The sequence below is a fragment of the Haliotis rufescens genome, unplaced genomic scaffold (genome assembly GCF_023055435.1).
Source record: "Haliotis rufescens isolate VD_foot unplaced genomic scaffold, xgHalRufe1.0.p SCAF_24, whole genome shotgun sequence".
In the NCBI taxonomy this organism is placed as follows: Eukaryota; Metazoa; Mollusca; class Gastropoda; order Lepetellida; family Haliotidae; genus Haliotis; species Haliotis rufescens.
The window spans coordinates 2105711-2590609 of NW_025963935.1; the positions used below are offsets into that span (position 1 = coordinate 2105711).

General features: G+C 41.2%; 5 protein-coding genes and 1 long non-coding RNA gene across 27 annotated transcripts; 2 read left to right on the plus strand and 4 right to left on the minus strand.

Moving 5' to 3' along the window:
• Positions 1-15903: 15903 nt before the first annotated feature.
• Positions 15904-452233, plus strand: LOC124127574 (ankyrin repeat domain-containing protein 50-like). 21 transcript variants are annotated; one of them, XM_048401971.1, is made up of 7 exons: positions 15904-16294; positions 27343-27401; positions 74199-74271; positions 410392-410451; positions 450251-450310; positions 450751-450816; positions 451227-452233. In XM_048401971.1, exons 2-7 carry the CDS (start codon positions 27369-27371, stop codon positions 452090-452092), a joined length of 1158 nt encoding a protein of 385 aa, XP_048257928.1. In that variant the 5' UTR covers positions 15904-16294; positions 27343-27368; the 3' UTR covers positions 452093-452233. The 21 variants fall into 21 exon arrangements, with proteins under 21 accessions (XP_048257928.1, XP_048257925.1, XP_048257923.1 ...); XM_048401969.1 differs by lacking the exon at positions 15904-16294 and adding an exon at positions 17264-18028; XM_048401970.1 differs by lacking the exon at positions 15904-16294 and adding an exon at positions 24457-24641.
• LOC124121364 lies at positions 128675-129996 on the minus strand. Its single transcript, XR_006858998.2, has 3 exons — positions 129883-129996; positions 129342-129407; positions 128675-128782 (listed from the first exon to the last, which is right to left on the minus strand). It is a non-coding gene; the product is annotated as an uncharacterized LOC124121364 (long non-coding RNA).
• On the minus strand, positions 159906-161148 carry LOC125383563. The gene is made up of 2 exons (XM_048401977.1): positions 160880-161148; positions 159906-160256 (listed from the first exon to the last, which is right to left on the minus strand). The coding sequence occupies exons 1-2, from the start codon at positions 160985-160987 to the stop codon at positions 159960-159962; spliced, it is 405 nt and encodes a 134-aa protein (XP_048257934.1). The 5' UTR covers positions 160988-161148; the 3' UTR covers positions 159906-159959.
• Positions 174246-186715, minus strand: LOC124121361 (ankyrin repeat domain-containing protein 1-like). Of its 2 annotated transcripts, XM_046484350.2 has the most exons (5): positions 186173-186715; positions 182117-182189; positions 176061-176138; positions 175512-175577; positions 174246-174977 (listed from the first exon to the last, which is right to left on the minus strand). In XM_046484350.2, the coding sequence occupies exons 1-5, from the start codon at positions 186662-186664 to the stop codon at positions 174379-174381; spliced, it is 1308 nt and encodes a 435-aa protein (XP_046340306.2). In that variant the 5' UTR covers positions 186665-186715; the 3' UTR covers positions 174246-174378. The 2 variants fall into 2 exon arrangements, with proteins under 2 accessions (XP_046340306.2, XP_046340307.2); XM_046484351.2 differs by lacking the exons at positions 182117-182189; positions 186173-186715 and adding an exon at positions 179061-179912.
• LOC124121367 (von Willebrand factor A domain-containing protein 2-like) lies at positions 208753-228917 on the plus strand. Its single transcript, XM_046484363.2, has 5 exons — positions 208753-208821; positions 217481-217598; positions 219665-219722; positions 221987-222109; positions 228307-228917. Exons 2-5 carry the CDS (start codon positions 217590-217592, stop codon positions 228867-228869), a joined length of 753 nt encoding a protein of 250 aa, XP_046340319.1. The 5' UTR covers positions 208753-208821; positions 217481-217589; the 3' UTR covers positions 228870-228917.
• Positions 452234-463785: 11552 nt separating the features above from the next.
• Positions 463786-468175, minus strand: LOC125383519. Its single transcript, XM_048401843.1, has 3 exons — positions 468117-468175; positions 464645-466399; positions 463786-463864 (listed from the first exon to the last, which is right to left on the minus strand). The coding sequence occupies exons 1-3, from the start codon at positions 468173-468175 to the stop codon at positions 463786-463788; spliced, it is 1893 nt and encodes a 630-aa protein (XP_048257800.1).
• Between the last annotated feature and the right edge of the window lie 16724 nt (positions 468176-484899).

A 484899-nucleotide genomic window follows, 5' to 3' on the forward strand; every position in this document is an offset into this window, starting at 1 on the left:
CGCATTGAGAATGACAGTCACGGCGAGACGAATGCAAATAAAGTTATGGGCCGAGTAATCCAAAGCCATTAACAAATATCAATTCACATTAATATTTCTCAAAACGTTACTCTCATCAACTTTTAATAGTTGACAAAGAACATAATATTAATGCTAACAATGCTGATGTTGAAGACACAACATCACAGACGTTGATGATACACCACCACAGACGTAGATGATACTCCACTAACGTTGATGATACACCACTGACGTTGAAGACACAACATCAATGACGTTGATGATACACCACTGACGTTGATGATGCACCACTGACGTTGTTGATACACCACCACAGACGTTGATGATACACCACCACAGACGTTGAAGACACAACAGCAATGACGTTGATGATACACCACCACTGACGTTGAAGACACAACATCACGGACGTTGATGATACACCACTGACGTTGATGATACACCACCACTGACGTTGATGATACACAAACCACTGACGTTGATGATACACCACTGACGTTGATGATACACCACCGCTGACGTTGATGATACACCACTGACGTTGAAGACACAACATCACTGACGTTGATGATACACCCCTGACGTTGATGATACACCACCGCTGACGTTGAAGACACAACATCACGGACGTTGATGATACTCCGCTGACGTTGATGATACACCACCACTGACGTTGATGATACACCACAAACGTTGAAGACACAACATCACAGACGTTGATGATTACACCACCACAGACGTTGATGATACACCACTAACGTTGATGATACACCACCACTGACGTTGAAGACACAACATCACGGACGTTGATGATACACCACTGACGTTGATGATACACCACTGACGTTGAAAACACAACATCACGGACTTTGATTATACACCACTGACGTTGATGATACACCACCACTGACGTTGATGATACACCACCACTGACGTTGATGATACACCACTGACGTTGAAGACACAACATCATTGACGTTGATGATACACCACCACAAACGTTGAAGACACAACATCACGGACGTTGATCGGACAAATAAAAGAATAACGTATTTACGTACACCCCCAACGGTGACCTATTTAGTGTTGCGCATTGAGAATGACAGTTACGGCGAGACGAATGCAAATAAAGTTATGGGCCGAGTAATCCAAAGCCATTAACAAATATCAATTCACATTAATATTTCTCAAAACGTTACTCTCATCAACTTTTAATAGTTGACAAAGAACATAATATTAATGCTAACAATGCTGATGTTGAAGACACAACATCACAGACGTTGATGATACACCACCACAGACGTAGATGATACTCCACTAACGTTGATGATACACCACTGACGTTGAAGACACAACATCAATGACGTTGCTGATACACCACTGACGTTGATGATGCACCACTGACGTTGTTGATACACCGCCACAGACGTTGATGATACACCACCACAGACGTTGAAGACACAACAGCAATGACGTTGATGATACACCACCACTGACGTTGAAGACACAACATCACGGACGTTGATGATACACCACTGACGTTGATGATACACCACCTCTGACGTTGATGATACACAAACCACTGACGTTGATGATACACCACTAACGTTGAAGACACATCATCACTGACGTTGATGATACACCACTGACGTTGATGATACACCACCGCTGACGTTGATGATACACCACTGACGTTGAAGACACAACATCACTGACGTTGATGATACACCCCTGACGTTGATGATACACCACCGCTGACGTTGAAGACACAACATCACGGACGTTGATGATACTCCGCTGACGTTGATGATACACCACCACTGACGTTGATGATACACCACAAACGTTGAAGACACAACATCACAGACGTTGATGATTACACCACCACAGACGTTGATGATACACCACTAACGTTGATGATACACCACCACTGACGTTGAAGACACAACATCACGGACGTTGATGATACACCACTGACGTTGATGATACACCACTGACGTTGAAAACACAACATCACGGACTTTGATTATACACCACTGACGTTGATGATACCCCTTCACTGACGTTGATGATACATCACCACTGACGTTGATGATACACCACTGACGTTGAAGACACAACATCATGGACGTTCATGATACACCCCTGACGTTGATGATACACCACAACTGACGTTGAAGACACAACATCACGGACGTTGATGATACTCCGCTGACGTTGATGATACACCACCACTGACGTTGATGATACCCCACAAACGTTGAAGACACAACATCACGGAGGTTGATGATTACACCACCACAGACGTTGAAGATACACCACTAACGTTGATGATACACCACCACTCACGTTGAAGACACAACATCACGGACGTTGATGATACACCACTGACGTTGATGATAAACCAACACTGACGTTGAAGACATAACACCACGGACGTTGATTATACACCACCACTGACGTTGATGATACACCACGTACGTTAAAAACACAACATCACGGACGTTGATGAAACACCACTGACGTTGATGATACACCACTGACGTTGATGATACATCACTGACGTTGATGATACTCCGCTGACGTTGATGATACACCACCACTGACGTTGATGATACACCACTAACGTTGATGATACACCACCACTGACGTTGATGATACACCACTAACGTTGAAGACATAACATCACTGACGTTGATGATACACCACCACAGACGATGATGATACCCCACGGATGTTGAAGACACTGAGTCACGGACGTTGATGATACACCACCACTGACGTTGATGATACACCACGGATGTTGAAGACACAACATCACTGACGTTGATGATACAACACCACTGACGTTGATGATACACCACCACTGACGTTGATGATACACCACTAACGTTGAAGACACAACATCACTGACGTTGATGATACACCACCACAGACGTTGAAGACACAACATCACGGACGTTGATGATACTCCACCAATGACGTAGAAGACACACCATCAATGACGTTGATGATACACCACTAACGTCACGGACGTTGATGATACACCACCGACGTTGATGATACACCGCTAACGTTTAAGACACAATATCATGGACTTTCATGATACTCCACTGACGTTGATGATATACCACTGACGTTGAAGACACAACATCACGGACGTTGGTGATACACCACCACAGACGATGATGATACACCAAGGATGTTGAAGACACAAAGTCACTGACGTTGACGATACACCTCTGATATAGAAGACACAACAGCACGGACGTTGAAGATACACTACTGATGTTGAAGACACAACATCGCCGACGTTGATGATACACCACTGATGTTCAAGACACAACACCACTAACGTTAAAGACACAACATCACCGACGTTGATGATACACCACTAACGTTGAAGACACAACATCACGGACGTTGATGATACACCACTAACGTTGAAGACACAACATCACCGACGTTGATAATACACCACTGATGTTGAAGACACAACATCACCGACGTTGATGATACACCACGGACGTTGACGATACACCACCACTGACGTTGATGATACACCACTGACGTTGATGATACACCACCAGGGGCGTTGATGATACACCATAGACGTTGAAGACACAAAATCACGGACGTTGATGATACTCCACTAACGTTCATGATACACCACTGACATTGAGGACACACCACCACTGACGTTGATGTTACCACACCACTGACGTTGATGATACATAATTGACGTTGATGATACACCACCGATGTTGAAGACACAACACCACGGACGTTGATGATACACCACTGACGTTGATTATACCACACCACTGACGTTGATGATACACCACTGACGTTGATGATACCACACCACTGACGTTGATGATACCACACCACTGACGCCTTCCCACCTCCCCGACTTCCCGCCTTTCCGCCTTCTTCCTTCTCGCCTTCCTCCTCCTCGCCTCCCTCCGTCACGCCTTCCCGCCTTCCCGCCTTCCCGCCTTCCTCATTCTTGCCTCCACGCCTCCACGCCTTCCCGCCTTCCCGCCTTCCCGCCTCCCCCGCCTTTCCGCCTTCCACCTTCTCGCCTTCCCGCCTTTCCGCCTGTCTCCTTCTCGCCTTCCCGCCTTTTCGCCTCCCCGCCTTCCCGCCTTGTTCCTTCACGCCTTCACGCCTTCCCGTCTTTCTCCTTCTCGCCTTCCCGCCTTCTCGCCCCCCCCCCCCCCCCCCCCCCCCCCCTTCCTCCTTTCCGCGCCTTCCTCCTTCACGCCTTCCCGCCCTCCCGCCTTCCTCCTTGTCGCCTTCCCACCTCCCTGCCTTCCCGCCTCCTCTTTCTCGCCTTCCCGCCCTCCCGCCTTCCCTGCCTTTCCACCTTCCCGGCCTTCCAGCCTTCCAGCTCCCGGCCTTCCAGGCCGCCGCTATCTTGGATTTATAGGATGCCCCCTTGGAACCGGACGTGCCGCAATCTTGGAGGTGCACACACCCCTCCCCCGGAACCGGAAGTGACGCCATATTGGATGCGCACGCCTCACGGAACCGGAAGTGCCGCCATCTTTTGACCAGAACCGGAAGTAGTTCGTACCAGACTACTGCCCCTACTACTAATAGATATTTATGCTTGAAAAAATAAAACCAGGAGATGGTAGATTTGCATGTGCTTTCCTAAACATCGTTTACAAAAACGTGTTGCAATGTCCAAAGCAAAACGTTATCACAACGTAACTTGCAACGTTGTTGTTACGTTGTGGAACAATAGCATTGTCGAATAAAGTTACAATGTAACGTAATACTAGCGTTGTCATAGAGAGACACAACAACGTTCTGAAAATTTTAGTATTAAGAGATGAAAATTCAAACAGCGAATATATAGAAAGATAATGCATTACTTTTTTGGCATTCTGACAAATTCAGGTTGATTTTGATAATGCAGGTGTTTGACGCAAACAAATAAAATAGTTACATAATTTACGTCTAGTGTAGGGATAATATACCATAATATTTGGTAGGAATAACTGTTACTAACTTTCTTCACGTAGAGTAAAACAGTATTCTCAATCATACGCTGTATCATAACTGTATTATTTTTCCGTGAATACATGTAGCATAATGAAAACCATTGTCAAAGAAAGGAGACAATTCAATTTTAGCTTCTGCAGTGGTTTCAGCCTATTGTATTTGATAGTGATGGCAAAGTTAATAGAGGCAATACAGCTTATATATGATATTTGATATGACTTATAAATATAAAACACATTCAGCAAAACTATTGACAGTGAAATCGTTTGGATTTGGAAGTGGGACAATCTGGCTTAATAACCTGGGCCGCACTGGTACTGAATCGTCCCTGAGTCGTTGTTCACATGTTGTTATCATATGTGATGAAAGTGAGTTGGCATGAATACATTAAAGTTTCTATAAAGTTAATTGTTCAATGTGAAGTCATTCAAAACTGAGATGCCTAAAATCTGCAATCTTTGTTTAAAAAGTTGCGATCGAGCTCCTCTCTATAAAAAATTCAAAGAGCGTCATGTGACTCTTGCTCAAATGCTGCTTGATCAAAGTTACAACATCCAAGGCCTCATTAAAGCTTTCGAAACGGTTTATGGTGGACAGGTGGAGGGCGCCTCAATGACAATAATACTGGAATGAGATATTTTGACTTGTACCATCTATTCCCGTATCTTTTCAAGTGAAAAATTGACTTGCCTTTGCGTGTATTTGTGGCAGTTGTCACCAGTGGGGAAGCATATGCTGTGTGTTTATAAATCACTATCAGATTGTGTTAATAAAAGGTGTTCGACCTGTTATCATCAAAATCTGATAGTGATTTATAAAAAAAACTTGCTCATTTTATCGTACATCAACTGGGCTTTCAGCAGAGATTTCTTATGGCTAGGTGAAGGGTTTTGTTGCTCTTATTCAATCATACAATTCTTATCTGGTGATGCCATTCGTTATACTTCTTAGGCAATGCTATATGAGTGTACATGGTTCAGATGTAGTGAGAAGGTAAACCGAATAATGGTGACACTGTTTAATACGAGGTATTTGACCTGCTTGATTTCTCTCACAAGGTAGTATAACTCAACTGCGGGGGCACTGAACCCAACTCACACACTCATTAACTGCTACACGAGGATAAAAAAACATGTTTAAAGAAAATTGCCAAGAGCTTATGACATTTTTCTGCGAAATATGGTTCGTCTGTAGCCGTGGAGGGCAGGTTGCTTTCAACAATGGCTGATATAGATGTAGGCCGTACTTGACTCATCTAACTACGTCAGAGACTAAAGTCATCCGCGGTAATTTTGGGCACAGCGCCTGCAGGAATATATCAGATTACATAACGTCTTGCACCGGAACATTGGATACATGCTCAACTCTTTGCTTCCCAATGTGCTGATATTCACGGACAGTGATTTCCATTACACTATGGAAACTCTGTGGACTGATCCAATGTTGGAAACAGTCCTGTTTACCATAATTGTTTATGTATAACACTCATATGTATCATAATATATTTTCCTGAACTATAACATCTATTACAAACTCTTCTTTCTCCAGTGACGAAAAGTTTGCACCAACCCAGCGACTAACGTACATCTGCCGTAACTGGTGTTTCAGTTCGCGAGATTTCAGCGTTCTCACTTGTAGCACTTGTTATTAACACAAACACCAGGCATCATCACTGTTTCATACTGATTCATAGGAATATCACTGGTGCAGACTGAGACGAATGTTTTATTATTATGTATAATAGGACGTGATACTGTGACCCTTCTATTGCACCATCTGCTAGACAATGGCAGTGTACAAATCACACGTACAAATTATAATGCACTTTGTCATTACAAACTACAGTTGTGTGGGTTAATGAAGTATAGTTATACATTACCTGTCAGTAATTATCGTAAAACTTTGCTGGCAAATATTACAATATACTTTGCCCATGTTTGTATGAAATGGGACATAGATAAATTAATAAATTCATCCGGTCCACTCAGTTCCTCACAAATTTACCGTCGACTCTCTTATTCGGCCTGTTTACACTCTTGGCTAAAGTGACGGATCAAACAACTAATTTATTTTTTACAAGACAGTGTCTAAATCGGCCTGGGCCAGACGGGACTGGATTTCTTTATCTAAGAAATAAACGACGAGTGGGAGTTGTTAATTGTACAATAAAACACTGCAGGGAAAAGTTTTATGTCACAAGACAGATGCGTTGTCAGTTTGGACGCATGGCCCTGTAACGTGTGACTGCAGGAGTTGTCTCCCTTGTATAATGCTTGTCTTGATTGCGAGCCCACTCTGTCTCACTGCTGCGATGATGTTGATTGTCTAACTGTGTGACTGTGAAGCTCGCAAGCGGCTACACGCGGCTTGTCTTGCGTGCCTGAAACTGACAGAGTAGTCTCCCTTGTGCCGTTCAGCATTTAGACACTTTGTTGATGTGTTTGACAATCACTGGTGTACCCAGGGGGACGCAGAACACCTGACACTGCAGACCAGAGAGGTCAAGCGTGTATACCGTATATATGACAATATGTGACCTTTGTAATATCATCACACTGTACAAACATATTATTTAGATAAAGCGGACTGAGATAGCATACTAACTGATGTATACCGTCTACATGACAGTGTGTAACCTGTGTAATATCATCACACTGTACAAACATATTATTTAGATAAAGCGGACTGAGATAGCATAACAACTGATGTATACCGTATACATGACAGTATGTGACCTTTGTAATATCATCACACTGTACAAACATATTATTTAGATAAAGCGGACTGAGATAGCATAATAACTGATGTATACCGTATACATGACAGTGTGTAACCTGTGTAATATCATCATACTGTACAAACACATTATTTAGATAAAGCGGACTAAGATAGCATAACAACTGATGTATACCGTATACATGACAGTATGTGACCTTTGTAATATCATCACACTGTAGAAACATATTATTTTGATAAAGCGGACAGAGATACCATATAACTGATGTATACTGTATACATGACAGTGTGTGACTTCACATATCATCACACTGTACAAACATGTAATTCTTCCTTTCCAAGCAGTGACAAGTTTTCAGATGTATGCCCAAATTGCAGAGAAAACAAGACTGCAAATTGGCACGTAGGGTTCGTCAACAAAAACACTCCACACAATAGTGTCCAGTATTGTCTTCAATATATTTTGTGTTTGTGTAGGTACAAAGTATGTCGCTTTTCCTGAAGACTGTCACATCAAAGTGTCACATCGGTTTGATCTACCCGGTTCAAGGAACATGTACAGATCGGTTTTATATTATGGATTTATACAAATTGTTCACACAAATGTAACTGGAAGATCACAGTATGTTGTCCAAAGTCCCGCCGACCTTTTATCAGTCAACCAGGAGACAGTAGACGGCAAAAGACGTGGCCTATTTTTTCGTTTGGTTAGGCCAGGTTCACACAGTGCCGATTATGGCTCCGTTTTGAGATCAGACAGCGCTACGACAGGAAAAGTGAAAAAAGTCGGGTAACTGTCATCAATGATCTGGGAGGTCCTATCATTGTCTCAACGCAGTCATATACATTCGTAACAGAGTCCTACGGATCAGGAAAGGTCCAGAGAGGTTGGCTAAGCACTCCCGACAGTATGGTGCGTCCCGTAACATTCGGGAAACTTAACCCATTTTGTCTCGTCGGATTACAATCGTGACTATGTCGTGACAGATTCTGCTGTATCGGATCAAAATCGTAACAATGTTACGATGTTTTGTTATGTAATAAGGAAAATATGGCTCTATTCGCTGCAGTTCAGAGGTAACGTGTACCTGGTGCTTGCATTCTATCAGTAAATGAGGATATTTTAAGACCTACAGGTATGAATACAAGCTCAATGAAGGCTACCATGGGTTATTATGCTCATATGTGTTTTGTTAATATGGTTACGGTGAATTTTTTTATGTGTTTTGGTTATCTGAAGCTCTGTTAACGACAAAAACATTTTGAACCAGTGTAAAGCACTTTTCCCATTTTATATAACATTGTGTAAGGACTGACTGTACCTGTGCGGATAGCCATTGCCTCGACACATCCGTGTATTATTGAAGAATGGCATGTTCATACAGTGAGTCAGTGAGAGTGATATTTCAAGAGCAAGCAAGCAATATCTATTGTACACTCTTATGATCTCTTAATCTATATCGTTTAGAAAAAAATAAAATCACTGTTTGTGACATGTTTACAAACTTGGATCCACTCGGCATATTTATACATCGGGTGTGGACCATGGTGATTCAAAGTGCCTGAAAGTATTCAGTATCCTATAAACCTGTTTAACACTGCATACATTTGAGTGAGAGTGAGTGAGTGAGTAGGGTTTTACGCCGCTTTTAACAGTATTAAAGTTATATCACGGCGTGTCAGTTTAATGTGGGAGGAAAGCCCGAAGTGATGCAGGTCTCAGACGCTTTCTACTTCAGTGAAAGCCACGAACACGGGTATGGTGCTGACAAACCTAGAAACATAATCTGGGCGAACCGGGATTCGAAACCAACTGTCATAGGTTCTGGCACGCCCAAAGGACGCAACTCTGCATAACCTATAGTCTCGTTTTCTTACACCATTCTGTCGTTGTAGGAATGTCTTGGTGGCGTTCGTGTTTAATTTGTGGGACAGTCAGAGCAAACAGTTGTGTAGCAGTACGAAGGGGAGCTGTCTAAGAGTGCACTTCCCACTTGTACAGTTAGGTTACTTACACTAGGCCGGGGCTAACAGTACAACTGTCGTGGTCAGGTTTGTCCATATTGTTTATTGATGATGATATTGATGACGAGACCTCCATGTGGACTGCGGGCGAGAACTGGTTATCAGAAACCTATAAGTGCTTGTCCTGCGAGACAGTGGCTCGGGGATGCCAGGCTCGGCGACTTGGCTAACTGCCAGTTACCTTACCCAGATGTCGTGGACCGATGTTTATTAAATAAATCACTCGATTGTCTAGACCAGATTCGTTAAGTTACAGACCGCTGTGATATAGCTGGAATATTGTGGAGTGCAGCGTAAAACACAATTCACTCTACCATTTTCCATGAAAAAGATTGGCGATGCGTTCCACGCCATTGTCGTGTGAGTTTAAGGTGTCTACATGTGTTTTGTCAGTTCTGCCTCTTGGGATTTTTTTTTCATTTTACATTATTATTACAATTGAACAGTTTTTGCACTTTAACCGTCGATGCATCTTTTGAGCTGAAGTAGTAGTTGACATTTCGTTTTTTGTTTCAACACAATCAGTAAACGGGCTGTCACTGGATTGTGTGGTCCAGACTCGATTGAGTGTTTACAATCCGTCGCCGTCGTATGTCAGTACTGTTGTGCGGTGTCAGGCAACAAATATATTTCATTTTCCTGCAAATTGTGTGAGTGATGGGTTCTACCTGTAGAGCAGGTCTAGCCTACCCTTTTTGCGAACACCTGGTGTCATCACTGATTTTCAAGATCCATTCATATGATTTTCCCTACAATTTTGCCTTTTGTGTCCACTGGAATCTGCCTCGGCGGATAATCGAGATGGATTATACTCTGGCGTTGACGTTTTAAGTTCAATAATTTAACAGTCTCAAATATTTCATCTTGAGTGAGAGAGGTCCTTACGATTATTAATAGTCACATCAAAGTTTATATCCTTTCACGTGTGTTTGTTGTGTTTGTTTAACGCCGCACTCAGCAATATTCCAGCTATATAACAGATAATCACTAGAATGTCTAGTCCAGACCTCCGTCACATAGCTGGACTATTGCTGAGTGCGGCGTTAAACAAACAAACAATCAAATTCGTGAATATCTTGTCAAACGACCGAACTGTCATACTCAGGCCGACGCGCCTGTCAGTGCTTTTTTCAATCGGTCAAAGTCTTATAACGGGGTGCTGTTGTCAGAAATACAATACAGGCTGTCTTGTCTTTTCTTTCTCCGTGAGCCGGCGTGACTGTAGTGCACGCGCTGCCCGAAATACATGTGGTTGAAACCTGACACGACACACTAACAGAAGCTTGGCAATATACGCTCATAGTCGATCAAAACACAGCCAACCACACTTGTGCATGCCTGCGGGGTCCCAAAGTGTATAATCTGGTGCTTTGTGCGCTCTGGCAGTCATGTTCGTGAATCGCTTGTCTGAATTTGGTCCTTATGTCGTTCGGCAGTGACGCGACCGACTCCTACCCAATCTGTTCCTGGTCTGTCAACAGAATGACGGCCCTCGGTTTTCATCAGGTTGAACACCGTCTGAATATGGCCGGCCTGTCTTAGTGATTTCTCTCACAGCCTGGTATATCTGAACACACACACCCATTATATCCGAGTGCGATGATGAGGTGAAGTGGGGTTTGACATCGCTTTCTTGATTATTGCACTTGTATATTGACTCTGAGTGGACCAGTCCTTGTTTTAGCCCCTTAATACCGAGCACCAGGCAGGAAAACAACAAGTACCACCTGTAAATGATGTTTGGTTTGACGCCACTTTTACCAGTATGTCACATGTTTTCTGATGAATATTTGCTAAAATTGAGAAAACAAAGCAATATGGAATGGCATGAGTTTACCCCCCCCCCCCCCCCCCCTCCCCTCCCCCTCCTATAGCTAAAGATCTTTATCCTTTATTTCCAGATCCTTTTTGAGGAATCTAAGACGGTAACTCTAATATTGAATGTTCACAGTATGCAAAGCCATCCCCAAGTCCATATCGATTATCTAGTGTATAATGTTCTCCAATCTAGAAGGGTATTGTTTGTTTGTTTAATGCTGCACTTAGTAATATTCCAGCTATATGACGGAGGTCTGTAAATAATCGAGCCTGGACCAGACAATCCAGTGACTGACATCATAAACATCGATCTGCGCAATTGGGATACAATTCATCAACAAAATCAGCGAGCCTGACCAGCCGATCCCGTAAGGCGCCTCGTAGCACAAGCATGGGTTGCTGAAGACCAATTCTAACCCGGATCGTCACGTGTTTCATTCATCCCCCCCCCCCCCCAAACCTCTTGGTAGTTTTTTGACTGGCTGGCTATTTGTGGCGTGCTGCTATCCAATCCAGATGAAATCGAAACTATGGGTTCATGCTACTTCTTTACCATAACAAAATGGAGATATTATGCACTGGATAATGACTTTACAACAATCTATTATAGCTTAAACTTGACGTGTTCTGTTTTAGGGGTGATATTCAAGGGAAATTGGTGCGTAATTCATTATTCAAACTAGTTTCCCTCTTCATTGGGGAGCTAAACCAGGCATTCCCCAGAAATTAAGTCATGTTGAACATATAATCTAGCATGTTATGTGTTAGCTGGGAAATAGAAAGTAAACTCTATATTGAGCCCAGAGCAAATGCTTATTTGAGCTGAGGCAATCTAGACTTGCCAAATCGTTCTAGACTTGAGTTGGATTAGAATCTGATTTCAATTGCTAAACATTCGGCCCTAACACTACCCCGCCAATCAATGCTATAAATACGCCCCATTGACCTTTTTCACACTTTGCTATTTCCGGTGTGACAGTGAGGCTTGGAGTGCATAAGGTGAAGGCTGGATAGTACATGACGATGTCAACAAGGCACTCTATCGAGACAAACTGACAATTTAACCAATCCGATACTGTCACAGAAACATTTATCGAAAGTATTTAACATGATTCTTATTCATATCATTGACAAACTAGTCTACTGTTATCTGATCTCCTTGCTGGTTTTTAGCAAGTGAGTCTGGTCATTCTGTTGTGATTTCAATTTCCGATATGCCCTATCCATGACCACCTGGTCACAACCAGCGCAGTTTATAGTAGATGAACAGACTTAATTCAAATCCTACAGGAATCGTGTAAAGAATCATTCATTTTTTTACACACCATTAACCCCAACTACCTTTTATTTGTTTTAGTCAAAGCGTGAGTTTGAATACCTTTGTGAGTAGTATTTGAAAACGAGTAGAAAATGTTGACCTTTTGACCATATCTAGATGGATGTCTGAAATTGATGTGTTGATTATATTTATGTTATTTTAACCTATTAAGAATTTACAATCATAAACGAATCAGAAGTTAGCGTCAGTTGTGAATTGATGTAAATTGTAATGGTGTATAGTACTCTCCTAATATATATTCGACCTCGAGATCTACTGGTGCTGCTGTGATTGTGAACAGTAGTTAATTAGATTGTCAATGTTGACAGATTAGATAGCATGAGGTTTAATATTTCTACTTATCATTACATGGAGGGTGTGTACACAATATTACTACCAAAATGATATTTACTTTTCTGTACAAAAATAACCATGTGATGAAATAAACAAAAACCCAACTAATTAGTAGCCAGTATATGTTCAATCTACATGTTCCATTCGAAATAGGGGGCACGGGTGGCCCAGTCGTCTGAGGCGCCGCGATTCGCTGTGCAGAGTTGCGTCCCCTGGACACGCCAGAAACCTATGATTGTGGGTTCGAATCCTGGTTCACCCAGATTATGTTTCTAGGTTTGTCAGCACCATACCCGTGCTCGTGGGTTTCACCGAAGTGGTAAACGTCTGAGACCTGCATCACTTCGGGCTTTCCTTCCACATTAAGCTGACACGCCGCGATATAACTGGAACTATGTTAAAAGCGGCGTTAAACCCAACTCACTCACTCACTCACCCATTCGGAATATCCCCCGTTTACGTTTTCGAGGCAAGATTAGAAAACATTCTGACTTTCACTTTCCTGTTCTGGTAAGCGACACCTTGATTGGTCGGATGAAATGTTATTCCGACGTGACCCGTAATGGGATGTCTTCAGATCCTTGTTTGGCCATAGCGAGGACTATACTACTGTCGTAAATGCTAGAAAATGCTTTTCTGGCTTCATTTAATAAATACGAGTCATAGGTCTATAAAATGAGCATATATCAAAATAACGCGAATTGACCTAATCTAGCGTGTCCTAACCGACATTGTGATTACCCTTAAAATGTACATTTACAGGTTAAAGGATAATTAACTTGGGAAGTTTTCGTGTGGTGTCATACATGTATGAAACGGCAAATATCACCCGAGTTGAGGGTAGTTTTAAAATATTGCTGTTATTGTACTTAATTGACATGTGCGTTGGCGGGGTAGCAATGTAGGATATGTACTGCATTATATTTGCTTGAATACACGAAGGAATGGTTAAAAGCTATGAAAGGGTATGAGAATTGGAAGGTTGAGGTATTGGAATCAAGAAGTATTTGTTGTTCTACAGATGGTATCTTGAGGTAATGTATATCTCCACTGACGTATATGAATGTGTACTTTGGAATGTTGTGTTAGGTCTTGCCACGAGCCATTGCCAACATAGGTACAACAGGGTTGAGCTCACAATGTCTGACTGGCGTACGTAAGACAACGTGACAATGTAATGCCGCCAGCACATATGTCTTGTCGTTTATCAGTTTCTTATTCAACCGAATTGTCATGGGTTGCGGTTTGCAAAACAATGGCACGATTACCTTTACTTGATGGTACCATGGGAGCTTTTTGTCCATCTGCCGATAGCCACATGTAGTCAGTGGAATGATTCATCAAGGTTAATTATCTGGACGCCCTGACTGTGATAGTTATGAATGGTCCGGAGATAATGTGACCTCATAGACAGGTTGGAATATTTTCCCTTGAAAATTGCTCGGTCATCGCTGTGCACAGTGTATCGAAATCAAATCTCCTAAAGAGCTATTGATTGTGCAGTCTGGGAAACATTAATTGTATCTTTAATTTTGTCTCAAGTTCTACCACAAGTAAGGGTTACCATATGCTGATAAAGCGTGTACACTTTACGCCTAATCAATCTGTAACAAAGCTGCCTAATGTATTTTTAACTTTTTGTTTTTGAGACCATACCTCGTTTTGTTTTATTACCATACCGTAGACTTGATTGTAAGCTTGGGCAGTTGCTTATTAACCCTATTTTATGAAGACTACATTATTATCATAACAACAGTGTTACGAGCGCATATTTCTATAGTCTGTTTTAGACTGTCATAATTAGACTTTGAATAAATGTGCACTTCCTGTTTACGTTCGAAATTTTCTCCTATGCACCTCTTGATGGGACTGCTTGTGACTGAACTATTTAAAACCACTGGTAGTTCAATCGGTATTTACTCGAGATTTTAATACGTCTGTTAAATTTTTTATCCTTATTTAACAGGCAAAAAGCACTGTGAATGATGCCCTGCCTCACCATAACAGAAGATCCTCCAGTTGCTTTATCACCCGAAGGGGAAGAGCAATGTGAAAAATCATACTGTCTTAAATCAAAGTTATCAGTAGTTTTGAGAAAGGTTTCTGGTAAACAAAATGCAGAAGCTAAACCTAAAAAACCTAAACGCTGTTAGTCATTAAAATTATGCCAAAGCCCTCTACAATTCCACTAGCTGTGAAGAAATTTGAGAAATTAGGGAGGTTTAACAGGTGATCTGGGGGAATATCCACTCCGCCCGACAAGCTGCTGAGTGACATCCATCTGCAGATGTTCAAACGGATTATGAACCTCTATGGAGGTTGTAAAAGGCACTGGTACCGCAACATGTTTAAATCCCCTTATTCTTTTTTTCTAAACAATTTTCCCTTTTTGTCAAAATGAACTGATGTAGATTCGTGTACTTCCTGGTGTGGCTCTGGTTGTGTTTCAGACAGAGGGTCTTTTTGTGTCTCAGGCAGAGATTTATTTTGCAACTGAGGCAAAGGGTTCAATTGAATCTCGGTCTGTGTTTCAGAAGAAGCAGATTCTTCACAAATGGAAAACAAGGGAGTTTGTTTGTCTGAGACCCAGGATATGGCTGTCATTATCTACTTTGCTGATAGAAGAGGATGCTCTGGCAGAAGAGGATTTCGAGGAAGGATTTGGTGCTGACAGTTCTGCAACCAGTTTCTTAGCGTCAGAAAATGACATGTTATTCGTGTACTTTATTGCATTGATTTTCCTTTCTCTTTCAAACTTCGGTCATAATTAGGAAGGTGAAATGTGCTCACCATTGCAGTTTGCATCCTTAGTAACATTTATGCAATCGGTGCTGTCATGTTTTTCACTAAAACGGGAGCAAACTGGAGAGTTTATACAGAATCCGGCACCATGTCCAAATCTCTGACATTTGAAGCAATGGAATGGACTTATTACAAAAATATCCACTCCCAGGTTGAAATAACCGTCTTTGGTAGATTTTGGAAGTTTGAAAGAGCAAATGTGAAAAGGTAAGTATTGATTTTAATGATCTTGTGATGTTCTTTGCTGGTGAATCGTTTTACTGCGATAACACCTTTAGGTTTTAGCTCTGCCACAATTTCCTCCTCACACATGTCTGACAGACATTTGGAACGATCCCATACAATACCCTTGCACAAATTCTGTGATCTGTGCTCAGAGACAACAATCTCTGTATTTGCAAAGTAATGTGCGTTGAGCAGGTTTATATATTGTTGTGGGGTGCTGAGGATTAGCTCTACCCAGTAACCACCACGTGGACCCCACACATTGCAGCAGTTGGCTTTTGGGTTGCAGGCCGGGTGGGCTACCATTCCCCAGGATGTGATTCTCATACTCGTCCCTTACATTTGCAGGAGATTTCAGGCTGCTATCGATTCCAGTTGGGGACTTGCGTGTTTTTGATGGTAGCTGACCTTCACCTTGGACTTTTCCTATGTACCGATAACTGAGCTGACTACAATCACTAAGTGTTCTCTCCACAACATTTTGGCTCAAGACCTTGAACGGTTCCTCGGATAAATGTATTTTCCAACCCCACACAAATCTGGCTTTGCGTTTCTTTTTTTGAAGAGTATATATTAAAGTTACTAAATGGTGATAATACCTTTGACTATTACTGCGTTCTTTGTATCAAAGACAATATTCTGAAAAAAGTGATCCATCCTGTTTTCTATTGTGGCGCAACATGCATACCCGTTTGCCCGAGCTGGCCTTTTGCCAAACACTTGAGTCGGGCCGACCTCCACAGTAACTGTGAGCAATGGAAACGAAAAGAGTTATATTTCTCAGTCTTGTGTTGTGTGGTGTCAGTGACGTTCATGCTGACACCAGTTTGGCCACATCCTGGCTACATATATCAAAGCAGGGAAAGGATAGTTGTTAATATCAAGACTTTAACATGTGTCAGTTATCACTGAAAAAAGAACTAGCTTACACGTTCATTCCTGCCTTGATAAAGCAAGTGAAACAAGCATTTTCTGACATTCCATTAGAAGACTATTTTGGGAATAGTATCAGCGGACATGTTCTAGATGTAGTTAACAGCATGCAAGCTGGTATTCATAACACAAAGACGCAACTTCGCTCAGTGGCATGACAGTTCAGACATGTTGAAAGGGAAGGAGACACTTACAAAGCGAGTCTTGAAAATAACGTTGCCAGCAGACCAAAGACATCCATAGTTTACAACTGCAGCTGAATGAGACGGCTGCTGTTCTTCATGATGCAAAGATAATGCTGCTCTAAAGGAAGGGGGCGGTCGGGTAGCCTAGTGGTTAAAGCTTTTTGCTCGTCACGCCGAAGACCCCAGTTTGATTCCCGACATGGATACAATGTGTGAAGGCCATTTCTGGTGTCCCCCGGTGTGATATTGCTGGAATATTGCTAAAAGCGGCATAAAACCATACTCACTCACTCTTAGGGAGGATTTGATGACACCGAATACAAGCTGTGTGATGAGGGTAGAGACAGAAGTAGGAAATGCAGCTAAGTTAGGTACTGACATTCAGAGTTTGAACATTTAACTAAATAAGACGATTGAGGATTTACATGCTTCAAAGTAAAAGAATCACTGGTCTTACAGAGGACATGATGACACTGAATACCAGCTGTGTAGTGAGAGAAGATATAAAAGAGAGCGACGTTATTGAAACGTCGCTGGCTACATCTTCATTCTCGCAGGTTTCATTGACAATCGCCTTCTCCGTTTCCTGGTGCTGCAGGTGAGACTTTTAGCAGATATTTCTTTTGATTATGGAAACGGTTAATTTACAATCGCCTCTGTTAACATTCCATGCTAAAGCTGTTTGAAATCTATTATTCCCTTGAAATAGAACATAAATGTATGCCTGGAATTTCAAACAATGTATTGAATACATAAAAAGGCAATGCCTTCCTCTGCCTTTAGAAATGTGTCTAAACCTTCTGTGTTTTAATGTGAAGACAGTAAATTAAGCTTATTTCAAAGTTATATTTAGCATTTAAAATGACAACATACAGCATGCAGAGCATTTCGACATGGGTTTAGTGTGTCAACATAGGGCTTACACAGCATGGCAACATAGGGCTTACACAGCATGGCAACATAGGGCTTACACAGCATGGCAACATAGGACTTACACAGCATGGCAACAAAGGGCTTACAAAGCATGGCAACATAGGGCTTACACAGCATGGCAACGTATGGCTTACACAGCATGGCAACATAGGGCGTACACAGCATGGCAACATAGGGCTTACACAGCATGGCAACATAGGGCTTAAACAGCATGGCAACATAAGGCTTACACAGCATGGCAACATAAATCTTACACAGCATGGCAACATAGGGCTTACACAGCATGGCAGCATAAGGCTTACACAGCATAGCAACATAAGGCTTACACAGCATGGCAACATAGGGCTTACACAGCATGGCAACATAGGGCTTACACAGCATGGCAATATAAGGCTTACACAGCATGGCAACAAAGGGCTTACACAGCATGGCAACATAGGGCTTACACAGCATGGCAACATAGGGCTTACACAGCATGGCAACATGGGGCTTACACAGCATGGCAGCATAGGGCGTACACAGCATGGCAACATAGGGCTTACACAGCATGGCACCATAGGGCTTACACAGCATGGCAACACAGGGCTTACACAGCATGGCAACATAAGGCTTACACGGCATGGCAACATAGGGCTTACACAGCATGGCAACATAGGGCTTACACAGCATGGCAACATAGGGCTTACACAGCATGGCAACATAGGGCTTACACAGCATGGCAACAAAGGGCTTACACAGCATGGCAACATAGGGCTTACACAGCATGGCAACATAGGGCTTACACAGCATGGCAACATAGGGCTTACACAGCATGGCAGCATAGGGCGTACACAGCATGGCAACATAGGGCTTACACAGCATGGCACCATAGGGCTTACACAGCATGGCAACACAGGGCTTACACAGCATGGCAACATAAGGCTTACACAGCATGGCAACATAGAGCTTACACAGCATGGCAACAAAGGGCTTACACAGCATGGCAACATAGGGCTTACACAGCATGGCAACATAGGGCTTACAAAGCATGGCAACATAAGGCGTACACAGCATGGCAACATAATGCTTACACAGCATGGCAACATAGGGCTTACACAGCATGGCAACATAAGGCTTACACAGCATGGCAAGATAGGGCTTACACAGCATGGCAACATCGGGCTTACACAGCATGGCAACATAGGGCTTACACAGCATGGCAACATAGGGCCAACAGGGCATGGCAACATAGGGCTTACACAGCATGGCAACATAGGGCTTACACAGCATGGCAACATAGGGCTTACACAGCATGGCAACATAAGGCTTACACAGCATGGCAACATAGGGCTTACAGGGCATGGCAACATAGGGCTTACACAGCATGACAACATAGGGCTTACACAGCATGGCAACATAGGGCTAAGAGGGCATGGCAACATAGGGCTTACACAGCATGGCAACACAGGGCTTACACAGCATGGCAACATAAGACTTACACAGCATGGCAACATAGGGCTTACACAGCATGGCAACATAAGACTTACACAGCATGGCAACATAGGGCTTACACAGCATGGCAACATAGGGCTTGTACAGGATGGCAACATAGGGCTTACACAGCATGGCAACATAAGGCTTACACAGTATGGCAACATAGGGCTTACACAGCATGGCAACATAAGGCTTACACAGCATGGCAACATAGGGCTTACACATCATGACAACACAGGGCTTACACAGCATGGCATAATAGGGCTTACACAGCATGGCAACATAAGGCTAACAGGGCATGGCAACATAGGGCTTACAGGGCGTGGGAACATAGGGCTTACACAGCATGACAACATAGGGCTTACACAGCATGGCAACATAGGGCTTACACAGCATGGCAACATAGGGCTTACACAGCATGGCAACATAAGGCTAACAGGGCATGTTAACATTGGGTTTAAAGAGCAGGTCAACAAAGGGTTTACTGGGCATGTCCACATTGGCTATACTTGGTATGTCAACATAGGCTTTATTTGGCATGTCAACATTGGGTTTACTTGGCATGTCAACAAAGGGCTTAGAGGGCATGTCAACATAGGGTTTACTTGGCATGTCAACAGATGGTTTACTTGGCATGTCAACATAGGGTTTACTGGGCGTGTGGGCATAGGGCTCAGAGGGCATGTCAACATAGAGTTTACTGGGCGTGTGGACATAGGGCTTAGAGGGCATGGCAACATAGGGTTTACTGGGAATGTGGACATAGGGTTTACAGGGCATGTCTACGTAGGAAGTTTTCAACGACAGATAACGTATTTGTCAATCATTGGTCAAAAGAAAAAAATCTTCTGTGCCTTTTGCAGACTGCACAAAAGCACTTGAGACTGTCTGGAGAACTGGCCCCGAGATCACGAAAGTGATCTTAGCACAATTTTTGCTAAGCACGAATTTTGTCTTAAGTTTTTAAGATTTTGCTTAGCTAAGATTCAGTTAAAGACTGGATCTTGAAACGGTCTCAGCAAATTCGTAGCTAAGTCTAAGTCTAAACCGGCGTCATAGGGACACGCGTACGTTAAACCGCACGACGGTAATCAATCGGAACCCTTAAGAGAAGGGAGATGGGAAATTCGGGTTGTTTTTAAACCCAGCTGTCGCCACTCTCCTACCCAGAGATCCATGCGGCCGGGAGCCAGCCAGCATGGTCCCTGGCCTCAGACCACAGCTCCCTGGAGCATTGTTGACAGTTGTTACTGCAAGAGCAAGCTGGTGGATGCTGGCCGAAACATGCAACAGCATGCAACAGGAGAACAGCCTACGACTGATAATACTTATGGTGGGCTGTCATGTCACTGCAGATAGCAAAGAAGGAAATTAATTGTGGTCTGAGGCCACCTCTTCCACAGGCCAGTGCCATGAGACGATTTGTCACATCTTTCACAGCCCATTCAAGATGTTGCATATGCTTTTCATCCGTTTCATGTTTGACAAGTCTACACCTTTTTTAGATCCAAATGTCAAAGAATGGTTATGGTTCATTGAGAAAGTATGCTAATATGTGAAAATCTACTTGTTTTGGCGTAGTTTTTTCTTTGTTTACATCGGTTGTACGGCTCCACGTGCTGTCAAACGGAGAGCTGCGATACAGTCACTTTGATGGATAAATATATATTGTCATGCAACTCACTGTCGCAGTTGTAGTAGCATATATATATACTTATGCAAAACAATATGTAAAGCGCCCCCAAATACTTGCATAAGTCCGTTTTATAACGCTTTATGAAAAAGCGCGTTTGTTTACAAACAAGAGAAAAGTCCGATCATGTGATATGCAAATGTGGCAATGTGACTGTGGCAGTGGCGTTTTGCTGATTCACCACTGCGCCTGAGTGTGAACTGGCGCGTGTAGCGTGTCGCGTGTGGCATGTTGTCTGCGGTAGCTTGCAAACATGGATGACAAAAAACGTAAGGTAAATTGGACGAAGGAAGAAGAGATGCTTTTGTTGGAGGAGGTTTTAAAAAGGGAGGGTATTCTGCTTGGACAGCTGGACGGATGTCAGCGGACCCGACAGCAGAAGCACATTTCAAGCATCCTAAAGATACTGCAAGTTGATAGATCGAAAGTTTGAGTTATCTTGGCTTGCAAAATTTGTATCCACGTCCTACCCATGCAAAGATATATACTGTTCTTATGGTCGACGAAACGATATTTTGCAGTCATCTATTATGCAAAGCTCCGTCGTCTGTTCCGTCACAGGAGTCAGAAGCTTCCAGACTCACAGATTGATTTATGGTGATGGCCCTGCTGCTTTATGCCCCGATTTGTTCAGCAAACCATCTTTATCAAAGTAATTTACAATCTGGATTACGAACAATGTTTGATGACATGAATGATTGGTGGGATAATGGAAAAGCATCTTATTTGTCAGTTTTAAAACATCTTTCAACATTTATTATGTGTTTCAACAGCCTGAAGCAAAAACAAGTTCTTTTAATGAAATCACAGGCAGTATATGTATATACACCCATTAACAGGTGCGGATTTTGTATCAAATTAACTAAAACATACTATTTGGGTATTGTCTAATTAATATTGCAGATGCTAAGAATTACAGACCCATACATTTGACAGCTTTGTATTTATTTGTGAATCAATATATTATTTTTCACAGTGAACATGCACCTTGTTTTTTATTCAGTTAATCATAAATGCCATAATCTGACTTGTATTCTAGTATCATTCATACATATGTTTACAGGAGATGTTTGACTTCAATGTTTATGGAAAATATTCAATTTACAAAAATACATTTTTTATCTCAATTGCCTGAACATTCAGAGAATGAAATCCCTTTCTGTTGACAAAGTCAGCCTCGTTGACCTTTGGCATTTGGATTTTAATCTGTGTTCCGTAACACAACCAATCACATTTGGAAATCCCAGATAAAGGAATTCGTATACTATTAGCGGTAAACTGAGCATGCTTGTGGAACTGAAGCAGAGCAAAGTATTTTCATCACTTTTAGCACGAATACGGTACAGTATTTTTTTAGGTGGCACCAGTGTCGTGTTCTAAATTAAGATCAAAATGGCCGCCTCCGGAGACTCGGGGAAAACACTGTACGTATCCATTTCGTGTATGTGTTTATTCAGACTGTTATACTAATGCTCAAATGTCAATTGTGGGTGTATTACTTACCAGCAATAATGCATGCCAATAATTTTACACCTTGTAGCCTCTGACAGTTTACGACGTGCCAAGACAATTAGGGTGCTGAACACGCAATACAAACTGAAAGGAGAGAGTGTGACATGTCATGATTCCAAACTTGATTTAAAAAATGTTTTGGTTGCACGTGCAGTACATATCTCCAAAAAAGTCCTGCTATACAGCAAGATGCTTTATGTCACAAGGATTAATCAGTAACATTCTGTTCTCTTAATTCACAGAATTATAGGTCTATGAAATAGGTGTTGCCTGATTAATTTCCATTTACATACACTCTTCAAAAAAAGAAAAGTACAGGTAGATTTTGTGGAAATTCAATGTACCTAATAAAGTCGATATATTTAATTTAATATCATAGATACAGATATTAAATTTTGGAGTTTGATAGTCACATGTTGTCGCTGTACAAAGGCATTGAAAACTGTTCATTGTCATATCAAATAAAGCCACAAGGTTACGCTGAACTCAGTATCTCGTGTGACCGCTCCGGGCAGTAATCACAGCTCTGCATCTCCTCGGCACTCCTGGATAAGTGTACGAATTCTGTCATGTGGAATACTGCGCCATTCTGCTTGTTACTAAACTGAACTGAACTGAGCTTTGTTTACGCTCAGGCCGCTATCAGCGGCATCAGAAGTACAACATAATGTCAACAACATAATACGTATACATATAGATATAGAATACATACAAAAACATCTTGGCCGAGCATGCATTCATATTAATACAGATTTACTATGGCAGCAATATATGTGCAATTCAAAAAGAGGGAGAGTTACTTGATAGGTTTAAACAATGACATGATGATTTTACAGAATTTTGACAGTTTCCTCAATGTTTCTAGTCGTGAATTATTGAAAAGTAAATTCATTTTATTCATATTGGGTTAAATGTAGTAGAATCTGTGTAAAAAGTGTTTTCTTTCGTTTTCTGAAGATGGACAAATATACTAATAATGAAATTCATCATCTATGTCAGATAATGTGCAAAGCTGTCATTTCCTCTCGGTTAAAGGTATTTTTCTCTATCTCCCAGTTTCAATAGGTAGATTATGACCACAAGTTCTAAACTTAAGTAAGACTCGCCAAGCGTTTTCCTGCAGTATGTTTAAATAATATTCAAAATTTAGGCAATCATTTTTGTTGATACTTTCCATTGTGCCTTTTGAAGACTTATCCCGTGCACTGGTCCAACACTGCAGGTTAATGTCATTTATTGTTTTATGGAGTAGATGTTTAAAGTATGAGGGATTTTTGAAAGTTTGGGAAAACCAAATGTAGCTAAGTCCAAGTTCATCAAAAGTTCGTTATATATATATGTAATCCATTTATGTTTACATTTTCCAAATAGTTCATCATTAAAAAACAATGTGTTGGCTAGTTGTGAGAGAGTCTGAGGCGTGTTCTGACGTTGACGTACACGTCAATCGAGTTCATCCCAGAGGTGTTTGATTGGGTTCAGATCTGGAGCCAGGGCAAAATGTTGATGTTGGCGTTATGTAAGAAGTGACACAAGATGTGTGCGGTGGAGCGTTGTTCTGTTAAAACAGCTCCCTCTGGTGGCCAATGATTAGAAGAAGGTGAAGTTGAAGAATTTGATTCATGTAGCGATTTGCTGTCAAAATTCCCTGAACCACAACCAAGTCAGATCTTGTGGTGTTGGATATCGGTCGGATGGTCTGCAAAGGAATTGAACTGTGTGAATCGGTCACAAAGGTGACAAATGGTGCTGTGGTGGACGTTGAATTGGTGTGCAACAGACGACTGCGACCCCCCCCCCCCCCCCTTTGGATACGTCCTGTGGCGATGTTCACATTGGCGGCGCTGAGTCTCTGCATTTTCAAACTGGGAAAATGTTGACAATTGAATGACAAATTATTTTGCTTGCCTTTTGATAGCCACTACCACGAGTTACGAATGCCATCACATTCAAATGCATTTTGCTTTACTGTTTTCCTCCATGACATTGTTGAAAAAGTGTGAAAACAATGCTGTTTAAAATATTGCAAATCGACAATGGCTTTGTTTTGACACACCGTTTATCGAATATCAGGCCACCAATATTTTCCAATGAACATATATCAAATGTATATGCCATATTTTTTGTGTAGTCAGATTCAATGAACTAAATACTACCTGTGCCTTTCTTTTTTTCGGAGTGTGTGTATCTAAAACCAAGGTTTAAATTCTTTTAGGTGAACAAGCTAAATCATCAAAAGTAATAGTTTTTATAAGTAAAGGACCCCTAGAAAAAAAGAAGATACCCATACCAACCGAGGAATAATATTCCATTGAAAAATAAATTGTTGTGAGAATTGAAGCTCTGATTGAAAACGCAGCGAAAGTGATGACCTGTTTTTTAAAAAGTGACAGAAATATAAACCTACCACACGATTGTCTTCTAATTGCTTTTGATATAATGGCTGCTCCGAAACTTTTATATTGTTCAGATGAATGGGGTTTTGAAAATTAGAAGTAATAGAAAAAATACCCTTAAAATTTTTGAAACTTGCAGCCTGATTAAGAAATTAAACGCGAAATTCTATGGTATGTGGAGAACTTGACCAATTTATATTAAACTGTTTAAAAGTATGTTAACCTACTGACACAAACTGAGTTGCCGAAATTGCATGCATACAATATCACATTATTTGTATCGCTACATTACATACTAAACTTTGTTGGACTCACTGAAGTGTTACATAAACCGTACATACGCAATACCATTTTGCTAGTTTCAACTGTGGAAAAGACACTTAAGGATCCGTTTATACAAAAGTCGAGGGAAAGTATGGAGTCGAGTCCAAAGGGTATATACTATAAACACTAAAAGTAAGTAAATTATCTGTTACTCCCTAATACTTTAAATCATAACTTGCCCGTTGAGACTGGCCGATGGCAGAATATACCAAGAGAAGAACGAATTTGTCAACTCAGTGATTCACTTTCTTTTCAGATTCGATTCTCTTCTCTAACATAAGAATTCCGTATATTCCAAACAATACTACAAGTGGTCAAATATTTTTAAACACTGCAGAACTGTATCACCTAATAGGTTAAAAGATATAAGAAATTTGTCCAAATATATTTTATGTCTATGTAGGTTAATAAGAAAGAACTGATGAACTTGTCACTCATCATGTTGATATGTTTGGTATTTTGAGTCACCATTCCAAGATTGTTAGTTCTCCCTTTCCTCGTGAATCGTGAATGTTCAAACGTGAGGTGCGCCGACTGTTGATAGTTAGCATAGCAAGCTCCATAAGTGATATCTGTACAGACTCTGAGATGCGCCGACTGTTGATAGTTAGCACAGCAAGCTCCATAAGTGATATCTGTACAGATTCTGAGATGCGCCGATTGTTGATAGTTAGCATAGCAACCTCCATAAGCGATATCTGTACAGACTTTGAGGTGCGCCGATTATTGATAATTAGCATAGCAAGCTCCATAAGCGATATCTGTTCAGACTTTGAGGGGCGCCGACTGTTGATAGTTAGCACAGCAAGCTCCATAAGCGATATCTGTACAGACTCTGAGATGCGCCGATTGTTGATAGTTAGCATAGCAACCTCCATAAGCGATATCTGTACAGACTTTGAGGTGCGCCGATTATTGATAGTTGGCATAGCAAGCTCCATAAGCGATATCTGTTCAGACTTTGAGGGGCGCCGACTGTTGATAGTTAGCACAGCAAGCTCCATAAGCGATATCTGTACAGACTCTGAGATGCGCCGACTGTTGATGGTTAGCATAGCAAGCTCCATAAGCGACATCTGTACAGACTCTGAGATGCGCCGATTGTTGATAGTTAGCATAGCAAGCTCCATAAGCGATATCTGTACAGACTCTGAGATGCGCCGATTGTTGATAGTTAGCATAGCAAGCTCCATAAGCGATATCTGTACAGACTTTGAGGTGCGCCGATTATTGATAGTTAGCATAGCAAGCTCCATAAGTGATATCTGTACAGACTTTGAGGGGCGCCGACTGTTGATAGTTAGCACAGCAAGCTCCATAAGCGATATCTGTACAGACTTTGAGGTGTGCCGACTGTTGATGGTTAGCATAGCAAGCCCCATAAGCAATAAGCGATAGTTGCTTTATTGATTTGCCAATCACTCAATCACATGATATTTATACTACAAAAAACATATTTACAATTTTTTTAATTTTTGAAAAAAAATTAGATGCATAACATTTTGTCGAACGGCCATAACTTTTATGTGTAATGATTGTGTGGTTTATATAGTTTTCTGAACAGCATATTCTGTGTTTCAGCCTCGTGTGCTGCGAAACGACGCGAGATGGCTCAACGTCTCCCAGTGACTACACAGAAGGTAGGTGGGGAAACCCAGCAGGCAGAAAGCCCACTCCTAAATCCTTCATACAATTAACAAGCTGGTGTAAAGACCCGTCGTGGATGCCTCTTGCATGCTATCGTATATCAGTTGTGTAGATGGGTGCTCATGTTGTCAACAACAGGACTGCCTCTTGCATGCTATCGTATCTCAGTTGTGCAGATGGGTGCTCATGTTGTCAACAACAGGGCTGCCTGTAAAGATAATCGGGTGAGCTGGGATTCGAACCCACAATCATCGGTTTCTGGCGTGCCCAAGGGACGGAAATCTGCACAGCGAATCGCGGCGCCCCAGACGACCATCATGAGCATGTGTTTATGAATCACTATCAAATAGTAATGAAACAAGGTGTTCGCGAAAAGGTGAACGTGTCCTGCCCAACCGGTGGCACTCGTCACAAACGCATGGCAAGTCAGTTGTTTACCTGTAGCAACACGGGAACACATGGTACAAGTCAAAATGAGGAATTGCATCGGACATCATTTTTGTAACTAATGCATCATATTTGGAAAGGTGTAGTATAAAACTTTTTGAAAGCTTTACTGGGGCCTTGAATGTAGTTACATTGATAAAACAACGACTGATCAAGAAAAGGACCGAAACTGCGCGTTTTCTTAGCCCTGGGCGTATTACGGAATTACCAGATTTAAGCTGAGAAGCACAATATCTAAATTTAAGGGCAGGGCTTAGGAACCACAGATGATCAAAGCATGAAAGGAAGAATGACTTTCACATGTGAAATGAAACAATAATCAAAAGTGAAATGAGAGAGCAACACTTTAAGAAAATTGTTTTCCTTTTCAACAAGTGAGTAAGCCATCTGTCAAAAAAAGTAACAAGAACCCAATAGCGCAATTATGAGTTTTTTGCACATGCATTAAAAATGGTCTACTGTGTATCTAGAATATCATCTGTATTAAGGGCCCAATGTATCTTGTATACGTGGAAACCAACCAACAGATGTGGTGCAACATTTGGTCAAAGTGGCTAGCTACAACAATTCTTGAACATCTCCCGGTTTGGAAGATCAATCCATTTTACCATTTCATTTAAGCCCATGGGCATAAACACGCTTTAATATTGTTATTTATATGCGAATAAATAACAAGAAGGCTTAAAACGTGCACTCCCGGTATGGATTCTAAGGGGTGTTTTTTTCCAACAGGACATTTCGAGTCTGATTCGCGCGGTTGTCATTACAGCGAGGGGCTAGCCAAGTGGTCAAAACGTTTGCTCGTCTCGCCCAAGGCATGCATGTAACTTCGATTCCCCACATGAGAAGAAAGCGTGGAACGTATTTCTGATGTCCTCCGACGTGCTGCAGCTGGAATACTGCACATAATTAACGGCATAAAACCATACTCACTCACTCTTTCCCCGTAAGTTGGCATGTACTGTAACTCGTACATAAACGCGTTTAACTCACTTGGTGCCACGGGACCTTAGATGGAAATGACCCTTTTCATCTGTGCATTGAGATGTCAAACACTGTGTGCGTAAAATCAAAATCATAACCGTCATCATGGCGTTAACATTGTGTGACTGACATTTAATACAGTGCCACGGATGTCGAGATATTGTGAGATTATTAAAGTAGTTTCCGACCTTTTTCTGTCTAGTTTAAACTTCAAACTTCATGACGGCGAATTTTGATATGCACCCTTGTCACATACATGTAACTGTTTAAGTGTCAGGGAACCAAACTGAAAAATAAATCTGATTAGACTACTCATAAGGATTTACTTTTCCCTACCGTAGAGTTATTGGCGTAAGACTACTGACGTTTACTCCGCAAGAGAAGTTGTTTTCAAGTATAGCATAGTTTATCGAATGTGTGTCTTGGCGATTTGGCGGCGCTAGAATCAAAAACTCTGTGCAGATTATTGTGCAGACAACTGTCGTATACATGCACGCCCGTTTTGACAAGAAACTGTTGATATTTTTTTGTGTGAAATACAAACAGATTGAACTGAACACAAGGGCAGTGGATTTCTACTTGTGTCTTTTTTCATGCTACACTGTAGGACTTATACAAGACACGTGCACCCTCGCGCGCTCCACGCTATCACAACTTACAGTGTCACGTGGTTTCTATAACAAGTCTGTCAAATGATATACATGCAAGAACGGTGAAACAGTTTGACAGAAGACAACACATAACACAGCACAGAGCACGCATAACATGACACTGAACACAGAACAGCAGAAAGCTCAGAACACATCGCGCAGCACAGAACACAGAGCACAGCACAGAACACTGAACACAGAACACAGAACATCACACAGCTCAGAACACAGCACACAACACAGAACACATAACACAGTACAGATAACTGAACACAGCACACAACACTGAACACAGAACACAGAACAGCACACAGCTCAGAATACAGCACACAACATTTAACACAGCAGAGAACACATCACAGAACACATCACACAGCCAAGACGCAGCACACACAACAGAACACATAACACAGTACAGATAACTGAACACATCACACAACACAGAACACAGAACACATAACACAACACAGAACACTTAACACAGCGTGCAGCACAGAACACATAACACAACACAGAACACTTAACACAGCGTGCAGCTCTGAACACTGAACACAGAACACAGAACAGCACACAGCTCAGAATACAGCACACAGCCAAGACGCAGCACACACCACAGAACACATAACACATAACACAGCACAGAACAATGACACAGAACACAGAACAGCACACAGCTCAGAACACAGCACACATCACAGAACACAGAACGCAGCACACATCACACATAACACAGCACAGAACACTTCACACAGCAGGGAACACATCACAGAACACATCACACAGCCAAGACGCAGCACACACCACAGAACACATAACACAGCACAGAACAATGACACAGAACACAGAACAGCACACAGCTCAGAACACAGCACACATCACAGAACACAGAACGCAGCACACATCACACATAACACAGCACAGAACACTTCACACAGCAGGGAACACATCACAGAACACATCTCACAGCCAAGAACACAGCACACAGAACAGAACACAGCACACAGAACACAACACATCACATCACACAGCACATCACACAGCACACAACACAGCACACAACACAGAACACATCAGACAGCACAGCACACAGCACAGAGAACACCCATCACAGATGGCAAACCCCTAGATGTCTGCGCTAGGTACATGTGGTCACACACACACACACAGATGACACAACACAAGACACAACGGAATACACACAACACCAAAAGACAGACTTCCAAAACATCAAGAAGAAAACGCAAATTCACAACATAACTTTGCATTGAATTTTATCAGTATATAATTATAAGAAGAAGAATAGTGACACATGTGTTGAAAATCAGAGAATTATGTTCGACTGTGTTGTTTTTTGTTTCTCTTACATTCTGGTGTCGAATATGAAAATTACATGAAGATAACAGTTTAGGAATCGCCATTTCCTATTCATAAATACAAATTTTCTTTGGGGGGCCTTTTTAGCACCTGATAACTGCATATCGTATACAATGCTCCCCGAAGACGATGTCTAAAGGCGCGCAAAAGTCGCAACATGTATGCCAGATAACTCTTAGCCAGAGGATCAACACGGAGCAAAGATATTTTGTAGATACATACCTACTGATGGAAAGATATTTTTGTAGATACATACCTACTGATGCAAAGATATTTTTGTAGAAACATACCTACTGATGCAAAGATATTTTGTAGATACATACCTACTGATGCAATGTAAGCACCTGTACTGTCAGAAAGCGCACATACGTATCCCAGAAGGTAAACCGAATTGCAACTTCAGAATCAGGATATGAGAACATGGCATGAGTTTAAATATGTAGGTAATAATAAGTAAAACAGAAAAAAAGAGAAATTCAAAGCAAAACTAGTGATTCGTTTTCACAACAATGACTACCTGAAACATGTGCTATTGTTTTCACCGCCTCCGAGATTCGATCCCCGACCGCGTCATAACAAAAGACGTTAAAAGATTGTACTTGTTGTTACCCTGTCTGGCGCTCGGCATTAAGGGGCTTGAACAAGGACTGGTCGGCTCGGAGTCAGTATACTGTGTCTGAGTGGGGTATTCATGTTAAACTGCAGCATGATATCTCAGTGAGCTAGCACTATAAATCGGCATCATTCCGGACTAGTACAAGCTGCCGCATAGCCACACAGACACACACGTGCATACACGTCGCTATATAAGTGCAATAATCTTGGACGCGACGTTAAACCCAATTTCACCTCAGTAGACACAATAGGTATTAGGTTAACATAACCATAGTGGTATACATGATGTATGTTTAAAGTGTGTTCAGAATGGAATGGTATAAAAACTGTTTTCTTGGCACATGATAATGTTTGCAACATATCTGCGCGTATTTTTGTGAGTGTGCATGTTTTATGTAACCTTGACTCATTCTTCTCTATAAGAGTTACCTCCCTGACGTTTTAACACACTGTCAGTGTACTGCTGTAGTCTGACACGTAAGTTGATCAGGCTGTCGAAAAAGTTGTTTTCCTTCAAACACGAAACTGGGTCCACGTTTCCCGCATAGCGATCTGTAAGTAAGGGAAGGCTGCTATGTGTTGTGTGCGGGGAGCCACTGAGAAGTGTCGGTAAGCGTGAAGCAAGTGTAATCGCGAGATTTTGGTTACATAGACTCGCGCTAGTCCCCGTCACCAGATTCCAAGGCTGTGGTCAGAGTTAACGCAACCCGCCCTTATCTCACTAGGTGTGATGCCCACTTCTTGGAAGAATTAAACCAAATTTGAAAAGTTTTTCAACGATTAATATCATGAAAAAAAATCTAGACTTTGTCAGATGTGTTAGCTGTACCCAATTGTCAAGTAATGATATCTATACAAAGTCTAGCCTATGGCTTGTGTACGAAGATGAACCTCTATTGCCAGTGTCGTAACTTTAAGTATAATTCTAATTAATCAAACTGCACAGTTTCAGTGAGTGAGTGAGTGAGTTGGGTTAAACGCCGCTTTTAACAGTATTCCAGTTATATCACGGCGTGTCAGCTTAATGTGGGAGGAAAGCCCGAAATGATGCAGGTCTCAGCCATTTACCACTTCGGTAAAACCCACGATGAAGGGTATGGTGCTGACAAACCTAGAAACATAATTGGGGCGAACCGGGATTCGAACCCACAATCACAGGTTTCTGGCGTGTCCAAGGGACGCAACTCTGCACAGCGAATCGCGGCGCCTTAGACGACTGCTGCACTATTAATGTGTTTGAACTTTGCAAGTTCTACCCTGTACGATATGCTAATTGCATATGCTACTTTCAGAATCAGGAAAGGAGAACATGACATGAGTTTAGATATTAGGGTAATAGAAAAATAGAAAACAAACATGAATTGAATCAAAGCTAGTAATATGCCTTCACAGCAATGACTTCCTGAAACATTTGTTATTGTTTTCAAGGAACAAGAGGTATTAGGTGGACACAATCATAGTGGTATACGTGGTTCATGTTAAAGTGCTTTCAGAATGGAATGGCATAAAACCTGTTGTGTTGTGAGGTGATGAGCAACACGTTCAAGCAGTGCAGCACCGTGGCAGCCTGGGCTGTAAATAGAAACACTGATTTCGTATTCCAATGGATGACATGACCAGTGTTGACACAAAAGTTCATAAGAACTAACCATCAAAGCATGAAACAAATAATTCACTGAGGAAACAAGAGGTCGTGTATGAATTTATGTGAAACACGTTAATCTAAACCATGGTAGTATTAAACCTATATCAGAATTGACAGTCAATAGTATGCCCACTTACGTCTGGTGACCTCACCAGCGTGGAGTCCAGAGAGCTGCTCCTCCATTGTTCAGTGTATATGACGACAGCTACTCCAATTATTTGCAATTGTTCTGTGCATATATGACGATAGCTACTCCAGTGTTTTGTTATGTTCTGTGTATATGACGACAGCTACTCCAATGATTTGCCAATGTTCTGTGTATATGACGACAGCTACTCCAATGATTTGCCATTGTTCAGTGTATATGACGACAGCTACTCCAATGATTTGCAATTGTTCTGTGCATATGACGACAGCTACTCCAGTGTTTTGCAATTGTTCTGTGCATATGACGACAGCTACTCCAGTGTTTTGTCATTGTTCTGTGTATACGACGACAATTACTCCAATGTCTTGTTTTGATCTCGCTCTCGTTTTCTTTGACATTGGAGGAGCACAATATCCCCATCACTAGTTTTTTCCTGTGCTAATGTATCATACTACAGAAGTCATCGGCTTCACCAGTAATGACGTCAAAGGGCTTTTGAAAGGAATATTGCTGTTGTTGCTGATTAACTCATGTGTCTCAAACAACAGTAGTTGGAGTGAGTGAGTGTTGTTTTGCTATCCTTTAGCAGTATTCCAGCAATATCACGGCAGGAGACACCAGTACTGGGCTTCACACATTGTACCCATGTTGGCCCCGGGTCTTCGGTGTGACGAGCTAACATGTTAACCACTAGGCTACCTGACCGCCCCTAGTTGGAGGTCTAATCAGGAATGTGTGAGTGTTGTTGTTGTTGATGTCATATGTGTTTTATACAAGAGCAGTTAGGGGTTTAGCCAGGAGTGAGTGAGTGTTGTTGTTGATGTCATATGTGTCTCATACTAGATTAGTTAGGGGTGTAGCCAGGAGTAAGTGAGTGAGTGTTGTTGTTGATGTCATATGTGTCTCGAACTGCAGTAGTTAGGGGTTTAGCCAGGAGTAAGTGAGTGTTGTTGTTGATGTCAAATGTGTCTCGAACTGCAGTAGTTAGGGGTTTAGCCAGGAGTAAGTGAGTGAGTGTTGTTGTTGATGTCAAATGTGTCTCGAACTACAGTAGTTGGGGGTTTAGCCAGGAATAAGTGAGTGAGTGTTGTTGTTGATGTCAAATGTGTCTCGAACTACAGTAGTTGGGGGTTTAGCCAGGAGTAAGTGAGTTAGTGTTGTAGTTGATGTCATATGTGTCTCATACTAGATTAGTTAGGGGTGTAGCCAGGAGTAAGTGTGTTTGAGTTGTTGTTGATGTCAAATGTGTCTCGAACTGCAGTAGGTGGGGGTTGAGCCAGGAGTTAGTGAGTGAGTGTTGTTGTTGATGTCATATGTGTCTCGAACTGCAGTAATTAGGGGTTTAGCCAGGAGAAAGCGAGTTGTTGTTGATGTGAAATGTGTCTCGAACTGCAGTAATTAGGGGTTTAGCCAGGAGAAAGTGAGTGTTGTTGTTGATGTGAAATGTGTCTCGAACTGCAGTAGATGGGGGTTGAGCCAGAAGTAAGTGAGTGAGTGTTGTTGTTGATGTCATATGTGTCTCGAACTGCAGTAGTTAGGGGTTTAGCCAGGAGTAAGTGAGTTTGAGTTGTTGTTGATGTCAAATGTGTCTCGAACTGCAGTAGTTAGGGGTTTAGCTAGGAGTAAGTGAGTTTGAGTTGTTGATGATGTCAAATGTGTCTCGAACTGCAGTAGTTGGGGGTTTAGCCAGGAGTAAGTGAGTTTGTGTTGTTGTTGGTGTGCAGTTATGGGGGTTTAGCCAGGAGTAAGTGAGTGTGTTGTTCTTAATGTCAAATGTGTCTCGAACTGCAGTAGTTAGGGGTAGAGCCAGGAGTAAGTGAGTGTTGTTGTTGATGTGAAATGTGTCTCGAACTGCAGTAGATGGGGTTTAGCCAGGAGTAAGTGAGTGAGTGTTGTTGTTGATGTCAAATGTGTCTCGAACTGCAGTATTTAGGGGTTGAGCCAGGAGTAAGTGAGTGAGTTTTGTTGTTGTTGATGTCAAATGTGTCTCGAACTGCAGTAGTTAGGGGTTTAGCAAGGAGTAAGTGAGTGAGTTTTGTTGTTGTTGATGTCAAATGTGTCTCGAACTACAGTAGTTAGGGGTTGCGCAAGTCAAATGAAAATTGCCAACATCCTCTACCGAGTTTCGTACAGGTCACTCTGACATTGGCTAAATTTAATGTGAAGTCATTTGGCCGAAATCCATACTTTCCTGAAACCTCTGATGCCCATTAATGTTTCCACAAATAACTAATATGCAATTACCTAAATCTTAGTGTCCCAAAGTTCAAGCGGGTCAAGCTGACATGCAGATTACTGACGTCGATTATGCATGTATGTCTCGTCTAACAGATGTGTTAGTGTGGCGCTACAATGCCATGCTCCTTACAGCACAGATATAGTTTCTTATTCTCTATACCTCCAACATGGGGCGACTAAATGTGACAGCAGCAGAGTATTGATGAGTAGAGTAAGAGATTACCTTTTTATTACAGCATTCTGTATATAGAGGATTAAAAACACAACCAGAATCCACATACAGGCTTTGTCTCAGAGAAGCTCTAAAGGCTCAAAGGCAAAACCTCAGTCTCTGATGATGAATAGAATCTAGTTTTTTTAAACTCACTCATTTGCTGGTTCGATATGAATTGTCTCAGTATCAGCCTGAAAGGGAGAATATGTCGATTCGGATTGATTGTCAGCGTGACAGACGAAGCTACGACAGGTTGATCATGTCAACTCAGTCCGACACAGAACAGATAAAGAGGTTGTGGCAGATTTGCCTACAGCAGCAGAAGAATGTACAGTAAAAGTAAGCTGCCTGGCGACGACAAAGCTGATGTTTCGTTCTTGTTTAGTTTAAGAATTTTGATTTCTGTTTGATAAACAGGGCAGAACTTGGAAGTGGTCATGTGTTGCCTATCACAGTTTGAACATTTCAAATCTTGAGGACAATCTGCACTTTTATTGTTGTCACCATAACGATGACAAACCAGGGGATGTGTGCAGGTTTTCGAACCATGTCCACGTTTTTTTACATTTAAATCATCGGAGTGTATTGGGGACATACATCTTCACTCCGATATTGACATAACCAGCTTTAATTGAATTGGGAACAGGTCAACGGGCAAGTGAATAAATATGTGTTCGTTTGAACAGTAGTTGATTTATTATCCTTTCTGGTAAAACGTTTGACAGACTAAACTTGATTTTTGTCTCTTCACATTTCACCTGAAGAGCTCCACTGCGCAAACGTGTCACATTTTAACCTCCCCACAATGGCCATGAACAGATCTGGATATACCAATTTGATTGGTTCATGATCTGTAACTTCGATCACAAGGAATCAACATATGTATTAGCCTTATCAAACGAACTTGTATCCAAATGTCTTCGTTTAGAAACAGAATGATTGTTAGCCATGGTGAAAGAGGGAGGGGGATTTTGGGGGGTGGGGGATTGGAGGAGTAAGGTATATGTGAGACTGCATGTGGCATAGAGACCCGGGTGTCTGCTACGGGTGGATCAAAGGTATATGTTGTACATTGGACATACAGACCGTGGTGTCGGGGATGGGTAATAAGTAAGTTCCGCGACGTGAGACAAAGAGAAGTAATTTACGCACATTATTAATGTTAAGGGGTTGGATCGAGATTAGTTAAAGTAAACAAGAAATCTAATATTTTTCAAGTTACTTCAATGGTAATAATACTCTCAACACGAGGCTATTGTGGCAACATACTTGGTATGCAACACAATACCCTGATGAAGTTCCCTGCCTTATTTGTGTCTGTGGTGCCACATGTACGCACAAGAATTTTCTGTCAGAGCATTCCTGAGTTGGCTTTTTGTCAAACACTTCGGACTAAGCTCCATGTTGATCCAGCACTAAGTCAGTCTTCTCGTAACTGCGACGAACTGCACATATCTCTGCATGATGGAACAAACAAGCGTTGTATTCATCATTCTTGTGTTCTTATGTGGTGTCAGAGACGCACTTGCTGATACCAATTTGACCGACTTGACTGGACAAGTGAGAGTCCCGACCGCAACTATCCAAGCATGGAAAGGAAGAGTTGTTAATATTAAGACTGATATGAAACAGCACTTTAAGAGGTGGGAGTCATCACTGAAAAATCAACTGACTGACACGTTCATTCCTGCCCTGATAAAGCCTCTAGTGGAGCAAGCGATTACTGGCATCCTGAAAGAGTATAACATTAGGAATATTATGAGTGGACGTGTTCATGATTTAGTTAACAGACTGAAAGTCAGTGTTCATTACACAAAGACACAACTTCGGGCAGTAACACAACAGCTCAGACGTGTAGAAAGGGAAAGAGACAGTTACAAAGAAAGTATTTTTAAGCTTCGTAGCGAGGTGAACACAGACATCCACAGTTTACAGCTGCAGCTGAATGAGACGAAAGCTGGTCTTCGCGATGCAAAGATTGTGAACACCGTTCTTAAGGAAGATTTAATTACACTAAATACAAGCTGTGTGAAGAGAGAAGAGATAGAAGCGCGCTCCAATGATGAACAGTCATACAGGGCGGGCTTGCAGGAAATGCAGCAAAAGTTAAAAACTGACATTCAGAGTTTAAACATTCAACTAAATCAGACCATTGATGACCTACATGATTCAAATCAAGTAATCACTGGTCTTACAGAGGACATGGTGACACTGAATACAAGCTGTGTGGTGAGAGAAGATATTAAAGAGGTCAATGTTACTGACAGGTCGCTGACTACATCGTCGTTGTCGCAGGTGTCATTCACAGCATCGCCCCCTTCGTTTCCGGGTGCTGCAGGAGGTGAGACTTTTAGCAGAGATTTCTCTCTAAATATTCCACGCGAAAGATGCATGAAATATATTATTTCCTTTGAAAAAAGCATTAGTGTATGTCTTGAATTTCAAACAATATATATATATATATATATATATATATGTGTGTATGTATGTATGTGTGTATATATATATATATATACATACATACATACATACATACATACATACATACATACATACATACATACATACATACATACATACATACATACATACAAAGGATATGCCTTCTTCTGCCTTTAACTTGTGTCTAAACATTCTGTGTTATAAATGTGTAATACAATAAAATACACTGACACATAACAGTGTTATCCTACATAAAACTGTCTCAGAAAATTGAGATCTGAATAAAGTCCAATATTCATATTCACCCTGTAGCAGAACGAACAACAAATAAGTAAAACATACATGGAGTTCTAAACACTGCACGTATCACACAATACTAGGCATAATCTACTGTAACTGCTTGTCACTGCAGATCCTGCTGTAAGTGATCAAATACACGTCACTTACATAGTTTAGTATACATATCATACAATTATATACACAGTAATACTGCCATATCATTTCATTCTAAACATAATCTCAAATGGAATGGCATAGATAAACCTACATAAATATGTCCTTATCTGAGCCATACATGTACTAGCATTACCTGTGTTGTGATATACTTTTAATTACAAACAACACACATGAAAATGAATGATATTGATTAATTTCTCATGGCACAAACATAACATGTACCATGGTATTGAAAATTAAACATGGCCAACAAAATGGCGGACAAGATTGGGACACAAATCCTTATATATGTCGCCTTTATCATAAAAGTATTATAGCATTTTCACATCAAATCAGAAAACATGAATGATGTTCTTATAATCATTACTGTATTTATACCAATGACTTTAACTACATTCATACACTCAAATCACACAATTATAACCTACACTGAACTAATGTTTACACTATACATGCTGTACTAAAAAAATATTATATCCTACATATTGTTTATAACTTCGTATTAAAACTAGAGAGACATGCTGCTGTGAAAAGTCGTGTCTGTCACAGTGTCTGTCTCATGCAGTGACTGCATGGTGCAGCTACACATGGTGGACTGATTTACAAAGTCCTTTTGTTAGCATAGAAGATAAAACTGACCAAGCGGACAGCAAGAATAGCTTGACCTCTAAAGGCAAGACAAAAGATTACCCCGGACCCTCACCATAACACAATAGAACTGGCCAGAACAAGGGCAGCTTGGGCCAATCAGGCTGGGAATTGGTACCGTACATAATCAAATAAAACACTACAACAACACTTTCTAAAACCAATGCGATATATATACAATAATACTAAGAAAGAAATACACTGACACACACACACACGCACACACGCGCGCGCCTACACACACACACACAGACACACACGCGCGCGCGTACACACACATATATTTTGTCATACTGTTTCATGCGAAAGAAAGTCATGATTCATTCGTTGGAAAGATGTCATCGCGTCAATGTTGCAAACAAAGGTAGCACGTTCAGATAGCATCATCTTCCCGAGGCATGATCGTCCACAAGTCAATTTTTTAAAGTCTAGTTTCCAGCCCGATGAACTTTTGATCTTGACCTAGGGCGACCTGTGCGGGGTCGATCCTTAACTTTTCTGCAGAACATATCGAACATATCGTCTATCCACCACTGACTTCCGCCAGTTTCCGGAATGACAATAACTCTTAGGCGTTCATTACATTGTAGACCGCCTCCGTGGTCTAGTGGTAGACGTCCGCCCGGAGAGCGGAAGGTCCGGGGCTCGATCCCCGGCCGTGTCATACTAAAAGACGTTAAAAGATGGTACTTGTTGTTTCCCTGTCTGGTGCTCGGCATTAAGGGGTTAAAACAAGGACTGGTCAGTATACTGTGTCTGAGTAGGGTGTTCATGTTAAACTGCGGCATGGTATCTCAGTGGGCCAGCACTATAAATCGACATCAGTCCGGTCTAGTACAAGCAGCCACACACACACACACACACACACACACACACACACACACACACACACGCGCGCGCGCGCATGCACGTCGCTATGTAAGTGCAATAATCTTGGACGCGGCGTTAAACCCAATTTCACCTCACCTCATAACATTGTAGACGACGCATTCCTACTCTGATCATAAATATTGCAGTGCAGCAAGCGTAGAGAGTTTAGCAGCTCACGTGCACGGAGGAATATTTGTGTGCAAGGTTTCGTGTGTGTTGTGGCGTTAGGGTTTGGTTCCGAAACCGTTTAGCGTCTGTCTCTGGCAGTCTTTTTTTCAAAGCTGATCGTCCTTCTGATCATAATATCAAAAGACGGGACACCCAATACCCAGGTACATAGGTCAACGTCGGTATGAATACTCCCAGCAATATTCATTACAATATAGAAAAGAGCGCATGACTCAGATAAAAACTAGAAAAGGTGCTCGTCTCTTAAATAAGTTAGTAAGTTTTAGTAACACGACATTTATACGGGGTGAAAATATACAGGAGCGTTCTAATCCTGCTTCATTTATACGCAACCTCTATACTAGGCTAACTATACTACTCAAAAGCAGTTAGGGAACACAGATATGTTTGCACTTAAAATAAAAAAAGAACAGAAGATGAAGACATGTATAGTAAATTCAATAATGACCGAGTATACAGTAAGAAAGAATCATGAACAATCCACTACATTTCATAACGTGAGTGTAAGTGAGTTTGATTGAACGCCGCTTTTAACAGTATTCCAGTTACATCACGGCGTGTCAGCTTCATGTGGGAGGAAAGCCCGAAGTGATGCAGGTCTCAGACGTTTACCACTTTGGTGAAACCCACGTATGGTGCTGACAAACCTAGAAACTTAATCGGGGCGAACCGGGATTCGAACCCACAATCATAGGTTTCTGGCGTGGCCAAGGGACGCAACTTTGCACAGCGAATCGCGACGCCTTAGACGACTGGGCCACCCGTGCCCTGAAAGAATCATGAAATAACCCACTACATTTCATTACGTGGAAATCCAGGCCATGAGAGAAAAGTCAGTAACGAGTGTGTCCGCCCCTAGCAGCCACACATGCAACACAACGACGCCTCATGGATGTCACTAATGTCTGTAGTGTGTTCTGTGGGATAGGTTGCCACTCCAAACTCAGCCATTGAGCAAGCTGGCGCAGATCTTGAGGTGGAGGGTGGCTCTCTCTAACACGTCTCGTTAACAGATCCCATACGTGCTCAATGGGTGCCATATCAGGATAATATGCTGGCCATTCCATGCGAGTAACATTGTTTTGTCCCAGAAAGTCAGTGACTATGCGTGCACGATGAGGTCTAGCATTGTCATCCTGGAAAACCGCCTGTTGGCCTATTCGGTGAAGACAAAAATTCATCATTGGTCTCAGAATCTCACCCCTGTAGCGAACAGCATTCAAATTCCCGTTGATGACGTACAGATTGGTTCTGTGATGAAATGAGAAGGCGGCCCACAACATGACACTACCACCACCAAAACGATTGTGTTCACGGACGTTGACGTCAGCAAAACGTTTCCCACGCCGTCTGTAGACAAGAACATGACCGTCATTATGCTGCAGTGAGAACCGAGATTTTTTCAGAAAAAAGAACTGCTGACCACTGGTGTCTTGTCCACTGTCGGTGTTGCCGTGCTCTGGCTGCTCCGTGACGCGGAAGAAGAAGTGGTCTAACGGCTTGACGTCGGGGCCTGATGTGTCTTTCCCTCATACGGTTTCTTGTGGTTTGGTCACTGACATTTGTTCCTGGAGCAGCCCTCAGTTGCCTTCGAAGATGGTTTGCTGTGACTGCTCTCCTCCTCAATGTTTCAACAACGACGTAACGTTCTTCTCTTCCTGTTGTCACACGAGGGCGTCCTGACCTTGATCTGTCACGCACTGTCTGTGTTTGTTGGAATCGCTGACGTAATCTGCAAATGACGGATGGACTAACATTTAACCTTCGAGAAATATTTTCATTTAGCCACCCAATAGCTCTAGCTCGTTCTTCAATCGTGAGGTGTCGACGTTGTGGCATGTTGAACACAGTGTGGCTCGAGCTTCATGAGGATAAGTGAGCAAATGCACGATCTCCATTCTTACGGCAGCTGTGAGGAGGAGATTACAACAAAAATGTCCATGAAAATGAGTGCTGGTGAAAATTAACGTTGTCCAGTATGATTAAAATTCTTTGTTCTGGCCATGAAGTCACTTGAGTAAGGGTAGTCTTCAATATCAGTATGCTAGCCGCCGATCAGGAGGCCGTTTACCAAATTTAAAAGGAATCGAATGAACAGTGCTACAAAATATCAGCGTTCCCTAAATTGTTTTGACGAGCATACTTCATAATCAAACACAAAAGCAATTATAAATAATTTACACTCAATTAAAACTTGTTCTAACACTGCATTGAAGACACAATACACCAGCTTAGTGTTTCTAGTGGTGTCAGGAAGCGTCATTAACACTTCTAACACTGTAGAGTAGACATGAAACACCAGCCCTGTGTTTCTAGTGGTGTCAGGAAGCGTCATTAACACTCACAACACTGTACAGTAGACATGATACACCAGCCCTGTGTTTCTAGTAGCGACGGGAAGAGACATTAACACTTTTAACACTGTACAGTAGACATGATACACCGGCCCTGTGTTTCTAGTGCAGTCAGGAAGCGTCATTAACACTTCCAACACTGGACAGTAGACATAATACACCAGCCCTGTGTTTCTAGTGGTGTCAGGAAGCGTCATTAACACTTCCAACACTGTACAGTAAAGGATACACCAGCCCTGTGTTTCTAGTGCAGTCAGGAAGCGTCATTAACACTTCTAACACTGTACAGTAGACATGATACACCGGCCCTGTGTTTTTGGTGCAGTCAGGAAGCGTCATTCACACTCCCAACACAGTACAGTAGTCATGATACACCAGCCCTGTGTTTTTAGTGCAGTCAGGAAGCGTAATTCACACTCCCAAAACCGTACGGTAGACATGATACACCAGCCCTGTGTTTCTAGTGCAGTCAGGATGTGTCATTAACACTTCCAACACTGTACAGTAGACATGATACACCAGCCCTGTGTTTCTAGTGCAGTCAGGAAGTGTCATTAACACTTCCAACACTGTACAGTAGACATGATACACCAGCCCTGTGTTTCTAGTGGTGTCAGGTAGTGTCATTAACACTTCTAACACTGTACAGTGGACATGATACACCAGGCCTGTGTTTCTAATGTCGGCGGGGAGCGTTATTAACACTTCTATCACTGTACAGTAGACATGATACACCAGGTCTGTGCTTCTGATGGCGGCGGGTAGCATCATTAACACTTGTAACACTGTACAGTGGACATGATACTCCAGCACTGTGTTTCTAATGCCGGCAGGTAGTGTCATTAACACTTCTAACACTGTACAGTGGACATGATACACCAGTCCTGTGTTTCTAATGTCGGCGGGAATCGTCATTAACACTCCTAACACTGTACAGTAGACATGATACACCAGCCCTGTGTTTCTAATGTCGGCGGGAAGCGTCATTAACACTCCTAACACTGTTTAATAGACATGATACACCAGCCCTGTGTTTCTAATGTCGGCGGGAAGCGTCATTAACACTCCTAACACTGTTTAATAGACATGATACACCAGCCCTGTGTTTCTAATGTCGGCGGGAAGCGTCATTAACACTTCTAACACTGTTTAATAGACATGATACTCCAGCCCTGTGTTTCTAATGGCGGCGGTTAGCGTCATTAACACTTCTAACACTGTACAGTAGACATGATACAACAGCACTGTGTTTATAATGGCGGCGGGTAGTGTCATTAACACTTCTAACACTGTTTAATAGACATGATACTCCAGCACTGTGTTTCTAATGGCGGCGGTTAGCGTCATTAACACTTCTAACACTGTACAGTAGACATGATACAACAGCACTGTGTTTATAATGGCGGCGGGTAGCGTCATTCACACTTCTAACACTGTTTAATAGACATGATACTCCTGCACTGTGTTTCTAATGCCGGCAGGTAGTGTCATTAACACTTCTAACACTGTTTAATAGACATGATACTCCAGCCCTGTGTTTCTAATGGCGGCGGTTAGCGTCATTAACACTTCTAACACTGTACAGTAGACATGATACAACGGCACTGTGTTTATAATGGCGGCGGGTGGCGTCATTAACACTTCTAACACTGTACAGTGGACATGATACATCAGCCCTGTGTTTATAATTGCAGCGACAAGCGTCATTTCCACTTCTAACATGCACTGTACAGTACACATGATAAACAAGCACTGTGTTTCTAATTGCGGCGGGTAGCGTCATTAACACTTCTAACACTGTACAATAGACCTGATACACCAGCCCCATGTTGCTAATGGCTGCGAGAAGCGTCATTAACACCTCTAACACTATACAGTAGACATGATATCACGGTGAGGCACGTGAAGTAACAAGAATCTGTGACAAGTCATAGACGGAAATTTATCAGCAAATATCCTTCCGCCGCACAAGTGGTGTGTGAGTTGGTTTTAACGCCGCTTTAAACAGTATTCCAGTTATATCGCGGCGTGTCAGCTGAATGTGGGAGGAAAGCCCGAAGTGATGCAGGTCTCAGACGTTTACCACTTCGCTGAAACCTACGAGCACGGGTATGGTGCTGACAAACGTAGAAACATTTTCGGGACGAACAGGGATTCGAAGCCACAATCGCTGCGCCTGGTCCACCCATGTAGCCCAAATAACTCGTCTTCCTGATTGAATTGTCAGAACCCCATTGTCAAGGGTTTTCTAACGCCCTGTACATATAGATAAATATTCTGATAATTGGTATATAGCAGGTATAGCGACCGTTCCCTCACGCATATAGTTACACCTGTATAGCTGGCTTACCGACGAAGAGACAAAGCAGAGTCCAGTTGAGTAACATTTAGTCCCGTAAATATAGTTATCTTATTTATACAAAAGGACAGACAGACAGACAGACACGGTTGACCCAGTCGTTTTAGTCGGCACAAATCGCCGTGCAGAGTTGCGTCCCCTAGGCGTGCAAGAAATCTGTAACCGTAAGTTCGAATCCCAGCACTTCAATATTTCGTATTTTCCTCCCACATCATGAGTGAGTGAGTGAGTTGGGTTTAACGCCGCTTTTAACAGTATTCCAGTTATATCGCGGCGTGTCAGCTTAATGTGGGAGGAAAGCCCGAAGTGATGCAGGTCTAAGACGTTTACCACTTTGGTGAAACCCACGAGCACGGGTATGGTGCTGACAAACCTAGAAACATAATCGGGGTGAACTGACATTCGAACCCACAATCATAGGTTTCTGGCGTGCCCAAGGGACGCAACTCTGCACAGCGAATCGCGGCGCCTTAGACGACTGGGCCACCCGTGCCCCCTCCTCCCACATCAAGCTGACACACCGTGGTATAACCGAAATACTGTTAAAAGCGGCGCGAAACAATAGTCATTCAGGATATCCTTATTGACGATCCTTTATCGATAAATTACTAGTATGTCAGATAACAAACGACTCTTTAACCGACAGATTTAGTTCCTACTTAACGGACTTAAGTATGCACATGTGTTATTGCTGTGTCTGAGTTAAATACCTGGGCGCATTCATCTACAATCAAATTTCATGTTCAGTAAAATTTTTGTAAATAAGCAATACGAAATGAAATAGCCACAAGGCAACACTTCATCACTATCATCAGCGGCCGACATGTTTTACAAATACAACATTCAAAATGGTGGCTACCGTCGCGATAGCTTCGATGCTATGTTTGCTTATGATAAGGAACTGGTCAGTAGTTCTGGTAATTTTCCGATCAAAACACAAACATGAGTTCATGGTCTGATGGTTCTTAACAAACCAGAATGATGTCTCATGCAGGTCAAGGGCCAGGCAAGTCGGGCTCGACCAGTTTAAAAATATGTTCCCATGGTAAAGTGAGAAGAGTAGGCTTGCAGTCAATAGATCGAATCGTTACAGTCAATAGATCGAGTCGTTACAGTCAATAGATCGAGTCGTTACAGTCAATAGATCGAGTCGTTACAGTCAATAGATCGAGTCGTTACAGTCAACAGATCGAGTCGTTACAGTCAATAGATCGAGTCGTTACAGTCAATAGATCGAGTCGTTACAGTCAATAGATCGAGTCGTTACAGTGATTGATGTCATGAGCATCAATCCATGCTGAAGACATACTTAATTCGTAGGGCACCAACGCCCGAATAATCGAACAATTTTGTAACTGTTGTCGCATGGTTGGTTTGGTGTTTAACGCCGCAATGTTCCAGCTAACTGACGGCAGTCTGTAAATAATCGAGTCTGGACCAGACAATCCAGTGATTAATATCATGAACATCGATCCAAGCAATTGGGATCGATGACATGCATCAACCAAGTAAACGAGCCTGACCACGCGACCTCGCTTGTTACGACAAGCATAGTCGCCTTTTACGCCAAGCAAGGGTTGCTCAAGACCTATTCTGACCCGGATCTTCACGCGGACACAACGCTTTGTCGCAGGATAAAGTATAGTCGGTGCCTTTGATCTTTTAGCGAAGCATCTTAGAATAAAAAAAGACATATTTTAAGCACGATGATGAGGTAAATTTCTTTAAGCAATGAAGTAGGCTTAATTTGTTACCTCAACATGCAATCTGAAACGAAATATGGTAAGACTGTAGTAAGACTTGTAGATCTAGTATCACTTCACACTGTATTATCCTAAAATGATCGGCACAAGCAGTCGAGCGCCAAACTATGCCATGCTCCTAACCAGACACGTCACACTGATGTCATAGCTCGCCCCTTCGCCAGTCAAGGCGTTTCTTGACTGGCAGTGAGATGTGTCGCTCGTGTTAGGACGTAAACGGTGGTAAGTTTTCAGTTCGTAGTTCAGAATTTTGTTAGGATATTAAATGAAACAGACATTGTAAATATAGTAAGATTTATGTACAACAGAATACATTTTGAAGGAATCAGGTGCTTGCTTCACACAATGTTTACACACAGACGTTCGTTTAGCCTGCCACCGGGGATGAGCAAACGTCTGGATGTAAACATTCATACCTCGTTTCAACTGAAAAGCTTGTTCTATTTTAATCAGTATATTGCAAAAATATGCTTGTAAGTTTTATCTTCTGAACTAATAACAACTATTTACAACTGAGACTGAAGACTAGATGATATGAGATTTTTTCTAAATCTGTTCAGTCATAGTGTCGGCTATGTTTTTTCGCTCATATGTTTTAAAACGTTGTTCTACATCATATAATGGCAGAAATCTACTGAAATACATCCACACTACAGACCAGGACCAAATGTATCAGCCTCATTATTTTAACACTCAGCTTTGTTCTTCTAATCCGGAATATCTTATGTGGAATAAATGTATTTTTGCAGGGCACCCACATAGTTTTTTGAAGGATGGCAAGGAAATGTAGAATATATAAGGGCAAATGTGCATGATTCTCATTATTTTATGACTAAGTTAGAACGGACGTTAAATGCGAAAACAATTTGGCGCTTGTCACACTGGCAATCGGCATTTCAATCTTAATCACTTAATAGGGCACGTACGTGTTTATTTCCTTCTTTACACAACCAAACACCGTATCAAACATCTTGTAGTGCCGGCGACAGTTTCTGCCTCAGATAGAATCTAGTAAGCTGATCTGTGATGGATGTACTGCCGCCATCGCTCGGAATGCTGAATTATGACAGTGTTGCAAAGAATTTTCCTGACACTGAATTATCACTGTGTTGCACACGCGCTGAGTCATGTAGACCTGTTGATCTTTACATTTATTGCATCATCATAAAAAGCTCATCACTGAAATATTATTCTGTAGCATGTTGTATATATCGACGTTTGTAATACTGTATAGCCCGAGACATCAAACGACACAAAATGCACCAGTTTCAGAGTCTAGTTAAGAGAGTGTTTGTATCGGGGAGGATGGGGACTAAAACATCAAGCAAAGTCACTCTGAACAACAAATAATTTACGATAGGTCGCAGCACTCTACATTTAGTAGCCTGTTATCATCAATTGGCAAAAAGCAATATGGACACAGAGAAACCATCAAGACAGTTGTCTATTTGACGATGTATCCACAGACGTTGAAATGCACGAACAATATATTTTCCTCCAGAATTACACTGGTGGGCGTCATATCCTGGTCAAAATATATATAACGATGTGCATTGGTTCTCACTGACAACAAATACCTGAGTATAATTTAAATATACCGTAATAACATAGCAGGCAATGAAAATTAGAAAACAATGTTCAGTATTTGACCTGTATGTACTATGTAGATTTGCTATTCACAGTATTGATACTCAAACAACAACTTGTTATTGTTATTGATATTGTGCAACGACGCACAAACTTGCGGGGACCGTTTCATTGTCATAACAATTCCACCCTCAACTAACGAAGTCAGACTTATATACTAATAGGTAGGTAGCTGATGTAATACCATGTTGTAATGTTCCAATATGATAAATGCACATATTCTGTGTTTCAGTTTATTTGAGATCTGGTCTTTCTTGTGTACAGCAATATAAACTAACATGTTTAGTCCTTAGTCCTCATAATGGTAACATATAAAAGCCTTAAAATGACATATGTTTACTAGCCTAGTCGTTATGATATCTGAAATATTGGGATGTTTGGCAAGGACTATAGGACGATTTCTATCGCTGGTGTAGTAATGTACGTTCATTTATGATGTACGGTGTATGATTATATTATTATGACAACAAAATAACAATCTATTCAGTTCCTGCAACGTCAACCAAGAGAAGAGATATATCTCAGCAGGTAGCACAGAGGCAGTGTGCAGTTTAGGTTTATATATATTCAGGGAGTGTTTTTCCAGCAATCTAAATCCAATAAATACAATTTGTCAGTCACCATGCTACGGTATATCAATAATACCTCTACTACAACAAATGTATTATATATCATGTTTATCAGTGAATAAATTTGAAAGTCATACATTTGTTGAAAGGCAAAAGCTTCTCTTAGGCCAGTAGTTGTAATGTTTACCTGCAATATATAGTTTTCTGAACAGCATATATGGGGGTGGTGGGTAGTCTAGTGGATAAAGCATTCGCTATTCACGAGATTGATTCCCCCACATGGCTACAATGTGAATCCCATGTCTAGTGTTCCCCGCCCAGATATTGCCGGAATATTGCTAAGAACCTGTAAAACCCAACCCAACTGAACAGCATATTTTGTGTTTCAGCCTCGAACGACCCGTGTCACGGAGAAAGGGCTGCACAGATGACGACAGTGACGACCCATGGTAGGTGGGAGAACCCAGCAGGTGGTAGATACTGTCACTGTCCAACTTTGTAAGAGACGAGGTCACATCAACATGTAACAAATATAAGCCTGAAAGTTCACTCCAAAACCCTTCATATGAACAGTCTCTACAATAACAAGCTGATAAATGTAGTCTCTTATTATTCTAATAATTTGAAACAAGTCAGTTGTATTGCCAGTGCCACCATAAGACTCAATCCAACAAGCCTGTACAGACGCGCGGCTCAGATGAACAGCAATCTCAATTTTTGTGTTGTATATTTATGATAGTCGTTTGAGTGATTTGTTAGTCGCTAGACTACCTTATAATTATACCTCTACTAAGATGAATGGTTTTGAAATTGTATTAATCAGTCAAAATTTTTAAATACATAAACTTTGTCGAATATCTTGTATGTATAATGCTTATTTAGTTTGTATTGTTTTCTAAACAGCATGTTCTGTGTTTCAGCCTCGAGCGACCCGAGTCGGACCACGAGGACACCAGTGACGACCACAAAAAAGCCTGCTACACAGGGTAGGTGGGAGAACCCAGCAGGTAGAAATCCCACACTTTAATCCCTCCAACAATTAACAAGCTGGGGTATAGACCCGTGGGGGTTCTGACTTGCGTCTTGCATGTCATCGTATTCCAGTTGTGTAGATCGGTGCTCATGTTGTCAACCACTGGACTGTCTGTCTGTATCCGACTCCGCCATCTTATTGCTGGACTACTGCTGAGTGCGGCGTAAAACAACAAACAAACAGACTGACATACTCCAATGTCATGTCTTATAAGATCTATCTAATATTTCCAAACAGCAACTGTACTGACAGTATCATCTCATAAAGTTCAGTCCATCAAACGTTGACACTCTCCAGCCACACACAGAATAATGTTACAACAACTGGATGTAACAGAATGATTCTAAACATTGACTACATAATCCTTGATTACATGAACCAGCTGTCGTCCTTCCCCTTGATCCTTGTGTTGTCAGCCATGTTGGAAGTGGTTGATGACGTACCGTGTCACGTGTCACCACGTTGAGGTGTGAACCATGTAGATGTATGACGAAGATGTCTGGAAGTGTACAGAGTTTACTTTGTGTTACAGCGACTCCATCACCAGCAGACTGCAAGGACCTCTATGAGGCCAGCTGGGACGGGAACCTGGAGGAGGTGAAGCGGCTCCTGTCTCTGGGCGTCGACATCAATTGTAGGGGAGTGGGGAGCGAGACACCGGTGATGAGGGCAGCATGGAATGGACACAGAGACATGGTGGAGCTCCTGGTGAGTGAAGGGGCCGATATGTCACTGGTGGACGGGGGCGGTAACAACATCCTTCACTTCGCCTGTGCTGGAGGAGGACACATGGAGACGGTGAAGTTTGTGCTGTCTCTGCACGTGGTGGACATCGACGCCAGGAACAACGACGGGCGGACGGCGGCCTACCTGGCGAGACTCTGGGGACATACGCGAGTGTTGGATCTCCTCGTGTCCCGCGGCGCTCAGTGACGTCAGTGTCGTGTTTGTGTGGACGGTGGGGGAGACCTGACAGTGACGTGGTGTGCCGTTCACGTCGTCGTGTGTACATATGTCTTTATTTACGTGAAACTGTTTGTTGTTTTTGGAGATGAATAAAACTTGTAAAAACTTTGTCAGACATTTTGTCATTTGTTGTGTTTTGAACTTCGCATCATCAGGTAAGAAAATTGTTAACTGAGTGTAAATAGAGATGATGTGTGATTGGTATGTAAGCACCGCACCTCGTGATATGTTCATGCATGTCGTCATATATTTCTGTGTTAGTTTTACGCCATAAGTTTGTTATTATTCGTGAAAAACACACAAAAAACCTGTTTGTTTACATCTCGCTGCACTCGGTGACCTCAGACCGAGCCGAGGTTCGCCCAGCTGACGTGGCGCCAAATGTACAATGACAGTGACGTCACACTGTCGATGACGTCACGGCATTCCGGCTTAGGTCTGAACACTAAAGCTGCCGGCTGTTTTCTCTGCTAAATACGATATCGGTAATATTCACAGGGCGGCACAATGCTGGCTTCACGGCATATGCAAGTACAGCACAGGCCTCATGTGGGCGATATAGATTAACAAATGGAGATGTGTTGCATATTATTGCTGCTGAAATTTAAAAAGAAATATTTCTGATTGGCGAGATATTTATTTTCTCTCTCCCATTTCACCATTTCAATCAAGCTTCTTCCCAGCGGGTGACACCTTCTTTACACTCTCGTCTACCGACTGACCAGATTCCCAGATGAATTCAGAGCTGTAGATAGGGTTTTGGTTATTTGTTGTTTTTTAACCAGGGGCAGGATTCCAGAGAGACATATAGGTCTCTCCTCTTCAAACCTCACATTGAAGTCGAATAAAATTCAAAATACATCAGACACGCAGATACATTTCACAGTTTTGTATACTGTGAACTTTCCGCCATATTAGATAGTGTTTACAAAATCACGTTTCACATGTACCGGTAATGAGACGTTTGTAACATTACGCGTATTTCAAACTCAGCTGCGATACATACATCCTTGAATTCCTCATACATTTTAGAAACAAATGACACATGGTCTCTGTCACCAATACAAAGTGCCGAGATCAAATCAAGCAAAATAAGTAAGAAAACACCGCTGTGCACGAAAAACTGCACTGGTTTGAAATGTAAACAAAGCAAAATACATATTTTACAGTGTAGCATTTTCCCCTATTTTGAGCTATCCATTCGTCTATTCGTTCAGAATATGCATTGGAAGAGAATTATAGGAAGAATTAGGGAATTAAAAATAGATACATCGCTATGATTTGATACTTTTCAACAGGATTGTCAACGCTACCGTTTTGTGTGACGCCATGACTGACGCAAAATCACGCACAACGACAACAGTATTTATCGGAATTTCTGACAATTTCCGTTGGTTTCAATAAAAATATAACAACAATAACAGTAAACAGATTGTCAGAATGTTTCTGATTACTTACATGTCACATGTACGACCAGTGAATCAACGAAAGTCACCTCGTACAATCCCACGTACTGTTGACAGGGAACAGTCATTTTGTAAAAGTCAATCACCGATAGTGATGTCATAAGTTAACATTGTTGAACATATTTGGTAATTTCTTTAAGGTGAAGGCCCTTGAACGATCATCGTATCTTGTTGTTTACAGTTTCAAGTGTGATGTAGATTTTGCATATCTCTAATACATATTTTCACACAATTAATTTCACTTTGGATATCTGCCAGTGTTCAATATAATATCATACGTAAATATAGGCCACAACATGTATGAATGTACCTTTGATAATCTCGTGTTTGTTTGAACATTGTTTACATAAGGAATTGATAAGTTTATAGTGCCGTATACGATATTTCTGTCCTTTGGACAAGTGTTACAAGGTGAAATATAAATGTAACTGCAACATGTACGTATTTCTTGGGAGTGTAAAAATCCATATTATAAGTTCATACAAACAACTTCAATGAATAGCCGTTTCATTTTCTTTTAAAACTAAAACTGAATATTACTATAACCAAATGAATATTTTGCGTTAAAATATACGCACACATTTCCAGGAGAATTGTCTTGGTCTTGAAATAGTTTTTTTTAAGTCGTTTGATAAACATAACAGTGATATCTGATGATTCGCAGATGCGCGTTGTCACAAACGATTTACGAATTATTCCTCTCGTTTTGCATTATATAATCAAATTGTTCATCTTTTTCTAAATATTGTGATCACAGGATAGTAAACTGTTCACTTTATTTATCCAAGAATTGTAAAAAGTATTTAAGGGAGGTATATATATATATATATCAATGAAAATACCAGTGTCGTCTTTCTCCGACGTTGTCAAAGACATAAAACCAGCCAAACATCAAATAGAAGGGTGTGATGTTTTTAGTATTTCATTACATTTGATCACAAGGCCAGTGCTTCATTAACAATGGGGGCGGTCGATAAGCCTAGTGGTTAAAGCGTTCGCTCGTCACGCTGAAGACCCGGGTTCGATTTCCGACATGGTTACAATGTGTGAAGCCCATTTCTGGTGTCCCCCATCGTGATATTGCTGGAATATTGCTTAAAGCGGCGTAAAACCAAACTCACTCACTCCATTAATAATGGTGCAACATAAGCCAAATTACACGTGCACAGTCAGAAGAATGTGGTTATCTAAGGACCAATTTACAGCTTAGATAGGGCCATTCATTTCGCTATTACTTATGAAGTACGATTTCATCATTTCCTACGGTAAAATAAGGGAGTATACAGTTTCAATATCGATATTTGTGTTGGAATAGTTTGGTTACTCGTGAACAAAATACCACGAAAATATACTGTCCTTGCCCACAGCTAATTCTCACCAAGTGACCTAGCTGCGTTTAAATAAACTGGAGCTAAGCATAGCTGAGTTATGCCCCCTTTTCTTTTTACGTGTGTAACCTCTCTGCCGCCTTTTGACGTCATAGAGAATAAGAGTGTTCTTAGAGCACAACATCCCCGCCTGAATTGTTTTAACGAGTTCATATTTTCTTTGTATTTTATGAAATAACAACAGTAGATGGCACTGCACATTTCAAACAAATTGTGCAGAACATTTTGTTGGGTGTAATCTAGTCTGAATGCTAATGCCAGAAGGATGTAGCTCACCCACAAAAGCCTCATACAAGGAAACTAACTATAGTTATAGTTATAGTTACATATTGTGATGTTCTCTGGAAACTGGAGGAGTAGATTTCATGAAGCTCCGTAAAACAGGGGCAGTAACTCTGTCGAAATTAGTCGAAATGAAACGGGAGTGCATGTGCGTATCATCAACATGTCGACATCTTGTGTGTAGAGTGTCAGGGATATTCTCTGGAAACTGTAGGAGGAGTTGATTTCACAAGCTTAGTACCCTCTGTGGGACGGACGGACGGACTGCGCCACGACATAATCCCCATTCGCCATTCTGGCCCGGCGGGGGATAAAAATCAGTTTTCGTCATTTACGGCAGGCTATTTTTTGCATTGAATGTATGTCGTTATACACACGCATATAACTCCATTTGATATATATTTATGTCGTTCAGATATTAGGCAGAATTTTGTTTACTCACAGTTTCCGTAAAGTTGCTAAATAAAATAAAATCGTTGCACAGTACTTTTACCTTGCAGTGTACGATAAAAAAGCGGCGAAATTTCCTGAATACATTTTCGGACAACACTTAGCAGTATCTTTTGTTCAAACCGGATTAATATCTGCAGTTAAATTTACACCATCAGATAGGAAATGTAATACTCTGCGTAATCTTATAGCCGGAGGTAGCTCCAGTCCCGCATGAGCGCAGTTGTCGCACAGCCTTCACTTTTCCGATCTTAGGAAAATGTGCGTCAGAAAAAAAACTCAGCATCCAGCAGGTTAATTTTGTTTGCGTTTCCCATTTTTTAAGATACAATATGTATAATGAATACTGACGAGGCATGATGTGCTTTTCATTTGGCATCTATCGGTTTGTTCATCGCAAACGCTTTTCCGAATGTAACTGACGTTAAGTGAATTTGGCGATCGGCTGATACACAATCATGTTATCTAACATTTGTAATATATGCAATCGTTTTTTCTAATAGTTATAATATAAGCATAAATTTTATTTAAAGAACAAAAAGTTTAATTTTTGTTGCGTATTTGATACGCAAGGATATGATTTGTCTGCGTAGTTCTGTTTATTTAATGTGTATTTTACGCAAATACACAGCTCATCTCGAGCTCTGGAATTTACCTTTTTCTTTGTTTAATCAGATTAGACCGAGATTGCAGACTAACATGAAAACATTAGACTTGGTTCCTGTCTACCTAAACTAAATTGCGCTAACCATGCGTGGCGCACCAACAATGGAACCAGTTTAATAAAATAACCCAACTTCCCCCTTACATTCCTACTGTACCAATTATATGATAGTTGATACGAAATAGAATTCAAATTGACAAAACAATAATTATTAGCTTGGGTAAGTGTATATTCGGCGTCATGGAAGTCACATGAATATAAACAAAATGGTCAGTCGGTTGCCAATTGAACTCCAAGCATGGTTGTGGTCACCTATCACAGTGGGCAGCTTTGACTGGTGCCAGCGATAGCAAAGAGAAAATTGCATTCCAATACCAAAATAAGCGTATAGTCGACGAAGTCATCTATTCCATCCTTAACCCGTTATGGTCCCAAACCAGGAAACTGACCCAACATTTCTTTTAGGCCATGTCAAAATAGCTACAAAGGAAATTCTAAAATAAACATTTATAAAACTCCTTAATATCAAATGGCACCAGTTCAGTATGTGTCTGGTAAACATGCAAAGTTTTGTAAGAAATTATTTAACGGATTTTGAGCTACGCTCCGGAAACGAACAGCACCCTTATAGAACCTAAGTCCGACTTGTTGCCATGGAAACGTAAAAAATTTAAATCTATAAAATTCCTAAATAGCAAAAGGCACAAGTTCAGCATGAGTCTGATAGACATGCAAAGTTTCGTAGAGAAATATTCAACGGTTTCTGAGTTATGCTCCGGAAACGATTTCGGGACGCACACACGCACACACGCACACACGCACGCACACACGCCCGCACACACGCCCGCACGCACGCACGCACACACGAACGCACACATGCACACACGGACGGAACCCATTTCTATATCCGCCGCCAACTTCGTGGGGCGGGGGATAACAAGAGGTCCATAGGGCCTGTGTCACTCACCTTGATATTCATGCCATCAGTCCATTTCTACAATTGTGAATTCCTATCACCTGTGAATACTTCCAAGCAAATGTCAGTGATGGGGAGTGGTGGATCAGTGATGGGGAGTGGTGGATCAGTGATGGGAAGTGGTGGGTCAGTGATTGGGAGTTGTGGGTCAGTGATGGAGAGTGATGGGTCAGTGATCGGGAGTAGTGGGTCAGTGATGGGGAGTGACGGGTCAGTGATGGGGAGTGACGGGTCAGTAATGGGAGGTTGTGGGTCAGTGCTGAGAAGTGGTTGGTCAGTGATGGGGAGTGGTAGGACAGTGATTGGGCATGGTGGGTCAGTGATCAGGAGTGGTTGGTCAGTGATGGGGACTGGTGGGCCAGTTATGGGGACTGGTGGGTCAGTGATGGGGAGTGGTGGTTCAGTGATGGAGAGTGGTGGGTCAGTGATGGGGAGGGGTGGGTCAGTTATGGGGACTGGTGGGTCAGTGATGGGGAGTGCAGGGTCAGTGATGGGGAGTAGTGGCTCAGTGATGGGGAGTGGTGGGCCAGTGATTAGGAGTGACGGGTCAGTGATGGGGAGTGACGGGTCAGTGATGGGGAGCGTCGGGTCAGTGATGTGGAGCGGTGGGCCAGTTATGGGGATAGGTGGGTCAGTGATGGGGAGTGGTGGGTCAGTGAAAGGGAGTGTCGGGCCAGTGATGGGGAGTGGTGGGTCAGTGATGGGGAGTGGTGGGTCCGTGAAAGGGAGTGTCGGGCCAGTGATGGGGAGTGGTGGGTCAGTGATGGGGAGTGGTGGGTCAGTGATGGAGAGTGGTGGGTCAGTGATGGGGAGGGGTGGGTCAGTTATGGGGACTGGTGGGTCAGTGATGGGGAGTGCAGGGTCAGTGATGGGGAGTAGTGGCTCAGTGATGGGGAGCGGTGGGCCAGTGATTAGGAGTGACGGGTCAGTGATGGGGAGTGACGGGTCAGTGATGGGGAGCGTCGGGTCAGTGATGTGGAGTGGTGGGCCAGTTATGGGGACTGGTGGGTCAGTGATGGGGAGTGGTAGGACAGTGATTGGGCATGGTGGGTCAGTGATCAGGGGTGGTTGGTCAGTGATGGGGTCTGGTGGGCCAGTTATGGGGACTGGTGGGTCAGTGATGGGGAGTGGTGGGTCAGTGATGGAGAGAGGTGGGTCAGTGATGGGGAGGGGTGGGTCAGTTATGGGGACTGGTGGGTCAGTGATGGGGAGTGCAGGGTCAGTGATGGGGAGTAGTGGGTCAGTGAAAGAGAAAGTCGGGCCAGTGATGGGGAGTGGTGGGTCAGTGATGGGGAGTGGTGGGTCCGTGAAAGGGAGTGTCGGGCCAGTGATGGGGAGTGGTGGGTCAGTGATGGGGAGTGGTGGGTCAGTGATGGGGAGTGGTGGGTCAGTTATGGGAGTGGTGGGTCAGTGATTTGGAGTGGTGGGTCAGTGATGGAGAGTGGTGGGTCAGTGATGGGGAGGTGTGGGTCAGTTATGGGGACTGGTGGGTCAGTGATGGGGAGTGCAGGGTCAGTGATGGGGAGTAGTGGCTCAGTGATGGGGAGCGGTGGGCCAGTGATTAGGAGTGACGGGTCAGTGATGGGGAGTGACGGGTCAGTCATGGGGAGCGTCGGGTCAGTGATGTGGAGTGGTGGGCCAGTTATGGGGACTGGTGGGTCAGTGATGGGGAGTGGTGGGTCAGTGAAAGGGAGTGTCGCGCCAGTGATGGGGAGTGGTGGGTCAGTGATGGGGAGTGGTGGGCCAGTGATGGGGAGTGGTGGATCAGTGATGGGGAGTGGTGGGCCAGTTATGGGAAGTGGTGGGTCAGTGATGGGGAGTGATGGGCCAGTGATGGGGAGTGGTAGATCAGTGATGGGGGAATGGTGGGTCAGTGATGAAGTATGGTAAGTCAGTGTGTGGGTTTGGTGGGTCAGTGATGGGGAGTGGTGGGTCAGTGAGGGGGAGTGGTGGGTCAGTTATGGGGAGTGATGGGTCCGTGAAAGGGAGTGTCGGGCCAGTGATGGGGAGTGGTGGGTCAGTGATGGGGAGTGGTGGGTCCGTGAAAGGGAGTGTCGGGCCAGTGATGGGGAGTGGTGGGTCAGTGATGGGGAGTGGTGGGTCAGTGATGGAGAGTGGTGGGTCAGTGATGGGGAGTGGTGGGTCAGTTATGGGGAGTGGTGGGTCACACACACACACCCCAGCTGTCTGAGTGTGCACTTCCCACTTGTACAGTAGGTTACTTACACTAGGCCGGGGCTAACAGTAGAGCTGTCTGGGAGTGCACTTCCCACTTGTACAGTTAGGTTACTTACACTAGGCCTGGGCTAACAGTACAATTGTCTGAGAGTGCACTTCCCACATGTACAGTAGGTTACTTACAATAGGTCGGGGCTAACAGTACAACTGTCTGAGAGTGCACTTCCCACTTGTACAGTTAGGTCACTTACAATAGGCCGGGGCTAACGGTACAACTGTCTGAGAGTGTACTTCCCACTTGTACAGTTAGGTTACTTACAATATGCCGGGTCTAACAGTACAGCTGTCTGAGAGTGTACTTCCCACTTGTACAGTTAGGTTACTTACACTAGGCCGGGGCTAACAGTACAACTGTCTGAGAGTACATTTCCAACTTGTACAGTTAGGATACTTACAATAGGCCGGGGCTAACAGTACAACTGTCTGAGTGTGCACTTCCCACTTGTACAGTTACGTCACTTACAATAGGCCGGGGCTAACATTACAATTGTCTCAGTGTGCACTTCCCACTTGTACAGTAGGTTACTTACAATAGGCCTGGGCTAACAGGACAGCTGTCAGGGAGTGCACTTCCCACTTGTACAGTTAGATCACTTACAACAGGCCGGGGCTAACAGTACAACTGTCTCAGTGTGCACTTCCCACTTGTACAGTAGGTTACTTACAATAGGCCTGGGCTAACAGTACAGCTGTCAGGGAGTGCACTTCCCACTTGTACAGTTAGGTTACTTACACTAGGCCGGGGCTAACAGTAGAGCTGTCTGGGAGTGCACTTCCCACTTGTACAGTTAGGTTACTTACACTAGGCCTGGGCTAACAGTACAATTGTCTGAGAGTGCACTTCCCACTTGTACAGTTAGCACCTACACTAGGCCTGGGCTAACAGTACAGCTCTCTAAGAGTGCACTTCCCACTTGTACAGTTAGGTTACTTACAATATGCCGGGTCTAACAGTACAGCTCTCTGAGAGTGCACTTCCCACTTGTACAGTTAGGTTACTTACAATATGTCGGGTCTAACAGTACAGCTCTCTGAGAGTGCACTTCCCACTTGTACAGTTAGGTTACTTACAATATGCCGGGGCTAACAGTACAACTGTCTGAGAGTGCACTTCCCACTTGTACAGTAGGTTACTTACAATAGGCCGGGGCTAACAGTACAACTGTCTCAGTGTGCACTTCCCACTTGTACAGTAGGTTACTTACAATAGGCCGGGGCTAACAGTACAGCTGTCAGGGAGTGCACTTCCCACTTGTACAGTTAGGTTACTTAAACTAGGCCTGGGCTAACAGTAGAGCTGTCTGGGAGTGCACTTCCCACTTGTACAGTTAGGTTACTTACACTAGGCCTGGGCTAACAGTACAATTGTCTGAGAGTGCACTTCCCACATGTACAGTTAGGTTACTAACAAGAGGCCGGGGCTAACAGTACAACTGTCTGAGAGTGCACTTCCCACTTGTACAGTAAGGTCACTTACAATAGGCCGGGGCTAACGGTACAACTGTCTGAGAGTGTACTTCCCACTTGTACAGTTAGGTTACTTACAATAGGCCGGGTCTAACAGTACAGCTGTCTGAGAGTGTACTTCCCACTTGTACAGTTAGGTTACTTACACTAGGCCTGGGCTAACAGTACAGCTCTCTGAGAGTGCACTTCCCACTTGTACAGTTAGGTTACTTACAATATGCCGGGTCTAACAGTACAGCTCTCTGAGAGTGCACTTCCCACTTGTACAGTTAGGTTACTTACAATATGTCGGGTCTAACAGTACAGCTCTCTGAGAGTGCACTTCCCACTTGTACAGTTAGGTTACTTACAATATGCCGGGGCTAACAGTACAACTGTCTGAGAGTGCACTTCCCACTTGTACAGTAGGTTACTTACGATAGGCCGGGGCTAACAGTACAACTGTCTGAGAGTGCACTTCCCACTTGTACAGTTAGGTTACTTACACTAGGTCGGGGCTAACAGTATAGCTGTCGTGGTCAGGTTTTTCCACTTTGTTTATTGATGATGCTATTGATGACGAGACCTCCATGTGGATTGCGGGTGAGAACTGGTTATCAGAAACCTATAAGTGCTTGTCCTGTGAGACAGTGGCTCGGGGATGCAAGGCTCGGTGACTTGGCTAATTGCCAGTTACCTTACCCAGATGTCGTGGATCGATGTTTATTAAATAAATCACTCGATTGTCTGGACCAGATTCGATAAGTTACAGACCGCTGTGATATAGCTGGAATACTGTGGAGTGCGGCGTAAAACACAATTCACTCTACTACCATGTTATGACTTAATTATTTGCTCCATATATTCGTGCGAAGACCGCCTGATATAGACGACATACTACTGAGTGTGGCGGCAAACAAACAAACAAACAGGGAAAACAAGCATTAATGGCTCACTATCAAAGTGCTGATAAGTTTGACTTGGCCATGTAGACGGAGCTGAATGTAAATAGATAAAGCACATTGCAAAGATATAAAATGGCGATTGGGCTATATACCGAAAAGAAACCCTTCATGAAACATGAAGCGAAAATAAATTGTTTCCATGCAAAAGATTGGCGATGCGTTCCACGCCATTGTCGTGTGATTTTAAGGTGTCTGCATGTGTTTTGTCAGTTCTGGAGTCTTGGGAGGGAACCGCGCGCCCGGCATACCTCGGGACTTGAGAACAGAATACAACTCAAAGCTATACATGATAGCGTAATGATGATTTGAAGACAATGCTAGTATTTACATTTGCTAGTGTGACAAATGCAAAGTTCACTGAAATGCAGACATGATATATTTACAAAAATTTGACCGATATCTTTTCATTTTACATTATTATTACAATAAATATTTCATCTTGAGCGAGAGAGGTCCTTACGATTATTAATAGTCACATCAAAGTTTATATCCTTGCACGTGTGTTTGTTGTGTTTGTTTAACGCCGCACTCAGCAATATTCCAGCTATATAACAGATACTCACTGGAATGTCTAGTCCAGACCTCCGTCACATAGCTTGACTATTGCTGAGTGCGGCGTTAAACCAACAAACAATCAAATTCCTGAATTTCTTGTCAAACGACCGAACTTTTATATTCAGGCCGACGCGCCTGCCAGTGCTTCTTTCAATCGGCCAAAGTCTTATAACGGGGTGCTGTTGTCAGAAATACAATACAGGCTGTCTTGTCTTTTCTTTCTCCGTGAGCCGGGGTGACTGTAGTGCACGCGCTGCCCGAAATACACGTGGTTGAAACCTGACACGACACACTAACAGAAGCTTGGCAATATACACTCATAGTCGATCAAACCACAGCCAACCACACTTTTGCATGCCTGTGGGGTCCCAAAGTGTATAATCTGGTGCTTTGTGCGCTCTGGCAGTCATCTTCGTGAATCGCTTGTCTGAAATTGGTCCTTATGTCATACGGCAGTGACGCGACTGACTCATACCCAATCTGTTTTTGTCAGTTTGAGGATATTGGCATAACTCACTGGACTAAGACGATATCAAATAATACATCACAGAATTTAAAAATAATACAATCAATTGCATCACTTAGTCTTATCAGGATCCGCTTATGAGGATATATGTTCAAATCTTGTGTATGCATATATTTTTGGTCTGTCAACAGAATGTCGACCCTCGGTTTTACTCAGGTTGAAAACCGTCTGAATATGGCCGGCCTGTCTTAGTGATTTCTCTCACAGCCTTGTATATCTGAACTGCGGGGGCACTCACACACCCATTATATCCGAGTGCGGTGATGAGGTGAAGTGGGGTTTGACATCGCTTTCTTGATTATTGCACTTGTATAACGACTAGCTTACACGTGTGTGTGTGTGTGTGTGTGTGTGTATGCGTGAGTGAGTGAGTGAGTGAGTGAAAGAGTGAGCAAGTGAGCGAGTGCGTGCGTGTGTGCGCGCGTGCATGTGTGCGTGTACTAGTTAAGCCCGATGCTGATTTTATAGGGCCAGCTGAGATACCATGCCCCAGTTTTAACATGAAGACACAGTGTATTGACTCTGAGCGGACCAGTCTTTGTTTGAGCCCCTTAATGCCGAGCACCAGACAGGAAAACAAGTACAATCTGTAAATGATGTTTGGTTTGACGCGACTTTTACCAGTATGTCACATGTTTTCTGATGAAGATTTGCTCAAATTAAGACTTTGTTACGAACGTATACGAGTGCGTTCAGACAATCATGTGACATAACAGATCACTGAGATTAGTAATCCGACTTTTTCACTTTTGGCGCCCACAGCACGGAACACAGCACTCAACACATAGCACAGAACACAGTACGGAACACAGAACACAGCACAGAACATGACACACAGCACAAAACACACAGAACACATAACACAGCACAGAACACGTCACACAGCACAGAACACAACACATGACACTGAACACAGAACAGCATATAGTTTAGAACACATCGCGCACCACAGAACACAGAACACAGCACAGAACACTGAACACAGAACACAGAACATCACACAGCTCAAAACACAGCACAGAACACAGAACACATTACAGATAACTGAACACAGCACACAACACAGAACACAGCACACAGCACCGAACACTGAACACAGAACACAGCGCGCAGCACAGAACACATAACACAACACGGTACACTTAACACAGCACGCAGCACAGAACACAGAACACAGCGCGCAGCACAGAACACATAACACAATACAGAACACAGCGCGCAGCACAGAACACAGCACAGAACACTTAACACAGAACATCAAACAGCTCTGAACACAGCACACAGCACAGAACACAGCGCGCAGCACCGAACACTGAACACAGAACACAGCACGCAGCACAGAACACATAACACAACACGGTACACTTAACACAGCACGCAGCACAGAACACAGAACACAGCGCGCAGAGCAGAACACATAACACAACACAGAACACAGCGCGCAGCACAGAACACAGCACAGAACACAGAACATCAAACAGCTCTGAACACAGCACACAGCACAGAACACAGCGCGCAGCACCAAACACTGAACACAGAACACAGCACGCAGCACAGAACACATAACACAACACGGAACACTTAACACAGCACGCAGCACAGAACACCGAACACAGAACACGGAACACTTATCACAGCACGCAGCACAGAACACAGAACACAGCGCGCAGCACAGAACACATAACACAACACAGAACACAGCACGCTGCACAGAACACAGAACACAGCACAGAACACTGAACACAGAACACAGAACATCAAACAGCTCAGAACACAGCACACAGCACAGAACACAGCGCGCAGCACAGAACACATAACACAACACAGAACACAGCAAGCTGCACAGAACACAGAACACAGGACAGAACACTGAACACAGAGCACAGAACAGCACACAGCTCAGAATACAGCACACAGCACAGAACGCAGCACACATAACACAGCACAGAACATTTAATACAGCAGAGAACACAATACAGAACACATTACAGACGCAGCACTCATCACAGAACACATCACACAGCACAGAACACATAACACAGCACAGAACAATGACACAGAACACAGAGCAGCACACAGCACAGAACGCAGCACACATCACACATAACACAGCACACAGAACACTGAACACAGAGCACAGAACAGCACACAGCTCAGAATACAGCACACAGCGCAGAACGCAGCACACATAACACAGCACAGAACATTTAACACAGCAGAGAACACAATACAGAACACATTACACAGCTAAGACGCAGCACTCATCACAGAACACATCACACAGCACAGAACACATGACACAGCACAGAACAATGACACAGAACACAGAACAGCACACAGCACAGAACGCAGCACACATCACACAGAACACAGAACACAGCACACAGAACACAACACATATACCATCACACAGCACATCACACAGCACATCACACAGCACACAACACAGAACACATCATACAGCACACGGCACAGAGAACGCCCATCACAGATGACAAACTCCTAGATTTTTGCGTCAGGAACATGTGGTCACACACACGCTGATGACACAACACAAGACTCAACGGAATACACACAACACCAAAAAGACAGACTTCCAAAACATCAAGAGGAAAACGCAAATTCACAACACAACTTTGCAGTGAATCTTATCAGTATATAATAAGAAGAAGAAGAATAGTGACACGTATTGAAAATCAGAGAATTATGTTCGACTGTGTTTGTTTTTTGTTTCTCTAACATTCCGGTGTCGAATATGAAAATTACATGAAGGTAACAGTTTAGGAATCGCCATTTCCTATTAATAAATACAAATTTACTTTTGGGGCCTTTAAGCACCTGATAACTGCATATCGTATACAATGCTCCCCGAAGACGATGTCTGAAGGCGCGCAAAAGTCGCAACATGTATGCCAGATAACTCTTAGCCAGAGGATCGACACGGCGCAAAGATATTTTGTAGATACTTACCTACTGATGCAATCTAAGTACCTATACTGTCAGAAAGTGCAAATACGTATCCCAGAAGGTAAACCGAATTGTAAATTCAGAATCAGGATATGAGAACATGGCATGAGTTTAAATATGTAGGTAATAATAAGTAAAACAGAAAAAAAGAGAAATTCAAAGCAAAACTAGTGATTCGTTTTCACAACAATGACTACCTGAAACATGTGCTAATGTTTTCACCGCCTCCAGAGAGCAGACGGTCCGAGGTTCGATACCCGACAGCGTCATACCAAAAGACGTTAAAAGACGGTACTTGTTGTTACCCTGTCTGGCGCTCGGCATTAAGGAGCTTAAACAAGGACTGGTCGGCTCGGAGTCAGTATGTTGTGTCTGAGTGGGGTATTCATGTTAAACTGCAGCATGATATCTCAGTGAGCTAGCACTATAAATCGGCATCATTCCGGACTAGCACAAGCAGCCATATAGCCACACAGACACAAACGTGCATACACGTCGCTATATAAGTGCAATATTCTTGGACGCGACGTTAAACCCAATGTCACCTCAGTGGACACAATAGGAATTAGGTTAACATACCCATAGTGGTATACATAATATATGTTTAAAGTGTGTTCAGAATGGAATGGTATAAAAACTGTTTTCTTGGCACATGATAATGTTTGCAACATATCTGCGCGTATTTTTGTGAGTGTGCATGTTTTATGTAACCTTGAATCATTCTTCTCTATAAGAGTTACCTCCCTGACGTTTAACGCACTGTCAGTGTACTGCTGTAGTCTGACACGTAAGTTGATCAGGCTGTCAAAAAAGTTGTTTTCCTTCCAACGAGAAACTGGGTCCACGTTTCCTGCATAGCGATCTGTAAGTAAGTGAAGGCTGCCATGTGATGTATGCGGGGAGCCACAGAGAAGTATCGGTAAGCGTGAAGCAAGTATGATAGCGAGGTTTTGTTACATAGACTTGTCTCCATCACCAGATTCCATGGCTGTGGTTGGAGATAACGCAACTCACCACGTGTGAGGCCCACTTCTTGAGAGAATTCAACTAGTTTTGAAAAGTTTTTCAACGATTAATATCATGAAAAAAATCAAGACTTTGTCGGATGTGTTAGCTGGGCCCAAATGTCATGTAATTATATCTCTACAAAGTCTACCCTATGGTTTGTTTTCGAAGATGAACCTCTATTGCCAGTGTCGTAACTTTAAGTATAATTCTAATTAATCAAACTGCACAGTTTAAAGGCAAATACACCCTGCTATCAAATCTCTTTATTGTTTTCGTTGTTAAACATATAAAGACACTCCCAACAATAATGGCCGTAGGAGCGAGAGGCCTATATAAACACTGAATGTAAATATTACATATTGCATTAATGCACACTTGTCATGGTGTGGCCACTGCTTCTTATTATGTTGCACTAATGGTCTGCAACCTACCTGTAATATATATATCTTTCATTATCACGTGTATGACCGCACCGCCTCCAATACTGTCTGATCCTCTGCGTTTCCTTTCAAAGTACAACAGCTATAGCTTCATCACTGCTGTTTGTTTCCCTGGTATCAATCTTGTACGTTAATAATGAACACTATTAATGTGTTTGAACTTTGCAAGTTCTACCCTGTACTATATGCTAATTGCATGTGCTACCTTCAGAATCAGGATAGGAAAACATGACATGAGTTTAGATATTAGGGTAATAGAAAAATAGAAAACAAACATAAATTGAATCAAAGCTAGTAATATGTTTTCACAGCAATGACATCCGAAAACATTTGTTATTGTTTTCAAGGAACAAGAGGTATTAGGTGGACACAATCATAGTGGTATACGTGGTTCATGTTCAAGTGCTTTCAGAATGGAATGTCATAAAACCTGTTGTGTTGTGAGGTGATGAGCAACACGTTCAAGCAGTGCAGCACCGTGGCAGCCTGGGTTATAAATAGAAACACTGATTTCGTATTCCAATGAATGGCATTACCAGTGTTAACACAAAACTTCAAAAGACCTCATCATCAAAGCATGAAAAAAATAAATCACTAAGGAAACAAGAGGTTGTGTATGAATTTATGTCAAACATCTTAATCTAAACCACGATAATATTTTGAAAACGGAAATCTATATCAGAATTGTCATTCAATAGAATGCCCACAAACGTTTTGCTACTCGAATATTTTGCCATTGTTCTCTGTATATGACGACAGCGTCTCCGATGATTTGCCATTGTTCTGTGTATATGACGACAGCTACTCAAGTGTTTTGACATTGTTCTGTGTACATGACGACAGCTACTCGTGTGTTTTGCCATTGTTCTGTGTATATGACGACAGCGACTCCAATGATTTGCCATTGTTCTGTGTATATGACGACAGCTACTCCTGTGTTTTGGCATTGTTCTGTGTATATGACAACAACTCCAGTGTTTTGCGATTGTTCTGTGTATATGACGACAGCGACTCCTGTGATTTGCCATTCTTATGTGTATATGACGACAGCTACTCCAGTGTTTTGCCATTTTTCTGTGTATATGACAACAGCTACTCCAGTGATTTGCCAATGTTCTGTGTACATGACGACAGCTACTCCAGTGTTTTGCCATTGTTCTGTGTATATGACGACAGCGTATCCAGTGTTTTGCCATTGTTCTGTGTATATGACGACATCTACTCGACTAATTTGCCATTGTTTTGTGTATATGACGACAGCTACTCCCTTGATTTGCCATTGTTCTGTGTATATGACGACAGCTATTCCAATGATTTGCCATTGTTCTGTGTATTTGACGACAGCTACTTCAGTCTTTTGCCATTGTTCTCTGTATATGACGACAGTTACCCTTTGTTTTGCCATTGTTCTGTGTATATGACGACAGCTACTCCCTTGATTTTCCATTAGTCTGTGTATATGACGACAGCTACTCCAATGATTTGCCATTGTTCTGTGTATATGACGACAGCTATTCCAAGGATTTGCCATTGGTCTGTGTATATGACGACAGCTACTCCAATGATTTGCCATTGTTCTGTGTTTATGACGACATAAACTCTAATGCTTTGCCATTGTTCTGTGTATATGACAACAGCTACTCAAATGATTTGCCATTGTTCTGTGTAAATGACGACAGTTAATACAATGATTTGCCATTGTTCTGTGTAAATGACGACAGTTAATACAATGATTTGCCATTGTTCTGTGTAAATGACGACAGTTACTACACTGATTTGCCATTTTTCTGTGTATACGACGACAGCTACTCCAATGATTTGCCATTCTTTTGTTTGATGACGACAGCTACTCAAATGATTTGCCATTGTTCTGTGTATATGACGACAGCTACTCCAATGATTTGCCATTTTTCTGTGCATATGACGACAGCTACTCGGGAATCGAATCCGGGTCTCCGGTCTGACGAACGAACGCTTTAGGCACTCGGCTACCACTAGGCTACCCCTAGTTAGAGGTCAAATCAGGAATGTGTGAGTGTTGTTTTTGATGGCACATGTGTCTAATACTAGAGTAGTTAGGGATTTAGCCAAGAGTAAGTGAGTTTAAGTTGTTGTTGATGTCAAATGTGTCTCGAACTGCAGTAGTTAGGGGTAGCTCATTAGCAGATGTCCTGGATTATTTTCAGTAAAACATATCTTAATGTTGAGCAAGTCAAAGGAAAAGTGCCCACACCCTGTACCGAGTTTCGTACAGGTCACTCTGACATCGACAAAACTTAATGTGAAGTCATCTGGCCAAAATCCATACTTTCTTGAAACATCTGATGCCCATTAATGTTTCCACAAATAACTAATATGCATTAACTAAATCTTAATGTCCCAAAGTTCAAACGGGTCAAGCTGACATACAGAGTACTGACTTCGAGTTTGCATGTATGTCTCATCTAACAGGTGTGTTAGTGTGGCGCTACAATGCCATGCTCCTTACAGCACAGATATAGTTTCTTATTCTCTGTACCTCCAGCATGGGGCGACTAAATGTGACAGCAGCAGAGTATTGATGAGTAGAGTAAAAGGTGACCTTTTTATTACAGCATTCTCTATATAGAGGATTAAAAACACAACCAGCCTCCACATACAGATTGTGTCTCAGAGAAGCTCTAAAGGCTCAAAGGCAAAGCCTCAGTCTCTGATGATGAATAGAATCTAGTTTTTTAACTCACGTTTATAACGAAAAGGGATTCTAAACATGGGTCTGGTAAATGCTTCAGGAGTTGGTAATTAGTTGATAATATCAGTGTCTTAACAGTACGTTTCTTGTAAACATATTGCATCTGGTTTGAAAACTGGAATTAAGAGTTGTAAGTCATCATAGTTATTCCTAAGATCTCTACAGTTCCATTGTATTATATTTGATGCTTGAGCCTTTTGTGGCTCAATTGGTAATCTTTCATGTGAACATGAGCACCAAAGCGGTTGTGGAGACATAATCTCCGAGGATGAGAGGGTAATGGGTGTTTGATGGACATTTTATTTTTATTTCACCTTTTTCTTTCTTTTCTTGATAACTTTTGTTCTGCATTTGCTGGTTCGACATGAATTATCTCAGTATCAGCCTGAAAGGGAGAAAATGTTTAAGAGATTAAGAGGTTTCAGCAGATTTGGCTTCAGCAGAAAAAGAATTTAGAGTAAAAGTAAGCTGCCTGGCGACGGTAAAGCTGATGTTTCGTTCTTGTTTTGTTGACGAATTTTTATTTCTGTTTGATAAACAGGGCAGAATTTGGAAGTGGCCATGTGTTGCCCATCCCAGTTTGGACATTTTAAATCTTGAGGACAATCTGCACATTTTGATGGTTGTCACCATAACGATGACAGAACATGGGATGTGTGCAGGTTTTCGAACCATGTCCACTTTTTTTACATTTAAAGCATCAGAGTGTATAGGGGACATACACCTCAACTCCGATGTTGGCATAACCAGCTTTAATTGAATTGGGAACAGGTCAACGGGCAAAAGTGAATAAATATGTGCTCGTTTGAACAGTAGTAGATTTATCATCCTTTCTGGTAAAACGTTTGACAGAATAAACTTGATTTTTGCCTCGGCAATATTGAGACTGCATGTGGAATAGAGACCCGGTTGTCTGCTACGGGTGGATCAAAGGCATATGTTGTACATTGGACATATAGATCTTGGTGTCGGGGATGGGTAATAAGTAAGTTCCGCAGCGTGTGACAAATAGAAGTAATTTAACAATTAACATTATTAATGTTAAGGGGTAAGATTGAGATTAATTAAAGTAAACAAGAAATCTAATCTTTTTTCAAGTTACTTCAATAATAATAATACTCTCAACACGAGACTATTGTGGCAACATATTCGGTATGAAACACGATACTCTGATGTGGTGCCAAATGTACGCACAGGAATTTTCTGTCAGAGCATTCCAGAGTTGGCTTTTTGTCAAACACGGGAGTCAGGCTAGGTTCGATGTATATTCAGCACCAACGCAGTCTTCTCATAAGTGCGGAGAGCTGTACAACGTCCCTACATGATGGAACTAACAAGCGTTGTATTCATCATTCTTGTGTCGTTGTGTGGTGTCAGAGACGTACATGCTGATACCAATTTGCCAGCCTTCTCTAGAAAACTAGACATGCCAGACAGAGAGATCAAAGCGTGGAAAGGCACAGTTGCTTATTTGGGGATCGAAATGAGAAACAACTTTGACTTACTGGAGTTATCACTGAAAGAAGAACTGACTAACACGTTCATCCCTGCCTTGATAACGCCTCTAGTGAAGCAAGCGATTACTGGCATCCTGAAGGAAGAAAACATTGGGAACATTGTCCGCGGACGTGTTCTTAATGTAGTTAAAAGTCTAAAAGTCAGCATTCATAAGCTAAAAACACAACTTCGATCAGTTAAACGACAGTTCAGAAAAGTTAAACGGGAAGGAGACTCTTACAAAGAGAGTCTTGGCAAATTACGAGGCGAGCTGACCAAAGACTTTCAGGGAATACAGCAAAGGGTGAGTACAAGCACTCACACATTTCACACGTTCACCTATATCAGAGCCTGGTATTATTATTCAGAACCAGTCTATTTAATAAGCAAGGAGCCTATCACAAGGTGCTCTATTAATATTCATAAGCCTGTGTGTATTTGTTATCTATCACCTGTTGTTGTCTATGTAAATCTGCAGCTATCACACCATGTCATGCATATATGTCTCTCATCGCTCGGCTGTTGTCGCTTCAGCTTGATAACTGTGTTAGAATATACATCGAAACGTCGCTATATGCAATAAGCCAGAAGTTGTTATCCATAAATTTGTTCGTTTTACGGATGGTAATGAATTCCATATAAGGTAGTGCGAATTACGATGGAGCTATGACTCACACTGACAGGAATGTTTGTAGTATCAATGCATATGGTGTTGATGTAATGAAGCAAAGAAGTTGTCGACTGTTTTGAAAACATGTTTGGAAAGCAGCAGCTAGCCTGGCTTAATTGTATTTACTCAACAGGCTATTCAACAGACATTCAACAGGCTATTTAGCCGAGCAGTTACATGCCTTAAGATCATGCCGTTCTATTTTTCATTTGAAACCATGGAAAAAAAGAGTTAGCCGTATATACGTCATTAACACAGCAAATATACTCTCCCAAAAAAAGAAACGCTCAGGTGAACTATAAAAGTTAAACGTAGTTCATGTAAATTGAAACTATGAAATAATTGTTTCCACCGCAAATCAACCAACCACCAAAACACACCACCTAATGAAACGTGAACCCTAAACAGGCCATTTTTCAAATGCATGAAGTGGAAGGATTACAAAGCGTGATGCACGTTAACATTTGGGAAGTTCTCCTCCAAGATGACGGGTGTAAAGGGACGACACCATAGAACATAGCATTCAACTTTTTGTGTTTTTCCGAGTCAATCGATATGCCAAGATTGTGTGCCCCTTACGATGTCTGTAGACTCGGATTCATGACGCCCTGTCAACATAGGGTGTACTGGGCATTTCAACATAGAGTTTACAGGGTATGTCAACATAGGGTTTACAGGGTTTGTCAACATAGGGTTTAGTTGCCATGTCAACAAAGGGTTAACTGGACATGTAAACATCGGGTTTACAGGGCATGTCAACGAAGGGTTTACTGGGTATGTCAACATAGGGTTTACAGGACATGTCAACATTGGGTTTACTGGGCATGTCAACGTAGCTTTACTGGTTATATCAACATAGGGTTTACTGGGGATGTCAACATAGAGTTTACTGGGCATGTCAACATAGGTTTTATTGGGCATGTCAACATAGGATTTACTGGGCATGTAGACATAGGGTTTACTAGGCATGTCAACATAGGGTTTACTGGGCATGTCAACATAGGTTTTACAGGGCATGTCAACATAGGGTTTACTGGGCATGTCAACGTAGGTTTACTGGGTATGTCAACATAGGTTTTACTGGGATGTAGACATAGGGTTTACTGGGCATGTAGACATAGGGTTTACTGGGCATGTAGACATGGGGCTTACTAGTTTACATACAATTAGTTCCCTGTTTACGCTGCAATATAGATAAAAGAAACTACTCGAGAGTGTTCCAACATAACCACTCTTTAGTGTCGATTCCAGATTAGAACAAAAAGCTAAACCAGAAATGTGTACACGAAAGTGAGTGAGTGAGTATGAAGCCAGCAACTAACAAAGAAATGTGCCATTCACAATTTCTATCAGGTTTAAAATCTGTAAAACATACTGCCAATTAGTTAGTGAGATACAAAATTCAATGGCAGTATACACTATCAAAGTAATAGCAATGGTAACAGCAACAAAGTCTAATAATAATATCCACCAAGCTGCAACAATGGCAGTACAAAATATCAAATTGATGGCAATGGTAATAGCAATAAAGTCAGAGATAATGATATTCACCAAACTGCAACAATGGTCAAGCTTCCGAAATAGGTCCAAGCTGAAAATAGTGTCTTCACACAACCGCTGTACTTTATGTAATGTGAGGTGAGAGAGGCGTGTTGTTTCCCACTCACTGAGTCTAAATACCTTCTAGAAAGTTCCTAACCATTTGGTGGTCGTCTAAAGCTGTTCTAGAAGGTTCCAGATTGTATCAGAAAGCATCAATATACAGTAATTTCCACACCGCTGCTAACATTATCTACTAATTCCTGACAACGGATTATTATTAAAACACAATGCTATGAATTTCTACTGAATCCTTACATAAATAATGTAACCAATTAACAACATTGCCATATAACAAAACCAATTAGAGGGCTTGCATCACCATCAACAACATTGCCACATATCACAACCATTTAGAGACCTTGCATCACCATTCACAACATTGCCATATAACACAACCAAATAGAGACCTTGCATCACCATTAACAACATTGCCATGGAAAACAACCTAATTACAGACCTTGCATCACCATTAACAACATTGCCATATAACACAACCAATAAGAGACATTGCATCACCATTAACAACATTGCCATATAACACAACCAATTAGAGACCTTGCATCACCATCAACAACATTGCCATATAACACAACCAAATAGAGTCATTACATCACAATTAACAACATTGCCATATAACACAACCAATTAAAGACCTTGCATCACCATTAACAACATTGCCATATACCACAACCGATTAGAGACCTTGCATCACCATTAACAACATTGCCATATAACACTACCAATTAGAGACCTTGCGTCACCATTAACAACATTGCCACATAACACAACCGATTAGAGACCTTGCATCACCATTAACAACATTGCCATATAACACAACCGATTAAAGACCTTGCATCACCATTAACAACATTGCCATATAACACTACCAATTAGAGACCTTGCATCACCATAAACAACATTGCCATATAACACAACCATTTATAGACCTTGCATCACCATTAACAATGACTATTTTACTACTATTTGTATTATAAGCATTGTTCCGGATATCATATCTGTACCTGTAAGAACACAACACATTAGCAAACAGGTTAAGTGGTACTTGATGTAAATATGTGCGACATTTAAAAAAACCATGTAACAACACTACATCCTCAACTTGTCGGGAATCGTGACATGGGTGACGCCGTGATATTGCTGGAATATTGCTAAAATCGGCGTTAAACCTCACTCACTCACTCCCAGTTCTGCTGATTTCGTCATAAAATTTTCTTTGTGTTTGTGTTATTGGTTTGAGTTTGTCGATAAATTGATCTACAAGACTAAAGTGAGCTTTCATCATTACAGATACAGGAACTTGAGAAACGTGATGCGCTGCGTGAGAAACACATCCAAGACTTGACGGAACAAAAACAGAAAGGTTGGATTTCTATAATCTGTTGGCAACATTGTAAGCTGTCTTTATCATGAGCATGTGATGATACAAGGTGTTTGCCAAAAGAGTCAAATAAGGGAATTGTGTCGAACATCATTTTTGTGTCAAATTTGGAAATGTCCTCCACATGTTTACCATAAGGCTTTTTGAAAGCTAAAACCCTAATCAAACAACAACAAGAATCAGACTACGGTCTTTGAAATCTTGGCAGAAAGAGCGTGCTTGATTGCACCTCGAAAGTTATATATAGTCAAATATAAACACCAAAGGCTGGAGCTGATCAAATTTAGACATGATGTAAGAGTCCCGTGTTTAAAAGGCAGCCAGAAGCGTCATTAACACTTCTAACACTGTACAGTAGACATGATACACCAGCCGTGTGTTTCTAATGGCGTCGGGAAGCGTTATTAAAACTTCTAACACTGTACCCTAGACATGATACACCAGCCCTGTGTTTCTGATGGCGTCGGGAAGCGTCATTAACACTTCTGACACTGCACAGTTGACATGATACACGAGCCTTGCGTTTCTAATGGCGTTAGGGAGCGTCATTAACACTTTTAACACTGCACAGTTGACATGATACACCAGTCCTGTGTTTCTAATGGCGTCGGGAAGCGTCATTAACACTTCTGACACTGCACAGTTGACATGATACACCAGCCCTGTGTTTCTGATGGCGTCGGGAAGCGTCATTAACACTTCTGACACTGCACAGTTGACATGATACACGAGCCTTGCGTTTCTAATGGCGTTAGGGAGCGTCATTAACACTTTTAACACTGCACAGTTGACATGATACACAAGCCCTGTGTTTCTAAGGGCGGCGGCAAGCGTCATTAACACGTCTCACACTATACAGTAGACACTAAACGGTGACATTTATCACCAAATACATTCAGCTTAAAAGCGCCCGAATAGTACGAATAATTAATTTAACACTGGAATACAGTCATAGGCGTAGATGTCAGTAATTGGGTCCCCAAACCAGAACGAACGTTTTTATGTGTGTAGGGAAGTTGTCGAATGAAAAACGTTCCACTCATGCGCAGTTCTTTATTACGGTCGAAGCCGACCGCTGTCTGCAGACAACACAGTGGCGGTGGAACCCCCCTTGTCAAAACATTAAAGTGTAAAAATATTTTGAAGCATAAATGAAAATATTATCAATTGATTATTAATCCAACCTTAGAGTGATAAAGGTGCCTGACATATCCGTGAAAGGTATCTTTGTACGAAACGCGAAGTTAGTGAGTGAGTGCGTATGCTTTTAGCTTTATTCAAGCAATATCACGGCGAAGCAAGCGAAGTAACAAGAATCTGTGACAAGTGATGCAGGTCTCAGACGTCTACCTCTTCGGTGAAACCCACGAGCACGGGTATGGTGCTGACAAACCTAGAAACATGATCGGGACGAACAGGGATTCGAACCCACAATTGCGGCGCCCTATAGACGACTGGGCCACCCGTGTACTGCCGCCCGGGACAGACAGACAGACAGACAGACAGACAGACACGGTTGACCAAGTCGTTTTAGGCGGCACAATTCGCCGTGCAGAGTTGTGTGCCCTAGGCGTGCAAGAAATCTTTAATCGAATCCCAGCACTATGCAATATTTCGGATTTTCCTCCTACATAAAGCTGACACACCGTGGTGTAACCAAAATACTGTTAAAAGCGGCGCGAAATAATAGTCATTCAGGATATCCTTTTAAACGATCCTTTATCGATACATTACTAGTATATCAGATAACCATCGACCTTTTAACCCACAGATTTAGTTCCTACTTAACGGACTTAAGTATGCACATGTGTTATTGCTGTGACTGAGTTAAATACCTTGGCGCATTCATCTACAATCAAATTTCATGTCCAGTAATTTTTTTGAAAAGAAGCAATACGAAATGTAACAGCGACAAGGCAACACGTACTTCATCACTTTGTCAGCGGCCGACATGTTTTACAAATACAACATTCAAAATGGTGGCTACCGTCGCGACAGCTTCGATGCTATGTTTGCTTGTGATAAGGTTGAGGAACTGGTCAGTAGTACTGGGTATTTTTCCGATCAAAACACAAACATGAGTTCATGGTCTGATGGTTCTTAACAAACCAAAATGATGCCTCATGCAGGGCAAGGGCCAGGCAAGTCGGGCTCGACCAGTTTAGAAATATGTTCCCATGGTAAAGTGAGAAGAGTAGGCTTGCAGTCAACAGATCGAGTCGTTACAGTCAATAGATCGAGTCGTTACAGTCAATAGATCGAGTCGTTACAGTGATTGATGTTATGTTTAACGCCGCACTCAGCAATATTCCAGCTAAATGACGGCAGTCTGTAAAAAATCGAATCTGGACCAGACAATCCAGTGACAATCCAGTGACAATCCAGTGACTGGCAGTGAGATGTGTCGATCGTGTTAGGACGTAAACGGTGGTAAGTTTTCAGTTCGTAGTTCAGAATTTTGTTAGGATATTAAATGAAACAGACATTGTAAAAATAGTAAGATTTATGTACAACAGAATACATTTTGAAGGAATCAGGTGCTTGCTTCACACAATGTTTACACACAGACGTTTGTTTAGCCTGCCACCGGGGATAACCAAACGTCCGGATGTAAACATTCATAGCTCGTTTCAACTGAAAAGCTTGTTTGTTCTATTTTAATCAGTATATTGCAAAAATATGCTTGTAAGTTTCATCCTCTGAACTAATAACAACTAAATATATTTACAACTGAGACTGAAGACTAGATGATATGAGATTTTTTCTAAATCTTTTCAGTCATAGTGTCGGCTATGTTTTTTCGCTCATATGTTTTAAAACGTTGTTCTGCATCATATAATGGCAGAAAGCTACTGAAATACATCCCCACTACAGACCAGGGCCCAATGTATCAGCCTCATTATTTTAACACTCAGCTTTGTTCTTCTAATCCGGAATATCTTATGTGGAATAAATGTATTTTTGCAGGGCACCCACATAGTTTTTTGAAGGATGGCAAGGAAATGTAGAATATATAAGGGCAAATGTGCATGATTCTCATTATTTTATGACTAAGTTAGAACGGACGTTAATGCGAAAACAATTTGGCGCTTGTCACACTGGCAATCGCCATTTCAATCTTAATCACGTAATAGGGCCACGTACGTGTTTATTTCCTTCTTTACACAACCAAACACCGTATCAAACATCTTGTAGTGCCGGCGACAGTTTCTGCCTCAGATAGAATATAGTAAGCTGATCTGTGATGGATGTACTGCCGCCATCGCTCGGAATGCTGAATTATGACAGTGTTGCAAAGAATTTTCCTGACACTGAATTACCACTGTGTTGCACACGCGCTGAGTCATGTAGACCTGTTGATCTTTTACATTTATTGCATCATCATGAAAAGTTTATCACTGAAATATTATTCTGTAGCATGTCGTATATCGACGTTTGTAATACTGTATAGCCCGAGACATCAAACGACGTAAAATGCACCAGTTTCAGAGTCTAGTTAAGAGAGTGTTTGTATTGGGGAGGTTGGGGACTAAAACATCAAGCAAAGTCACTCGGGACAACAAGTAATTTACGATAGGTCGCAGCACTCTACATTTAGTAGCCTGTTATCATCAATTGGCAAAAAGCAATATGGACACAGAGAAACCATCAAGAAAGTCTATTTGACGATTTATCCACAGACGTTGAAATGCACGAAAAATATATTTTCCTCCAGAATTACACTGGTGGGCGTCATATCCTGGTAAAAATATATATAACGATGTGTATTGATTCTCACTCACAACAAATACCTGAGTATAATTTAAATATACAGTAATAACATAGCAGGCAATGAAAATTAGAAAACAATGTTCAGTATTTGACCTGTATGTATTATGTAGATTTGCTATTCACAGTATTGATACTCAAACAACAACTTGTTATTGTTATTGATATTGTGCAACAACGCACAAACTTGCAGGGACCGTTTCATTGTCTTAACAATTCCACCCACAACTAACAAAGTCAGACTAAAATACTAGGAATAGGTAGGTAGCTGATGTAATACCATGTTGTAATGTTCCAATATGATATATGCACATATTCTGTGTTTCAGTTTATTTGAGATCTGGTCTTCCTTGTATACAGTAATATAAACTAACATGTTTAGTCCTTAGTCCTCATAATGGTAACATATAAAACCCTTAAAATGTAATGTTTACTAGCCTAGTCGTTATGATATCTGAACTATTGGGATGTTGTAGTAGTGTTCATTTATGTTGTATGGTGTATGATTATATTGTTATGACAACAAAATAACAATCTATTCAGTTTCTGCAACTTCAACCAAGAGAAGAGATATATCTCAGCACAGAGGCAGTGTGCAGCTTAGGTTTATTCAGGGAGTGTTTTTCCAGCAATCTAAATCTAATAAATATAAGCGATTTTCAAAATGTGTCAGTCACCATGCTACGGTATAGCCTATTAATCCGGGTTAGAAACTAACAGTTTTTGTCCACTATTCCTTATAATGATAACATATAGCCAAACCCTTAAAATGGGCCAATTTCTACTACTCCTTAGGATACTTTTACTATTGGGCAGTCTAGTAAGGACTACAGGACTAGTGCCAATTTCTAACGCTGTTAATAATACCTCTACTACAGCAACAGTATTATAAATCAAGTTTATCAGTGAATAAATTTGAAAGTCACACATTTGTTGAAAGGCAAAAGCTTCTCGTAGGCCAGGAGTTGTACTGTTTACCTGCAATTTATAGTTTTCTGAACAGCATATATGGGGGAGGGTAGCCCAGTGGATAAAGCATTCGCTCTTCACGGGATTGATTCCCCCACATGGTTACAATGTGTGAAGCCCATGTCTTGTGTTCCTGCCCAGGTATTGCTGGAAAATTGCTAAGAACCTGTAAAACCCAACCCAAATGAACAGCATATTTTGTGTTTCAGCCTGTAACGACTCGAGTCACGGAGAAAGGGCTGCACAGATGACGACAGTGACAACCCATGGTAGGTGGGAGAACCCAGCAGGTGGTAGATACTGTCACTGTCCAACTTTGTACGAGATGAGGTCACATCAACATGTAACAAATATAAGCCTGAAAGTTCACTCCACAAACCTTCATATGAACAGTCTCTACAATAACAAGCTGATAAATGTAATCTCTTATCCTAATAATTTGAAACAAGTCAATTGTATTGCCAGTACCACCATAAGGCTCAACCCAACCAGCCTGCACAGACGCGCGGCTCAGATGAACAGCAATCTCAATGTTTGTGTTGTATTTATGAAAGAATCTAGTCGTTTGACTGATTTGTTAGTCGCTAGACCTAATATTTATACCTCTACTAAGATGAATGGTTTTGAAATTGTATTCATCAGTCAAAATTTTAAATACACAAACTTTGTCGAAAATCTTGTATGTATAATGCTTATTTAGTTTGTATTGTTTTCTGAACAGCATGTTCTGTGTTTCAGCCTCGAGCGACCCGAGTCGGACCACGAGGACACCATTGACGACAACAAAAAAGCCTGCTACACAGGGTAGGTGGGAGAACCCAGCAGGCAGAAAGCCCACACTTTAATCCCTCCAACAATTAACAAGCTGGGGTATAGACCCGTGGGGGTTCTGACTTGTGTCTTGCATGCCATCGTAGCCCAGTTGTGTCGATCGGTGCTCATGTTGTCAACCACTGGACTGTCTGTCTGTATCAGACTCCGCCATCTTATTGCTGGACTACTGCAAACAGACTGACAAACTCCAAAGTCATGTCTTATAAGATCTATCTAATATTTCCAAACAACAACTGTACTGACAGTATAATCTCATAAAGCTCAGTCCATCAAACGTTGACACACACACAGAATAATGTTACAACAACTGGATGCAACAGAAAGATTCTAAACATTGACCACATAATCCTTGATTACATGAACCAGCTGTCGTCCTTCCCCTTGATCCTTGTGTTGTCAGCCATGTTGGAAGTGGTTGATGACGTGCCGTGTCACGTGTCACCACGTTGAGGTGTGAACCATGTAGATGTATGGCGAAGATGTCTGGAAGTGTACAGAGTTTACTTTGTGTTACAGCGACTCCATCACCAGCAGGCTGCGAGGACCTTTATGTCGCCATCAAGGCCGGGAACCTGGAGGAGGTGAAGCGGATCCTGTCTCGGGGCGTGGACGTCAACTGTAGGAGAGAGTGGGAGAGCAGGACACCGGTGATGGAGGCAGCAGTGAGGGGACACAGAGACGTGGTGGAGCTCCTGGTGAGTGAAGGGGCCGATGTGTCACTGATGGACGAGGACGGTAACAACACCCTTCACCTCGCCTGTGGTGGAGGAGACTTGGAGACAGTGAAGTTTGTGCTGTCTCTGCACGTGGTGGACATCGACGCCAGGGACAAGTGGGGGCGGACGGCGGCCTACCTGGCGAGAATCTATGGACATACGCGAGTGTTGGATCTCCTCGAGTCCCGCGGCGCTCAGTGACGTCAGTGTCGTGTTTGTGTGGACGATGGGGGGGGGGGGGTTGGAGACCTGTCAGTGACGTGGTGTGCCGTTCACGTCGTCGTGTGTACATATGTCTTTATTTACGTGAAACTGTTTGTTGTTTTCGGATGTGATTAAAACTTGTACAAACTTTGTCAGACATTTTGTCATTTGTTGTGTTTGGAAGTTCTCATGATCAGGTAAGAAAATTGTTAACTGAGTGTAAATAGAGATGATGTGTGATTGGTATGTAAGCACCGCACCTCGGGATATGTTCATGCATGTCGTTATATATTTCTGTGTTAGTTTTACGCCATAAGTTTGTAATTAATAGTGAAAAACACACAAAAAAGCTGTTTGTTTACATCTCACTGCACTCGGTGACCTCAGACCGAGCCGAGGTTCGCCCAGCTGACGTGGCGCCAAATGTACAATGACAGTGACGTAACACTGTCGATGACGTCACTGCATTCCAGCTTAGGTCTAAACACTAAAGCTGCCTTTTGTTTTCTCTGCTAAATACGATATCAGTAATAAGGGCGGCACAATACTGGCTTCACTGCATATGCAAGTACAGCACAGGCCTCATGTGGGCGATATAGATTAACAAATGGAGATGTGTTGCATATTATTGCTGCTGAAATTTAAAAAGAAATATTTCTGATTGGCGAGATATTTATTTTCTCTCTCCCATTTCACCATTTCAATCAAGCTTCTTCCCAGCGGGTGACACCTTCTTTACACTCTCGTCTCACGACTGACCAGATTCCCAGATGAATTTAGAGCTGTAGATAGGGTTTTGGTTATTTGTTGTTTTTTAACCAGGGGCAGGATTCCAGAGAGACTTTGAAGTCGAATAAAATTCAAAATACATCAGACACGCAGATACACTTCACAGTTTTGTATACTGTGAACTTTCCGCCATTTTAGATAGTGTTTACAAAATCACGTTTCACATGTACCGGTAATGAGACGTCTGTAACATTACGCGCATTTCAAACTCAGCTGTGATACATACATCCTTGAATTCCTCATTCATTTTAGAAACAAATGACACATGGTCTCTGTCATCAATACAAAGTGCCGAGATCAAATCAAGCAAAATAAGTAAGAAAACACCGCTGTGCACGAAAAACTGCACTTGCTTGAAATGTAAACAAAGCAAAATACATATTTTACAGTGTAGCATTTTCCCCTATTTTGAGCTATCCATTCGTCTATTTGTTCAGAATATGCATTGGAAGAGAATTATAGGAAGAATTAGGGAATTAAAAATAGATACATCGCTATGATTTGATATTTTTCAACAGAAATTGTCAAAGCTACCGTTCTGTGTGACGCCATGACTGACGCAAAATCACGCACAACGACAACAGTATTTATCGGAATTTCTGACTATTTCCGTTGGTTTCAATGAAAATATAACAACAAATAACAGTAAACAGATTGTCACACTGCAAACACGAACACGCCGTATATGGTCATTGGACGGAAAAACGACTAAAAATTCATTAAAATTGATTAATTGATCAGCGTCTAGAAAGTGTCCAGAAAAGGGTCGAGTTTTTCAAGCGTAACATGGACGGAAAAACGATGCTTTTTGCTCCGCCTTGTACAACTGTTAACGGCCAATCAGATAGCGCTGGTCCCCCGACGCACGTGATGCCCAAGGCTTCCTTTCGGAAGCTTTAGGTTTCGTATTTCTGGCATGCCTTGCTCTAGTATCTGTCGCGCGCAGTGCAGCGAGATTTGCTGATAAGCTAGTTTTAGGATATGTTACATGTTAATGGAATTCAGACACGCGCCAAGAAGTCAAACCAAACAATGTTACTAAGTTTATTGTGGTAACGGCTATGCACAGTTACCCCTATCGGATAATGGGTTGTGTTTCATTTGGTTATAACAATAACTAATTTGTTAATGTGAAGTTTACAAGATATACGACTTGGACGCGAGGTCGGTCACATGACGTTCTTCACGTGACTGTATTCTTGAAAAGGCGTAAACACTGACTACTTCCACATTCCTGGGGAAAACCCTTGGAATTCCCTGGTACGAATTCATACAGAAGCGTGGTTGCAAGCCCATTTAAGGATACCCTCGCTACAATCCATCCCAGAGAGAAAAAACACGAAAAAAATTCCAAACTGTCGCAGTGACAATTTACAGAAATCTATGAATTTACCTTAGTATCTATTTGACACATCTTCACAATCACCTTTCAATGATCGGCCAATTGATAAGTGATGCCAAAGGCTTGAAATAGCCACAGGTTAATTAACAACTTCGAAAATATCTCCCGTCACATTTATCGTGTCGGCCATTTTGACGTATAATACTTGATGTAAATGTATTACGACTCTCTGTCATTGTAATTGACTTACTGAGGTTATTCTGTAAAAGATCTTCTCATCTAATGAGGATATTGTTTGGAATATATTTCTTGTAAACATATTAAAACATATGTTCCTCGCTTTGGGGGAACTATTTTATTCCGGGGTGGCCCATTAAATCTAGTAGTAAGTCAAGGCACAATGCGTGATCTGTTATTTTATGTGTTTAAATTACGATTTGGGGCGTTATTAAAATACACTGACGCAAGTATATTCTTTCTTTTACATATTACATAACATCACTGCACAAAATATGAACAGTTGCAGTAACGCACTACGGTAATCGCATGAAACATAATTTTCAACTGTACAGTATTTCAGTATTTCAGTATTTCAGTTATATCATGGTGTATCAGACTGATGTGGGATAAAAATCCGAAGTGGTTCAGGTCATCCAATGGGTGTTCGGGAAAAGGTGAGCGTATCCTGCCACACAAGTCGCACCCGTCACAAACACATGCAAGGACAAGTCAATTGCTCACCTGAACAAAGCACGGAAACACACAATGATGCCCGTCCTCAGTTTTACCGAGCATGTAAATTATTTTGTCCGTCAAAAACATGGACGAGTATAAACAAAATGTTCATTCACGTAATACATGTCATACATTTGACAAAATGTATTGACTCGGAGCATTATTGTTAATCACAGCGTATGCAGTTGAACTCATCACCCATCCCATTATTGATAACCCTTCTTGAAGATCTATGAAATCAGAAGCTGCAACACTCTATCTTTTAACTGGCATGTCAGACTTCTATTTGATTACTCAGTTTTATTTGCATGGATTACTATGGGAGGGACATTGTCTCGTTGTCGCATTGTCGCATTGACGCCTTTACAAAAACAAGCAAAACGTGTCAAAATTAACAAAAGCGCGACAATTGGCCATTGGTCGCATTGTCGCGTGTTCGCATTGTCGCTCTTTGATAATCCTTTTCTTTATTTTACAAAAGGGCGACGATGCCGTAACGCGACATTTTCAAGGTCAAAATATGTCTCGTTGTCGCATTGTCGCCCAATCAGCAATGTGTTTAAAAGGCGTAAAGTTCAGTTATTGTTACAGTTACGAAGTTCAACCTGATAAATGTACGTCTTGAAATGAAAACACAAGTCCGTCCGCGAGTCCATAACGTTTTATTGTGAACTCTTCCCTAAAAGTGCTTAGTGTTCAACTCCCAGTTCCAAACACGTAGTACTTCCTCAATAATCCACATACCTCCAGTGCAGTGGCCTTCCGGAAGATCTTACTCTTGACCGTATTAGACAACTGACGAGTGCACGCCTGACCTGTGACCTCGTTGCAACCCTCGTGATGTGTTTGCCGAAGGGAGAGGTGTAGGAAATGTGTGCTCCAGCCCAGCGCAGAGCTCGCGACACACTGTATACTGATGTATACAGTACATTGCAGTTAATATACTGTATACTGCATGTGATACTTATTTGCGGAAATGTTGCAACTTTCAAGATTCAAGATTCAATTTGCATATATTTCATATACAACAGACCGCCGTCATATATCACTGGAATACTGCTGCGTTAAAACAAATTGTTTTCATAATGGAGCGCTGCAGTCATTTAAAATAGAACCGTATACATATGTACATGTAGTACCAACTCACTCTATTTGTTTCGAATATTCAGCAGAAAATATATTATTAACCAGGTCTTTGGGAAAAGATATCAGATTTTTTTTTAAAAGCAGCCACATAGGGATGATAAAGGATCCCTCGCTGATTAGGTTCTTGTTTACTTAAGAGCAGAGCTGGACATGTTAGATGATATAACCAAAATCCGGGAACTCCGGTGGGTGGCAAGCTGGTCTTGTTAGTGTATGGTATGAGCTGTGACGTTGACCCAAGAGAATAATGTAAAACATGAGACCAACTCAAGTCTATAATGTTTGGGAAAGTCTAGATTTCCACAGCTCTAGACTGAAATTAAGAATTGTTCTATGCTCCATTTTAATTGTATTATTTTCTTTTTGTAGACATGGATGGACGAACCAGGAAATAAATTGATGGAATATTAATATCACATGTTACCACTGATCCAGTTAAATTCATCACACAATAATAAATTAGTATTTGACATTACGGCATTTGATTATTAGGGCATGATCATGTACATGTTCACTGTAGTAATGTACACACCAGTAAACTTGATTATAATTTTTATCAAAGTGTAGCGCGGCATCAACGATTACTTTATGATATCCTCACTTGTCATCGATGTATTGACAATGGACGGCAATTCGAAATTCTTATGGATAGCTTCAATAGGGACAGCGCCGGTGTCAGTACAATTTTCCTAGTTAAAATAAGTATCTACAAAATATAATCTGAAGCAGACAAGAACAATATTTTTTTATTAATGCTTACTTTCATGGATAGAATTAAGGCAATCTAGGCTTGCCAAATAGTCCTCGACTTGAGCTGGATTCCTTTTAAATTTATTCTGTATGGTCTGGGAGACGAACGGGCGTCAGTATCGCATGAACTGGGACAGCCTTAATCAGTGTAATCGGATATGTTGTGGAGTTTCGGTTTTGGGCTGTTTGCTGAATATATAGAATTGCGAGTTATGTATACTCTGTATTCTCTCGTAATGGTAGCATATATATTTTCTATGTTGCTTTTTGAATTATCCACAAATAATGAGAACTACAATGTAAACCTCTCTCTAGAGATATGCAATACTACTACTGAAGGGCATATCTGAAAAATGGGACTTCTCGACAAATATTTCTTTCTTAAATACTACCCGTTACAGGCATTCTGATCATTATATCATACTTTGTACAGTTTAAAAGTCAAATAACGGCAAATTGTTTCTCTTTCTACATTTTGAATTAATTATATTTTCTGAAATAAAACCTTAGCATCAGATAGTGATATACACGAATATGATCTATCCTATTATAAATGAATTATCAATTTCGTATTATGAATTAGATAAACAGAAATATGATAGTAAAACAAATTATTTTAATCTATTCTTGTGAGTAGGTAACGAGAGATCTAGGCAACGCACTAACGTAGCCATTTATGAAAAATGAAATATTAAAAGTTTAGGGGTTTGAACATGCACATTGAATGACAGGGAAGAAAGAAACGCAATAATTAAATTATGAATCAAATTATGTTATAAATATAACAGAATATTTAGAAAATATAAGTTTAATTTCTCATTGTTGGAAGGTGTTTAATAATTATATAGATTTTGTTTGATTGTTTGTTGTTTAACGCCGCACTCAGCAATATACCAGCTATATGACGGTGGTTCGTAAATAATCCAGTCTGGACCAAACAATTTAGTCATTATCATCAAGAGCACCGATCTACGCATTTGGGATACGATGACATGCATCAACCAAGTCAGCGAGCCAAGTCGCCTTCATACAAGCATGGGTTGTTGAATGCCTATTCTAACCCGGATCTTCACGGGTATGTTTTTAAATAATAAGGTACAATGAAATTCTGTATATGTCCATAATAAGTGTGTATAAGTAGATGGATAATATGTCCATACACGCCAAGTAAATGGTATATGCATTAATTTAAATGCAAATGATTCAATGATGAATTCTTTCACAAGTCCATATTTCAAGGCATGTATTTGATATAAATAACAACTCCACAAAAGCTACACAATGGCAACAAAACGGTACCAGCATCACAGATACCAATAATACATGAGATACATATAATTACTTTAAAGTTAAAACATGTATCTAAATAGAAAATTAGAAGGATACACTTCCGACATTTTTCGTATTTTGTTTTCGTTTGGAGAGAGAAGTTGTGATTGGTATCTGATGGGTGCAAACAGGTGTTCCCTTCCGCCCAGGCCTTACGGCAATGCTATAGCCAAAAATGAAACAAGCCTTGTTCAACAGGTTCAGACTCAAATTTCTATCCCACTTGGGCTCCTTTTAAATTTAAATATAATTTCTCGTGAAGAAATGAAATATTACAGCACTGGTGAATAGGTTATATGCGCATGTCAGCGTCGATCCTATAATATCCTTTTATGCAAAATACATATATACTGATGAATTAAGGTAGTAATACTACGCAAATATATGTCCAGATGCATACATCAGTATCATCTCGTGATCATAATTCGTGCTTTGAGCCCTTTTTCTACCGGAGATTCTGGGGTGTTACATCACACCAGAAAGCCAGGTCCAAATTCAAGTCATAATTTCATGGTCCGTCTTGTATGTTGGAAACCATATCGCAATATGGCTAAATATTGCTGAACGTGGTATTAACCCGATTACTCACATAATTATTCCATTTTCTACAGTCATCTACGAACACTATCTTTAAGGAGGTATATCTGTATCATCCAAATGTCCATACATATATGTCCACATTTATATGTATAAAGCAAGTCGTCCTGCACTCTTACTTAAAAGGTAAATGTTAAGCATTTCCTCTGTATGGATTTATATAATGTAATATCGTTTTAATGTAATGCTGATGCAGTAAACGTACCACATTTCACCATTTCAATCAAGCTTCTTCCCAGCGGGTGACACCTTCTTTACACTCTCGTCTCACGACTGACCAGATTCCCAGATGAATTTAGAGCTGTAGATAGGGTTTTGGTTATTTGTTGTTTTTTAACCAGGGGCAGGATTCCAGAGAGACTTTGAAGTCGAATAAAATTCAAAATACATCAGACACGCAGATACACTTCACAGTTTTGTATACTGTGAACTTTCCGCCATTTTAGATAGTGTTTACAAAATCACGTTTCACATGTACCGGTAATGAGACGTCTGTAACATTACGCGCATTTCAAACTCAGCTGTGATACATACATCCTTGAATTCCTCATTCATTTTAGAAACAAATGACACATGGTCTCTGTCATCAATACAAAGTGCCGAGATCAAATCAAGCAAAATAAGTAAGAAAACACCGCTGTGCACGAAAAACTGCACTTGCTTGAAATGTAAACAAAGCAAAATACATATTTTACAGTGTAGCATTTTCCCCTATTTTGAGCTATCCATTCGTCTATTTGTTCAGAATATGCATTGGAAGAGAATTATAGGAAGAATTAGGGAATTAAAAATAGATACATCGCTATGATTTGATATTTTTCAACAGAAATTGTCAAAGCTACCGTTCTGTGTGACGCCATGACTGACGCAAAATCACGCACAACGACAACAGTATTTATCGGAATTTCTGACTATTTCCGTTGGTTTCAATGAAAATATAACAACAAATAACAGTAAACAGATTGTCACACTGCAAACACGAACACGCCGTATATGGTCATTGGACGGAAAAACGACTAAAAATTCATTAAAATTGATTAATTGATCAGCGTCTAGAAAGTGTCCAGAAAAGGGTCGAGTTTTTCAAGCGTAACATGGACGGAAAAACGATGCTTTTTGCTCCGCCTTGTACAACTGTTAACGGCCAATCAGATAGCGCTGGTCCCCCGACGCACGTGATGCCCAAGGCTTCCTTTCGGAAGCTTTAGGTTTCGTATTTCTGGCATGCCTTGCTCTAGTATCTGTCGCGCGCAGTGCAGCGAGATTTGCTGATAAGCTAGTTTTAGGATATGTTACATGTTAATGGAATTCAGACACGCGCCAAGAAGTCAAACCAAACAATGTTACTAAGTTTATTGTGGTAACGGCTATGCACAGTTACCCCTATCGGATAATGGGTTGTGTTTCATTTGGTTATAACAATAACTAATTTGTTAATGTGAAGTTTACAAGATATACGACTTGGACGCGAGGTCGGTCACATGACGTTCTTCACGTGACTGTATTCTTGAAAAGGCGTAAACACTGACTACTTCCACATTCCTGGGGAAAACCCTTGGAATTCCCTGGTACGAATTCATACAGAAGCGTGGTTGCAAGCCCATTTAAGGATACCCTCGCTACAACCCATCCCAGAGAGAAAAAACACGAAAAAAATTCCAAACTGTCGCAGTGACAAGTTACAGAAATCTATGAATTTACCTTAGTATCTATTTGACACATCTTCACAATCACCTTTCAATGATCGGCCAATTGATAAGTGATGCCAAAGGCTTGAAATAGCCACAGGTTAATTAACAACTTCGAAAATATCTCCCGTCACATTTATCGTGTCGGCCATTTTGACGTATAATACTTGATGTAAATGTATTACGACTCTCTGTCATTGTAATTGACTTACTGAGGTTATTCTGTAAAAGATCTTCTCATCTAATGAGGATATTGTTTGGAATATATTTCTTGTAAACATATTAAAACATATGTTCCTCGCTTTGGGGGGAACTATTTTATTCCGGGGTGGCCAATTAAATCTAGTAGTAAGTCAAGGCACAATGCGTGATCTGTTATTTTATGTGTTTAAATTACGATTTGGGGCGTTATTAAAATACACTGACGCAAGTATATTCTTTCTTTTACATATTACATAACATCACTGCACAAAATATGAACAGTTGCAGTAACGCACTACGGTAATCGCATGAAACATAATTTTCAACTGTACAGTATTTCAGTATTTCAGTATTTCAGTTATATCATGGTGTATCAGACTGATGTGGGATAAAAATCCGAAGTGGTTCAGGTCATCCAATGGGTGTTCGGGAAAAGGTGAGCGTATCCTGCCACACAAGTCGCACCCGTCACAAACACATGCAAGGACAAGTCAATTGTTCACCTGAACAAAGCACGGAAACACACAATGATGCCCGTCCTCAGTTTTACCGAGCATGTAAATTATTTTGTCCGTCAAAAACATGGACGAGTATAAACAAAATGTTCATTCACGTAATACATGTCATACATTTGACAAAATGTATTGACTCGGAGCATTATTGTTAATCACAGCGTATGCAGTTGAACTCATCACCCATCCCATTATTGATAACCCTTCTTGAAGATCTATGAAATCAGAAGCTGCAACACTCTATCTTTTAACTGGCATGTCAGACTTCTATTTGATTACTCAGTTTTATTTGCATGGATTACTATGGGAGGGACATTGTCTCGTTGTCGCATTGTCGCATTGACGCCTTTACAAAAACAAGCAAAACGTGTCAAAATTAACAAAAGCGCGACAATTGGCCATTGGTCGCATTGTCGCGTGTTCGCATTGTCGCTCTTTGATAATCCTTTTCTTTATTTTACAAAAGGGCGACGATGCCGTAACGCGACATTTTCAAGGTCAAAATATGTCTCGTTGTCGCATTGTCGCCCAATCAGCAATGTGTTTAAAAGGCGTAAAGTTCAGTTATTGTTACAGTTACGAAGTTCAACCTGATAAATGTACGTCTTGAAATGAAAACACAAGTCCGTCCGCGAGTCCATAACGTTTTATTGTGAACTCTTCCCTAAAAGTGCTTAGTGTTCAACTCCCAGTTCCAAACACGTAGTACTTCCTCAATAATCCACATACCTCCAGTGCAGTGGCCTTCCGGAAGATCTTACTCTTGACCGTATTAGACAACTGACGAGTGCACGCCTGACCTGTGACCTCGTTGCAACCCTCGTGATGTGTTTGCCGAAGGGAGAGGTGTAGGAAATGTGTGCTCCAGCCCAGCGCAGAGCTCGCGACACACTGTATACTGATGTATACAGTACATTGCAGTTAATATACTGTATACTGCATGTGATACTTATTTGCGGAAATGTTGCAACTTTCAAGATTCAAGATTCAATTTGCATATATTTCATATACAACAGACCGCCGTCATATATCACTGGAATACTGCTGCGTTAAAACAAATTGTTTTCATAATGGAGCGCTGCAGTCATTTAAAATAGAACCGTATACATATGTACATGTAGTACCAACTCACTCTATTTGTTTCGAATATTCAGCAGAAAATATATTATTAACCAGGTCTTTGGGAAAAGATATCAGATTTTTTTTTAAAAGCAGCCACATAGGGATGATAAAGGATCCCTCGCTGATTAGGTTCTTGTTTACTTAAGAGCAGAGCTGGACATGTTAGATGATATAACCAAAATCCGGGAACTCCGGTGGGTGGCAAGCTGGTCTTGTTAGTGTATGGTATGAGCTGTGACGTTGACCCAAGAGAATAATGTAAAACATGAGACCAACTCAAGTCTATAATGTTTGGGAAAGTCTAGATTTCCACAGCTCTAGACTGAAATTAAGAATTGTTCTATGCTCCATTTTAATTGTATTATTTTCTTTTTGTAGACATGGATGGACGAACCAGGAAATAAATTGATGGAATATTAATATCACATGTTACCACTGATCCAGTTAAATTCATCACACAATAATAAATTAGTATTTGACATTACGGCATTTGATTATTAGGGCATGATCATGTACATGTTCACTGTAGTAATGTACACACCAGTAAACTTGATTATAATTTTTATCAAAGTGTAGCGCGGCATCAACGACTACTTTATGATATCCTCACTTGTCATCGATGTATTGACAATGGACGGCAATTCGAAATTCTTATGGATAGCTTCAATAGGGACAGCGCCGGTGTCAGTACAATTTTCCTAGTTAAAATAAGTATCTACAAAATATAATCTGAAGCAGACAAGAACAATATTTTTTTATTAATGCTTACTTTCATGGATAGAATTAAGGCAATCTAGGCTTGCCAAATAGTCCTCGACTTGAGCTGGATTCCTTTTAAATTTATTCTGTATGGTCTGGGAGACGAACGGGCGTCAGTATCGCATGAACTGGGACAGCCTTAATCAGTGTAATCGGATATGTTGTGGAGTTTCGGTTTGGGGCTGTTTGCTGAATATATAGAATTGCGAGTTATGTATACTCTGTATTCTCTCGTAATGGTAGCATATATATTTTCTATGTTGCTTTTTGAATTATCCACAAATAATGAGAACTACAATGTAAACCTCTCTCTGGAGATATGCAATACTACTACTGAAGGGCATATCTGAAAAATGGGACTTCTCGACAAATATTTCTTTCTTAAATACTACCCGTTACAGGCATTCTGATCATTATATCATACTTTGTACAGTTTAAAAGTCAAATAACGGCAAATTGTTTCTCTTTCTACATTTTGAATTAATTATATTTTCTGAAATAAAACCTTAGCATCAGATAGTGATATACACGAATATGATCTATCCTATTATAAATGAATTATCAATTTCGTATTATGAATTAGATAAACAGAAATATGATAGTAAAACAAATTATGTTAATCTATTCTTGTGAGTAGGTAACGAGAGATCTAGGCAACGCACTAACGTAGCCATTTATGAAAAATGAAATATTAAAAGTTTAGGGGTTTGAACATGCACATTGAATGACAGGGAAGAAAGAAACGCAATAATTAAATTATGAATCAAATTATGTTATAAATATAACAGAATATTTAGAAAATATAAGTTTAATTTCTCATTGTTGGAAGGTGTTTAATAATTATATAGATTTTGTTTGATTGTTTGTTGTTTAACGCCGCACTCAGCAATATACCAGCTATATGACGGTGGTTCGTAAATAATCCAGTCTGGACCAAACAATTTAGGCATTATCATCAAGAGCACCGATCTACGCATTTGGGATACGATGACATGCATCAACCAAGTCAGCGAGCCAAGTCGCCTTCATACAAGCATGGGTTGTTGAATGCCTATTCTAACCCGGATCTTCACGGGTATGTTTTTAAATAATAAGGTACAATGAAATTCTGTATATGTCCATAATAAGTGTGTATAAGTAGATGGATAATATGTCCATACACGCCAAGTAAATGGTATATGCATTAATTTAAATGCAAATGATTCAATGATGAATTCTTTCACAAGTCCATATTTCAAGGCATGTATTTGATATAAATAACAACTCCACAAAAGCTACACAATGGCAACAAAACGGTACCAGCATCACAGATACCAATAATACATGAGATACATATAATTACTTTAAAGTTAAAACATGTATCTAAATAGAAAATTAGAAGGATACACTTCCGACATTTTTCGTATTTTGTTTTCGTTTGGAGAGAGAAGTTGTGATTGGTATCTGATGGGTGCAAACAGGTGTTCCCTTCCGCCCAGGCCTTACGGCAATGCTATAGCCAAAAATGAAACAAGGTTCAACAGGTTCAGACTCAAATTTCTATCCCACTTGGGCTCCTTTTAAATTTAAATATAATTTCTCGTGAAGAAATGAAATATTACAGCACTGGTGAATAGGTTATATGCGCATGTCAGCGTCGATCCTATAATATCCTTTTATGCAAAATACATATATACTGATGAATTAAGGTAGTAATACTACGCAAATATATGTCCAGATGCATACATCAGTATCATCTCGTGATCATAATTCGTGCTTTGAGCCCTTTTTCTACCGGAGATTCTGGGGTGTTACATCACACCAGAAAGCCAGGTCCAAATTCAAGTCATAATTTCATGGTCCGTCTTGTATGTTGGAAACCATATCGCAATATGGCTAAATATTGCTGAACGTGGTATTAACCCGATTACTCACATAATTATTCCATTTTCTACAGTCATCTACGAACACTATCTTTAAGGAGGTATATCTGTATCATCCAAATGTCCATACATATATGTCCACATTTATATGTATAAAGCAAGTCGTCCTGCACTCTTACTTAAAAGGTAAATGTTAAGCATTTCCTCTGTATGGATTTATATAATGTAATATCGTTTTAATGTAATGCTGATGCAGTAAACGTACCACATTTCACCATTTCAATCAAGCTTCTTCCCAGCGGGTGACACCTTCTTTACACTCTCGTCTCACGACTGACCAGATTCCCAGATGAATTTAGAGCTGTAGATAGGGTTTTGGTTATTTGTTGTTTTTTAACCAGGGGCAGGATTCCAGAGAGACTTTGAAGTCGAATAAAATTCAAAATACATCAGACACGCAGATACACTTCACAGTTTTGTATACTGTGAACTTTCCGCCATTTTAGATAGTGTTTACAAAATCACGTTTCACATGTACCGGTAATGAGACGTCTGTAACATTACGCGCATTTCAAACTCAGCTGTGATACATACATCCTTGAATTCCTCATTCATTTTAGAAACAAATGACACATGGTCTCTGTCATCAATACAAAGTGCCGAGATCAAATCAAGCAAAATAAGTAAGAAAACACCGCTGTGCACGAAAAACTGCACTTGCTTGAAATGTAAACAAAGCAAAATACATATTTTACAGTGTAGCATTTTCCCCTATTTTGAGCTATCCATTCGTCTATTTGTTCAGAATATGCATTGGAAGAGAATTATAGGAAGAATTAGGGAATTAAAAATAGATACATCGCTATGATTTGATATTTTTCAACAGAAATTGTCAAAGCTACCGTTCTGTGTGACGCCATGACTGACGCAAAATCACGCACAACGACAACAGTATTTATCGGAATTTCTGACTATTTCCGTTGGTTTCAATGAAAATATAACAACAAATAACAGTAAACAGATTGTCACACTGCAAACACGAACACGCCGTATATGGTCATTGGACGGAAAAACGACTAAAAATTCATTAAAATTGATTAATTGATCAGCGTCTAGAAAGTGTCCAGAAAAGGGTCGAGTTTTTCAAGCGTAACATAGACGGAAAAACGATGCTTTTTGCTCCGCCTTGTACAACTGTTAACGGCCAATCAGATAGCGCTGGTCCCCCGACGCACGTGATGCCCAAGGCTTCCTTTCGGAAGCTTTAGGTTTCGTATTTCTGGCATGCCTTGCTCTAGTATCTGTCGCGCGCAGTGCAGCGAGATTTGCTGATAAGCTAGTTTTAGGATATGTTACATGTTAATGGAATTCAGACACGCGCCAAGAAGTCAAACCAAACAATGTTACTAAGTTTATTGTGGTAACGGCTATGCACAGTTACCCCTATCGGATAATGGGTTGTGTTTCATTTGGTTATAACAATAACTAATTTGTTAATGTGAAGTTTACAAGATATACGACTTGGACGCGAGGTCGGTCACATGACGTTCTTCACGTGACTGTATTCTTGAAAAGGCGTAAACACTGACTACTTCCACATTCCTGGGGAAAACCCTTGGAATTCCCTGGTACGAATTCATACAGAAGCGTGGTTGCAAGCCCATTTAAGGATACCCTCGCTACAACCCATCCCAGAGAGAAAAAACACGAAAAAAATTCCAAACTGTCGCAGTGACAAGTTACAGAAATCTATGAATTTACCTTAGTATCTATTTGACACATCTTCACAATCACCTTTCAATGATCGGCCAATTGATAAGTGATGCCAAAGGCTTGAAATAGCCACAGGTTAATTAACAACTTCGAAAATATCTCCCGTCACATTTATCGTGTCGGCCATTTTGACGTATAATACTTGATGTAAATGTATTACGACTCTCTGTCATTGTAATTGACTTACTGAGGTTATTCTGTAAAAGATCTTCTCATCTAATGAGGATATTGTTTGGAATATATTTCTTGTAAACATATTAAAACATATGTTCCTCGCTTTGGGGGGAACTATTTTATTCCGGGGTGGCCAATTAAATCTAGTAGTAAGTCAAGGCACAATGCGTGATCTGTTATTTTATGTGTTTAAATTACGATTTGGGGCGTTATTAAAATACACTGACGCAAGTATATTCTTTCTTTTACATATTACATAACATCACTGCACAAAATATGAACAGTTGCAGTAACGCACTACGGTAATCGCATGAAACATAATTTTCAACTGTACAGTATTTCAGTATTTCAGTATTTCAGTTATATCATGGTGTATCAGACTGATGTGGGATAAAAATCCGAAGTGGTTCAGGTCATCCAATGGGTGTTCGGGAAAAGGTGAGCGTATCCTGCCACACAAGTCGCACCCGTCACAAACACATGCAAGGACAAGTCAATTGTTCACCTGAACAAAGCACGGAAACACACAATGATGCCCGTCCTCAGTTTTACCGAGCATGTAAATTATTTTGTCCGTCAAAAACATGGACGAGTATAAACAAAATGTTCATTCACGTAATACATGTCATACATTTGACAAAATGTATTGACTCGGAGCATTATTGTTAATCACAGCGTATGCAGTTGAACTCATCACCCATCCCATTATTGATAACCCTTCTTGAAGATCTATGAAATCAGAAGCTGCAACACTCTATCTTTTAACTGGCATGTCAGACTTCTATTTGATTACTCAGTTTTATTTGCATGGATTACTATGGGAGGGACATTGTCTCGTTGTCGCATTGTCGCATTGACGCCTTTACAAAAACAAGCAAAACGTGTCAAAATTAACAAAAGCGCGACAATTGGCCATTGGTCGCATTGTCGCGTGTTCGCATTGTCGCTCTTTGATAATCCTTTTCTTTATTTTACAAAAGGGCGACGATGCCGTAACGCGACATTTTCAAGGTCAAAATATGTCTCGTTGTCGCATTGTCGCCCAATCAGCAATGTGTTTAAAAGGCGTAAAGTTCAGTTATTGTTACAGTTACGAAGTTCAACCTGATAAATGTACGTCTTGAAATGAAAACACAAGTCCGTCCGCGAGTCCATAACGTTTTATTGTGAACTCTTCCCTAAAAGTGCTTAGTGTTCAACTCCCAGTTCCAAACACGTAGTACTTCCTCAATAATCCACATACCTCCAGTGCAGTGGCCTTCCGGAAGATCTTACTCTTGACCGTATTAGACAACTGACGAGTGCACGCCTGACCTGTGACCTCGTTGCAACCCTCGTGATGTGTTTGCCGAAGGGAGAGGTGTAGGAAATGTGTGCTCCAGCCCAGCGCAGAGCTCGCGACACACTGTATACTGATGTATACAGTACATTGCAGTTAATATACTGTATACTGCATGTGATACTTATTTGCGGAAATGTTGCAACTTTCAAGATTCAAGATTCAATTTGCATATATTTCATATACAACAGACCGCCGTCATATATCACTGGAATACTGCTGCGTTAAAACAAATTGTTTTCATAATGGAGCGCTGCAGTCATTTAAAATAGAACCGTATACATATGTACATGTAGTACCAACTCACTCTATTTGTTTCGAATATTCAGCAGAAAATATATTATTAACCAGGTCTTTGGGAAAAGATATCAGATTTTTTTTTAAAAGCAGCCACATAGGGATGATAAAGGATCCCTCGCTGATTAGGTTCTTGTTTACTTAAGAGCAGAGCTGGACATGTTAGATGATATAACCAAAATCCGGGAACTCCGGTGGGTGGCAAGCTGGTCTTGTTAGTGTATGGTATGAGCTGTGACGTTGACCCAAGAGAATAATGTAAAACATGAGACCAACTCAAGTCTATAATGTTTGGGAAAGTCTAGATTTCCACAGCTCTAGACTGAAATTAAGAATTGTTCTATGCTCCATTTTAATTGTATTATTTTCTTTTTGTAGACATGGATGGACGAACCAGGAAATAAATTGATGGAATATTAATATCACATGTTACCACTGATCCAGTTAAATTCATCACACAATAATAAATTAGTATTTGACATTACGGCATTTGATTATTAGGGCATGATCATGTACATGTTCACTGTAGTAATGTACACACCAGTAAACTTGATTATAATTTTTATCAAAGTGTAGCGCGGCATCAACGACTACTTTATGATATCCTCACTTGTCATCGATGTATTGACAATGGACGGCAATTCGAAATTCTTATGGATAGCTTCAATAGGGACAGCGCCGGTGTCAGTACAATTTTCCTAGTTAAAATAAGTATCTACAAAATATAATCTGAAGCAGACAAGAACAATATTTTTTTATTAATGCTTACTTTCATGGATAGAATTAAGGCAATCTAGGCTTGCCAAATAGTCCTCGACTTGAGCTGGATTCCTTTTAAATTTATTCTGTATGGTCTGGGAGACGAACGGGCGTCAGTATCGCATGAACTGGGACAGCCTTAATCAGTGTAATCGGATATGTTGTGGAGTTTCGGTTTTGGGCTGTTTGCTGAATATATAGAATTGCGAGTTATGTATACTCTGTATTCTCTCGTAATGGTAGCATATATATTTTCTATGTTGCTTTTTGAATTATCCACAAATAATGAGAACTACAATGTAAACCTCTCTCTGGAGATATGCAATACTACTACTGAAGGGCATATCTGAAAAATGGGACTTCTCGACAAATATTTCTTTCTTAAATACTACCCGTTACAGGCATTCTGATCATTATATCATACTTTGTACAGTTTAAAAGTCAAATAACGGCAAATTGTTTCTCTTTCTACATTTTGAATTAATTATATTTTCTGAAATAAAACCTTAGCATCAGATAGTGATATACACGAATATGATCTATCCTATTATAAATGAATTATCAATTTCGTATTATGAATTAGATAAACAGAAATATGATAGTAAAACAAATTATGTTAATCTATTCTTGTGAGTAGGTAACGAGAGATCTAGGCAACGCACTAACGTAGCCATTTATGAAAAATGAAATATTAAAAGTTTAGGGGTTTGAACATGCACATTGAATGACAGGGAAGAAAGAAACGCAATAATTAAATTATGAATCAAATTATGTTATAAATATAACAGAATATTTAGAAAATATAAGTTTAATTTCTCATTGTTGGAAGGTGTTTAATAATTATATAGATTTTGTTTGATTGTTTGTTGTTTAACGCCGCACTCAGCAATATACCAGCTATATGACGGTGGTTCGTAAATAATCCAGTCTGGACCAAACAATTTAGGCATTATCATCAAGAGCACCGATCTACGCATTTGGGATACGATGACATGCATCAACCAAGTCAGCGAGCCAAGTCGCCTTCATACAAGCATGGGTTGTTGAATGCCTATTCTAACCCGGATCTTCACGGGTATGTTTTTAAATAATAAGGTACAATGAAATTCTGTATATGTCCATAATAAGTGTGTATAAGTAGATGGATAATATGTCCATACACGCCAAGTAAATGGTATATGCATTAATTTAAATGCAAATGATTCAATGATGAATTCTTTCACAAGTCCATATTTCAAGGCATGTATTTGATATAAATAACAACTCCACAAAAGCTACACAATGGCAACAAAACGGTACCAGCATCACAGATACCAATAATACATGAGATACATATAATTACTTTAAAGTTAAAACATGTATCTAAATAGAAAATTAGAAGGATACACTTCCGACATTTTTCGTATTTTGTTTTCGTTTGGAGAGAGAAGTTGTGATTGGTATCTGATGGGTGCAAACAGGTGTTCCCTTCCGCCCAGGCCTTACGGCAATGCTATAGCCAAAAATGAAACAAGCCTTGTTCAACAGGTTCAGACTCAAATTTCTATCCCACTTGGGCTCCTTTTAAATTTAAATATAATTTCTCGTGAAGAAATGAAATATTACAGCACTGGTGAATAGGTTATATGCGCATGTCAGCGTCGATCCTATAATATCCTTTTATGCAAAATACATATATACTGATGAATTAAGGTAGTAATACTACGCAAATATATGTCCAGATGCATACATCAGTATCATCTCGTGATCATAATTCGTGCTTTGAGCCCTTTTTCTACCGGAGATTCTGGGGTGTTACATCACACCAGAAAGCCAGGTCCAAATTCAAGTCATAATTTCATGGTCCGTCTTGTATGTTGGAAACCATATCGCAATATGGCTAAATATTGCTGAACGTGGTATTAACCCGATTACTCACATAATTATTCCATTTTCTACAGTCATCTACGAACACTATCTTTAAGGAGGTATATCTGTATCATCCAAATGTCCATACATATATGTCCACATTTATATGTATAAAGCAAGTCGTCCTGCACTCTTACTTAAAAGGTAAATGTTAAGCATTTCCTCTGTATGGATTTATATAATGTAATATCGTTTTAATGTAATGCTGATGCAGTAAACGTACCACAGACCTAATGCTAGAATAACATCTAATTTCTGAATGAACATATTTTACAGACAAAAACAACAGTTGTTTAAACAATACTTATAAAATATAAGAACAAGGAGCCAAGAGCCAAATATTGGGCTGTGTTGGACATACTTGTTTCGGGGTCTTATGACAGACAAACCTGAAGTATAAAGATAAGTAAGTATAGATGTTGTAGATATTCAAATATGTTCGTGATTAACCCAAACTTGAAAAATATTGAAAGATGAGTGGTAACTATTTATGCCAATATTTCAATTAGAATGAGAGCACATCAGGAAAGCATGGTGCTTTAATATACGTATCTTGTTAACCCAATATTCTTTTTTAAGTAAGAGCAGCATGTATTTCGAGAGTATAGGTTTGGTGCGTGACTTATCACACAGTTCTTTCAGAAAGTGTGCATATTCTGTTTATCGGCAATAAATAACATAAGACGATTCATACGGGTAGATACGATTTACTTCAGAACTAGTATAGATTATTTAAGGTTAGGGGGAAATGTATGTAATTAACAGAACTTTGGCCGGGTTTGAAGGATTTGGGTCCTGGCTTTGGCTTTGTGTTGGACGTGTAGACGGCATTTCCAGGTTTGACGTATCAATGACTAAAATGATGTCAGATGCAATTCTCTGCCATTTCGGGTGAACAATTGGCTTGCCTTTGGATGTGTTTTGTGGCGGGTGCCACTAGTGGATCGGAATGAGCTCGCGTTTTTGCGAGCATCCAATGTCATCATTTATTATGATGAATCATGAAACATGCTCCTGATGTTGTCGCAATGTTGCAGTTGGCGCTACTTTTGTCAAGGGTTTCTCATGATAATGGAAATGCTTATGTCGCTTTTGTTGACGGATAAACATGACAAGATATAATGTTAGTGTACATGGTTGTGTAATTAAGAAACAACCGACGAGTGGGAGTTGTTTATTGTACGATAAACAACAACCGAGACTCGTTTATTTCTATATGAGATATCAACATTACGTAAGCCTCTTTTGGGGTGTTAAATTAGGAAAAAATACATGCTTTACAATATTTACCCGTACTAATGATGATTCCTTGAATAGAATCCGACAGCGGCCATGCTAGATAGATCCATTTTAGGATTTGAGTTTGGTCCCGCATATTCTCACAATTTTCTTGTCAATCATCTGTACCTTTTCTCCCAATACCGATTGTCATATCACTCTCACTTTCGGATTCACAAGCAACATTTATTGGGAACAACTCACTAGACACATATCTCTCAAAAATAAGGTCAAATTTACAAATTTTACTTTTCAAGTTGCGAGTGCATGTTCGAATCTCAATAAATGACGGCATGATAGAACAATGTTTTATCGTGAAATAAATATCGCTTTCTTCTTTGTTCTTTGTGATTTATTGCGTAGCTATCTAATATTATCAAATGCCAATTTCTAATTGCTTTATCATGACGTATCCGTGTCATGTAGCAATAACATACACAAATATCGTTGACTTCGACGTTGAATAGTGTCATGAAATATGATTATCCTCTTGTGTGCAATATTTCTGGTTGATAAATCTAACATATTCTTACTTTAAGAATAACGACTATACATTATTATATATCCCTTATCAGGTCTCTGTAACATTTGCAAAATGATGCAAATATAAAAATACAACTGAACCTAAATGTAATGTTTTAATATCCTTACATTGCTGAGTGCAGCATTTAACAACAAACAAACAAAACATAATATATTTAAGAATAATGTTAACAATTCCGATGCTAAAAATAATTTCACAATCTCCATACCTCTTTCTCTCTATGAAAACATAATACCTTTTTTTTAATAATCTGAAGGAATAATAATGGCAATACTATCATAATTATCATCATTATTTATGTTACTTATCCTCAAGTGAAGTAGTCATCCACACTATACATTCAGTGAAGAAGCCCATGAACATATGAACTATGTAACATACATTCATGGAAATTAGATGAACGGTTGAAGTTATCAAATTATATTATTCGGTCGAACGTCTATCAGCCATCTATTCGATTCATGAAGAACATTTCATGTGGGACCAACAGAGGGAATTATGACTATCGACTTGCTAATTATTTTTTTATATTTATGCCAGCTCAAACGATCTATTGGCTTGATTTATTGTTATGGTATCCACAAAATAAATAAGATCCGATTTGTTCCGTTTTTGTTGAAATAAAACTGAATAATATTTGCTGTTTACATATCAAAGTTACATGCCAAATTGTTACAAAATGTTTGCCCACAGCAAGGCTACGTATCCCCAACATATTGTGTTAGGCACAGTATCACTGGACTGAGGGAGGGCGGTATTCCTCCTTGTGGGTCACCTGCTTGGCAATATGGGACGGGAAAACTGCAGGGGGTGAGGGCAGTTAAGTTGATTGTACAGACAGATAAGAGAGATCATTTTACAAATGTGAAACCTCAGTCCACAAAGGAAGAGGCGAAAGCTGAAACTTGGTGAGGTTTACAGAACAAAGGCAGTTATTTCTAGTTTCTAACTGACTCTCGAAGATACATTTAATAAAACAATTAATGCGTGTGTGTGTGTGTGTTTGTGTGTGGGTGCGTGCGTGCGTGCGTGCGTACGCGCGTGCGTGTGTGTGTGTGTGTATGTGTGTGAGGTAGAAGAATAATTGTACACCATAAAAATGGCTACGCATGTAGTTGGGGTAGATATGTTGAATGCCCGGCCAGTATGACCTTTGAGTCACTACAGTTTCAGTCATTAAAATGCGTAAAACAGGATTTGAGTGAAAGAAAATACTATATGTGAGTGAAACAAAATACCTCAGTACAGGCACACCCAGTCCCTCAACCCCAAGTCTGCATGTATCAATACTCATACCTGCCACATCCGCAACCACTTAACTTACTCACACAATCATCTGACAACATGTTCGCCAACCCTCGTATCACAACGCATGCACGCATGCATGCACGCACACACACATGACATTCTTCTTTCCCCACCATTATGTCTACGTCAGCCATCATGGATCCATGCGCATGCTTTCATACATAATCCATCCTCCCACCATTCCCCAACATCCATCGAACTATAACTATATCCGCCCTCATGTATCTGTATTCGTGCTTTCATACATACATACATACACCCCCCTTCCATTCCCCTACATCCATCGCAGTATAACTATGACTGTAACCGCCTTCGTGCATCCGCACTTATGTTCACATTGCATTGCATATGCATCGAATTACACGTTTAAAATATCGTAAATATTTTACAACATGTACATATTATATATCAGCAAACAGAGATTATTATAACGCAATAAATTTCATCCGTCAAAACATCACAGAAAGAGGGGCAGCCTGGAATTTTACAATGGCTTCTGAATGCACTAAGACGTTCAACTGGTCAGGAGGTGAGAGTTGCAGAAGATTACGGTAAACTTCAGTTACAGATCTCCATTACGAATATCTAAAGTATGAATAAAGATCACAGCTTGCTATGACGTGTACTTCATGCCTGCAGAATTAGCAATGTCCTTATATTTAGCTCTAAATTGTATGTCTAAATGCTTATGTAGACAAAGACCCAAATGTATATAGGCATGAACATATTATATTCTACGCATATATCACTACATTTAAAAACAAAGCTAGATTGAGTCTTTGAAGGGCATTAAGAACTGATACACACAAGGAAAAATATGTATGGATGTCAACGGAGGAACACTGCGTTTCGGAATATATACTTTCTCCTTCATCAGGTGCATATTATTAAATGCTATGAGGCAGAGAATATATATTTGTACCTGTAAGAACAACTAAAGTAAAAAGATAGCAAAGAAGGGAACGCAACAAGGGAAGCCAACAGATAACTGGCAAGGCGCTGATTACCTCGCCTCCCGTTTGCCCATTGTCCATTTCCCATTACCAATCATTCATAAGTTAAGTTTTGGCTTTAATTTGTCCATTGATAATCAACCATCAACGTCTATTATCTCCACCCTAAAAATATGTAGTTTACTGAGAAAGTGGTATCCAAATATAATGTGTGTTACTGTTGACCACTTTCTTAAAGGCATTGTTGGTTCAAAGCTTTCGGCCATAGAAGCCGTGCCATTTTTTTCTTGTCAGAGGAGTACACAAAGTATACGTCATCGGGACTAACATTTTTGGTTTGGTGGCTGGGTTAGATCGCCAACTTTGTGTTCTGGCGATTGGGTGCCTCACTCACAGTGTGGGTTCAAATCCCGGACGGGACTCAACCCAAGAAAGTACGAGAATCTGTACTTTACATAGAAAGTGTTATCCCAATTATAACATTTGTTGTCAAGAAAACACAATAAATGTATATTCGGCTTTGGATGGGTAATGATATCACAGACATATACGGATGTTGATGATGACTTGGAGGAGCTTCGTAACGCACGTCTTCTCAATTCAGGGATTGGTAAATCCAAATATATGTGTGGGCGTGCGTGCGTGCGTGCGTGCGTGCGTAAATGTGGGCCTGTTGGATGTTACATAAAACATTCATCTTGAGCGGGATGGTAGTTCGAGTTGGATTAGCATGTTAACTATATGATCTTCTTTAGGCAGAGGATGCCGCGCATGAATGTATTGATGAAATTCCTAGCCACATTGGGCCTTTTCGTCCCCAGGAATACCCACAGTGGAGATTTCAATGGGGATAGGGTGTACACAATGTGCTGCCTGGTAGATTGTGTGTCATCAGACTGGACAACGTTGGTCTTTGACTGATTGTGGCGTAAAACACACTTATTCATTTACTTATATCGGAAATTGAATGTTCATCTTAATTGTTATTGTTGAACATGTAATATATTTTTAAAGAAATAAAACAGTGACATAATAACTACAATGCGGCGCGAGTAGCTATTTTGGAATGAGATAAATAAGTCTTATAAAGTTGTAAGCTTCGTTACAACCGTGTAACTATGAATTGACTTTATTGGGTAATCAAAAAAGAGATAGGACCTAAAATAGCCAAATTTCATACGATTTCACTTGTCCACCATCTTGGATGCAAGGCGAAAACATTTCAGCGCGTTTGAAGCCACTGAGAATGCCCCCTGCAGAGTTGGGGGTGAGATTAGGGGGATAGATGATAGATTTAGCAACAAGTAAGGTCATCTTGAGTTGGAGGGTATTCGCAGATGGATTAGCATATGAACTATGATTCTCTTTAGGCAGAAAATGAGGATCCACGATGTTCGACCAGGTAGAAGTGTGTTATCAAACCTCACAGCATTGGCTTTTGGATTGACTGTAGCGTCAAAACAAACTCATTCATTTACTTGAACAGAATGTTCATCTTAATTGTTATGGATAGTCACGGAGCCATGATCCAGAGAACAGGGTGTCATTAGATAGAAATAAACTAAGTAATAATAGGATTACCAGAAAAACGGGGTTTTACACACGAGCCAATAAACTTCGCTCATTAACACCAGAGTAAGTCAGTCCAAGATTGAAAACTGCCCCATTATTATGAATGACATGCTTGTCGGGTATTGCTACTTATATATGTGAAAACAAAGTTATTAAAATGAAGAGCAAACAATAAGTTAACAATAAACGTGTATACGTGTTATATCGTCACTGCAAAAATAATAAGTGTTTGTCTTTAGTATTAACATTCAAATACGTTATTTCTGTATTAGCGATATTGTCTGTGTTCCACTGGTGTGTCAGCGTTAGCCGTACTATCTCGTAGTATAATTGTATTTCTGAAGACATCACGATACAGTTTTTACGATGCATCACGTCTGCACTAGCGCTTGATAACAGCCTTGTGTTTGGGTGTTTCAGTGGTTTAAATCGCTGCTCTTAATATTGTTGATTAAACTTTGATACTATGAAGAATATAATGTTATGTGAGAGGTTGACTTTAGACCGGTAACATACTAATAGTATATGGAATGACATAAACAGAAAAATGAGAAGTTCGTCCAGATTAGTGTATAGGCAGCATTTAATAATTAAAATAATTGCATTCAATAACTCCCCTTTTAAGTCCATTTTCCTGACTTATAAGTAAATGCGAGAACAATCGGCCGGAATACAATGTATAGTTCTTGTCCACTTCCATATGACTATATAGCATACAATAAGCTATCGGGTCCCGTTTAGATCGGTTTGGGTGGCAGCCTAGATAGCCATAGAATAGTTTCATCTTGGAATCTCCCATATCACTGGGGATCCTCTTCAATTTAAATGGAGTTGCTCGTTACGATTCCGAACCTTCACGTGACTGTGTTTATGAACCATTGTCAAATAGTGGTGACATTAAATCTAGGAAACAATACGCGAAATCGCGCATGCACAGACCGGAAAATTTGGTCAAGGCAGTAAGTAATCCGCATGCGCAGAACGATTGATTTCAGTACTTCGAGTGCAGCGTCAAACGCGGGCCTGTATTCTAACACGCGGGGACTGACTAATGAAATCTGAGAAGTAGAAATACCGGTAGACGCTGTTGCTTGATTGACAATGCCAATCAAGAAAGGGAGGAGCTTAACGCTATCGTTCTCTCCCAGTAAATTCCGATGTCAAATAACGACGTTATTTGGACGAAAAAACGATGGTTTGAAAACGTCCAAATAACGTCGTTTTTCCGTCCAATGACCATATACGGAAAAAAAAGACGTGTTCGTGTTTGCAGTGTCAGAATGTTTCTGATTACTTACATGTCACATGTACGATCAGTGAATCAACGAAAGTCACCTCGTACAATCCCACGTACTGTTGACAGGGAACAGTCTTTTTGTAAAAGTCAATCACCGGTAGTGATGTCATAAGTCAACATTGTTGAACATATTTGGTAATTTCTTTAAGGTGAAGGCCCTTGAACGATCATCGTATCCTGTTGTTTACAGTTTCAAGTGTGATGTAGATTTTGCATATCTCTAATACATATTTTCACACAATTAATTTCACTTTGGATATCTGCCAGTGTTCAATATAATATCATACGTAAATATAGGCCACAACATGTATGAATGTACCTTTGATAATCTCGTGTATGTTTGAACATTGTTTACATAGGAAATTGATAAGTTTATAGTGCCGTATACGATATTTCTGTCCTTTGGACAAGTGTTACAAGGTGAACTGTAAATGTAACTGCATCATGTACGTATTTCTTGGGAGTGTAAAAATCAATATTATAAGTTCATACAAACAACTTCAATGAATAGCCGTTTCATTTTTTTTTAAAACTAAAACTGAATATTACTTTAACCAAATGGATATTTTGCGTTAAAATATACGCACACATTTCCAGGAGAATTGTCTTGGTCTTGAAATAGGTTTTTTTGGGTCGTTTGATAAACATAACAGTGATATCTGATGATTCACAGATGTGCGTTGTCACAAACGATTTACGAATTATTCCTCTCGTTTTGCATTATATAATCAAATTGTTCATCTTTTTCTAAATATTGTGATCACAGGATAGTAAACTGTTCACTTTATTTATCCAAGAATTGTAAAAAGTATTTAAGGGAGGTATATATATATATATATCAATCAAAATACCAGTGTCGTCTTTCTCCGACGTTGTCAAAGACATAAAACCAGCCAAACATCAGATAGAAGGGTGTGATGTTTTTAGTATTTCATTACATTTGATCACAAGGCCAGTGCTTCATTAACAATGGGGGCGGTCGATAAGCCTAGTGGTTAAAGCGTTCGCTCGTCACGCTGAAGACCCGGGTTCGATTTCCGACATGGTTACAATGTGTGAGGCCCATTTCTGGTGTCCCCCATCGTGATATTGCTGGAATATTGCTTAAAGCGACGTAAAACCAAACTCACTCACTCCATTAATAATGGTGCAACATAAGCCAAATTACACATGCACAGTCAGAAGAATGTGGTAATCTAAGGACCAATTTACAGCTTAGATAGGGCCATTCATTTCGCTATTACTTATGAAGTACGATTTCATCATTTCTTACGGTAAAATAAGGGAGTATACAGTTTCAATATCGATATTTGTGTTGGAATAGTTTGGTTACTCGTGAACAAAATACCACGGAAATATACTGTCCTTGCCCACAGCTAATTCTCACCAAGTGACCTAGCTGCGTTTAAATAAACTGGAGCTAAGCATAGCTGAGTTATGCCCCCTTTTCTTTTTACGTGTGTAACCTCTCTGCCGCCTTTTGACGTCATAGAGAATAAGAGTGTTCTTAGAGCACAACATCCCCGCATGAATTTTTTTAACGAGTTCATATTTTCTTTGTATTTTATGAAATAACAACAGTAGATGGCACTGCACATTTGAAACAAATTGTGCAGAACATTTTGTTGGGTGTAATCTAGTCTGAATGCTAATGCCATAAGGATGTAGCTCACCCACAAAAGCCTTATACAAGGAAACTAACTATAGTTATAGTTATAGTTACATATTGTGATGTTCTCTGGAAACTGGAGGAGTAGATTTCATGAAGCTCCGTAAAACAGGGGCAGTAACTCTGTCGAAATTAGTCGAAATGAAACGGGAGTGCATGTGCGTATCATCAACATGTCGACATCTTGTGTGTAGAGTGTCAGGGATATTCTCTGGAAACTTTTTGCATTGAATGTATGTCGTTTTACACACACATATAACTCCATTCGATATATATTTATGAAGTTCAGATATAAGGCAGAATTTTGTTTCACAGTTTCCGTAAAGCTGCTAAATAAAATAAAATCGTCGCACAGTACTTTTACCAGTGTACGATAAAAAGCGGCGAAATTTCCTGAATACATTTTCGGACAACACTTGGCAGTATCTTTTGTTCAAACCGGATTAATATCTGCAGTTAGATTTACACCATCAGATAGGAAATTTAATACTCTGTGTAATCTTATAGCCGGAGGTAGATCCAGTCCCGCATGAGCACAATTGTCGCACAGCCTTCACTTTTCCGATCTTAGGAAAATGTGCGTCAGAAAAAAAACTCAGCATCCAGCGGGTTAATTTTGATTGCGTTTCCCATGTTTTAAGACACAATATGTATAATGTATACTGACGAGGCACAATGTGCTTTTCATTTGGCATTTATCAGTTTGTTTGTGGCAAACGCTTTTCCAAATGTAACTGACGTTAAGTGAATTTGGCGATCGGCTGATACACAATCATGTTATCTAACAGTTGTAATATGTGCAATCGTTTTATCTAATAGTTATAATATAAGCATAAATCTTATTTAAAGAGCAAAATTTTAGTTTTTGTTGCTTATTTGATACGCAAGGATTGGATTTGTCTGCGTAGTTCAGTTTATTTAATGTGTATTTTACGCAAATACACAGCTCATCTAGAGCTCTGGAATTTACCTTTTTCTTTGATTAATCAGATTCGACCGAGATTGCAGACTAACATGAAATCATTAGACTGGGTTCCTGTCTACCTAAACTAAATTGCGCTAACCTTGCATGGCGAACCAACAATGGAACCAGTTTAATAAAATCACCCAACTTCCCCCTTACATTCCTACTGTACCAATTGTATGATAGTTGATACGAAATAGAATTCAAATTGACAAAGCAATAATTATTAGCTGGGGTAAGTGTATATCCTGCGTCACGGAAGTCATCACTTGATTATAAACAAAATGGTCAGTCGGTTGCACAGTGGGGAGCTTTGAATTGTGCCAGCGATAGCAAAGAGAAAATTGCATTCCAATCACAAAACAAGCGTATAGTCGACGAAGTCATCTATATCTCCCGCCATTTTAACACGTTATGGTCCCAAACCAGGTAACTGACCTAACATTTATCTTAGGCCATGTCAAAATAGCTGCAATGGAAATTCTAAAATAAACATTTATAAAACTCCTTAATGTCAAATGACACCAGTTCAGTATGTGTCTGGTAAACATGCAAAGTTTTGTAAGAAATTATTTAACGGGTTTTCAGTTACGCTCCGGAAACGAACAGCACCCTTATAGAACCTAAGTCCAACTTGTTGCCATGGAAACGTAAAAAATAAACATTTATAAAATTCCTAAATTGCAAAAGGCACCAGTTTAGTATGTGCCTAGTAGACATGCAAAGTTTTGTAAGAAAGTATTTAATGTTTTTTGAGTTACGCTCCGGAAACGAACAGCACCCTTATAGAACCTGAGTCCAACTTTCTGCCATGGAAACGTAAAACATAAAGATTTATAAAACTCCTTAAGCTAAGTCCGACTTGTTGCCACGGAAACGTAAAAAAAATAATAAAATAATAAAATTCCTAAATACCAAAAGGCACAAGTTCAGCATGAGTCTGATAGACATGCAAAGTTTCGTAGAGAAAAAATTAACGGTTTCTGAGTTATGCTCCGGAAACGATTTCGGGACGCACACACGCACACACGGACGGAGCCCATTTCTATATCCCCCCTCAGTGATAGAGAGTTGGGGGCGGGTCAGTGATGAGGAGTGCTGCGTCAGTGATGGGGAGAGATCAGTCGGTGCTGGGGAGTCGTCGGTCAGTGATAAGGAGTTGTGGTTCAGTAGTGGGGAGTGGTGGGTCAGTGATAGGGAGTGGTGGGTCAGAGATGAGGAGTGGTGGGTCAGTGATGGGGACTTATGGGTCAGTGATGGGGAGAGGTGAGTCAGTCATGGGGTGTAATTGGTTAGTGATGGGAAGTGGTTGGTCAGTGATGGGGAGTGGTTGGTCAGTGATGGGGAGTGGTGGATCAGTGATGGGGACTGGTGGATCAGTGATGGGAAGTGGTGTGTCAGTGATGAGGAGTGATGAGTCAGTCATTGGCAGCGGTTGGTCAGTTATGGGGAGTGTTGGGCCAGTGATGGGGAGTGGTGGGTCAGTGATGAGGAGTTTTGGGTCAGTGATGTGGAGTCGTGGGTCAGTGATGGGGAGAGGTGGGTCGGTGATGGGGAGTGGTGGGTCAGTAATGGGGACTGATGGGTCAGTGATGGAGAGTGGTGGGTCAGTGATGAGGAGTGGTGGGTCAGTGATTGGAAGTGGTGAGTCAGTGATGGAGAGTGGTGGGTCAGTAATGGAGAGTGGTGGGTCAGTGATGGGGAGTGGTGGGTAAGTGAAGGGGAGTGGTGGGCCAGTGATGGGGAGTGGTGGGTCATTGATGGAGAGTGGTGGGTCAGTGATTGGGGAGTTGTTTGCCACTGATAGAGAGTGGTTGGCCAGTTATGGGGAGTGGTGGGCCAGTGATGGGGAGCGGGCGTCAGTGATTGGAAGTGGTGAGTCAGTGATGGAGAGTGGTGGGTCAGTGATGGGGAGTGGTGGGTAAGTGAAGGGGAGTGGTGGGCCAGTGATGGGGAGTGGTGGGTCATTGATGGAGAGTGGTGGGTCAGCGATTGGGGAGTTGTTTGCCACTGATAGAGAGTGGTTGGCCAGTGATGGGAAGTGGTGTGTCAGTGATGAGGAGTGGTGAGTCAGTTATGGGGAGTGGTGGGCCAGTGATGGGGAGCGGGGCGTCAGTGATGGTGTGTGATGGATCAGTGATGGGAAGTGGTGGATCAATGATTGGGAGGGGTGGCTCAGTGATGGGGAGTGGTGGGTCAGTCATGGTGAGTGGTCGGCCAGTGACAGGGAGTGGTGGGTCAATGATGAGGAGTGGTGGGTAAGTGATTAGAAGTGGTTGGTCAGTGATGGGGGAGTTGTTGGCCAGTGATAGAGAGTTGGGGGGGGGGGGGGGGGGGGCCAGTGATGGGAAGTGTCGGGTAAAGGATGAGGAGTGGTGCGTCAGTGATGGGGAGTGGTGAGTCAGTGATGGGGTGTAATTGGTTAGTGATGGGAAGTGGTGGGCCAGTTATTGGGAGGGGTGGTTCAGTGATCAGAAGTGGTGGGCCAGTGATGAGAAGTGGTGGGTCACAGATTGGGAGTGGTGGGCCAGTCATGTGAAGCGGTGGGTCAATGATTCGGAGTTGTGGGCCAGTGATGGGAAGTGGTGGGTCAGTCATGGGGAGTTGCGCTCAGTAATGGGGATTGGTGGCCAAGTGATGGTGAGCGGCAGGTCAGTCATGGGAAGTGGTGGGTTAGTGATAGGGAGTGGTGGGTCAGTGATGGGAAAGGTGGGTCAGTGCTTTGGAGTCGTTGGTCAGTGATGAGGAGTGGTGGGTCAGTGATGGGGAGTGGTGGGCTAGTTATTGGGAGTGGTGGGTCAGTAATGGGGAGCGGTTGGTCAGTGATGAGGAGTGGTGGGTCAGTGATGGGGAGAGATGGGTCAGTCATGGGAAGTGGTCGGTCAGTGATGGGAAGTGGTGAGTCAGTGATGGAGAGAGGTGGGTCAGTGGTGGAGAGTGGTGGGTCAATGATGGGGAGTGGTGCGTCAGTGATGGGAAGTGGTGGGTCAGTGATGGGGAGAGATTGGTCAGTCATTGGAAGTGGTCGGTCAGTCATGGGGTGTAGTGGGTCAATGATAGGGAGTGGTGGGTCAGTGATGGGAAAGGTGGGTCACAGCTGGGGAGTCATGGGTCAGTGATGAGGAGGGGTGGGTCAGTGATGGGGAGTGGTGGGCTGGTTATTGGGAGTGGTGGGTCAGTAATGGGGAGCGGTTGGTCAGTGATGAGGAGTGGTGGGTCAGTCGTGGGGACTTATGGGTCAGTCATGGGGAGTGGTGAGTCAGTCATGGGGAGTGATGGGTTAGTTATGGGGAGTGATGGGTCAGTGATGAGGAGTGGTAGAAAAGTGATCGGGGGTGGATGGCCAGTGATAGGGAGTGGTGGGTCAGTGATGAGGAATTGGGGGTCAGTGATTGGGGAGTTATTTGCCACTGATAGAGTGTGGTTGGCCAGTGATGGGATGCGGTGTGTCAGTGATGAGGAGTGGTGAGTCAGTTATGGGGAGTGGTGGGCCAGTGATGGGGAGCGGGGCGTCAGTGATGGTGTGTGATGGATCAGTGATGGGAAGTAGTGGATCAATGATTGGGAGGGGTGGCTCAGTGATTGGGAGTGGTGTGTTAGTCATGGGGAGTGGTAGGCCAGTGACAGGGAGCGGTGGGTCAATGATTCGGAGTTGTGGGTCAGTGATTGGGAATGGTGGGCCAATGATGAGGAGTGGCGGGTCAGTGATGGGAAGTGGTGGGCCAGTGATGGGAAGTGGTGGGTCAGTCATGGGGAGTTGCGCTCAGTAATGGGGATTGGTGCCCCATTGATGGGGATCGGCGGGTCAGTGATGGGAAGTGGTGGGCCAGTGATGGGAAGTGGTGGGTCAGTCATGGGGAGTTGCGCTCAGTAATGGGGATTGGTGGCCAAGTGATGGGGAAGGCAGGTCAGTCGTGGGAAGTGGTGGGTCAATGATAGGGAGTGGTGGGTCAGTGGTGGGAAAGGTGGGTCAGTGCTGGGGAGTCGTTGGTCAGTGATGGGGAGTGGTGGGTCAGTCGTGGGGACTTATGGGTCAGTCATGGGGAGTGGTGAGTCAGTCATGGGGAGTGGTGGGTTAGTTATGGGGAGCGGTGAGTCAGTCATGGGGTATGATTGGTTAGTGATGGGAAGTGGTTGGTCAATTGTTGAGAGTGGTGGGTCAGTGATGGAGAGTGGTGGGTCAGTGATGGAGAGTGATGGGTCAGTGATAAGGAGTGTTGGGCCATTGATGGGTCATTTAGGGGGAGCGGTTGGCCAGCGATGGGGTGTTGTGCGTAAGTGATGGGGTGTGATGGATCAGTGAGGGGATGTGGTCGGTCAGTGATGGGAAGTGATGGGTCAGTGATGGGGAGTGGTCGGTCAGTGATGGGAAGTGGTGGGTCAGTGATGGGGAGAGATTGATCAGTCATTGGAAGTGGTCGGTCAGTCATGGGGTGTAGTGGGTCAATGATAGGGAGTGGCGGGTCAGTGATGGGAAAGGTCGGTCACTGCTGGGGAGTCATGGGTCAGTGATGAGGAGTGGTGGGTCAGTGATGGGGAGTGGTGGGCTAGTTATTGGGAGAGGTGGCTCAGTAATGGGGAGCGGTTAGTCAGTGATGAGGAGTGGTGGGTCGGTCATGGGGAGTGGTGGGTTAGTTATGGGGAGCGGTGAGTCAGTCATGGGGTATGTTGGGTTAGTGATGGGAAGTGGTTGGTCAATTATTGAGAGTGGTGGGTCAGTGATGAAGAGTGGTGGGTCAGTAATCGAGAGTGAAGGGTCAGTGATTAGGAGTGATGGGTCAGTGATAAGGAGTGGTGGGTCAGTGATGGGGAGTGGTGGGCTAGTTATTGGGAGAGGTGGCTCAGTAATGGGGAGCGGTTAGTCAGTGATGAGGAGTGGTGGGTCGGTCATGGGGAGTGGTGGGTTAGTTATGGGGAGCGGTGAGTCAGTCATGGGGTATGTTGGGTTAGTGATGGGAAGTGGTTGGTCAATTATTGAGAGTGGTGGGTCAGTGATGGAGAGTGGTGGGTCAGTAATCGAGAGTGAAGGGTCAGTGATTAGGAGTGATGGGTCAGTGATAAGGAGTGGTGGGCCAGTGATGGGGAGCGGTGGGCCAGTGATGGGGAGTGGTGCGTCAGTGATGGGGTGTGATGGATTAGTGATGGGATGTGGTTGGTCAGTTATGAGAAGAGGTGGGTCGGTGCTAGGGAGTGGTGGGTTAATGATGGGGAGTGGTCGATAAATGATGGGGAGTGGTGTGTCAGTGATGCGGAGTGGTGGGTCAATGATGGGGAGTTGTCGGTCAATGAAAGGGAGTGGTGGGTCAGTGATGGGGAGTGGTCGGTCAGTGATGGGAAGTGGTGGATCAATGATGGGAAGTGGTCGGTCAGTGAATGGAAGTGGTCGGTCAATGAAAGGGAGAGGTCGGTCAATGAAAGGGAGTGGTGGGTCAGTGATGGGGAGTGGTGGGTCAATGAAAGGGAGTGGTCAGTCAGTGAAAGGGAGTGGTGGATCAGTGATGGGGAGTGGTCGGTCAATGAAGCGAGGGGTGGGTCAGTGATGGGGATTGGTGGGTGAGTGATGGGTGAGTGTTGGGTCAGTGATGGGGAGTGGTGGGTCAGTGATGGGGAGTGGTGTGTCAGTGATGTAGAGAGATGGGTCAGTGATTGAGAGTGGTGGGTCAGTGAAGGGGAGTGGTGGGTCAGTGATGGGAAATGGTCGGCCAATGAAATTGAGTGGTCGGTCAGTGATGGGAAGTGGCTGGTCAGTGATAGGGAGTGGTGGGTCAGTAATGGGGAGTGATGGATCAGTGAGGGGGAGTGATGGGTCAGTGATGGGGAGTGATGGGTCAGTGATGGGGAGTGATGGGTCAGTGATGGGAAGTGATGGATCAGTGAGGGGGAGTGGTGGGCCAGTGCTGGGGAGTGATGGGTCAGTGATGGGAAGTGATGGATCAGTGATGGGGGGTGATGGGTCAGTGATGGGGAGTGATGGGTCAGTGATGGGGAGTGGCGGGTTAGTGATGGGGAGTGATGGATCAGTGATGGGGAGTGATGGATCAGTGATGGGTCAGTGATGAGGAGTTGTGGTCAGTGATGGGGAGTGATGGGTCAGTGATGGGATGTGGTGGGTCAGTGATGAGAAGAGGTGGGTCATGGGGAGTGATGGGTTAGTTATGGGGAGTGATGGGTCAGTGATGAGGAGTGGTAGAAATGTGATCGGGGGTGGATGGCCAGTGATAGGGACTGGTGGGTCAGTGATGAGGAATTGGGGGTCAGTGATTGGGGAGTTATTTGCCACTGATAGAGAGTGGTTGGCCAGTGATGGGATGTGGTGTGTCAGTGATGAGGAGTGGTGAGTCAGTTATGGGGAGTGGTGGGCCAGTGATGGGGAGCGGGGCGTCAGTGATGGTGTGTGATGGATCAGTGATGGGAAGTGGTGGATCAATGATTGGGAGGGGTGGCTCAGTGATTGGGAGTGGTGTGTTAGTCATGGGGAGTGGTAGGCCAGTGACAGGGAGCGGTGGGTCAATGATTCGGAGTTGTGGGTCAGTGATTGGGAATGGTGGGCCAATGATGAGGAGTGGCGGGTCAGTGATGGGAAGTGGTGGGCCAGTGATGGGAAGTGGTGGGTCACTCATGGGGAGTTGCGCTCAGTAATGGGGATTGGTGCCCCATTGATGGGGATCGGCGGGTCAGTGATGGGAAGTGGTGGGCCAGTGATGGGAAGTGGTGGGTCAGTCATGGGGAGTTGCGCTCAGTAATGGGGATTGGTGGCCAAGTGATGGGGAAGGCAGGTCAGTCGTGGGAAGTGGTGGGTCAATGATAGGAAGTGGTGGGTCAGTGGTGGGAAAGGTGGGTCAGTGCTGGGGAGTCGTTGGTCAGTGATGGGGAGTGGTGGGTCAGTCGTGGGGACTTATGGGTCAGTCATGGGGAGTGGTGAGTCAGTCATGGGGAGTGGTGGGTTAGTTATGGGGAGCGGTGAGTCAGTCATGGGGCATGATTGGTTAGTGATGGGAAGTGGTTGGTCAATTGTTGAGAGTGGTGGGTCAGTGATGGAGAGTGGTGGGTCAGTGATGGAGAGTGATGGGTCAGTGATAAGGAGTGGTGGGCCATTGATGGGTCATTTAGGGGGAGCGGTTGGCCAGCGATGGGGAGTTGTGCGTCAGTGATGGGGTGTGATGGATCAGTGAGGGGAAGTGGTCGGTCAGTGATGGGAAGTGATGGGTCAGTGATGGGGAGTGGTCGGTCAGTGATGGGAAGTGGTGGGTCAGTGATGGGGAGAGATTGGTCAGTCATTGGAAGTGGTCGGTCAGTCATGGGGTGTAGTGGGTCAATGATAGGGAGTGGCGGGTCAGTGATGGGAAAGGTCGGTCACTGCTGGGGAGTCATGGGTCAGTGATGAGGAGTGGTGGGTCAGTGATGGGGAGTGGTGGGCTAGTTATTGGGAGAGGTGGCTCAGTAATGGGGAGCGGTTAGTCAGTGATGAGGAGTGGTGGGTCGGTCATGGGGAGTGGTGGGTTAGTTATGGGGAGCGGTGAGTCAGTCATGGGGTATGTTGGGTTAGTGATGGGAAGTGGTTGGTCAATTATTGAGAGTGGTGGGTCAGTGATGGAGAGTGGTGGGTCAGTGATGGAGAGTGATGGGTCAGTGATAAGGAGTGATGGGTCAGTGATAAGGAGTGGTGGGTCAGTGATAAGGAGTGGTGGGCCAGTGATGGGGAGCGGTGGGCCAGTGATGGGGGGTGGTGCGTCAGTGATGGGGTGTGATGGATTAGTGATGGGATGTGGTTGGTCAGTTATGAGAAGAGGTGGGTCGGTGCTAGGGAGTGGTGGGTTAATGATGGGGAGTGGTCGGTAAATGATGGGGAGTGGTGTGTCAGTGATGCGGAGTGGTGGGTCAATGATGGGGAGTTGTCGGTCAATGAAAGGGAGTGGTGGGTCAGTGATGGGGAGTGGTCGGTCAGTGATGGGAAGTGGTGGATCAATGATGGGAAGTGGTCGGTCAGTGAATGGAAGTGGTCGGTCAATGAAAGGGAGTGGTCAGTCAGTGAAAGGGAGTGGTGGATCAGTGATGGGGAGTGGTCGGTCAATGAAGCGAGGGGTAGGTCAGTGATGGGGATTGGTGGGTGAGTGATGGGTGAGTGATGGGTCAGTGATGGGGAGTGGTGGGTCAGTGATGGGGAGTGGTGGGTCAGTGATGTAGAGAGATGGGTCAGTGATTGAGAGTGGTGGGTCAGTGAAGGGGAGTGGTGGGTCAATGATGGGAAGTGGTCGGCCAATGAAAGGGAGTGGTCGGTCAGTGATGGGAAGTGGCTGGTCAGTGATGGGGAGTGATGGGTCAGTGATGGGGAGTGATGGATCAGTGAGGGGGAGTGGTGTGCCAGTGATGGGGAGTGATGGGTCAGTGATGGGGTGTGATGGGTCAGTGATGGGAAGTGATGGATCAGTGAGGGGGAGGGGTGGGCCAGTGATGGGGAGTGATGGGTCAGTGATGGGAAGTGATGGATCAGTGATGGGGGTGATGGGTCAGTGATGGGGAGTGATGGGTTAGTGATGGGGAGTGATGGATCAGTGATGGGGAGTGATGGATCAGTGATGGGGAGTGATGGATCAGTGATGGGTCAGTGATGAGGAGTTGTGGTCAGTGATGGGGAGTGATGGGTCAGTGATGGGATGTGGTGGGTAAGTGAAGAGAAGAGGTGGGTCAGTGATGGGGAGTGGTGGGTCAGTGATGGGATGTGGTGGGTCAGTGATGGGAAGTGATGGATCAGTGATGGGGAGTGATGGGTCAGTAATGGAGAGTGGTGGGTCAGTGATGGGGAATGATGGGTCAGTGATGGGATGTGGTGGGTCAGTGATGAGGAGTTGTGGGTCAGTGATGGGGAGTCGTGGGTCAGTGATGGGGAATGATGGATCAGTGATGGGGAGTGATGGATCAGTGATGGGGAGTGATGGGTCAGCGTTGGGGAGTGATGGATCAGTGATGGGGAGTGATGGATCAGTGATGGGGAGTGATGGGTCAGTGATGGGGAGTGGTGGGTCAGTGATGGGGAGTGGTGGGTCAGTGATGGGGAGTCATGGTTCAATGATGGGATGTGGTGGGTCAGTGATGGGGAGTGATGGGTCAGTGATGGGGAGTGGTGGGTCAGTGATGGGGAGTGATGGATCAGTGATGGGGAGTGGTGGGTCAGTGATGGGAAGTGATGGATCAGTGAGGGGGAGTGGTGGGCCAGTGATGGGGAGTGATGGGTCAGTGATGGGAAGTGATGGATCAGTGATGGGGAGTGATGGGTCAGTGATGGGGAGTGATTGGTCAGTGATGGGGAGTGGTGGGTCAGTGATGGGAAGTGATGGATCAGTGAGGGGGAGTGGTGGGCCAGTGATGGGGAGTGATGGGTCAGTGATGGGAAGTGATGGATCAGTGACGGGGAGTGATGGGAAGTGATGGAGAGTGATGGGGGGAGGTGGGTCAGTGAATGGAAGTGGTGGGTCAGTGATGGGGACTGGTGGGTCATGATGGGAAGTGGTCGGCCAATGAAAGGGAGTGGTCGGTCAGTGATGGGAAGTGGCTGGTCAGTGATGGGGAGTGATGGGTCAGTGATGGGGAGTGATGGATCAGTGAGGGGGAGTGGTGTGCCAGTGATGGGGAGTGATGGGTCAGTGATGGGAAGTGATGGATCAGTGATGGGGAGTGGTGGGTCAGTAATGGGGAGTGATGGATCAGTGATGGGGAGTGATGGGTCAGTGATGGGGAGTGATGGGTCAGTGATGGGGAGTGATGGGTCAGTGATGTGAAGTGATGGATCAGTGAGGGGGAGCGGTGGGCCAGTGATGGGGAGTGATGGGTCAGTGATGGGAAGTGATGGATCAGTGATGGGGGTTGATGGGTCAGTGATGGGGAGTGATGGGTCAGTGATGGGGAGTGGCGGGTTAGTGATGGGGAGTGATGGATCAGTGATGGGGAGTGATGGATCAGTGATGGGTCAGTGATGAGGAGTTGTGGTCAGTGATGGGGAGTGGTGGGTCAGTGATGGGATGTGGTGGGTCAGTGATGAGAAGAGGTGGGTCAGTGATGGGAAGTGGTGGGTCAGTGGTGGGATGTGGTGGGTCAGTGATGGGAAGTGATGGATCAGTGATGGGGAGTGATGGGTCAGTAATGGAGAGTGGTGGGTCAGTGATGGGGAGTCATGGGTCAGTGATGGGATGTGGTGGGTCAGTGATGAGGAGTGGTGGGTCAGTGATGGGGAGTCGTGGGTCAGTGATGTGGAATGATGGATCAGTGATGGGGAGTGATGGATCAGTGATGGGGAGTAATGGGTCAGTGATGGGGAGTGGTAGGTCAGTGATTGGGAGTGGTGGGTCAGTGATGGGGAGTCGTGGGTCAATGATGGGATGTGGTGGGTCAGGGATGGGGAGTGATAGGTCAGTGATGGGGAGTGATGGATCAGTGATGGGGAGTGATGGATCAGTGATGGGGAGTGATGGGTCAGTGTTGGGGAGTGATGGATCAGTGATGGGCAGTGATGGGTCAGTGATGGGGAGTGGTGGGTCAGTGATTGGGAGTGGTGGGTCAGTGATGGGGAGCCGTGGGTCAATGATGGGATGTGGTGGGTCAGTGATGGGGAGTGATGGGTCAGTGATGGGGAGTGATGGATCAGTGATGGGGAGTGATGGATCAGTGAAGGGAGAAATGGGTCAGTGTTGGGGAGTGATGGATCAGTGATGGTGAGTGATGGGTCAGTGATGGGGAGTGGTGGGTCAGTGATTGGGAGTGGTGGGTCAGTGATGGGGAGCCGTGGGTCAATGATGGGATGTGGTGGGTCAGTGATGGGGAGTGATGGGTCAGTGATGGTGAGTGATGGATCAGTGATGGGGAGTGATGGGTCAGTGATGGGGAGTGGTGGGTCAGTGATGGGGAGTGGTGGGTCAGTGATGGGGAGTGATGGATCAGTGAGGGGGAGTGGTGGGCCAGTGATGGGGAGTGATGGGTCAGTGATGGGAAGTGATGGATCGGTGATGGGGGGTGATGGGTCAGTGATGGGGAGTGATGGGTCAGTGATGGGGAGTGGCGGGTTAGTGATGGGGAGTGATGGATCAGTGATGGGGAGTGATGGATCAGTGATGGGTCAGTGATGAGGTGTTGTGGTCAGTGATGGGGAGTGGTGGGTCAGTGATTGGATGTGGTGGGTCAGTGATGAGAAGAGGTGGGTCAGTGATGGGGAGTGGTGGGTCAGTGATGGGATCTGATGGGTCAGTGATGGGAAGTGATGGATCAGTGATGGGGAGTGATGGGTCAGTAATGGAGAGTGGTGGGTCAGTGATGGGGAGTCATGGGTCAGTGATGGGATGTGGTGGGTCAGTGATGAGGAGTGGTGGGTCAGTGATGGGGAGTCGTGGGTCAGTGATGGGGAATGATGGATCAGTGATGGGGAGTGATGGATCAGTGATGGGGAGTGATGGGTCAGTGATGGGGAGTGGTAGGTCAGTGATTGGGAGTGGTGGGTCAGTGATGGGGAGTCGTGGGTCAATGATGGGATGTGGTGGGTCAGGGATGGGGAGTGATAGGTCAGTGATGGGGAGTGATGGGTCAGTGATGGGGAGTGATGGATCAGTGATGGGGAGTGATGGATCAGTGACGGGGAGTGATGGGTCAGTGATGGAGAGTGATGGGTCAGTGATGGGGGGAGGTTGGTCAGTGAATGGAAGTGGTGGGTCAGTGATGGGGAGTGGTCGGTCAGTGATGGGAAGTGGTGGTCAGTGAATGGAAGTGGTTGATCAATGATGGGAAGTGGTCGGTCAGTGAATGGAAGTGGTCGGTCAATGAAAGGGAGTGGTGGGTGAGTGAATGGAAGTGGACGGTCAATCAAAAAGGTAGTGGTGGGTCAGTGATGGGGAGTGGTGGGTCAGTGAATGGAAGTGGTCGGTCAATCAAAAAGGGAGTGGTGGGCCAGTGATGGGTATTGGTGGGTCAGTGAATGGAAGTGGTGGATCAATGATGGGGAGTGGTCGGTGAGTGAATGGAAGTGGTCGGTCAGTGAATGGAAGTGGTCGGTCAGTGAATGGAAGTGGTTGATTAATGATGGGAAGTGGTCGGTCAGTGAATGGAAGTGGTCGGTCAATGAAAGGGAGTGGTGGGTGAGTAATGGGGAGTGGTCGGTCAGTGAATGGAAGTGGCCGGTCATTGATGGGAAGTGGTGGGTCAGTGGTGGGGAGTGGTGGATCAATGAAAGGGAGTTGTGGGTCAGGGATGGGGAGTGGTGAGTCAGTGATGGGAAGTGTTGGGTCAGTGATGGGAAGTGGTTGGTCAGTGATGGGGAGTGGTCGGTCAGTGATGTGGGGTGGTGGATCAATGAAAGGGAGTGGTGGGTCAGTGATGGGAAGTGGTGGATCAATGATGGGGAGTGGTCGGTCAGTGAATGGAAGTGGTGGGTCAGTGAATGGAAGTGGTCGGTCAGTGAATGGAAGTGGTTGATCAATGATGGGAAGTGGTCGGTCAGTGAATGGAAGTGGTGGATCAATGATGGGGAGTGGTCGGTCAGTGAATGGAAGTGGTCGGTCAGTGATGGGAAGTGATGGATCAGTGAGGGGGAGTGGTGGGCCAGTGATGGGGAGTGATGGGTCAGTGATGGGAAGTGATCGATCAGTGATGGGGAGTGATGGGTCAGTGATGGGGAGTGATGGGTCAGTGATGGGGAGTGGTGGGTCAGTGATGGGAAGTGATGGATCAGTGATGGGGAGTGGTGGGCCAGTGATGGGGAGTGATGGGTCAGTGATGGGAAGTGATGGATCAGTGACGGGGAGTGATGGGTCAGTGATGGAGAGTGATGGGTCAGTGATGGGGGGAGGTGGGTCAGTGAATGGAAGTGGTGGGTCAGTGATGGGGAGTGGTCGGTCAGTGATGGGAAGTGGTGGTCAGTGAATGGAAGTGGTTAATCAATGATGGGAAGTGGTCGGTCAGTGAATGGAAGTGGTCGGTCAATGAAAGGGAGTGGTGGGTGAGTGAATGGAAGTGGACGGTCAATCAAAAAGGTAGTGGTGGGTCAGTGATAGGGAGTGGTGGGTCAGTGAATGGAAGTGGTCGGTCAATCAAAAAGGGAGTGGTGGGCCAGTGATGGGTATTCGTGGGTCAGTGAATGGAAGTGGTGGATCAATGATGGGGAGTGGTCGGTCAGTGAATGGAAGTGGTCGGTCAGTGAATGGAAGTGGTCGGTCAGTGAATGGAAGTGGTTGATTAATGATGGGAAGTGGTCGGTCAGTGAATGGAAGTGGTCGGTCAATGAAAGGGAGTGGTGGGTGAGTAATGGGGAGTGGTCGGTCAGTGAATGGAAGTGGCCGGTCATTGATGGGAAGTGGTGGGTCAGTGGTGGGGAGTGGTGGATCAATGAAAGGGAGTTGTGGGTCAGGGATGGGGAGTGGTGAGTCAGTGATGGGAAGTGTTGGGTCAGTGATGGGAAGTGGTTGGTCAGTGATGGGGAGTGGTCGGTCAGTGATGTGGGGTGGTGGATCAATGAAAGGGAGTGGTGGGTCAGTGATGGGAAGTGGTGGATCAATGATGGGGAGTGGTCGGTCAGTGAACGGAAGTGGTGGGTCAGTGAATGGAAGTGGTCGGTCAGTGAATGGAAGTGGTTGATCAATGATGGGAAGTGGTCGGTCAGTGAATGGAAGTGGTGGATCAATGATGGGGAGTGGTCGGTCAGTGAATGGAAGTGGTCGGTCAGTGAATGGAAGTGGTCGGTCAGTGAATGGAAGTCGTTGATTAATGATGGGAAGTGGTCGGTCAGTGAATGGAAGTGGTCGGTCAATGAAAGGGAGTGGTGGGTGAGTAATGGGGAGTGGTCGGTCAGTGAATGGAAGTGGCCGGTCATTGATGGGAAGTGGTGGGTCATTGGTGGGGAGTGGTGGATCAATGAAAGGGAGTTGTGGGTCAGGGATGGGTAGTGGTGAGTCAGTGATGGGAAGTGGTGGATCAATGATGGGGAGTGGTCGGTCAGTGAATGGAAGTGGTCGGTCAGTGAATGGAAGTGGTCGGTAAGTAAATGGAAGTGGTTGATCAATGATGGGAAGTGGTTGGTCAGTAAATGGAAGTGGTCGGTCAGTGAATGGAAGTAGTTCAGTGAATGGAAGTGGTTGATCAATGATGGGGAGTGGTCGGTCAGTGAATGGAAGTGGTGGGTCAGTGAATGGAAGTGTTCGGTCAGTGAATGGAAGTGTTCGGTCAGTGAATGGAAGTGGTTGATCAATGATGGGAAGTGGTCGGTCAGTGAATGGAAGTGGTTGATCAATGATGGGAAGTGGTTGGTCAGTAAATGGAAGTGGTCGGTGAGTGAATGGAAGTGGTCGGTCAGTGAATGGAAGTGGTTGATCAATGATGGGGAATGGTCAGTCAGTGAGTGGAAGTGGTGGGTCAGTGAATGGAAGTAGTCGGTCAGTGAATGGAAGTGGTTGATCAATGATGGGAAGTGGTCGGTCAGTGAATGAAAGTGGTCGGTCAAGGAATGGGAGTGGTGGGTCAGTGATGGGGAGTGGTCGGTCAGTGAATGGAAGTGGTGGATCAATGATGGGGAGTGGTCGGTCAGTGAGTGGAAGTGGTCGGTCAGTGAATGGAAGTGGTTGATCAATGATGGGAAGTGGTCGGTCAGTGAATGGAAGTGGTCAGTCAGTGAATGGAAGTGGTCAGTCAGTGAATGGAAGTGGTGGATCAATGATGGGGAGTGGTCGGTGAGTGAATGGAAGTGGTCGGTCAGTGAATGGAAGTGGTTGATCAATGATGAGAAGTGGTCGGTCAGTGAATGGAAGTGGTCGGTCAGTGAATGGAAGTGGTCGGTCAGTGAATGGAAGTGGTGGATCAATGATGGGAAGTGGTCGGTGAGTGAATGGAAGTGGCCGGTCATTGAATGGAAGTGGTCGGTGAGTGAATGGAAGTGGTGGATCAATGATGAGAAGTGGTCGGTCAGTGAATGGAAGTGGTCGGTCAGTGAATGGAAGTGGTCGGTGAGTGAATGGAAGTGGTCGCTGAGTGAATGGAAGTGGTCGGTCAGTGAATGGAAGTGGTTGATCAATGATGGGAAGTGGTCGGTCAGTGAATGGAAGTGGCCGGTCAATGAATGCGAGTGGTGGGTCAGTGATAGGGAGTGGTCGGTCAGTGAATGGAAGTGGTGGATCAATGATAGGGAGTGTTGGGTCAGTGAATGGAAGTGGTCGGTCAGTGAATGGAAGTGGTGGGTCAGTGAAAGGAAGTGGTCGGTCAGTGAATGGAAGTGGTGGATCAGTGATGGGGAGTGGTCGGTCAATGAATGGAAGTGGTCGGTCAGTGAATGGAAGTGGTGGATCAATGAAAGGGAGTGGTGGATCAGGGAAAGGGAGTGGTCGGTCAGTGATGGGAAGTGATGGGGAGTGGTGGGTCAGTGATAGGGAGTGGTTGGTCAGTGATGGGGAGTGGTGGGTCAGTGATGGGGAGTGGTAGATCAGTGATGGGAAGTGGTGGGTCAGTGATGGGGAGTGATGGGTCAGTGATGGGGAGTGGTGGGTCAGTGATGGGGAGTGGTGGGTGAGTGTTGGGGAGTGATGGGGAGTGGTGGGTCAGTGATGGGGAGTGGTTGATCAGTGATGGGAAGTGGTGGATCAGTGATGAGGAGTGATGGGTCAGTGATGGGGAGCGGCCGGTAAGTGATGGGGAGTGGTGGGTCAGTGATGAGGAGTGATGGATCAGTGAAAGGAAGTGGTCCGTCAGTGACAGGGAGTGGTCGGTCACTGAAAGGGAGTTGTTGGTTTGTGATTGGGAGTGGTGGATCAGTGATGGGGAGTGGTGGGTCAGTGATGGGGATTGGAATTAGAACTGATGAATAGATGAAGCACTTTTCTTCCCTCCTCGACTCAGAAAATAAACCCATCTTACCTCCACCAATGGACACAGATAATTATGTAACAGATGATACCCCGGCACATGAAGAATTAAATCAATCTAAAACAAATCAAGAAGTTGAACAACATATCCAAAAGCTTGCAAATAATAAATCACCAGGGCCCCGTTCCGCAAAGTGATCGTAGCGCTAAGATGATCGTAACTCCCATACTTTAACATAGACTTACGACAGACTTAGCACTAAGATGATCGTAACTCCCATACTTTAACATAGACTTACGACAGACTTAGCGCTAAGATGATCGTAACTCCCATACTTTAACATAGACTTACGACAGACTTAGCGCTAAGATGATCGTAACTCCCATACTTTAACATAGACTTACGACAGAATTAGCACTAAGATCGCTTTGTGGAACAGGGACCAGGACCTGTTGGTATTGTCTCTGAATATTTCAAGAATACAAAAAATATAACTTTACCTACATTGACTGCTCTCTTTAATGAAATACTTGACAATGGTGTGTTTCCAAATGCTTGGAATAGAAGTATCATTTGCCCTCTTTTTAAGTCTTGAGACAAGCATGATGTAAACAACTGCAGGGGAATATCCTTGATTGATAACTTGTGTAAAATATTTAACTCTATCATAAACTGGAGACTTAAGAATTTTTGTGAGAAAAATAACATAATTGATGAACTACAAGCAGGATTTAGGTCCAATTATTCAACTATTGACAACAAATATGCAGGGAGAAGAAACGGGAGATTTTACTGCCTCTTTGTTGACTTTTCAAAGGCATTTGACACCATAAGACATGATAATCTACTGAAAAGCCTACATGATGTTTGAATCAAGGGTAAACTGTTCAACATAATTTCATCAATGTATTCAAGTCTGTGTGCTTGTGTAGGGGCTTCAACTGGACTAACTGATTATTTTAAATGTAATACTGACACTCGGCAGAGCTGTATTTTGAGTCCACAACTATTTATGATATGCATAAACAAGCTTTTAACTCAACTTGAAGACTGTGGAGGAGAAGGTGTTTTTATATCACAAGATTTTAAAAATGTTTCTGCCATAATGTTTGCAGATGATGTTTCATCTGTATCATATTCAGCAGTTCAACTACAAAAGAAAATTGATGCTCTACACTTATTCTGTTTACAAACTGGTATGAAAGTCAATCTAGAGCAGACAAAGGTAATGGTATTTAGAAAAGGTGGTCCCCTAAGAAGTTGTGAAAAGTGGTCATATAATGGTGAAAGCATTGATGTTGTTCCATTTTACAGGTATTTAGGAATTATGTTCACCCCCAAACTTGTGTGGACCCAGCCTGAAACATGTTTAGCTGCTCAGAATCCCAAAGCTGTGTTTGCCATAAATAGATATCAGAAGAAACTTTGTGATATTCAATGCAAAGATTTATTCAAAATTATTGATAGTAGTGTAACTCCTATCCTGTGCTGTGGCTCTGAAATCTGGGATGTTAATAACAGCAAAATCAATGAGGATATTCAAGTTACGGTGTGCAAATCAGTTCTTAAAGTGTCAAGAAATACATGTAATGTGATGGTGCTTAGTGAGTGTGGTAGAGCTCCTTTACAGCTTACATATATGACAAGAGCTGTGAAGTACTCCTGCAGGCTAATACAACTGAGCCCGGAGAGACTACCATATATCAGTGTTACAGGATCCTAGCTGTTCTGGATGATTCAGGTCGCACCACCTGGTCGCACACACATTAAAAATATTTTCTTCAGATTTGGATTTGGATATGCATGGGCAGCACAAGGAGTTGGTGATAAAATTGTTTTTATTTCCATGTTTAAACAGAGACTATTTGACAACCTGCAGCAAACCTGGAGTGTAAATATGAACAGTTTATCTGACTCTCATTCCTATAAACATTTTAAATCGCTACTAAATGTTGAATATTACTTAAATTCACCACTTCCATCTCACTTAAAAAGGATTTTAAGTAACTTAGTAATAGCAGTAAATACTGGAAGATACCATGCCTAGCCATATGAAGAAAGACTTATTATTAATTTGTGAATCATACAGCTCCCTTCGTAATGCACTTTTAGATAAAAATATTACCTCTAATCTTCAGCATAACTTTATCTCTATTATTTCCTCAGATGCATATGACACCTTATATAAAATATGTATTTTTTTCCCAATCTCATCAACTTAGGGTAAATAGTAAATAATCCACTGCGAATTTATAAGTATAATAAAAAATTAAATAATGTAAATTTTCCCAGTTTGTAAATATGTCATTTTGCGCAGGCTTAATGTATTCCTGCATATGTGTGTTTTTTGGGCCAGTGGCCTTTTATTGAATAAATTGTCTGTGTGTCTGTCTGTCTGTCTGCCATACATTCGATGCAAACAATAGCCTGCCGTAAATGACGAAAACTGATTTTTCTCTATAATATCTCGAAAATAAATATCTCGCCAATCAGAAATATTTATTTTTAAATTATATCAATAATATGCAACATATCTCCATTTGTTAATCACATGAGGCCTGTGCTGTACTTGCATACATCGCGAAGCCAGCATTGTGCCGCCCTGGGAATTACCGATATCGAAATTAGCAGAGAAAAAAGCAGGCAGCTGGAATTCCGTGACGTCATCGACAGTGTGACGTCACTGTCATTGTACATTCGGCGCCACGTCAGCTGGGCGAACCTTGGCTCGGTCTGAGGTCACCGAGTGCAGCGAGATGTAAACAAACAGGTTTGTTTATGTTTTTCACGATTAATTACAAACTTATTGCATAAAATTAACACAGACATATATGACGACATGCATGAACATATCACGAGGTGCGGTGCTTACATACCAATCACACATCGTCTCTATTTACACTCAGTTAACAATTTTCTTACCTGATCATGAGAACTTCCAAACACAACAAATGACAAAATGTCTGACAAAGTTTGTACAAGTTTTAATCACATCCAAAAACAACAAACAGTTTCACGTAAATAAAGACATATGTACACACGACGACGTGAACGGCACACCACGTCACTGTCAGGTATCCCCCACCGTCCACACAAACACGACACTGACGTCACTGAGCGCCGCGGGACACCAGGAGATCCGCCACTCGCGGATGTCCCATGGATCTCGCCAGGTCGGCCGCCGTATTCCCCGATTTGTTCCTGGCGTCGATGTCCACCCTGTGCAGAGACAGCACAAACTTCACCGTCTCCAAGTGTCCTCTATAACAGGCGATGTGAAGGATGTTGTTACCGTCCCGGCTCACCAGTGACACATCGGCCCCTTCACTCACCAGGAGCTCCACCACGTCTCTCTGTCCATACAGTGCTGCCTCCATCACCGGTGTCTGGCCCCACCTTCCCCACCTAAGTTGACGTCCACGCCCCGAGACAGGATCCGCTTCACCTCCTCCAGGTTCCCCCTCCTGCTGGCGTCATGGAGGTCCCCGCAGTCTGCTGGTGATGGAGTCGCTGTAACACAAAGTAAACTCTGTACACTTCCAGACATCTTCGTCATACATCTACATGGTTCACACCTCAACGTGGTGACACGTGACACGGTTCGTCATCAACCACTTCCAACATGGCTGACAACACAAGGATCAAGGGGAAGGACGACAGCTGGTTCATGTAATCAAGGATTATGTGGTCAATGTTTGGAATCTTCCTGTTACATACAGTTGTTGTAACATTATTCTGTGTGTGGCTGGAGAGTGTCAACGTTTGATGAACTGAGCTTTATGAGATGATACTGTCAGTACAGTTGCTGTTTGGAAATATTAGATAGATCTTATAAGACATGACATTGGAGTTTGTCAGTCTGTTTGTTTGCAGTAGGCCAGCAATAAGATCGCGGAGTCTGGTACAGCCAGACAGTCCAGTGGTTGACAACATGAGCACCGATCTACACAACAGGGATATGATGACATGCAAGACACAAGTCAGAACCCCCACGGGTCTATACCCCAGCTTGTTAATTGTTGGAGGGATTAAAGTGTGGGCTTTCTGCCTGCTGGGTTCTCCCACCTACCCTGTGTAGCAGGCTTTTTTGTGGTCGTCACTGGTGTCCTCGTGGTCCGACTCGGGTCGCTCGAGGCTGAAACACAGAACATGCTGTTCAGAAAACAATACAAACTAAATAAGCATTATACATACAAGATTTTCGACAAAGTGTGTGTCTTTAAAATTTTGACTGATGAATACAATTTCAAAACCATTCATCTTAGTAGAGGTATAAATATAAGGTCGTCTAGCGACTAACAAATCACTCAAACGACTAGATTCTATCATAAATACAACACAAACATTGAGATTGCTGTTCATCTGAGCCGCGCGTCTGTACAGGCTTGTTGGATTGAGCCTTATTGTCGTCCTGGCAATACAATTGACTTGTTAGAAATTTTTAGGATAATAAGAGACTACATTTATCAGCTTGTTATTGTAGAGACTGTTCATATGAAGGTTTTTGGAGTGAACTTTCAGGCTTATATTTGTTACATGTTGATTTGACCTCATCTCGTACAAAGTTGGACAGTGACAGTATCTACCACCTGCTTGGTTCTCCCACCTACCATGGGTCGTCACTGTCGTCATCTGTGCAGCCCTTTCTCCCTGACTCGAGCCGTTCGAGGCTGAAACACAAAATATGCTGTTCAGTTGGGTTGGATGAGTTGGGTTTTACAGGTTCTTAGCAGTATTCCAACAATATCTGGGCGGGGAACACTAGACATGGGCTTCGCACATTGTACCCATGTGGGGGAATCGATCCCGTTTTTTCCGCGCGAAGAGTGAATACTTTAACCACAAGGCTACCCACCACCCAAAACCCCCATATATGTTGTTCAGAAAACTATATATTGCAGGTAAACATTATAACTACTGGCCTCAGAGAAGCTTTTGCCTTCAACAAATCTGTGACTTTCAAATTTATTCACTCATGAACATAACTTATAATAACTTGTTGCAGTAGAGGTATTATTAATATACCATAGCATGGTGACTGACACATTTTGGAAATCACTTATATCTATTAGATTTAGATTGCTTTTATTTATTTAATCACTTCCTGAATAAACCTAAGCTGCACACTGCCTCTGTGCTAACTGCTGAGATATATCTCTTCTCTTGGTTGAAGTTGCAGGAACTGAATAGATTATTTTGTTGTCATAAATAATATAATCATACAACATACAACATAAATGAACATTACTACATCAGCGATAGAAATTGGCACTCGTCCTATATTCCTTGCCAAACATCCCAATAGTACAGATATCATAACGACTAGGCTAGTAGACATATGTCATTTTAAAGGTTTTATATGTTACCTTTATGAGGACTAAGGCCCAAACAAGTAAGTTTATATTGATGTACACAGAATACACAGAATATGTGCATTTATTATGTTGGAACTTTACAACATGGTATTACAACAGCTACCTACCCTTAATTCCCAATTATGGAATGATTAGTATTTTAGTCTGACTCCGTTAGTTGTGGGTGGAATCGTTATGACAATGAAATGGTCCCCGAAAGTTGGTGCGTTGCATAATATCTGCATTTGAGTATCAATACTGTGAATAGCAAACCTACTTCGCTCATACAGGACAAATACTGAATATTGTTTTCTAGTTTGCATTGCCTGCAATGTTATTACTGTATATTTAAATTATACTTAGGTATTTGTTGTGAGTGAGGATCAATGCACATCGTTATATATATTTTGACCAGGATATGACGCCCACCAATTCTGGAGGAAAATATATTTCTCGTGCATTTCAACGTCTGTGGACAATGGACATTTTACACAATTGTTACATCGTCAAATCGACAACTGTCTTGATGGTTTCTCTGTGTACATATTGCCTTTGCCAATTGATGATAACAGGCTACTAAATGTAGAGTGCTGCGACCTATCGTAAATTATTTGTTGTTCCAAGTGACTTCGCTGGATGTTTTAGTCCCCACCCTCCCCAAACACACTCTTAACTAGACTCTGAAACTGGTGCATTTTACGTAGTTTGGTGTCTCGGGCTACACAGTATTACAAATGTCGATACACGACATGCTACAGAATAATATTTCAGTGATGACATTTTCATGATGATATACAATGGGGCATACAATGAATGTAAAAGAGCAACTAAACAGGTCTAGTTGACTAAGCGCGTGTGCAACACAGTGGTAATTCAGTGTCAGGAAAACTCTTTGCAACACTGTCATAATTCAGCATTCCGAGCGATGGCGGCAGTACACCCGTCACAGATCAGCTTACTATCTGAGCCAGAAACTGTCGCCGGCACTACAAGATGTTTGATACGGTGTTTGGTTGTGAAAAGAAGGGAATAAACATGTGGCTCTATAAAGTGATAAGACTGAAATGCCGATTGCCCGTGTGATATGCGCCAAATTGTTTTCGCATTTAACGTCCGTTCTAACTTACTCATACAATAACGAGAATCATGCACATTTGCCCTTATATATTCTACATTTCCTTGCCGTTCTTTAAAAACAATGTAGTGTCCTGCAGATATACAATTGTTCCACATAATATTTTCCGGATTAGAAGAACAAAGCTGCATGCCTTGAGTGTGAAAATGCTATGGCTGACACAGTTGGCCATTCTATGATGCAGAACAACGTTTTAATATGAGCGAAAAAAACAACCCACACATGACTGAACAGATATAGAATAATCTCAAATTGTCTTCAGTCTCAGTTGTAAATAATTCTCATTAGTTCAGAGATGAAACGTACAAGCATATATTTTGCAATATAGATCTGCTGATTAAAATAGAACAAGCTTTTCAGTTGAAACGAGGTATGAATGTTTACATCCAGACGTTTGTTATCCCTGGTGACAGGGTAAACAAACGTCTGTGTGTAAACATTGTGTGAAGCACAGGACCATGTAACAATAAAATATAATAAAACTCGCAAACAAATCATAGACGAGGCTAATTATATTTTTATTGTTACATGGTCCTGTGTGTGAAGCAAGCTCCCGATTCCTTCAATATGTATTCTGTTGTACATCAATCTTGATATATTTACAATGTTAGTTTCATTTAATTTCCTAACAAAATTCTGAAGTACAAACTGAAACTTACCCACCGTTTACGTCCTAACACGAGTGACACATCTCACTGCCAGTCAAGAAACGCCTTGACCAGCGAAGGGGCATAGTTTGGCATATATTTTGACCAGGATATGACGCCCACCAATTCTGGAGGAAAATATATTTCTCGTGCATTTCAACGTCTGTGGACAATGGACATTTTACACAATTGTTACATCGTCAAATCGACAACTGTCTTGATGGTTTCTCTGTGTACATATTGCCTTTGCCAATTGATGATAACAGGCTACTAAATGTAGAGTGCTGCGACCTATCGTAAATTATTTGTTGTTCCAAGTGACTTCGCTGGATGTTTTAGTCCCCACCCTCCCCAAACACACTCTTAACTAGACTCTGAAACTGGTGCATTTTACGTAGTTTGGTGTCTCGGGCTACACAGTATTACAAATGTCGATACACGACATGCTACAGAATAATATTTCAGTGATGACATTTTCATGATGATATACAATGGGGCATACAATGAATGTAAAAGAGCAACTAAACAGGTCTAGTTGACTAAGCGCGTGTGCAACACAGTGGTAATTCAGTGTCAGGAAAACTCTTTGCAACACTGTCATAATTCAGCATTCCGAGCGATGGCGGCAGTACACCCGTCACAGATCAGCTTACTATCTGAGCCAGAAACTGTCGCCGGCACTACAAGATGTTTGATACGGTGTTTGGTTGTGAAAAGAAGGGAATAAACATGTGGCTCTATAAAGTGATAAGACTGAAATGCCGATTGCCCGTGTGATATGCGCCAAATTGTTTTCGCATTTAACGTCCGTTCTAACTTACTCATACAATAACGAGAATCATGCACATTTGCCCTTATATATTCTACATTTCCTTGCCGTTCTTTAAAAACAATGTAGTGTCCTGCAGATATACAATTGTTCCACATAATATTTTCCGGATTAGAAGAACAAAGCTGCATGCCTTGAGTGTGAAAATGCTATGGCTGACACAGTTGGCCATTCTATGATGCAGAACAACGTTTTAATATGAGCGAAAAAAACAACCCACACATGACTGAACAGATATAGAATAATCTCAAATTGTCTTCAGTCTCAGTTGTAAATAATTCTCATTAGTTCAGAGATGAAACGTACAAGCATATATTTTGCAATATAGATCTGCTGATTAAAATAGAACAAGCTTTTCAGTTGAAACGAGGTATGAATGTTTACATCCAGACGTTTGTTATCCCTGGTGACAGGGTAAACAAACGTCTGTGTGTAAACATTGTGTGAAGCACAGGACCATGTAACAATAAAATATAATAAAACTCGCAAACAAATCATAGACGAGGCTAATTATATTTTTATTGTTACATGGTCCTGTGTGTGAAGCAAGCTCCCGATTCCTTCAATATGTATTCTGTTGTACATCAATCTTGATATATTTACAATGTTAGTTTCATTTAATTTCCTAACAAAATTCTGAAGTACAAACTGAAACTTACCCACCGTTTACGTCCTAACACGAGTGACACATCTCACTGCCAGTCAAGAAACGCCTTGACCAGCGAAGGGGCATAGTTTGGCGCTCGGCTGCTTCTGCCGATCACGTTAAGGTAATACAGTGTGGAGTGATACTAGATCTACAAGTCTTACTACCGTCTTACCTTATTTCGTTTCAGATTGTATGTTGAGGTAACAAATTAAGCCTACTTCATTGATTAAAGAAATCTACCTCATCATCGTGGGTAAAATATGTCTTTATTTTTATTCTAAGATGCTTTGCTAAAAGATCAAAGGCACCGACTATACTTTATCCTGCGACAAAGCATTGTGTCCGTGTGAAGATCCGGGATAGAATAGGTCTTGAGCAACCCATGCTTGCCGTAAATGGTGAGATATGCCTGTCGTAAGAGGCGACTAACGGGATGGGGTGGTCAGGCCCGTTTACATGGTTGATGCAAGTCATCGATCCCAATTGCGTGGATCGATGTTCATGATATTAAACACTTGATTGTCTGGTCCAGATTCGATTATTTACAGACCGCCGTCATTTAGCTGGAATATTGCTGAGTGCGGCGTAACCAAACTAACCGTGCGACAGCAGTCACAACATTGTTCCATGCGGGCGTCGGCCCCGGTGCCCTACGAATTAATTATATATATGTCTTCAGCATGGATCGATGCTCATGATATCAATCAATGGATTTCAAGATGTTGACTCGATTATTTACAGACCACCGTCATATAGCCGGTGTTATAAAAAAATAAATTTCAAAATCCTTCGTTTTTCTGCATGTTATTTTTTTTAATATCAACACACTGGACGGATAAGTGAGTGAGTATGGTTTTACGCCTATTTTAGCAATATTCCATTAATATCACGGCGGGAGACACCAGAAATGGGCTTCACACATTGTACCCATGACTGGAATGGAACCCGGGTCTTCGGCGTGACGAGCGAACGCTTTAACCACTAGGCTGCCCGACCGCCCCTGGACGGATAAGAAAATAGGACCTATTATAATAAACTAATCATTTTAGTCGTGTTGTATTATATTTTTAACATAAATATGTCTCTGAGCGTAAGGGTATGCAGACAATCAAGTGGACCAGCCCGTCAGTTAGCCTGTTGGAGGATTTTCAATTTACCGCATGTTTATACAGATTTTATTTTATTTGATTTTAAATCCATCTCCAAGACAAAAAAGTTGATCATTTTTAAATTCTGCATCAAATAATAAAGTTTGCTCTAGCCGCACGTATAGTGTAATAAAATATAGTTTTGCCATGAACTATTATAAGGTCAAAGCAACGCAAGCGTCCTCATGGTTTAACTATAATAGTTAAGGGCAACACTACACTTTTCATGGGGTAGAGCAAACTTTCTTTCTTAACTAAAAACTAAACAGTATGATTAAATGACGTTTTAAGATAAATTAACAGCAGGCAAGGTAACAACAAGTACCTACTTTTAACGTCTTTGAGAATCCTTAGATGCAAGCTTCTTGTTATAAAGTTAAAAATGCATCTCAGAAACGAATGATAATAAATAGAACCCATTAGATATAGTTCGTGACAGAACTTGTAATTGGAAAGGAATCAATAGAGAAAAGACATTTCACATTTATCATTGGATTGGTCTCTGGCTATTATCCATGAGTTAATGAAACAAATTGGGAATTACAAGGTATAATCCATTTGGAGCTTTGGAGCGAGTCACAAAATCAATAGAGAGATGAGCAATCTGGCACGTAGGTTTTTGGTATTTTTCCGATGGCGACACGCATGAGGTCATGGTCAGATATAAACTTGTAACGAATCAAATGGAGATATTGAGACATGTGACAAGGACAGGTCAGGCTCGAACACTATAAAATGATACCCTCAACATTAGGAGAGTGGTGCGCAGTTTACAGTCGATCGAGTCGAATCCCGATCGTTCTAAGTTACCAGAGCTAGTGACGAGCCTGGCCAGTCTGATCCTGTTCTGTAGTGATAGATGGACTGAGAGTAAGTAAAACTATGTGAGTATAAACTGGTGTTGCGTTTCTTTATTATGCGGGAGTGAATGCTGATAGAGACAACTTGGAGCAAGGGTCATTAGGCCAATCACTCCTTGACGGAACAGAGCGGTGGTGGACAAGGCGAGGGCAATGTCCTGGCTTAATTGACCACAAGGACCAGGAACGGCAATACATTTAGTAACTGTAGCAGGGTCGCGCTGGACCCCCGAAACCAGTTACGACATGGTGGAGTATGCGGGTTTTCTCTTGAACAAAATGTTTAAGACGATCCCATTCTTTGTTTTTCATATTGTCGTTCCCATCCTTCAATTCCGTCTTCCCACCCTGACTTATTTTTTAAGGTACGGTTTCACCTTTGACGCATGGATAGGGTATTCTGGCTGGTAATGTCTGGTAATGTCTCATACACCAAATTCTGCATCTACGTCAAGTGACCATCTTGCCCCCACTCGCCTCCTTACTGGTACGATTTTCTCGAATTCCCCCCGAGTTGTCATAACTCAACCGCCCTCCCAATCACCCCCACTTCAATATGGGAGATTCGACCTTGATGCCAGAACATTCCACTGGTAGAGACACGCCCCATGCTGCTGAATGGCTTGACCATTTCCTTCATTTTGGAAACTTTAAAAAGTGGACTGACGCACAGAAAGTAGAAGTTTTCCCACTATTTTTGAAGGACTCGGCGTATCTCTGGTATAAAGATATTATACCATCGCTAGGGGAAGATATCATCATTTTCGATGAGGTAGAGAATTTATTCAGGGACAAGTACGTCCACCCTACTGACCGGTGGGCCCTTCTAGAATCTTTCGTGAGTCGTAGGTTATCCCCAACTGAGCCTACAGAGACGTATTTAGCGGATTTGACCCAAACAGCTAGTCTATTAGGTAAGACTGACATGGACTTGATGGATGCATTTGTTCGGGGACTGGATGACGGTACGAGGCAACACGTGCTAATGAAACAGCCGACGGCTCTGAACGAAGCTGTTTCGTTTGCACGTTTGGCTCGATCCATAATCCCTCAAATTGCAGAAAATACAGGTGTCAAGTTGGCAATCGATACTCTGAGAGACCAGATTGCTACACTCGCGGCAAAGCTCGCACCATCGTCGTCCCAGGTTAGTACCTTCCAGTCACGACAGAATCGATATTCCCAACCCCCCAGACAGTCCTCTAGGTATACAACTCGGCCGTGGCAGCCTCCCCGACAGCAGTTCCAGCCACTCTCGTATCCGGACGGACCACACCAGTAGAGAAGCCAGCCCCCTCCTCAACGCACACAGTACAACACGGGACGGACCATGGCTCGGGCACGCCCCTGTTACAGATGCGGTGGTGAGTATGATTTCTCTCACCCTGATAGATGTCCCGCACGTAATGCAAGGTGTCATTATTGTCAGAGAGTAGAACATTGGCAACGTGTTTGTAATGCCCGTTTGCAGTCAGGAGCTCCTCAAAGCAGATAGCAATTAAATTCACGACCACGCAGGCCACCTTGCCACTGTGCTGAGCATGTTTTTGACCCCACTAACTTGCACTCGCGTGAGTCGCCAGTTACTATTTTACCAAGTTACAGTCGTCCTCAATCGCCTGTTTTACAAGTCACTTCAAAAAATGACAACAAGCATAGGATTCATGTTATTTTGGGTGAACAATTAGTTTCTACAATTGTGGATTCAGGCGCTTCTATTAGTATTTTAAGTCGGGAAGTTTTTTATGACTCGGGTCCGTGGAAAGAAATCCCCATTCAAAAGTCTGATGTGACCTCTCTTCAGGGAATAGGTCAAAATAGTTTTTCCTTCCCATCACTATTGGTGATTCCCACATGGAACAACGCTTTCAAATAGTTGCAGAGTAAACGTCACCAATGTTTTTAGGATTAGATTTTCTGATTCAGAAATATGCTGTCTTAAATTTCCAATCTTGTACTTTGTCGCTTCATAATGGCTCCACAGTTGTTCCAATTTGGGCAAACAATGATATCCCACCCCTCGTATCGGATCCCCATCCACAGATGGTAGAGCAGGAACCCATCCCAGTTTGAGCACTGCAGGCGTTCACTATTCCCCCTCAGTCTGAAATCATTTTCCCAGTTTACATTGGTTGCTCCCCGTCTGATCAGGTAGGCATATGTGAACCTAATCCAGTCCTATCGGAAACACATCAGTTTTTTGGTGCTCGTTGTCTTGATTCGGCAAGTTCAGGGAAAAGCGTGTACCAAATCATTAACACTAACGATTTTGCTGTAGACATTCCAAAAGGTCATGAAGTTGCTCATTTCACTTTGGTACACTGCGATGAAATTACGCCTCTACAGTCACATTCCCCCTCCGAATCGGAACCCTCCCTCTCTCAGTCAGAAAAAGACGCGAGATTACGTGAGTTGAATATTGATTTTTCTTCATCCCACTTGTCACAGGAGCAACAAGCACAAATAGGTCAGTTGATAGCCAGGTATCGCGACTGTTTTGCCATTAATCTCTCAGAAATTGGGTTAAATGATTCAGTGCAACATGATATTGCTACAGGAGATGCCCCACCCGTTAGGCAACGATTTTATCGTACAAATCCTGCTATGCGTGCAGAGATAGATCGTCAAGTTCAGGAGTTGGTAGACTTAGGCATATGTGAACCAGATCATGATAGCCCCTGGGCTTCTCCAGTTGTTACGGTGCCTTAGAAACAGGCTAAGGGTTCTCCTCCATCATGGCGTCTAGCCATCGACTACAGAGTTGTGAATTCGTGCTCATTGCCGATAGTATTCCCAATGCCGCGATGCAAAATATTACACAACCATAGATCTGGCAGCGGGATATTGGCAATTAGCGCTGAATGAAGAAAGTAAACCCAAAAGTGCATTAGTGACAGCTAGTGGTACCTATCACTTTAATCGTATGGCCTTTGGTCAGGCTTTTAACGACAGGCCACTTGTCACCCTCAGCATCATAGTCGGTAGGGTATATTAGTATTTAAGGCCCTACGACTTCACTTCTTGTCCACTATCATTTCTCTTCTTCTGTCCGCCTCACCTTCGTCTATTTTCAACTCCCTGTAATAAGTGTCCGACGAGAATGTTTATCAGATCCTATAGCGACATTGATTTATTGTTTCCGAGTAAGATTGTTAGTCATTAATGAAACTTAGTTAAGGTTGGTAACGGATAAGCATCCTAGCGACATATAGTCTCAGATTATCTTGCTAGTGCAAGCATATCTTTAAACGCATACGTTTTCCTAGTTATCTAATCATTGCTTCAGGTAAACGTAATTCTAGGTCTTTGAGTGTCCATTCTCTGTGTATCAATGTGTGCTCTCAGTTCCACCCTTGATAATTTTATATGTTGTTCCTTTTGATATTGATAACTACAAAGCATTGGTTGAATGTTGTTAATTAGAAAATTATGATAGTTTATCCAACTGTAATGTTCAAGCAGTCCATGGGTTGTGCAATTTGATCGTGCTTATCAATGTCTTTTTCTGATAATGTGTGACTACGCAATTGGACCTGTGCCAATTAATCCAAACATTCGTTTCCTGTCGTTAGCATCCTTATATGCAGATATGTATTTGCCAGAAGACTATTCTTGTGTCTATAGTCTTATTGTTACAGGCAGCTGTGTGAGCTGCAGGTGGCACATCGTTCTATGTATTGATACTTCTATAATTGGTATGGTATTACTCACTTGTTGTTCGTGAATTACCAGTCTTTTTAAGTGTTGTAGATGATGGCCGTACCCCATTCTAAAGGGTGGAGAGTCAAGCACTTCCCCCGCTGTCGTCTGGTCCACGCCAAATCCTTGTTCTGGCTCCTTGCTACACGCTTGCTGTCGAGGATGCCAGCTGTCCTATCACCTCTGCCACTAAACACAGACCGCTAGCCACAGAGAGTTATCTATATCTGACAGCACCCCGACGTATACATCTACAGGTGCTCACGACGACCGCATATACACTGTAACTCTATCGGCATACACCATCTTTAGAGAGCGACCAGTCAACACTCAAGCAGTGTCAAGAAAAGTCGACCTCTCGCTTTGTCACCCCAGCCGATGACCTGACTGTGTGCATAGACCGCGTGTTTTCAAGGATTCCAGGACATTGGACAGCATTCCGCCAGTTGACTTTTCGAAACAAGAAAGGAGCCAGTGAATTTGATTGGGACCAGCGACAAATGAACTTTCGTGAAGGGTGGTGCCTTATTGTGGCCATGTGCAGTGACATTTGACTTTTATGCATCGCTATTAATTACTTCTACATGGTATTTGAATAATATTTCTTGGTGTTTATGCTTTGTGGTTATACGAAATAACACAGGATCATTAACTTATTCTTTACCAGGTAAATACATTTTTAACTGTAAATGTATTCGTTGTTTTCGAAATCGTTATAACATTTGAAAATTGATTACAATTTCATATATATAATGATCGATCCTGTTTTACTTCCATTCTGTTTATTGTGATTGTATTTTATATCTCAGACCCCAGCTTGTTAATTGTTGGAGGGATTAAAGTGTGGGCTTTCTACCTGCTGGGTTCTCCCACCTACCCTGGGTAGCAGGCTTTTTTGTGGTCGTCACTGGTCTCCTCTCGGTCCGACTCGGGTCACTCGAGGCTGAAACACAAAATATGCTGTTCAGTTGGGTTGAGTAAGTAAGAAATCATAATCACCACTACTAAAAGAAAGGTCACTGCCAAATAGAATTGTTCTCACTCACCTGACTGTCAATATGATAAATATGCCATCTTTACAGACAAGAAAATGCTCAAAGATTCGAGGAACTACCAAAACGTGTTCATGACGTCGACACCGGACAAGAGTCACCAACAACGCAGAATGGAGTCCAACTTCAAGATGTTGGTGGACTCTAAGGGGAACGACGACATCAGGTTCATGGGTGGACGCATACAACGACAACGCTACAACGACGACAGCGACACAGGCGTTGAGACACGGCGAGGAGAGACATCTACACGACACGACAGACAGGGACAACGCGACACACGTTTTCGGGATGCTGTTTATCAACAAACATCACGTGACAACACAGGATCAACCAATCGGGCGCCACGACGAGGACACACCAGACACAGCCGAGGGCTCATGGGCGGAGCTAACAGATCGACGTACTATCATTATACCTCATGCGGGTTCTGGAATGTTAACGGATGGGTAAATGACGATATTTCTGATGATTTTAAATTGAGATCAACTTGTGTATCACATCTTGACTTAGACATTATTGGCGTTGCTGAAACGTACCTAACTGTGAATACAACTTTAAATGTGCTCGATTACACGTGGTTTGGACACAACAGAAAAAATCAGCATCGACGCGCAAAACGCGAGTCCGGCGGAGTGGGTTTTTTAATTAAAAATATTTTTTTACTAAATTTTGATGTGACTGTTTTAGATACTGAATATGAGGAATAATGTGGTTAAAGCTGAACCACAAGACTGATACGACTTGCAGTTTCTGTATATTTGTGTGTTACTTACCCCCAGAGTGTTCGACCAGAGACATCGACGCAGCCGACTTTTACGACACTCTGTTATCACAGACATCCACTTACCTTGTGCACAATATTAGCTATATATGTGGTGATATGAACAGCAGATGTGGAAATCTACTGGACTATATTGAAGGACTGGATGTTCTACCACCAAGAGAAACTATTGATTTAGTTAGAAATAGTTATGGACAGCTTTTCATAGGTTTCCTTATCAGTGCAAATTTTTGTATTTCAAATGGTAGAAATAACGTAAAGAATTGGGCATACAATGTAAAATGTCTACTGTGTAAATGTGGGTATGGTTACATCTGGGAAAACCAATGTTTCTTAGAGATCCATGCCATGTTCATATTGAAAATAAGGCAGACGCTTTTTGACATGTACTTTCAAACATGGAGATCATCTGTAGATGTTTCTAGCAAATGCGAATATTATAGATATTTTAAAATGCAAATATGCACAGAAAAATATTTAACTGGTGTAAATATAAGAAAATGCAGAATATCATTAACACAATTTAGATGCAGCTCACACAGGTAAATGGTTGAAGTTGGCAGGCACAACAAAATACCCAAATATTTAAGATTATGTAAACAATGTTCTTTAAATGTTGTCGAAGAGGAATTTCATTTTCTGCTTGTATGTTGTATGATAATGATAATATGATAATTTAAGGAAAAAATATATTGAACAGAAATACTATGTACATCCAAATAAATACAAGTTTATCTCTTTCATATCACATGTGAGCAAAACGGCTATACAAAATATCTCTCTCTCTTTATATATCATGCCATATTATTAAGAAATGAATCCTTGTAACATTTCTAACCACTTCCACATTGTCATGTATTCTGTACTATGGGTCTGTGGCCTTACAGTTATATATGAATAAACTGATTGAGATTGAGTAAAACATTATTTTACTTGTGTTTCATGCAAGGGGGCATCTGTTGTCAATTATTGTATATATCCATATGAGAATGTGAATAGTATATCAGATTTGCAGGTGACACGTGTATCGGACCTGGTGGAAGCAGCGGGGTGTGTAGGGTGTGTCAGTGGTCAAGCCATAACCAAACTGGACCATTCGTTTCCATCAAGGAATGTGAAACTACCTTCTGTATGTATAAGTGATCATGTTCAAGAATGCGTGACCAATTCTCTGTGTATGACTAAATATGATGTATCAACTGTGCCTGACACTTTTATGAGTTCAACCAACTGTGAATATATACTTCATGAAACCATCAATAAACTGGAAGCTTCAATCTGATATTGATGCGGCCTACAATAGTTTTACTTGTACAGTGAGAGTGGAGATAGACCGAATTCTCCCTAACAGAAAACTCACCTTTACATGGGGACCTAACAAGAGGAGGCGTTTGAGGAAGAAACCATGGTCAAATAACACATTTAACGAACTGTGGACTGACATGTGTAAGGCAGAACGTAAATGGTGTAAGTGTAAAACAGTTAGAAAACGCCGTCTTCGTGAGATATTCTCTCATAAAAGGAACATATTCGACAAGGAGACAAGAAAATGTAAACGTAACTATAACACAGAATGCCTGTTTGAGCTGGAAAACCTATGTGAAGAAAACAAGAACGAGTTTTGGTAGAAGATTGGAAAGATAGGGGTGGGATACAACAGAATTCAATCTGTACCAATAGAGGTGAGACTAGAGGACGGCAGTCTATCTGCTGATAAAGAGACTGTGCTGAACACCTGGAGAGACAAGTACAGTGTTCTACTGAATGGTGAGACTTCAAATACCCCCGAGGAGGAAGTCAGCCCAGGTGAAGAAGAGGGACCTTCTCATGATGCAGACTGCCTCGAGATCAATAAAACATTTACATACGAGGAAGTGTTTGAGGCGGTAAGATCAGCAAGAAGAAATAAGTCTCCTGGTTGTGATAACATCTCCACTGATGTAATGAAAACTACCAACTGTATCCAGTTTCTTCATAAACTTTTTAACCTGTGTTTTGTATATGGAATAATGCCTGGGACGAATGATGGGACGAAATAATTAATCCCATCCCAAAATTATCAATTGCTGACAAGTACGACCCGATATCATACAGAGGGATATCACTCACGAATTCAAGCTATAAACTGTATTGTTTTGTTTTAAATGCCCGATTGTATAAGTGCACTTCAAATTGTTATCAACGTTAACTGTGTGACCACACTAATCAGGACGTCCCTCCATGCATGTACATGGTGTGTTTTTACCCAAGTACATATAACATACATCAACTCCTAAGTAAATTAAAAGCTAATTAGTGCCATATAACAATATAATAGTTTTCGCAGAAATCCGCGTGTGTCCGAATTCGCGACTTATTTACAACTTATACACAATTATTCGCCCACTGATCTGAGTCCTACATATAAGAAAGGCTCCCACAAATAATCTTCATTCCCGACTAGAAAAAGAAACCCCAATATCCATTTATCAAAGTGTCTTTAACAACAGTTGACGGATAATGTGATATCATCGACCAAGTACATAGCGTGATTGGGTTATGTTCAAGATGTTGATCCTTCACTCCAGTACTGAGGTGATGGAATTGAGAGAAACAAGATGCAGCTAAACACAGTACACTTCTCTGCATGAGACACATACCTTGTTCACAGACAGCTTTTCCAGATCCAGTCTCCGAACATCGGGTAGGTGGATTGCAGACCTGAGATGAACAGGGTTGAACCGGGACCTTCAGGCAGCAATAGAAAGAACCTTGTGAGACTCTATGTATATGTCTTAGTTCTTAGTGTAGGGGTCCATATATATGAGAGGGTTTTTTATCACTGTATCTTGTGCTTTCTGTCATTACACAATAAATCGGTCAATTCTCCAGAATAATATTGGGAAAGCATTGACAGTATTAGGGCTGTGACCATGAAATCAATAGAAAGGAAATATTTGTAAAATACTAATTCATGTTTCAATCAAGCTTGCATATTTATCTATCTCTGCGGTAAATAATAGGAAGAAATATATCCTTTTTAGAGGTCATAGGCACATATAAAGGACATAAACAATAATAAGAGGAAGAAAAGCACATTTGTGCTAATTATTGAAGTATTTGATAAGCATTTATTGGTTCAACAACAATGACGATTTTGATAAGCGTAAATGTGGCTACATTTATAAGTACAAAATACTTATAACAGTGTAACAGCTTTTTTTTGAAGAACTGACATTCCAACTGTGTGCTATATATCGGGGATGCACATTGTCTCGAATTCAAATATGCAGGAAACACAAGTAGGAAAGGTTTTTGTATTCAATGCATCAAGATTGACATTTTTTACGAGGATCATATTCTTAATAAACTTGGAAAGCATCTAAATTATCTGTTCCTAATGCATGTCACATGTCTTTCACAACAATCCCTTGATTCATACATTGTTACATGAAGCATTGCTGATTTCAAGCCTGCAAACGTTGGTAAAACATATTCAAAAGGCACCTTCCACACATCTCCAAATCCACTAATATCGACAAATGTTTAATGTGTGATGCCCATGTGTTCTGCGACTGTCATCAATTCTTTTCATAAACATATAAAATAACCTGTCATATGCAAACCTTGCACCAGTATTTTATACATACCAGATGCTATTCAACATGTAATCCATATCTGCCACATTCAACCAAATGATGCTGCAAACGAACATCTGAAGCGAATTTAGAAAAATGGCATCGACTGATTCCACCGAGAAACGAACAGTGTATCTCCATATTTCGGACCGATAAAGTAAAAGTGGTTATACTTTAGTATCAAACAATAAAAACACTATATCAACTGTCATGTTAACAAATTTAAATTGCATTTATGTAACAGTAGAAGTATTTTGGTAAATATACACTCCTCGAAAAAAGAAAGGTAGATTTTTAGTAAATGTATTGTACCTAATTAAGTCGATATATTTAATTTTTTATCACAGATACAAGTGTGAAATTTTGGAGTTCCATAGTCACATGTTGTCATTGCACAAAGGCATTGTAACTGTTGATTGTCATGTCACATAAGGCCACAAGGTAGCGCTGAACTCAGTGTCTTGTGTGACCGCCCCGAGCAGCAATCACGGATCTGCATCTCCTTGGCAACTGTTCTTGGCTGAGACTTTGGTAGGACTTCCAACCCAAAATTATTTTTCAAAGCCTTGCACAGGTCCCCCTGTTCTATAAATGTCTATCTTAGCCATATTAACCTGAAGATTCCATACTTTACAAATGTTATGCATTCATTCCCCTTTGTCTAATCACAGCATCATCAATTAAACACAGTCAAAGTCATCAGCAAATAACAATAATAATAATTAAAACAATCTACTGACCTACAGAAATTCCTCTGAGGCCACTATTTTCTAACACTGAGAAGAATAACAGACAGGGCATACACCCTTGTCATACACCACGTAAAGAATAAGTTCACTGAGATGGAGTATTTAGGTGTTCTAACAGCGCTAGGTATGAAATCGACTGTATATGCCCGTCTTTTCAATCGAAAACCATAGCAACTTCCTATTAACATTGTCAAATGTCTTTCGCAAATACAATCTGCATCTGCAGAAAGGGAATTATTGGAAGTTGGCACGTGAAGTTCTGTTTTTGATGTCCCTGTGTCCCCTGTCCTCATGAAGACACACAAATTCCAAAGCTGTGTCACGCGATTTTCTGTCCTCCTGAAGACGATTACATTTGAAAGCGGTGTCACGTGATTTTCTGTAATACTTGTCCCTGTCTCCCGTGTCCTCATGACGACGGTCATTTCCCTATGTTTGTTACGTGATGTTCTGATGTTTTTGTCACTGTCTCATGTGTCCTAAGGGGGCACGGGTGGCCAAGTAGTCTAAGGCGCCGCGATTCGCTGTGCAGAGTTGCGTCCCTTGGGCACGCCAGAAACCTATGATTGTGGGGGCGAACCGGGATTCGAACCCACAATCATAGGTTTCTAGGTTTGTCTCTAGGTTTATCAGCACCATACCCATGCTCGTGAGTTTCACCGAAGTGGTAAACGTCTGAGACCTGCATCAATTCGGGCTTTTGTACCACATTTAGCTGACATGCCGCAATATAACTGGAATACTGTTAAAAGCACGGAATTATACGACACATATTCCCTTTGCTGCACACGTGTTCTTTATTTCTTCTCTTCATATCTCTCACATACTGATGTGGTGGAGCGTCATGAACACATCACACCACACATCCGCCGTATTGCCTTATACACAGAACCCATGCTTGCCGTGAAGGTCCGGGGTAGAATAGGTCTCCAGCAACAAATGCTTGCCGTAAATGGCGACTTTGCTTGTCGTAGGTGGTGACTAACGGGATCGGGTGGTCAGGTTCGCTGATTTGATTGAAGCATGTCATCGATCCAAATTGCGTGGATCGATGCTCATAATATCAGTCACTGGATTGTCTGGTGCAGACTCGATTATTTACAGACCGCCGTCATATAGCTGGAATATTGCGGCGTAAAACAACAAACCAACCAACCAAATCAACTACACAGTTTACGAATAGTTTATTATGGTACTGACTTTCACTGAAGCAAAAGGTACTTTATTTGAAGGATTGAGCAACATTCAATGTGGTACCTGTAATTCAAGGTAAGATCAGCACACACCACAATAAATATAACTTACATTTGGGTGATTCTTTGAATGAACTGTCAATCCGCTCGTCTTCTCAATCTTCTTTGAGTCATAACTTGGACAGCTTAACGTTTCATTAACGTATTCAAAATTCGAACTGAAGCAATTTTCAGCACATCTTACTTGGCACAACTTGATGCCAATGTTCCTGATGGTGAAAGACCTGTACGTCATTTGCTCTGTCATCTGAAAACCACATTTCTCTGAGCAGCATGCAGAAATTCCAAACAAGATGAAAACAGTTGCTGTTAATGCCAGCTGCAAACCGCAACAGTTACTTGAACACAGCGGCAGCATCTTGTTCACAGAGGAGGAAACAGACAGAGATGTGCTAGACGACTACCGGCACCAAATTCCCAAGGCTGCCACCTAGCAAACGATGACTACAAGACACGACTGTTGGAAGAGTATCACCTAACAATTTCACGTCCCCCGTCTTGAAGGGTAGGATGAGATCAATATTACGTACATGTTTAAAACATGACTCACAATAGACATGTGGATAACGTTCATTGGTTCACATTGCTGACGTAGAATAATTGTTGGTTTGCCATAAATGTCTACCGCTGCCAGTGAGTGGGATGTACTGCATTATTAAGTTTTACCTACTTATGTGTGATCAATGTCTACTACTACGAGTTAGTGAGTGAGTGGGATGTATGCTGCGTGTGAGTGAGTAGGCTTGTTCACTGCGTGTAGCATGGCTCGCACCCCTATATAAAACTTTACATACTTATGTGGAATAATGTTATGGGTCAGTGTAATTTATTTGTGAAACAATGATTGTAACTGTGTTGCAAGTTGTCTCTGTTGAGATTCAGTAGAAATATATTGCATTATGTTTGAACAATGATTAGTTCTCAGAAATGTAGTACTATTAAATGTAAGCAGTGGTGAGGAAGGAATTATATTTAGATGCTCGAATTATCCGGAAAAGCACGGATTGATGTCAACCATTCTAGAAACATGTGGAATAATCTGTGATGTTCTGGTGACACTGGACTTGTCTAGCACTGTGATGGAAACAAGTTAGTGGAGCGAGCGCGTACTCGTATCATCTCTCTCATTTCATCTGACATTTCCATCAAGACCAGCTTTTCACCATTGAGTTCAGCCTAGGACGATCTCGGAAGCTTGACTACTGTTACAGCGAGGTGATTTCTACATTGTCATTGTCATTTCACATTTTATACTGCCATTGAATATTGTACCACCACTCTTTTGTGTTCTGACCGCCTCCGTGGTCTAGTGGTAGAGCGTCCGCCCGGAGAGCGGAATGTCCGGGGTTTGATCCCCGGCCGCGTCATACGGAAAGACGTTAAAAGAAGGACTGGTCGGCTCGGAGTCAGTATACTGTGTCTGAGTGGGGTATTCATGTTAAACTGCAGCATGGTATCTCAGTGGGCTAGCACTATAAATTGGATCAGTCCGGACAAGTACAAACAACCACACAAACACACACACTTACATGAACGTCGGTATATAAGTGCAATAATCTTGGACGCGACGTTAAACCCCGATTCACCTCACCTCACCTATTGTGTACTGCTATTAAATATTGTACCACCACCCTATTGTGTACTGCGATTGAATATTGTACCACCACTCTATTGTGTACTGCCATTGAATGTTGTACAACCATCCTATTGTGTAATGCCATTGAATGTTGTACCACCACTCTATTGTGTACTGCCATTGAATGTTGTACAACCACTCTATTGTGTACTACCATTGAATATTGTACATCCATTCTATTGTGTACTGCCATTGAATGTTGTACAACCACTCTAAATTGTACTGCCATTGAATATTGTACAACCCCTCTATTGTGTACTGCCATTGAATATTGTACAACCCCTCTATTGTGTACTGCCATTGAATATTGTACAACCCCTCTATTGTGTACTGCCACTGAATATTGTATAACAACTCTATTGTGTACTGCCATTGAATATTGTACAACCCCTCTATTGTGTACTGCCACTGAATATTGTATAACAACTCTATTGTGTACTGCCATTGAACATTGTACAACCCCTCTATTGTGTACTGCCTCTGAATATTGTACCACCACTCTATAGTGTACTGCCATTGAACATTGTACCACCACTATATTGTGTACTGCCATGAAATATTGCACCACCACTCTATTGTGTACTGCCATTGAATATCGTACAACCACTCCATTGTGTACTGACATTGGATATTGTACCATTACTCTATTGTGTACTGCCATTGAATATTGTGCCACCACTCTCTTTAGTACTTCCATTGAATATTGTACCACCACTCTTTGTTGTACTGTCATTGAATATTGTACCACCTCTCTATTGTGTACTGCCATGAAATATTGCACCACCACTCTATTGTGTAATGCCATTGAATATTGTACCACCACTCTATTGTGTACTGCCATTGGATATTGTATAACAACTCTAATGTTTACTGCCATTGAATATTGTACCATCACTCTATTGTGTACTGCCATTGGATATTGTACCACCACTCTATTGTGTACTGCCATTGGACATTGTACCACCACTCTATTGTGTACTGCCATTAAATATTGTACCACCACTCTATTGTGTACTGCCATTGAACATTGTACAACCACTCTATTGTGTACTGCCATTGAATATTGTACCACCACTCTATTTTGTACTGCCATTGAATATTGTACAACAACTCTATTGTGTACAGCCATTGAACATTGTACCACCACACTATTGTGTACTGCCATTGAACATTGTGCCATCACTCTATTGTGTACTGCCATTGAATATTGTACAACCACTCTAATGTATACTGCCGTTGTAAGTGCTATGCAGTAAATTGTATTGATTTGTATACCTAGTTAATTTTGTATTACACTTGTTTATTGTATATCATTGGTTGTTTGATTGTACTTCATACTAACTTCTTTTACGTACAGATTTATGGGTTAACATATTGTTTCAATTTGGGAATCGGCACCTAACCACTGCGTGTGAGTGAGTAGGATTGTACACTACGTGTAGCATGGCAAGGGACACCCCTATATTAAGCTCTTCATACTTGCGTGTGGTACATATAACAGAAGCTGGTAGATAACTGGACAACAGAAAACTTGCATGTGAATTAACAGTTACATGTGATCAAACAGGAATATGTCTCTGATGGCCACTGGAAGTTGGAACAGTGAAACATTTATGTGTATCGACTAGTAAAAACAAAACATGGTAAAGATATTAAGATAAGAAAACCCATTGAAAAATACATTGAGTAGAAGTGGCAAGGGATTAGCTGTGTACTGGACCATGTTATTGTTTAAAGCTGTAATTGTGGCAGACAAACAGAGTTAAAGTTTATACAAGTTCAACGTTAGGTACAGCAGCTATATTATATATAGGTTAAAATATATACAATGTACACAGCCAGAGACTAGAATATACAGTCTGAAACAATACCTTTCTTCACGTGAAAGATAAACATATCTGTTTAAAATATGCTCATATATAATTCACCAAATCTATAACGCCCTAGAATTATGGTTCAATCAATATTACATTATTATTTTATATGGGCCACGTCGACTGACGTTTCACTTGACATTATTTCTGTACATTAGTGAAACAGGAATATTTCGAAAACAAGCTAAATATTCAAGATAAGAAAATTAAATGTAGAATGTAGGCTGATGAACGATGATAATGCTTGAATTAACGTCCCTATCTGTGCTATTCAAACTATGCTATTCGAACCTTGTTATCGGCTACTGGCGCGTGTATGAATAGACCTTATAGACATAGGGTACATCAAAATATATTTTCTTTTGGTACAATATCACTTGTGTGCATGCAAAGGAAACAGGGGACAAACTAACTTAGGTATTAATAATACCCCGTAATTGTATTACCTGCAAATAAATAGACATCATGTCAATATGATATAAAATCTTTATAAATAATTATGTATCTGACAGTGGCCTTGCAAACATGATTTGGTAAACAACATTTCTAATTACCGTGTATTCATATCTATACCAGGGATTGTTGACAGTAAGTTTACTTGCAGGTAGCCAAGTAGCGAGCAGTGGATACCTTTAGGTCGCCAATCATTGATTTGAATTGGTCGCTGATAAGAGGGCTGCAATAGTTTTTCAATCGATAACTACGATTTTTTTTTTTCAAAATGAAAAATGTTTTATCATTAAGGGACTAGTGAGTGAGTGAGCAATTAACATCATATCGGCAATGCTTCAGCCATATCGTGACGGGATATATAATATATATATATGTATAGAAAAAGCACAGTAAAGTTCTAACTCTCAGGCACAATACAGTTATAATAATGTAAGTGGAGTAAGATTAAACACAGTTTATATATATACTCAATATTGTAGTAAATGTTTGGAATCAAGTCACAAAAACGCAACTGCTACAGGAAAGCATGCATTCCAGGCAAAAGTTGACTTTTAAGCAAGGCCAAGAATGGGTTTTAAAAACATGTGCGTCCACGGGATTCGATATGCATTGTTTAGCATCGTGCTGACAACAACCTGTCAGAAAAACAACAAAATTACGTAGCTGGAACAATGAAACGAGTACATATCTTCTCCCTGATGAACATGGCTTGCCACAATGAAACATTAAATGACATACCACTTAATGTTGCTCAAGTGATTTATTTAATCCTGATGTGGACACGTCCCTCCGAGTATATTGTTGGTGTGAAGAATCTCAGTTCTACTACAGGGACATGTTAGGTTACAGTTTGTTGAAGCATCTCACTTCCTGGTCGACGCTTGTAGTTTATGCGATAGTGTAACAAGGAATTCAAGTGGAAGACGCTTAAGCCAGGAGGTATATAACGCCACACATTCGTGTCAATGATAATGTCCTGAAAAATAGCGCTACCGTTATTATAATTTAGCTTAGATGGAATTTGTTATCAAATAAACTAGGCGGCAAAAGAAAGTATAGGTTGGCAATTTGTAATTTTTCTAAAAACAGCGATAACTTGTCGAAAATGGGTATTTGGGATATGACTGCCCAGGAACAGGTACCAAAACACACCTCACCCGAACGCGCCATCTTTGACGGCGCTCGTGCGGTGACCAAAATATGGTGAAACAGGTTTCCCGCCTATGACATAAACTGCACGTGCATGTTAGCTGTGTAAATGCGTTCGTCTGCAGGGTATAACCACACGTGTTGAAAGCACACAAAAGAAATGCCACGACTGTCACAGGAGCAGAGAGAGATAGCCATCGGTATGGCCGAAATGGGGGCAACACAGGTCCAAATTGCCAGAAGGTTTGGTTGTAAACCATTGACAGTAGCCAGGCTGATTCAACGGTACAGGCAGACAGGGAGGACACAGGACAGGCCTAGAACCGGACGACCCAGAGTGACAACACCACTGGAAGACGGTCAGATACGTCTCATTCACCTGCGAAACAGATTCGTAACGGCGACGGCGACGGCAGCAACAGCGTTGGGACATCCTGTAAGCCAACGTACAGTACTACGACGACTTCGTGCTGCTTGAATCCGATCCGAGGAATGGTACTGACTGCTCAACATCGATGCCTGAGACTGAAATGGCCGAGGCAGGTTCGACGCTGGCAAGTGAGAAATTGGCGTCGAGTGCTGTTTACTGATGAAAGTCGGTTTAACTTGTTTCGTATTGACGACAGAGAACGAATTTATCGACGCAGAGGGGAACGTTTGGCTCCGGCGTGTATTCCAGAGGTCAATCCATTTGGTGGGGAGTTGTCATTGTGTGGGGCGGTTTTTGTGGAGATCAGAAAACTGATTTGGTGATTACACAGGGAAACCTGAACGCTGTGCAGTACAGAGACCAAGTGTATCAGCCAGTTGTGCTTCCGTTCTTACAAAACCAACACCAGAGGACATTGTTTCAACAAGTCAATGCCAGGCCCAAAACTGCAGAACTTACTCGGAACTTTCTAAACCAGCAGAACGTTGACGTTTTGCCCTGGCCTGCCCACTCACCCGATATGAATCCTACTGAACATTTGTGGGACCATCTTCACAGACAGATGGGAGCACACCATCAGCCTCCCGTCAACAGACAAGAATTGCAGCAGGCCCTGAGAGACGAGTGGCAACGGATTCCAGTCCACGTCATTAGAAGACTGACGTCATCGATGAGGCGGCGTGACACAGCATGCATTGAGGCAGCTGTTGTCATACACGCTATTGAATGCAACTGCGTCGACAGGGAACTTGCAGTGTGTCCCAGCTAACAATTTCACGTTGTTGGGGATGTTACGTCCATATGACGTTATTCTGTGGACTCATTTACGTCATGGCCTAACGTTGTGTTACGTCATATTCACGTCGTCACAACGTTGTGATGACGTTGTATTTTAAGTTCTTGGAACGTTGTATTTTTACGTTGAGGGAACGTTGTATTTGACGTTGTGGTAATGTTGTATTTAACGTAGTGGCAATGTTATAATAATGCGTCCCTTGAACGTTATTCTTTGTACTACCATGGACGTTGTCACAACGACGTGAAATAACGTTGTGTTATAAGGATGAAATACGTTGTGACCATTCCCCACTAAAATGTTGTAAAAACAACCCAAAACATGTTCCAGAAATGTTTTAGAATATGCTTTAGTCACGCGAATGTGTATGATTCGAGATACCCTTTACCAATGTTTTAAAACCAGGGCGTCAAATAGCCCAGTTAGATCGTGTTTTGCTGACAATGTTCAAAATGTAAAAACACCACAAATGACTATAACAAAGTCAGACACCATTTCCCTTTAGGCTTGTACTGCAGGAAACAAAATAAGAATGACAGACATGGTAAGGGGTTGACCATTTGATATTCTTCGGAGGGTCGGGGCCTGGAATTTTATCCAAAAAAATATATTGTCACCGAAATTTCTTGACAAAAATAATCCCCACCCCCTTGAATAATAAATGGTCGGTCTCTAATCAAGTCTATATAGTATACGTCAACTTACAGTCATGCGACGTCACCATTCAACAAAGAACTCCAAGACACATTTGTGTTGTTATTTTAATATTTTTAGACTATTGAAAATTTATACACGTTTTGAAATTATTGAATGCCAGAATCTTCTTTCTTGGGTATTCACTTCCACCTCCTTGAAATACAAACAGCTTAATAAATCTCGAGCAGGTATCTGAAAGATACTACATGTATGTGACGAGAAACATTCATTTGGAGATAAGGCTTTATGCAAGTGTCTGATAGAAACAAATTTTAACATTCATTCAGAGACATCAAGAATCAGTTTGAATACAAAACGTTGTACGAGCATAGATTTATATAGATAGACCTACATTCTTAGCATTCATTTAAAGCAACAGACAAAACATCAATTACCATGGATATAGACAATGGAATGTAACTGTGAACAATTGTACTTAGTTAACATAATTCACAGCCCAGGGTTTATTTATGTGTTCCTCAATGATTCAACATTCTTGATTTTATCTCCTGGAATGGTCGTGTTACGTTTTCCCTCTTGCTGCAACGAAAACATATACAAAAAGTTAAAACTAGAAGTATATCCAATAAGCATACATTTAGATCTAAAGTCTATCCCAAAAGATAACATATATTGTATAATTGTCTAAAACTTAGGAAAAACTGTAAATCTAAAGTACCAATGTATTACGTCCGATCGGAAATATTTCAGGCTACAGATATAAGTAACAAAATCATGAGTACCATCATAATAAAAACACCTAATGTAATATGGTTTCGAGAAACACCGGTCTGACAAACCGGTCAGGCAAACCAGTGATTGTTATATTGAGCCACATCTCAAAACCTCTTTAAAAGTACAATGACACACAATCATGTAAGTACAAACATGGTTTGTTCGGGACTTTTTCTAAACTGGAATCCAAACGGAAGCAGATAGATTAAACAGGCATTGTAGCTAATTACGACTCCCTTCTTCATCGCAGCGCTGTTTATATAGATCAAGCTAGAGTACAATTTCGTAGCGAGCACTGGACCTTACCCGTTCAGTTTTCGATCACCATTTTATTCTCTCTCATTGTCAAAAAGTTTCAGAGAACCAAGTATCATATGAAATGTATTTGTTACTACGTTTATTGAACATAATACAGTTCAATATCGTTAAATATAATTCTGTAGTAAGGTAGCCTACATGGCAACATATGGAGATCGAAAACCGAACGAATATGGTTGCTATCAATTTCATTGTATTTTTCATTGGTGCACACAGGCTACACTTATCTCACCTTAATAATCAACAAACGATGACCACCTCACTGACAATATATGGTGATACTTAACTTTTGACTATCGACTAGCTTATCATCACCAGCGAGGACAATACCACAAACACCCCGTTATAGCGGCCGACGAGAGACTCGTTTTACTTTTGCTCGTTTTGATTAGAAGGGAGTCGGGCATGGATCTGGTTATCGGAATATGATGAATTGATTCTTTTTTGGAAATATTAAAACTAAACATGATAAGCGTCTTGCTACAATAAAACTTTATAGACAACACCAACAACCAGATAGTCCACATTTAGGCTACTTCAGCCAGTGCTAATTAGGCCTTTTCGGAAACACTAAGTATGTTTCTATCTCTTCCCGAAAATAATTATTTTCATAAATCATTGAGCGCTTTAGACTAAGAACTCACGGAAATGAAAAAAAAAACTGTTTTTGTCATCTCAGATTTTAAATAAATGCAGTTAATATCCAAAATATATCAATATTCAAACAACTCAATCAGTACTAATTGGGCCTTGGCACAAACACAGCATATCAAAGGTTTTTATGTCTTAAAAAGTGTGTAAAAATATGAACAAAACAGACTATTGTGAAACTGAGTATAACCAGGTGTTAGTAGATCAAGGTGAATGTCCATGACCTATGACACCTTGACGACAGGTGAAACGGGGGGGGGGGGGGGGGGGTTGAAACCCACGTGCATGTGATTTGTCAGTGGTAAGTGATTTGTGAGTGGCATTGTAGGATAGTAAATCATCGTCAAAATATCAAAAGTAACATATTCCCTTCTTAAACAGCAACTTACATGTCATGATTATTATGTACATAAACATAGCTGTTATTTTTATTGTTGTTTTGATAACTTGTTTCCAGGCTAATTTGCATAATGCCTAAAGCCTGTTTCTGCCATGTCAATTTGGACTTTTTTATTTTTGAATGTTTAAAGTGCCTACAAATTACCTCCTGTAAAGTACATTTTGTATTGAGCACTGAGATAAAACTAGCAAATCCAGACTAGTACTTTTCCAGTTGTTTTGTTTTTTCGTATTTACATCTACGTAATGCTTTGTGTCGATTATTAAATCCAGCAAAACATTTTTTTTTCATTATCATGATTACTTTAGGGCTATAACTAGCAGCCTACAGAGAGTGGATCTGAAAATACTTCCAGTGTTTTGATTCCCTCTCTTCGCTGTATAAGAGCAATCTACTCAACCTTTCCCATGGCCTGAATGAGCCACATTGTTTCACAAAAATCAAAGTCAGAAGATTAGTACATGTAAACATTAAACAGTAATGATTTCAGAAATAACACGGAAGAAATGGCGATAACTGTCAGTGGTCAGTAGGCGATGCAAACGTTAGGCCTATGTACAGACCTATACGCTTACGATCGAAACCCGAACATAATATGACGGCCACAAAACGCCACCAGACAGAATTCTGGTCAAACATATACTGCTTGTCCGTGGTAATTACCCTTGGTATCCATAAAATAATAATATGGAAAAAAGTCTTGGGCCTCCTTCACCTCTTTATACATCATGTTCTGTGTATCAAATATTAATATCAACACTGACGCTCAGTGAAAGTGACCGGCAAGCTGCATTCTAAACCCCTCCACTTCTGAATAATACGATACATTTAAATAATTTGACTATCTTCGGGTACAGAAACATATCAACAAGCGGAGACTACTTTTGAAAAATTAACTTACCTCATCCGAAATCACAGATCATTTGTCCAGTTCCAGTTGCTGCACAATCAATTAAATTAGTTGTAATATGTCCAGAGTGAGCTTGAACTAAGATGGCTGATGACAACAAATCTTCCGCGACAATGTGACGTCATTCTGACGTCACTTCACGAGGCAAGAAGGGGTGCGATGCAAAGCGCCAATCGCTTGTAAGCGATGTACAGCGATTCGCCTTACAACAGTGCGCTAACTTTCAGCCGCTTGCAAGCGAATCAATCGCTGACTGAGGTCGCTTCGTTCTCACACCAAAATGGCGGCTTACTTTGACAGCGGAACAAGGAATTCTTGACTGGATCAACGAGAAATTGAACAAAGGTAGCTAACACACCATCATCCTCAGTCTGCTCCACATCTTCAAAGTAGTCATAAATTTCATTAGCTCGTCATCGAGCCTCTTCTATTACGTTCTTCATTACGCGGATGGTCAGGCTCGCTGACTTGGTTGATGCATGTCATCGTATCCCAATTACGTGGATAGATGTCCATGATGTCAATCACTGGATTCTCTGATTTTGATAAAGCAGTTCTGTTTCTTTATGACTATCGAGAAGCAAACTGTATAACGTTTCACCGACGTTTCCGAAACGTAGTTACAAAACGTTGTGTGATGTCAAATGCACAACGTTTTCACAACGTTAATGTGCAACTTTGTCATTACGTTGTGAAATGACGTTGCACGTTGACGTTATAATAACGTTGAGACGACGTAATATCACGACGTTACCGATCCACAACCTTTCCACAACGTTGTGACAAGGTCGTGTGTTAGCTGGGGTCTGACAAATATTTGGTGACATTTCAGACAACTTTGGAAAATGAAATTTCTTACCCCACCATTGTTTACCTTGAGCTTACATTACCTGTGATTGCACAATTTCATTCTAACTGTGGTTGATCAATCAGTTGTTACCCCTCCCTAGATTATGTTATAATTCACAACAAAACCTCTTCTTGTTACTTTTTTATCGATCATGCAACTCGACCTCTACTTTCTGTTGCCGCCCAGTTTATGAAGAAACAACAAAGTATCGGTTTTGAAACATTTACTGATATCAATACGAATGTCATTGACCCACTTTTACAAATATTGTAACGTCATAGAACAAACCAGATGACGTCAATATTAAACGTGAAGTCACAATCCCTACCCAAAGACGCGACCTAACAATGGGCGAATTGCGGCACCTTAGACGACCGGGCCATCCGTGCCCCCAAAAAACGAAAGAAAAGAGAGATCAATGTCTATTGAAGGAAATGCATCTCTTGTTAGATAATCACCACGTAAATGGAGTGAGTGAGTGAGTGAGTGGGGGACGGAGGGGGGGAGGCCGTGAGTGCGTGAGGGAGGGAAAGAGGGAGGGAGGGGGGAGGGAAGGAAGGAGGGAGGGAGGGCGCAGGTATTCGCGGCTAATATCTGCATGGACTTGAACGTGTAGAAAAAAAACACCAGTAGTACACCTGTCTCAATGGAAAGATATGTGTTGAACATTTGGGGCAGTACTAGTTTCCTAAAATGTACGTCGTCCTTCTCTTGTGATGATGGCATATAGAGAACTACACAGATCAACACAAAACGACTTAACACGGTGTTATTCATGACGACCTCGAATTAATTTGTTCAAAGATGTTATCTTTGTAGTATGTTAATATACACTTCAGTCTGTGTGTTTACATGTTTGTTTAGATGATGTTCACCACATACCAGCTGTGCAAATCCTCCCATTGTTTGGGAAGGAACATGTTCCTTGTCTGGTGTTGGTGATGAGCATTCTAGCTGCAACTGATGACCTGGGCTTCAGTCGTGGCATATTTGCGAGAAGGGGGCAGGTCAACTCGGCCCGTGTCACGACCACCTCGTTGTAAGGCCGTATTGGTGTATGAGTTGATTTGGAGTTGTCCCTTCGTGTCTTTTGACAGAGACACGAGAACGTATTTTCTAGGCCTTTTAAGTTTGTAATAATCCTTTCACAAGTGACATAACCGCCTCCGTTGTCTAGTGGTAGAGCGTCCGCCCGGAGAGCGGAAGGTCCGGGGTTCGATCCCCGGCCGCGTCATACGAAAAGACGTTAAAAGATGGTACTTGTTGTTACCCTGTCTGGCGCTCGGCATTAAGTGGCTAAAACAAGGACTGGTCGGCACGGAGTCAGTATACTGTGTCTGAGTGGGGTATTCATGTTGAACTGCGGCATGGTATCTCAGTGAGCTAGCACTATAAATCGGCATCAGTCCGGACTAGTACAAGCAGCCACACAAACACATACACGTACATGCACGTCGCTATATAAGTGCAATAATCGTGGACGCGACGTTAAACCCAATTTCACCTCACCTCACCTCACAAGTGACATAACATCTCATGACCTCAAAATTGGTTCTTCATCATCGTTTATTCATCTGATTATTTTAAGGTGTCACAACGATGTCAAACATGTATAAAGGATCTTTGAGGTAATAGATCAAACTTCCTTTTTCAATCTCAAGTAAACATCACCAACATGCATCATGCGGCACGGCTATAGCCTTTATTATGGACGCAACCCTCATTTGACCTTTTAACATTCTGAGATTAAGTCAATGGGCATGTTTCAGTCTCGTCCTTTTTATTTCGACCTTTGCATTATATGTTAAATTTATCGTATATTTATTCACAACCGAATACAAGTGGTTATAGTCCCAGAACACGTTCATCTTCAATAGTGAGTGAGTAGCAATATTAGAAATATTCCTGCAATATCATGGGGGGGGGGGGGGCACAAGAAATGGGCTTTACACATTGGGCCCATGTCGGGAATCGAACCTGGCCCTTCGGCTTGACGAGCGAACGCTTTAACCTCTAAGCTACCTGACCGCTTCCATCTTCAATAGACGATGGCGGATGAATGGTATTTAAAGGTTCCATCTCTTGCTCTGATATACCTCCACGACGTTCATGTCTTGTCATGCAGGGAATACTGACATCGCATTTATATAATGTCCACATGAACAGCGCCATTGCAGCAAACAACGCAAGTGGCAGGAAAAAGGACACGCCAAGTGTAAAGAAAATCCCTCCTTCAATTGGAAATGGAGACGGTAGCGTACAGATCGACGATATGTTTCTTGCCACCTCTGTTGTATTGTCGGACAAGCTCTGAAAGAGACAAAAAGAAGATGAGGCGATATGAATGAATGCGGCCATAATAGTGAGTGAGTGAGTTGGGTTTAACGCCGCTTTTAACAATATTCTAGTTATATCACGGCGTATCAGCTTAAAGTGGGAGGAAAGCCAAAAGTGATGCAGGTCTCAGACGTTTACCACTTCGGTGAAACCCACGAGCACGGTATGATGCTGACAAACCTAGAAACATAATCGGGGCGAACCGGGATTCGAACCCACAATCATAGGTTTCTGGCGTGCCCAAGGGATGCAACTCTGCACAGCTAATCGCGGCGCCTTAGACGACTGGGCCACCCGTGCTCCCGGAAAGAGACAAAGAGACGATGAGGCGATATGATTGAACGCGGCCATAATAGTAAGTGAGTGAGTTGGGTTTAACACCGCTTTAAACAGTATTCCAGTTATATCATGGCGTATCAGCTTAAAGTGGGAGGAAAGCCCAAAGTGATGCAGGTCTCAGACGTTTACCACTTCGATGAAACCAACGAGCACGGTATGATGCTGACAAAACTAGAAACATAATCGGGGTGAACCGGGATTCGAACCCATCCTGTGCATGAACAGAGGGGATGATTATAGAAGGAAGGTAGACTCACCTCAGTTGTACCAGTGACGTTGGTAACGTTTAACTCCTGTGTTAACGCGTAACCAGAGAAACACAAAACGCTCATCACAGAACACTGTACAACCTCTGTGATAGTCATGGTCCAGAAATAATTGTCTAAATGAGTTTATACAAAATGAGAAATGAATACAGTTGGTGCGAGTTGGGAATGAGGCTACACAGGTTGTTTTGCTAGGAAGGTTTACACGTAGACTGAATACGGTTGTAAAGCGCAACGTGTGAATGAGGAAAGCGAAACACGCGTAGTGTTATCCGCACAAACCATTCAAAGGCTGTTATGACAATCACGTGTTAACGTCTCCAAACTAAATGTGATATGCTTCAGTTTATTTCCCACTCAATAGGCGTCACATTCACTATTCGATACGGTATTGTAAGCAAATTCCTGCTCTTGATAATACCAGGTGTTCCCCGTGTCAACAATGCCAGCATTCCAATATGCCGTAACCATTGTTACTGATTTCGATAGGCGAGTTACTTCCTTGTGAGAATCAGTATCATGGCTATACCCTTAAACTAGTGTCACATGTATTGCAGAAGGAAAAGTTTGTTATCTGCAACATACCGTTTGAATATTCCTAAATTAATCGTATTTCAAAATTCATTTCCCGGGAAGCACATCTTCCTTTGTTTAACATCCTGCATGCACCAGAAGTACGGATGTTAACGATACCTCTCTTCAGGCTCAAAACAGTATCCCACCCTACGTTCAACATGCCGTGTACGATATCGCCAAGCACACGCACCACCGAGTAACACCTCGCCAACACCTCTCCAACAATTTGCTATGTTGCAGTTTGCGTAGATTTGGGTCCCTTCGGTAGCCCAGAAAGCCATGATCGGTGGTTCGAACACTCTGCTCATGGGTTTTATCGACCCACTAACTAGTATCTGATGTGTATCACCCGACTACCTAGTACCTGATGTGTATTACCCCAATACTAAGTACCTGATGTGTATCACCCGACTACCCAGTACCTGATGTGTATCACCCGACTACCCAGTACCTGATCTGTATCAACCGACTACCCAGTACCTGATGTGTATCACCCGACTACCCAGTACCTGATGTGTATCACCCGACTACCCAGTACCTGATGTGTATCACCCGACCAGCCTCTACCTATGTGTATCATCCGACTACCCAGTACCTGATCTGTATCAACCGACTACCCAGTACCTGATGTGTATCACCCTACTGCATACTACCTGGTGTGTATCACCCGACTACCAAGTACCTGATGTCTATCACCCGACTACCCAGTACCTGATGTGTATCAGACGACTATCCACTACCTGCATTGTATCTCCCAACTACCCAGTGCCTGATGTCTATCACCCGACTACCCAGTACCTGATGTGTATCACCCGACTACCCAGTACCTGATGTGTATCAACCGACTACCCAGTACCTAATGTGTATCACCCGACTACCCAGTACCTGATGTGTATAAACCGACTACCAAGTACCTTATGTGTATCACCCGACTATATGGAACCTGGTCTATAACAACCGAGTACCTCGTACCTGATGTGTATCAACCGACTACCAAGTACCTAATGTGTATCAACCCACTAGCTGGAACCTGGTCTATATGAACCTCTTACCTCGTACCTGATGCGTATCAACCGACTACCCAGTACCTGATGTATATCAACCCACTCTCCACTACCTGATGTGTATCAAAAAACTACCCAGTACCTGATGTGTATCACCCGACTACCCAGTTCCTGATGTGTATCAACCGACCAACCTGTACCTGATGTGTATCAACCGTCTACCCAGTACCTGATGTGTATCAACCGACTACCCAGTACCTGATCTGTATCACCGACTACCCAGTACATGATTTATATCACCCGACTACCCAGTACCTTATATGTATCACCCGACTACCTAGTACCTGATGTGTATCACCCGACTACCCAGTACCTGATGTATATCAACCCACTACCCACTACCTGATGTGTATCAAAAAACTACCCAGTACCTGATGTGTATCACCCGACTACTCAGTTCCTGATGTGTATCAACCGACCATCCTGTACCTGATGTGTATCAACCGACTACCCTGTACCTGATGTGTATCAACCGACTACCCAGTACCTGATCTGTATCACCAGACTACCAAGTACCTGATTTGTATCACACGACTACCCAGTACCTGATATGTATCAGCCGACTACCTAATACCTGATGTGTATCACCCGACTACCCAGTACCTGATCTGTATCACCCGACTACCCAGTATCTGATCTGTATCACTCGACTTCCCAAAACCTGATGTGTATCACCAGACTACCAAGTACCTGATTTGTATCACACGACTACCCAGTACCTGATATGTATCAGCCGACTACCTAATACCAGATGTGTATCACCCGACTACCCAGTACCTGATCTGTATCACCCGACTACCCAGTATCTGATCTGTATCACTCGACTTCCCAAAACCTGATGTGAATCACCCGATTCCCAAGTACCTGATGTGTATCACCCGACTACCCATTACCGGATGTGTATCACCCGACCAGTCCGAACCTGATGTGTATCACCCGACTACCCAGTACCTGATGTGCATCACCCGACTACCCAGTACCTGATGTGTATCACCCGACTACCTAATACCTGATGTGTATCAACCCACTACCTGGAACCTGGTCTATATGAACCTCTTACCTCGTACCTGATGTGTATCAACCGACTACCCAGTACCTGATGTATATCAACCCACTCCCCACTACCTGATGTGTATCAAAAAACTACCCAGTACCTGATGTGTATCACCCGACTACCCAGTTCCTGATGTGTATCAACCGACCAACCTGTACCTGATGTGTATCAACCGACTACCCAGTACCTGATGTGTATCAACCGACTACCCAGTACCTGATCTGTATCACCCGACTACCCAGTACATGATTTGTATCACCCGACTACCCAGTACATGATCTGTATCACCCGACTACCCAGTACCTGATGTATATCAACCCACAAGCCAGTACCTGATGTGTATAAAAAAACTACCCCAGTACCTGATCTGTATCACCCGACTACCCAGTACATGATGTGTATCACCCGACTACCCAGTACATGATCTGTATCACCCGACTACCCAGTTCCTGATCTGTATCATCCGACTACCCAGTACCTGATGTGTATCAACCGACCACCCTGTACCTGGTTTGTATCATCCGTAAAACCATATACTCACTCACTATTGCCTACAGAGTTATATAATGCCATTTTGTGTACATTTTGAAAATGAGAACGATTATTTTCTGCGTTTCATGTGACGCTAGAGTAGGCAGCTTTGCATCAGAAATAGGTCGTACATTGCCATTTTGCGAAATGCGAAGGCAATAACAGAATTTCAATTCCATTTATGCTTCTCCCTGACTTTTTTGGTCGTAAAATAACTGTATTATCAGGTCAATAATAATAATAATAATACGAAGTAACACGCGTGCGCATGCGTACACGAGACGCAACCGAGGCCAACCTTTCAAAAGAGAGCCATCATCTCGGGTGATACACATCAGGTACTAGGTAGTCGGTTGATACACATCAGGTACTGGGTAGTCGGTTGATACACATCAGGTACTGGGTAATCGGTTAATACACATCAGGTACTGGGCAGTCGGTTGATACACATCAGGTACTGAGTAATCTGTTGATACACATCAGGTACTGGGTAGTCGGGTGATACACATCAGGTACTGGATAGTCGGGTGATACACATGAGGTACTTGGTAGTCGGGTGATACACATCAGGTACTTGGTAATCGGTTGATACACATCAGGCACTGGGTAGTCGGGTGATACACATCAGGTACGAGGTACTCTGTTGATATAGACCAGGTTCCAGGTAATGGGTTGATACAGATCAGGTTCTAGGTAGTCGGGTGATACACATCAGGTACTGGGTAGTCGGGTGATACACATCAGGTACTGGGTAGTCGGATGATACACATCAGGTACTGGATAGTCGGGTGATACAGATCAGGTACTGGGTAGTCGGGTGATACATATTAGGTACTGGGTAGTTTTTTTATACACATCAGGTACTGGATAGTGGGTTGATATACAACAGGTACTGGGGAGTCGGGTAATACAGATCAGGTACTGGGTAGTTTTTTTATACACATCAGGTACTGGATAGTGGGTTGATATACATCAGGTACTGGGTAGTCGGGTGATACAGATCAGGTACTGGGTAGTCGGGTGATACAGATCAGGTACTGGATAGTCGGATGATACACACCAGGTACTGGGTAGTCGTGTGATACACATCATGTACTGGTGAGTCGGGTGATACAGATCAGGTACTGGGTAGTTTTTTTATCGACCCACTAACTAGTATCTGGACCAGACAATCCAGTGATTGATATGATGAGTATCGATACACGCAATTGGGATACGATGACATGCCTCAACCAAGTCAACGAGCCTGATCACCCGATCTCGTTAGTCGCCTCTTACGAGAAGCATAGTCGCCTTTCATTGCTGAAGACCAATTGCTGAAGAACATGTACTAGTATTGATATTGGTCATGATCATTGTTGGTGTGAGGATGCCTAGCTGTACGTCGCTAAGTTCGAACGGGATTTCCCGTTCAATAGGAGAAAGTAGCTTCAATGTTTTTGCTTCAGTTAGTATGTATTTGAAGCCGTGAAACACTGTTGATGATGAATTGTTTGTTTACAAAAGTAATAAATAATGAAAAATCAAGTGTTATGTTGACTGCAGTGTCATATTTATAGAAGAACCCACAAGGTACGAGTGATTACGGAAAATATGTCACGAGTGAGTTTTAGCGAGGTATCGAAAGAGTTAAACAGATTTCCAATGATCAGCCATCTCATCGGGATCTGAAGCATTTAAAGACCAACTCCTTATAGAAGTGGCGTGTCTCAACTGGATCTGAAACATTTAAGATCAACTCCTTATGAAAGTTCCGCGTCAAACCTCGAACTTAAACGTTAAACACTAACTGGTTTTACCAGAAAGTGGCTCGTCTCAAGGGGATCTGAAACATTAAAAGACAAACTCCTTATAGAAGTGGCGCGTCTCAACGGGATCTGAAACATTCAAAGACCAACTCCTTATAGAAGTGGCGCGTCTCAACGGGATCTGAAACATTTTAAAGACTAACTTCTTATAGAAGTGGCGTGTCTCAACTGAATCTGAAACATTCAGACCAACCCCTTATAGTGAGTTAAATTTGACATCGCATCGGCAAAATTTCAGCCATATAGCGATGGGAACTAGGTATTAAATCTAAAAGATCTGTCGACAAAGGACAGTCAAATAGTAAGGTATATCACAGTTTTTATTAACACAAACTAGATCATAATTTCTTTTAAAAAAACAAATATCAATAATAGATTAAGTCCTATCAATTAAAACAAGGATATAGAACACTAATAACCAAAGTTAGACCACCTTACTGGAGATCATGGGGACTTGGTTAGAAATTATCTCGCATACTGTGCTTTGTTTTTGACCTGCACATTTAAAAAAAATACACAGCTGTCTAGAGAGGGGTGCGCAACATAAAATACACGCCATCATGATTTGTGATGTTTTTTTTTCCCCAGTGCAAAGACATTATAGTGAGCAGTAACACTGGAAATACCATGTCAAGACATCCGTACTGAAGTTTGCAAATTAATTATGTAATTACACTGTCTGGTTATAAAATTGTTCATTTTATATCTGGACCTATGTTTGTAACCTATTTCATAAATTGTATTCAAAATTTAATTAACTTTTGTTTACATTAATTTCGACGAAATCGTTTGTGAAGTGATCGGTAGTTCGTACAACTGACCGTTATTTACAGCAACCATGGTCAGATTACCGCTATTGACCTCTTGAAACGAACTTTGTTTGACAGAGAATGGATATCTATATGTCATAAATGTCATACTTTGACTCGTTCAAAGTCATATCTATTGTAGTTTAATATTTTATGTTAATATAAAGTTTTCTCGATCAGAAGGGCGGGAGACTCGACGGTGACTGGTCAAATTATACGTAATAATATCCGGCAATAGCGATCAACCTATGAAAGTGTATTTTAAATGTATATACTAAAGCTGCAACTGAAATGAAACGGTATTAGAATATATTATTCCTGATGAAATATAAGTTCCAGATACAATTCTGCCGATCATTGCATCAAGATTCTTTGAAGTTTTATTATTGGGTAATATTGAACCGAAGCAATGTTAGAAAAAGTGTGTACAGTTGATTGCTGTGTCCGTTTTAGATTACGAGAAAATACATGTAGTAATCTTCATCTTTGCATATAAAACAATGACTAGCTGAACAGGAAATACAATTTAAATGGTAAATAATATTGTGTCGTGATGTTTTATTTCAAATTTGAAATTTGTATTGACCATGTTTGTTATCACGTGATCATTAACCTGCATGAATTCGCTGAAGGGAAATGATGTTATGTTTCTCTGTGCCTAAAACTTTAATATTCTTTTTCCAAAATACAGAATCACATAGAGGGGGTGCTTGCGTGCGCACTACACTAAAGAAAATACAATCTTTTATTGAATTTGATTAGAGACGAATTGATATGACTGAAATATTTACTCCCCGGTAGGACGAACGTTTGTTCACTTCTTTCTCGCCCTGCACATGCTACCACTGGTCAATACAGGTGGACGAGTGGTATTTCCGTGCCCTGCAAACTCATTTCAAAAGCCATAAAATTGAAAACGATAATGTCTGTATCTGCATCGTCTGAGAGATCTAGATTAGTCCAAACTTGAGCTAAAACATTAAAAGTACAACTCATTTTAACAGGGGGTGGCGCGTCTTATGGAACTAATACATTAAAAAACACTAAGTCGTTATTGTAAGAAGTGGAATCATATGAAGCTAAACTCTGCAACTAAACACCATAATGATCAATGTACAAACTGCAAAACAACCGAGGACCTTGACAACTGATCTTTATATCATGATCACTAACAAACTTCTGTCCGAGCTCTACATCAAAATCTAAATAATCTAGCTATCACTCTTCAGACCATTTAATGCATCGGCAGTATTCACGGCAATTTCAAATTTCATCAAAATATACAGCAAACATTTTAGAATAATATTTGACAAAACAAAACGTCAAACAAACCCATTGCAACATTTCTCCATTTCGGATCGGGATCGAAATTATCTCAGCATATTGTAATATGCGTTCATTTGGAAGAAATAGAGAATATCTTCTATCTTTGAATCGACAGGTTATTTGCGCAAACACATCAGACGAAATAAACATACAATGAATTCCCGTTTAGTAGAAACCCTAAGTAGAAAGAGACCCTGATGTAGCGACCTTTCTTGGCCCTGGCACGCTCGAGGACACGAAATGTGTTATTTCTACATCTAAATAGCATTTCTTCATTCATTGTTACAGGTTATGGAGTGTGTAATGACAATGTATTGCCAGATTGTTATAACAGATAACAAAGCATCTTCACTAATATAACTAACTCTACACAATGTTCAAAGTCCTCAATAGATTATAGGAACCCAACATTTCTGTTAACATTACCCTTTGTCATATGAAATTACCCGTTTTTACCCTACTGAATATTCCAAAGCTTCATTTAGGTTTGGCATATCTTCAGTTAGGGTTGGCATCTTTGCGGACTGATTAGGGGCTGGCGAGACAATCATCTCAACACTAATATATACACGTAGCTTCCAACATGTTTTAAAGTCCATCATGCAGAAAATCGTTAACCCAATTATAATACTTGACGGTGTATGTCCAAGGTACAAAATTATTTCGAGCAAGACATGTAAATCTGTAAGCCACATGTTGACGTGCCCTATACACAGCATCATGACATGTCCCGTAAACCCTATGTTCACATGCCCAGTTAACTCTTTGCCTACATGCTCAGTAAGACCTATGTTGACATGCCCTGTAAACCCTATCTCGACATGTCCTGTAAACCCTATCTCGACATGCTCTGTAAGCCATATGCTGACATGCCCCGTAAACCCTATCTCGACATGCCATGCAAACCCTATGTCGACAAGTTGACATGCCCTATAAGCCCTATGTTGCCATGCTCGGTAAGCCTTATGTCAATATTCTCTGTATGTCATATGTTAACAAACACTGTTAACCCTGTGTCGACATGCCCAGTAAACCCTATGTCAAAATGCTCTGTAAGCCTGTTGTCATTGTAAATGCTACATACACTTTTTGAAATTAGCTTAATTTACGGTCTCCACATTTAAACATGGAAAGTTTAGACACATTTGTAAAGGCAGAGGAAGGCATATCCTTTGCATGCATTCGATATATTGTTTGAAATTCAAGACATACATTTATGGATGTTTTTGTCCAGCTCGCCACTAAGTTTTACAAGACTCTCTTTGCGGGACACTGTTCCCACCTCTGTGAGATATTTGTTTGTACCCTTTGTCAGATATATATGCGTATATAGCCTGTATGTATGCGGGACACTGTTCCCACCTCCGTGAGATATTTGTTTGTACCCTTTGTCAGATATATATGTGTGTGTAGCCTGTATGTATGCGGGACACTGTTCCCACCTCCGTGATATATTTGTTTGTACCCTTTGTCAGATATATATGTGTGTGTAGCCTGTATGTATGCGGGACACTGTTCCCAAATCTGTGAGATGTATGTGTGTAGCCTGTATGTATGCGAGACAATGTTGCCTCCATTTGTGAGACATATGTGTGTAGTCTGTATGTATGCGGTACACTGTTCTCACATTTGTGAGATATATATGTGTAGTCTTTGTGAGATATATGTGTGTAGCCTGTATGTATGCGGGATAATGTTCCCACCTTTGTGAGATATGTGTGTGAAGCCTGTGTGTATGCGGGACACTGTTCCCACCTCTGTGAGATATTTGTTTGTACCCTTTGTCAGATATATATGTGTGTGTAGCCTGTATGTATGCGGGACACTGTTCCAACATCTGTGAGATATTTGTTTGTACCCTTTGTCAGATATATATATATGTGTGTACCCTGCATGTATGCGGGACACTGTTCCAACGTCTGTGAGATATTTGTTTGTACCCTTTGTCAGATATACATATGTGTAGCCTGTATGTATGCGGGACAATGTTGACACCTTTGTGAGATTTATGCGTGTAGCCTTTGTGAGATATATGTGTGTAGCCTGAATGTATGCGGGACACTGTTCCCACCTATGTGAGATGTATGTGTGTAGCCTTTTTCAGATATATATGTGTATAGCCTGTATGTATGCGGGACACTGTTCCCACCATTGTGAGATATGTGTGTGTAGCCTGTATGCATGCGAGACAATGTTGCCACCTTTGTGAGATGTATGTGAGTAGCCTGTATGTATGCGGGGCAATGCTTCCACCCTTGTGAGATTTATGTGTGTAGCCTTTGTGAGATATATGTGTGTAGCCTGCATGTATGCGGGACACTGTTCCCACCTTTGTGAGATGTATGTGGGTAGCCTGTATGTATGCGGGACAATGTTGCCACCCTTGTGAGATTTATGTGTGTAGCCTTTGTGAGATATATGTGTGTAGCCTGAATGTATGCGGGACAATGTTGCCACCTTTGTAAGATATATGTGTGTAGCCTGTGTGTATGAAGAACAATGTTCCCACCTTTGTGAGAACTATGTGTGTAGCCTATATGTATGCGGGATAATGTTCCCACCTTTGTGAGACATGTGTGTGTAGCCTGTATGTATGCGGTACACTGTTCTCACCTTTATGAGATATATATGTGTTGCCTTTGTGAGATATATGTGTGTAGCCTTTATGTATGCGGGACAATGTTCCCACCTTTGTGAGATATGTGTGTGTAGCCTTTATGTATGCGGGACATTGTTCCCACCTTTGTGAGCCATGTGTGTAGCCTATATGTATGCGGGGCGCTGTTCCCACCTTTGTGAGATATATGTGTGTATCCTGTATGTATGTGGGGAATTGTTCCCACCTTTGTGAGATTGTATGCGTGTTGCCTTTGTGAGATCTATGTGTGTAGCCTGTATGTATGCGGGTCGGTGTTCTCACCTTTGTGAGATATATCTGTGTAGCCTGTATGTATGCGGGACGGTGTTCTCACCTTTGTGAGATATATTTTTTGTAGCCTCTGTGTATGCGGAACAATGTTCCCACCTTTGTGAGACATATGTGTGTAGCCTATATGTATGCGGGGCGCTGTTCCCTCCTTTGTGAGATATATGTGTGTATCCTGTATGTATGTGGGGAACTGTTCCCACCTTTGTGAAATATATGCGTGTTGCCTTTGTGAGATCTATGTGTGTAGCCTGTATGTATGCGGGACACTGTTCCCACCTTTGTGAGATATATGTGTGTAGCCTGTATGTATGCGGGACACTGTTCTCACCTTTGTGAGATCTATGTGTGTAGCCTGTATGTATGCGGGACACTGTTCCAACCTTTGTGAGATATATCTGTGTAGCCTGCATGTATGCGGGACACTGTTCTCACCCTTGTGAGATATATGTTTGTAGCCAGAATGTGTGCGGGACACTGTTCTCACCTTTGTGCGATCTATGTGTGTAGCCTGTATGTATGCGTGACACTGTTCCCACCTTTGTGAGATATATGTTTGTAGCCAGTATGTGTGCGGAACAATGTTCCCACCTTGGTGAGATATATGTGTGTAGCCTATATTTATGCGGAACAATGTTCCCACCTTGGTGAGATATATGTGTGTAGCCTATATGTATGTGGAACAATGTTCCCACCTTTGTGAGAACTATGTGTGTAGACTGAATGTATGCGGGACATTGTTCTCACCATCGAGAGATTTATGTGTGTAGACTATATCTATGCGGGACGCTGTTCCATTAGGGGTGAGATATAAGATTTTACAAGGAGTCGAATAAGGTGGATAAGGGACCCCTCGCTTATTCGGCTCTTGTTCACTTAAATAATTGGCCATGTCAAATGATATTATAGACGGGCAGCTGTGTCCGGTGCTGTTCGTTGTGAATGTTTCACCGCTAACACTGCCAACAGCGGAACAAGCCCACATGTAAACGATGGCTAAATTAGATGTTGTCTTGGAATGTTTGTCAAAATGTATACAGTTGGTATGTACATGTAGACATTCCGCCATCATGGTTCAGTGAATTATGTAAAATGTGCTCTTGAATGTAAAATATTGATAGACCAACCAAGAAAGATATAGATGGCAAATTATTATCACATGTCACCGCTGATCCAGTTAATTACCCCATAGAATAGAACGATTGTATTGGATATCAGTACACGTCATTGAAATAATGTAGATACCGCTGTCATATCACTGGGATATTGCTGACATCGAAACATTTGAAACTTGGCACTTCCCTATCCTGTCTGGGAGTAATGTAAATTCCAGTCAAATTGACTGTAATAAATAGGCGATAGAATGTGATATTCTTATTTGAGCTATAAATAGCTACATCGGGGGCAGTACCGGTGTCAGAAGACACACATTAAGTCCCCGAAATAAACTTGTGGTAGATACAAATATTTTTCTTCAAAATAAAATCCAACGAACAATATATATATATATATATATACAGATTTGAATACACTTTCGTTATATGAGTTTGCAACTCTGAGTTTCACGCAACCCATGGTATTGCGTACGATCATCAGGCATAATGAAACATGGTTTTTAGTTTGACCTTTTCTTTTTTGCTCGGCTTGGGGGTTTACCATGGCGACAGGTGGAAACTCAGAGTTGCAAAATGATATAAGGAAAGTGTATTCAAATCTGTATTTATGCTCTACTTTGTATTGAGCACTCTCTTCTGCAATTGGATCATATATATATATATATATATATATATATATATATATATATATTTATATATATATATATATATATATATTCAATAAAGGCCTAGGCAAGTCTATATCAACTAAACCTTGTCTAGTCCAGTTTCCTTGATTCCACATATGAAAACAAGAGAAGAGGAAAGGTTCTTTTGAAAACCAAAATATTTTAGAGAAATGTATTCATCGACTAAGTATTAGTCACGGAGAATCCCGCTAAAGCTAGGCTGTGTCAGTGTTATCTGATATGTTGAACTGTTTGCTGAATAGAACAAGAGCACATGGACAAGGGTTAAATGTAGAGATTAAAGCATTACCACCACACAAGAATCGGTAATATAAGATATATGTTATTTTCATTTGAAAGCTCTGAACAATTACGAGTTATTGTATACTTTGCGTCATGGACAGCCACCGTGGTCCAATGGTAGAACGTCGGCCAAGAAGTGTTGTCCAAGAATTTATTCTGCGTTGAAAAACAACAAATTTCGCCGCTTGTTATTGTACACCGACAGAAGTACTGTGCGACGATTTCTTTTTTATATAGTAGCTGTGAGAGAACGAATTCTGCCAAATATCTGAACAACATAAATATATATGAAATGCATGTATATGCTTATGTATAAGGTTATACATTCACTACTTAAAATAGCCTGCAGTAAATGTCGAAAACTGACGTTAAAATTTCGCTGTCGATGTGCGTGACAGAGGGCGGAAACGAAGACAATTTGTGTTCAGTTCACCAAACCATTGCTATGTGTTTTTTTTAATTCCCTAATTCTTCCTACGATTGTCTACTCATGTGTATTCTGAAAATGTTGAGCCAATGTAAGCAACAAATAGACGAAAGGATAGCTCAAAATAGGAGAAAATGCTACACTGTGTAAAATCTGTATTTTGCTTTGTTTACATTTCACACATTCCACATTGAGCGACATGACGTCATAATGCTGACGCGAGATGTAGAGCGAACGCCTTGCAAAGCTTTCTTTGTTTTCTTTAGGGACGCCCACCTCATGTTAGCTTACCAAGTTGCCGTGCTTATATGCATTCAATGCCTGTCATATGTTCGAGTGAAGTATTACGGTGTTAACAAACTGCTTGAGTATATACAGCGCCATATTTTGTTCGGTGATTCCGTAATTCAGATCGATAACCCACCCAAAACACTGGTTTTGTTTATTTAGTCATGGTAGAATGGGAATAAACAAACTGTGTTTTTAATGTAGAGCTAGGTTATCTGTAGATTAGACCACGCTCAATTGAATTTTGAACCGTACGCGCAGCAAGATGTAAACAAACAGTCTGTTGTCTGATTGACGATTAAGTACAAACTTATGACGTTAAATTAACACAGAAATATATAACGACATGCATGGACATATCGCGAGGTGCGGTGCTGACATACCAATCACACATCATCTTAACAATCAAGTTAACAATTTTCTTACCTGATCCGAACACAACAAATGAGAAAATGTCTGAAAAAGCTTTTACAAGTTTTATTCATCCCCCAAATCAACAAACAGTTTCACGTAAATAAAGACACACGATGACGTGAACGGCAAGCCACGTCACTGCCAGGTCTTCTTCACCGTCTACACAAACACGGCACTGACGTCATTGAGCGCCGCGGGACTCCAGCAGATCCGCCACTCGCCGACGTCTCCCGGATCTCGCCACGTCCGCCGCTGTCCGCCCGTCGTTGTTCCTGGCGTCGATGTCCACAACGTTCAGTGACAGCACAAACTTCGCCGTCTCCATGTCTCCTCCCCAACCGACGAGGTGAAGGATGTTGTCACCGTCATCGTCCACCAGTGACACATCGGCTCCTATACTCACCAGGAGCTCCACCACGTCCCTGTGTCCCCACCTTGCTGCATACATCACCGGTGTCCTGCTCAACTCTCCTCTACTTTCGATGTCCAAGACGTTCAGTGACAGCACAAACTTAACAATCTCCATGTCTCCTGCATAACAGGCGAAGTGAAGAATACTGCTACCGCCCTCGTCCACCAGTGACACATCGGTTCCTTTCCTCACCAGGAGCTCCACCACTTCTGCGTGTTCCCGCCCTGCTGCCCACATCACCGGTGTCCTGCTATAACTGTCCCTACAGTTGACGTCGACATTTAGAGACAGGAGCCGCTTCACCTCCTCCAGGTTCCCCCTTCTGCTGGCGTAAATTAGGTCGTCGCAGTCTGCTGGTGATGGAGTCGCTGTAACACAAAGTAAACTCTGTACACATCCAGACATCATCGTCATACATCTACTGTGACACGAAACGACATCAAAAACTTCCAACATGGTTGACAATACAACGATCAAGGGGAAGGACGGCAGCTGGTTCATGAAATCAAGCATTATGTATTCAATGTTTAAAATCTTTCTGATACATCCAGTAGTTGTAACATTATTCTGTGAATGGCTGGAGAGTTGATGAAGTGAGCTTTATAAGATGATACTGTCAGTACAGTTGCTGTTTGGAAATGTGAGGATATTAAGACATGACATTGGTTTATGTCAGCCTGTTTGTTTTTGTTTTATGCCTCACTCAGCAGTAGTCCAGCAATAAGATGGCGGGGTCTGATACAGACAGTCCAGTGGTTGATAACATGAGCACCGATCTACACAACTGACAGCTACGATGACGCCAAGATGCAAGTCAGAACCCACACGGGTCTATGCCCGGGCTTGTTAAATGTTGAATTATTAAAATGTGAGCTTTCTGCCTGCTGGGTTCTCCAACCTACCTTGCGTAGCAGGTTTTTTTGTGGTCGTCACTGGTGTCCTCTCAGTCCGACTCGAATCACTCGAGGCTGAAAACAGAATATGCTGTTCAGAAAACTATGCAAACCACATAAGCATTATACATACAAGATATGGCCATTCTACAAATTTCATGTATTTGAAATGTTTACTGATGAAAAGAATTGGAATTCATCTTTCAGTTTATCTTAGTAGAGGTAAAAATATAAGGTAGTTTAGCAACTAACCAATCACTCAAACGACTATCTTAATATACAACACAAACACTGACATTGCTGTTCATCTGAGCCGCGCGTCTGTTCACGCTTGTTGGATTGAGCCTTATAGCGGCACTGTCAATAAATTGTTGACTTGTTTCAAATAAATAGGATAATAAAAGATTACATTTATCAGCTTGTTATTGTAGAGACTGTTCACATGAAGGTTTGTGGTGTGAACTTTCTGGCTTATATTTGATACATGTTGATGTGCCCTCATCTCGTACAAAGTTGGACAGTGACACTATCTACCACCTGCTGGGTTCTCCTACCTACCATGTAGACCAGACTTTGTCACTGTTATCTGTTCAGCCCTTTCTCTGTGGCTCCTGTTCCGACTGGGGGCACTGGTGGCTGAAACACAAAATATGCTATATGAATGCACAATACCATTTAAAAAGTGGTCAAATAGTAGTTGTGTTGGGTCGGGTGAGTTGGGTTTTACACGCTCTTGGCAATATTCCAGCAATATCTGGGCGGGGAACACAAGACATGGTCTTCACACATTGTACCCATGTGGGGGAATCGATCCCGGGTTTTCCTTTGGTTGAAATGTTGCAGGAACTGAATGGAATACAACATACAACATAAATGAACATTACTCCACCAGCGATAGAAAATTGCACTCGTCCTATAGTCCTTGCCAAACATCCCAATAGTTCAGATATCATAACGACTAGGCTCGTAAACATATGCTATTTTAAGGGTTTTATATGTTCCCATTATAAGGACTTAGGACTAAACATGTTAGTTTATATTGCTGTACACAGAAGAGACCGGATCTCAAATAAACTGAAACACAGAATATGTGCATTTATTATATTGGAACATTCGATGAGGGTATTACATCAGCTACCTACTCTTTATTCCCAATTACGGAATGATTAGTATTTTAGTCTGACTTCCTTGATTGTAGGAAGATTAGTAATGACAATGCATTGACGCCCGCAAGTTGGTCCGTTATTTCGTTGTTGCATAATATCTAGAACTGCATTTGATGATCAATACTGTGAATAACAAAACTGGATAGATCTAGTACATACAGGTGAAATACTGAACACTGTTTTCTAATTGTCATTGCCTTCTATGTTATTCCTGTGTATTTGAATAATTCTCAGGTGTTTGTTGTCACTGAGAATCAATGTACATCGGTATATATATTTTGACCAGGATATGACGTCCACCAGTGTAATTCTGGAGGAAAATATATTTCTCGTCCATTTCAACGTCTGAGGACAATGGACATTTCACACAATTTTTATATCGTCAAATCGACAACTGTCTTGATGGCTTCTCTGTCTGCATACTGCCTTTGTCAATTGATGATAACAGGCTACTAAATGTAGAGTGCTGCGACCTATCGTAAATTATTTGTTGTTCCAAGTGACTTTGCTTGATGTTTTAGTCCCCATCCTCCCCGATACAAACACTCTTTACTAGATACAGAAACGGGTGCATTTTACCTCGTCTCTTGCTATAGAGTATTACAAACGTCGATATACGACATGCTACAGATAAATATTTCAGTGATGACATTTTCATGATGATATACAATGAATGTAAAAGAGCAACAGGTATACTTGACTAAGCGCGTGTGCAACACAGTGGTAATTCAGTGTCAGGAAAACTCTTTGCAGCACTGTCATAATTCAGCATTCCGAGCGATGGCGGCAGTACACCCATCACAAATCAGCTTACTATCTGAGGCAGAAACTGTAGCCGGTACGACAAGATGTTTGGTACGGTGTTTGGTTGTGTGAAGAAGGGAATAAACAACTGGTCCTATTAAGTGATAAGATTGAAATGCCGATTGCCCGTGTGACATGCGCCAAATTGTTTTCGCATTGAACGTCTGTTGTAACTTAATCATAAAATAATGAGATTTTGCCCTTATGTATTCTAACATTTTCTTGCCATCCTTCAAAAAACAATGTTAGTGCCCTGCAAAAATACATTTGTTCCACATAAGATATTCCGGATTAGAAGAACAAAGCTGAGTGTAAAAATAATGAGGCTGACACATTTGGCCCTGGTCTGTAGTGGGGATGTATTTCATTAGATTTCTGCCATTTTATGATGTAGAACAACGTTTTAAAAAATATGAGCGAATAAAAATAGCCGACACTTGACTGAACAGATTTAGATCTAGTCTTCAGTCTCAGTTGTAAATAAGTGTTATTAGTTCAGGGGATGAAACTTACAACCATATATTTTGCAATATACGTATTAAAATAGCTTTTCAGTAGAAACGAGGTATGAATGTGTACATCCAGACGTTTGTTTATCCCTGGTGACAGGCTAAACAAACGTCTGGGTGTAAACATTGTGTGAAGCACCTGTTTCCTTCAAAATATATTCTATTGTACATCAATCTTACAATATTTACAATGTCTGTTTCATTTAATTTCCTAAAAACATTCTGAAATACAAACTGAAAACTTACCCACCGTTTACGTCCTAACACGAGTGACACATCTCACTGCCAGTCAAGAAACGCCTTGGGGCGAGCTATGACGTCACTGTGACGTGTCTGATTAGGAGCATGGTTTGGTTTGGCGCTCGGCTGCTTGTGCCGGTCATTTTTAGATAATACAGTGTGAAGTGATACAAGTCTTACTACGGTCTTACCTTCTTTCGTTTCAGATTACATGCAAAGGTAAAAACTTAAGCCTACTTCATTGGTTAAAGAAATGTACCTCATCATCGTGCGTAAAATATGTCTATATTTTATTCTAAGATGCTTCGCTAAAAGATCAATGGCACCGATTATACTTAACCTGCGACAAAGCATTGTGTCCGCGTGAAGATTTGGAGTAGAATAAGGGACAGGCACATCGGGCTCGACCAGTTTAAAAATATGTTCCTGTGGTAAGAAGTGCAGGCTTGCAGTCAATAAATCAATAAACCCGTGATGATCCGGGGTAGAATGGGTCTTCAGCAACCCCTGCTTGCTGTAAAAGGCGACTATGGTTGTCGTAAGAAGCGACCAACGGGATCGGGTGGTCAGGCTCATTTACTTGGTTGATGCATGTCATCTATCCCAATTGTGTAGATCGATGTACATGATATTAATTACTGGATTGTCTGGTCAAGTTTCAATTATTTACAGACCGCCGTCATATAGCTTGAATATTGCTGAGTGTGGCGTTAAACAACATACAATCACAATCAGGACAAAGGACTGAGTAATCCTAGAAAAGTTTCAAAATCACATGTGCACCTAGCTGTTGCTCAGCGTACGGCATTCAACAATATATATATAATATATAAACAAACCGGCCATTGTTGCTTTTCCTCGGCCATGGTCGTCTCACGGCGACGCCATATCTCACCCCAGGCCGTCGATCCTCGTCCGATACCGTAACATGTAGCACAACCCCCTCGTTAAACACACTATTTCATGGCTTAAGTTGCTGCAATTTGTACAACAGAAAACACCTCAACTCACAATAACCAGCGACATGGAATTTCGGCTATGTTTACATGTAAGCTCGGCCCCACAATACATATGTGGAATGTTCAGAGTCACGTGATTAAATTTAAGCAATTTAATATCAAAAAAATATTTTCAAAATCCTTCGTTGTGCTGCATGTTTTTTTTTAAATATACACACACTGAACGGATAAGAAAATGGGACCTTATTATAATAAACTAAACATTTTAGTCATGTTGTATTATATTTTAAACGTAAATATGTCTCTCAGCTTAAGGGGTATACAGGCAATCAAGTGGACCAGCCCGTCAGTTAGCCTGTTCGAGGTTTTTCCATTTACCGCATGTTGATACAGATTCGATTTTAAACCCATCTCAAAGAAAAAGATTGAGTATTTTAAAATTCCCAATCTAAGACAAGTTATAAAGTTTTCTCTGACCGCATGTGTAGTGTAATAAAGTATAGTTTTACTCTGAACTGTAATAATGTCAAAGCAACGCAAGCGTCCTCGTGCTTTAGCTATAATAGTTCAGGGCAACATTATACTTTATTACACAAGCGCAAACTTTATTTCTTAACTAAAACTCAAAAGTGTGATTAAATGACGTTTTAAGATAATTTAACAACAGGCAAGGTAACAACAAGGGCAACAATGCAGTTTACCAGGCGCAGCCCGAGCTCTACCATCCGCTCAATTACCGCGCTATAGTGCCACCGCTGTCTCGTTATACCGTTACCGTGCCTCACGCTCTGGTGACTCTCGCTTCACGATCCAACACCCGTTTTCGGTCTTAGGGAAACTTACACATATTTACAATGAAACACCCGTTCTCGGTCTTAGGGAAACTTACACATCTTTACGATCAAACACCCGTTCTAGGGCTTAGGGAAACTTACACAACTTTACGATCCAACACCCGTTTTCGGTCTTAGGGAAACTTACACGTCTTTACGATCCTAAACCCCTTTTCGGTCATTAGGGTCAGCTCGCTTTGGGCATGGGTTAGCCATAAATTCTTACCATTTCAAGCGTTAATCCAGTTAATCCCATTGGTCGGTCATGTTGTCATAAACAATTGCGGGTGTGGTTTCAAGAAAAGATGAATGGGAGAGCGGGCAGTGACGTCACACGCATGCGCAATTCATTGTTTACTGAATTACGCATGCATGTCAATGGGGATTCTAATGACCTGTTAAACGAGCACTGATTACATGTGATAGTGCCTGTGGTCCAGTGGTAGAGCGTCGGCTAATTAACGCATTAACGCGTTAATTAGCAGAGCGCGTTCGAGCCCCCACAGCGCTAATTGGATCTGAAAAAGTGCGCCCGGTAAAGTGCACTACTCCCACAACAAGTACCATCTTTTAACGTTTTGGGGTGTGCGTAGATGCAAGTTCCATTACCTATTTTTTTCACAGATATTAAAAAGAAACATTCTCAACAGCGCCATCGGCTTTTACCATACCAGTAAACACGCACATTGTATTCCGCTATCCCCGTCGCTCACATACAACTGGTGGCCATATTGCCACGTATACGTCCACGCATTTGGCAATTACGTATAGCTTCAGTGCCGTGTATGAAATGTTGCGTCGTCGTTCACTATCAAGCATGCCGCTCCTTGCCAAATCCAGTGCGGGAAAATCTCGTGGCTGTCTCGTGACTCGTTTCATCGTCAGCTACTGTTCAGAAATCTTTTTTTCGGCAATAGAGAAATCTGATGACCTTAGTGATTCGGTAAAAAATGTTAATTCTAAAACAGAATCAGAATGGCGAAAATACGGCCACTGCAGTGAAAACCTTTATTGTACAAAAAAAGACAATTGGAAAGGTGTGACGTGCACAGTCACCACGTCTATGTTTCCCTGTTTCTCAGTTAAAGAGAGAGCCTCGCTAAGTCCTGGAGGAAAGGGGGGCCCGGCGACCGTTGATCCTAAGTACCTTCCTAGACATTCATGTGCCAGCACACACTCATACTAGCATTTTATGAGTGTAAACGCAAGGTTTTATACTCACATCAACTTTACTTAGCTTTAGTCCATCAATGAATACACACTTAACAGGACAGGACTTTGTGTTTTTCAACATTTACACGAACGAACGATCGAGCTGAACGAGGAAAGACCAAGTGATGAAACTAGACTCGTGGCTTCAAATATATACATTTTCAATGCAAATGAATAACCAATCTAGATTATCCGCCGAAACAGATTCCAGTTTGTATAGAGGGCAAAAAAAAGTAAAAATTATTTGAATGACCACTGAAAATCAGTGATGACACCAAGTGTTCGCTAAATGGAACGTGAAGGTGTCGTCAAACATATGACAAGGGACTGATAGAAAAGTTCTCTCGTTAAAAGTTGTTCATACAATTGCTTCAATCACGAGTTGTTAATGAAGCACAGGGCTGGTGTATCATGTCTACAGTACAGTGTTAGAAGCATTAATGACGCTTCTCGCTGCCATTAGAAACACAGGGCTGGTGTATCATGTCTACTGTACAGTGATAGACGCATTAATGACGCTTCCCGCTGCCATTAGAAACACAGGACTGGTGTATCAAGTCTGTATTCCATCAACTCCAGCCTTTGGTGTTTATATTTCACAACTTTTGAGGTACAATCAAGCACGCTCTTTCTGCCAAGATTTCAAAGACCATCATCTGACTCTTGCTCAGTCGTTGTTTAATCAAGGTTACAACACTCAAGGCCTCAGTGAAGCTTTCAAAAGCTTTATGGTAAATATGGGGAGGACATATCAAAATTTGACGCATCAGTGACAAAAATGATGTCCGACGAAATTCCCGCATTTGACTCCCCTTTTCGCAAATACCTGGTATCATCACATGCTCATGATAAAGATGTTTCAATGTTCCCAACAGGTTATAGAAATCCAACCTTTTTGTTTTTGTTCCATTAAGTCTTGGATGTGTTTCTCACGTAGCGCATCACGTTCCTCGAGTTCCTGTATCTGTAATGATGAAATTTAATTTAGTCTGGTGGATCATTTGATCAACACACTCATAAACTAATCATGCTAAAAACACAAATATTAGAACGAAATGAGCAAACCTGGGTGTGAGTGAGGGTTTACGCTGCTTTTTGCAATATTCCAGCAATATCACGGCGGGGGACATCACAAATGGGCTTCACACATTGTACCCATGTCAGGAATAGAACCCGGTTCTTCGGCGTGACAAGCGATCGCTTAAACCACTAGGCTACCAGACCACCCCCGCAAAACTGGCAAGCGAAAGTTAGTCACAACGTTTGCAAAATTCGAAGTTTTAAAAGAAAAAAAAAAGCAACCTGAGTTTTAGGTTGAGTACTAGAATATACAGGAGTATTTTCCTGACAGTTTGAGTATATACAGGAGTATTTTCCTGACATTATTTTAATATACAGGAGTATTTACCTGACAGATTGAGTATATACAGGAGTCTTTACCTGACAGTTTGTGTATATACAGGAGTATTTACCTGACAGTTTGTGTATATACAGGATTATTTACCTAACAGTTTGTGAATATACAGGAGTATTTACCTGATTTTGAGTATATACAGGACTATTTACGTGACAGGTTGAGTATATACATGACTATTTACGTGACAGGTTATATACAGGACTATTTACGTGACAGGTTGAATATATACAGGAGTATTTACCTGACAGATTGAGTATATACAGGAGTATTTACCTGAAAGTTTGAGTATATACAGGACTATTTACGTGACAGGTTACATACAGGAGTATTTAACTGACAGCTTGAGTATATACAGGAGTAAAAACTGATAGTTTGAGTATATACATCACTGTTTATCTGACAGTTTGTGTATATACAGGATTATTCACCTTATAGATCCATGCTTTCAATTCATATAGTGTTAAAATAGCTATTGCTAACGGTGATGCCAGGTCTCTAATTGGTTTTGTAACATGGCAATGTTGTAATGGATTACATTGTTTATGTAAGGATTCAGTGGAAATTCATGACATTGTGTTTTAGTGATAAACCGTTGTCAGGAATGTATTACTAGATAATGTAAGCAGTGGTGTGGAAGTTACTGTACGTTGATTCTTTGGGGTACAAGTACAATCTGGAATCTTCTAGAACAGCTATATACTAACAAGATATTTAGAGTCTATAAGCGGGAAATAACATGCATCTCTCATCTCACATTACATCAAGTCCAGAGGCTGGGTGAAGATACTATTTTCACTCTGGATATTCAGCCTGGGCCAATTTTGGAAGCTTGACCATTGTTGCTGCTTGGTGAATATTATTATCTCTGACTTTATTGCTACTACCATTGCTATTAATTTTAAATTTTTGTACTGCCATTGAATTGTGTACTACCACCATATAGTGTATTGTCATTCTAATTATTTGGCAGTATTTTATAGATTTGTAAGCCAAGTAATGTTTCCTGTAGAAATTGTGAATGGCACATTTCTTTGTTATGTGCTGGCTTGACACCGAGTACTTTTGCGTATACATTTCTGGTTTAACTAATTGTTCTAATCTGGCATCGACACTAAACAGTGGTTATGTTGAAACACTCTCGATTATTTTTTTTAATGATTTGGCCGGCGCAGACAGGGAACAAATTGTTTGTAAGCCAATCCACCCTATGTTGAGATGTCCAGTAAACCCAATGTCGACATGCCCAGTAAACCCTATGTTGACATGCCCAGTAAATACTATGTTGAGATGTCCAGTAAACCCTGTGTTGACATGCCCAGTAAACCCTATGTTGATATGCCAATCAACCCTATGTTGAGATGTCCAGTAAACCCTTTGTTGACATGCCCAGTAAACCCTATGTTGACATGCCCAGTAAACCCTGTGTTGAGATGCCCAGTAAACCCTGTGTTGAGATGTCCAGTAAACCCTATGTTGAGACGTCCAGTAAACCCTATGTTGAGATGTCCAGTAAACCCTATGTTGACATGCCCAGTAAACCCTATGTTGACATGCCAATCAACCCTATGTTGAGATGTCCAGTGAACCCTATGCTTACATGCCCTGTAAATCCTATGTTTACGTGCCCAGTAAACCCTATGTCGACATGCCCAGTAAATCCAATATCGATATGAACAAAAAAACAAACACATGTTGACATGCCAAGTAAACCCTATGTTGACATGCCCAGTAAATACCATGTTGAGATGCCCAGTAAACCCTATGTTGGCATGCCCAGCAAATACTATGTCGACATGCCCAGCAAATACTACGTCGACATGCCCAGTAAACCCTATGTCGACATGCCCAGAAAATACCATGTTGAAATGCCCAGTAAACCCTATGTTGACATGCCAATCAACCCTATGTTGAGATGACCAGTAAACCCTGTGTCGAAATGCCCAGAAAACCCCATGTTGACATGCCCAGTAAATACTATGTTGACATGCCGAGTAAACCCTATGTTGACATGCCAAGTAAACCCTATGTTGACATGCCCTGTAAACCCTATGCTTACATGCCCTGTAAATCCTTTGTTTACGTGCCCAGTAAACCCTATGTCGACATGCCCAGAAAATACCATGTTGAAATGCCCAGTAAACCCTATGTTGACATGCCAATCAACCCTATGTTGAGATGACCAGTAAACCCTGTGTCGACATGCCCAGAAAACCCCATGTTGACATGCCCAGTAAATACTATGTTGACATGCCGAGTAAACCCTATGTTGACATGCCAAGTAAACCCTATGTTGACATGCCCTGTAAACCCTATGCTTACATGCCCTGTAAATCCTTTGTTTACGTGCCCAGTAAACCCTATGTCGACATGCCCAGTAAATCCAATATCGATATGAACAAAAAAACAAACACATGTTAACATGCCCAGAAAATCCCTATGTTGACATGCCAAGTAAATCCTTTGTTGATATGCCCAGTAAACCCTAGTTTGATATGCCCAGTAAACCCTATGTCGACATGCCCAGTAAACCCTATATTGATATGCCCTGTAAACCCTATGTTGACATGCCCAGTAAACCATATATTGATATGCCCTGTAAACCCTATGTTGACGTTGTGTCATCCCTCATCTTGGAGCAGAACTTCCCCAATTTTCACGTGCATCACGCTTTGTGATCCTTTTCCACTTCATGCATTTAGAACAATGACCTGTTTAGGGTTAATGTTTCATCAGGTGAGGTGTTTTGGTGATTGGTTACGATTGGGGACTTACAACCTGAGTGATTTGCGGTGGAAAACAATTATTTCATTGTTTCAATTTACATTAACTAAATTTAACATTTATAGTTCACCTGTGCGTTTTTTTTTTGGTGGGGGAGTATATTGACAGTGTTAATGCCATATAGACGGCTAACTCTTTTTTTCCATGGTTTCAAATGAAAGGTAAAACGGCATGATCTTAAGGCATGTAATTGCTCGGCTAAATAGCCTGTTGAATGTCTGGGGGCTTGTGAACTGACACCCAACCCTGAGAGTACTTGGAATTTAGCCAGGCAAGCTGCTTCTTTCCAAACATGTTTCCCAAACAGTCGACAATTTCTTTGCTTCATTACATCAACACCATATGCATTGCTACTAAAAACATTCCTGTCGGTGTGAGTCATGGCTCCATCGTAATACGCACTACCATATATTGAATTATTTATCATTCGAGATGGTAAACGTACACATTTATGGATAACAACTTCTGGATTATTGTATATAGCGACGTTTCAATGTAGATTCTAACACCGTTATCAAGCTGGAGTGACAACAACCAAGCGATGAGATATATATATATATATGCATTCCATGGTGTGATAAGCAGCAGAATAACATTGACAACAACAGGTGATAGATAACAAATACACACAGGCTCATGAATATGCATAGAGCACCTTGCTTATTAAATAGACTGGTTCTGATAAATAATACCAGGCTTTATGGTCTGATATAGGTCAATGTGTGAAGTGTGTGAGTGTCTGCACTTACCCTTTGCTGTGTTCCCTGAAAGTCCCTATGGACTTCTTTGGTCAGCTCGCCTCGTAATTTGCCAAGACTCTCTTTGTAAGAGTCTCTTTCGCGTTTAACTAGTCTGAACTTTCGTTTAACTGAGCGAAGTTGTGTCTTTGTTGTATGTACTCTGGTTTTCAGGCTGTTAACAACATCAAGAACACGTCCGCTGATAATATTGCAAACGTATTCTTCTTTCAGGATGCCAGTAATCGCTTGCTTCACGAGAGGCTTTATCAAGGCAGGGATGAACGTGTTAGTCACTTCTTCTTTCAGTGATAACTCCAGCAAGTCAAAGTTGTTACTCATTTCAATCCCCAACTCAACAACTGTGCCTTTCCACGCCTGGATCGTTCTGTCCAGCAGGTTTAATTTTCTAGAGAAGGCTGCCAAATTGATATCAGCATGTACGTCTCTGACACCACACAACGAAACAAGAATGATGAATACAACACTTGTCAGTTCCATCATGTTGGGATGTTGTACAGCTCACCGCAGTTATGTGAAGACTGTCTTGGTGCTGGATAAACATCGAACTTAGCCTGACTCACGTGTTTGACAAAAAGCCAACTCAGGATTGCTCTGACAGAAAATTCCTTTGCATACATGTGGTACCACAGCAGCAAATAAGGCGGGCAACTTCAGCAGAGTATCGTGTTTCATACAAAGTATGTTGCCACAAGAGTCTCGTGTTGAGAGTATTATTACTTTTGAAGTAACTTGAAAAATATAAGATTTCTTGTTTTTACATTAACTAATCTCAATCCAAACCCTTAACATTAATAATGTGCGTAAATTACTTCTGTTTGTCTCACGCTGCGGAACCTACTTATTACCTATCCCCAAAACCAGGGTCTATATGTCCAATGTACAACATATACTTTTGATCCACCCGTAGCAGACACCCAGGTCTCTATGACACATGAAGTCTCACATATACCTTCCCCCTCCAATCCCCCACCCCTCCAAAACCCCCTCCCTCTCTCACCATGGCTAACAATCATTCTGTTTCTAGACGAAGACATTGGGAAACCACTTCGTCTGATAAGGCTAATACTCATGTTGATTCCTTGTGATCGAAGCTACATATCATGAACCAATCAAATTGAACCCTTTCGGTATATCCAGATCTGCTCATGGCCATTGTGGGGAGGTTAAAATGTGACACGTCTGCGCAGTGGAGCTCTTCTGATGGAATGTTTGAGGACTATTGCCGGGACAAAGATCAAGTTTAGTCATTTTACCAGAACTACTGTTCCAACGGACATATATTTATTCACTTTTGTCCGTTGACCTGTTCCCAGTTAAATAAATGCTGGTTATGTCAACGTCGGTGTGGAGGTGTATGTCCCCAATACACTCAGATGTTTTAAATGTAAAAAAGTGGACAAGGTTCGAAAACCTGCACACACCCCATGGTTTGTCATCGTTATGGTGATGACAATGAAAGTGCAGATTGTCCTCAAGATTCAAACTGTGATGGGCAACTCATGGCCACTTCCAAATTCTGCCCTGTTTATCAAACAGAATTCATAATTCTTAAACTAAACAAGAACGAAACATCAGCTTTGCCGTCGCCAGGCAGCTTTTTTTTACTCTAAATTCTTCTTCTGCTGAAGCCAAATCTGCTAAAACCTCTCCATCTGTTCTGTGTCAGATTGAGTTGACATGGGTCAAGTCTGATCAACCTGTCGTAGCTTTGTCTGTCACTCAGTCAGAAAAAGCTGGCAATCAATCTGAATCAACATATTCTCCCTCTCAGGCTGATACTGAGACAATTCATGTCGCACCAGCAAATGCAGAACAAAAGCCATCAAAAAAAAGAAAGAAAAAGGTGAAAGAAAAATTATATGTCCATCAAACGCCCATTACACCCTCGTCCTCAGAGATTATTTCTCCACAACCGCTTTGGTGCTCATGTTCACATGAGAGATTACCATTTGAGCCACCATGGCTCAAGCATCAAATCTAATACAATGGAACTGTAGAGGGCTCAGGAATAAATATAATGACGTCCAACTCTAAATTCAAGATATCAAACCAGGTGCAATATGTTTACAAGAAACATACTATAAAGACACTGATATTTTCAACTATTTATCAACTCCCGAAGCATTTACCAGACCCATGTTTAGAAACCCTTTTCGTTATTTTTGATGACATATGGACATCAGGTAAGTTTCTTTCCTCATGACGTCAAAGCTATAAAAAAAAAGAAAGAAAGAAAAGGGTGAATAAAAAGTTAAACCTTTCTTCGTCACATTAATTACTTAAAAAATAAATGCCTGAAGCCACTTGCTCTATTGAAAGTCGTTTCCGGTTCAAAGCGGGGAGGGGGTCAGAAAACCCTCCTCCAACTGCAGAGCGCTCTAAACAGGATTACATCTCCATCGTATATGGTGGAGGTTGTAAACGTGAGTTTAAAAAAACTAGATTCTATTCATCATCAGAGACTGGGGCTTTGCTTTTGAGCCTTAAGAGCTTCTCTGAGACAAAGTTTGTATGTTGAGGCTGGTTGTGTTATTAATCCTCTATATACAGAATGCTATAATAAAAAGGTCATCTGTTACTCTACTCATCAATACTCTGCTGCTGTAACATTCAGTTGTCCCATGTTGGAGGTATAGAGAATAAGAAACTATATCTGCGCTGTAAGGAGCATGGGATTGTAGCGCCACACTAACACACCTGTTAGACGAGTCACACATGTATAATCGACGTGCATGTCAGCTTGACCCGTTTTAACTTTGGCACATTAAGATTTAGTTAATTGTATATTAGTTCTTTGTGGAAACATTAATGAGCATCGGATGTTTCAAGAAGGTATTGATTTCGGCCAGATGACTTCACATTGTGTTTAGCCGATGTCAGAGTGACCTGTACGAAACTCGGTATAGGATGTTTGCACTTTTCCTTTGACTTGCTCAACCTTCAGATTAGGTTTATTGTAAATAAACCAGAACATCTGCTATTGAGCTACCCCCAACTACTGCAGTTCGAGACATATTTGACATCAACAACAACACTCACTCACTTACTCCTAGCTAAGCCTCTAACTACTCTAGCATGAGACACATGTGCCTTCAACAACAACACTCACTCCTGGCTAAACCCCCAACTACTGCAGTTAGAGACACATTTGATATCAACAACAACACTCACTCACTTACTCCTGGCTTAGTCCCAACCTACTCTAGCATGAGACACATGTGATATCAACCACAAAACTCACTCACTCCTGGCTAAACCCCTAACTTCTCTAGTATGAGACACATGTGACATCAACAACAACACTCACTCATTGCCTTGATATTGCTGGAATACTGCTAAAAGCATCGCAAAACTCACTCACTCACTTCAACTACTGTAGTTCAAGACACAAGTGTTAATCAGTAACAACAACAATCACGCATTCCTTTCAAAAGCCCTGTAACGTCATTACTAGTTAAACTGATGACTTCTGTCGTATGAAACATTAGACAAGTGATGGGGATGTTGTGCTCCTCCAATGTCAAGAAAATGAGAGCGAGAACAATGGCAAAACATTGAAGTAGCTGTCGTCATATACACAGAACAATGGCAAATCATTGAAGTAGCTGTCATCATAAACAGAACAATGGCAAAACACTGGAGTAGCTGTCGTCATATACACAGAGCAATGACAAAACACTGGAGTAGCTATCGTCATATACACAGAGCAATGACAAAACACTGGAGTAGATGTCGTCATATACACAGAACAATGGCAAAGCACTGGAGTAGCTGTCGTCATTTACACAGAGCAATGACAAAACACTGGAGTAGCTGTCGTCATATACACAGAACAATGGCAAAACATTGAAGTAGCTGTCGTCATATACACAGAACAATGGCAAAACACTGGAGTAGATTTCGTCATATACACAGAACAATTGCAAAACATTGAAGTAGCTGTCGTCATATACAAAGAACAATGGCAAAACATTGGAGTAGCTGTCGTCATATACACAGAACAATGGCAAAACACTGGAGTAGCTGTCGTCATATACACAGAACAATGGCAAAACATTTGAGTGGCTATCGTTATACACACAGAACAATGGCAAAACATTAACGTAGCTATCGTCATATACACAGAGCAATTGCAAAACATTTGAGAAGCTATCGTCGTATACACAGAAAAATTGCCAAACATTAAAGTACCTATCGCCATATACACAGAACAATGGGAAAACATTTGAGTAGCTATCGTCATATACACAGAACAATGGCAAACCCTGGAGAAGCTGTCGTCATATACACAGAACAATGGCAAAACATTAAAGTAGCTATCGTCATATACACAGAACAATTGCAAAACATTTGAGTAGATATCGTCATATACACAGAACAATGGCAAAACACTGGAGTAGCTGTCGTCATATACACAGAGCAATGACAAAACACTGGAGTAGATGTCGTCATATACACAGAACAATGGCAAAACACTGGAGTAGCTGTCGTCTTTTACACAGAGCAATGGCAAAACACTGGAGTAGCTGTCGTCATATACACAGAACAATTGCAAAACATTGAAGTAGCTGTCGTCATATACACAGAACAATGGCAAAACATTGGAGTAGCTGTCGTCATATACACAGAACAATGGCAAAACACTGGAGTAGCTGTCGTCATATACACAGAACAATGGCAAAACATTTGAGTAGCTATCGTTATATACACAGAACAATGGCAAAACATTAAAGTAGCTATCGTCATATACACAGAGCAATTGCAAAACATTTGAGTAGCTATCGTCATATACACAGAACAATTGCAAAACATTTGAGTAGCTATCGTCATATACACAGAACAATGGCAAAACATTGAAGTAGCTGTCGTCATGTACACAGAACAATGGCAAAACACTGGAGTAGCTGTCGTCATATACACAGAACAATTGCAGAACATTTGAGTAGCTATCGTCATATACACAGAACAATTGCAAAACACTGGAGTAGCTGTCGTCGTATACACAGAACAATGGCAAAACATTAAAGTAGCTATCGTATTATACACAGAACAATTGCAAAACATTTAAGTAGCTGTCGTCATATACACAGAACAATTGCAAAACATTTGAGTAGCTATCGTCATATACTCAGAACAATGGCAAACACTGGAGTAGCTGTCGTCATATACACAGAACAATTGCAAAACACTGGAGTAGCTGTCGTCGTATACACAGAACAATGGCAAAACATTAAAGTAGCTATCGTCATATACACAGAACAATTGCAAAACATTTAAGTAGCTGTCGTCATATACACAGAACAATTGCAAAACATTTGAGTAGCTGTCGTCATATACACAGAACAATGGCAAACACTGGAGTAGCTGTCGTCATATACACAGAACATTTGCAAAACATTAAAGTAGCTATCGTCATATACACAGAACAATTGCAAAACATTTGAGTAGATATCGTCATATACACAGAACAATGGCAAAACATTTGAGTAGCTGTCGTCATATACACAGAACAATGGCAAAACATTGGCGTAGCTGTCGTCATGTACACAGAACAATTGAAAAACACTGGAGTAGCTGTCGTCGTATACACAGAACAATGGCAAAACATTAAAGTAGCTATCGTCATATACACAGAACAATTGCAAAACATTTGAGTAGCTATCGTCATATACACAGACCAATTGCAAAACACTAAAGCACCTGTCGTCATGTACACATAACAATGGCAAAACAGTGGAGTAGCTGTCTTCATATACACAGAGCAATGACAAAACAATGGAGTAGCTGTCGTCATACACACAGAACAATGGCAAAACACTGGAGTAGCTGTCGTCATATACACATAACAATGGCAAAACACTGGAGTAGCTGTCGTCGTATACACAGAACAATGGTAACACACTCGAGTAGCTGTCGTCATACACAGAACAATGGCAAAACACTGGAGTAGCTGTCGTCATATACTCAGAACGATGGCAAAACACTGGAGTAGCTGTCGTCATATACACAGAACAATGGCAAAACACTGGAGTAGCTGTCGTCATATACACAGAACAATGGCAAAACACTGGAGTAGCTGTCTTCATATACACAGAGCAATGACAAAACACTGGAGTAGCTGTCGTCATATACACAGAACAATGGCAAAACACTGGAGTAGCTGTCGTCATATACACAGAACAATGGCAAAACATTGGAGTAGCTGTCGTCATATACACAGAACAATGGCAAAACATTGAAGTAGCTGTCGTCATATACACAGAACAATGGCAAAACATTGGAGTAGCTGTCGTCATATACACAGAACAATGGCAAAACACTGGAGTAGCTGTCGTCATATACACAGAACAATGGCAAAACATTTGAGTAGCTATCGTTATATACACAGAACAATGGCAAAACATTAAAGTAGCTATCGTCATATACACAGAGCAATTGCAAAACATTTGAGTAGCTATCGTCATATACACAGAACAATTGCAAAACATTTGAGTAGCTATCGTCATATACACAGAACAATGGCAAAACATTGAAGTAGCTGTCGTCATGTACACATAACAATGGCAAAACACTGGAGTAGCTGTCGTCATATACACAGAACAATTGCAGAACATTTGAGTAGCTATCGTCATATACACAGAACAATTGCAAAACACTGGAGTAGCTGTCGTCGTATACACAGAACAATGGCAAAACATTAAAGTAGCTATCGTATTATACACAGAACAATTGCAAAACATTTGAGTAGCTGTCGTCATATACACAGAACAATTGCAAAACATTTGAGTAGCTATCGTCATATACTCAGAACATTGCAAAACACTGGAGTAGCTATCGTCATATACACAGAACAATTGCAAAACACTGGAGTAGCTGTCGTCGTATACACAGAACAATGGCAAAACATTAAAGTAGCTATCGTCATATACACAGAACAATTGCAAAACATTTAAGTAGCTGTCGTCATATACACAGAACAATTGCAAAACATTTGAGTAGCTGTCGTCATATACACAGAACAATGGCAAACACTGGAGTAGCTGTCGTCATATACACAGAACAATTTGCAAAACATTAAAGTAGCTATCGTCATATACACAGAACAATTGCAAAACATTTGAGTAGATATCGTCATATACACAGAACAATGGCAAAACATTTGAGTAGCTGTCGTCATATACACAGAACAATGGCAAAACATTGACGTAGCTGTCGTCATGTACACAGAACAATTGCAAAACACTGGAGTAGCTGTCGTCGTATACACAGAACAATGGCAAAACATTAAAGTAGCTATCGTCATATACACAGAACAATTGCAAAACATTTGAGTAGCTATCGTCATATACACAGACCAATTGCAAAACACTAAAGCACCTGTCGTCATGTACACATAACAATGGCAAAACACTGGAGTAGCTGTCTTCATATACACAGAGCAATGACAAAACAATGGAGTAGCTGTCGTCATACACACAGAACAATGGCAAAACACTGGAGTAGCTGTCGTCATATACACATAACAATGGCAAAACACTGGAGTAGCTGTCGTCGTATACACAGAACAATGGTAACACACTCGAGTAGCTGTCGTCATACACAGAACAATGGCAAAACACTGGAGTAGCTGTCGTCATATACTCAGAACGATGGCAAAACACTGGAGTAGCTGTCGTCATATACACAGAACAATGGCAAAACACTGGAGTAGCTGTCGTCATATACACAGAACAATGGCAAAACACTGGAGTAGCTGTCTTCATATACACAGAGCAATGACAAAACACTGGAGTAGCTGTCGTCATATACACAGAACAATGGCAAAACACTGGAGTAGCTGTCGTCATATACACAGAACAATGGCAAAACATTGGAGTAGCTGTCGTCATATACACAGAACAATGGCAAAACATTGGAGTAGCTGTCGTCATATACACAGAACAATGGCAAAACACTGGAGTAGCTGTCGTCATATACACAGAACAATGGCAAAACACTGGAGTAGCTGTCGTCACATACACAGAACAATGGCAAAACACTGGAGTAGCTGTCGTCATATACACAGAACAATTGCAAAACACTGGAGTAACTATCGTCATATACAGAGAACAATGGCAAACACTGGAGTGACTATATAGGCCTCTAGTTCCTACGGCTAGTATTGTTGGGAGTGTCTTCATATGTTAAACTACGAAACAAATAAAGGGATTTGATAGCAGGGTTCATTTGCCTTGAAACTGTTCAGTTTGTTAAATTAGACTTATACTAACAGTTACGACACACGCAATAGAAGTTCGTCTTCGTACACAAACCATAAGGTAGACTTTGAATAGATATAATTGCATGACATTTGTGTACAGCTAACATATCCGACAAAGTCTAGATGTTTTTTCCACGATATTAATTGTTGAAAAACTTTTCAAAATTAGTTCAATTTTCTCAAGAAGAGGGCCTCACACCTGGTGAGATTAGGGCGGGTTGCGTTAACTCCGACCACAGCCTTGGAATCTGGTGATGGAGACAAGCCGCAAGTCTATGTAACCAAACTTTCGCTATCACACTTGCTTCACGCTTACCGACACTTCTCAGTGGCTCCCCACACACATCACATAGCAGCCTTCCCTTACTTACAGATCGATATGCGGGAAACGTGGACCCAGTTTCGTGTTGGAAGGAAAACAACATTTTCGACAGCCTGATTAATTTACGTGTCAGACTGCAGCAGTACACTGACAGGGCGTTAAGCGTAAGGGAGGTAACTCTTATAGAGAGCCTGAGAGGTATGATTCATGGTTATATAAAACAAGCACACTCACAAAAATACGCACACATATGTTGCAAATATTAGCATGTGCCAAGAAAACAGTTTTTATACCATTCCATTCTGAAAACACTTGAAACATATATCTTGAGTACCACTACGATTATGTAAACCTAATACCTAGTATGTCTTGAAAACAAGAGCATTTGTTTCAGGAAGTCATTGTTGTGAAAACGTATCATTAGTTTTGCTTTGAATTTTTTTCTTTTTTCTTTTTCTACGTATGTATTACCTAAATATGTATACTCATGCCATGTTCTCATATCCTGATTCTGAATTTACAATTCGGTTTACCTTCTGGGATACGTATGTGCGCTTTCTGACAGTATAGGTACTTACATTGCATCAGTAGGTGTGTATCTACAAAATATCTTTGCGCCGTGTTGATCCTCTGGTTAAGAGATATCTGGCACACATGTACTTTTGCGCGCCCTTCGGCATTGTTTTCTTGGCTCTGTGTCTTTGGCGTTACAACTGATACATCGGCAGTCTAATTTTAGATTCACAGTTCCTGCAGGTAGGATAGTTAGGGCATGCGTGGGAGGGGTGTTCCAATGGTGGCAGTGTGTGCATTGGCTGTTGTTTTTTTCTCTCATAGGGTGGACTTAATATTTGAGGGCGCCGAAGGCGATAGATGTAGAGAGGGCTGTTAATTTTAATGTGAGGAAGATTGTGCTGTTTGCGTTTTCTTCTTGGTGTTTTGGAAGCCTGTCCATTTGTGTTGTGTGTATTCGGTGGTGTCTTGTGTTGTGTCATCAGCGTGTGTGTGTGTGACCACTTGTACCTGGCGCAGAAATCTAGGGGTTTGTCATCTGTGGTGAGTCCTGTGCTGTGTGCTGTGTTCTGTGATGTGTGTGTTCTGTGTACTGTGCTGTTTGGTGTGTTATGTGCTGTGTTCTGTGATGTGTTCTGTGCTGTCTGGTGTGTTCTGTGCTGTGCGCTGTGTTCTGTGATGTGTTCTGTACTGTGTGGTGTGCTGTGTTCTGTGTTCAGTGTTCTGTACTGTGTTCTTGGCTGTGTGACGTGTTATGTGATGTGTTCTCTGCTGTGTTAAGTGTTCTGTGCTGTGTTATGTGTGATGTGTGCTGTGTTATGTGTTCTGTGCTGTTTGCTGTGTTGTGTGATGTGTTCGGTGTTGTCTGGTGTGTTCTGTGCTGTGTACTGTGTTCTGTCTTGTGCTCTGTGCTGTGTACTGTGTTCTGTGTTGTGTTCTGTGCTGTGTATTGTGTTGTGTTCTGTGTTCTGTGTTCAGTGTTCTGTACTGTGTTCTGTGTTCTGTGTTCTGTGCTGTGTGTTGTGTTCTCTGCTGTGTGGTGTGTGTGTTTAGTGTTCTGTACTGTGTTCTTAGCTGTGTGCTGTGTTATGCGATGTGTTCTCTGCTGTGTTAAGTGTTCTGTGCTGTGTTATGTGTGATGTGTGCTGTGTTATGTGTTCTTTGCTGTTTGCTGTGTTGTGTGATGTGTTCTGTGTTCTGTGCTGTGTTCTGTTATGTTCTGTGTGCTGTATTATGTGTGATGTGTGCTGTGTTATGTGTTCTGTGGTGTTTGCTGTGTGTTCTGTGATGCGTGCTGTGTTCTATGCAGTCTGATGTGGTTCCTTGTTGTGTGCTGTGTTTTTTGTTGCATACTGTTCTGTGTGATGTGATGTGTGCTGTGTTCTGTGTGCTGTGTTCTTGGCTGTGTGCTTTGCTGTGGTCTGTGTTAAGTGCTATGTGCTGTGTTCTGCGTTCAGTGTTCTGTACTGTGTGCTGGGTTCTGAGTTGTGTGCTGTTTTGTGTTCACTGTTCAGTGTTCTGTCATGTTTTACGTGTTCTGTGCTGTGTGTCGTTCTGTTTTCTGTGTTCTGTGCTGTCTGACATGTTCTGAGCCGAGTGCTGTTCTGTGTTCTGTGTACAGTGTTTTGTACTGTGTTCTGTGTTGTGTGCTGTTTGCTGTGTTCTGAGCTGTGTGGTGTTCTGTGTTCCGTGTTCTGTACTGTGTTCTGTGTTGTGTGATGTGTTCTGAGCTGGCTGCTGTTCTGTGTGGGAAGGGGGTAGCGTCGAGCGCGCGACTGTGCACGTTCCATGTAGTGGATAAATATGTGCATCTTTTAAGCGTTAATGGCGATTCTAGGCATTCAGGTCAACATTGGAGTTGAAGTTAGCATTGTGATCTGGAATCGGAAAAGGATTGGGTCGCCTAGCCTAGAGCGTGTTCTTACACGGGAAGAATGTGTGCAGCATTTTACTGGAGTCTCCGATGTAATTTTTCTGGAACCTCACTCACTCACTCACTCACTCTCCACACGATAATCTGGCAATCACCCAACGTCTATTAGGCTGCGTTCACACAGTGCCGATTATGGCTCCCGTTTGAGATCAGACAGTCGGATTACTAACCTCAGTGATCTGGAATGACATATCATTGTCTGAACGCAGGCGTATACGTTCGTAACAGAGTCCTACGCATCGGGAGAGGTCCATAAAGGTCGGCCAAGCACTCCCGACAGTATGGTTCGTCCCGTAACATTCGTGAAACTCAGCCGATTTTGTCTTGTCGGATTACAATCGTGACTATGTCGTGACAGATTCTGCTGTATCGGATAAAATCGCAACAATGTCCTGAGTTGTCTGGACGGCGTCCTGTGGATCGGGACGCTTTAGTGATGAACGGGCATCATTTGGAGAAATTATTCATTGCCGTTTCTCGTCGATTGAGTCCTGGTTGCATCCATATTAATTAGAACAAACGCGACCGTCTTTGTCTGTTCACTGTACGGTTACTGTCTGATCTCTGTCCGATCGCATTCGGTTGAAGCGGGACGCTTTCTGAGCATCATCTGATTGTTGTAGCCGCACAGCCAGGATGCGAACGTTCCCTGTCGATCACTTTGGACTTGGGTGGTGATCGTGAACTTCCTGCCTCCAATTTGTACCACATGTATGTACGGACATAATTGTCTTTACATATCTAAGATTTGAATATTTTCTGTCAATCAGCGTCATTAACGTTACAATAATCTGCACAGAGTTTTTAATTCTAGCGCCCGCCAAATCGCCAAGACACACATTCGAAAAAATATGCTATACTTGAAAACAACTTCTCTTGCGGAGCAAACGTCAGTAGTCTTATGTCAATACATCTACAGTAAGGAAAAGTAAATCTATTTGAGTAGTCTAATAGAGATTTATTTTTCAGATTGGTTCTCTGACCTTAAAACATTTACGTGTATGTGACAAGGGTGCATAACCAAAATTTGCGGTCATTCGCTTGAAGTTTAAACTAGACAGAAAAAGGTCGGAAACTACTTTACTAATCTCACAATATTTCGACATCGGTAGCACTGTATAAAATGTAAGTCAGACTATATGTTAAGCTCTGATGACGGTTATATATATATTCTCATATTTTCCTACCGGTTCATGGTAAAAGAAGGGGGAGGACGGGGGGGGGGGGGGGGGGGAGGGATAGGTGGAACTTAGGGGTGGGGTAGGGTGGGGTGGTCTCCGTGGTCTGCTGGCTGGCTGCCGGTCGCATGTATCTCTGGGTTATGACGACGGTTTAGACTTAGACTCAGCTACGATTTTGCTAAGACCGTTTCAAGATTCAGTCTTAGACCTAATCTTAGCTAAGCAAAATCTTAAAAACTTAAGACAAAATTCGTGCTCAGCAAAATTTGAGCTAAGACCACTTTCATGATCCCGGGGCCAGTACACCAAATGCTTTTGTGAAGTCTGCAAAAAGCACAGAAGATTTTTTCTTTGGAGTTTTTCATATTTGCCTTAACATATGATTGACAAATACGGTCTAAACTGCTGCGCTGATGTTTTAAGATCGTTTTCTTCCAAAAATTGTCTTATAATCGGTCATTTAAAATGCTTGTCAATAACTTACCAAACCAACTCAGGGATATTATCAGTCTGCATGAATTTAGGTCAGATGGATCATTTTTATACCAGAGGCGAATACCAGATTAAAGAATTCAGTACATAACGTGGCTGGTAAATCGACACTGTCAATGATGTAGTCGTTTTCTACATTATCTCAAACTATGTTACTTGCATTCCAGCCTACAATGTAATAATTGAAATCATCTCCGTCTTTTTAAAAAGTCAAAGACCCTGGAGATGTCCGGCATATTTTTTTCTATTTTGTTGTACGTTGCTTATTTAATATTCTCCGAAGATATTTGGGGATTGTTTTATATGTTTATGAAAAGCTTCAGACAGTTGGTTATCATAATTTCGAATATGCGTTTCCATACATATTTGAAGAAGCTTTCGAATGTTGTTGATAAACACTTTTATTGCTTTTGTGTACTATTTTTCCTTACCAAATATATTTGGCTTTCATAAACAATTTTCTTGCCTTTTTGCATCAATTTCCGAACTATGGTTAGGTAGGTAGGTAGGTAGGTACGTAGGTACGTAGGTACGTACGTAGGTAGCTAGGTAGGTAGGTAGGTAGGTGTCTAGCCCACAATCTGCTGATTCTTGATCCAAAATTAAACGAAGACATGTGGAAACAGATGCTGTTTAATCACCAGATGATGAAAATATCGGACAAAATCCAGATTCATTGCCACCACTTCTGGTTGTGGAAAGAATAGATGGCAACCTACTCCAGGTCAACCCTTTCGTTATTTCAAAGGCAAAAGAGGGAATGTGTGGTAATGAAAAAAACGTCGCTCGTCTCTGTAGTGGTTCCATACTGGTGGAATGTGCTGGGGGACAACAATCTATAAATCTGCTCAAGGCACACATTGTTGTCTCTGAGTACAAATCACTGAATCCATGCAAGGGTATTGTCCGGGATCGTTCCAAATGTCTGCCAGACATGTCTGAGGTGGAAATTGTGGCAGTGATAAAGCCTCGAGGTGTTATCACAGTTAAACGATTCACCAGAAAAGAACATGACAAGATCTTTTAAACCAATACTTACCTTTTCACATTTTCAAAACTTCCAAAATCTACCAAAGCCAGCTATTTCAACCTGGATATTTTTGTACCAAGTTCATTCCATAGCTTCAAATTTCAGATATTTGGACATGGTGCCGGAACCTGTAGAAACTCTCCATTTTGCTCCCGGTTTAGTGAAAAACATGAGAGCACCGATTGCACAAATGTTATTAAGGGTGCAAACTGCAATGGTGAGCACATGTCATCTTCCAAATCATGACCGAAGTTTGAAAGAGAAAGCAAAATGAATACAATAAAGTACACGAATAACATGTCATTTTCTGACGCTAAAAAACGTGTTGCAGAAGCGTCACCACCAAATCCTTCCTCGAAATCGTATTCTACCACAGCATCCTCTTCTATCAGCAAAGTAGACAATGACTGCCAGACAGCCATATCCTGGGTCTCAGACAAACAAACTCCCTTGTTTTCCATTTGTGAAGAATCTGCTTCTTCTGAAACACAGACCGATATTCAATTGAACCCTTTGCCTCGCAAAAAAAATCTCTGCCTGAGACACAAAAAGACCCTCTGCCTCAAACATAACCAGAGCCACACTATGAAGTACATCAATCCATTTGACAAAAAAAGGAAAAAAGTTTAGAAAAAGAATTAAGGGCACTGAAACATGTTGCGGTACCAGTGCCTTTTACAACCTCCATAGAGGTTCATAATCCGTATGAACATCTGCAGATGGATGTCACTCGGCAGCTTATGGAAATTGCCCCAGATCACCTCTTGAACCTCCATGATTTCTCAAAATATCACACAGTAGTGTAGTATGAGACACATATGACATCAATAACAACACTCACTCACTCCTGGCTAAACCCCTAACTACTGTAGTATAAGACACATGTGATTACAACAACAACAACACTCACTCACTCCTGGCTAAACCCCTAACTACTGTAGTATGAGACACATGTGACATCAATAACAACACTCACTCACTCCTGGCTAAACCCCTAACTACTCTAGTATAAGACACATGTGACTACAACAACAACAACACTCACTCACTCCTGGCTAAACCCCTAACTACTGTAGTATGAGACACATGTGACATCAATAACAACACTCACTCACTCCTGGCTAAACCCCTAACTACTCTAGTTTGAGACACATGTGACATCAATAACAACACTCACTCACTCCTGGCTAAACCCCTAACTACTGTAGTATGAGACACATGTGACATCAATAACAACACTCACTCACTCCTGGCTAAACCACTAACTACTGTAGTATAAGACACATGTGATTACAACAACAACAACACTCACTCACTCCTGGCTAAACCACTAACTACTGTAGTATGAGACACATGTGACATCAATAACAACACTCACTCACTCCTGGCTAAACCACTAACTACTGTAGTATGAGACACATGTGACATCAATAACAACACTCACTCACTCCTGGCTAAACCACTAACTACTGTAGTATAAGACACATGTGATTACAACAACAACAACACTCACTCACTCCTGGCTAAACCCCTAAATACTGTAGTATGAGACACATGTGACATCAACAACAACACTAACTCCTGGCTAAATAGCTAACTACTGTTATATGAGACACATGTGACATCAACATTAACACTAACGCCTGGCTAAATACCTAACTACTGTAGTATGAGACACATGTGACATCAACAACAACACTAACTCCTGGCTAAATACCTAACTACTGTAGTATGAGAGACATGTGACTTTGTTAACAACATTCACTAACACTAACTCCTGGCTAAATACCTAACTACTGTAGTATGAGACACATGTGACTTTGTTAACAACATTCACTAACACTAACTCCTGGCTAAATACCTAACTACTGTAGTATGAGACACATGTGACATCAACAACAACACTAACTCCTGGCTAAATACCTAACTACTGTAGTATGCGACACATGTGACTTTGTTAACAACATTCACTAACACTAACTCCTGGCTAAATACCTAACTACTGTTGTATGATACACATGTGGCATCAACAACAACACTAACTCCTGCCTAATACCTAACTACTGTTGTATGAGACACATGTGACTTTGTTAACAACATTCACTAACACTAACTCCTGGCTAAATACCTAACTACTGTTGTATGAGACACATGTGACATCAACAACAACACTAACTCCTGGCTAAATACCTAACTACTGTTGTATGAGAGACATGTGACTTTGTTAACAACATTCACTAACACTAACTCCTTGCTAAATACCTAACTACTGTTGTATAAGACACATGTGACTTTGTTAACAACATTCACTAACACTAACTCCTGGCTAAATACCTAACTACTGTTGTATGAGACACATGTGACTTTGTTAACAACATTCACTAACACTAACTCCTGGCTAAATACCTAACTACTGTTGTATGAGACACATGTGACTTTGTTAACAACATTCACATACACTAACTCCTGGCTAAATACCTAACTACTGTTGTATGAGACACATGTGACATCAACATTAACACTAACTCCTGGCTAAATACCTAACTACTGTAGTATGAGAGACATGTGATGTCAACAACAAGAACAACAACACTCACTTCTGGCTAAACCCCTAACTACTGTAGTATGAGACACATGTGACATCAACAACATCACTAAGCTCCTAAATACTGTAGTATGGGACATCAACAGCTACAATCACTTATTCCTGACTGGCTACTGACCCCAGGTATCCCAGAGTCTACTTACCTCAGGCGTCTCACTATCTACTAACGGCAGGTATCCTACTAGCTACTTACCCCAGGTGTCCGACTATTTACTTACCCCAGGGGTCTCACTGGCTAATGACACCAGGTGCCCCACTGTCTACTTACCTCAGGTGTCCCACCCCGAGGTGTCTACTCTTCCCAGGTGTCTCATTGGCTACTGACTCCATGTGCCCCACTGCCTTTTTACCCCAGGTGTCTCACTGGCTACTGACACCAGGTGCCCCACTGGCTACTGACACCAGGTGCCCCACTGGCTACTTACCCCAGGTGTCCGACTGTCTACTTACATCAGGTGTCCCACTGTCTACTTACATCAGGTGTTCCACTGGCTCCTTACCCCAGGTGTCCCACTGTCTACTTACATCAGGTGTCCCACTGGCTACTAACCAAAGGGGTCACACTAGCTACATACCCCAGGTGTCCTAATGTATATTTACCTCAGGTGTCCCACTCGCTTCTTACCCAAGGTGTCCTTCTGTCTACTTACCCGAGGTGCCCCACTGGCTACATACCTAAGGTGTCCAACTGTTTACTTACCTCAGGTGTCCAACTGTTTACTTACCTCAGGTGTCCAACTGTTTACTTATCCCAGGTGTCCAACTGTTTACTTATCCCAGGTGTCTCACTGGCTACTGACCCCAGGTGTCTCACTGGCTACTTACCCCAGGTGTCCAACTGGCTACTTACCCCAAGTACCCCAATGGCTACTTCCCTCAGGTGTCTCAGTGTCTTCTTACCCCGGGTGTCCAACTGTGTACATACCCCGGGTGTCCTACTGTCTACTTACAGCAGGTGTCCAACTGTGTACATACCCCGGGTGTCCCACTGTCTACTTACAGCAGGTGTCCAACTGTGTACATACCCCGGGTGTCCTACTGTCTACTTACAGCAGATTTCCAACTGTGTACATGCCCCAGGTGTCCCACTGGCTACTTACACAAGGTGTCCCACTGTCTACTTACCTCCTGTGACAGTGGAGGTGACTGCTCGTCAATCGTCGATGCACGGTGTCCGATCTAATGTGTCGCTGGTGTGTCCCCATGCTCTGTCGAGCAGTTTCTGCAGCAGTAACAAAGCGATCTTGAAGATGCTGTCGCACAATCTGACGATCATGACGTCGGGTGGTGACCCTTGGTCTTCCACTAAGTGGTCGGTCATCTGTAGTGATTGTGGTCTGGTACCGTTGCTGGAGCCTGTATATGGTCCTTACGTGGACTTGATACACATTGGCTACTTGCAGGGCGGTTTGACCAGCTTGCAATCGTCCAAGGGCTTGGTGTCCCTGATTTCTTGTCAATCTTGGCATGTGGTCGCAATTCAATAACGAATGAATGTTATCCGATCTGGGTGCATTTTAATAGGGCAAGAAATGGGGGAACTCATCGGTTTACCATGGCCGTTGTCTTGATGCGTTTGCGCAATCAGTTATATTGTCATCTGCTTTATGTTTTAATCATTAAATTTTATTTTTTCGTAAAGGTTATATTAAATTTTAGAAACTTTTTGACATAAGTTACCCAGATATTAAAATGACAACTTTTCATGCAATGTTACTTGGGGTGACGTTTTTTTGCGGCTCAGTATATAATATGATGCGTCTGTAGATGGTACAACTCCAAAGACAAAACATTGTGACAGTCATGAAGCCTGTGTTCTCGGACATAACGTGCAAGAGGTGGTATGCCAGATTCACCATCATATTATTGTTTTCTTGAAAGCAAACTCTCAAGAGCACTTGATCCAACAATGTAATCTTTAAGATTGATCTTTGCCACGTTTGCAATGTGCTGAACGTTTACTTACCCATAGCGCTGCACGTTTCTCAATCTGTCATCAGCAGATTGTGGCCCGATAACAGCATGCCCATAACGTCGATGATAGACGCCGCTCTATACGCCCAAGGGCAACAACTTCAACCTAGGACAGTTTAGTCAGGATGATTGCATTAAGATATTGGTTGCAAACTGCATTCGGATAAGGGACATATTGCAACTGGAGAAAGAGCACATGCCCATATGTGTCATCCCCTAACTTACTGCACGTAAAATTGTTTTTGGAGACGTCCTAATGAGCGTTTTATGGTCGTTAAAGCTGTACAGCCGCATCGTTTATGGGTTTGGGTCCAAAATGTTGTAGGGTGGTATCACAATGACTGGCCGGACTGCGTACCTTATTGTCCATGGCAGAATCGTAGGCCAATACTATTTGGACATCATTGCACCAGATCCTGCACGTGCTCATCGTGCCAGGAATGTGACCCCATTTCTCCAACAGCAAAACATCCGTCTTTGCCAGAGAGAATGTATATTTTATTGAGGATTTCGTCAAATTCGAAAAGCGTTTAGTAGCAGGTATGGAAACATGAGTCTACTGCTATGATCCCGAGACACCATTCCACTTTTGCGGCAGCATCAAAGAAATTCACCAAGATCAGTGAAGAAAGTTATGGCCACTGTATTCTTGAATGCAAAGAGTTTGCAGGTCTTAGACGTTTACCACATGGGTGAAACCGAGCGGTATGGTGCTGACAAACCTAAAAACATTATCGGTGCGAACCGGGATTCGAACCACGATCATAGGTTTCTAATAGCTCAAGCACTATAAAATATGAATTGAATCGACATATCATAGACTGCGAATCATTGTCACTTACTAAGGTGTTACCAAGATCGGATAACATTTATTTGTGATGGAATTGCTACCGCATGCCAAGATAGACAAGAAATCAGCGACACCAAGCCCTTGGACGATTGCAAGCTGGACAAACCGCCCAGCAAGTAGCAAATGCATTTCAAGTCCACGTAAGGACCATATACAGGCTCCAGCAACGGTACCAGACCACCAACACTACAGATGACCGACCACTTAGTGGAAGACCAAGGGTCACGACCGGACGTCAGATTGTGCGACAGCATCTTCAAGATCGCTTTGTTAATGCTGTGGAACTTGCTCTACAAGCCATGGGGACACACCAGCGACACATCAGTGCGGACACCGTGCATCGACGATTGACACTTCCACTGTCACAGGCCACACCGAGGACCGATACTGACACCATGTCATCGCCGGGACCGTTTTCAGTTGGCAACACAGGACCAGCACTGGCGCCACCAGCACTGGAAAAGAGTCCTCTTCTCAGACGAGAGCCGTTACTATATCTCAACAGCAGATTGCAGAGAGAGAGAGAGTCTGGCGACGCCATGGGTCATGCCATTCGGATGCTCCTGTTGTTGTGAGAGACTCGTGGGTTGGTCCGAGCATCATGGTGTGGGATGGAATAGTTTTTGCACAGAGGGTCGGTCCTGTGGTCTTCCAGAACATTGGTCAAGTAAGAGGCAATGGTGTCACAGCAGTTCAGTACATTGATCAAGTCTTGAGACCACACGCCATACCTCATTTCGCTGCCGCAACCACGGATTTCAGCATGATAACGCCCGTGCCCACACTGTGAAAGCAACATGAGACTTCCTCCAGCAGAATGGCATCAGCACCATGCAGTGGCCTTCCCTCAGTCCCGATTTAAATCCCATTGAGCACCTGTGGGACGAGATTCAAAGACAGCTGAATGAAGCCCGACCAAGACCGACAACTGAAGTTGAACTGCGTCAGGCGTTCCTCAGTGTGTGGTCTCAAGTGCCTATGGCCTTCATCAACCGCCTCATCCATTCCATGTATCGACGTTGTGCGGCAGTCATCAATGCACATGGCGGACACACGAGATACGTTTGCGGTTCAGTATAGATGGGTTTATAAATATTTCTGACAGTCCGACATGAGTTAGTATTTTTTACTGTTGCTATCCATTTGCATCACTCTCTTGTATCAAATATTCTGTAATTATTAGACATATTAGATAACTTTGTGGATCCGTTAAAATTCGTTTATTGAGGAGATAATCCGCTTAAGTACTATAGTTTTGAGTGATTCACTGCCAAGTTCCCCATAAAACATAACATTGGATTTTGAATTCCTCAGACCAATTACTATTTTTAAAACGTTCAATTGCATTTTCTCTGTTATTTCTAAACCTTCAAAACCCCATATTTCGGAACAGAAGAGAGGGATTGTCACTACCATCACATCAAACGCCTTCAATAGACAATCTAATGGTAGGTTAACATTTCGTGCTCATCATTAGGCAGTACAATACATTTGTCGCGTTTGTTCTTAGTGATTTCATACAAAACACAAAGTGTATATTTCTGAGAAGATTTATCCTGAAATATGTGTAATTATCAACAATTTCCAGTATCTTTTCCTCAAAATAAATTATTGATTTGGTTGATTCGACTGGGCCACTTCCAAAGGATATTAACATTTAGCTTCCATTGTGAGCAATATTGATTGAGGAATCTAATGATCAAAATTGGGTATCGCTAAATAAGACTAATACTAAAATGTCTTACCACACTGTGATGTCATTTCTTGATATACAAGCAAATAAAATCCCTTTGAATCCTTGTTTTATTCCTGTGCTTCATGCACAGTCTTCATCAGATTATTTATCTGTTCCAAATATATATATGTTTTACGTATATATCAGATTTATCAAGGATCTTATGTTTAAGTTTGTTAGTGGCATTTGTATAGATGCACGGTAGTCGTTTACATGTATTGACCCTTGACGAGGGTCACGTGCACGTCTGAATAGAGAGGTGAGAGGTCAGTTACATTAGAATCGGACACTTTTACCTTTACACGCAGTTTTACCTAGCATTTTATTATTTCCTAGCCTGCCATTACCAATAAACAGATTGATCATATAATGGGTAGGTTCCTCGGGAGGATAAAGCCAACGGATAAAAACGATATCCGTTGGGGTCATATGCGGATAGAGATACAAGTATCAAATGTCAAGTAGGGACTACTTTCAAAGGTCAAGTAGGGACTACTTTCACTGTTTATAAACAAACATGGCGTCGCCCTCGTTATTCGGCGATCGAGTCAGAATTTACCTTCTGATTACACTTCTTAACGTTATGCCAGGACAGACCGACTGTCAACAACGTCTGACCGTGGCCGTGACGTCTGATACACTAGGGTTAGAGGAGCTTCCCTTTGACAAAGGACAGTTACTCTAGCAGACAGACCGATGGATTGCCGCGAAAGGGCAAATAAAAACAATTGTTGTTTTGCGTATATGTTGCTTCGCCACTGTGTAAGAAACAGATTTCAGTTAGACCAATATTGGCTACTGTCACTGTCCGACTGACACATCACTTACCCTGTGACGTAATAAATATTAATGCGCGCATTCCAGGAAAACTCGCAATGTTTCAGTAATGTTTGTGAGAGAGGGAAAGCGATTTTGAAACACAGAATTAAGGAAAGACATTATATGATAAAGCGGTTATCACGCTTGTGTGTTTGGGGATGGTAAATATCCTGTATTAGGAATAAACACTATGTATTTAGCGAGCCAAGGTTCGCTAACTACAATGTTTATGCCTAATGCAGGATATTTACCATCCCATAACACACTCGCGTGATAACCTCTATTTATTTTTTAACAGATTTTAATAAATTTATAGCCAAAGTTATTTATTCTTGTTTTGTCCTGTTTTTGTGCAACGAAGCCCAAGTTCATGGAACACAGATTCAGGGTTCATTTCATCAATATCCAAATGAAATACTTCAATTATGTATTCATCAAGAATTTCGTACTCGCGTGGATTATATGTCCGGGCATTAAAATCCCCAATTAGATTGACTTTGTGTGAAGAAACCGTTCAATACTCTCTGTAAATGCGTTCTACATGTCCACACAATTTACACATGATATATTGACAACGCCCCAGCTTGCAATCAACAAATCTAAGAGCTTGCGTAAGAACATTTTCTGCGGCAAAGACTTACCCTTTGTGCGAACACCTGGCATCATGATTGAATTTAAGCAATCCATTTATATAATTTGAATACCTCGTACGCCAAATGGAATCTGTTTCGTTTGAAAATCGAAACAGTTATTCTCTAGCATTGGGGTTTCATCTTTCTACAACAATAGTTGTTTTCGACAGGAGAATTAGTCGATTACAACATCTGGTGTCACAAAGCACAAAATAATATGTGTATGCCTGTAATGTCTGGGTTTCTTTGACATGGCAGTTTGAAACCCAGGATCACACATTTCAGCTAGAGGTAAGCTAATGTTTTATATAATAGTTTATTCAGAAAATAATAGTTAAAATTAGTTACCTGAACAGACAACTAAATATTTATATTTCACTTTAAAATAACACGTGTTTTGACACACACAGATGCTTAACAAACAAAAGTTACCATTTTACAATTATACATGCCTTGAGAGCCAGACGCGAATGGGTTTTAAATGCTCCATGTACCCGTCATATACATGAAACATAGATACATGTTATGTGCAATACTATGTGGAATTGAGTATGATATGTAAATAATGAATGTGTTCATCAGGTAAAACATTTCAAAACAATATGCAATATAAGGTGCTGAAGATCTTTTTTAGTTTTTGCAGTTTGTACACGTGCACACACCATTAGCTAAAACATATACATGCCATTATTATTTTGTTATCTTAAAATGCACATTTCGGAAATATATCAACGGACACTAAAAACCCTGCTAATCACTACATAAGGAACATCTCAAGAGATAAGAGGGACCGTCAAATACCTAAGCAGCAGTAAACCTCCAGGTCTGGATACGATTACAAATGAATATATTATTGATTCGTTATGTAGAACGTCAGGAGAACATCTTATTTATTCGTTATGAATAGTTTTTAAGCATATGAAACAAATATCATATTTACCTTATGACTATAGACTTGGCATGGTTACAGCAATATATAAGGGGAAGAATGAGAAATTTGATTCCCGAAAGTATAGAGGCATTACTCTAACATCATGTCTGTACGAAAATGTTCAAAAGTATAGAAGAAAAACTGTGTAGGTTTAACCAAGTCTGTCCCTGATATTTTACAGATTGGTTTAGATAGGACATGGAACTAGTCAGTGTTTAGTTTGACCGAAGGCATTCAGTACAACATACAAAGACACCTTGCAGATTAAGCTGTATATTTTTAAATAATGAAAAAGCATTTGAAGGAATATCGCACGAAGAAGACTTTTTCAACCCACATGAACTGTGCATTAGAGGTAATGCATGGGAATTGCTGGATCATTGTTTAGTTAATAGTTGTGCTTCTATTTCCTACCAAGGTGAACAAACAGACATATATGGTTCAACAAGGTGTTGGCTAAGGCAGAGTAATCTTTGGATGTTTTTTTGTTTGTTTTAATAAATGATCTCATTACAGCCCTTAGACAAGCACAATGTGGCATTCGTGCATATGGTAAGGGTATTCCAAAAATCTTGCTTGTTGACGATACTTCACTCGTTAACATACCACCAACGGGCTTTCAAAGATGCCTTAATATTGTACATACATATGCCCCAAGGTTATCGCCTAGTATAAATGCGATAATTGTGTTCAACAAAGCGAAACGCAAGGGGCGTAACTTTCACTGTAAACTTAGTGATGCACACATTACCATAACTGATTCTTGATTCTATGGTATATGGTGGATTACTCTTAACGCATAATCTTTCTTGTAAAACAAGAATTAAAAAGGACAGTCATAAAGCAGAGCAAAATATTAACTCCCTAATATCTTTTAGATTATATAGTTATCATCTTAATCCAATTTTAAGCGTGAACATATGGCTCAGAATAATACACAAAACCATCATTTATGCAAGTGAATTACCCTTGACATCAAGGGACAACATACCGATCTATTTGAAGGCACAGAAAGATATTTTGCACGCACTGTAAAGGATATTGATAAAAAGATCTGCTTCAGAATCCACTTTTGCGAACCTTGGTCTTTGGACAATTACTGCATGTATTGATAAATGCAAACCTTTATTTCTTGGTCGTTCAAGCAACCTTTACTGCAAAAACTTTGCAAATCTTGTTTTGTTTTGTGTCCGACCATTGCCAGCACTGTCACAACAAAGACAATCTGTAAAGAACTTAAACCAACACTTGATAAATACAATTCGGGTAGCTACACAGTACTTTCCCTCCAAAATATAAATGGAGAAATATTTCTAATGATACTATTTGCATATACGAAGAACAATTATGGCTAAGAAATGCAATGACAAATCTCTGGCATGTCTCGTTCTAAAATAATTCATACGAAATTTACATACTTTGTACTTTGGCAATTGTTTTTCTGTACCTGGAATACTGACCTGCCTAACAACTTTGTGTGAAAGTTTCATCACGCTGTAAACTTTCGAAATAATGCAAGCACTGAAATAGGCATATGTTCGACTATGACAACCACATTATTTATCATTGTTAAATACTTATATCAGAAAGAAATGCGTTTTTCTCTTCTCTCATTGACGCACTTAACATTAAAAAATATGTTGATTTCGAAACGCAAGACGAAACAGATATGATATCATTTAATTTTGGACTGAAACTGAATTTACTCACAATCGGGATCAACACATGTGGGAAACTATTATCATACTACAAGTCGCTTCTTATCTGTACAGCTAAAGCTATACTCACTCACTCTAAAATGTATTTTATGTGTGTGTGTACCCAGTTGTATCGACGCTTCTTATTATTTTCATGTGTCGAATTTTGACAAAAGATTAAGGTTGAATCAAAGGGAGTTATATTTATTTGAGAAATCTGACATTTTTAGTGTAAAACAAATTTTCAGAATTGTAACGAGCGATTGACGTCACATCTGAATCTTACACGAATACGCGGAGTTATCTGAGCCTGGATTGAGAGCTATGGGCCTTGTAGAAAGGAGTGAACTAAACCTGTGCTTAAATCACCCCAGAGTTAATTTTTAAGGTATTGATTTGAGCCTGCTACATCGGCGGGTACATCTCACTCTGCCCTTCTTCTTGTTATAGAGTATTACATTATTACATTTACACACGGAAGTCAGTTTGTATCAAATGTTTATAACCGGTGAGACTTTGGTAAATTCACATCTGATTTATTTGTCTGAATGGAAGGTCTGAAAACAAGGGACGAACCGTTGCACAGTAATTCTATAGAATGAAAGTTCCGTTGTGCTGCATATATATGTATACAGTACACATACGGTACGATTATGAGTCATTCCTAAATAAGTATGATGAATAGTATAAGTACATACACTTAAAAGTAGAAACATGTTTACGATAATAATGGCTGAGAGATATATTCACGTTGGTCGGTTTAGTATTATTTCCTTGGTTAATTATAAGTTGCCATTTAAAAAAAAAAAAATTATGAGATGAAAGAAATGATGGTGCAGAAAACGGAACAGAAATTAACACTATAATCGTGATGCAATCGTTTTACTCAATACAATCAACAAAGAACAATATATAGGGCGCCTTTTTACTCTTTATTCCTTATTATATATCAAGAATTCATTTATCCGTAACAAAGAAAGAATTTATTCTATCAAATAATGTTTCAAAATATCGACCATGTTTAGAGCCACAGCAAGTCTACAAATTATCAGTGACAGTGTGACTGGATTGAAAGGAGTGACTCTTCTTGCTCGTTGTTAGATGAGGAACACTTTCTGCTGAAATGCCCTCTCTACAAAGATCTGAGGATGTACTAATATCACCACCCGCCTTCGCTATACAACCAATATCACTTAAAATACCACAAAATTCCCAAGCGCCTTATATGCGAAATGATCTCCTATTTCATTTACAAAATGTTAATGCAAAGTTAAACTGCATCTCCTCACTATACCTTAATAATAGCAATATTTGTATTACATGGTGTATATCAATGTTGACAACTATCCGTTATACCAAGTCCTGTCCATGACTTGTACCCTTAGCCCAGTGGGTGTTTGTGCACATCTTCTTCTTGCCACATCAGGCTCATTGTGAGGACTATATTGCGTACTTTTGTGAAGATTTGTTGTCATGGTGTTTCAGGTGTTATGTGCACACGGGAATGTCTTTGTGTTTATTTTTTTTTTAATGAAAACTCATTGTGGCTTGTATTATAGTCTCCTCCAATACACAGCTATATATTTGTGTAGAAAACCCGCGCACTATACTCGATAAAATATAGAATATTTCAAGTGTGAAATACTAGTTCATTTCCGTATATTTTATGCTAAATTATCAATACACATTATTTAACTAAATTTGCTTTATGAAGAAAAATGCATGCGCGTGCATATTGGTATTAAAATCTTAGATTTCTCAAATATGTATTAGTTTTTCGAGGCCTAACTTGGGGTTGTGATGAAAAAATGCCAAATTAGGTTGCATAAACATAAATATTCAGAGACTTAATTGTTCGTCAAGACTGTTTTATCCCATTCGTGTTGTAAAGTTAGCAGAGTTTCTGCTAAGGACTTAAGACTTTATTGCGTAATTAATAGAGTTAGAGATAGCGACCTAAAATTGGAAAAGAGCTGAAAATGAAACTAATATCACAACACGCCTTCGGTATACACCAAATATCACTAAAATTCTACTAGATCAACAAATGATCATTTTCATTTACTAAATGTTCATGCAAAGAAAATCTGCATCTCCTCTCCCGACCTTAATAATAGCAATACTTGTATCACATGGTGTATATCAATGTTGATAAATATCCGTTATACCAAGTCCTGTAGATGTTTGTGTACATTTTCTACTTGCTACATAGGGTTCAGTGTGAGGACAGGCTTGGCAAGGGTGCTGAGGGCAGTTAAGGTGATGGCACAGACAGATAAGAGAGATCCCTTTGCAATTGTAAGCCCTTACTCCACAGAGTTTCGAGACTCCATTTATAAATACTCAAGGATTTGTGTGTGTGCGCGCGCATGTGTGTGTGTGTGTGTGTGTGTGTGTGTGTGTGTGTGTGTGTGTGTGTGTGTGATTGATAGTTATAACATAAAGATCATTTATCTTAAAAGGGACGATCATTGGAGGAGGGAAAGCATATTATTATTTTTCATGGACCTAAATAACCGATTACGAAAACATTACGTTGACATGTAATTGTCATGCTACAATAAATATTACTTTTGACAAGTCCAAGTAGGGCATTTATGAAATGCGTATTCATTCTCTGTCAACTAAGGTCAGTTTCATGGCGTCAATAGCCGTGCCGATCAGTTCACATACATACTGAACAACAAAAGCTCCTGTCACATTGAATAAGATTTAATGCAAAGGTATGTTTTTTACCAAATCTGAAACAATTTCGGTTTGCAACAGATAAAAGACTCCTGTAAATGTTCAAATAGTTTAATTTGCCTTACTGACTTAAGAAAATGCGTGATTTTATTAAAAAAACACATGAACATGCCAAAATGTCAATTTACAAATCAAAAGCGCGTGTTTCCACCTCTGGTTGCGATGCAAGCAACACATCTTCGTCTCATGCAATGGACAAGGCTTCACACAAAGTCCTGTGGGATATCTGTCCATATCTGCTGGATCATGTTTCGAAGTTCCTGGAGTGTCTGTGAAACACGTTTTTGACGTCGAAGGCGCCGATCCATCTCATCCCACATGTGCTCGATTAGAGAGATCAGGGGAGCGAGCCGGCTAGGGGATGACATTCACGTTGTTTTTTTTAAGATAATCCTGAACAAGTCAAGCAATATGAGGCCGGGCGTTGTCATGTTGAAAGGTAATGCCTGGGCCATGACGACGCAAAAACGGTAAAACAACAGGGCCGATGATATCGTCGCGGTAGCCACTATCAAACGGGTCCTCTGTCTTGCTGTAATCCCATCCCATACCATAACGCTGCCGCCCCCGAACTGACCTTTTTCCATGACACAATGATTGGCGAAATGTTCACCTCGACGTCAATACATTCGAATCCGTCCATCGCTGTGGCTGAGGTGAAAACGGGACTCTTCAGTTAATAGATCTTGTCCCCACTCCATGGCCGTCCAGCTTCGTAGACGCTTTCTGCACAAATGTAGACATGCTTGACGGTGATTTCCTGTCACAATGGGACGTCTGGCAGGTATTCTGGCGACAATCTCTGCACATCTGAGGCGACGACGTACGGTGTGTGAAAATATTCGTGGAAGGCCATGGATGCTTCTTGCAGTCACTGTTGCTGGCTGAAATCGATTTCGTAGGTGTGTTGTTCGAATCCAGTTGTCTTGTCGATTATTGGTTACGCGTGGCCTGCCACTCCGAGGATGGTCTCTGACTGCATTTGTCTGTTGCAAACGTTGCCATAAACACAAAATGGTGTTTCTGATGATCGTTACATTGTCTTGCAACATCACGTTGACTCAATCCTGCTTAAAGCATACCAATGGCTCACAGACGCTCATTTTCGGACAGGCGTGGCATTTCGTAATATTAAATAATTGCGTAATTTTGTTGCATGTGGAATCCCGTTAACGCACATGTTTTTATATCCATTTTTGGGTAGTTAAATCCATGGGGCTTCCATAAAAGTTAACTTTTGCATGGAATTCATGCTTTTCTGTAGCAGTTGCGTTTTTTCCATACATGTACTACAACATTGAAAACTTAACTTTACTTGTTTGAAAAATACACTAAAATATTGGTGTCGCCAAAATTAAAAGTCAAATAATATGGAATGTTATTTTTAATAAAACTGATAAAATAGATTAGACATAAAAAAGAGACATTTCAAAACCAGATAGTGTTATATCAGCTGAGGATTATGTTGCGTACTTTAGTTTAGATTTGTTGACATGGTATTTCAGGTGTTACGTGCACTCGGGAATGCCTTTCCGTTTGGAAAAAAAACTTTAAAAAACTCACAGTGGCGTGTATTGTACAATTGTATATTTGTGTAGAAAACCTGCGCACTGTACTCGAGAAAATACAGTTTGTTTCAAGTGGGAAATACCAGTTGATTTCCTTATATTTTATGCTAAATTACCTTTGGAATATCAATAACACATTATTTAACTAAATTTGCTTCATAAAGAAAAATGCATGCTCGTGCATAATGGTATTAAATGTCTTACATTTCTCAACTTTTAAGAATAAATATATCTATGAGTTTTTAGAGCCCTAAATTAGGTTGCATAAACATTAATATTCAGAGTCTTATAATTCGTTATTAAATAAGAATATCAATAATGTTTTCCCACAAAAGTGTTGTAAAGTTAGCAGAGTTCCTTCTCAGCCCTCTCTCTGACTTTATTGGGTAATAAATAGATATAGCGGCCTAAAATTGGCAAATAACACACGAATTCAGACAATGCTGCCGTGTGCCACTGCAACTATTCCCTGCCAAGTTGGATAAACATTAAGCAATAACACTTAGGGGTTGACTAGAGGCTATCAGTAGCCTTTCTTATCCAGCTATTTGGGTACGTGATATGATTTTCAACGAATCAACGATATTCCTAGGAACATGGGGTCTTTTCGGCGACAGGAATATTCATAGGAGGGCGAAAATGTCATCAAACTGGACAGCGTTGGCCTTTGTCTGACTGTGACCTAAAAAACGCTTAATTGTATGGTGAATGGAATGTAAATCTTAATTGTCTTGGATGAACAAATATATATTTAAGGATGGTGACATAATAACTACAGTTTTATGTAATCTGTAGCTATCTTGGGATGATATGAAAGCAAAATGTTCCATAATCATACTTATTTCGCTGATTAAACCATGTACAGACAGTAACAGTTTGCAGATGTGTTGGGTTTTAACATATTCACAAAATCAATTGCGGCTGAAGAGTAGCGCGTTTCTGACTATTGCAAATATTGTATATAAGCGATCAATCTTACGAACAGCTTCTGACAGAACTCGGGACTTGTATCTATACACTGTTTAAAAGGCCACAGTCAGACCAATATTTGCTTTCTACTCAGGTTGTGATCTAGATTAACACTTAGAAACTGAAATACATTTGAGATGGAAACAAACAACTGAATTTAGATTGAAAAGGAGCCCCAGTGAGATGGGAGATTAAGACTTTTGAAAAATCTAGACTTGCTTCATCGAGGACAATATCATTTCTATAAGGGCGGGGCGGAAGTTCAGTAAAATAGTATTGTACTAGGACAAACTGGTTGTGAGCATATATCTCTTAGAACTTGTGAACGCCATTATCCTGTCACCGTTAAGGCGAACCGTTCCAACAAATATAGCTGTATGTAAATCGTTTGCGCATCCGTCTCGACCGTTTGCGTAAACAGAGTTATTGTGTGGACTAAAAGTTTGGGTACTGACATTGATAAGATTAACACATGTGGTGATTATTACCAATGCTTATGATATTGTAATTCGAAAAAACTAATGACCTAAAGAGTTTCGTTGATATTTTGCATGAGAAATGTTTTGGATTTTATATATATTGTTTTATTGATTTTTAGAAGTTCTATGTATTGCAATTAAATCAACTTAAAAAGTATCGACTGGCATAACAGCAAATCCGTTGTGCTAAAACTGTCGATCCTGGTTACGTTAATTAATGCACGTACAGCTTCCAGCAGCTGCGACGTAACATCAATTACGTGCTGTAAACAATCCACGAAATCGGGAATGCACAAAATGGAAACGTTGAGTAAGGGATTATAAACCCCGGCCTGTAACAACACGCTAGAGCTGACCAATGAAGGCCGAAAACGAGCAATACCGGTAGACGCTGGTTTACGCTGAAGAGGGAGGAGCTTGATAAAAATCGTTCATTCGCAGTAATTTTCCATGACAAATAACGACGTTTTTTGGACAGAAAACCAATGTTGTGAAAGCGTCCAAAAAACGTTCTTTCCCAATGACCATATACGGAAAATAACGACGTTTTCGTGTTTGCAGTGGGACCAGCCAAGCTATTTCAGTGGCTACACATGTTACACATCAACTCCAGCATATAAAACCATTCCGTCACTCGCAGCAGCACCACACTGGGTACAACTCTTTCACAATGCAGAAGGTAAGTTGTTTTCTGTGTTATAAAGTTATAGATAAGGCTAACTAAATCACTTTCTGCAGGGGAACCTACGCTATATGCGGGTATTTAAGCCAAGAGCTGGAAAGGGGATGAGTATAAGCTACTACAGCTGAGAAGGGGATAACAGTGGAGAGGAGGTGAATATATATACTGAACAACAAAAGTTCCTGTGACATTGAATAAGATTTAATGCACAGATATGTTTTTTACCAAATCTGAAACAATTGCGGTTTGCAACAGATAAAGGACTCCTGAAAGTGTTCAGATGGTTTAATTTGCCATGCTGACTTGCCATAAACATGCCAAAATGTCAACTTACAAATCAATAGCGTGTGTGTCCACCTCTGGTTGCGATGCAAGCAACACATCTTCGTCTCATGCAATGGACAAGGTGTTACACAAAGTCCTGTGCGATATCTGTCCATATCTGCTGTAGCATGTTTCGAAGTTCCTTGAGTGTCTGTGAAACACGTGGTTGACGCCGAAGGCGCCGATCCTTCTCATCCCACATGTGCTCGATTGGTGAAAGATCAGGGAAGCGAGCCGGCTAGGGGATGACATTCACGTTGCTTTGTTGAAGATAATCCTGAACAAGTCAAGCAACATGAGGCCGGGCGTTGTTATGTTGAAACATGACACTGGGCCATGACGACGCGAAAACGGTAGAACAACAGGGCCGATAATCTCGTCGCAGTCATTGAGATTTCCCTCAACCAATATCAAACGTGTCCTCTGTCTTGCTGTTATCCCACCCCATACCATAACGCTGCTGCTGATGATTGACGTAACGTTCACCTCGACGTCGGTACACTCGAATCCGTCCATCGCTGTGGCTGAGGTGAGAACGAGACTTGTCAGTTAATAGAACTTGTCCCCGCTGCATGGCCGTCCAGCGTAGACGCTGTCTGCACCACTGTAGACGTGCTTGGCGGTGATTTCCTGTCAAAATGGGACGTCTGGCAGGTCTTCTGGCGACAATCACTGCACATCTGAGGCGACGACGTACGGTTTGTGAAGATATTCGTCAAAGGCCATTGATGCTTCTTGCAGTCACTGTTGCTGGCTGAAATCTATATCGTAGGTGTGTTGTTCGAATCCAGTTGTCTTGTCGATTATTGGTTACGTGTGGCCTGCCACTCCGATCTCGCGAGGATGGTCTCTGACTGCATTCGTCTGTTGCCAATGTTGCCATAAACACCAAAATGGTGCTTCTGTGGACGTTAAATTGTCTTGCAACATCAAGATCCTGCTTCAAGCATACCAATGGCTCGCAGACGCTCATTTTCGGACAGGCATGGCATTTCGTAATGTTGAATAATTGCGTAATTTTGTTGTTTTTCTGAGTGGCTGTTGTCAGCACGATGCTAAACAATGCATATAGAATTCCGTTAACGCACATGTTTTTATACCCATTTTGGGTAGTGATATGCATGGGGATTGTATAAAAGTCAACTTTTTTGTGCATGGAATGCTTGCTTTTCTGTAGCAGTTGCGTTTTTGTGACTTGATTCCATACATGTGCTACAATATGGAAAACCAAACTTTACTTGTTTGAAAAATATACTAAAATATTGGTGTCAGGGGAACTTTTGTTGTTGAGTATACATAAAAAAAAATGAACTGAACTGACACGTTATCAGCGCTGAAAGAATACTTGGAGATGGTTGTATTATCATGCATTACTTCATATATAACTTTTAAAAAACCAATGACGATGAGTATTTAATAAATGTATTACGATTTTCCGCTGAAGTGGTTGCAAATTAATTTCGTATCTTTAAATCATTTTTACACAAAATTACTCAGCCACAGATTACCTTTTACAAAATTTCAATTACATAAAAAACAAACTTTCTTTTGCCCCGCAGTTAATGTATTATATATCGTTTTGGCTCGTATTTTCATGTGATACTGCTGCTGAGAATTGACAGAAAACAAATCTCACCACTTATGTCAACCACTGGTTTGCCTGCCTCGATTTTTTATAACATGTAATTGCTTTAATTTTGAATCAGACTTTCAATTGTTTCAAATGTTGGTTCTTCAAGGATCCGATAATACTGCTGCTTCTCCTGCTGATTTGTCAATCATGCTGCCAAAGGCATGGTAAGTTGGTTACTGTCGCTCACATGTATCGCATATCTCTTGCCCTATTGACGCTTTACGTGTTATTCTATTGAATAACTAACAACAACAAGTTTGAGCTAAATCATTAGCTCTTCAAAGTAAGTAAAGTGCGAAACATTGGCGTCCAGATATTGATCCAGAAGTGATCAAAGATCCGCATTATTATGATAAATGAATGGTATTATAGACCTACTGTAATATCCCCATATCGAAAAACAATCGGATCCAAACCTCTTGACAAATTCAGGTGTCATCATTGGTGGGAAGAAAAGTGTGAAGCTTTAGCTACATTGATCACGTGGTTTCTGAGGAGAAGAAGATTGTGATTGCAAATTCATCAAAATCAGATCCAAGTTCTCGCTGCCGCTAAACAAATTTCTGAGGACATCACAATACGGGTCACGTCAGAACGACCTTTTGCGAACTTTGACCGATGACTAAAATGACTAACAAGAAATTGACATCAGCCAATTAGAAAGCAGTTTTTTCAAGCTTTACGTCACTCATTTCAAACTGGCGACTTCCATGTCCGTCTACGCTTGAAAAATATATCGAAACAGTTCTCGATTTAAATTTTGAACTGAACAAACGAACATTTTGGAATGTTTGATATATGGTTGAGATTGTATGGCAGTGCTTCCTACGTTCTGTGCAACGCCTCCGGATCCGCCATTTAAATGTTTATCCCACGGAAGCGTGAGATAGACGATCATTTTGACGGAATCAGTCGTACGGGCTGTAACTGCCGTTTGGAATACTTTGGTAACATTTCGAGGTTGCATGATTACAAAATACATTCCGACTGTCACTTTCATGATCTGGTAAGCGACGCTTTATATTGGTCGGTTGAAAGGTCGTTCTGACACGACCGGTAATGGGATGTCCTCAGATCTTTGATAAGCGATAGCGAGAACTAAGATCTGATTTTAATGAGATTGTGATTACGATGGATGATGTTTTGTATTTTCCAGTATGGCGACTGGCAACGATATTTATCTTGAACTCACTTGGTAACTTCATAAAGTGACTATCTCACCCACCGCGTTTCACACCAATGGTCATGTACTATTTTAAGGAGATTTTTTACTAAGAGAAATATCAAAGTTGTCTGGTTGCACATAGAAATCACATTTTTCATGTCTTGAATATACTTGAAACACTTTTTAGCAGCAAACACCCACTGCATCCACTGAGTCCATGAAACCAACCAGCACCTGAAGTTCACAAGATCGGTTCGACAATTGTACAGTTTGTGTATCATAGTTGTAGACGTACATACAGTATCTTGATTCGCCTGTGAATAGGACGTGTCGACAACGCCCGACCCGCTAATACCTGATTTGTTCCCCATAGAAACGGTGATGGTAGCCACACACTGATGTTCACCCCTTTCAAACTGTCATGTCAAACACACCCTGATGTCCACCTCTTCGAAATTCCCCTCAAAACTGTTTTGTTGTCCATACCCAGATTTTTACCTTTTGGAAAATGTCACAGACAATACGCTGATTCTGACCCCTTCAAAACTGTCATGGTAACCGCATTCAGAATTTTGAAACCTTTGAAATTGTCATTATGACCGCATCCTGATATTCACTCCTGAGAAACATGTTGTCGACTTTCTGACTTTGACCCCCTCATTACTGTTTTGGCGTCCATACCTTGGTTTACACCAATTCTAAACTTTCACAGCGATCACACCATGAATCTTACCCCCTCAAAAAACATATCTTGATTTGCACCTATTTGACACATTCATAACGACCTAAACATGATTTCCACCAATTCGCAACATTCAAAGCAACCATACCCTGATTGTCCCTCATTTGGATGTTTTATGGCCACCGCAACCTGATTATCACCCTGTACAAACGGGCATGTCTTTACACACTGATTACCAGCCTTTAATAACTATCATGGCGTTCAGACACTCATTACCATCTTCAAAAACTGGCTTGGCGACCACACCTGCTTATCACCCTTTCCAAACTGTCATGTCGTTTACACACTGATTACCATTTAAAAACTGACATGGCGACCACATCCTGATTATCTCCCTTTAAAAACTAGCATGGCGACCACACCTTGATTATAACAATAAAAGAAACTGTCATGGCGTTCAGATGCTGATTAGTAACCTTCAAAAACCCTTAAGAATTTGCATAGATGTTGCCTTTGAATCTTTTATTCTTATTTTGAAACACTTTCTTGAAACTAATTAAGCTTCATATTTTATTTTGCAGGCTCCGATGGTTCCAGAATCTGCAGCTTTTCTAAACCTTGTGCTAATGGGGGCACATGCACCCCCTTGTCTCATGGCTCCGTTTGTCAGTGTCAGTTTGGTTTCCGTGGTACCAGGTGTACAGGTAGGTTTCAGAATGGCCACGATGGAATGAGCTCTCTTCAACGCATCTTTTAAGAGAGTTTTTCAGCTATATGATGGCATGTGAGGGTTTTTTTTGTTTGTTTTTTGTTTCCTGTATGACGCCGCACTCAACAGTATTCCAGCTTGATTATCACCATTTAAAAATTGTCATGGCGTTCACACACTTATAACTACTACTTCGAAACTGTCATAGCAGCCACACCCGGAGATTCACCCTTTTGGAACTATCATGGCGATCATATCCTGATTTTCAGCCCATTGATGCCTTATTTTCCATCATTTGGAACTGTTATGAAACCATACCCTGATTTTCACCCACTTGAAACTGTCATAGCGACCACAACCTGTTTATGACCCTTTAAAAAATGGCATGGCGTTCACACCCTGGTTATTACTCTTTAAAAAATGTCATGGAGTTCACATCAAGACCACATAAAGAATTACACCCATGAACTGTTATGGATACCATCCACTGATTTTCACCCCTGTAAATTGTTATGTTGTGCACGCCCTGATCTTAACCCCCTCAAAACTGTTTTTGCATGCCTATCTTGGCTTCCACCCATTCTAAACTACATCCTTATTCTCACCCATGCAAAACTCTCGGAGTGACCGGGAACTTATATTCAACCCTCCAAAACTGTTTTTGCGTCAAAACCTTGATTTTCAAGCACTCGAAACTGCCATAGGGACAATACCCTGGTTCTGAGCCCTTCAAAACTATCCTGTTATTCCGACCACTACCTGAATTTCAATCCCTCGAAAGTGTCATGTTGTCCACACTCTGATTTTCGCCCCATAAAATCTGTTTCGTCATCCATACCATGATGTTCACGCATTCAAAAATCTGATAACGACCACACCCTTAGTTTCATACATGAAGAACTATCATGGCAGGTATACCCTGATGTTCATACATAAAGAACCGTGGTGGTGGATATACCCTGATGTTAATACATGAAGAACTGTCGTGGCAGATATACCCTGATGTTCATGCATAAAGAACTGTCATGGTGGGTATACCCTGATGTTCATGCTTGAAGAACTGTCATTGCAGGTATACCCTGATGTTCATGCATGAAGAACTGTCATGGCAGGTAAACCCTGATGTTCATGCATGAAGAACTGTCATGGCAGGTATACCCTGATGTTCATGCATGAAGAACTGTCGTTGCAGATATACCCTGATGTTCATGCATGAAGAACTGTCATGGCAGGTATACCCTGATGTTCATGCATGAAGAACTGTCATGGCATGTATACCCTGATGTTCATGCATGAAGAACTGTCGTGGCAGGTATACCCTGATGTTCATGCATGAAGAACTGTCATGGTGGGTATACCCTGATGTTCATACATAAAGAACCGTGGTGGTGGATATACCCTGATGTTAATACATGAAGAACTGTCGTGGCAGATATACCCTGATGTTCATGCATAAAGAACTGTCATGGTGGGTATACCCTGATGTTCATGCTTGAAGAACTGTCATTGCAGGTATACCCTGATGTTCATGCATGAAGAACTGTCATGGCAGGTAAACCCTGATGTTCATGCTTGAAGAACTGTCATGGCAGGTATACCCTGATGTTCATGCATGAAGAACTGTCGTTGCAGATATACCCTGATGTTCATGCATGAAGAACTGTCATGGCAGGTATACCCTGATGTTCATGCTTGAAGAACTGTCATGGCAGGTATACCCTGATGTTCATGCTTGAAGAACTGTCGTGGCAGGTATACCCTGATGTTCATGCATGAAGAACTGTCATGGCAGGTATACCCTGATGTTCATGCTTGAAGAACTGTCATGGCAGGTATACCCTGATGTTCATGCATGAAGAACTGTCGTGGCAGGTATACCCTGATGTTCATGCATGAAGAACTGTCATGGCAGGTATACCCTGATGTTCATGCTTGAAGAACTGTCATGGCAGGTATACCCTGATGTTCATACATGAAGAACTGTCATGGCAGGTATACCCTGATGTTCATGCATGAAGAACTGTCATGGCAGGTAAACCCTGATGTTCATGCTTGAAGAACTGTCATGGCAGGTATACCCTGATGTTCATGCATGAAGAACTGTCGTTGCAGATATACCCTGATGTTCATGCATGAAGAACTGTCATGGCAGGTATACCCTGATGTTCATGCATGAAGAACTGTCATGGCAGGTATACCCTGATGTTCATGCTTGAAGAACTGTCATGGCAGGTATACCCTGATGTTCATGCTTGAAGAACTGTCGTGGCAGGTATACCCTGATGTTCATGCATGAAGAACTGTCATGGCAGGTATACCCTGATGTTCATGCTTGAAGAACTGTCATGGCAGGTATACCCTGATGTTCATGCATGAAGAACTGTCGTGGCAGGTATACCCTGATGTTCATGCATGAAGAACTGTCATGGCAGGTATACCCTGATGTTCATGCTTGAAGAACTGTCGTGGCAGGTATACCCTGATGTTCATACATGAAGAACTGTCATGGCAGGTATACCCTGATGTTCATGCATGAAGAACTGTCATGGCAGGTATACCCTGATGTTCATGCATGAAGAACTGTCATGGCATGTTTACCCTGATGTTCATGCATGAAGAACTGTCATGGCAGGTATACCCTGATGTTCATGCATGAAGAACTGTCATGGCAGGTATACCCTGATGTTCATGCATGAAGAACTGTCATGGCAGGTATACCCTGATGTTCATGCATGAAGAACTGTCATGGCAGGTATACCCTGATGTTCATGCATGAAGAACTGTCATGGCAGGTATACCCTGATGTCCATGCATGAAGAACTGTCATGGCAGGTATACCCTGATGTTCATGCATGAAGAACTGTCATGGCAGGTATACCCTGATGTTCATGCATGAAGAACTGTCGTGGCAGGTATACCCTGATGTTCATACATGAAGAACTGTCATGGCAGGTATACCCTGATGTTCATGCATGAAGAACTGTCATGGCATGTTTACCCTGATGTTCATGCATGAAGAACTGTCATGGCAGGTATACCCTGATGTTCATGCATGAAGAACTGTCATGGCAGGTATACCCTGATGTTCATGCATGAAGAACTGTCATGGCAGGTATACCCTGATGTTCATGCATGAAGAACTGTCATGGCAGGTATACCCTGATGTTCATGCATGAAGAACTGTCATGGCAGGTATACCCTGTTGTCCATGCATGAAGAACTGTCATGGCAGGTATACCCTGATGTTCATGCATGAAGAACTGTCATGGCAGGTATACCCTGATGTTCATGCATGAAGAACTGTCGTGGCAGGTATACCCTGATGTTCATACATGAAGAACTGTCATGGCAGGTATACCCTGATGTTCATGCATGAAGAACTGTCATGGCAGGTATACCCTGATGTTCATGCATGAAGAACTGTCGTGGCAGGTATACTCTGATGTTCGTACATGAAGAACTGTCATGGCAGGTATACCCTGATGTTCATGCATGAAGAACTGTCATGGCGGATATACCCTGATGTTCATGCATGAAGAACTGTCATGGCGGATATACCCTGATGTTCATGCATGAAGAACTGTCATGGTGGTTATACCCTGATGTTCGTGCATGAAGAATTGTCATGGCGGATATACCCTGATGTTCATGCATGAAGAATTGTCATGGCGGATATACCCTGATGTTCATACATGAAAAACTGTCATGGCGGGTATACCCTGATGTTCATGCATGAAGAACTGTCATGGCAGGTATACCCTGATGTTCATGCATGACGAACTGTCATGGCAGGTATACCCTGATGTTCATGCATGAAGAACTGTCATGGCAGGTATACCCTGATGTTCATGCATGAAGAACTGTCGTGGCAGATATACCCTGATGTTCATGCATGAAGAACTGTCATGGCAGGTATACCCTGATGTTCATGCATGAAGAACTGTCATGGCAGGTATACCCTGATGTTCATGCATGAAGAACTGTCGTGACAGGTATACCCTGATGTTCATACATGAAGAACTGTTATGGCAGATATACCCTGATGTTCATGCATGAAGAACTGTCATGGCAGGTATACCCTGATGTTCATGCATGAAGAACTGTCATGGCATGTTTACCCTGATGTTCATGCTTGAAGAACTGTCGAGGCAGGTATACCCTGATGTTCATACATGAAGAACTGTCATGGCAGGTATACCCTGATGTTCATGCATGAAGAACTGTCATGGCAGGTATACCCTGATGTTCATGCATGAAGAACTGTCGTGGCAGGTATACTCTGATGTTCGTACATGAAGAACTGTCATGGCAGGTATACCCTGATGTTCATGCATGAAGAACTGTCATGGCGGATATACCCTGATGTTCATGCATGAAGAACTGTCATGGCGGATATACCCTGATGTTCATGCATGAAGAACTGTCATGGTGGTTATACCCTGATGTTCGTGCATGAAGAATTGTCATGGCGGATATACCCTGATGTTCATGCATGAAGAATTGTCATGGCGGATATACCCTGATGTTCATACATGAAAAACTGTCATGGCGGGTATACCCTGATGTTCATGCATGAAGAACTGTCATGGCAGGTATACCCTGATGTTCATGCATGACGAACTGTCATGGCAGGTATACCCTGATGTTCATGCATGAAGAACTGTCATGGCAGGTATACCCTGATGTTCATGCATGAAGAACTGTCGTGGCAGATATACCCTGATGTTCATGCATGAAGAACTGTCATGGCAGGTATACCCTGATGTTCATGCATGAAGAACTGTCATGGCAGGTATACCCTGATGTTCATGCATGAAGAACTGTCGTGACAGGTATACCCTGATGTTCATACATGAAGAACTGTTATGGCAGGTATACCCTGATGTTCATGCATGAAGAACTGTCATGGCAGGTATACCCTGATGTTCATGCATGAAGAACTGTCATGGCGGATATACCCTGATGTTCATGCATGAAGAACTGTCATGGCGGATATACCCTGATGTTCATGCATGAATAACTGTCATGGTGGTTATACCCTGATGTTCATGCATGAAGAACTGTCATGGCGGATATACCCTGATGTTCATGCATGAAGAACTGTCATGGCGGATATACCCTGATGTGCATGCATGAAGAACGGTCATGGCAGGTATACCCTGATGTTCATACATGAAGAACTATCATGGCGGATATACCCTGATGTTCATACATGAAGAACTGGCATGGCGGATATACCCTGATGTTCATACATAAAGAACTGTCATGGCGGATATACCCTGATGTTCATACATGAAGAACTGTCATGGCAGGTACACACTGATGTTCATACATGAAGAACTGTCATTGCGCGTATACCCTGATGTTCAGCCCATTGAAACGTCGTGAGACGAAACCAATACTTGCCCTTATTCGGAACAATTATGGAAACCATATTCTGATTATCACCCCTTTGAAGCTGTCATAGGGACCATAACCTGATTATCACCTTTTACAAACCGTCATGGCGTTCACACACTAATTACCACCCTTAACAAACACTTATTCCGTCCAAACACTGATTAACAACCTCCAAAAACCTCCATGGTGTGCACACTCTGATTACTGCCTTTCAAAATCTGGCATGGCGTGCAGACACTGATTTCCACCCTTCTAAAACTATCATGAAGACCATGCCCTGATTATCACAATTAAAAACAACTTTCACAATTGTCACCTCTATGAACAGTAGTTCAGTAACACTAGTCATAGGAATTGCACTCTCGATTGAGGACTTCTTTTGGTAGCGGAAGTAGTGGTAGTTGTATCAGCAGCATATGCGGAAGATGCTCAATACATTTAGTGTCAATAATAATTATAAACTCCAATATGCCCATATCAAGGAAACCTTTCGGTCAGAATATAAATGTAGACTAAAGAAGATCTGGAGTGAATGCTCGCCTTAAAGTTAAAGCCACAAATAGTTATGCTGTACCTGTCCTTTTGTATTCTTTTTGGTGTTATTTATTGGACAAAACAAGAAATTCGCGGTATTGACACCCTCACACGAAGAATCATGTCAGACAATAGAGCCAGACATCCCTTCCCTTAATCGCTTATATTTACAAATCTATCCATCTATATACCTTTATATGTTATCTATGTATGTGTAACACTGTAACAATCTTTACATATTGCACGTTTATTTTCCAGTCTCCCATGACCAGAACCTAGACATCCTGTTTGTAGAAGATGTTTCACGCTCCATCGGCAAACCCAAATTTGACGAAATGAAACGATTCCAAGAGAGTATGGTGAACTCTTTCACCATAGGCCGTGATGATGTTAACGTTGCATTGATAGCATTTTCTTCAAACGCGAGAGTGGTATTCAGATTCACTGAATATAACAACAACAAGTCGGCTGTGCTGGCAGCTCTCCAACAGCAGACATACGAAGAGGGTCCCTCTACGAACATTGGCGATGCCATCAAGCTGGCAACTAGTACAATTTTCAACGGCGACCGCAATGACGCTGACAACAAGGTCATCATGTTTACCGATGGGTACACCACAAGGGAGGACCGGGAGGCCATTGCTGCCAGTATTGGTGATCTGAAAGCCAAAGCTGAGGTATTTGTTGTTGCTATCTCCCAATTAGATGCCAATTCCACAATCCACCTAATTGCATCGAGACCTTACAACATCTTCCCGATTGGCTCCCCTGATTCAGTCAGAACTATCCTACTAAAGATGAAGCTTGGTCTGATTGGATGAAATAGCTGCACTAAATGTTACTTCGTAACCAATAAATGGTCAACATATGCTGCGAGTTTGTTGTTTTGTGTGTTTGTGTGTGTGTGTGTGTATGTGTGTGTGTGTGTATGTAAGAGAGAGAGAGAGAGAGAGAGAGAGAGAGAGAGAGTGAGTATGGTTTTACGCCGCTTTAAGCAATATTCCAGCAATATCACGGCGGGGGACACCAGAAATGGGCTTCACACATTGTACCCATGTCGGGAATCAAACCCGGGTCTTCGGCGTGACGAGCGAACGCTTTATCCACTAGGCTACCCGACCGCCCCTATTCTGAAGAAGAAACATTTCATTACTGACTGTCTAGTGAAGCACAGCAAACAGTGGCATTGCTGATCATGACTGTTTAGTAAAGCACAACCAACTGTGGCATTGCTGACAGTTTAGTGAAGCACAGTCAACAGTGGCATCACAGACAGTTTAGTGAAACACAGCCAACAGTGCCATTGCTGACTGTTTAATGAAGCACAGCAAACAGTGGCATTGCTGACTGTTTAGTAAAGCACAACCAACTGTGGCATTGTTGACAGTTTAGTGAAGCACAGTCAACAGTGGCATTGCAGGCTCTTTAGTAAAGCACAACCAACTCTGGCATTGCTGACTGTTTAGTAAAGCAAAATCAACAGGAGTGGCATTGCTGACTGTTTAGTGAAATACAGCGAACAAAGCCACTGCTGACTGTTTACTGAAGCACAACCAACTCTGGCATTCCAGACTGTTAAATGAAAACAGCCAACAATGCCATTACTGACTGTTTATTAAAAAAACAAACAACTGTGGCATTGCTGACTGTTTAGTGAAACACTGCCAACAGTGGCATTGCTGACTGTTTAGTGAAGCACAACCAACTGTGGCATTGCAGACTGCTTAGTGAAGCACAACCAACTGTGGCATTGCAGACTGTTTAGTGAAACACTGCCAACAGTGGCATTGCTGACTGTTTAGTGAAGCACAACTAACTGTGGCATCACAGACTGTTTAATTAAGCACAAACAACAGTGGCATTGCTGACTGTTTAGTGAAGCACAACCAACTGTGGCATCACAGACTGTTTAGTGAAACACAGCCAACAGTGCCATTGCTGACTGTTTAGTGAAGCATAACCAAATGTGGGATTACTGACTGTTTAATGAAGCACAAATAACAGTGGCATTGCTGACTGTTTAGTGAAACACTGCAAACAGTGGCATTGCTGACTGTTTAGTGAAACACTGCCAACATTGACATTGCTCACTGTTTAGTGAAACACTGCAAACTGTGGCATTGCTGACTGTTTAGTGAAACACAACTACCTGTGGCATTGCTGGCTGTTTAGTGAAACACTTCTAACACTGGCATCACAGACTGTTTAGTGAAACACAGCCAACAGTGCCATTGCTGACTGTTTAGTGAAACACAACCAACAGTGCCATTACTGACTGTTTAATGAAGCACAACCAACTGTGGCATTGCTGACTGTTTAGTAAAGCACAGCCAACAGTGCCATTGCTGACTGTTTAATGAAGCACAACCAAAGTATCATTACAGACTGTTTAGTGAAGCACAACCAATAGTGTCATTACCGACTGTTTAGAGAAGCACATCCAACTGTGGCATTGCTGACTGTTTAGTGAAGCACTGCCAACATTGGCATCACAGACAGTTTAGTGAAACACAGCCAACAGTGCCATTGCTGACTGTTTAACGAAGCACAACCAACAGTGTCATTGCTGACTGTTTAGTGAAGCATAACCAAATGTGGCATTACTGACTGTTTAATGAAGCACAACCAACTGTGGCATTGCAGACTGTTTAGTGAAGCACAACCAACTGTGGCATTGCAGACTGTTTAGTGAAACACTGCCAACAGTGGCATTGCTGACTGTTTAGTGAAGCACAACCAACTGTGGCATCACAGACAGTTTAGTGAAACACAGCCAACAGTGCCATTGCTGACTGTTTAATGAAGCACAGCAAACAGTGGCATTGCTGACTGTTTAGTAAAGCACAACCAACTGTGGCATTGCTGACAGTTTAGTGAAGCACAGTCAACAGTGGCATTGCAGGCTCTTTAGTAAAGCACAACCAACTCTGGCATTGCTGACTGTTTAGTAAAGCAAAATCAACAGGAGTGGCATTGCTGACTGTTTAGTGAAATACAGCGAACAAAGCCACTGCTGACTGTTTACTGAAGCACAACCAACTCTGGCATTCCAGACTGTTAAATGAAAACAGCCAACAATGCCATTACTGACTGTTTATTGAAAACAAACAAATGTGGCATTGCTGACTGTTTAGTGAAACACTGCCAACAGTGGCATTGTTGACTGTTTAGTGAAGCACAACCAACTGTGGCATTGCAGACTGCTTAGTGAAGCACAACCAACTGTGGCATTGCAGACTGTTTAGTGAAACACTGCCAACAGTGGCATTGCTGACTGTTTAATGAAGCACAGCAAACAGTGGCATTGCTGACTGTTTAGTAAAGCATAACCAAATGTGGCATTGCAGACTGCTTAGTGAAGCACAACCAACTGTGGCATTGCAGACTGTTTAGTGAAACACTGCCAACAGTGGCATTGCTGACTGTTTAGTGAACCACAACCAACTGTGGCATCACAGACTGTTTAATGAAACACAGCCAACAGTGCCATTGCTGACTGTTTAGTGAAGCACAACCAATAGCGTCATTACTGACTGTTTAGTGAAGCACAACCATCAGTGGCATTGCTGACTGTTTAGTGAACCACAACCAACTGTGGCATCACAGACTGTTTAATGAAGCACAGACAACAGTGGCATTGCTGACTGTTTAGTGAAGCACTGCCAACAGTGGCATCACAGACTGTTTAGTGAAACACAGCCAACGGTGCCATTGCTGATTGTTTAGTGAAGCATAACCAAATGTGGGATTACTGACTGTTTAATGAAGCACAAACAACAGTGGCATTGCTGACTGTTTAGTGAAACACTGCAAACAGTGGCATTGCAGACTGCTTAGTGAAACACTGCCAACAGTGACATTGCTGACTGTTTAGTGAAACACAGCCAACAGTGTCTTGATGACTGTTTAATGAAGCACAACCAACTGTGGCATTGCTGACTGTTTAGTGAAACACTTCTAACGCTGGCATCACAGACTGTTTAGTGAAACACAGCCAACAGTGCCATTGCTGACTGTTTAGTGAAGCACAACCAATAGTGTCATTACTGACTGTTTAGTGAAGCACAACCAACTGTGGAATTGCTGACTGTTTAGTGAAGCACAACCAAATGTGGCATTGCTGACTGTAATGAAGCACAACCAATAGTGTAATTACTGACTGTTTAGTGAAGCATAACCAAATGTGGCATTGCTGACTGTTTAGTGAAACACAGCCAACAGTGCCATTGCTGACTGTTTAATGAAGCACAACCAACAGTGTCATTGCTGACTGTTTAGTGAAGCACATCTAACTGTGGCATTGCTGACTGTTTAGTGAAGCACAACCAATAGTGTCATTACCGACTGTTTAGAGAAGCACATCCAACAGTGGCATTGCTGACTGTTTAGTGAAGCACTGCCAACATTGGCATCAAAGACAGTTTAGTGAAACACAGCCAACAGTGCCATTGCTGACTGTTTAATGAAGCACAACCAACAGTGTCATTGCTGACTGTTTAGTGAAGCACATCTAACTGTGGCATTGCTGACTGTTTAGTGAAGCACAACCAATAGTGTCATTACCGACTGTTTAGAGAAGCACATCCAACAGTGGCATTGCTGACTGTTTAGTGAAGCACTGCCAACATTGGCATCAAAGACAGTTTAGTGAAACACAGCCAACAGTGCCATTGCTGACTGTTTAATGAAGCACAACCAACAGTGTCATTGCTGACTGTTTAGTGAAGCACAACTAACTGTGGCATTGCTGACTGTTTAGTGAAGCATAACCGATAGTGTCATTACCGAATGTTCAGAGAAGCACATCCAAATGTGGCATTGCTGACTGTTTAGTGAAGCACTGCCAACATTGGCATCACAGACAGTTTAGTGAAACACAGCCAACAGTGCCATTGCTGACTGTTTAATGAAGCACAACCAACAGTGTCATTGCTGACTGTTTAGTGAAGCACAACTAACTGTGTCATTGCTGACTGTTTAGTGAAGCATAACCAAATGTGGCATTACTGACTGTTTAATGAAGCACAACCAATAGTGTAATTACTGACTGTTTAGTGAAGCATAACCAAATGTGGCATTGCTGACTGTTTAGTGAAACACTGTCAACAGTGGCATTGCTGACTGTTTAGTGAAGCACAACCAACTGTGGCATTGCAGAATGTTTAGTGAAGCACAACCAACTGTGGCATTACAGACTGTTAAGTGAAACACTGCCAACAGTGGCATTGCTGACTGTTTAGTGAAGAACAACCAACTGTGACATCACAGACTGTTTAGTGAAACACGAACAACAGTGGCATTGCTGACTGTTTAGTGAAGCACTGCCAACAGTGGCATCACAGACTGTTTAGTGAAACACAGGCAACAGTGCCATTGCTGACTGTTTAGTGAAGCATAACCAAATGTGGGATTACTAACTGTTTAATGAAGCACAAACAACAGTGGCATTGCTGACTGTTTAGAGAAACACTGCAAACAGTGGCATTGCAGACTGTTTAGTGAAACACAGCCAACAGTGTCATTGATGACTGTTTAATGAAGCACAACCAACTGTGGCATTGCTGCCTGTTAAGTGAAACACTGCAAACAGTGGCATTGCAGACTGTTTAGTGAAACACTGCTCACAGTGACATTGCTGACTGTTTAGTGAAAAGCAGCCAACGGTGTCATTGATGACTGTTTAATGAAGCACAACCAACTGTGGCATTGCTGGCGGTTTAGAGAAACACTTCTAACAAAGGCATCACAGACTGTTTAGTGAAACACAGCCAACAGTGCCATTGCTGACTGTTTAGTGAAGCACAACTAAAAGTGTCATTGCTGACTGTTTAGTGAAGCACAACCAATAGTGTCATTACTGACTGTTTAGTGAAGCACAACCAACTGTGGAATTGCTGACTGTTTAGTGAAGCACAACCAAATGTGGCATTGCTGGCTGTTTAGTGAAGCACAACCAATAGTGTCTTTACTGACTGTTTAGTGAAGCACAACCAACTGTGGAATTCCTGACTGTTTAGTGAAGCACAACCAAATGTGGCATTGCTGTCTGTTTAGTGAAGCACAACCAATAGTGTCATTACTGACTGTTTAGTGAAGCATAACCAACTGTGGCATTACTGACTGTTTAGTGAAGCACAACTAACTGTGGCATTGTTGACTGTTTAGTGAAGCATAACCAAATGTGGCATTACTGACTGTTTAGTGAAACACAACCAACAGTGCCATTGCTGACTGTTCAATGAAGCACAACTAACTGTGGCATTGCTGACTGTTTAGTAAAGCACAGCGAACAGTACCATTGCCGACTGTTTAATGAAGCACAACCAAAGTGTCATTACAGACTGTTTAGTGACGCACAACCAATAGTGTCATAACTGACTGTTTAGAGAAGCACATCCAACTGTGGCATTGCTGCCTGTTAAGTGAAACACTGCAAACAGTGGCATTGCAGACTGTTTAGTGAAACACTGCTCACAGTGACATTGCTGACTGTTTAGTGAAAAGCAGCCAACGGTGTCATTGATGACTGTTTAATGAAGCACAACCAACTGTGGCATTGCTGGCGGTTTAGAGAAACACTTCTAACAAAGGCATCACAGACTGTTTAGTGAAACACAGCCAACGGTGCCATTGCTGATTGTTTAGTGAAGCATAACCAAATGTGGGATTACTGACTGTTTAATGAAGCACAAACAACAGTGGCATTGCTGACTGTTTAGTGAAACACTGCAAACAGTGGCATTGCAGACTGCTTAGTGAAACACTGCCAACAGTGACATTGCTGACTGTTTAGTGAAACACAGCCAACAGTGTCTTGATGACTGTTTAATGAAGCACAACCAACTGTGGCATTGCTGACTGTTTAGTGAAACACTTCTAACGCTGGCATCACAGACTGTTTAGTGAAACACAGCCAACAGTGCCATTGCTGACTGTTTAGTGAAGCACAACCAATAGTGTCATTACTGACTGTTTAGTGAAGCACAACCAACTGTGGAATTGCTGACTGTTTAGTGAAGCACAACCAAATGTGGCATTGCTGACTGTTTAGTGAAGCACAACCAATAGTGTCATTACTGACTGTTTAGTGAAGCATAACCAAATGTGGCATTACTGACTGTTTAGTGAAACACTGCCAACTGTGGCATTGCTGACTGTTTAGTGAAACACAACTACCTGTGGCATTGCTGGCTGTTTAGTGAAACACTTCTAACACTGGCATCACAGACTGTTTAGTGAAACACAGCCAACAGTGCCATTGCTGACTGTTTAGTGAAGCACAACCAATAGTGTCATTACTGACTGTTTAGTGAAGCACAACCAACAGTGGCATTGCTGACTGTTTAGTGAACCACAACCAACTGTGGCATCACAGACTGTTTAATGAAGCACAGACAACAGTGGCATTGCAGACTGTTTAGTGAAGCACTGCCAACAGTGGCATCACAGACTGTTTAGTGAAACACAGCCAACGGTGCCATTGCTGATTGTTTAGTGAAGCATAACCAAATGTGGGATTACTGACTGTTTAATGAAGCACAAACAACAGTGGCATTGCTGACTGTTTAGTGAAACACTGCAAACAGTGGCATTGCAGACTGCTTAGTGAAACACTGCCAACAGTGACATTGCTGACTGTTTAGTGAAACACAGCCAACAGTGTCTTGATGACTGTTTAATGAAGCACAACCAACTGTGGCATTGCTGACTGTTTAGTGAAACAATGCCAACTGTGGCATTGCTGACTGTTTAGTGAAACACAACTACCTGTGGCATTGCTGGCTGTTTATTGAAACACTTCTAACACTGGCATTACAGACTGTTTAGTAAAACACAGCCAACAGTGCCATTGCTGACTGTTTAGTGAAGCACAACCAATAGTGTCATTACCGACTGTTTAGAGAAGCACATCCAACTGTGGCATTGCTGACTGTTTAGTGAAGCACTGCCAACATTGGCATCACATACAGTTTAGTGAAACACAGCCAACAGTGCCATTGCTGACTGTTTAATGAAGCACAACCAACAGTGTCATTGCTGACTGTTTAGTGAAGCACATCTAACTGTGGCATTGCTGACTGTTTAGTGAAGCACAACCAATAGTGTCATTACCGACTGTTTAGAGAAGCACATCCAACAGTGGCATTGCTGACTGTTTAGTGAAGCACTGCCAACATTGGCATCAAAGACAGTTTAGTGAAACACAGCCAACAGTGCCATTGCTGACTGTTTAATGAAGCACAACCAACAGTGTCATTGCTGACTGTTTAGTGAAGCACATCTAACTGTGGCATTGCTGACTGTTTAGTGAAGCACAACCAATAGTGTCATTACCGACTGTTTAGAGAAGCACATCCAACAGTGGCATTGCTGACTGTTTAGTGAAGCACTGCCAACATTGGCATCAAAGACAGTTTAGTGAAACACAGCCAACAGTGCCATTGCTGACTGTTTAATGAAGCACAACCAACAGTGTCATTGCTGACTGTTTAGTGAAGCACAACTAACTGTGGCATTGCTGACTGTTTAGTGAAGCATAACCGATAGTGTCATTACCGAATGTTCAGAGAAGCACATCCAAATGTGGCATTGCTGACTGTTTAGTGAAGCACTGCCAACATTGGCATCACAGACAGTTTAGTGAAACACAGCCAACAGTGCCATTGCTGACTGTTTAATGAAGCACAACCAACAGTGTCATTGCTGACTGTTTAGTGAAGCACAACTAACTGTGTCATTGCTGACTGTTTAGTGAAGCATAACCAAATGTGGCATTACTGACTGTTTAATGAAGCACAACCAATAGTGTAATTACTGACTGTTTAGTGAAGCATAACCAAATGTGGCATTGCTGACTGTTTAGTGAAACACTGTCAACAGTGGCATTGCTGACTGTTTAGTGAAGCACAACCAACTGTGGCATTGCAGAATGTTTAGTGAAGCACAACCAACTGTGGCATTACAGACTGTTAAGTGAAACACTGCCAACAGTGGCATTGCTGACTGTTTAGTGAAGAACAACCAACTGTGACATCACAGACTGTTTAGTGAAACACGAACAACAGTGGCATTGCTGACTGTTTAGTGAAGCACTGCCAACAGTGGCATCACAGACTGTTTAGTGAAACACAGGCAACAGTGCCATTGCTGACTGTTTAGTGAAGCATAACCAAATGTGGGATTACTAACTGTTTAATGAAGCACAAACAACAGTGGCATTGCTGACTGTTTAGAGAAACACTGCAAACAGTGGCATTGCAGACTGTTTAGTGAAACACAGCCAACAGTGTCATTGATGACTGTTTAATGAAGCACAACCAACTGTGGCATTGCTGCCTGTTAAGTGAAACACTGCAAACAGTGGCATTGCAGACTGTTTAGTGAAACACTGCTCACAGTGACATTGCTGACTGTTTAGTGAAAAGCAGCCAACGGTGTCATTGATGACTGTTTAATGAAGCACAACCAACTGTGGCATTGCTGGCGGTTTAGAGAAACACTTCTAACAAAGGCATCACAGACTGTTTAGTGAAACACAGCCAACAGTGCCATTGCTGACTGTTTAGTGAAGCACAACTAAAAGTGTCATTGCTGACTGTTTAGTGAAGCACAACCAATAGTGTCATTACTGACTGTTTAGTGAAGCACAACCAACTGTGGAATTGCTGACTGTTTAGTGAAGCACAACCAAATGTGGCATTGCTGGCTGTTTAGTGAAGCACAACCAATAGTGTCTTTACTGACTGTTTAGTGAAGCACAACCAACTGTGGAATTCCTGACTGTTTAGTGAAGCACAACCAAATGTGGCATTGCTGTCTGTTTAGTGAAGCACAACCAATAGTGTCATTACTGACTGTTTAGTGAAGCATAACCAACTGTGGCATTACTGACTGTTTAGTGAAGCACAACTAACTGTGGCATTGTTGACTGTTTAGTGAAGCATAACCAAATGTGGCATTACTGACTGTTTAGTGAAACACAACCAACAGTGCCATTGCTGACTGTTCAATGAAGCACAACTAACTGTGGCATTGCTGACTGTTTAGTAAAGCACAGCGAACAGTACCATTGCCGACTGTTTAATGAAGCACAACCAAAGTGTCATTACAGACTGTTTAGTGACGCACAACCAATAGTGTCATAACTGACTGTTTAGAGAAGCACATCCAACTGTGGCATTGCTGCCTGTTAAGTGAAACACTGCAAACAGTGGCATTGCAGACTGTTTAGTGAAACACTGCTCACAGTGACATTGCTGACTGTTTAGTGAAAAGCAGCCAACGGTGTCATTGATGACTGTTTAATGAAGCACAACCAACTGTGGCATTGCTGGCGGTTTAGAGAAACACTTCTAACAAAGGCATCACAGACTGTTTAGTGAAACACAGCCAACAGTGCCATTGCTGACTGTTTAGTGAAGCACAACTAAAAGTGTCATTGCTGACTGTTTAGTGAAGCACAACCAATAGTGTCATTACTGACTGTTTAGTGAAGCACAACCAACTGTGGAATTGCTGACTGTTTAGTGAAGCACAACCAAATGTGGCATTGCTGGCTGTTTAGTGAAGCACAACCAATAGTGTCTTTACTGACTGTTTAGTGAAGCACAACCAACTGTGGAATTCCTGACTGTTTAGTGAAGCACAACCAAATGTGGCATTGCTGTCTGTTTAGTGAAGCACAACCAATAGTGTCATTACTGACTGTTTAGTGAAGCATAACCAACTGTGGCATTACTGACTGTTTAGTGAAGCACAACTAACTGTGGCATTGTTGACTGTTTAGTGAAGCATAACCAAATGTGGCATTACTGACTGTTTAGTGAAACACAACCAACAGTGCCATTGCTGACTGTTCAATGAAGCACAACTAACTGTGGCATTGCTGACTGTTTAGTAAAGCACAGCGAACAGTACCATTGCCGACTGTTTAATGAAGCACAACCAAAGTGTCATTACAGACTGTTTAGTGACGCACAACCAATAGTGTCATAACTGACTGTTTAGAGAAGCACATCCAACTGTGGCATTGCTGACTGTTTAGTGAAGCACTGCCAACATTGCCATTGCTGACTGTTTAATGAAGCACAACCAACAGTGTCATTGCTGACTGTTTAGTGAAGCACAACCAAATGTGGCATTACTGACTGTTGAATGAAGCACAACAAACAGTGTAATTACTGACTGTTTAGTGAAGCATAACCAAATGTGACATTGCTGACTGTTTAGTGAAGCACAACCAACTGTGGCATTACAGACTGCTTAGTGAAATATAGCCAATAGTGTCATTACTGACTGTTTAGTGAAGCACAACCAACAGTGTCATTACTGACTGTTTAATGAAGCACAACCAACTGTGGCATTGCTGCCTGTTAAGTGAAACACTGCAAACAGTGGCATTGCAGACTGTTTAGTGAAACACTGCTCACAGTGACATTGCTGACTGTTTAGTGAAAAGCAGCCAACGGTGTCATTGATGACTGTTTAATGAAGCACAACCAACTGTGGCATTGCTGGCGGTTTAGAGAAACACTTCTAACAAAGGCATCACAGACTGTTTAGAGAAACACAGCCAACAGTGCCATTGCTGACTGTTTAGTGAAGCACAACTAAAAGTGTCATTGCTGACTGTTTAGTGAAGCACAACCAATAGTGTCATTACTGACTGTTTAGTGAAGCACAACCAACTGTGGAATTGCTGACTGTTTAGTGAAGCACAACCAAATGTGGCAATGCTGGCTGTTTAGTGAAGCACAACCAATAGTGTCTTTACTGACTGTTTAGTAAAGCACAGCGAACAGTACCATTGCCGACTGTTTAATGAAGCACAACCAAAGTGTCATTACAGACTGTTTAGTGACGCACAACCAATAGTGTCATAACTGACTGTTTAGAGAAGCACATCCAACTGTGGCATTGCTGACTGTTTAGTGAAGCACTGCCAACATTGCCATTGCTGACTGTTTAATGAAGCACAACCAACAGTGTCATTGCTGACTGTTTAGTGAAGCACAACCAAATGTGGCATTACTGACTGTTGAATGAAGCACAACAAACAGTGTAATTACTGACTGTTTAGTGAAGCATAACCAAATGTGACATTGCTGACTGTTTAGTGAAGCACAACCAACTGTGGCATTACAGACTGCTTAGTGAAATATAGCCAATAGTGTCATTACTGACTGTTTAGTGAAGCACAACCAACAGTGTCATTACTGACTGCTTAGTGAACACAAACAACAGTGGCAATGCAGACTGTTTAGTGAAACACAACCAAGAGTGTCATTACTGACTGCTTAGTGAAGCACAACCAACAGTGTCATTACTGACTGCCTAGTGAACACAAACAACAGTGGCATTGCAGACTGTTTAGTGAAACACAACCAAGAGTGTCATTACTGACTGTTTAGTGAAGCACAACCAATAGTGTCATTATTGACTGTTTAGTGAAGCACAACCAACAGTGCTATTACTGAATGTTTAGTGAAGCACAACCAACTGTGGCATTGCTGACTGTTTAGTGAAGCATAACCAACAGTGGCATTGCAGACTGTTTGGTGAAACACTGCCAACAGTGCCATTGCTGACTGTTTAGTGAAGCACAACCAACTGTGGCATTGCTGACTGTTTAGTGAAACATAACCAAATGTGGCATTACTGACTGTTTAATGAAGCACAACCAACAGTGTCATTATTGGCTGTTTAGTGAAGCACAACCAACTGTGGCATTGCTAACTGTTTAGTGAACATAACCAAATGTGGCATTACTGACTGTTTAATGAAGCACAACCAACAGTGGCATTGCTGACTGTTTAGTGAAGCACAACCAACTGTGGCATTGCTAACTGTTTAGTGAAGCATAACCAAATGTGGCATTACTGACTGTTTAATGAAGCACAACCAACAGTGGCATTGCTGACTGTTTAGTGAAGCACAACCAACTGTGGCATTGCTAACTGTTTAGTGAAGCATAACCAAATGTGGTATTACTGACTGTTTAATGAAGCACAACCAACAGTGTCTTTACTGACTGTTTAGTGAAGCACAACCAACTGTGGCATTGCAGACTGTTTAGTGAAACACTGCCAACAGTGGCATTGCTGACTGTTAAGGGAAGCACAAACAACTCTGGCATTGCTGACCGTTTAATGAAGCACAGCCAACAGTGTCATTACTGACTGCTTAGTGAAACACAAACAACAGTGGCATTGCAGACTGTTTAGTGAAGCACCACCAACTGTGACATTGCTGACTGTTTAGTGAAGCACAACCAAATGTGGCATTGCAGACTGTTTACTGAATCACAAACAACAGTGGCATTGCTGACTGTTTAGTGAATCACAACCAACAGTGGCATTGCTGACTGTTTAGTGAAGCACAACCAAATGTGTCATTACTGACTGTTTAGTGAAGCACAACCAACAGTGGCATTGCTGACTGTTTAGTGAAGCACAACCAACAGTGTCATTACTGACTGCTTAGTGAAACACAAACAACAGTGGCATTGCAGACTGTTTAGTGAAGCACAACCAACTGTAGCATTGGTGACTGTTTAGTGAAGCACAACCAATAGTGTCATTACTGACTGTTTAGTGAAGCACAACCAACAGTGGCATTACAGACTGTTTAGTGAAGCACAACCAACAGTGGCATTGCTGACTGTTTGGTGAAACACTGCAAACAGTGCCATTGCTGACTGTTTAGTGAAGCACAACCAACTGTGGCATTGCTGACTGTTTAGTGAAACATAACCAAATGTGGCATTACTGACTGTTTAATGAAGCACAACCAACAGTGTCATTATTGGCTGTTTAGTGAAGCACAACCAACTGTGGCATTGCTAACTGTTTAGGGAAGCATAACCAAATGTGGCATTACTGACTGTTTATTGAAGCACAACCAACAGTGGCATTGCTGACTGTTTAGTGAAATATAACCAAATGTGGCATTACTGACTGTTTAGTGGAGCACAACCAACAGTGGCATTGCTGACTGTTTGGTGAAACACTGCAAACAGTGCCATTGCTGACTGTTTAGTGAAGCACAACCAACTGTGGCATTGCTGACTGTTTAGTGAAACATAACCAAATGTGGCATTACTGACTGTTTAATGAAGCACAACCAACAGTGGCATTGCTGACTGTTTAGTGAAGCACAACCAACAGTGGCATTGCTGACTGTTTGGTGAAACACTGCAAACAGTGCCATTGCTGACTGTTTAGTGAAGCACAAACAACAGTGGCATTGCTGACTGTTTAGTGAATCACAACCAACAGTGGCATTACTGACTGTTTAGTGAAGCACAACCAACAGTGGCATTGCTGACTGTTTAGTGAAGCACAACCAACAGTGTCATTACTGACTGCTTAGTGAAACACAAACAACAGTGGCATTGCAGAATGTTTAGTGAAGCACAACCAACTGTAGCATTGGTGACTGTTTAGTGAAGCACAACCAATAGTGTCATTACTGCCTGTTTAGTGAAGCACAACCAACAGTGTCATTACTGACTGTTAAGTGAAGCACAACCAACAGTGGCATTACAGACTGTTAAGTGAAGCACAACCAACAGTGGCATTGCTGACTGTTTGGTGAAACACTGCAAACAGTGCCATTGCTGACTGTTTAGTGAAGCACAACCAACTGTGGCATTGCTGACTGTTTAGTGAAACATAAGCAAATGTGGCATTACTGACTGTTTAATGAAGCACAACCAACAGTGTCATTATTGGCTGTTTAGTGAAGCACAACCAACTGTGGCATTGCTAACTATTTAGTGAAGCATAACCAAATGTGGTATTACTGACTGTTTAATGAAGCACAACCAACAGTGTCATTACTGACTGTTTAGTGAAGCACAACCAACTGTGGCATTGCAGACTGTTTAGTGAAACACTGCCAACAGTGGCATTGCTGACTGTTAAGGGAAGCACAAACAACTCTGGCATTGCTGACCGTTTAATGAAGCACAACCAACAGTGTCATTACTGACTGCTTAGTGAAACACAAACAACAGTGGCATTGCAGACTGTTTAGTGAAGCACCACCAACTGTGACATTGCTGACTGTTTAGTGAAGCACAACCAACTGTAGCATTGGTGACTGTTTAGTGAAGCACAACCAAATGTGGCATTGCAGACTGTTTACTGAATCACAAACAACAGTGGCATTGCTGACTGTTTAGTGAAGCACAACCCACAGTGTCATTACTGACTGTTTAGTGAAGCACAACCAACAGTGGCATTGCTGACTGCTTACTGAAACACAAACCACAGTGGCATTGCAGACTGTTTAGTGAAGCACAACCAACTGTAGCATTGGTGACTGTTTAGTGAAGCACAACCAAATGTGGCATTGCAGACTGTTTAGTGAATCACAACCAACAGTGTCATTACTGACTGTTAAGTGAAGCACAACCAACAGTGGCATTACTGACTGTTTAGTGAAGCACAACCAACTGTGGCATTGCTGACTGCTTAGTGAAGCACAACCGACAGTGTCATTACTGACTGCTTAGTGAAACACAAACAACAGTGGCATTGCTGACTGTTTAGTGAAGCACAACCAACAGTGTCATTGCTGACTGTTAAGTGAAGCACAACCAACAGTGGCATTACAGACTGTTTAGTGAAGCACAACCAATAGTGTAATTACTGACTGTTTAGTGAACCACAACCAACAGTGTCATTACTGACTGTTTAGTGAAGCACAACCAATAGTGTAATTACTGACTGTTTAGTGAACCACAACCAACAGTGTCATTACTGACTGTTTAGTGAAGCACAACCAATAGTGTCATAAGTGACAGTTTAGTGAAGCATAACCAAATGTGGTATTACTGACTGTTTAATGAAGCACAACCAACAGTGTCATTACTGACTGTTTAGTGAAGCACAACCAACTGTGGCATTGCAGACTGTTTAGTGAAACACTGCCAACAGTGGCATAGCTGACTGTTAAGGGAAGCACAAACAACTCTGGCATTGCTGACCGTTTAATGAAGCACAACCAACAGTGTCATTACTGACTGCTTAGTGAAACACAAACAACAGTGGCATTGCAGACTGTTTAGTGAAGCACCACCAACTGTGACATTGCTGACTGTTTAGTGAAGCACAACCAACTGTAGCATTGGTGACTGTTTAGTGAAGCACAACCAAATGTGGCATTGCAGACTGTTTAGTGAAGCACAAACAACAGTGGCATTGCTGACTGTTTAGTGAAGCACAACCCACAGTGTCATTACTGACTGTTTAGTGAAGCACAACCAACAGTGGCATTGCTGACTGCTTACTGAAACACAAACCACAGTGGCATTGCAGACTGTTTAGTGAAGCACAACCAACTGTAGCATTGGTGACTGTTTAGTGAAGCACAACCAAATGTGGCATTGCAGACTGTTTAGTGAATCACAACCAACAGTGTCATTACTGACTGTTAAGTGAAGCACAACCAACAGTGGCATTACTGACTGTTTAGTGAAGCACAACCAACTGTGGCATTGCTGACTGCTTAGTGAAGCACAACCGACAGTGTCATTACTGACTGCTTAGTGAAACACAAACAACAGTGGCATTGCTGACTGTTTAGTGAAGCACAACCAACAGTGTCATTGCTGACTGTTAAGTGAAGCACAACCAACAGTGGCATTACAGACTGTTTAGTGAAGCACAACCAATAGTGTAATTACTGACTGTTTAGTGAGCCACAACCAACAGTGTCATTACTGACTGTTTAGTGAAGCACAACCAATAGTGTAATTACTGACTGTTTAGTGAAAAACAACCAACAGTGTCATTACTGACTGTTTAGTGAAGCACAACCAATAGTGTCATAACTGACAGTTTAGTGAAGCACAACCAACAGTGTCATTACTGACTGTTTAGAGAAGCACAACCAACTGTGGCATTGCTGACTGTTTAGTGAAGCATAAGCAACTGTGGCATTGCTGACTGTTTAGTGAAACACAACCAACAGTGTCATTATTGGCTGTTTAGTGAAGCACAACCAACTGTGGCATTGCTGACTGTTTAATGAAGCACAACCAACAGTGTCATTACTGACTGTTTAGTGAAGCACAACCAATAGTGTCATAACTGACTGTTTAGTGAAGCACAACCAATAGTGTCATAACTGACAGTTTAGTGAAGCATAACCAAATGTGGCATTGCTGACTGTTTAATGAAGCACAACCAACAGTGTCATTACTGACTGTTTAGTGAAGCACAACCAATAGTGTCATAACTGACTGTTTAATGAAGCACAACCAACAGTGTCATTACTGACTGTTTAGTGAAGCACAACCAATAGTGTCATAACTGACTGTTTAGTGAAGCACAACCAACAGTGGCATTACTGACTGTTTAGAGAAGCACAACCAACTGTGGCATTGCTGACTGTTTAGTGAAGCATAAGCAACTGTGGCATTGCTGACTGTTTAGTGAAACACAACCAACAGTGTCATTATTGGCTGTTTAGTGAAGCACAACCAACTGTGGCATTCCTGACTGTTTAATGAAGCACAACCAACTGTGGCATTGCTGACTGTTTAGTGAAACACAACCAACAACGGCATTGCTGACTGTTTAGTGAAGCACAACCAACAGTGTCATTATTGGCTGTTTAGTGAAGCACAACCAACTGTGGCATTGCTGACTGTTTAATGAAGCACAACCAACAGTGTCATTACTGACTGTTTAGTGAAGCACAACCAATAGTGTCATAACTGACTGTTTAGTGAAGCACAACCAATAGTGTCATAACTGACAGTTTAGTGAAGCATAACCAAATGTGGCATTGCTGACTGTTTAATGAAGCACAACCAACAGTGTCATTATTGGCTGTTTAGTGAAGCACAACCAACTGTGGCATTGCTGACTGTTTAATGAAGCACAACCAACAGTGTCATTACTGACTGTTTAGTGAAGCACAACCAATAGTGTCATAACTGACTGTTTAGTGAAGCACAACCAACAGTGTCATTACTGACTGTTTAGAGAAGCACAACCAACTGTGGCATTGCTGACTGTTTAGTGAAGCATAAGCAACTGTGGCATTGCTGACTGTTTAGTGAAACACAACCAACAGTGTCATTATTGGCTGTTTAGTGAAGCACAACCAACTGTGGCATTGCTGACTGTTTAATGAAGCACAACCAACTGTGGCATTGCTGACTGTTTAGTGAAACACAACCAACAACGGCATTGCTGACTGTTTAGTGAAGCACAACCAACTGTGGCATTGCTGACTGTTTAATGAAGCACAACCAACATTGTCATTATTGGCTGTTTAGTGAAGCACAACCAACTGTGGCATTGCTAACTGTTTAGTGAAGCATAACCAAATGTGGTATTACTGACTGTTTTAGTGAAACATAACCAAATGTGGCATTACTGACTGTTTAATGAAGCACAACCAACAGTGTCATTATTGGCTGTTTAGTGAAGCACAACCAACTGTGGCATTGCTAACTGTTTAGTGAAGCATAACCAAATGTGGCATTACTGACTGTTTAATGAAGCACAACCAACAGTGGCATTGCTGACTGTTTAGTGAAACATAACCAAATGTGGCATTACTGACTGTTTAGTGAAGCACAACCAACAGTGGCATTGCTGACTGTTTGGTGAAACACTGCAAACAGTGCCATTGCTGACTGTTCAATGAAGCACAACTAACTGTGGCATTGCTGACTGTTTAGTAAAGCACAGCGAACAGTACCATTGCCGACTGTTTAATGAAGCACAACCAAAGTGTCATTACAGACTGTTTAGTGACGCACAACCAATAGTGTCATAACTGACTGTTTAGTGAAGCACATCCAACTGTGGCATTGCTGACTGTTTAGTGAAGCACTGCCAACATTGCCATTGCTGACTGTTTAATGAAGCACAACCAACAGTGTCATTGCTGACTGTTTAGTGAAGCACAACCAAATGTGGCATTACTGACTGTTGAATGAAGCACAACAAACAGTGTAATTACTGACTGTTTAGTGAAGCATAACCAAATGTGACATTGCTGACTGTTTAGTGAAGCACAACCAACTGTGGCATTACAGACTGCTTAGTGAAATATAGCCAATAGTGTCATTACTGACTGTTTAGTGAAGCACAACCAACAGTGTCATTACTGACTGCTTAGTGAACACAAACAACAGTGGCAATGCAGACTGTTTAGTGAAACACAACCAAGAGAGTCATTACTGACTGCTTAGTGAAGCACAACCAACAGTGTCATTACTGACTGCTTAGTGAACACAAACAACAGTGGCATTGCAGACTGTTTAGTGAAACACAACCAAGAGTGTCATTACTGACTGTTTAGTGAAGCACAACCAATAGTGTCATTATTGACTGTTTAGTGAAGCACAACCAACAGTGCTATTACTGAATGTTTAGTGAAGCACAACCAACTGTGGCATTGCTGACTGTTTAGTGAAGCATAACCAACAGTGGCATTGCAGACTGTTTGGTGAAACACTGCCAACAGTGCCATTGCTGACTGTTTAGTGAAGCACAACCAACTGTGGCATTGCTGACTGTTTAGTGAAACATAACCAAATGTGGCATTACTGACTGTTTAATGAAGCACAACCAACAGTGTCATTATTGGCTGTTTAGTGAAGCACAACCAACTGTGGCATTGCTAACTGTTTAGTGAAGCATAACCAAATGTGGCATTACTGACTGTTTAATGAAGCACAACCAACAGTGGCATTGCTGACTGTTTAGTGAAGCACAACCAACTGTGGCATTGCTAACTGTTTAGTGAAGCATAACCAAATGTGGCATTACTGACTGTTTAATGAAGCACAACCAACAGTGGCATTGCTGACTGTTTAGTGAAGCACAACCAACTGTGGCATTGCTAACTGTTTAGTGAAGCATAACCAAATGTGGTATTACTGACTGTTTAATGAAGCACAACCAACAGTGTCTTTACTGACTGTTTAGTGAAGCACAACCAACTGTGGCATTGCAGACTGTTTAGTGAAACACTGCCAACAGTGGCATTGCTGACTGTTAAGGGAAGCACAAACAACTCTGGCATTGCTGACCGTTTAATGAAGCACAGCCAACAGTGTCATTACTGACTGCTTAGTGAAACACAAACAACAGTGGCATTGCAGACTGTTTAGTGAAGCACCACCAACTGTGACATTGCTGACTGTTTAGTGAAGCACAACCAAATGTGGCATTGCAGACTGTTTACTGAATCACAAACAACAGTGGCATTGCTGACTGTTTAGTGAATCACAACCAACAGTGGCATTGCTGACTGTTTAGTGAAGCACAACCAAATGTGTCATTACTGACTGTTTAGTGAAGCACAACCAACAGTGGCATTGCTGACTGTTTAGTGAAGCACAACCAACAGTGTCATTACTGACTGCTTAGTGAAACACAAACAACAGTGGCATTGCAGACTGTTTAGTGAAGCACAACCAACTGTAGCATTGGTGACTGTTTAGTGAAGCACAACCAATAGTGTCATTACTGACTGTTTAGTGAAGCACAACCAACAGTGGCATTACAGACTGTTTAGTGAAGCACAACCAACAGTGGCATTGCTGACTGTTTGGTGAAACACTGCAAACAGTGCCATTGCTGACTGTTTAGTGAAGCACAACCAACTGTGGCATTGCTGACTGTTTAGTGAAACATAACCAAATGTGGCATTACTGACTGTTTAATGAAGCACAACCAACAGTGTCATTATTGGCTGTTTAGTGAAGCACAACCAACTGTGGCATTGCTAACTGTTTAGTGAAGCATAACCAAATGTGGCATTACTGACTGTTTATTGAAGCACAACCAACAGTGGCATTGCTGACTGTTTAGTGAAATATAACCAAATGTGGCATTACTGACTGTTTAGTGGAGCACAACCAACAGTGGCATTGCTGACTGTTTGGTGAAACACTGCAAACAGTGCCATTGCTGACTGTTTAGTGAAGCACAACCAACTGTGGCATTGCTGACTGTTTAGTGAAACATAACCAAATGTGGCATTACTGACTGTTTAATGAAGCACAACCAACAGTGGCATTGCTGACTGTTTAGTGAAGCACAACCAACAGTGGCATTGCTGACTGTTTGGTGAAACACTGCAAACAGTGCCATTGCTGACTGTTTAGTGAAGCACAAACAACAGTGGCATTGCTGACTGTTTAGTGAATCACAACCAACAGTGGCATTACTGACTGTTTAGTGAAGCACAACCAACAGTGGCATTGCTGACTGTTTAGTGAAGCACAACCAACAGTGTCATTACTGACTGCTTAGTGAAACACAAACAACAGTGGCATTGCAGAATGTTTAGTGAAGCACAACCAACTGTAGCATTGGTGACTGTTTAGTGAAGCACAACCAATAGTGTCATTACTGCCTGTTTAGTGAAGCACAACCAAATGTGTCATTACTGACTGTTAAGTGAAGCACAACCAACAGTGGCATTACAGACTGTTAAGTGAAGCACAACCAACAGTGGCATTGCTGACTGTTTGGTGAAACACTGCAAACAGTGCCATTGCTGACTGTTTAGTGAAGCACAACCAACTGTGGCATTGCTGACTGTTTAGTGAAACACAACCAAGAGTGTCATTACTGACTGTTTAGTGAAGCACAACCAATAGTGTCATTATTGACTGTTTAGTGAAGCACAACCAACAGTGCTATTACTGAATGTTTAGTGAAGCACAACCAACTGTGGCATTGCTGACTGTTTAGTGAAGCATAACCAACAGTGGCATTGCAGACTGTTTGGTGAAACACTGCCAACAGTGCCATTGCTGACTGTTTAGTGAAGCACAACCAACTGTGGCATTGCTGACTGTTTAGTGAAACATAACCAAATGTGGCATTACTGACTGTTTAATGAAGCACAACCAACAGTGTCATTATTGGCTGTTTAGTGAAGCACAACCAACTGTGGCATTGCTAACTGTTTAGTGAAGCATAACCAAATGTGGCATTACTGACTGTTTAATGAAGCACAACCAACAGTGGCATTGCTGACTGTTTAGTGAAGCACAACCAACTGTGGCATTGCTAACTGTTTAGTGAAGCATAACCAAATGTGGCATTACTGACTGTTTAATGAAGCACAACCAACAGTGGCATTGCTGACTGTTTAGTGAAGCACAACCAACTGTGGCATTGCTAACTGTTTAGTGAAGCATAACCAAATGTGGTATTACTGACTGTTTAATGAAGCACAACCAACAGTGTCTTTACTGACTGTTTAGTGAAGCACAACCAACTGTGGCATTGCAGACTGTTTAGTGAAACACTGCCAACAGTGGCATTGCTGACTGTTAAGGGAAGCACAAACAACTCTGGCATTGCTGACCGTTTAATGAAGCACAGCCAACAGTGTCATTACTGACTGCTTAGTGAAACACAAACAACAGTGGCATTGCAGACTGTTTAGTGAAGCACCACCAACTGTGACATTGCTGACTGTTTAGTGAAGCACAACCAAATGTGGCATTGCAGACTGTTTACTGAATCACAAACAACAGTGGCATTGCTGACTGTTTAGTGAATCACAACCAACAGTGGCATTGCTGACTGTTTAGTGAAGCACAACCAAATGTGTCATTACTGACTGTTTAGTGAAGCACAACCAACAGTGGCATTGCTGACTGTTTAGTGAAGCACAACCAACAGTGTCATTACTGACTGCTTAGTGAAACACAAACAACAGTGGCATTGCAGACTGTTTAGTGAAGCACAACCAACTGTAGCATTGGTGACTGTTTAGTGAAGCACAACCAATAGTGTCATTACTGACTGTTTAGTGAAGCACAACCAACAGTGGCATTACAGACTGTTTAGTGAAGCACAACCAACAGTGGCATTGCTGACTGTTTGGTGAAACACTGCAAACAGTGCCATTGCTGACTGTTTAGTGAAGCACAACCAACTGTGGCATTGCTGACTGTTTAGTGAAACATAACCAAATGTGGCATTACTGACTGTTTAATGAAGCACAACCAACAGTGTCATTATTGGCTGTTTAGTGAAGCACAACCAACTGTGGCATTGCTAACTGTTTAGTGAAGCATAACCAAATGTGGCATTACTGACTGTTTATTGAAGCACAACCAACAGTGGCATTGGTGACTGTTTAGTGAAATATAACCAAATGTGGCATTACTGACTGTTTAGTGGAGCACAACCAACAGTGGCATTGCTGACTGTTTGGTGAAACACTGCAAACAGTGCCATTGCTGACTGTTTAGTGAAGCACAACCAACTGTGGCATTGCTGACTGTTTAGTGAAACATAACCAAATGTGGCATTACTGACTGTTTAATGAAGCACAACCAACAGTGGCATTGCTGACTGTTTAGTGTAGCACAACCAACAGTGGCATTGCTGACTGTTTGGTGAAACACTGCAAACAGTGCCATTGCTGACTGTTTAGTGAAGCACAAACAACAGTGGCATTGCTGACTGTTTAGTGAATCACAACCAACAGTGGCATTACTGACTGTTTAGTGAAGCACAACCAACAGTGGCATTGCTGACTGTTTAGTGAAGCACAACCAACAGTGTCATTACTGACTGCTTAGTGAAGCACAACCAATAGTGGCATTGCAGAATGTTTAGTGAAGCACAACCAACTGTAGCATTGGTGACTGTTTAGTGAAGCACAACCAATAGTGTCATTACTGCCTGTTTAGTGAAGCACAACCAAATGTGTCATTACTGACTGTTAAGTGAAGCACAACCAACAGTGGCATTACAGACTGTTAAGTGAAGCACAACCAACAGTGGCATTGCTGACTGTTTGGTGAAACACTGCAAACAGTGCCATTGCTGACTGTTTAGTGAAGCACAACCAACTGTGGCATTGCTGACTGTTTAGTGAAACATAAGCAAATGTGGCATTACTGACTGTTTAATGAAGCACAACCAACAGTGTCATTATTGGCAGTTTAGTGAAGCACAACCAACTGTGGCATTGCTAACTGTTTAGTGAAGCATAACCAAATGTGGTATTACTGACTGTTTAATGAAGCACAACCAACAGTGTCATTACTGACTGTTTAGTGAAGCACAACCAACTGTGGCATTGCAGACTGTTTAGTGAAACACTGCCAACAGTGGCATTGCTGACTGTTAAGGGAAGCACAAACAACTCTGGCATTGCTGACCGTTTAATGAAGCACAACCAACAGTGTCATTACTGACTGCTTAGTGAAACACAAACAACAGTGGCATTGCAGACTGTTTAGTGAAGCACCACCAACTGTGACATTGCTGACTGTTTAGTGAAGCACAACCAACTGTAGCATTGGTGACTGTTTAGTGAAGCACAACCAAATGTGGCATTGCAGACTGTTTAGTGAAGCACAAACAACAGTGGCATTGCTGACTGTTTAGTGAAGCACAACCCACAGTGTCATTACTGACTGTTTAGTGAAGCACAACCAACAGTGGCATTGCTGACTGCTTACTGAAACACAAACCACAGTGGCATTGCAGACTGTTTAGTGAAGCACAACCAACTGTAGCATTGGTGACTGTTTAGTGAAGCACAACCAAATGTGGCATTGCAGACTGTTTAGTGAATCACAACCAACAGTGTCATTACTGACTGTTAAGTGAAGCACAACCAACAGTGGCATTACTGACTGTTTAGTGAAGCACAACCAACTGTGGCATTGCTGACTGCTTAGTGAAGCACAACCGACAGTGTCATTACTGACTGCTTAGTGAAACACAAACAACAGTGGCATTGCTGACTGTTTAGTGAAGCACAACCAACAGTGTCATTGCTGACTGTTAAGTGAAGCACAACCAACAGTGGCATTACAGACTGTTTAGTGAAGCACAACCAATAGTGTAATTACTGACTGTTTAGTGAGCCACAACCAACAGTGTCATTACTGACTGTTTAGTGAAGCACAACCAATAGTGTAATTACTGACTGTTTAGTGAAAAACAACCAACAGTGTCATTACTGACTGTTTAGTGAAGCACAACCAATAGTGTCATAACTGACAATTTAGTGAAGCACAACCAACAGTGTCATTACTGACTGTTTAGAGAAGCACAACCAACTGTGGCATTGCTGACTGTTTAGTGAAGCATAAGCAACTGTGGCATTGCTGACTGTTTAGTGAAACACAACCAACAGTGTCATTATTGGCTGTTTAGTGAAGCACAACCAACTGTGGCATTGCTGACTGTTAAGTGAAGCACAACCAACAGTGGCATTGCTGACTGTTTGGTGAAACACTGCAAACAGTGCCATTGCTGACTGTTTAGTGAAGCACAACCAACTGTGGCATTGCTGACTGTTTAGTGAAACATAACCAAATGTGGCATTACTGACTGTTTAATGAAGCACAACCAACAGTGTCATTATTGGCTGTTTAGTGAAGCACAACCAACTGTGGCATTGCTAACTGTTTAGTGAAGCATAACCAAATGTGGTATTACTGACTGTTTAATGAAGCACAACCAACAGTGTCATTACTGACTGTTTAGTGAAGCACAACCAACTGTGGCATTGCAGACTGTTTAGTGAAACACTGCCAACAGTGGCATTGCTGACTGTTAAGGGAAGCACAAACAACTCTGGCATTGCTGACCGTTTAATGAAGCACAACCAACAGTGTCATTACTGACTGCTTAGTGAAACACAAACAACAGTGGCATTGCAGACTGTTTAGTGAAGCACCACCAACTGTGACATTGCTGACTGTTTAGTGAAGCACAACCAACTGTAGCATTGGTGACTGTTTAGTGAAGCACAACCAAATGTGGCATTGCAGACTGTTTACTGAATCACAAACAACAGTGGCATTGCTGACTGTTTAGTGAAGCACAACCCACAGTGTCATTACTGACTGTTTAGTGAAGCACAACCAACAGTGGCATTGCTGACTGCTTACTGAAACACAAACCACAGTGGCATTGCTGACTGTTTAGTGAAGCACAACCAACTGTAGCATTGGTGACTGTTTAGTGAAGCACAACCAAATGTGGCATTGCAGACTGTTTAGTGAATCACAACCAACAGTGTCATTACTGACTGTTAAGTGAAGCACAACCAACAGTGGCATTACTGACTGTTTAGTGAAGCACAACCAACTGTGGCATTGCTGACTGCTTAGTGAAGCACAACCGACAGTGTCATTACTGACTGCTTAGTGAAACACAAACAACAGTGGCATTGCTGACTGTTTAGTGAAGCACAACCAACAGTGTCATTGCTGACTGTTAAGTGAAGCACAACCAACAGTGGCATTACAGACTGTTTAGTGAAGCACAACCAATAGTGTAATTACTGACTGTTTAGTGAACCACAACCAACAGTGTCATTACTGACTGTTTAGTGAAGCACAACCAATAGTGTAATTACTGACTGTTTAGTGAACCACAACCAACAGTGTCATTACTGACTGTTTAGTGAAGCACAACCAATAGTGTCATAACTGACAGTTTAGTGAAGCATAACCAAATGTGGTATTACTGACTGTTTAATGAAGCACAACCAACAGTGTCATTACTGACTGTTTAGTGAAGCACAACCAACTGTGGCATTGCTGACTGTTAAGGGAAGCACAAACAACTCTGGCATTGCTGACCGTTTAATGAAGCACAACCAACAGTGTCATTACTGACTGCTTAGTGAAACACAAACAACAGTGGCATTGCAGACTGTTTAGTGAAGCACCACCAACTGTGACATTGCTGACTGTTTAGTGAAGCACAACCAACTGTAGCATTGGTGACTGTTTAGTGAAGCACAACCAAATGTGGCATTGCAGACTGTTTACTGAATCACAAACAACAGTGGCATTGCTGACTGTTTAGTGAAGCACAACCCACAGTGTCATTACTGACTGTTTAGTGAAGCACAACCAACAGTGGCATTGCTGACTGCTTACTGAAACACAAACCACAGTGGCATTGCAGACTGTTTAGTGAAGCACAACCAACTGTAGCATTGGTGACTGTTTAGTGAAGCACAACCAAATGTGGCATTGCAGACTGTTTAGTGAATCACAACCAACAGTGTCATTACTGACTGTTAAGTGAAGCACAACCAACAGTGGCATTACTGACTGTTTAGTGAAGCACAACCAACTGTGGCATTGCTGACTGCTTAGTGAAGCACAACCGACAGTGTCATTACTGACTGCTTAGTGAAACACAAACAACAGTGGCATTGCTGACTGTTTAGTGAAGCACAACCAACAGTGTCATTGCTGACTGTTAAGTGAAGCACAACCAACAGTGGCATTACAGACTGTTTAGTGAAGCACAACCAATAGTGTAATTACTGACTGTTTAGTGAACCACAACCAACAGTGTCATTACTGACTGTTTAGTGAAGCACAACCAATAGTGTAATTACTGACTGTTTAGTGAACCACAACCAACAGTGTCATTACTGACTGTTTAGTGAAGCACAACCAATAGTGTCATAACTGACAGTTTAGTGAAGCACAACCAACAGTGTCATTACTGACTGTTTAGAGAAGCACAACCAACTGTGGCATTGCTGACTGTTTAGTGAAGCATAAGCAACTGTGGCATTGCTGACTGTTTAGTGAAACACAACCAACAGTGTCATTATTGGCTGTTTAGTGAAGCACAACCAACTGTGGCATTGCTGACTGTTTAATGAAGCACAACCAACAGTGTCATTACTGACTGTTTAGTGAAGCACAACCAATAGTGTCATAACTGACTGTTTAGTGAAGCACAACCAATAGTGTCATAACTGGCAGTTTAGTGAAGCATAACCAAATGTGGCATTGCTGACTGTTTAATGAAGCACAACCAACAGTGTCATTACTGACTGTTTAGTGAAGCACAACCAATAGTGTCATAACTGACTGTTTAATGAAGCACAACCAACAGTGTCATTACTGACTGTTTAGTGAAGCACAACCAATAGTGTCATAACTGACTGTTTAGTGAAGCACAACCAACAGTGTCATTACTGACTGTTTAGAGAAGCACAACCAACTGTGGCATTGCTGACTGTTTAGTGAAGCATAAGCAACTGTGGCATTGCTGACTGTTTAGTGAAACACAACCAACAGTGTCATTATTGGCTGTTTAGTGAAGCACAACCAACTGTGGCATTGCTGACTGTTTAATGAAGCACAACCAACTGTGGCATTGCTGACTGTTTAGTGAAACACAACCAACAACGGCATTGCTGACTGTTTAGTGAAGCACAACCAACAGTGTCATTATTGGCTGTTTAGTGAAGCACAACCAACTGTGGCATTGCTGACTGTTTAATGAAGCACAACCAACAGTGTCATTACTGACTGTTTAGTGAAGCACAACCAATAGTGTCATAACTGACTGTTTAGTGAAGCACAACCAATAGTGTCATAACTGACAGTTTAGTGAAGCATAACCAAATGTGGCATTGCTGACTGTTTAATGAAGCACAACCAACAGTGTCATTATTGGCTGTTTAGTGAAGCACAACCAACTGTGGCATTGCTGACTGTTTAATGAAGCACAACCAACAGTGTCATTACTGACTGTTTAGTGAAGCACAACCAATAGTGTCATAACTGACTGTTTAGTGAAGCACAACCAACAGTGTCATTACTGACTGTTTAGAGAAGCACAACCAACTGTGGCATTGCTGACTGTTTAGTGAAGCATAAGCAACTGTGGCATTGCTGACTGTTTAGTGAAACACAACCAACAGTGTCATTATTGGCTCTTTATTGAAGCACAACCAACTGTGGCATTGCTGACTGTTTAATGAAGCACAACCAACTGTGGCATTGCTGACTGTTTAGTGAAACACAACCAACAACGGCATTGCTGACTGTTTAGTGAAGCACAACCAACTGTGGCATTGCTGACTGTTTAATGAAGCACAACCAACAGTGTCATTATTGGCTGTTTAGTGAAGCACAACCAACTGTGGCATTGCTAACTGTTTAGTGAAGCATAACCAAATGTGGTATTACTGACTGTTTTAGTGAAACATAACCAAATGTGGCATTACTGACTGTTTAATGAAGCACAACCAACAGTGTCATTATTGGCTGTTTAGTGAAGCACAACCAACTGTGGCATTGCTAACTGTTTAGTGAAGCATAACCAAATGTGGCATTACTGACTGTTTAATGAAGCACAACCAACAGTGGCATTGCTGACTGTTTTGTGAAACATAACCAAATGTGGCATTACTGACTGTTTAGTGAAGCACAACCAACAGTGGCATTGCTGACTGTTTGGTGAAACACTGCAAACAGTGCCATTGCTGACTGTTTAGTGAAGCACAACCAACAGTGGCATTGCTGACTGTTTAGTGAAACATAACCAAATGTGGCATTACTGACTGTTTAATGAAGCACAACCAACAGTGGCATTGCTGACTGTTTAGTGAAGCACAACCAACAGTGGCATTGCTGACTGTTTGGTGAAACACTGCAAACAGTGACATTGCTGACTGTTTAGTGAAGCACAAACAACAGTGGCATTGCTGACTGTTTAGTGAATCACAACCAACAGTGGCATTACTGACTGTTTAGTGAAGCACAACCAACAGTGGCATTGCTGACTGTTTAGTGAAGCACAACCAACAGTGTCATTACTGACTGCTTAGTGAAGCACAACCAACTGTAGCATTGGTGACTGTTTAGTGAAGCACAACCAATAGTGTCATTACTGACTGTTTAGTGAAGCACAACCAACAGTGTCATTACTGACTGTTAAGTGAAGCACAACCAACAGTGGCATTACAGACTGTTAAGTGAAGCACAACCAACAGTGGCATTGCTGACTGTTTGGTGAAACACTGCAAACAGTGCCATTGCTGACTGTTTAGTGAAGCACAACCAACTGTGGCATTGCTGACTGTTTAGTGAAACATAACCAAATGTGGCATTACTGACTGTTTAATGAAGCACAACCAACAGTGTCATTATTTGCTGTTTAGTGAAGCACAACCAACTGTGGCATTGCTAACTGTTTAGTGAAGCATAACCAAATGTGGTATTACTGACTGTTTAATGAAGCACAACCAACAGTGTCATTACTGACTGTTTAGTGAAGCACAACCAACTGTGGCATTGCAGACTGTTTAGTGAAACACTGCCAACAGTGGCATTGCTGACTGTTAAGGGAAGCACAAACAACTCTGGCATTGCTGACCGTTTAATGAAGCACAACCAACAGTGTCATTACTGACTGCTTAGTGAAACACAAGCAACAGTGGCATTGCAGACTGTTTAGTGAAGCACCACCAACTGTGACATTTGCTGACTGTTTAGTGAAGCACAACCAACTGTAGCATTGGTGACTGCTTAGTGAAGCACAACCAAATGTGGCATTGCAGACTGTTTACTGAATCACAAACAACAGTGGCATTGCTGACTGTTTAGTGAAGCACAACCCACAGTGTCATTACTGACTGTTTAGTGAAGCACAACCAACAGTGGCATTGCTGACTGCTTAGTGAAACACAAACCACAGTGGCATTGCAGACTGTTTAGTGAAGCACAACCAACTGTAGCATTGGTGACTGTTTAGTGAAGCACAACCAAATGTGGCATTGCAGACTGTTTAGTGAATCACAACCAACAGTGTCATTAATGACTGTTAAGTGAACCACAACCAACAGTGTCATTACTGACTGTTAAGTGAAGCACAACCAACAGTGGCATTACAGACTGTTAAGTGAAGCACAACCAATAGTGTAATTACTGACTGTTTAGTGAACCACAACCAACAGTGTCATTACTGACTGTTTAGTGAAGCACAACCAATAGTGTCATAACTGACAGTTTAGTGAAGCACAACCAACAGTGTTATTACTGACTGTTTAGAGAAGCACAACCAACTGTGGCATTGCTGACTGTTTAGTGAAGCATAAGCAACTGTGGCATTGCTGACTGTTTAGTGAAGCACAACCAACAGTGTCATTACTGACTACTTAGTGAAGCACAACCAACTGTGGCATTGCAGGCTGTTTAGTGAAACACTGCCAACAACGGCATTGCTGACTGTTTAGTGAAGCACAACCAACTGTGGCATTGCTGACTGTTTAGTGAAGCATAACCAAATGTGGCATTAATGACTGTTTAATGAAGCACAACCCACAGTGGCATCTAGACCAGACAATCCAGTACTTAATATCATGAGCATCGATCAACGCATTTGGGATCGATGACATGCATCAATCAAGTCAGCGAGCCTGACCACCCCATCCCGTTAGACGCCTTTTACGACAAGCATAGTCCCCTTTTACGGCAAGCATGGGTTGTTGAAGACCTATTCTACCCCGGAATCTTCACGGGTCGTTGGCATTATGAAGGTAGTCTACCGTTTCACGAGCTGTGTGCTTGGAGTTTTGTCCTGATGAAGCAGATCCCTCTGGCGGTCAATGATTGGAAGAATTTAGGGTTGAAGAATTTGATTCATGCAGCGATTCGCTGTCAAATTTCCCTGAACCACAATCAAGTCAGATCTCGTAGTGTAGGATATGGCCCCCAAAACCATGACACTACCGCCACAAAAATTGTCGAATTCACGTACACAATGTAGGCAAACCGCTGATTTTGACAACGATTAACACGTTGTCTTCCATCTCGCCGGTGAAGAAGAAATCGTAATTCATTGCTAAACCACACTCGTCTCCAGTTTCTCAAATTAAAAGGCTGTAGATGTAGATGGTTCGCGAAGATGGTTCCTGACAGTCTGGTCCGATACCCTCCTCAAACCATGCGTCCTACAGTCTTTCGAAGCTGTGGCTTTGTGGTGACGTAGGTGGAACAGTCGAATTTAGCGATCCTATGCAGGGGTGGTAACTCTTGGTCGGCCGGTTCTCGGACGGTCTGCAGTGGAATTGAACTGTGTGTATCGGTCCCAAAGGCGGCACATTGTGCTGTGGCGGACGCTGAAGTGGCTTGCAAGAGAAGACTGCGATTCCACTCTTTGAATACGTACTGTGGCGAATTTCCAATCGGCAGCGCTGAGTCTCGGCATTTTCGAACCTGGAAAAATGTTGACAATTGAATGACAAATTATTGGCATATACTTGCCTTTTTATTGCCACTACCACGAGTTATAAATGCTATAGCTTGCACGTGCACTTTGCTTTACTATTTTTCCTCCATGACATTTTGTAAAAAAGTGTGAAAACAATGCCGTTAAATACATTGCAAATCGACAATGGCTGCGTTTTGACGCACCGTTTGTCGAATATCAGGTCACCTTTTCCAATAACATATATCCAATTTATATACCCAATGTTTTGTGTAGTCAGGTTCAATGAACTACACACTACCTGTGCGTTTCTTTTTTTGAAGAGTGTATATGGTTGAGAGTGTATAACAGTGTTTCCTACGTAAAATGCTACGCCTCGTCCGTTCTAATGTTTATCCCACTGAAGCGAGAGATAATTGTGACAAAATCAGTCGTACAGGCCGTAACTGTCGTTCGGAATATCCCGTGTTAACGTTTCCAAGGTTGCATGATTACATAATACATTCCGACGGGTCCTACTATTTAACGTCCGCGGACGCCCGGGGACGCCACGCATGAACTTTTGAAAACGCCTGTCTTTCAGTATTAGTTATGGAATAGTATACATAATTTGACACTATAAAAGAACATTATTTTTGTTCCAAAAGCAAATTTAGATTGTATCCTTCAAAGCCCACGTTACGAATACCTCGTCAGTTCGAATAAAAATCAAATCGTATTTGCTTTGCAGATTCACCATTTAAAAAGAATAGGGGTGTATGTAATGTTTTTTCCAGCTATATGTTATTTTGTATAATTAATACTAGAACACAAATATAGAGACTTTATTATTTAGTATCATTATTATAGAGAATACACTTTATTATTTAGTATCATTCTCCCGGACGCTCCCTGGCATTGCCCGGACGCTTCCGGACGCTCTCGGACGTTTCCGGACGTTTCCGGACGACCCCGGGCGTTATTTAGTATGAACGCATTTCGACTGTCACGTTCATGATCCGGTAATCCGATCTTGGTCGCATAAAAGGTCGTTCTGACGTAACCCGTAATGGGATGTCCTCAGATCTCTGTTAAGCCGCAGCGAGAACTTAGATCTGGTTTTAATGATATTGCCATCGTAAGGTTCTTCACCTTAGAAACCACCTGATCAATGTAGCTTAAACTTCACATTTTTCTTCCCACGAATGATGACACCTGAATTTGTTCAAGAGGTTTGAATCCGATTTCTTTTCGATTTTAGGATATAACAGTAGTTCTATAAGCATTCATTTATCATAATAATGCAATCACTTCTGATTCAATACCTGGACTCTAATATTTCGTACTCAACTTACTTTGAAGAGCTAATGATTCTATTCAAACTATGGTTATTCCATAGATTAACACATAAAGTGTCAATGGGGCAAGAGATATGTGATACGTGTGAGCGACAGTAACCAACTTACCCTGGCTGAGGCACGAGTGACAAATCAGCAGGAGAAGCAGCAGAATTATCGGATCCTTGAAGAATCAACATTTGGAACAATTGAAAGTCTGCTTCAAAAGTAAAGCAATTACATTTTATAAAAAAAACATCGAGGCAGGCAAACCAGTAATCGCTGTGCAGAGTTGCGTCCCTTCGGCCCCCAGAAACCTATTATTGTGGGTTCGAATCCCGGTTCGCCCCGATTATGTTTCTAGGTTTGTCAGCACCATAGCCCTACTCGTGGGTTTCACCGAAGTGGTAAACGTCTGCATCACTTCGGATCGCCCTGTATATTGTGTGAATTGAATTTTTTTGTTTTCAAAAAGTTGTATATTAAGTTATATATTTTTTACGGCGGTGAGCTACATGCTCATCAGCAATATTCCAGTTATATGACGGCGGTCCGTAAATAATCGAGTCTGGGCCAGACAATCTAGTGATTGACATCATGAACATCGATCCACGCACTTGGTATACATGCATCAACCAAGTCAGCGAGCCTGACCATCCGATCCGTTAGTCGCCTTTTACGACAAGCATAGTCGCCTTTTACGGGAACCGTGGGTTTGCTGACGACCTATGCCGCTCAAAAACCTAAACATTACAACCTTGAAAAATCGGATATATACGCCAAGAATATACATGTTGAACACATACATTATCTTAAAACATAAATTGAGGACCAATTTCTAACTTTAGTTTAAAATGTGTATAGTAATATTAAATCAATGGTACAATAAAATAACGCAGAATCGGAGTATTTACCTTGTCAATCATGTGTCAGACAGGGAGAAAATGTATCAGCACTACTGCTTTCAATATTTTTTAAATGATCTTGAACCTTATTTAACAAAACAAGGATTCCAAGGGATTTTATTTGATTTTATATCAGGAAATGACATCAAAGTATGGTTACACATTTTAGTATTACTCTATGCAGACGATACGGCCTTACTTAGTAATACCACATTTGGATTACAAAAATCGTTGGATTCCTTTAATCAATATTGCTTACAATGGAGGCTCAATGTAAACATCTCAAACGCAAAAATAATCATCTTTGGAGGGGGGCCAGCCAAATCAACCAACTCAAAATTTAATTTGAGGGGGAAATATACTGGAAATGGTTGATAATTACACTTATTTAGATATTAATCTTAACAGAAATAGACATTTGAAGTTTTGTATAAAATCACTAAGAGCCAACTCGACAGGAGCAATGTACTGCCTAATAAAAAGAGCACGAAATGTTAACCTATCATTATATTGTCAATTGAAGGCGTTGGATAAGATGGTAGTGCCAATCCTTCTCTTCTGTTCAGAAATATGGGGTTTTGAAAGTTTAGAAATAATAGAGAAAATGCAATTGAAAGTTAGTAACTGGTCTGAGGAATTCAACACCCAATTGTATGGTTTATGGGAACTTGGCAGTGAACCCCTCAAAATTAAAGTACTTAAACAGATGATCTCCTTCTTGCATAAGTTAACAAATTATAACGGATCATCAAAAGTTCTCTAATGTGTTACATAATTATATTATATATGATAAAAAACAAATTCAAAATCGTTTTAGTGGATAGCAACAGTAAAAAATACTAAATGATGTTTGACTGTCAGAAGTATTCATAAACCCATGGCTTCATGGCTGGTTTCAAAGGTCAAGAGAATTCTTTAAGAACAATTTGTTCAACAGTGGCGAGAATGTATCTTATCAAGTTCAAAAGGTTTATATTACCAACATTTAAAAGAATTACCAAAATTCGAAAATGTTCTATTACTTCCCAAAACCTGCCGATTTGACAATTCCGGACATCGAATCATCATTTGCCCATTGAAACCGGCCGATGGCGAGGGTTGCTGAGAGGAGACCGTGTCTTCAGACTATGGAATTCAAGACGAGTTTCACTCTCTTGTTATGTGTGAAGCACTTCTCCAACAACGCCTTCTTTACATCCCAAATAACTGTTATATCCTGCCAAATATGTGTCAACTGCGTAAAACGTTATCACCTAAAAATATATCCACTTTGAAACATGTCCCGATTCATTGTACATTTGAACACATTATTACGTTAAAGTGTCTAAATTATTTATTGAGGGATATTACCATTTAGATCTGCATTAAATATTACATGTTGTATATACATATATATAGCACAGTAAAGTTCTAACTCTCAGACATAATCTAGTAATAATTAATTATAAGTATATATGTTTCCTGCACATAATAGTTTGTTCTTACAGGCAGCGTTAGAAATTGGCACCAGTCCTGTAGTCCTTGCCAAACTGCCCAATAGTTAAGGATTCATAAGGACTAGTAGACATTTGCCATTGTTAAGGGTTTTGGTATATCTTATCATTACAAGGTATAGTGGACTAAAAATGTTAAGTTTCTACTGCTGACAGGTCTTATGTCATCGATCCCAAATGCGTGGATCAATGCTCATGCTATTAATTACTGGATTGTCTGGGTCCAGACTAGATTTACAGACCGCCGTCATGTAGCTTGGATATTACTGAGTGCGGCGTTCAACAACAAATCAACCATCGAACAGGTATTAAATAACATTCAATGATTGTGATATTTCCGACTGATGGCAGCGTAGACCATGTCAAGCACCATGTGACAGATGTAGTTTGTTATGAAACAGGTGTAGTTGATCATGAAAACAGAGAAACCCATGCTGTCGTCTCGAATTCCTGTATTCCAGGTGATGCACATGTCACCTGCACGGTGCGTTTGGATCTCCTCCATAGGATTGTACAGGTAATACGAATAAATATTTTCAATATGTCTTATGTCTCATTGTTACAATCCAAAAGACAACAAAAACATGACGGATATGTTTTTCGCATTGTTGGTCAAGTTAAAAGTCTTTAAAAAGGTATGTGCTTTTTGCGTAAAATTTACATCCTTATATAGGATTGCAAGCGCAATTGACAGGGGATTAAGGGGATGTTTCAATATACAAGTGTGACAAGAATAAAAAAAACCCACAAGTCTTTACACCCTATGTCCCTTTTTCTATATTTGTATACATACAACTGACCCTGTAATATGCAAGTAATTTTTTATGAACTAATCTCACAAACACTCACAATGGCAATCATCAAATATCACTGACATACAGGGTTTGAAATTTACATATGTGTTGTAATACGTGAATAGTAAAATTCAGGAAAGACTTGTACCATTTCTTTGTGTTCTGCTAATTTTCAAATTAGGTACATGGCAACTCTGCAGCAGGTCATGTATGTGAATTAGAATATAAATCAATAATCTAACCCTTATGTATGTATTACTACATGGACATTCAACACATTTTAAACGCTCATACCCAGTATAAAAAGTCTGCACTCAATGTTGTGAGTGAGTGAGTGAGTTAAAGCTTTACGTCACAGCACACAATGTTTGAACTTGAAAAATACACAAGATTGGTATTTCTCTCCAGGTATTCATATTTGGTTGGAGGCATTCTCCGTGGTGGGGTCTTTTCCCGGTCTTTTCGGAATGATCACTAGTGTTTAGAAAAAGAGCAAACACCCAATGCTTTTGTAATTGAACTTCTGATGTAGTTATACGTTATTTGAATAAATAATCACATCAAGAACCGGGAAATGGTAAAGTGCGAAAATGGCAAAATTCGAACATCCAAATGTGGTAAAGTTCAAACTTCCCTGACAGATTTTTTCAAACGTGTATGTCTTGAATAAAGATTGAGTGGATATATCTGTTTGCCCTGCCATCTGTCATGAGTTGCATAACTGAAGGGAAGTATCTCTTCCAGTAAGAAGTTGGTTTCAGTTATGCGGAAATGTGTTTATACGGACGAATTGTGAAATGACGCACGTGTCCGTATAAACGAGGCACGACTGTGATTCGGTTTTACACTAGTTTCAGATGATGTTTTTTTTGTACATATGCTTTGCTTAAAATAGTTGTTAGTGGCATCACATAAAAGATATTTTTTTACAGAATCCGAACCTGTGACGTGTATTTGTGTGTATGATATGTTTGAAGTTTTAGAAACGTATTATACTTATGGATATAATCACATCTTGGTCCACACTACAGTGTACAGTCACATAGCCAGTCGTTACAAATAACACTATGGACAGTTTAACCTTGAGAATAAGACCAATACAAATGTTAAAATATATAATTTCTTACAGTGTTATTCTACGTACCTACTTTTCAAAGGTCCTTTAATGAGTGGTGACACGTAGGATACCGGAATGCAGAAGTTACCGACGTGAATCTGACTCGCCATTTTTGTTTTCAAATTGACATGTAAATGTCGATACGCGTTTCGATTAGCTGCATACGAGGGGTGTTCATTAAAGACTTCCCCTGACCCACTTCCGATGGACCTAGTGGAATGAAGCTTGGCATAGGTATTAGTCTTTCTCCACATAGGAACCACCAAGAGTTACACACTTCTCCCATCGTTTTATGCAACTATGGAGACCTCGCTTGTAAAAGCCCTCAATTTGCGTCTCAAACCAGGACTTGACTTCAGAAATCAGTGGTTCATCATCTGTGAGTGAGTGAATATGGTTTTACGCCGCTTTTAGCAATATTCCAGCAATATCACGGCGGGGGACACCAGAAATGGGCTTCACACATTGTACCCATGTCGGGAATCGAACCCGGGTCTTCGGCGTGACGAGCGAACGCTTGAACCACTAGGCTACCCGACCGCCCCTCATCATCTGTGAAACGTTTTCCCTTCAAAAATGACTTCATGGTTGGAATGAGGTGGAAGTCAGATGGTGCAAGGTCAGGTTTTTTAGGTTTGGTTTGTTGTTTTACGCCGCACTCAGCAATATTCTAGCTTTATGACGACGGTCTGTAAATAATCGAGTCTGGACCAGACAATCCAGTGATTGACAGCATGAACATCTATGCACGCAATTGGGATCGATGACATGTATCAACCAAGTCAGCAAGCCTGACCACCAGATCCCGTAAGTCGCCTTTTACGACAAGCATAGTCGCCTTTTAGGGCAAGTATGGGTTGCTGAAGACCTATTCTACCCCGGAATCTTCACGGGTCGCAAGGTCGGGAGAGTAAGGAGAATGTGGAAGGATTTCATAACCACAGGACCGCGCTTCTGTCTGGGCAACATGAGTGTTGTGTCCTGGAGCATTGTCTTGCAGGAGACGGACACCCTTGGTAAGCATGCCACGCCTCTTAAGCGCAATTTCCGCAGCAGTGAAGCATAATACGATCCTGTAATGGTGGTATCCTTTGCCAAGAAATCCATCATCACTACTCCGTCCTGGTCCCAAAACACCCTGAGCATGACCTTGCCTGCAGAGGGTTGGACACGTGCCTTCTTTGGGGGTGGTGACTCCACATGCTTCCATTGCATCGACTGAAGTTTAGTCTCAGGATCATAGTGGTGGACCCATGTTTCATCCTGTTTGATAAGTCTGTCAAAAAAAATTGCCTGTTTTTTTTGGCACATGTCCAAAAGATCATTTGAGCAATTGACTCGTTCCTGCTTTTTGGAAAGGTGTGAGCAACCTGGGAATCCATCGTGCGGACACCTTATGCATGTTCAAATTGTCATGGATGATTTTTACCACATACACTACACTGATCTTGACATCTTGTGCTAACTGGCGAACAGTTATACGTCGGTCTGCCAAAATGGCGGTCTCCACTTGATGGATAGTGTCCTCATCAATGGCTGAATGGGGGCGACAAGGAATGGCAGCTGTTTCCACAGATATCCGACCACACTTGAACTGGCGATGCCCAACGTCATACGATGGGGCATCTTCCCCATAAGTTGCTTTCATTTCATCGAAAGTTTCTTTTGGTGTGCGACCTTTCAAATATAAAAACCTGATCACTGCTCGGTATCCTACTGGCTTCATTGTCACACCCTACTCGATCATAACACCTGTAAAAGTGGTAAGATTAATAGTTCGGTGTTGCAAATTCAGACATAACCAATAGATACATGTATCATTACACATGTAAAACTAAATATGATAACCCTAAGTGGGTCAGGGGAAATCTTTAATGAACACTCCTCGTACGTACAACTTGTCGCACGGAGAAAACAGAGCATGTCCTATTTCCGTGCAACTCACGTCCAACCAGTTGCATACGTCAAAGGTTTGACCCACTTGCCTGTTCACACGATGCAATGTGTTGCATGCAACACATTGTATACAACTAGTTGTACCGTGTGAATGCCCCTTTAGTTTCACAGTGTGGACGTAGCTCAGTCTGTCAGCTATCGGGCTAACAATCCGAGGATAGCGAGTTCGCTCGCTGCTTGTCTTTGAGATACGTGACCTACGGCAGAGATCGTCATCATGAGAAGACGTGGTACTGGATTCAAAAGGCTCTACCAGTAGTCGGACGTTTGACCGATAGACATGCTGAGCAAGGCCTCTCAATCGTTCATAATGCTCCCATAAAGGATTGTGTCATTCTGAGAATGTTTTCGATCACAGTTTTCAGCGTCAATGATAAAATATTCTGTATTAATGTCTTGGCAATATTGTCTTGTTTTTTTCAACAAAAGAGAAGTTAGTTTTTTTTCAAATGCTTCAACATGGGGAAAGGGTCAGACATTGCACACTTGCGACCGTTATCCTTGTGTCTGGGGGATGGTGCTGAAGTTTATGGATAAAATAGGTCTTCAGCAACCCAAGCTTGCCGTAAAAGGTGACTATGCTTGTCGTAAAAGGCGACTAACGGGATCTGGTGGTCAGGCTTGCTGGATTGCGTGGATCGATGCTCGTGTTATCAATAACTGGATTTTCTTGTCCAGACTCGATTATTTACAGACAGCCGTCATATAGCTGGAATATTACTGAGTGCGGCCACAAACAACAAACAAACCAACAAACCAACCATCGTTTCTCTTGCAACTGAAGTTCGTTTCAAGACGTCAATAGCGGTAAATTGACCGTGGTTGCTGTAAAAAAAGGGTGAGATCTACCGATCACTTCACCCACTTTGCCGAACTTATTGCAAACATAATTATAATTATTGAATGAAATTTAGAATCTGATTAATATAATATATTGCAAACATTAGTCAAGATACTCGTAAGCAATGAACTGTTTTTTTTATAACAAGATTTCCGGAGCTACGTGACTGCGGTGATCAGCTGATTATGTTTTCTGAGATGGGGGAAATCATCGTGTCATGGGTAAACTTGAGTATATACATTAGTTAGTACATTTCAGGAGCAATGATTTGCCGCGCGCTTTAACCGAGTTAGCGCTTTATTGAAGAGTGCAGTAGTGAGGGAACACACAAGTCAGGTCGAGGCTTACGCCCTCTCGATCGCGAAAACTTTGTTGACACCTAAGTCAGACTATAACAAATATGACTTTTAACGAGGTTTGGCATTTAAGATATATGTATCCATTCTCTGGCAACTTATGTCCGTTTCAAGGCATAAATAGCGGTAATCTGACAGTTGTTGCTGTAAATGTGAGTATTGCGCGATGTGCTTGCGGCGATCATCTGATAATGTGTTTTTTTTAGATTGTGTCAAACTTGAGTTTAATAAATATGCAAGTAAATTTTGGGAGCCATGCGCTATAACTGAGTTAACGCTATACCGAGGGCCGCAAAAGCGAGGGAATTCTATTTCTGTAGATGCAACATTTTACTGAATCTATTACAAGTGTTGTATATTGTACTTTTCACCCATTGTAAGTGCATTCAGTTAAATTTTGCATCCCCTGTGAAATATATTCCGTGTTTTCAAGGGTGTAAGTAAATACATGTTGGGTGTCTCGTCCACGGTCTAAGGGAAATCACTCTGTCAGTCCTCTGAAAGTTGTGCCGCTTAGCGCACTGTCAAATTGAATGCGCTTACGTCATTGGCTGATGTATCTTTGTCAGCTATGTTTTATGAAACATAAACTGATGTGACCCCAATTATTTGTTGTTTTCAGGTATGTATGATAATTAACGGTCGAGATAAGACCACAACATATGTAATTATGTAGATAAGTACATGCAGATTTGAAATAACCATATTTGGCTATATAGGTAATGTTGTAATTAGATAATAACTTGCTTAACGATAACGCTGCGCCCAGTCAGTGTTCAAGGACGACACGGTATCGAAGGACAGTCAAGGTCGTTTGTCGTTTTAGTACTCGCACAGATATGTATGATGTGTATGGCTCTCAAACATGTACACACACTCCTAAGGCAATGTTTTCAATCAAAAGTTAGGATAAAAAGCTCTATTTGTCAACACCTCGCTGATCGTTCATATTTGTGGTCACGTGACCTCTCACATTTTCATGTACATCGTTTAGCATTAGAGGTGTAACGATACGGGAGGGTCGCGATACGATACGTATCACGATGCAGGGGTCGCGTTGCGATACGTATCACGATACAGTGTTTACTGGTACAAGCTAAGCCAAGTTGATGTCTTTCTGCTCTCTAAAAGATGTGACAAGTACAGTTGAAGAAGATATAAGGTGAGGTGAGGTGAGGTGAGGTGAGGTGAAATTGGGTTTAACGTCGCGTCCAAGATTATTGCACTTATATAGCGACGTGCATGCACGTGTGTGTGTGTGTGTGTGGCTGCTTGTACTAGTCCGGACTGATGCCGATTTATAGTGCTAGCTCACTGAGATACCATGCCGCAGTTTAACATGAATACCCCACTCAGACACAGTATACTGACTCCGAGCCGACCAGTCCTTGTTTTAGCCCCTTAATGTCGAACGCCAGACAGGGTAACAACAAGTACCATCTTTTAACGTCTTTTGGTATGACGCGGCCGGGGATCGAACCCCGGACCTTCCGCTCTCCGGGCGGACGCTCTACCACTAGACCACGGAGGCGGCAGAAGATATAAGGTGTGTATTTACTGTTATAGCAAATTGTCAGCAATACAGTATGTTTTACTGAAAATACTAACTGGCTGAAAGAAAAAGTTACTCATAACTTTATGAAAAAAATATAAACACAAACATTAAATACTATTTATCAAGTTTCAACTTGTTAATTTCAGTAAGTTCAGTTCAGTTTAACTTCAAGTTTTTCTTTAAGAATATCAATCTGTTCACATGCTTTGGTTTGAGAGCAGATCGCTGTGCTGTGACCACATCTCCTGCGGTGCTAAAAACTCTCTCTGATGGCACAGATGTTGACGGAACACTAAGATATCTCTTAGCTAGGTTTGAAAGCCTGGGATAAAACAGAGAGTTCTCATTCCACCAATCTAAGTGGAGAACTTGTAAGTACAGGAGTTATTCTTGATAACGAAGAATTTCGTCTTGGGACATCTCAACGGCTGACTTTTGCTTTGTCTCAACTTTGGTAATGAACGTATCACCAAACATTTCACAAAGAATGCCGCCTCCTCCACTTCCACATTCAAGAATCTCATGTTTGATCTTCTTTTTTCAGGAGATGAGTCAGAAGAATCACTTGTGTGGCTTGTGTCATGATGCCCCTGATCCTCCTGGGGAGTGGTCCTCTCATCTGGAAGTTGGAGCATAGGTAGTGGGGGTTTCTCAGCAACCATCCCATCCTGAGCATCCTCTGGTTCTGTCTTCACCTGCATGAAAAAGAACTCTTTTAATATCATAATTTGTAAAATAATAAAATGGATTTGAATAATGAACACCGTTTTTGCTCACTCAACAATCAACATATGTTCATAGGATTCAATAAAATGGAATGTCTCATTGTTTGCAAATGCATGAGTCAGTTAGAGGAACAGTCTGGTTGTTAACTTGCTTAATTAATAATTATCAACATAGAATTATGAACTACCTGAACTAAACCTGCCACTTCACTGGCAGTGACTGCAAGTTGTGAAAAGATTTGGTGTCGTGCCAAGTCATCTACGAAGGGGAGTCCTTTGAACCGGGGATCCAATGCAGATGCAGTCACCAGGAAGTCATGGTCATCTGAAATTATTAGAAATATACATCTCCATAGCCATAAGTTCATAACTGCAATTATCATTTAAAACTTTTATCATCTGTCATTACTTTGAGAATATTCTAATTAGTTTGTCATGTAAAATCACTTTAATGAAAAAGAACAGACACTGTACACTACAGACTAGACTACAGAGAAATGAGTACAATATCAAATTAGGTAGACATTCTCCAACAAAACTTTCAAAAGACATTCTCTAAATTTCTCTTAAAATATTCACCCACCTGTAGATCTGCAAGCATGACCTGCTTCATGTCCCTCACAACTGTGCTATCGTCAGCCTTTGGTGATAAGTCTTGTAGTAACTTGTGGTACAGGGGATTCACCATCGATATGGTTGGACCAGTGTCTTCGCTGAGGGCAACTGTAGCTATTTTCATAGGCCTCATAATACCAAGGATGTCTTCAGCAACAGACAAATCGGTGACGGTAAAAGTTGCCAAATCTCGTTGAGATTTTCTTATTTCTTTGCTGAGCATAGCAGCATGCACTGCAGGCTGCTGTTCTAGGTAGCGTTCGATCATCTCGTAAGAGCTGTTCCTGCGAGTTGAAACATCTATCTTCAGTTTATGTTCAGGCAAATTGAGTAAGACTTGTTTCTCTTTCAAGACATTTGTTGCAATTTAACTTTTGTGGGAAAACGATACACTTCTCCTGATTTTTGCAAGCACTTTGGAAGCAGCAGGTATCTTCAATGCTTTCTGCTAAGCAATGTTCAAAGTATGGGCAAAACAGCGCATATGATGATATGGAAGACGTTTCATGGCTGCCACCATGTTGGAGGCATTATCAGTGAAAATGTTTTTTCTTTAATGTCCCAATCTTGCAAACATTTAATAAGAGCATCAGCCACATTTTGAGCAGTGTGTGATTCTTTCATAAGTTCTGTCTCCAGTACACAACTTTGCATATTCCAGTCAGCTGTAATGAAGTGACATGTGACAGTGACGTAAGATTCAGTATTGCGTGAGGTCCAACCGTCTGTTGTCACGCTGACAGACTCAACTGCTTTAAGTTGAAGTTTCAAGTCATCCATCACTTGAGAATACATTTCTGGCACAGCTTTATCAGAAAAGTAGGGTCTTGACGGAATTTTCTATCTGGGTTCCAACTGGTAAATCATTCGCTTGAAACCTTCGTTTTCAACAACTAAAAAAGGTCGGAGGTCTTTCACAATTAATTCGGCAATAGATCGGGGTATGGCCTGAGATCTAACACTTGTAAATTTCAACTTATTGTCACAAAGTTCAGCTTAGGTTGAGAGGAAGTTGCAAATGCGCCACTACTTGAGGCTGTCTGACTTCTTCCATACTGGGATTTTGCGAGATCCGGGTGACGCCGTTGCATGTGCGTCTTCAAGTTTGTGGTATTGCCAGAATACTTCACCACTATTCTACTATGTTTGCATATTACTTTTGATTTATCGGGAGTTGCTACACCTCTGCTGTCATACGTTGCTTCAAAACCAAAATGTTTCCACACAGCAGCCCGATATACTGCTGGTGGCTCTAGCAGTTTCTTCTGCTCTTCATTGGCGCCCATGTTTGTTGTTAACTTGATATGAAGTGCATTCTGGGTAAACGTAATACTAATAAAACTATTTTTTTCTAGATCTACTAACTATTTAACATTTTAGGACCACTTTCATAGTAATGTATCAAAAAAAGAAAATTATAAATGTATTTCGTAATTTCGTTTCGGAAAAGTGAACAGAAACTCTCGTCAGTGTTTACAGATGGCGCTGATAGGCTATTTATAGTCAGGCACGTGGCAGGCGGCACGTTCGGATTGTCTGGTTTTCATTCACTGGACATTCCTTTGAAACTGTTAAACGTATTTCATGTTTAAAAGTAAGTAAAACTGTGTTATGAAAATATCGAATGTATTGCGATATATGCTTTCCAAATCGATGCATCGTATCGTGGGCTGTGCATCGGGATACAATACTGTATTGCCATATTGTTACACCACTATTTAGCATACTTTCCTTGTATATTTTGTAATAACACACTTCAAGCATATAGCATAATCATTGTAAATATAACTTTTCTGCATTAAAACATCATAATTGAGCTAAACCAATATAAGTTACAACACATCCCATTTGGCCGCCTCCGTGGTCTAGTGGTAGAGCGTCCGCCCGGAGAGTGGAAGGTACGCGGTTCGATCCCCGGCCGCGTCATACCAAAAGGCGTTTAAAGATGGTACTTGTTGTTAACCTGTCTGGCGCTCGGCATTAACGGGCTAAAACAAGGACTGGTCGGCTCGGAGTCAGTATACTGTGTCTGAGTGGGATATTCATGTTAAACTGCGGCATGGTATCTCGGTGGACTAGCACTATAATGTTGACATTGAAAATATAAGGAACCAAGAACTAGTTGGGTATTATAATACTTTTATTGTATGCCTAGTATAGTTGATAGTGTTGATATTTTATCCGTTGCGCCACACCAAGTTGAAAACTTGATAAACATGATGTATCTTTGTAAGCCATGTTTTATGATACAAACTGATGTGACCCAAATTCTTTGTTGTTTTCAGTTGTGATTGTGACCTTGGTAACACAAGCACATTTAAAAAAAGGGTCATACTTGCCCTTGGCCATTTTCGAATTATTTCAACCCCTGCCTTAATGTATACCGTTTCAATATCGATATTTGTGTTGGAATAGTTTGGTTCCTCGTGAACAATATATTCTCCTTACCCACAGCTAACTCTAACCTCAGTTACAATAAACTTAGCAACCCATACTTGCAGTAAAAGGTGACTATGCTTGTCGTAAAAGGCGACTAACAGGATCGGGTGGTCAGGCTCGCTGACTTGGTTCATACATGTCATCGATCCCAATTGCGTGGATCGATGTTCATGCTGTCAATCACTGGATTGTCTGGTCAAGACTCGATTATTTACAGACCGCCGTCATATAGCTGGAATATTGCTGAGTGCGGCATTAAACAACAAACAAACAAACAAACAAACTACAATTAACTTGTGCTAAGCATAGCGGAGTTATGCCCCCTTTTCTTTGTTCACGTGTAACCTCTCTGTCGCCTTTTGACATCATAGAGGAAAATCAGTTTTCGTCATGTACGGCAAGATATTCTCTGCATTGAATGTATGTCGTTATACATACGCATATATTTATGTCGTCCAGAGTTTTGTTCACTCACAGTTTCAATAAAGCTGCTTGAAAAAAACAAACTTTTTGTCGCACAGTTCTTTTATCAGTGTACGGTAAACAGTTGAGAAATATTTTACATCTCAGCGTAATTTTATAGAAGTCAGGCCCCAGACCCAAACCAGCTCCTTCGCCTATCAGAATCACCATACCCTACCAAGGCCCTGTCACTCATCAGATTTCCCGCTTCATCAAGAATAAAGCCAACATAGATGTCACCTTCTACAGGTTACCCACAACCAAATGTTTATTCCATAGACTTCTATAGTAACGTTATATTTTTTTTTTAAATAACTAAGCATTCAACAGCTATTACCTGTACGTGTGTGCACAGATTGGCCTTAAAGCAGCAATAAAAAAATAAAATTTGACTAGCTTAGTCAGCTCCTTTTCCGAGTACAGGAAGCCAAACACAACACCCCCAGTTTCGCTCGTAATGTCACCTTCTTGAAAATAGCTGTGGTCACATTCAGCATAAGTCATCATGTTGAAAAAGAAAAAAAAAATATAGAAAAACATGGTCAGTTTTATTAACTGGATGGATGCACATTTGAAAGACATAAAAATCTTACAGAATATCCTCCAATCACAGCCTGCAGATATCTCTCGATCTGTACTGAAGGCTCCCGACGAAAACCGCACTCTCCAAACAGGTACTGATTTGGTGTAGTAGAACCTCTAGCGGCAAGTCTCTCAAGACCCATCTACAAGCCAATTGCAGAGGCACAAGCAGCGCGAGTCCCAACCCCCGAGGATGTATATACCAGATACTCTGCAACTGTTGCCACCAGTACATTGGAGAAACCCTAAGACCCCTCAACACAAGATTCAAAGAACATCGGACCTCTGTTCGCAAAGTCTACCAGAAATCCGCTATTTCCGAACACAAACGGAAACCATAGCATGACGTGGGAAGCCACCAAAATCCTGTCTACCAACAACAACAACTGGCGACAAAGGAAACTACAATAAGCCATTGACATCAGGATGGTTGATGGTTTGTTGTTTAACGCCGCACTCAGCAATATTCCAACTACTAGTATATGACGGCGGTCTGTAAATAATCGAGTCTGGGCCAGACAATCCAGTGATTAATATCATGAGCATCGATCCACGCAATTGGGATCGATGACATGCATCAACCAAGTCAGGGATGCTGACCACCCGATCCCGTTAGTCGCCTTTTACGGCAAGCATCGGTTCCTGAAGACCTATTCTACCCCGACATCAGGAGACACCAGCCAGCCATGAACCGTGAGCAGGGAATATATCTGTGCTTTGAACTTTGCCGGGCTTCAATTTGCCCCTTGCTATGTCCTTTCTTACACCTTTCAGTGGTATCTTGAAATTTCAACTTATTATCTTGAAATTTCAACTTAGTATCGTGAAATTTCAAGATAGTATCGAAAAAAATTAAAAAAACAAATGGCCCTAAAAGGCTTTCGTAGTGTTCTCATCTGTGTGGAAATTCACTATGCATTAATGTCAAACACCTTAATTTAGAAACACATCATAAAAATGAAAGAGGAAAGTTATGCCATGCCCAAAAGACAAATAAGTGGCCACAGTTCGGATCCTAATTGTATATTTGTTTAGGAATGGTAAGTTTTATATTTCGCAGCATTAGTGGTCTTTTGACTTCTGAGGATATGTTGTTTACTGTTAGAGGACAACTGACTGGTCTGTGTGATATGTTACATTCACAGATGTCAAGACAACTTCGACCTGGGGATGCTGCAGCAACACCAACTGCTCGTGAGTTTTTATAACAACATCTTGATATCACAGCTTTGGTGTATACTATTTTAATTTATTTTTAAATATATTTTATATACTATTTTAATTTATTCCTATGCAGAATATATGGCTCATTAATTGCTTATTGTTTGAGAACGCAACAAAAGAGAAAGAAGCTGGGCTGAGCATTGAACCTCAGCACACAAAAACTGACCTTCCTTTTTTGTCAATTTTTGTCTTTCTTACAGATAAGAAGGTAGTAATTCGTGGCATGCAGACGGTACGTACTGGGGATCTCAGGCAAAGGTACATACAGTATATTAGATGATGGACAGAGGATCAGGTGCTGATTGGACTGGCCGAAAAACCTTAAAGGTTCTTCGACCAGTTCAGTGCCATGGCCTTGCAAAGGGGTATGCTCCTCTTGGTCATCCATTCAGGGGCTACGAGATGTGTCTCCCCAGGGTGTCTGGTGAAACTACAGAGGTGTCCTCTACCAAAGATGCATACATATGCTCTCTGCCTCATGGCATTCATCCTGCCGATGAAGGGGTAAGCATATACTCCGAAACGTTGTGTTCCTCATAATAAAGGAGTTGACATCCATAAATTATCTTCCTTATGTTAATGACTTCTAAATACCTTTCAAAGACATGTTAATTACCAAGTTTGGAAAGATAAGTATTCGGCTAAACTCTTCTTCCATACAGAAAGGGGACATGATGTTAATGGGTGCTTCTTTTGGAAAGGGTTTAAAAGTGGAAAGCAACACAAAGAGTATGGAAGGATGAATATAAAATTACCAGGTGCGACCAAATTTAATCAAATTCTTGTTCATCGGTTGGCATAAAAGATTTACAATGAAATGTTATCTCTACCGTCAAATTTGGAGTGTTTTCATCTGTGTGCAAATTCACTATTCATTAATGTCAAACACCTTAATTTAGAAACACATCACACAAATGAAAGACGAAAGTTATGCCATGCCCAAAATTGCAGTGGCCAAGGTTCGGATCCTAATAGTATATTTGTTTAGGAATGGTGAGTTTTATATGTCACAGCATCAGTGGTCTTGTGACTTCTGAGGAGATGATGCTTACTGTTAGAGGACAACTGACTGGTCTGTGTGATATGTTACATTCACAGATGTCAAGACAACTGCGAGCCGGGGCTACTGCAGCAACACCAACTGCTCGTGAGTTTTTTTATAAGAACATCTTGATATCACAGCTTTGGTGTATACTATTTTCATTTATTATTAAATATATTTTATATACTATTTTAATTAATTATTAGATATATTTTATATACTATTTTAATTTATTATTAAATATATTTTATATACAATTTTAATTTATTATTAAATATATTTTATATACTATTTTAATTTATTCCTATGCAGAATATATGACCCATTAATTGCATATTGTTTCAAAACGGAACAAAAGAGAGAAAGAAGCTGGGCTGAGCATTGAACCCAAGCACACAAAAACTGACCTTCCTTTTTTGTCCATTTTTTTTTCTTTTCTTAAAGATGAGGAGGTAGTAATTTGTGGCATGCAGACGGTACGTACTGGGGATTCAGGCAAAGGTACATACAGTATATTAGATGATGGACAGAGGATAAGGTGCTGATTGGACTGGCCGAAAAACCTAGAAGGTTCTTCAACCAGTTCAAACCCATGGCCTTGCCAAGGGGGTATGCTCCTGTTTGGTCATCCATGCAGTGTCTACGAGATGTGTCTCCCCAAAGTATCTCGTGAAGCTACAGAGGTGTCCTCTACCTGGGTGTGTACTCCACCATAGATGCATAAATATGCTCTCTGCCTCCTGGCATTCGTCCACCCAATGAAGGAGTAAGCATATACTCCGAAACGTTGTGTTCCTCATAATAAAGGAGTTGACATCCATAAACTATCTTCCTTATGTTAATCACTTCTAAATGCCTTTCAAAGACCTGTTAAGTACCAAATTTGGAAAGATAAGTATTCGGCTAAACTCTCCTTCCATAGAGAAAGGACACAGGATGATAATGGGTGCTTCTTTTGGAAAGGGTTTATAAAAGTGGAAAGCATTTAACAAGGAGTATGGAAGGATGAATATAAAATTACCAGGTGCGACCAAATTTAATCAAATTCTTGTTCATCGGTTGGCATATATGATTTACCATGATTTGTTATCTCTACCGGCAAATTTGGAGTGTACTTATCTGTGTGCAAATTCCCCTTTGCATTAATGTCAAAACACCTTAAGTTAGAAACACATCACAAAATGAAAGACGAAAGTTATGCCATGCCCAAAAAAATTGCAGTGGCCAAGGTTCGGATCATAATTGTATATTTGTTTAGGAATGGTGAGATTTATATGTCACAGCATCAGTGGTCTTGTGACTTCTGAGGAGATGATGCTTACTGTTAGAGGACAACTGACTGGTCTGTGTGATATGTTACATTCACAGATGTCAAGACAACTGCGAGGTAGAGCCGGGGCTACTTAAGCAACACCAACCGCTCATGCAACAAAAGAGAGAAACAAGCCGGACTGAGCATTGAAACCAAGCACACAAAAACTTACCTTCCTTTTTTGTCCTATAGTTAGTTGTTTTTTTATCTTATAGGTGAGGAGGTAGTAATTCGTGGCATGCAGCCGGTACGTATTGAGGATCTCAGGCAAAGGTACATACAGTATATTAGATGATGGACAGAGGATAAGGTGCTGATTGGACTGGCCAACAAACCTAAAAGCTTCTTTGACCAGTTCAAAGCTATGGCCTTGAAAAGGAGGTATGCTCCTGTTGGTCATCCATTCAGGGGCTATGAGATGTGTCTTCATGCTGTCAATCACTGGATTGTCTGGTCCAGACTCGATTATTTACAGACCGCCGTCATATAGCTGGAATATTGCTGAATGCGGCGTTAAACAACAAACCAACCAACCCTTGCACAAGACCACGCCTCTTGTAAAACCACTGAGAACGCTACCAACTCCAAGCATGTAGACGTACCCCAACAAAGTATTCCCCAACAGAACCTCCAGTGCAAAGACAACCTGAACATGGCACCATACAAAAACAAACAATGTTTTCTCCTCAAGTTCAGTATTCAAAAACACATGGACGTACACCGTGTACAGAAAGTGTCCAAGTCGAGTCGACTAAAACCAGAACTCAATTAAACTTATTGTCAACACAATCCAATAGGGATATAAGTTTCACCAGGATTTGTATGAGGAAAACAAAACCATGAAGGCACAAATATATATTGTTCAAAAGCAGGTAGTTGGTTGGATTGGACGGTTTGTTTTAGAACGCCGCACTAAGCAATATTTCAGCTAGATGACGGCGGTCTGTAAATCATCGAGTCTGAACCAGACAATCCAGTGATTGATATCTTCACGGGTCCCAAAAGCAGGGAGTTAGTTAAAATTTAACGTCGCATCGGCATTATCTCAGCCATATAGCGACGAGACCAAGCTAATATATATACAATTAAGTCATTTATGCAATGACATATTTAAAAACACTTTATCAAACATATTGGAGCATACTATATTTAAAAACAATTGATGAAACATATGAGCATTACACAATATCATTAATACAGTTTAAAAAACAGGCTATAGGCCACCAGTAACCAAAGCTAGGCCACCTCGCTGGGGATCATGGGGACTTACAGTACTTCTGCTTCCTGCATGATACCCTAGCAGGATTTACGTCATCACTTTAGCCACTGGTGGTTGTGCACAATACTAGCCAATATTAAAAAAAACTCATCAATGAGTTGGCTTAAAACACTGGTTGATGATAGTTACATTAATTACTATAGGATTACGTGTCACACAGGGGGACAATATTTTTACGCTACGTTAACCTCCTGGACAGAGCCTTTAATAATGTCAGTTGCTAATAGCATCACACCAAATTTAAAAACAAGCATTTAATTATTCACATACATATTTAAAATTTATTATACAGACCAATTTCTTTCAAGTAATTTATGATGAGATGCCCGCTGATACGGGAAAAGAGATCTTTTAGATTTACACTTTGATAATGTGAATCCCTTGCGATTGCAAAGTCCACACAGTCAAGCAATATATGCTTAACGGTGAACCTTTCATCACAAGGGATACACTTAGGAGGTTCGTCCTCATCTGTCTTAAGCAGATATTCGTGTGTAAACCGACTGTGGCCAATACGACACCAAAAGAAGATGAAGACACAAGTTAAAATGAAAATCGAATCAGGCAAGTACTTGCCGAAAGAGACTTTTGAAACTAAATAAAAACAAAAACTAAGAGGTGAACGGTTCCATGCACTCTTGTAAACAAACACAGACCTTTACGCAGAAATGCACGAACTGCTCTAAGTTGCGACAGGATATATAGAAAACAGTTTGCGAAGAAAACATGTCGAATGATGTCACTTTCCCCAAAAATTGTGTAGCTGACATAGCAGCAATTAAACTGCCCGACCCACGCTCATATAGATGCTGCCATCATCAAGGACAGTCATACCACCATGTACACTGCCATCCCAACATGGACAACAATATCAGACGTATGCGCTCACCAATCAGCATCTGAATCCACCAATCCTTGGAACAAGTCCGCGCAAGCAACAGTAAACACTAAAAGAAATCATTGATGACGTCAATGTCATATCTGGTAAAGGGTCATCTATCAATGCAACTACCCGTGAAGATTCCGGGGTAGAACAGGTCTTCAGCAACCCATACTTGCCGTAAAAGGCGACTATGCTTGTCGCAAAGGCGACTAACGGGATCGGGTGGTCAGGCTCGCTGACTTGGCGTGGATCGATGCTCATGATGTCAATCACTGGATTGTCTGGTCCAGACTCGATTATTTTACAGACCACTGTCATATAGCTGGAATATTACTGAGTGCGGCGTTAAACAACAATCAAACAAACAAAAACTATCATTGCAAATATCAAAAATACAATGTCACACCACAGAAAAGTATTATTACAAGAATACAAAAAAACGTGATACCGGTCATTGAAAATGAGTGGGATTCATGGTTCCAGGAGGAACAACAATATATGGGCCACACTGACAACTATTTTTGTGCACTCCAGCTTCTTGTGAATATGGCAGATCAATGCGCCAACACTCTACTTGAGTTTGAATCCAAGGACCAAAATACTAAACTTTAAACATCATCTGTCACAGACTCGGTCCGCATGGCATGCAAAGTTTTTTCCAAGAGGAGGGGATGAGAAAAGCGGTTGCTATGAAAGTGTCAACATATTTCATCCTTCTAGAGGTAGGAACACGAATTTTACCAACTTTCGTGGCAATCGCTTTAACATCCTATTTCACAATACAGCTAGAGGGTACCATGTATATGATGACCTTAACGGTATTTCACATACACGTTTCACTCCCGAATCAAGGAACCGTCTTTTGACATCCATTTCAACATCTTTTAAAATGGCACAATATTATGTATGGCAACGAACCAGAAAAAGTTTACACATTCACATATTTGATGATCTGGAGAAAGGCCATCTGCACGTTTGCCCAGCGTACGTTTCATGATATTGTATTGATTTTCACCCCTCACAACCCCTCTGTCACTTTGGGAAGGCTCTTTCGAAACCAATACACTTTTTTCGTCACATACCTATTTCACTGTTTTCATATTCACTTCATTATGACCCCTGACCGTATGAGTGCGACCATATATATTTATTATATATAAGCACAGTAAAGTTCTAACAAGTAATAATTAAATGTTTTCGCTTCATTACGTTCATATGGACAAATGAGCACACAAACTGCAGTCTATTTGAAATATATTTTGAAAGTTCAGGAATACTGCAGACGAGCCGGATATTTTGAAACGAGGAAATCTGCAGATTTCACGGATCCAAAGCCAGATAGTGACAGAACCTAGAAATAATGGGTCGTGTATAATTTTCTGAATTGTGCGTGTTCTGAAATGAATTTCATCAAGTTTGATGAATCACATTGTTTTTGTGGACTTTCGAAGGGGAGTGTTTTCTGATTGACTTTCAAATCCCCTCCTGCCAGATACTTATGGTGGTGGTTGACAGGTTGCAATGAAGATCGATCACAAAAAGGTTTGTAAACACCATGTTGTCATGATAAAATTGTCTTCAACCACATTTTGTACCAAAAACGCTTAACAATTATTTTTTTCTCAACAAACTTTATTAATAATCACTCTTTTACTTATCAAAATTAAATGTGTGAATCTTTGAATTATACCTCCCCACCCTACACTGATTTTGGTTTGGTTTGTTTAACGCCACACTCAGCAATATTCCAGCTATATGACGGCGGTCTGTAAATCATAGAATATGGACCAGACAATCCAGTGATTGACATCATGATCCAGTTGGGATCGATGACATGCATCAACCTAGTCAGCGAGCCTGACCATCCGATTCCGTTAGTCGCCTTTTACGGCAAGAATGGGTTGCTGAAGACCTATTCTACCCCGGATCTTCACGGGTCCCACCCTAAATTGAGAACCGTCCTAACGTGTCCCGGTTGTCACCACACTGTACTCTCAGTTATGGCTGCCAAAGATATTGTTAACAGAAAATAGTGTTGTTAAAGAATTATAGGAAACCTGAGTGCGTGAGTATGGTATTACGCCGTTTTTAGCAATATCTGAACAATTTCACGGCGGGAGACACTAGAAATGGGCTTCACACATTGTACCCATGTCGGGAATCGAACCGGGTCTTCGGCAAGACGAGCGAACTCTTTAACCACTAGGCTACCCGACTGCCCCAAAGGAAGCCAGTGCTGTGAGTGTGATGCTGTTCAACATTAACATGTTGACTAACTATCCCTTCTGGTGTGATGTTGCTACTGCCATGGAGAATGGCTGAATACCGCTTTTTTTAGCCGAAAAAGAGTCACAATTATATGACAGCAACCCATACTTTCCCTAAAAGGCGACTATGCTTGTCGTAAAAGGTGACTAACGGGATCGGGTGGTGAGGCAGGCTGACTTGGTTGATCCATGTCATCGATCCCAATTGCGTTGATTGATACGCACACTGGATTGTCTGGTCCAGAGTCGATTATTTATAGACCGTCGTCACATAGCCGGAATATTGCTGAGTGCGGCGTTAAACAACAAACAAACATGAGGGACTATTCGTTTCTGTGCCCTGTCAATTTCATAATTTCGCTTCATTCCACGCCAGCATGAGAAAGTAGTGTGATCGTTGTGGCCCTGACACAGTGATTAGTGAAAGTTTAGCACAACTTTGCCTCTTCAGAAATAGATTTCATCATTTTGGACAAACTGTTCTGTTCCAGTGCGTTGTACCATAGAGAGTCGGGAGACGTGTTTGTGTGTTTTCGTGGTCTTTGGAAGAGAGCAGGGTTTTCTGGATGTAATTTTGAAACATACTGTTTAAATGAAGCAACGGGACAGGAAGGGTACTAGTTGCATGTATGCATGGTTTTCGTTGGGTTTTTTCCGCCAACTCACTGTGTGTGCTCGTGATAAACTCGCAACCTCCGTCGTCGACCTCGACACGGAAATAATTGCGAGTGAGGTCACGTTGATTCCCCCGCCTGCCAAATCTACCGATGGATTATATCTGATTGTCACCAAATCCCCCTCCGAAATAGGCTCATAGTGAGTAGATACATCCAACCCAAGTTCTTCATTTTTCGAAGCATCCCCATAAAGACATTGTTCGCACTGACAAACTCTTGGTCCTGCAGCATGTTAAATGTACGCTCCTACGGTGGTTGACGGAGATGGCGATGAATCGAGATCTAATGCCGACATCGGAGGGCTTTGAATAATACTGTCCATTGGAATGTCGGAACACGGCGAAGAAAACTTTCAGTGTGTTTAATTCTTGAGGTGAAAGGGTCTCAAGACTTTGCGATTTGCCTCACAAAGCAAGCCAGTCTGGAAATAGAAATTAATGTTGTTACCGGAGGACTTGCAAAGAAGGTAAGTAATACATCCAATGGTTACATTATCAAATATTTGTGAATACCAAGATAAAGTGTGCATTTCATACAGTAGGCAATATCAACACGCCTCATTTCCATATTTCTTTGTTTTTCATATGTGATAAATATAATTGTTGAATATATTTCTTCCTACGTTTAAAGGCTTAATCGCCCAACTAGTGTTTATATTGGAACTTTGTGCCTTCGAGTTTATTACAATAGACACGATCTCACCAGCATCGAGAGTCACGAAGTGGCGGGTCACTCGTAGCGGCAAACGTCCTCTCGCTAGTCAGTGTAGGCTCTGTGTCGCTTCTGTCGGAGCAGTGCCGAGCCCTAATTGACAGGACATTGTTGGTAAAGTTTACATTTTACGAAAATGGGTGAACCGGGGTGGAATAGGTCTTCAGACACCCACACTCACAGGCCCCTGAAGCAGGATAGTGATATAACTGAAACACTGGACCCATATATATATATATATATATATCTATTTATATATATGGGTTCAGTGTTTCAGTTATATCACTATCCTGCTTCAGGGGCCTGTGCCCACACTTGCCGTAAAAGGCGACTAACGGGATCGGTTGGTCAGGCTCGCTGAGTGCGGCGTTAAACAACCAACAAACAAGGCGAAAATTGTTAGCAACATTTGTCATGTGTGAATGCTTGTATTATATACTTTTTTGTCTAGCTAATGTTATTTTTCTTCTTTATTGTTATTTGTTTTCAGTGTGCAATCACTGGATTGTCTGGTCCAGACTCGATTACTTACAGACCACCGTCACATAGCTGGAATATTGCTGAGTGCGGCGTTGAACAAACAAAATGTTTTCAGTGTGAGTTTTGGTTTTATGGTTAACGCCGCACTCAGCAATATTCCAGCTATATGACGGCGGTCTGTAAATAGTCGAGTCTGGACCAGACAATCCAGTGATTGACAGCATGAGCATCGATCCACGCAATTGGGATCGATGACATGCATCAACCGAGTCAGCGAGCCTGACCACCCGATCCCGTTAGTCGTCTTTTACGGTTTTCAGTGTGAGAATTACCGAACATGTTCTTATAAACGTTACAATTTGTTTGCAAACGATATACCTTCGTTGGGTGTCCCCATCTCATCGTCAAACCAGTCAGGGTAACCTCCTGCATGTCAAATTGTCACGAGAAACATGCGTAAGCGATCCGAGATCGAATGATGGGTTATCGGCAACCATCTTTTACGGATCAACATGCAAGCTATCGATGTATACATACGCACAATTGTTTTATTGAAAAAGGCTTAACATATTTAGTTCAATTCAAACATATTTGTAATTCCGTAAAAGAGTCACAATTATATGACAGCAACCCATACTTGCCCTAAAAGGCGACTATGCTTGTCGTAAAAGGCGACTATGCTTGTCGTAAAAGGCGACTAACGGGATCGGGTGGTCAGGCAGGCAGGCTGACTTGGTTGATAGATGCGCATGCTGTCAATCACTGGATTGTCTGGTCCAGACTCGATTATTTACAGACCGCCGTCATATATAGCTTGAATATTGCTGAGTGCGGCGTTAAACAACCAACCAACATCATCATCTTCTCCATAAGGACGGTTAAGTACTACATATTTTAGCACGTCTCTGCCGTGTATCACATGAATTTCAATGTCGATTATTTTCTCTCGTTCGAAGAATAAATATGATAGAAATTAAATAAGGTAGAAAATTTGTTCTAGCTGTATGTCGATCATCAAGGCGATTATGTGCCCCTTTGTGGCGTATAAGGGTGGTACAATTTTCAACTGTTCTCTCTCGCTCACTGTGTATTCAAGGCCTCACACTTGTTTATTTAGAAAGTGCGCTTTGTTGGATGCAAAGTTAAAAAGTGCGCATGTATGTAGAACAGCGTTGCTTTATTCAGATCGACTGCATTGTTGGATGCACCGATATTGCTTGGTTGCCGTCCCTATATGTCAATGCTTCTTTAAGCATGTACTGGCCGTATCCTCAAAGGGGGTTGACGTAGTGTAAAATTATTGTCCCCCTGAGAGGGTATTGTAAGCCCATGCCATTTAAAGAATATTTCTGGCTTCTAGTGTTTTAAACCTAGAATATTTGTATTTTTACTTGTGGCTAATTTTGCAAACAATCGCCAGTTGATGAGGGTATGGTGTAAATCCTGCTGGGGCCATGCAGGTAGCAAAGGTATCGTAAGTCCCTATGGTCCCCAGTATGGTGGTCTGCCTTCAGTTGCTGACGATCTAACCCGTTTTTATCTTGTGTTGTTTGTTATAATGTGATTATTTTATTGTTCTGAAACTAGTTTAACAATTAGATTCTGTGATATTTTGCTAGTTGTCATACTGTCCTTCGACGACAGATCTTTAGATATTATATAAATGCTCAAATCGCGACATGGCTGAAACAATGCCGCTGTGACTTTAAATATTAACTCACTCACTCACTTTAAGCATGATCTGTGTTTTTTGTATCTGCTAAAATGGTTGCATTCGGTGCCGGAGACTTCCTGAAACATCGTTGACAGCTTTTTATTAAATCTAAATATAAGTAGTATAACTGTTTCGTCACGGTATGGCTGAACTATTGCCGATGTGACGTCAAATTTCACTCACTCATTGAAAGATGCATCTTTCTATGAAAGCCTATAAGGGCCAAATTCATTGATAACATTTTTTATTTAAAAGTCTGGACCAGACAATCCAGTGATTAATATCATGAGCATCGATCCACGCAATTGGGATCGATGACATGCATCAACCAAGTCAGGGATGCTGACCACCCGATCCCGTTAGTCGCCTTTTACGACAAGCATAGCCACCTTTTACGGCAAGCATGGGTTGCTGAAGACCTATTCTATCCCGTAATCTTCACGGGAATTTTGACATATTTATAATCTGAAAACTACTTGCCCAAGTCCAGCTCACACCTGCCGGCAATTGTACGGGAGAAGAAGTTACAGAGCAAAACATTCCTTTTGGGTGAATTTAAGAGCATGGTCAAAACAGGTCATAACTTAAAATATTCAACAACAAAATTGGGAACATTTAAATGTAAAATATACCAGTTAGTGAGTGTAATGGGTGTAACACCGCTTTGAACAGTATTCCTATTATATCACGGTGCGTCAGCTTAATGTGAGAGTGAAGCCCTCAGTTAATCATATATCATTCAAAAATGGCTGAGAAATATCCACAAATAGAGTTTCACTATAGCAGATTGGATTCGAACGTGCTGAAGTAACTAGGGTGTCATCATTGGTTGGATTTGTTTGTGCCTTTTAAACGCCGCACACAGCAATATTCTAGCTATACGACGGCGGTCTGGACCAGGCAATTCAGTGATTGACTTCATGAGCAATGGTGTACGCAAATGGGATACGATTACATGCATTAACCAAGGCAGCGTGCCTGACCGCCCGATCCCGTCAGTCGTCTCTTACAACAAGCTTAGTCGGAACAAGCATGCCTTGGAGGCCATATTGAAAATGGGATTTAGACCTCTTGAGTGAGTGGGTTTAACGCCGCTTTTAACATTATTCCAGTTATATCACGGCGTGTCAGCTTAATGTGGGAGGAAAGCCCGAAGTGATGCAGGTCTCGGACGTTTACAACTTCGGTGAAACCCACGAGCACGGGTATGGTGCTGACAAACCTAGAAACATCATCGGGGCAAACCGGGATTCGAACCCATAATCATAGGTTCCTGGCGTGCCCAAGGGACGCAACCCTGCACAGCGAATCGCGGCGCCACAGACGACTGGGTCACCCGTGCCCCCCCTTTAAACCTCTTGAAGAAATCGGAATGTTATCATTGGAGATAACAAGCAGGTGAGGTCTCAGGTATCTTTGGTAGAGTGGTTTCTCAGCTAGGAGAAGTTGTTTATGACGGATTAGAATAGGTCTTCAGCTACCCATGCTTGCCGTAAAAGGTGACTATGCTTGTCGTAAGAGGCCACTAATGGGATCGGGTGGTCTGGCTCGGTGACATGGTTGATGCATGTCATCGGTCCAAATTGTGTGGATCGATGCTCATGTTGTCAATCACTGGATTGTCTGGTCCAGACTCGATTATTTACAGACCGCCGTCATATTCGTTTCACTCGTTTCCTGCCATGGAGGAGCTTCATCCGTATAAATAAAAAATCCATTGTACGATTCCCAAAACATCATTAACATATTGCGGCGTCAGAATAATACTGTTCTATCGACTGAATTGGGTCAAATTGAGTTATTGGTACAGTTGAAAAGCGCAGGTTCCGATCTTTCCGGCTGTGCAAAAATTATTCTCAGTTGATCAATAGTAAAGCCACAATTCACAGAATTATTTTGTTCTATCAAGAAAATGACACTTAAATTTAGCCTTAAAGTGTTCCTTGTTTCCTGACCAATCACATGTCTTACTATATACCATGTGATCAGTTTTTCCTTTGATGTCACGCCAGAGCGTGTGGGGTCATCTTTATCCACTTTAATCATGTATGTATCAAGTTCAAAGCAAAACAATTTTTAGTTTTTATGAAAGTGTATATCGTCAAAATCATGTATGTAAAGTTTAGTCTCTGTACGTTGACTAATTCTTGGACTAAAATCGAATTTAAGTTTATTTCAAAGATAGAACACAATAATACTAAGATAACAGTATCCTTATAATTTGATATGAATGTATCCCTGAGATTATAATGGTGTATGAAGAACATAGAACATTATAAAACAAAACGGATGTGATAAAGTGTCCAACATTGTCTTTCATTCTTTCTTGCATTGACAGATATTAAGAAATAAACCTGATTGATCTACCAACAGTTGTTTTAATAGAAATTCTAAAGTTCATTCCTTTGGAAGAACTACTTCAGTCAACTAACAGGGTCTGTTGGGAGCTTCATTATATCATTGCAAATACAAGCATACTGTGGAGAAACTTTGAATTTGTGAACCAATTAAACTTTTCAAGTGAGCAGTTTGAGACTGTGTTGCTTCACTCACACAAATGTAAGACGTTTGATGTTGGATATTCGACCATTTCAATTCAGTCATCAGCCCTAGATTCTGCACTCCTACACTCACTACCAAAGTCTAATCTCACATGGTTGTTTTTAGCAGGATCGAATATTTCATCTCTCAAGTTCCTGAAAGACCTAAACTGTTTGCAGCTTTTAGATGTATCAAATTGCATCAGCCTGACTGAAGAGGAATTTGCTGTTATTAGACAATGTGGTAGTTTGGATCAACTGTATGTATCTTTCAACAATCTTTCATCTACCGGGGTGATAGATATTGCACAAGACCTTCGTCTCTATTCGCTAGATGCTTGTGGAATGTCATTTTCACTAGATCAGTGCAAAAGGCTCATGGAACATTGCTTGAAGTCCATTCTGTTCCTCAGTATCAGTCTTGAGGAAGGCATTACAAGACAAGGACATTTTTCTGATTGCTGTTTCAATATTTTTTCGAGGCAATGAATAAAATGGATCAGGTACAGGCATTACAATTACTAGAAAGTCTTGTTTGCAATGATGAATATGACATGTTGAAAGTAACAATATATCTGTTGATCCTGTCATATCCATACAGGAAGATTCACCAATGTCAACAGTAAATGAATTGTTTGGAGATACAGAAATGCTCACAGAGGTAGTGAATTCTGAAAAGGCACAACTTAAAATCAGTTTGTTTCCAGAGCAGGAAATTAGTGAATTTAAGACAAATGACACTTTTGTAGGAGAAACAGATAGTGAAAGTGACTGATTTAGATGACCCATTGTTTGTTCTATCATCTGAAGAAAGCACAGTCATTGATGAATCAGATGAAGAAGCTGTTGGACAAATAAAAGTAGCCAATGGGGACAAGGAAAAGAAACACACAAGTCCTAAGGAGGAGAGGAGAAACAAAACACAGGACACCAAGGAAAGAAAACAGAATGGTACAAATGGGAACTGGCAAACAGGAACATCGACATGTAAGAGGGGATAAAGAGTTTCCAGGAACAAACAGATAGATGGTCAGGATGAAGAAATCAGAGGAGCAGAAGATGAGTCAGAGAAGCTGAACGAAACTGGAACTGAACAGAACACAAATAAGGAAGTTCAAAGAAGAGGAAGAAAGAGGATTAGAAATGAAGCAGAGTGGAAATCAAAACTCAGGAAGCGAAGAAGACAGAGTGGACAGGACTATGTAAACTGCAAGGAAATTATGCAGCATAAAGTACTTTTTCATCATAGATAATGACCCTGTGCGTGTTTGAGAAGACTTTTATCTGTCGATTCTACACATTAGCCAGCGATGTATATCCTACTTCCACGCTAATGTTCCTGCAGATGGAGTTCCAAAAGCAGATATGCGCAGCGTCACAGTAAACGTTTTGTCCCTGAGAATGTTAAGGATCGTGTCCGTGACCACATACAGTCCTTTCCCAAAATGCCTTCACATTATGCAAGAGCAGAAACAAGGAAAGAGTTTCTAGAACCAGGACTTACTGTATCAAAGATACAAAGGATGAAGAACCTGTAAAGGAACATATGTACCGGCAAATCTTTGACCTTGAGTATAATTTGGGTTTTCATGTGCTCAAAAAGGACAGATGTGACTTTAGTGAGCAGTTTAGAATGGCTGAAATGAGTGAGTCCACAACTGATCAACTCTCTGATGAGTACAAGGCTCATATTGACTCTGAGATACAAACAAAAACTGAAAAAGTTAATGACAGATCGATTGTAACTGACGACACAGTCACTATGTGTTTTGATCTTGAAAATGTCCTCGCTTGACCAAGAGCTTATGTGTCCTCATTCTTTAATAAGCGTAAACCGAATTGCTTCAATTTAACAGCACACTCTTCAGTGTCACCACATGGATACTGTTGTGTCTGGCACGAGGGAATCGCAGGAAGGGGTGGGAATGAAATAGCAAGTACCTTTATAGCAATTTTCTAGAGGTTTGTGCCACATCATCCTGAAATAAAGAACATTGTGTTGTGGTCAGATTCCTGCGTCCGCAAAAATCGAAATTCCATCTTGTGCACAGCCCTAAAGGAGTTGCTTGCACGGTCTGAAATCCAAAGCATCAAGCAAAATTTCTGTGAGCCAGGACATAGCTCCATTCAAGAGGTTGATTACCTTCACTGCAGAATTGAAAAAGCCATGAAAGTCAGTTTGATTAATAGTCCCTTGAGGATTATTCGCATCCTGAAGGATGTTGGAAAACAGCCTTTGATCATCATACATATGAAATAGAACATGTTTCTGGATTATCAAAGTGTGTCAAAATGTTTCAAATTTGAGGTAATTCCATTCACTAAAGTGGAAATGATCCCAAAACAGCCTTTGATCATCATACATATGAAATAGAACATGTTTCTGGATTATCAAAGTGTGTCAAAATGTTTCAAATTTGAGGTAATTCCATTCACTAAAGTGGAAATGATCCCAATGTGTGATTACAAGCCAAGGGAATGCTCGTACAAAACCTCATTCAGTTCCCCAGAGATTCACAGGTCACACCGGCAAAGCAGAAATACAGATATGCGTTTGCATCTTCCAGGTCTATCAGTGCTCAAAGAAGCACCTTCCTTGAGCAAAGATAAGATCAAAGACTTGAGATCTATGCTAATTTTTTTGCCTCAAGATGATAAGGCGTATATGCTTACGATCTGTCAAGGTTAATAAACTATTTCTTTGCTCCAAGTGAAGTACAGTTGGTACTCAGGTTCAAGTGCCCGATCTTCAATTTCACAAAGGTTAACGTTGATCATAGATATATTTGTGCTGAAAACAAGATGATTTGTTCTGTAGCAATTGGACACATGGTTTGAGCACATACCAATTTGTTCTCAAACACTATCTTGATTAAATGCAAGCTATTGCTAAAGTTATCGTGTAGCTGAAAGATTTGTATTTCACATTACACTAGTTTCGTATTTTACCAAGGGAATGAGTTCTAAAAGTTGTTCAACTATTATTTTGTATGAAAAAGTTATCCGACTTTACTCTGATATGTTAGGAACATGAGTTAAGGAAAAGACAAATCCAAATGAGATGCTTATTTTAATGTATTATTATTTTATTTCAAATAATCAGTTGATGTTTTATGCTTTACATTATACAGTTCCAGATTAAACTTTTGAAAAAAACACACATGAAAGTCGTGTTGCCATATTTTTCATCATAAACAGGGCAAAATGTAATGCGTTCAAAACAGGACCATTCATGAAATACACATTTATTTGTGAAAGTAAAAGGGTGTTTATATCTTAGGGATAACAAAGGAACACCTTTGGGTCTCACATCTTACCCTGATTAATCTGAAATATTAAAAGAATCGAATATTTACATTGATGATGTGACTTACCGAATTCGCAATGGAGTTTTCTATTCAAATTTAGATAGAACACTTAAAGAATCAGAAAAAATCAAAATCATTGTGATGAACTTTTCTATCTGATGGTCGAAATTTCTTCGTTTCAACAATTTAGAAGCCCTCTGGGGCATATTTTGTCACCATTGTGTTCTTTCTACTAAATAAAACACATTTGGCACCATGTTACATGTCACACAGTATGGGGTACTTTGATGGCAACACCCCAAACTTTCAAACTCGATTTCCCGCAAAGTAGGAAAAAGTGAGTTGGAACAAAATAATTCTGAGGCAGCGACACAATAGGTCGTTAGGGAAATACAACCGTTTGAAGGTGTCCAAATTGACGTCAGAGGCCTCTGTTAGGGTGCGACCGCACGCGAATGCGTGGCACCATCGTGGTAATTTCACATAGTTGGATAGCCAATGAAACCCTTTCAAGTTTTCCAAAAGATTTCAAAAGATTTGGTCCCTGCAAAGTGTTTCAAAAGACCTGCACATTTACTCCAAAAACGAAAATTGGCGCGTTTCTCAAACACACGAGGCAGAACAATGTCTTGTTCGTTTGCTGAGACGTTTGATACCAAATCCGACAGACATATGATAGGTCGTTAGTGAAAAACAACCGTTTGAAGGTGTCCAAATTGACGTCAGAGGCCTCTGTTAGGGTGCGACCGCACGCGCATGCGAGACACCATTGTGGTTATTTTAACATAGCTGGATAGCCAATGTTCACCTTTCAATGTTTCCAAAAGATTCAAAAGATTTGGTATCTGCAAAATGTTTCAAAAGACCTGCACATTTACTGCAAAAACGAAAATTGGCGCGTTTCTCAAGCACACAAGGCAGAACAATGTCTTGTTCGTTTGCTAACTTGGAAGTCCTTTTGCTGGAGAGGTGAAAAACACATTTTTCGTAAATATTAAGCGATTTTAGTGCGTGATGGCTCATTGGAAAGCTCTCGAAATTCTGAGACGTTTGATACCAAATCCGACAGACATATAATGGGTCGTTAGGGAAATACAACCGTTTGAAGGTGTCCAAAATGACGTCAGAGGCCTCTGTTAGGGTGCGACCGCACGCGCATGCGTGACACGATTGTGCTTATTTTAACCTAGTTGGATAGCCAATATACCCCTTTCAATGTTTCCAAACGTTTTCAAATGATGTGGTCCCTGCAAGGTGTTTCAAAAGACCTGCACACCTTTGATACCGAATCCGACAGACATATAATAGGTCGTTAGGGAAATACAACCGTTTGAAGGTGTCCAAATTGACGTCAGAGGCCTCTGTTAGGGTGCTACCGCACGCGCATGCGCGACACCATCGTCGTTATTTTAACATAGTTGGATAGCCAATGTAACCCTTTCAAGTTTCCCAAAATATTTCAAGAGATTTAGTCACTGCAAAGTGTTTTAAGAGACCTTCACTTTTATTCCAAAAACGAAAATTGGCGCGTTTCTCGAACACACAAGGCAGAACAATGTCTTGTCCGTTTGCCGGCTTGGAAGTCTTTTGCTGGACAGGTGAAAAACACATTTTTCTTAAATATTAAGCGAATTTGGTGCATGATGGCTCGTTTGGAAAGGTCTTGAAATTCTGAGACGTTTGATACCAAATCCGACTGACATATAATGGGTCGTTAGGGAAATACAACCGTTTGAATGTGTCCAAATTGACGTCAGAGGCCTCTGTTAGGGTGCTACCGCACGCGCGACACCATCGTGGTTATTTTAACATAGTTGGATAGCCAATGTAATCCTGTCAAGTTTTCCAAAAGATTTCAAGAGATTTAGTCATTGCAAAGTGTTTTAAAAGACCTTCACTTTTACTCCAAAAACGAAAATTGGCGCGTTTCTCAAACACACAAGGCAGAACAATGTCTTGTCCGTTTGCTGGCTTGGAAGTCTTTTGCTGGACAGGTGAAAAACACATTTTTCTTAAATATTAAGCGATGTTGGTGCATGATGGCTCGTTGGAAAGCTCTTGAAATTCTGAGACGTTTGATACCAAATCCGACGTACATATAATGGGTCGTTAGGGAAATACAACCGTTTGAAGGTGTCCAAATTGACGTCAGAGGCCTCTGTTAGGGTGCTACCGCACGCGCATGCGCGACACCATCGTGGTTATTTTAACATAGTTGGATAGCCAATGTAACCCTTTCAAGTTTTCCAAAAGATTTCAAGAGATTTAGTCATTGCAAAGTGTTTTAAAAGACCTTCACATTTAATCCAAAAACGAAAATTGTCGCGTTTCTCGAACACACAAGGCAGAACAATGTCTTGTCCGTTTGCCGGCTTGGAAGTCTTTTGCTGGACAGGTGAAAAACACATTTTTCTTAAATATTAAGCGATTTTGGTGCATGATGGCTCGTTGGAAAGTTCTTGAAATTCTGAGACGTTTGATACCAAATCCGACGGACATATAATGGGTCGTTAGGGAAATACAACCGTTTGAAGGTGTCCAAATTGACGTCAGAGGCCTCTGTTAGGGTGCTACCGCACGCGCATGCGCGACACCATCGTGGTTATTTTAACATAGTTGGATAGCCAATGTAACCCTTTCAAGTTTTCCAAAAGATTTCAAGAGATTTAGTCATTGCAAAGTGTTTTAAAAGACCTTCACATTTAATCCAAAAACGAAAATTGTCGCGTTTCTCGAACACACAAGGCAGAACAATGTCTTGTCCGTTTGCCGGCTTGGAAGTCTTTTGCTGGACAGGTGAAAAACACATTTTTCTTAAATATTAAGCGAATTTGGTGCATGATGGCTCGTTTGGAAAGGTCTTGAAATTCTGAGACGTTTGATACCAAATCCGACTGACATATAATGGGTCGTTAGGGAAATACAACCGTTTGAATGTGTCCAAATTGACGTCAGAGGCCTCTGTTAGGGTGCTACCGCACGCGCGACACCATCGTGGTTATTTTAACATAGTTGGATAGCCAATGTAATCCTGTCAGGTTTTCCAAAAGATTTCAAGAGATTTAGTCACTGCAAAGTGTTTTAAAAGACCTTCACTTTTACTCCAAAAACGAAAATTGGCGCGTTTCTCAAACACACAAGGCAGAACAATGTCTTGTCCGTTTGCTGGCTTGGAAGTCTTTTGCTGGACAGGTGAAAAACACATTTTTCTTAAATATTAAGCGATGTTGGTGCATGATGGCTCGTTGGAAAGCTCTTGAAATTCTGAGACGTTTGATACCAAATCCGACGTACATATAATGGGTCGTTAGGGAAATACAACCGTTTGAAGGTGTCCAAATTGACGTCAGAGGCCTCTGTTAGGGTGCTACCGCACGCGCATGCGCGACACCATCGTGGTTATTTTAACATAGTTGGATAGCCAATGTAACCCTTTCAAGTTTTCCAAAAGATTTCAAGAGATTTAGTCATTGCAAAGTGTTTTAAAAGACCTTCACATTTAATCCAAAAACGAAAATTGTCGCGTTTCTCGAACACACAAGGCAGAACAATGTCTTGTCCGTTTGCCGGCTTGGAAGTCTTTTGCTGGACAGGTGAAAAACACATTTTTCTTAAATATTAAGCGATTTTGGTGCATGATGGCTCGTTGGAAAGTTCTTGAAATTCTGAGACGTTTGATACCAAATCCGACGGACATATAATGGGTCGTTAGGGAAATACAACCGTTTGAAGGTGTCCAAATTGACGTCAGAGGCCTCTGTTAGGGTGCTACCGCACGCGCATGCGCGACACCATCGTGGTTATTTTAACATAGTTGGATAGCCAATGTAACCCTTTCAAGTTTTCCAAAAGATTTCAAGAGATTTAGTCATTGCAAAGTGTTTTAAAAGACCTTCACATTTAATCCAAAAACGAAAATTGTCGCGTTTCTCGAACACACAAGGCAGAACAATGTCTTGTCCGTTTGCCGGCTTGGAAGTCTTTTGCTGGACAGGTGAAAAACACATTTTTCTTAAATATTAAGCGAATTTGGTGCATGATGGCTCGTTTGGAAAGGTCTTGAAATTCTGAGACGTTTGATACCAAATCCGACACACATATAATGGGTCGTTAGGGAAATACAACCGTTTGAATGTGTCCAAATTGACGTCAGAGGCCTCTGTTAGGGTGCTACCGCACGCGCGACACCATCGTGGTTATTTTAACATAGTTGGATAGCCAATGTAATCCTGTCAGGTTTTCCAAAAGATTTCAAGAGATTTAGTCACTGCAAAGTGTTTTAAAAGACCTTCACTTTTACTCCAAAAACGAAAATTGGCGCGTTTCTCAAACACACAAGGCAGAACAATGTCTTGTCCGTTTGCTGGCTTGGAAGTCTTTTGCTGGACAGGTGAAAAACACATTTTTCTTAAATATTAAGCGATTTTGGTGCATGATGGCTCGTTGGAAAGCTCTTGAAATTCTGAGACGTTTGATACCAAATCCGACGGACATATAATGGGTCGTTAGGGAAATACAACCGTTTGCAGGTGTCCAAATTGACGTCAGAGGCCTCTGTTAGGGTGCTACCGCACGCGCATGCGCGACACCATCTTTGTTATTTTAACATAGTTGGATAGCCAATGTAACCCTTTCAAGTTTTCCAAAAGATTTCAAGAGATTTAGTCATTGCAAAGTGTTTTAAAAGACCTTCACATTTAATCCAAAAACGAAAATTGTCGCATTTCTCAAACACACAAGGCAGAACAATGTCTTGTCCGTTTGCCGGCTTGGAAGTCTTTTGCTGGACAGGTGAAAAACACATTTTTCTTAAATATTAAGCGAATTTGGTGCATGATGGCTCGTTTGGAAAGGTCTTGAAATTCTGAGACGTTTGATACCAAATCCGACAGACATATAATGGGTCGTTAGGGAAATACAACCGTTTGCAGGTGTCCAAATTGACGTCAGAGGCCTCTGTTAGGGTGCTACCGCACGCGCATGCGCGACACCATCTTTGTTATTTTAACATAGTTGGATAGCCAATGTAATCCTGTCAGGTTTTCCAAAAGATTTCAAGAGATTTAGTCACTGCAAAGTGTTTTAAAAGACCTTCACTTTTACTCCAAAAACGAAAATTGGCGCGTTTCTCAAACACACAAGGCAGAACAATGTCTTGTCCGTTTGCTGGCTTGGACGTCTTTTGCTGGACAGGTGAAAAACACATTTTTCTTAAATATTAAGCGATTTTGGTGCATGATGGCTCGTTGGAAAGCTCTTGAAATTCTGAGACGTTTGATACCAAATCCGACGGACATATAATGGGTCGTTAGGGAAATACAACCGTTTGCAGGTGTCCAAATTGACGTCAGAGGCCTCTGTTAGGGTGCTACCGCACGCGCATGCGCGACACCATCTTTGTTATTTTAACATAGTTGGATAGCCAATGTAACCCTTTCAAGTTTTCCAAAAGATTTCAAGAGATTTAGTCATTGCAAAGTGTTTTAAAAGACCTTCACATTTAATCCAAAAACGAAAATTGTCGCGTTTCTCGAACACACAAGGCAGAACAATGTCTTGTCCGTTTGCCGGCTTGGAAGTCTTTTGCTGGACAGGTAAAAAACACATTTTTCTTAAATATTAAGCGATTTTGGTGCATGATGGCTCGTTGGAAAGCTCTTGAAATTCTGAGACGTTTGATACCAAATCCGACGGACATATAATGGGTCGTTAGGGAAATACAACCGTTTGAAGGTGTCCAAATTGACGTCAGAGGCCTCTGTTAGGGTGCTACCGCACGCGCATGCGCGACACCATCGTGGCTATTTTAACATAGTTGGATAGCCAATGTAATCCTGTCAAGTTTTCCAAAAGATTTCAAGAGATTTAGTCACTGCAAAGTGTTTTAAAAGACCTTCACTTTTACTCCAAAAACGAAAATGAGCGCGTTTCTCAAACACACAAGGCAGAACAATGTCTTGTCCGTTTGCTGGCTTGGAAGTCTTTTGCTGGACAGGTGAAAAACACATTTTTCTTAAATATTAAGCGATGTTGGTGCATGATAGCTCGTTGGAAAGCTCTTGAAATTCTGAGACGTTTGATACCAAATCCGACGGACATATAATGGGTCGTTAGGGAAATACAACCGTTTGAAGGTGTCCAAATTGACGTCAGAGGCCTCTGTTAGGGTGCTACCGCACGCGCATGCGCGACACCATCGTGGTTATTTTAACATAGTTGGATAGCCAATGTAACCCTTTCAAGTTTTCCAAAAGATTTCAAGAGATTTAGTCATTGCAAAGTGTTTTAAAAGACCTTCACATTTAATCCAAAAACGAAAATTGTCGCATTTCTCAAACACACAAGGCAGAACAATGTCTTGTCCGTTTGCCGGCTTGGAAGTCTTTTGCTGGACAGGTGAAAAACACATTTTTCTTAAATATTAAGCGAATTTGGTGCATGATGGCTCGTTTGGAAAGGTCTTGAAATTCTGAGACGTTTGATACCAAATCCGACAGACATATAATGGGTCGTTAGGGAAATACAACCGTTTGCAGGTGTCCAAATTGACGTCAGAGGCCTCTGTTAGGGTGCTACCGCACGCGCATGCGCGACACCATCTTTGTTATTTTAACATAGTTGGATAGCCAATGTAATCCTGTCAGGTTTTCCAAAAGATTTCAAGAGATTTAGTCACTGCAAAGTGTTTTAAAAGACCTTCACTTTTACTCCAAAAACGAAAATTGGCGCGTTTCTCAAACACACAAGGCAGAACAATGTCTTGTCCGTTTGCTGGCTTGGACGTCTTTTGCTGGACAGGTGAAAAACACATTTTTCTTAAATATTAAGCGATTTTGGTGCATGATGGCTCGTTGGAAAGCTCTTGAAATTCTGAGACGTTTGATACCAAATCCGACGGACATATAATGGGTCGTTAGGGAAATACAACCGTTTGCAGGTGTCCAAATTGACGTCAGAGGCCTCTGTTAGGGTGCTACCGCACGCGCATGCGCGACACCATCTTTGTTATTTTAACATAGTTGGATAGCCAATGTAACCCTTTCAAGTTTTCCAAAAGATTTCAAGAGATTTAGTCATTGCAAAGTGTTTTAAAAGACCTTCACATTTAATCCAAAAACGAAAATTGTCGCGTTTCTCGAACACACAAGGCAGAACAATGTCTTGTCCGTTTGCCGGCTTGGAAGTCTTTTGCTGGACAGGTAAAAAACACATTTTTCTTAAATATTAAGCGATGTTGGTGCATGATAGCTCGTTGGAAAGCTCTTGAAATTCTGAGACGTTTGATACCAAATCCGACGGACATATAATGGGTCGTTAGGGAAATACAACCGTTTGAAGGTGTCCAAATTGACGTCAGAGGCCTCTGTTAGGGTGCTACCGCACGCGCATGCGCGACACCATCGTGGCTATTTTAACATAGTTGGATAGCCAATGTAATCCTGTCAAGTTTTCCAAAAGATTTCAAGAGATTTAGTCACTGCAAAGTGTTTTAAAAGACCTTCACTTTTACTCCAAAAACGAAAATGAGCGCGTTTCTCAAACACACAAGGCAGAACAATGTCTTGTCCGTTTGCTGGCTTGGAAGTCTTTTGCTGGACAGGTGAAAAACACATTTTTCTTAAATATTAAGCGATGTTGGTGCATGATAGCTCGTTGGAAAGCTCTTGAAATTCTGAGACGTTTGATACCAAATCCGACGGACATATAATGGGTCGTTAGGGAAATACAACCGTTTGAAGGTGTCCAAATTGACGTCAGAGGCCTCTGTTAGGGTGCTACCGCACGCGCATGCGCGACACCATCGTGGTTATTTTAACATAGTTGGATAGCCAATGTAACCCTTTCAAGTTTTCCAAAAGATTTCAAGAGATTTAGTCATTGCAAAATGTTTTAAAAGACCTTCACATTTAATCCAAAAACGAAAATTGGCGCGTTTCTCAAGCACACAAGGCAGAACAATGTCTTGTCCGTTTGCCGGCTTGGACGTATTTTGCTGGACAGGTGAAAAACACATTTTTCTTAAATATTAAGCGATTTTGGTGCATGATGGCTCGTTGGAAAGCTCTTGAAATTCTGAGACGTTTGATACCAAATCCGACGGACATATAATGGGTCGTTAGGGAAATACAACCGTTTGAAGGTGTCCAAATTGACGTCAGAGGCCTCTGTTAGGGTGCTACCGCACGCGCATGCGCGACACCATCGTGGCTATTTTAACATAGTTGGATAGCCAATGTAATCCTGTCAAGTTTTCCAAAAGATTTCAAGAGATTTAGTCACTGGAGAGTGTTTTAAAAGACCTTCACTTTTACTCCAAAAACGAAAATTGGCGCGTTTCTCAAACACACAAGGCAGAACAATGTCTTGTCCGTTTGCTGGCTTGGAAGTCTTTTGCTGGACAGGTGAAAAACACATTTTTCTTAAATATTAAGCGATGTTGGTGCATGATGGCTCGTTGGAAAGCTCTTGAAATTCTGAGACGTTTGATACCAAATCCGACGGACATATAATGGGTCGTTAGGGAAATACAACCGTTTGAAGGTGTCCAAATTGACGTCAGAGGCCTCTGTTAGGGTGCTACCGCACGCGCATGCGCGACACCATCGTGGTTATTTTAACATAGTTGGATAGCCAATGTAACCCTTTCAAGTTTTCCAAAAGATTTCAAGAGATTTAGTCATTGCAAAGTGTTTTAAAAGACATTCACATTTAATCCAAAAACGAAAATTGTCGCGTTTCTCGAACACACAAGGCAGAACAATGTCTTGTCCGTTTGCCGGCTTGGAAGTCTTTTGCTGGACAGGTGAAAAACACATTTTTCTTAAATATTAAGCGATTTTGGTGCATGATGGCTCGTTGGAAAGTTCTTGAAATTCTGAGACGTTTGATACCAAATCCGACGGACATATAATGGGTCGTTAGGGAAATACAACCGTTTGAAGGTGTCCAAATTGACGTCAGAGGCCTCTGTTAGGGTGCTACCGCACGCGCATGCGCGACACCATCGTGGTTATTTTAACATAGTTGGATAGCCAATGTAACCCTTTCAAGTTTTCCAAAAGATTTCAAGAGATTTAGTCATTGCAAAGTGTTTTAAAAGACCTTCACATTTAATCCAAAAACGAAAATTGTCGCGTTTCTCGAACACACAAGGCAGAACAATGTCTTGTCCGTTTGCCGGCTTGGAAGTCTTTTGCTGGACAGGTGAAAAACACATTTTTCTTAAATATTAAGCGAATTTGGTGCATGATGGCTCGTTTGGAAAGGTCTTGAAATTCTGAGACGTTTGATACCAAATCCGACACACATATAATGGGTCGTTAGGGAAATACAACCGTTTGAAGGTGTCCAAATTGACGTCAGAGGCCTCTGTTAGGGTGCTACCGCACGCGCGACACCATCGTGGTTATTTTAACATAGTTGGATAGCCAATGTAACCCTTTCAAGTTTTCCAAAATATTTCAAGAGATTTAGTCATTGCAAAGTGTTTTAAGAGACCTTCACTTTTACTCTAAAAACGAAAATTGGCGCGTTTCTCGAACACACAAGGCAGAACAATGTCTTGTCCGTTTGGCGGCTTTGAAGTATTTTGCTGGACAGGTGAAAAACACATTTTTTGTAAATATTAAGCGATGTGGGTGCATGATAGCTCGTTGGAAAGCTCTTGAAATTCTGAGACGTTTGATACCAAATCCGACGGACATATAATGGGTCGTTAGGGAAATACAACCGTTTGAAGGTGTCCAAATTGACGTTAGAGGCCTCTGTTAGGGTGCTACCGCACGCGCATGCGCGACACCATCGTGGTTATTTTAACATAGTTGGATAGCCAATGTAACCCTTTCAAGTTTTCCAAAAGATTTCAAGAGATTTAGTCATTGCAAAGTGTTTTAAAAGACCTTCACATTTAATCCAAAAACGAACATTGGCGCGTTTCTCAAGCACACAAGGCAGAACAATGTCTTGTCCGTTTGCCGGCTTGGAAGTCTTTTGCTGGACAGGTGAAAAACACATTTTTCTTAAATATTAAGCGATTTTGTGCATGATGGCTCGTTGGAAAGCTCTTGAAATTCTGAGACGTTTGATACCAAATCCGACGGACATATAATGGGTCGTTAGGGAAATACAACCGTTTGAAGGTGTCCAAATTGACGTCAGAGGCCTCTGTTAGGGTGCTACCGCACGCGCATGCGCGACACCATCGTGGCTATTTTAACATAGTTGGATAGCCAATGTAATCCTGTCAAGTTTTCCAAAAGATTTCAAGAGATTTAGTCACTGGAGAGTGTTTTAAAAGACCTTCACTTTTACTCCAAAAACGAAAATTGGCGCGTTTCTCAAACACACAAGGCAGAACAATGTCTTGTCCGTTTGCTGGCTTGGAAGTCTTTTGCTGGACAGGTGAAAAACACATTTTTCTTAAATATTAAGCGATGTTGGTGCATGATGGCTCGTTGGAAAGCTCTTGAAATTCTGAGACGTTTGATACCAAATCCGACGGACATATAATGGGTCGTTAGGGAAATACAACCGTTTGAAGGTGTCCAAATTGACGTCAGAGGCCTCTGTTAGGGTGCTACCGCACGCGCATGCGCGACACCATCGTGGTTATTTTAACATAGTTGGATAGCCAATGTAACCCTTTCAAGTTTTCCAAAAGATTTCAAGAGATTTAGTCATTGCAAAGTGTTTTAAAAGACATTCACATTTAATCCAAAAACGAAAATTGTCGCGTTTCTCGAACACACAAGGCAGAACAATGTCTTGTCCGTTTGCCGGCTTGGAAGTCTTTTGCTGGACAGGTGAAAAACACATTTTTCTTAAATATTAAGCGATTTTGGTGCATGATGGCTCGTTGGAAAGTTCTTGAAATTCTGAGACGTTTGATACCAAATCCGACGGACATATAATGGGTCGTTAGGGAAATACAACCGTTTGAAGGTGTCCAAATTGACGTCAGAGGCCTCTGTTAGGGTGCTACCGCACGCGCATGCGCGACACCATCGTGGTTATTTTAACATAGTTGGATAGCCAATGTAACCCTTTCAAGTTTTCCAAAAGATTTCAAGAGATTTAGTCATTGCAAAGTGTTTTAAAAGACCTTCACATTTAATCCAAAAACGAAAATTGTCGCGTTTCTCGAACACACAAGGCAGAACAATGTCTTGTCCGTTTGCCGGCTTGGAAGTCTTTTGCTGGACAGGTGAAAAACACATTTTTCTTAAATATTAAGCGAATTTGGTGCATGATGGCTCGTTTGGAAAGGTCTTGAAATTCTGAGACGTTTGATACCAAATCCGACACACATATAATGGGTCGTTAGGGAAATACAACCGTTTGAATGTGTCCAAATTGACGTCAGAGGCCTCTGTTAGGGTGCTACCGCACGCGCGACACCATCGTGGTTATTTTAACATAGTTGGATAGCCAATGTAACCCTTTCAAGTTTTCCAAAATATTTCAAGAGATTTAGTCATTGCAAAGTGTTTTAAGAGACCTTCACTTTTACTCTAAAAACGAAAATTGGCGCGTTTCTCGAACACACAAGGCAGAACAATGTCTTGTCCGTTTGGCGGCTTTGAAGTATTTTGCTGGACAGGTGAAAAACACATTTTTTGTAAATATTAAGCGATGTGGGTGCATGATAGCTCGTTGGAAAGCTCTTGAAATTCTGAGACGTTTGATACCAAATCCGACGGACATATAATGGGTCGTTAGGGAAATACAACCGTTTGAAGGTGTCCAAATTGACGTTAGAGGCCTCTGTTAGGGTGCTACCGCACGCGCATGCGCGACACCATCGTGGTTATTTTAACATAGTTGGATAGCCAATGTAACCCTTTCAAGTTTTCCAAAAGATTTCAAGAGATTTAGTCATTGCAAAGTGTTTTAAAAGACCTTCACATTTAATCCAAAAACGAACATTGGCGCGTTTCTCAAGCACACAAGGCAGAACAATGTCTTGTCCGTTTGCCGGCTTGGAAGTCTTTTGCTGGACAGGTGAAAAACACATTTTTCTTAAATATTAAGCGATTTTGTGCATGATGGCTCGTTGGAAAGCTCTTGAAATTCTGAGACGTTTGATACCAAATCCGACGGACATATAATGGGTCGTTAGGGAAATACAACCGTTTGAAGGTGTCCAAATTGACGTCAGAGGCCTCTGTTAGGGTGCTACCGCACGCGCATGCGCGACACCATCGTGGCTATTTTAACATAGTTGGATAGCCAATGTAATCCTGTCAAGTTTTCCAAAAGATTTCAAGAGATTTAGTCACTGGAGAGTGTTTTAAAAGACCTTCACTTTTACTCCAAAAACGAAAATTGGCGCGTTTCTCAAACACACAAGGCAGAACAATGTCTTGTCCGTTTGCTGGCTTGGAAGTCTTTTGCTGGACAGGTGAAAAACACATTTTTCTTAAATATTAAGCGATGTTGGTGCATGATGGCTCGTTGGAAAGCTCTTGAAATTCTGAGACGTTTGATACCAAATCCGACGGACATATAATGGGTCGTTAGGGAAATACAACCGTTTGAAGGTGTCCAAATTGACGTCAGAGGCCTCTGTTAGGGTGCTACCGCACGCGCATGCGCGACACCATCGTGGTTATTTTAACATAGTTGGATAGCCAATGTAACCCTTTCAAGTTTTCCAAAAGATTTCAAGAGATTTAGTCATTGCAAAGTGTTTTAAAAGACATTCACATTTAATCCAAAAACGAAAATTGTCGCGTTTCTCGAACACACAAGGCAGAACAATGTCTTGTCCGTTTGCCGGCTTGGAAGTCTTTTGCTGGACAGGTGAAAAACACATTTTTCTTAAATATTAAGCGATTTTGGTGCATGATGGCTCGTTGGAAAGTTCTTGAAATTCTGAGACGTTTGATACCAAATCCGACGGACATATAATGGGTCGTTAGGGAAATACAACCGTTTGAAGGTGTCCAAATTGACGTCAGAGGCCTCTGTTAGGGTGCTACCGCACGCGCATGCGCGACACCATCGTGGTTATTTTAACATAGTTGGATAGCCAATGTAACCCTTTCAAGTTTTCCAAAAGATTTCAAGAGATTTAGTCATTGCAAAGTGTTTTAAAAGACCTTCACATTTAATCCAAAAACGAAAATTGTCGCGTTTCTCGAACACACAAGGCAGAACAATGTCTTGTCCGTTTGCCGGCTTGGAAGTCTTTTGCTGGACAGGTGAAAAACACATTTTTCTTAAATATTAAGCGAATTTGGTGCATGATGGCTCGTTTGGAAAGGTCTTGAAATTCTGAGACGTTTGATACCAAATCCGACACACATATAATGGGTCGTTAGGGAAATACAACCGTTTGAAGGTGTCCAAATTGACGTCAGAGGCCTCTGTTAGGGTGCTACCGCACGCGCGACACCATCGTGGTTATTTTAACATAGTTGGATAGCCAATGTAACCCTTTCAAGTTTTCCAAAATATTTCAAGAGATTTAGTCATTGCAAAGTGTTTTAAGAGACCTTCACTTTTACTCTAAAAACGAAAATTGGCGCGTTTCTCGAACACACAAGGCAGAACAATGTCTTGTCCGTTTGGCGGCTTTGAAGTATTTTGCTGGACAGGTGAAAAACACATTTTTTGTAAATATTAAGCGATGTGGGTGCATGATAGCTCGTTGGAAAGCTCTTGAAATTCTGAGACGTTTGATACCAAATCCGACGGACATATAATGGGTCGTTAGGGAAATACAACCGTTTGAAGGTGTCCAAATTGACGTTAGAGGCCTCTGTTAGGGTGCTACCGCACGCGCATGCGCGACACCATCGTGGTTATTTTAACATAGTTGGATAGCCAATGTAACCCTTTCAAGTTTTCCAAAAGATTTCAAGAGATTTAGTCATTGCAAAGTGTTTTAAAAGACCTTCACATTTAATCCAAAAACGAACATTGGCGCGTTTCTCAAGCACACAAGGCAGAACAATGTCTTGTCCGTTTGCCGGCTTGGAAGTCTTTTGCTGGACAGGTGAAAAACACATTTTTCTTAAATATTAAGCGATTTTGTGCATGATGGCTCGTTGGAAAGCTCTTGAAATTCTGAGACGTTTGATACCAAATCCGACGGACATATAATGGGTCGTTAGGGAAATACAACCGTTTGAAGGTGTCCAAATTGACGTCAGAGGCCTCTGTTAGGGTGCTACCGCACGCGCATGCGCGACACCATCGTGGTTATTTTAACATAGTTGGATAGCCAATGTAACCCTTTCAAGTTTTCCAAAAGATTTCAAGAGATTTAGTCATTGCAAAGTGTTTTAAAAGACCTTCACATTTACTCCAAAAACGAAAATTGGCGCGTTTCTCAAGCACACATGGCAGAACAATGTCTTGTCCGTTTGCTGGCTTGGACGTCTTTTGCTGGACAGGTGAAAAACACATTTTTCTTAAATATTAAGCGATTTTGGTGCATGAAGGCTCGTTGGAAAGTTCTTGAAATTCTGAGACGTTTGATACCAAATCCGACGGACATATAATGGGTCGTTAGGGAAATACAACCGTTTGAAGGTGTCCAAATTGACGTCAGAGGCCTCTGTTAGGGTGCTACCGCACGCGCATGCGCGACACCATCGTGGTTATTTTAACATAGTTGGATAGCCAATGTAACCCTTTCAAGTTTTCCAAAAGATTTCAAGAGATTTAGTCAATGCAAAGTGTTTTAAAAGACATTCACATTTAATCCAAAAACGAAAATTGTCGCGTTTCTCGAACACACAAGGCAGAACAATGTCTTGTCCGTTTGGCGGCTTTGAAGTATTTTGCTGGACAGGTGAAAAACACATTTTTTGTAAATATTAAGCGATGTGGGTGCATGATAGCTCGTTGGAAAGCTCTTGAAATTCTGAGACGTTTGATACCAAATCCGACGGACATATAATGGGTCGTTAGGGAAATACAACCGTTTGAAGGTGTCCAAATTGACGTCAGAGGCCTCTGTTAGGGTGCTACCGCACGCGCATGCGCGACACCATCGTGGTTATTTTAACATAGTTGGATAGCCAATGTAACCCTTTCAAGTTTTCCAAAAGATTTCAAGAGATTTAGTCATTGCAAAGTGTTTTAAAAGACCTTCACATTTAATCCAAAAACGAACATTGGCGCGTTTCTCAAGCACACAAGGCAGAACAATGTCTTGTCCGTTTGCCGGCTTGGAAGTCTTTTGCTGGACAGGTGAAAAACACATTTTTCTTAAATATTAAGCGATTTTGTGCATGATGGCTCGTTGGAAAGCTCTTGAAATTCTGAGACGTTTGATACCAAATCCGACGGACATATAATGGGTCGTTAGGGAAATACAACCGTTTGAAGGTGTCCAAATTGACGTCAGAGGCCTCTGTTAGGGTGCTACCGCACGCGCATGCGCGACACCATCGTGGTTATTTTAACATAGTTGGATAGCCAATGTAACCCTTTCAAGTTTTCCAAAAGATTTCAAGAGATTTAGTCATTGCAAAGTGTTTTAAAAGACCTTCACATTTACTCCAAAAACGAAAATTGGCGCGTTTCTCAAGCACACATGGCAGAACAATGTCTTGTCCGTTTGCTGGCTTGGACGTCTTTTGCTGGACAGGTGAAAAACACATTTTTCTTAAATATTAAGCGATTTTGGTGCATGAAGGCTCGTTGGAAAGTTCTTGAAATTCTGAGACGTATGATACCAAATCCGACGGACATATAATGGGTCGTTAGGGAAATACAACCGTTTGAAGGTGTCCAAATTGACGTCAGAGGCCTCTGTTAGGGTGCTACCGCACGCGCATGCGCGACACCATCGTGGTTATTTTAACATAGTTGGATAGCCAATGTAACCCTTTCAAGTTTTCCAAAAGATTTCAAGAGATTTAGTCATTGCAAAGTGTTTTAAAAGACCTTCACATTTACTCCAAAAACGAAAATTGGCGCGTTTCTCAAGCACACAAGGCAGAACAATGTCTTGTCCGTTTGCCGGCTTGGACGTATTTTGCTGGACAGGTGAAAAACACATTTTTCTTAAATATTAAGCGATTTTGGTGCATGATGGCTCGTTGGAAAGCTCTTGAAATTCTGAGACGTTTGATACCAAATCCGACGGACATATAATGGGTCGTTAGGGAAATACAACCGTTTGAAGGTGTCCAAATTGACGTCAGAGGCCTCTGTTAGGGTGCTACCGCACGCGCATGCGCGACACCATCGTGGTTATTTTAACATAGTTGGATAGCCAATGTAACCCTTTCAAGTTTTCCAAAATATTTCAAGAGATTTAGTCATTGCAAAGTGTTTTAAGAGACCTTCACTTTTACTCTAAAAACGAAAATTGGCGCGTTTCTCGAACACACAAGGCAGAACAATGTCTTGTCCGTTTGGCGGCTTTGAAGTATTTTGCTGGACAGGTGAAAAACACATTTTTTGTAAATATTAAGCGATGTGGGTGCATGATAGCTCGTTGGAAAGCTCTTGAAATTCTGAGACGTTTGATACCAAATCCGACGGACATATAATGGGTCGTTAGGGAAATACAACCGTTTGAAGGTGTCCAAATTGACGTTAGAGGCCTCTGTTAGGGTGCTACCGCACGCGCATGCGCGACACCATCGTGGTTATTTTAACATAGTTGGATAGCCAATGTAACCCTTTCAAGTTTTCCAAAAGATTTCAAGAGATTTAGTCATTGCAAAGTGTTTTAAAAGACCTTCACATTTAATCCAAAAACGAACATTGGCGCGTTTCTCAAGCACACAAGGCAGAACAATGTCTTGTCCGTTTGCCGGCTTGGAAGTCTTTTGCTGGACAGGTGAAAAACACATTTTTCTTAAATATTAAGCGATTTTGGTGCATGATGGCTCGTTGGAAAGCTCTTGAAATTCTGAGACGTTTGATACCAAATCCGACGGACATATAATGGGTCGTTAGGGAAATACAACCGTTTGAAGGTGTCCAAATTGACGTCAGAGGCCTCTGTTAGGGTGCTACCGCACGCGCATGCGCGACACCATCGTGGTTATTTTAACATAGTTGGATAGCCAATGTAACCCTTTCAAGTTTTCCAAAAGATTTCAAGAGATTTAGTCATTGCAAAGTGTTTTAAAAGACCTTCACATTTACTCCAAAAACGAAAATTGGCGCGTTTCTCAAGCACACATGGCAGAACAATGTCTTGTCCGTTTGCTGGCTTGGACGTCTTTTGCTGGACAGGTGAAAAACACATTTTTCTTAAATATTAAGCGATTTTGGTGCATGAAGGCTCGTTGGAAAGTTCTTGAAATTCTGAGACGTATGATACCAAATCCGACGGACATATAATGGGTCGTTAGGGAAATACAACCGTTTGAAGGTGTCCAAATTGACGTCAGAGGCCTCTGTTAGGGTGCTACCGCACGCGCATGCGCGACACCATCGTGGTTATTTTAACATAGTTGGATAGCCAATGTAACCCTTTCAAGTTTTCCAAAAGATTTCAAGAGATTTAGTCATTGCAAAGTGTTTTAAAAGACCTTCACATTTACTCCAAAAACGAAAATTGGCGCGTTTCTCAAGCACACAAGGCAGAACAATGTCTTGTCCGTTTGCCGGCTTGGACGTATTTTGCTGGACAGGTGAAAAACACATTTTTCTTAAATATTAAGCGATTTTGGTGCATGATGGCTCGTTGGAAAGCTCTTGAAATTCTGAGACGTTTGATACCAAATCCGACGGACATATAATGGGTCGTTAGGGAAATACAACCGTTTGAAGGTGTCCAAATTGACGTCAGAGGCCTCTGTTAGGGTGCTACCGCACGCGCATGCGCGACACCATCGTGGTTATTTTAACATAGTTGGATAGCCAATGTAACCCTTTCAAGTTTTCCAAAATATTTCAAGAGATTTAGTCATTGCAAAGTGTTTTAAGAGACCTTCACTTTTACTCTAAAAACGAAAATTGGCGCGTTTCTCGAACACACAAGGCAGAACAATGTCTTGTCCGTTTGGCGGCTTTGAAGTATTTTGCTGGACAGGTGAAAAACACATTTTTTGTAAATATTAAGCGATGTGGGTGCATGATAGCTCGTTGGAAAGCTCTTGAAATTCTGAGACGTTTGATACCAAATCCGACGGACATATAATGGGTCGTTAGGGAAATACAACCGTTTGAAGGTGTCCAAATTGACGTTAGAGGCCTCTGTTAGGGTGCTACCGCACGCGCATGCGCGACACCATCGTGGTTATTTTAACATAGTTGGATAGCCAATGTAACCCTTTCAAGTTTTCCAAAAGATTTCAAGAGATTTAGTCATTGCAAAGTGTTTTAAAAGACCTTCACATTTAATCCAAAAACGAACATTGGCGCGTTTCTCAAGCACACAAGGCAGAACAATGTCTTGTCCGTTTGCCGGCTTGGAAGTCTTTTGCTGGACAGGTGAAAAACACATTTTTCTTAAATATTAAGCGATTTTGGTGCATGATGGCTCGTTGGAAAGCTCTTGAAATTCTGAGACGTTTGATACCAAATCCGACGGACATATAATGGGTCGTTAGGGAAATACAACCGTTTGAAGGTGTCCAAATTGACGTCAGAGGCCTCTGTTAGGGTGCTACCGCACGCGCATGCGCGACACCATCTTGGTTATTTTAACATAGTTGGATAGCCAATGTAACCCTTTCAAGTTTTCCAAAAGATTTCAAGAGATTTAGTCATTGCAAAGTGTTTTAAAAGACCTTCACATTTACTCCAAAAACGAAAATTGGCGCGTTTCTCAAGCACACAAGGCAGAACAATGTCTTGTCCGTTTGCTGGCTTGGACGTCTTTTGCTGGACAGGTGAAAAACACATTTTTCTTAAATATTAAGCGATTTTGGTGCATGAAGGCTCGTTGGAAAGTTCTTGAAATTCTGAGACGTATGATACCAAATCCGACGGACATATAATGGGTCGTTAGGGAAATACAACCGTTTGAAGGTGTCCAAATTGACGTCAGAGGCCTCTGTTAGGGTGCTACCGCACGCGCATGCGCGACACCATCGTGGTTATTTTAACATAGTTGGATAGCCAATGTAACCCTTTCAAGTTTTCCAAAAGATTTCAAGAGATTTAGTCATTGCAAAGTGTTTTAAAAGACCTTCACATTTACTCCAAAAACGAACATTGGCGCGTTTCTCAAGCACACAAGGCAGAACAATGTCTTGTCCGTTTGCCGGCTTGGAAGTCTTTTGCTGGACAGGTGAAAAACACATTTTTCTTAAATATTAAGCGATTTTGTGCATGATGGCTCGTTGGAAAGCTCTTGAAATTCTGAGACGTTTGATACCAAATCCGACGGACATATAATGGGTCGTTAGGGAAATACAACCGTTTGAAGGTGTCCAAATTGACGTTAGAGGCCTCTGTTAGGGTGCTACCGCACGCGCATGCGCGACACCATCGTGGTTATTTTAACATAGTTGGATAGCCAATGTAACCCTTTCAAGTTTTCCAAAAGATTTCAAGAGATTTAGTCATTGCAAAGTGTTTTAAAAGACCTTCACATTTAATCCAAAAACGAACATTGGCGCGTTTCTCAAGCACACAAGGCAGAACAATGTCTTGTCCGTTTGCCGGCTTGGAAGTCTTTTGCTGGACAGGTGAAAAACACATTTTTCTTAAATATTAAGCGATTTTGGTGCATGATGGCTCGTTGGAAAGCTCTTGAAATTCTGAGACGTTTGATACCAAATCCGACGGACATATAATGGGTCGTTAGGGAAATACAACCGTTTGAAGGTGTCCAAATTGACGTCAGAGGCCTCTGTTAGGGTGCTACCGCACGCGCATGCGCGACACCATCTTGGTTATTTTAACATAGTTGGATAGCCAATGTAACCCTTTCAAGTTTTCCAAAAGATTTCAAGAGATTTAGTCATTGCAAAGTGTTTTAAAAGACCTTCACATTTACTCCAAAAACGAAAATTGGCGCGTTTCTCAAGCACACAAGGCAGAACAATGTCTTGTCCGTTTGCTGGCTTGGACGTCTTTTGCTGGACAGGTGAAAAACACATTTTTCTTAAATATTAAGCGATTTTGGTGCATGAAGGCTCGTTGGAAAGTTCTTGAAATTCTGAGACGTATGATACCAAATCCGACGGACATATAATGGGTCGTTAGGGAAATACAACCGTTTGAAGGTGTCCAAATTGACGTCAGAGGCCTCTGTTAGGGTGCTACCGCACGCGCATGCGCGACACCATCGTGGTTATTTTAACATAGTTGGATAGCCAATGTAACCCTTTCAAGTTTTCCAAAAGATTTCAAGAGATTTAGTCATTGCAAAGTGTTTTAAAAGACCTTCACATTTACTCCAAAAACGAAAATTGGCGCGTTTCTCAAGCACACAAGGCAGAACAATGTCTTGTCCGTTTGCCGGCTTGGACGTATTTTGCTGGACAGGTGAAAAACACATTTTTCTTAAATATTAAGCGATTTTGGTGCATGATGGCTCGTTGGAAAGCTCTCGAAATTCTGAGACGTTTGATACCAAATCCGACGGACATATAATGGGTCGTTAGGGAAATACAACCGTTTGAATGTGTCCAAATTGACGTCAGAGGCCTCTGTTAGGGTGCTACCGCACGCGCATGCGCGACACCATCGTGGTTATTTTAACATAGTTGGATAGCCAATGTAACCCTTTCAAGTTTCCCAAAATATTTCAAGAGATTTAGTCATTGCAAAGTGTTTTAAGAGACCTTCACTTTTATTCCAAAAACGAAAATTATCGCGTTTCTCGAACACACAAGGCAGAACAATGTCTTGTCCGTTTGCCGGCTTGGAAGTCTTTTGCTGGACAGGTGAAAAACACATTTTTCTTAAATATTAAGCGATTTTGGTGCATGATGGCTCGTTGGAAAGCTCTTGAAATTCTGAGACGTTTGATACCAAATCCGACGGACATATAATGGGTCGTTAGGGAAATACAACCGTTTGAATGTGTCCAAATTGACGTCAGAGGCCTCTGTTAGGTTGCTACCGCACGCGCATGCGCGACACCATCGTGGTTATTTTAACATAGTTGGATAGCCAATGTAACCCTTTCAAGTTTTCCAAAAGATTTCAAGAGATTTAGTCATTGCAAAGTGTTTTAAAAGACCTTCACATTTACTCCAAAAACGAAAATTGGCGCGTTTCTCAAGCACACAAGGCAGAACAATGTCTTGTCCGTTTGCCGGCTTGGAAGTCTTTTGCTGGACAGGTGAAAAACACATTTTTCTTAAATATTAAGCGATTTTGTGCATGATGGCTCGTTGGAAAGCTCTTGAAATTCTGAGACGTTTGATACCAAATCCGACGGACATATAATGGGTCGTTAGGGAAATACAACCGTTTGAAGGTGTCCAAATTGACGTCAGAGGCCTCTGTTAGGGTGCTACCGCACGCGCATGCGCGACACCATCTTGGTTATTTTAACATAGTTGGATAGCCAATGTAACCCTTTCAAGTTTTCCAAAAGATTTCAAGAGATTTAGTCATTGCAAAGTGTTTTAAAAGACCTTCACATTTACTCCAAAAACGAAAATTGGCGCGTTTCTCAAGCACACAAGGCAGAACAATGTCTTGTCCGTTTGCTGGCTTGGACGTCTTTTGCTGGACAGGTGAAAAACACATTTTTCTTAAATATTAAGCGATTTTGGTGCATGAAGGCTCGTTGGAAAGTTCTTGAAATTCTGAGACGTATGATACCAAATCCGACGGACATATAATGGGTCGTTAGGGAAATACAACCGTTTGAAGGTGTCCAAATTGACGTCAGAGGCCTCTGTTAGGGTGCTACCGCACGCGCATGCGCGACACCATCGTGGTTATTTTAACATAGGTTGATAGCCAATGTAACCCTTTCAAGTTTTCCAAAAGATTTCAAGAGATTTAGTCATTGCAAAATGTTTTAAAAGACCTTCACATTTAATCCAAAAACGAAAATTGGCGCGTTTCTCAAGCACACAAGGCAGAACAATGTCTTGTCCGTTTGCCGGCTTGGACGTATTTTGCTGGACAGGTGAAAAACACATTTTTCTTAAATATTAAGCGATTTTGGTGCATGATGGCTCGTTGGAAAGCTCTTGAAATTCTGAGACGTTTGATACCAAATCCGACGGACATATAATGGGTCGTTAGGGAAATACAACCGTTTGAAGGTGTCCAAATTGACGTCAGAGGCCTCTGTTAGGGTGCTACCGCACGCGCATGCGCGACACCATCGTGGCTATTTTAACATAGTTGGATAGCCAATGTAATCCTGTCAAGTTTTCCAAAAGATTTCAAGAGATTTAGTCACTGGAGAGTGTTTTAAAAGACCTTCACTTTTACTCCAAAAACGAAAATTGGCGCGTTTCTCAAACACACAAGGCAGAACAATGTCTTGTCCGTTTGCTGGCTTGGAAGTCTTTTGCTGGACAGGTGAAAAACACATTTTTCTTAAATATTAAGCGATGTTGGTGCATGATGGCTCGTTGGAAAGCTCTTGAAATTCTGAGACGTTTGATACCAAATCCGACGGACATATAATGGGTCGTTAGGGAAATACAACCGTTTGAAGGTGTCCAAATTGACGTCAGAGGCCTCTGTTAGGGTGCTACCGCACGCGCATGCGCGACACCATCTTGGTTATTTTAACATAGTTGGATAGCCAATGTAACCCTTTCAAGTTTTCCAAAAGATTTCAAGAGATTTAGTCATTGCAAAGTGTTTTAAAAGACCTTCACATTTACTCCAAAAACGAAAATTGGCGCGTTTCTCAAGCACACAAGGCAGAACAATGTCTTGTCCGTTTGCTGGCTTGGACGTCTTTTGCTGGACAGGTGAAAAACACATTTTTCTTAAATATTAAGCGATTTTGGTGCATGAAGGCTCGTTGGAAAGTTCTTGAAATTCTGAGACGTATGATACCAAATCCGACGGACATATAATGGGTCGTTAGGGAAATACAACCGTTTGAAGGTGTCCAAATTGACGTCAGAGGCCTCTGTTAGGGTGCTACCGCACGCGCATGCGCGACACCATCGTGGTTATTTTAACATAGTTGGATAGCCAATGTAACCCTTTCAAGTTTTCCAAAAGATTTCAAGAGATTTAGTCATTGCAAAGTGTTTTAAAAGACCTTCACATTTACTCCAAGAACGAAAATTGGCGCGTTTCTCAAGCACACAAGGCAGAACAATGTCTTGTCCGTTTGCTGGCTTGGACGTCTTTTGCTGGACAGGTGAAAAACACATTTTTCTTAAATATTAAGCGATTTTGGTGCATGAAGGCTCGTTGGAAAGTTCTTGAAATTCTGAGACGTATGATACCAAATCCGACGGACATATAATGGGTCGTTAGGGAAATACAACCGTTTGAAGGTGTCCAAATTGACGTCAGAGGCCTCTGTTAGGGTGCTACCGCACGCGCATGCGCGACACCATCGTGGTTATTTTAACATAGTTGGATAGCCAATGTAACCCTTTCAAGTTTTCCAAAAGATTTCAAGAGATTTAGTCATTGCAAAGTGTTTTAAAAGACCTTCACATTTACTCCAAAAACGAAAATTGGCGCGTTTCTCAAGCACACAAGGCAGAACAATGTCTTGTCCGTTTGCCGGCTTGGACGTCTTTTGCTGGACAGGTGAAAAACACATTTTTCTTAAATATTAAGCGATTTTGGTGCATGAAGGCTCGTTGGAAAGCTCTTGAAATTCTGAGACGTTTGATACCAAATCCGACAGACATATAATGGGTCGTTAGGGAAATACAACCGTTTGAATGTGTCCAAATTGACGTCAGAGGCCTCTGTTAGGGTGCTACCGCACGCGCATGCGCGACACCATCGTGGTTATTTTAACATAGTTGGATAGCCAATGTAACCCTTTCAAGTTTCCCAAAATATTTCAAGAGATTTAGTCATTGCAAAGTGTTTTAAGAGACCTTCACTTTTATTCCAAAAACGAAAATTATCGCGTTTCTCGAACACACAAGGCAGAACAATGTCTTGTCCGTTTGCCGGCTTGGAAGTCTTTTGCTGGACAGGTGAAAAACACATTTTTCTTAAATATTAAGCGATTTTGGTGCATGATGGCTCGTTGGAAAGCTCTTGAAATTCTGAGACGTTTGATACCAAATCCGACGGACATATAATGGGTCGTTAGGGAAATACAACCGTTTGAATGTGTCCAAATTGACGTCAGAGGCCTCTGTTAGGTTGCTACCGCACGCGCATGCGCGACACCATCGTGGTTATTTTAACATAGTTGGATAGCCAATGTAACCCTTTCAAGTTTTCCAAAAGATTTCAAGAGATTTAGTCATTGCAAAGTGTTTTAAAAGACCTTCACATTTACTCCAAAAACGAAAATTGGCGCGTTTCTCAAGCACACAAGGCAGAACAATGTCTTGTCCGTTTGCCGGCTTGGAAGTCTTTTGCTGGACAGGTGAAAAACACATTTTTCTTAAATATTAAGCGATTTTGTGCATGATGGCTCGTTGGAAAGCTCTTGAAATTCTGAGACGTTTGATACCAAATCCGACGGACATATAATGGGTCGTTAGGGAAATACAACCGTTTGAAGGTGTCCAAATTGACGTCAGAGGCCTCTGTTAGGGTGCTACCGCACGCGCATGCGCGACACCATCTTGGTTATTTTAACATAGTTGGATAGCCAATGTAACCCTTTCAAGTTTTCCAAAAGATTTCAAGAGATTTAGTCATTGCAAAGTGTTTTAAAAGACCTTCACATTTACTCCAAAAACGAAAATTGGCGCGTTTCTCAAGCACACAAGGCAGAACAATGTCTTGTCCGTTTGCTGGCTTGGACGTCTTTTGCTGGACAGGTGAAAAACACATTTTTCTTAAATATTAAGCGATTTTGGTGCATGAAGGCTCGTTGGAAAGTTCTTGAAATTCTGAGACGTATGATACCAAATCCGACGGACATATAATGGGTCGTTAGGGAAATACAACCGTTTGAAGGTGTCCAAATTGACGTCAGAGGCCTCTGTTAGGGTGCTACCGCACGCGCATGCGCGACACCATCGTGGTTATTTTAACATAGTTCGATAGCCAATGTAACCCTTTCAAGTTTTCCAAAAGATTTCAAGAGATTTAGTCATTGCAAAATGTTTTAAAAGACCTTCACATTTAATCCAAAAACGAAAATTGGCGCGTTTCTCAAGCACACAAGGCAGAACAATGTCTTGTCCGTTTGCCGGCTTGGACGTATTTTGCTGGACAGGTGAAAAACACATTTTTCTTAAATATTAAGCGATTTTGGTGCATGAAGGCTCGTTGGAAAGCTCTTGAAATTCTGAGACGTTTGATACCAAATCCGACGGACATATAATGGGTCGTTAGGGAAATACAACCGTTTGAATGTGTCCAAATTGACGTCAGAGGCCTCTGTTAGGGTGCTACCGCACGCGCATGCGCGACACCATCGTGGTTATTTTAACATAGTTGGATAGCCAATGTAACCCTTTCAAGTTTCCCAAAATATTTCAAGAGATTTAGTCATTGCAAAGTGTTTTAAGAGACCTTCACTTTTATTCCAAAAACGAAAATTATCGCGTTTCTCGAACACACAAGGCAGAACAATGTCTTGTCCGTTTGCCGGCTTGGAAGTCTTTTGCTGGACAGGTGAAAAACACATTTTTCTTAAATATTAAGCGATTTTGGTGCATGATGGCTCGTTGGAAAGCTCTTGAAATTCTGAGACGTTTGATACCAAATCCGACGGACATATAATGGGTCGTTAGGGAAATACAACCGTTTGAATGTGTCCAAATTGACGTCAGAGGCCTCTGTTAGGTTGCTACCGCACGCGCATGCGCGACACCATCGTGGTTATTTTAACATAGTTGGATAGCCAATGTAACCCTTTCAAGTTTTCCAAAAGATTTCAAGAGATTTAGTCATTGCAAAGTGTTTTAAAAGACCTTCACATTTACTCCAAAAACGAAAATTGGCGCGTTTCTCAAGCACACAAGGCAGAACAATGTCTTGTCCGTTTGCCGGCTTGGAAGTCTTTTGCTGGACAGGTGAAAAACACATTTTTCTTAAATATTAAGCGATTTTGTGCATGATGGCTCGTTGGAAAGCTCTTGAAATTCTGAGACGTTTGATACCAAATCCGACGGACATATAATGGGTCGTTAGGGAAATACAACCGTTTGAAGGTGTCCAAATTGACGTCAGAGGCCTCTGTTAGGGTGCTACCGCACGCGCATGCGCGACACCATCTTGGTTATTTTAACATAGTTGGATAGCCAATGTAACCCTTTCAAGTTTTCCAAAAGATTTCAAGAGATTTAGTCATTGCAAAGTGTTTTAAAAGACCTTCACATTTACTCCAAAAACGAAAATTGGCGCGTTTCTCAAGCACACAAGGCAGAACAATGTCTTGTCCGTTTGCTGGCTTGGACGTCTTTTGCTGGACAGGTGAAAAACACATTTTTCTTAAATATTAAGCGATTTTGGTGCATGAAGGCTCGTTGGAAAGTTCTTGAAATTCTGAGACGTATGATACCAAATCCGACGGACATATAATGGGTCGTTAGGGAAATACAACCGTTTGAAGGTGTCCAAATTGACGTCAGAGGCCTCTGTTAGGGTGCTACCGCACGCGCATGCGCGACACCATCGTGGTTATTTTAACATAGTTCGATAGCCAATGTAACCCTTTCAAGTTTTCCAAAAGATTTCAAGAGATTTAGTCATTGCAAAATGTTTTAAAAGACCTTCACATTTAATCCAAAAACGAAAATTGGCGCGTTTCTCAAGCACACAAGGCAGAACAATGTCTTGTCCGTTTGCCGGCTTGGACGTATTTTGCTGGACAGGTGAAAAACACATTTTTCTTAAATATTAAGCGATTTTGGTGCATGATGGCTCGTTGGAAAGCTCTTGAAATTCTGAGACGTTTGATACCAAATCCGACGGACATATAATGGGTCGTTAGGGAAATACAACCGTTTGAAGGTGTCCAAATTGACGTCAGAGGCCTCTGTTAGGGTGCTACCGCACGCGCATGCGCGACACCATCGTGGCTATTTTAACATAGTTGGATAGCCAATGTAATCCTGTCAAGTTTTCCAAAAGATTTCAAGAGATTTAGTCACTGGAGAGTGTTTTAAAAGACCTTCACTTTTACTCCAAAAACGAAAATTGGCGCGTTTCTCAAACACACAAGGCAGAACAATGTCTTGTCCGTTTGCTGGCTTGGAAGTCTTTTGCTGGACAGGTGAAAAACACATTTTTCTTAAATATTAAGCGATGTTGGTGCATGATGGCTCGTTGGAAAGCTCTTGAAATTCTGAGACGTTTGATACCAAATCCGACGGACATATAATGGGTCGTTAGGGAAATACAACCGTTTGAAGGTGTCCAAATTGACGTCAGAGGCCTCTGTTAGGGTGCTACCGCACGCGCATGCGCGACACCATCTTGGTTATTTTAACATAGTTGGATAGCCAATGTAACCCTTTCAAGTTTTCCAAAAGATTTCAAGAGATTTAGTCATTGCAAAGTGTTTTAAAAGACCTTCACATTTACTCCAAAAACGAAAATTGGCGCGTTTCTCAAGCACACAAGGCAGAACAATGTCTTGTCCGTTTGCTGGCTTGGACGTCTTTTGCTGGACAGGTGAAAAACACATTTTTCTTAAATATTAAGCGATTTTGGTGCATGAAGGCTCGTTGGAAAGTTCTTGAAATTCTGAGACGTATGATACCAAATCCGACGGACATATAATGGGTCGTTAGGGAAATACAACCGTTTGAAGGTGTCCAAATTGACGTCAGAGGCCTCTGTTAGGGTGCTACCGCACGCGCATGCGCGACACCATCGTGGTTATTTTAACATAGTTGGATAGCCAATGTAACCCTTTCAAGTTTTCCAAAAGATTTCAAGAGATTTAGTCATTGCAAAGTGTTTTAAAAGACCTTCACATTTACTCCAAGAACGAAAATTGGCGCGTTTCTCAAGCACACAAGGCAGAACAATGTCTTGTCCGTTTGCCGGCTTGGACGTATTTTGCTGGACAGGTGAAAAACACATTTTTCTTAAATATTAAGCGATTTTGGTGCATGATGGCTCGTTGGAAAGCTCTTGAAATTCTGAGACGTTTGATACCAAATCCGACGGACATATAATGGGTCGTTAGGGAAATACAACCGTTTGAATGTGTCCAAATTGACGTCAGAGGCCTCTGTTAGGGTGCTACCGCACGCGCATGCGCGACACCATCGTGGTTATTTTAACATAGTTGGATAGCCAATGTAACCCTTTCAAGTTTCCCAAAATATTTCAAGAGATTTAGTCATTGCAAAGTGTTTTAAGAGACCTTCACTTTTATTCCAAAAACGAAAATTGTCGCGTTTCTCGAACACACAAGGCAGAACAATGTCTTGTCCGTTTGCCGGCTTGGAAGTCTTTTGCTGGACAGGTGAAAAACACATTTTTCTTAAATATTAAGCGATTTTGGTGCATGATGGCTCGTTGGAAAGCTCTTGAAATTCTGAGACGTTTGATACCAAATCCGACGGACATATAATGGGTCGTTAGGGAAATACAACCGTTTGAAGGTGTCCAAATTGACGTCAGAGGCCTCTGTTAGGGTGCTACCGCACGCGCATGCGCGACACCATCGTGGTTATTTTAACATAGTTGGATAGCCAATGTAACCCTTTCAAGTTTTCCAAAAGATTTCAAGAGATTTAGTCATTGCAAAGTGTTTTAAAAGACCTTCACATTTACTCCAAAAACGAAAATTGGCGCGTTTCTCAAGCACACAAGGCAGAACAATGTCTTGTCCGTTTGCTGGCTTGGAAGTCTTTTGCTGGACAGGTGAAAAACACATTTTTCTTAAATATTAAGCGATTTTGGTGCATGAAGGCTCGTTGGAAAGTTCTTGAAATTCTGAGACGTATGATACCAAATCCGACGGACATATAATGGGTCGTTAGGGAAATACAACCGTTTGAAGGTGTCCAAATTGACGTCAGAGGCCTCTGTTAGGGTGCTACCGCACGCGCGTGCGCGACACCATCGTGGTTATTTTAACATAGTTGGATAGCCAATGTAACCCTTTCAAGTTTTCCAAAAGATTTCAAGAGATTTAGTCATTGCAAAGTGTTTTAAAAGACCTTCACATTTACTCCAAGAACGAAAATTGGCGCGTTTCTCAAGCACACAAGGCAGAACAATGTCTTGTCCGTTTGCCGGCTTGGACGTATTTTGCTGGACAGGTGAAAAACACATTTTTCTTAAATATTAAGCGATTTTGGTGCATGATGGCTCGTTGGAAAGCTCTTGAAATTCTGAGACGTTTGATACCAAATCCGACGGACATATAATGGGTCGTTAGGGAAATACAACCGTTTGAAGGTGTCCAAATTGACGTTAGAGGCCTCTGTTAGGGTGCTACCGCACGCGCATGCGCGACACCATCGTGGTTATTTTAACATAGTTGGATAGCCAATGTAACCCTTTCAAGTTTCCCAAAATATTTCAAGAGATTTAGTCATTGCAAAGTGTTTTAAGAGACCTTCACTTTTATTCCAAAAACGAAAATTATCGCGTTTCTCGAACACACAAGGCAGAACAGTGTCTTGTCCGTTTGCCGGCTTGGAAGTCTTTTGCTGGACAGGTGAAAAACACATTTTTCTTAAATATTAAGCGATTTTGGTGCATGAAGGCTCGTTGGAAAGTTCTTGAAATTCTGAGACGTATGATACCAAATCCGACGGACATATAATGGGTCGTTAGGGAAATACAACCGTTTGAAGGTGTCCAAATTGACGTCAGAGGCCTCTGTTAGGGTGCTACCGCACGCGCATGCGCGACACCATCGTGGTTATTTTAACATAGTTGGATAGCCAATGTAACCCTTTCAAGTTTTCCAAAAGATTTCAAGAGATTTAGTCATTGCAAAGTGTTTTAAAAGACCTTCACATTTACTCCAAGAACGAAAATTGGCGCGTTTCTCAAGCACACAAGGCAGAACAATGTCTTGTCCGTTTGCCGGCTTGGACGTATTTTGCTGGACAGGTGAAAAACACATTTTTCTTAAATATTAAGCGATTTTGGTGCATGATGGCTCGTTGGAAAGCTCTTGAAATTCTGAGACGTTTGATACCAAATCCGACGGACATATAATGGGTCGTTAGGGAAATACAACCGTTTGAAGGTGTCCAAATTGACGTTAGAGGCCTCTGTTAGGGTGCTACCGCACGCGCATGCGCGACACCATCGTGGTTATTTTAACATAGTTGGATAGCCAATGTAACCCTTTCAAGTTTTCCAAAAGATTTCAAGAGATTTAGTCATTGCAAAGTGTTTTAAAAGACCTTCACATTTAATCCAAAAACGAACATTGGCGCGTTTCTCAAGCACACAAGGCAGAACAATGTCTTGTCCGTTTGCCGGCTTGGAAGTCTTTTGCTGGACAGGTGAAAAACACATTTTTCTTAAATATTAAGCGATTTTGGTGCATGAAGGCTCGTTGGAAAGTTCTTGAAATTCTGAGACGTATGATACCAAATCCGACGGACATATAATGGGTCGTTAGGGAAATACAACCGTTTGAAGGTGTCCAAATTGACGTCAGAGGCCTCTGTTAGGGTGCTACCGCACGCGCATGCGCGACACCATCGTGGTTATTTTAACATAGTTGGATAGCCAATGTAACCCTTTCAAGTTTTCCAAAAGATTTCAAGAGATTTAGTCATTGCAAAGTGTTTTAAAAGACCTTCACATTTACTCCAAGAACGAAAATTGGCGCGTTTCTCAAGCACACAAGGCAGAACAATGTCTTGTCCGTTTGCCGGCTTGGACGTATTTTGCTGGACAGGTGAAAAACACATTTTTCTTAAATATTAAGCGATTTTGGTGCATGATGGCTCGTTGGAAAGCTCTTGAAATTCTGAGACGTTTGATACCAAATCCGACGGACATATAATGGGTCGTTAGGGAAATACAACCGTTTGAAGGTGTCCAAATTGACGTTAGAGGCCTCTGTTAGGGTGCTACCGCACGCGCATGCGCGACACCATCGTGGTTATTTTAACATAGTTGGATAGCCAATGTAACCCTTTCAAGTTTTCCAAAAGATTTCAAGAGATTTAGTCATTGCAAAGTGTTTTAAAAGACCTTCACATTTAATCCAAAAACGAACATTGGCGCGTTTCTCAAGCACACAAGGCAGAACAATGTCTTGTCCGTTTGCCGGCTTGGAAGTCTTTTGCTGGACAGGTGAAAAACACATTTTTCTTAAATATTAAGCGATTTTGTGCATGATGGCTCGTTGGAAAGCTCTTGAAATTCTGAGACGTTTGATACCAAATCCGACGGACATATAATGGGTCGTTAGGGAAATACAACCGTTTGAAGGTGTCCAAATTGACGTCAGAGGCCTCTGTTAGGGTGCTACCGCACGCGCATGCGCGACACCATCGTGGTTATTTTAACATAGTTGGATAGCCAATGTAACCCTTTCAAGTTTCCCAAAAGATTTCAAGAGATTTAGTCATTGCAAAGTGTTTTAAAAGACCTTCACATTTACTCCAAAAACGAAAATTGGCGCGTTTCTCAAGCACACAAGGCAGAACAATGTCTTGTCCGTTTGCCGGCTTGGACGTATTTTGCTGGACAGGTGAAAAACACATTTTTCTTAAATATTAAGCGATTTTGGTGCATGATGGCTCGTTGGAAAGCTCTTGAAATTCTGAGACGTTTGATACCAAATCCGACGGACATATAATGGGTCGTTAGGGAAATACAACCGTTTGAAGGTGTCCAAATTGACGTTAGAGGCCTCTGTTAGGGTGCTACCGCACGCGCATGCGCGACACCATCGTGGTTATTTTAACATAGTTGGATAGCCAATGTAACCCTTTCAAGTTTCCCAAAATATTTCAAGAGATTTAGTCATTGCAAAGTGTTTTAAGAGACCTTCACTTTTATTCCAAAAACGAAAATTATCGCGTTTCTCGAACACACAAGGCAGAACAGTGTCTTGTCCGTTTGCCGGCTTGGAAGTCTTTTGCTGGACAGGTGAAAAACACATTTTTCTTAAATATTAAGCGATTTTGGTGCATGAAGGCTCGTTGGAAAGTTCTTGAAATTCTGAGACGTATGATACCAAATCCGACGGACATATAATGGGTCGTTAGGGAAATACAACCGTTTGAAGGTGTCCAAATTGACGTCAGAGGCCTCTGTTAGGGTGCTACCGCACGCGCATGCGCGACACCATCGTGGTTATTTTAACATAGTTGGATAGCCAATGTAACCCTTTCAAGTTTTCCAAAAGATTTCAAGAGATTTAGTCATTGCAAAGTGTTTTAAAAGACCTTCACATTTACTCCAAGAACGAAAATTGGCGCGTTTCTCAAGCACACAAGGCAGAACAATGTCTTGTCCGTTTGCCGGCTTGGACGTATTTTGCTGGACAGGTGAAAAACACATTTTTCTTAAATATTAAGCGATTTTGGTGCATGATGGCTCGTTGGAAAGCTCTTGAAATTCTGAGACGTTTGATACCAAATCCGACGGACATATAATGGGTCGTTAGGGAAATACAACCGTTTGAAGGTGTCCAAATTGACGTTAGAGGCCTCTGTTAGGGTGCTACCGCACGCGCATGCGCGACACCATCGTGGTTATTTTAACATAGTTGGATAGCCAATGTAACCCTTTCAAGTTTTCCAAAAGATTTCAAGAGATTTAGTCATTGCAAAGTGTTTTAAAAGACCTTCACATTTAATCCAAAAACGAACATTGGCGCGTTTCTCAAGCACACAAGGCAGAACAATGTCTTGTCCGTTTGCCGGCTTGGAAGTCTTTTGCTGGACAGGTGAAAAACACATTTTTCTTAAATATTAAGCGATTTTGGTGCATGAAGGCTCGTTGGAAAGTTCTTGAAATTCTGAGACGTATGATACCAAATCCGACGGACATATAATGGGTCGTTAGGGAAATACAACCGTTTGAAGGTGTCCAAATTGACGTCAGAGGCCTCTGTTAGGGTGCTACCGCACGCGCATGCGCGACACCATCGTGGTTATTTTAACATAGTTGGATAGCCAATGTAACCCTTTCAAGTTTTCCAAAAGATTTCAAGAGATTTAGTCATTGCAAAGTGTTTTAAAAGACCTTCACATTTACTCCAAGAACGAAAATTGGCGCGTTTCTCAAGCACACAAGGCAGAACAATGTCTTGTCCGTTTGCCGGCTTGGACGTATTTTGCTGGACAGGTGAAAAACACATTTTTCTTAAATATTAAGCGATTTTGGTGCATGATGGCTCGTTGGAAAGCTCTTGAAATTCTGAGACGTTTGATACCAAATCCGACGGACATATAATGGGTCGTTAGGGAAATACAACCGTTTGAAGGTGTCCAAATTGACGTTAGAGGCCTCTGTTAGGGTGCTACCGCACGCGCATGCGCGACACCATCGTGGTTATTTTAACATAGTTGGATAGCCAATGTAACCCTTTCAAGTTTTCCAAAAGATTTCAAGAGATTTAGTCATTGCAAAGTGTTTTAAAAGACCTTCACATTTAATCCAAAAACGAACATTGGCGCGTTTCTCAAGCACACAAGGCAGAACAATGTCTTGTCCGTTTGCCGGCTTGGAAGTCTTTTGCTGGACAGGTGAAAAACACATTTTTCTTAAATATTAAGCGATTTTGTGCATGATGGCTCGTTGGAAAGCTCTTGAAATTCTGAGACGTTTGATACCAAATCCGACGGACATATAATGGGTCGTTAGGGAAATACAACCGTTTGAAGGTGTCCAAATTGACGTCAGAGGCCTCTGTTAGGGTGCTACCGCACGCGCATGCGCGACACCATCGTGGTTATTTTAACATAGTTGGATAGCCAATGTAACCCTTTCAAGTTTCCCAAAAGATTTCAAGAGATTTAGTCATTGCAAAGTGTTTTAAAAGACCTTCACATTTACTCCAAAAACGAAAATTGGCGCGTTTCTCAAGCACACAAGGCAGAACAATGTCTTGTCCGTTTGCCGGCTTGGACGTATTTTGCTGGACAGGTGAAAAACACATTTTTCTTAAATATTAAGCGATTTTGGTGCATGATGGCTCGTTGGAAAGCTCTTGAAATTCTGAGACGTTTGATACCAAATCCGACGGACATATAATGGGTCGTTAGGGAAATACAACCGTTTGAATGTGTCCAAATTGACGTCAGAGGCCTCTGTTAGGGTGCTACCGCACGCGCATGCGCGACACCATCGTGGTTATTTTAACATAGTTGGATAGCCAATGTAACCCTTTCAAGTTTTCCAAAAGATTTCAAGAGATTTAGTCATTGCAAAGTGTTTTAAAAGACCTTCACATTTACTCCAAAAACGAAAATTGGCGCGTTTCTCAAGCACACAAGGCAGAACAATGTCTTGTCCGTTTGCCGGCTTGGACGTATTTTGCTGGACAGGTGAAAAACACATTTTTCTTAAATATTAAGCGATTTTGGTGCATGATGGCTCGTTGGAAAGCTCTTGAAATTCTGAGACGTTTGATACCAAATCCGACGGACATATAATGGGTCGTTAGGGAAATACAACCGTTTGAAGGTGTCCAAATTGACGTTAGAGGCCTCTGTTAGGGTGCTACCGCACGCGCATGCGCGACACCATCGTGGTTATTTTAACATAGTTGGATAGCCAATGTAACCCTTTCAAGTTTTCCAAAAGATTTCAAGAGATTTAGTCATTGCAAAGTGTTTTAAAAGACCTTCACATTTAATCCAAAAACGAACATTGGCGCGTTTCTCAAGCACACAAGGCAGAACAATGTCTTGTCCGTTTGCCGGCTTGGAAGTCTTTTGCTGGACAGGTGAAAAACACATTTTTCTTAAATATTAAGCGATTTTGTGCATGATGGCTCGTTGGAAAGCTCTTGAAATTCTGAGACGTTTGATACCAAATCCGACGGACATATAATGGGTCGTTAGGGAAATACAACCGTTTGAAGGTGTCCAAATTGACGTCAGAGGCCTCTGTTAGGGTGCTACCGCACGCGCATGCGCGACACCATCTTGGTTATTTTAACATAGTTGGATAGCCAATGTAACCCTTTCAAGTTTTCCAAAAGATTTCAAGAGATTTAGTCATTGCAAAGTGTTTTAAAAGACCTTCACATTTACTCCAAAAACGAAAATTGGCGCGTTTCTCAAGCACACAAGGCAGAACAATGTCTTGTCCGTTTGCCGGCTTGGACGTATTTTGCTGGACAGGTGAAAAACACATTTTTCTTAAATATTAAGCGATTTTGGTGCATGATGGCTCGTTGGAAAGCTCTTGAAATTCTGAGACGTTTGATACCAAATCCGACGGACATATAATGGGTCGTTAGGGAAATACAACCGTTTGAATGTGTCCAAATTGACGTCAGAGGCCTCTGTTAGGGTGCTACCGCACGCGCATGCGCGACACCATCGTGGTTATTTTAACATAGTTGGATAGCCAATGTAACCCTTTCAAGTTTCCCAAAATATTTCAAGAGATTTAGTCATTGCAAAGTGTTTTAAGAGACCTTCACTTTTATTCCAAAAACGAAAAATATCGCGTTTCTCGAACACACAAGGCAGAACAATGTCTTGTCCGTTTGCCGGCTTGGAAGTCTTTTGCTGGACAGGTGAAAAACACATTTTTCTTAAATATTCAGCGATTTTGGTGCATGATGGCTCGTTGGAAAGCTCTTGAAATTCTGAGACGTTTGATACCAAATCCGACGGACATATAATGGGTCGTTAGGGAAATACAACCGTTTGAAGGTGTCCAAATTGACGTCAGAGGCCTCTGTTAGGGTGCTACCGCACGCGCATGCGCGACACCATCGTGGTTATTTTAACATAGTTGGATAGCCAATGTAACCCTTTCAAGTTTTCCAAAAGATTTCAAGAGATTTAGTCATTGCAAAGTGTTTTAAAAGACCTTCACATTTACTCCAAAAACGAAAATTGGCGCGTTTCTCAAGCACACAAGGCAGAACAATGTCTTGTCCGTTTGCCGGCTTGGACGTATTTTGCTGGACAGGTGAAAAACACATTTTTCTTAAATATTAAGCGATTTTGGTGCATGATGGCTCGTTGGAAAGCTCTTGAAATTCTGAGACGTTTGATACCAAATCCGACGGACATATAATGGGTCGTTAGGGAAATACAACCGTTTGAATGTGTCCAAATTGACGTCAGAGGCCTCTGTTAGGGTGCTACCGCACGCGCATGCGCGACACCATCGTGGTTATTTTAACATAGTTGGATAGCCAATGAACCCTTTCAAGTTTTCCAAAAGATTTCAAGAGATTTAGTCATTGCAAAGTGTTTTAAAAGACCTTCACATTTACTCCAAAAACGAAAATTGGCGCGTTTCTCAAGCACACAAGGCAGAACAATGTCTTGTCCGTTTGCCGGCTTGGACGTATTTTGCTGGACAGGTGAAAAACACATTTTTCTTAAATATTAAGCGATTTTGGTGCATGATGGCTCGTTGGAAAGCTCTTGAAATTCTGAGACGTTTGATACCAAATCCGACGGACATATAATGGGTCGTTAGGGAAATACAACCGTTTGAAGGTGTCCAAATTGACGTTAGAGGCCTCTGTTAGGGTGCTACCGCACGCGCATGCGCGACACCATCGTGGTTATTTTAACATAGTTGGATAGCCAATGTAACCCTTTCAAGTTTTCCAAAAGATTTCAAGAGATTTAGTCATTGCAAAGTGTTTTAAAAGACCTTCACATTTAATCCAAAAACGAACATTGGCGCGTTTCTCAAGCACACAAGGCAGAACAATGTCTTGTCCGTTTGCCGGCTTGGAAGTCTTTTGCTGGACAGGTGAAAAACACATTTTTCTTAAATATTAAGCGATTTTGTGCATGATGGCTCGTTGGAAAGCTCTTGAAATTCTGAGACGTTTGATACCAAATCCGACGGACATATAATGGGTCGTTAGGGAAATACAACCGTTTGAAGGTGTCCAAATTGACGTCAGAGGCCTCTGTTAGGGTGCTACCGCACGCGCATGCGCGACACCATCTTGGTTATTTTAACATAGTTGGATAGCCAATGTAACCCTTTCAAGTTTTCCAAAAGATTTCAAGAGATTTAGTCATTGCAAAGTGTTTTAAAAGACCTTCACATTTACTCCAAAAACGAAAATTGGCGCGTTTCTCAAGCACACAAGGCAGAACAATGTCTTGTCCGTTTGCCGGCTTGGACGTATTTTGCTGGACAGGTGAAAAACACATTTTTCTTAAATATTAAGCGATTTTGGTGCATGATGGCTCGTTGGAAAGCTCTTGAAATTCTGAGACGTTTGATACCAAATCCGACGGACATATAATGGGTCGTTAGGGAAATACAACCGTTTGAATGTGTCCAAATTGACGTCAGAGGCCTCTGTTAGGGTGCTACCGCACGCGCATGCGCGACACCATCGTGGTTATTTTAACATAGTTGGATAGCCAATGTAACCCTTTCAAGTTTCCCAAAATATTTCAAGAGATTTAGTCATTGCAAAGTGTTTTAAGAGACCTTCACTTTTATTCCAAAAACGAAAAATATCGCGTTTCTCGAACACACAAGGCAGAACAATGTCTTGTCCGTTTGCCGGCTTGGAAGTCTTTTGCTGGACAGGTGAAAAACACATTTTTCTTAAATATTCAGCGATTTTGGTGCATGATGGCTCGTTGGAAAGCTCTTGAAATTCTGAGACGTTTGATACCAAATCCGACGGACATATAATGGGTCGTTAGGGAAATACAACCGTTTGAAGGTGTCCAAATTGACGTCAGAGGCCTCTGTTAGGGTGCTACCGCACGCGCATGCGCGACACCATCGTGGTTATTTTAACATAGTTGGATAGCCAATGTAACCCTTTCAAGTTTTCCAAAAGATTTCAAGAGATTTAGTCATTGCAAAGTGTTTTAAAAGACCTTCACATTTACTCCAAAAACGAAAATTGGCGCGTTTCTCAAGCACACAAGGCAGAACAATGTCTTGTCCGTTTGCTGGCTTGGAAGTCTTTTGCTGGACAGGTGAAAAACACATTTTTCTTAAATATTAAGCGATTTTGGTGCATGAAGGCTCGTTGGAAAGTTCTTGAAATTCTGAGACGTATGATACCAAATCCGACGGACATATAATGGGTCGTTAGGGAAATACAACCGTTTGAAGGTGTCCAAATTGACGTCAGAGGCCTCTGTTAGGGTGCTACCGCACGCGCATGCGCGACACCATCGTGGTTATTTTAACATAGTTGGATAGCCAATGTAACCCTTTCAAGTTTTCCAAAAGATTTCAAGAGATTTAGTCATTGCAAAGTGTTTTAAAAGACCTTCACATTTACTCCAAAAACGAAAATTGGCGCGTTTCTCAAGCACACAAGGCAGAACAATGTCTTGTCCGTTTGCCGGCTTGGACGTATTTTGCTGGACAGGTGAAAAACACATTTTTCTTAAATATTAAGCGATTTTGGTGCATGATGGCTCGTTGGAAAGCTCTTGAAATTCTGAGACGTTTGATACCAAATCCGACGGACATATAATGGGTCGTTAGGGAAATACAACCGTTTGAATGTGTCCAAATTGACGTCAGAGGCCTCTGTTAGGGTGCTACCGCACGCGCATGCGCGACACCATCGTGGTTATTTTAACATAGTTGGATAGCCAATGTAACCCTTTCAAGTTTTCCAAAAGATTTCAAGAGATTTAGTCATTGCAAAGTGTTTTAAAAGACCTTCACATTTAATCCAAAAACGAACATTGGCGCGTTTCTCAAGCACACAAGGCAGAACAATGTCTTGTCCGTTTGCCGGCTTGGAAGTCTTTTGCTGGACAGGTGAAAAACACATTTTTCTTAAATATTAAGCGATTTTGGTGCATGAAGGCTCGTTGGAAAGTTCTTGAAATTCTGAGACGTATGATACCAAATCCGACGGACATATAATGGGTCGTTAGGGAAATACAACCGTTTGAAGGTGTCCAAATTGACGTCAGAGGCCTCTGTTAGGGTGCTACCGCACGCGCATGCGCGACACCATCGTCGTTATTTTAACATAGTTGGATAGCCAATGTAACCCTTTCAAGTTTTCCAAAAGATTTCAAGAGATTTAGTCATTGCAAAGTGTTTTAAAAGACCTTCACATTTACTCCAAAAACGAAAATTGGCGCGTTTCTCAAGCACACAAGGCAGAACAATGTCTTGTCCGTTTGCCGGCTTGGAAGTCTTTTGCTGGACAGGTGAAAAACACATTTTTCTTAAATATTAAGCGATTTTGGTGCATGAAGGCTCGTTGGAAAGTTCTTGAAATTCTGAGACGTATGATACCAAATCCGACGGACATATAATGGGTCGTTAGGGAAATACAACCGTTTGAAGGTGTCCAAATTGACGTCAGAGGCCTCTGTTAGGGTGCTACCGCACGCGCATGCGCGACACCATCGTGGTTATTTTAACATAGTTGGATAGCCAATGTAACCCTTTCAAGTTTTCCAAAAGATTTCAAGAGATTTAGTCATTGCAAAGTGTTTTAAAAGACCTTCACATTTACTCCAAAAACGAAAATTGGCCCGTTTCTCAAGCACACAAGGCAGAACAATGTCTTGTCCGTTTGCCGGCTTGGACGTATTTTGCTGGACAGGTGAAAAACACATTTTTCTTAAATATTAAGCGATTTTGGTGCATGATGGCTCGTTGGAAAGCTCTTGAAATTCTGAGACGTTTGATACCAAATCCGACGGACATATAATGGGTCGTTAGGGAAATACAACCGTTTGAATGTGTCCAAATTGACGTCAGAGGCCTCTGTTAGGGTGCTACCGCACGCGCATGCGCGACACCATCGTCGTTATTTTAACATAGTTGGATAGCCAATGTAACCCTTTCAAGTTTTCCAAAAGATTTCAAGAGATTTAGTCATTGCAAAGTGTTTTAAAAGACCTTCACATTTACTCCAAAAACGAAAATTGGCGCGTTTCTCAAGCACACAAGGCAGAACAATGTCTTGTCCGTTTGCCGGCTTGGAAGTCTTTTGCTGGACAGGTGAAAAACACATTTTTCTTAAATATTAAGCGATTTTGGTGCATGAAGGCTCGTTGGAAAGTTCTTGAAATTCTGAGACGTATGATACCAAATCCGACGGACATATAATGGGTCGTTAGGGAAATACAACCGTTTGAAGGTGTCCAAATTGACGTCAGAGGCCTCTGTTAGGGTGCTACCGCACGCGCATGCGCGACACCATCGTCGTTATTTTAACATAGTTGGATAGCCAATGTAACCCTTTCAAGTTTTCCAAAAGATTTCAAGAGATTTAGTCATTGCAAAGTGTTTTAAAAGACCTTCACATTTACTCCAAAAACGAAAATTGGCGCGTTTCTCAAGCACACAAGGCAGAACAATGTCTTGTCCGTTTGCCGGCTTGGAAGTCTTTTGCTGGACAGGTGAAAAACACATTTTTCTTAAATATTAAGCGATTTTGGTGCATGAAGGCTCGTTGGAAAGTTCTTGAAATTCTGAGACGTATGATACCAAATCCGACGGACATATAATGGGTCGTTAGGGAAATACAACCGTTTGAAGGTGTCCAAATTGACGTCAGAGGCCTCTGTTAGGGTGCTACCGCACGCGCATGCGCGACACCATCGTGGTTATTTTAACATAGTTGGATAGCCAATGTAACCCTTTCAAGTTTTCCAAAAGATTTCAAGAGATTTAGTCATTGCAAAGTGTTTTAAAAGACCTTCACATTTACTCCAAAAACGAAAATTGGCGCGTTTCTCAAGCACACAAGGCAGAACAATGTCTTGTCCGTTTGCCGGCTTGGACGTATTTTGCTGGACAGGTGAAAAACACATTTTTCTTAAATATTAAGCGATTTTGGTGCATGATGGCTCGTTGGAAAGCTCTTGAAATTCTGAGACGTTTGATACCAAATCCGACGGACATATAATGGGTCGTTAGGGAAATACAACCGTTTGAAGGTGTCCAAATTGACGTCAGAGGCCTCTGTTAGGGTGCTACCGCACGCGCATGCGCGACACCATCGTCGTTATTTTAACATAGTTGGATAGCCAATGTAACCCTTTCAAGTTTTCCAAAAGATTTCAAGAGATTTAGTCATTGCAAAGTGTTTTAAAAGACCTTCACATTTACTCCAAAAACGAAAATTGGCGCGTTTCTCAAGCACACAAGGCAGAACAATGTCTTGTCCGTTTGCCGGCTTGGAAGTCTTTTGCTGGACAGGTGAAAAACACATTTTTCTTAAATATTAAGCGATTTTGGTGCATGAAGGCTCGTTGGAAAGTTCTTGAAATTCTGAGACGTATGATACCAAATCCGACGGACATATAATGGGTCGTTAGGGAAATACAACCGTTTGAAGGTGTCCAAATTGACGTCAGAGGCCTCTGTTAGGGTGCTACCGCACGCGCATGCGCGACACCATCGTCGTTATTTTAACATAGTTGGATAGCCAATGTAACCCTTTCAAGTTTTCCAAAAGATTTCAAGAGATTTAGTCATTGCAAAGTGTTTTAAGAGACCTTCACATTTACTCCAAAAACGAAAATTGGCGCGTTTCTCAAGCACACAAGGCAGAACAATGTCTTGTCCGTTTGCCGGCTTGGAAGTCTTTTGCTGGACAGGTGAAAAACACATTTTTCTTAAATATTAAGCGATTTTGGTGCATGAAGGCTCGTTGGAAAGTTCTTGAAATTCTGAGACGTATGATACCAAATCCGACGGACATATAATGGGTCGTTAGGGAAATACAACCGTTTGAAGGTGTCCAAATTGACGTCAGAGGCCTCTGTTAGGGTGCTACCGCACGCGCATGCGCGACACCATCGTGGTTATTTTAACATAGTTGGATAGCCAATGTAACCCTTTCAAGTTTTCCAAAAGATTTCAAGAGATTTAGTCATTGCAAAGTGTTTTAAAAGACCTTCACATTTACTCCAAAAACGAAAATTGGCCCGTTTCTCAAGCACACAAGGCAGAACAATGTCTTGTCCGTTTGCCGGCTTGGACGTATTTTGCTGGACAGGTGAAAAACACATTTTTCTTAAATATTAAGCGATTTTGGTGCATGATGGCTCGTTGGAAAGCTCTTGAAATTCTGAGACGTTTGATACCAAATCCGACGGACATATAATGGGTCGTTAGGGAAATACAACCGTTTGAATGTGTCCAAATTGACGTCAGAGGCCTCTGTTAGGGTGCTACCGCACGCGCATGCGCGACACCATCGTCGTTATTTTAACATAGTTGGATAGCCAATGTAACCCTTTCAAGTTTTCCAAAAGATTTCAAGAGATTTAGTCATTGCAAAGTGTTTTAAAAGACCTTCACATTTACTCCAAAAACGAAAATTGGCGCGTTTCTCAAGCACACAAGGCAGAACAATGTCTTGTCCGTTTGCCGGCTTGGAAGTCTTTTGCTGGACAGGTGAAAAACACATTTTTCTTAAATATTAAGCGATTTTGGTGCATGAAGGCTCGTTGGAAAGTTCTTGAAATTCTGAGACGTATGATACCAAATCCGACGGACATATAATGGGTCGTTAGGGAAATACAACCGTTTGAAGGTGTCCAAATTGACGTCAGAGGCCTCTGTTAGGGTGCTACCGCACGCGCATGCGCGACACCATCGTGGTTATTTTAACATAGTTGGATAGCCAATGTAACCCTTTCAAGTTTTCCAAAAGATTTCAAGAGATTTAGTCATTGCAAAGTGTTTTAAAAGACCTTCACATTTACTCCAAAAACGAAAATTGGCGCGTTTCTCAAGCACACAAGGCAGAACAATGTCTTGTCCGTTTGCCGGCTTGGAAGTCTTTTGCTGGACAGGTGAAAAACACATTTTTCTTAAATATTAAGCGATTTTGGTGCATGAAGGCTCGTTGGAAAGTTCTTGAAATTCTGAGACGTATGATACCAAATCCGACGGACATATAATGGGTCGTTAGGGAAATACAACCGTTTGAAGGTGTCCAAATTGACGTCAGAGGCCTCTGTTAGGGTGCTACCGCACGCGCATGCGCGACACCATCGTGGTTATTTTAACATAGTTGGATAGCCAATGTAACCCTTTCAAGTTTTCCAAAAGATTTCAAGAGATTTAGTCATTGCAAAGTGTTTTAAAAGACCTTCACATTTACTCCAAAAACGAAAATTGGCGCGTTTCTCAAGCACACAAGGCAGAACAATGTCTTGTCCGTTTGCCGGCTTGGACGTATTTTGCTGGACAGGTGAAAAACACATTTTTCTTAAATATTAAGCGATTTTGGTGCATGATGGCTCGTTGGAAAGCTCTTGAAATTCTGAGACGTTTGATACCAAATCCGACGAACATATAATGGGTCGTTAGGGAAATACAACCGTTTGAAGGTGTCCAAATTGACGTCAGAGGCCTCTGTTAGGGTGCTACCGCACGCGCATGCGCGACACCATCGTGGTTATTTTAACATAGTTGGATAGCCAATGTAACCCTTTCAAGTTTTCCAAAATATTTCAAGAGATTTAGTCATTGCAAAGTGTTTTAAGAGACCTTCACTTTTACTCTAAAAACGAAAATTGGCGCGTTTCTCGAACACACAAGGCAGAACAATGTCTTGTCCGTTTGGCGGCTTTGAAGTATTTTGCTGGACAGGTGAAAAACACATTTTTTGTAAATATTAAGCGATGTGGGTGCATGATAGCTCGTTGGAAAGCTCTTGAAATTCTGAGACGTTTGATACCAAATCCGACGGACATATAATGGGTCGTTAGGGAAATACAACCGTTTGAAGGTGTCCAAATTGACGTTAGAGGCCTCTGTTAGGGTGCTACCGCACGCGCATGCGCGACACCATCGTGGTTATTTTAACATAGTTGGATAGCCAATGTAACCCTTTCAAGTTTTCCAAAAGATTTCAAGAGATTTAGTCATTGCAAAGTGTTTTAAAAGACCTTCACATTTAATCCAAAAACGAACATTGGCGCGTTTCTCAAGCACACAAGGCAGAACAATGTCTTGTCCGTTTGCCGGCTTGGAAGTCTTTTGCTGGACAGGTGAAAAACACATTTTTCTTAAATATTAAGCGATTTTGTGCATGATGGCTCGTTGGAAAGCTCTTGAAATTCTGAGACGTTTGATACCAAATCCGACGGACATATAATGGGTCGTTAGGGAAATACAACCGTTTGAAGGTGTCCAAATTGACGTCAGAGGCCTCTGTTAGGGTGTTACCGCACGCGCATGCGCGACACCATCGTGGTTATTTTAACATAGTTGGATAGCCAATGTAACCCTTTCAAGTTTTCCAAAAGATTTCAAGAGATTTAGTCATTGCAAAGTGTTTTAAAAGACCTTCACATTTACTCCAAAAACGAAAATTGGCGCGTTTCTCAAGCACACAAGGCAGAACAATGTCTTGTCCGTTTGCTGGCTTGGACGTCTTTTGCTGGACAGGTGAAAAACACATTTTTCTTAAATATTAAGCGATTTTGGTGCATGAAGGCTCGTTGGAAAGCTCTTGAAATTCTGAGACGTTTGATACCAAATCCGACGGACATATAATGGGTCGTTAGGGAAATACAACCGTTTGAAGGTGTCCAAATTGACGTCAGAGGCCTCTGTTAGGGTGCTACCGCACGCGCATGCGCGACACCATCGTGGTTATTTTAACATAGTTGGATAGCCAATGTAACCCTTTCAAGTTTCCGAAAATATTTCAAGAGATTTAGTCATTGCAAAGTGTTTTAAGAGACCTTCACTTTTATTCCAAAAACGAAAATTATCGCGTTTCTCGAACACACAAGGCAGAACAATGTCTTGTCCGTTTGCCGGCTTGGAAGTCTTTTGCTGGACAGGTGAAAAACACATTTTTCTTAAATATTAAGCGATTTTGGTGCATGATGGCTCGTTGGAAAGCTCTTGAAATTCTGAGACGTTTGATACCAAATCCGACGGACATATAATGGGTCGTTAGGGAAATACAACCGTTCGAAGGTGTCCAAATTGACGTCAGAGGCCTCTGTTAGGGTGCTACCGCACGCGCATGCGCGACACCATCGTGGTTATTTTAACATAGTTGGATAGCCAATGTAACCCTTTCAAGTTTTCCAAAAGATTTCAAGAGATTTAGTCATTGCAAAGTGTTTTAAAAGACCTTCACATTTAATCCAAAAACGAACATTGGCGCGTTTCTCAAGCACACAAGGCAGAACAATGTCTTGTCCGTTTGCTGGCTTGGACGTCTTATGCTGGACAGGTGAAAAACACATTTTTCTTAAATATTAAGCGATTTTGGTGCATGAAGGCTCGTTGGAAAGTTCTTGAAATTCTGAGACGTATGATACCAAATCCGACGGACATATAATGGGTCGTTAGGGAAATACAACCGTTTGAAGGTGTCCAAATTGACGTCAGAGGCCTCTGTTAGGGTGCTACCGCACGCGCATGCGCGACACCATCGTCGTTATTTTAACATAGTTGGATAGCCAATGTAACCCTTTCAAGTTTTCCAAAAGATTTCAAGAGATTTAGTCATTGCAAAGTGTTTTAAAAGACCTTCACATTTACTCCAAAAACGAAAATTGGCGCGTTTCTCAAGCACACAAGGCAGAACAATGTCTTGTCCGTTTGCCGGCTTGGAAGTCTTTTGCTGGACAGGTGAAAAACACATTTTTCTTAAATATTAAGCGATTTTGGTGCATGATGGCTCGTTGGAAAGCTCTTGAAATTCTGAGACGTTTGATACCAAATCCGACGGACATATAATGGGTCGTTAGGGAAATACAACCGTTTGAAGGTGTCCAAATTGACGTCAGAGGCCTCTGTTAGGGTGCTACCGCACGCGCATGCGCGACACCATCGTGGTTATTTTAACATAGTTGGATAGCCAATGTAACCCTTTCAAGTTTTCCAAAATATTTCAAGAGATTTAGTCATTGCAAAGTGTTTTAAGAGACCTTCACTTTTACTCTAAAAACGAAAATTGGCGCGTTTCTCGAACACACAAGGCAGAACAATGTCTTGTCCGTTTGGCGGCTTTGAAGTATTTTGCTGGACAGGTGAAAAACACATTTTTTGTAAATATTAAGCGATGTGGGTGCATGATAGCTCGTTGGAAAGCTCTTGAAATTCTGAGACGTTTGATACCAAATCCGACGGACATATAATGGGTCGTTAGGGAAATACAACCGTTTGAAGGTGTCCAAATTGACGTTAGAGGCCTCTGTTAGGGTGCTACCGCACGCGCATGCGCGACACCATCGTGGTTATTTTAACATAGTTGGATAGCCAATGTAACCCTTTCAAGTTTTCCAAAAGATTTCAAGAGATTTAGTCATTGCAAAGTGTTTTAAAAGACCTTCACATTTAATCCAAAAACGAACATTGGCGCGTTTCTCAAGCACACAAGGCAGAACAATGTCTTGTCCGTTTGCCGGCTTGGAAGTCTTTTGCTGGACAGGTGAAAAACACATTTTTCTTAAATATTAAGCGATTTTGTGCATGATGGCTCGTTGGAAAGCTCTTGAAATTCTGAGACGTTTGATACCAAATCCGACGGACATATAATGGGTCGTTAGGGAAATACAACCGTTTGAAGGTGTCCAAATTGACGTCAGAGGCCTCTGTTAGGGTGCTACCGCACGCGCATGCGCGACACCATCGTGGTTATTTTAACATAGTTGGATAGCCAATGTAACCCTTTCAAGTTTTCCAAAAGATTTCAAGAGATTTAGTCATTGCAAAGTGTTTTAAAAGACCTTCACATTTACTCCAAAAACGAAAATTGGCGCGTTTCTCAAGCACACAAGGCAGAACAATGTCTTGTCCGTTTGCTGGCTTGGAAGTCTTTTGCTGGACAGGTGAAAAACACATTTTTCTTAAATATTAAGCGATTTTGGTGCATGAAGGCTCGTTGGAAAGCTCTTGAAATTCTGAGACGTTTGATACCAAATCCGACGGACATATAATGGGTCGTTAGGGAAATACAACCGTTTGAAGGTGTCCAAATTGACGTCAGAGGCCTCTGTTAGGGTGCTACCGCACGCGCATGCGCGACACCATCTTGGTTATTTTAACATAGTTGGATAGCCAATGTAACCCTTTCAAGTTTTCCAAAAGATTTCAAGAGATTTAGTCATTGCAAAGTGTTTTAAAAGACCTTCACATTTACTCCAAAAACGAAAATTGGCGCGTTTCTCAAGCACACAAGGCAGAACAATGTCTTGTCCGTTTGCTGGCTTGGACGTCTTTTGCTGGACAGGTGAAAAACACATTTTTCTTAAATATTAAGCGATTTTGGTGCATGAAGGCTCGTTGGAAAGTTCTTGAAATTCTGAGACGTATGATACCAAATCCGACGGACATATAATGGGTCGTTAGGGAAATACAACCGTTTGAAGGTGTCCAAATTGACGTCAGAGGCCTCTGTTAGGGTGCTACCGCACGCGCATGCGCGACACCATCGTGGTTATTTTAACATAGTTGGATAGCCAATGTAACCCTTTCAAGTTTTCCAAAAGATTTCAAGAGATTTAGTCATTGCAAAGTGTTTTAAAAGACCTTCACATTTACTCCAAAAACGAACATTGGCGCGTTTCTCAAGCACACAAGGCAGAACAATGTCTTGTCCGTTTGCCGGCTTGGAAGTCTTTTGCTGGACAGGTGAAAAACACATTTTTCTTAAATATTAAGCGATTTTGTGCATGATGGCTCGTTGGAAAGCTCTTGAAATTCTGAGACGTTTGATACCAAATCCGACGGACATATAATGGGTCGTTAGGGAAATACAACCGTTTGAAGGTGTCCAAATTGACGTTAGAGGCCTCTGTTAGGGTGCTACCGCACGCGCATGCGCGACACCATCGTGGTTATTTTAACATAGTTGGATAGCCAATGTAACCCTTTCAAGTTTCCCAAAATATTTCAAGAGATTTAGTCATTGCAAAGTGTTTTAAGAGACCTTCACTTTTATTCCAAAAACGAAAATTATCGCGTTTCTCGAACACACAAGGCAGAACAATGTCTTGTCCGTTTGCTGGCTTGGAAGTCTTTTGCTGGACAGGTGAAAAACACATTTTTCTTAAATATTAAGCGATTTTGGTGCATGATGGCTCGTTGGAAAGCTCTTGAAATTCTGAGACGTTTGATACCAAATCCGACGGACATATAATGGGTCGTTAGGGAAATACAACCGTTCGAAGGTGTCCAAATTGACGTCAGAGGCCTCTGTAAGGGTGCTACCGCACGCGCATGCGCGACACCATCGTGGTTATTTTAACATAGTTGGATAGCCAATGTAACCCTTTCAAGTTTTCCAAAAGATTTCAAGAGATTTAGTCATTGCAAAGTGTTTTAAAAGACCTTCACATTTACTCCAAAAACGAACATTGGCGCGTTTCTCAAGCACACAAGGCAGAACAATGTCTTGTCCGTTTGCTGGCTTGGACGTCTTATGCTGGACAGGTGAAAAACACATTTTTCTTAAATATTAAGCGATTTTGGTGCATGAAGGCTCGTTGGAAAGTTCTTGAAATTCTGAGACGTATGATACCAAATCCGACGGACATATAATGGGTCGTTAGGGAAATACAACCGTTTGAAGGTGTCCAAATTGACGTCAGAGGCCTCTGTTAGGGTGCTACCGCACGCGCATGCGCGACACCATCGTGGTTATTTTAACATAGTTGGATAGCCAATGTAACCCTTTCAAGTTTTCCAAAAGATTTCAAGAGATTTAGTCATTGCAAAGTGTTTTAAAAGACCTTCACATTTACTCCAAAAACGAAAATTGGCGCGTTTCTCAAGCACACAAGGCAGAACAATGTCTTGTCCGTTTGGCGGCTTGGAAGTATTTTGCTGGACAGGTGAAAAACACATTTTTTGTAAATATTAAGCGATGTGGGTGCATGATAGCTCATTGGAAAGCTCTTGAAATTCTGAGACGTTTGATACCAAATCCGACGGACATATAATGAGTCGTTAGGGAAATACAACCGTTTGAAGGTGTCCAAATTGACGTCAGAGGCCTCTGTTAGGGTGCTACCGCACGCGCATGCGCGACACCATCGTGGTTATTTTAACATAGTTGGATAGCCAATGTAACCCTTTCAAGTTTTCCAAAAGATTTCAAGAGATTTAGTCATTGCAAAGTGTTTTAAAAGACCTTCACATTTAATCCAAAAACGAAAATTGGCGCGTTTCTCAAGCACACAAGGCAGAAAAAAAGTCTTGTCCGTTTGCCGGCTTGGAAGTGTTTTGCTGGACAGGTGAAAAACACATTTTTCTTAAATATTAAGCGATTTTGTGCATGATGGCTCGTTGGAAAGCTCTTGAAATTCTGAGACGTTTGATACCAAATCCGACGGACATATAATGAGTCGTTAGGGAAATACAACCGTTTGAAGGTGTCCAAATTGACGTCAGAGGCCTCTGTTAGGGTGCTACCACACGCGCATGCGCGACACCATCGTGGTTATTTTAACATAGTTGGATAGCCAATGTAGCCCTTTCAAGTTTTCCAAAAGATTTCAAGAGATTTAGTCACTGCAAAGTGTTTTAAGAGACCTTCACTTTTACTCCAAAAACGAAAATGAGCGCGTTTCTCGAACACACAAGGCAGAACAATGTCTTGTCCGTTTGGCGGCTTGGAAGTATTTTGCTGGACAGGTGAAAAACACATTTTTTGTAAATATTAAGCGATGTGGGTGCATGATAGCTCGTTGGAAAGCTCTTGAAATTCTGAGACGTTTGATACCAAATCCGACGGACATATAATGAGTCGTTAGGGAAATACAACCGTTTGAAGGTGTCCAAATTGACGTCAGAGGCCTCTGTTAGGGTGCTACCGCACGCGCATGCGCGACACCATCGTGGTTATTTTAACATAGTTGGATAGCCAATGTAACCCTTTCAAGTTTTCCAAAAGATTTCAAGAGATTTAGTCACTGCAAAGTGTTTTAAGAGACCTTCACTTTTACTCCAAAAACGAAAATGAGCGCGTTTCTCGAACACACAAGGCAGAACAATGTCTTGTCCGTTTGGCGGCTTGGAAGTATTTTGCTGGACAGGTGAAAAACACATTTTTTGTAAATATTAAGCGATGTGGGTGCATGATAGCTCGTTGGAAAGCTCTTGAAATTCTGAGACGTTTGATACCAAATCCGACGGACATATAATGAGTCGTTAGGGAAATACAACCGTTTGAAGGTGTCCAAATTGACGTCAGAGGCCTCTGTTAGGGTGCTACCGCACGCGCATGCGCGACACCATCGTGGTTATTTTAACATAGTTGGATAGCCAATGTAACCCTTTCAAGTTTTCCAAAAGATTTCAAGAGATTTAGTCATTGCAAAGTGTTTTAAAAGACCTTCACATTTAATCCAAAAACGAAAATTGGCGCGTTTCTCAAGCACACAAGGCAGAACAAAGTCTTGTCCGTTTGCCGGCTTGGAAGTGTTTTGCTGGACAGGTGAAAAACACATTTTTCTTAAATATTAAGCGATTTTGTGCATGATGGCTCGTTGGAAAGCTCTTGAAATTCTGAGACGTTTGATACCAAATCCGACGGACATATAATGGGTCGTTAGGGAAATACAACCGTTTGAAGGTGTCCAAATTGACGTCAGAGGCCTCTGTTAGGGTGCTACCGCACGCGCATGCGCGACACCATCGTGGTTATTTTAACATAGTTGGATAGCCAATGTAACCCTTTCAAGTTTTCCAAAAGATTTCAAGAGATTTAGTCATTGCAAAGTGTTTTAAAAGACCTTCACATTTACTCCAAAAACGAAAATTGGCGCGTTTCTCAAGCACACAAGGCAGAACAATGTCTTGTCCGTTTGCTGGCTTGGACGTCTTTTGCTGGACAGGTGAAAAACACATTTTTCTTAAATATTAAGCGATTTTGGTGCATGATGGCTCGTTGGAAAGCTCTTGAAATTCTGAGACGTTTGATACCAAATCCGACGGACATATAATGGGTCGTTAGGGAAATACAACCGTTTGAAGGTGTCCAAATTGACGTCAGAGGCCTCTGTTAGGGTGCTACCGCACGCGCATGCGCGACACCATCGTGGTTATTTTAACATAGTTGGATAGCCAATGTAACCCTTTCAAGTTTTCCAAAATATTTCAAGAGATTTAGTCATTGCAAAGTGTTTTAAGAGACCTTCACTTTTACTCTAAAAACGAAAATTGGCGCGTTTCTCGAACACACAAGGCAGAACAATGTCTTGTCCGTTTGGCGGCTTTGAAGTATTTTGCTGGACAGGTGAAAAACACATTTTTTGTAAATATTAAGCGATGTGGGTGCATGATAGCTCGTTGGAAAGCTCTTGAAATTCTGAGACGTTTGATACCAAATCCGACGGACATATAATGGGTCGTTAGGGAAATACAACCGTTTGAAGGTGTCCAAATTGACGTCAGAGGCCTCTGTTAGGGTGCTACCGCACGCGCATGCGCGACACCATCGTGGTTATTTTAACATAGTTGGATAGCCAATGTAACCCTTTCAAGTTTCCCAAAATATTTCAAGAGATTTAGTCACTGCAAAGTGTTTTAAAAGACCTTCACTTTTACTCCAAAAACGAAAATTGGCGCGTTTCTCAAACACACAAGGCAGAACAATGTCTTGTCCGTTTGCTGGCTTGGAAGTCTTTTGCTGGACAGGTGAAAAACACATTTTTCTTAAATATTAAGCGATTTTGGTGCATGATGGCTCGTTGGAAAGCTCTTGAAATTCTGAGACGTTTGATACCAAATCCGACGGACATATAATGGGTCGTTAGGGAAATACAACCGTTCGAAGGTGTCCAAATTGACGTCAGAGGCCTCTGTTAGGGTGCTACCGCACGCGCATGCGCGACACCATCGTGGTTATTTTAACATAGTTGGATAGCCAATGTAACCCTTTCAAGTTTTCCAAAAGATTTCAAGAGATTTAGTCATTGCAAAGTGTTTTAAAAGACCTTCACATTTACTCCAAAAACGAAAATTGGCGCGTTTCTCAAGCACACAAGGCAGAACAATGTCTTGTCCGTTTGGCGGCTTGGAAGTATTTTGCTGGACAGGTGAAAAACACATTTTTTGTAAATATTAAGCGATGTGGGTGCATGATAGCTCGTTGGAAAGCTCTTGAAATTCTGAGACGTTTGATACCAAATCCGACGGACATATAATGAGTCGTTAGGGAAATACAACCGTTTGAAGGTGTCCAAATTGACGTCAGAGGCCTCTGTTAGGGTGCTACCGCACGCGCATGCGCGACACCATCGTGGTTATTTTAACATAGTTGGATAGCCAATGTAACCCTTTCAAGTTTTCCAAAAGATTTCAAGAGATTTAGTCATTGCAAAGTGTTTTAAAAGACCTTCACATTTAATCCAAAAACGAAAATTGGCGCGTTTCTCAAGCACACAAGGCAGAACAAAGTCTTGTCCGTTTGCCGGCTTGGAAGTGTTTTGCTGGACAGGTGAAAAACACATTTTTCTTAAATATTAAGCGATTTTGTGCATGATGGCTCGTTGGAAAGCTCTTGAAATTCTGAGACGTTTGATACCAAATCCGACGGACATATAATGAGTCGTTAGGGAAATACAACCGTTTGAAGGTGTCCAAATTGACGTCAGAGGCCTCTGTTAGGGTGCTACCACACGCGCATGCGCGACACCATCGTGGTTATTTTAACATAGTTGGATAGCCAATGTAGCCCTTTCAAGTTTTCCAAAAGATTTCAAGAGATTTAGTCACTGCAAAGTGTTTTAAGAGACCTTCACTTTTACTCCAAAAACGAAAATGAGCGCGTTTCTCGAACACACAAGGCAGAACAATGTCTTGTCCGTTTGGCGGCTTGGAAGTATTTTGCTGGACAGGTGAAAAACACATTTTTTGTAAATATTAAGCGATGTGGGTGCATGATAGCTCGTTGGAAAGCTCTTGAAATTCTGAGACGTTTGATACCAAATCCGACGGACATATAATGAGTCGTTAGGGAAATACAACCGTTTGAAGGTGTCCAAATTGACGTCAGAGGCCTCTGTTAGGGTGCTACCGCACGCGCATGCGCGACACCATCGTGGTTATTTTAACATAGTTGGATAGCCAATGTAACCCTTTCAAGTTTTCCAAAAGATTTCAAGAGATTTAGTCATTGCAAAGTGTTTTAAAAGACCTTCACATTTAATCCAAAAACGAAAATTGGCGCGTTTCTCAAGCACACAAGGCAGAACAAAGTCTTGTCCGTTTGCCGGCTTGGAAGTGTTTTGCTGGACAGGTGAAAAACACATTTTTCTTAAATATTAAGCGATTTTGTGCATGATGGCTCGTTGGAAAGCTCTTGAAATTCTGAGACGTTTGATACCAAATCCGACGGACATATAATGGGTCGTTAGGGAAATACAACCGTTTGAAGGTGTCCAAATTGACGTCAGAGGCCTCTGTTAGGGTGCTACCGCACGCGCATGCGCGACACCATCGTGGTTATTTTAACATAGTTGGATAGCCAATGTAACCCTTTCAAGTTTTCCAAAAGATTTCAAGAGATTTAGTCATTGCAAAGTGTTTTAAAAGACCTTCACATTTACTCCAAAAACGAAAATTGGCGCGTTTCTCAAGCACACAAGGCAGAACAATGTCTTGTCCGTTTGGCGGCTTGGAAGTATTTTGCTGGACAGGTGAAAAACACATTTTTTGTAAATATTAAGCGATGTGGGTGCATGATAGCTCGTTGGAAAGCTCTTGAAATTCTGAGACGTTTGATACCAAATCCGACGGACATATAATGAGTCGTTAGGGAAATACAACCGTTTGAAGGTGTCCAAATTGACGTCAGAGGCCTCTGTTAGGGTGCTACCGCACGCGCATGCGCGACACCATCGTGGTTATTTTAACATAGTTGGATAGCCAATGTAACCCTTTCAAGTTTTCCAAAAGATTTCAAGAGATTTAGTCATTGCAAAGTGTTTTAAAAGACCTTCACATTTAATCCAAAAACGAAAATTGGCGCGTTTCTCAAGCACACAAGGCAGAACAAAGTCTTGTCCGTTTGCCGGCTTGGAAGTGTTTTGCTGGACAGGTGAAAAACACATTTTTCTTAAATATTAAGCGATTTTGTGCATGATGGCTCGTTGGAAAGCTCTTGAAATTCTGAGACGTTTGATACCAAATCCGACGGACATATAATGAGTCGTTAGGGAAATACAACCGTTTGAAGGTGTCCAAATTGACGTCAGAGGCCTCTGTTAGGGTGCTACCACACGCGCATGCGCGACACCATCGTGGTTATTTTAACATAGTTGGATAGCCAATGTAGCCCTTTCAAGTTTTCCAAAAGATTTCAAGAGATTTAGTCACTGCAAAGTGTTTTAAGAGACCTTCACTTTTACTCCAAAAACGAAAATGAGCGCGTTTCTCGAACACACAAGGCAGAACAATGTCTTGTCCGTTTGGCGGCTTGGAAGTATTTTGCTGGACAGGTGAAAAACACATTTTTTGTAAATATTAAGCGATGTGGGTGCATGATAGCTCGTTGGAAAGCTCTTGAAATTCTGAGACGTTTGATACCAAATCCGACGGACATATAATGAGTCGTTAGGGAAATACAACCGTTTGAAGGTGTCCAAATTGACGTCAGAGGCCTCTGTTAGGGTGCTACCGCACGCGCATGCGCGACACCATCGTGGTTATTTTAACATAGTTGGATAGCCAATGTAACCCTTTCAAGTTTTCCAAAAGATTTCAAGAGATTTAGTCACTGCAAAGTGTTTTAAGAGACCTTCACTTTTACTCCAAAAACGAAAATGAGCGCGTTTCTCGAACACACAAGGCAGAACAATGTCTTGTCCGTTTGGCGGCTTGGAAGTATTTTGCTGGACAGGTGAAAAACACATTTTTTGTAAATATTAAGCGATGTGGGTGCATGATAGCTCGTTGGAAAGCTCTTGAAATTCTGAGACGTTTGATACCAAATCCGACGGACATATAATGAGTCGTTAGGGAAATACAACCGTTTGAAGGTGTCCAAATTGACGTCAGAGGCCTCTGTTAGGGTGCTACCGCACGCGCATGCGCGACACCATCGTGGTTATTTTAACATAGTTGGATAGCCAATGTAACCCTTTCAAGTTTTCCAAAAGATTTCAAGAGATTTAGTCATTGCAAAGTGTTTTAAAAGACCTTCACATTTAATCCAAAAACGAAAATTGGCGCGTTTCTCAAGCACACAAGGCAGAACAAAGTCTTGTCCGTTTGCCGGCTTGGAAGTGTTTTGCTGGACAGGTGAAAAACACATTTTTCTTAAATATTAAGCGATTTTGTGCATGATGGCTCGTTGGAAAGCTCTTGAAATTCTGAGACGTTTGATACCAAATCCGACGGACATATAATGGGTCGTTAGGGAAATACAACCGTTTGAAGGTGTCCAAATTTACGTCAGAGGCCTCTGTTAGGGTGCTACCGCACGCGCATGCGCGACACCATCGTGGTTATTTTAACATAGTTGGATAGCCAATGTAACCCTTTCAAGTTTTCCAAAAGATTTCAAGAGATTTAGTCATTGCAAAGTGTTTTAAAAGACCTTCACATTTACTCCAAAAACGAAAATTGGCGCGTTTCTCAAGCACACAAGGCAGAACAATGTCTTGTCCGTTTGCTGGCTTGGACGTCTTTTGCTGGACAGGTGAAAAACACATTTTTCTTAAATATTAAGCGATTTTGGTGCATGAAGGCTCGTTGGAAAGCTCTTGAAATTCTGAGACGTTTGATACCAAATCCGACGGACATATAATGGGTCGTTAGGGAAATACAACCGTTTGAAGGTGTCCAAATTGACGTCAGAGGCCTCTGTTAGGGTGCTACCGCACGCGCATGCGCAACACCATCGTGGTTATTTTAACATAGTTGGATAGCCAATGTAACCCTTTCAAGTTTTCCAAAAGATTTCAAGAGATTTAGTCATTGCAAAGTGTTTTAAAAGACCTTCACATTTACTCCAAAAACGAAAATTGGCGCGTTTCTCAAGCACACAAGGCAGAACAATGTCTTGTCCGTTTGCCGGCTTGGAAGTCTTTTGCTGGACAGGTGAAAAACACATTTTTCTTAAATATTAAGCGATTTTGGTGCATGATGGCTCGTTGGAAAGCTCTTGAAATTCTGAGACGTTTGATACCAAATCCGACGGACATATAATGGGTCGTTAGGGAAATACAACCGTTTGAAGGTGTCCAAATTGACGTCAGAGGCCTCTGTTAGGGTGCTACCGCACGCGCATGCGCGACACCATCGTGGTTATTTTAACATAGTTGGATAGCCAATGTAACCCTTTCAAGTTTTCCAAAATATTTCAAGAGATTTAGTCATTGCAAAGTGTTTTAAGAGACCTTCACTTTTACTCTAAAAACGAAAATTGGCGCGTTTCTCGAACACACAAGGCAGAACAATGTCTTGTCCGTTTGGCGGCTTTGAAGTATTTTGCTGGACAGGTGAAAAACACATTTTTTGTAAATATTAAGCGATGTGGGTGCATGATAGCTCGTTGGAAAGCTCTTGAAATTCTGAGACGTTTGATACCAAATCCGACGGACATATAATGGGTCGTTAGGGAAATACAACCGTTTGAAGGTGTCCAAATTGACGTCAGAGGCCTCTGTTAGGGTGCTACCGCACGCGCATGCGCGACACCATCGTGGTTATTTTAACATAGTTGGATAGCCAATGTAACCCTTTCAAGTTTCCCAAAATATTTCAAGAGATTTAGTCACTGCAAAGTGTTTTAAAAGACCTTCACTTTTACTCCAAAAACGAAAATTGGCGCGTTTCTCAAACACACAAGGCAGAACAATGTCTTGTCCGTTTGCTGGCTTGGAAGTCTTTTGCTGGACAGGTGAAAAACACATTTTTCTTAAATATTAAGCGATTTTGGTGCATGATGGCTCGTTGGAAAGCTCTTGAAATTCTGAGACGTTTGATACCAAATCCGACGGACATATAATGGGTCGTTAGGGAAATACAACCGTTTGAAGGTGTCCAAATTGACGTCAGAGGCCTCTGTTAGGGTGCTACCGCACGCGCATGCGCGACACCATCGTGGTTATTTTAACATAGTTGGATAGCCAATGTAACCCTTTCAAGTTTTCCAAAAGATTTCAAGAGATTTAGTCATTGCAAAGTGTTTTAAAAGACCTTCACATTTACTCCAAAAACGAACATTGGCGCGTTTCTCAAGCACACAAGGCAGAACAATGTCTTGTCCGTTTGCTGGCTTGGACGTCTTATGCTGGACAGGTGAAAAACACATTTTTCTTAAATATTAAGCGATTTTGGTGCATGAAGGCTCGTTGGAAAGTTCTTGAAATTCTGAGACGTATGATACCAAATCCGACGGACATATAATGGGTCGTTAGGGAAATACAACCGTTTGAAGGTGTCCAAATTGACGTCAGAGGCCTCTGTTAGGGTGCTACCGCACGCGCATGCGCGACACCATCGTGGTTATTTTAACATAGTTGGATAGCCAATGTAACCCTTTCAAGTTTTCCAAAAGATTTCAAGAGATTTAGTCATTGCAAAGTGTTTTAAAAGACCTTCACATTTACTCCAAAAACGAAAATTGGCGCGTTTCTCAAGCACACAAGGCAGAACAATGTCTTGTCCGTTTGGCGGCTTGGAAGTATTTTGCTGGACAGGTGAAAAACACATTTTTTGTAAATATTAAGCGATGTGGGTGCATGATAGCTCGTTGGAAAGCTCTTGAAATTCTGAGACGTTTGATACCAAATCCGACGGACATATAATGAGTCGTTAGGGAAATACAACCGTTTGAAGGTGTCCAAATTGACGTCAGAGGCCTCTGTTAGGGTGCTACCGCACGCGCATGCGCGACACCATCGTGGTTATTTTAACATAGTTGGATAGCCAATGTAACCCTTTCAAGTTTTCCAAAAGATTTCAAGAGATTTAGTCATTGCAAAGTGTTTTAAAAGACCTTCACATTTAATCCAAAAACGAAAATTGGCGCGTTTCTCAAGCACACAAGGCAGAACAAAGTCTTGTCCGTTTGCCGGCTTGGAAGTGTTTTGCTGGACAGGTGAAAAACACATTTTTCTTAAATATTAAGCGATTTTGTGCATGATGGCTCGTTGGAAAGCTCTTGAAATTCTGAGACGTTTGATACCAAATCCGACGGACATATAATGAGTCGTTAGGGAAATACAACCGTTTGAAGGTGTCCAAATTGACGTCAGAGGCCTCTGTTAGGGTGCTACCACACGCGCATGCGCGACACCATCGTGGTTATTTTAACATAGTTGGATAGCCAATGTAGCCCTTTCAAGTTTTCCAAAAGATTTCAAGAGATTTAGTCACTGCAAAGTGTTTTAAGAGACCTTCACTTTTACTCCAAAAACGAAAATGAGCGCGTTTCTCGAACACACAAGGCAGAACAATGTCTTGTCCGTTTGGCGGCTTGGAAGTATTTTGCTGGACAGGTGAAAAACACATTTTTTGTAAATATTAAGCGATGTGGGTGCATGATAGCTCGTTGGAAAGCTCTTGAAATTCTGAGACGTTTGATACCAAATCCGACGGACATATAATGGGTCGTTAGGGAAATACAACCGTTTGAAGGTGTCCAAATTGACGTCAGAGGCCTCTGTTAGGGTGCTACCGCACGCGCATGCGCGACACCATCGTGGTTATTTTAACATAGTTGGATAGCCAATGTAACCCTTTCAAGTTTTCCAAAAGATTTCAAGAGATTTAGTCACTGCAAAGTGTTTTAAGAGACCTTCACTTTTACTCCAAAAACGAAAATGAGCGCGTTTCTCGAACACACAAGGCAGAACAATGTCTTGTCCGTTTGGCGGCTTGGAAGTATTTTGCTGGACAGGTGAAAAACACATTTTTTGTAAATATTAAGCGATGTGGGTGCATGATAGCTCGTTGGAAAGCTCTTGAAATTCTGAGACGTTTGATACCAAATCCGACGGACATATAATGAGTCGTTAGGGAAATACAACCGTTTGAAGGTGTCCAAATTGACGTCAGAGGCCTCTGTTAGGGTGCTACCGCACGCGCATGCGCGACACCATCGTGGTTATTTTAACATAGTTGGATAGCCAATGTAACCCTTTCAAGTTTTCCAAAAGATTTCAAGAGATTTAGTCATTGCAAAGTGTTTTAAAAGACCTTCACATTTAATCCAAAAACGAAAATTGGCGCGTTTCTCAAGCACACAAGGCAGAACAAAGTCTTGTCCGTTTGCCGGCTTGGAAGTGTTTTGCTGGACAGGTGAAAAACACATTTTTCTTAAATATTAAGCGATTTTGTGCATGATGGCTCGTTGGAAAGCTCTTGAAATTCTGAGACGTTTGATACCAAATCCGACGGACATATAATGGGTCGTTAGGGAAATACAACCGTTTGAAGGTGTCCAAATTGACGTCAGAGGCCTCTGTTAGGGTGCTACCGCACGCGCATGCGCGACACCATCGTGGTTATTTTAACATAGTTGGATAGCCAATGTAACCCTTTCAAGTTTTCCAAAAGATTTCAAGAGATTTAGTCATTGCAAAGTGTTTTAAAAGACCTTCACATTTACTCCAAAAACGAAAATTGGCGCGTTTCTCAAGCACACAAGGCAGAACAATGTCTTGTCCGTTTGCTGGCTTGGACGTCTTTTGCTGGACAGGTGAAAAACACATTTTTCTTAAATATTAAGCGATTTTGGTGCATGAAGGCTCGTTGGAAAGCTCTTGAAATTCTGAGACGTTTGATACCAAATCCGACGGACATATAATGGGTCGTTAGGGAAATACAACCGTTTGAAGGTGTCCAAATTGACGTCAGAGGCCTCTGTTAGGGTGCTACCGCACGCGCATGCGCAACACCATCGTGGTTATTTTAACATAGTTGGATAGCCAATGTAACCCTTTCAAGTTTTCCAAAAGATTTCAAGAGATTTAGTCATTGCAAAGTGTTTTAAAAGACCTTCACATTTACTCCAAAAACGAAAATTGGCGCGTTTCTCAAGCACACAAGGCAGAACAATGTCTTGTCCGTTTGCCGGCTTGGAAGTCTTTTGCTGGACAGGTGAAAAACACATTTTTCTTAAATATTAAGCGATTTTGGTGCATGATGGCTCGTTGGAAAGCTCTTGAAATTCTGAGACGTTTGATACCAAATCCGACGGACATATAATGGGTCGTTAGGGAAATACAACCGTTTGAAGGTGTCCAAATTGACGTCAGAGGCCTCTGTTAGGGTGCTACCGCACGCGCATGCGCGACACCATCGTGGTTATTTTAACATAGTTGGATAGCCAATGTAACCCTTTCAAGTTTTCCAAAATATTTCAAGAGATTTAGTCATTGCAAAGTGTTTTAAGAGACCTTCACTTTTACTCTAAAAACGAAAATTGGCGCGTTTCTCGAACACACAAGGCAGAACAATGTCTTGTCCGTTTGGCGGCTTTGAAGTATTTTGCTGGACAGGTGAAAAACACATTTTTTGTAAATATTAAGCGATGTGGGTGCATGATAGCTCGTTGGAAAGCTCTTGAAATTCTGAGACGTTTGATACCAAATCCGACGGACATATAATGGGTCGTTAGGGAAATACAACCGTTTGAAGGTGTCCAAATTGACGTCAGAGGCCTCTGTTAGGGTGCTACCGCACGCGCATGCGCGACACCATCGTGGTTATTTTAACATAGTTGGATAGCCAATGTAACCCTTTCAAGTTTCCCAAAATATTTCAAGAGATTTAGTCACTGCAAAGTGTTTTAAAAGACCTTCACTTTTACTCCAAAAACGAAAATTGGCGCGTTTCTCAAACACACAAGGCAGAACAATGTCTTGTCCGTTTGCTGGCTTGGAAGTCTTTTGCTGGACAGGTGAAAAACACATTTTTCTTAAATATTAAGCGATTTTGGTGCATGATGGCTCGTTGGAAAGCTCTTGAAATTCTGAGACGTTTGATACCAAATTCGGTGGACATATAATGTGTCGTTCGGGAAATACAACCGTTTGAAGGTGTCCAAATTGACGTCAGAGGCCTCTGTTAAGGTGCTACCGCACGCGCATGCGCGACACCATCGTGGTTATTTTAACATAGTTGGATAGCCAATGTAACCCTTTCAAGTTTTCCAAAAGATTTCAAGAGATTGAGTCATTGCAAAGTGTTTTAAAAGACCTTCACATTTACTCCAAAAACGAAAATTGGCGCGTTTCTCGAACACACAAGGCAGAACAATGTCTTGTCCGTTTGGCGGCTTGGAAGTCTTTTGCTGGACGGGTGAAAAACACATTTTTTGTAAATATTAAGCGATGTGGGTGCATGATGGCTCGTTGGAAAGCTCTTGAAATTCTGAGACGTTTGATACCAAATCCGACGGACATATAATGGGTCGTTAGGGAAATACAACCGTTTGAAGGTGTCCAAATTGACGTCAGAGGCCTCTGTTAGGGTGCTACCGCACGCGCATGCGCGACACCATCGTCGTTATTTTAACATAGTTGGATAGCCAATGTAACCCTTTCAAGTTTCCCAAAATATTTCAAGAGATTTAGTCATTGCAAAGTGTTTTAAGAGACCTTCACTTTTATTCCAAAAACGAAAATTGGCGCGTTTCTCGAACACACAAGGCAGAACAATGTCTTGTCCGTTTGGCGGCTTGGAAGTCTTTTGCTGGACAGGTGAAAAACACATTTTTCGTAAATATTAAGCGATTTTGGTGCATGATGGCTCGTTGGAAAGCTCTTGAAATTCTGAGACGTTTGACACCAAATCCGACGGACATATAATGGGTCGTTAGGGAAATACAACCGTTTGAAGGTGTCCACATTGACGTCAGAGGCCTCTGTTAGGGTGCTACCGCACGCGCATGCGCGACACCATCGTGGTTATTTTAACATAGTTGGATAGCCAATGTAACCCTTTCAAGTTTTCCAAAAGATTTCAAGAGATTTAGTCATTGCAAAGTGTTTTAAAAGACCTTCACATTTAATCCAAAAACGAAAATTGGCGCGTTTCTCGAACACACAAGGCAGAACAATGTCTTGTCCGTTTGCCGGCTTGGAAGTCTTTTGCTGGACAGGTGAAAAACACATTTTTCTTAAATATTAAGCGATTTTGGTGCATGATGGCTCGTTGGAAAGCTCTTGAAATTCTGAGACGTTTGATACCAAATCCGACGGACATATAATGGGTCGTTAGGGAAATACAACCGTTTGAAGGTGTCCAAATTGACGTCAGAGGCCTCTGTTAGGGTGCTACCGCACGCGCATGCGCGACACCATCGTGGTTATTTTAACATAGTTGGATAGCCAATGTAACCCTTTCAAGTTTTCCAAAAGATTTCAAGAGATTTAGTCATTGCAAAGTGTTTTAAAAGACCTTCACATTTACTCCAAAAACGAAAATTGGCGCGTTTCTCAAGCACACAAGGCAGAACAATGTCTTGTCCGTTTGCCGGCTTGGACGTATTTTGCTGGACAGGTGAAAAACACATTTTTCTTAAATATTAAGCGATTTTGGTGCATGATAGCTCGTTGGAAAGCTCTTGAAATTCTGAGACGTTTGACACCAAATCCGACGGGCATATAATGGGTCGTTAGGGAAATACAACCGTTTGAAGGTGTCCAAATTGACGTCAGAGGCCTCTGTTAGGGTGCTACCGCACGCGCATGCGCGACACCATCGTGGTTATGATGGACATAGTTGGATAGCCAATGTAACCCTTTCAAGTTTTCCAAAATATTTCAAGAGATTTAGTCATTGCAAAGTGTTTTAAAAGACCTTCACATTTAATCCAAAAACGAAAATTGGCGCGTTTCTCGAACACACAAGGCAGAACAATGTCTTGTCCGTTTGCCGGCTTGGAAGTCTTTTGCCTGACAGGTGAAAAACACATTTTTCTTAAATATTAAGCGATTTTGGTGCATGATGGCTCGTTGGAAAGCTCTTGAAATTCTGAGACGTTTGATACCAAATCCGACGGACATATAATGGGTCGTTAGGGAAATACAACCGTTTGAAGGTGTCCAAATTGACGTCAGAGGCCTCTGTTAGGGTGCTACCGCACGCGCATGCGCGGCACCATCGTGGTTATTTTAACATAGTTGGATAGCCAATGTAACTCTTTCAAGTTTTCCAAAAGATTTCAAGAGATTTAGTCATTGCAAAGTGTTTTAAAAGACCTTCACATTTCCTCCAAAAACGAAAATTGGCGCGTTTCTCAAACACACAAGGCAGAACAATGTCTTGTCCGTTTGCTGGCTTGGACGTCTTTTGCTGGACAGGTGAAAAACACATTTTTCTTAAATATTAAGCGATTTTGGTGCATGAAGGCTCGTTGGAAAGTTCTTGAAATTCTGAGACGTATGATACCAAATCCGACGGACATATAATGGGTCGTTAGGGAAATACAACCGTTTGAAGGTGTCCAAATTGACGTCAGAGGCCTCTGTTAGGGTGCTACCGCACGCGCATGCGCGACACCATCGTGGTTATGATGGACATAGTTGGATAGCCAATGTAACCCTTTCAAGTTTTCCAAAAGATTTCAAGAGATTTAGTCATTGCAAAGTGTTTTAAAAGACCTTCACATTTAATCGAAAAACGAAAATTGTCGCGTTTCTCGAACACACAAGGCAGAACAATGTCTTGTCCGTTTGCTGGCTTGGACGTATTTTGCTGGACAGGTGAAAAACACATTTTTCTTAAATATTAAGCGATTTTGGTGCATGATGGCTCGTTGGAAAGCTCTTGAAATTCTGAGACGTTTGATACCAAATCCGACGGACATATAATGGGTCGTTAGGGAAATACAACCGTTTGAAGGTGTCCAAATTGACGTCAGAGGCCTCTGTTAGGGTGCTACCGCACGCGCATGCGCGACACCATCGTGGTTATTTTAACATAGTTGGATAGCCAATGTAACCCTTTCAAGTTTCCCAAAATATTTCAAGAGATTTAGTCACTGCAAAGTGTTTTAAGAGACCTTCACTTTTATTCCAAAAACGAAAATTGGCGCGTTTCTCGAACACACAAGGCAGAACAATGTCTTGTCCGTTTGCCGGCTTGGAAGTCTTTTGCTGGACAGGTGAAAAACACATTTTTTGTAAATATTAAGCGATTTTGGTGCATGATGGCTCGTTGGAAAGCTCTTGAAATTCTGAGACGTTTGATACCAAATCCGACGGACATATAATGGGTCGTTAGGGAAATACAACCGTTTGAAGGTGTCCAAATTGACGTCAGAGGCCTCTGTTAGGGTGCTACCGCACGCGCATGCGCGACACCATCGTGGTTATTTTAACATAGTTGGATAGCCAATGTAATCCTGTCAAGTTTTCCAAAAGATTTCAAGAGATTTAGTCACTGCAAAGTGTTTTAAAAGACCTTCACTTTTACTCCAAAAACGAAAATTGGCGCGTTTCTCAAGCACACAAGGCAGAACAATGTCTTGTCCGTTTACCGGCTTGGACGTATTTTGCTGGACAGGTGAAAAACACATTTTTTGTAAATATTAAGCGATTTTGGTGCATGATGGCTCGTTGGAAAGCTCTTGAAATTCTGAGACGTTTGATACCAAATCCGACGGACATATAATGGGTCGTTAGGGAAATACAACCGTTTGAAGGTGTCCAAATTGACGTCAGAGGCCTCTGTTAGGGTGCTACCGCACGCGCATGCGCGACACCATCGTGGTTATTTTAACATAGTTGGATAGCCAATGTAATCCTGTCAAGTTTTCCAAAAGATTTCAAGAGATTTAGTCACTGCAAAGTGTTTTAAAAGACCTTCACTTTTACTCCAAAAACGAAAATTGGCGCGTTTCTCGAACACACAAGGCAGAACAATGTCTTGTCCGTTTGCCGGCTTGGAAGTCTTTTGCTGGACGGGTGAAAAACACATTTTTCTTAAATATTAAGCGATTTTGGTGCATGATGGCTCGTTGGAAAGCTCTTGAAATTCTGAGACGTTTGATACCAAATCCGACGGACATATAATGGGTCGTTAGGGAAATACAACCGTTTGAAGGTGTCCAAATTGACGTCAGAGGCCTCTGTTAGGGTGCTACCGCACGCGCATGCGCGACACCATCGTGGTTATTTTAACATAGTTGGATAGCCAATGTAACCCTTTCAAGTTTTCCAAAAGATTTCAAGAGATTTAGTCATTGCAAAGTGTTTTAAAAGACCTTCACATTTACTCCAAAAACGAAAATTGGCGCGTTTCTCAAGCACACAAGGCAGAACAATGTCTTGTCCGTTTGCCGGCTTGGAAGTATTTTACTGGACAGGTGAAAAACACATTTTTCTTAAATATTAAGCGATTTTGGTGCATGATGGCTCGTTGGAAAGCTCTTGAAATTCTGAGACGTTTGATACCAAATCCGACGGACATATAATGGGTCGTTAGGGAAATACAACCGTTTGAAGGTGTCCAAATTGACGTCAGAGGCCTCTGTTAGGGTGCTACCGCACGCGCATGCGCGACACCATCGTGGTTATTTTAACATAGTTGGATAGCCAATGTAACCCTTTCAAGTTTTCCAAAATATTTCAAGAGATTTAGTCATTGCAAAGTGTTTTAAAAGGCCTTCACATTTAATCCAAAAACGAAAATTGTCGCGTTTCTCGAACACACAAGGCAGAACAATGTCTTTTCCGTTTGCCAGCTTGGAAGTCTTTTGCTGGACAGGTGAAAAACACATTTTTCTTAAATATTAAGCGATTTTGGTACATGATGGCTCGTTGGAAAGCTCTTGAAATTCTGAGACGTTTGATACCAAATCCGACGGACATATAATGGGTCGTTAGGGAAATACAACCGTTTGAAGGTGTCCAAATTGACGTCAGAGGCCTCTGTTAGGGTGCTACCGCACGCGCATGCGCGACACCATCGTCGTTATTTTAACATAGTTGGATAGCCAATGTAACCCTTTCAAGTTTCCCAAAATATTTCAAGAGATTTAGTCTCTGCAAAGTGTTTTAATAAGAGACCTTCACTTTTATTCCAAAAACGAAAATGAGCGCGTTTCTCGAACACACAAGGCAGAACAATGTCTTGTCCGTTTGGCGGCTTGGAAGTCTTTTGCTGGACAGGTGAAAAACACATTTTTTGTAAATATTAAGCGATTTTGGTGCATGATAGCTCGTTGGAAAGCTCTTGAAATTCTGAGACGTTTGATACCAAATCCGACGGACATATAATGGGTCGTTAGGGAAATACAACCGTTTGAAGGTGTCCAAATTGACGTCAGAGGCCTCTGTTAGGGTGCTACCGCACGCGCATGCGCGACACCATCGTCGTTATTTTAACATAGTTGGATAGCCAATGTAACCCTTTCAAGTTTCCCAAAATATTTCAAGAGATTTAGTCACTGCAAAGTGTTTTAATGAGAGACCTTCACTTTTATTCCAAAAACGAAAATTGGCGCGTTTCTCGAACACACAAGGCAGAACAATGTCTTGTCCGTTTGCCGGCTTGGAAGTCTTTTGCTGGACGGGTGAAAAACACATTTTTCTTAAATATTAAGCGATTTTGGTGCATGATGGCTCGTTGGAAAGCTCTTGAAATTCTGAGACGTTTGATACCAAATCCGACGGACATATAATGGGTCGTTAGGGAAATACAACCGTTTGAAGGTGTCCAAATTGACGTCAGAGGCCTCTGTTAGGGTGCTACCGCACGCGCATGCGCGACACCATCGTGGTTATTTTAACATAGTTGGATAGCCAATGTAACCCTTTCAAGTTTTCCAAAATATTTCAAGAGATTTAGTCATTGCAAAGTGTTTTAAAAGGCCTTCACATTTAATCCAAAAACGAAAATTGTCGCGTTTCTCGAACACACAAGGCAGAACAATGTCTTTTCCGTTTGCCAGCTTGGAAGTCTTTTGCTGGACAGGTGAAAAACACATTTTTCTTAAATATTAAGCGATTTTGGTACATGATGGCTCGTTGGAAAGCTCTTGAAATTCTGAGACGTTTGATACCAAATCCGACGGACATATAATGGGTCGTTAGGGAAATACAACCGTTTGAAGGTGTCCAAATTGACGTCAGAGGCCTCTGTTAGGGTGCTACCGCACGCGCATGCGCGACACCATCGTCGTTATTTTAACATAGTTGGATAGCCAATGTAACCCTTTCAAGTTTCCCAAAATATTTCAAGAGATTTAGTCTCTGCAAAGTGTTTTAATAAGAGACCTTCACTTTTATTCCAAAAACGAAAATGAGCGCGTTTCTCAAACACACAAGGCAGAACAATGTCTTGTCCGTTTGGCGGCTTGGAAGTCTTTTGCTGGACAGGTGAAAAACACATTTTTTGTAAATATTAAGCGATTTTGGTGCATGATAGCTCGTTGGAAAGCTCTTGAAATTCTGAGACGTTTGATACCAAATCCGACGGACATATAATGGGTCGTTAGGGAAATACAACCGTTTGAAGGTGTCCAAATTGACGTCAGAGGCCTCTGTTAGGGTGCTACCGCACGCGCATGCGCGACACCATCGTCGTTATTTTAACATAGTTGGATAGCCAATGTAACCCTTTCAAGTTTCCCAAAATATTTCAAGAGATTTAGTCACTGCAAAGTGTTTTAATAAGAGACCTTCACTTTTATTCCAAAAACGAAAATTGGCGCGTTTCTCGAACACACAAGGCAGAACAATGTCTTGTCCGTTTGCCGGCTTGGAAGTCTTTTGCTGGACGGGTGAAAAACACATTTTTCTTAAATATTAAGCGATTTTGGTGCATGATGGCTCGTTGGAAAGCTCTTGAAATTCTGAGACGTTTGATACCAAATCCGACGGACATATAATGGGTCGTTAGGGAAATACAACCGTTTGAAGGTGTCCAAATTGACGTCAGAGGCCTCTGTTAGGGTGCTACCGCACGCGCATGCGCGACACCATCGTGGTTATTTTAACATAGTTGGATAGCCAATGTAACCCTTTCAAGTTTTCCAAAATATTTCAAGAGATTTAGTCATTGCAAAGTGTTTTAAAAGACCTTCACATTTACTCCAAAAACGAAAATTGGCGCGTTTCTCAAGCACACAAGGCAGAACAATGTCTTGTCCGTTTGCCGGCTTGGACGTATTTTGCTGGACAGGTGAAAAACACATTTTTCTTAAATATTAAGCGATTTTGGTGCATGATGGCTCGTTGGAAAGCTCTTGAAATTCTGAGACGTTTGACACCAAATCCGACGGACATATAATGGGTCGTTAGGGAAATACAACCGTTTGAAGGTGTCCAAATTGACGTCAGAGGCCTCTGTTAGGGTGCTACCGCACGCGCATGCGCGACACCATCGTGGTTATGATGGACATAGTTGGATAGCCAATGTAACCCTTTCAAGTTTTCCAAAATATTTCAAGAGATTTAGTCACTGCAAAGTGTTTTAAAAGACCTTCACATTTAATCCGAAAACGAAAATTGGCGCGTTTCTCGAACACACAAGGCAGAACAATGTCTTGTCCGTTTGCTGGCTTGGACGTCTTTTGCTGGACAGGTGAAAAACACATTTTTCTTAAATATTAAGCGATTTTGGTGCATGAAGGCTCGTTGGAAAGTTCTTGAAATTCTGAGACGTATGATACCAAATCCGACGGACATATAATGGGTCGTTAGGGAAATACAACCGTTTGAAGGTGTCCAAATTGACGTCAGAGGCCTCTGTTAGGGTACTACCGCACGCGCATGCGCGACACCATCGTGGTTATTTTAACATAGTTGGATAGCCAATGTAATCCTGTCAAGTTTTCCAAAAGATTTCAAGAGATTTAGTCACTGCAAAGTGTTTTAAAAGACCTTCACTTTTACTCCAAAAACGAAAATTGGCGCGTTTCTCAAACACACAAGGCAGAACAATGTCTTGTCCGTTTGCTGGCTTGGACGTATTTTGCTGGACAGGTGAAAAACACATTTTTCTTAAATATTAAGCGATTTTGGTGCATGATGGCTCGTTGGAAAGCTCTTGAAATTCTGAGACGTTTGATACCAAATCCGACGGACATATAATGGGTCGTTAGGGAAATACAACCGTTTGAAGGTGTCCAAATTGACGTCAGAGGCCTCTGTTAGGGTGCTACCGCACGCGCATGCGCGACACCATCGTGGTTATTTTAACATAGTTGGATAGCCAATGTAATCCTGTCAAGTTTTCCAAAAGATTTCAAGAGATTTAGTCACTGCAAAGTGTTTTAAAAGACCTTCACTTTTACTCCAAAAACGAAAATTGGCGCGTTTCTCAAACACACAAGGCAGAACAATGTCTTGTCCGTTTGCTGGCTTGGAAGTCTTTTGCTGGACAGGTGAAAAACACATTTTTCTTAAATATTAAGCGATTTTGGTGCATGATGGCTCGTTGGAAAGCTCTTGAAATTCTGAGACGTTTGATACCAAATCCGACGGACATATAATGGGTCGTTAGGGAAATACAACCGTTTGAAGGTGTCCAAATTGACGTCAGAGGCCTCTGTTAGGGTGCTACCGCACGCGCATGCGCGACACCATCGTGGTTATTTTAACATAGTTGGATAGCCAATGTAATCCTGTCAAGTTTTCCAAAAGATTTCAAGAGATTTAGTCACTGCAAAGTGTTTTAAAAGACCTTCACTTTTACTCCAAAAACGAAAATTGGCGCGTTTCTCGAACACACAAGGCAGAACAATGTCTTGTCCGTTTGGCGGCTTGGAAGTCTTTTGCTGGACGGGTGAAAAACACATTTTTTGTAAATATTAAGCGATGTGGGTGCATGATGGCTCGTTGGAAAGCTCTTGAAATTCTGAGACGTTTGATACCAAATCCGATGGACATATAATGGGTCGTTAGGGAAATACAACCGTTTGAAGGTGTCCAAATTGACGTCAGAGGCCTCTGTTAGGGTGCTACCGCACGCGCATGCGCGACACCATCGTCGTTATTTTAACATAGTTGGATAGCCAATGTAACCCTTTCAAGTTTCCCAAAATATTTCAAGAGATTTAGTCACTGCAAAGTGTTTTAAGAGACCTTCACTTTTATTCCAAAAACGAAAATTGGGGCGTTTCTCGAACACACAAGGCAGAACAATGTCTTGTCCGTTTGGCGGCTTGGAAGTCTTTTGCTGGACAGGTGAAAAACACATTTTTTGTAAATATTAAGCGATTTTGGTGCATGATGGCTCGTTGGAAAGCTCTTGAAATTCTGAGACGTTTGATACCAAATCCGACGGACATATAATGGGTCGTTAGGGAAATACAACCGTTTGAAGGTGTCCAAATTGACGTCAGAGGCCTCTGTTAGGGTGCTACCGCACGCGCATGCGCGACACCATCGTGGTTATTTTAACATAGTTGGATAGCCAATGTAATCTTGTCAAGTTTTCCAAAAGATTTCAAGAGATTTAGTCATTGCAAAGTGTTTTAAAAGACCTTCACTTTAACTCCAAAAACGAAAATTGGCGCGTTTCTCAAACACACAAGGCAGAACAATGTCTTGTCCGTTTGCTGGCTTGGAAGTCTTTTGCTGGACAGGTGAAAAACACATTTTTCTTAAATATTAAGCGATTTTGGTGCATGATGGTTCGTTGGAAAGCTCTTGAAATTCTGAGACGTTTGATACCAAATCCGACGGACATATAATGGGTCGTTAGGGAAATACAACCGTTTGAAGGTGTCCAAATTGACGTCAGAGGCCTCTGTTAAGGTGCTACCGCACGCGCATGCGCGACACCATCGTCGTTATTTTAACATAGTTGGATAGCCAATGTAACCCTTTCAAGTTTTCCAAAAGATTTCAAGAGATTTAGTCATTGCAAAGTGTTTTAAAAGACCTTCACATTTACTCCAAAAACGAAAATTGGCGCGTTTCTCAAGCACACAAGGCAGAACAATGTCTTGTCCGTTTGCCGGCTTGGAAGTATTTTACTGGACAGGTGAAAAACACATTTTTCTTAAATATTAAGCGATTTTGGTGCATGATGGCTCGTTGGAAAGCTCTTGAAATTCTGAGACGTTTGATACCAAATCCGACGGACATATAATGGGTCGTTAGGGAAATACACCCGTTTGAAGGTGTCCAAATTGACGTCAGAGGCCTCTGTTAGGGTGCTACCGCACGCGCATGCGCGACACCATCGTGGTTATGATGGACATAGTTGGATAGCCAATGTAACCCTTTCAAGTTTTCCAAAAGATTTCAAGAGATTTAGTCATTGCAAAGTGTTTTAAAAGACCTTCACATTTAATCCAAAAACGAAAATTGTCGCGTTTCTCGAACACACAAGGCAGAACAATGTCTTGTCCGTTTGCCGGTGTCACGAAATATATTCGCCCCCAGAATAAAGTCTCCCCCCGGCGAATTTATACCGGTACAGTTCCGCCCCTCTCGAAATAAACTCTCCCCCACCCTACGAAATAAAGTCTCCCCCCAGAATATTTCCTCCCCCGGTCGTTTTATAAATACTTGCCATGCAGTTCAATAGTTGATGTTATTTTGGGTTAGGTAATGTTGTAATCTATTTTTAGCCATTGATTCCATTACTTTGCATAAGTTTGAAGTTGAGATTTTGGTTGATATGAGTTAGCTTGATTAGCTGGTTTATTAGGTTTAGGGATTGTATGACTAGGGCCTGTTTCCAGGGAGTAGGATATAGTTTTAGGTTGTTTTTTTTAATTATTTGTTCAGAAGTTAGGTCTAATCCTGGGGCTGTGCCCTTTTTCCTGTTTTGGATTACGTAGAGGAGCTCCTCCATTTTGGCGTGGATTTTGCGCCAGACCGTTCTGGCATCTGTACGGTTATTTATACATTCGCAGAATTTTTTCCAGTCTCTACTTTTGGCTATTTGGACTAGTTTTTGAACCTGGTGGTTTAGTTCGTGGGCTAAGTTTAGAAGTGTGTAGTCGCGTTTTGCTTTATTGAAGGCTGATTTACGTTTTCGTCTAGTCTGTTCTATTTCCTCATTCCACCATGGTACCGTGGGTTTGCCTGATGTTTTGAAGGGGATGGAGGTTTTGGCTGCCTTTATTATATATTAGTCTGTTAGGTTTTTACAATAGGTTTCTGGGTCATTATTTTCTATTTCGTTTAAGTTAGCTTCGTTGCAGATATCTTGGGATTGGTCCCAGTTAGCTTATTGTAATAGAATTTTGGTTCTTGGTTTTCTGTTTGGATTGGTACGTTTGCATTTACTATGGTTATGTTTATCGGGAAGTGGTCACTACCTAGCGGGACGTCGTGCACTTCCCATTGAGTACTTTGAGATAGATCTGCGGTGCATATGGTTAGGTCGATCGCCGACATTTTTTGGTTTATCTTATCGTAACTCGTGGGTTGGTTGTTATTTAGGAGTACTAGGTCGTTTGTTTCCATCCATTCGGAGATTAATTTGCCATGATTATCTATTTTATCATCTATGCTCCATGTAGGATGGTGAGCGTTAAGTTTCCTAGGAATATAGTAGATTTATCGCTTATTTGAAGTAGTTTGTTTAGATCCTCAGGTTGGACTTTTTGTTCCGCCCAGTGGTATATATTTATGATGTTTATTTTTCGGTTATTTAATGTGATTTTAATGCAGTTGGCTTCTAGGTTTGGCGTGTCTATTTTTATTTTTTCGTAATTTATATCTTCCCTGATAAATATGATTAGTCCTCCTGCGGCTCTTCTTGTTTTTGGTTTAGCTCTGTCAGTTCTAACTTAGTTGTAGTTAGGTAGCGTGGATTTGGATTTTTTGAGAATTTGGTTTCCTGGATACAAGCAATGTGAGGGCCTTTATTTAGTTTAAATTTAGTTTTTAGTTCATGGCCGCGGGAGGTGAGTCCGTTGGCGTTCCACTGAAAAATATTTAGTCCTTCCATTATTGGGTTCGGGTGATAGGTGATTTAATTTTTAGTTTTTATTTTATTCGGTGACTTCTTTTAGGTGGAGGTTAAAGAGGAAGAAGGAAAGATCGGTTAATTTTATATTGAAAGCTACTTTAATTTGTGGAAGGATTTCATGCTAGCTTTTGGTTAGTTTTGACTATGCATGTATACTAGGAGTATTTAGGAGGTTATTTAGGTTTTGGGTGTTGGCTGGTTGGGGAGTTTTGCGGTTTAGTTATTTCTTCCTTTTTGGGGCTGAGAGGGAATTTTGGTTGTTTTAGTTGGAGTAGTGTCTATTGTTTCCTCAGTAGTGGAGAAATCTTCATCATCGGTTAGATTAGGTTTAGCTGTTTGAGTTTCCATAGGACGAAAACACATTAAATGGCCTGGCCCGTGTGCGAAATACGCATCAGTCGGAATGCGTACGTTGAATCTCAAAAGTAAGTAAGTAAGTAAGTCAATAGTTGAGGGTATTGCCTAAAAGTCGGGCCAGCCGGGCCAAGACGGACCAAAGTGTTATTGGCTAATTTCTTCATTATCGGTGATCATACCTACATATCATTGATGCAACATAGACACATGAGATTTATGAACAAGCACCAACCAAAAATGAGATGTAAGCGTCGCTGATCTAGGTAACATGTATAAAATCAATCGTTAAACGAAATAAGATTTGAAACGTATCAAATACTTCCAGCTATCCTGATACAAATTTCCATCTGTCGGCGTGGCGTTTATATTTATAGGAACGTACTATTGCTAAGTAAATACCACTTTATAATGTCACTGTTGATCGTATTTAAAGCAGACACGTTTGTTATAGTAGACCTCTTCTCCCCATACTCTCAACTGTCTCACAAGTGTTCGGTCCGACTTGGCCCGGGCTGTCAAGATCAATTTAAACCTCACAGATGTAACATGAAATGGACTCACACCTATAGACTAGTATTATATCTACCTTAATACCACTTTATAGTGTCTCAGATTGCGGTATTTAAAAAAAGTGAAGCGCTTTTCCCTCTACATTATCAACAGTCTCTATCAGAAGTGTTTGTGTTCCGTCCGACTTGGCCCGGGCTGTCAAAATCAACTTTAAACACACAGATGTATCATCAAATGTGTTTACATCTATAGACAAGCAAATCACTTCTGATAGAGACGATGTTTAGTTTATATGCTAATCGTTAGGTACAAAGATTGTTTAGTAACTTTAGAAGTTATTAACACGTGTCGTGTCAGCCCTATGACATTCGCGATTGTCCACTTCCAGAAAACATCCTGTGTTGGTTTAACATGAATTAGTAAAGGTTCATTAGGGATGCCCAACACGTTAATTAATGAAAGACGAGTAGTCAAAACACTGTCATTTCCTGCCCAGGATATCACACCCCTACACACTAAGGTCGGTGAGAAACATTCTCATCAAAGAAAACAGTCAAGACTATAGATTCCCGTCGTCTAGCTACACATCCTGTGATGAATTAAAGGTTGAAGAATTTTAAACTGAACTGTCCTAAGTTTATATCTAAAATTTTGGAATTGGATACAGTGATAAAGTCTTATATACTCATAAATATTGGTTTTATGTTTTAACGGAGATATGATATTTTCTTATGAAATATCGCGTATTAGTGTAAAATGCATGCTTAACCATTCATTGTACCGTTCTAAACCATGTAATATCAGTCAATCGGGTGGGAAAACAAGCCTATCCTCGCTCTATAAAGGACTATGTCAATCATTTTGCAAGTTGAAATGACCCCTGATACTTTATGAATACTTTATGACAGTTTATGGAGTCAAAATCAATGCTGATTTTTCATAAACTTAATGCTTCGTACTATAGGCATGGTGCCTCTTCAGTGCTGAATAAAGATTGAAAATACATCAGTCAGTCAAAGATGAAGGAGTTCTTGAGAATTAGTTCATGTTTTGTTCTTAGACTTACATTGAAAACCATCGATTGTGTTCACATGTAGACTCAAACTGGTATATTAAAAAACTGTATACAGACAACAAAAACTGTATTAGAAACAACAAACTCTGTATTTATGGATAGCACTTTCATAAGCATGATAGCATATTTTGGAAAACAAATTCAAGTTCAATTGCTTCAATACATCATGTTCATTGGACATAATTTCTAGTTTAAATATGTCAGTGTTAGGTTTGTATTTACAGTACAACTTTCGGTTACACAACTATAGCGTGATGATCTTTGACTTCGGGGGCGTCCACGCGTCACAGTCTTTGGAAAAGGACTGACGTCGTGTGCGATCAGGCACTGCACTAGGTGGGGTCTCATCTTTGCAATGTCGTATCTGCAGGAGTGCAAACTGTTACCTAGGGAAAGTTCAACTGCATTAGCAATGGCAAAGATGCCACAGTCTGAACCATTTGTCTGCAACTGGCAAGGAAGCAGTTCAACTGTAAGGTTACCACTACTGTCACGTTTATTTTGGAAGATCTGCTTCAACTGTTTATTGATGTGTTCGCTAACAGCTCTCTTCGTGCTGTCAGCATACATCACGCCACGGTCGTTGCTTGATACCGTCACCCAGTGGTCACTGTCATGGAGGATCTGCACGGTGTCGCGATGGATGGGCTTAAATTCTGTCTGTGAGAGAAGAGACGACTGGTTCACTAGCCCGGTGCTGGATGTCACAAGTTTAGATGCAGCGTCAATGACTCGGTCATTTACCCACTGCCCGGACTCAATGTCATCTCTGTCTGACAATCGTAGGTTTAAGTCCTTCACCCAGAACGTATCTGCAGAGTCCTCCTCAGCTGTAACGTCTGTAGCAGCGTCATCAGTTGTAACGGGGACTGTGTCGCCTTCGGCAGTATCATCTGTGACGAGCGGATCATGCCATATCTTAAGGTGAGTGGCGTTGTAGCGTGACTTGAGGACTTTCTCGCCGCTTCTAAGTAGATACACCCCCTTGCCAAGGGACTCGTGAATGACGTACGGGCCGAAGTACCAGGGAGCGAGCTTGTCTCCCATCCTTGTGTCTCGTCTCCTGTTGATGATGGTGACTCTTTGCCCGACCTGTAACACAAAGAAACTTTCAGCACCACTGATTTCTAATAACCTAATATCATAAGAATATATCTGCATTCAAAAAGAATATATTTCTTAAGAAAGTAATTATTCTAAAATAACGCAGTCCCATACTTGTTTTGTTAGTTTAACAGTTTGTAACCATTAGTTTTACACACGCTAGGCTTTCTCCCAAATTGCTACTGCTACTAACAGATGATTGTTTTGAAATAGAGCTTAAAAATCCTACCTGGAAAACGGGCGAGCTGTGTTTAAGATCGTATCGCCTCTTCTGTTTTGACTGTGCCTTCTCGATGTTGTCTCTAGCTGTTGCACGGCTTGAGAGCATCACGTCAGCAAGTTTCGTCATGCGGTCAGCGACGGCTTCGACGTCAACATCCCAGACAGCTTTGTCATCCTTCGCTTCTTCAAGGTCGATGGGAAGTCTTGCTTTCTGGCCATACAGGAGCTCAAACGGAGACGTCTTAGTAGACGCCTGGATGTTGGTCCGGTAGGCAAACGCAACGGGTTGAAGGAACTTGTCCCAGTCGTCTGCGTCCTTGTTAACCATCTTCATCAGCTGGGTGATCATGGTCTGGTTAAATCTTTCGGTGAGACCATTGGACTGGGGGTGATACGGGGACGTCGTGGCTTGGTCAGTAGCTAAAATGTCACAGAGATCCTTCACAAGAAAATTGCAAAATTCCCTTCCCTGGTCGTGCAGGAGTACTTGACTGGCCCCGTATCTGTACACTAGCTGCATCAGAAACTGATGAATGCTGATGGCCTTCTTGTCTGGAAGTGCAGCAACCTCCACCCATCTGGTAAGGTACTCGGTGGCAACGATGATATACCTGAACCCATCTACAGTTTCTTTAAGTGGTCCAATAAGGTCAATACCCCATCGATGAAAAAGTTCCTTAACAGGGACAGGGTGTCAGGTTGCCACTTGGGGTCTGTTGTTGGGGTTCGCTTTCTGGCAAGCAGGGCAACGCTTACAGAACTCACGGACGTCATTACTCATACTGCGCCACCAGTACCGCTCGGTGACCTTGGCAATGGTTGCATTCTGCCCGAAGTGACAACCACCGACAATGCTGCTGTGGAGAGTCTCTATGATCTTCATCTTCTCTTCTTCACCAACGACGACCTTCTGCTTCTTCTCCCCATTGCCTAGATGGTAGAGAACTCTGTCAGCAACTGTGAAAGAGGCTGCCTTCTCACGTAGACGTCTCTTTTGATCTTTGGTGAAGTCTTCTGGGTACGTAGTAGAGGCGATGTAGTCTACAAGGCGAGATACTTCGCTGGCATCCATCACGAGAAGATTTGGTAACACTGAAGAACTGTATGGCAATGTGTTGACGAACGATACAAGCAAATGATAGCAAATGTTCTAACTCTTGAGGTATTTGTACACGTATTATGTGTGATGGGCAGCAACTTGACATGCCCGTTGCCCACACCCGCCCTCCCTACATGAAAACACCTCGGCATGACACGCCAGCCCCATTTTCTCAGGATGACACCAGCAGTGACACCCACATGAACTGACGGCTAGTCATCTACGGACACGTTGGAATAGTTCGTTTGAAAATGATTTTGTTGGTTTGTACTACATTCATAAATTAATATTACGTTTATAAGCTTACTTTTCAATAATGCAAGCAACAATAGCTATATTAAAAATCATAAAATTCAGTATTCAATTAAGAATATATCTTTCTGGCGTGTTTCTTTTGAATGAAAAACACTTTCATTCAGTCAGTTCGCCACGCGGTTTGGGGCCCGTTTTGGGAGGCGGTTGAAATGTAATACAAAACTCTGTATATATTCAAACGGCGCACCTCAAGTCAAACCGCTATGCAAGGTTTTTTTCCAAGATATTAGGCCTTATTCTGTAAAATTACCCTTGGCTCGGGTAGAACCGCTGGGCTAACCACGTGGTTCAAGATAATCGAGCACTGTTCGATTTTTTTTTTAGCCGAACGGTCCTAACCGCGCCAATGGAAATACTACATCGTCATCATAAATGAACTGTTTCGATTTGTCGCGGTTTTACCAAACGCTAGCCCCTAGCGGTTTGCAGTTTGTGAAACCGCGCCAAACCGCGCACTATGGAAACAAAGTCGCCGAACTTTTGAGCATACTTTTTGTATAGCATTTCAAAAGCCTGGCTTGTTTGCATTAAAATCAAAACAAAGGAATCTGTAATTAAAATGTGTAAGGTGAAAAAGCTTTTACATAAAAGAGCAAAATACATGGGGGAGAGTAATTATATAATTCTATATAACTTTTCTTGAATGGAGCACATTTGAAAAAAAAGATAATCCAAGAATATTCGATATTACCGTGTATAAAGAATTTATATCAGTCATATATTTCTAACTTAGATCACCCGTATGTAGCCCAGGTAAAGCATGCACATCGGGGAACATTGTCATGTTGGTACAGTTTATCGTGTCTTCTTGCTTTAGTATTACACATTGGCTTTTCATATTCCTCAAGGTTTGAATGTTTATTTGTTTAATAAAAAAATGTATTTTTTATTTATTTTTTTCTCTCCTTTATTTGTTCTGGGTTATATATTTATCTAAATATACATTTAGTTACTTGTGTGTGTGTGGTTGTTTCCTTTTATTTGTTGATTTCGATATTGATTGATTTTGCGGGGTATTTTTCTTTCTTTTCTTTTGGGGGGGGGGGGGGGGGGGGGGGCACTTTTCCTTTCGTTTTTCATAATATTATTTTTTTAAGTTGTATATAACGTATGAATCCCTTCTCAGATTACTTTATCTCATTTCTATATGACGTGCTATTTTACTTCTCTGTGTTTTTCTTGTTTTCTCTTCAGTATGAGGTTTACTGTATCATTTTTACTATTTTGATGGTTGTGGTCATCAGTTATGCAAATCAGTTTCGGTGTGTCTTTTTAACAAGGTGTTCTTCATTAAGATTCACGGCCAGCCCGATTGTAACAATTACATGTACACTTTGCTTTGACGATGCCGGTTGATGTTCAATACAGGCTGGGGTGGGTTTTTTTAAAAATCTACACATTTCTCTATATTTTGGGTTACTTTGCTTATCTAATTTCCGATTATCATTCTTAGTTTTACTTTTTCTCTTCGGCTGCGGTGATATCCATCCGAATCAAGGACCTTTGCATAGTCCAGATTTAAAGATTATATATCTAAACGTACGCAGTCTTAAAGACAAAGTAGATTTTATCAGTGCTGAATTAGATAGTTATGATGTTGTATGTTTAACAGAAACCTGCTTGCACCATGATATTCTAGCCACTGATATTACACTGATACCATTTTCAAATCGTAGCCTGTATTAAGGAATATATTTTAGATCTTAAATCAGAGTATAACGGACAGCCTGAGCTGGAGGCGTGCGTGGATATGTTGACAGTTTTTACGTAGTTAGTGGTAAAACCGAATGTTTGCGAGGATTAATAAGATTTCTGAATTCTGTTACAACAGTAACCGTACACATATTTGTTACATTAAGTCATTTCATTCAAATTTGTTTGGTATGATTATGTCTTATAATTATTTTAGGATGGAAGGTACAGTTACCAAATAAAATATGCTGAAATATCAATTCATTATGACCATATTTCATAATCTATTTGTTAAAGTAACCCTCCTTACATTAAAGATAACTATGTAAAGAATATAATACTGAAAGACATTGCAACAAACCGAATAATCAGGGGGGAGACTTTATACTGAGGGGGGCGCGAAACATATCCGCCCGGGGGAGATTTTATTTCAGAACAGATTCTCCGGGGGAGAATCTGTACCGGTATAAACTCTCCGGGGGGAGAATTTGTACGGGGGAGAGTTTATACCGGGACACCGGCAGTTTTCTCTGCTAAATACGATATCGGTAATTCCCAGGGCGACACGATGCTGGCTTCACGGCATATGCAAGTACAGCACAGGCCTCATGTGGGCGATATAGATTAACAAATGGAGATGTGTTGCATATTATTGCTGCTGAAATTTAAAAAGAAATATTTCTAATTGGCGAGATATTTATTTTCTCTCTCCCATTTCACCATTTCAATCAAGCTACTTCCTAGCGCGTGACACCTTCTTTACACTCTCGTCTTACCACTGACCAGATTCCCCAGATGAATTCAGAGCTGTAGATAGGCTTTTGGTTATTTGTTGTTTATAACCAGGGGCAGGATGCCAGATGGACATATATGTCCCTCCTTTTCAAACCTCACTTTGAAGTCGAATAAAATTCAAAATACATCAGACACGCAGATACACTTCACAGTTTTGTATACTCTGAAAAATTCTGTTCTGTGATATCATCCACTGGCATCTTAGTGATCACAGGTATCTGTCTTTTGTCAAACCACCACAGATCAATCCAAAACGTCGCTGATAACCTTAGAATCGTTTAGAATGTTTTGGAAAATACGCAAACACGAACGCCGAAGTGAACTTTCCGCCATATTAGATAGACTAAGTGTTTACAAAGTCACGTTTCACGTGTGCCGGTAATGAGACGCCTGTAAAATTACGCGTATTTCAAACTCAGCTGCGATACATGCATCCTTGAATTCCTCATACATTTTAGAATCAAATGACACATGGTCTCTGTCACCTATAAAAAGTGCCTAGATAAAATCAAGCAAAAAAAGATAGATGTGAAAACGAACGCTGACTCGAAAAACTGCACTTTTTACAGTGTTACAAAATACAGATTTTACAGTGTAGTATTTCCCCTATTTTTAGCTATCCATTCGACTATTCGTTCAGAATATGCATGGGGAGAGAATCATAGGAGGAATTTGGGAATTAAAAATAGATACATTGTTATGATTTGATATTTTCAACAGAAATTGTCAAAGCTATCTTCCTGTGTGACACCATGACTGACGCAAAATCATGCACAACGACAACGGTATTTATCGGAATTTCTGACTATTTCCGTTTGTTTCAATGAAAATATTACAACACATAACAGTAAACAGATTGTCAGAATGTTTCTGATTACTTACATGTCACATGTATGTATATACGATCCGTGAATCAACGAAAGTCACCGCGTACTGTTGACAATGAACACGTCATTTTGTAAAAGTCGGTAGTGATGTCATAAGTCAAAATTGTTGTACTTGTTGTACAAGTCCTTGAATGAAAGCACACACGATCATTGTATCCTGCTGTTTACAGTTTCAAGTGTGGTGTAGATTTTGCATATGTCTTATACATATTTTCACACAATTAATTTCACTTTGGATATTTGTCAGTGTTCAATATGATATCATACGTAAATATAGGCCACAACATGTATGAATGAACCTTCGATAATCTTGCGTTTTGTTGAACATTGTTTATATAAGAAACTGATAAGTTTATAGTGTCGTATACGATAATTCTTCCCTTTGGACAAGTGTTAGAAGAAGAAATGTAAACATTTGAAACAAATTGGGCAAGACATTTTGTTGGGGGTAATCCAGTCTGAATGCTAATGCCAGAAGGATGTAGCTCACCCACAAAAGCTTTATACAAGGAAACTAACTATAGTTATAGTTATAGTAAGATCTTGTGATATTCTCTGGAAACTGGAGGAGTAGATTTCATGAAGCTCCGTAAAACAGCGGCAGTAACTGTCAAAATTTGTCGAAATGAAACGGGACTGCAATATGCTTATCATCAATATGTCGACATCTTGTGTGTAGAGTGTCAGGGATATTCTCTAACAGCATGGGCAGGAGTTGATTTCACAAGCTTAGTACCCTCATGTTATCTAACAGTTGTAATATATGCAATCGTTTCATCTAATAGTTATAATATAAGCATAAATTTTATTTAATGAGCAAAACGTTTAGTTTTAGGATTGGATGAGTCTGCGTAGTTCAGTTTATTTAATGCGTAATTTACGCAAATACACAGCTCATCTCGAGCTCTGGAATTTACCTTTTACTTTGTTGAATCAGATTCGACCGAGATTGCAGACTAACATGAAACCATTAGACTGGGTTCCTTTCTACCTAAACTAAATTGAGCTTACCTTGCGTGGCGCACCAACAATGGAGCCAGTTTAATAAAATCACCAAACTTGATAGTTGATACGAAATAGAATTCAAATTGACAAAGCATTAATTATTAGCTGGGATAAGTGTATATTCGGCGTCACGGAAGTCATCACTTAATTATAAACAAAATGGTCAGTCGGTTGCGAGCATGGTTGTGGTCACATATCACAGTGGGGAGCTTTGACTGGTGCCAGTGATAGCAAAGAGAAAATTGCATTCCAATAACAAAACAAGCGTATAGTCGACGAAGTCATCAATATCCCCCGCCATTTTAACACGTTATGGTCCCAAACCGGGTAACTGACCCAATATTTCTCTTAGGCCATGTCAAAATAGCTGCAAAGGAAATCCTAAAATAAACATTTATAAAACTCCTTAATATCCAATGGAACCAGTTCAGAATGTGTCTGGTAAACATGCAAAGTTTTGTAAGAAATTATTTATGCTGCGTAAACGAATAGCACCCTTATAGAACCAAGTCCAACTTGTTGCCATGGAAATGTAAAAAACAAAAATATATAAAACTCCTTAATAGCAAAAGGCACCAGTTCAGTATGTTTCAGGTAAACATGCAACGTTTTGTAAGAAATTGTTTAACAGTTTTTGAGTTACGCTCCGGAAACGAACAGCACCGTTAGAGAACCAAAGTCCGACTTGTTGATATGGAAAAGTAAAAAATATCAATTTATAAAATTCCTAAAAAGCTAAAGGCACAAGTTCAGCATGAGTCTGATAGACATGCAAAGTTTCGAAGAGAAATATTTAACGGTTTCTGGGTTATGCTCCTGAAACGATTTCGGGACGCACACACGCACACACGCACACACGCACACACGCACGCACACACGAACGCACACATGCACACACGGACGGAACCCATTTCTATATCCCCCGCCAACTTCGTTGGGGCGGGGGATAACAAGAGGTCCATAGGGCCTTTATCGCTCACCTGGATATTTATGCAATCAGTCCATTTGGTCAATTGTGAATTCCTATCGCCTGAGAATACTTCAAACCAAATGTCAGTGATTGGGAGTGGTGGGTCAGGAATGGGAAGTGGTTGGTCATTGATGGTAAGTGGTGGGTCAGTGATTGGGAGTGTTGGGTCAGTGATGGAGAGTGGTGGGACAGTCATTGGGAACGGTTGGTCAGTGATGAGGAGTGGTGGGTCAGTCATGGGAAGTGGTGGGTCAGTCATGGGGAGTGGTGGGTCAGTGATGGGGAGTGGTTGGCCAGTGATGGGGAGCGGTGGGTCAGTGATTGGGACCGGTGGGTCAGTCATGGGGAGTGGTGGGTCAGTGATGGGGAGTGGTGGGTCAGTCATGGCGAGTTGTGGGTCAGTCATGGGGAGAGGTTGGTCAGTGATGGTGGTGATGGGTCAGTGATGGGGAGTGGTGGGTCAGTGATGGGGAGTGGTAGGCCAGTGACAGGGAGTTGTGGGTCAGTGATGATGAGTGATGTGTCAGTGATTAGAAGTGTTGGTATAAACGTTACCATTCACTGAAGATTTGTTGGTTTTTCTACTCCTATACTACTCCCTTGGGTTCAATATAGTTTGTAGTTTTTAGCCAATTGGCAGACCTTTCAAACAATAATCTGTTAAAAAAGGCTGTTATGTGACTTCTAATAAGCATCATGAGCTGCCTAAAGTGTGCCACTAGTGGTATAAGCTCACAGCAGTGATATATGTCTGTATGAGATACAATGAGTAAGACATGGCTCTATTCGCTGCAGTATAGAGGTCACGTGTACCTGGTGCTTGCATTCTGTCAGTAAAAAAGATATTTAAAGATTACAGGTATGAATACAAGCTCAATGAAGGCTACCATGGGTAATTACGCTCAGTTGTGTTTTTCTTAATATGGTTACGGTGATTTGTTTGATGTATTTTGGTTATCTGAAGCTCTGTTAACGACAAATACATTTTGAACCAGTGTAAAGCACTTTTCCCATTTTATATAACATTGTGACTGTACCTGTGCAGATAGCCATTGCCTCGACACATCCAGTGTATTCTTGAAGAATGGCATGTTCATACAGTGAGTGGGAGTGATATTTCAAGAGGAAGCAAGCAATATCAAGTAAACTCTCTAATGATCTCTTAATCTACATAGGTTATAAAAGGTAAAAGCATTGTGTGTGACATGTTTACAAACTTGGATCCACCCGGCATGTTTATACATCGGGTGTGGACCACGGTGATTCAAAGTGCCTGACAGTATTCAGTATCCTATAAACCGGTTTAACACTGCATACATTTGAGTGAGTGAGTGAGTTGGGTTTAACGCCACTTTTAACAGTACTCAAGATATATCACGGCGTGTCAGCTTAATATTGGAGGAGAACACGAAATGATGCATGTCTCAGACACCCACTACTTCAGTGAAACCAACGAACACGGGTATGCCGCTGACAAACCTAGAAACATAATCGGGGCGAAACCCACAATCATAGGTTCCTGGCGCGCCCAAAGGACGCAACTCTGCATAGCCCCCCCCCCCCCCCCCCCCCAACATTTGATACTCCAAATTACAGTTTTCTATGAATTTAAAAGAATGTATGTGTGGATATATGAATAGATGCGTTTTCCTTTGATTAAGATCACACAATGGCTATAAATACAGTTATGCTATATTCTTATTATAAAGGAAAAAGCTAATAATCAATTAATTAATATGAATGAAACTTTGGCTTAACAATACAAATCATGGTGACAATGGTCTCCAAAATGTATAACGTTATGTCAATGATATAACTGCCTGTAACCATGGGGATTCCGGGTACGAATATATGCCCCAAGCGACCTATGCTTGTGGTAAGATGCGACGACATAGAACGGGTGGTTAGGCTCAGAGACCTGGATGACTGCATGTCGTTGTTCAAGATGTCGATCACTGGAGTGCCTGGTCCAGACACAAGTATTTACAGAGGGACGCTACATAGCAGGAATCTTGCTGGGTGCGACCTTGAAAACCTAACTCACAAAACCAAACAGCATAGACACATGGATACTATATATATTCTGTACTCCGCGTATAATGAATAGTCCATTTGCTACCTTTCCAAGTAAGGAATGTTTTAGTGTGTATATAATAACAGCCAATATCAATATTCCATGTACAACGCAAGCAAATAAAGATGAATGATCGTACTTTTCGTTTCGTCTTCAGTCCAACGTTTTTGTACTCTGTGAGGTTCGGACCTCTCAATAAACCGGATGTTTTTAACAGTCCCAACCGAGTCCGACTTTGACAGATTGCACTATCGAAATTAAATTAATTAAAAATATCTACTTTATTAAGTATAATACATTTCCTAAAAATCTACCTTTTTTAAAGTGTGTATATAGACGCGCGCACAACCTGCTTGGATGGTTAGCCGGGCAAATCTCATCGAATAAGTTCCTGTTTACTTTAAAAAAAAATTAAATGCAGTGGTAGGTGGTTTATTGTTAAAACACTGCAGGGAAAATATATGTTGCAAAACAGATGAGTTGCCAGTTTGTTCGCATAGCTGAATATAAATACATAAAGCACATTGCAAAGATATAAAATAACTATTGGGCTATACCGAAATGAAACTTTTCATGATCAGGAAGTGATGTGATACATTGTTTCCATGCAAAAGATTGGCGATGCGTTCCACGCCATTGTCGTGTGATTTTAAGGTGTCTGCATGTGTTTTGTCAGTTCTGCGTCTTGGGAGGGAACCGCGCGCCCGGCATACCTCGGGACTTGAGAACAGAATACAACTCAAAGCTATACATGATAGTGTAATGATGATTTGTAGATAATGCTAGTATTTACATAACGAAGGTATACATGATAGTATAATGTTGATTTGTACACAATGTTAGTATTTACATAACGAAGGTATACATGATAGCATAATGATGGTTTGAAGACAATGCTAGTATTTACATAACGAAGGTATACATGATAGCATAATGATGGTTTGAAGACAATGCTAGTATTTACATAACGAAGCTATACATGATAGCATAATGATGATTTGAAGACCATGCTAGTATTTACATAACGAAGCTATACATAATAGCATAATGATGATTTGAAGACAATGCTCGTATTTACATAACGAAGGTGTGACAAATGCAAAGTTAACTTTAATGCGGACATGATATATTTACAAAACTTTGACCGATTTGTTTTCATTTTACATTATTATTACAATTGAACAGTTTTTGCACTTTAACCATCGATACATCTTTTGAGCTGAAGTAGTAGTTGACATTTCGATTTTTTGTTTCAACACAATCAGTGAACAGGCTGTCACTGGATTGTGTGGTCCAGACTCAATTGAGTGTTTACAAGCCACTGCCGTCATATGTCAGTACTGTTGTGCGGTGTCAGGCAACAAACATATTTCATTTTCCTGCAAATTGTGTGAGTGACGGGTTCTGCCTGTAGAGCTGATCAAGCATACCCTTTTCGCGAACACCTGGTGTCATCACTGATTTTCAAGATCCATTCATATAATTTTCCCTACATTTTGCCTTTTGTGTTCACTGGAATCTGCCTCGGCGGATATTCGAGATGGATTATAGTCTGGCGTTGACGTTTTAAGTTTAATAATTTAACAGTCTCAAATATTTCATCTTGAGTGAGAGAGGTCCTTACGATTATTAATAGACACATCAAAGTTGATATCCTTGCACGTGTGTTTGTTGTGTTTGTTTAACGCCGCACTCAGCAATATTCCAGCTATATAACAGATACTCACTGGAATGTCTAGTCCAGACCTCCGTCACATAGCTGGACTATTGCTGAGTGCGGCGTTAAACCAACAAACAATCAAATTCGTGAATATCTTGTCAAACGACCGAACTTTTATACTCAGGCCGACGCACATGTCAGCGCTTTTTTCAATCGGTCAAAGTCTTATAACGGGGTGCTGTTGTCATAAATACAATACAGGCTGTCTTGTCTTTTCTTTCCCCGTGAGCCGGGGTGACTGTAGTGCACGCGCTGCACGAAATACACGTGGTTGAAACCTGACACGACACACTAACAGAAGCTTGGCAATATACACTCATAGTCGATCAAACCACAGCCAAACACACTCGTGCATGCCTGCGGGGTTCCAAAGTGTATAATCTGGTGCTTTGTGCGCTCTGGCAGTCACGTTCGTGAATCGCTTGTCTGAATTTGGTCCTTATGTCATACGGCAGTGGCGCGACTGACTCATACCCAATCTTGTCAGTTTGAGGATATTGGCATAACTCACTGGACTTAGACGATATAAAATAATACATCAAAGAATTTAAAAATAATTCAATCAATTGCATCACTTAGTCATATCAGGATCCGCTTATGAGGATATATGTTCAAATCCTGTGTATGCATATATTTTTGGTCTGTCAACAGAATGTCGACCCTCGGTTTTACTCAGGTTGAAAACCGTCTGAATATGGCCGGCCTGTCTCAGTGATTTCTCTCACAGCCTTGTATATCTGAACTGCGGGGGCACTCACACACCCATGATATCCGAGTGCGGTGATGAGGTGAAGTGGGGTTTGACATCGCTCTCTTGATTATTGCACTTGTATAACGACTAGCTTACACGTGTGTGTGTGCGCGTGTGTGTGTGTGTGTGAATGCGTGAGTGAGTGAATGAGTGAGTGAGTGAGTGAAAGAGTGAGCGAGTGAGCGAGTGCGTGCGTGTGTGCGCGCGTGCATGTGTGCGTGTACTAGTTCAGCCCGATGCTGATTTTACAGGGCCAGTTGAGATACCATGCCCCAGTTTTAACATGAAGACACAGTGTATTGACTCTGAGCGGACCAGTCGTTGTTTTAGTCCCTTAATGCCGAGCACCAGACAGGAAAACAAGTACAATCTGTAAATGATGTTTGGTTGGACGCGACTTTTACCAGTATGTCACATGTTTTCTGATGAAGATTTGCTAAACTGAGTGAGTGAGTGAGTGAGTGAACCCTCGCTCCACCCTCAACGCTATTACAAATTACAGTGTCACGTGGTTTTTATAACAAGTCTTTTTCATTAAAAGTATGTAGCTGGTAAGCATACCGTCGTTTATGTAGAAAACAAATAAATATTGTCTACTGCATACATTATAGGGATAACTATCGTTAGAGCCGTAAACCAATTCGTTTATATGAACCCCCACCGACACACGCACACATAACACATTACAGATAACTGAACACAGCACACAACACAGAACACAGAACACAGCGCACAGCACCGAACACTGTACACAGAAAACAGCACGCAGAGCGCAGAACACATAACACAACACGGAACACAGAACACAGCGCGCAGCACAGAACACATAACACAACACGGTACACTTAAAACAGCACGCAGCACAGAACACAGAACACAGCGTGCAGCACATAACACATAACACAACACAGAAAACAGCGCGCAGCACAGAACACAGAACACACCACAGAACACTGAACACAGAACACAGAACATCACACAGCTCAGAACACAGCACACAACACAGAACACAGAACACAGAGCACAGCGCCGAACACTGTACACAGAAAACAGCACGCAGCCGAGAACACATAACACAACACGGAACACAGCACGCAGCACAGAACACATAACACAACACGGAACACTTAACACAGCGCGCAGCACAGAACACAGAACACAGAACACAGAACATCACACAGCTCAGAACACAGCACACAGAACACATAACACATTACAGATAACTGAACACAACACACAACACACAACACAGAACACAGCACGCAGCACAAAACACATAACACAACACGGAACACAGAACACAGCACGCAGCACAGAACACATAACACAACACGGAACACAGAACACAGCATGCGGCACAGAACACATAACACTACACAGAACACAGCGCGCAGCACAGAACATATAACACAACACGGAACACTTAACACATCGTGCGGCACAGAACAAATAACACTACACAGAACACAGCGCGCAGCACAGAACACAGCACAGAACACTGAACACAGCGCGCAGCACAGAACACATCACAGAACACTGAACACAGCGCGCAGCACAGAACACAGAACACAACACAGAACACTGAACACAGAACACAGAACATCAAACAGCTCAGAACACAGCACACAGCACAGAACACATAACACATTACAGATAACTGAACACAGCACACAACACAGAACACAGCGCACAGCGCCGAACACTGTACACAGAAAACAGCACGCAGCACAGAACACATAACACAACACGGAACACAGAACACAGCACGCAGCACAGAACATATAACACAGCACGGAACACTTAACACAGCGTGCGGCACAGAACACATAACACAACACAGAACACAGCGCGCAGCACAGCACAGAACACAGAACACAGCGCGCAGCACAGAACACATAACACAACACAGAAAACAGCGCGCAGCACAGAACACAGAACACACCACAGAACACTGAACACAGAACATCAAACAGCTCAGAACACATAACACAGCACACAACACAGAACACAGCGCACAGCGCCGAACACTGTACACAGAAAACAGCACGCAGCACAGAACACATAACACAACACGGAACACAGAACACGGCACGCAGCACAGAACACATAACACAACACGGAACACTTAACACAGCGTGCGGCACAGAACACAGAACACAGCGCGCAGCACAAAACACATAACACAACACAGAACACAGCGCGCAGCACAGAACACAGCACAGAACACATAACACAACACGGAACACAGAACACGGCACGCAGCACAGAACACATAACACAACACGGAACACACAACACGGCACGCAGCACAGAACACATAACACAACACGGAACACAGAACACGGCACGCAGCACAGAACACATAACACAACACGGAACACTTAACACAGCGTGCGGCACACAACACAGAACACAGCGCGCAGCACAAAACACATAACACAACACAGAACACAGCACGCAGCACAGAACACATAACACAACACGGTACACTTAACACAGCGTGCCGCAAAAAACACAGAACACATCGCGCAGCACAGAACACATAACACAACACAGAACACAGCGCGCAGCACAGAACACAGAACACAACACAGAACACTGATAAGAACACAGAACATCACACAGCTCAGAACACAGCACACAGCACAGAACACATAACACATTACAGATAACTGAACACAGCACACAACACAGAACACAGAAAACAGCACGCAGCACAGAACATATAACACAACACGGAACACTTAACACAGCGTGCGGCACAGAACACATAACACAACACAGAACACAGCGCGCAGCACAGAACACAGCACAGAACACTGAACACAGCGCTGCACAGAACACAGCACAGAACACTGAACACAGAACACAGAACATCAAACAGCTCTGAACAAAGCACACAGCACAGAACACAGAACACAGCGCGCAGCACCGAACATTGAACACAGAACACAGCACGCAGCACAGAACACATAACACAACACGGAACACTTAACACAACACGCAGCACAGAACACGTAACACTTATCACAGCACGCAGCACAGAACACAGAACACAGCGCACAGCACAGAACACATAACACAAAACAGAACACAGCACGCTGCACAGAACACTAAACACAGAGCACAGAACAGCACACAGCACAGAACGCAGCACACAGCACAGAACGCAGCACACATAACACAGCACAGAACATGTAACACAGCAGAGAACACAATACAGAACACATTACACAGCTAAGACGCAGCACTCATCACAAAACACATCACACAGCACACAGCACAGAACGCAGCACACATAACACAGCACAGAACATTTAACACAGCACAGAACACAATACAGAACACATTACAGACGCAGCACTCATCACAAAACACATCACACAGCACAGAACACAGAACTCAGCACAGAACAATGACACAGAACACAGAGCAGCACACAGCACAAAACGCAGCACACATCACACATAACACAGAACACTGAACAAAGAGCACAGAACAGCACACAGCTCAGAATACAGCACACAGCACAGAACGCAGCCCACATAACAAAGCACAGAACATTTAACACAGCAGAGAACACAATACAGAACACATTATACAGCTAAGACGCAGCACTCATCACAGAACACATCACACAGCACAGAACACATGACACAGCACAGAACAATGACACAGAACACAGAACAGCACACAGCACAGAACGCAGCACACATCACACACACAGCAAAAAAAATGCAGTTTCCGGTATCCGGATACCTGCCGGATACCACCGGACACTTACCCAAAACGCGTCCGGGTATCCGGTGGCAGATACCTTGCCGGATACCAGATCTGTGGTATCCGGCATGGACACCTCACCGGAAAGTATGTCACCTGGAATCCGGGTATCCGGCACCGGATACCTCACCGGATACCTCAATCTGGGTGTCCAGGGATCCGGCACCGGATACCCCATTCTGAGTTTCCAAAAACATGTCACAATTTGGTGGGTGCATTTTGTTCAATTAAGTGTGAAACACCTAAAAATATATTGGAAACTAACCATGAAAATTGAACATTGCTGAAGGTATCCGGCAGGTATCCGGCAGGTATCCGGATGCAATTTTTCGAGATGTCTTTCTCCTAGTAAATACTGTTAGCCTGGGCATAGCAGATAGCTGTAGTAATATTCTGTGCTATTTTAGTTGTAAATATCCCCTTGAAGTTGAGATCTATGGGCATGTACTTTTGGTGAAAACATTTTTCAAGTTCATATATATTTCAATTTAGATGTTCAGCGTATTAAATGAAAAGCATTCAGTCCTGGTATGATGGTATCCTTACATATCATCTTCATATTCCCAGTTTGTTTTAGCCTAGTGGTTGAAGCATTCGATTCACCACATCGGTACATTGCTTGGTGTCACCCATCATGATATTGTTGGAATTTTGCTCATAAAGTGGCATAACACCATACTCACTCTGACAAAAAAATGAAAGTCATTGGCTATGTGCTCACTTGGGCCTTTGTTCCTGGAGAGATTAAAAGTTTATTTTGGAACTGTATCAATACTTGTTACATCTTGACAGACGAGTTTCATTGAAGTTCGAAACAGAATATCATTAACCCAAATGGGTGCATAAGACTAATGGCATCCACAGAAAACACCTAATAAAGTACTGGTACATAAAAATATCAATGTAACTTTTCTACTGACATGGAACTAAAAACTTCGTTCAGTGAGCTGTATTAATTGTAGGAAAACATTCAGGGCATTAGTATATTTGATATATGTTAGCACCTATGTTATGAATGATCAATATCATATTTCTTTAAAGAAGCAAAACAAAAAAATTGTTAAGATAAAAAATCATATTTATTGATTTTATGACATTTCATTGGTTCAGTAACCAGAGGTGTTTGCAAGAACATTCAAAAACAGAAACAGATGCTCCAATGCCATTTTCTAAATAAACAAATTAGTCAAATCTCAGAAGAATTTCAAGGTAGAAGAATATCTAAAGTCAATTATGTTTGTGCAGTAAACGACAAAAGTCATTCAGATTTGTATAGTCAGCGTCAGTGTACACCACATAAACAGTCTCACTGCTGTGGTATTGATTCCTTTAGACTTGATTAATGTCGTAATAAAACAACCTACAGAATCACACTGATGTGGCATTATTCATTCAGAATCATCACTTTCTGAGGTGAACCTGTTAGTTGTTCTGGGGAGGATTATTCATCATCCGGAGAGTCCTTTGTATGACTTGTCTGATCTGGTGTCATTGTGAAATCCAGGTGCCTGAAACAATTTATAACATCTTATTAAAAATATAAGAAACACACATATATTGACAAAGGGTAAAAATTTGGTTTCTCAATGAGTAAGGTAATGACAATTTATCAAGCAACTGTTAACCAAACCATGTTAACCAATGTAAAAAAGCCATAGCAAACAGTAAATTGTACAGAAAATACAAAATTGTAATTGATCTTCTGAAAACAATTCCTGTAGTGCCATAAGGCAGGCTCACCTGAATTTTTCTCAAATGTTTGCATTACATCAAAACATAAGGAAAGGTAAACAAGGCAATGCAAATTGCATAAAATAGGTTCTTATACATAAAAACAGAACTAAAGTATTTGACGTAATAAGCGCCTCGCTCTAATAAGCGCCCATGGGAATATTTGCTAATATATTGGCTAGTGAACAATCCCAATTAGGACCCTTTCCAATTAATCAATGTATACAAGACTTATTTATTTGCGTATAATAGACACTTGTGTGTGATATGCATTATCATATTTTTATCATTTATCCTATCTTTAATTCAGATTAACAATAACGGCAAAAACTGCCAAATATATTGGTCAAGTGTAATCATAATTTAAGTAGTTCTATTTGGTTTTGGAACTTTTCAAGGGTAATTGTAAATCATTTGATTGTTATAAAGTTACACAGTATTGCATCTATCGTCTGTTTCTAAATACAGTGGAACCTATCTTTGACTTGTGTGACATAATTGAATCATACCCCAAGTTCATTATGCATTGTTACGCATCTGCACAGAGTGGTCAAAGTCCTTGTCACATACATAGTTTGCTACAAGGCAGAATCCAATAAGTACAGTTGAGACATCAGGCTGTATCCAGACAAACTGTCTGATAACCTCAAGTATGGTCTTGGTCGCATCAAGGGATGTAGCTAATCCTAAATAAACATTAAACAAGTGGCGTAATCTCTTCTACAGAACACTTGATCAAAGCCTGCCCCACCTTTGATGTTTATCATCTCGTTACGCTCACAACAGCTCATTAGCAAGATGAGCTCAATGTCAACTCATGGTGGATTAGGGATTAACAGGGCAATTAGTGTCAGGTGGGTATTATCACTTGCAATTGTCTGTTAATTACTTAATTGAGTAGTGACGGCTTAATTAGTTTCCAACCACACTGACTGTTATGCTACTTATCAAGTCAGTTTACTGGTACATGTGTCTGTGGACTAAGGAAATGTATCATACCAGATACTTAAAAAGATCTACTCATAAGTAATAAAATAATGACAGTTTTGATATGCAATTCTCCCTACAAAGACATTTAACATTTGATATACATAAACTGTCTGTTGAAACTATGATGATGCTAATATACAAGTCGCACTAAACAACCTATTCATATACTGGTACCTAGCCAAACAAACATTTTTTTTTCATGTGTATGCACATGCTTGTACACATATACCTCTACTGGCATATCACACATACAAACAATCATTAGATGGATGTAATCGTTCAAAAATATTTTACATACAAAAACAAGTGAACAGATTCTGTAATAGCATGGTTAATATTGGGAGATGTTTTAGCATTTCCATTTTCACAGAATCGAAGGCATATCCTTTCATGACTCAGATCAGCTTGTAGTGATTTAAATTCACATAAAACTGATTCATGTCAAATGACCTATCCCGCATGTGCGGGACCTGTTATAAAAATACCATTCATTACTTATTTGTGTGTCCAAATTATGCTATTATTAGAAAAAATAGGTATTATTATACAGCATGGATATGATATAAGAAAGCTTTATATGGAATTGTTGAAAATTATGTACAGGAAAACATTGAAATAAATCAATCAATACGTGCATTTATCTCAGAATCTGGTAGATTTAATCAATATGGACTTCTCCTTCATTATCTACTTATAATCAGATGATTACATTATTGCTCAACTGATAGTTTGCAATAGTATAGAATTAGTATTTTATTAATACTTATTTTGTATTTCAGCATCATTTAGATAAGCCATCGGCTTGTTTGCAAATCCAGTTCACTATAAAAAAAATATATGTTTAAAACACATGTAGTAGAACATATTGCAATAGTTAAGACCCGAAAAGAAGTTATGTGTAGGATCTTCAAAATGGTATCCACAAGAGCAGGTTGTAGAATCATGTTGGTGTTTGTTGTTTAACTCTGCACTCAGCCATATTCCAGCAATATGACGGTGGTCTGTAAATAATCAAGTCTGGACCAGTCTATCCAGTGATTGACATCATGAGCATCGATCCACACAATTGGGATACAATGACATGGATCAACCAAGTCAGGGAGCCTGATCACCCGATCCATTAAGTTATCTCTCACAACTAGCATAGGTTGATCATGTTGATGGGGACTAACTTCAACCTGGAATCCCCACGTGAGTAAGTATGCGGCTGTTAGCTTTGTTTGATGTTTAACGCCACACTCAGCAATATCGCAGCTATGTGACAGGAATCAAACCTGGGTCTTCAGCACGAAGAGTGAACGCTTCAACCGCTAGGCTACCCCACCACCAAAAATTCCCCCATGATAAAGTTGTCATCATGGTTATTGTTCAACTAGTTCAAGTGAAAATGTTCATACCCTTAAAATGTCTTTTCTTCCACTTCACGATGATCTCTGATGCAAAACTTCCCTGTTATTAAAGCTGTTCTTGATTCTTCACATCTGGAAAAATATGTTGAGGCTATTAATCATTCTCACAGAGTACAGGGAGTATATGAAATAAGAAAGTGAGTCACATTAGCATACAAATTATCCAGTTAAAGTAAAAATATTTCTACAGTATATACATAAGCAAATACTAACATATGATAGACAGGCTACTTGTCATATAAAAATATAATTATACATTTACTTACATGTTGGCTATAAAAGTTAATGTGTCACATGTGACAGGCTTACATGTGGTAAATTACTTTAATACGTGATCATTGTAATATTCACATATTCCTTACCTTAATGTGTCACTTCAGCTGCCAGCATGACCTCAGCTGCAATCTCAATATTTGGCCAGTTTTGACGAAATGACCGATCGTGTTCAGTGTATAAGCTGGGCCTCGTCTCTAATATAACTTGGCGCAAGTTGACGACGCGCATAGAGAGCCGGGAGCCAGCTTATGTCGTGTTAACCTGGTTCCCGGCTCCCTATGCGCGTCGTCAACTTGCGCCAAACAATAATGTGATATTAGAGACGGGGCCCAGCTTAGTGTTAACCCGGAACAAGCCATTTTACCCATATTCCCCTACGGTCCAGGGCGCCATTTTAGAACATGGATGTAAACAAACCTCGTGTATCGATATACACTGTGATTCTTGATTACGATAAGCTTACCTCGTGTATCGATACATTGTTCTCATTCACCTCCACCACGGAAATGCCGGCCGAAGTTCCTCTCAGCCATCCACAACGCGGAAGTCAACAGTATTTGGAAAGGCGATTGGCATTGCCAGGTACGTAGCAGGGCTTCGAGGCCTTATGATTTCTGTGCAGAGATCTTATGGAACGGATTGATGTAGATATTTTCCTGCTCTACATACTTTACCGTAAACGCCAAGGGTCCTTTTTTTAGTATTATGGTCAACTGTTTGTTAGCATAAGAGGCGTAATGGATTTGTGGTCAAAACAAGATGATCCAAATTAGATCCGCTTTTTTATAGATAATGAAGAAAAGTACCAAGATCTAGGAACGATTATTAACTCTTAACTTTCGTGGGATGCTAATACAGATTATAATTTACAATAATGGCCACCAAAGACTTTATTTTTTTTACGCTTAGGATATTGTTATAATTACACTGTTATCTCCTTGTTTTGTATAAGCTTCATAACTTAATCATTCAATATTTCATGGAATGACTCTGACCTTGGCGAGGATCTTTTTTGCAACAAGTGATTCCTTATGTAAAGTGTATGTTGAATGACCCTGGCTTTGTTGTCAAATAATTGTTTGACAGTTGTTAAATATGGGGTTATGTTTTATCTCTGAATGTTTGGGATGAAATATTTTAATAAGGACAGTTCTAAGTTGGAAACTCAACTGGGGCCTTTTCAATTGAATTCAATGTACAGCATGTACAGTTTGGACATTTCTCTAATGTGAATGCTACTTATGTTTGCAGAATGTCTGGATGAATGAATGAGTCAGTCATCTGCACAGCATCAATGGAAAAAGGGAAGCAATGAGGAACAAGAGAAGAGTAGCAGTGAGTGGTAAATATTTGAAATTATTCTGTTTGGTTCATCATGTTCATGTAGCTATTCTGCAAATATTTCTTCAGTTTGCTTGTTCTTTATCACCTGTTGGCATGGATGGCCTAATTATCAAAGGCACTACAACTTGCTGTGCATAGTTGCATCTCTTGGGCTTGACAGAAACCGATGGTCGTGGGTTTGAATCAAGGGTAGCATCATACACTTGCTTGTGGGTTTCATCAAAGTGGTAAACATGTAAGACCTGCATCACTTCGGGCTTTCTTCCCACATCAAGCTTACATGCCGTGATATAACTGGAATACTGTTCAAAGAGGCGTTAAACCCAATTCACTCATTTAACACCACATCCAGCAATAGTTCGGCTAAATGACAAGGATTATAAATTAATCAAATCTCAAATCTCAACTAGACAAACCAGAGATTAATGTTATGAGCTCGATCCAGACGCACCGATGATGACTGTTATGGACAACATCCCATGTTATTGGGTACGATTACGAGCTTTCAATGAGCCCACTTGCTACCTCATCTATTACTTTGGCTTGTATGGCAAGCATAGGTTGCTAGGAACATTTTTAAGAGATGTCAGTTAATGATTGTTTCAACTCATCAGCATGGAACAATATATATCTCAAATGTTTGGTATATAACAAAACTCAAAGATGATAAATTAAGTGAATTTGCTGCCTTTTATCTGTAAGTACATGTTGCAACAATTCTTTTCTTTTGCTACAATCTTTATACATAATTTTGCAGAAACTGAAGTCCAGCTTGAGATATCCGGATGACAGGTTGACAGTCTGGAAGGACCCTTCCAGATATCCGAAGTGATTGGCAGACAGCGATGAGGAGAGTCCTGTTATTTCAATGGGAGCCTACCGAGAAGTTATATGCCAATTGACACTGGGACACACTCACAAAGGGTGGTCAGGCAAATGTGAGAAGACCAACCAATGCCAAGTCGGAGTGGGATCCTTCAAGGACGTTGAAGAAATTATTGTCTTTGGCCATGTGGTAATCACTTGAAAGGAATGATGTTTGCGACTACTTGTCTATAAATGTGGACCCAAACACCAAATAGAATGTTCACAATTCTACTAACACAATGCAACAGGGATAGAGCCCATCTGGCCTCCCCTCATCCTGGTTCCTGTTTTTCCATGGCAATATAGAAGGAAAAGGATGTTTGAGGGCAAGTAACTCTGAACTGGTGAGCATGGTCTGCTGATGCTTTCAAGCGAACAGTTATCCCGCTCTGTTATGAGTATTGAAGAATAGGAGGAAAGTGCATACTGCATCAGGAACCATTATATGAACACTGTTCAATGTGTGATATATGCATATAAATAAAAGAAATTGATAATTTGTTTGTTGTTTGTTTCTTTAGCCAGCTGTGTAAATGGGGATTTTCCAATATTTTGCCTCAGTTTGATAGCCACAGTTATCGTATAAAACCATGCATTGCTTGGACATCTTTGGAATAACACATTGATCTGCTATGTCAAAGGTCAATGTCACAGCCAGACAAAAAAATTGTTAATGGCCAAACTCTTCCTTAGGGCAGGGATAGAAGTTGGCAACAGGTCATACACTTACTTTTTATCCCCCGGCATATAATACGGGGGATATAGTGATCAGCCTGTCTGTCCGTCTGTCCGTCTGTAATCATTTCCTTTTCCGGGGCAGGATTCCCAAACCATTCAGTGTATTTGATCGAAACTTGGCAACTCTTATCAGGCACATACTGAAGTGGTGCCTTTTGATATTTTGGGATTTTTCTAATTTTTATTTTTTAAATTTTTTTTATGGAATGAAGTTGGACATAGACTCAATTGGGGATGGGGTTCGTTTCCGGGGCAGAATTCGAAAACCATTCAGTGTATTTGATCGAAACTTGGCAACTCTTATCAGGCACATACTGAAGTGGTGCCTTTTGATATTTTGGGATTTTTCTAATTTTTATTTTTTTAAATTTTTATGGAATGAAGTTGGACATAGACTCAATTGGGGATGGGGTTCGTTTCCGGGGCAGAATTCGAAAACCATTCAGTGTATTTGATTGAAACTTGGCAAAGCTATCATGCACATACTGAAGTGGTGCCTTTCAAATTTTGGGATTTTTCTAATTTTTATTTTTTATTTTTTTTTAATGGAATCAAGTTGGACATAGACTCAATTGGGGATGAGGTTCATTTCTGGGGCAGAATTAGAAAAACATTCAATGTATTTGATCGAAACTTGGCATTCATATGGATGTGACCATGGTGGATCTTTTGTGGGTAAACAATGTATGCTTCTTAAAGAACATTCAACTGTTGACTCATTACATACAGAAATGCACTAGTGGTTACTTTACAGACAGCTGCCGGGGGGATATGTCATCTTTCTGATGACTCTTGTTCTCTAATGTGCCTTTTCCCGCAGAAGTCTAAATAACTCTTATACACATAGTTGTATATCATTGTCATATGTTTGTCAATATTACACTGAATGAAGCACTTTACAATTGTTTTTGAAATAGTCGCAACTGATATTGAAGGTCAATTTAGCTTTCAATGTCTTTCAGTAAAAATGTTCACAGTAACTGAGGAACAGCTCTCTGTAGTGTGATGAAATCTGGTACATGTCACCCTCAGAGTGAGGCATATTGTGTTTCAAACTTAAATGAAGCTGGTATGCTCATAACAAGTATTTGTACCTTTACAAATATTCATATTATCATCTCACTAGGACCAAAGGCCCAAGTGAGCACACAGTCGAAGAGTTTATACTTTCACTCAGAATAATCTGGAAGTCTGAACATGAAATTTAAGGATATCATCATACATGTATTAGAACTGATGTTTGTTCATTAAACAGCTTAACATCTAAAAAGAATTATAGATGAAATTGAAAAAAATTGTCTTCTCCAAAAGTACATGCCCATAGATCTCAACTTTAAGGGGATATTTACAACTAAAATGACACAGAATATTACTACAGCTATCTGATATGCCCAGGCTAACATTATTTACCAGAAATAAGACATCTCGAAAAATTGCATCCGGATACCTGCCGGATACCTGCCGGATACCTTCAGCAATGTTCAATTTTCATGGTTAGTTTCCAATATATATTTAGGTGTTTCACACTTAATTGAACAAAATGCACCCCCAAATTGTGACATGTTTTTGGAAACTCAGAATGAGGTATCCGGTGCCGGATTCTTGGTATCCGGTGCGGATCCTTGGACACCCAGATTGAGGTATCCGGTGAGGTATCCGGTGCCGGATACCCGGATTCCAGGTGGCATACTTTCAGGTGAGGTGTCCATGCCGGATACCACGGATCTGGTATCCGGCAAGGTATCTGCCACCGGATACCCGGACGCGTTTTGGGTAAGTGTCCGGTGGTATCCGGCAGGTATCCGGATACCGGAAACTGCATTTTTTTTGCTGTGACAGAACACATCACACAGAACACAACACATATACCAGCACACAGCACATCACACAGCACATCACACAGCACACAACACAGCACACAACACAGAACACATCCGACAGCACACAGCACAGAGAACGCCCATCACAGATGACAAACTCCTAGATTTTTGCGTCAGGAACATGTGGTCACACACACGCTGATGACACAACACAAGACTCAACGGAATACACACAACACCAAAAGACAGACTTCCAAAACATCAAGAAGAAAACGCAAATTCACAACACAACTTTGCAGTGAATCTTATCAGTATATAATAATAAGAAGAAGAATAGTGACACGTATTGAAAATCAGAGAATTATGTTCGACTGTGTTGTTTTTTGTTTCTCTAACATTCCGGTGTCGAATATGAAAATTACATGAAGATAACAGTTTAGGAATCGCAATTTTCTATTAATACATACAAATTTACTTTTGGGGCCTTTAAGCACCTGATAACTGCATATCGTATACAATGCTCCCCGAAGACGATGCCTAAAGGCGCGCAAAAGGCGCAACATGTATGCCAGATAACTCTTAGCCAGAGGATCGACACGGAGCAAAGATACTATGTAGATACTTACCTACTGATGCAATCTAAGTACCTATACTGTCAGAAAGTGCAAATACGTATCCCAGAAGGTAAACCGAATTGTAAATTCAGAATCAGGATATGAGAACATGGCATGAGTTTAAATATGTAGGTAATAATAAGTAAAACAGAAAAAAACAGAAATTCAAAGCAAAACTAGTGATTCGTTTTCACAACAATGACTACCTGAAACATGTGCTATTGTTTTCACCGCCTCCAGAGAGCAGACGGTCCGAGGTTCGATCCCCGACAGCGTCATACCAAAAGACGTTAAAAGACGGTACTTGTTGTTACCCTGTCTGGCGCTCGGCATTAAGGAGCTTAAACAAGGACTGGTCGGCTCGGAGTCAGTATGCTGTGTCTGAGTGGGGTATTCATGTTAAACTGCAGCATGATATCTCAGTAAGCTAGCACTATAAATCAGCATCATTCCGGACTAGCACAAGCAGCCATATAGCCACACAGACACACACGTGCATACACGTCGCTATATAAGTGCAATATTCTTGGACGCGACGTTAAACCCAATGTCACCTCAGTGGACACAATAGGAATTAGGTTAACATGCCCATAGTGGTATACATAATATATGTTTAAAGTGTGTTCAGAATTGAATGGTATAAAAACTGTTTTTTTGGCACATGATAATGTTTGCAACATATCTGCGCGTATTTTTGTGAGTGTGCATGTTTTATGTAACCTTGAATCATTCTTCTCTATAAGAGTTACCTCCCTGACGTTTAACGCACTGTCAGTGTACTGCTGTAGTCTGACACGTAAGTTGATCAGGTTGTCAAAAAAGTTGTTTTCCTTCCAACGATAAACTGGGTCCACGTTTGTTGCATAGCGATCTGTAAGTAAGTGAAGGTTGCCATGTGATGTATGCGGGGAGCCACAGAGAAGTGTCAGTAAGCGTGAAGCAAGTATGTTAGCGATATTTTTGTTACATAGACTTGTCTCCATCACCAGATTCCATGGCTGTGGTTGGAGATAACGCAACTCACCACGTGTGAGGCCCACTTCTTGAGAGAATTCAACTAGTTTTGAAAAGTTTTTCAACGATTAATATCATGAAAGAAAATCAAGACTTTGTCGGATGTGTTAGCTGGGCCCAAATGTCATGTAATTATATCTCTACAAAGTCTACCCTATGGTTTGTTTTCGAAGATGAACCTCTATTGCCAGTGTCGTAACTTTAAGTATAATTCTAATTAATCAAACTGCACAGTTTCAAGGCAAATACACCCTGCTATCAAATCTCTTTATTGTTTTCGTTGTTAAACATATAAAGACACTCCCAACAATAATGGCCGTAGGAGCGAGAGGCCTATGTAAACACTGAATGTAAATATTACATATTGCATTAATGCACACTTGTCATGGTGTGGCCACTGCTTCTTATTATGTTGCACTAATGGTCTGCAACCTACCTGTAATATATATATCTTTCATTATCACGTGTATGACCGCCCCGCCTCCAATACTGTCTGATCCTCTGCGTTTCCTTTCAAAGTACAACAGCTATAGCTTCATCCCTGCCGTTTGTTTCCCTGGTATCAATCTTGTACGTTAATAATGAACACTATTAATGTGTTTGAACTTTGCAAGTTCTACCCTGTACTATATGCTAATTGCATGTGCTACCTTCAGAATCAGGATAGGATAACATGACATAAGTTTAGATATTAGGGTAATAGAAAAATAGAAAACAAACATAAATTGAATCAAAGCTAGTAATATGTTTTCACAGCAATGACATCCGAAAACATTTGCTATTGTTTTCAAGGAACAAGAGGTATCAGGTGGACACAATCATAGTGGTATACGTGGTTCATGTTCAAGTGCTTTCAGAATGGAATGGCTTAAGACCTGTTTTGTTATGAGGTGATGAGCAACACGTTCAAGCAGTGCAGCACCGTGGCAGCCTGGGCTATAAATAGAAACACTGGTTTCGGATTCCAATGAATGGCATTACCAGTGTTAACACAAAACTTCATAAGACCTCATCATCAAAGCATGAAACAAATAAATCACTAAGGAAACAAGAGGTTGTGTATGAATTTATGTCAAACATCTTAATCTAAACCACGATAATATTTTGAAAACGGAAATCTATATCAGAATTGACATTCAATAGTATGCCCACAAACGTTTTGCTACTCGAATATTTTGCCATTGTTCTCTGTATATGACGACAGCGTCTCCGATGATTTGCCATTGTTCTGTGTATATGACGACAGCTACTCAAGTGTTTTGACATTGTTCTGTGTACATGACGACAGCTACTCATTGTGTTTTGCCATTGTTCTGTGTATATGACGACAGCTACTGCAGTGATTTGCCATTGTTTTGTGTATATGACTACAGCTACTCCCTTGATTTGCCATTGTTCTGTGTATATGACGACAGCTATTCCAATGATTTGCCATTGTTCTGTGTATTTGACGACAGCTGCTTCAGTCTTTTGCCATTGTTCTATGTATATGACGACAGTTACCCTTTGTTTTGCCATTGTTCTGTGTATATGACGACAGCGTCTCCGATGATTTGCAATTGTTCTGTGTATATGACGACAGCTACTCAAGTGTTTTGACATTGTTCTGTGTACATGACGACAGCTACTCGTGTGTTTTGCCATTGTTCTGTGTATATGACGACAGCTACTCCTGTGTTTTGCCATTGTTCTGTGTATATGACGACAGCTACTCCTGTGTTTTGGCATTGTTCTGTGTACATGACAACTCCAGTGTTTTGCGATTGTTCTGTGTATATGACGACAGCAACTCCAATGATTTACCATTGTTCTGTGTATATGACGACAGCTACTCCAGTGATTTGCCATTGTTCTGTGTATATGACGACAACAACTCCAGTGATTTGCCATTTTTCTGTGTACATGACGACAGCTACTCCAGTGATTTGCCAATGTTCTGTGTACATGACGACAGCTACTCCAGTGTTTTGCCATTGTTCTGTGTACATGACGACAGCTACTCCAGTGATTTGCCATTGTTCTGTGTATATGACGACAGCGTATCCAGTGTTTTGCCATTGTTCTGTGTACATGACGACAGCTACTCCAGTGATTTGCCATTGTTCTGTGTTTATGACGACATCTACTCCAGTGTTTTGCCATTGTTCTGTATATATGGCGACATCTACTCGACTAATTTGCCATTGTTTTGTGTATATGACGACAACTACTCCCTTGATTTGCCATTGTTCTGTGTATATGACGACAGCTATTCCAATGATTTGCCATTGTTCTGTGTATTTGACGACAGCTACTTCAGTCTTTTGCCATTGTTCTGTGTATATGACGACAGCTATTCCAAGGATTTGCCATTGGTCTGTGTATATGACGACAGCTACTCCAATGATTTACCATTGTTCAGTGTGTATGACGGCAGCTACTCCAATGATTTGCCATTGTTCTGTGTTTATGACGACATAAACTCTAATGCTTTGCCATTGTTCTGTGTATTCGACGACAGCTACTCCAGTGTTTTGCCATTGTTCTGTGTATATGACAACAGCTACTCAAATTATTTGCCATTGTTCTGTTTAAATGACGACAGCTAATACAATGATTTACCATTGTTCTGTGTAAATGACGACAGTTACTACAATGATTTGCCATTTTTCTGTGTATACGACGACAGCTACTCCAATGATTTGCCATTCTTTTGTTAGATGACGACAGCTACTCCAATGATTTGCCATTGTTCTGTGCATATGACGACAGCTACTCGGGAATCGAATCCGGGTCTTCGGTCTGACGAACGAACGCTTTAGGCACTCGGCTACCACTAGGCTACCCCTAGTTGGAGGTCAAATCAGGAATGTGTGAGTGTTGTTTTTGATGGCACATGTGTCTAATACTAGAGTAGTTAGGGATTTAGCCAGGAGTAAGTGAGTGAGTGTTGTTGTTGATCTCAAATGCGTCTCAAACTGTAGTAGTTAGGGGTTTAGCCAGGAGTAAGTGAGTGAGTGTTGTTGTTGATGTCAAATGTGTCACGAAATGCAGTAGTTTGGGGATTAGCCAGGAGTAAGTGAGTTTAAGTTGTTGTTGATGTCAAATGTGTCTCGAGCTGCAGTAGTTAGGGGTAGCTCATTAGCAGATGTCCTGGATTATTTTCAGTAAAACTTATCTTAATGTTGAGCAAGTCAAAGGAAAAGTGCCCACACCCTGTACCGAGTTTCGTACAGGACACTCTGACATCGACAAAACTTAATGTGAAGTCATCTGGCCAAATCCATACTTTCTTGAAACATCTGATGCCCATTAATGTTTCCACAAATAACTAATATGCATTAGCTAAATCTTTATGTCCCAAAGTTCAAACGGGTCAAGCTGACATACAGAGTACTGACGTCGAGTATGCATGTATGTCTCATCTAACAGGTGTGTTAGTGTGGCGCTACAATGCCATGCTCCTTGCAGCACAGATATAGTTTATTATTCTCTGTACCTCCAACATGGGGCGACTAAATGTGACAGCAGCAGAGTGTTGATGAGTAGAGTAAAAGGTGACCTTTTTATTACAGCATTCTCTATATAGAGGATTAAAAACACAACCAGCCTCCACATACAGATTGTGTCTCAGAGAAGCTCTAAAGGCTCAAAGGCAAAGCCTCAGTCTCTGATGATGAATAGAATCTAGTTTTTTAACTCACGTTTACAACCTCCACCATATACGATGGAGATGTAATCCAGTTTAGAGCGCTCTATAGTTGGAAGAGGGTTTTTTTCTGATCCCCTCCCCGCTTTGAATAGGAAACGACTTTCAATAGAGCAAGTGACTTCGGGCATTTATTTTTTAAAGTAATTAATGTGTGGCAGAACAGTTTAATTTTTGTTTCACCGTTTTCTTGCTTTTTTTGATAGCTTTGACGTCATGAGGAAAGAAACTTACCTGATGTCCTTATGTCATCAAAAAAAACGAAAAGGGATTCTAAACATGGGTCTGGTAAATGCTTCAGGAGTTGGTAATTAGTTGATAATATCAGTGTCTTAACAGTATGTTTCTTGTAAACATATTGCGCCTGGTTTGAAATCTGGAATTAAGAGTTGTAAGTCATCATAGTTATTCCTAAGATCTCTACAGTTCCATTGTATTATATTTGATGCTTGAGCCTTTTGTGGCTCAATTGGTAATCTTTCATGTGAACATGAGCACCAAAGCGGTTGTGGAGACATAATCTCCGAGGATGAGAGGGTAATGGGTGTTTGATGGACATTTTATTTTTATTTCACCTTTTTCTTTCTTTTCTTGATAACTTTTGTTCTGCATTTGCTGGTTCGATATGAATTATCTCAGTATCAGCCTGAAAGGGAGAAAATGTTTAAGAGATTAAGAGGTTTCAGCAGATTTGGCCTTTTCAGCAGAAAAAGAATTTAGAGTAAAAGTAAGCTGCCTGGCGACGGTAAAGCTGATGTTTCGTTTTTGTTTTGTTGACGAATTTTTTTTTCTGTTTGATAAACAGGGCAGAATTTGGAAGTGGCCATGTGTTGCCCATCCCTGTTTGGACATTTTAAATCTTGAGGACAATCTGCACTTTCATGGTTGTCACCATAATGCTGACAGAACATGGGATGTGTGCAGGTTTTCGAACCATGTCCACCTTTTTGACATTTAGAGCATCAGAGTGTATAGGGGACATACACCTCAACTCCGATAGTGGCATAACCAGCTTTAATTGAATTGGGAACAGGTCAACGGGCTAAAAGTAAATAAATATGTGTTCGTTTGAACAGTAGTAGATTCATAATCCTTTCTGGTAAAACGTTTGACAGAATAAACTTGATTTTTGCCTCGGCAATATTGAGACTGCATGTGGCATAGAGACCCGGTTTTCTGCTACGGGTGGATCAAAGGCATATGTTGTACATTGGACATATAGACCTTGGTGTCGGGGATGGGTAATAAGTAAGTTGCGCAGCGTGAGACAAATAGAAGTAATTTAACAATTAACATTATTAATGTTAAGGGGTTAGATTGAGATTAATTAAAGTAAACAAGAAATCGAATCTTTTTTCAAGTTACTTCAATAATAATAATACTCTCAACACGAGACTATTGTGGCAACATATTCGGTATGAAACACGAAACTCTGATGTGGTGCCAAATGTACGCACAGGAATTTTCTGTCAGAGCATTCCAGAGTTGGCTTTTTGTCAAACACGGGAGTCAGGCTAGGTGTATATTCAGCACCAACGCAGTCTTCTCATAACTGCGGAGAGATGTACAACGTCCCTACATGATGGAACTAACAAGCGTTGTATTCATCATTCTTGTGTCGTTGTGTGGTGTCAGAGACGTACATGCTGATACCAATTTGCCAGCCTTCTCTAGAAAACTAGACATGCCAGACAGAGAGATCAAAGCGTGGAAAGGCACAGTTGCTGATTTGGGGATCGAAATGAGAAACAACTTTGACTTACTGGAGTTATCACTGAAAGAAGAACTGACTAACACGTTCATCCCTGCCTTGATAACGCCTCTAGTGAAGCAAGCGATTACTGGCATCCTGAAGGAAGAATACATTGGGAACATTGTCCGCGGACGCGTTCTTAATGTAGTTAAAAGTCTAAAAGTCAGCATTCATAAGCTAAAGACACAACTTCGATCAGTTAAACGACAGTTCAGAAAAGTTAAACGGGAAGGAGACTCTTACAAAGAGAGTCTTGGCAAATTACGAGGCGAGCTGACCAAAGACTTTCAGGGAATGCAGCAAAGGGTGAGTACAAGCACTCACACATTTCACACGTTCACCTATATCAGAGCCTGGTATTATTAATCAGAACCAGTCTATTTAATAAGCAAGGAACCTATCACAAGGTGCTCTATTAATATTCATAAGCCTGTGTGTATTTGTTATCTATCACCTGTTGTTGTCTATGTAAATCTGCTGCTATCACACCATGTCATGAATATATATCTCTCATCGCTCGGCTGTTGTCGCTTCAGCTTGATAACTGTGTTAAAATATACATCGAAACGTCGCTATATGCAATAAGCCAGAAGTTGTTATCCATAAATTAGTTCGTTTTCCATCGTAGAACAACGGGTGGTAATGAATTCCATATAAGGTAGTGCGTATTACGATGGAGCTATGACTCACAATGACAGCAATGCTTGTAGTAGCAATGCATATGGTGTTGATGTAATGAAGCAAAGAAGTTGTCGACTGTTTGGAAAACATGTTTGGTAAGCAGCAGCTAGCCTGGCTTAATTCCATTTACTCAACAGGCTATTCAACAGACATTCAACAGGCTATTTAGCCTAGCAGTTACATGCCTTAAGATCATGCCGTTCTATTTTTCATTTGAAACCATGGGAAAAAAGAGTTAGCCGTATATACGTCATTAACACAGCAAATATACTCTACCAAAAGAGAAACGCTCAGGTGAACTATAAAAGTTAAATTTAGTTCATGTAAATTGAAACTATGAAATAATTGTTTCCAGCGCAAATCAACCAACCACCAAAACACACCACCTAATGAAACATTAACCCTAAACAGGTCATTTTTCAAATGCATGAAGTGGAAAGGGATTACAAAGCGTGATGCATCTGACAATTTTGGAAGTTCTGCTCCAAGATGAGGGGTGTAAAGGGATGACACCATAGAACATAGCATTCATCTTTTTGTGTTTTTCCGAGTCAATCGATATGCTAAGATTGTGTGCCCTTTACGATGTCTGTAGACTCGGATTCATGACGCCCTGTCAACATAGGGTTTACTGGGCATTTCAACATAGGGTTTACAGGGTATGTCAACATAGGATTTACAGGGTATGTGAACATAGGGTTTACAGGGTATGTCAACATAGGGTTTAGTTGCCATGTCAACAAAGCGTTAACTGGACATGTCAACATCGGGTTCACAGGGCATGTCAACGTAGGGTTTACTGGGTATGTCAACATAGTGTTTACTGTGTATGTCAACATAGGGTTTAATGGGCATGTCAACATAGGGTTTACTGGGCATGTCAACTTAGGTTTGCTGGGCATGTCAACATAGGGTTTACTGGGCATGTCAACATAGAGTTTACTGGGCATGTCAACATAGGTTTTACTGGGCATATCAATATAGGCTTTACTGGGCATGTAGACATACGGTTTACTGGACATGTCCACATAAAATTTTACTGGAAATGTAGACATAGGGTTTACTAGGCATGTAGAGATAGGGTGTACTGGGCATGTCAACATAGGGTTTACTGGACATGTAGACATAGGGTTTACTGGGCATGTAGACATAGGGTTTACTGGGCATGTAGACATGGGGTTTACTGGGTATGTCAACAAAGGGTTTACTGGGCATGTCAATAGGGTTTACTTGGCATGTAGACATAGGGTTTACTGTGCATGTAGACATGGGGTTTACTGGGCATGTCAACATAGGGTTTACTGGGCATGTCAATAGGGTTTACTGTGCATGTAGACATAGGGTTTACTGGGCATGTAGACATAGGGTTTACTTGGCATGTAGACATAGGGTTTACTAGTTTACATACAATTAGTTCCCGGTTTACGCTGCAATATCGATAAAAGAAACTACTCGAGAGCGTTTCAACATAACCACTCTTTAGTGTCGATTCCAGATTAGAACAATAAGTTAAACCCGAAATGTGTACGCAAAAGAACTCAGTGTGAAGCCAGCAACTAACAAAGAAATGTGCCATTCACAATTTCTACAGGAAAATTTATATAAGGTTTACAAATCTGTAAAACATACTGCCAATTAATTAGTGAGATACAAAATTCAATGGCAGTATAAAATAACAAAGGAATAGCAATTGTAACAGCAACAAAGTCAGAGATAATAATATTCACCAAGCTGCAACAATGGCAGTAAATAATATCAAATTGATAGCAATGGTAATAGCAATAACGCCAGAGATAATGATATTTACCAAACTGCAACAATGGTCAAGCTTCCGAAATAGGTCCAAGCTGAAAATAGTGTCTTCACACAACCTCTGGACTTGATGTAATGTGAGGTGAAAGAGGCGTGTTGTTTCAAACACAAAGAGTCTAAATACCTTCTAGAAAGTTCCTAACCATTTCGTGTTCGTCTATAGCTGTTCTAGAAGATTTAACATTGGATCAGAAAGCATCAATATACAGTAATTTCCACACCGCTGCTAACATTATCGGGTAATACATTCCTGACAACAGATTATTATTAAAACACAATGTTATGAATTTCTACTGAATCCTTACATAAACAATGTAACCCATTTACAACATTGCCATATAACACAACAAATAAGATACCTTGCATCACCATTAACAACATTGCCATATAACACAACCAATTAGAGACATTGCATCACCATTAACAACATTGCCATATAACACAACCAATTACAGACCTTGCATCACCATTCACAACACTGCCATATAACACAACCAATTAGAGGCCTATCATCACTATTAACAATGGATATTTTACTGCTATTTGAATTAAAAGTATGGTTCCGGATATATTATCTTTACCTGTAAGAACACAGTACATTATCATACAGGTTAAGTGGTACTTAGCGTAAATATGTGCGACATTAACAAAACATATTTGGGGTGTCACCCGTCGTGATATTACTGGAATATTGCTAAAATCAGCGTTAAACCTCACTCACTCACTCCCAGTTCTGCTGATTTTGTCATAATATTTTCTTTGTGTTTGTGTTTGAGTTTGTCGATAAATTGATCTACCAGACTAAAGTGAGCTTTCATCATTACAGATACAGGAACTTGAGAAACGTGATGCGCTGCGTGAGAAACACATCCAAGATTTGACGGAAGAAAAACGGAAAGGTTGGATTTCAAAATCTTTATCATGAGCATGTGATGATACCAGGTGTTTACCAAAAGGGTCAAATAAGAGAATTGTGTCGGACATCATTTTTGTCACTGACGTGTCAACTTTGGAAACGGTCTTTGAACTCTTGGCAGCAAGAGCGTGCTTGATTGCACCTCAAAAGTTGTGAAAGATAAACACCTAAGGCAGGAGCTGATGGAATATAGACATGATGTACCGTCTTTCTAAAGGCAGCGAGAAGCGTCATTGAAACTTCTAACACTGTACAGTAGACATGACACACCAGTCCTGTGTTTTCTAATGGCGGCGGGTAGCGTCATTACCACTTCTAACACTGTGCAGTAGACATGATACACCAGCCCTGTGTGTCTAGTAGATGCAGAAAACATCATTAACATTTCTAACACTGTACTTCATTAAAACCTGTATGAACAACTTTTAACGAGAGAACTTTTCTGTCAGTCCCTTGCCATATGCTTCACGACAAGTATCCCGCTAAGAAATATCAGAGATTGAACACATACCAGCATATATTATTTGCGAAATGAAATACGTCTCTCCATCTTTTGTCTAGTTCTAAAAGCGATGTTAAGTTACTTAAATAAGTCAAATCTCCTCACTGAATCTAATCGCTGACAACTATACTTACATCTGGTATCAATCATCTCGAGCATCTCGCTCTTCTTCCACTCGAGTTGCGTGCGCATCATGTCATGACACGTTCAACGCACAGTGATGGAGCAAAAAGAATATTGCGGGTTACCTAATACTTTATAGGAATGTGATTGACTTCGTGCGTGTGAGGCGGAAAGACTGGCAGTTAAGGCAAGGGGCACTCAGAGGTTGACAAACTCCTGTCCTCGTTACATGGCTTATATGCGGCCTCAGATTGCAAGTGCTCACATATCGTTAATAAACTATACTGTATGTCCGCCTGTAACAATAGCACACGAAATACCAAACCCAATCGTTTTGTTTCTTTTTTCATTCATTCACAATCCGTCCTTTTCGTGAAGGCACACCCTATCAAAGGATTAAGGCATGCCCTGTAACTATTAACTCAAGCTATTTCCAAGGGAAAATATATACCTGCATGTCAAAATGTTTCTACAGGATGATGATCTCACTGTCTCGCGCTCATTATTGCGGTAAACTTTCTTACAAATGTCATGCATTTCAGGCTTGAACAGCTTACAAAAGTCGAAAAATTAAAAGTCTACCAGACCAAATCTGACATGTTATTGGCAATTAAATAAAGAAATGAAAATGCATGTACTTTCTACTCAATTATCCATGAGGCATTATTTCAATTACCCACACATTCCACAGATTTGTCAGAAAACTGTTACATACAGTTGAAAAAAAAAAAAAAAGGGAGAATATTTTATTATGATAAGAGCATATGCTACCATATTGTGCGGGCGCTAGCCGTAGGTCAGGACATGCTTATCATTTTCGCGAACACCTGGTGTCATCACTGATTTTCAGTGGTCATTAACATAATTTTTACCGCTGTTTAGACCTCTATACAAAATGGAATCTGTTTCGGCAGATCAGCTAGATTGGTTATTCTCTTGCATTTACAATTTATCTATTCGAAGTCACGAGTCTAGTTCATCACTTGGCCTTACCTCGATCAGCTCGATCGTTCGTTCGTGTAAATGTGGAAAAACACAACGTCAAAGCGTGATCTATAGTTTACAATGACAGGGGGTTCCTTGAAATGGCAGTTGACCCATGGAGAATTAGGATATAGACAAAAAATTGGGTTTTCGTGCTAAATACACTAGGCCTAGTTGCATGGAATGTTGTCTGCCATTTTCATTTGGAGTTGATTTGGTTTGCCATTAATATAGACAATTTGCTAAACGGTGACATTTATCACCAAATACATTCAGCTTTAAAAGCGCCCGAATAGTACGAATAATTAATTTAACACTGGAATACAGACGTAGGCGTAGATGTCAGTAATTGGGTCCCCAAACCGAAACGAACGTTTTTATGTTTGTAGGGAAGTTGTCGAATGAAAAACGTTCCACGCATGCGCAGTTCTTTATTGTGGTCAAAGCCGAACGCTGTCTGCAGATCAGTATTTTCTTACACAGACAACACAGTGGCGGTGGAACCCCCCTTGTCGAAACATTAAAGTAGAAAAATATTTTGAAGCATAAATGAAGATATTATCAATTGATTAATAATCCAACCTTAGAGTGATAAAGGTGCCTGACATATCTGTGAAAGGTATCTTTGTATGACACACGAAGTTAGTGAGTGAGTGAGTATGCTTTTAGCATTATTCCAGCAATATCATGGCGAGGCACGCGAAGTAACAAGAATCTGTGACAAGTCATAGACGGAAATTGATCAGCAAATATACTTCCGCCGCACATGTGGTGGGTGAGTTGGTTTTAACGCCGCTTTAAACATTATTCCAGTTATATCACGACGTGTCAGCTTAATGGGGAGCTAAGCCCGAAGTGATGCAGGTCTCAGATGTCTGCCACTTCGGTGAAACCCACGAGCACGGGTATGGTGCTGACAAGCCTAGAAACATAATCAGGGCGAACCTATAGAAATATAGATTCTGATCATGGATACAGGAGTTATAGCTGTTATATGACAGACGCCGAAATAGCCACACATGATGAAACATTGTCACCTTTTCCGAGTTCCATTTTGAAATAACTCGTCTTCCTGATTGAATTGTCAGAACCGCATTATCAAGGGTTTTTTAACGCCCTGTATATATAGATAAGTATTCTTATAATTGGTATATAGCAGGTATAGCGACCCTTCCGTCACGCATATTAACACCTGTACAGCTGGCTTACCTAAGAAGAGACAAAACAGAATAAGACATTTTTAGGAGAGTCCAGTTGAGTAACATTTAGTCCCGTAAATATAGTTATCTTATTTATACAAAGGGACAGACAGACAGACAGACAGACAGACAGACACGGTTGACCTAGTCGTTTTAGGCGGCACAATTCGCCGTGCAGAGTTGCGTCCCCTAGGCGTGAAAGAAATCTATAATCGAATCACAGCATTATGCAATATTTCGTATTTTCCTCCTACATAAAGCTGACACACCGTGGTATAACCGAAATACTGTTAAAAGCGGCGCAAAATAATAGTCATTCATGATATCCTTTTTGGCGATCCTTTATTGATAAATTGCTAGTATATCAGATAACCAACGACTCTTTAACCCACAGATTTAGTTCCTACCTAACGGACTTAAGTATGCACATGTGTTATTGCTGTGTCTGAGTTAAATACCTGAGCGAATTCATCTACAATCAAATTTCATGTTCAGTAAATTTTTTGAAAAGAAGCAATACGAAATGTAACAGCGACAAGGCAACACGTACTTCATCACTATGTCAGCGGCCGACATGTTTTACAAATACAACATTCAAAATGGTGGCTACCGTCGCGATAGCTTTGATGCTATGTTTGCTTGTGATAAGGTTCAGGAACTGCTCAGTAGTTCTGGTAATTTTCGGATCAAAACACAAACATGAGTTCATGGTCTGTTGGTTCTTAACAAACCAGAATGATGTCTCATGCAGGGCAAGGGCCAGGCAAGTCGGGCTCGACCAGTTTAAAAATATGTTCCCATGGTAAAGTGAGAAGAGTAGGCTTGCAGTCAATAGATCGAGTCGTTACAGTCAATAGATCGAGTCGTTACAGTCAATAGATCGAGTCGTTACAGTGATTGATGTCATGGGCATCGATCCATGCTGAAGACATACTTAATTCGTAGGGCCCCAACGCCCGAATAATCGAACAATTTTGTGACTGTTGTCGCATGGTTGGTTTGGTTGGTTTGTTGTTTAACGCCGCAATATTCCAGCTAACTGACGACAGTCTGTAAATAATCGAGTCTGGACCAGATAATCCAGTGATTAATATCATGAACATCGATCCACGCAATTGGGATCGATGACATGCATCAACCAAGTAAACGAGCCTGACCACCCGACCTCGCTTCTTACGACAAGCATGGTCGCCTTTTACGCCAAGCAAGGGTTGCTCAAGACCTTATTCTGCTCCGGATCTTCACGCTGAAACAATGCTTTGTCGCAGGATAAAGTATAGTCGGTGCCTTTGATCTTTTAGCGAATCATATTAGAATAAAAAAAGACATATTTTACGCACGATGATGTGATAGATTAATTTAAGCAATGAAGTAGGCTTAATTTTTTACCTCAACATGCAATCAGAAACGAAATATGGTAAGACTGTAGTAAGACTTGTAGATCTAGTATCACTCCACACTGTATTATCCTGAAATGATCGGCACAAACAGTCGACCGCCAAACTATGCCATGCTCCTAACCAGACACGTCACACTGACGTCATAGCTCGCCCCTTCGCCAGTCAAGGCGTTTCTTGACTGGCAGTGAGATGTGTCACTCGTGTTAGGACGTAAACGGTTGGTACGTTTTCAGTTTGTACTTCAGAATTTTGTTAGAAAATTAAATGAAACAGACATTGTAAATATAGTAAGATTTATGTACAACAGAATACATTTTGAAGGAATCAAGTGCTTTCTTCACACAATGTTTACATCCCAGACGTTTGCTTAGCCTGCCACCAGGGATAAACAAAAGTCTGGATGTAAGCATTCATACCTCGTTTCAACTGCAAAGCTTGTTTGTTCTATTTTAATCACTATATTGCAAAAATATGCTTGTAAGTTTCATCCTCTGAACTAATAACAACTATTTACAACTGAGACTGAAGACTAGATGACATGAGATTTTTTTCTAAATCTGTTCAGTCATAGTGTCGGCAATGTTTTTTTCACTCATATGTTTTAAAACGTTGTTCTGCATTATATAATGGCAGAAATCTACTGAAATCCATCCCCACTACAGACCAGGGCCAAATGTATCAGCCTTATTATTTTTACACTCAGCTTTGTTCTAATCCGGAACCAACATTGTTTTTTGAAGGATGGCAAGGAAATGTAGAATATATAAGGGCAAATGTGCACGATTCTCATTATATTATGTCTAAGTTAGAACGGATGTTAAATGCTGAAACAATTTGGCGCTCGTCACACTGGCAAACGGCATTTCAGTCTTAATCACTTAATAGTGCCACGTGTTTATACCCTTCTTTACACAACCAAACACCGTATCAAACATCTTGTAGTGCCGGCGACAGTTTCTGCCTCAGATAGAATCTAGTAAGCTGATCTGTGATGGATGTCGCCGCCATCGCTCGGAATGCTGAATTATGACAGTGTTGCAAAGAGTTTACCTGACACTGAATTACCACTGTGTTGCACACGCACTGAGTCATGTAGACCCGTTGTTCTTTTACATTTATTGCATCATCATGAAAAGTTTATCACTGACATATTATTCTGTAGCATGTCTTATATCGACGTTTGTAATACTGGGTAGCCGGAGACACCAAACGACGTAAAATGCACCAGTTTCAGAGTCTAGTTAAGAGAGTGTTTGTATTGGGGAGGGTGGGGACTAAAACATCAAGCAAAGTCACTTGGAACAACAAATAATTTACGATAGCTTGCAGCACTCTACATTTTGTAGCCTGTTATCATCAATTGGCAAAAAGCAATATGGACACAGAGAAACCATCAAGACAGTTGTCGATTTGACGATGTATCCACAGACGTTGAAATGCACGAAAAAAATATTTTCCTCCAGAATTACACTGGTGGGCGTCATATCCTGGTCAAAATATATATAACGATGTGCATTGATTCTCACTGACAACAAATACCTGAGTATAATTTAAATATACAGTAATAACATATCAGGCAATGAAAATAAGAAAACAATGTTCAGTATTTGACCTGTATGTACTAAGTAGATTTGCTATTCACAGTATTGACACTCAAACAACAACTTGTTATTGTTATTGATATTGTGCAACAACGCACCAAATTGCGGGGACCTTTTCATTGTCAGAACAATTCAACCCACAACTAACGAAATCAGACTAAAATACTAATCATCCCATAATTGGGAATTAAGATTAGGTAGCTGATGTAATACCATGTTGTAATGTTCCAATATAATAAATGCACATATTCTGTGTTGATATGACATGTTTACTAGTCTTGTTATGATATCTGAACTATTGGGATGTTTGGCAAGGACTGTAGGACGAGTGCCAATTTCTATCGCTGGTGTAGTAATGTTCATGTATGTTGTATGGTGTATGATTATATTATTATGACAACAAAATAACAATCTATTCAGTTTCTGCAACTTCAACCAAGAGAAGGGATATATCTCAGCAGTTAGCACAGAGGCAGTGTGCAGCTTAGGTTTATTCAGGGAGTGTTTTTCCAGCTATCTAAATCTAATAAATATAAGCGATTTTCAAAATGTGTCAGTCACCATGCTACGGTGTATTAATCAGGGTTAGCAACTGACAGTTTTTGTCCACTAGTCCTTATAATGATAACATATAGCCAAACCCTTAGAATAGGCCAATTTCTACTACTACTTAGGATACCTTTACTATTGAGCAGTCTAGTAAAGACTACAGGACTAGTGCCAATTTATAACGCTGTTAATAATACCTCTACTACAGCAACTTTATTATAAATTAAGTTTATCAGTGAATAAGTTTGAAAGTCACACATTTGTTGAAAGGCAAAAGTTTATCGTAGGCCAGTAGTTGTAATGTTTACCTGCAATATATAGTTTTCTGAACAGCATATATGGGGGTGGTGGGTAGCCTAGTGGATAAAGCATTCGCTATTCACGAGGTTGATTCCCCCGCATGGCTACAATGTGAAACCCATGTCTAGTGTTCCCCGCCCAGGTATTGTTGGAATATTGCTAAGAACCTGTAAAACCCAACCCAACTGAACAGTATATTTTGTGTTTCAGCCTCGAGCGACCGGATCCACAGAGAAAGGGCTGCACAGATGACGACAGTGACGACCCATGGTAGGTAGGAGAAGCCAGCAGGTGGTAGATACTGTCTCTGTCCAACTTTGTAAGAGATAAGGTCACATCAACATGTGACAAATATAAGCCTGAAAGTTCACTCCACAAAACCTTCATATGAACAGACTCTACAATAACAAGCTGATGAATGTAGTCTCTTATTATCCTAATAATTTGAAACAAGTCAATTGTATTGCCATTACCACCATAAGGCTCAATCCAACAAGCCTGCACAGACGCGCGGCTCTATGGCAAGCCGTTTTCACATTTATTACGGAATTACAGATATCTTCAATTGTTTTAAACATATCTTGAAATGAATTGAAGATATCTTGAATGGAATTGAAGATATCTTAAATGCAGATAATTGTAGATATCTGCAAGAAAATTTAGATATGTGCAAGATATCTTCAATTGTTTGAAAGATATCTTGAAATGAATTGAAGATATATTGAATGGAATTGCTGATATCTTAAATTCGATTATTGATATCAAAATATGATTTAAATATATCAAAATGTCATGTTTTGTTATGATGTCATTAATTCAATTCCTGATATCTTGAAACTAAATACAGATATCAATAAATAATTAATTATTGATATCTTCAATTGTTGCCATTATTAAAGATGTTACATTAATAATGTTACTTAAATTAGATAACTGATATCAATAAATGATATAATGATAGCATCGAAAGTATTAACGATATCATCAAAAGTATTAACGATATCTTTAATTGGATGTTTGATATCAGTAATGGTCAGATTTAATTATATTGATTTGAATTAAAGATATTTCTAATTGAATTAAAGATATCTGTAATGCATTTGTGGATATGTATAACTTATTTCAAGATATCTTGAATTAAATTTAAGATATCTTGAATTTATTTCTAATATATTTATGTACTGTAGGATGGTAATTGTTTAATGATATCTTAAATACATTAAGAGATATCACAAACTAATTTGTTGATATCACTGTAACATTTTAAGATATCAGTTATTGTATTATGGATATCAGAGATGAATTTAATGAATTTAATTATTTTGTGATATCTTAAAAACATTATTGATATCTTTAAATAAAATACCGATATCTTTAAAACAATTGAAGATATCTGTAATTCTGTAATAAATGTGAAAACGGCTTGCCATACGGCTCAGATGAACAGCAAGCTCATTGTTTGTGTTGTATATTTATGACAGTCGTTTGAGTGATTTGTTAGTCGCTAGACTACCTTATATCTATACCTCTACTAAGATGAATGGTTTGGAAATTGTATTCATCAGTCAATTTTTTTAAATACATAAACTTTGTCGAATATCTTGTATGTATAATGCGTATGTGGTCTGTATTGTTTTCTGAACAGCATGTTCTGTGTTTCAGCCTCGAGCGACCCGAGCCGGACCGCGAGGACACCAGTGATGACCACAAAAAAGCCTGCTACACAGGGTAGGTGGGAGAACCCAGCAGGTAGAAAGCCCACACTTTAATCCCTCCAACAATTAACAAGCTGGGGTATAGACCCGTTGGGGTTAAACTTGATTCTTGCATGTCATCGTATCCCAGTTGTGTCGATCGGTGCTCATGTTGTCAACCACTGGACTGTCTGTCTGTATCAGACTCCACCATCGTATTGCTGGACTACTGCTGTGTGCGGCGTAAAACAACCAACAAACAGACTGACATACCCTAATGTCATGTCTTATAAGATCTATCTAATATTTCCAAACAGCAACGTTACTGACAGTATCATCTCATAAAGCTCAGTCCATCAAACGTTGACACTCTCCAGCCATACACAGAATAATGTTACAACAACTGGATGTGACAGAAAGATTTTAAACATTGACTACATAATCCTTGATTACATGAACCAGCTGTCGTCCTTCCCCTTGATCAATGTATTGTCAGCCATTTTGGAAGTGGTTGATGACGTACCGTGTCACGTGTCACCACGTTGAGGTGTGAACCGTGTAGATGTATGACGAAGATGTCTGGAAGTGTACAGAGTTTACTTTGTGTTACAGCGACTCCATCACCAGCACACTGCGAGGACTTCTATGACGCCAGCAGGAGGGGGAACCTGGAGAAGGTGAAGCGGCGCCTGTCTCGGGGCGTCGACATCAATTGTAGGTGGGGATATTGGAGCAGGACACCGGTGATGGGGGCAGCATGGTTTGGACAGAGAGGCGTGGTGGAGCTCCTGGCGGGTAAAGGGGCCGATGTGTCACTGGTGGACGAGGAGGGTGACAACATCCTTCACCTCGCCTGTAGTAAAGGACACTTGGAGATAGTGAAGTTTGTGCTGTCTCTGAACGTGGTGGACATCGACGCCAGGAACAACAGGGGGCGGACGGCGGCCTACCTGGCGAGATCCGAGGGACATCGGCGAGTGGCGGATCTCCTCGTGTCCCGCGGCGCTCAGTGACGTCAGTGACGTGGTGTGCTGTTCACGTCGTCGTGTGTAAATATGTCTTTATTTACGTGAAACTGTTTGTTGTTTTTGGAGATGAATAAAACTTGTAAAAACTTTTTCAGACATTTTGTCATTTGTTGTGTTTGGAAGTTGGCATGATCAGGTAAGAAAATTGTTAACTGAGCGTAAATAGAGATGATTTGTGATTAGTATGTAAGCACCGCACCTCGTGATATGTTCATGCATGTCGTCATATATTTCTGTGTTAGTTTTACGCCATAAGTTTGTAATTAATCATGAAAAAAACCAAAAAACTGTTTGTTTACATCTCGCGGTACTCGGTGACCTCAGACCGAGCCGAGGTTCGCCCAGCTGACGTGGCACCAAATGTACAATGACAGTGACGTCACACTGTCGATGACGTCACGGCATTCAAGCTTTGGTCTAAACACGAAAGCTGCTGGCTATTTTCTCTGCTAAAAACGATATCGGTAATATTCACAGGGCGGCACAATGCTGGCTTCACGGCATGTGCAAGTACAGCACAGGCCTCATGTGGGCGATATAGTTTAACAAAGGTAAAATACATCTGTTTCTATAGAGATGTTTTGCATATTATTGCTGCTAAAAATTAAAAAGAAATATTTCTGATTGGCGAGATATGCATTTTCTCTCTCCCATTTCACCATTTCAATCAATCGTTTTCAAAAATACATCAGACACGCAGATACACTTCACAGTTTTGTATACTCTGAGAAATTCCCTGTTCTGTGATATCATCCACTGGCATCTTAGTGATCACAGGTATCTGTCTTTTGTCAAACCACCAAAGATCAATCCAAAACGTCGCCGATAACCCAAGAATCGTTTAGAATGTTTTGGAAAATACGCAAACACGAACGCCGAAGTGAACTTTCCGCCACATTAGATAGTGTTTACAAAATCACGTTTCACGTGTAACGGTAATGAGACGCCTGTAACATTACGCGTATTTCAAGCTCAGCTGCGATACATACATCCTTGAATTCCTCATACATTTTAGAATCAAATGACACATGGTCTCTGTCACCTATATAAAGTGCCTAGATAAAATCAAGCAACATAAGAAAGGTGAGAAAACGAACGCTGTGCTCGAAAAACTACACTTTTTACAGTGTTACAAAATACAGATTTTACAGTGTAGCATTTTCCCCTATTTTGAGCTATCCATTCGTCTAATCGTTCAGAATATGCATGGGGAGAGAATCATAGGAGGAATTAGGGAATTAAAAATAGATACATTGTTATGATTTGATATTTTCAACAGAAATTGTCAAAGCTATCGTCCTGTGTGACGCCATGACTGACGCAAAATCACGCACAACGACAACGGTATTTATCGGAATTTCTGACTATTTCCGTTTGTTTCAATGAAAATATTACAACAAATAACAGTAAACAGATTGTCAGAATGTTTCTGATTACTTACATGTCACATGTATGTATATGCGATCCGTGAGTCACCTCGTACAATCCCGCGTACTGTTGACAATGAACACGTCATTTTGTAAAAGTCAGTCACCGGTAGTGAGGTCATAAGTCAAAATTGAAGTCCTTGAATGAAAGCACACAAGATCATTGTATCCTGCTGTTTACAGTTTCAAGTGTGATGTAGATTTTGCATATCTCTTATACATATTTTCACACAATTAATTTCACTTTGGATATTTGTCAGTGTTCAATATGATATCATACGTAAATATAGTCCACAACATGTATGAATGAACCTTCCATAATCTCGCGTTTGGTTGAACATTGTTTATATAAGAAATTGATAAGTTTATAGTGTCGTATACAATATTTGTTTCCTTTGGACAAGTGTTAGAAGAAGAAATGTAAACATTTGAAACAAATTGGGCAGAACATTTTGTTGGGGGTAAACCAGTCTGAATGCTAATGCCAGAAGGATGTAGCTCACCCACAAAAGCCTCATACAAGGAAACTAACTATAGTTATAGTTATAATTAAAGCTGCAAGCAGCAATGGCGGGCTCCAAGTAACAGTGTGCACAGTGCACATCCATGTTCGAATCCTCAAAGGGTTTCCTTGAACCAAATCCGTCAAATGTAGGCATCACTTGCAGGGTATCGCCGCTACAAAATTGGCGTGTGCCAGGGTGTACAGGTCTGTTCTAAAACCATTTACGACCTCGAACATGTTCGAATCCATAAAGGGTGTGCTTGTACCAATTCTGTCAAAAGATAGTCAACGGAAATCGTCGCTACGAAATTTGCGTGTTCCAGGGGTGTCCCAAATATTAATCAAATATTACCACCAAGCGGTGTTACTTTTAGCATACAACCATGAACAAAAAACGAGATGCATATGACACACTAACTTCATGTAAACTTGCAATAGTTTCTGTCAACAACCTTACACGATATGATCTTTAAAGTAAAATTTCGGTGAAAAAAATGATCAAAATCAAAATCCAATAGGTCCGTCGATTTAAAAGATATCCAAAATCGGCTAACAGAGTTTGATGTGCTATGTATGGAGACCATTCTCAGAAAGTGTGAAAACATTTCATGCAATGGATTCAGAAGAGTATGCATTTAAAGACAGGTACCCAAAAGACAATGTGAAAACCTTGAATCCAATATGGCTGCCAAACCACGTTACCAATGACCAAAGTCAGAGAACATCAAATGTCAAGCACCCAAAGCAGCAGACACATCTAAAGTTTGAAAGTAATTGGACAAGCGGTTGCGAAGCAATAGGGCAAAATATAGCTTTTAAAATTGCTTATTTTTCAGTTATCTGCCCTTGGTCTTTGGGCCTATGGCCTTGGAATTTGTGTGGTATCTGGTACGTAAGTATCCGGATACACATACAAAATTTGAATGGAATCGAGGCAGTGGTTATTATGCTAGCTCTGGTACAAAAATCGGCGGAATAATAATAATATTAAATCGAACGCTAGCACTGGGACTCTTCAGCTTTTCGGCTTGGTGACTCTGAACCAGACTGTAACTTCTTTGTCAGTTGGGCTCCAGTCAAATGGATGAGCGTTCTGAGTTCGTCAGGGCCCCGGGTTTATGTCGTATTGCTGAGATAAAGTGCTAAACCTGTTTCCGACCTCGTCCATGTTCGAATCCTTTAAATGGTTTGCCTGCACCAACGCCGTCAAATGTAATGACCCGCTTGTGAGACATCACCACGTGTGTCCCAGTGTGTTCTTAACCCATGTTTGACTTCGACCATGTTCGAATCCTCAAATGGTTTGCCTGTACCAACGCCGTCAAATGTAATGAACCGCTTGTCAGACATCACCACATATGTCCCAGTGTGTTCTTAACCCATGTTTGACTTTGACCATGTTCGAATCCTCAAATGGTTTGCCTGTACCAACGCCGTCAAATGTAATGAACCGCTTGTCAGACATCACCACATGTGTCCCAGTGTGTTCTTAACCCATGTTTGACTTCGACCATGTTCGAATCCTCAAATGGTTTGCCTGTACCAACGCTATTAAATGTAATGAACCGCTTGTCAGACATCACCACATGTGTCCCAGTGTGTTCTTAACCCATGTTTGACTTCGACCATGTTCGAATCCTCAAATGGTTTGCCTGTACCAACGCCGTTAAATGTAATGAACCGCTTGTGAGACATCCCCACATATGTCCCAGTGTGTTTTTAACCCATTTCCGACCTCGAATCCTCATATTCGAATCCTCAAATGGTTTGCCTGTACCAACTCCGTCAAACGTAAGGAACCGTTTGCGAGACATTACCGCATGTGTCCCAGTGAGTTCTTAACTCATTTCCGACCTCGAATCCTCATGTTCGAATCCTGAAAGGGTTTGCTTGTCCCAACTCGTGCAAAAGATAGTCACTGTTTGCAGATCATCACCGCTACGAAACTGGCGTGTGCCAGAGTCAACCAGAATGTTCTAAACCCATTTACCACCCAGACAATGTTCGAATCCCGATAACCGCCTCTTAAGACAAGCATGGGTTGCTGAAGACCAATTCTAACCTCATCTTCAAGGGCAGCATACATACTGCAAAAGACACTTGACGGTCAAAGGGAAATAACCCTAGGTTTTCTGAGCGATGTATTCGGTATTTTGTCCATATTACCACCAAGCGGTGTTACTTTTAGCATGCAGCCAAGAACAAAAGATGAGCTACATGTGTCAGACTAACTTCATGTAAACTTTCAATAGTTTCTGTGGAGAACCTTACAAGATGTGATCTTTATATAAAGGAAAAATTCGGTGAAAGAAATCATCAAAATCAAAATCAAACAGAGCCGTCACTAAGACAGATATCCCAAAACGGCTAACAGAGTTTGGTGTGTTATGTGTGGAGACAATTCTCAGAAAGTTTGAAAGCATTTCATGCAGTGGATTCAGAGGAGATAGGATTTGAAGACAGGTACCCAAAAAACCCTGTGAAAACCTTCAATCCAATATGGCAGCAACTAAAAAAGATATCCAAAATCGGCTAACAGAGTTTGATGTGATATGTATGGAGACAGTACTCAGAAGGTTTGGATGCATTTCATGCAGTGGATTCAGAGGAGATAGGATTTGAAGACAGGTACCCCCAAAACCCCGTAAAAACTTTGAATCCAATATGGCTGCCAAACCACGTGACCAATGACCAAGATCAAAGAACAGAAAATGTTAAGCACCCGAAGCAGCAGACATGTGTGAAGTTTGAAAGTAATCGGACAAGCGGTTGCGGAGCAATAAGGCGAAATATATCTTCAAAAAATACTTGTTTTTCAGTTATCTGCCCTTGGCCATTGGGCCTACGGCCTTGGGATTTTTGTGGTATCTGGTACCTAACAACTTGCACACACACACAAAATTTGAACAAAATCGAGCCAGTGGTTAAACTGCTATCTCTGGAACAAAAAACGGCGGAATAATAAATAATAATAATAATAATAATAATAATAATAATAATAATAAATAATAATAAATCGAACGATTACAATAGGGCTCTACAGCCTTTCGGCTTGGAGCCCTAATTAGATATTGTGATATTCTCTGGAAACTGGAGGAGTAGATTTCATGAAGCTCCGTAAAACAGGGGCAGTAACTCTGTCAAAATTTGTCGAAATGACACGGGATGCGATATGCGTAGCATCAACATGTCAACATCTTGTGTGTAGAGTGTCAGGGATATTCTCTAAAAGCTGGAGCAGGAGTTGATTTCACAAGCTTAGTACCCTCAAGTTATCTAACTATCTAACAGTTGTAATATATGCAATCGTTTCATCTAATAGTTCTAATATAAGCATAAATTTTATTTAAAGAGCAAAATGTTTAGTTTTAGGATTGGATGTGTCTGCGTAGTTCAGTTTATTTAATGCGTATTTTACGCAAATACACAGCTCATCTCGAGCTCTGGAATTTACCTTTTACTTTGTTGAATCAGATTCGACCGATATTGCAGACTAACATGAAACCATTAGACTGGGTTGCTGTCTACCTAAACTAAATTGCGCTAACCTTGCGTGGCGTACCAACAATGGAGCCAGTTTAATAAAATCACCTTGATAGTTGATACGAAATAAAATTCAAATTGACAAAGCATTAATTATTAGCTGGGATAAGTGTATATTCGGCGTCACGGAAGTCATCACTTAATTATAAACAAAATGGTCAGTCGGTTGCGAGTTGAACTCCAAGCATGGTTGTGGTCACCTATCACAGTGGGGAGCTTTGACTGGTGCCAGCTATAGCAAAGAGAAAATTGCATTCCAATAACAAAACAAGCGTATAGTAGACGAAGTCATCTATATCCCCTTCCATTTTAACACGTTATGGTCCCAAACCGGGTAACTGACCCAACATTTCTCTTAGGCCATGTCAAAATAGCTGCAAAGGAAATCCTAAAATAAACATTTATAAAACTCCTTAATATCCAAAAGAACCAGTTCAGTATGTGTCTGGTAAACATGCAAATTTTTATAAGAAATTATTTATGTTGCGGAAACGAACAACACCCTTATAGAACCAAGTCAAACTTGTTGCCATGGAAATGTAAAAAAACAAAAATGTATAAAACTCCCAAATAGCAAAAGGCACCAGTTCAGTATGTGTCTGGTAAACATGCAACGTTTTGTAAGAAATTGTTTAACAGTTTTTGAGTTACGCTCCGGAAACGAACAGCACACTTAGAGAACCAAAGTCCGACTTGTTGCCATGGAAACGTAAAAAATATAAATTTATAAAATTCCTAAAAAGCTAAAGGCACAAGTTCAGCATGAGTCTGATAGACATGCAAAGTTTCGTAGAGAAATATTTAACGGTTTCTGAGTTATGCTCCGGAAACGATTTCGGGACGCACACACGCACGCACGCACGCACGCACACACGCACACACTGACGGAACCCATTTCTATATCCCCTGCCAACTTCGTTGGGGCGGGGGATAACAAGAGGTCCATAGGGCCTTTATCGCTCAACTGGATATTTATGCAATCAGTCCATTTGTACAATTGTGAATTCCTATCACCTGAGAATTCTTCCAACCAAATGTCAGTGATTGGGAGTTGTGGGTCATTGATGGTAAGTGGTGGGTCAGTGATGGTAGGTGGTGGGTCAGTGATTGGGAATGTTGGGTCAGTGATGGAGAGTGGTGGGACAGTCATTGGGCACGGTGGGTCAGTGATGAGGAGTGGTGGGTCAGTGATGGGGAGTGGTGGGTCAGTGATGGGGAGTGGTGGGTCAGTGATGGGGAGTGGTCGGTCAGTGATGGGGAGTGGTGGGTCAGTGATTGGGACCGGTGGGTCAGTCATGGGGAGCGGTGGGTCAGTCATGGGGAGTGGTGGGTCAGTCATGGGGAGTGATGGGTCAGTGATGAGCAGTGGTGGGTTAGTGATAGGGAATGGTGGGTCAGCGATGGGGAGTGGTGGGTCAGTGATGGGGAGTGGTGGGTCAGTCATGGGGAGTGGTGGGTCAGTCATGGCGAGTTTCGGGTCAGTCATGGGGAGAGGTTGGTCAGTGATGGGGAGTGGTGGGTCAGTGATGGGGAGTGGTGGGTCAGTGATTGGGACCGGTGGGTCAGTCATGGGGAGCGGTGGGTCAGTCATGGGGAGTGGTGGGTCAGTCATGGGGAGTGATGGGTCAGTGATGAGCAGTGGCGGGTTAGTGATAGGGAATGGTGGGTCAGTCATGGGGAGTGGTGGGTCAGTCATGGCGAGTTGCGGGTCAGTCATGATTGGGAGTTGTGGGTCATTGATGGTAAGTGGTGGGTCAGTGATGGTAGGTGGTGGGTCAGTGATTGGGAATGTTGGGTCAGTGATGGAGAGTGGTGGGACAGTCATTGGGCACGGTGGGTCAGTGATGAGGAGTGGTGGGTCAGTGATGGGGAGTGGTGGGTCAGTGATGGGGAGTGGTGGGTCAGTGATGGGGAGTGGTCGGTCAGTGATGGGGAGTGGTGGGTCAGTGATTGGGACCGGTGGGTCAGTCATGGGGAGCGGTGGGTCAGTCATGGGGAGTGGTGGGTCAGTCATGGGGAGTGATGGGTCAGTGATGAGCAGTGGTGGGTTAGTGATAGGGAATGGTGGGTCAGCGATGGGGAGTGGTGGGTCAGTCATGGGGAGTGGTGGGTCAGTCATGGGGAGTGGTGGGTCAGTCATGGCGAGTTTCGGGTCAGTCATGGGAGAGGTTGGTCAGTGATGGGGAGTGGTGGGTCAGTGATGGGGAGTGGTGGGTCAGTGATTGGGACCGGTGGGTCAGTCATGGGGAGCGGTGGGTCAGTCATGGGGAGTGGTGGGTCAGTCATGGGGAGTGATGGGTCAGTGATGAGCAGTGGCGGGTTAGTGATAGGGAATGGTGGGTCAGTCATGGGGAGTGGTGGGTCAGTCATGGCGAGTTGCGGGTCAGTCATGGGGAGAGGTTGGTCAGTGATGGGGAGTGGTGGGTCAGTGATGGGGAGTGGTGGGTCAGTCATGGGGAATGGTAGGCCAGTGACAGGGAGTGGTTGGTCAGTGATGGGGAGTGGTAGGCCAGTAAAAGGGAGAGGTGGGTCAGTGATGGGTAGTGGTGGGTCAGTGATTGGGAATAGTAGGCGAGTGACAGGGAGTGGTGGGTCAGTGATGAGAAGTGTTGGTATAAACGTTACCATTCACTGAAGATTTATTGGTTATTCTACTCCTATATTAACTCTCTTGGGTTCAATCTAGTTTGTAGTTTTTAGCCAATGGGTAGACCTTTCAAACAATTAAAATGCTGTTATGTGACTTCTAATAAGCATCATGAGCTGCCTAAAGTGTGCCACTAGTGGTATAAGCTCACAACAATGATATATGTCTGTATGAGATACAATGAGTAAGACATGGCTCTATTCGCTGCTGTATAGAGGTCACGTGTACCTGGTGCTTGTATTCTGTCAGTAAAAAAAGATATTTAAAGATTACAGGTATGAATACAAGCTCCATGAAGGCTACCATGGGTAATTACGCTCAGTTGTGTTTTTCTTAATATGGTTACGGTGATATGTTTGATGTATATTGGTTATCTGAAGCTCTGTTAACGACGAATACATTTTGAACCAGTGTAAAGCACTTTTCCCATTTTATATCACATTGTGTGAGGAATGACTGCCATTGCCTCGACACATCCAGTGTTATCTTGAAGAATGGCATGTTCATACATTGAGTGAGAGTGATATTCCAAGAGGAAGCAAGCAATATCAAGTAAACTCTCTAATGATCTCTTAATCTATATAGGTTATAAAAGGTAAAAGCATTGTTTGTGACATGTTTGGATCCACCCGGCATGTATATACATCGGGTGTGGACCACGGTGATTCACAGTGCCTGACAGTATTCGGTATCCTATAAACCTGTTTAACACTGCATACATTTGAGTGAGTGAGTGAGTGAGTGAGTTGGGTTTGACGCCACTTTTAACAGTATTCAAGTTATATCACTGCGTGTCAGCTTAATGTGGGAGGAAAGACCGAATTGATACAGGTCTCAGACGCCTACTACTTCAGTGAAACCAACGAACACGGGTATGGTGCTGACAAACCTAGAAACATAATCGGGGCGAACCGGGATTTACAAACCCACAAACATAGGTTCCTGGCGCGCCCAAGGGACGCAACTCTGCATAGCGTCCAATAAAATGCAGTGGTGGTTGGTTTATTGTACAATAAAACACTGCAGGGAAAATATATGTCGCAAAACAGAGATGAGTTGCCAGTTTGTTCGTATAGCTGAATGTAAATAGATAAAGCACATTGCAAAGATATAAAATAACTATTGGGCTATACTGAAATGAAACTTTTCATGATCAGGAAGCGATGTGATAAATTGTTTCCATGCAAAAGATTGGCGATGCGTTCCACGCCATTGTCGTGTGATTTAAGGGTGTCTGCATGTGTTTTGTCAGTTCTGCGTCTTGGGAGGGAACCGCGCGCCCGGCATACCTCGGGACTTGAGAACAGAATACAACTCAAAGCTAACATGATAGCATAATGATGATTTGAAGACAATGCTAGTATTTACATAACGAAGGTATACATGATAGCATTATGCTGATTTCAAGACAATGCTAGTATTTATATAACGAAGATAAACTTGATAGCAAAATGATGATTTGAAGACAATGCTAGTATTTACATAACGAAGGTATACATGAAAGCATAAGGATGATTTGAAGACAATGTTAGTATTTACATAACAAAGCTATACATGATAGCATAAGGATGATTTGAAGACAATGCTAGTATTAACATAACGAAGATATACATGAAAGCATAATGATGATTTGAAGACAATGCTAGTATTTACATAACAAAGATATACATGATAGCATAATGATGATTTCAAGACAATGCTAGTATTTACATAACAAAGCTATACATGATGGCATAATGATGATTTGAAGACAATGCTAGTATTTACATAACAAAGCTTTACATGATAGCATAATGATGATTAGAAGACAATGCTAGTATTTACATGACAAAGCTTTACATCATAGCATAATGATGATTTGAAGACAATGCTAGTATTTACATAACAAAGCTATACATGATGGCATAATGATGATTTGAAGACAATGCTAGTATTTACATAACAAAGCTTTACATGATAGCATAATGATGATTAGAAGACAATGCTAGTATTTACGTGACAAAGCTTTACATCATAGCATAATGATGATTTGAAGGCAATGCTAGTATTTACATAACAAAGCTATACATGAAAGCATAATGATGATTTGAAGACAATGCTAGTATTTACATAACAAAGCTATACATGATGGCATAATGATGATTTGAAGACAATGCTAGTATTTACATAACGAAGATATACATGATAGCAAAATGATGATTTGAAGACAATGCTAGTATTTACATAACGAAGGTATACATGACGGCATAATGCTGATTTAAAGACAATGCTAGTATTTACATAACGAAGGTATACATGATAGCATTATGCTGATTTCAAGACAATGCTAGTATTTACATAACAAAGCTATACATGAAAGCATAATGATGATTTTAAGACAATGCTAGTATTTACATAACAAAGCTATACATAATGGAATAATGATGATTTGAAGACAATGCTAGTATTTACATAACGAAGATATACATGATAGCATAATGATGATTTGAAGACAATGCTAGTATTTACATAACAAAGCTATATATGACGGCATAATGATGATTTGAAGACAATGTTAGTATTTATAAACGAAGGTATACATGATAGCATGATGATGATTTGAAGACAATGCTAGTATTTACATAACGAAGGTATACATGATAGTATAATGATGGTTTGAAGACAATGCTAGTATTAACATAACGAAGCTATACATGGTAGCATAATGATGATTTGAAGACCATGCTAGTATTTACATAACGAAGCTATACATAATAGCATAATGATGATTTGAAAACAATGCTCGTATTTACATAACGAAGATGTGACAAATGCAAAGTTCACTTAAATGCAGACATGACATATTTACAAAACTTTGACCGATTTTTTTTCATTTTACATTATTATTAGAATTGAACAGTTTTTGCACTTTAACTATCGATACATCTTTTGAGCTGAAGTAGTAGTTGACATTTCGTTTTTTGTTTCAACACAGCCAGTAAACGGGCTGTCACTGGATTGTGTGGTCCAGACTCGATTGACTGTTAACAATCCGCCGCCGTCATATGTCAGTACTGTTGTGCGGTGTCAGGCAACAAATACATTTTATTTTCCTGCAAATTGTGTGAGTGACGGGTTCTACCTGTAGAGAAGGTCAAGCATACCCTTTTCGCGAACACCTGGTGTCATCACTGATTTTCAAGATCCATTCATATAATTTTCCCTACAATTTTGCATTTTGTGTCCGCTGGAATCTGCCTCGGCGGATAATCGACATTGATTATACTCTGGCGTTGACGTTTTAAGTTTAATAATTTAACAGTCTCAAATATTTCAACTTGAGTGAGAGAGGTCCTTATGATTATTAATAGACACATCAAAGTTGATATCCTTGCACGTGTGTATGTTGTGTTTGTTTAACGCCGCACTCAGCAATATTCCAGCCATATAACAGATACTCACTGGAATGTCTAGTCCAGACCTCAGTCACATAGCTGGAATATTGCTGAGAGCGGCGTTAAACAAACAAACAATCAAATTCGTGAATATCTTGTCAAACGACCGAACTGTTATACTCAGCGCTTTATTCAATCGGTCAAAGTCTTATAACGGGGTGCTTTTGTCACACATACAATACAGGCTGTCTTGTCTTTTCTTTCTCCGTGAGCTGGGGTGACTGTAGTGCACGCGCTCCACGAAATACATGTGGTTGAAACCTGACACGACACACTAATAGAAGCTTTGCAATATACGCTCATAGTCGATCAAAACACAGCCAACACCACTCTTGCATGCCTGCGGGGTCCCAATGTGTATAATCTGTTGCTTTGTGCGCTATGGCAGTCACGTTCGTGAATCGCTTGTCTGAATTTGGTCCTTGTGTCATACGGCAGTGACGCGACTGACTCATACCCAATCTGTTCTTGTCAGTTTGAGGATATTGGCATAACTCACTGGACTTAGACGATATCAAATAATACATCACAAAATTTAAAAATAATACAATCAATTGCATCGCTTAGTGTGTTATCAAGATCCGCTGTTCGGATATATGTTCAAATCCTGTGTATGCACAGATTTTTGGTCTGTCAACAGAATGACGGCCCTCGGTTTTAATCAGGTTGAAAACCGTCTGAATATGGCCGGCCAGTCTTAGTGATTTCTCTCACAGCCTTGTATATCTGAAATGCAGGGGCACTCACACACCCATTATATCCGAGTGCGGTGATGAGGTGAAGTGGGGTTTGACATCGCTTTCTTGATTATTGCACTTGTTTAACGACTAGCTTACACGTGTGTGTGTGTGTGTGTGTCTGTGTGTGTGTGTGTGCGTGCGTGCGTGCGTGCGTGCGTGTGTGCGTGCGTGCGTGTACTAGTTCAGCCTGATGCTGATTTTACAGGGCCAGTTGAGATACCATGCCCCAGTTTTAACATGAAGACACAGTATATTGACTCTGAGCGGACCAGTCCTTGTTTTAGCCCCTTAATGCCGAGTACCAGACAGGAAAACAAGTACCATCTGTAAATGATGTTTGGTTTGACGCGACTTTTACCAGTATGTCACATGTTTTCTGATGAAGATTTGCTAAAATTAAGACTTTGTTACGAACGTATACGACTGCGTTCAGACAATCATATGACATATCAGATCACTGAGATTAGAAATCCGATTTTTTCACTTTTCGCGCCGTAGCGCTCTCTGATCTCAAACGGGAGCCATAATAGGCACTGTGTAAACTGAGTGAGTGAGTGAGTGAGTGAACCGTCGCTATACGCTCCATGCTATTACAAATTACAGTGTCACGTGGTTTTTATAACCAGTTGTTTTCATTAAAAGTATACAGCTGGTAAGCTTCCGTCGTTTATGTAGAAAACAAATAAATATTGTCTACTGCACACATTATAGGGATAACTATCGTTATAGCCGTAAACCAATTTGTTTAAATGAACAGAAGACAGCACAGAACACAGCACAGAACACAGCACAGAACACAGCACAGAGCGCGCAGATTACTTTACACAGCCACCAGCACATGATACAACACACAGAACACAGAAAACAACATAGAACAAATCACACAGCACGGAACACAGCACACAACACATAGCACAGAACACAGAACGGAACACAGAACACAGCACAGAACATGACACACAGCACAAAACACAACACAGAACACAGAACACAGCACAAAACACAACACATGACACTGAACACAGAACAGCACACAGCTCAGAACACATCGCGCAGCACAGAACACAGAACACAGTGCAGAATACTGAACACAGGACACAGAACATCACACAGCTCAGAACACAGCACACAGCACTTAACACAGAACACATTACAGATAACTGAACACGGCACACAACACAGAACACAGCGCACAGCACCGAACACTGAACACAGAACACAACACGCAGCACAGAACACATAAAACAACACGGAACACTTAACACAGCACGCAGCACAGAACACAGAACACAGAGCGCAGCACATAACACATAACACAACACAGAACACAGCACACAACACAGAACACAGAACACAGCGAGCACAGAACACATAACACAACACAAAACAGCGCGCAGCACAGAACACATAACACAACACCGAACACTTAACACAGCGTGCGGCACAGAACACAGAACACAGGACACAGCTCATAATACAGCACACAGCACAGAACACTTAACACAACACGGAACACTTAACACAACACAGAACACAGCGCGCAGCACAGAACACAGAACACAGAACACAGCACACAGCTAAGAATACAGCACACAGCACAGAACACTTAACACAACACAGAACACTTAACACAACACAGAACACAGCGCGCAGCACAGGACACAGAGCGCAGAACAGAACACAGCTCAGAATACAGCACACAACACAGAACACGGAACACAGCGCGCAGCACAGAACACATAACACAACACAGAACACAGCGCGCAGCACAGAACACAGAGCACAGAACACAGCGCGCAGCACAGAACACTGAACACAGAGCACAGAACAGCACACAGCTCAGAATACAGCACACAGCACAGAACGCAGCACACATCACACATAACACAGCACAGAACACTTCACACAGCCAAGAACACAGCATACATCACAGAACACAGAATACAGCACACAGAATACAGCACATATCACATCACGAAGCACATCACACAGAACATCACACAGCACACAACACAGCACACAACACAGAACACATCGGACAGCACAAAACACAGCACACAACACAAAACACAGCACACAGCACACAACACAGCACACAACACAAAACACTTCAGACAGCACACAGCACAGAGAACGCCCATCACAGATGGCAAACTCCTCGATTTTTGCGCCAGGTACATGATGTCACACACACGCTGATGACACAACACGTGACACAACGGAATACACACAACACCAAAAGACAGACTTCCAAAACATCAAGAAGAAAACGCAAATTCACAACATAACTTTGCAGTGAATCTTATCAGTATATAATAATAATAAGAAGAATAGTGACACGTGTTGAAAATCAGAGAATTATGTTCGACTGTGCTGTTTTTTGTTTCTCTTACATTCCGGTGTCCGGTAGGGAAATTACATGAAGATAACAGTTTAGGAATCGCTATTTCCTATTTCTAAATACAAATTTACTTTTGGGGCCTTTTTAGCACCTGATAACAGCATATCGTATACAATGCTCCCCGAAGACGTTGTCAAAAGGCGCGCAAAAGTCGCAACATGTATGCCAGATAACTCTCAGCCAGAGGATCAACACGGAGCAAAGATATTTTGTAGATACATACCTACTGATGCAATGTAAGTACCTATGCTGTCAGAAAGCGCACATACGTATCCCAGAAGGTAAACCGAATTGTAAATTCAGAATCAGGATATGAGAACATGGCATGAGTTTAAATATTTGGTTAATAATAAGTAAAACAGAAAAAAACAGAAATTCAAAGCAAAACTAGTGATACGTTTTCACAACAATGACTACCTGAAACATTTGCTATTGTTTTCACCGCCCCCTATGGTTTGTGTACAGAGATGAACCTCTATTGCCATTGTCATAACTTTAAGTATAATTCTTATAAATCAAACTGCACAGTTTCAAGGCAAATAAACCCTGCTATCAAGCGAGAGGCCCTGACGTTTAACGCACTGTCAGTGTTCTGCTGTAGTCTGACCCGTTAGTAAATCAAATAGCCACACAGACACACACGTGCATACACGTCGCTATATAATTTCAATAATCTTGGACGCGACGTTAAACCCAATTTCACCTCAGTGGACACAATAGGAATTAGGTTAACATAATAGTGGTATACATAATATATGTTTAAAGTGTGTTCAGAATGGAATGGTATAAAAACTGTTTTCTTTGCACATGGTAACGTTTGCAACATGTGTTTGCGTATTTTTGTGAGTGTGCATGTTTTATGTAACCTCGAATCATACTTCTCTATAAGAGTTACCTCCCTGACGTTTAACGCACTGTCAATGTACTGCTGTAGTCTGACACGTAAGTTAATCAGGCTGTCGAAAAAGTTGTTTTCCTTCCAACACGAATCTGGGTCGGCGTTTCCCGCACAGCGATCTGTAAGTAAGGGAAGGCTGCGATGTGCTGTGTGCGGGGAGCCACTGAGAAGTGTCAGTAAGCGTGAAGCAAGTGTGATGGCGAGAGTTTGGTTACATAGACTTGCGGCTAGTCTCCGTCACCAGATTCCAAGGCTGTGGTTTGAGATAACGCAACCCGCCCTTATCTCACCAGGTGTGAGGCCCACTTCTTGAGAGAATTCAACTAGTTTTGAACAGTTTTTCAATGATAAATATCATGACAAAAAATCTAGACTTTGTCGGATGTGTTGGCTGGACCCAAATGTCATGTAATTATATCTATGCAAAGTCTACCCTATGGCTTGCGTACGAAGATTGACCTCTATTGCCAGTGTCGTAACTTTAAGTATAATTTTAATTAATCAAACTGCACAGTTTCAAGGCAAATAAACCCTGCTATCAAGTCTCTTTATTTTTTTCGTTCTTAAACATATAAAGACACTCCCAACAATAATGACCTATATAAACAGAGGCCTATATAAACACTGAATGTAAATATCACATATTGCATTAATGCACACTTGTCATGGTGTGGCCATTGCCTCTTATTATGTTGCACTAATATTCTGCATTATGAATCTCTAATTATCGTGTGTATGACTGCACCGCCTCCAATACTGTCTGCTCGTCTGCGTTTCCTGCTAAAACTTCATCACTGCCGTTTGTTTCCCTAGTATCAATATTGCACGGTTAATGATGAACACTATAAATGTGTTTGGACTTTGCAAGTTCTACCCTGTACAATATGCTAATTGCATGTGCTACATTCAGAATCAGGATAGGAGAACACGACATGAGTGTAGATATTAGGGTTATAGAAAAATAGAAAACAAACATGAATTGAATCAAAGCTAGTAATATGTTTTCACAGCAATGACAACCGACTCATTTGTTATTGTTTTCAAGGAACAAGAGGTATTAGGTTACATAATTATAGTGGTATACGTGGTTCATGTTAAAGTGCTTTCAGAATGGAATGGAATGGTTGTATTGTGAGGTGATGAGCAACACGTTCAAGCAGTGCAGCACCGTGGCAGCCTGGGCTATAAATAGAAACACTGGTTTCGTATTCCAATGGATGGCATTACCAGTGTTGACACAAGAATCACAAGATATAACCATCAAAGCATGAAACAAATAAATCACTAAGGAAACAAGAGGTTGTATATGAATTTATGTCAAACATGTTAATCTAAACTATGATAGTATTTTGAAAACTAAAACCTACATCAGAATTGACAGTCAATAGTATGCCCACAGACGTTTGGCTACTCCAATGTTTTGCCATTGTTCTCTGTATATGACGACAGCGTCTCAGATGATTTACAACTGTTCTGTGTATATGACGACAGCTACACGCATGATTTGCCATTGTTCTGGGTATATGACGACAGATACTCCAGTGTTTTGTCATTGTTCTGTGTATATGACGACAGCTACTCCAGTGTTTTGCAATTGTTCTGTGTAGATGACGACAGCTACACGAATGATTTGCCATTGTTCTGGGTATATGACGCAGCTACTCCAATGATTTACCTTTGTTCTGTGCATATGACGACAGCTACTCCAATGTCTTGCTATTGTTCTGTGTATATGACGACAGCTACTCCCTTGTTTTGCCATTGTTCTGTGTATATGACGACAGCTATTGCGGTGTTTTGCCATGTTCTGTGTATATGACGACAGCTACTCCAAATTTTTGCCATTGATCTGTGTTCATGACAACAACTACTCCAATGTTTTGCCATTGTTCTGAGTATCTGACGACAGCTATTCAAATGCTTTGCCATTGTTCTGTGTATCTGACGACAGCTTCTCCAATGATTTGCCATTGTTCTGTGTATATGACGTTGGCTACCCCAATGCTTTACCATTGTTCTGTGTATATGACAACATCTACTTCAATGATTTGCCATTGTTCTGTGTATATGACAACATCTACTCCAATGATTTGCCATTCTTCTGTTTTATAACGACATCTACTCCAATGATTTGCCATTCTTCTGTTTTATGACGACAGCTACTCCAATGATTTGCCATTGTTCAGTGTATATGACGACAGCTACTCTAATTATTTGCCATTGTTCTGTGCTGATGACGACAGCTACTCGGGAATCGAATCCGGGTCTTCGGTCTGACGAGCAAACGCTTTAGGCACTCGGCTACCACTGAGCTACCCCTAGTTGGAGGTCAAATCAGGAATGTGTGAGGGTTGTTGTTGATGTCAAATGTGTCTTATACTAGAGTAGTTAGGCGTTTATCCAGGACTAAGTGAGTGTTGTTGATGTCAAATGTGTCTCGAACTGTAGTAGTTGGGGGTTTAGCCAGAAGTAAGTGAGTGAGTGTTGTTGTTTATGTCAAATGTGTCTCGAACTGCAGTAGTTAAGGGTAGGTCAATAGTAGATGTCCTGGATTATTTTCATTAAACCTAATGTTGAACACGTGAAATGAAAAGTGCCCACACCCTGTACCGAGTTTCGTACAGGTCACTCTGACATCGGCTAAACTTGTGAAGTCATCTGGCCAAAATCCATATTTTCTTGAAAAATCTGATGCCCATTAATGTTTCCACAAATAACTAATATGCTGATGTTTCGTTCTTGTTTAGTTTAAGAATTTTGATTTCTGTTTGATAAACAGGACAGAACTTGAAAGTGGCCATGTGTTGCCCATCACAGTTTGAATATTTCAAATCTTGAGGACAATCTGCACTTTCATGGTTGTCACCATAACGATGACAAGCCATGGGATGTGTGCAGGTTTTCGAACCATGTCCACTTTTTTGACATTTAAAGCATCAGAGTGTATAGGGGACATACACCTCAACTCCGATGTTGACATAACCAGCATTAATTGAATTGGGAACAGGTCAACGGGCAAAAAGTAAATAAATATGTGTTCGTTTGAACAGTAGTAGATTTATCATCCTTTCTGGTAAAACGTTTGACAGAATAAACTTGATTTTTGCCCCGGCAATATAGAGACTGCATGTGGCATAGAGACCTGGTTATCTGCTACGGGTGGATCAAAGGTATATGTTGTGCATTGGACATATAGACCTGGTTGTCTGCTACTGGTGGATCAAAGGTATATGTTGTACATTGGACATATAGACCTTGGTGTCAGGGATGGGTAATAAGTAAGTTCCGCAGCGTGAGACAAGTAGAAGTAATTTACGCACATTATTAATGTTAAGGGGTTAGATCGAGATTAGTTAAAATAAACAAGAAATCTTATATGTTTTCAAGTTACTTCAATAATAATAATACTCTCAACACGAGACTATTGTGGCAACATCTTTGGTATGAAACACGATACTCTGATGTGGTGCCAAATGTACGCACAGGAATTTTCTGTCAGAGCACGTGAGTCAGGCTAGGGTATATTTATCCAGCACCAACGCAGTCTCCTCATAACTGCGGAGAGCTGTACAACATCTCTACATGATGGAACTAACAAGCGTTGTATTCATCATTCTTGTGTCGTTGTGTGGTGTCAGAGACGTACATGCTGATACCAATTTGCCAGCCTTCTCTAGAAAACTAGACACGCCGGACAGAGAGATCAAAGCGTGGAAAGGCACAGTTGCTGATTTGGGGAACAAAATGAGAAACAACTTTAAGGTGCTGAAAGAAGAACTGACTAACACATTCATCCCTGCCTTGATAACGCCTCTAGTGAAGCAAGCGATTACTGGCATCCTAAAAGAAGAATACATTGGGAACATTGTCCGCGGACGTGTTCTTGATGTAGTTAACAGTCTTAAGTCCAGTTTTCATTATACAAAGACACAACTTCGATCAGTTAAACGCCAGTTAAGACAAGCAACACAGGAAAGAGACTCTTACAAAGAGAGTCTTGGCAAATTACGAGGCGAGCTGACCAAAGACTTTCAGGGAATACAGCAAAGGGTGAGTACAAGCACTCACACACTTTACACCTTCACCTATATCAGAGCCTGGTATTATTAATCAGAACCAGTCTATTTAATAAGCAAAGAGCCTATCACAAGGTGCTCTATTAATATTCATAAGCCTGTGTGTATTTGTTATCTATCACCTATTGTTGTCAATGTTAATCTGCTGCTTATCACACCATGTCATGCATATATATATCTCATCGCTCGGTTGTTGTCGCTTCAGCTTGATAACTGTGTTAGAATATACATCGAAACATCGCTACATGCAATAGACCAGAAGTTGTTATCCATAAATGTGTTCGTTTTCCATCGTAGAACAATGGATGATAATGAATTCCATATAAGGTAGTGCATATTACGATGGAGCTATGACTCACACTGACAGGAATGCTTGTAGTAGCAATGCATATGGTGTTGATGTAATGAAGCAAAGAAGTTGTCGACTGTTTTGAAAACATGTTTGGAAGGCAGCAGCTAGCCTGGCTTAATTCCATTTACTCAACAGGCTATTCAACAGACATTCAACAGGCTATTTAGCCGAGCAGTTACATGCCTTAAGATCATGCCGTTCTATTTTTCATTTGAAACCATGGGAAAAAAGAGTTAGCCGTATATACGGCATTAACACAGCAAATATACTCTCCCAAAAAAGAAACGCTCAGGTGAACTATAAAAGTTAAATTTAGTTCATGTAAATTGAAACTATGAAATAATTGTTTCCACCGCAAATCAACCAACCACCAAAACACACCACCTAATGAAACATGAACCCTAAACAGGCCATTTTTCAAATGCATGAAGTGGAAGGATTACAAAGCGTGATGCACGTTAACATTTGGGAAGTTCTGCTCCAAGATGAGGGATGTAAAGGGATGACACCATAGAACATAGCATTCAACTTTTTGTGTTTTTCCGAGTCAATCGATATGCCAAGATTGTGTGCCCCTTACGATGTCTGTAGACTCGGATTCATGACGCACATGGTTTACTGGGCATTTCAACATAGGGTTTACAGGGTATGTCAACATAGGGTTTACAGGGTTTGTCAGCATAGGGTTTAGTTGCCATGTCAACAAAGGGTTAACTGGACATGTAAACATCGGGTTTACAGGGCATGTCAACGTAGGGTTTACTGGGTATGTCAACATAGGGTTTACAGGCCATGTCAACATAGGGTTTACATGGTATGTCAAAATAGTGTTTACTGTGTATGTCAACATAGGGTTTACTGGGCATGTCAACATAGGGTTTACTGGGCATGTCAACATAGGTTTTATTGGGCATGTCAACATAGGATTTACTGGACATGTAGACATAGGGTTTACTAGGCATGTAGACATAGGGTTTACTGGGCATGTCAACATAGGTTTTACAGGGCATGTCAACATAAAGTTTACTGGGCATGTCAACGTAGGTTTTACTGGGCATGTCAACGTAGGTTTACTGGGTATGTCAACATAGGTTTTACTGGGCATGTAGACATAGGGTTTACTGGGCATGTAGACATAGGGTTTACTGGGCATGTAGACATGGGGCTTACTAGTTTACATACAATTAATTCCCTGTTTACGCTGCAATATCGATAAAAGAAACTACTCGAGAGTGTTTCAACATAACCACTCTTTAATGTCGATTCCAGATTAGAACAATGAGTGAGTGAGTGAGTATGGTTTTACGCCGCTTTTAGCAATATTCCAGCAATATCATGGCGGGGGACACCAGAAATGGGCTTCACACATTGTACCCATGTCGGGAATCAAACCCGGGTCTTCGGCGTGACGAGCGAACGCTTTAACCACTAGGCTACCCGACCGCCCCCCAGATTAGAACAAAAAGTTAAACCAGAAATGTGTACACGAAAGTGAGTGAGTGAGTGTGAAGCCAGCAACTAACAAAGAAATGTGCCATTCACAATTTCTATCAGGTTTAAAATCTGTAAAACATACTGCCAATTAGTTAGTGAGATACAAAATTCAATGGCAGTATACAATATCAAAGTAATAGCAATGGTAACAGCAACAAAGTCTAATAATAATATCCACGAAGCTGCAACAATGGCAGTAAAAAATATCAAATTGATGGCAATGGTAATAGCAATAAAGTCAGAGATAATAATATTTACCAAACTGCAACAATGGTCAAGCTTCCGAAATAGGTCCAAGCTGAAAATAGTGTATTCACACAACCGCTGGACTTGTAATGTGAGGTGAGAGAGGCGTGTTGTTTCCCACTCACTGAGTCTAAATACCTTCTAGAAAGTTCCTAACCATTTGGTGTTCGTCTAACGCTGTTCTAGAAGATTCCAGATTGTATCAGAAAGCATCAATATACAGTAATTTCCACACCGCTGCTAACATTATCTACTAATACATTCCTGACAACGGATTATTATTAAAACACAATGCTATGAATTTCTACTGAATCCTTACATAAATAATGTAACCAATTAACAACATTGCCATATAACAAAACCAATTAGAGGCCTTGCATCACCATCAACAACATTGCCACATATCACAACCATTTAGAGACCTTGCATCACCATTAACAACATTGCCATATCACACAACCAAAAAGAGACCTTGCATCACCATTAACAACATTGTCATGGAACACATTCTTATTACAGACCTTGCATCACCATTAACAACATTGCCATATAACACAACCAATTAGAGACCTTGCATCACCATTAACAACATTGCCATATAACACAACAAATAAGAGACCTTGCATCACCATTAAACAACATTGCCATATAACACAACCAATTACAGACATTGCATCACCATTAACAACATTGCCATATAACACAGTAAATTATAGACCTTGCATCACCATTAACAACATTGCCATATAACACAACCGATTAGAGACCATGCATCACCATTAACAACATTGCCATATAACACAACCGATTAGAGACCTTGCATCACCATTAACAGCATTGCCATATAACACAACCGATTAGAGACCTTGCATCACCATTAACAACATTGCCATATGACACAACCAATTAGAGAACTTGCATCACCATTAACAACATTGCTACATAACACAACCAATTAGAGACCTTGCATCACCATTAACAACATTGCCATGTAACACAACCAATTAGAGACCTTGCATCACCATTAACAACATTGCTATATAACACAACCAATTAGAGACCTTGCATCACCATTAACAACATTGCCATATGACACAACCAATTAGAGACCTTGCATCACCACGAATAGCATTGCCTTATAACACATCCAATTAGAGACGTTGCATCATCATTAACGAACATTGCCATATGACACAACCAATTAGATACCTTGCATCACCATTAACAACATTGCCATATAACACAACCAATTAGAGAACTTGCATCACCATTAACAACATTGCCACATAACACAACCAATTAGAGACCTTGCATCACCATTAACAACATTGCCATATGACACAACCAATTAGAGACCTTGCATCACCATTAAACAACATTGCCATATAACACAACCAATTAGAGACCTTGCATCACCATTAACAACATTGCCATATAACACAGTAAATTATAGACCTTGCATCACCATTAACAACATTGCCATATAACACAACCAATTAGAGACCTTGCATCACCATTAACAGCATTGCCAGATAACACAACCGATTAGAGACCTTGCATCACCATTAACAACATTGCCATATAACACAACCGATTAGAGACCTTCCATCACCATTAACAGCATTGCCATATAACACAACCAATTAGAGACCTTGCATCACCATTAACAACATTGCCATATAACACAACCGATTAGAGACCTTGCATCACCATTAACAACATTGCCATATAACACAACCGATTAGAGACCTTGCATCACCATTAACAACATTGCCATATGACACAACCAATTATAGACCTTGCATCACCATTAACAACATTGCCATATAACACAACCAATTAGAGACCTTGCATCACCATTAACAACATTGCCATATAACACAACCGATTAGAGACCTTGCATCACCATTAACAACATTGCCATATAACACAACCGATTAGAGACCTTGCATCACCATTAACAACATTGCCATATGACACAACCAATTATAGACCTTGCATCACCATTAACAACATTGCCATATAACACAACCAATTAGAGACCTTGCATCACCATTAACAACATTGCCACATAACACATCCAATTAGAGACCTTGCATCACCATTAACAACATTGCCATATGACACAACCAATTAGAGACCTTGCATCACCATTAACAACATTGCCACATAACACAACCAATTAGAGACCTTGCATCACCATTAACAACATTGCCATATGACACAACCAATTAGAGACCTTGCATCACCACGAATAGCATTGCCTTATAACACATCCAATTAGAGACCTTGCATCATCATTAACGAACATTGCCATATGACACAACCAATTAGATACCTTGCATCACCATTAACAACATTGCCATATAACACAACCAATTAGAGAACTTGCATCACCATTAACAACATTGCCATATAACACAACCAATTAGAGACCTTGCATCACCATTAACAACATTGCCATATGACACAACCAATTAGAGACCTTGCATCACCATTAAACAACATTGCCATATAACACAACCAATTAGAGACCTTGCATCACCATTAACAACATTGCCATATAACACAACCAATTAGAGACCTTGCATCACCACGAATAGCATTGCCTTATAACACAACCAATTAGAGACCTTGCATCACCATTAACAACATTGCCATATGACACAACCAATTAGAGACCTTGCATCACCATTAACAACATTGCCATATAACACAGTAAATTATAGACCTTGCATCACCATTAACAACATTGCCATATAACACAACCAATTAGAGACCTTGCATCACCATTAACAGCATTGCCATATAACACAACCGATTAGAGACCTTGCATCACCATTTACAACATTGCCATATAACACAACCGATTAGAGACCTTGCATCACCATTAACAGCATTGCCATATAACACAACCAATTAGAGACCTTGCATCACCATTAACAACATTGCCATATAACACAACCGATTAGAGACCTTGCATCACCATTAACAACATTGCCATATAACACAACCGATTAGAGACCTTGCATCACCATTAACAACATTGCCATATGACACAACCAATTATAGACCTTGCATCACCATTAACAACATTGCCATATAACACAACCAATTAGAGACCTTGCATCACCATTAACAACATTGCCACATAACACATCCAATTAGAGACCTTGCATCACCATTAACAACATTGCCATATGACACAACCAATTAGAGAACTTGCATCACCATTAACAACATTGCCATATGACACAACCAATTAGAGACCTTGCATCACCACGAATAGCATTGCCTTATAACACATCCAATTAGAGACGTTGCATCATCATTAACGAACATTGCCATATGACACAACCAATTAGATACCTTGCATCACCATTAACAACATTGCCATATAACACAACCAATTAGAGAACTTGCATCACCATTAACAACATTGCCACATAACACAACCAATTAGAGACCTTGCATCACCATTAACAACATTGCCATATGACACAACCAATTAGAGACGTTGCATCACCATTAAACAACATTGCCATATAACACAACCAATTAGAGACCTTGCATCACCATTAACAACATTGCCATATAACACAGTAAATTATAGACCTTGCATCACCATTAACAACATTGCCATATAACACAACCAATTAGAGACCTTGCATCACCATTAACAGCATTGCCAGATAACACAACCGATTAGAGACCTTGCATCACCATTAACAACATTGCCATATAACACAACCGATTAGAGACCTTGCATCACCATTAACAACATTGCCATATGACACAACCAATTAGAGGCCTTGCATCACCATTAAACAACATTGCCATATAACACAACCAATTAGAGACCTTGCATCACCATTAACAACATTGCCATATAACACAGTAAATTATAGACCTTGCATCACCATTAACAACATTGCCATATAACACAACCAATTAGAGACCTTGCATCACCATTAACAGCATTGCCAGATAACACAACCGATTAGAGACCTTGCATCACCATTAACAACATTGCCATATAACACAACCGATTAGAGACCTTGCATCACCATTAACAGCATTGCCATATAACACAACCAATTAGAGACCTTGCATCACCATTAACAACATTGCCATATAACACAACCGATTAGAGACCTTGCATCACCATTAACAACATTGCCATATTACACAACCGATTAGAGACCTTGCATCACCATTAACAACATTGCCATATGACACAACCAATTATAGACCTTGCATCACCATTAACAACATTGCCATATAACACAACCAATTAGAGACCTTGCATCACCATTAACAACATTGCCACATAACACATCCAATTAGAGACCTTGCATCACCATTAACAACATTGCCATATGACACAACCAATTAGAGACCTTGCATCACCATTAACAACATTGCCACATAACACAACCAATTATAGACCTTGCATCACCATTAACAACATTGTCATATGACACAACCAATTAGAGACCTTGCATCACCACGAATAGCATTGCCTTATAACACATCCAATTAGAGACCTTGCATCATCATTAACGAACATTGCCATATGACACAACCAATTAGATACCTTGCATCACCATTAACAACATTGCCATATAACACAACCAATTAGAGAACTTGCATCACCATTAACAACATTGCCACATAACACATCCAATTAGAGACCTTGCATCACCATTAACAACATTGCCATATGACACAACCAATTAGAGACCTTGCATCACCATTAACAACATTGCCACATAACACAACCAATTATAGACCTTGCATCACCATTAACAACATTGTCATATGACACAACCAATTAGAGACCTTGCATCACCACGAATAGCATTGCCTTATAACACATCCAATTAGAGACCTTGCATCATCATTAACGAACATTGCCATATGACACAACCAATTAGATACCTTGCATCACCATTAACAACATTGCCACATAACACAACCAATTAGAGAACTTGCATCACCATTAACAACATTGCCACATAACACAACCAATTAGAGACCTTGCATCACCACGAATAGCATTGCCTTATAACACAACCAATTTACAGACCTTGCATCACCATTAACAACATTGCCATATGACACAACCAATTAGAGACCTTGCATCACCATTAAACAACATTGCCATATAACACAACCAATTAGAGACCTTGCATCACCATTAACAACATTGCCATATGACACAACCAATTAGAGACCTTGCATCACCATTAACAACATTGCCATATAACACAGTAAATTATAGACCTTGCATCACCATTAACAACATTGCCATATAACACAACCAATTAGAGACCTTGCATCACCATTAACAGCATTGCCATATAACACAACCGATTAGAGACCTTGCATCACCATTTACAACATTGCCATATAACACAACCGATTAGAGACCTTGCATCACCATTAACAGCATTGCCATATAACACAACCAATTAGAGACCTTGCATCACCATTAACAACATTGCCATATAACACAACCGATTAGAGACCTTGCATCACCATTAACAACATTGCCATATAACACAACCGATTAGAGACCTTGCATCACCATTAACAACATTGCCATATGACACAACCAATTATAGACCTTGCATCACCATTAACAACATTGCCATATAACACAACCAATTAGAGACCTTGCATCACCATTAACAACATTGCCACATAACACATCCAATTAGAGACCTTGCATCACCATTAACAACATTGCCATATGACACAACCAATTAGAGAACTTGCATCACCATTAACAACATTGCCACATAACACAACCAATTAGAGACCTTGCATCACCACGAATAGCATTGCCTTATAACACATCCAATTAGAGACCTTGCATCATCATTAACGAACATTGCCATATGACACAACCAATTAGATACCTTGCATCACCATTAACAACATTGCCATATAACACAACCAATTAGAGAACTTGCATCACCATTAACAACATTGCCATATAACACAACCAATTAGAGACCTTGCATCACCATTAACAACATTGCCATATAACACAACCAATTAGAGACCTTGCATCACCACGAATAGCATTGCCTTATAACACAACCAATTAGAGACCTTGCATCACCATTAACAACATTGCCATATAACACAACAATTAGATACCTTGCATCACCATTAACAACATTGCCATATAACACAACCAATTAGAGACCTTGCATCACCATTAACAACATTGCCATATAACACAACCAATTAGAGACATTGCATCACAATAAACAACATTGCCATATAACAGAGCCAATTAGAGACATTGCATCACCATTAACAACATTGCCATATAACACAACCGATTAGAGACCTTGCATCACCATTAACAACATTGCGATATAACACAACCGATTAGAGACCTTGCATCACCATTAACAGCATTGTCATATAATACAACCAAATAGAGACATTGCATCACTATTAACAACATTGCCATATAACACAGTAAATTATAGACCTTGCATCACCATTAACAACATTGCCACATAACACAACCAATAAGAGACCTTGCATCACCATTAACAACATTGCCATATAACACAACCAATTAGGGACATTGCATCACCATTAACAACATTGCCATATAACACAACCAATTAGGGACATTGCATCATCATTAGCAACATTGCCATATAACACAGTAAATTATAGACCTTGCATCACCATTAACAACATTGCCATATAAAACAGTAAATTATAGACCTTGCATCACCATTAACAACATTGCCACATAACACAACCAATAAGAGACCTTGCATCACCATTAACATCATTGCCATATGACACAACCAATTAGAGACCTTGCATCACCATTGACAACATTGCCATATTACACAACCAATTAGAGACCTTGCATCACCATTAACAACATTGCCATATAACACAACCAATTAGAGACCTTGCATCACCATTAACAACATTGCCATATAACACAACCGATTAAAGACCTTGCATCACCATTAACAGAATTTCCATATGACACAACCAATTAGAGACCTTGCATCACCATTAACAACATTGCCACATAACACAACTAGAGACCTTGCATCACCATTAAAAACATTGCCATATAACACAACCGATTAGAGACATTGCATCACCATTAACAACATTGCCACATAACACATCCAATTACAGACCTTGCATCACCATTAACAGCATTGCCATATAACACAACTAGAGACCTTGCATCACCATTACCAACATTGCCACATAACACAACTAGAGACCTTGCATCACCATTAACAACATTGCCACATAACACAACTAATTAGAGACATTGCATTACCATTAACAACATTGCCACATAACACATCCAATTACAGACCTTGCATCACCATTAACAACATTACCATATAACACAACTAGAGACCTTGCATCACCATTAACAACATTGCCACATAACACAACTAGAGACCTTGCATCACCATTAACACCATTGCTACATAACACAACTAATTATAGACCTGCATCACCATTAACAACATTGCCACATAACACAGCCAATTATAGACCTTGCATCACCATTAACAACATTGCCATATAACACAACCAATAAGAGACCTTGCACCACCATTAACAACATTGCCACATAACACAACCAATTAGGGACCTTGCATCACCATTAACAACATTGCCATATAACACAACCAATTAGAGACCTTGCATCACCATTAACAACATTGCCATATAACACAACCAATTATAGACCTTGCATCACCATTAACAACATTGCCATATAACACAACCAATTAGGGACCTTGCATCACCATTAACAGCATTGCCATATAACACAACACATTAGAGACCTTGCATCACCGTTAACAACATTGCCATATAACACAACCAATTAGAGACCTATTTTACTACTATTTGTATTAAAAGGATAGTTCCGGATATCATATCTGTACCTGTAAGAACACAACACATTATCATACAGGTTAAGTGGTACTTGATGTAAATATGTGCGACATTTTAAAAAAATCCATGTAACAACACAACATACTCAACTGGTCGGGAATCGTGACATGGGTGACGCCGTGATATTGCTGGAATATTGCTAAAATCGGCGTTAAACCTCACTCACTCACTCCCAGTTCTGCTGATTTCGTCATAAAATTGTCTTTGTGTTTGTGTTATTGGTTTGAGTTTGTCGATAAATTGATCTACCAGACTAATGTGAGCTTTCATCATTACAGATACAGGAACTTGAGAAACGTGATGGGCTGCGTGAGGAACACATCCAAGACTTGACGGAACAAAAACAGAAAGGTTGGATTTCTATAATCTGTTGGCAACATTGTAAGCTGTCTTTATCATGAGCATGTGATGATTCAAGGTGTTTGCCAAAAGAGTCAAATAAGGGAATTGTGTCGAACATCATTTTTGTGTCAAATTTGGAAATGTCCTCCACATGTTTACCATTAAGCTTTTTGAAAGCTAAAACCCTAATCAAACAACAACAAGAGTCAGACTATGGTCTTTGAAATCTTGGCAGAAAGAGCGTGCTTGATTGCACCTCGTAAGTTATATATAGTCAAATATAAACAACAAAGGCTGGAGCTGATCAAATATAGACATGATACACCAGCCCTGTGTTTCTAATGGCGTCGGGAAGCGTCATTACCACTTCTAACACTGTACAGTAGACATGATACACCAGCCGTGTGTTTCTAATGGCGTCGGGAAGCGTCATTACCACTTCTAACACTGTACAGTAGACATGATACACCAGCCCTGTGTTTCTGATGGCGTCGGCAAGTGTCATTAACACTTCTAACACTGTACAGTAGACATGATACACCAGCCCTGTGTTTAAAAGGCAGCCAGAAGCGTCATTAACACTTCTAACACTGTACAGTAGACATGATACACCAGTCCTGTGTTTCTAATGGCGTCGGAAAGCGTCATTAACACTTCTAACACTGTACAGTAGACATGATACACCAGTCCTGTGTTTCTAATGGCGTCGGAAAGCGTCATTAACACTTCTAACACTGTACAGTAGACATGATACACCAGCCCTGTGTTTAAAAGGCAGCCAGAAGCGTCATTAACACTTCTAACACTGTAAAGTTGACATGATACACCAGTCCTGTGTTTCTAATGGCGTCGGAAAGCGTCATTAACACTTCTAACACTGTACAGTAGACATGATACACCAGTCCTGTGTTTCTAATGGCGTCGGAAAGCGTCATTAACACTTCTAACACTGTACAGTAGACATGATACACCAGCCCTGTGTTTAAAAGGCAGCCAGAAGCGTCATTAACACTTCTAACACTGTACAGTAGACATGATACACCAGTCCTGTGTTTCTAATGGCGTCGGAAAGCGTAATTAACACTTCTAACACTGTACAGTAGACATGATACACCAGTCCTGTGTTTCTAATGGCGTCGGAAAGCGTCATTAACACTTCTAACACTGTACAGTAGACATGATACACCAGCCCTGTGTTTAAAAGGCAGCCAAAAGCGTCATTAACACTTCTAACACTGTACAGTAGACATGATACACCAGTCCTGTGTTTCTAATGGCGTCGGAAAGCGTCATTAACACTTCTAACACTGTACAGTAGACATGATACACCAGTCCTGTGTTTCTGATGGCGTCGGGAAGCGTTATTAACACTTCTAACACTGCACAGTTGACATGATACACGAGCCTTGCGTTTCTAATGGCGTTAGGAAGCGTCATTGACACTTTTAACACTATACAGTAGATATGATACACCAACCGTGTGTTTCTAATGGCGGCGACAAGTGTCGTTAACACGTCTAACACTGTACAGTAGACATGATACACCAGCCCTGTGTTTCTGATGGCGTCGGGACGCGTCATAAACACTTCTAACACTGAACAGTTGACATGATACACAAGCCCTGTGTTTCTAAGGGCGGCGGCAAGCGTCATTAACACGTCTTACACTATACAGTAGACACGTACCACAAGCCCTGTGTTTCTGATGGCGTCGGGAAGCGTCATTAACACTTCCAACACTGTACTGTAGACATGATACACCAGTCCTGTGTTTCTAATAGCAGTGGGAAGTGTCAGTAACACTTCTAACACTGTACAGTAGACATGATACACCAGTCCTGTGTTTCTAATGCCGGGAGGTAGTGTCATTACCACTTCCAACACTGTACAATAAACATGATACACGAGCCTTGTGTTTCTAATGGCGTCGGGACGCGTCATACACATTTCTAACACTGAACAGTAGACATGTTACACAAGCCCTGTGTTTCTGATGGCGTCGGGACGCGTCATAAACACTTCCAACACTGTAAAGTTGACATGATACACAAGCCCTGTGTTTCTAATGGCGACGGGGAGCGTCATTAACACTTCTAGCACTGTACTGTAGACATGATACACCAGTCCTGTGTTTCTAATAGCAGTGGGAAGTGTCAGTAACCCTTCTAACACTGTAAAGTTGACATGATACACCAGTCCTGTGTTTCTAATAGCAGTGGGAAGTGTCAGTAACACTTCTAACACTGTAAAGTTGACATGATACACAAGCCCTGTGTTTCTAATGGCGACGGGGAGCGTCATTAACACTTCTAACACTGCACAGTTGACATGATACACCAGCCCTGTGTTTCTAATGGCGACGGGGAGCGTCATTAACACTTCTAACACTGTACAGTAGACATGATACACCAGCCCAGTGTTTCTCATGGCGTTAGGCAGCGTCATTAACACTTCTAACACTCTAAAAAGACATGATACACCAGCCCTGTATTTCTAATGGCGGCGGGAAGCGTCATTACCACTTCCAACACTGTACTGTAGATATGATACACGAGCCTTGTGTTTCTAATGGCGTTGGGAAGCGTCATTAACACTTTTAGCACTGTACAGTAGACATGATACACCAGCCCTGTGTTTCTAATGGCAGCGGGAAGCGTCATTAACACTTCTAACAATACACAGTAGACATGATACACCAGCCCTGTGTTTCTAATGGCAGCGGGAAGCGTCATTAACACTTTTAATGGCAGTTGTCCCATGGAGAATTAGGATATAGACACACAAAATTTGTTTTACACTAGGCCTAGTTGCATAGAATTTGGAGTTGATTTGGTTTGCCATTTATATAGACAATTTGCTAAAAGGTGACATTTATCACCAAATACATTGAGCTTAAAAGCGCCCGAATAGTACGAATAATTAATTTAACACTGGAATACAGTCGTAGGCGTAGATGTCAGTAGTTGTGTCACCAAACCAGAACGAACGTTTTTATGTGTGTAGGGAAGTTGTCGAATGAAAAACGTTCCACTCATGCGCAGTTCTTTATTACGGTCGAAGCCGAACGCTGTCTGCAGATCAGTATTTTCTTACACAGACAACACAGTGGCAGTGGAACCCCCCTTGTCGAAACATTAAAGTGTAAAAATATTTTGAAGCATTAATGAAAATATTATCAATTGATTATTAATCCAACCTTAAACTGATAAAGGTGCCTGACATATCTGTGAAAGGTATCTTTGTACGACACGCGAAGCTAGTGAGTGAGTGCGTATGCTTTTAGCATTATTCAAGCAATATCACGGCGAAGCAAGCGAAGTAACAAGAATCTGTGACAAGTCATAGACGGAATTGATCAGCAAATATCCTTCCGCCGCACATGTGGTGGGTGAATTGGTTTTAACGCCGCTTTGAACATTATTCTAGTTATATCACGGTGTGTCAGCTAAATGTGGGAGGAAAGCCCTAAGTGATGCAGGTCTCAGACGTCTACCTCTTCGGTGAAACCCACGAGCACGGGTATGGTGCTGACAAACCTAGAAACATGATCGGGACGAACAGGGATTCGAACCCACAATTGCGGCGCCCTATAGACGACTGGGCCACCCGTGTACTGCCGCCCGGGACAGACAGACAGACAGACAGACAGACAGACACGGTTGACCAAGTCGTTTTAGGCGGCACAATTCGCCGTGCAGAGTTGTGTGCCCTAGGCGTGCAAGAAATCTATAATCGAATCCCAGCACTGTGCAATATTTCGTATTTTCCTCCTACATAAAGCTGACACACCGTGGTGTAACCAACATACTGTTAAAAGCGGCGCAAAATAATAGTCATTCAGGATATCCTTTTTGACGATCCTTTATTGATAAATTACTAGTATATCAGATAACTAACAATCTTTAAACCCACAGATTTAGTTCCTACTTATCGGAATTAAGTATGCACATGTGTTATTGCTGTGACTGAGTTAAATACCTGGGCGCAGCCATCTACAATCAAATTTCATGTTCAGTAAAAATTTTGAAAAGAAGCAATACGAAATGTAACAGCGACAAGGCAACACGTACTTCATCACTTTGTCAGCGGCCGACATGTTTTACAAATACAACATTCAAAATGGTGGCTACCGTCGCGATAGCTTCGATGCTATGTTTGCTTGTGATAAGGTTGAGGAACTGGTCAGTAGTTCTGGTAATTTTCCGATCAAAACACAAACATGAGTTCATGGTCTGATGGTTCTTAACAAACCAAAATGATGTCTCAGGGCAAGGGCTAGGCAAGTTGGACTCAACCAGTTTAAATATATGTTCCCATGGTAAAGGGAGAAGAGTAGGCTTGCAGTCAATAGATCGAGTCGTTACAGTCAATAGATCGAGTCGTTACAGTTAATGATGTCATGAGCATCGATCCATGCTGAAGACATACTTAATTCGTAGGGCACGAACGCCCGAATCGAACAATTTTGTGACTGTTGTCGCATGGTTGGTTTGGTTCGTTTGTTGTTAAACGCCGCGCTCAGCAATATTCCAGCTAAATGACGGCAGTCTGTAAATAATCGAGTCTGGACCAGACAATCCAGTGATTAATATCATGAACATCGATCCATGCAATTGGGATCGATGACATGCATCAACCAAGTAACGGAGCCTGACCACCCGGCCTCGCTTCTTACGACAAGCATAGTCGCCTCTTACGCCAAGCATGGGTTGCTCGAGACCTTATTCTACTCCGGATCTTCACGCGGAAACAATGCTTTGTTTTGCAGGATAAAGTATAGTCGGTGCCTTTGATCTTTTAGCGAAGCATCTTAGAATAAAAATAAAGACATATTTTACGCACGACGAGGAGGTAGATTTCTTTAAGCAATGAATTAGACTTATTTTTTAGGACGTAAATGGTGGGTAAGTTTTCAGTTTGTACTTCAGAATTTTGTTAGAAAATTAAATGTCACAGACATTGTAAATATAGTAAGATTTATGTACAACAGAATACATTTTGAAGGTATCAGGTGCTTGCTTCACACAATGTTAACACCCAAACGTTTGTTTAGCCTGTCACCGGGGATAAACAAACGTCTGCATGTAAACATTCATACCTCGTTTCAACTGCAAAGCTTGTTTGTTCTATTTAAATCAGTAATACATCCCCACTACAGACCAGGGCCAAATGTATCAGCCTCATTATTTTTACACTCAGCTTTGTTCTAATCCGGAATATCTTATGTGGAACAAATGTATTTTTGCAGGGCACCAACATTGGTTTTTGAAGGATTGCAAAGAAAATGTAGAATATATAAGGGCAAATGTGCACGATTCTCATTGTATTATGTCTAAGTTAGAACGGACGTTAAATGCGAAAACAATTTGGCGCTTGTCACACTGGCAATCGGCTTTTCAGTCTTAATTACTTAATAGGGCCACGTGTTTATACCCTTCTTTACACAAACAAACACTGTATCAAACATCTTGTAGTGCCGGCGACAGATGACGTGTTGGGTGTACTGCCGCCATTGCTCGGAATGCTGAATTATGACAGTGTTGCAAAGAGTTTTCCTGACACTGAATAACCACTGTGTTGCACACGCGCTGAGTCATGTAGACCTGTTGCACTTTTACATTCATTGCATCATCATGAAAAGTTTATAACTGAAATATTATTCTGTAGCATTTCGTATATCGACGTTTGTAATACTGTATAGCCCGAGACACCAATCGTCGTAAAATGCACCAGTTTCAGAGTCTAGTTAAGAGAGTATTTGTATCGGGGAGGATGGGGACTAAAACATCAAGCAAAGTCACTCGGAACACAAATAATTTACGATAGGTCGCAGCACTCTACATTTAGTAGCCTGTTATCATCAATTGGCAAAAAGCAATATGGATACAGAGAAACCATCAAGAAAGTTGTCGATTTGACGATGTATCCACAGACATTGAAATGCACGAAAAATATTTTTTCCTCAAGAATTTCACTGGTGGGCGTCATATCCTGGTCAAAATATAGTTATAACGATGTGCATTGATTCTCACTGACAACAAATACCTGAGTATAATTTAAATATACAGTAATAACATAGCAGGCAATGAAAATTAGAAAACAATGTTCAGTATTTGATCTGTATGTAATATGTAGATTTGCTATGCACAGTATTGATACTCAAACAACAACTTGTTATTGTTATTGATATTGTTCAACAACGCGCCAACTTGCGGGGACCGTTCCATTGTCATAAAAATTCAACCCACAACTAAAGAAGTCAGACTAAAATAATAATCATTCCATAATTGGGAATTAAGAGTAGGTAGCTGATGAAATACCATGTTGTAATGTTCCAATATGATAAATGCACATATTCTGTGTTTCAGTTTATTTGAGATCTGGTCTTTCTTCTGTGTACAGCAATATAAACTCACATGTTTAGTACTTAGTCCTCATAATTGTAACATATAAAACCCTTAAAACGACATATGTTTACTAGCCTAGTCGTTATGATATCTGAACTATTGGGATGTTTGGCAAGGACTATAGGACGAGTGCCAATTTCTATCGCTGGTGGAGTAATGTTCATTTATGTTGTGTGGTGTATGATTATATTATTATGACAACAAAATAACAATCTATTCAGTTTCTGCAACTTCAACCAAGAGAAGAGATATATCTCAGCAGGTAGCACAGAGGCAGTGTGCAGCTTAGGTTTATTCAGGGAGTGTTTTTCCAGCAATCTAAACCTAATAAATATAAGCGATTTTCAAAATTTGTCATTCACCATGCTACGGTATATTAATCAGGGTTAGAAACTAACAGTTTTTGTCCACTAGTCCTTATAATGATAACATATAGCCAAACCCTTAAAATGGGTCAATTTCTGCTACTCCTTAGAATACCTTTACCATTGGGCAGTTTGGTAAGGACTACAGGACTAGTGCCGATTTCTAACGCTGTTAACAATACCTCTACTACAGCAAATGTATTATAAATCAAGTTTATCAGTGAATAAATTTGAAAGTCACACATTTATTGAAGGAAAAAGCTTTTCGTAGGCCAGTAGCTGTAATGTTTACTTGCAATATATAGTTTTCTGAACAGCATATATGGGGGTGGTGTGTAGCCTAGTGGGTAAAGCATTCGCTATTCACGAGGTAGATTCCCTTGCATGGCTACAATGTGTGAAGCCCATGTCTAGTGTTCCCCGCCCAGATATTGCTGGAATATTGCTAAGAACCTGTAAAACCCAACCCAACTGAACAGTATATGTTGTGTTTCAGCCTCGAGCGACCCGAGTCACGGAGAAAGGGCTGCACAGATGACGACAGTGACGACCCATGGTAGGTGGGAGAACCCAGCAGGTGGTAGATACTGTCACTGTCCAACTTTGTAAGAGATGAGGTCACATCAACAGTTCACTCCAAAAACCTCCATATGAACAGTCTCTACAATAACAAGCTGATAAATGTAGTCTCTTATTATCCTGATAATTTGAAACAAGTCAATTGTATTGGCAGTACCACCTTAAGGCTCAATCCAACACAGACGCGCGGCTCAGATGAACAGCAATCTCAATGTTTGTGTTGTATATTCATGATAGTCGTTTGAGTGATTTATTAGTTGCTAGATTACCTTATAATTATTCCTCTACTAAGATGAATGGTTTTGAAATTGTATTCATCAGTCAAAATTTTAAAATCCTAAACTTTGTGGAATATCTGGTATGTATAATGCTTATTTAGTTTGTATTGTTTTCTGAACAGCATGTTCTGTGTTTCAGCCTCGAGCGACCAGAGTCGGACCACGAGGACACCAGTGACGACCACAAAAAAGCCTGCTACACAGGGTAGGTGTGAGAACCCAGCAGGTAGAAAGCCCACACTTTAATCCCCCCAACAATTAACAAGCTGGGGTTTAGACCCGTGGGCGTTCTGACTTGCTTCTTGCATGTAATCGTATCCCAGTTATGTCGATCGGTGCTCATGTTGTCAACCACTGGATTGTCTGTCTTTATCAGACTCTGCCATCTTATTGCAAACAAACAGACTGACAAACTCCAATGTCATGTCTTATAAGATCTATCTAATATTTGATTACATGAACCAGCTGTCGTCCTTCCCCTTGATCGTTGTGTTGTCAGCCATGTTGGAAGTGGTTGATGACGTACCGTGTCACGTGTCACCACGTTGAGGTGTGAACCATGTAGATGTATGACGAAGATGTCTGGAAGTGTAGAGAGTTTACTTTGTGTTACAGCGACTCCATCACCAGCAGACTGCGAGGACCTCCATAATGCCAGCGGGGACGGGGACCTGGAGGAGGTGAAGCGGGTCCTGTCGCGGGGCGTCGACGTCAATTGTAGGGTAGGGGGAAGCAGGACACCGGTGGAGTTTGTGCTGTCTCTGAACGTGGTGGACATCGACAGTAGAGGAGGAGGGAGCTGGACACCGGTGATGAGGGCAGCATACAGGGGACACAGAGACGTGGTGGAGCTCCTGGTGAATAAAGGGGCCGATGTGTCACTGGTGGACAAGGACGGTGACAACATCCTTCACCTCGCCTGTATTAGAGGACACTTGGAGATAGTGAAGTTTGTGCTGTCTCTGAACGTGGTGGACATCAACAGTAGAGGAGGAGGGAGCTGGACACCGGTGATGAGGGCAACAAACAGGGGACACAGATACGTGGTGGAGCTCCTGGTGAGTAAAGGGGCCGATGTGTCACTGGTGGACGGGGACGGTAACAACATCCTTCACCTCGCCTGTAGTCAGGGACACTTGGAGACGGTGGAGTTTGTGCTGTCTCTGAACGTGGTGGACATCAACAGTAGAGGAGGGTGGAGCCTGACACCGGTGATGAGGGCAGCACGGAATGGACACACAGACGTGGTGGAGCTCCTGGTGAGTAAAGGGGCCGATGTGTCACTGGTGGACGAGGACGGTTACAACATCCTTCACCTCGCCTGTATTGAGGGACACTTGGAGACGGTGGAGTTTGTGCTGTCTCTGAACGTGGTGGACATCGACGCCAGAAACAACGACGGGGAGACGGCGGCCGACATGGCGAGATCCTGGGGACATACGCGAGTGGCGAATCTCCTCGTGTCCCGCGGCGCTCAGTGACGTCAGTGTTGTGTTTGTGTAGACGGTGGGGGTGATGTGACATTGACGTGGTGTGCCGTTCACATCGTCGTGTGTAGATATGTCTTTATTTGCGTGAAACTGTTTGTTGTTTTTGGAAATGAATAAAACTTGTAAAACGTTTGTGAGACATGTTGTCATTTGTTGTGTTTGGAACTTTGCATCATCAGGTAAGAGAATTGTTAACTGAGTGTAAATAGAGATGATGTGTGATTAGTATGTAAGCACCGCACCTCGTGATATGTTTGTGCATGTCGTCATATATTTCTGTGTTAGTTTTGCGCCATAAGTTTATAATTAATCGTGAAAAACACAAAAAAACCATGTTTGTTTACATCTCGCTGCACTCGGTGACCTCAGACCGAGCCGAGGTTCGCCCAGCTGACGTGGTGCCAAATGTACAATGGCAGTGACGTCATACTGTCCATGACGTCACGGCATTCCAGCTTAGGGTAAACACTGAAGCTGCTGGCAGTTTTCTCTGCTAAATACGATATATCGGTAATTCCCAGGGCGACACAATGCTGGCTTCACGGCATATGCAAGTACAGCACAGGCCTCATGTGGGCGATATAGTTTAACAAAGAAAAAGTATACATCTGTTTCTATAGAGATGGGTTGCATATTATTGCTGCTAAAATTTAAAAAGAAATATTTCTGATTGGCGAGATATTTATTTTCTCTCTCCCATTTCACCATTTCAATCAAGCTACTTCCCAGCGCGTGACACCTTCTTTACACTCTCGTCTCACGACTGACCAGATTCCCAGATGAATTCAGAGCTGTAGATAGGGTTTTGGTTATTTGTTGTTTTTCACCCAGGGGCAGGATGCCAGAGGGACATATATGTCCCTCCTTTTCAAACCTCACTTGGAAGTCGAATAAAATTCAAAATACATCAGACACGCAGATACACTTCACAGTTTTGTATACTCTGAGAAATTTCCTGTTCTGTGATATCATCCACTGGCATCTTAGTGATCACAGGTATCTGTCTTTTGTCAAACCACCACAGATCAATCCAAAACGTCGCTGATAACCCTAGAATCGTTTAGAATGTTTTGGAAAATACGCAAACACGAACTCCGAAGTGAACTTTCCGCCATAATAGATAGACTTAGTGTTTACAAAGTCACGTTTCACGTGTGCCGGTAATGAGACGCCTGTAAAATTACGCGTATTTCAAACTCAGCTGCGATACATGCATCCTTGAATTCCTCATACATTTTGGAATCAATTGACACATGGTCTCTGTCACCTATAAAAAGTGCCTAGATAAAATCAAGCAAAAAAAGATAGGTGTGAAAACGAACGCTGCCTCGAAAAACTGCACTTTTTACAGTGTTACCATATACAGATTTTACAGTGTAGCATTTTCGCCTATTTTTAGCTATCCATTCGACTATTCGTTCAGAATATGCATGGGGAGAGAATCATAGGAAGAATTAGGGAATTAAAAATAGATACATTGTTATGATTCGATATTTTCAACAGAAATTGTCAAAGCTACCGTCCTGTGTGACGCCATGACTGACGCAAAATCACGCACAACGATAACAGTATTTATCGGAATTTCTGACTATTTCCGTTTGTTTCAATAAAAACATTACAACAAATAACAGTAAACAGATTGTCAGAATGTTTCTGATTACTTACATGTCATATGTATGTATATACGATCCGTGAATCAACGAACGTCACCGCGTACAATCCCGCGTACTGTTGACAATGAACACGTCATTTTGCAAAAGTCAGTCACCGGTAGTGAGGTCATAAGTCAAAATTGTTGTACATGTTTCGCAATTTCTTCAAGGTGAAAGTCCTTGAATGAAAGCACACACGATCATTGTATCCTGCTGTTTACAGTTTCAAGTGTGATGTAGATTTTGCATATCTCTTATACATATTACATATTAATTTCACTTGGGATATTTGTCAGTGTTCAATATGATATCATACGTAAACATAGGCCACAACATGTATGAATGAACCTTCGATAATCTCGTGTTTGGTTGAACATTGTTTATATAAGAAATTGATAAGTTTATAGTGTCTTATACGTTATTTCTTTCTTCACTTTATCACCGGGGCGGTCAGGTAGCCAAGTGGTTAAAGCGTTCGCTCGTCACGCCGAAAACCCGGGTTCGAATCCCGACATGGGTACAATGTGTGAAGCCCATTTCTGGTGTCCCCCGCCGTGATATTTCTGGAATATTGCTAAAAGCGGCGTAAAACCAAACTCACTCACTCACTATTATGGCATGCATCAGCCAAGTCAGCGAGCCTGACAACCCGATCCAGTTATTCGTCTGTTAGGTCATGCATAGCTTGACGACCTATTCTCGCCCGGATCTTCACGGGTCCTACAAGGATACCCAAGACCTATCTGCTTGTGTAGCCTCGTTTTGGGAAGTGACGTCACCACATCCATATGTCTTTATATAAAAGTAATTCCCACACAATTTCTCCCGCAAATACGTGTATACTAAATTGAGGTATATTTTGCATCAGACTCCAGTGGGTCCAGGGTATTTACCATAACTCAAAGGAAATATCACCCTGGAGCAGGGAGGATGAGCCGATGCTGAAGTGATCATGTACAATGCCCATTTTCTTTGTGACTGACAACATGTGTGCCTCCTCAATTGTGGCTAATGGTCAAGATTGTCCAGTGTATTTTTTTGCCATTCTAATATTATTGAGATTGAGATTGTGTGTTGTTTAACGCCGCACTCAGCAATATTACAGACAATCCAGTGATTGACATCATGAGCATCGATCTACTCAATTTGGATACGATGACATGCATCAACCAAGTCAGCGAGCCTGACCACCCGATCCCGTTAGTTGCCTCTATACCACAACCATTGGTTGCTGAAGACCAATTCTAACCCGGATCTTCATGGGTTTTATTCTAATATGATTGGTACATATCCTGGACCTGTTTGAAATCTCTTCTTCGTGGCGGACGTGACGTCACCATCTCCGTCTCTCGCTCATGAGTGAGTTTGTTTGTTGTTTAACGCCGCACGCAGCAATATTCCAGCTATATGACGGCGGTCTGTAAGTAATCGAGTCTGGACCAGACAATCCAGTGATTAATATCATGAGCATCGATCCACGCAATTGGGATCGACGACATGCATCAACCAAGTCAGCGATCCCGTTAGTCGCCTTTTACGACAAGCATAGTCGCCTTTTACGGCAAGCATGGGTTGCCGAAGACCTATTCTACCCCGGATCTTCACGGGTCAGTTTGTTTTAAGGCCGCTCAGCGAATTGCTGCGCCTCAGTTGACTGGTGCCCCGCTCTCGCTCATAAATAGTTATTTGACTGGCTGGCTATTTGAAGCGCCCTCCTATCCAAACCCGGATGAAATCGAAGCTATGGGTTCAGGGTACTTATTTACCATAACAAAGTGAAGATAGTTTACACTGAATAATCACCACAATGCTTTTTTGTTTTGGTTTGTTTGTTTGTTTGTTTGTTTAACGCCGCACTCAGCAATATTCCACCTACATGACGGTGGTCTGTAAACAAACGAGTCTGGACTAACCAATCCAGCGACTGACATTATGAGCATCGATCTGCGCAATTGGGAAACGATGACATGCATCAACCAAGTCAGCGAGCCTGACCACCCGATCCCGTTAGTCGCTTCTTACAAGCATAGTCGTCTTTTACGATAAGCATGGGTTGCTGAAGACCTGTTCTTCTCCGAAATCTTCACGGGTCCACCACAATGCACACTTTAAACTCAAATGTATCTTGGCTTGAAATATATAAGGTCCGATTTGTTTGAATAAAGACAAAGTAAATATCTAGCTAAGTAAGGATAAGAATTTATGGATGAACAACTTCTTTATTACAATTAAGAGCGACGTTTCGGTGTAGGTTCTAAGACCGTTATCAAGCAAGTGATTTACAGAGTGTGTTACTTACTTACTTACTTACTTTGGAGATTTAACGTGCGCTTTCCGACTGATGCGTATTTCGCACACGGGCCCGGCCAGGCCATTTAATGTGTTTCCGAAAGGGGCGAAGGTGGTCTGTGCAACCCAAGAGGGGGGTTTTAGGGGTTGCTTATATAGAAATTGGGAATTTTGAGATTTGGAATAGATGCCGTTGGGATTGGGGAGGAGAACTAAGGGAGCTGGGTATGGTGGATGTTTGTTTGTTTATGTGATTTTGATTTGGTAGGTTATTGTGTTTTTAGATGCGTTTTATTAGTTCCGTTTTTATTAAGAATACGCCTAAGGCCTTGAAGTTTTCTAGTTTATTTTGTGGGTTTAGTATTGCTTCTAGAGTTAGAGCCTTGTTTAGATTGAGGGTGGTTTGTAATGCGGTTCGATGTGTTAGGTAGTGTGTGCAGTGGATGAGTGCGTGTTCTGGGGTTTCTGGTTGTTTGCAGTGTGGGCAGTTACCTGTAGTGTGTTTTTTAAATTTTTTCAGGTGGTTATTTAGGTTGGTGTGTCCTGTTTGGAGTTTAGTGATTACTCTGTCGATTTTTTTTGATGGATGGAGAATTTTGGGTTTGGTTAGTGGTTTGCTGAGCACTTTTTTGATTTGGCTATTTGAGTTTAGATATAGGTTATGCCATTTTTTTGTGAGTTTTTGCTTGTTTACACTTTTAATTTCTGATTTTGAGATGGGTAAGTTTAAGCTTATTTCTGGGATTTTGAGGGATAGTTTAGCTGCTTTATCGGCGTTTTCGTTACCGTATATTCCTACGTGGGCGGGTATCCACAAGAAGGTTATTTGTTTGCCTGCCTTAGTTAGGTCGTTGGAGCTTTTAATTATTTGATTTATTAATTTAGGTCGGTTTTTGGTATTTTTGTTTTGGAGGGCTTGCAGTCCACTTAGGGAGTCGGTAAGTATTAGGATATTTTTGTGTTTTTTGGATTCTTGATTATGGAGGGCTGAGGCCATGCCCATTAGTTCTGCCGTGAATATTGATTGGTTGTTTGGGAGTCGGAAGGATCGTGTGGTATTAGTTGGTTGTGTGGTATGGACTCCGAAACCTGTGTGTTTGGAGGTCGGATCTGAAGATCCGTCCGTGTAAATGTGACACCAATTTGGCCAATTTTCGTGTATGTATGCTAGTGTGGTAGTTTTAGCTATGTTTGGGTCGGTTTGTTTATTTATTTGGCTAGCTAGTGTTGTGTCTATTTTGGGTATTTTAAGTTTAGGGGTGAAGATATTTGATTGTTTGCAGTTTTGTTTAAGATTTTTAATTTGGTGTTCATTTAGGTAGTTTGTTATTCTTTGGGATATTGGGGTAAGTAAGGGGTGTTTACGAGCTAGAGCTTGGTTTTTGGGGCTGATGTTTTGGTTTATTAAGTTTTGGATGAGAGGGTTTGATTGGGACGCGGCCCAGAAATTTAAGCTTAGCTGTTCCCTGCGTAGACTTAGTGGCATTTCTCCTGTTAAGGCCTGAAGTGAGGTGTAGGAGGTGCCATGTTGGGTGCGTGTAATTAGTTTGAGAGCCTGATATTGTATTGAGTCAAGTTTTTTAGATAGAGAGTTGTTTAGGGTGTTGTATATGGCGCAGCCGTAGTCTAGTTTTGATCTAATTAGTGATATGTAGAGAGAGAGGAGGGTATCTTTGGATGCTCCCCAGTTAGAGCCAGTTAGGCATCTTAGGGTGTTTAGGTCTTTACTGCATTTAGTTGTTAGGTTTTGGATGTGAGCATCCCAGGTGAGATGTTCATCGAAAATAAGTCCTAAGAATTTGGTTTGTTTTTGAAATTTGATTGTTTGATTGTTTAGCTGGAGGAGTGGGGAGGCGGGTTTCATGTTTTTATGTTTGAATACTATTCCTGTTGTTTTTTCTGAGTTAAGGGAGAAGCCTCATTTGTCAGCCCATTGTTGTATTTTATTAAGAGATTTTTGGAGTAGATTTTGGACCATGTTCATGCTTTTAGTGCGGATCCAGATGGCTCCATCATCCGCGAATTTTGATGTGTTTACTTTAGGGGATAGGCCCTCGAATAGATCGTTTATCATTATATTGAAGAGGGTGGGGCTGAGGATACTGCCCTGTGGAGTACCATTTTCTAGGGGACATTGGTCCGATAGAGTTTGGTCTATACCCACGGTTATTTTACGATTGTTTAGGAAGTCCTGGATGTAGTTTATTATCTGACCTTTGAGTCCTATTTTTTTAAGTTTTTGTATTAGCCCATCGTGCCATACCATGTCGAAAGCTTTAGAGAAGTCTAAGAAGATGCCTGTGGTATATTGTTTATTTAGTTGTCCTGTCTTAATATCTTGTTCTAGTCGGGCGAGGTTATCTAGGGTTGAGCGGCCAGGAGTGAAACCGCTTTGATCTGGGTTTATGATGTTATTTTGGGTTAAGTAATGTTGTAATCTATTTTTAGCCATTGATTCCATTACTTTACATAAGTTTGAAGTTAGGGATATTGGCCTATATGAGTTAGCTTGATTAGCTGGTTTATTAGGTTTAGGGATTGGTATGACTAGGGCCTGTTTAGGCAGTGTGTTTGGCAAAGATATATACAAGTAGGAGGCAGTGTTTATACAGTGGAGTAGATATTGTTATACTGGAGTAGAGAAGCCTGTTGTGTACACACAAGGGTAGTGATGACAATTGTCGGTGAAGTCAGTGACATAAACAAAGGATGAAGCCAGTAATATAAACAACGGGATTATGGCTGATTGGGGTCTTTGATGAGTTGATGGTACGCCGGGGGTATGTAATATCTTCCTGCCAGGGACATACCCTGGAAGCATCATGGGTTGTGACCTAACAACATATAGAAGCAACATCGGATGCTTCACGGGTACTTTTGTCGCATTCATGTATGGTAGAGTGAAGCGAGTGATATCCACGCGAGTCGCCATGCTGCACGTGCCGAACGGGGACAGGTGCGCTCATGAAAGCGACCGTACTTGTCAGTGTTGCGCTTTTGGTGGAAATTCGAAATATGAGGAAAGAAATGTCTGAAAACTTTGCAAATTTGACACGAAGAATGAATAACATGGAACCAGATATCCAGTCGTTAGTCAGTGAAAATACAGAACTGAGAGATGAGGTGTCACATCTTACACGCAAAATAAACTCTATGGAAAGCCAGGCCAAAAGAAACAACGTGATTTTCTATAACGTGGAAGGACAGTCAGCTGAATCGTTTGAAGATACCCTCGATGCCGTAACCAAGGTGATGACCGAAACTATGAACATTAAATATGAAGATTTTGCAGTGCTTAATGTAAGATGACTACCTTCCAAGGTATCCGGTCCCAAACCAGTGCTCGTCACATTTGCCCAACCTAACCACAAGTCGAAAGTAATGATGGGGGCCAAATATCTGAAAAGCCAAAAGATCAGTGTGTCACATGACTTCACAGATGATGAGAGGAATACTCGGCGAAAATTAAAACCTTTTAAGGACAAGGCCAGACAAGATGGGTGTTTCTCTGTGATGAGATACACCAAGCTGCAGATAGACAACGAACTATATAAACTCGATGAAGCCATTCCAGATACTCCCAAATTGACTTTAGTTAGACGGTTCAAACCTAGACCACCCTCCAGTGAAAATATTCATGACCCAGGAGAAACTCCACCAGTAGGGTAGCATTCCGGACAAGGCCAGCGTGATGAATATTCAGGGATTACTGGAGTCTGGAGGAACATTAAAGGATTAAAATCAAAATTGTGTATTGTGATATACACAGTTGTGGAAACACTCGAACCAAAAATGAACACGCCATCAGAATTCCGGAGGACTACTTGTATTAGTAAAAGACGCTTTTTCTGATTTATGCACCGTTATAAATACAATACTGTGGCTTAAGATCCAAAGTCCTGAAAGTATGAGTGATGAAATATGTTTTGGGGTCTTGTATATTTCTCGCCACCCGACTCAAGTGCCTACTCAGCTGAACCTGGTGCCTACCAGCTGAACCTGATATCCTAGAGAATGATAATGTTATTTTCAGGTCAGATAACCAATGTTGTCATGTTGTAGTCAAGGGTGACCTGAATGCTAGAACCAGTTGTCGCCCTGATTATCTTGTAAACGATGACTCCACACATCTACCCGTCGATGATGACGTTAATTGTGTGGAAGATAGTTACTTTTTACCTAGGTCTTCACGGGATAGCATTATTAATAAAAGAGGCCATCCCCTATTAGGCTTCTGCAAACTCACAGGCCTTAGCATCTGTAATGGGCGAATTGGTGAAGATGTAGGGATTGGTACTTTTACATGTTATGCTAACAACGGTCACAGTGTGGAAGACTATGTTCTAGCGACTGAACATTCTTTCCATTGTTTTCATCTTTCTCGGTTGCGAACCAAGTAGAATCGAGCCATTTACTGTGACTTTCGCATTATAATTTACAATAATAAATGAGAAATGTGCAGAAAAAAATGTAAAACCAAAAAGTCGACTATATTGGAAAGAAGAGTTGAAATCAAACTTTAATCATAACTGGAATACTTTACCGGTTTGTAGAACTAGTGGATTCTCAGATAATCCTGCCAATTGTAGAACAAGAGCTGTAACTTCATTCGTAAACATTATGCAAGCCTGTGCTAAAGGCTGTAGAGCTCCTCAGTCAAGCTTACGTAGAAGTGATGATAGAAGGGGAGGTAACTGGTACGACAAGGAATGTGTTGAAGCACGAGCCGATGCACGCAGGTTGTTGCGTGCATTTCATGCCTCCAACAGTAAAGTTGATAGACAGCTATATTCACCGGCATGGAAATACTATAAAGAAATTTGTGTATCTAAATGACAGTATTACAGGTCAGTTTTGGTTGAAAAACTGGTGTCTTCTTTAGAAAAAAGTAATAATAAGATATGTTGGTCTTTAGTCTCAAAAAGGACTTGTGTCCCCTTTAAAAATATATCTGTTAATCACTGGAGTAAACATTTCGAGTCAGTGTTTCAAGGTTGCCGAGAAAGTGCAGATTTTGTTGAGTTTTATAATTTGTAGATGACTTTGTCAAATCCATTGGTGATGAGTTGATAGAAAATACAGTTATTCCCGAAAGTGAGCTAGACACTGTTATTACTCTAGAGGAATTGGTACAAGCTCTTGGAGATATGAAGTGTGGCAAAGCTCCTGGTTATAGTGGGATACCTGTGGATTTCTTTAAGAATGCCCCACCTAAATGTCTGGACATGTTATTACAATTATTTAATGCAGTATTCATAAGTGGCTCTTATCCAGATCTGATCAGTGGTCTTATGGCGTTATACTTCCTATCTTCAAGAAAGGTAACCCAAATGATCCCTCTAACTATAGACCTATTACACTTTTAGAAGTAGCAGGCAATTTTTTTGCAAACGTTGTTTGTAACAGACTTACAAAGTGGTCTGCTCTTTAACATTTTATAACTAACGAGCAAGCAGTTTTTAGAAAGGGATTCCAAACTTCCAAACTTCCGACAATATCTTTATTGTAAATACTTTATTAGATAAATATCTGTCTCTAAAACGCGGCAGGATGTATGGTGCCTTTATAGATTTGAAAGGAGCGTTCGACTCTGTGTATAGGAATGGCTTACTCTTCAGATTGAGGAAAGGAGGTATTAATGGTCGAATGTTTAGATTAATTCGTAATATATATATACTAGCCACATAAAGAAACGGTGCACGGAGAAAATATATTCTGGATTGAAATACAACACAGCAAGAACAAAATGATGCAGACGCTGTAGCAGCTGAATGATCGGACCATAAGAAAATGTCAACGGGACCTGAACAACATCTGTTACGTTGACGTCAGAAGATCAAAATGGAGTAGGGGGTCAAACGACAAAGTCACAAAGTCAATAACGGGTATGACCACCCTGTGCGTGAATCACAAAAGGTTTTGCATTACATAAAAATTATAAAATTCTGGTTAAGGTCATTGTCAGGTTAATGTTATCATGAAAGGTTCTTATGATTTTAGTATAGAAGGGCAGAAAGTGGTAAAGCTTGTTGGGCTACTAATGTTAAATCTTTGTTATATTCATATGGTTTGGGGGAAGTTTGGTTACAGCAAGGTGTTGGAAATAAAAATGCATTTCTATTGTGTTTTAAGCAAAGATGTAAAGATATCTGCCAACAAACATGGAATAACAATTTAGAATGTTATTCTAAGCTGGAATATTTTTGCTCTGTCAAGGAAAATTTTAATTATGAACATCTGACTAATTGTATTGATATAGCCATCTATCAAACAACACTTGGTATAGGTTTAGCTGTTCTAGTCATAATCTATTGGTAGAGGCAGGTAGGCATTATAAAATACCAAGGCCAGAACGTCTTTGTCTGTTTTGTATTGTGCCATATATAGAAACTGAATTCCACTTTTGTCTCGAGTGTCCATTCTATTTGAATTTAAGGGAACAGGTACTTCCTTAATATTATTGCATAAGTCCAACTCTGGATAAACTAAAACAATTATATAGCTGCAACCTCTATGTTATAAGAATATTTGCAAAGTATGTATTTCTCGCTCTCAAGAAAAGGAACACTCTTCTTAAAGATGTGCCTGTCATGTAGCACTATGCCATTATAACAATGTGAGACTGGTTGTTGCCAGTGTGTGTAACATGTGTTGGAACCCGATCCACGGGGCGTTTGTGGGTTATGACCGGCCTCAGTAACCTTATGTGCATCCTTCTTAGCACTCCGATGAGTGTTGACCGCTTGCTCAGGGCTCGCGGGCGCTTTTGTGAATCGGTTCCCTGGTGTAATAATCAGCGCTCTCTGTACATGTGACTTGACTTATCCAATGTACCTTGTATAATGGGCCGGTGGCCCCTTTACGGAATAAACTCATTCATATAAGGAATTTATTGGATTGTACAGAAGACAAGTATATAGAATTTGTCAACAAAACATTTGTATGGCGTTACAGCTAACTATTACAGCTTAGACTTGACATGTTCTCTTTGGGGGTGATATTTTAAGGGAAAGTGGAGCGTATTTCATTATTCAAAATACTTGCGTTGGGGAACAAGACAAGACATGCATATATTCCCAGAAATAAAAGTTAGGTTAAACACATATATCTACCAAATAGAAAGGTAAAATCCAAATGGAGCCCAGAACAAAATTTTAAAGCTTATTTGAGCTGAAGCAATCTAGACTTGCCAAATGATTCTAGACTTGATTTGGATTCCATTTCAATTTATTATCCAGGTATATCTATTGCCCGGTCTAGTACATTCAAGAAACAGACAAAATCTGTTGGGAGTTTGTACACTTGCTAAAATGCAAATATTTACAATTTTAATAGAGGGGCAAGGTTTAAAGCCGCAGAAATTTCGTACTTGTGTTTTCTATTGGTGCCAAGTCTACCTAAACTCGTAGGCAAAAAGAGCTGAGCTTGCGTATATGCATCGTGTACAAACAATGGAACCAGTTTAGCAAATCTGCGAATGTGTCGTCGCATTCGTGACCAACACGTGTTATTCCGGGACAAGCCGAATTGGTTACGGAAAGGGGCGAGTAGTGACGAATGATGTCGTCGATCAAAGGTTTGACCATTGAACTTTAGTTAAAATATTGTCTTCGAATGAATTTGGATAATTATGGTCACCATTTTGTACAGCATAAATTAAATGTCATGCTAGAAGAATCAACTCAGTGTTTATTAACGATTTAAACTGATACAAATGTTTTGGAACGGGTCTTCTGAACGCGTCTAAGAGTTGAACGATCGGCACCGTTGCCTTCGTGAGGCCGGGGTGTCGCCGGCCATGCGAGAGACGTATATCTTGGTTCTGTGGCAATGGCAGTACCTACCACAGACACCCTGGGACACTGTCCTGGATAGACTACAGTGGTCTCAGTGTGTGAACTGTCTTGTTTGTGTATCATTGCACCCTGACGGTATTTAGCTTGACAGATGACATCAGTACCCCCTGTCACCTGTTTTCGTGAGTACACTGTTTCGTGGTATTTTAATATGACGCCCTGTAAAACAATTTACAACGCCAGCTTCAGCAAGACTGCATGTTATTGTATATATATATATAATGTAGCTCCAACGGACTCATCTTCACTGATCTTGCTGCCCTAATTCCTAGGGTTCAGCGACTAACGGTATCTATCGGGTGATCAGATGGTCAGAGTCGCTGACTTGGTTGATGCATGTCATCGTATCCCATGGGTTAGTTGTGCTATCTCACCTCTGTTCAAAATGTGATGAATGGGGTGAGTGAAATTGTATTTGAGAATGGCGATCTGACTCATTCACTGGTTGCCCGGCCCGTGAAGATCCGGGATAGAATAGGTCTTCACCAACCCATTCTTGCCGTAAAAGGCGAATATGCTTGTCGTAAGTGGCGACTAACGGGATTAGGTGGTCAGGCTCGCTGACTTGATTGATGCATATCATCGATCCCAATTGAGTGAATCGATGCTCATGATGTTAATCACTGGATTGTCTGGCCCAGACTCGATTATTTACAGACCGCCGTCATATAGCTGGAATGTTGCTGAGTGCGGCGTTAAACAACAAAGCAAACAACAGAGTGCCCCCTTGATAGAGCCCCTCTAACCTGGTCACACCTGACACTTGGTGTAGGTCAAGTTGACCCCCCTGGTAGTCCCCCTCTAACCTGGTCACACCTGACACTTGGTGCAGGTCAAGTTGACCCCCCTGGTAGTCCCCCTCTAACCTGGTCACACCTGACACTTGGTGCAGGTCAAGTTGACCCCCCTGGTAGTCCCCCTCTAACCTGGTCACACCTGACACTTGGTGCAGGTCAAGTTGACCCCCCTGGTAGTCCCCCTCTAACCTGGTCACACCTGACACTTGGTGTAGGTGAAGTTGACCCCCCTGGTAGTCCCCCTCTAACCTGGTCACACCTGACACTTGGTGCAGGTCAAGTTGACCCCCCTGGTAGTCCCCCTCTAACCTGGTCACACCTGACACTTGGTGCAGGTCAAGTTGACCCCCCTGGTAGTCCCCCTCTAACCTGGTCACACCTGACACTTGGTGTAGGTCAAGTTGACCCCCCTGGTAGTCCCCCTCTAACCTGGTCACACCTGACACTTGGTGTAGGTCAAGTTGGCCCCCCTGGTAGTCCCCCTCTAACCTGGTCACACCTGACACTTGGTGTAGGTCCAATTGACCCCCCTGGTAGTCCCCCTCTAACCTGGTCACACCTGACACTTGGTGCAGGTCAAGTTGACCCCCCTGGTAGTCCCCCTCTAACCTGGTCACACCTGACACTTGGTGTAGGTGAAGTTGACCCCCCTGGTAGTCCCCCTCTAACCTGGTCACACCTGACACTTGGTGCAGGTCAAGTTGACCCCCCTGGTAGTCCCCCTCTAACCTGGTCACACCTGACACTTGGTGCAGGTCAAGTTGACCCCCCTGGTAGTCCCCCTCTAACCTGGTCACACCTGACACTTGGTGTAGGTCAAGTTGACCCCCCTGGTAGTCCCCCTCTAACCTGGTCACACCTGACACTTGGTGCAGGTCAAGTTGACCCCCCTGGTAGTCCCCCTCTAACCTGGTCACACCTGACACTTGGTGTAGGTGAAGTTGACCCCCCTGGTAGTCCCCCTCTAACCTGGTCACACCTGACACTTGGTGCAGGTCAAGTTGACCCCCCTGGTAGTCCCCCTCTAACCTGGTCACACCTGACACTTGGTGCAGGTCAAGTTGACCCCCCTGGTAGTCCCCCTCTAACCTGGTCACACCTGACACTTGGTGTAGGTCAAGTTGACCCCCCTGGTAGTCCCCCTCTAACCTGGTCACACCTGACACTTGGTGTAGGTCAAGTTGACCCCCCTGGTAGTCCCCCTCTAACCTGGTCACACCTGACACTTGGTGTAGGTCAAGTTGGCCCCCCTGGTAGTCCCCCTCTAACCTGGTCACACCTGACACTTGGTGTAGGTCATGTTGGCCCCCCTTGTAGTCCCCCTCTAACCTTGTCACACCTGACACTTGGTGCAGGTCAAGTTGACCCCCCTGGTAGTCCCCCTCTAACCTGGTCACACCTGACACTTGGTGTAGGTCAAGTTGCCCCCCCCCCCCCCCCCCCCCCTGGTAGTCCCCCTCTAACCTGGTCACACCTGACACTTGGTGCAGGTCAAGTTGACCCCCCTGGTAGTCCCCCTCTAACCTGGTCACACCTGACACTTGGTGTAGGTCAAGGTGGCCCCCCTGGTAGTCCCCCTCTAACCTGGTCACACCTGACACTTGGTGTAGGTCATGTTGGCCCCCCTTGTAGTCCCCCTCTAACCTGGTCACACCTGACACTTGGTGCAGGTCAAGTTGACCCCCCTGGTAGTCCCCCTCTAACCTGGTCACACCTGACACTTGGTGTAGGTCCAATTGACCCCCCTGGTAGTCCCCCTGCTAACCTGGTCACACCTGACACTTGGTGTAGGTCAAGTTGCCCCCCCCCCCCCCCCCCCCCCCCTGGTAGTCCCCCTCTAACCTGGTCACACCTGACACTTGGTGTAGTTCAAGTTGACCCCCCTGGTAGACCCCCTCTAACCTGGTCACACCTGACACTTGGTGTAGTTCAAGTTGACCCCCCTGGTAGACCCCCTCTAACCTGGTCACACCTGACACTTAATGCAGGTCAAGTTGACCTCCCTGGTAGTCCCCCTCTAACCTGGTCACACCTGACACTCCGACTTTTGATTTTTCCCGATTCTCTCCAGGCCTTAGGGGCTCCGTTCTGTCAAGCCATGACTTGCCAGAATGCGTACGTAAGCTTAAATCGAAAAATTGTGATAAGGTCTTGAAACTCGACAGGGGGGTGGGCCTGGGCCCTCCAACCACGTTGGCACTCCAACTCCTCCAACAAGAAGTTGACACGTCGAGACTAAAACTGAAGTATTTTGTGTTCAAAGTTCAAACCCAATTCACAAGGAGGGCTTCCTACAATGCAATATAATATAATGCAATAATTAATGGACAAAAAAAACGGAAAACAACATGTAGGAAAATATTTATATAACGTTATGGATGAAAGTAATTTGGCCTCCCTAATAGAGAAAGCAATATTATCAAAGTCAATGTTCCTTGAGGTTGGCATTGCCGAACGCATAAATATTTTTCTGGAACATATCGAGCCTGTTTAAGGATTTTACTCGCGCTTTAAACAACCGACAGTCTGGACAGTTTGAGTGAGTGAGTGAGTGGGTATTGTTTTATTCCAGCAATATCACGGCGGGGGACACCAGAAATGAGCTCCACACGTTGTACCCATGTCGGGAATCGAACCCGGGTCTTCGGCGTGACGAGCGAACGCTTTAACCACCAAGCTACCCGACCGCCCCTGGACAGTTTGAACGAGTTGGTGATTCGAGTTTAGCGGAGTTCTAAAATTGCTCTGCAAAAAGAAGAAATGCAAAAGTTTTAAAATCGTAAATATCTGACAGAGTGTTGCCGACAAACATACCAAATTAATGCCAAACATGAATTGGTCACCACCATGGATTGAGATTGATTTGTGTGGAAAGAATGTGGTGCCACAGAAATTTGGTGAAAAGATGAAAAAATCGCAACAACACCACCACGTGAGGGCCTGGAGTCGAAAAACAGCAACATCCATGTGCAACATCACTTCAAAATCGTTGGGTTTTCATTTGCACGCAATCATAATCTTACAGCCCAAAGCAACAACGCCATCAGTCGACTGCAAATAAGGGAATCATCTTGAGCTGCAAAGAGGTGAGGTGAGGTGAAATGGGGTTTAACGTCGCGTCCAAGATTATTGCACTTATATAGCGACGTGCATGTACGTGTGTGTGTTTGTGTGGCTGCTTGTACTAGACCAGACTGATGCCGATTTATAGTGCTAGCACACTGAGATACCATGTCGCAGTTAAACATGAATAGCCCACTCAGACACAGTATACTGATTCGGAGCGACCGGTCCTTGTTTTAGCCCCTTAATGCCGAGCGCCAGACAGGGTAACAACAAGTACCATCTTTTAACGTCTTTTAGTATGACGCGGCCGGGGATCGAACCCCGGACCTTCCGCTCTCCGGGCGGACGCTCTAACACTAGACCACGGAGCCGGTCCAGCTGCAGAGAGTTTTCCCACGTAGCATCAAGCACCATTATAAGACTGTAGAACCGTTATCAGGCGCCCGGGACACCGCGTGGCCTTACCAGATCCGGTCGACCACGTATCACTGCCAGAGCACGGGACAGATTCATACGGCTTTGTCACTAACATGAAAGAATCACTACAACTATGCCAATACCAGCATTGCATTGGATATGAGCCCAGACATCGAGGAACCGTTTACGCGCTGAATGGATTCGCGAGCTCGAGGCGTGATTTGGACGGACCTGGTTCATTGGCTGCGACATCAGTGGTGTCAGGGTCACAGAGTATGGCCACAACTGTGTCGGAGACAAGTGTGGTTTAGTGACGAGTCACGCTTCATGCTTCGCCGTGCGGATGGTAGACGCTGGTCGGGGAACGTTATGCGCGAAACTTCATATAGAGAGTGGAAAGATATGGTAGTGGTAGCGTGATGATGTGGGCAGCCATCTCCTACACTGGTAGAACATATTTGGCGCAAGTTCTGGATAATTTAACAGCACAACGTTACACGGATAAGATTCTTCGGCCACACGTCCTACCCACTGTGTAACAAGGGAACATTTTCCAAGAAGACAACCCCGGACCTCACACGGCAAAACTGACAACAACTTTTTTCGGGAATCACAACATCCGGGTCCTGCCATGTGTCTCCGGTCTCCCGATTTATACCCATTCGAACATCAAGATCTGGTTGCATCCATGGTACGGCGATGCCAGTCCTTCGTCCCACGATTGGTCAAACATTAATTCGGCGCGACATGGTCCGAATCGATCTCCAAATGTCAATTTAAGTTAGTCTTTTCCACTTCTACTTTCAGTTCCCAGTTCGGCTAACGTTGCGGGTGGCTTCTGATTGGCGCACACCTCTCTCGATCATATTCCAGACGAGTACTATGGGAAAAGGCCAGGACTCATTGCTGACCATTGCATTCTGGTCATGTATGGTGAGGGTGGTTTTCAGTTACGATATTTGCGTGACTTTGTTAGTACGTCTCCAGGCACGTTCACGCCTTTCCAGCAAGTCCCGCGTGAATCTGGACTTATCTGAACACATCACATGAGACCATCGGTGATTGCCCCAGTTTCATCGCCTTGAACACCATTGGCGTCTGGCTAGAATGTGGCGCTTACAACACGTGGTCGACGAGCATACAGGCGATTTGTAATTGTGACATTGCTGGGTTATAGTGAGTGAGTGAGTTGGGTTGAACGCCGCTTTTAACACTATTCCAGTTATATCACGGCGTGTCAGCTTAATGTGGGAGGAAAGCCCGAAGTGATGCAGGTCTCAGACGTTTACCAATTCGGTGAAACACACGAGCACGGGTATGGTGCTGACAAACCTAGAAACATAATCGGGGCGAACCGAGATTCTAACCCACAATCATAGGTTTCGGGCGTGCCCAAGGGACGCAACTCTGCACAGCGAATCGCGGCGCCTTAGACGACTGCGCCACCCGTGCCCCCTGCTGGGTTATAGCTGGAATCGGCCTTAAACCCAACTTACTCACTCACTCACAGCGTAGAAAAACATGTTTCAGACGTAAACCACAAACTTGGTAAAATCCATGAGTATTGGATTCTGGCCCACATTTTTGCACAGACACCATCCATACCCCTCCCTTGTCTTACATACAGTGAGTGAGTGAGTATTGTTTTAAATTTTGTTTAGCAATACTCCAGCAATATCACAAAATAGAACATATTTTAAGGACACACTACACTTTGATCCCAGCCAAAGGATATCTTTTTTTATGCAGTTGATGTAACAAATTCAACGGATAGGACAGGAAGACCCTAACAAAAGCCGTGGTGATAAATGGGGACTTTCTCTCAGCATCAATAAATCTCAGATTGTCTATTTCAGTACCGGAGTATGTTTACATATTTATGAAAAAAGTATTACAAAGGATCACAGATGAAAGTAGTGTCTTACTACAAATATTGAGGACTAGTGTTCAAACCAAAGCCGTATGGACTCGCGCAACAACAGCATCGGCACAGCACTCACTCACTCACTCACTCACTCACTCACTCACTCAATCACTCACTCAATCACTCTCTATATATGTGGTGGGCTTCCAATGAACGTTTCGGCCGCTTTATTTCACAGCATGGCATTAGCTATTTTGACATTCGGAGCTGAGATTTCGGGATTTCACCGTCTTGAATTTTTCGCAAATGAATCACGTTTCCATGAAAATCTGTTGCTAACAAATTCTGGTTCTGTTACACTAAATTTATTGTTTGTGTACTCCAAAAAGAAATAAAATCATTAAAAAAAGTAGTAAAAGGGTTTGCTTCAAAATTAGTCTACTTACTCGACGAACTTCGAAGCAAACCCGTTTTATTAGTTTATTACAGAATATTAGTTCACTTGTAGATGATGGATAATAACAAACAAAACTAGTCAAGTGTCAGGATGGGTTTACACGAATAGGTGGTGGTAGAGACACCAAAATGTCATGAACTGTGTGTATTTATATTGTGAATATGATATATGTGGATGTGATATGAATCGGTTATTTCTTGTTTGTTGTGTTGGAAAATTTGCTATGGAGTCGGAATGTTTAATTGAATATGGCTTGCCGTGTTACAGCTATAATACATTTAATACATCTTTTCTTTTATGTCGATCTCCTATAAAATTGTCAATTTTGAAAATTCGAGTTCTATTCCAGATTTGTCTTATTTTACTTTTATCTATATCATTAACAGATGTACGAAAACAAATATATTCACTCTAGGAAGTAAAGTAACCGGTCAATGACATCTCTTTTTGAATTTTGAATGGTATGATACATTGTTGAAACTAACTAACTAACCAACCAACCAACCAACCAACCAACTAACCAACCAACCAAGCATCCATCCATCCATCCATCCATACACACACACACACACACACACACACACACACACTTACGCACGCACGCACGCATCCATACATCCATCCATCCACACACCCACACCCACAAACCCCCCCCCCCCCCACACACACACACACACATGCATACATACATACATACATACATACATACATACATACATACATACATACATACATACATACATACATACATACATACATACATACATATATATATATTGGTTTTAAATTGCACCCGTTATGTCATCGGTGTTGTGTTTGTATTATAATTTTCTCACACGTGTACAACAATGTAGAATAGTGTTTGAATCTGCAGAAGTGTATATTATATCTTGTCATTTATGCCAGTGGCGTTTGGTTGAATATATCTATATCTAACATAGTTTTAGTTCTCGATTGATCAGATATGGTTTGCTTCAGTGGAATGCCAAACAATACAATGAAATGGACATTTACAGTCACTTTCATATTCCCCGTAGGCTTCAGTCAAGCAATAAATACTAGTGGTAACTGCCCGTGTATGTAGGCCAGGTACTATTCCAAATCCCCCTTTATTGGTAAAATGAATATGAGTGTGCTCTGCAATGTGGTTGAAAAATGTTGTGAAATGAGATATGATCCCAGACATTCTTCTGCGTAGAATACGTGTTGATTATATGTCTATCCCAATCCCAAAGTCGACAGGTCGAAAGGAAAACCACATGAAGAAATGTATAATTATGATCAAGATTTATCAGAACAAACTTGATTTAGTTGGGGTTTTCTCGACATATCCTTCAGTTATCATGGAAGGGTATGACGTCATCCATCGCATCCTGTCGTCATTATTGTCCAGAGTGACGTCATCCATTGTATCCTGTCGTCATTATTGTCCAGAGTGACGTCATCCATTGCATGATCTGATCATGCCTGTTTCAAAATTTACATCATCGAGAACCTATATAAGTATTAGTCAAGAACTGCCTTCCGATACGAAACTGACCCTACTTTCAAAACTGTTGGTCTAATTAAGTGAAAGTATGTAGGAGCCCGTGCTTGAAGTTTGATACAAGTGGTAAAACCGAGTTGACATCTTGACATAATTACATAAACATTCAAAATGTGAAAACGAATATTTTAATAGTATTGACTGGCTTTATGTTGTTGATCAGAATTCATTTTTGGCATTAGCGAGTAGATGTATATCGGCGGGCTGTGCATGAGGTCACCGTATGAGAATTTGTGCAATAAAATAGCTGATCATACGAAGACAAGGTTCAGAAACGTCCAGCAAAATTGCTTTTATGACGATTTCAAGAAGGAGTGAGTAAGTGAGTTTGGTTTAACGCCGCTTTTAACAATATTCCCGTTATATCGCGGCGTGTCAGCTTAAGGTGGGATCAAAGCCCCAAATAATACAGGTCTCAGAATTTTACCATTTCGGTGAAACCAACGAGCACGGGTATGGTGCTGACAAACCTAGAAACATAATCGGGGCGAACCTTGATTCGAACCGGCAATCATAGGTTTCTAGGCCTTAGACGACCCGTGCCCCCATTCCTAGAAGGGGACTGAGAACACAATACTGCATGATACTGCAGCTCCAGACGTTTCCCAGACATCTGGACGGCACACATTTCTCCACCTGTATCTGGTATCGATGACTTGTACTATAAACAAAACCGAAGATCTGGTATTGGTGAATTGTACTATGAACAACACCAAGGTATCTGGTATCAATGACTTGAACTATAAACAACAACCAAAGTATCTGGTATCGATGACTTGTACTATGTACAACACCAAGGTATCTGGTATCAATGACTTGAACTATAAACAACAACCAAAGTATATGGTATCGATGACTTGTACTATGTACAACACCAAAGTATCTGGTATCGATGACTTGAACTATGTACAATACAAAGGTATCTGGTATTGGTGACTTGTACTGTGAACAAAACCAAAGTATCTGGTATCAATGACTTGTACTATGTACAACACCAAGGTATCTGGTATCAATGACTTGAACTATAAACAACAACCAAAGTATCTGGTATCGATGACTTGTACTATGTACAACACCAAAGTATCTGGTATCGATGACTTGAACTATGTACAATACAAAGGTATCTGGTATTGGTGACTTGTACTGTGAACAAAACCAAAGTATCTGGTATCAATGACTTGTACCATAAACAACAACCAAAGTATCTGGTATCGATGACTTGTACTATGTACAACACCAAAGTATCTGGTATCGATGACTTGAACTATGTACAATGCAAAGGTATCTGGTATTGGTGACTTGTACTATGAACAAAACCAAAGTATCTGGTATCAATGACTTGTACTTTAAACAACAACCAACTATCTGGTATTGATGACTTGTACTATAAACAACACCAAAGTATCTGGTATCGATGACTTTTACTATAAACAACAACCAAAGTATCTGGTATTGATGACTTGTACTATGAACAACACCAAAGTATCTGGTATTGATGACTTGTACTATAAACAACACCAAGGTATCTGGTATTGGTGACTTATACTGTAAACAAGACCAAGGTATCCGGTATTGATGACTTGGACTGTGAACAACACCAAGGTATCTGGTATTGATGACTTGTACTATGAACAACACCAAAGTATCTGGTATTGGTGACTTGTACTATGAACAACACCAAAGTATCTGGTGTCGATGACTTGTACTATAAACAACAACCAAAGTATCTGGTATCGATGACTTGTACTATGAACAATACAAAGGTATCTGGTATCGATGAATTGTACTATGTGCAATACAAAGACATCTGGTATCGATGACTTGTACTATGAACAACATCACGGTATCTGGTATTGATGACTTGTACTGTGAACAACACCAAGGTATCTGGTATTGATGACTTGTACTATGTACAACACCAAAGTATCTGGTATCGATGACTTGAACTATGTACAAGACCAAGGTATCTGGTATTGATGACTTGTACTATGAACAATACAAAGGTATCTGGTATCGATGAATTGTACTATGAACAATACAAAGGTATCTGGTATTGGTGACTTGTACTATGTGCAATACAAAGGTATCTGGTATTTATGACTTGTACTATGTACAACAACCAAAGTATCTGATATCGATGACTTGTACTATGTACAACACCAAAGTATCTGGTATTGATGACTTGTACTATGAACAACACGAAAGTATCTGGTATCGATGACTTGTACTATGTACAATACAAAGTTATCTGGTATTGATGACTTGTACTATGAACAACACCGAGGTATCTGGTATCGATGACTTGTACTATGTACAATACAAAGGTATCTGGTATCAATGACTTGTACTATGTACAATACAAAGGTATCTGGTATTGATGACTTGTACTATGAAAAAAAACAAAGTATCTGGTATCGATGACTTGTACTATGTACAATACAAAGGTATCTGGTATCAATGACTTGTACTATGTACAATACAAAGGTATCTGGTATTGATGACTTGTACTATGAAAAAAACCAAAGTATCTGGTATCGATGACTTGTACTATGTACAATACAAAGGTATCTGGTTTTGATGACTTGTACTATGAACAACACCAAGGTATCTGGTTTTGATGACTTGTACTATGAACAACACAAAGGTATCTGGTATTGATGACTTGTACTGTGAACAACACCAAGGTATCTGGTATTGATGACTTGTACTATAAACAACACCAAGGTATCTGGTATCGATGACTTATACTGTGAACAACACCAAGGTATCTGGTATTGATGACTTGTACTATAAACAACACCAAGGTATCTTGTATTGATGACTTATACTGTGAACAACACCAAGGTATCCGGTATTGAAGACTTGGACTGTGAACAACACCAAGGTAACTGGTATTGAAGACTTGTACTATAAACAACACCAAGGTAACTGGTATTGAAGACTTGTACTATGAACAAAACTTATGTATCTGGTATTGATGACTTGAGCTGGGAACAACATCAAGATATAATTCAGTTACGTAATCAACTTAAACAGAAAGAGACTGAGTTACTTGAATTGAAAGGAAATGTGAAAGAAACAATTATATCTACTGACAGGGACGTGCGCGATGTTGATTTCCAAGCCCATTCAGACCTCAGACCTCAGACAAAGACCCAAGCTCTGGGGACACTTTCCCCGAGCCACTCATCGTCACGCATGATGACATCGACACACAAAATCAATGTGCCCCCGTGAACAATGTGAAGAAGAAAACAAATGTTACATTCAACAATCAGTGGGAAAAATCCTTTGCCGATGTCTACAGAAAAAGAAACAAAAGAGTCGCCCTAAACTATTTTAGAGCTGACGAACCATTTGACGTTGTTAAAGATCCGATGTGTGACTTTGCTAAGAATCGTGATGTAACTATCACAAATGTGAGACTCATAAAACACTGGGAAGGGCGAGGCAACCCAACCTTCACCATTCGAATAACTGTCCCAAGGCAATGTGCAGATATCATCTTGGATTAGGTCTGTTTCTGGCCCGAAAATGTTAAGTGTCGTAAATATCTACCGAATAATGTGTGGTACGATGAAGATAAGGCTGAACATTAATAACGAAGATGAACAATTGTAGATTTGCGATATATATACTTCTTTTATTGGTGTAGTCGACCAGGGGTTATAGTGGGTAAATATATATATTTAATAACGTTATGGGTGGGTTAGTTTAAGGGTGAGTTGAACGGCTGACGTAGTACCTATCGTTGTAGTCCTTGAGTAATGGCTTATGCCCACGCGGGCGTAGTGGCTGGGAAGACGTGGCGATGACACGCTTCTTGCATGCTCGGCTAGGCGGAAGCCATGATTGAGAGAGCCGAGATGTAAGGAGCGTGTTCATTGGTTGTGTCCGTTTTCCTGGTCACATGGTCCGCGTGTTGGCTTTATAAGCCTACCCTGGGTAGGGAATCGTCCCGTGTGCGAAATACGCTCCAGTCGGAAAGCGCACATAAAATCTCCTAATATAAGTAAGTAAGTAAGGGAATCGTCAGTCGTCTCTCACCAGTATCTGGTAAGCACGGTCGACTCCCGCGTCCTGAATCAGGATCATTCATTATTATTTTAGGGCTTTCATTGAGGAGATAGATTAAGATGTATGGGTGGGGGAAAAATAGAGTAATGATTGAATAGGTTTGTTTATAGACGTTTTACTTTTGGGAGTTAAGTTAGACGGGTGGTTAATAGTACAAGTTTAGTTATACGGGGGAATAGGTTTAAGTAGGTAGGGAAGGGGGGAAATTATGTAGGGAATAGGTAAGGTTAGGATTTGGCCCCTTCTTGTTTTGTTTGTTTAATAAACTTTAAACCTAACTCCGTTCTTTGTGTTTTCTTTGTGATTAGAATTGATAAACCCTACCAGGAGCCTACTAGAATATAGAGACCTAAGACTACTGCCAGAGAGAAGAAGAAACACAACGCAAAATACGGCAGCATATAACATCTGACCTTTGGTCGAATATAGCTATATTTCTACTGTCACTGGGCGCCTTTTACAGGTTTTAGAGGGCGCCTATTACATTGGCAATCATTCGCATGATTACGTGGAATGTGCGTGGGGCATGAAATAGCTTTGATGAAATCGCTCAAAACTTATTAGCTGTGACATAATGGTCATTACCGAACACTGGATAGACGACACACGTGAATCTCTACTCTATGACTTGGATGATGACTTTAACGTCTATGTTTAATGTCAGCATGACCACTCATGTTAAAGAGGCGCAGGTGGTATAGCCATATTTATTCGTTAAAGTACATGTCGGAGGTCGTCAGCAGTAAGTAAACATAGCGAACATATCATTTGGGGATAAACTCTTCATTAATAAATGCCCTATGTATATAGTAGGTGCTCGCCTTCCCTCATCTAACGTAATAGATAGTGTATACATAGAAGAACGTAATAATGTACTGGCGATTTATGATAGATGTTCTCATCAAGGGGAGACAATTCTTCAAGGTGATTTCAATGCAGACCTGCGTCATGGAACTGTATTGAAACGCAGAGCGAAATATCTTCAAAGAGTGCTCACCGAACGGAATCTAAAATCTATCGGACCCCTTGACTATAATGATATTTTTACCTTCACAAGCAAATGTAAAACTATAAGAAGTATAATAGAGTATGTGTTCATTAATCTCCAATATGTTAGTAACGTTGTTGGTCATACTTTAGATCCTGGAGTTCAATACTCAGTATCAGACCATTGTCCGATATTCCTATGTCTGATTACTGATTCACAGCCACGCCCCTATGGCGGTGAACATCTTAACTGGCATAAAGCTAATGACGTAGACTTTATGTTATACCGATATGAAACTGAAAACTGTTTTAGATGTGCTCGGTTTGACGAGACTCAGTACGCATCTCCTCATGAACACATTAGCTAAGCTAAGTATACCATCTTCAAAATTCCAGTCTCATTTGAAACCATACTGAAAAAAAGATAATTTAAATAAGTTGCATCGTACAATGCGACAACGTCGTAATGAATGGATCTATAATGGTAAATATCATGATAGAGAGGATGCAAATAACACTGAGTATAACAGAGAAAAACGTATCTTTAGGAAGCAGCATCGCCATTCCAAACAAAAGCTGAAAGACGAAAAGGTTGATATGACAGAGTTCTTGAGAGTAACCAAGAGGTACAAAAGAAAGAAGAAACAAACCAAGACGCTTGTAAAGAATCCTGTAATACACAGGAAGGAATTTGTAATCTGTTTTCCAAATATACTCAAGAACAAAAGTTCCTGTGACACCAATATTTTAGTGTATTTTTCAAACAAGTAAAGTTTGGTTTTCAATATTGTAGTACTTGTTTGGAATCAAGTCACAGAAACGCAACTGCTACAGAAAAGCATGCATTCCATGCAAAAGATGACTTTTATGCAAGCCCCATGCATTTCACTACCCAAGAATGGGTATAAAAACTTGTGCGTTAACGGGATTCCATATGCATTGTTTAACATCGTGCTGACAACAACCACTCAGAAGAAGAACAATTACGCAATTACAATTACGTCTGTATGAAAATGAGCGTCTGCGAGCCATTAATATGCATGAAACAGGATCGAGTCAACGTGATGTTGCAAGACAATTTAATGTCCACAGAGACACCTTTTGGTGCTTATGGCAACGTTGGCAACAGATGATACAGCCAGAGTCCATCCTCGGAGTGGCAGGCCACGCGTAACCAATAATCAACAAGACAACTGGATTCGAACACCACACCTACGAAATCGATTCCAGCCAGCAACAGTGACTGCAAGAAGCATCCCTGGCCTTCGACGAATATCTTCACATACCGTGCGTCGTCGCCTCAGATGTGCATGGATTGTCGCCAGAAGATCCGCCAGACGTCGCATTTTGACAGGAAACCACCGTCAAACACGTCTACAGTGGTGCAGACAGCGTCTACGCTGGGCGGCCATGCAGTGGGGACAAGTTCTATTCACTGACGAGTTTCGTTTTCACCTCAGCCACAGCGATGGACGGATTCGAGTGTACCGACGTCGAGGTGAACGTTACGTCAATCATTGTATCATGGAAGAAGATCGGTTCGGGGTCGGCAGCGTTATGGTATGGGGTGGGATTACAGCAAGCCAGAGGACCCGTTTGATAGTGGAAGAGGGAAATCTCAATGGACAGCGCTATCGCGACGAGATCATCGGCCCTGTTGGTCTACCGTTTTGCGTCGTCATTGCCCAGGCATTACCTTTTAACATGACAACGCCCGGCCCCATAATACTCGACTTCAGGTTTCTCTTCAACAAAACAACGTGAATGTCATCCCCTGGCCGGCTCGCTCCCCTGATCTCTCACCAATCGAGCACAGGTGGGAAGAGATGGATCGGCGGCTTCGACGTCAACCACGTGTTCCACAGACACTCCAGGAACATGCTCCAGCAGATATGGACAGATATCCCACAGGACTTTGTACGACGCCTGGTCCATTCCATGAGACGAAGATGTGTTGCTTGCATCGCAACCAGAGGTGGACACACACGTTTTTGATTTGTATCTTGACATTTTGGCATGTTCATTGGTTGTTGTTTTTTTTAAATCACGCATTTTCGCATTTGAACACTTACAGGAGTCGTTTATCTGTTGCAAACCGAAATTGTTTTGGATTCGGTAAAAAAACATCACTTTGCATTAAATCTTATTCAATGTCAAAGGAACTTTTGTTGTTCAATATATTTCAAGAATTTGTCAATGCCAAATCGTGATATATTATCAATTTCGAATCAGATTTTACTGATTATGTGAATATTCGCATGGAACAGATTGAAAATGATTCGTGTAATAATCAAGGGAACAGTGGCGTCAGTTCCACGTTGATTTGTCCTTTCACATCTCAAGAGTTATTGAAAATTATGAAACGTCTAAAACCGGAAAGTTTCCTGTTCCCGATGGCATAAATAATGAACATATCACATAATCTGGTAGATCTATTCTTCACCACCTTGTTACATTATATACATAAAGAAAAACGTCAAGCACACCCTATTAAGTAGTATAGGTAATGGGGGTTCTGCCGCAACCCTACTACAGCCAGATTTATATACCTATACCACCACTACAGGGTGGATTTTTTATGCCAAAACGCTTATGCGATCTAACGATCGTCATGAGTCGTATTAAAAGAAACATCAATATTAATTAATAATGAATAAAATTTACTATAGCCCACGAGGATATTGGAAAGGTATAGGAGCAATACAAAAATTAGCCACCGCAGCTAAGGTATCTAAAGATGTGGCCAAGGATTAGTTAAAGAAACAAGCGATGTGGCAAATATATTTACCGGCACCGCGTTATATACCGAGGAAGAAATTTGATATTTTTACAACGAATGAAGTTGATCAGGCTGACCTCTTGTTTCTTCCCCATGATAAGGTAAGACGCAAAATGTATAAATACGCTTTAACCGTAGTGGATGTGGCTAGTCGATACAAAGAGGCTGAGCCATTAACCTCGAAAGATTCAACAACAGTAGCTAATGCACTGAGTCGCATTTTTAAACGCGAGCACTATAATGGCCTAAGCTATTTCAAGTAGATCCCGGTCGCGAGTTTTTGGGATCAGTAACTAAACTATTAACAAAGCACGATGTCAAAATCAGGCGTGTTGAAAAAGAGGCCCACTGTAGTCAAGCTATCGTTGAAAGATTTAACCGGACATTAGCGGAATGTTTGTTTGGCTATCAGTATGGGATCGAAATGAAATCGGAACGATTGAGATCAACCGAATGGGTGACACGTTTATCAGCTGTTGTATCAGCGCTGAATAATGAAGTAACGAGTTTAATCAGGAAGAAACCATCCGATGCGATTAAAATGAAATCCGTGACTTCCAAATCTTCAGCACCCAGGAGAGGCAAAGAACAAAAACTTCCAGATAAAGTAAGCGTAAGATATTCATACCAGCCCGGTGAACTTGAAGGAGGCCTTTGTCGCACAACCGATCCGATTTGGTCCCTTAAGACATATAACATTACTCCCTTGATTATGAAAGAAGGAGAGCCTATTCTTTATTATCTTAAAGATGCACCGGGCAGGGCATTTGTGCGAGAAGAGTTGCTTATAGTTCCCGATGATACAGTATTACCACCATAACCATAAGCATAGGTAGTTACACCATCCTTATCAATCCATCTCTTTGTATCTAAGGGGGATAATGATGTCTTGTTCATTCTTAATCCATATATCCTGTGATTGTAACTTCTTAAAGAGTTCATCTCGTGTTTGAACGTTCTACCGTTGAATAATGCTTCTTTATACTGTTCGTGTTTGATATGTTTTTTTACCACATACTTCTTAACACCCTTAGCTTTCCTTATCTCTCCATTATCGGACTTCTTTATAGAATACATCTTAGGTCTTAATCCGACATACTCCGCTATAGGGGGCCCAGTGCATTCATCCTTCATCTTACCTAATACCTTTTTATTTACCACGCTGTGCAGTGGATTATCTTTTGGGTAATCGCTCGTGTCGTACATATCTATTTTTTCTGCCATATCTGTATACTCATCCTCGGTTTGCATTTCCATCAACAAAGAATCTGTGTCGGTATATAACACCTCGCACCTATCGCCGTATTGCTTCTTAAGTTCGTTGTAATAAAAGTCATACATTAAGTGTTTTGACAAGTCAAGAATACTCATACCAACGTACACCAGTCTGTTGAATTTTATATTACTCTTCTGCATATGCAACGCGGCTAAGTCGTTATCAAATATCTTACTTCTGTTAAAAGCCGGACTGGCTATACGTTTCCTGAGTCTTTCTTCCTCATTGGACCTGACCAATTTAACATTAACACGATTCCATAGATTCTCCATAGTTTTACCAAATACTTATTCATGAGCTTATATAGGTTCTTTTCGAAATCGCTGGTAGCCATCTTTCTTAAATCTGTGTTCAACCTTATATAGGGCTCCATCCAAGGGCTTTGATTAAACTTTAGAACTCTGTGTATTTTCTTTAGTTTCATACCTAATGATAGAAAGAAGTGGAGATTTCTATAGTGAACTATATATTTTGTCTTATCCATCAAATTTGGTACAAGTTTTTCTACGTTAGCTAACCTAGTATTACCCATCAATGAGTGTTGATATTCCGACATCCAATCTTTATTCCCCATTAATCTTTCAGGAGCCAGCCGATAACTCTTTTGATCTTTATGTAACGAATTTGGATATTCCAAGTCAACTTCTAGTATGTACCCTTTATTCACATTGATATTATGGATATCATTCACTTCGATATCATCGACCCACTCAAAACACTCGTGGGTAAAGGTTGACTCATAGCCCATCCGTATAAATTGTTGGCGTCGAGATATAATATGTGCGTGTCGGGTTTACTCGGATCGTATCCTTCCACCAATTTATTATTAGCCTTAGAATACCTTTTCGCCACCGTCGATATACCACCTCTTAATCCCTTCTCAATAAACAAGTGCATATCGTAATCTGTGAGTAATTTTAGTTCTACACAGGTCTCCTTCAACAATGCATCCCACGATAGTCCGGGACTGGAATAGTACCATGCCGGGTCCAAGCCGTATTGTTTTAAACATGTCTTTCTAAATATCTCGAATATATCGGCGAGTAACAGTACATCGGTTTTTAAGTACAGATTGTGATAATCACCTAAATTCTTACAACCTAATTTATCCCACACCGTCAGGGCGTGTTCATAATCGGCATCGGTTATTTTAGATTCTGTTAAGTTACTATAGAATGATTCAAGAGGTGGTAATTTAGTTTCGTCGAATCCAGACCAATCATCCATATATTCGTAAGGATAAACACCTTTTCTCAACAACAAATGACAACTCCGATCGGTATCTTGATTTGTTATTGCAAAGTCATCGGGATTGTTCGCATTAGCTAAGTTTTCCAGGGAAGATAACAGAAAATGTAGGAGTCTGTGATTCTAAGCCCATTACTTTGCTTTATTCTGGCTTTCCCATCCTTGCCCGTATAATGTATAGTTTTAGTCAACGAGAATGATATATATTTTTCCATATTATTAGGAATGCATGTTAAGCCGCCGTCGGTCTTTGAGATAGCTTGCATAATGAGATTTGAATCATATCCTCTAAAGTTATGAAACACAACGGGGATGGGTATTGATCTGGAATCCCCATTCAGGGGTTTATTACAAACATGACAACTCGTTGACTTCTTATAGGCCCTCCAATCATCCCTCGTCATACACATGGGTTTCTTACGCGATAAATTTTCCCTGATTATTCTTTCTTCATTTTGTAGATATTCTAGGAACTTTCCCGCTGCATCGGGACCTCTGTAAATCACGGGCGGGTTTGTTTTCCCATCATACCTTACAACTAAATAGCCAAACCCACAAGGAATATGTTCTTGAGTTTTGTACTTAAAACTACTATCAGTATTGCGTTCTGTATTTTCTATGGGTTTTACAAGTGCTTCGAAGTCGACGTAAATTACGTATGGTACTGGCATTTGATTACAATAATGTACAACTTATAATATATTTGTCCCCTCTTTAGGCATATCAATCCTGATAGCATTCTGTCCAACACCTCTGCAGTCTTCTTTATGCGCTTCTAATAGATCTTGTCTGCTGTACCCATGCAGGCATCTTTCGCAGAAATATTTCTTTTCCTTATGTTTTGTTTGATCGCATAATAGCCTGTTTAAACTCTTTATCCATGTATAATGATATTTTCCATCTTTTTCGATCAGAAATGAATTGATTCTCGGAATATGTTCTGGAGCCGAGCTTATCCTGTGTACAACACAGGAATGTCCGAAAACATTTATAGCTAAATTATTTTGCTTTTCCACCTTATCAATTTGTGATATTGGTGTAGGTTCGTCTATACCATCAAAGTTGAGTCCATCGTTTTGAGGATAGCTAGAAGGTCTATTTGCAATTTTAGTATCTACGGGAAACAATGCAGATCTTATCCTCTATCCTCGCTAAATCACCCTTTCTACCACCTGAGAATTTCCTGGGGTTCTTAGTAACTCTGGCTTACTCTGGTGATTTCGCAATTGCTGGTATTTCCTCATTCACTTGTTGTGATTGTGTTTTCACAATCTGTTGTGATTGTGCAATCGGGGTTATTTCCTCGTTCACTTGTTGTTGCGTCTCCACAATCTGTGGTGTCACTTGAGTCTCCATTATTATTAAGTGGGCACGTGTGTTTAAATTGACAATTCCTAGCCGTTATAAAAGCTGTGGTGAGTGGAGCTAAGGACATTCCGTATCTATAATAAAACTCACAGCTCACTGCACTTATAGCGTGTTCAATGAATGGGTCTTTCTCTAGAGATTCGCATAAATACATGCGATGTTCTGCCGGGATGGGGAGAAACGTACTAGCTATGACTGTGTATAGTTGTAACATAGCCGAACCTATTGTTTTGGTCATGGTAGCTCCCAGTCTAGATTCGTAACGTGGTTACAGTTTTTTTATTTCTTCATCGGTCATGTTATCAATTTTTTTGATGGTATAATTTTCCCCAAAATATTGGGAACATTTTCCACCCAAGTGGCGAGTCTTTTTCTATGTTTATCTGCATGTTGATCTGGTTCTTTGAGCATTTGTTCGATGAGTTCATCGCATTCCATAATGTAATACCTAAGGAGATATTTAAGTCTAACATAATAAAATATGGCATATCCAATACAGCCCGTAATAATAAACTGTTCCATTTATCGTATTTTTGCTATATTTGCTATGTTTTTGCTATAATTTGCTTTAATTTTGCTATTTTTGCTATAATTTTGCTATAATTTTGTTTTGTTGCTATAATTTTGCTATTTTTGCTATAATTTAGCTAATTTTGCTATATATTTTTCTTAGCAGTTGCTATTTTTCCTTTAATTTTGCTATACTTTTGCTATAATTTTGCAGTTGCTATTTTTGCTATATTTTTGCTTACCAGTTGCTATAATTTTGCTATTTTTGCTATAATTTTGCTATAATTTCGCTAAGCAGTTGCTATATTTGCTATATTTTTGCTAAGCAGTTGCATAAGCAGCTGGTTGATCGGTTTTTAATACGAGTTTACAGTGCTTCGTTGAAGCTAACAGTTTTCTGACTTTATCTTGTTCGAGCTTGGTATAAATAACATCATTTTCGCGAAGACATTCAAATGAATCTTGGTCTTTGCAATGAAACAGGGCAACCTATTTGGTCTCCTCTCTCAGATCTTTCAGGACAGAGTTGTAATTTTGAGTAAGTACCCAAACGCTATGCTCAGTATGTCGACCGGAGAATGTTAAATATGAAAGCATATCTTTCTTTTT

What these genes read in the sequence shown, in the direction of transcription:
- LOC124121361 (XM_046484350.2), bottom strand. Translation starts at nt 186,664, where the DNA reads ATGATGGAACTGACAAGTGTTGTATTCATCATTCTTGTTTCGTTGTGT. An exon ending in GACAAAGTCTGGTCTACATG is followed by an intron (nt 175,578 to 176,060) that starts GTAGGTAGGAGA and finishes TTCTGTTTTCAG; the next exon opens with CCTCGAGTGATTCGAGTCGG. An exon ending in AAAAAAACCTGCTACGCAAG is followed by an intron (nt 174,978 to 175,511) that starts GTAGGTTGGAGA and finishes TTTGTGTTACAG; the next exon opens with CGACTCCATCACCAGCAGAC.
- LOC124127574 (XM_048401960.1), top strand. Translation starts at nt 37,185, where the DNA reads ATGATGGAACAAACAAGCGTTGTATTCATCATTCTTGTGTTCTTATGT. An exon ending in GTTTCCGGGTGCTGCAGGAG is followed by an intron (nt 38,065 to 450,250) that starts GTGAGACTTTTA and finishes GTTGTGTTTCAG; the next exon opens with CCTCGAGCGACCCGAGTCAC. An exon ending in AAAAAAGCCTGCTACACAGG is followed by an intron (nt 450,817 to 451,226) that starts GTAGGTGTGAGA and finishes TTTGTGTTACAG; the next exon opens with CGACTCCATCACCAGCAGAC.
- LOC125383519 (XM_048401843.1), bottom strand. Translation starts at nt 468,175, where the DNA reads ATGGTGCTTGATGCTACGTGGGAAAACTCTCTGCAGCTGGACCGGCTC. An exon ending in GACCGGCTCCGTGGTCTAGT is followed by an intron (nt 466,400 to 468,116) that starts GTTAGAGCGTCC and finishes AGGTGTGACCAG; the next exon opens with GTTAGAGGGGGACTACCAGG. An exon ending in CAAGTGTCAGGTGTGACCAG is followed by an intron (nt 463,865 to 464,644) that starts GTTAGAGGGGCT and finishes CCATTGCCACAG; the next exon opens with AACCAAGATATACGTCTCTC.
- LOC125383563 (XM_048401977.1), bottom strand. Translation starts at nt 160,987, where the DNA reads ATGACTATCACAGAGGTTGTACAGTGTTCTGTGATGAGCGTTTTGTGT. An exon ending in ACGTCACTGGTACAACTGAG is followed by an intron (nt 160,257 to 160,879) that starts GTGAGTCTACCT and finishes TGTCTCTTTCAG; the next exon opens with AGCTTGTCCGACAATACAAC.
- LOC124121367 (XM_046484363.2), top strand. An exon ending in ATCATGCTGCCAAAGGCATG is followed by an intron (nt 219,723 to 221,986) that starts GTAAGTTGGTTA and finishes TTTATTTTGCAG; the next exon opens with GCTCCGATGGTTCCAGAATC. An exon ending in CCGTGGTACCAGGTGTACAG is followed by an intron (nt 222,110 to 228,306) that starts GTAGGTTTCAGA and finishes TTTATTTTCCAG; the next exon opens with TCTCCCATGACCAGAACCTA.